Consider the following 511382-nt stretch of genomic DNA (forward strand, 5'->3'; position numbering starts at 1 on the left):
CCTGCTCCAGCAGGGGACTGGACTAGATGATCTTTTGAAGTCCCTTCCAATCCCTAACATTCTGTGAATTTTAGCAGTCTTGAGAGGAGGCACCTCTGGACAAGGTTTTACTTAAACTTCTGAGAGCCCTGCAAGATCAATGTTTTAGCTGTCTATCATGGCAACATAGCTTCACTGAAAAAAATTATTAAAACCAAAAACCATCGTCTTTCAGATCCTCACTGAAAACAGTGTTATGTCCTCAGGATACATTAAGAACTAAGCAACCCAGATGAAGCTTCATCTACAACAGACTTGCACTGGTGACAGTTAGAAGAGACACATTACTGTTGGCTGTGCATATTTGACAGAGAGCTAATGGCACAAACAAGTTTACCATTACCTTTCCTGCAGTGAATCCACTACTGTCTTCTCAAAGGCTTCCTTAAAAGCTGAACTTGGGTGGGAGTACAGATAATTATAAAAATATTGTTTTAAGCCAAAAATCTGTACTTGTGGTGCACTAGCATGTTTCCAGGTGCCAGCTAAACAGCAGGACTCACAACAGCAGTATCATACCAATATGACCCATACCGTCCTTCCCTTCATGTCTCCATAGCTATCTGCACCATGTACCCTTACTCCAAATTCCAAGATCTTCATAGTACAGGCTCTGCTGTGGAAAGCACATGGATAAAGCAATGCTTCCAACAGGCTACACACAACAAACTTCAAAAAAACCAAAAAAGCAAAAAAAGCCCAAACAAACCCAAACGCACTACTAATTGTTATCTCCATACTAACCACAGCATGAGTCCATCCCAGCTTGCCAAGCTGCAAATGCTTGTCCAAAAGAGCATCTGAAAAGAATCTGCAGTCATTCTCTATAAAAATACTTCCCCGTCAACTCAGCAGCCACAGGAAAGCCTTGAATTAAGACTATTCCTCCCCAAATACCCTTTGCATTGACTATAAGAACTGCTAAGGCCTTTGTCTTTTCAGGCTTCTAATCGTTCATCTACTTGGCAAGTTTTTCCATCTTCCACACTGTGCACTTGGAGTAACATTATGAAGAAAGCATTATTTTTTTAGAAGTGTCTTCACCCTAGGAAGTTAAAATATACGCACTAGATGCATGCAAACACTGCAACAACTTAATACAGAAAATAGTTTATTTTCAGTTCCAAGAGATATCAATAGCAACATTTCTAACTCATCAGAAATGAGCTTTAAAATACAAGACTGCCAGGCACATGGTAAAGCATACATCCAGCCTTCCAAAAAAGCTGAAGACTTCTTCAGACATGATGTGCTTCTTAAAAGATACTGCCAAAGGTGAATATCAATTTACATTTAATATTACCACATTTGTTTTTGCAATTCTGCAAACAAAGACTTTCTTCTCCCAAAGAACCTCTTCCTAATACTGAAAGCCTTAGCTTAAATGAAGATTTTCAGACTCTGTCTTATAAAAATATTTTACAATAAAAACATCTGAAACACAAGCAGTCATCTTCTGCCTCTCCTGAAAACCAAAGAGAGACAGGCAAAGCCTTAGGACATCCAAAGAAATTGAGGTGAGCTAACAAACGGCACAGGGTTTGTTCGTATCAGCAGAGTTCCACCAGATCACTGCCATGCTGCTTTTCAAGTGTATCAGGAGTCAAGTTCACGTAAGCATAGTGCAAGAAAGTTGCTGATTCCCAGCAGTAGAGATCTTCCTGTATCTGTATATGAAAGCATCTGTCTTTCCAAGACTAACCCCATAGACACCATCAGGCACCAGAGACCCAAAATGTGTTTGTCGGCTGCTGAGAAAGGATTCATCAACACCATTCAGCAGGGAGGAAGAATTCCCATCCACATTCAGGGCTTTTGCAGTGGCGGTTTCACTTGTGCCATCAGAAATGGCGTGAGGAGAGTCCTTCCCAGCATACTTGGTAATGCCATTCATGCGCTGATGGAGATCTTGGCTCAGCAGCAATACAATAGTGCCTCCAACACGAAGTACTCTGGTAATTGCAGAAAAAGTAAAGGTTAGGTGTTCATACTGCCTAGCACTCATTCTTCTGTGCAGAACTCAACACTGCTTACACTTCAGATGTCAATTGCATTGGATAAAACACCTAAGCATGTTAAACGGCATGGCTCAACTCAGTAAGCTACATCTCCAAATGGAACTGAAACTCCCTGTCTTCATAACTCTTCCTAAATGGGAGAACTGGGCCCCGTCCTGACTTCCAAACATTTCTGACCTTGGGAGTTCTTTTCACTAGGTTAGCAGGGAAGATGGACTCAGCTTTTTCCCCTTACATGAGTCTCTAGCAGCCTGCAAAGGAACAGCTTACCAGAGCAGCAAGAGCTTCTCAGGTTGGTAAGGCAATTCTGAAGCTGGCCTTTCCCTTTGGAAATGTTAAAAGGTCTGTCCTTTCTGTGCTCCACCGATCCTTAACGGCTTTAAAACTCAGGAAACAGAGGAAAACTAACCATTGTTTGTAATCAATTTTTTTTTTTTTTACTACATGAGGAAACATTACATTCAGCTTTAAAAGAAGGGAAAAAAAGGACTATCTTCACTCTGTTCACAGCAAGTGGACTAAAAAGTCTTACTGGTGGGGCTCCTATAGTCCCTTCCTCACCTCCACTATCCCAAGGAAATGTTTTGCTTAGGGTGGCCCAATAGAGCAAATGAGACCTGTTGGCCATGCTTGTCTTCTGGAGGGACAGTCAGTGTAAGACGACATAAGATTGCCCTGCCAGTTTGTGGAGCTACCTCACCTTCCTCACCATCATCCCACCACATTCCTGCATTGGGTGAGCAAGGTCAACACCCACCACTGAAGACCAACCCTACAGAAAGGCCTTGTTTTCAGCCAAGAAATGAAATAAAAGGACAGATGGTTTGCAGTGTCTGTTAGAAGCAGCTCACTATTAACTTGGCTCAACTCTGCCATAAAATGACAGGGTGAGAGATGAAAGGAGACATCTAAAAGCCAGAGCAGGTGGCTAGCTGGATAATCCAGCTAACAAAAAGGAAAATGCATACCACATTTTCTGGTCTGAGATCCTTCTTGCCAAGGCAGGATGGTAAAAGCTTGGTTGTGAACCCAAAAGGAAAGACTACAATTCCATACAAGCAGACCACAACCAAGAAAGGATTATTGCTTTATTTGCCTAGTCATGTTTTGTCTAGGTCATCCCCTCCTCTTCCTTCTTTCTACCTTGTAAAGAACATTTGTGAGCCATGCTTTTAGCTCACGCGTGGCTCACAAATGTTTCACCATCATGCCTTGTAAAGAATATTTGGGAGTGTGGCTCATACAACAAGCTCGTTCCTTGCCAGCTTACACTGCCATCAGCACTTCCACAGCTTGCAAGACAAACCACAACAGCCTTTAAGGGACAAATGAAGGACTCAGCCTTTCACAGCCTGCACAGGGTCAGATTACAGAGCTGGAGAATGTTGAGAATAAAGCAAACCTAAAGCTGATTGAATGCTGAGGATCACAAATCATCATGACATTTATAGGAAACCCCAAGCATGTCAAAGGCCACAAATACCTTTCCATTTCCTGAAGAATATCTGGAAGGAGCTGTATGTCTTTTGTGATCTTGAACTTTTTCCCAAATGGAATATCCGAAATCACAGCATCAAAGCTTTCTGAAGGCAATGGCAGTGCTGCAGAATAAAAGCAGATCTTTACATTCAACTATTAGAAAAATGAACAGCAGCTATGTTCCCATTCATCTTACAGAACTGCCAGCTCTTTTGCACATTATGCACCCAGATTAGCAGCTCCTTCTATACTTATCCTCACAAACAGCACTATGAAGCCACCAATCTGATGCAGACTAGGAAGAGACAAATGCATGAGCATGTGGTTTAGCTTGCAGATTTCCTGTTACTGGTGATACATTTGCTCCAAGAGCAAGACACTCCCAACGGGGGACTGCATGCTTCCAAACTAACTGCTGCTTCTCAACACGCAGTGCATCTTTACAAGTAAAATGCAAAAGAGCTAAGCCTGCAAGCACTTTACTTAGCACAGATATTCAGATACACACATATGAGGTGCAACCACATATTACATTTCCCAATAATCTAGTTTCAGCCAGAATCACTTGGATTCTGCTGGAGCTAGTGTCCTTGAAGTACCACCCCACAGTTTTTGTATCCTGGGAATAGTAATTTCTCTTGACCATGAGGCAGCACTTCCCCCCTGTGATGACGAAGGCAGCCACACACCAGGCTGTGCTGGCCAGAGCATAGCCAGCATGTGAAAAGGTGAGACTATGGGTTCTCCATCACTCAGGACGCTCAAAACTCAACTGGCCAAGGTCACAAACAACATGACTCACCTTTGAAGATAGCCCCACTCCCAGCAGATGACAAGACTAAAGACCTTCAGTGATCCCTTCCCACCTAAACCCTGCTGTGATTATACACCAGCCTTTCCAGAACTAGCTGGAGATGGTTCTTGGACCATCCTTGGATCAACACTTGCAGCACAACCATTATCTACAAATGAAAGGACAAGTTACCTACAGTCCTTTTCAAAACATGCAGAAATAACAGTGACAAAGACACCAGTTACTTGTTCAGCATTAGGAAAGCCTGATATGAAAGTATCTTCCATTGGCCAATGCAAATCATAACTTTCCAAGAAATAAAGCTATATATATTCTTATAAAAATAATATTTTTTACCATTCTAGCAAGAAATAAAAATTGCAGGGTAAAAATAATATGCATACTTCATCACCCATGCACAGGAAAAAGCAGCTAGCTTTTGTCTTTCATGAATTTCCTATAGGACTAATTTAGACTTGGGCTTTGAAGTCCAGAATAAGGTCATAAAATTATTACCTTCTCTCCAGACTAGTTCATGAACTGAGAGCAAAACACATTCCTTCTTCCAGGACAACAACATCATCATTTAAAATACTCCTATTACAATTCAGCTGAGCTTAATGAGTCATCTGGTAAATTTAATTTACAAGCAACATTTTATCTGGATTTGTCCTTTCTGTGTTCTCGTAAGACAGAAAGAACTCTCATATGGTAAGCACTCTTTGTGGTATTCACAAATTTACAATTAAGACAGATAACTACTGCCCACATCTGACAATTACTATTTTCATTGTCTTCTGCTGAGTTTATTCTTGCTGAAGTTTGGGAGCAGGGAGGGGAGAACAAATAATTATTCACTCACTAGCACTACAGAGTCACTACTCAACTATTTGTCCTACACATCACCTCAAGAGAACCTACGCTACCTGTACAACCCCAGAACTATAAAAACCTCCAACATGTCTCACTTGGAAAGCCTACAGACATACCTTTCACAGAAGCCCTTAATAACTCAATCTTATCCATCAGGCCTGCAGTCCTAACATTCACATCTGCAACCTCTAACCGCGAATCACTTATATCAGCACCCCAGTAACAGGCTTCCTGTTCAGAGAAAAAGAGAAAAGTCATTTTCTTGACAAGGAGGTGTATTTATTTTATAAAATCTTCACAGAACTGCCTTGTTGCACAACTCTTTCAAGACAAACCCCTTGCTAGGAGATATTGTAACATTACACAGAGCAATATACAGACCCAGAGGACAGAAGAATTTGGGAAGTATATCCTGCTTTCACTCCTTTCAAGTTTTGGCCTGCTCAAGAGACTTATAACTTACAGAAATACTGAAGCTATGTCCTAACAGCAAGACTCCTGCTGGCTAGAGACAGCCCGCTGCCTCTAGTACTGACAACTGACTGTACTGCCACATTGACAGCTCCATTCCCAGGATAAGCCCAGGCAGTTTTAGAAGTCCATGGTTGCCTCACACAAACCATGTGGTATAAATCCACGACTCCCAGCACCTGCCTGCACAAGTACATAGGACTTAGGTTTACATTCCTGTGGAGGAACATTTGTATTAAAACACTTCTGACAGCTGTCTAAAACTATCAGTTTGGTTCCAGCTTTCCAGTAATGGACTTTGGTATAACTATGGTACAGATTTTTCCTGATGCAGCTACAAGACATCTTGCACAGGTCCTGCCTGTTGCCACTGTAATACTCACAGGCCACTCTTTCGCAGCTTCCAGCAGTATCGTTCCTAAACCACACATGGGATCCAGCACAAAGGCACCTGCCTAAAAAATAAATAGGTTATTGCATCCCAAACAAGACAGACTCTTCTCCAAGGACAAAGCTTACTCAAGTATGTACAGATCACCAACATACTCCCACGGAACCCAGCGTAGATAACAACCACCACTGTTTCACCAGGCCAAACTTGCCTGTAGAAAGCAGTAGTAGAAAGCATCAATAGTTTCACTAAAGCCAGTGCATCAATGCATCTAGTTTTGAGCTGACATCTAGAGGAAAAATCATGAGTGGACTGCAGATGGATATTAGTAACAAATTAATCTGTGGAAAACACCACACTTGGCTTCTGTTTTCTCTTGGGAGAACAACCCCAAACAAGGTTTGAAGCCTGGACAGTGAAAAAGTCTTGCCATTTAGACATATATCTATATAAGGAATAACACCTCTCCTGAGAAGGACCTGAATTACCGCAGATATCTGGTTGAACAGCAGGTGACAGCACACTCTGATCACAGATAAACTCCGTCCACAAGCATTAGAGGATGGGGCATTAAAATCACCACACTTCTTCAAAGCTTCAGCTCCAGCTCTGATAAGCAGCAATCTCCCCTTCATTTGGGACTCTACATCTTTGCCATGAACATTCACTTACACTGATTTCAGCCAGAGATGCCATGGCCCACGCAATTGTTGACCGCAGTCCCGCTGTTTTGATATACTCCCTGTTTGCTAGTGGAAGCCTGCAGACAGCACACAAAAAAAATCAGCATAAGATAACAGTACAGCCAACCAGAAATGCCCAAGTAATATGAAAGAACAAATGAACTTGACAGATCTGCAGATAGACAGTCTGCTTTTATTTATAATTCACTGCAAAGTCTGTCCTATGTGCTCAGATAATCTCCATACAGACCACAAGACTAATGTGACAGTCCAGCGAATATTAAACCAGAAGATAAATACTCACAGTGGACAACAATGTGCCTGTTCTGATACCGCCAAGACAAATCCAATAAGGAGAATGCCTACCTGAAAAGAGGAATCCCCACCACAGAGTGAATGTCATTAAGATGTACAAAGATCTGAAAGAGGAAAAAATAACATTAGAAACCCTCAACCTGACATGACAATACCTTTAACTCATTTAAATGAGACAGAACATGTTTCTACAAACTTCTGATCCGAGTTTTTAAGAACAAAAATATATGCTTTAGACAATTATGATTAATTGGAAGAAATACTAGGCAATCTGAACACCACCTTAAAGAGGATTTAATATTTAAGCAAACTGGGAGGTGAATTTTGTCAGCCAGGAATTCATCACCAAGTACCTGAATCTTTAAAGGAAATGATTTCATAAATTTGAATTGATATTTTTAATTACACAAGCATTTACTCTAAACAGGAGAAGATTATTCACTGTATACTAGCACTCAGGTGTTCTCACACACACACACTGTGTTTTGGGGTTTTGTTTTGTTTTCTTAAAAAAATAAACCCACACACAAGTGACACTAAGGGGCATTTCAGATGGAGGTAAATGTGGGTAATTCTTCCAGAAATACCGGCAGCTCAAAGCAATTGTTCTCCTGTCCCATAGGCAGCATCCCAAAAGAAGACTGAGCTCTCCAACAGGTCTTGCATGACTGCAATCCCTCCTCATGAAGCCCAAAGACAAACATAATGCTGTCAAAAAATCCCAGTCTTCAGCACTTGAATGGTTTCGGAGCAAGAACTGGGACAAGAACAAGAGCCCCACTTGAGGCTCAACAAAGCCATATTTGATTCACAGCCTGGGAAAACCAGAGCCAGTAGATGAACTCATAGCCTTTAGGCTCCAAATTCCCCAGCATCAGCATCAAGAGCAGCTTCTATCCACCAAGCACAGGGATGGAAAAACAGCTTATCAAAAGCAATGAGTCCTTTCCAAGGTCTCCAGACAGCTTGTACCACAGAGGGTGTCTTAAGCAAGCGGCTTGTCGGGGACATGGTCTAGGAGGAGGCTCTCCCACAAACAACCTTCTCAAGCTGAGTTCCTCAAGAACACAGCCTTGTTGCTCACTCTTTTCCCCTACAGAAGCCAAACAAGCCACCCAACAGCTCAGGTGATCGCTGTTCTCAGCAGAGTTAGAGTCCAGCAGTTTGTAAGCATGCTGGTTCTCAAGACATCGCCTGTACGGATCCTTCCCCTGACGTATAGGCGCATGCTGGCTGTTCTGGTATTCATTACTGGAGCTTAAGTGCTCTGGAAGTTGTGCACACACTGGCCATGTAAAAGTTTTGCTCAGTGCTACCACATGATTTCTAGGTAAATTCAGCAGCAGAAAGACAAACAGGAAGAGGTCCTGAGCTCAAAGGTAGCAGAGAACAAACCAAAAGATACCAGGGACAGCTGCAGAAGCAGCAACAAGCCACTTGACAGAGAAGCACCACTACCTCCAGATCGGGATTCCGCAGATCAGCCCTCCACCCAAACTGCTTCATGAGCGCTATGCCAATGGCTCTTCCGATCTCCTGCAAGCAAGAAGAACAGTCACAGGCAGTAAAAATAACAGAAATAAAAAAAAACTACAGACCTCAACCTTGACTGTACAATTCTTATAAATACCTGGGAAATTAAAGAATCTCTATCCCTAGGAGAACAATTTGTACAAGGACTAGAAGAGGTACAACTGTGGAGAGGGAGGGGCAGAGCAAACACACCACAGGACAAAATGAATATCACTCAGCTGGAGTGCAGGATGCTGAAGTTCAAGTCCTGTCCAAGGTACAGCAAAAGTTATAATCATTTCAGGATTATTTATCACGCACAAAATATTTCTGATGGCTGTAAACTAGATTACCTAAGAGAATACCCATGAGCGCACAACTACAACTCATAGTTCTAACTCCCTTCAGGGTATGAGAATTCAAATGCATAGCACAAATTTAAGCAAACATTTGTGTCAGTAGGCTCATATGTCACAACTTCCCAAGTCACTAGCTTCAGCAAGGAAAAAAAAAATCAAGTTAAACTACTGTTATCTTCAAGTAAGAGAAATCTACATAAATGGCAACTACACAGGTTTGGTTTTTGGTTTTTGGTTTGCTTTTGTTTTGTTTGTTTGTTTCCTCACAGTACAAAAACATTATACATGAAAAGTACTGAATGGCACCACTCTCTCCCAAAATCCAACCCCCAAGGACACCTCCCAGGGCTGCACCACCCTCCTGTGTAACCAGTTCTCCCCAGTATCCAACCAGAGTCTACCAAAGCTCCAAGTTCCAGCTTTTGCCCCTTCTTCTACACTGTCTGCCACAACGGAGAGGAGTCTGGCTCCATTGTCCTTACAACAGCCTGTAAGCTATTATCAGATCACTCCTCAGACTCCACAAGTCCAGCTACCTCAGCCTCTTTTACTTATCCTCAAAAAAGACATCAATCTGAAAAATATTCAGGGTAACTGCCCAGAAATTATCAACAGTCCTTGTATTTCCACTTGCTTAAGGTCAATGCAGGTCAAGGGCTTTTTTGAAGAAAACAGAAAAAGTTTTGATCAGTTTGTTATTCTAAAACATACAACACAATTTAAATTACAAACAAAACTACATATCTTCCTCCACCTTTGCTAAATTCTTTTAAAACATAGATACTTTAGCATACCTGTGACGTAAGTATTTTGGCAATCGCTCCGCTACAACGACAAGACACTCTGAAGCTAAGCTTCTCATTCACAATAGGTTCCTCTCCACTGCTTTTGGAAGCATTTTCTAAGGAAGCCTTGCTTTCAGTCCAGCAGTCCTGATCACTCTTTCTCTCCGGAACCACACAACTCTCTCCAGCTTCCACATGACCTTCCTCAGACATAGTCTCTCTCACTTGTTGTGTCTTCTGCCTTTTAGTTGCAATATTTGTCTCTTCTTCTGATTTTCTCTTGAGAGGCAATCGGTTTTCTTGAGAGACATCATCTTTTTTCCCCTTGCATCCATGAAGGTTCCTCCAAATAGAGATAACATCCAGCCAATAGTCTGGTTCCTCAATGACAAGGCTTTTAATGTCATGCAGCATTTTCCCTGAAAAAAAAAAAAAAGTTTCAGGTTAAGCTGTTCTCAGCATTTGACCACCACAGCAGCAATTACAGACAAAGCTGAGCTCTCAACACCCACATACCACACTGGAGAGACCCAGGCATCACTTTGATTTTAAGCTCTGCAGAATCAAGATTAAATCATGCAGGGCTTGAGCTGTGCAGAAGAATTCAGCAGCTTTAGAAAACCAGACCACCTCTGAGTTTCAGACCCAGAGTCAGAGGACCAGCCTACCATGCCGTCCTCCCCAGAAAGCACTTGGTCCAGGATTAGAGACCTGGGAAAACTTCCAGGATTGAAAGACAGACATGAACGTGAATCACTTTGATCCAGATCAGAATAAAAACCGTAAGTTTATAAAGGAAATCAACCTGCCTTCAATCCTGCAGAGTCTCCCACATACACCTAAACTTACACCCATGGGTAGTTGAATTTGCTCCAACAAGAAAGGCACAGGGAATATAGAAGCAAATTCACTTCACCTTGAAGCTGGACAAGGGAGGAAAAGGGGAACACAAAAAACAAACAAACAAACAAAAAAACCCACAAACACAAAACCACAAATGGTATTTCTATTACTCATTTAGAATCATGGTTAAATTTGATCCTCAAAGCTGAAGGCCATCTGTGATTTCACAAATAAAATCTCACTAGCACACAGATATCCATCCATCTTATCTGAAATTCTTATTCCAACACTGACAAAGAATATCACCTGAGTAGCTGAGTTTTACAAGAAAACTGTGAACAGGTAAGTAACACAGGATATACGTCTGGATCCACTTTGACTAAAGGAAAAGTGCCCATCATTACAATGCACTCAAGTAGTTCAGAACAGAACTTCAGTTTCGTTATTTTTTCAGAATTCATTATTGTCAATTAGAACTGCAGCTGTTAGTAAATAAATAAAATAAATACTAATTTTATAAATAAAACTTGAACAGGGGCTTCACATTTCTGAGCACACACTGTGAGCAAACTGGAGGAGACAATCCGAGGGCAGGAATCAGTGCCATACCTCTATTTCTAGAAACTGCAAGTGGAGTTTGTTTCTTAAGCAGCAAAAACAGTCTCTCTCCAGACTTGAGTTTCTTTAGCTCGACCAGCTCCGCCTCTGTGCTGAAGAAGACCTTTCCTAAGACGCAGTCCACCTCAGAGGGAAAACAGAAACCAAACTGGGAAGGTGTTGTGGATGAGCACTTCCAGCCACCCCTCACACCCACGAGGTCTCTTCACACTAACCCCAGAATACAAATTGATTACTGTATTTTAAAAAGCTAAGCTAGGAGGAAGAGTAACCAATAAGCCAGGAATCCATATTTTAAATAAATCAATAAGGGGAGGGGCCTGTTAGAATTAGATGAATGAGATGGGTAAACTGAGGCAAGTGTTGGGTAGTCTGTAAACCCTGCAGTACCCGACCAGTGGGGAACGAGAGGGAATTTGCGGCCGGGATTTGGGGGGATATAAGCAGGGGCTTTTTGCCCTATTCCGTGTGCCTACCTTTAGGTAGAACACCCGGTCTTGCTAAATCGCTAATAAAACATGCTTTGCTGAGAGATCCTGCCTGGGCCTATTACATTGGCAAGGTAATCGTTTCCTACACAGGGGACATATCCTGCCTGCGGCAAGGGCTAGAACAGGCGGCGCTCAGGGGTCCAGTTCGACCCAGGCCGAGACAACGACCGCACCCATGAGGCTCCACGCAGGTGGCAGCAACAGCCCACGCTTCGGCCGCCCGGCTCCAGAGTGCAAAGCCAAAGATCTGCGTTCCCCGCCGATCCGGACCGTCCCAGGTGGGCACCGGCTCCGCCCTCACCTCCGTGGCGCCCAGCCGCGCCCGCACCTCCTGCGCCAGGAAAGGCTCCAGCCCGCGGCCCGCCGTGCAGAAGAACCGCCCGACCCCCGCCGCCATGTTACCCCGCCCCGCCACCCATCGGGCCCGGCCCTTCTCGGCCAGGGCCCCTCCTCCAGGGCGGCTCTCCCGCCGTGAGCCCTCCATGGCATGGCAGGGTGTCGGCCCCTGCTGCCGGAAAGTTATTTATCAGCACCCGGCGCGGAGTGTGTTTGTACACCTGGCGGCACATCTTCACCTGCCCTCACGGAACCGCTTCACCACTAAATGCGTTTGTCACCGTGACGGGCGCCGCACGGGCGAAGAAAACAAAGGGGAAGTACGGTGGCGGGCTGGACGTCAAGAAGAGGGTGGCAGGAACGTGTTCTACACCGCCCGTGGGTGATGTGGAAGTCGTGGCCTTGGAGTTGCACGGCCATGCAGGTTCAGGTGGAAATCGGGAAAGTCTTTCTCATAGTGCATGAGGTAAGGTCAGAAGAAGAGGGTTTGGCTGTTTCTTAAAGCAGGCTAGAGAAACCCATTAGGATTGGTAACACAGGGAGAGGGGCTAAATTACTTTTTCTCCCTTTTCTGTCATTTTATTGATGTTGCACCAGTGAACATTTCCCTTCACCTGTTAAATCACCAATCACTAACCAAGCCCAGACACAGGGTCTCACATGGAACACACTATAAAGCACCTGCAGAGTTTTGCTTCTGTCAGCTGAAATGTCCAAAATAAGCCTCAGATGTTAACCGCTCACCTGCAGCACAAGGAAAAATAAGGAGGAATGGAGTGAGAGCTGCTGCATTGCAGGGGGATGAGCACAAACCACAGAAGGGGCAAACGCATGCCCACACTGCAGCCTCCAGCAGATACACGCGATGGTTTGCCTAGGGACAATCAGTGGTTTGAAATGTGCAGGAACAGCCAGTGGAAATGCAAATACAGGAGATCCACATGTGGGGCAAGCACACACATGTCCATCAGCAACAGATAAACATCACAAACTGCATCAGTAGTAGCCTCCTGTGCAGTGGCAGGTAAACCACCATCCCTGGGGCCAAATCCACTCTTGCTACAGGGGCAGAGCTTTGCAAGGGACAAATTCAGTCCCCTTTCCCAGCAGGAACTGAACAACCTATACAGTACTGATTTACTTGCTAGGTGAGTGGAACACTGACAGCTGCCTTTCACCAGGCAACATGCTTATCTAAGTAACCTGCAGCTGCACACTGGAGAGCAGCTGCCAGGGCAGTCAGACTGTGTAACCGTGTCAGCAGAAATCTGGCATTTCCAAGGAGCCTCCATCCCATCTGGCCATCAGTGCAGAGCAGCTGTGTGCCCATGTGAGGATGTAGGGATGGAACAACTTCACAAGAGTACATAAAATCCTCTTTGGTGACACTGCAGAATTTCCCTCAAGGAGTTGCACATTCAACAAGGTGAGTCCCTCTTTCAGGAATCGTTTTTTTCCCCTCAGATGTAGTCTCATAATACTTACCCCTGGCCATTTCAGCATAAAGCTTACCAGCATCTGATGGACACCCACAGAGCAATACAGGTGGTCTTTGCCTGTCACCACTGCATTTCCATTTAGGATGTTAGTTGAACATAAGGAAGGGGGAAAGGGGAAAAGAAAGAAGGCAGGAAGGCGAGGGGAAGGGGAAGGCAGGGGGAGAGCGAAGAGAAAATTGATGGAATGAAAGGAACAAAAGGTAAAACAAGGAAGGCCGGCAGGAAGGGAGGGGGGCAGGAAGGTGGGAAGGAAGGAGAGCAGTTTAGGTAGGTAGAGAGGAAGGCAAGAATGATCACAAAAGGAAGGAAGAAGGTATTGAGAAAAGTAGTGAGAGAAGAAATAAGACAGTAATTAAGGAAAAACATCAGGGAGGCAGGAAAGTGGGCAAGGAGGAATAGAAGAAAGCAGTAAGTCAAAAGCAGGGGGGGCAGAAAAAAGGGAATTGAAGTAAGTACATACATAAAGTGAGGACAGAGGGCAATAAAGAACGGAGGAAGTAGGAAGGAAAGAAGTGTGTACAGTGAGGATGGAGTGGAATAAGGAAGAAGAAGGAAAGAAGGATGAGAGGAGGCTGGAAGGGAAGATGGAAGGAAGGAATGTGAAAGCAGGAAGGAAGGTGGGCGGGTTGCACATCTGTAGATATTGTACATATCTTTGAAAGTGATGTGCTAACTCATTTTACTGTAAATAAATTATTTGACAGGCTGTTGTGATCTAGGGAAATGGATGCTCATCAAAAGTAATGGAAGTAGAATAAGTAAGTAGTGAATAAAAGGGAACTTGGTAATCACACTGCATAGTCTTATCTGCCAACAAAATCAACTGACTTCACCTAGGTGGACAGACCACCTTACTTAGCCTGGAAAAGGACTGTGTAATTTATGTGTGATAAATAAATAGCCAAATACCTCATCATCCAATTAATGATGTACATGAACGGATGAATGAGATTCACACTGTCCCTACTTACTATGCAGCAAAACCACAGCCAAGAGAACAGGCTTGGTAGAACCAGTAATGAAAGAAGACCTGATCATGACCTGAGTCTGGTGCTGTGAGGAGACATCAGAGATGTACAATAAATGGGAGGCCCCATGGCTGAGCAACTCAGGCCATGATTCAGTTGCCAGTGAAATACTATTCACCATTTTTCCCACTTACCCAGTGAAGTGTGTGGAGGGGTGACCCCCAAAGGGCTTCCATTGCTGATGCCAAGTACCTGGCACAACCTGCTCCAGGGCAGTGTCAGGTGGGGAGTTTGACTGGAGCAGTACACCTGTCACACCATATCGCAGATGTCCTAAGATGATCTCAGAGAGAACAGAAACCTCCTGCGGAGCAGAAGATCAAAGGTTGATCTTAATTTTCAGTATAAATATCATTCATGAAAGCATGACCTCACGATCCTTCTGACTTTTTGGGTTTTAAGCATCCATCCAGGAGACAGTGGATAAGGAACACCAGGCATGATTCTCCACATGAGGAACTCAGGCATCCAGGATGTTCTGTTCTGTCCCCCAACAACCTGGGGAATTCAGGCTGTTCCTGCAAGGACTTGTCACACTGGGGAAGATAAGGGTGTCTGGGCATTCCCCTCGCCCCCATCTCTCCCTGTGGTGGCCCTGAGGAGAGGGCCAAGAGAAGTGTCCATCTCTGACTGTGGGTAGGGAACCCATTTGCCACATAGAGACAACAGAGCTGGGACTGTCATGTGCCCATGAAAGGTTCTGGGGTCCAGCCGGGAGGCAGAACCCCAGGCAGGGCTAGGAGCAAGGAGGGTGGGAGTGGAAAAATCAGTCGTCTCTCCATAGCCTACCCCTGACAGTTGTTTCCTGCCCAGCATCCCCTAACAACCCCACTTCACTCCCAGATGATACCCAAGGCTTGAGAAGAGCCCCGTATCTCCAAAACAATTCCACAAACTTCCAAATCACCCCTCAAGCCCCTATTGCAGCCCCATATCTCCCTCCTGGTGGGCACCAGATGTGACCACCTCCATCAACTTGCAAGAATTCTGTCTTGCAGCTGCTCCACAAAATACTAGCCCCATCACTCTGGATGGTCTGGTCCCCTGCCCTCTATTCTGTCCCTCCCCATGCCTCTTACTGTTCCCTGAACTGCCCAGGAAGGAAAAGCCACTTTGCAGGGCAGACTGCACTGTCTGGGTGAGGATCCCAAACCCACACCAGTTTCTCAAGTAACTCCTGGGATGAGCACATCCAGGTCACATCCTCCTCACTGGAGAATGTTCTGCTCTCTCTTCACACCCATGTTTGCCATAGACAACAAGAGGCTTGTGCTAGAAGAAAACTGTTTCTTTTTTAAACAGAATGGTTTTTCAACCCTTGTCCCTCAGGGTTTTCTTTTTTTGCAAAGATAAAGTATTATCTGAACATCTGTATATGTATGTATATATATCATGTACGTGTGTGTGCATGCATACCTTTATACACTCAAAAACGGTCCTGCACATTTGTGCCACTCATAGCAGCCCATCCTGCTTCATAGCAGAGAAGACACCAACTCCAACAAACAGCAAAAAAGCTGTCCCACTCAGCTAGGGGAATGCACTGAACCACATCCATCTGTGGCTCTGGAGGGAACACCACCAGCTCAGGTGGGAGGCTCTGACTTGAGTGTAAACACATTGCTTTACAGTATTTCCAGACACCGGCTGTACTAGAGAGTGCCACACTAGGACACACTCACCTGTGCCCAGCCCTTGGGGAGAGCATGGCCAAGGACACAGAAGGACACAAGGACAAGTCCTTCAGCAATCCCCACTTTGCAGCTGGACAGCAATTTTCTAACCCAATTAGATACCTATGGGCAGAAATGGAGACAAGGAAGAAAGGCAAAGAGATGTCTTTCTGAGAGAGTAACATAGCCCACCTGACCAGAGCAATGTTTTTGCATAATAAGGGGAAGTCACTGAGCAAGCAGCCCTCAGAGGAAATGCCTCTGTTCTGCCTGAAAGCTCCTCACTGTCTTTGAGGAAAGATGCTAATACAAATTGATCAAGACAGAGTAGAGGCAGAGGTCCAGGCTGGTGGGCTGGGTGACAGCCCACTTCTAGTCATAGGCATCATCATCATCAAAGTAGGAGTCACAATCAAGGTTATCTGACTCATCATCAAACAGAAAGTTGTCTTCATCAAGGTCATCATCTTCATCATAGTCTTCCTGCCACTGTGGTTCATGCTCCTCATCTTGGGATTCTTTTCCACCTTCATCTGGGTTGGGGGAGTCACACGAGATGGTATGTTTTGGCCTATTGAGGGGGAGAGCAGAGCCCTGGCTGTAAGCAGCAACCACAACCCAGCCCCACACCACCCTCATCCTCCATACTACTATCACCTCAGTATCCCCACCCAAAGCCATGCCTCAGGGTCACAGCAGCTGTGCAGGTGCACCTAGGAGAAGGTGATTAAATGGCCTTATCCATGCATGCAGCACAGGGCTGTGTCAGAGAAGAGGTTTTCTGGTCTTCACTACTATGTCACATAGTTACCTCAAACCACAACACAGGATGCAAGTAATCGGTATCTGTAATTAACTCTTTTGTATGTCAGCAAGCACAGGAGAAAACTCTGGTCACCTACTTTTTGTCTGCACTCACCCACCTTTCCTTGTTATCCCACTAAGAAAACTCACCCTACACAGGCAGAGGCTGAAGGAGACACATTGGAGAGTTTCATGTTTCTCTGACCAGGATCAGCCAAAGTCTGGAGCCCAACACGGAAATCCTGCTAGCATGAAGAACAGCCAGAAGAGAGACAATATGTGAGCTGGGGCTTACTTAGTGCTGCAGACCCCCTCCCCACATACACACAGCACTGAGAGTCTATCCTCTCACCTGATCAACCCCCTTTCTACGTTTGCCCAAGATCAAACTAGACCAGAGCAAGACAAGGCACGAACAGGTATGTAGACTTCACCTGTGTGGACTGCCAGAGAACTGCAAACAGGCGCTGCTTGATCTGGTGTACCAACTCCAAACCAGCACTGAAATGCTCTGCTTTCAGAAGCTGAAGAGAAGAATCCAGGTCCTGGTGCTGCAGCAGGGTTTCCTCTACAATTCAAGGCCAAAGTCATACTGTTTCCCACACTCTTAACCAGAGATTGAGTCCCTTGGCTTTGATTATGAAGCCAGTTACAGCTACTTAGGTCTCCTGTGCATGTACATTCCCTCTTTCAGAAAGGAACGTGTTGCTCCTTACTGCATCAATCTCCACTGGCAGCCCAACTGCTTCAGTGGATTTCCCAGAAATTACATCAAGAAGGCAAAATGGGCTGGGAGAAGTAAGAGAGACCAGCTGTATGCTGGTGTGTACGCTATTGCCCCACTACAAAGCTGCCACCCTTTGAACCAGACAGCTGGGAACATTACTCTCTACTTCAGACAGGCTGTGGGGCTTACCTAGAAGGATCTGCAGAGCATTAGTGTGCAGCTCCAGGCTCTCAGTTTGCTGTTCCACAATATCCATGCTTTCAGTGTCCTGGTTATAGTAGCTGTACACACAGGAGTAGGCCAGCACCTGGAAAAGTACAGATCATGCCGTAAGCATCCTCCTTCAGCTTCAGAGTGGGCAAGAATAGAGTAGCATCAAACCCTTCTAGTCTTCATTATGTATCAGTGGCTGAGAGAAGCCTGGCAGTGCTTCTGGGTCTGTGGCAATAGCCCAGTGAACCGTCATGCCAACTGAAAGCAGTGCTGGGGTACCCAGAGCTACTCATAGGATTGGAAATGAATGTGTAATCATTTTGTACTGAAGTCTGAAATAACCCGTTATTCCCACCTGCAAACCAGCACAAGAACACAGACTGTAAATGCAAGTATGACTGATCAGCAGGCGGAGAGTCAAAACAACCAGCACACAGTATCTACACTCTGCCAGGCAGCCCAGGCTGAACTCAAGTGGCGATGAACTGAGAGAACTGAGCCCAAATGGAAGCAGGCATGGTGCATGCACCAAGAGCCCATGACAAAGGCCTTTCAACAAGTGAGAAACTCCTATTGTGAATGAATGACCCCTAAAGCCATCCAGGCACCCAGCAGGAAGCAAGACCATGGTTTCCATTTAAAGAAATGGGCCAGAAAAGCCAGCAGAAGAAAGCAACAGTGACATGTGTCCTGCCAAACACAGGCGCTACCATATGGAAAAGATAAAATAGGATCAGACACCCTTGTTCTACATGCCTCTCTCAGAATCAAGCCTGACAGCACAAACAAGGCATATATTGCAAAGGCAATACTGCAAAGGCAAATTGGAATGGACCAAATCCAGTATATGAAAACCCTAAATACAGACCCTTGTACTAATTCCATGGTGTCAACTTAGGCTAAGCTCCAAATCCTATGACCTGACTGTGAGGAACACAGAGCCCAACTCAAAGTGAGAGCAGGGAAAGGCAGACATGACCTCCTCCTCTGCCCTGATGCTATTCCTCCCCTCACGCTTATTCTGTCTCCCCTTGTTTGGAATAGAGCACGGCTGCCATCTCCTAATTTTAAGAATGGCATAAAGCACACTGACAGAATTAAGCCTAAACCTTAGCAAGTTATCCAGCCTTACCTTCCGTGCCTGTTCGAGCATTTTGCAGGCATGAAGAACAAAGGTCAAAGTCCTAATTTTTGGCATCACACTGACAGAAGAAACCCTGTTCCTCAGATTCACGGCAAATTCCTGCAATAACCACAAGAGAGAAAAAAAAAAAAAAGACAATGTCAAGCTCCACAAAATAAAAAAAAAATAATTTCAACACAGATAATTGCCAAGCATCTTGAAGTGCTATTCCAGAAGATGTAGGCAGCAGGAGAGCATTTACTGTACCCAACTATGACATCTCTACTGTGCCATCTCTTCAACCTTTTATAGTATCTCAGCTCTAGGAAGAGCCTTCAGTCACCATTGCTTCCAAGTATCGCATCAGCTCGAGCATGTGAACACCACAAGTGAGATGTTCAATTTCAACAACAGATGTAGTAGAAGAAAGCAGGTTAAGAACTATCTGTAACATCAGAGCAAGTGTGAAATGACTAGGCATCTCCACCTGGATCTGAAGCCTGCTTCTTAGCTTCAGGTGACATACAGTGATAGACAACAGAAGCTGTCCTGCTCACCAGGGCTAAGGGAACAGAGTCAGCATCTGCAAAGGAAAGAGGAGGCCTTACCCTTGCATGATGATGAAAGATGCATCTCTCATTGTAATCCTGAAAACGCTTCTCCTGCCAAGCTGCTTTGCTCACCTGAAAGGAAAGGTAGAAGTAACCGGTAGCGATTTCCCTCAAGTACCAGAGTTGCCTGGAAAAGGCTACCACACATACAGACCTTGACAATACTACCAATATTAATGGCAAGTGCACAAAGTCCAGAGTAAAGGACACAAGTGGAGATCCTTAGCCTCTGATAGGCCAGGTGCACCTGAACACAAGCAGGAACCGCTGGGATATAGCAAACCACTCACCACAGCAGAGCAGTTGTAATAATCCTTATGAGTCGGCCTCCAGGGCTTGAGGCAACGCCAACAGAAGCCATGATTACACTTCGCACACGTCATACTGCATGGTAGGAGAAGAACAAGGGGAATCACTCAGTCACTTGCAGACAGTTCCTCCCAGTGCTCCCTGACATCACAGGGCTGGAGCGTACAACCCAGTCACTGCCATCCACTCAGTACTATGCATTTCCCTGCATGTATTTTTTTTAAAGCCTTTGCTGGAAGCAGATGATGCTTAAAACCACTCATTGTGTCTCCAAAAATGAGCTGGGTAACCTGGCAGCACAATCTTATGTTCCCAACTTACCAAGTACTTCTAGAGTAAACTAAGCATTCCACATTTTGAAGCAAGATCCACATGAGTACCTCACCTCTTGCACCAGTAATGCAGCACTGCACAGAGCAGAAAGGCACTGCACAGCCCTAGGGCCACACACAACTTGTGGGGACAAATCACAGCCGGGCACTAAGGGCTGTGCCAATGCAAGAAACAAATGGTGACTCCTCAGCCCTGTCTTCAAGGCTAGAGGTAACTCCCCTATCATGTAAAAAGCTGCCAGAGATCCAAGCCAATTCAAAAGAGGCAATTAAAATAAAATTGCTTGAAGTTACAGGTATAGGTGAGCTTGAAAGAAAAAACGGTGCTGAGATATCCACTTCCCTAACCTGTACCTCTGTATGTCTACAGCTGATTCTGAGTGCAGAGAAGTATATGCTATAAAAAGGTACTGCAAAATGCAATTGAGTTCTGCTACAGAGCGATCAACAGATTTAACTCTGAATGCTGGGGAACATTTTGCTTTTACTAGGAATTAAAAGCAATCACTCATTCCCCTCAAACTATAAAACTGACCTGCTATAACTCTTACTCCACAGCCAAAAAAAAAATTAGAAAAAGGCACAATGGACCTAACTGTATATCTTCGCCCTTTCCTGTCTCCAGTAGCAAACAAAAATGGATACTCACTGCAGGCACCCCTCATTTTTCTCTATCTGAGCCTGGCAGCTTGGGCAATGCTTTGAAATGAGCTTAGCCAGATGTTTGCTTTGGGCTTCACTTGTCATTCCCTCATAATACCCATCGTCATCCACCCACTGAGACATATGGCTGCAGCTGGCAGGATAATGGGCCTGAAAGAGAGAACCAGTCAACCACACAAAAGCCAAACAGTATGTGCCAAACCCAAGACACTATTCCCTGTGATACAGCTCAGCCTCACCTCTGGAAAGCTGCAGTTGAAGCAGGATATCCAGGAGCACTTGGAACAGGCTGCCCCATAACCAAGTCCATCCTTGAGGAGGATCTGATCACAGCCCTGAGGGTTGGTGCACCATGTCAGGTTGGAGCAACATTCAACATAGCCTCTGAGGAGGGCTTTTTCATACTGTAATAAAGAAACCAGGAAGGAGATTTAAGGCACAGAAGCTGCATGGTTAAGCCTTACAACTGGGGTCTGTTTCCTCTGGGCTCTACATCTGACTGAACAACTGCTCACAACAAAACGGCACTAAGTTAGTTTACCTTTTCATCCCCTTTGTGTAAATTCCACACCCCTCATGTTATATCTGGAGGTTGTTTCATATAATCACAGAACAGCTGAAGTTGGAAGGCACATCTGGAGATAAAAACTAGTCCAACTCCTCCAGCTCAAAGCAGGGTTGCTCAGGACCATGTCCAGTTGGATTCTGAGTATAACCAAGGATAGAAATTACAAGCCTCTCTGCCCAACCTGTTGCAATGTCCCATTACCCATACTGTTAAAAAAAAAAAAAAAGTTCTTACATTTAAATGGAATTCCTTGTATTTCAGCTAGTGCCTCCTGCCTCTCATCCTTTCACTGGATATCACTAAGAAGAATCTGGCCCCTTAATACCTTTTGTGTGTTTACACATGTTGATAAGATCCAACCCTGAGGCTTCTCTTCTCCAGGCTGAACAAACCCAGCTCTCTCAGCTTCTCCTAGAGGTGTTCCAAAACCTGAATCATCTTTGTGGCCTTTTGCTGGATTCTCCTCAATATGTCCATGTCTGTCTTGTACTGGTGAGCCCAGAAATAGACATAGTACTCCAGTACCAACACTAGGTAGAGGGGAAGGATCACCTTCCTCAGCCTGCTGCCAGCACTCTTCCTAATTCAACCTAAGAGGCTAGTGGACCTTCTTAGCCACAAGGGTATACTTGCTGGCTTATGTTCAACTTGTTCTTCACCATGATCCTTTTTTTTTTCCTTTTGGTCCCATCATCCAGTTCATCAATGAAGATATTAAACAATGTTAATCTTAGTGTCAACCTCTGGGTTATACCACTGACAACTGCCCTCCAGCTGAGCTTTCTGCCATTGACCATAACCCTTTGAGTCCAGCAGGCCACCTCACTGTCCACTCATACAGCTTCTACCTCATCAGTTTTTTTCTATGAGGATGTTGTGGATGATGGTGTATTATAGAAAGCCTTAGTGAAGCTGAGATAACATCTTCCCTCATCCACAAGGCCAATCATCTCACCATAGAAAGCTGCCAGGTGCTCTTTTAAACTTTTTCTAAATTCCTCAGCAGGCTTTTGCTTAGTTACATGTTGTGCAAAGGGGAAGGAGACTCACTTTGCCCACAGCCTGTAAATGTTATTGCAGAGGAAAAGGCAAATTGGTTATCAATAAGGGACTGCTCGGGTAGGCACCCAAGGATGCAACTATACTGCACATTGTAGCTTAGTTTTCTGTGCTGAGTTATAATACTACAGTGTAAGGACTACAAACATACACAAAGCTAGAGGAAGTTCAGGAGAAATCCTATCATTTTCATAGACCTCCTACAGATATTTTTGCGTACTTGGAAAGCTGCTCTATAGCCACCAGACACAGAAATGACAATACAGATCACAACAAGCACTAGAGATAAAAGGTACAAGCCCTGAGCACTGAAGGGCTCAGACAGGGCTCACATTCATTTCTCTCTCTTGTTCATTCTCTCCCCCAGGCAACCTAAACCAGAGAGTAGGCACTGACTGGCTGCAAGGATGTCAGCCAGTGTCATGGCAAAATGCCTGGTGGGGGCTAAGTCTCAACAAAGCCACTTCATTCTTCTCAGAGAGTCAACATCTGTGTCTGTTGTCATCCCGTTGATAGGCGTTGTGATCATTTCTGCCCAGACACCAGTACCCAGAGAGATAAATGGGTACTGAAGTCAGCAGACAACAACAAATCACAGCCTTCACAGAGGCTGAATTTCACATCAGGAGTTTCACTCTATCCTGTTTTCTTGGTGAGGAGGAGACAGCGATGCAACTGCTGAAGTAGATCTAGGATTCCTACTGAAACCATAAGAGAAACAGCTGCTCTTAGGAAGTCTAAAAGGAGAGTGAGCAAGTGTTCAATGAAGGTTTGGGAAGAAAACTAGCCAGGTACAATCAGGAAGCTGCCAAGTATCACATGACACTGACCAACAGATCTTGAGAGGAACCTTTGCGCGTGCTAGAGTTAATCCAGGTATGGAGCCCATAGCATGATTCCCAGCAAAGAATCCCTGAAGGCAGAATGGAAGGCCAGCTCTGAAGAACAGACTCTCAAGGAACCAGGTTGAGAGAAAACCTCTTTCAGAAATATGCTAGGGTTTATGTTTTGTAGAAAAACAAGTATGAAAGTTTAAACTCAAATGTATTAGCAAGAGTGCAGTCAGCAGGCAAGAGATTTCTCACAGCTATTTGGCACTGCTGACACTTGGATACTGTGAAGAGTTTGGGCTCCCAAGTCAAAGAAAGACCTTAACAGACTAGAGAAAATGTCATCCACGGGCCATCACGATAGACAAAGGCTGGACCACAGAACATAGGAGGGGAGGCTGAGCGAGCTGCGTTTGTTCAGCCTGGGGAGAAGGCAGCAGAGGAGAATCTTACCACGTAAGATGCAGAGAAAACTGCACCTGGAGCAGTGTGTTTTAACTGCCGTGTTAGATCTTCACACAAGAATCTGACTATTTTGAGCACAGGGTTGGATCAGAGATCCCCACAGATTATTGCAACCTAAATTATTCTATGACTATATGTGCGACTATGCAGGAGGCCTTAGCACTCCAGCTATACCACTTACTGAGCAAAAAGAGGAATACATAACATTTCAGTGAGAGCATCAGAGCAACTTGTTAAAATTGACTCCTATTCACATTGACCTGCAATAATTTTTTTTTATAAAATGGCCATAGCAACAGGATATTAAATCCTGCTCTCAGACAGGTGTGACTATAGGATTTGCAAAGCCAGTAAAAACTAACTGCCCAGCTACGTGAACTAATTCTCCAAGCACTTCTTATAGAAAACAAGATACAAAAGATACATCGAAGGAAATGCTCTTCTGTAGCCTTGCCCATTTTGTTTGCCAGTTTGCAAGGTTAAAGAAAAATTATAAGATGGAGCAGTCTTTATGACTACTATTAATTTTTCATTATGACTATTCACATGGGATCATAATAACAGTAACAAGCTGGAAGAGGAGGAGAATATTTTTGGAGAAGCAATTGCTGGTGGAGACCTGTCAAACAACAGAGCAGTGGAAAACAGATGAGACACTTGTTCTGCTCAGCAATTAACAAAAATAGTCAGTCATGCAACAGCCACAGCACTGCCATTAGGTGAGGGCGGGGGGGGAGGTGCATTCAGCTCTAAGTAATAACTCAAAACTGAAATAATAGGGAGAAAAAGTAGCTTCTGCCTCAGAACAAGTAGCTCCTGCTTCCCCCCTGCTGACTGAGATCTAAGGTGGGGAGAGCTCAGGAAGTCCAGTTTAGAGATGTATGTAGATCCACACGGACTTAATTAGAGCAACGATTAAGTCTGATGTGGTGACTTCTGTCATCTTCACAAAAACGTGGAGTGCTCAAAGCCAGAGGCTGATAGAAGAGAAAGGATGTTTGGGTCGTTGAGGCAGCAATAAAATGAAAGTGCTTAAAGGTTTCCTCTTCATTTGTCCTAGATTTTACAATTGCTTCCAGCACACCAGCAGAGGACACTTGTCATGCATGAGCTGCTATCATAGTTCCCACCTGGTCCTCAACTAAGGATGCACCTGAAATGTTGTTTGCTGGAGACACATTTAAATGAAATACCGCTGTGCTCTTTTCCTGATGTTATGTATGTTTGCTCCCTACTGAGCAAAAAGGGCAACGTAATATTTCAGTGGGCACATCAGGGCAACTTGTTCAAATTGGCTGCAACTGATCATTGTCAGTACCTGAATAGCTGGTATTGACCACGATCAGAGACAACAGACACCACTGGTCAGAAATCTGGTCTGCCTCAATTATCACACTGTCAGTCTTAGTAATCTTAGAGCCAAGATTATCTGCTAGTGCTGACCAAAATGAAATAGAGCTTGGACACCCAGTAACCATCCCTCCTATTTCACCTTGGCTATAATCTCCTCGGAGGAAATGATGGAACAAATGAAAGCTGCAGTTGGCTGTGCACGGCACTCAGATATGGGACAGGTGCAGCTGACAATCATGTTCTGTTCAATGCGAGTCGCAAGATACTCACTCCAACAGGGCTGTGAAGGCAGAAGAGGAGAGAACAGGAGCTGCACCATCTGGGTCATGCCACCCTGGAAGCCCACCCTACCCAGCAGAGGGTGCACAAAACCACCACAAACCATGGATAAATAATCAAAAGCACAAAGGTGGGAACCTTTGGATCTGAAGGATCACAATAAACAATGGAGCTAAGGAAAAAGAATGTGTGTGATCTGTGAAAATCACCTGAAAACAGCTTCACCACAGCAAATCAACTGCCACCAACTAGGCAGCAGCAATTCCCTACCAAAATACAGGAGCCAAAGACGCCAGGACCTTCACCTTGCAGCAGTAGTGCATGCAGCAGAGGGTTGGTGGCTTCTCAGTAGGACACAGCTGGTTCACACAGACTGGGCAGTGGGTTCCTGGGCTTGGGGGGGGCTGGGCATCCTGCACTTGCAGCCCCGAGGAGATGAGCAGGGTCTCAGGGTTCTCCATATAGCACTGGATCAGGAAATCCACATTCCACCTGCAGTGCATGAGGAGGTGCCGAGCAACATCACTTGGGATGCTCAGAGTATCCTGGACCTGCTGTACTGTCTGGTTCATGAGCACCTTCGCCTCCTCTGGACTAAGTGTGTGCCCCATTGGCACCTGCAGCATTGCCATGAGAAACTCTTCCAACCTGTCTATCCCAGGATTCAACCTGACATGGAGAAATGTGTTACGTCCCTACAGGGTAGACATGCACACACCTCCACATCTGGTGACATGCATCCCTACCGATACAGGCAGTCTGTGTCATCATCATCCAGAGATGCCTCTGGTGGCCTGCTCTGAAAAACCATCTGTGCCTGGCCCCCAAGAGGTGTTGTGGGTTCAGCAGAGATGTATTCCAAGACATGAGGCCTCTCCTCCTGGCGCCGGAGATAGCCCTGGTTCAGTAAGTGCAGGACACAGGACAGCACGTCCACGCTGTGGCAGCAGAAGCTCAGAAACTGCAGCCCTGGACACAACTCGCCCCTCTGACAGGCATCAATCACCTACAGCAGCAAGGGAGCCCCACACTGCAATGCAGTGCAGCACCCAGGAAAACCCCCTCTCCTCCTCAATCCCTCCATACCCTAAACACCAGGTTGTCAATGTGGAGCTGCTTCTCCACCTTGAGGATGCGGGTGATGAGGCAGCAGAGGACATTCCTCTTCCTTTCCAGGGCGCTGACATCAGCCCTCTCCACCCGCAGGTACCTCTGCTGGGGCAGCAGCCTCAGGTGGCGGCCAGAGGCAGAGGCCAGGGCTGCCTGGTTCACCTGCAGCACACCTGGAGCCAGCACCCAGCCCGGGTCAGCCAGGCCCTGAGCTGGGCCCTGAAGGAGCCCCAGGACACACGTGGGGCTGCTGGACCCAGCCCTGGGCCTCCTGCTGCGGCCTTCACAGGTGTCGGCCCCATCTCTGTTCCCCACATGTGGCCCCAAGCAACAGTGACATCCACCACCCCTGGCCCTGGTCCCCAACCCTGCACACAGACCCAAGACCCATCCACCCATGCTGATACACACCCCACGCATGGCCGCAAGACCAGCCCCACACACCACCCCCAGCCTCCAACTTGAAAGACAGACCTGCACCCCAAACACCCACAGACCCACCCCAGCCCACTCGCTTTCCCTACAAGCTCAGGTACGGTCACCCCAGCAACCCCAGGGGCGCCCAGCCCCACACCCACCTCCTGGCGTGCAGCTCCGCACCAGGACGCCCTCGCCGTGGGTCAGCGGTGTCAGCGCATGGTGCAGCAGCTCAGCAGGGAGCCCGGTGGCCTGCAGCAGGGCCTCCACAGCCACCTCCTGCAGGAGGGTGTGGAAAGGAATGGCCGGCCAAGCCCCACCATCCACAGGCCCCACCAAACAAAGGGGGCCTCTGCCCCAAACACCCCTGCAGGCCCCACCAGAAGGGAGGGCACAACCCTGCTGTGCTCCAGCACCCACTGCAGCACCAGCTCCTACCTCAGCACTGTTGAAGCACAACAGGATGTACATCTGCAGGGTGGACACGTGGAGGACGCAGTTTCCAAACTGCAGCTCAGCGTGGCCCAGCCATGTCCACTGCAGCCGCCGAGGCTTTGAGCACTCCCAGCCCAGCTGGCTCTGGCCTGCCAGAGATGGCATCAGCACTTCCCAGCACTGCTGCTGCTGCTGGCTGTGCTGCTGAGGGGGAGGCTGGGCACCACGAGACCCCCCGCACACCCACGGCCGCCACACTCACTCCGCCTGCAGAAGGCAGCAAACTCATCCAGGGGGGACCTCAGAGCGGCTGAGAAAAACCTCCCAGGTTCATCCATGTAGCAGAACGGGGACACAGGCCAGCAGCGTGGGGACAGGGCCAGCACCTTCACCTCCGGCACATCTGCCACTGAGGCTGTCCCCAGCACCTGGACATGAGGGCAGCTCAGCACAGGCCCCAGGATCCCTGTGAGGAACGTGGGCAGCCTCCTGCTCTCCCCACCCCACCAGCACACTCACCTCGTCCAGGCCCGTGTCCAGCTCCACCAGCCACTTGTCCTGCTCCTGCAGCCGGAAGAGGTAAAACTGCTGCTGGAGCTCCTCTGACTCGGCCAAGTTCCTCAGCATCTCCTGGGGGAAGCGGCCTGGGAAGCACAGCCCAATCTGCTCCACGACAGCTCCTTCCAGCCAAGACAGCCCTTGCGCCAGGAGCCGGTCCCCCAGGTAGTGCCTGCCACAAGCCACAGGGTCAGGTCAGGAGCCAGCTCGAGCCCTGTGGCCACCAGCCACCCACCAGCAGACAGAGATGGCCTCAGCCCTCTCTGTGCCAGGCTAGGCAGCACCCGTCTCCCTTCCTTGTCAACAGCAGGGAATGTGCCTCCACAGCCTGGCAGCGCCCACAGGCCCTCACAGCCTTTCCCCTCCCCACACCAGAGATGGGAAAAGCAAGCGGGAGCATCACAGCCACACCAGCCCAGGCTCAGCCACAGCCCCAGTGCCACCTGCGCCTCCCTCGCCACGCCACACCAGCCCTCTGGTGCTGTGGAGACATGGCACCCTCACCGGTAGAAGTGCTCGAAGGTGTGAGCAAGCTCCAGGCCACTGAAGACAACAAAGGGCTCCAGGATCTGCTGCAGCTGCTGCGATGGCCCCATGCTGCCTGCAGCCCCCTGCAGCTCCTGGATCTGCCTGTCCAGGTAGCGGGCAAACTGCTCGCTCACCTGCAGAGGAACAGGGCTGGTGCAGAGGGGGCTCACTGGGGGCCAAGGCCAGGCTGGGGAAAAGTCCCTGGGGGGAACAGCCAGGAAACCCTGGGGCTCTTGGGCAGGGGTCAAGGGTGTGCAGGCACCAGCCCAGGACAGCACACAAGCACTCACAGCTGGGTACCATCCAGGGCCACCACAGGACTCGGTTCCATGACCTGACTGGGGGGCTAAGACACCTCCCACCCGGAGCTCACCCAAGGCTGTGGGCCAGGGCAGCCTCCCAGCCAGTGCCAGGGGCTGGTGACACCGGGGCCCGGCACTGGTGCCACGCTCCCTTGACTCACGTGCAGGGTGGCGAGGAAGGAGAGTTGCAGCAAAGCCCCCGCAAAGCCCTGGCCCAGGGCCAGCATGAAGGCGGCCTGCTGCCCAAAGAGCTCCTCTGTGGCCCCACGCAGGCGCTGGTACAGCCCGCAGTATCGCTCCACGAGGTCTGGTGCCTGCCCTGCCACCTCCAGGAACCCCTGCACCTGCGGGGAGGCAGCACGACAGGGGTGAGCCCCACAGTGGGAAGCACCTGTGCCCTGCGGGAACCTCCACAGCCCCAGCCTTGCTCTGCCGACACCAGCTGCCTGGGTCCCGGCCGGAGGCCAACTGGAGGCCCTGGTGCTGTCAGGGGCTGCTAAGCACTTGGGGTGAGGAGGGAGCAGAGCCCGAGGGCTCAGCAGAGGCTGCAGGGGCAGGACAGAAGTGCAGCAGCCACCCAGCAGGAATAAGTCACCCAATGCTGGACCCATCTCCCAGCCCGGGCACAAGGGCCAGGCTGATGACTGAGCCCTGCTGGGGTGGCAAGTGCAGCAGGGCTGTCCCCATGCCCCCCCAGGCCCTGCAGAGGCCAGGTACAGCCCCACACCACCCCCACTATCCCAGGGCACCACCAGGCCCCGCTCTCCACAACACCTGCCCGGCACACAGTCCCACGTGCCCTTTCTGGCCTCCCAACTGGCTGTCCAAGCTCTACCTGCTGCTGCACCACACCACGCCAGCACTGTGAGATGCCCCACAGGTTGCTCGATCTCTCCACCGCTGCCTTCGCAGCCCTGGCTGGCACCTCCTTGTTCTTCCTCTCCTGCCCGCCTGCCAAGGGACAGCCCTGGGCTCAGTGTGGCTCTGTGCACAGGCTCCACACAGCAACCACAGCAGCCTTCCCCTCTCCCCAAGGGGCAGAGGAGATGCCGGGGAGGCATGGCCGCGGTGGGGGCACAGCCACCATTCTTCCCCAGCTCAAGAGCCACAGGACCCTCCTTAGAGCTCCCAGGCAGATCCCCACAGCCACAGCCCGGCACTCGGGACCACCATCCCCCAGCTCCATGGGAGGGCAGCCCCTCACTCACCAGCTGCTCTCGCCTTCTCTGGCTCTGTGCTGCTGGGGTCCACATGCACCAGGAGCTGGGTCAGGCGCCGCACACGGGAACCAAAGACAGCACTGCGGCTGGTCGCACGGCGGGGCAGCTCCACACTCTCCAGGTACTCCCTCAGCAGCCAGGCCAGGGCGCTGATGCCTTTGGGGTCTGCGAGGCCAACCAGACTCAGAGCGGGGTGCCTCAGCCTGAGGCACAGTGTGGATGGGCCCGGGAGAGCACAGGGTACCTGGGCTAGTGATGCTCTCCACCAAGGGGCTCACCAGGGCCTCCCAGCACGTCCTGCCCAAGGCCTGGGCTGCCTCATCGTCAGGAAGGAAGTGGTCGGCAAAGCCCTGCTCATGCCGCAGAGCCTGGTTCAGCCTGCAACAGCAGCTGGGCAGCACACAGTGGCGGACTGCAAGGTGGCCCCGGCCCTCTGGGACTGCTGGTGGCCAGGAGAAGCCAGAGTCCCTCCCTGTCCAGCTGGGACACCCGGCTGCTCCTCTCCCGGCCCTACAGTCCCCTTGCGGGCTGCCACCACCATCCCCCCAGGCCCTGGGATGCTGGGGACATGATGACACAGTCTGGAGACAACTCACCTGCCAAAGAGCTGCAGTAGTCGTCCCCGGTCCCGGCAGATCTCCTGGCACCAGGCATGAGCCTGAACAGTGTAGGAGAGGAACGTTCGCCAGCACAGCTGCTCCCTGAAGACTGGCCAGAACGTGGGCTTGGGACCCAGCACCTCGATGCCACGCACACGTGTGTCAATGCCGCCCTACAGGAAAGTGTGACCCTTAGCTCCTCCAGCCTGTCCCCGACACCCTACACTGCCAGTTCCTGGCCTCTGCTCCCCTACCTGCTGGCACCGCTTCACTCGGATCTGGATGACGGGCCAGAAGCGGGTCATGTTCTCCAGCAGGACCACTCTGCTGTCTGAAGGCAGGATGGTCACCTGCAGGCAGACAGTGAGCTCTCAGCACACCAGGCAGCGAACTCCAGCCACCCTGCGTGCTCCCCAGTCACCCCACATTACGGCCATGAGGTGTGTCCCCCAGCAGCCCCGACACAGCCAAAGGGCACCCCCGGCAGGGCCCCATTCATGGCTCACAGCCCCAGCGCAGGCTGGGCTGCAGGGCTGCCCCTGCCCAGGTCTCCAGCTCCCATTGCCTACAGCCAGGAGAAGGCTCCCACAGCAGCTCCTGCTGGCCCCACCTCCCTATGGGCCCCATGGCCAGGGCAACACCTTCACAGGGCACAGCAAGGACCAGCCCACTGCTCCCGTGGGGCCCCATGGCCAGAGCAGCCTGTGCCAAACTCACTGTGTTCAGCTCGGTTCTGATGGTGGTTGGGCTGTCACCCCCCAGCACCACGACACGGGCCGGCATGTAGCTGGAGTCCTCGCTGGCCACCAGCATGCTCATCTCCCTGCAGCACAGCAAACTTGGTGCTGCCAAGCTGTCCCCACCTCCCTGCCCTGGCCCCTGCCAGCCCCACACACCACTGCCCACATCCAGCAGCCCCCAGGATGGGGACCACTGGGGCAGGGCTCACACAGAGCCTCCAAAGCCCTCTCCTCCTTGTACAGCTGCTGGCCCTCCTGGCCCCAAGGCCTCCCAGCCCCACTAGGCCAGCCTCACCTGACCAGCACCCCACACTGCATGTGCACAGTGATGAAGTGGGAGCCGGTGCTGCCATTTGACTCCCAGTAGGTCTTGGGGTTCCTGTCTGTCAGCTTGCTGGCCCGGTGGGGGTTGGAGGACACCTGCACCTTCTCCCAGCACTTGTCCTCCTTCGCCTCCACGCTGGAGCCTGTGGGGAGAGCACATGGAGCCTCCAGCCGCCTGGCCAGCACATACCAGGCACAGGGCTCCAGATCCCACTCCCTGCTGTCAGTCACCTTGGCACAGGTTGCGCAGAAAGACGTCAAAGAAGGGGATGCTGATGGGCTGCTGGCTCCGGCGGTGCTCCTCTATCTGCCCCAGCACCAGCTATGGGATGGGTAAGGCTCTTACCAGGGGCCCTGGGTCCTCCTCCCCTTGCCCACCATAGGGCTGTGGCAGGCGGGGAGCAGACGGCTGCCCCTCAGTGCCAGGGACAGCTGGATGCCGCAAGACCCAGAGGCCCAGTGCAGCCAGGCCTTCCCAGGCCTACCTGGATGCAGCCAGCCAAGATGCTGGTTGTCAGCTTCCTGCAGAGGCTGCTGTACTTCTCACAGTCGGTCACCAGGTCGAGCAGGGCTGGTGCCAGTGACGGGGCTGTGCGGTGCTTGTCCAGGGCTTTGGCCAGAGCCTCACGAGAGCCCGCATGGCACATCACCGCAGCACAGTCCTTGCTGGCACTGGCCAGGCGGTGCAGGAAGCCCACAACCTCCTGCACCACCTGCTGAGCGGCAGCCATGAGTGGCCAGGCTGGCACCAGGAGCCCTCCAGCCCCAGCAGCGGGTGCTGCAGGGCTCCATCCCCCCCACCCTGACACTGCAGCGGGGCTCGCCAGAGCCCAGTCGGGCATAGCACTGGGCACACTGGCCACGAGGATGTGGCTATGGCCAGGATGGCCACTGCCTCCCTCTCCTAGTGCGTTAGCTATGACACACTGGACCCCAGCAGGCAGGGACCTGCTTCACCAACACTGGGCCCAGCCAACGCACAGCACAGCCACCAAAGCTGTCCCTGCCCGCCGGGAGTCCCGCAGCCTCCTTACCTCCCCATCACTGCTGTGCGCACTCAGGGAGAACAAACAGGGCTCCACACACTCGTGCCAGGGCAGCACATCCTCCTGGTAACCCTCCAGGAACTTGTTCAGGATCCTGAGTGACAGGGGGCCAACTCAAGCTGGGGCACAGACAGCAGTGCCAGGGGGAGCCCTGCTCCCTACCCCACTGACAATGCCTGCACTCCACATGGACCGAGAGCCAAGGCTCCCCAGGCATCTCGGACACCACACCAGTACCCAGGCATCTGCTGCACTGCCCTGGCATGGCCCAAACAGCATCCAGGCATGTGCTGCTCTGTCCCACGTGGCCCCGTGCCCTGGGACACCCCAATCAGCACCTGTGGATGTGCTGGAGTGCTCCTACCCTGGCCCACAGTCAAAAGTTGAACAGCCCCATCAACACCGACAAATGTGCTATGTCCTGCAAACATCACCACGAGCACTCACACCTGCTGCGGAGGACCCAGACCCCCCAAGGATGCTCAGGGACCCACCTGAGGATGCTCAGGCTCATGGCCTTCTCTGTCCCCAGCAGCTTCAAGCTGCGCAGCAGCAGCCTGAAGCACCCGTGGTCCTGCAGCAGCCGGGCTGCCTCACCAGAAGGGACGGGGCCTTCGGCACAGAGCTGCCGCTCCAGGACCACCACCACCTCCTTGGACAAGGTGCTGTTGTCCCCCAGGCTGCCCAGCAGTGTCTGCACGTCCCCCAGGCCCAGTGGCACCTCTCTGCCTGCCAGGACAGGGACATACAGGCCTGGCCCAGGCACTCACTGGAGCCATGCCATGGGGTGCTCTGCCCCACAGGTGAGGCAAGCCGTGCCCGCTGCGTCCCGGGGTCGGGGCACAGTGAGGCTTTGGGTGCATGGTACCTGCCATCTCCAGGCGCAGAGGTAGCCGGTGCTCTGCCAGGCGGTTGATGGTGCTGAGGGCCAGCATGGCCTGAGGGCAGCCAGTGCTCTGCCTGTCCCACCAGCAGCTCTGCAGCACCGTGTGGAGGTCACAGCTCACCAGCTGCTCTGCCAGGCCCCGGTGGCCGTCAATCAGTATGTTCACCACCAGCAACCCATTCTGCACGCCTGAGGAGCCCCTGCAGGGACAGAGCCATGCAGGTGCCTTCCTCCCCCAAGAACAGAGCCTCCCCTGCATCCACAAGCCACCTGCCTGCCTTGCCTGACTCTCAACACAGAGGGTCCCCCCGCCCCCACCCACTGCCCTCGCTCTGCCCCTACCCTGGCACCCTCTGCATGGTGCTCATGGCAGCAGGGATGGCACTCAGCAGGCTTGCCGAGCCCTCGCTGGAAGCAGAGCCAATGCTGGCAAAGATCTCTCGCATCATCTGCATGTCAGCCTGGTTCAGGGGCAAGACCTTCCCACTGGTGCCTTCTGGCTTGTCAGCCACAGCTCCCACCAGCACCTTCAGGGCCTGCAAGGTCCAAGCAATCAGGAGGGCAGTGGGCATCTTCGCCACACCTGGCAAGCCAGTGCCACTCCTGCCCGCCTCCAGCATACCCTCTGCCACACTCACCGCCAGGCCGGCCTGCTGCACCAGGGCAGAAGAGGCGTGCTGCTGCATGCCTGCCAGCACGGCCCACACACCACCCTCCGTGGCAAATGCCATGCGCCAGTCGTATTTCAGCATCAGCATGGCCAGCAGCCGCAGCGTCACCGCCACCAGGGCCTTCTCTGCCACCTCAGTGCTCAGCAGCTCCACCACCGCCTTCACCACCTTCTCCCTGCACAAGAAAGGATGCCTCAGGAGCAGCTGCCTGGCACTGCTGCTGGCACAACAGCACCCCGGGCACTGCCAGCCACCTTCACCCTGCCCACATGGCTCTACCGCAGCTGGGTCAGCCCCAGGAATCACACTGCCTGGAACAAAAGGACACAAGATCCACCACTCTTGCCTTCACACTCCCACTGCCACCATCTGCGCTCCCACCTCCAGCTTTGGCCCCCATCCTGCCAACACAGCCCTCCCCAACCAGCACGATGAGTGTGCAGCACACCATGGCTCACCCAACACTCCTGGTGCCCAGCCCACCCTGGACTTTGCTGACTCGCGGCTCGGGCTCAGGCTCCTCCTCCAGGATCTTCATGATGTGCTTGAGCCCGGCTAAGCACAGTCCCAGCTCTGAGCTGCTGCTCTGGATCACATCCACCACGGCTGCCATCTTGGCCAGCGAGCCCCTCTCACTTGCCTCATCAGAGCTGTCCAGCACTGGCGGGAGGGAGGCAGAGACATGGGCACATCAGGGCAGCAGTGACGCCCCAGTACCTCCCGTAGCACTGAGCACTCACAGACCCAGCACCCACGAGCTCCCCCCTCCCCGGGCAACCGCCAGGTGCCCTGCCCAGAGCCTTCCTCCGCTACGGCAATGAGCCACCTCCAGCTCCATGTGGGTGCCCCAGTGCATCGCAGGCCATTACCTCTGATCTGCTCCTCTGGCACCTCTGGGAAGAACAGCCCTTCCCTCTCAAGGAGCTCATTAAACAGCTGGGAATCCGACTTAGCCACCGCAGCAAGGGCATGAGGTGGCACTGCGGATGCAGAAAGCTCTTCCTTCGCTGCCTTGGCCATTGTGATTTCAGGGTCAGTGCTCCTGCAGCCAGCACCCTCCGAGGACACTGCAGTGCTCACCCTGGCATCCTGCTCAGCCCTCCTACCAAGGAAGTATTTGGTGTAGATGTGGGACCCACGCAGGTCATGCTGGATGCTGCCCTGGCACTTCTTCTCCAAGACCTGCAGCACCTTCTGGGCCAGCTCCACAGGTACTGATAGCTGGATCAGGGCTTCTTCATCCACCTCCAACAGCTGGACAGATGAGGTCAAGTTCACCATCAGGCACTCACTACCCCATGCCCCTCCTGACAGCCAGTGCCAAAACGGACAGAAAGGCTGCACCACCAGGGGACTCCAGGGCCACTCCCCAGTGCCACCCTCCCCTGGCTGTCCCCAACCCAACGGCCACCAGCCCAGACCTCCCACCTGCACTCACCACTCAACCGCAAACAGCAGAATGACCCCATAGGCTTGCCTCACCTACCCAAACCTCCCTGGACACTCTCCTCTTCCAGGGTCACGGGAGACTGCATTTTCTCTCATCTCTCCTTCACCCCTTTGCTGTGCCCAGCTCCCCACACATCCACCATCCCCCACTTACCCATTTCAGTCCCATTTCTGCCCCATTCAGGCTGTCCCTGCACTGCTCATGCTTGTTGTCTCATCCTTTGGGATCAGTCACTTCACTCTCTTCCTCCCTCCCTCCCATTTGCCCACTGCAGGCTCTGCCCCACACCTGCTCCCCCTGGTCCTGCTGGATGAGACGGGTGATCTCCTTCTGCCCTTGTGCTTCCAGCTTCTTCACGAAGAAGAGCAGCTCCCACCACTCAGCACGGCTCAGGACCTCTGAAGCCTTGGATGGCTGCTCCCCCAGGTATGGCAGGGAGTACAGCCCCCCAAAGGGCTTGCAGAAAAGTGGCTGCGCAACTGCAGGAAAGCAGAGTAAGGACGGGCAGTGACAGCCCTGCCAACTTCCCCATCCTTTGCTGCACACCCCGTGCTCCCCAGGGAAAGAGCTCATGCGGAACATCTGGGCAGAAGAGACTCCCACTGTCCCACAGCCCGCTATGGTAAAGGGAGGTGACAGGAAGGCAGTGAGAGAGTGGGAACAATCTGGGAGGAGACCCTAGAGAAGCTGTAGAGATGGGGATAAACATCTTCGCTTGAACCTCTTTGGGCTGTATAACGTTAAAAGCACAAGCTCAAAATGGGCACCTCTAGTTCACTGGTCCCCCAGCCTGTTCCCACAGTGCCTGGAGCAGCCAGGGCAATGCACTGGGACACCCACCACCTGCAGAATCCACACTGCCAGCACGCAGCTGCAGAAGGAGAAACAGAGCTGGCCCAAGACAGAATTATAGGATAGATTGGAAGAGACGTTCAAAGCTCATCTAGTCCAATCCCCCTGCTATGAGCAGGGACACAGATCAGGTTGCTCAGAGCCCCATCCACCCTGGCCTTGAATGTCTCCAGGGATGGAGCATCTACCACCTCTCTGGACAACCTGTGCACTGTTTCACCACCCTTGCTATAAAAAAATTTCTTACTCATGTCTAACCTGAATCTCCCCTCCATTAGTTTAAAAGCATGACCCCTTGTCCTATCACAACAGGCCCTGCTAAAAAGCCTGTCTCCATCTTTCTTATAGACCCATTTTCAGTACTCAAAGGCTACAATAAGGTCTCCCTGGAGCCTTCTCTTCTCCAGGCTGAACAACCCCAACTCTCTCAGCCTGTCCTCACAGCAGAGCTGTTCCAGCCCTCTGATCATTTTTGTGGCCTCCTCTGGCCCCTCTCCAACAGGTCCATGTGTTTCCTGTACTGAGGGCTCCAGACCTGGATGCAGGACTCCAGGTGGGGTCTCACCAGAGCAGAGTAGAGCAGAGCAGAGCAGAGGGGCAGAATCATGTCCCTCAATCCACCCTGGTCACACTCCTTTTGATGCAGCCCAAGATGCGATCGCACTTCTGGGCTGCAAGTGCACATTGCTGGCTCACGTCCAAGATGCTAACCAAGTCAATAGATTGGAAGCTAATTCTGCTATGAGCTTCTCTCTTTTCCAAATGCCTCCTCCCTGCTAATAGGGCAAATACTTACAGGCAAAAGCAAAACAAGTCTGCACAGTTATCACACTCCTTTTAGCTAATGCATTCAAAATTAAGAGAGGGAAATAACATCCATTACGTAGGTTAGATATTCCCTAGGTAATTTAGAAATAAGAGCTCAACGAACACTTGCCGATATCTGCCACGCAACAACTTGCAGTTCTCTCTGCCAGTGCAATGTGGGTGACATTCACCACCTCAAGACTCAACAAAAAAGGGACAAACTCACTACAAAATGCCCAAGCGTGCCAAGAGCAACTACATACACATCTGATAACCAACAGTCAGTCCGTGTGAGCTAATTTATCCAGCTGACAAGTGTAGAAAGCATCTGGAGCAGCCAGAAAGCATCTACTTTTTCAATTCAGTTTCTATGTGGGATATCATGACTGGAAAGAGTTTTACACGGAAGTGAAACAGAGCCTATGCTTCTGCCAAAATCAGAGATAAAGAAAAAAGGCAAAGTCTAACCAATATGTTTTAACTTAGCCACTTCAAACTGTTGTGCAGTTAAGTCTTTAGTTACAAGAGACGGGAGCCATTAAAGAAGCCATCTTTTCAACTGGCAATAAGAATATTTTGAAGTGGCTAATTAGCTGCTGATCTCATGCACATTCTGTCTCTTGCAGCAGTTAAGTCCAAATTACTCCTACAAGATCACAGGCATGATAAAAGACAGTTTTCCATGGCCAGAGTCACATCAGATGCCGAACTAGAAAGGGGTACCTGAAGTCTGGGTTTTCCCTTTTATCTTCTCCCAGTACAAGGGCAATGTCAAAGGATTCTAGGAGGTTCTGCAGATGTCTTATGAAAACAGTACATTTACTGCTCACCTTGCCCAAAACTGAGCGGTATGAAGTTAAACAAATTGTTGGCATGTTAATGCTTTTAAAAATCCACATGATTTATTTAAGGGGATCTGAGTGTGCCTAAAGCAGCTTCATCTCAGAGAGATCCTACATTCTTTTTGGGTTTGTTCAGTTAATTCAAACACACATTTTTGACAGTTGCAGTTTAAATCAAATATTATGCTTTTTATATCATGACTTTTATTATATCACGACAGAAGTCTAGGATTCAAAAATACTGCATGCAACCACAGACCGTTTAATTACTTAACCAGCTCTACATGGTCATGCAAACTAAAAGGTCATGGTACTTTCTAAATCCAACCTGGTAGTTACTATATGTTTAGCCATATAAAGTTCACCACTTGAAAATACGCCACAGCAGAATCAGAGATAACACAGATATAAACATGCAGCACAGTCTCACCTGTGTCTAGATTAGAGCTCTCTATCAGACTACGTTCTTTTTCCTGAGCAGCAGGATCTTCCCACTGATCTCCAAAGCCAATGATCTCCAACATGTGCCAATGCATCCAGTACGTCTGACCTGTTGACTGCCATAAAACCTGTGGGTGAAACAGATCTAGATGATCAGATTTGCTCATGCATTCAATCCTCATGATACATTTGTCCTCCCATTCATCAAATGCAAGGAGATAGCAAGCAATGTTCAAGAAGACCACCTAATTCATATACAGATTTCAACACACACATTGTCTAATTTTAAAGCATACCACCTTTATTAACTTGTTCCCCTGGTTACACTTGGATATTTGTTTAAAAAAAACCGACCAACTTTGCCTGCAACCACTACAGATCTCATCTAGCACTGCAGCAGTGACAGAAGTGCATGTAGTTAAGCATGCCCATTCAAAAGTGCCCAGCAGTAGGTGCCTTGGGAAAAGCACACAAAGGAAGAACTGCCTCAAGGCAGTATATAAAGGGTCTTGAGGCGCAAACCACCTGCTGAATGCAAATGTAAAGAAAATTGGTTTTCCTACTCTGATTTTGCCTTGTATTAGTTATACTTTCACACCTTGGTCATTCACCAACCCTCTCAGACAGGTTTGGGGCTCTTGACAAGTATGTCTCAAATAAGGCAATTGTTTTCTGTACTTTGTCCAAGTTGCCTCTCAAAATCAGAAGGATTTTTTTTTAATAGCTTCCCATATTGTAGTTTTACATTTAACCTTCTGAGCAGAAGGAGGACCCAACAAAACAGCAAATACAACATCTCAAAAAAAACCACACAGCAGAAAAACATCCGGGTTACATGATTCACTGAGCTCTTTTGGAGTTACACCAATGCTACTAGGACTCCATTGTGCTGGAGAGATAAACAAATAAGATGCTGACAGGTTTTAAGAAAGTACTATAAGAAAGGAGATTGAATTAAACCCTACAAACACTAATTAGTCTTCAATTAATCCCTGACCAAGTTATGTACCAAATATATCAAAGGAACCATGGAAAGAGATGACTGAAGGATCATATACAAGAGTGAAACTTTTTCTTGGAGAGGCAAAGAAAGCAACAGAAAACAGAGCAGCAAAGGAAAGGTAAGAGGTGGTAGGAGACAGACTAATGATGGACTGACCCAAATCAAAAATGCACATGAATTTGCATTTTACACACAGAAGACTGACAGCAAGCCTCAGACAGGACAAACTGCAAAAGCAGAACTAATCAAAAATGAAGGGATCAGATTTTAATAAAGACCAGTTCTTGTAACCTGAACTCACTAGTCACTAGCAGATAAACTGTCAATACAAAACAAGTGTGATACACAAGATGAGAAAGAGGAACAGAGATAAAAATCAAGTTTCCCTTTGAAGACAGACTGGCAAAAGCACCAATGATCAAGACAGTCATTACAAAGATGTTTTTGAGGGGTCAGATTTCTGGTATCTCCCTGTGGAGAAAAACCTCATTGAATGTTTTGACTCACAAGTTTCTCACATTACTCTGGGGGACTGCTACAGACACATACAAGGATATGAACATGAAGAGCAGGGTAACAATTAACACCCACAAAGACTGCATGTACATTCTCAACTTCCTAGACAGACTGGGGGGCAAGGAACACTAACAGCGGCAGAAATTAGGTGCTTCCAAATATAACAGCCAAACTTTCCACTGAATATTTATTACCATGTAGATCTGGTTTTGCCAGTAGTGTGAGCCTTACAGAAGACTGTTTTTGAAAATATGCCTGGATGGAGCAATTGCAAGTTCATTCAACCTTGTTAAATAGAAAAATAGACAGGGACCAACTGGACAAAGGGAATGGATGTTAACAGTACACTTCAGCTTGTGAATTAAAAAAACCTGAAATTTATATCACAGGCAACAGGAGAAAAAAGTGAAAGGATCTTGGTGCTCTTTCCAAGTGCCTCATTACATTAAGAATAAAAGCAAGTACAGGCTTATAAGAAATAGAAAACAGAATTTTAGAAAAACACAGATCTTAGAAAGCAAGGAGCATAAAGACAAAGAGAGAATCAGCAGGAAACATATTTCGTTTGCAATTTATCCTTACAGACTGGTTTATAAAAGACAGAAGGTTTATCAACCACTTAAAAATAAGATGCAGTTATTCAATTGAGGGGACCTGCAATGAAATATCACCTACGCATGGTCCAAAACTAGAAGACTATTTTACTTGAATGTTGAGTAAATACAAAAGAAACAAAGCAAACTGATAACAGATATAGAGATACAAATCCAGAAGTTGCCACAACTGAGAGGGAAGCAAAATTCTGTTCAGAGGAGAGAGATGAAAGACATGCCAAGTAATCTGCCAAAAGCACATCTGGTAAGTGGAAAGGATTTAGATTGTTCAGTGGTACTTCCATGTGACTGACAAACACTAAAACCAGTGCTTCTAATTTGAGGGAAAAAAAAAAGTCATCGCTACAGCTTCACTACTTTGACTTCGGTAGTGTGCAAACCATTAAAGCATATTTTAGTGGAAGGAACAACTAAAGGTGTTCAAGATAACAAATTTTAATTAATAGGAAAACCCACTTCAAGTTTCATTTCTGTCAGATTGATGCGTTAGCTTTCTTTGCCAAAATAACTGATTTTCTAGATTAAAAAAAAAATCAATGCATTTCAATTGTCAACTTGAGTAAAGCACAGGGAATCAAACGGTAAATTATTAAACCAGAGAAGAACGTGATTAAGTAGAGGAACTGCGGGCAAGAAATCTGCTTAACAGAACCCAAGAACTTAGTATGAAGGGGAAAGAACAGGACTAGAAGAAGGTGCAAATAAGATGGGCAGGACATATTTGCAGAGCACGTGCTGCCCTAACAGTTACACTCTCACAATACCAGCACATACTGGTAACATCCACCACCAAATATGCAGATAATGCTGGAAGCATCCTTCCTGCATGTGCACATTTCAGAGCATTTTAAAGCTGCTGGTTTAAATTCCATCTACAAGAAGTGTTTCAAAACTAGAAGGTAGTTAAGGAGCATGGACCAGGCCAAGCTAAAGTTACCAAAGGTGACTGGAGAAATTAATCCTAAAAGCAGTTCTCACTGAATGAACAATATAGTATCAGAAGGAAGAAGCAGTCTGCAACTGGCTGAGGAAAAAAAAAAAATATTCACACAAATTCCCTGTGTTCAAGAAAGACATACAGTAAGAGAAAAGAAATAAGTCAGTGTTCTTAATCAGTTAATTTTTATTTGTTTGTGAATGAAAACAATGGTATTATACAAAGAAAAATGGGCTGTAGTCCAAGAAGGCTAGAGAATCTTGTGCTTAACAAAGGCCAAAAGCAGATTTAAAGGAGGTGGTCTCCAAACATAGAGAAGGCAATGTCAAATTCTTCTTCTACTTCCTCTCTGGAACGGCTGGTAATGAACTTTAAGTTCCAGCAAGAGAGATTTGGAAGCAGTATTATCAAGTCATACATTTCTACAGATAACACAGTGAGGCTTTTCAGCTATTGATTGTTGAATATCAGCAACACAGAGTTTTGCACTAGCATGGCACTTAAGTATGTTCAGAGGCCATTTACATCCAAATAAATCAGCTTGAAGTGGGGAAACCTTTGAGCACAGGCTGAAGTAGCACCTGAAGTACAGCTCCACCAACTGAATTGGCCTAAGATTCCCTATTTATCACCTGCAAAACTACAGTCTGCACTTTTGCAAATTACTTTGAGGCAAGAAAGCAATACTAAAACCACAACTGCACACACTAACACATGTGGAGTGGTTACAGTTTCTCATTTGAATGGTTATTATCTCAATTTAATACAGATTTCACTAACTGAATTACAGCCCTGTTTGCAGCCAACACAACGCTGGACTGAGCAGAGGACAAAGGCAGAGACAGCCCTCTATCTATGGATAGCAGCTAGCTAAAGCTTGATTTTTTTAGAGAACACAAATTGTGCCTGTAGCTGCAATGTTTGGGAAGTTCAAGAGCATGGTCAAAGTGCAGGTTTAGCACACAGCCTATAGAAATGCCCATACGCAGACTAGTGATGCACAAAGCCCACCAGTTCCCCAGTGCATAGTCGAAACAAAAATCTCAGCTCTCACTGAACGTGCCCAGCCTTCAGGACTGAGCAGAAAGTATCAAGAAAAAGGTCTAAGTAAGAACAAACACTTCTCTGTGCCCACAAAAAGGCTGGAGCAGCATTCACATGGTCTCCCACTCCCAGGCCTGAGGCAAAGCCCTGCTGCTCAGCCCTGCAGCTCCGGCACTGACCAAAACACCAGCAGGATGTTCTGGGAGGTGGTCCCAGATGCTCTTTTGCTTTCCATAAGGTTTGGTGCTACTGTGTTTTGAGCATAAGCTGCTATCAGGAGTGGGGTGAGGTTTCTGCAGGAGCTGCAGTCCGGAATTTGCAATGGCTGCTCAATGGAATTGTTACTAAGAAAAAGAGCTGCACATCGGTGTTGCCACGTGGTGAGAGACTGCACTGTGTAACCCTCACTTTCTATATTCTTTCATTTTTGTTATCGTTTGTTTTTCTTTTTGCTGTCCTGTTAAATTGTTCTAATCCCGGCCCACAAATTTTGCTTTTTGTTTCCTGATTCTTCTCCCCATTACACCAGCCACAGGGGAGGGGTGAGCATGTTGCATGTAGTTCTAGTTGTTGGCTATGGGGGGCTGGGGCTAAACCACGACAGTCCTTTTGGCACCCAATATGGGGCAATGCTGGGCTGGGATAATGACAGATCTCACCAGAGCATGTTAAAATGTGCATCTACTAAACTAGTTAAGTAATCACTGGTCACAATGTTGCTTTGTTTGTTCACATGGCAGCGTTATGTGAATTCTTACATGTGCTATGTATTCCCTGCAGTGCTGTTTAGCACCTCTGGGAGAAGGAACAGGGTTATCATATTACTGTCCTGTGTAATATAGACTTACAATATACTAACATCTCTTGCTACGCCGCTAGGCTGGTATTTGTATGTGGCATTGTTGTCATTTCGGTACCTTGTGTGCCACCTCTTGAAACAGATCAGTAATCACACCCAATCTATGGGTGCAATCTCATTTAACAGCTCCATATGGCCAGTACATAAATCTCGTGAAGACTGGAGACTAACCGCAGACTGTAGTGGCCTGAAGGAAGTTACAGTTCCAGACATGTTAAAACTGCAGTTTGGACTGGAATCCATGGCAGCTCACTGGTATGCCACAACTGACAGTGCCAATGTATTTTTCTCTATTCCTTTGGCAGCGGGGTATAGGCCACAGTTTGCTTTCACCTGGAAGGGCATCCAGTACACCTGGAAAAAACTGCCCCAGAGGTGGAAACACAGCCCCACCATCTGCGATGGACTGATCCAAACCGCAATGGAACAAGGTAAAGTTCCAGAACACCTACAATACATGGATGACATCATCATATGGGGCAACACAGTAGAAGTTTTCAAGAAAGGTGAGAGAATAATTCAAATTCTTTTGAAAGCCAGTTTTGCCATAAAATGAAGCAAGGTCAAGGGACCTGCACGAGAGACTCAGTTTTTAGGAACACAATGGCAAGATGGACATCATCAGAACACAATGCATGTGATCAACAAAACGGCAGCCATGTCTCCACCAACAAATAAAAAGGAGACACAAACTTTGTTGGGCGTTTTGAGTTTTTGGATAATGAATATTGCAGACTACAGTCAGATTGTGAGCCTTCTACATCAAGTGACTCAAAAAAAGAACAATTTCAAGTGGGGCCCTTAACAACTACAAGCCTCTGAACGAATTTAAAGGGCAATAGTTCATGCAGTAGCACTTGGGCTGGTCTGGACAGGACTAGATGTTGAAAACAGGCTCTACACTGCATCCAGAGATAATGGCCCTATCTGAAGTCTCTGGCAGAAAGCACCAGGGGAGACTCAAAGTCGACCCTTAAGTTTTTAGAGTCAGGCATACAGAGGATTCAGGGCCAACTATACTCCAACTGAAAAAAGAGATATTGGCAGCATATGAAGGGGTCTGAGCTGCTTCAGAAGTGGTTGGTACTGAAACACAGCTCCTCCTGACACCTTGACTACCGATGCTGGGCTGGATGTTCAAAGGGAAGGTCTCCTCTACACATAACGCAACCAGTGCTACATGGATCACACAACAGGCTCCAATGGGGAATCCCAATCACCCAGGGATCTCAGAAGGCATTACAGACTGGCCAGAAGGTAAAGACTTTAGAATGTTACCAGATGAAGACAAGGCCCCACCGTATAATAAGCTACCAGAGAATGAGAAGTGACATGCCCTGTTCACAAATGGATCCTGTGGTATTGTGGGAAAGCATCAGAGGTGGATCACTGCTGTGTGGTGTCCAACACAAGTCACAGAAGCCCCTGAGGGACCAGGTGAATCAAGTCAATTTGCAGAGGTGAAAGTCATCCAGCTGGCTTTAGACATTGGTAATTAGTAAAGTGGCTGGTGCTTTACCTCTATACTGACTTGTGGATGGTGGCAAATGCCCTGTGGGGGTGGTTACAGCAATGGAAGAGGAGCAGCTGGCAGTACAGAGGCACACCTGGGCTGTTGAATTATGGTGAGATACTGCTGACCGACTAGAGAACCTGCCTGTAAAAGTGCACCATGTTGATGCCCGTGTGCCTATAAGTCAGTCCACTGAAAAACAGCAAAACAACCATCAGGTGGATCCAGCTACCAAGATTAAAGTGGCTCATGTAGATTTGGACTAGCAACATAAAGGTGAATTATACCTAACTCGATGTGTTCATGGTGCTTCAGGTCATCACGGAGAAGATGCAACATATAGATGGGCTTGTGATCAAGGGGTGGACTTGACGATGGACACTACTGCACAGGTTATCCGTGAATGTGAAACATGCTGCAATCAAACAAGCCAAGTGGCTGAAGTCTATGTGGTATGGGGGGCAATGGCTGAAGTATAAATATGGGAAGGCCTGGCAGATTGACTATATCACACTCCCACAAACCCACCATGGCAAGTGCTATGTGCTTACAACGGTGGAAGGAACCACCTGATGGCACAGAGAGTCATGGCAATCAGAGAAAAAGGGAAACATTGCACCCACTTTTAAAAGGGTAGAAAGGAGGACCCTGGGAACTAACAACCTGTCAGCTTCACATCTGTGCCTGGGAAGATCATGGAACAGATCCTCCTAGGAGCTGTGCTAAGACAAATGGAGGACAGGGAGGTGATTCAAAACAGCCAGCACAGCTTCACCAAGAGCAAGTCCTGCCTGAACAACCTAGTGGCCTTCTACAATGGAGCAACTACATCAATAGACAAGGGAAGAGCTATTGGTATCATCTGGACTTCTGTAAGGCCTTTGACATGGTCCCTCACAATATCCTTCTCTCTAAATTAGAGAGAGATGGATTTGATAGGGGGACTATCGGGTAGATAAGGAATTAGGTGGATGGTTGCATCCAGAGAGTAGTGGTCAACAGCTCAATGGCCAGATGGAGATCAGTGACAAGTGGTGTCCCTCAGGGGTCCATACTGAGACCAGTTCTGTTTAATATCTTCATCAGTAACATAAACAGTAAGATCAAGTGCACTCTCAGCAAGTTTGCAGATGACGCCAAGCTGAGTGGTGGGTCGACTGCAGTTGTCTGAGGAACGGGGTACCATCCAGAGGGACCTGGACAGGTTCAAGAAGTGGGGCCATGGAAACCTCATGAGGTTCAACAAGGCAAAGTGCAAGGTCCTGCATCAGGGTCAAGGCAACCTCCAGTATCAATACAGGCTGAGGGATGAAGGGATTGAGAGCAGCCCTGAGGAGAAGGACTTGGGGATACTGGTAGATGGAAGACTGGACATGAGCTGGCCCTGTGCGCTTGCAGCCAAGAAAGCACATCTTATCTTGGGCTGCATCAAAAGGAACGTGGCCAGCAGGTCGAGGGAGGTGATTCTGCCTCTCTGCTCTGCTCTGGTGAGACCCCCACCTGGAGTCCTGCATCCAGGTCTGGAGCCCTTAGTACAGGAAAGACATGGACCTGTTGGAGAGAGGCCAGAGGAGGCCATGAAAATGATCAAGGGCTGGAACAGCTCTGCTGTGAGGACAGGCTGAGAGAGTTGGGGTTGTTCAGCCTGGAGAAGAGAAGGCTCCGGGGAAACGTTATTGTGGCCTTTCAGTACTGAAAAGGGGCCTCTAAGAAAGATGAAGACAGACTTTTTAGCAGAGCCTGTTATGACAGGACAAGGGGTAATAGTTTTAAACTAATGGAGGGGAGATTCAGGCTAGACATGATGAAGACATTTTTTATAGCAAGGTGGGTGAAACACTACCCCAGCTTGCCCAGAGGGGCAGTAGATGCCCCATCCCTGGAGACATTCAAGGCCAGGCTGGATGGGGCTTTGAGCAACCTGATCTAGTTGAAGATCTCCCTGTTCATAGCAGGGGGGTTGGACTAGATGACCTTTAAAGGTCCCTTCCAATCCAAACTATTCTATGATTCTGTGATTCCTCCCCTCTTCAGATACTGAGGCATTTTTTCTGAACTCTGGCACAAAATTTGCAACTCAACTGCAAATATGCAGCTCTAACAGCTCTTTGCAACATCAGTTCTCATTTAACGTCTACTCAACAAAAGGGTCTTTTTAAAGGAAAACATCATGGCATTGTGGCAGAATGCACACCCTTCCCCCTCTCTCCCCCTCTCTGTTCCCACTCTCCCCCTCCCTCCTTCAGTATGGAGGAGTGGGCAGATCTCCCTCTCTCCCGGCTACTTGGGGCTAACAGCTTCTTTTGTTTGGCCCCACAGCACCCTGACCAGAGTCATTAGCGACGGTAGGGAGTGCCGAAGCCGCTGGGCGCCCACGCCCAGGGTGGGGGATGTTTTTGGGAGGCTTCCGGGGGCAGAAGAATGCCTGCAGTCAGGTCAGGTCAGATAACAAAAAAACGGGATTCTCGTCGAAACTCCGCCCATTGCCGCGGAGTTTCTCGGAGCACGAGCTTTGCCACTGCTGCCAGGAGCCACGGCCCCCCCGCTCCCCGGGATGGAGACTGCGCTTGCCTCGCCGCCACGGCTGTGAGTAAAACTTCTCACAGAACTGCTAGGATAGTTATACTTTCCGTGCATACATGCACATATAACTCTCCGTGCGCCATATGAGCACGTGTAAAATTAATCCTCACAGAATCGCGGGTGTATTTTCCTTCCGTGCGCATATGCACATGTAACTTTCCGTGCACATTTGCACACGTACTTTCCGTGCTTAATACAAGCACGTATACTTTCCGTGCACATTTGCACGTGTACTTTAAATTATTTTGCTCGCACAATCGCGAGTGTATTTTCCTCCCGTGCTTCCACGTAAGCACGTGTAATATTCCGTGCACATTTGCACATGTAAGTAAATTAACCCTCGCAGGATTGCGAGTGTATTATAAATTTACCCTCGCGGAATCGTGAGTGTACACTTTCCGTACTCACAACAAGTACGTGTATCTCTTTAAAAATAATCCCACACCGTGTTTGGGCAAGTGTGTTCTTCTCCGAGACTCAGGGGCGACTCCGGCATTGTTTTGAGTGAAGCCACGTGCATGCACTCTGTGGACCGCCTGTTGTATTGGTTGCTGCCCCTAAATAATTTTCCTCAACTGATATCCGAATCTTTATTTAAGTCACTTTTGGAGTGCTAAAACCCTGTTTCTGACCGGTTTAATAAAAGTTGTTTTGGACCCTGTTGTCCCTTAAATTAACCATGGGGTAATATTCCGTGACAGCATATACTCACAGATCAAAATAAACAGCTACATAGACTGTGTCCAAGCCACTGAGCACAACAGCATGTCCTAAGTACACTGACTCATACACCAAGAGTTAAGACCTTTAAGCACCTTTTGCTGTGTTACTCATCTGTGCCAGCTAGCCTGTTCGCAAACCACCCCCAAGATCAAACCGAGGCTAGGGACTGTTCCTGGGAGGCACAATATGGCTACCTGTTTTAGGGGCTAAGAAATCTCAGCAGGACAGCCCATACTAAACCAGACTAGCTTTCCTCAGGACACATACTTCCAGCTCTGAAAGGTGACTTCTTTGCAGGAAGATGCAGACACTGTCCTAATTATTATATGCCTAGTGTCCAACTTCCTGCACATGAAGACATCATTAGGAAGTCATCAGTCACCCCGTCACTTCCCTCTGCCATCCCAGCCAGACTACTTCCACTGGTGACCTACCTGTACAGTGTGTATGCTGTTAGTGCTCTGAAGACACTCGCCTTCCTCCCCAGCTCTAACATCACCACAGTCCTCCAGCAAGCGCACTCGCATGCCGCGACGGAGGTTTGCCCGTAAGTACTCTACGTAGCCACTGCGGTCTGCGAAGTCTGATGAGGTCAGGAAGGCACAACCCTGCTTTTTGTGGGGACCATGATTTGAATTGAGCCCAGGTATTTGGGCAGCAGTGCAGGATGTGGCCCCATGCTGGAAGATGGAACGGGTGGTGCGAGGCTGCAACTCCTGTCTGGGCAGCGGTTCTGGCTTGTGGCCATGGTCCCAGCCCATCACATGCACCAGCTCCAAGATGAGGTTTGCCATGGCCATGTTGAACTCAAACTCCTGCTTCACACGGCTTCTCTCCTCAGGAAGAAGGCTGGGCACAGCACAGTCCTGCTGCTGCCCTCCCTGTTCCCCATCACTGCTGAGCTTGTCCAGGAGAGAAGTGACACACAGGTAGTGTTTCACCAGGATGAAGAGCAGCTTCCCAGGGATCTGCAACAAGCACAGCTGTCAGACTCCAGCCCGCAGAGTGCCTCCAGCCCCCACATCATCTCCCGGCTCAGAGACAAGGCTCTCCCCTTGCCTCCCCACCACCCCCAAGCCTCAAGCCAGGCCCAGATCCTGTGCCAGCTCTCCCTATACCCAGTCCTGCTCAGCTGCTCAGTGATGACTGTCCTCCTGTCTCAAACAAGGACCCCAGCTCTGGCCACTCGCTCTCACCCCTCCTGACACCTGAAGCCCACAGGCCCCAGGCTGGCAGGGCCTGCCGCTACCTGGGGAATGTGGATCCCCTCAAAGGACATGTGGTGCTCTTCAGAAGATGTTGTCTCAGCGAACAGCTCCAGCAAGGTGTAGCAACTGTCAAAGTCCATGTGCTGCTCAATGCCATCCTGCTGGCTCAGGGACAGCAACACATAGGCTCTGCTCCCTGCAACAAGAGAAACTCTTCAGGCCCCTAAAAACCCTCCCCACATTCCGCCCCACCCCTTTCAATGAGACAGATTCACAGGCAAGGAACAGCTTTGCTGCTCAGTGTAATCTGGATTAGCAAAATTTTACTCCACTGAATAAAACTGCATTTTTTCCACCCCTAATGCTGCAAGATTCCCCCGAAGCAGCCACCCCAAATAACCCAGAATAGGGTTACAGGGAAGACAAAAAGTGAAGTTTTAATCCAACTCAGCCTCCCACCTGCCCCACTGCAGAGCCACATGAACTTGGGCACTAGGACAGGGAAAGCCAGACCTCTTGTAGGACACACCACCAGCAGCACCCTTCCAGGTGCACACAAGCCTCATCAGGCACTTCCAGGTCACAGCAACTCCTCTCAAACGAGAGGATGAGGTGAGGACCAGTGCTCTACCCACCGAGGCTGGAGGAAAGGCTCCCCACCAAGAACAGGCCAGAGCCATTCCAACTGACAGAATGCAGCAGAGACACTCCAACACTCTGCCAAGGCCTCCTGGCATATATCCTGCTAATGGTTACTCAACATCCCAGCTCAGGAATCTGTCAGGGAAAAGAGCTCCCAAGTCTCAGAGCACCCCAGACAACTATGACTGAGAAGCCACTTGGAAGCTCCAGTCTGATTCTTCCCCTTTTGCCAACAAGCCCCAAGACACACTGCTTCCCAAGCAGCCCACACCTACAAAAGGACCAGCACCCCTCAGCTGCCCAGCAGCACCTCCTCAGTGGCACTGAGCACTAGCAGCCCCCACCTGCATCATGTGAAGCCAGGGCCCTCAGCATGTTGCCAGCACTGTGGCGGATCTGCTTCTCCTTGTGGCACAGCATCTTCATCAGCAAGTCCAGGGCTCCCATCTCCTTGAAGGCACTTGCCAGCAAGCCAATGCTGGCGTAAGCGCTCAGGACGTGGATGGTGTTGAGGATGCAGGACTCAGGGGCCCCACTCTTGCTCATCTGCCGCCTGGCTCGCTGCACCAGGCTCCTGATGTCAGCCTTCATCTCCAGCAATGAGGCTTCATCCAGTGGGACGTCTGCAGTAAACGGGCTGGCTGCCTTCTCCTCTTTCACCCACTGCCCTTCCAGCTTTCTCTTGCCCAGCAGTGTTGGGCAGGTGACACAGACCTCTTCTGCAGACATCCACATGGAGATGTTCTCTGGCTTGGTCTCTGCACAGGAGGCACCGTTGCCTCCCACTGCTCTCTCTTCCAAGCTGACAATATTCCACTGGATCAGGTACTCGGGTTGGCCGTCATGGCCCCGTCGCTGCCGGAGCAGCTCCTGTGGGTAGGCCTGCAGTTTGGGTCCCAGATGCACAAGCAGGTTGCCATTGTGCCTCTCGTTCACCATGGCAGGAAAAGTGCCTGCAGAGACAGAGGAGAAGTAGAGGCAAGCTTTTATTTCTGAGCTGCATGCCAGGGAAAGTGTGAGCAAGTACCTCAGTTGCTTGACAGTAGAAGTGGCTTTTGACCCTGAAATCCTGGACTCAGGATAAAGCTCTGAAGAAAACCCCATTTTGCATAGGGTCACATCCTCACTTCAAGAAAGTAAGAGCCAGTGTTTCATTTACAAACCCTGTTCCCAGCATTATTGGCACACACAGAAAGAGGTTCTCCACAAAAAAAAATGAAGGCTAAATTCAGATCCTCCTACAAGACAACAAACAACAACAGGAGCCCTGGGTCCTGTTCTCATCTCTGCCCCTGTTCACAACATGACCCTGTGCAAGTTGCTGCTTTTGCACTTCTGTCTTTTCTCTTGTTATTTAACATTTATATCTGTTCAGACTGCAAGTTTACCCAGACCTCAGTCTTCAGGCAGACACTCTCTCACTGTGGAGCTGGACATAACTTGAGTCAGCAGGCCCTGAAGAAAATAACCAGCAATCTCTCATATCATATGATCAACTTCATATATATCAAATCAGGTCACTATCCAAAAGCCACTCAGTATTTCCTCCTTGACATCCTCTCAGATGTTCTTTGCCTTTATGATGTTTAACCAATGGGTAAAGTCAACAAAATGAAAAGACTGCTGTTCTCTGCTGCCTGATTGTTCAGTGTATCTTACAACTACTAAAAAGCCATAATACATCTTTGCTTTCATCTATTCAAAGAGAACCATGAAATAATTTGCTGCCTGAGTGCGAGTAATCAGCTGGCCAGCTGTAGACAATACCATACACAATGATCTGACTTCATTAATACAAAGGATGCCAGATCAGAGTCTGATAAGAAGGTTCCCAGAGGAGCTCAGGCAGGTGACAGTGGGACACATGAACAGGCCCTCGTCACTGACACATACTAGCAAAAGAAGCAGAGAAGCAACGTGCTGTTCAGCTGTTAACACGACTCATTCTTAAAAAAGGAGCTAACATACATCAGAAATAGTCAATCCATGTACAACTGAAGAAGATACAGACTGTCAAAGACGATGATAGGCACATCAAAAATGTTTCTCAGGTGCGGTTCTGAACTCCACAGAAATTCATACCTACCTTCAATTGTGCCTGCCTTGGAATTGGCAAGAAGCCAGCTGGGAATCTTCTTGCTGTCTCTCTGTAATAAAAGGACCAAGCTATTCTCCTGTGCTTTGTAACAGTGTTTAGATGCCACGCCATAAACCAAAGATTTTCCCTATCTGTGCTTGTACAGTGCACAAATAAAATCCTACCCAAGAGGTTCCCATAGAACAAAAATCACAGTAAAACAGAAGTCTCTGTGAAGCATTATTTTGATAACTTCACCCTATCCCCACATCATGGCATTTAGCACGAAAAAAAACTCTTTAGAGCAGAGCTAACAGAAGGGGCCCAAAAGGATTTGTAGCTAGGTATACGAGAATTTGGATTTAGGGCATTTGAAGAAGTAGCTGCAAGGTGTATAATGCATGAGGCATACCAGAGCTTACAACAACCCACAACTAAACTGTCAGACTGCTTAAATACACGCACTACAGTAAGTTTCAGAGTTGTGGCAAATGATACTTCAGCTGTGACGCCAAATCCATAAAGCACCACGGCAACGGGTTCCGAAGCACAGCCCGGCACGGCCTGGGCACAGGCAGGCAGAGCATCCTATTCCATCCCATCCCACCCCCAGGGCTGTAGGGCCATGGCCCACCCGCTCAGGGAACCGAGCGGGGCCGGCAAGACTGATCTACCTCGGCAATGGCCGCCGCGGAAAAGCCGGGTTTTCTCTCGGGCCGTTCCAGACCCATCAGCAAGCCCCGCTCCTCCTCCTGCTCTCTTCGCTCCCCGCTGTCCGTCGCTCCCGCCCCAGGAGCCGCAGCGAGGCCTGCCGAGCCCCCAGATCCGCCCCGACACGGGGAAACGGAGACGCCCCCACACGCGTGGACCTCCCTCGAGTGGCCCCGTCCCCCCGCCCGGCGCCGTCGCAGGGGAGGAACCTGCGCAGCCCCGCGCTCCGCACTTCCGGGTCCACGGCAAGCACGGGAGTGCGCACCACGCCCCCTACAGGTGGCGGCAAAAGCCGCGAGAGCTCGGAGAGAGGATGGGAAAAGTTTGAGCAAACACACCTAAATATGAGTTAGAAACAGGTATTCTATTGCTCTAAAGTAAAACTATACCTTGGTTTAAAGATGCACCTGATATACTTCTTTTTGCCACTCATGTCAGTCCCCATCACAGAATAACACGGAATAACAATTGACATGAATTATGTGTCTTCAGAAACCGTTGTCCTTATTCGTAGTGCCACAGCTTTTCATTTCATGCAGTGCGACCTGTAGGTTTAAGATACTCATTTACAAAATGGGAAGAAGAATAAGGACATAAGCAGAAGTACCAAAAACATTGCCAAGGATATTTGTGAACCATATTCTTTAACCTGAATCAGAAGAAAGAAGATGACAACCATTTAGAAAGGGGATGGAGGTTCCTGTTGCAAGACTTTATATGTGATAGTTGATCAGGATAGTAACTCAAAGAGTTTCGGTCAGTGGCCTAGTGTCCATGTGGAGACCAGTGACAAGTGGTGTTCCTCAGGGGTCAGTACTGGGACGGGCGCTCTTTAACATCTTTGTCAGCAATATGGACAGTGAGACTGAGTGCACGTTAGCAAGTCTGCCGATGACACCAAGCTGAGCAATGCGGAGGAAATGCTAGAGCACATCCAGAGGGACCTGGACAGGCTCAAGATTTGTGCGCATACAAACCTCATGAGGTTCAACAAGGCAAAGTGCAAGGTCCTGCAGGGCAACCCCAGGCACAAATACAGGCTGGGCAGAGACTGGATTGAGAGCAGCCCTGAGGAGAAGGACTTGGGGTGTTGGTTGATGAGAAGCTCAACATAAGCCAGTAATGTCCACTTGCAGCCAATGGTATCCTGGGCTGCATCAAAAGGTTTGTGGCCAGCAGGTCGAGGGAGGTGATTCTGCCCCTCTGCTCTGCTCTGGTGAGACCCCACCTGGAGCCCTGTGTCCAGCTCTGGAGCCCTCAGTACAGGAAAGACATGGACCTGTTGGAGAGGGGCCAGAGGAGGCCACAAAAATGATCAGAGGGCTGGAATAGCTCTGCTGTGAGGACAGGCTGAGAGAGTTGGGGTTGTTCAGCCTGGAGAAGAGAAGGCTCTGGGAGACCTTAATGCGGCTTTCCGGTACCTAAGAAAAAAAAGCTGACAGGAACTTTTTACAACGGCATGTAGTGGTAGGACAAGGAATAATGGATTTAACCAAAAAGAGGGTAGATTTAGGTTAGCTATAAGGAATAAATTCTTCACAATGAGGTTGGTGAGGCACTGGGACAGGTTTCTTAAAGAAGCTGTGGATGCCCCATCCCTGGAAGTGTTCCCGGCCAGGTTTGATGTGGCTCTGAGGAATGTGGTCTAGTGGAAGGTGTCCCTATGAGTGTCAGGAAGGTTGGAACTAGATGATCTTTAAAGTCACTTCCAATCCAAACCATTCTATAATTGTATGATAATATCTTCTGATTCTTCTGGCTACTGCTAGAAACTAGAAAAAAATTTGAATTTGGGAGCTGAAGACTGCATCTGCAGCAGCTCAAGGTGTTTGTGTTACAGTGGGTGTTGGTATGGTTTCTGTGGTGATTAATGGACTTCGTTAAGGACTGTTGCAGGGTAGGTGAAAGGAAGGCTAAAAGCATGTAATGTCATCACTAACATTTTTGCAAACACAGTGTTAACCAAAAATTACAGTGCAGCAACTTCTTCAGGCTTGGGGTTCTAGGGTAATTTTAGCCCTGCACCCCACTGTCCATCCACCTTGTTTGGCTTCCTTGAGTGAGAAATGTCCTTGCCCTCAGCTATTTTCAACATTGCTAGAGAGGCAACTGAAGCCAGTTGCACACAAGTTTGGCTTGTTTCCAGTTCCTTTCCTGCTTTGGTGTTATACTGATCTGTAATGCCCATACCACAAAATCTAAACGCTTTTCCTTTGCCCATATTTCCCTTCCTTGACAGGCCTGACAAGAGTCAGCTAAAATCCAGTAGGTGCAGGTTTCTATCAATCTGATAAAATTTGGTTTAAATTATAAACAAAAATTAAAATTATAGGATAAAGGGATGAGAGTCTGCCTTCTTATTTGATCCTGGAGCAGCTTCATGTGTGTGCCCAACCTCATTTCTGCCCTTGGTACTAATGCAACTGATTAGGCAATTTCCATGTTTTACAACAGCAACCAGAAATTAATAAAACCAATGTAATTGCAATTAACTATAGGCTGGATATATCAGTGCAGTGCTGCACTAGTCTGTGGCGACCATCCTCTAAAACTGTGGTACCGATGCTGGACGGTAAATGTTTGTGTTTCCAAGCCAGCCTCTTGATTTCTCAATTAGTATGTGCAATCACTGTAGATGCTACTGATGCTCTCTTTCCAGAATCCTGTGGATGCTCTTGAAATCTCTTTGTTTTCCATTAACATGGCATTTTTCTTCCCTGTTAACTCTGAATGCATTTCTAAAACCAGAGGATCAAACTGGTATATAGTTATATCATGCTTTGCCTTTACAAGTCACTTCATCACCTGTAGAGATAAACACAGTATATTTGCACTGATGAAAGGGAAAATAACTTCCTAAATGTCACACAGCTATGTAAAAGCAGATACCACATGCAGAACCATTGCTGTTTTCTTCTGTTCTTGGCAGCTGTTACTTTGTGCATGTACTGCACCTCCAGCACTGCTGTGTTTAATGTCACAAGCATGAGATGGTGGTAATGCTCTGCAGTAGGAAATGCAGCCTGGCTTGTAACACCTTGAATGGATCTGGGGAACTACACACCTGTCAATCTAATGTCGGTGCTGGAGAAGGTCATGGAGCAGATCATCCTGAGTGACATCACATGGCACATACAAAAAAAAAAAAACATGCGATCAGTCCCAGTAAACATGGGTTTATGAAAGGCAGATCCTGTTTGACCAACACGATCTCCTTCTACAACAAGGTGACCCACCTAGCAGATGAGGGAAAGGCTGTGAATGTTGTGTATCTAGGCTTCAGTAAAGCCTTTGACACCATATCCCACAGCATTCTCCTGGAGGAGCTGGCAGCTCATGGCCTGGATGGGTGTACTCTGAGATGGATAAAGAACTGGTTGGAGGGCCAGGCCCAAAGGGTTGTGCTGAACAGAGCCAAATCCAGTTGGCAGCCAATCACGAGTGGTGTTCCCCAGGGCTCAGTATTGGGGCCACTTCTGTTTAATCTCTTTATCAATGATCTGGATGAGGGGATTGAGTACACCCTTAGTAAATTTGCAGATGATACCAAATTGGGTGGCACTGTTGATCTGCTGGACGGTAGGAAGGCCATACAGAGGGATCTGGACCGTCTGGAACATTGGAACATTGGAAGCCAATTGTATGAGGTTTAACAAGGCCAAGTGCCAGGTCTTGCACTTGGGTCACAACAACCCCAGGCAATGCTACAGGCTCAGGAAGAGTGGCTGGAAAGCTGCCTGGAGGAAAAGGATCTGGGGGTGTTGATTGACAGCGGCTGAATATGAGCCAGCAGTGTGCCCAGGTGGCCAAAAAGGCCAACAGCATCCTGGCTTGTATCAGGAATAGTGTGGTCAGCAGGACTAGAGAAGTGATTGTGCCACTGTACTCAGCACTGGTGAGGCCCCACCTTGAGTATTGTGTGCAGTGTTGGGCCCCTCATCATAAGAAAGACATTGAGGTACTGGAGAGAGTGCAGGGGAGGGTGACGAAGCTGGTGAGGGGCCTGGAGCACAAGTCTGATGAGGAGCGGTTGAGGGAACTGGGGCTGTTTGGCCTGGAGAAAAGGAGGCTGAGGGGAGACCTTATCGCTGTCTACACCTACCTGAAAGGAGGTTGTAACATGGAGGGTGTTGGTCTCTTCTCCCAAGTAGCAAGCAATAGAACAAGAGGAAATGGCCTCAAGTTCTGCCAGGGAAGGTTTACATTGGATATTAGGAAAAAATTTTTCCCAGAAAGGGTTGTCAGGCATTGGAACAGGCTGCCCAGGGAAATGGGGGAGTCACCATCCCTGGAGGAGTTTAAAAGACACGTAGATAAGTTTCTTAGGGACATGGTTTAGTGATAGTGTTAGTTTAACAGCTGGACTAGATGATCTTGAGGGTCTCTTCCAACCAAAATGATCTTATGATCAGCTGGCCACATCCAATAGCCAAAATTGTCACTGAAAATAAATGGCAGTGGACAGATAGGATAGAAGCATCTTGTGATGCTGAAAGTTTCTCTGTGGTACTCATATGCTCTGCTTATGTCTTGGCTCTGATGGTCTTGATACTATGCTTAGTCAGTCATTTATCATAAAAATAATGTCTATGGTATCTTGCCCCCTGTCAGGAGTTTTATGCATAATACACAGAACCCCATGCACAAACAACATGAGGTTACTTGTGCTGATACGGGTTTTGTGGTGCTGTACCACAAGACATATCTGTGTAGACACAGTGAACATGGGCCTGGCTGTGGTGTAACCTGTAAAAGTGAAGCACCTCACCTCCTGATGGGGAAAGAGCCATTTCAGTTGTGATTTGATCCTAAGCAGTTTCCGAACAATCCCCTCCAGCTACATTGAGATGTATTTTCTCCAGATTGCACTGTGAAGGATAGCACAGTTTCTCCACCACACAGACATTTACCAATGCTAAGCTCTCCTTACGTTATATTGGCATCTGCTTCGGGACCCCATGCTATGTAGAGGGTAGCAGTTCCAATTTTAGCTGGCATACTGTTGACCCAGCAGCACCAATGACTGGAACAAGCCCTTCTCGCTTTGGCTTCTTTCCTACCTCCAGGCATTTTACTGAGCCCCCATGTGCCCTTGACCTAGCTTCTAGGGGCCTAAAGGCACCTGTTTTGTACCTGACTTCAAGTAATGCCTCTCCAGTTCAGACTTTGAATATTGCCCTGTCTTCTCATAGCAGCTTTCTGCAGGGAATTTAAAGTCTTGGTGTTGAGCCTCATAACGACAACAGTTGAGCTCCATCCTCAAAGACAATCAGGTGTCCATAAGTACTGGACTTGGAAGAGGGGAAGGGAAACAACCTCATTTTAATTTGAGACCCGGATCAGATGCCTGTCAAAGTCAGATGAACCTGTTCCGCCTGAAGCCTTTTAATTGCATTTGGTTTTTTTTTAAGCCCAGTTTGTTCTTTCTCCTTGTCCAGAGGCCTGGGGATGGTACAGCACACACCAACCACCATGTCTGGATGCTCTCAGATGTCAGCTACCTGACATCTCCCTGACAGGGCCTTGGCCAGTATCACTTACCTCTTGAGTCCCATATCAGGTAAACACTACCTTAACAACAGCATCTTCATACAAAACTTGTATCTGTCTTGGATAAACCTCTGTTACTACCAAAAAATACCTCTGTCCTCCTTTGTTTTGTGGTAGTTTATCAATCTATAAATATATAATCCACCTGGAGCCAGGCCTAGGGATCATCTTTACTTTCATGTTACAATGGCAAAAATTCCTCTTCCTAGGCCTTAGTTATTGCCTAATTACTCCATAAGCAACATGGGCTGTTTGTTCTCCCCATTTTAACCCTTGTTTGAGGTCATCCTGCTTCTCCCCATTAACACTAATGAATTAGAACAATTATTTTCCCAAAGTCCCCATTCCTCCTCATTCCTGTTTTTTGTTTCTCATTACTTAACACCATGCCCTGCTCACCACTGCCATCCCTGAGCTTTCAGAAGGGACAGCCCTCACAGCCCTGCTGTCCACCACAGGCCCCTTCTAGGCCACCCATCAGCTCTGAGGCTCCCAGAGGAGAAGTCCAACTGGTCAGATCTCACCTGTGCAGGAGGCAGTGGAGACAGAGACTGTGCTCATTTGACTGAAAGCAAGTTAATTTTCTTCAGGCAGTTAGAAAACTTTATTTTTTTTGTACCTAGCATGGTTGTTGTTTGGATTTAGTTTGAGAACAAGATAATACCCTGGGAGAGAGTTAATGTTTTTAATTGTTGTTGTCTGAGAGCAAGGTCTTTTCTGACCTCTCTGCCCACAGGTATGAGGCAGCTATTAAGGGGGGCATAGATGGGGCAGAGCTTGACTGACATCCAGACTGATCAATAAGAGCATTCCATGCCATTAGTATCATGCTTCATATTTAAGGAGAGTCAGGACTTTCTGGCTAGAGGGATGGACAGGGACAGAGATCTATTTTGGTTCAGCTCTGTTTCACTGGAGTTCTGTTTGGGAGTTTCTTTAGTTTGGCCTTTTCCCATCCTGCCTATTTGCCTCTGGGCCTTTTCAGCCTTTTTCCTCTCTTCTCTCTCTGGGATCAGCTGTTTGGGACCACGTCCTACTTCCTGGGACTGGCTGCTTGGTGCAGACAGAATTCATGAGGAATTACACTGAGTATCTTTTATTTTATATTCTATTTCCATTTTATATATAGTAGTAGTAGTAGTAGTGGTAAATTAGTATTATTTTGTTAGTCTATTAAACTGTGTTTCTCTCAGTCCACAAGTTTCTGCCTTCTCTTTTGATTCTCTTCCCCTTTTGGGAGGTAGGGGGAAGGGGAGTGAGCAGTTATCGTGGTTTTCAATTGCTAGCTCCAGTTAAACCACAACAGAGACTTTTTTGCAAAGAGCCTCCTCTTTGCCGTACCATGCCCAGAAAGCCTCCCACCCCCTGCAGTACACAAACTGGTGCAGGAATCTGCCTCTGATCCCCATTCATTGGCCCTAGGGTGTGTGTCATCCCCTCCCGTAAAGCATGGCCAAGACCCCAAATCTGTGCACAAAATGATAACATTTATTGAAAGAGTAATTTTTTTTTAATACAAAAGAAAGCTCTGTACATAGTACTGTGATTACTCCCACATCCTTCCAGAAACACAATCCTGGAAACTGGAGGGGAAAAAACAAACAAAAAAAAAATCCCACACACGCTTATGCGTACACACACACGCACGCGCACACACACCCCTCAAACAAGTAAAATGAATTTAAAATGTCACCACACAATAAATGCCATTTCATCCCTGATACACAAGTGTTCTTAACAAGTCTGCACTTAAATAAAATACATCATTAGCGTTTAACCAGCAGTTGCCTTTGGGGAGCAGGAGAGGGGGTTCAGTTGAACACCTTGAATCAGCAGGGGCACTTCTGCCCTCCCAGCCCTACAGCTCTGCTCCACAACACCAGCAGAAGCAAAGCAGAGCAAAGCCAGGCCACAGCGATGCGCTGGGGCAGAGGACAATGCAAACCCCAACCCCATCCTTCTCCCTGGATGAACTCCAAGGTACCCAGCCTTGTTTTGGCAGAATCACTGAGCATCTTTCATACACCTAGCGATGGAGCGCATCACTCCCACACACTCCTTACTCTGAGAGCAAGGACACTAATGGGAGGCAGCACACAGCGTCTCACTCACCAGGATGGGCCACTCCACGAACCCTTCCCAGGCTGCAAAACAAACCAAGGGCTCAAAGACCATTTTGGGAGCTCTTACACAGGGGCTTAGAAGGGACCTGTCCACATCTGTGCACTAAGGAAAAGCTCTGGAGGGAGAACTACAGCTCAGATCATTAGCTAGGAGTTCCCGAGATGGCACCTGCACAGTGAGTAGGGATCAGCCACTGTGAGGCACTCAGCCCCCAAGGAGGAGTGGGGATGCCCATATCCCTTAGGTAGTCACAGGTAGCACTGTTCCACACCAAGAGCAGTGACAGAACTGGCACAGGTCCCAGGACCATTAGAAAACCCAAGCCCATCTCTGGCTCCCAGGCACACTGCAAAGCCCCTTGCACCTGAAGGATGGGGTTTCCCATTGCTAGAGACCAGCCACTGCTTCACTTGCCTTCTGCCCATTAATCCCAAAATGATGGGTATGGAGTCCTCAGTACAGGTAAGCAGGAAACAAGCAAGCCACTCAGTTCAGCTTGATCCCTGGCACATGCTGGTGGGTGGAGAGTGCAGCTTAAACGCTAATGCTGAGGGAACATGTCCAAGGTTACAATACAAACTCAAAAGCAAGGCCCCTTTCCTGCCTCCATGCCCACCCACCCCCCTCCCATTCCCCTGGTACAAACCCCATGAAAACTGTACAGGAGCCAAACTTTTATTCCTTAAAGAATTACATAAATACTGAGTTTAACACTTAGAAAAATAAAGTCATTTTCTTTTTTTTTTTTTTTTTCCTTTTTTTTTTTCCTCCAAGGCTTCTTTTGTCTTTAACTTAAAAAAAAAAAAAAAAAAAAATTACAGTAGCTGCTTCTTCCCCTAAGGGTTCAGCAGCTTCTCTCACTTGCTCACTCTCCCTCCAGGGACAGGGCTAGGTAGCAGAGCCACTCACAGCAACTCCCATGCAGGACCACACATGCTCCAAGCCCTTCTGCCCTGGCCTTGGTGAGCCTGCACAGGCTTCACAGCTGCTCCTCCACAGCCCAGGATGGCCTGCACATCACCCTGGGACTTAGAGGAAGAGCCTGCCACCTGCCCAGCAGCTCAGTGCCCCATGGGCTTCTTCCCTTTGACACTTGAGTTGTTTCTCCACCTTGCATCAGATAGAAATTTAGAAAGCACTGGCTGGAGCTGCAGGGGGTACGTGTGAAAGACCCAGCCACCATCCCCTGGGTGTATGGAGTCCACAAGCAGTGCGAGGGCTGAGAGGAAAGCGTGGGGCTGCACCAGCTGCAGAGTCCCTCCTGCCCAGGAGGTCTCCAAGGCATCACTGTGCTCCTGAGCATCCATCCACTGACCACCTCAGCTTTGTGAGGGAAGCCACCACATCTGCCAGCAGCCCAGTGAGGAGGCACTGAGGGCAGAGGGCTCCCTGTAGTGCAGACAAGGAGGATGGGGCTGGTGCTGCTGGCTGTGCCCTGCCCAACCAGAAATGCACATGCAAGCTGGACACTTGCCTCTGTCCAGAGCCCAGGGTGAGCTGGTGCGGCCAGGACCTGTCACCCCCACAAAGGCACATTGCTGAGGCCAGAAGCACAGCCTCGGCCCACTCAACTCCAATCTGTGCCTGCGGCACAGCTCTGCGTCTGAGCTGAGCCCCATGCAGAACAAACACTCATGGGCAAGGTGACTCAGAGCGCCCAGAAGGAGCCAGAGCCTCCTGTTGGGAATGGCCCGCAGTATTTATTTACAGCGCAGAGCAATCCTCCCCCATCAAGAGACAAATTTCTTTGGCTGGCATGAGACAAACACAGCTATTGCAGCATCCAAACACCACCAAGCCCTGCATGGCCCCAGCACAGCCCCACCGTGGGTGGGTCATACAGCCCCACATGCATGCCTGTGTGTATGTGTGTGGGTGGGTGTGTGTGTGTGCATGTGTGGATGAAGGAAACGTGAAAAGGCAACAATAAATAACTGGTGCAGTCTGTATGAGAAAGAATTGCCGCCAGCCTCGGCACTGGCATGACAAGCCAAGGACAGCACAAGGCCAGCAGCAGAGGCCTCTCAGTCACTCTTGGCGCTGTGTGAGGTGTCCAAGTTGACCACCTGCAGCTCCGTCAGGCTGCTGCCACTGCTGCTCTGCTGCCCGATAACAGCCATCTAGAGAGAAAAGGGAGGAGGAAGCACTGAGGGACAGACAACATGCCCTGAGACCACATGTGCTAGCAGCCAGGGTGGCACTGTCCCTTCTCAGCACCTGTCCAAAGAGGGCAAGACTTCCTCACCCAAGGCTGGGTGGCATTCCCAGGCCTGAGGATTGGTCCTACCCAAGGGACCAGGTCTGCCCAGACCCACAAAGCATCTGCAGGCAGAGGCAGAGCAAGGACACCCCCTGAACATGAGTACCACTCTGCACCTACCTGGTGAAGCTGGACAGCTGAGACTGGGATCTGAACGGTGCCTGATGGGGCTGTCAGGAACACTTGGGGGACACCACCTGCAACAGAGAAAGAGCGCAAATGACACCATCCCTTAAGCAGTACTCTCCGCATGGGTCCCTTCTCTGAGCTCCGTGGAGCTTCCCAAGTATGAAGGTGCCTGTTTGCATACATGGAAGCATCCCAGGAGAAAGCCACACACGCTAGTTTTCCAAATGCTGGGAGAAGCAGGCACAAGCCCTCAAGCCAAGTCTTGCCTGCATGGTTTCATGCTGCTTTGCCCCCCTCACGCAACCACACGTCCTCTCCAGAGTCCCCTAGCTCCCTCCACCGCCTGTCCCATATGCCATCCATCCCAGCAACCCTCACCCTTTTTCCCCAGCAAATGGCTCAAGCAATCCTTTTCACAGCAGAAAGGTGGGACCTAAAAGCACGCACCAGACATCACCCTTGCCAGGCCTTTGTATAGTTGCTAGGACTGCTTAGAAGAAAATTCCCTGAAATTAGTATGCAACATAAAGATATCCCAGACAAGAAAAATCAGGGTGTCAGAGCACTTAAGGGAGCACTGACCCAGACAGCTGTCTTACCCTGATCCTGGACCTGGCCGTGGGACACCTGCATTGCTGAGGGCGTCTGTGAGAAAGCGTTGAGGACTGCAAGTCCACCGTCTGCAAGGCCAGATGTGGGCGCGTACATCACCGCATGTGGGCTGGGGTACATCATGTGGCCACCCACAGTGGTTGGCACAGACGACGTCATGATGGTCGCTGGGAGGGTCACTGGCACCAGGACAGACTACATGTGAGCCACACGAAAGAAGTCTGCTACACTCACATGCCTGCTCAGCACCCCTCCCTCAGCTACCCTTGGCATGCTGGCCTAAAGTGTATGGAGGTACCCGTCTTGTTCTCCCAAGCTCTTTGGGAAAAGCCCCAGGAAACAGGCAGTTGAGCTCAAACCTCTCTTTTAATAAGTCAGTACAAGACGACAGAAAAGCACAGTAGCCAGATGCCCCAGAACTGAATTAAACTTGACATACAGTTTTCCTGATGAAGCTTCAATAAAGCTGTTGAACTGGATTCAGCCTGCAACCAGGCACTTGAACTCAGATTTTGCTGACAACAGGGGTGTCCTCTGCATGTACAGTAAAAATCGCAAGTAGATGTGAACCAATGCCTTGTGCTAGGGGCAATGATGGCTCACTATGAAACCATCTGAGAACTGAGCAATCTGTTCCCTGCTCCATGCTGCAAGAGCAGATGATACAGGGCCTGTCAACAGGGATAAATACACCTGGGAAACTGTCAGAAAGCCTGGGACATAGTTGGTCTGGAGAAGGATCCTGCACAAGGAGCAAGCATGAGGTCTATTGGCGTGGGCTGTAATCAGCAGTGGTCATGAAGGAAGACAGAACAAGGTTATCATAATGTGCCAATTACCTGTTCCGCTGGAAGAGGTCTGGGTAAGGTCAGTGCTGCTGTCACTAGAGGGAGACGTTTGCTGTGGTGCCTGGTGCACCTGGATCGCCTGGACTGGGACCTGCTGAGCCATGGTACTACCTACGGAGAGAGATGAGTCCATGAGCTAAGCAGGGATACAGGCACTTTTGATGAGAAAGCCTCCCCAGTCCTTCTTCGGCCACACACAGCTCCACAGCGTGGCTCTGCACTGTGCTGGGGAAGGCTAGCCAAAAGCAGGACATGGCAGAAACCAGGCCCTGATGCAAAGACCAGGCCAAAACCTGCTCTTTCCTGGCAGACAGGGGCAAAGGAGGGGTTAGTGGCCTACAGGGCTCCAGAGAAAAAAGGCCACAGCAGCTTTTGTCCAACTTCCAGGCATGGGTCAGGAATGTCTGGGGGCTCTCCTCACCACTCCTGGCTGCATCAAGGCACAGCACAGATGATGTTTGGAGGAGAAGACCCAGCACATGCCCCCAGCACTGCCCATGGTCAGCCAGCTCTGCCAGGAACATCTTCCTGCACCGAGCAGAACTGCCCAAATGTCCAGTCCAGTAAGGCCACACTGCCTTCACACTCTGGAGCTCAGCTCCATCCTCCACAGGGTACTCAGGGAACAGTTTGTGATCTCAAGGACATCACAGTGCTCTGTCCAGGGATTAGAGACCACTTGACCACCAGATATGCATCACAGAGCTGCAAGGGCACAAACACACAACCTCCAGTCCACTTGTTGCAAAACTCTTCAGTTCCAGAGATGGAGCTCAGCACAGGAAGCTCCCCTCAGGCTCAGGTCCTGTATCTAGAGGGAAGAGCAAGGGATGCCAGAGAGCAGGAATCACCAGCCACCTCACTCAGACTGGGCATCTCCCCAGGCAGCAGACCAAAGAGAGAGACACAAGTCCATTATTCTCTTAGCTCCTCCAGATCACAAGAGAAATCCAGTCCCCTTGTATGGGACCATGCTGTCTGCCAGGGCCCAAAGGAGCCATAAGCACTCCAAGAAAGCATGCGTGCTATCAGTCTCACCGACTTGGGCACAAACAGGCAGGACACAAGAAATACCATTTCACTCTGAGTGCTGGTCCTCAAATGATGGCTGCCCCCACAAAGAAAAGCTTAGCCCTGCTCTGAAACTCCAGCCAAGGGCATGTCCAGCCCCAGTGCAACACCTGGAGAGTCTTGACTCTCAACAAGAAATTCCTACTCCTACAAATTCCTACACAAGGCAGCACAGCAGCACCACTCCCTCCTCCTCTCTGGGTCTCTCCTAATCTATCCTCTGCACTGTGGTTCAGTGACTGACTACAAATCCAAGTACGAAAGCAAGGGCAGCTGTTCAGAGCCAAATGTCAGCACCCAAAAAACATCCATGGGGCATCTGAGCCCCTGTGGTCTCCTTTCATCAGTCCTCCCAGCAGCACAGTCCAGCCTCAATACAGCTGCACCAGGGACCTGCCTCCTCTGCATTTACTCCTGGGGCAGGAGACCGACAACTCACTGCTTCCATTGGTCTGTATGCCCCAGGATGCTGCTCTTGCCTATGCCAAGCATTCTCTGCCTTGTCTGCCCATCTCTCCCCAGCAGCCACAGCTAGGGTGCCCTGTGCTCTGCCTCTCTGCAGTCACACCTCAGTTGGGGGTCAGCTCTCTGGCCAGGACCAGGATCCCCACAGATGCCTCCATCCCCCCACCTCAAGCAAGCGGAGGAGAAGCGAGTGCTGACCTGTCAGTGACATGATCTGCCCTCCAGCTCTGGCAGGGAAGCGGAAGACTGTCTGTTGTGCCTGCTGCAGCTGTCCAGCCATACTCATGACCACCTGGCCCTGCTGGCTGGAAAGAGCCAGGGAGTGCGGCTGTAACTGAGTGAGAGGAAGTGTAGGGGTCCCTGGAGAAAGGGAAGCACCTGCCAAAAGGAGGGAGAAAGAAAAGCTTTGTCACCACCAGCTCTTTTCACTCCCTCCAGGCTTCTCGGTGCTGCCCTGGGGTCCCAGCTCAGCTCCCTGCCACCATGCCCTTCCCAACAGCAGGGCCAGCTAGCAGCACCCTAAGGAAACAGTCACTACATGACCTTTCTCCAGCCACTGGCCTGGCTGGGCTTGAGCAAGGAATCCCAGCCAGGTTCACCCTACTACAGCAACCACTCTGCCTCCTCCTGCCACTAGGTCTCCTCTCCACTGGAGAGGGCAGCAACACACACCAGGTGCAGAGATGGATGGGTAGATGGATGGATGCACTCCTCAGCCCCTAAAGGAACTGACCTGACATGAGGGTGAAGCCAGTGGGTATCGGCATGAGTCCTCCAGATGTCACTGCACTGGCTCCAGTAGTCTTCAGCACTGTCCCGTTGGCACTTGTGACGGCATTGGGGCTGATGCTGGCAGACACTGGCGCCAGGTAATTAGTGATGGGGAATGACGGGCCACTGCTGACCTGCATGGAGGTCGAGGTGGTGGGGGCTGTCTGGATGGTGGACGTTGTTCCCGGCAGGTTGGTGACAGTGAATGCTGGTTTCAGTGCATCCTGAGGAAGGAGAGATTGTGACAACTCAGATCAGCCATTGGATCCTGTCAACATCTGCCTGTGAGACCAAGCCAGGCTCCATAGATTGCACTCCCATGCTAAACCATACCCCACAGCCTGCTGCCAGCACATGGAGCAGAGCCAGGATAGCAGAGAAGAGTTGCTTGTACAAACATGAGGAGACCGTGACCAGTAATGCAGCATGAGGAGAGCTGGAGGGAGCTCAGCATAAACCTTGGATACAAGCCCAAGGCCACACAGGTCCCCCAAGAGACTTCCCTGCAAGACACCAAGGGATGAAGCAACCCTTCCCCTCCCCAGGAGTTCCCATAGCCTCCAAGAAGAGAACAGTCTCTTTTTAGCACACAACTGGCAAAAGTAGTCCTTGCAGGGACAGACATACAGGCAAACACACTGTCTCCTGTCAGGAATACACAGCGCTTCCCTTTTAGCAGGAAACACATGGCCAAGAACAAACCGAGAACTGGCTCTTAAAGGCAGCTCTACACCAAAAGCGGCAAGGGAGAAGTGAATAAGGCCAAACCTGGACATCAAGGAGGCCCAAACACAGCCCTGACAGCTGCCTGGGCAGGCCCTGGAGAATGCCTCCACAAATCTCCTGGAGTAAAAGGGAGAACCTGACCAAGGGAAGTACCGATTTGCCAGTCCACTAGCAGAAGATGGGCACAAGGCAAATGTTCCCAAGGGACCTCACATGTGCAGGCTGTAGCTAACATACCATGCTTCTGCAAGCAGCATCTGCAATGTCTGCCTGAGGACAGCATCGCCAGGGAAGCTGAGCACCAGGAGGAAAGGGGCCCTGCTCTAGGCCAGCACTAGCCTGAGCAGCTGGCTCTGGGAACAAGGGAGGAACATGTGTTTCGGGCTGCAGGGCATCTAACACCCCAGATTTCCACAGCCACAAAGCATGTGGCTGGCCATGGCTTGAATCTGCAGGAACCAACCAAGCTCAGCATGATCCCTCTTGCACCTGGCAGCCACACTTCACCTAACACACCTCCTTCCCCTAAATCCCCTTTTGGATACCCAGGGTCTCCACAGCCTCCTTTCCTACCCTGCTCAGCTGGCCAAAAGCAGACTGGAAATACACTGCTCCACAGGAGACCATGCCACAGGGCACAAGGGACCTGCTGTTCTCGTGCCCTGCCACCAGAAAACCTGAGAAGTTAAAGCTGCCACACTCCCACCCCTCCTGCTGCAGGCTGGTGGGCCCAGCTCTCCCACGTGCTAAGCCTTGTTCCCAGCTTGTCAAGCTGCCAGGAACGAGGAATTCACAGCTCAACGAACAGCTAAAAAAGGGAAGGCAGCCCATTTTGGAGAGGGGGAGCCAATCCCAGGAGCTCAGCTGTGCCTCGGAGCCTGGGGAGGGAGGAGAGCAACACCCCTCTGCCTTGGCACCACAGTCCCTGAAGTCCAAATTAGAAGAGGCACATGATAACAAAGTGAAGCCCAGCAGAGGCACTTTCCATTAGCTCAATCACAAACTCCTGCCCTTCCACATGGGACACGGAGGCTATGGGTGTCCTACCCACATGGGTGACAGAGCAGAGCTCTCCCCAGCCCTCTAGGCTAGAAGAGCCATAGCAGAGCAGGCCAGGTCCTGTCCCCAGCTTGAAAAGCCAGGTTCCCTCATCCCCAGCTGTAGCCCTGAAGCTGTACACCCCTGAGATATAGTCCTCAACTGGCCAGGGCACTTACCATACCCTCGCACTCCCTACTCTCAGGGCTGGAGGAGACACACCAAAAGATTTACAGCACCCTACTCAGGGAGATTCCCAGGACTCCCTAGAAGCACAAGGACAAACCTCAGTATGATCAGAACAGCAGAGGTACTCAGGAGGGATGCTGTGCCAGCAGGCTTGAACTATGCACGCCCTGTCTCTACCCTCCTTACACTGCCACAGGTGAGACAGATTCTTTCTGTCTTTGCTGTGTTTCTCTTAGGCTGTAGCAATAGCTTCCAGTACAGAAAGAGAGCTGGGAGAGACCTTGGGTCTGGACATCCATTGCCTTCTCCCCATGCCTGTCTGAGATACCTTAGAGCCCCATGGCACCTGGGCTTCCCCGTGCACCCTGCAAACCCCAGACTACATGTACAAGGCCAGCCTCCAACAAGAGCCAAATCATAGGTCACCTTCAGCAGCAGAGATTATCCAAAGGGCTGTGGATAAGGCCTGAGGCAGCACAGCAGCCCTGAATGCCTTTCCCTTCCTGATCCAGCTACGCATTCACTCCCCACCATCACTCACTGCAGACTTCAGTTTGCAGAGCAGTGCCTGGGGAACCAACACACAGCAGAGAGGTGCAGCACAGTGGCAGATGTCTGCACAGACCCACACCACTGGGCATGCTTGGTAAAGTTATACAGCATGAGTGGACCACAGGGCACAGCCCAGGCCATTTGAGCCCCATTGTGGACCATAGTAGGTCTTGGGGCCAGAAAGAATTCCACTCCACAGCTTCTGGGGTCTGCCAAAGACAAAGCTGTTCAGCACAACCCAGACGCCCCAGTCAGCATTATTATATGGATGTTGCAGGACAACTGGCCTTGGAGGTACATGGGAAAACCCAACCTAGTCTCCAACACCTGGTCTGCATTCCAGATGGGGCAGAAAGTCCCACCTTTCACCCATCCCAAAAACAGACTACAAGATCAGGACTACCCTCATGTTCTGACCCCAACCTAGAGCCCCTGAGCTCCCTCCAAAAGCCCCTCTCCCACATAACCACACCCAGGAGATTACAAGAGGGCATGGTATCCTTTGGGGTTCTCAAAAGACCAGACAGGTCAGTGCACAACAATATCATCATGAGGATATAGCTGCAGTCTTCAAAGTACAGCACGCCCCAGTCCCAGCCGTAGTCTGAGCTCAGCTCGACAGCAGGGAGCTTGGGTTTGACACAACAGGAGCATCTCATAGATGCTGCCACCTGCAGTAGAGAGGAATAACAGCCTAGCTGCATTGCTCCCCTCTCTGCCAAACACAAGCAGGTTTTGTCCATAGAGAAGTCCAGAAAGCAGAGTTCACAGTAAGGCTAAGGAAGAACTGCCCAACCCTCTCAGAGCATCCTATGTGGCTGGACTTAACAGTCCAGACACTTAATTCCCTGCCATCTCCCACAATGAGGCATCTATAACCCAACTCTGTGTACCACCTACCCCTCAGCAAGGATGCCAGCCATCTAGTATGGCCCACCCACAGGCTCCCTTCATCCTCAGAGGGCTTCTTGATCTGTCTGAATTGGGCTGATCTCTGCCAGAGCACCAAACCAGGCTTCCAGCCCTGCAGAAGGCACAGTAGAACTGAAGAGGGTCAGGGCTTGACTGTTCCCAGCCCCAGAGTTTGCCATGACAAGAATCTTCAGCAAGCCAGGGGTGGGTTTAGCCAGAATGTCAAGGAGAAGACAGGGCCACAGAGCTCCTCTAGCCCCAACCTCTAGCCCCTTGTGGCTGTGGCCACAAGGCACCCCACACTCAGCATTACCATTTGTGAGTACTGGAATGGAGCTTGCAGGACACTAAGTGGGGCTTGCATCAGAAAGCAGGCAAAGATAAGTTAAGATTCTCCTCTGCCAAGTAACTGCAGCCCAAGAACACACTTCTTTTGGGGCCATCAAACAGTATTTTCAGGGAAAAACAAAGTACATGATGTGGACAAGCCCCATGTCAGGGACAGGTCAGCTGCCATACACAACACTTACTGCACCTCCAAATTACTCCAGGCACAGGTAAATTATCTCATTACAAAATGCCCACAGGACTTGCCTTTTCATCCAGGAGAAGCCCAAGAGACACTAGTCCTTACAGGCTGCACAAGGGAGAAACTGCATCACGCCAGACTTGGACAGCCACGAATGTTGTTGGGCTCCCATCAGCGGGAAGCCTTCCCAGGGACTCTGCTGGGCTCCAGCACAGAGTACTCCAGTCAGCAACACCTTGACCCACCACAGCTTCTCTGCCTGCAGGGAACTCTAGGACTGCTGAGATTTCTCAGGGCTCAGCAGTGAGAAGACTTTGCTTGGTGCAGCACTGGTGGAGAAGAGGGCATGGAGGAATGGCAGCTGCCAGGTACCCAGCAGCACCATGACCAGAACTGTTGGGCTGCCACAGGATACAAACACACATAAGAACAGCCCTAACAGCCTCAGACAACATGCTGAGCATGTCTCAGGGCTGCACTTGCTGCCTTTGGGATTACAGCACAGAGATCTCAAACACCCTTCTCTCCAGGTTCTGTATGCTAAATGTTTAGTGGCTACTGTATAGCAAGGATGCTGCCGTGGCTTGCATACAGCTGGCTGGATGGCTCCTAGAGCAAGGCCATGGTCAATACGGAAAGATGCTTTTGCAGCAACCCCAGTACCCATGCCATGAGCACAGGTACAGTAGAGCTGCAGCAACTTGCAGCACCCAATAGCACAGGCCTGGGAAGCTGTGGCACAACCCCCAGTTCAGCATGTCCTCCCAGTCTTGCACGACAACCTCCCTTGCCTCCCATCTCCAAGTATCCAAGCACCATTCTGTAAAAGAGGCACAGGGATACAGGAGCCAGCTTTCTTGCAACAGCTCCAAGGAAGAGCACCCAGGGACACGGGGAAAAGACCTTCTGGCAGAAAAGGGCCATTGCCCAACTCTGCGCCCACAGCTAGGCCCTCTACAGCACCCTGGGCAAGAGGCCACAAGTAAAGGTGGCAGGCAAGGGCCAGCGCCTGCAGGGACACCAGGCAGAGAGCAGAAACTGCCTGTCCAGCCAAATGTTTCCATTCCCCATGTCCTCCCTGCCCCCTTCCAAAACAGCACCAAAGCAAGAGACAGCTGCAGCTTATAAGGAATGTGAGGGGCCCTGCCAGGGACTCTGGCGAGGGAAACCAGGCCTTATAAGGCCATGGAGGCAGAATCAAATTTTTATCAATGAGTGCAAGAGCATGGAGACGCCGTGGAGAGATAACAAGGCTGAGAGCTGGCCGGGGGGTGGGCTGGGCCCAGTGGGGAGCCCTGCTGCAAAGGCCAGGGCCAGGACACCTGCCACCCACCTCTCTCCCCCTCCAAAACACCACTACCACCAGCCAAATAATGGAGCCAGCCCTGGGAGCACAAGCTTGCTGGAGTTGCAGCAAAAGGGGACCCATCCTCAGCTTTCCAAGCTGCTTTTCAAGGAGGGCTGGGGATGGCCAGGGCTCCCAGCATAGCCACACAAGCACAGTACATGCCCTCCAGGGTGCCCAGGCATGTGGCTGAGTACAGGAACGTTACCTTGGTCTCCCCACTGCTGTCTGACTCGGACACCTGGTAGGTGAGGTCCGTCTCCTCGAAGCCTGTGGCGCTCATGCGCTGGTCAGTGGTGGGGTCTGAGCGCGGGGGTGAGTCTGGGGAGTTGAGGCATGTTTGGATCAATGCCTTCCCCGTCTCACTGGTGATCATGGGCTGCAACTTCCGCGTGGCAAACGTGTACACATGGCCCGTCTCACTGGCCACCAGCAGCAGGACTTGAGTGCCGGTCAGTGTGGAAAGCTCGTAGGCCTGCCAGCAACACAGGGGAAGAACAGGGAATCACAAGCAGCAGGAACACATACAGTGCATGACAAGAGTCCCTGGCATATCCTTGTGCTCCCAAGCATGGCACTCTTTCTGCTCACACCAGCTCTGACTCTCTGCCACCCCACAGGAGCTGTGGCCACTAAAACTAAGTCAAGATTGGTCCCCTACATGTTGAAGTTCCCTGTGCTGCGTTCTCATCTCCTTTAGTGTGCCCTTAGGGAATGCGCATGACAAGACGCCATGGGAGAAGAGTGGCTGCTCTGGAGAGTAGGCTCGGGACATGGGGACACTGGGATGTCCCTATGCTGGAAATCCCACCCGTGTCTCCAGAAAGATCTAGATGTCTCCCCCCTAAACCTCTGCTAAGCCATATGAGAGGATGCTACTCGGCCCATGTGTCTCTGCTACCTCCTATCCCTCACTGACACCCAGCCAGGCCAGGACCCAGATTCCCCTCTCTGTATTCACAGTCCCGAGCACCCCTCCCAACCAGGATTGACCTGTGGGCTAAAAAGAACACTCTTCGTATGCCATCATGGCACACTCAGTAGTCTTGCACAAGCTGTCACTGACAGGATCTCCTCATTCTGCATCCTGCGCAGGCAAGATGTGCCCAGCAGTACCCCAGAGCTGTTCCCACCTTCCCAGAGTGTGTGAAGCCCAGCCTGGCTGGGATACAGCACTGCTCGATTGTTCAGAGGATGCTACAAGCACCAACAGGGATGCAGATGAGCCAACAGTATCCAACTGCACACAAAATCTCTCAAGTTTCTAATCTGTCTTCGTACAACGGTTCCAATCACCAGGAAGCACGGAAGGCATTCCAGGCCAACCGAGACATGGTGCTGGCCCCTTTCGAGGCCAAAGGACCTAGCGCGGCTGAGGCCTTAGCAGGGCATCCCGACTGTGCCACAGAACTGGTGCAGGACCCAGCAACGGCTCACGAAGAGGCAGCCCGAGGGCTCTCGGAGCACCGGGCAGCTCCAGCCGAGGGCTGGAGGCTGCACCGGGACGGGCCTCCCCGAGTGCAAAAGCTGTGCACCGGCGTGTGCACCCAGCATCCCCCGGGTTGCCTGACGACCGTTCTCGCTCCCGGCTACCCCGGTCCCTGACCAGAGCCCCGCGGACGCCAGGGGCCAGCCGCAGGCGGCACCCGACCCCGCTGGAGGCTCCCGCGCAGCCCCCCGGAAGAAGCTGGAGCCGGGCCGCCTCCCCCCGCGGGACCGAGAAGCCACCGCCGTTTCCGGGCACAGCCCCGCCGGCCGGCCCCCCGCTCGGCCCGGCCGCGCACTGCCCGGGGACCAGGGCTGGCACCGGGCCGCCGGCGACGGACAGGTGGGTGCCAATCGACAACCTCGGGCGCCCCTCCCCGCGGTCGCTCGCCACCCCGGGGCCGCACCTTCTTCATGATGCCGGTCTTCCTCTTGCTGAAGGTGGTGTAGCGCCGCAGCTTGTTGTCGATGAACTCCATCTTGATCTTCACCCGGCCCCGCGTCTTCTTCCCGGGCTTGGCACCACTCACGGCCCCGCCGCCCCCGCCGCCGCTGTAGGCGGCTGCCGCTGCTCCCGCCGTGGGCCCCGCCGCCGCTGCCGCCTCGGCCAGGCCACGCTTCACGCCACGCCGCTCGCTGCCCAGCTCCTCCTCCTCGGCCGAATCCGAATCGCCCTCGCTGCCGCTGTACAGCGCCTCCCGCTCCAGGCGGCCCCCGGGCGGGCCCGCCGCCGCCCCGCCGCCGTTCGCCCCACGCGGCACCGGTACCGGCGACCGGCCCAGCCCCGAGCCGCGAGCCAGCGCGGCGGCGGCGCCGTTCCCGGCCCCGGCCTGGCTCGGCAACATCGCGGCGGCGAGCGCGGGTCGGATCGGGTCAGGCCGGCCTCGCCATGGCCCCGCCGCCCGCTCCGCGATCACGGCCCCGCTCCGCCGCCGCCCCCGCCGCGCCGCGCCGCCCCCATATAAAGCGATACAATGTTGCCTTTTATGGAGAAGGCGCTCCTTATATGGGGCGAGCCGGCGCCCCGCCGGGAGGCGCTACCCCATTGGCTGACGGCCGCTAAGTGCGGGCGCCTATTGGCCCGCGGCTGGCTTTTGATTTGCATTCGTTCCGACTGCGCTCGCGTCACTCTCAGATTGAAACACGCAGGGAGGCTCTTAAAGAGACAGGCACGCCACGCGGCGCGGACGGGGCGGGCCGGCCGGCCGGCGATGGGTGCCGGTGGAGTGCTCCCGCTGCGTACGCCGGTACCCGGCCCGGCTGTCTTGCGGCTGGGCGGCGGAGGTTGGGCTGAGGCACCTGCTCTTCCAGCACTCACTCCTCTGTTACGGCTGCCAGCTCGAGGAACTCGTGTCCTCATAGGGGACACACCACGTGAAAGAGACCCCTTGCCTTGTCATCTTCAGGATAGAGTCGCAGCACTACTAGGGCCACCTCTTAGTGATGCCACCAGGTGTTGCTCCAGGCAACCCTCCACCGTTCCCACACCCTGTAGGTAACAACATGTTGCCTGTCTGCCTGGGGGTTGCGGGGTCTGCCTAGGGTCAGGAGAAGGGGCTGCGGAGGCACTGAATGGGTTTGAGGGACACAAGGGTGCTGAAGGCACTGGACTGGGCAGATATGACCAAAATACACATTGCCCAAGCACAAGTTGACCACTGGCCAGAAGAAGAAGAAGGATGGGCCCACAGCTACCTTTGAGTCCACAGGAGGAGATAATGGGGTCCTGGCTCACAGCATCCGTGGGCAGGACAGACTGACTGAACACTTGTCCCCCGAGGGAATGGCTGGGCTGGCCGCAGTACACACATAGGGGCCCATGTCCACACCCACTGCAGCTCAGAAGGTTCCTAGCGGGTGGCACAGGCCGTGTATTCTGCTCAGGTATGAGTCAGGATCTCCACAGGAGGGGGACAGCCCCTGCAGACAAGACAATTGGGTACAAGGCAGTCTGTTTGTGGGTCAGCAGGGGTGCAGGAGGGACCATACAGCCCCAGAGCTTGAAGCTGGGAGGACAAAGCCACATCCTTGGCTGAGAAAGAGCTCTCCCATATCATATCCTACAAACAGGAGCTGCAGCCCAGGGCAAGACCCCACTTCTGCCAGCACCAGCCCTGCCACAGACCTATTTTCCCTCCCGGGCACCCCATGGAGGGTTCTGCAGCTTGCACAAGACCTTTCCATATCCGTCTCATCACTTGGGACATGCATGCTTGCCACCAGCCTTCACAGCTGTCTCCCATTCTCTAGGGCTAACCTCCTACAGAGCAAGAGAGTAATTGCAAAACCAAACACCCCCCTCACTGCTGCCACCACCTCCCCCTCCTCCCCGCCAGCCATGCTCCTCCAGTGAGCACACATGCCATTTATAGCTCCTAGCAGGGCTGCTAGGACTCACATGCCTCCCATCACATGCCCTGGCCACACTCCCTTTACTCTGAGCACAAACTACACCTGGCACAGGTGAGACAGAGGCCTGGCCATGTCACGCCAGGCCAAGGAAGGGTCAGCAGACACCCTACATGGCTGGAGGCACCAGTTCAGCTGAGAGCAACTGGCACATGGATCTGAGAGCCAGAGCCAGTCCAATCTACTTGCTCAGCACAAGTCTGCAACTGCTGCAGGTACCAGGATGTGGGTTCCTCTTGCTCATGGGGCTTCTACATGGTCACCCTTTCTCCTTCCCCTTGGACCTTTTGCTCTCCAGACTGTAGGATAGTCTACACAGGCAAGAGATGAGAGCTAGCTCTTTTTGGGCTGGCTCATTCCTTCTGCTGCCATCTTCCCCCTTCCTAGCCTCATCCTGGGAATGCCTTATGAGATGCTTGTCTCAGCTGTGCTCTGGATATGACCAGAGCATCAGCCTGCCTCTGAGCAAGATGTGCTCTAGAGGTAAAGGACACCACAGGGATGCACAGGCAAGACAAGATACAGTTATCAGTAATGTGGTCGCAGGAATCAGCCCACAGTGTCCTGCCCAGAACACAAGCCAGCAGACACAAAGTCCACACGAATGGGACAGATGGGAGAGATGGAACAAAAGGACATCAAACAATAGCAAATGCATGTGAGAGGTCACTTGCAAGTTGGTGAGCATGCATGCAGCAGTGATACAGCACTTATACACTTCAAAAGGGTTGTGTACGCATTGTGAAGGACTGGAAGGAGCGACAAGAGGGACATGGAGCTGCAAGGGGGAGAGAAAGCACATCCTAGGACCTCTACCCATAACAGCTCTGGGACTGCCTCAGACATTTGCCACTCTTGGGGGGAGCTGTTTTTCCTAATATCTAATACGAATTTCCATTGTGCAGCTTGTGCCCATTGCCTCAAGTCCAGCCCCAGTAGGCCTCCTAGGAGAGCTCAGATCTTTATCCATAACCCCCTCAAGTCTGATGAGGAGCAGCTGAGGGAACTGGGGTTGTTTAGCCTGGAGAAAAAGAGGCTGAGGGGAAACCTTATTGCTGTCTACCACTACCTGAAAGGAGGTTGTAGAATGGAGAGTGTTGGTCTCTTCTCCCAAGTAGCAAGTGATAGGATGAGAGGAAATGGCCTCAAGTTGCACCAAGGGAGGTTTAGATTGGATATGAGGAAACGTTTCTTCCCAGAAAAGCTCATCAGGCACTGGAACAGGCTGCCCAGGGAAGTGGCTGTGTCACCATCCCTGGAAGTGTTTAAAACACATGAAGTTGTTAGGGACATGGTTTAGTGTGAGATTAATGGTTGGACTCTGTGATCTCAAGGGTCTTTTCCAACCAAAATGATTCTATGACTGAGGCTTCTTGTATATCACCTGCCCGCCCCTTCTTCCCCAAGCAGAGACTGTCAGGATCCTGCCCTTGCTCATGGCCATTGCCACAGTCCATGCGTGACAACCGCAGTCCCCCAGTATCTCCATCCTGGCCTGGCCCTGCTAGCTCCTCGGTCCTGTAAGACACAGGAGGTGACATCTCATATGTGAAAACACAGCCTAGTGCTGGCTGCAAAGCTGACCCAGGGCCCAGGGGTGGGTGCACAAACCCCATTACAGAGGAGAAAACTTGCTGTGAAAGCTTGGCTACCTGAACTGGGGGGGAAGCCTGTCAACATGTCCTTAATCACTTACTTGCAGGGAGTCCTGGAGGGACATTTTCTTGAGACTATGACTGCCCAGAGAAACAACAAGTGCTGAGGCGAAGTGCTCTGTCAGGGCACGACAGCCTGGGAATGGCATCTCAGATGCAGCTGGGAAGGAGGCAAAAGGGTTAAACACAGGAGAGAGATGTCTGAGGAACCAGACCCCAACCCTTCTCAGGAACCACTTGGAGGAAAAAACAGTCAAACAGCCATCTGACAGCAGCATCTTCCAAAGAGCAAAAGACAATCAAATAAACAAAAAAAGCCTTCTTTATTGAGAGCAGCACATAAAAAACCCAACAAAACCCAACCGTTCTTGGCTGCAGTACCCTCTGCTCAAGCAAATAAACTAAACCCACTCTAGGCTGCATTCCAGTAACAGAAATAGGGAGGAGTCAGCATTCTGGAGGAGGGAGAAAGGGGATGCTGCCCAGAGTCCTCATACAAAAAAAAGGCACAGGGTAGCTGGGAAAGGTAGTGAGCTCCTTCATATGCCAGGCACTTTGTGTTCCTGCTGGCTGGCCTGTACCTGCAAGGTGCAGGGGTGGCAGACATGCCTAACACAGACGGACGGAGAGATGGATGGAGACAGACGCTGGGCCAGGCCGGCCAGATATGCCCATGGTGAGCAGGGACAGAGAGCCTAGTGCTGGAGCTCAGCTCTCACTGGGTGAGGGGGAGCTGCACTCCATCCATGCCAGCAGCCCTAGGGCACCAAGCTGGGTAGGTGGGGAGCAAAAGGCAACAAGAGCTGTCTTTTTGGGACCCATGGAGGAGAGGGGTGAGGGGTGGGGCTGGGGTACACTGGCTTGTGCTTTCAGTCCAGCAGCTGCTGGTGCCGAGCTGCTCACTGGCACACAGGGGTCAGGCTCAGCAAGGGGCTGCAGGAGTACTGGGGCCCTCCAGGCACCTACAGACCCCTGTCCACCCCACCACGTCCTTCCCCAGCAAGGACCAGGTTGCTCAGGCTTTGCTGTCAGCTGGACTGTCCCCGAGAACAGTGACAAGCTCACTGAAGGAGGGTCGATCTTTGGGGCTGGAGGCCCAGCAGCGCTGCATCAGCTTGGCAAGGCGGGAAGGGCATCCCTCAGGGTGCGGGAGCTTCATCTTTCCTGACTGCAGACCTGGTGTGAAAGAAAAGTCCAAAGGGAAGAGCTGTGATCCTCTCAGCAAGGTATAAGAGCAGCATCTTTCTACGTGGGCTGGAACAGCCTCGCCAGCCAGACCAGCACCATGTCATAGAATCACAGTATAGTTTGGGTTGGAAGGGATCTTCAAAACTCATCTAGTTCAACCCCCCTGCAATGAGCAGGGACATCTTCAACCAGACCAGGTTGCTCAGAGCCCCATCCAGCCTGGCTTTGAATTCTTCCAGGGATGGAGCATCAACCACCTCTCTGGGCAACCTGGGCCACTGTTTCACCACCTTCAGTGTAAAAAAATTCTTCCTCATGTCTGGCCTGAACCTCCCCTCCTTTAGTTTAAAACCATTATGCCTCCTCCTGTCACAACAGGCCCTGCTAAAAAGTCTGTCCTCATCTTTCTTAGAGGCCCCTTTTCAGTACTGAAAGGCTACAATAAGGTCTCCCTGGAGCCTTCTCTTCTCCAGGCTGAACAACTCCAACTCTCTCAGCCTGTCCTCACAGCAGAGCTGTTCCAGCCCTCTGATCATTTTTGTGGCCTCCTCTGCCCCTTTCCAGCAGGTCCATGTCTTTCCTGTACTGAGGGCTCCAGAGCTGGACACAGGACTCCAGGTGGGGTCTCACCAGAGGAGAGCAGAGGGGCAGAATCACCTCCCTTGAACTGCTGGACACACTCCTTTTGATGCAACCCAGGATACGATTGTATCAAGAGGGGATTGTATTGTGTCAAGAGGGGAGATGTCACACAGCCTGGCTGGCCCCCTCTACCACAAACAAGGCAATACGCCACAATGCCAGAGACAGCACAGGTTACTCTACATACCTGCTAGCACCTCATCATCTGCCATTGGGCTGTAGGGCATCTCTCCATGCATGAAGACCTCCCACATGAGCACCCCAAACGACCACACATCTGATTTAGTGGAGAACTCGTCCTCCAGCACTGCTTCAGGTGGCATCCAGCGCAGCGGTATCCAGGCCTGGCGGAAGTGGTAGTACTCACTGCAGGCAGGACAAGCAGGCAATGAGACTGGTGGCACGCCATCCCCTCCCATTCCTCCCCAAGGTTTGCAGCTGACCTGTTGTACACATCCTTGCTGAGGCTCAGGGATGAGACCTTGACCTGCCGCTGGGCACTGACCAGGCAGTTCCTGGCTGCCAAGTCCCGGTGCACGAACCTGCCGTTGGAGAGATGCTCCATGCCCAGGGCCACCTGTGTGCAGAGAGACACCTGACCCCAGAGACGTGTCAGCACTGGCTGCCCTCCTCCAGGTCCCCAGCCCCAAAACACTTCCAAAACTGCACTATCACCTTATGTTTGGTAGTGAGGGGCTGTGGCTTCAGAGACTCATCTTTGCTCTTGGAGATCCTCAGGAACTGCTTCAGGTCCCCCTGGGAGACAGACAGCAACTCAGAGACAGCACCTCTCCATGCAGTGCCTGCGTATGGAAACCCCATAGATCCTCATCTCCTGGGCCGTAGTCCCTGCTTGTTCTCCTGGTCCCTGCCCTATAGGACAAGGCAGTATTTCCCTTCTGGGCCCCAGCTGGCTAAGATCAGGGAAAGCAGGTCTGATGTTTGCAAGAGGTTTTTCATGCCCCAAATTGATTTCTCTCCCATGAATTCCAGGCTCCCCGTAGTAGCCCTTAGCATTTGCAGCCACTCTGCAGCATGGGGTCTGACAGCTTAACTCACTCAGCTGAGTCCTGGGCATAAACCACAAATTGGGAGGATGTGGAAAGAGACAAAGTCACCTCTGGGTCTTGCAGGAGACCCTCATTCCCCTTGAAACTCCTCCACACGCTGGGAACAGTGTTAAGATCAATCTGGTCTCCTTACACCTTGCTTGCCCTGTGTTGCCAGCCTGGACCATGTCACACTTGCAGGCCCCATGCCCACTGACCACCCCTCCTCCTCCACCTCACTGCAAGCACTGCTGGCTGGGCCCTTACCAAGTCCACATACTCCAGGACCATGTAATGCGGCTCTGCCTCACGGCACAGCCCCAGCAGCCGCACCACATTGGGGTGGTTCAGCTTGCCAAACATTTCAGCCTCTCGCCTGAAGTCCATCTGCAGCTGCTCATCCCGTGTCTGCAGGTTCTTCACCAGAACCAGGGCTTCCCCCTCACCATCCTCTGTACCTTTTGCCTTGGCCAGGAACACTTCACCAAACTCCCCCCTGCCTGGAAGTGTAGAGCAGCACATGGGAAGACAACAAACATTAGGACAGCATAGTATTTCACAGCCCAGCAGCTGCAGGCCGCTCTGTACCCCAGCATATCCAGTTTTCTGGCTAGCATGTGCTGGGGTTTCAGCCACAGGTTTTCTGCTGGAGTGGGGTCAGGGCCAGCATGGCCCAGCATACCCAGTGTTGTGATTGTCTGTAGGTTTGAACGTGGAAAGTGCATCTTGTCGGCAGCACTGTGCCGCTTGCTGGCCCCAGAGCTGCTGCCCAGGTTGGTCAAGGCCACTTCTTCCTGGATCTCTGCTGTCATCTGCCCATTCTGAAGCAACGCACTACCTGCAAGGGAAGCACAAATGGCTTCAGCATCCTGGCAGGCTGTGCAGAGAATGTCAGACTGGCGATCAGCACCTTCTAGGGCTGACACTCCAAACACCCACAAATGGCAGCCAACAGAGTGGCCTCCAGACAGTCGTTTCCTCTGGGTTCACGTTTGGCCACATTTCGGGCAGCCCTGCAGCCACCCTTGAGATCAGGTGCTGAGCAATGGCTTTGGTCTCAGAGACAACCAGCTCCATTTGGCTTTGCCCATCCCATGCCACTCAGTCATCCCAAAGGAGTGGCTACATCAAAAGTACAAGTGACAAAACTCTGCGGAACAGCAGCAGGAGATTGGATGTGTAAGGCAGAGAGCGAGCAGAGAGAGGACCCTGCTTGCTATAGCCACAGTCTCTTCATGCCCAAGAGACTGAAGTCCATCTGGTGCTGGCTGCTGCAGCCTGAACCCCCTGCTCCTGCTCACTTCCCAGCAAACCTGCAATGCTCAGGTCCTTGGAAATCTTGAACCTGTCAGACCACATCAGCTTGGAGTTTCCTTTACTGCCTAGGTTAAGACAGTGCTAGGAAGCATAAAATCAGAGAATCATAGAACAGCTTCGGTTGGAAGGGACCTTCAAAGGTCATCCAGTCCAATCCCCCTGCAATAAGCAGGGACATATTCAACCACATCAGGTTGCTCAGAGACCTGTCCAGCCTGGCCTTGAATGTCTCCAGGGATGGGGCATCTACCACCTCTCTGGGCAACATGGGCCAGTGTTTCACCATGCTCATTGTAAAAAATGTCTTCCTCATGTCTAGCCTGAACCTCCCCTCCTTTAGTTTAAAAACCACTGTCCTTGCAATCAACCCCAACAAGCCTTCTGCTCAGGAACTCCACTAGAAATTTCCTTGGCACATACAGAAGCCAGTGAACGGGACAAAATATTGCTGTAAGAAAGCAGAGAATCCTGCATTTTACAGGCAGCTTATAGAGGAAAGACTATATATTATAGATACCTTTTTAGATAGTATACCTTGATTTTGAATGCATTTACTGCTTGGATCAGACTTGGTGCTAGGAAGCAGTACTTTCCACAAGCTGAAGTAGGAGTTTGAATGTAAAGCAGGGCACAATGCTCAGCTCAGGTGGCTGACACGTGCAGCATCACCCTGCATTACTGTGCATACTCCATTTCAATTAGTCCAGGAGCAAGCATTAAGGAAACACCTGGCCATGCAAAAGGATTTAGTCCAAAATTGGGACTTGACTCAACATGAGGTAACTCCAACAGGAATCCCACTACCCATAATTTCCATTACGGGATACTCTACAGAAGCATGTGTACATACATGCTTACAATGCATGTGTATAAGGGAGGTACCAGCCTAACAGCACATCCTGAGTGTGTCCAGCCACAATGACAGGGACTGTGGCTTTGTCATAGGTAGGCCTGGAGCTGTGAAGACTGAGATATGTTGACTTAAGTGACATGGCTACTCTCAGCTGTCCTTTCTCACACACTGGAGTAATATTTGCAGAAGACCACTGCAAAAAAACACCAGCTACCCAATAAATTGAAGCTCGGTGCTACTTACACTCTTCCTGGTTTTATGCTAATTATTCCCAAGACTGTTTGACCCTGTGCTGTCTGCACTCCTGACTGATAGTGTCTCAAGACTACAAGCTTGAAGCCAAGAGACAACCACTGCAGCTGTGCCAAGAAAATACCAAAGACTACAGAGCAAGTACACTGCCACCAAGAGACAACACCAGCAGGCAGCAATGACAGACACTTGTGAGAACAGACATCCCCATGTTCCACAGAGCTTTGACAAGACAGTAGATAAAAAGGGACTTCAAAAATGAACAAGAAATTTAATTTATGTATCCAGCAGTCCAAAGGGAAATCAAGTGTAGAGGAGCTGCCTGTTTTGCCCACCTGCCTGCAACACTTGAGCATCAACTGGAGAAACAGACACAGCCCTGCTGCCCTAGAGAAATGAGCACATGCCAATGCAGAAATCAAATGCTCTCCTCAGTCCCCACAGCTGTTAACCTCCCCAAAAGCTATGTCTGTGTTCACCCAAACAAAGCACCACAGACAGAGGGACACAGAGAGCAAACACCCTTGTTACAGAGGATGTGGTACACCAAGGATGTGACCTTGGAAGGTGATCAGCTTGTTAGGAGTGCATTGATCCATAGGAAATCCATAGGGAGGATCCATTGCAAATCCACAGGAAGGTCAAATCTATCTGGATCCTGAGGGCACTGGAAAAGTCAGCTAGTGGCTAGCCAGGGAATACTTGTCATCAGGTAGATGCTGAGATACTTCAGGTCACCCATCTAAAGAGGGACCACATCAAAAGGAGGAAAAGAGCCAAATCTTTGAAGACTTTGAAGACTTTGAAGACTGCAGCTGACAGCAAACACAAACCACTTATCCAGAGAGGCTATGGAAGGACCAAGAAGGAGTGCAGACGTCTGGGCAGCTGGGTCTGCTTGTAGCAGTGAGGATGCAGCCCTCTGACAGCTAAACTTGTTCCAAATAAAGGGGATAAGAAGAGGCAAACTCTGGCAGAATAAAAAGAAAAATATAATAAAGATAGGCCAAAATAAAAATCGGAGACCAGCTCAAAAAAAGATTAAAACAAATTCTTTCTCAGGAAGAACATGCAGGCCAGAGCCTGTTGGCATAAGTGAGCTGCCTGAAACTTGTCCAGAAAAGAGCTCACAGCGGTGACAGCCACAGAGCATAAAGCTGCAGAGATGCTCCTGCATCCCTGCTCCGAGGAGGTTCCCCACAGCCAAACTTCTCTTCTGGAGGTTTGGCTCTGTTCAAAGCACCAATACAGGAGGAAAAACAGAAGACAAAACCAGTGGTGATGTTTTGCCAGGATCCACAGCAACTCCCACATGATCAGGATGTGGCTGTGTACTGGAGAACTGGGAGGGGGAAGCACAATGTCTGCATTTGTGGTGGGGTGGAGATCCAGGGATTTATAAGGGCAGCAAACTCAATCGCACCCCATCACTTACAAGTCCTCACTGTTATCAGTGATACAAGGACAACTGTGACATCAGGAGAAAGCTGAAACAGCTTTTAGAAATGAAAATGATGCCACAGAGATCTCTTGGAAACAGCTGTCAAAAAGCAGCTCAGCTGCCACAGGACAGGAGGGAACATCCTCCAATGGACGCACAGAGGTAGGAACCAGGGTAGTACAACACGCTGCCAACCTGAAAGGTTGGGCAGCTGCTGGCAGCTGTTTGCCAAAACCACCAACTTAGCTATCGGCAAAGGTACAAGCCAGCTGTGGCCAGCTGCAGAGGGACACTGAGCACTGGGAGGTGCAGTCAGAGATACAATGTGAGGGAACAGGGAACTAAAGCCAGGGGCACAGCTGGGAACACGACACAGCAAAGCTGGGTCACTCTGCAAAGCTGGATGCACCAAGTCCTGTCTGGGACTCCCCCTTTCAGAAAGGTGACAGTGCAACCAGAAAGGGCGCTCACAGTGAGACATACAGAACAATGAGACATACAGAAGAGCTGTGTGTTCCAGTGCAGAGCTGAGAGGTGACAAGGTTGAAAAGCAAAGAGATAGTTTTTAGATAACCTGTTATGCTCCAGAAGCCCTTGTTGGAGGATGCTGTAGAGGTTCAAAGCTTATATGGGTTTCAGAGATAACAAGATGACCTCACAGCAGGGTTCAGGGCTGTTCAGTAAAAAGTCTTTCCTCCAGCACCAGTAGCTGCCTAACAGTGATATGAATAGGCTGGCAGAGTACTACTATAATTTCATTATATTGCAATAGGGATACTCCCCTCCCCTTGGCAATGGGTGGACGTGATACCATATATGGGTGCTGAAAACCAGGAACGTGTACAGAGACGGCCACAATGTGGGGCTGAGATTTCACACTAACTTGCCTATTTCTCACCTGGCAGCAGGTCTCTGCCACCAGCCATTACCAAAAACCAAGAGCAAGAAAGTCCAAGGGTAAGGAGGAGTCCCCTCTTCCCTGGGAGCTCCCTGCCCTTCTGTCCCTCCAGCGTGGGCTAAGGGGTCAGCAGTGAAGTCCCCAGCCTCAGCAGTGCCAGCCTCACCATTCAGACACTCCATTTCAGGCTCCTCGCCCTCTGGGTGCTTCTTCAGCCTCTTGGCTTTTCTCCGCTTCTTACAGTAGAACATCAGCCCCAGCACGATAATAATGTAGGCAACAGCTGCCCCCACAGAAAGCCCAATGGTCTGGATCATCTTGTAGGGTGTGTGGCTGCCAGGTCCCTCATCCTCTTCCACTGCCGGCTTGTCTGTGGGGCACAGAGCACCAAACTCATGAAGGTGTGGAGGGATGTCTCAAATCCTGCTCAGGAATGGGATGGAGGAATGAGAAAAGACCCCCGCCCCAGCTGCTGTGGCCACCTCCTCATCCAGCCATAGCTCACAGAAGACTGTGCTGCATCCCTGGCAGGGATGCTGCTGTGACTCCCTGGCAGGCATGACCTGACATACAGCACCCACAGGTGGGGCCAGAAGCGGGTCTTGTAGCTGCCAGGGACACCGGGAAGCCATGTCCTGACACTGGGCACCTCCCTTACCTACAACATATAGGAAGGCCTCACGGTGCTTGATGTTGCAGCTGTTGCCAGCGATACAGGTGTATTTTCCAGAGTCCTCAGTGGTGACGTCATAAATCACCAGGGAGCCATTTGGCATGACCTGAATCCTGCAAACCACACAGAGCCCTGTGCAAGCACCAGAGGGCAGAAGCAGGCTTGGGGCACCTGCAGCCCCATGTCCTCAGGATGCCTCAGCCCCATGCCCCATTGCAATCAGCTTGAATCTCAGGCTGTGCAATGCTCAAGAAAAAAATGGTTGCAGCTCAACTGCAGCTTGGCAGAATGGGTAACCTTGGGGCCAGGAGAGTCCAGGCTCTGGGACACAGTGACAAATGACTGTATGTCTCCCCCAGACTGGGACCCCAAGACCATGTCATTGGCATCGGCACGCTGGGTAGGCACGCAGAGTGCCATACTGCACCACACTGCAGTTTGGAACGGAGGCTGTGTACCTGGGCAGGAGCTTGCCAGGATCCAAAATCTTGTCCTTCCCTTTCCACTGGATGTGCGGCACGGGGTCCCCCTCTGCCTGGCACTGGAACATGGCTGTGTGTCCCTGGTACACTGTTGTGGGCTCTGGCTCTAGCTTGAAGGTAACGTAAACTGAAGGCAGAAAGGCCAACACAAATGTTGTCATGTCCTGGGAATGGTGCTGAGCTCCCACAGGGGAACACGGCCAGCACTAGCACAGTGGCACATACCCTCTCAGGCTGTATGCAAAGCACTGACAAACCAGAGACTCATGTGCCATGGGGCAGACCTGGCGGTCGGGCCAAACACTTCTTTCTCTGCATGGACATGCCAGTTGGGTGCCACCAAGGCAAACCCACTGCAAGGCCAGCACAGCAGGAAACCCACCTGCCTGCCGTAGAGCCCTCACCTGCTACCACGAGCTGCACGGTGGCACGGATCTCACCCTGCGGGATGTTGGAGGCAATGCACGTGTAATTCCCTGAGTCACTCCTGCTCACCTTGTGGAAGGACAAGATGCCAGCATTGTGGCTGACATGGGATGGCAGGCTGCTCCCATCTACAGGATGCAAGAAGAGGGACATAGCAGTAATGCACAAAGCGCTGTGCCGCATGAGGTACACCAACACAAAGCTGCTGGGGCCCCAGGTCAGAAACAGACCCAGAGCATCTGAGTCCTCTTTACCTGTTTTAGTCCACTGGATGGTGGGTTTTTCCCGGCCAGTGGCTGAGCAGGACACTGTCACCTCCTTATCAAACTCCATGCACTGCAGTGGCTGGGGTGGAGGGGTGAACTTCAGCTTCTCTGCAACAGACAGATGTGCTGTTAGAACCACCCCCAGCCACAGAAGGCAGTGGAGCTGGGGTGTCTCACACCTGCACCCTGCCAGGCAGAAGAGCTCCCCACAAAAAGAGGATGTGGAGTGCTTGTCAGCATACCTAGCACGTGCACCCGTGCGTATCCCTCAATGCTGCCTGCCGGCGTGCTGCTCACGCACTTGTAAATGGTCCCATCATATACCTCCACGTTGTTGATGCGCAGCGTCCCATTCTCAGAGATCTCAAACCGTGAGTCCTGCCCAGAGGGAGGGAAGGGAGCAGGGCAGAAATTATACTGTCACCAGCACTGGGCTCAGACTTTGCTTGTGGCACTCCTGACACTCCACATGCCCACACTGTTCCTCAGATAGACACAGCCCTGCTGAGACCCACATGGAGAACTGAGATAAGCTGCAGTGACAACTTTCTGAGGAACACCTCCCTTGTCACTGCCCCAAAACCACAGAGTTGGCTGCCAGACAAGTGGCTACAGCCAGTTTTGCACCCATACACCAGTAGGACGGAGATGGTGCCAGAAACATGGCCAAAGCAGGGCGACAGGGATGCTGGGCCTATGATAAAGATGATAAACAGCAGTAGGAGGAGCTGAGCAGGTGCCTGTCAGAAGAGCCCATGAGCGGCAGCAGCAGCTTGCCCCATTGTCTCACCTCAGAGATGGAAACACCGTTGCGGTACCAGGTGACAGTGGGTTTCAGGGAGGCCTTGCTGAGGCAGTGCAGGTATCCTGGCTTGCTCTCCTCCAGTTGGCTATCCTTGGGCATCTCCACCCACTTGGGTACCGCTGGGCATGGAGGCAAAGGGTTACATAGGGCCACTCACCAGCCCTCTGGTCAGCACCAGTGCAGACCAGATAGGAAGCATGCAGCCAGTCACGGGGCTCTGCAGCCCAGCTATGAGAGATGCATCTCTCTGCATCAGTGAGGTGATGCATCATCCCAACTCCACTCCCCCCAACCCCCCCATTCAGTGCCTTTTTCTCCGCCCCCAGCCCTTCTCAGAAAGCTGCCTACTAGCTACAGTGATGCTCAGCTCCTGCTTCTTCTCTCCAGCCTTGTTGGCAGCATGGCACGTGTAGGTCCCCGCGTCTGCCTCTGTGATACTCGTGAAAATGAGCTGCTCTGCCTCTTGGTGCACCCTGCCAGAGGTGGGAACTCGTTCCTGGTTCCTCTCCCACCAGACCTGAGGCGTGGGTATGCCTCGTGGGGGAGTGCAGGCCACACGGTGCCCCTGGTTTGCCGTCAACACCTTCGGGGAGAAGGGTACCATTTCTTCGATCTCTGAGAGGAGCAATAGATAGCAGGGCTCAAACAGGGCAGGAACATGTAGCAAACCCACCGTCACCATCATCTCCATGGGAGGCACCAGACAAGGGAGAGAGTATACAAGCTATGTTTGCTTCCTTCATGCAGTCATTTCACAGATAAACCAAGCAGTTCTCCATGTACTGACCCATCACTATATTGTCACATCACTCCAGAGTGACACTGCAACTCTGGGACCCATTGCCCTCCCTGCCACCAGCCCCAGGATCTTACCTGCTAGCTGCAGAGTCGCCTTCAGCACAAGAGCTTTCCCTCTCTGCCCACGGCCAATGCACTTATAGACACCAGTGCTGCGAGCCCTCACCTGGGTGATCAGCAGGGAGCCGTTGGTGAATACGGTGGTCCTGGGCACATGGGGAGAGGCAGGGCTCAGCGGGCATTTCTGCGGGACATGGGCCAGAGCCAAAGCCCCATGATGCCCTACATGAGCACACGGAACTAAAAGGAGACTTTATGGCTATCAAAGCTTCCCAGTGTGGGGGAAGCAGCACAGGGGATGGTGGGACACATGCTTCATGGAGGAAATGAGCTAACAGAAGTCTCTTTCTACGGGAAGAGGTGACTCCCACCAAAAGATGCATCACCAAACTGGGCCAGCTCTGAAAGCTGACACAGCCACAAAAGGGGACATGGGACACAAGGTGGCGCCCGGGAGCTGCCAGGCCACTGGGCATCTGGAACTGAGAGTTTACTACTTGCTTTGCATAGTCTGGCTGAGAGACATCCTGGGCTCCATGATCACTACCCATGGGCAGCCTGGGCTGGGAGATGTCCCCAGCTCTGGTGATTGCCCCATGTGTAGGTGTCTGGCGCTCAGAGGTATCTGAGGGTGCCATGGGCCCAATGATCACTGTGGGAGCTGGGAGGTGTGCCTGAGTCTGTGGATCTGGTCTGTGGGCATCTGGTATTGGGACACATCCCTGACTCTAGGAATTGTCCTAAGGGGTTGTCTGGGGCCTGAGCTGTTCCTGGCTCCATGAAATAGCCATACGTGGACATGTAGGGCTGGGAAACATCCCCAAGAATGGGAATCATCATGTGTGGGCATCTACCACAGACTCATTTGAGGACAAACTGCTTGCTGAGTCCTATGCAGATACAGGCCATGCACAAGTACTGAGGCCCCATTAAACTCAAGCCAGCCAAGCTGAGAAACCAATTTCCTTGTCCAGATGGATGCTGAATGCTTGCCCTCAGGCATAGTCAGGGCTTGGCCTCGCTCTGTTGCTTCTGGAACATGGTGCCTCCCATCCTCCCACCCATGCCCACATCACTGGGGTCCTATTACTTGGATCTGTTGGTGACAGGGCTGTCTTCAAAAAGCCACTCCTGTGTGGGAGGGGGCACAGCTGCAAACTGGCAGTCAAACATGGCCTCTTCATTCTTGGTCACAATGAGGTCCTGCGGGACGATCACTGCCTGAGGAAAGCTCTCATCTGCAATGGCAGAGACCACAGGAGGGTGAGAAGAGCAGAGTGGCCTTTTGTGTCCCTTCACCAGTGCCCTGAGAGAAACACAAAGAAGAGCTGGGTGCTCCCTCGGAGCACACAGTGTGCCTGAGGAGAGAGACATTGTGCCAGGACTGCTGTAGTTACACAGCCAGAGCCCAGGACTGCATGTAGCAGCTGCTCCGGAAAGAGCCCCTTCTGCTTCCAGAAAGGCCCTGAATACCCTGGGCTCCTACCAAATGGATTAAACCTGGCACTGGACAGCAAATTCCCTTGTGCAATTCAATTCCAAACACCTCTCCAATGACAACATCTCCTGCTTTCTCTGGGCCTCGCCTCCAAAGGCCAAGATGGTGTCTCACCCACACAACATCAGAGTGCCAAAACCAGCAGCACCTACAGCCTCCAGGATCCAAGTCTTATTAAAGGAGGGAAAACCCTGGTGCTCCAGTTCCAGAGAATCACAGAATAGTTTGGATTGGAAGGTCATCTAGTCCAACCCCCCTGCAATGAGCAGGGACATATTCAACCACATCAGTGTGCTCAGAGACCCGTTCAGCCTGGCCTTGAATGTTTCCATGGATGGGGCATCTACCACCTCTCTGGGCAACCTGGGCCAGTGTTTCACCACCTTCACTGTAAAAAATTTCTTCCTCATGTCTGGCCTGAATCTCCCCTCCTTCAGTTTAAAACCATTACCCCTTGTCCTAATGTAACAGGCTCAGCTAAAAAGTCTGTCCTCATCTTTCTTAGAGGCCCCTTTTCAGTACTGAAAGGCTACAATAAGGTCTCCCTGGAGCCTTCTCTTCTCCAGGCTGAACAACTCCAACTCTCTCAGCCTGTCCTCACAGCAGAGCTGTTCCGGCCCTTTGACCATTTTTGTGACCTCCTCTGGCCCCTCTCCAACAGGTCCATGTCTTTACTGTACTGAGGGCTCCAGAGCTGGACATAGGACTCCAGGTGGGGTCTCACCAGAGCAGAGCAGAGGGGCAGAATCACTTCCCTCGACCTGCTGGCCACGTTCCTTTTGATGCAGCCCAAGATGTGATCGCACTTCTGGGCTGCAAGCGCACATTGCTGGCTCTTGTCCAATCTTCCATCTACCAGCATCCCCAAGTCCTTTTCCTCAGGGTTGCTCTCAATCCCTTCATCTCTCAGCCTGCACTGATATCAGGGGTTGCAATGACCCAGGTGCAGGACCTTGCACTTTGCCTTGTTGAACCTCATGAGGTTCCTATGGCCCCACTTCTTGTGCTTGTCCAGGTCCCTCTGGATCGTATCCCATCCCTCAGACATGTCAATTGCACCACTCAGCTTGGCGCCATCTGCAAACTTGCTGAGGGTGGATTCTATCCCAATGTCTGTGTCACTGATGAGGATATTAAATATACTGGTCCCAATATGGACCTCTGAGGGATATCACTTGTCACTGGTGTCCATCCAGACATTGTGTCATTGAGCATTACATTGACCATACATCTGCTCCAGAAAGATGCAGGGGCAAATTTACACCTGTAGACAGGGTAAGGTTCAAACACGGCCAGGTGTGCCAGGCCTGTCTCTGAAAAGAGGCTTCACATATATAAAACCACACCAGCCTGACACTTCCCCTGCAGCCTGACTCCCATCCTGCAGCAGAGGGGGGACCCTCAGCAAAACAGTAAAACAGCTGAGCCCCCAGCCCTGAGCAGCTAGGACACAACTCACCAATGATATTCAGTGTGAAGTTGTTCTGGCTGCAGATAGAGCCGACAGCACTGCGGGCACAGCAGTAGTAGAGACCATTGTCGTCAGGGCTGGCATTCTGGAGGGTCAGCGTTCGCTCTTTGTTGCTGACAATATAGGTACTGCGGCCATCAGGGAGGGAGGTACCATCCCGAAACCACTGCCATGCAGGGCTGCAAGACAGGACAAGAGGGTGAAGGGGTGCAGGGCACCGGCAGGGCTCCCTAGAGAGCACGTGTGCAGAGGAGAAAGCCCAGAGATGGCCCATGTCGCTGGCTCTCCGTCCCCACTGCTGTCCCCAACACAGACACAAAGCCATGAGACATGCAGCCAAGTGGACGGGACATGACTGGAAAGCAACAGAGTGACTGCAGCACACCAAGCAGCTCAGTGACTGGACTGTGGCAGCCCGTCCTTACTGTGCTCCTCGCTATGAGGCTCAGAGGAAGCCATTTTCCTTCTTCCCCGGGGCTCAGCCACAGACTCAATCCTGTCTTTCGCCTTCCCTAGACTCTACTGAATCCTCACAGGAGAGAGGAGAGAAAGACAGAGAGAGAAGGGAAGAGCAGGCAGAGGAGATGCAGGGGGACCCCTGACAGGGTCCATTCCTTGGGAGGCAACCCTTACCGTGGGTGGCCATCAATGTGACACCGCAGGACCACTGTGGAGGATGGCTGAATCTCAGCTACGTTGGCCGGCTGCTTCAGCACCACATTGCCTGTCTCAATCCCTGCAGGATCAAAGAATATCAAAACAGATGGCTCTCCAAACCTACAGAGCCCAGGTGGATGCCAACTCAGTAACAGTCAGAGCAGGCAGCAAAGGCACAAACAGAATAGTTTGGGTTGGAAGGGACCTACCAAAGGTCATCTAGTCCAACCCCTTCAATAAGAAGGGACATCTTCAACTAGATCAGGTTGCTCAGAGCCCCCTCCAGCCTGGCCTTGAATGTTTCCAGGGATGGAGTATCTACCACCTCTCTGGGCAACCTGGGCCATTGTTTCATCACCCTCAGTGTAAAAATTTTCTTTCTCGTGTCTGGCATGAATATCCGGCCGCCTACTTTAAAACCATTACCCCATGTCCTAATGTAACAGGCTCAGCTAAAAAGTCTGTCTTCATCTTTCTTAGAGGCCCCTTTTCAGTACTGAAAGGCCACAGTAAGGTCTCCCCGGAGCCCTCTCTTTTCCAGGCTGAACAACTCCAACTCTCTCAGCCTGTCCTCATAGCAGAGCTGTTCCAGCCCTCTGATAATTTTTGTGGCCTCCTCTGGCCCCTCTCCAACAGGTCCATGTCTTTTCTGTACTGAGGGCTCCAGAGCTGGACACAGGACTCCAGGTGGGGTCTCACCAGAGCAGAGCAGAGGGGCAGAATCACCTCCCTCAACCTGCTGGCCACGCTCCTTTTGATGCAGCCCAAGATACAATTTGCCTTAAGCCTACATGGAGTAAAAGGAACGCCCACCCTGTAAATGTCACACTTTGCCCTGTGTAGCTGTTCTCTGAGGGATAAGTGGGGCTCTGAAAAGATCTGCAGCACTTAGGACACACTTGGTGCAGTCACATCCCCATTTCATATATACAAATAGGGAAGGCAGTGGAAGAAAGCATCTCTGACAGCCTTGGGGACATCAGAAGATACAAATGGCCTAGAAGGTACGAAGGACATGGCAGCTGGATGCCCTGTATGACCACCACTCACATACACATTAGCAAGCAGCCTGGTAAAGCTGTTCCTAGTCTTGGGCCCTCCCAGGTTAGTGGTTTGCCCTGTCCCTGGTGGGCAGTACTTGACTGTGGTGTGTTCCTGGCTGCCCTCACCCCACACTCACACTTGATATTGAAAGATGCATTGGCTGTGCGAGCCTCTTTCCCAGTGAGCAAGTTCTTCGCTATGCACTGGAAGTCCCCAGCATCCCGGTGCCGATCAACAGCAGCAAACTGCAGGTTGCTGCCTTCCTTGAAGCGCTGATCCGTGTCGTTAATGGGGAGCCCATTCTGCAGCCATTTGAACTCCACATTGGCTGGTTCCTCCACCTCACAGCGGAGGATCGCACTGCGGCCATGCAGGGCATCCTGGGAGTATGGCTCCTTGGTGAAATGGATCATTGCCCGAGTCCCCACAGCTGCAAGACAGAAAAAGAAGGGCACATTTAGAGCACAGGCATTGTGAAGAAGGGAGTAGGTGAGCACGAGCTCTTCTCAAGGGTCTCCAGACTGTTGAAACTGCCATGCTACATGAAACACACCCCAAAGCACATCTGCCAAACACCCTCCCTGTGTGCTCAGATTCCAGCACAGCCACTCTGAGGCTGTCTCTCCAGCAATCACTGGGACAGGGCTGCCTGAGCTTGCCACAAGCCAAGGAGAGCCCTCTGCTCCCTGGGGACATGGGTGTCAGGAGTAAGCTCTCCTGAACCACTGCTGAGTATTTCTATGTTGAAGATGTCCCTGCTCATTGGAGGGGGTTGGACTAGATGATCTTTGAAGGTCCCTTCCAACCCAAACTATTATATGATTCTATGAGTGCTGGACTTCCAGTCTGAACAGTGTATGAGCCAGAAAGACAGTCATGAAAACACCAGAGAGCAAGCAGCTTCCTGGGCAGTACAGATGTTTCTTTGAGCTCCTCTTGTCCTGTCTTTTTTGGGACATAAGTCCCAGCCATGCGTCAAGATTGGCCCAAATCAGAAACACCCATAGACTCTTTCTAGGCTTTCCCCAAAGCTTCTCCCCTTGGGATCACGTCTCCATCTCACCTCCACATCCTCAGAAATTACCGAGAAAAAAAAAATGGTTTGGAACAAGGATTGCCCATGGAAATAACACAGTAGCTGCTGGAGCACAGCACAAAAGGATACAGCAGTGACACCCCAAGATTGTGCTGGGCACTCAGCCCACTTGCAAGTAGGAGTGCAAACAAGGAATTCCAACAGTTGACCCCACATTCTGATAGAGGCCATGGGGTGGCTCTGGAGAGCTGGAAACACCTCTCTGTAGCGGTTGAAAAGCCCAAGAATCCTCCTTCACACACTAACCTTCACCCAAGAGCTCAAGGTCCCAGGGAGAGAGAAACCAGTGCTTCCCTGGGTATCGCCTGATGTGGCTGCCAAGGACCGTGCTTGCCTATTCCTAAATCTGGCTGTATTCTGGCTGCAGCAGCCATGCAGACACTCAGCTCTGTGGCCAAATTGCTGCAGAATGAAAAGCAGACAAAGGGCAATCCAGCACATACCGATCACTGTTGGAATTGGTTCCCAGCACCGCACTCTGCAAGGAAAGAGGCCAAGCCAGGCAGATTTCAAGCATCTTAAGAAGAAATCTCTCATGAAGGCCAACAAGAAAGTGGTCAAAACAGTGCGTTCCCACCACCGCAAGGAAAACAGCTTCAGAAAGTGGTCACCTGGATGAGTCACACGAGCAGAATCCAAGCCCATCTGAAGGGCAGTTCATCTTTGGAGGGTCAGCTGCATCATCCTGCCTGGAGTTTGTACAAAAAAGGGCCAGCACAATTGCATTTCACTCAGCGCTGGTCAGTTGAGAGCTTCAACAGCCTCACCACATGCCTCCTGTTGCCTCAGCATCTCCCATGTCCAGGCAGGAGGACGTGGCTTTGTGGACAAGGGACATGATGAAGGCTTGGCAGCAAGCTCCACATTGGAAGCAGGGATTTTACAAGGTGTCAGGAAACACTGGGATCCAGTTTCCCAGAGAAACGGGAGAAACTGTTTATGTCCTTATCTTCCATCCTAGGGAAATAGACACAACTATTTCAGCTCAAGTGAGATTTTTGTGATGTTAACACCTCATGAGAACAAATAAAAAAGCCAAAGCAAAAGGAAACCAAAGAAATAAGTGCTAACGTACAATAAAACTCATAAACTTGTGTTCTGTTTTGACAATAGTATCCAAGGTGCCATGGATGGACTGCCTGCACGTGCTGGAAACCACTGTCCCAACCATTTATCAGATTTGGGCTGCAAAGAATCCATCCCTGAATGAAGAGACTGAGCACATCCTCAGCAAGTTTGCTATGATACTGGGAGGAGTGGCTGATACACCAGAAGGCTGTGCTGCCATTCAGCGTGACCTGGACACGACAGAGGACTGGGAAGAGAATAATCTAGTGAAATTCAACAGAGGCAAGTGCAGGGTCCTGCACCAAGGGAGGAATAACCCCATGCAGCAGTCCAGGTTAGGGGTTGACCTGCTGGAAAGCAGCACTACAGAGAAGGACCTGGGACTTCTGGTAGACAATAGGTTGACCATGAGTAAACAATGTGCCCCTGTGGCCAAGAAGGCCAATGGTATCCCAGGGTGCATTACAAAGAGTGTGGCCAGCAGGTGGAGGGAGGTTATCCTCCCCCTCTATTCTGCCCTGGTGAGGCCACATCTAGAGTACTGTGTTCAGTTCTGAGCTCTCCAGTTTAAAAAGGACAAGGAACTACTGAAGAAAGTCCAGCAGAGAGCTACAAAGATGATGAGGGGTCCATAGCATCTTTCTTATGAGGAAAGACCAAGACAGCTGGGTGTGTTCAGTCTGGAGAAGAGAAGGCTGAGAGGGGTCTTATTTATGCTTATAAATATCTCAAGGGTATGTGTCAAGAGCATGGGACCAGATTCTTTTCAGTGGTGCCCAAAGGGCACAGACTGAAACACAGTAGGCTTCATCTAAACATCAGGAGAAACTTCTTCACAGTGAGGGTGGTAGAGCACTGGAACAGGCTGCCCAGAGAGGTTGTGGAGTCTCCTTCTCTGGAGACATTCAAAATCTGCCTGGACTCATTCCTCTGTGATCTGCTCTAGATGAACATGATTTAGTAGGTGGGTTGGACTAGATGATCTCCAGAGGTCCCTTCCAACCCAAATCATTCTGTGATTCTGTGAAAGACCAGTAGCAGCTAGGTGTGGTCCAGATGTTTTGGGCTGGAAGACATCAGAAATCCAGAGCTGGACACAGCTTTTCACAGTATTCTAAATCTAGAGCACCAGGGCCCAGTGTTTGGAGACGGGAAATTTGTGCAGCCCTTGTCCAGGAAAAGGCTGTAGGCAGCAGGGTTCACACGTCCCCTTCCATCTCATCTGGGCTTTTGAAACAGAGGCTCAAAAAATCTATCCAAGCAGAGGGCTGTGTGGGACATCATTATGCCAGAATTTGGGTAAAACCTGTATAAAGCAAACAGACATCACTACCTGTACTGAATGAATAACAAAATGCCTCTGCTTGTTCCACTCACCCAGATAGTGGACCTCCCAGCACCACTGCGTGTCAGAGCTATGGTCATGCATGGCTTAGCCACTGGAAGCTGCCAGAACCAGCAGATGAGAGGGTTCGTGCAGCGCCTGGGCACCTTCACAAAACCATATTTCTACTGTGGCTTTCATGAGCTAATTTGGGCTGGGCCACATTGCAAGGAACTACTGAAAGAACCAAAATGACTCTCTTCCCTTAGCTAAAGCCACCCCAAAAAACAGCCAGCAAGAAGCAAGTTTATTGGAAGTCAGCTTAGCAAGCCCAAACCGGTGCAGAATTCTCTAGTAACACAGCTGGGACAGCCACAGTCTCACAAAGCCAGCAGCAAGCAGCAATCCCAAATTTGTGTCCTTGCAAACACCCGCTCTCTGCATATGTGTTTGACACAAGCCACCCTTGCTTGGGAGAAAAAGAAACGCTCAACACGTTTCTGGCCTAAAACCATTTCAAATGTGGCTACAGAAAGCTTTTCAGGAAAGCTTCAGCCAAATTAGATAGAGAGATCTGAAATGCAGCACACTTGAAAACACACAGTGGTGTTTTACCCAAAGGACATTTAATTGAAATGCAAAACCCTCCTGTCAGGGTAACAGATGAAGGTTAAGAGAACTGCATAGGGAAGTTGCACTGGTACATACAGGTCCCCAGGGTATCATTCCCGCACACCACAGAGAAAATCATCTGCAGGATGCACAAGGACAGAGAGAAGAGGCAGCTCAGATTACACTCTGGCTCTGTGAGCATACTTACAGCAAAGATCTGAATGCAATACAACATCCTTCATGCAGAGATATCCCCATGCTCAAAACTAATTTCATTTATTCAAGGAGGCAAATAGCAGCCTCCCAGGAAAAACACTAACACCTGCATTGCCAACCCAAATTTCTACCAAGTGTATCTCAATTCACTTTTGGGGCTTAGGATGTCCCCAGGACTGGGCCATTGAAGCCTTCTCCAAGGACCACAGTGGACTGAGCATGTGCAGAGCATTTCAGGGTGACAAAACCAGTAAAGCCGCATCCAGGACAGACTTTGTGAGCAAGCCTATGAAGTTAGCCACTGCTGCCTGAAGCTCTGCAGGGCAAGTTTTCAATCTTGTGAGCTTGCCAGAAAGCAAAGGGCTCTCCACACCTCCAGCAAAAATAACCCAGCCCCATGGTAGAGACACAGTACTACTGCAGCAATTTGGCAGCAGACTGCAGCACAGCCTGGGAGTAGCTTTGGTTTGGGGCTGTTCTCCAGAGCTAAAAAAACAAGAGATAGTGTTGCTGTTTTAACAGCCAAAGCTGAAAGAAAATGCACCATACTGGTGAAGGGTCTGGAGTGTAAGTCTTATGAGGAGCGGCTGAGGGAACTGGGGCTGTTTAGCCTGGAGAAAAGAAGGCTGAGGGGAGACCTTATCGCTGTCTACAACTACCTGAAAGGAAGTTGTAGCATGGAGGGTGTTGGTCTCATCTCCCAAGTAACAAGTGATAGGACAAGAGGAAATGGCCTCAAGTTGCACCAGGGGAGATTCAGATTGGATATTAGGAAAAAAATTATTCCCAGAAAGGGCTGTCAGGCATTGGAACAGGCTGCCCACGGAAGTGGTGGAGTCACCATCCCTAGAGGTGTTTAAGAGACATGTGGATGAGGTTTCTTAGGGAACTGGTTTAGTGCCAGTGCTGGGTTAACAGCTGCCTTCTATGATCTTGAGGGTCTCTTCCAACCAAAATGATTCTATGAAAAGAGTAAGAAGGATCTGAGGAAGCCATGGCAGAGCTGAGGGCTAGCACTGGGTAACTGGGGCTGAAGTTTCAGGGGATCCCACATCCCTGTTCCCATGTGGGCAGCACCAGGTTTGGTACCTGCCAGGCACAGAAACACTGTATGGTTCTGGGGACAAGTTGCAGCAAACTGCCCAGTTGTGTGTCTCAATGCTCCCCTCTGAGGCTGGACACTTGACTCCCACACTGTGCTGTGGAGATAGCTGGACAAAAGGACATGAACCTCATGGATGGCACACCCTTGTGGGATGCTGGGCTTTGTAATCGTGGCAACACAGCCAGAAAACACATGGAGTGGCAGAAATCACCCCTGGGGAATCAGCCAGCTATAAGGCTACTTTTAGGGCTGCAGTCAACAAGAGGGTCTGCAGCTCTGGCACAGCCTGGCCTGGCAGTGAAAGCACCCAGCCCACCTCATGCACCATACCAAGGGGCCTGAGAGCATCATGGATACTGCCTGGGGAGCCTCTCCCATGGGGCAGCCAGGCCTCAACGTTAAGCTGGGTTTTACATCCATCCATCCATCCATCCATTGCTTAATACGATAGTGCCAGTCCCACACTAGTGCTCACCTGAGGACACCCCAGTAGCCCAACCCTAAGACAGTGCTGCAGAGCAACTGTGCGATCTGGGAAGACCAGGCAGTCCTGTCCTTCCTGGCAGGCTGAGTCACATCTTGAAGCAATCAAAAAAATCATTGTCTCCTTGCTTAATGACATCACTTGGAAATACAGCCACAACCACAAGGCCTTCAGCTGCTGCACAGCCCCCCACCCCTGCTGTCTCACTCACCTATAGCCATGCTGGGGAAGCCACAGGCAAGCTGGCTAGCAGTGGCCTGTGCTGCAGCACGGCAGATTCCTGCCCACCCGGTGCAGAAGGAAAGAAGCTGGCACACATCCCAGCAGGTGATGGCTGCCTCAGCAGGCACTTGCCACAGCTGCAGTGCCAGTAGAGCTGTGGGTGCACTGCAGTGCCCCACATCCCCAGCCCCAGGGCAGATCCATGCTCCCCTCAACCTCAAGCCACCCACCCCGAGAGCGTGCCCAGTGCCAGCTCCTGGGTACCTCCTAACCAAGCTAAAGGTGCTTGGGACAGAGGACAGAAAAAATAAGGGATCTGTTTCACTTTGTACCCAAAAGTGCCTCAGTTATCAGCCTCCCAAGACACCAGAGCTGATGCAGGAAAAAAGTAAGCCCAAAGCTGTCTGCAACCAAACAAGGAATTAAAAGCATGGGAATGGGATCTGGGAGAGGGCTTTGTGCAAGCTTAAGGTTTCCTGGTTTGGAGAGTAAACCTAGCACTGTGGGGCTTCTGCAGCTTGTAGCCTAGACCCACCCCAGAGCCAGGCCACAGGAACGTCATTCTGCAGACCAGCTTCCAGGGACGCTTCAGCAAAGTTCACTCTGGCTCAGCTCAGCCAGATGTGCAAGGCAGCCCCTTCAGCGCTCTGCATTTGGAACAGCAGATTAGAGGAACTATAACTCATCTGCAGTGTCCAGGGCAGCAAAGCCCAGAGCACCCAAACTGCATCTTTCCTCCTCAAAGGGCAACCATCCTCTTCCTCTTCTCCCTTGCCAGCAGCAGGCACTGGATCTGCCCCAGCTGTGGAGGGGGACAGCTTGTTTAAAAAGAACAAATAAAATGAAGACCTATAGGTACCAAGATTCAACAGAAGGAGGTAGCTCGAAAACTGGCACAGCCAGCTCCCCCAAGGAGTTGTTCTGGAACAGCTAGTCTGTTCTGGCTTCTCAGAGCAGAGAGGACCACAAATTCTCCCATGCCAGAGCAGGGGAGCTCACAGTTGTCCCACTTCCACTGTGGAGCCAGTGCTACTCGGGGATACACAACCAGCTTGTAAGTCTCAGCCCTGAGGTGGTAGCTGGGTCTATTTACACCACCACCTCAGCACCAAACTAGACAGAGAGTTTAGTAACACATTGTTAAACATGTGTTTCCTGCCTGTTTTCTTTAACAGTTTGCAAAGATGCCATGTTCCCTAGGAAGGCACTGTGGCAGCATCCATGTGGGGAGCCTGCACTCCCTGGCTCCCCAAATCCGCAGGGCACTTTGCAATACCAAGGAACACAGCAGCTCACCTGGGGAAGGCCCTGGGTACTTTGCAGCAACCACATAGTGCAGAAAGGAGGCCAGGGACAGAGCTAGGAGAGAGAAGGGTGACCTGGCAAGCCCCCACCACTAACTAGAGGTGGGCAGTGAGAACAGCCCAAGCCCATGCCCAGGCTATGGTCCTTCAACCTCAGACTGAAAAAGCAGGATTAAGAGACATTTTCACCACTTTCTATCAGGTGACTAACTCTGGATGTGTCAGCTAATTAACAAACCTCAGCAAAGCAAGGTGGCAGCAGTAGCTTTTTGCCACCTGGGAATCCACAGCTGACTTAGCAGCAGCCCACCATATCTATACTATGACCTTTACGCTTTTGCCACTGCCATTGCTTAGGCCATTGAGGAAACAAAGCTTCTGCAATCATCCCAGCAGCAACAAAGGCTATTCATCTTCAAGGAGGAATCAATCACTAACGAAAAAAAGGAGGTTTGACTGAGCTAACACACTCTGGATGGATATCACTCTGCAGCACTTGCTCTGAGCTCCATAGACCTGTAAAAAGGCAAAAAAGATGCAGGTAGAGCATTGCTTTGAAACTGCCATCACATCCCTCAGCTGTTTAGCTGCTGCTAACCCCAAGCAAAGCCAACAACCCAGGCCACAGCTACAGAGACCCCCTGGAAAAGAGCATCAAACCTCAGCAGAAGGGACTGAGAAGCTCACACTCAGGTCCCATGTCCCAAAGAAGCTCAACATGGGATGGACATGGACAGCCATAAACACAGGAGTGATTTATCACCATGTTCTCCAGCAAAGACATCAGGCCAGAGCAGAAGTCGGTTGTCAAAGGCAACAAAAGACATGTTTTCAGAAAAGACTGCGACCTGTGCTCCATCCCAAGGCCACAAAAGGCACAGCGGGGATCATGTTAGGGTTGGGGGTCCTGGACTCTCACAGGTTTCAATAAAACATTCCAAAAAAGAATTATCAAATAGGTCTTGTCTTTGGGAGCAATTTATTAAACATCATTGTCTGCAGGCAGCAACTTCTTCTGTTGCCAAGTCCTTGGGAATAGCTCCAATGTGAGGGCTTTGGTTTTAGCCACTCTTGGATCAGAAGACTTTGGGTTCACGCCCCAGCTTGCTTCCAAAAGTTGGGCAATCAAATCACTGGGCTGGATGGAGCATCCCAAGCTTGCTGGTCCAGAGGAAGCCCCAAGCTCCCTGTGAGAACAAGGCTCCACTCACCACAGGCAGGTTTAACTCCTCACATAATGGGTGTGAGCTCCTCACCAGCAACTCGGCCCATGCAGGTTTGGCAGCAGTTCTTACAGGGGAGCAACGTTCCAGACACTGAAGCACTGCGAATGCTCAGAACTGCAGCTCTTATCTGACAGCCCTTCCTTCCTGCCACAGCCAGGCAAAGCATAGAATCATAGAATAGTTTGAGTTGGAAGAGACCTTCAAAGGTCATCTAGTCCACCCCCCTGCAATGAACAGAGACATCTTCAACCACATCAGGTTGCTCAGAGCCCTGTCCAGCCTGGCCTTAAATGTTTCCAGGGATGGGGCATCAACCACCTCTCTGGACAATCTGGGCGAGTGTTTCACCAACCTTATTGTAAGCAATTTCTTCCTCGAGTCCAATCTAAATCTTCCCTCTTTTAGTTTAAAACCATTAAACCTTGTCCTGTCACAAGAGGCCCTGCTAAAAAGTCCATCCCCATCTTTCTTGCGGACCCCTTTCAAATACCAAAAGGCCACAACAAAGTCTCCCTGAAGACTTCTCTTCTCCAGGCTGAACAACCCCAACTCTCTCAGCCTGTCCTCATAGCAGAGCTGTTCCATTCCTCTGATCATTTTATTGTGTGGCCTCCTCTGGACCTTCCCCAACAGGTCCACGTCTTTCCTGTACTGAGGGCTCGAGGTACGCAGTACTCCAGATGGGGTCTCACGAGAGCATGCACAGCCCCACTGTCCCTGTGAGACGTGAGCCCCAACGGATCCACGCATGACATCTTTTCTCTCCCTTCCCCATTCACGATCGTCATCCCAAGGTATCATCAGCACTTTTTTGCTTGCCCACAGTGCCCAGGCTCCTTCCAATACAGCCTCTGCTGCAAACAGCCACATCTGCAGAGAAATAAGCCAGCCCTCCCCAGGCTGGTGGAGCCACAAACAGCAGCATGCAGTAAAACTACTTGCCTGGCCTCTTGTCCTGCCCTCACTGCTGTCACCAGACCAGGGAAGCACTTAATATCTTGATCCCATGTCCTGCTCCCCATCCACTGCAGCCCAGAGGATGCAAGCTGCCACAGAGCAAGTAACACATGCCAGTATCTGTTCTTTGTCCTTGCGAGGCTCTCAGCAACCACAGGGCCCTGTACAGACGTCCCATTCAGGGCTCGAGCAAGCCATGTGTTTCCTGGCACAGTTCATTATGAACATGCTCCTAATAAAAGCAGATTTTTGGCATGCAAGGACTGGGAACAACACGTGGGTCAGTTTTGACTCCCCTCCTGGTCACAAACACAGAGCCAGCAGGATCATTTGTGCCAGCTGAATCTGTAGAAGCAGGTAAGAAAAGTCACACTTAATAACACAAACAACCCCGCCAACTCACAGGTCAGTCCCTATAGCCAAATAAAGCAGCTGCTCAGAGCATGTCTGCTCCACACACAGCCTATATCACTGCTTAGCAGCTAAGCCAAACACCCAGAGACATTTGCATCTCCAAATCATTTCCAGCCAGCATGTTTTGCCATGCAAGAGATTCCAGTTGAGGAAGCTTTTCAGATGGGCAGAGTTGCAATAAACCACTCCCACCAGGCCAGATGGCAATGGTTTGATGCAGGCAAGGAGCTCTGAACACGACAGGCTTAGTCTGATCAAGTCCAACATCTGGAACGTCTTTGGGCACCCATCATATCAGCCTTTAAAAACTATGTCATTTCCCACTCCAGTTAAAGTAAAACCAAAAACTCAACATAAAGTCAGGAAAAAAAATAATTCCTATTTGAGTCCACAACACAACTAGATGGGTACAAAGCAGCCTTTCCAAAATACGCTCAGCTACAGCAGCTTTGGCAGCTTTGGCTTCATGAGCTGGGAGGAATTTCACCAACACCTAGAAGCTCCAGGTCTGGAATAAACACAGCATGGTCACGCTAGGGTGGATCAAGACTTGGGAAAACACCATCTATCTGGCCCTACAGTTGTAACACACAGCTGGACCCAACAGCCCTGCTCTGAGAGTATGGGTCTGCTCAGACAAGCACCAAACCTCTCACTTTCAGTGCGGTTTGCTCTGGACTTGCAGAAGATGTGATGCCTGCATACCATCACTTCAAACCAGTTATCATACCACATGCTCAATGGAGGGCCATGTTGAATCAGCCTGTACCACTGCTATTTGCATCCAGGAACAAAGTTTCAATTGCAAAGAACCCAGACATGCAACCTTCCAGGTGGGATTCTGCGAGGGCGAAAAATCATGGACTCCACACAAACCAATATGAATTCAAGCGAAGCCATGTATTACAGAAACAAGCCTCCTTATATATGCAGTTATTTCCCGATCACGTGTCCACGCTCCAAGCATGCATTAGCTAATTGGATACTGTCTATGTTCACAACCTGTCCACGCGCCTGAGTCTCACTGCTAACAGGTCTGTTGATTTACATCTTGTTAGGGAGGCCCTGTTATTGTAGAACTGCCTCACTCCCACAGCAGGTCCTGTTTTCAGCTTTCTGAAGCGCCCTTGAAATTCCTTTGGGCCTGACTAGTTTAATAACAAATCTACATCTAATAGAAACCCATCCACACATTAACTTCAAGAAAATTCCTCAAATCTCCCACAGGATTTACTGATCCAGAGGACAAGTAACCCAAGATCACAGAATCACAGAATCGACTGGGTTGGAAAAGACCTCAGAGATCATCGAGTCCAACCCCTGGTCCAACTCTAGTCTGTTTACTAGATCATGGCACTAAGTGTCATGTCCAACCTCACTTTAAAAACCTCCAGGGATGGCGAGTCCACCACCTCCCTGGGCAGCCATTCCAATGCCTGACCACTCTCTCTGTAAAGAATTTCTTTCTAATATCCAGCCTAAATTTCCCCTGGCAGTTTAAGCCCATGCCCCCTTGTCCTATTGCTGACTGCCTGGGAGAAGAGACCAATCCCCACCTGGCTATAACTGCCCTTCAGGTAGTTATAGAGAGTGATGAGGTCACCTCTAAGCCTCCTCTTCTCCAGACTAAACAACCCCAGCTCCCTCAGCCTTTCCCCATAGATCTTATGTTCAAGTCCCTTCACCAGTCGTGTTGCTCTTCTCTGGACCCGCTCCAGCACTTCAATGTCTTTCCTGAACTGAGGGCCCCAGAACTGAACACAGTACTCCAGGTGTGGCCTCACCAATGCAGAGTACAGGGGAAGGATCACTTCCCTTGTCCTGCTGACCACGCTGTTTTTGATACAGGACAGGTTACCATTGGCCTTCTTGGCCACCTGGGCACACTGATTGCTCATGTTGAGCTTCCTGTCAATTAGTACCCTCAGGTCCATTTCTGTCTGACTGCTCTCCAGCCACTCTGCGCCCAGCCTGTAGTGCTGCAGGGGGTTGTTGTGACCAAAGTGCAGCACCCGGCACTTGGCCTTATTGAACTTCATCCCATTGGAATCAGCCCATTTTTCCAGTCTATCCAGATCCCTCTGCAGAGTCCTCCTGCCTTCCAGCAGGTTGACACTCCCTCCCAACTTGGTGTCATCAGCAAATTTGCTGATGATGGTCTCAATCCCCTCATCTAAATCGTCAATAAAGATGTTAAACAGGACTGGACCCAACACTGACCCCTGGGGAACACCACCAGTGACTATCCGCCAGCTGGATGCAGCCCCATTCACCAGCACTCTCTGGGCCCGGCCCTCCAGCCAGTTCTTAACCCAGCGTAGAGTACACTTGTCCAAGCCACGGGCTACCAGCTTTTGCAGGAGTATATTATGGGAGACAGTGTCAAAGGCCTTGCTGAAGTCCAGATAGACCACATCCATGGCTTTCCCCTCATCCACCAGGTGAGTCACCTGATCATAAAAGGAGATCGGGTTGGTCAGACAGGACCTGCCCCTCCTAAACCCATGCTGGCTGGGTCTGATCCCTTGTCCATCCTGAAGGTGCTGTGTGATTCCATTCAGGATGATCTGCTCCATAACCCTGCCAGGCACCGAGGTCAGGCTGACAGGCCTGTAGTTGCCAGGGTCAGCTTTGCAGCCCTTTTTGTGGACTGGGGTAACATTGGCCAAATTCCAATCATATGGGACCTCCCCAGTGAGCCAGGACTGTTGGAAGATGATGGAGAGTGGCTTGGCAAGTTCTTCTGCTAGCTCCCTCATCACCCTAGGATGGATCCCATCTGGTCCCATAGACTTGTGAGGATCCAGATGGCTCAGTAAATCACCAACTATTTCCTCCTGGAATACAAGGGGCCTATTTGGCTTCCTATCTCTGTCAACCACCTCCAGAGGCCAGTTGTCCTGAGGGCCACCTGTCTTTCTGGTGAAAACTGAGGCAAAGTAGGTATTAAGTACTTCAGCTTTCTCCTCATCTTTGTTAACTATATTTCCCTCAAAGTCCAACAGAGAATGGAGGTTTTCCTTGCCCCTTCTTTTGTTATTAACATTTTTAAAGAAGGATTTTTTATTATCCCTGACAGAATTGGCCAAATTAACCTCAAATTGCACTTTTGTTTCGCTGATTTTTTTTCTGCATGATCTAGCTATTTCCATAAATTCTTCATAAGTAGCCAGCCCTTATTTCCACAGTCGGTAAAGTCTCTTTTTATTTCTGATTTCATTCAGAATCTCCCTGTTTAGCCAAGCCGGTTGTCTTCCCCGCCAGCTAGCCTTTCGGCACACTGGTATAGCCTGTTCCTGTGCACTCAAAACCTCCTGCTTGAAGCATATCCAACCCTCCTGGGCCCCCTTGTTTTTAAGCATTGTCTCCCAGGGTATGCTCTGAACTAGGCTTCTGAATAGGCAAAAATCTGCCCTCCAGAAGTCCAGTGTAGAGGTTTTGTTAATGGTTCTCCCTGCATCTCTGAGTATTGAAAATTCTATTATTTCATGGTCGCTATGACCCAGGCGGCCTCCAACCACTACATCTCCCACCAGCCCTTCTCTGTTTGTAAACAGTAGGTCTAGCGGGGTCATGCCCCTGGTAGGCTCATTTACAAGTTGATGAAGGAAATTGTCCTCTATACACTCTAGGAACTTCCTAGATTGCCTCTTCTGTGCAGTATTGAGCTCCCAGCAGATATCCGGCAGGTTAAAGTCACCCACAAGAACAAGGGCCGCCGATTTTGAGACATCTGCCAGCTGCTTGTAGAATAATTCATCTCCTTCATCGTCCTGGTTGGGCGGTCTATAACAGACACCCACGAGGATGTCAGCCTTGTTGAACTTCCCTCTGATTCTGGTCCACAGGCACTCAACCTTGTCACTGCTGACCTCAAGTTTAACAGAGTCGAGTGACTCTCTAACACATAAAGCCACCCCTCCACCTCTCCTACCCTGCCTATCTTTTCGGAAGAGCTTGTAGCCACACATAGCAGCACTCCAGTCATATGAGTCATCCTACCATGTTTCTGTGATGGCAACTATGTCATAGCTTTCCTCCTGCACAATGGCTTCCAGCTCCTCTTGTTTGTTGCCCATACCGCGTGCATTAGTGTACATGCACTTCAAGTGGGCTGCTGATTTCACTCTTAATTCAGGCTTTCCATCCTTAGGCTGATCTTTGGAGAGCCCGGTTTCAATCCCTTCCCCCTTCAAACCTAGTTTAAAGCCCTCCTGATCAGCCCTGCCAGCTTATGGGCTATAGTCCTCTTGCTCTCCCTAGAAGGATGAAGCCCATCTGATCTGAGGTGACTAGGTACCATGGAGTTTGCCCCATGGTCAAAAAACCCAAAATTTTGATGGTGACACCAATCCTTAAGCCACCTGTTGATGAGATGAACGCAGGCACAGAGACATCCCCATGCTGTAACTGCTGGGGGCATCTGCTTTTGCCACAATACTTGGCTGTTTCACTTGGGTCCCAAATGGAAACTGCAGAGCTGTTTCCCTCCATCCCTGTAGGCCAATGCAAGATTACATTTGCCCAGACCTTGGCCACCCTCATGAATCCCACCAGGAGGCCTATGACCATGTTCAGTTTTGGGCCCCTCATCACGAGAAAGACATTGAGGTACTGGAGAGAGTGCATAGGAGGTGACGAAGCTGATGAGAGGTCTGGAGCACAAGTGTGATGAGGAACGGCTGAGGGAACTGGGGCTGTTTAGCCTGGAGAAAAGAAGGCTGAGGGCTGTCTACAACTACCTAAAAGGAGGTTGTAACATGGAGGGTGTTGGTCTCATCTCCCAAGTAACAAGTGATAGGACAAGAGGAAATGGCCTCAAGTTGCACCAGGGGAGATTCAGATTGGATACTAGGAAAAATTCTTCCGAGAAAGGGTTGTCAGGCATTGGAACAGGCTGCCCAGGGAAGTGGTGGAGTCACCATCCCTGGAGGCGTTTAAGAGACACGTGGATGAGATTCTTAGGGAATTGGTTTAGTGCTGGTGTTGGGTTAACAGCTGCCTTCTATGATCTTGAGGGTCTCTTCCAACCAAAATGATTCTATGATTTTACGATCAGCTGGCAACATCCCATCGTCAAAATTGCCACCAACAATAAATGGCAGTGGACAGCATCTTGTGATGCTGAAAGGTTTTCTGTGGTATTCATATGCTCTGCTTATGTCTTAGCTCTGATGGTCTTGATACCATGCTTAGTCAGTCATTTATCACAAAAATAAAGATTATGTCTATGGTATCTTGCCCCCTGTCAGGAGTTTTATACATAACACACAGACCCCCATGCACAAACAACATGGGGTTACTTGTGCTGATACAGATTTTATGGTGCTGTACCACAAGACATATCTGTGTAGACACACAGGGGTGGAGTCACCATCCCTGGAGGCATTTAAAAGGTGTTTAGACGAGGTTCTCAGGGACATGGTTTAGTGCTAGAGTTAGGTTATGGTTGGACTTGATGATTCTGAGGGTCTCTTCCAACCAAAATGATTCTATGATTTTATGACGTAAGGCAGAAGCAAGCCTTTGTTTTGAAACAGCTGCTGGTCTACCACTGAGTGACAACTGCTCTGCAATGGGACCGCAGCCTGAGGTCACCCCTGGTGGCCCACAGCACCTCTCCACTGCCTTCTGCATGGAGGAGTGCTTTCAAACACAGGCTACAAGCATCCATTGAGAAGACAACTCTCAGCCCAATTTCCATTAGCCTCCCCAGAACTGTTCAGAGAAGGTGCAAGCTGTGAGGGATTTTCTCCCCGATAGTCAGCAAGTCCCCCGTGCCCTTCCAGGCCCAGGATCCTATACTTGGGAATAGCTAAGCCAAATTTCTGAGCAATTATCACCAGAAAACAGATGACCTTTGAAGACCCCTTCCAACCCAAACTAGAATAGAATATGATTCTATGATCTTTGAGGGGACATGCCTGGTCCCAGGAAAAGGATGACATTCTGTCGGAGCACTGAGGCAACTGTGTGGTCCCAGGCCCCTAAGAGAAGCCCTGGTACCCCTCCTGAGCCCCCATCCCAGAGAACCAGTCCAAGCCATGAGCACAGTGCCAGAGTGGTGCAGCTAGGAGGGAGACAAGGCAAAGTTAACAACCAGACCGCAGCTTCTCCTGCCCAAACACTCAGGGCACAAGCACATGCTGGCAGCTGTCTGCACCACTCTGCCTCCAGCTTACGGAGAAGGCCTGCTTTGGTCAGGCAGGTGAGCCTGTGCCTGCTTGCTGAGCAGCAAAGGCAGTGGTGGCCATGGAACTCCCAGGAAGGCCAGGAGAGTATCTTGGTGGCAGATAAACAAAGGAACAAGTGAGACAGTAAGGCCGCAAGCCCAATGCAGGAGCTGGGAATCCTGCTGGCTCAATAAAACCATCTTTAATAGTGCGTCAGCCAAAGGTTCCCGAGCAGACATCTCCAGCTGCATTGCCAAGCTCCACTGAGAAACACAAATGCTTCAGGAGTGACTCAGCACCAGCAAGCGGCTTGCTGCACCTCCAGTCCTGCCAGCTGACTCTCCCAGCCTTGCTCAGAGCCCTTGAGTGATTCCCTGGCTTCCTCAAAAACACTGACATACACTACTGTCAGTGCATGGCTGGCTGGAGATGCAACTAATCTGGAGGTCTAGCACTCTGGCTGGCAAAGCAAAGGTATTTCCCTTTTCTTCCATGAAAGGAAACACAGCAGCCAGCCACCAAGTAGAGCCAGGATGAGTCACATGCTCCCTGTGCAGCAGCATCAAAGGATGATGCTTCCCCACAGTTTAAGCAAGGGGCCAGGTCTTTACAAAGCAAAACCCCTCTGGTGATAAAGAAGAGCCCGGGTGTGTTGAACAGCCAGGTAGGTCCTGCCAGTGGGAAAGAGCTGTGACAGAGCTGCAGCTCTCCTTGCCCCAGGGCTGGAGGCAAGACCCTGCAGCAATGAGGCAGCATTGCTTCACCCACAAGGTCCATGTGGCTGAGAACTTTGCCTTGTGGTAGCTGGGGCCAGCACCTCCAGGTATCACACAAGCATTCACTGCTACATCCTCACACCCCTTAATTGAGGCTGACATTGCTCCTGTCATCACAAGCCCAGCCAAGAGAGATTCCTCCACAACAGTACTGTGTGTGCGCAGAGGGAGCCCCTGGCCAGGTCTTCATATTTTTCCTGTTCCAGTCGAAATGCCATTCCAGGAGGTGATGGGGAAAAAACTGAACAAGCTCCATAAAGCTGCCTGGTGCTTCCCGTCAGAAAATAGGAGCCTCAGCCAGCTCAGAGAATGGAAACTCAGGCTGTAGAGACAAAAGAGGGATGAGGGGGGTGGGGAGGAGGAGGCCAGAGCAAGGGAAGCCGTGCAAAGAGCAGAAGCATGCACATGAAGCCTCCAAGCAAAGCCAGCTGCTTCACCAACACACTGTCAGAGAAGACAAGGCTGCTGCTCAGAGCTGGCTTCTCTCCAGGCAGTGAGGATACTGGGTCAGCACCTGAGCGAAGCCTGCGCTGGGCATGATGCACTCATGCCAGAAAGTCCTTCTTGCTCCCCCCAGGCCTGTTTGCTGGAGAATGAAGCAGATTTGGTAGAGAAGCTGACCAAGTGAGCTGTTTCTCTGCATGCTGCCACCAAACCCATTGGAAGTAGAAAAACCTCCCCGGTACCACCCAAACCTGTGCTGGTTCTCAGATATGCTTGGTCAGGACATCTTTCAGATCTTGATTCCTGAAGGGGCCAGGTGAGAGGGTTACAAACCTCACCCAGCAGACTCCAAGCCTGACACAGTTCACCAGCGAGCTCCACCCACACCCTGAGAGCAAAAGAGCTGGGACAGTGTCTTGGGGGCATGACTGAAGGAAGAGGGGTTCCAGAAAAGAACTCACATCTACACCAGTACGAGTACCCTTGTTGTGTCCCACTCCATTTTGCTGGCAGCTATGTGTTTACACTATCTACAGGGACTTCAAGCCCACCCATAAGCAACCCTCCAGCTCCAAGAAGAACTCTGGAGAGCTGGGGACAAAGGGACAGCTGCACTCCTGAGTCTTGCATGCAAGGAAGCAGACAGGGAGCTTATTTATCTCCCAAGCTCTGCTGTGGGATAAATATTTTAAATCTCTCCAGGTCATGGCAGTATATTTGTAGTTAAGTTTTCCCCTTAGTTATCTGCCTGTAGAGACTCAGATAGGATTTGCCACGAAAATCCAGCTGGCTAAGCTCTCCCAGACAGCTTATAGCTCATGAGAGAAATGGTTCTTCCAGTGCCATAGTCTTGCGACAGCAACTGCTGCAGGGATTCAGCTATGCACCTCTGCATACAGCTGCCTCTCTGTAGCCCACCCACAAGTACCCAGTCGGCCACTCTGCCTTCCCAGGAGCACAGGGACGGCACGGAGGCTGGGGGATGTCACATAAAGCTCTACATCCTACAGCCATTCTCCCCACAGAGCAAGGCTGCACTGTGGGTCCAGTTCGAGGTGAGCAAGTCTCTGGAGCATCCTGTTCCATCACTTGATTTACTGCAGGTTTGACCTGTTTGTTCTCCTCTCATCAGAAGGGAAGAAACTCCCAGGAAAGGTGCTCCCAAGAACACACATCAGCTTGTCCTAGCAGCCACCACGGTGCTGCAAGCTAAGAACTGCCCCATGTATCCAGCAATGCCAGAGACAAGGGGACCTGCCAAAAGACATTGAGGAGACACCTGAAATCAGTCTCACGCTACTGGCTGCATTGGTGCCACTCTTATTTTTACAAGCTCTACACTGCTGGGTTTTAACTTCTGCCTGCACCTGAAGCTTGCAGAGGAGGGTCTGGCTGTCCATGGCTTCTCCCTGGGTTTATATAATTTGTGTGTCACCCCCATGAACATTTCAGGGACATTACTCCACACATCCATTTTCAGCCTATATGGCACTGCCTTCTTCCTCACTGCAAAGCATCATCCAAAAGTCCCCACATCTGTCCCCAACTACATCCTACAGGTCTGCAGATTTCATCCAGCTCCTCTGTTCATTGCTTGTAAAGCTGAAGACCAGCCCTGATTCACAACTACCATTAATGGTTGTGCATGGCCGCCACTGCTGTCCTACTACAGCCCAGGACCTGCCTCCTGGTGGAAACATCACTGGGGAGGCTGGGCCTGCAGCATCACCTCTGAAAGCAAAGACGGCACAGAACAAATCCTTGTTTATTTTCATTAGAGCCATTTATGAAACTATTAGTAAAAGCCATAAAAAAAGGAAAGTAGACAGAGAAGCTAATATTTCCTCTTCTCATGCAATATTAATTAAAAGGTAGCTTCTCTATGAGACATTGCTACATTACCTTTCAGCTAAAAATGGATAAAAGTCACTGAGTGGGAAGAATATACAAACAAGGCACTTTCTGGAATACTTTTAGAAATCGACAGCTAGGCAGAATGCTTGCCACAGACAGATCTAATGCAAAGCCCCAGTGACAAATTAAAGAAAAGTTCATGCATAACAGACTTGCAGAGACAGAAATTCATACTGCACAAATCTCCTTGAAAAACTTTTCTCCATAGTGGCAGGACAGCTAATTCCCAATGTATCTGTAGAACAAATAATTCTTATTGGACAGTCACTAATCCACCAGTTAAGAGCACAAGGACATCCTAAGCAACCAAATGCCAAGGAAGCACAAAAACAGTAGCAACAGACACCTAACAGCCAGGTCTTGGAGAATAAGAAGTTGTGCCCAGATATCTGCAGGTGCCTGGCTACCTGCTGTGGCCGCTCAGCAATCCAGGTAAAATGGACTGATTGCTCCATCAAACCCACAGCATGTCTTCATCTGCACAGGAGCCACACAGGAGAGCATCTCCAGATAGCGAGAGGCAGGGCCAAAGCTCAGCAGGGCCACAGCAACACAGTGTGATACTGAAGGATGCCCAGCACAACACTCTTGTTTACCAGGTGCTTATTTCCTTGCCAAAATGTTAATCACTCAGACTAACGGTTTCTGCTTCAGGACACATGGGTTTGAGATTCTTCCTTAGCTCAGTGGAAGAACTCTTATCAAAAACGTCTCTGATTTCCAAGAACCACCCAAACATCTCAGTAGCCCTGCCCCAGCTCTGCTCTCATTTCTCACCACTTCCATGTCTCAAGGAGACAACGGCAACCTCAAGATGGGATGAGGAAGCCACACCCACACCTGGCAAAACAGCAGTGCTCACAGCCAGGCACTGGAGATTAACTGAGGAACAGGGAAGTCCAAGAAGTACACAGGTGGCATGACACAGAGAGGGTCTGGATACAGGAGAAGAACCAGAGGCACAAATGGAGAAGGAAGGAACAGCTGCACCTGGGGAGAGCAACAAGGCAGCAAGACAGAGGTAGGACCTAGATGGAAGAGTCAGTGCTGCTGTGGCCGGTGAGGCCCCAGCAAGCAGCTCCTCCACATATGCATCTGAAGGCTGCAAGCACACACAACGGGCAGGGAAAGCCATCGGGAGCTCACTCGGCAGAGAAAAATCACACGTGTCACCTTCACAGCTCAGCTTTTGCTCAGAAGATAGTGGATAAACATCTGTTCAAACTTGTCTGGGGGAAAGGGTGATCTCAAGACAGTTAGCTGACATTCAACCAGCTCTCTGCTGCAGTTGGAAGCTCAGCCCAAGAACTGGCCTCTCCCACAGCACCTGTCAGGTGCTCTCTGATGGCTCCCAGTGTTCACAGTAGGCAGCATTGAGGAATAGGAACAATGCCAAGTAACTCACAGGAAATTCTGTTTTCTTTGGTCTAAGATGATTTGCACAACTCTTCAACAGCTGGAGGAGACTTTTGATGTCAGCCTCTTTCCAGGGCAGCTGCAGAGACAACTGAACATCCTCAGCAGCACAAACCCATCTACACTCCCATGGATGGTTTGGAAGAGTTGGACGCACTGCCTTGTATGTCACTGTACAAGAGTGCCTGGTTTTATCTTCTCTGGTCTTGTCTTTGCTGGAAAAGACAAAAACCATAATCTTTCTGCTCATTAAAGCTTCCCACTGACACAGGCACCGACGGTGACTTCAACAGAGCCAGCACCATGTCACACATGCAATGGGCCTCCCCAGCAGAGCCAGGACACACAGGAAAGCATGCTGTCTGGAGAGCAGTAAAGACACTTGCAAGCTCCAGCTTGTCCTGCCTTTAACCATTTGGAGAGTCACTGTATGTTTTTGAATCAAAGGCCTTCTTTGTACTACTACAGAGGCTGAGAAGCAATCATAATGAGGAGAGCATTTATAGCTGGTCTTAAGAAACACCATGCCTATCTTCTGCCAGGATCATGTTCGACAGCAAGGACAACCCTGCACAGAGCTGCCCAGAGGCACATAGGTCTCCCCTCTCCAGCCAGCATAGGGTTTGGTCTCCTCACGCTGTGTCTCTGGGGCAGAGCGCTCTGGCCTGGGATGATGGAGGAAAGAGCCAACTTGCTGGCGTGCCCGTATCAACAGCAGCAGGGCACTGTCCTGGCTGTTTTTCAGGGTGGCCTGAGCTGCACCCAGGCATTGAATCCTGATGCTGGGACAAACCTCATCTCAAACAGTATCACAGGAGAGGAAAAGCTATAAAGCCTGTCACCCCAGAGCTACCCTGAAAATAAATACCTGTCATTAGCACTGAAGTCAGAGAGCAAAGTGTTCACAGACACTCCAGTCCTCCAGGACAGAAGTCATCTAGAAGCTGAATGTATGTCACCCAGGAGCTGAAATACAAGTAGACTTCTAATAATCACTTAAACCCCAGCCCCCCTCCCACACAGCTCCCTGCGCGTGTCACCTTTTTCTCACAGCCTGCAGCATCTCACTTCGCAGAGCGAGAGGGTCCGCACACCCAAAAACTGATGTGTCATCCTACTTTCCAGGCAGCAGTCTGCTTATATCAGTTTACCTCGTTCATCATGTTGCACAAGATGAACAATGATCCAAAACACTCCAACCTCAGAGGTCCAGACCATCTGACAGTGGTGAAGAAAGATTTCAAGGCCTTGGGACGGATGGTAAAGAGTCTGGGGCTCAAGTGATTTTCTCTTCCCTCCTGCCAGTTTTGGGTGATGACATGGGATGGAACAGAAAAATTCAGTCTAAACAATTGGCTACAAGACTGGTGCTACAGGCAGGGCTTTGGGTTCTTTGATAACAGCTGGTTTTACAAGACACCAGTCCAAACAGTGATACGTGGGAAAGGTTCATCTTGCAGGGGCAAAAGGATGATGGGACAGGAATTAGCATGGCTCATTTGGAAAGCTTTAAATTAGACTCGAAGGGGGATGGGGTGGTAGCTGGGCTTGCATCAGTGGGGCAGCACTCTAGAGCTGATGAAGGCTGGGAGGCCTCCCAACCCCATAGGGTGAAATTGGTGTGCTCAGTTCGATCTCTGAAATGCCTGTACACCAATGCATGCAGCATGGGGAACAAGCAGGAGGAGTTAGAAACCTGTGTTTGGGCAGAAGACTATGACCTGGTGGCAATTACACAGACAAGGTGGGACAGCACACGACTGGAATGTGGTCATGGATGGCTATGTCCTTTTCAGGAAAGACAGGGCAGCAAGGTAAGGTGATGAAGTTGCTCTTTACGTGAGAGAGTAACTACAATGTACTGAGTGTTCTCCAGGCACGGATGAGGGGCGAGTTGAGAGTCTATGGGTGAAAATTAAGGGGCAAGCTGGTAGGGGTGATACTGTTGTGGGTGTCTATTGCAGGCCACCAGATCAGGGTGAGGAAGTTGATGAGGCCTTCTACAGGCAGCTGAGAGCAGCCTCACAGTCACAGGCCCTGCTTGTCGTGGAAGATTTTAACTTCCCTGATGTTTGTTGGAAGGACTACTCAGCCAGCCAGCCACAGTCTAGGAGGCTCCTCCAGTGCACTGATGATAACTTTCTGATGTAAAGGGTGGAGAAGCCAACTAGGAGAGGTGCGCTGCTGGATCTCATCCTCACTAACAAGGAGGGTCTGGTTGAAGCAATAAAGGTTGAGGGCTGCCTTGGCTACAGCAACCATGAGATGGTGGAGTTTAGGATCTCATGTGGCAGGAACAGAATACTTAGCAGAATCACAACCCTGGACTTCAGCAGGGCCAACTTTGGCCTTTTCAAACAATTGCTAGGGGAAATCCCATGGGAAAGGCTGCTTGAAGGTAAAGGAGCCCAAGATAGTTGGTTAGCATTCAGGGACTGCTTCTACCAAGCACAAGATCAGAGCATCCTGACACGTAGGAAGCCAAGGAAGGGAGCCAGGAGCCCTGCGTGCTTTAACAGGGAACTGCTGGGTAAGCTCAAGTGGAAGCAGAGAGTTTATAGATCATGGAAGGAGGGGCTGGCCCCTTGAGAAGAATATAAGGCTACTGTCAGAGGGTGTAGGGAGGCAACTAGGAAAGCTAAGGCCTCCTTAGAATGAAACCTGGAGAGAGGGGTCAAGGACAACAGAAAGAGCTTTTTCAAATACATGGTAGATAAAACTAACACCAGAGGCAATGTAGGCCCACTGATGAATGGAGTGGGTGCCCTGATGACAGAAGATACAGAGAAGGCAGAGTTACTGAATGCCTTCTTTGTCTATACTGCCGGGGGTTGTCCTGAGGAGCCCGGTACCCCTGAGGCCCCAGAGGAAGTCAGGTCAATGGAGGAGTTTGCCTGGGTTGATGAGGACTGGGTTAGGGCTCAATCAGGCAATCCGGACATCCATAAATCCATGGGTCTGGATGGGATGCACCTGCGGGTGCTGAAGGAGCTGGCTGAGGTCATTGCTAGACCACTCTCCATCATCTTTGCCAAGTCTTGGCAAACAGGAGAGGTGCCTGAGGATTGGAGGAAAGCAAATGTCACTCCAGTCTTCAAAAAGGGCAAGAAGGAGGACCTGGGTAACTACAGACCAGTCAGCTTCACCTCCATACCTGGGATTGTGACGGAACAACTTATCTTTGGTGTCATCTCAAGGCATTTCAAGGATAAGAGGGTCATTAGGGGCAGTCAACATGGCTTCACCAAGGGGAAGTCGTTCTTGATCAACCTCATTGACTTTTATGAGGACATAACAAGGTGGATGGATGATGGCAGGGCAGTGGATGTGGTCTATCTTGAATTCAGTAAAGCATTGGACACAGTCTCCCACGGCATCCTCACAGCTAAACTGAGGAAGCGTGGTCTGGATGATCGGGCAGTGAGGTGGACTGTGAACTGGCTGAAGGGAAGAAGACAGAGAGTCGTGGTCAATAGGGCGGAGTCTAGTTGGAGGCCAGTATCTAGTGGAGTGCCTCAAGGGTCAGTACTGGGGCCAGTATTATTCAACATATTCATCAACAATTTGGACGAGGAAATAGAGTGTACTATCAGCAAGTTTGATGATGACACCAAACTGGGAGGAGTGGCTGACACGCCAGAAGGCTGTGCTGCCATCCAGCGAGACCTGGACAGGCTGGAGAGCTGGGCAGGGAAAAATTTAATGAAATATAACAAGGGCAAGTGTAGAGTCTTGCATCTGGGCAAGAACAGCCCCAGGTTCGGGTATAAGTTGGAGAACAACCTGTTAGGGAGCAGCATCGGGGAAAGGGACCTGGGGCTCCTGGTGGACAGCAGGATGACCATGAGCCAGCACTGTGCCCTTGTGGCCAAGAAGGCCAATGGCATCCTGGGGTGTATTAGAAGGGTGGTGGTTAGTAGGTCCAGAGAGGTTCTTCTGCCCCTCTACTCTGCCCTGGCGAGACCACATCTGGAATATTGTGTCCAGCTCTGGACCCCTCAGTTCAAGAAGGACAGGGATCTGCTGGAGAGTCCAGCGCAGGGCAACAAAGACGATGGAGTGGAACATCTCCCCTATGAAGAAAGGCTGAGAGAGCTGGGTCTCTTTAGCTTGGAGGAGACTGAGGGGTGACCTTATTAATGTTTATAAATATATAAAGGGTGAATGTCATGAGGATGAAGCCAGGCTCTTCTCGGTGACAACCAATGATAGGACAAGGGGTAATGGGTTCAAACTGGAACACAAGAGGTTCCACTTAAATTTGAGAAGAAACTTCTTCTCCGTGAGGGTAACAGAGCCTGGAACAGGCTGCCCAGGGAGGTTGTGGAGTCTCCTTCTCTGGAGACATTTAAAACCCGCCTGGACACATTCCTGTGTAACCTCATCTGGGTGTTCCTGCTTCGGCAGGGGGATTGGACTAGATGATCTTTTGAGGTCCCTTCCAATCCCTAACACTCTGTGATTCTGTGAATTCAATTCACACACAATCAGAGGCCCTGTGCACACCCCAGTCCACAAATGTCAAACTTCCAGCCTGCTCCATTCAAATCAGAGCTTAATTTGACAAGGAAAAGACAGGCCATTGGTATCCCACCGGCAAGTTCCATCTCACATGAGGAATCATCAGCTAAAACCAGTCATGCCTCCTCTCCAGATACACAATTTGTGTGTACCCACTGTGCAAGGGGACAGGGATTTCTCAAGGACTCATCACTGCAACATTACATGCTGCCAAGTCTCAGTCTGAATTCTACTGTGGTTGGATCTGGCTAATTTTCATTTCTGCTCTCTGGGGCACGTGGACACCTCAGCATCCATCTGTTCACTATCAACAGGGATGTTGTAAGCAGTGACCTGGGCCTTCCCTGAACGTCACCTAATATTTTAAGTATTAAAATGTCTTTTCAAGAGAAGTCTTTGCAGAACAACTTCAGAGGGTCAAAATCAGAGAATAGAGCACAGATTTTTGAAAACTGACCAAATCAAAGCAGCAGCCCCAGGCAGTAACAGTCTGCAAAGAGTACCAACAAAAGCCAACCTTCCCAAAGTGCACTAAGACAAGCAGGCTCAGGAATGGCCCAAGCTGGGCTGGCACACCAAAACTCCCCATCTCAGGCACACAGACCAGGTTTTCAGACCACTCTCTTGCCTCTCTCTTTGCTGATGAGACAGCAAGTATTGGTTACCTCTCAGAGGAGAGGAAAACAGTCTGTTCTCTGCACAGAGATTGCTTCCCTGAAAAAGGTAAGGCTTAAATTAAAACTAGAAGTACTGTACAGCTCAGCCTTTAAACTCAGGAAAAACATTTTTCTATTAAATTTTTTAAAAAGTTGGCACGAGTGAGGAACTGAGCTGGAGCAGCAGTCAATGAAAAGCACATGCGCTGCAGATCTGGCTGCCAACACAAATTGATGCTTTGAAACAAAGACCACTTGTGTTTGGCTTGAAGATCTTCCACAGCTACTCAGCAGAGGCTGCACAGATTAAAAAGAGACACAGGTAAACACAGGAGAACACTGCTTGCTGCCAAGTGTTTTCCCAGAACAAAGGAATGATCCCAAGTGGAGTCCCTGCCTTGATGGAGTGTCATGAGTTCATCCTCACTGTGCTGCAACATGCCAAAGCAGGTAGAGGCAAGAGGTAACATTTGACAAACCTTTGGATGGGATTCTATTCAACCTGAATTCAAGCAGCACCAAGACCCACAAGACACACAGCCTAGACCCAGAGACCTGCAGCTGCTTAACACACTGAATGTACCTACAACCTCAAGAGCCCACAGGAGATTCACTACAACCAGCCTGCACCCGTCTCCCATGGAGGAGAGCATCCAGAAGAAACCCCAGACAACTGTTCTTCCAGTGCTCCACCCGTTGAGACTGCAGACACTTGTGAGCATTCTGCAAAGCTTGTGGTGCAACCTACAGCTGTATAAAGACATGCCTTGCAAGCCTCTTTTCCTTCCCACTGCCTGCACAGTGGTACATTCAGAAAGCACAGGAAGATTGAAATAGGAGATGGTCTTCCTCATGATGATCCTTCAGTCTGGCCCTTTTTTGTCTAGGGAAATCACCTATCTGGCCTAAACCAAACAGCAATAGCAACAGTTCCCATTCCAATGCAAGGTGGATTTGTTGACATCATGTGACTTGAGAAGTGGTGGGACACTGCTCCCTCACATAGCACCCAACAGCAATGCAGGAAAGCAGCCCCTGGACCAGATCTCCCAGCAACAAGTGAGGAAGAGGAGGGACAAATGGAAAGCTGACAACTCACCAACACAACCAGTACAGCAGACCCTGACAGGATTGGGTAGGATGAAGGAGGTGGAAGGGCAGGACCCTGCCCAGGCCACATCCTCCGGAATCAAAAAGCCATGTGCTTGCTTTCTGATGCTGTGGTTCAATAACTTCGGCATTAGGAAGTGAGCAAACAGCTTCTAAAAGACCCCAGGGTCTCCCACCTTACTCATGCTCCCTCTGAACAACCTCTCTAAATGGCAAGAGATGCACAATGCATCTGGACTGCTGAAAGCTCACAAGGGCATCAGGAACAAAACTTGAACCATATGCAGAGCCTCCTAATCATGACAAAGCCCAGGAACAGCCTCTGCTCTAGCAGGCAGCCACATGAAAAGCCTGAAAAACTGCAAAATCTCTTTCTGCTCCCTGTCAGGTGTCTCTCAGAGAACAAATCCTTCCATGCCCAGCAGTGGGATTGCTTCTTCCAGGCAAGCCAGCACAGATGGTATGCTACATTCACAGGACAGCCCTTTAATCCCACTGCGCAATATAACTTCTGCTTTTCTAACAGACCAAAGCCATTTCCAAGCAGCTCTTGGATGTTGTCTCTCAACATCCTCCAGGCAAGGAGCAGGACATGGAAACAGGACAGCCAGCACAGCACCTCTGCCATGCCTACATGCACACTGATGCTCAAGAACCAACACGTTACCAATTGTCAAATCATCATTTCTTCATCTGCCTTCCCCCTCTTCCCCAAGACACTGCTGCTTTCTTATAAATGTAAAAGACAGTACACTTGTCCTTCTCCCACATCAGGCATGACCACTCTTCTCCAGGAGGTATCACCATGCCAAAGGTGTTCACCTGGGGGAACCTGGAGGCTCAGGAGACTGCCACTCGTGTTAGGAGAACTTGACCTGTTTCCTTGTGATCTGGACGAACAATTGCATGTCCTCCAATCTCAGGGGAATTTCCTTGCAAACACTGCAGCAGCAACTGCCTTCACAAAGAGCACGTTTGTACCCAAGTCTGTCTGCTGCTAAATAAGCATTTGTTTCAAGTTCCCAAATATCGAAAGCAGTGGAAACACCCACTGCTAATGTGAAATATTTTGCATTCCAGGCCTGAGAGCTACATTTGAAAATGTTCAGAGAGGAAAGAGTGTTTATTCACTGGAGAGAGGTGTAGGTCCAGCTATTTACTTAAGTCCACGTGTGCTTGCTGGAAGACAGCTTTGATCTCTACAGCTCATATAGCAGACGAATTGCTGTGAAGGAAAGAAAAATATTGGTGTAAAGTTTCCCTAGTAAATACCTGTAACCTGGCCTCACAGCCTTCAGATCTTTTTTTTAAGTGTCTTATCACTTACAGCCAGACTGGCTCTTGCATTCTTGCCCGTTGCCCCAAAGCTAGGCTCTTCTCTTCGCACTCCTTTAATCCCTTCTTCCCTTCATTCCCCTTGGGTTCTACAGCCTTTAGAGAAAGCACGGCCTGCCCTCCCAGGACACATACGCCTATCTGCTTGGATGCAACATGGACCAGCCTTTGCTCAAAAAAATCCATCTGAGTAACACACAGACGTGCAGTGCCAAACATCCACCTCTCCTGAGTAATCCAACCCAGTCGATTCTGTGATTCTGTGATTCTGTAAGAGTGCTTCAGCAAACTAAGGACGCAAAGGAATGGCAGGAAGATGTGCCAGGGGAGGTTTAGGTTAGATATTAGAAAAAGGTTCTTCAGCCAGAGGGTGGTGGAACACTGGAACAGGCTCCCCAGGTGTCACGGCCCCAAGCCTGGCAGTGTTCAAGAAGAGACTGGACAACATCCTCAGACACATGGTGTGAATTTTGGGGTTGTCCTGTGCAGGGACAGGAGTTGGACTTGATGATCCTTGTGGGTCCCTCCCAACTCAGAATCTTCTATGATTCTATGACTGGGAGCAAATACACTCCCATCAGCAAGAACATTGATCACCCAGCGCACAACTAAACACAGGTGCCCATCTGCCTTTAGAAGACAGTCTCATTCCAGGTCAACTAAGAGATTAGAGGACATCTTTAAAGGATGCAGAACATGATAACCTCAGGCCAGTGCCAGTCCTCAGCGGTCCAGGACCCACTGTGGAGACAAAAAAATACCTACAGCCATGACTATGGTGTCATCCTGCCTGTGAAGCTTCTGAGATGTTGAGGTTACAGCCTGTGCAGAGCACTGCCTGAGCACTGCTAAGTCCCAAGGGGGATCACATGCTTCATAAGAAAAGAATGGTATTTGTTTGTCACCGCTTTTCCCCAAAACAGCCCAGAAATGTGCTGAGCAGCTTTTCAGCTGTTGAAGGGATGCTCACTCAGATCAACTATCATAGAACTTGGTCTGGATGCAAAGGACTCAGAGCCACTGGAAAACAGATGGCAGTTCAAAGAGTGAAAGTCAACCAAGTTGTACTATTGGACATTTATTTTGGACTCTTTAAACCCAAGATACACTCTCAGATCCTATTTGATCGTTCGTTTTTTTCAGAGATTTTCTTCTTTCAGAACAGGCTTCCTAGCAAGCAAAAGAAAAGCAATGCCAAACAGAAACATACAGCTCTACACAGGACATGGAGGCACTTCCAGAACAAAACAGATCTTTGGGGGTTTTTTAGCTTTAAAGAAAAGTTGACTCAGCAAATACTTCTGCTAGCGTTTCAACCACATGTTCCAGCAGAAGCGAGCGCACATCTGGCATGCTGCAGTGTCACTGCCAGAAAGATCACAGCTTCACTGAGCAACGGAAATGGAGGAACAAGGACTGGCAGCACAGGCACCGAGCACTCCTGGAACACATACGTGGCAAAGGAAGATCACAGAAAGGACCCATGTGAGCCCTGGATACCCCACATGTCACAGGGCTTTCCCTGGCCCTCTCTCGAAACAGCATCCGCAGACAAAAGGAAACACTGCGCCTCAACCCACAAAACAGCACTAGCGTGCAAAACCTAGACAGCAAACCGTACATTTTGCACACATTGCTGGTGTCTGGTATTTTTTACAGTGTCTGTGAGCCAGACAGCAGCACACATGGTCCTGCTGAGCAGGAGAAATGAGAAGGAGAGTACGTGCTTGGAGCAGCACATAAACTCCAGCAACTGGAGAGGGGAGCGTGCTGGTAGGAAAGAGGGCAGAGAGCACTTGTGGGGTGCCATCTGCACACCCCAGATGCTGGTGGCAGCATCCTGTCAGGTAGGTGAACAGCGCAGCAGAGCCCCACAGCTCCAGATCACAGCCCAAGGAAAGTGTGCACTCTCCCTGCAGAAACAGCCTTCCCAGAAGGCTGCCAAGGCAATCGGCACTTACAGTGGCAATCAGCTAAATAAGTGTGGCTTTTTCACGCTTATCAGCTGTAAATTGGACATTACTTGCAGCCTGGCAGCAGGGCTCAATCATAGCTCCAGACATGCAAAGACCAGCACTGCTATAAATACCTTTCCTTCAGAGGCAGTATCCTCCCCTCCAACCCCAGGTGCTGGGCTAAGATTGCTCTCCATTTTGCAGCAGAAATTGCAAAGCAAACTGAACAACTGTGCATGGTGACAAAGAAGGGACCACAAGTGGATACTAGCAACATGCAGGACCCTGTCTATAGTGTTCCCAGCTGAAGAGGGCAAGAAACAAAGCAGTGTGGCGTGGGGCAGAGTTGGAACCTTCAAAGCCAAGCTAGAAACCAGTTCACAACCCCTGTCTGTGGCTCTTGCACCACAGCCAAAACTCCATGATCTTCAGGTGAGAAAGCTCCAGGAGGCCAGTGGGGAGAACCATCATGGAGCAGATGGAGGGAAGATGACTTTGGGTCTTGCTGCTGGAGTTGAACACTATGAAAAGCAGCAGCCAGAAAAATCAACCAGCTGCCTTCAAGCCACTGTGCCACTGATGAGGATGAAAGGGCTGGGAAAAGGCAGGGTGGCTGGCTCACACCCTGCACAGCATGGCGGGTGGCACGAATGCGATATCCACATGTGCTCAGCAAGAACAAAACCCCTTTAGTGGCTGGAAAGCCAGTTTCCACAGATGGGAGCCCGCTGTGTGACCACTGTTTTTCATCCGAGTTTTGATCCGTTCAAATTAAATGGGAAAACCACCCCCTGCTGCACACAAGTAGACCCTCTGGGGTCAGCCCTCACCCCAGGACCCGGAGAGGCTACGAGACGGGGCTGAGCTCGGCGAGTGGCGGCTCCTAGAGCCACCTCCCCAAAGCGCCGCTGCTCCGGGAGCGCATGTTCGCCATCTCCCAGACGGCAAATGTCTGGCACATTTGCATCCCAGTTCATTTAAGCGCGACGCTCCCCCGCACGGGCTGGCGGGCAGGGCGAGCCGGCGCACGCCGGGAAAGGAGAGCCGGGCAAGGCGCTCCGGCAGCTCCTGCAGCCGGAGCTGGGGAGCCTGGGGCTAGGGGCGGAGGCGCGGCTGCCCTCCGGGGTCGAAGCGACGCGGCCCCGCGCAGCCCCTGCTCCGCGCCGCAGCCACACGGGCCCGTCCCAGGCCATCGGGACCCATCACCGCCAGGCTCACGGGAGCCCGGAGCACCGGGGGCTCGGCCCGGGAGGCCACCGAGGCAGGCTCCACACCCTGCTGAGGGCGGCAGCCGCGAAACCCCTCGGCCCTCGCCCCACCGACGGCCCCGGGCGCTGCCCCGCCGGGCACGAAGCCCCACCGCCGCGGGTGGGCACCAGGACCCGCATCCCCAGGGCAGGAGAAGCTGCGGCGCCTGGCCCGGCCCGCACTCACCCAGTATCAGGAGCGCCCGCACCGCCGCCATCCTCCGCGCCGCTCCCGGCTGCGCCGGTCAGTGCGCGCGCCAGCCTGTGGCCATGCCACCACCCCGCCTGCCGCTACTGTCGGGAGGGGCTTCCGGGGGCGGGGCGGCCACCGGAAACCGGGCGGGGCACGGGTAGCGGGAAAGCTGGGCCCTGTGGGCAATGTTACGCTCGGTGTGCCCCTCCCGCCAGCACCCTCCAGTGCAGAGCGGGCCCGACGGGCCGCTGAGAAGCCGCACCGGCGGAGCAGACAAGAGGTGCGCCCTGCTCCTGTCTGTAGCAAGCTCCAGCGTGGGGCGGCCCGAGGAGCTCCCCTCCTGCCAAGGGGCTCCTCCGAGGCAGGCTGTTTGTTGATGGTAGAACCACCCTACCTGTACCGTTGTTGAGACCCTGTAAAAGCACGGGGACACCTGAGAGCCAGGAGCTCTGCACCCTGCTGCAGGCAGGAGACACAGCTCCAGCTGCAGAACACATTGGCTGCTCCTTGCTGCTTCTCTGCATCAGCTGGTCAGGGCACAGCTGTGCAAGCTGGCCTGGCCACCTGCACAGTGCAGGCTGGAGGCCTCCCTGCCTGACCAAATGTGTCCTAGGGAGCCCGCTGCAGCCCCGTGCCACTGGCTCTGCCGGTTGCAGCTCTGAACACCAGCTTACCAGCTGGTTTGTTGAGCCTCCAGAATGCTGGCTGCTTTTGGTACTACCCAGAAGACTTGCCATCAGACACCCCACAGTATCCCCAAGAGTGCTGCTAGATCTGCCACAGAGGATGCTGAAAGCTTGACCCGGCAAAGCCTATGGCACAGACTGGAGCATGCCTGCTGCACTGTGTGGTGGTGCTGGACTGGCGCTGCACCAGAGGGCCCTACCATTAACACCTCCAGCAGGACCTGGGAGACCATGGAGCTGACCCCGCAGGGCATGTGGCTCTGCAGCTTTGCCAGTAACCGCAAACTGGTCTTCTCTCATGGGAAAGCCACTGCTTCCTGTCATTGACAGCTGTTCTGATTGTGGTTGGGGACCACACAGCCTCAGAGGAAGTGGCAGCCTATTCAGCAAGCTCTAGAAAGCAAGTTTACTTCCACTTGCAAGCTCAGGGCAAGCAAGCGAAGCAGCTGATGTGTAGTAAGGGTCTCTGTCCCACACATGCTGGCTGACTTTGCTCTCCCACTGATGCTGAGCCACCTCATCCCAGCCTCACATAAGGGAATTGCTTCTCCTTACCCAAGAGGTGAAGACAGCACTGCTGATCCAGGTATCACCACTTTTATCTGTGAAGCACTTGCCACATCAGCCCTCACAGCTGCAGGCTGTCACAGCATCTCCCCAGCCCTACCTGCCTTTAGTGCCCCAGGGACAAGAACCATACCACAAGATACCCAGGAAACCACTGATTGCTCTTGCTGCACTTGCCCAGACTCTGCCTGAAGCTTGCTTACTCCCTCGAAGAGGAGGGTGGAACACGCTTGGCCCTGCTCTCCTCACAGCCACAGGCTGGGCAGCCAGGCTCCCTTGCTGCCAGAGGGCAAGCCAGTCTGGACAGGGCAGAGAACAGCATCTGACTGAAAAATGGAGTCGCAGAAGCCACCAGCACTGCCAGGGCAACAAGGCCACAGAGCTGGCCCTGGTCTTCCCCCTCTGGTTGCAATGTAGGGTCAAAGGGCCAGAGTTTGAGCAGCACCAGCAGGCAGCGAGGAACACAGCACACCTCCAGTTACAGAAGGAGGAAATTATTTGGGAACTGGGTCAGAAGCAGCCAGAAGTCCCTCCACACCGAGCCGCTTAAGCACATTCCTCCAAAAGTACACCAGTTCCTGCAGCCAACCAGCATGGTGTGCAGTCACATTGGAATTCTCAGTGCCCAAGATTAGGTGCTCAGGTGCAGTACAGTCAAAGGAGACTGCTTTTTGCACAGGTGAAAAATGAGGCTAGAGCAGACTCCATCCAACAGAAAACCACCTTACCTGCAGGGGAGTGTGGCTACAGTTGATTGTAGCAGCAATGTAAGCAGCCTGCGTGGCAATGCAAAGGCTGTTCCTGGCCGAACACAAGGCCATCACCTGGGCAAACATTAGAGCCCTTCTAACTAGCCACAGCTTTACAGCCTAGAGCATCTTGATGAGGGAGAGAGCAAGGCTCTTCCTAAGCCAGTCTGGGTACCCTCCATTTCAGCACCATCACTGATGTGCAGCTGCAGCTGTTTGAGCTAGGTTTATTTACTGTTGGCACTACCAGCTTCCCTTGGGAAAGCGTGAGGGTATTCATGGTTGTGAAACTCATTGATCAATGCACAACACAACACACAGCAGTGCCACGGCTGCTGCTGTCAGGACCTGTCCCTCTCAGCTTGCAGCAGGTCCACAAAACAGCACCCACAACTGATGACCAAAGGCTGCCAGTGCCCCAGCCCTGGCTGAGGGATGGTGAGTGATAGCTGGGGAGGTACCCAACAGTACAAAAACAGCCACCCCAGCAGGAAACATTCAGGATCCACATCTCGCTTGTGGGGAGCCCTTTTCACCCTCAAACTCCCATCTTTGTAGCAGCATTTCAGTGGCTCCATTTGGAACAGGCAGCCATTCTCATAAGACACAGGCCACAACCCAGACAGAGCCTCACACCTCATACACAGTCATTTTCCTTCTAGACACCCTCAGCTTGTGATACTGCCAGCCGCAAGCCCCACTAGTGTGGCTGGCACAGCTCTGCAGCCCCAGCTCAGAGATGAAACCCAGGGCAGGCTAGCACATTGCACAAGTCCACACATTTACTGCCTGACATGAGCCCCCACCAGGTGCTTCCCACCAGAAACTTGCTGCAGAGGCTCTCTCTGGTGCCACCTGCAGCTTCAGCTGGCCCTTGTGGGAGCAGGTGAAGTGCAGACCAGGTAGGTTTTCCCCCGCCTGGGCACTTGCACGACAGTGTACAAATCCACTCCTCAGTCTCTTGGGCTGTCATTTTGTGGATGAATGGTGGGTCAGGATGTGCATTCATCTCTTTTGGGTCAGAAATGCCATTTACACCAGGTCCAGTTGCAGGACAGTTTGCAGTTACAGAGGGGACTCACTCTGCTCGGCAGATGAACCAGATCTCATTGCGGCGCTGAGGGATGCTAGGATTTTCATAAGCAGCCACGATGTAAGTTTCCCGAAGGACAGTGTCTGTGGAGCCCAAGAGCTCCCACAAGAGACCGATCTCTCGCAGAATTGTCTCCTCAGTGGTCATCCCATAGAAAACCCTGCAACAAAGGGAGCAACTTAAGCAACAGAGCCAGCACATTCCCCCTTCCCACAACCATGGCTCTCATTCCTCTGCCCAAGGACCCACAGCAGCCATGCAGGGAGTTCATACACATCTGCTGAGCTAAGAAAACACCTCTGATGCTGGGGTCACCTGGTTATAACCCGGAGTGATGCCCTCTCGGTGATGTGGATTTCAGGGTCCATAGGAACAGGTGGGTTTTGCTGGAACTCTCCCGGGAGATAATAGGCAGTTACAACCTCACGCTCCAGCTCGGTCCCCTCCTTGGTCAGGTGGATTTCATTGAGCACTGGGACTGTCATGCCCAGATAGCAACCTGGAAAGAGGTAGGAAGGCAGTGGGCACAGTGAGACAGCTGGGTCTGTGGTGGCAGCCCTCCTCCCCACTCCAGATGAACAGTGGCAGGGCCCTCCCTCTGTGCAGCCTGCCAGCCCCTCCAGCCCCTGACTGCACACACCTACAGAGTTTTCCTTGCAGATGTAGCGCATGAGCTTCATGAAGCTCATGGAGATGCTCTGCTCATACATGGGCTCCCCCTTGGTGACACACGCCCACTTCCCAGCTGGGTACCGCCGCTCCTCGTAGGCTGCTTCCTCACACTGAAACAGGCCACAGACAAGTCAAGTCAGAGTTAAGCACCCTGACAATACTGCACCACTTGGGTCGTAAAACCAACACTGACAGGCAAGAGGTGGAGAGATAGGACCTTGCCAAAATGGGCCCCCCTGCTAGTCAGTGATCAGCAGGGGAGGCCAGAGAAGGCAAGGGAAACTGGCATCACACACACCTCAGACAGGACACTTAACAGCACCGGGCAAAAGGCAGCAAAAGGAAAAGCACAGAGAGGGGACAGGATGCAGGGAGGCTTGGAGGCTCCTGACATGCACAAGGAATGCAGCACATCCTCAGCAGGGGGCAGAGGACCTTCTGCTCCTCTCCAGTTGCTGTCCTGCCTACTCACAAGGATGTTCTTGATACCAGGCACCCAAAGGCCTCCAGTAAGGTTGACATGATTCTCAAGTGCAGTGGCTTTTCCCTAGAGTATTGCATGCACAGAGGATAACAAGAAAAAAGCCTCCTGCACAGAAGAAGGGAAAGTCTGGCAGAAGAGCTCCAGTACCCAGAAGAAATGTGAAGGTTGGAACAAAACTCCTCTCAGATCCTTCTCCCTCACCTAGTGACAGGAGGAAGAAGAGACATGAACCCAGCTGGTGCAGAGGGCACAGGTTTGTGGGATGGGTCAGAATCTCTATTTCCAGCAAAGATGTCCAATCTTCTAGACAAATCCAACACAGAAGGGTGGTGGGAGAGTGGGAAAATTGCATCCGGATCTGCGCACAGTTCAGCTCATGGCACAGTTACAGCCACAGGTACTGCATAAAGACGGGGTGCACAGTTGTAGCCAGCACCTATCTTCCTGCTCTCACCTTGTTCTTTAGCCAGATTAAAGCTGTCATGAGACAGCCTTGTTCCACAGACCTCAGGGCACCTGTACAAACTTCTGCGCTCCACAGCAGTGCTGGCAGTGAGTGAGCCAGGAAGTTGTGACGTGTCTCAAGACTGAGTGCAGCCTCACTGTGCCTCCACCCAAACCAGGTCTTTACTCAGAAAGCCAAAGCAAAGGCAGATGGAAGGCATCTGGGTCACTCGTGAGCATCAGTGGGGTGGAAGGAAGAAGACTGCCCCTAAACACTGCAGGCCAGCCAGCATTTGCCCTCTAGATGGGGTCATGCCTGCTATTTTCCCACCAGGTAAAGAAGAGCAAGAGCATTTTCCAAGCAAGGAAACCACCAGTCCCTGTACACCAGGGGTGTCAAACTCATTTTCATCAGGGGCCACATCAGCCTCACAGTTGCCTTCAAAGGGCCGAATATAGTTTTAAGATCGTAGAAATTTAGGAGTAGTTACATTTACACACTCCTAAAATTACGTTCGGCCCTTTGAAGGCAACCGTGAGGCTGATGTGGCCCCTGATGAAAATGAGTTTGACAGCCCTACTATAGACTATTTTCAGCTGTCATCTGCCACACCACTTGTGAACAAACCTATCAAACCAGCAAGGCATTGTGTCTGGTTCTTCCACAGCCTAGTCCTTATATGCAGCCCTTGCACTCCAGAATATGAGACTTGACCAAGAGAAAGAGTGAAAATGCCTCACATAGGCACAGTGGCATTAGGTCCCTGCAATGTGAGCTGGAGAATTAGTGACTGAGTACTGACAGAGCAAGACTCTGTAGGTGGCATAATAATTCACCTGCCTCCAAAATGATGAGGGCTTGTAGCACTAACAGCTCAGGAGGAGCAACCAAATACTACTGACCTGCCCAAGCCAAGGAAATATGTCCTTAAGGGCCCCAGCTCCAGAGTCCCCTCAGCACTAATGCCAGGAAATGGCTCCTGCCTCCTCATGGTGCTCCAGAGTCAAACTCCAAGAACCTTCCTCAGGCACAGAGGGGATGCCAACAGCAACAAAAGATCTTCAAACCCCACAGACTTGGGGCCCCATTCCTGCCTGAGATGGGCATAGGTACAGAAGAGCCCCAACGAAGTCCCTTGGACTCAGAAGAACAGGGAGCGTGGTGAAGCCTCAGTTCAGAAGTGTACAACTCACATGCTGAGACATGTTTTACAGGCAGGAGTGCTGGACCTCAGCCCAGGAGAAACTGGTTAAGCTCTCCTCATATGGAAGATAAATAACAATTGCTACAATTCTTGGTAGCAAGCCCAACGAAGCCTGCAGAGGCACAGGAACCAGACTGACAGGCGTTTCTTTGCAGTTATTTCTCAAGGCTCAGAAGCACGCTTTCATGTGAGAAGGTGTGTGACTTGGCCAGCAAGAACAGAAGAACACATGCTCAGGTCTGACAGGCAGGGCCACAGGCCCCATGTTCCCCACAAAAACATTCTTATCTTGTGCCAGCTGAGATCTCCAGCTCAACCAGTAGCCACATAGCTAGGAGAAACGCAAACACGGCTGGACTTCGAGCTGTGCAACAAGGTGTTTCGAGCAAGGCAGGGAGTAGGCTCTGAACTGAAAATTCACTCTTGGATGTGCCCACCCCAGCAGAAGACAGGTTGGTAAAGAAGGCAGCTAGAAGCCAGGAGAAAGCAGCAAAACCAGTTCAATTTTAAAATAAACATTGGGAAGTTAAGCATTGCCATCACTCAACATAGAAGATGGGGAAATGACACAATGCTCCCCCAATCCAGAGTTGCTATCCTGGCGGCTGTGCTTCCACAGAAAACACTGCAAGGCTGGTGTGTGCAAGCTGACACGTGGCCACTTTCTCCGCAAGGAAGATGCTCTCTTTGCTGCCCAGGCTGGAGGCAGCACCAGTGCCAGCCTCACCACGGGCAGGCAGGGGATGGAAACCTGGGTGTGCAGAAAGGAGCAGGTCTCACCTTCTCGTGCTGCGAGAGGGTAACATACGGCACGGGCTCGCGAGCCTGGCTGTGCCGGGTCATCTGGACGATCGGGCCTGCCATGTCTGCAAGGCAAAGCACAGGAGAGGCGAGGCTCGCCCCGGCTGGACAGTAGAGAGACGCACCCAGGACGCACCGGGCTCGGCCCGGCCCCGAAGCCGGCTCGCATGGCGCTGTCAGCCCTAGAAGGGCTCCCTCACCCTCCGCGGCCCGGCTCGGGGTCCATCCTGAGGCTGCCCAAATAGCGGAGCCCCCGTCGCGGGGCGGCTCAGCGCTCACCTCGGGGCAGGCTCACTCGGTGAGTACTGGCTACGGCCTCCCAGTAGGTGAACAACCGGCCCCGCTCCTCGTCGTCGTCGCCGTTCTCCTCCTCCTCGTCGTCGCCGTCGCCAACCTCCCCGCCCGCGGCCTCCTCGCCCAGCCCGCCCAGGTCCTCCAACGTAATACGCGCCATCGCCCGCTCCGCCGTGCACCCGGAAGCGAGCGTGGGGGCAGCGCACCGCCCCCCGAGCGACGACACTGCTGCCGTCACGAGGCCGCGCCCTTCGCGCGCCAGCGTGTGCGCTGCTGAGGTGCGGCGCGCGTGCTGCCCTTTTTCTCCCGACTGGGGGCGCCCGCGCCCCCGCCCCACTCCGCCCACATCCCGCATACCACGGGCTGAGCCGGGGTCGCTTCTACGGCTGGTTTTATTCAACAAAATAAAGTACAGCGATCAACCACCGCGGTGAACCCGCGCACGGCCGTCCCCGCTCCCCACAGCCGCCCTTGCCGCAGCCGAGGCGTGCGACTGGGCACGGTTGCGTGCGGCCTGGGGCACTCCTGCCACCGGCCCGACCGAGGCCGCCTCCCTCCCCCAGGACTGGCATTGCTACCTAGCTTAGCGTGTGCGACTGGGGCCGAGCGTGCCGCCACCGAAGCTGCCGGCCCTGGGTGCGCAGCAGAGGAGCATGCGTGCAGGCTGCGGTTCCCAAACTAGCTACGGGCTGACAGGGGCCCGGCCCGGGCGGGCAGCCGGTGGCACAAGAGCCGGTGATAGGGAAACCAGAGCAGTGGAGGGGGGGGGCGGTGGCAGGTGCTGCCCCGGGCAGCGCGAAGCTGTGGTGCGGCAGCAGGGGAGGGGCCCGGTGCAGAGGGCACCTGCAGGCAGGTCAGTTGGAGGAGAGCAGGGAGCTGTGGGAGGACAGGTCCATGCTGCTGGCGCTGAGGCCTCTGCTCTCTGCACGGAGGCCTTGGGTGCCCTGGAAAGCACATAGCTCATGAGGACCAACCAGTACCTGCAATCCACATCCCAAAGCTTCCAGCCCACCTGCACCCCTTGCCTTGCACCATCAGGACAGCCCCAGTGTTGTGATTGGCCACCTCTGCCCCCCCACTCCCATTCTCCAGCTGGAGGGTTTCATAAAATGGCCCAAGGTAGAAGGGACCTACACAAGAATCATTGAGTCCAACTCCTGTCCCTGCATAGGAAAACCCCACAGTTCACACCATGTATCTGAGCACATTGTCCAGTCTCTTCTTGAACACTGTCAGTGCTAGGACCGTGACGGCTCCCTGGGGAGCCTAGTCCAGTGCTCCAACATCCTCTGGGTGAAGAACCTTTTCCTAATGTCCAACCTACACATTCCCTAGCACATGTTCCTGCCATTCCTTCAGATTCTGTTGTAAGTTGCCAGAGAGAAGAGCTCAGTGCCTGCCCCTCCTCCCCTTGTGAGGAAGCTGTAGACCACGATGAGGTCTCCCCTCAGTCTCCTCCAGGCTGAACAAACCAAGTGACTTTAGCCAGCTTCCCCTCTAAACCCTTCACCAACTTCATAGCCCTCTTCTGGACACCCTCCAGTAGCTTTATATCTTCTCTATCCTGTGGCTCCTAAAACCGCACACAGTGCTCTAGGTAAGCCCCCACCAGTGCAGAGCGGGACAATCACCTCCCTCGCCTGGCTGGCAATGCTGTGCTTGATGCACCTCAGGACACGATTGGTCCTCTAACTGCACTGGCCCTTTAACCTTCAGTTTTGAAGCCATGATCTCAGAAGAAGGGCTGTGCAGCTGCCCAGGGGGTGCAGTGGTGGCACCAGCTCAGACCACCTCTTGAGAAGGCAGGGTAGCTCCAGCCCCACACAGCAGAAGAGCACCTCTGCGTGGATGAACACCTTCAATGGGGTCCCAGACACCACACGTGGCCCACTGTGCCCCTCACTGCCTGTACCACTGGCCATGGCCCCTGCAGCCAGCTGTGGCCACACAGTCCCCACCCCAGCACCCATTCCTGTACCAGACCTACCCACCTGGTGCTTACCTCAAATGAAGCATCGCTAGACTTGTGCAGATAATTTAATGATGCAGCTCGTTTCATGCTACAAGAAAGCAGAGGAGAGCAAGTGTGATCTTGTACCTGGCCAGACCTCAACAGCCCCCACCCACCCTGCACCCAGCCTGGCCCCCACAGCCCTGATCCCTACCTGGTGTTCCTGGGCTCCAGGGGACCATTGCCCTGCAGCTTCTTGACCAACATCTCACTGCTCCTCCGTATGACATCCCGGATTTTACCCAGGGAGCTGCTGCGCTGGAGGGTGCCACTACCATCCTGGACACAGAGACACAAGCCAGGGCGATGGCTGAGTGGCACCGATCAAGCTCTGGTATGCTGCAGACGAGTGGCCAGGACCAGACTTGGCTCCAAACACCCACTTGCACTGAGGATTTTGCCCTGACCCAGAGCAAGCTTACTGCTCGCTACATGGCTCCCCATCACCCCCGTCCATGGGACATGACCATGGAGTTGGGGACCCCCACCACCATAGCCTGCTACATCCTGACTGAACCTCTCTGGTGCAAGCCCAACAACCAAGCCCTGATGGGAGCCCCAAGCTTGGGGGTGCTTCTGTCAGGCCAGGACATACTGCTGAGACATTCATTTCAAGAACTCCCTCCTCATTTGCTGCTGTCTGGAGATTGTCCTTCCCTTTCCTCACCATGTCATTGTTTTTACTCCTCTCCATCCAGTACTCATCCTGATGCACATCCTAGTCCTGCATGCCAGGCCTACAGGCTCACCCATATCAGACAAGACCAGTCCACATGCACACATAGCCTTGTCCCATCTCTAATGCCCTCAAGACAATTAGCTCTGAGCCTGCTGAGCAACTCAGGCAGCTCCATCTCAGATCCATTCATGTGGCTGCACCAACATAGTGTTACCAACCAGGCACTACTCACCTTAGCCCCCAACTAGTGTCCACCCCCATTAGCTGCCCAAGGTGGCACAGCCTTAAATCTTGTTCCCCGCCCCCCATAAGTCCCCAGTACTCAGAAAAGCACTCTCAGCCCTTGACAGGCTCTAGCTCATCTCCCGTGTTCAGCTCCACATGCATGCAAGGCTCAAGCTGCCAGCATCACACTAGCTCATGCCACCATTCCATCATAGGACTGATATCCCCTCCGGTGGCCAGACATGCTTTTTACACAAGGTTGTGGCACCACTGCTGACGTGGAGTTACTTTTGCCCTGATGGCCTGATAACAGTAGTCCTCCCTGCTTCTGATCCCAATGGGCCCTGGTACACCAGGGCAGAAGACATAGAAATAAAGGAACCTCAAAAGCCATTTGCTTCTTATGAGCACATGTGGGAGCCCCTTTGTACCACTCCAACTGAACAAAATGCTCTGTGGCCCAGGCTGGCAGCAGCAATTTCCCCAGGACTGTCCATGCACCTCTGCAAGGTCTCTCCCTTAGGCCTGTCACCCCCTTGTGCTGACCCCTCTGGGTTGCCACCCTGGGGAAGGCTTTTCCAACACCCCCACCCAAGTTACCCAAAGCTGATCCAGTCCTGGACCCCTCTTCAACAGCTGAACAGGACTTTTTCTATCAGTAAACCTTTCTCATCCTTTCTTGGGTAAGCCAAGCGCATTGAACCTCATTCACTTTCTCATCAGGATGAACGGTTTCCAAACCAGAAGCTGTGTGCTGTTGCTGCAAGGTACCCATTCACCAGGAATGCAGAAAGCACCAAAAGTATTAGCAAAGCAAACAGTTCAACTCCTGTACCAGGCATCCTGGGCAGGTTTTGGAGGAGCTGGCCATCAGTATGTGGCACTAGCAAAGACAAGGATGGTGGGGGGATGTCTTTTGCTTTGCACTAGACTTGCACTGGGTCACCACCTTCCCTGCAGGGTACTACCATGTCAGGCACTGTTCCTTTTGCCAGGGCAAGCAAGCCCTGGAAAAGAGAACACAGCTAGGGTAAGGGAGCAGAACCATGGTATAAGGGCAACAGGATCCAGCCAGGAAAGACCCTCTGGGGTCAGGGCTGCAGGATGGAGACACAATTATGAAGCTGCAGTGGTGCAGACTGACTGCAGACCAACACCAGAACCTAATGGTGCTGTATGCTGGGTTAAAAATAGCCTCCTTTCTCTCTCCACCCTCTTTTCTGCAGGATTATTTTAAACCCAGAACATTTAGGGGCTTGGTTTACCAAAGCTCACACCCCTTTGCACCCACCAGGATGAGAGCATTCAAAAGAAAAAAGCAGCTCTACCACTGAACTGCTCTCCACTGTGTGCTCCCACCCTGCCTGCTGCATAGAGGCAGAGGACTTGGGCAGGATTTGGCAGCACGTGGAGCTCAGCACTGGGGGACACAATGGGGTATTTCTCTGGCTAATGGAAACATCTGTTAGGAAAGGCACGAGCTTGGAGGCCCCAGGACAGCCCTGCCACACATGGCTACAGAGCCGAGGTTACTAGCAAACCTGGTTTGGAGGCTAGGGAGAGGCACAGCAGAGCTGGGTCACTCATCTCCAATGCTCAAACTAGGAGAGGTGCCCTGGGGGCAGCATATCTCCTTGCATGCACACACAGACACCAAGCACCCCCACACCTGCTCCAGCAGCATTTGCACCCATCACCCCAGGGCTGACCAATGCTGGCCTACAGAGCATGGAAAGAAGCACAGGGCAGCAGTTCAGATCTGTCTACCTTTAATCAGAGGTACGGTTGTTACAGCACCAGGTCCAGGACATGGCAAAGCACAGGGGCAGGCGGCACTGAGGTTCAAATGCACCCTGCACTGGAGGCTCACCACTCTCCAGAAGCATGGAGCAGCAGTGGGAGACAAAGGCAGGGAAGGCACAGCCTTAGAGCACTCAACCCTAGACTCCACACCCCATGGTCCTGAGGACAAACCTCCTTTCAGTAAGCACAAACCCTCAGAGGAGCAGCATGCATGTGCCCCAAGGCCTCTGCACCACCACAAGAAAGCCAGGCCCAGACAGACACAGGCACATTTAGTATCACAACCTGCCAGATGACTAGCATGAGAGAAACTATCTAGCTAAATAAATAAGGGGGAAGCCCTGCACTGGTCTCTAGTCTCTATACTGCTAGCTGCAAACTCCCCAGCTTTCTTGCCATATCAGGGGGCCAGGCGGGGTTCGCTTCCTATAGGAGGTGGCATGAAGGTGCACACCCAAGGGTGTGAGGCTTAAGGCAGTGGTGGTCTGGCCCTGGGAAAACATCCGCTTTCCCCATAGTGACCAACACCACCAGACCCTGTGCAGGTCTGGAGTCCCATCAGAGGCACTGAGCCACCACACACATAACACACATACCCAGGGGCGGCACTGTCATCTTAGCAGTCACATGCTTACAGATTTCCCACCCACTTGGCCAGAGACAGCCAGACAGTGAGTCACAGCTCCACACCTGGCCAAGCCAGGTCCTGTGTTCAAGAACTGGTCTCCTCTATGAGCAACCTGACTACCTCTCCTCTTGTGGAAACCTCCCTCTAGCACTCCCACTTCCTCACATGCTCAGAGCTTCCCAAGCCCTAGCCTTGCCTTTTCCTTTTTTCCTTTTCCTTCTCTCTTTGTACCTCATTTTTCTCCCAACCACTCTGCTCCGAATTAGCCTGTTCCCTATCTCAGCCACTTACAATGGCCTGGCCCCTTGCAAAAGAGTTCTGCTTTCCTCTGCCTCCAAGGAACAAACAGCTTCACCCCTGCCTCTTCCCCCTCCCAGCAGCCACACCTGAGGACCCTGGAGCAATGGGGAGCTGATTCACCCCTTAATGCCATCAGGTGAGGAATCTGGCTACAGTATCAGGTCAGGAGGCTGCAATACCCAAAAACACTTGTCCTGGCAGGTCCCTGTTCCATGCATGGCCCTTGGCTGTCAACTCCCATCACATCCTAGATGTACAGTAGCTATGGGTCACCCTGCATTCCTGTACCCCTGCAGAACGACCCACACACTACCCATTGGTTCCAGATCTCAGTAGAGAGAAGGGTGGCAAGACGGGGACTGCCCTGTGCTGCAGGGAGTGCCCAGCTTGTCAGTGGCCAGCACAGGTTTGCTACAGGGCACTAATATCAGCTAAGTCTACAGGGAAGAAAGTAACTGCAGACACGACAGCCCTGCAAAGACCAGGCCTCTTTGTCCCAAAAGAACTCCCCATCTTCATGCCTCCATTCTGGCCCCTGCAGAGATGGAGGGCAAAAAGCTAGGAGGGTTGAGGATGTCTAATGATGGTGGAGTCAGCACACTTGGAGTGAAGACAATCCCCCGCAGGCCTGGTCTCCAGGGATGTGCAAGGGCAGGCTGGGAGTGGGGACACACACAAGGGGATGGTGACCCCTCGCCCTGGCCTGGGGGAGTGGGCAGCTCCTTGCAGATTCTTCCTGATCTTGCTTGGCCAGGGGACTGGTGCTGGGCCACGTGGCCAGGGACTCCTCTGCAGGCGTCGCTGTGCCCTCGCGCGCTGGGAATGTTGGGGGACTGGCGTGGAGTTCTTGCCGAGGAAGGAGGGATGGTGTGGAGGAAAAGTCGGAAGATACAACACAAACATCCAGGTGATTGCGGTGGAGGGGAAAGAGGGAGTCTCGGGAGGCATTTAAGCCTAGTGCACAGAGAGGAGAAAGACACAATTTACAAGGCTGTGAGGTTGTAGGTCACCCAGAGAGCAGGTAAGAGATGGCAGCAGAGCCTGCTCTGAGGGCAGCACATCCAAGGTCTTTAGACCAGCACAAGGAACAACTGGTCGTGACAGATAGGAGCAGCAGGAGCTCCACCAGCCTTCTATTTGGGGAAGTTCCAGTGCAGGGCTGCTGGCTAGGGAGAGGAGGCTGGCTATGCATGCAGCAGGCTGGAAAAGGCACCCAGCACCAAGTGGCAGCAGCTGTGTCCCCAGGATGCCGGGCTAGCCCACAAATCTCCCATATGCAGCTGGCTGGGCCAGAGAAGCCCTGCCAGCCCCCCTGGGGAAGGGTCATATGAGCAGGGACTGTTCCCCTTGGCTGGGTCAGGCTGGCATTACCTGCTTGCCTTGGGATGATCAGCTTGGAGACCATCAAGAATGTCTCCCAGATCATGACCAGTGTGAAGTGATCATCCAACACCGACCACAGCCAGGAGGAACTGCAGAGAGACACCAGCTAGGACAAGGACCAGGTGATCCTAATCTGAACCTGTCACCCTCCCTCTGTGTTTGTCTAGCTCCTCTACTAATGGGGAGTGCAAGGGCCCATGGTTGGTGCCTTTCCAGGGCCCAGACTCTCTTTGTTCCTGATGCCAAGAGCTGGGACAGAGAACAGCTCTGCATCTGGCAGAGCTGCCCAGTCCCCTCAATGCTCTTCTCCCCAGGTCCCCTCCAGCCACTTCCTGGGTACAATCCACAATCAAGAGAGCCAGCAGGCTTCAGGCTTGGGTGTTGAGGGGCTGTCATGGCAATAGGGAAGAGGAAGGAGGAAGGGAGGGAGCTCATGCAGGTGGGGAAGGAGCTGAGCCAGGTGAGGAATTGTTAGTGACAGCAGATATGAGGGGAGAGCGAAGGACTCTGTGTGCTCAGTGTGTCATCTGTGTCAGGCTGCAATAACCTCTGGGTACCCAGCTACACTATGCTTTAAACTAGAGTTTGCAGGAGGAATAATAAGCATGAACAACTCCAGCAGCCCTCGACGCAAGCATCCACCAGCACCATGCTCACCTCACTTGCCACCTCTTCTCCATCCTTCTCCTTGCAGAAGACAAAAGGCACCTGCCTCAAACCTGGACTGCTACCTTCCTCCATACTCAGCACTAGTGATCAAAGTGCCCCTCAGTCTCAAAGCAAGCCTACACAGGCTCAGGTCACCCTGTCTGTGCTTCAGCTAATATGAGCCTCTTTTGCCACCACTTGTCCTGGCCTGGTATTCCAGAAGCCTGCCTTTCACCACCTCTGCTTGGCCAGAGCCCATGGAGGGCATGAGAGGAAGAGAGCAAAGATGCTGGCTGCAGACTATTTCCCATGCCCTGCAGTCACTCAGGCACATACACACAACCCTCCCAGGCTCAGCATTGCCTTTGGTGAAACTGCAGGACAGACAGTAAAGTTGCTCACAGGGGCTGTGTGGGCCTCAGATGGGGCCAATGCTCTCAGACAGAGCCTCAAGAGGGGAACAGCAGGGAGAGATGTTAATAAGGTTGCAAGGCTAAGATTAAGGGCAGAGTAGGCCCAGCTCATGCTGTGCACTGCCAAGGCCTGGCAGTCCCCTGGAAGCAGGTGCCCTTAGTTGAGGATATCTGGCCTGTACACCAGAAACCAGGCCCAGGCACATACCTTTATGGGCTGGCTGGCTCATGCCAAGAAAGAGAGGAAGGAAGTTTGCAGGGAACAAATGGAGGCAGAAAAGGATGCCAGGACAGGTCATGCGGGGACAGCCCTGAGCCAGGCTGTCCCTTCCCTCTGGGAGCCAGCTGAGGCCATTCTTGATGGTGTCTTGTACTTACCCCACTCCATTCCACGCCCATACTCACTTCCTCGCTACCATCTGTGGCATTCTCGTACTTGACACCGCTCCCCAGGCTCTGACGTCGCTCTGTGCCATCACCCTCCTTTAGGATCTCCACCACCTTTGTCTGGTTGATCGGGTCAATGCCCTGCAATTAAAAGGGGATAAGGAAGCACCATGTTTTGCCCTTCTATGTTCTTTCCCTCTAGCAATCTGCTGTGCCATCACAGTGTTTGGCCATTGGCCCATCCCATCCAAAACTCTTCAGCGCAAGAAGGATGGAGCCAAGTGCCATCCTGCACTTAGCAGTCCCTGGTTGGGTTCCCAGCTCAGTGAACCCTTGATCAGGCCAATAAACCACCCTAGTGGACAAGGGCTTGCCACTCCAAAGCTGACAGCTTGCTTTCTTCACATTTTGGTGTGTGAAAGTTCCTGCTATCTTTCAGTTTTTGTGCTAGGTGCTTACAGCTCCTGCTTTATTATGTGAGGATTGATAAGAGTTTAGGTGAAAGGTACTCTAAGAAAGCCCTAGTGTGTTCACTGGACAAAAAAATAGTGGGAAGAAAACATTCCATATACACACACTGACATCTCCTCTATCCATGTGCACAGGCACATCCTCACACATGTACACATGTGTGTACCCCTGCACAAATGCAACCCAAACCACCAACGTGCTCTGGTGTTATGGGTACGTAAACCAGGGACATCAGAGTATGCAAAGCCCAGGAGAGACCCTCACCACACCCCAAGCCAACTGCTGTGCCATGACCTGCCACCCCAAGCCCCACAATGCCCCCTCCACCAGAAAAGGTCCCTCTAGGGTTACCTGCCGACGAGAGCGAACTGCACACTCCTCCAAGGTCTCAGCTGCCTCTAGCTTGCCCTGGCGTCGATAGAGCGCACCTAGGTTCCTCAGGGTGGTGTTCACAGTAGGGCTGTAGTAACAGATGAAAGGTGAGCAGGAGCCCCAGGGCCATCCCTTCCAGAGCCCACAGCAGCCCGCCTCTTACCTGCTAACCTTACAGGCCTTGTACCAGCCACCATACTCAGCATATGGAGCACTGTCTCTGTGCTTGCTCTATAGGGTGAAGAGAGATGAGAGCTGTTAGCTCCATGCCTACTGCCATTCTCTGGCCTGTGCTCTCCCACTGGGTACCAGGGTAAGGCTTGAGGCTGCACTCCCACATCAGCCCAGCCTTTGCAAATACAATGTACAACTGATGAAGCCCAGCATGTTCTTGGAAGAAAAGCTGAAAGCCCATTTGCCACAACAGATCTGGGCTGTGAGTACAAGTGATATCCCAACCTCAGCAAGACCATAATGACTTCTCCTTGCCCCTTCCATGGTACTAAAGGCAGTGAAAGGACAACACAGCCCATTTTCATGGTGCTGTGGAGAACATGACATACCTCCAGCATGCAAAAGACAGATAAAAAAAATAACCAAACTACCAACAGAAACCCCATTAAGCATGGACACTAACCCTCTCAACCATGGCTAGCAAAGGAATCAGCCAGCCACATCCAAGCCTTCTACCTGCAAGGTCAGACCTGCCCCACAGCAGCTTACCGCAACTAGCTGTCTCCTCTCCATGCCCTGCCTCTGCACCCCAAAGCTGGCTGGCTGGCCCTGGCACAGCCAGGACCAAAAAGGCTGCTGGACAGAGCAACAGGAGAGGGGACAGAGTTTGATGCTCAAGAAGAAAGACCAGAGCCAGGACAATGCCCTTTGCAGGGCCAGCATTGCCCTGGGTCAGTGGGAACCACAGCACCAGCATGCAGGAATCACCACTGCTGCAGAAGCAGCGCTGCTTGTCCACACACTGTGCACCCTGGTGCACAGCGAGCACTTGGGGGTGTGCCATGGCCCTGGTTCTGCACCCACAGGACACATGGGCTGGGCAGGAACCACCTAGCTCAGCCCTGAATCCAACAGGGCTGCTCTCACCAAGCCGGTACAGACAGCCATTGCTCCACAGCAGGAGTTTCCCTCTGGCAGGGACTCTAGCCCCAAAGAAACTGTTCTCACAGGGACCATTTTTCTTACTCAGTCCCACAACACTTCTCAGATCTTTACCCCATGTGCTAGAGCCTCCCTGAGCCATAGGCACATCTGGGTTTCCTTGCAGAAGAGCCTGCACAGCCTGGGCATGGCCCAAGGACTCAAAGAACCTCTGAAGTTTGCAAAGAGGCAGCCCTAAGAGGGTGGCTGAACTTGAGGGAAAAGGTGTCAAATCCCCTGGGGCAGAAAGAGCCTCATAGGCCAGGGCTGTCATCTGCACCCAAGGCTTTGCTGCTGGCACAAGCTGGCCTCCCCCTGCTGCCACTGAGAGCAGAGGGAAAGAAGGGCAAGGGAAAAAAAAAAAACAAACAGAAGCAAAGCTCTGCAAGAGGGGTTTGATGCTTTGAGATGTGGAAACAGCACAAAGCAGAGCATAGCAGCCCCAGCCCCTAGGCCAGCAGTGTGAGCAGGTGTGTGGTTACCACTGCCTAGCCAGGAAGGTCATGTCAACCATGCCATGCCATGGGACAGGAGCCCCATGAGTAGGGAAAGAGGCTCAGCCCTTGCCCCAGACTGTAAACCAAATCTCACTCCAATTGTAGGTCCTTGAGCCCGTTCTCTTGCCATATAGCAAAGCTTGCATTACCTGGAGCATAGCTCCACACCACAAGTATCTAGTTTTGACCTTTTAATTCTTCAAAGATACCATCAGAAGTGTTTCAATCTTAAAGGGGGCAAGAAGAGCCCAGTCACTACTCCAACCTTGATTTCTCCTGCACAGGATGGTGCCACAGCAAGTGTAACTTCTTTGCAGCACAGCCTTCATAGGGCAGCAACCAGTGCAGTGCAAGATGGAGCTCTGCCCTGCCTTGGACTGGGGAATACACAGAGTTGTTAGAATCACAGAATCGTGGAATGTCCTGAGTTGGAAGGGACCCACAAGGATCATAGAGTCCAACTCCTGTCCTTGCATGTGACAACTCCAGAATTCACACCATGTGCCTGAGGGTGTTGTCCAATTGCTTCTTGAATACTGACAGGCTTTGGGCCATGACTACATCCCTGGGGAGCCTGTTCCAGTGCTCTAGCACCGTCCGGACTAAGAGCCTTTTTCCTAATATCTAACCTTAACCTCACCCGGCACATCTTCCTGCCATTCTCTCAGGTTCTGTCACTGGTTGCCAGAGAGAAGAGATCAGTGCCTCCCCCTCCTCCTCGCCTTGTGAGGACACTGCACACTGCAATGAAGTCTCCTCTCAGTCTCCTCCAACCTGTTCCTAGGGCTCACAGGATAGGACTGACAAGTCACTAAGACAAGCCTGCAGTCTGAGCCCATGTGGGATGGGGCATGCACCAAGGGCAAAGAAAAAGAAAAGAGTGTCTGTTCCCACTGCAGCTAGGCGACTAAAGCAGAGCCCTTCATTCTGCTGCTTCACTCATCTGCCAAAAATCCAGGCGAGGTCTTAGGCTTGGGAAAAGCCAATAAAGGACTCCTGCATTTATCAGCCGAGCATAGAGTAGGACCTGAGCAACAGAAGCAAGCTCCTTTGCCTCTCAGCCTTGTCCGAGGCAAGCACAACCCATGCCTATCCTCTTTGAGAGGCCAGCTATGACACAGAACAGCTAGGGCCCACACTGTGCAGAGACCTTTTTCAGGAGGTTTGGCTCCGTTTCCTAAGCAAGGTGGTTTCTTCTTGACCTCCACTTTTCCCCATGCAGCCTTAGGGCTGCTTCAGAAGCAGGCTGTCCTCCTGGTAATAGCAGCTCTTTGGAACGGCATGCCAACACCCTGCAGCACAACCTTCTGCCATCTTCCATTTTCCATCATTTGTGTGCCCTGGAGGGATTGCTGAATCAAAGAGAGGGGGCACATGGCCACAGCTAAGAGGCTGAACAAACGCCTGCCCTAGGAAAAGCATCAAGCTGATGGGCCTTCCCCCAGGTTGCCCCAAGGAGCAGCCATTCTCTCTCCCTACTCTCCAGACCCCTCCCTGGCCTTCATCAGTGGCCACAGCAGTTCTTCAGACTGTGGGAAAGAAGGTCTGGCCATGGTAAGAGAGGATCAAAACCTCTGGATCTCCTTCCCCTCCGAAGACTCTCGCTGCTATCAACAGGCAGCACCACCAGGTCAGACTCACCTTGCTCATCTCCTCTCTCTCCTCTGCATGCATCCAGATTGGCTTGTGTTCATCTGTTTGGGGAAGAACACAAGACAGCTCTGCTGACCACCCCACCCTGTTGCTCTGCCACTTCCACTGGGGCTCTGTCTCCTGCACAGTCTAGCACTCTGTTTCCAGAGCCAGCAGCTCACCAGAGGGAAGTGACACAGCTTCCAGATCCCCCTGGTCCCAAGCCCCAAGAAAGGCAACTAGGGAGGAAGGGAGGAGTTTTCCCATGGGGGAATATCTGTGCTAGGTGTACAGGAGAAACTTCAGCCTATGCCTGGGAATGATTGTGCCACTCGTCATTCCCCATTTTAACTACAACAATTACCAATCCAGTAAAGACTGAGAGCCAGAGCTCTCCAAGACCCCTTCTGAGACAAGAGACAAAGCAGCATAACACACTGGAATGGCAGTGTCTCAGGGGCTGCCCAAAGCATGGGCCCTGCAAGGCCTCCCACCCCTCTGCCAGGGGAATACCAGAACCAGCCAAGCCTAGGCTGAGAGCCAGGAGACCAAACTGCTCACCCTTCCCCACACCCAACAGCTTCTGCTGTACAAACCATCCACAGAGCCAAACTCCTTCACGTGAGCACGGGTCAGGATCTCCTTATACAGCACCTCTGCATCTTTGTATTTCCCTTGCTTCAGGTAACAAGAGGCCTGCAATCAAGAAAACAGCTCCAGCGCCACTGGGCAACACAGATTAACTTCATCCCCCTCTTGCAGCTCTCTCTCTGGTTCTTCAAGCACCAGGCTATGCTAACCTTTCCCATGGCACCACTCCCCATCCCCACATGGCCTTTCCCCAGGGTCTCACCAGGTTGTTCTTGGTCTTGGCCACATTGGGGTCATCAGGACCCAGGCAGCTCTCATATATCTCCAGGGCCCGGCAGTAATAGTACTCCACCTCGTCATACTTGCCCTGGTTCTGGCACAGCAGGGCTAGATTGTTCAGCTGCTTGGCCACATCAGGGTGGTCTTTCCCTAGGACCTGGGTAAATAAAGGAAGCCACAAAAAGTCAGCATTTAAAGACTGCATTCTCTCCAGGACATGCCTGTGTCAGATAGAAGCCAAGGACTAGGGAGGTAAAGAAGAGAAATCCCAGCTTCCACCTCCTGGCAGGCCTCTCCAAGGCTCTAAACACTGGAGAGATGGGAAACATACTGGCAGAATTAGCAGCCAAAGAGATTAGGTAGGTCCTGCATCTCCCAGGTGCAGTGAGGTAGTGGGGTAACCTCTCCCCTTAGGGAGACCTGGAAGGAGGGAGTACGTGGCAGACCAGTACCTTCTCACGGATCTCCAGGGCTCGCTTACACAGTGGCTCTGCTTCTTTGTACTTCCCTCTCTTGCCATAGAGAACTGCCAGATTGTTCAAAGTTGCTGCCACCTGCAGAGACATAAGTTCGTCCATGAAACAAAGCAGAATCCAGTGGGATGAAACAAGGGGTGCAAGCAGCAGTAACAGCAACTGTCCCATTTCCTTCACCCCTTCAGTACAGCTGCTTCTGAAGAGGAAGAGGTCCAGAGCCAGAATGCAACCCTGCCTCCATTGCAGGATCCAGAAGTAGTCAACTCTTGCAGGCCATACTGAACAAGGCAGCAGAAAAAACTGAGGTAGTAAAATGGAGCTCCACACCATGTGAACATCACCCCTCACATCACAGGGCACACTGCTGTGCTTGGTAGTCCCGCTGTAGACATGCCACTGGGGCAGCAGTGGCACTCTCAGGTCAAGGGAAGTGACTGAAAGAGGAAGGAGACACTCACTGCTGGATGGTCTTTGCCCAGTGTCTTCTCACGGATGGAGAGAGCATCATTCAAGAGGTGCGCTGCCTCTTTGTATTTATTCTGATCCCTGCAGTGCAAAGCCAACAAGTTATTCAGGATTTGGGCACCATAGCCCCTGGCAAGTAGAACTGTGAACAACAGCTCTCATTCCACACAGATACAGCTCCCACAGCCCTTTCATTCTCCATTCCCTCCTACCTTAGGAAGTCCCTAGTTATATCAGGGAGTTTGGTGGTCCAAATACCTCATCTGTGCCAAAACCTTTTTGAAAGGCAAACCAATAGAAGCTGGGGGAGCTCCCTGTTACCAGAATGTGCTGTACTGGTAAACGGGAAAGGCAGAAAGCTCTCCTGGCTCAGTCCTGCCCTCACTACCATGCTCACCTGTATACTAGTGCCAGGATGTTGAGCATGGTGGCCACATCAGGGTGATCATGGCCCGATGTCTTCTCCAGGTCCTCCAGTGCCTGCTTGCAGAGTGGAACAGCCACCTCATAACGTCCCTGTGAGGCGTACTGGATAACAAGGTTGTGGAGGGTGCGCAAGCGTGCGGGAATCTCATAGCCTCCCTGCTGGGCAGCTGCCACTGCACTGCTGTGCTGGTGGGGCACTGCAGGCACAGAGTAATAAACAGGAGGCACAGTTGGCACATCAGGCTTGAAAAGAGCTAGCAACCATGTATGAGTAAACACTTACATCCAGGACCATGCTCCTCCTCCTCATTTGGGAACAGATCATCCAGAGAGTCCTTGGTGGAGTCACCTTCCTTCTCCTCCTGAGAGGACAGGAATCACAACACTGTTGGTTCTCAGAGCAGGCAGCAGCAGCCCAGGCTGAATCAGCTGCCAACTTCTCTATGCTGCAACCCACCAAGACCTTCACCTTCCCTTGTTGTCTCTCCCACCATCTTGCCCCACACCCAACAAGACTAATAAACCCAAATTCCCACAGCATGGCCTGGCATGCTACTCCATGTTCTCCCAGAGACCCTGCCTGCCTCATGCCAGCTCCCTTTAGTTACAGGCATTGCTGCACTGGGAAGGGGCAAAATCCAGGGCAACGCTATCACACCTAAGCAATCCTGCTGGTCCAACTTCCTCCACCCCCAAAAGTGGCCACTTCACAGGACAAGGGCATACCGAAGGTGAGACATCCTCATCGTACTTCTTCAGCTGGTTCATGAACTCAAGGTGTTTCTTCTCTTCCTCCAGCTGAGCCACAGTTTGTTCACTGCGCTGCAGCTTCTGCTGGGTGTTGGCAAGCTCATCGCGCAGCCACTGGTTCTCTTGGCACAGTCTCCGCACCTGAGCACGCAGCTTCTGCTTCTCCGACTCCACAGCATTCAGATGGTTGGACAATGCCATCATCACCTTGTCAAGAGTTCCAATCAGTAACCACCACAATGCTTAAGGCCAACCCTCAGGATCATGCTGGCCTTTTATACCCAGCCCCTTGCTGCCCCTGCAGCTTATGGGGAAAGGCCACATGCCCACTGCCTTCCCCTGTCAGTAACACCTAGGAGGGCACCCATCACTCTCACCTGAGCTTCTCCAAGTCCCAGTTCAATCATCTCCACTGACTTGCGGAGCAGGTTGGATTTTTCATGCACAAGATTGGCTTCTTCATCTTTCTTCAGACACTTGATAGTCTCCAGCAAGCTGTGCAGGATTGAGTTGTGTTCATTCTTGAGTGCCTCCAGCCCTTGCATCACCAGCTTGGTGTTGGAAATTATCTCTTCTTGGCTCAGCTTGTCCAGTTTTTCCTCCCTTGGGTACACCATGGTGGACATAGTACTACTCCTTCAGCCCTACACAGAGACAAAACCTGAGCACCTCAGTGCTGTTTCAGAGAGACACAACCAGACACAAGTGTCACAGACTCCTAGCAGCCAGAGACAGTGTTCAACTGGTTGCCTCCGTTCTCCTTCATCTTCCCCTCTCCCTTTGACAGCAGGCAGCTGTAGGGACACACGTCTTTGCTTTTGTGGCAGTGAGTGCTGGCAACCAGCACAGGCAGCACACATGGGCAGAAGGCAAAAACGCTAGAATCAGTGCTGACCTCCAACACCTCCACACTTCCAGCAGAAAGGAAAACTGATTTAGGTTCCATCTAAGAGCAGAGATTTGTCATTGGCAGCTGTGGTTGCAGCGTGCACAACTCCTACTCACAGACCATTGATGCAAGGAAGCTTGTCAGAGCTCAACACCTCTTCCAAAGGCAGAAGAAAGGTAACAGAATGTGGAGGGATGCCAGCTCAAAGCTTTCTGCTTCCTCAGTGAAAAAAATCTCCTAGAAGAGCATCTTTCAGACAGATAGACATCAGGGGCCTTATTGGGCCAAACAAAATATTCCCTGACCAGAAGAATACACCCTGAGGACCCCAGTCCTGGCACAGAATAGTCATTGTGGCAACAAAGGACATAACATCACCAGCATGAACAGAATCAGCCTGTGTGGGAAAGCTTAAATATACCAACTGCTATAGTCACACCACTGTAACCCCTGTGCGAGCGTCAGCTTGAAACAGTAACAGCTTTTCCAGCTTCAGTCACCCTGCTGCCAGACAAAGGACTCATCAGAATTGTAGAAGGATTCTGGACACCTTCAGTGTCCCGTTTGCCCCACATATACAGCAGGGGAGTACCAAACTACTGCCTTTGCACACATACGCCAAAGGCTACAACCCACAATGTTAGCATGGATGCAAGATCCTTGCACAGAAAACCCAGGAGCTAGGAAAACACAGCAGGCCAGAGGATGAGAGACATAAGCAGGCAAGATCTCTTTCTGCAGGTCAACAGTACCCTGGCTACTCCATGACTCATTCACCTGTCAGCCTCCCCACCAAGTTGCCCCCCTGCCAGCCTCTTCAGATGACTCAGCGATGGCAGGAAAGCCACCATCGGTCACTCCAAGGCTACCCTCCTGCAGGGCTGCAGGCAGCCAGCTGTGCTGCCCAGAACAGGCAGCACCCTAAGCTGGCAGGAGGCACAGAAGCCTGAGTGCCCAGGGCGCTGCTGCCAGGAGGCTGACAAAGGGCTACAGGAGAATATGGGGAAAAAGCTGCCAACAGACTTGCCTTTGTCCTCCTGCAGGACCCAACTCTGCATGGTTTGAGCTCTTGGTTTGGCAGCAGCCTTATGGTTGTTTTACCAAGTGAGCAGAAGTGCTGCCCCAGGTACAGGAACAGAGGGAGTAGAGCTCCTCTTCTTGGCAGGGCCCCTTTCCTCCCCAGCTGTGCACACTGCGCATGGGGCCTGAGGACAATCCCTCAGCTCAGCTACCACTATCTCTGCCTGGCAGCAGGCCCCAAGCAATACAGAGGTCCGGTTTCTTCCTCACTGCAGCACTGAAAGCGAAGATGGCGAACAGTGCTGGCACAGTTGCTGTAAATACACACATCTCATCACACCCACACATTTCCTCCTCTTTAGCCCCACTCTTCCAGAAGTTCCTGGAGTTGTTTTACAGGCCCTGAGCTCTCCTCTCAGTTCCTCTGGTTTCTCTTTCAGTGTGATGCAGCAAGGAAGGGCAGCAAACTCTTGACATACAGCAGAGACCTTACTGAACCTCAGCAGGGCAGAAACACTTCTTGTCTCTCAATGACTGGGTTCCTATTTGTGCCTTTGAGCAAGAGCCAAGTCCTCCCCTATCTAACCCAGAATTGCAATGCTAACTTCACATTCATTTCATGATCCAGCATCAGGACCAACCCTGAGCCATACTTCACTGCATCCTTCACTTTTGGGTATCTGTCATGCTCCACAGGCAGTTACCCTGTGCATTTTACACTGAAAAGTCTCATCTGGACTGTGACATTTCCCAGTTTGCTTTAGAAGAGACCATATGGTAATGAGGCTTTTTTTTTCATGCCACTCTTAAGATCAAGATGGAGGGCACGGACTACTGTTTCGAAGACAAGAAAGACCTGTTGAGAGGTGGCTGCCATTCATATCCTGTCTTCCAAACTGATGCTCCAGAAAGTGGCAGCTAAGTGTTCTGGTCCATAATTCCCCTGGTTATTCTTTTTCACACCTTTATATCACATCATGAGGAGTGATTGAGTGCTAAAGCAACAAGGGAAGCCCTGCCTAATGCAGACATCTGTGGGTAAGCACAATTCAGGAAGAGATATGCAATGATTCCGAAGTCCAGAGGAAGAGGCTGGCAGCCCAAAGGACCCTAGTGCTGCCACATCTGGCAAAGCACTGTTGTCCTGCTCTGAAACAGGTCCAGACAGCCCCCCACGAAGGCTCAAGAGGCACTTACCTGCTTCCACAGAAGCCAAGGTAACAACTGCTAGAGCTTGGCCTTAAGGCTCATACACCTGTGTAGCACAAGTACCCACTGGGAAATGCTGACAGTTTTCATGGAAGCATTATTTATGTCCATACAGAGCTTTTGTTGCCACAGTTTAAAAGTACAATACAAATGCATTGGAAAGAGGAACATGTTACAAATCATGTTAAAAAGCCACCAGAGCTCACACCTTGCTAGATAACAATCAGACAAGACCCAGATCCATAAAAAATCAGGCTCATTAATTCCAATGTGCACAGAACTACTCCTCAGCTGAGAAATCCCTAGCTGTGTGTCAAACCACCAGTGCCTCTACTAGAGCTACATCCTGCCTTTCTTCAGTCCTTCCAACAGGAAAAGCTTCGAGCATTTCACAGTCCCCATGATCGACTAGCTTTTCAGAATTGTAAAGACCTCAGACTGTCTGAAGAGACAATAATGAAAACGTTCTGACCCACAGCATATCAGGCTCATCCTACCCTGCAACTACATCCTCAGATGCTCAAGATATACAGTCTCCTCTCAAGAGTCATGCAAACACCTCTAAACAACCCTGATCTTTCTTCCATAGGATGACATCCCTGTAGCACAGCTCTGCTAGGTACCAACATGCTTCTGGTGTTCAAGGGTGGACATGGGATTGTCCAGGCTGGACACGGTGTGTAAAACCTGAGAACAGCACACGGGTTATTAACTTCCAAGTACCAACAAGAAAACAAAGAGAAGACTGCAGAGAAGTCACTTAAATGCTGCCACTTCTTGCCAAGCAAAGAAGAACAACAAACACTGGTGGAAGCCAGCTTATTATCCCTCCTAAGTGACAGTTCTTCCCTACAGAACATTGTTTCTAGCTCTCCCTAGTGCTGACAGGTCTACACTCAGTGCCTAGCCCTCCAGAGAGCATCATAGAACGTCCTGCGTTGGAATGGACCCACAAGGATCACCAGGTCCAACTCCTGTCCCTGCATAGGACAACCTCACAGTTCACACCATGTGTCTGAGGGCGTTGTCCAAACGTTTCTTCAATATTGTCAGGCTTGGGGTCATGACCACCTTCCTGGGGAGCCTGTTTCAGTGCTCCACCACCCTCTGGGTGAAGAACCTTTTCCTAATATCCAAGGAGGAAATATGGCAACCAACACCAAGGTCAGGCAGGCTGAGGCTGCAGTATGAACACTCTCGCTACTCCTGCACCTTCAGTAAAGGGCACTGGGTGTCCTTTATCCAGGCAGAAAATGGTTCCTGCAGAGGGGAAGACACCACCTTTTTGCTTTCAGCAGGAAAAGGTTCAGACTGGAATAGGAAGAAAGCATGCTTTTCAAACTAGTTTCTTGGGAGCTGGAGTGCCCAGCTCCTAGCTTATCCTGCTGCATTCCTCACAGCTTCGCAGGTGTCACAGCCCAGGTCTCCACCAGCACATTTCTGCTCTAGTTGGCACGTCTTCCCTATTTACAGCGAGCTGCTAGAATAGTCTGGCTTTCCAGTAACATACATCTCCCCTCCCCGGCTCCCATTTGGAGGAGTGCTGCAGGAAGACAGGGAAGGAACATGCATACACAGAGCTTTGTGGCAGTCACAGGGATCAGGTGGGAATCCACCAGCCAGCACGTCCTCACAGGTAGGAACCTTCTCCTGTATTCAAGTGCTTAACTGGGAAATCACTGTGCATCAGCAATTTCAGCAGCCCACTTTTCTGTCTCTGAAAACTGCTCCCACATGCAAGAGTTTCAAGAGGAAAGAGCTGGAAGCTTCACTGCTTATATCTTAAACTCATAGCAGCTGCCACAACAATAACAAGGACACCAGACTAAATAGGTCCAAGTGAATCTTAAAGCTTAGATTATTATGCCAAATGCTAGAAGACTACAGAGAGCAAAAAAGAATAAGCACCAGGGAAATCAGGAGTCAACTACAATAGGACAGAGACCTCAGGTCTACACATGCCTCAACAAATTCACTTCACTATCTCCCTGCATGTCCCTGGACCAAATATATGTGAGACACAGGGTACCGTCACAACTTGCACAAGCGATGCTGTCAAGACAATAACTGCAGCTTCCTTCAAACTGCAGATGGCTTGTCAGCACTTTTTGCATAGAAGTGGGCACAGATTTTTAGCAGCAAACTCTTCTGCAGAAGATGATCGAAGGATATAGTAGTTGCAGAAAAACAGCTGGGTTCTGGAAAAAAGCTTCCTGGAAAAGAGTGAGTCTGATGCATAGCAAAATCGAGTGACCACACTTGGGAGACAGATAGCAACGGTAGCATTGAGAAATGGAAATACAGGGCTTAATGTCTTATTTTCACGATACTAATCCCAGTCTCATGCTGTGAGGCATGCTTTTGCTTCCTGGAGAAACAGCAAGGTTATGTATTTGGGAAGCAAAGCAACTTGATAAAAGTATGGAGACTGTTTTTGTTGGTTTTGTTTTTGTGGGGTGGTTTGTTGTTTTTTGGTTTGGTTTGGTTTTGTTTTTCTTCCTTTGGACCTCTGCCAGCTCATTACTGTTAAACAACAGAATAAAGGGTCTCTAGAAAGACTGAAGACTGGCTGATCTCTAATGAAGCTAGAAGTGATGTGGCCAATATACAGCTGAGTCTCCAGTCTTAAGGGATACTGCAATAAAACCTCAACCTAATACCTTGGCAACTGAAAAATAAAATAAAATCAGTAAAAAGTAATCAGAGTGCCAAGGTTGCAGTCACTGCAGAGGCTGTGTCATAAGCACAAATTTTCTCCTATTTTGTGATACCATAGTGTCAGAAAACAGAACCTGTAGATTATAGCCAGCCACACAGAGGAGGCTTCCACTGCACAGCCAGGACATGTTGACACAGCCAGGACATTTGCACACTGCCATGGCGCTACCAGAGCAGCCACTGTGCCCAGGGTTACCACCTCAGGTCATCTGCAACAGAACCATGGAAAAGGGACAAACTGATGCTGCTGACCTGCATATCCAACAGTCAGCATTTCCAGGGCTGCTCCAATATGGGTAAAAGAAGAAAGATAACCGGCTCTGTATGGTGCCCAAGAACTTCACAGCCAAGAGCAGTTGCATGCACACTTGTTAAGGCTTTAGAAACAAAAGCAAGAGAAGGATGTTTTGCAAATGAAGGGACAGATGGGTGTGCAGTCAGCTTCAGGGTAACATCAAGAACTGCAACATGAATAAGGGCCAGAAATCAGAGGACAAATGCTGGACTCCTAAAAGTAAGAACTGGTAGAATAATTGCAATATACAGCTCCATCCTGGGATACATGCCTGCTGAGGTTCATGTGAGGCACAGAGCAGGAACAGTGCTCTGCAATGCTTGTTACCACTGTCAGAAATACTTGGTACCATCTAATGCTCCCTTACACAAAGAGGACACACAAAGAGGAGATGTCAGGAGTCAGCACCCTGGGAGTACTCTTGAGCTGCAATCCCAAAGCTAAAAGATGTCATTCAAACTCCTACATGCATCAGGTCCTCTGCCACCATCTGTCTCTGGCTCATGAGATTCTCCACCCTACTGCCAAAAAAGGGGCATCGAAAGCCCCATCTTCCGCCCAAAGTTCTTTCCCAATCCCAGCCTCCAGCCTGGACCTTTCTAGAACTGCAGACAGTCTAGAAAGTCAAAACAACACACAGATGATTTTAAGTAGCATAGAGAGACCATTGTGCTGCAACTTCCTCCCTAATAAAAGTCTGGCTGTTGTATCACTTGGAAGGGATGCTTAGAGGTCTCTGGTCTATGCCATTACTCAAAGCAGGTATCTGATCACATATCTGTGTATAGTCAAGGGCTGAGTATCTCCTAATATGGAGATCCCATGAGCTCTTCAGAACGCTCTCCCATGGCTTAACCATTCCCATGTGGGAGGAAAAAAAACCCAACTAACCAAACAATCCTCATCTGAATTCCTTACATTTGCCTTTGCTGAACACCACATCAGGACAAAGGGACCAGGCACCACAGCACTAGAAGCTGAGGAAGGGAATGCATCACATGCTTCCTTTTGGCAGGGTCCCATGGGGATAGGGTCCACCTGTCCCAGAGCACAAAAGGCAATACAGTCCACCTCCAGCAGTCAAGCAGGGAGTAGAGACAAGGATCTCACCCACAATCTCCCGTGTCCAAAAAGTAGGACTCTCCTTAGCACTCAGGCACCCCCTTGCATGGTTTTAAAGCAAATCTGCAAGCCCAGAAAGGCTTCACCCAACCAGCTTCCCTAAGCTTCAGAGTCATGTGTAACTCAGGACAAGTTGATTGTGCTGTTGGAAACATCCCAGCCCTCCCCAGCCCCTGGAGAGGGATCAAGACCAGGATTACTTCTTTCGGCAGCAGCTGACACATGCTAGATCTAGCTGAGTGTGAAGCTCCAGATACTGGAAGGCCCATGTTGTGCAAGTTTGTGCTAACCAGCAGGCTGCAAGAGCCCCAGGAGCTTTTAACTAGGACTAAGGAACTAGACTTGCAGCCCAAGTGGAAGGTCTCTCCTACAAGGAGACAGGAGGCTCCCTCCCTTCCTGCTCCTTCCCTTCAGCACTAAACACTTCTCTGTCCCAAAAGCTTCAGCCCCCCACTACCTAAAATCTCTAACAGAAAACACACCGTAGCATAACCTTCCCAAAACCTAGGTCTTTACAGGGACTTGGCCACGGTGACTCAGGTTCACATTGCTCCTGAAAGGACTTGGGAGCTTCCCATCCCACTCCTGCCTTCTAGCCCACAGATGGAAACAGCTACTAGGGTTTGTTCTGATTGACCAGAGCAAGCAATTCATGCACTACCAAAGCACGATCCAATTTCAATAAGCATATGTGCTCTGAAGAAGACAGAGGAGATGGTCTGGTTGGCTTTGTATCAGATCATTCATTCCTTTCGAGATCAGAAAATATATTACTCCATCAAAGAATACAGACATTGGAGGCAAGAAATGTTTAAAAAACCAATCAACCAACAAAAACACACAACCAAAAACCCCACAAAACTGCATTAACGTGTGCCATTAGCAGAAAGCCATATTGCTCCTTACGGCAGTTGATGCTGTTTACAATCCCAGCTGGCCAGGGAAACATGCAACTTTCAGCAAGCCATTTGAACAGGAATAGCAGTCATCGCCAGCCCCACCAGCTAGCACCTCTAGATGAGCTGATAAGACCTTGTTTTTAAACTCTTGCTCATGTCTGCAGCAGCTCACCAAATCCATTTTGCATCTGCTGTGCCTGGGACTACAGTGAAACACCATTAAAACCTGTTTCCAGGCTAGCAGAGACAAGAGCCAAGCAGCTGGAACAAAGCCAGGACAAGCATCTCTTCCTAGCTTCAGAATCTGATTGGGAGTCTCACTCTATAAAAGACAGAGAGCCATTACCTTGCCCTGACAGCATGAAGCAGTATTAAAGCGGGCAGAATAATTCCCAGGAGCCAGCACCTCTGCAGACATCTGTCTAACGTGAGGGCTATGCACTACATGTTCCTCAGGAGCACAGGAAATGGCTAGGATGGAGCCTGGACCAGCAAGTGCTCTGGACACATGGTATAGCCCGAAGGCACCACACTCCCTCCACGCTGTACCTGGGCAGCTGCAGAGACCAGCTGACTACAGGCTGCAAGACTAAGCTTTTATTTCCAGAAACAAACGGGTCTTGTAAATTGTAACAAAGCAGCCAAATTCACAAGGACAAAGCTCTACCTGCATAATAAGCAAAGGATCTGTTTTATCTCTGGCACTTCCAACCAGCTGGAGTTCTTTGAGAAGCTAAACAGCTCCTTCCTAGCAAATCAAGCTTTTATCCAGCAGCTCTGCCAAGACCAAAAATTTTGCCAGGTGCCCTTTGTGCCCCAAGAGCTATTTTGGTATTTAGGGTTAATGTTGTTCTTCCTACCTGGACATTCCTCCAAAACAGCAGACGAAATAACACAGCCTTCCTTTTCTTTCTGCCAATTACAGCAAAGCTCAGCCATGTTTATTTAACCTGTGTCTGAGCTGGCCAGATCTTTGACCAGCTGTGTGCTGAACACCACCCTTCTTCCCCTCAGGCAGGGGGGGAGGGGGCAGGTGTTTCGCACATCACCAAAGTGGCACTGGAGACCGGAGACCAACAGGATACCCTGGCATGGAGCCACAAGGGAGTGCCAGATGCCAGCTATGCAAGGCACAGAGAAGCCAGTGGTTGCTGGTAACATGCTGCTGCCTCCTGTCATTGTGCAAATTTCTCCTGGCTGCCTGGCCAGAGCACTGTGCTGCAACACCATCCCCTAGACACCTTCTCCCAACCACAATCTCAAACTCCCAGTTTACCAGCAATCGCCCCTCAACCTACTTGCCTTTGGTAGCGTGCACCTGCACTTCCGAACAGCTTAGCAACAATTTAATCATGGCAGGAAGGTTTAGGAGGAAACAAGGCTCTGAAAGTTTGAGAGCCATTGCTGTATGCTAGAAGCTGCCATCATCATTTCTCCATCTTTGTCTGGCAGCAGGAGGCACGCCCGCTGCATATCCTTGGGATGAGCAAGCCAAAGAAATCCCTTCATCCTTCCTCAGTACCACCACAGAGAAATTATCTGCCCACCTAGCTAACTTCAAGCTTCCCAAGGAGAAAAGTTTTCATCAGCTCTGCCTGAAATTGCACTTCAAAGCAGTCCTTTGTTACAGGACAGCTATGCACCCTGCTTGGCTCAGTCACCGCACGAGAATCCTTCCCCACCCTGCACCGCAGAGGAGTGGTACCTGGCTGCCTACAGTGGCTCATCCAGCACTGGCACTCCCGGAAGCCCCAGCACCAGGAAGAAGCACAGTCCACGGCAATGCAGGGCTCCCACAGCGTCTGCCGCGCTGCCCTCTGGTTCTAGCAGCAGCGCAGGCACCAGGCGCTCGGCAGCCAACCACACTGCAGCAGGGGGAGGGGAGAAGATGCAGCCAGGCTCCAGAAACAGGACAGTTGGACGCTCTCCAGGGAGTGCAGAAAGCACCATGCACACCAAGCCCAAAGCTCCCTTCTCAGGGACCCACAGGAGCACCAAGGAGCAGAGCTGAACCCCCACAGTGCCACTGCTCGCTGCCCAATCTCTACCATCAGGCTCAGGCAGCCACAGTAATCTCCCTACACTCAGCCAGATCTACTCTGTCCTACACTCGATCTTGCCACAAAAGGTTTTACATCCCATTTGGTACTGCTCTCACTTGTGTCCCCACTGCTGATGCCATTCCAGGCCCTAAAAGCCAAGCAAGTGGAGCTGCAGAGAACCCTCCAGCTTTGCAATGGCTACTGCCGTGCCTGCAGAAGCGGCCAGATAGAGGACAAGATCACTGGGAGTCCCACTGTATCAGCACCACACAGTGCAGACCTGGACCAGGCTCCTCCTGGAGGCCTTCATTCAGTCTCTACATGCTTTATGCAGAGGACAAATGCCACAGCACCAGCGTCCAACATAGCCAGTGGCTTGTTGCTATGACCATTCCATCCACAGTAAGATGTAACTTTCACAATGCTCTCTACAATATTTCATGAGCCTCTGGAGACACACAGTCCTCAGCTACCTACACCTGCACAAGACAGTGCTTCATCAGGATTCCTGTCCCCTCCTCACAGGTTCCCTTAGAGCTAGAAGGGCTTCAGGTATTCTAGGAAGCCCAGCCATGTTGACACACAGGCTCTCTCTTGCCTCATTTTACAACATACACTTCTTCACTAAAGCATCTTAGTGTTCTCCTTTCCCTAGTTCAGGAGGACAAACCTGGCTACAGCACTGGTATGCACAACTACAGCAGTTTAAAAAATTCATGTAAGTTACACAGCAGGAGCACAAACATATTATTTATCTTACACTGAAATCTATTCCTGGCAGTGAAGACACAGCCTAATTATAGAGGAGTGAATCCCGCTGTGTGCAGAGCACCCTGGAAACAGCTATGGCTGGGACACTCGGGCTGCGTCACAAACACACGGCTTCCTCGGGGGCTCCAGGCCTCCATCAGCCGCCCCTACGCGCCGCGCAGGAGCGCAGGCGGCTGGGAGCACCGGGGACCGGTGCTGCCTCAGGAGGGCGGGGGCCGGCAGGGCCCCCCCGTACGAGTTGCTCGCCCTGCAGCCGGAGCGGACTGGGTCCGGCCGCCCGCGGGCACACCTCGCTGGCTCCAAAGTCCGCAGAAGCAGCGCGTCTTATCGCCGACCTCGCCGGCGCTGGGTACGACGGCCCCGGGCCTAGCGCTGCCCCCCGCCCCCGTTTCCCCGGCGGGCAGGGCGCGCTACCGCTCCCGAGCCACGACGGTGACGGACTCAACCCCGTGACAGGGGTTCCCCCGTGGGGCCCTCACCCCGCTCCCACTGCCCGCGGCTGGGCTCTGCCCCCGGCCGCCCCGGGGAGGCCGCGCAGCACCGGCCGGTGCCGCCCGGGCCCCGCGCCCCCTCCCTCCGCCATCTGCTGCTATGTTCCCACCACCGAGTGGGGGCTGCCCGGACCCGTCTCGAGGCGGGCGGTCACCCTCCCCACGGGCCTCGGTCCGTCGGTCGGGGAACCGGCAGGCCCCCAAGACAAGGAGACCAACCGTGCGGTCTGCCCGCGGCAGCCAGGGGAACGACCGAACTCTAGGCGCCACAAACTCACCCGGTGCCCCCGCCCGTTCAACCTGCTTGGCGCTCGGTCCCGATGCGCAGCGGAGCCGCTGACCCTGTTGCGGTTGCAGTCGCAGTCGCACTCCCTATGCGGCTCTGCGGGTAGGGCGGGGCGGGGCGGGAAACAAGCCCGGCACCACCCACCCCCTCAGCGGCACAGCCCCTTTAAATCCAACATGGCCGCCGGCCCGGTCCCGCCGGCTGCCGCGCGCCACCTGCTGGCAGCAGTACCGCCGGTCTCTGGCGGTGTGGCCCCGCCCCTCAGCTTCCGTCGGAGTCCCCGCCCTGCGGCGCAGGCGCGATGGCGGCGGGGGCGATGGCGGCGGGACTATGTCGAGCCTTCGGGGCGCTCCTGCTGTCGGCCGCGCCGCGTCGCGCCAGGCTCCCCGCATTGCCTCTTGTTCTGCCTCTCGCGCCACTGCCCGTCCCCCCGCCCTGCCTACCGGAGAGGCCGCTGGCGGCTGTCCGCCGCGGGCTGAGCGGCTCGGCGCCGCGCTACACTACCGACCCCATGTGGAAGTGCCGGGTGAAGTACACGGTGCGGCCAGTGGGCATGAAGAAGACGGGCGGCCGCGACCACACAGGTGGGCGAGTGACCGGGAGCGGGCAGGGCTCCGCGGTGGGTGCCTGGGGCCGGCAGGGTGCGTGTGCAGCCGCTCCCCTGTCCTGCAGGCCGTATCCGGGTACGAGGGATCGGCGGGGGACACAAGCAGCGGTACCGCATGATCGATTTCCAGCGGCTGCGCTACGAGGATGGGGCCCCGCAGGAGTCTTTCTCTGAGAAGGTCATCAATGTCCGATACGACCCTTGCAGGCAAGTGTGGGGTGCAGGCTCGGCCCCGGGCCCCCGCGATTGTGCCCGAGGTGAGCCCTGCCCAGCGTGGGTTCCCTGTGCAGGTCGGCTGACATTGCTCTGGTGGCCGGTGGTAACCGTAAGCGCTGGATCATTGCTACGGAGAACATGCAGCCAGGGGACATCATCAAGAACTCCTCTCACATCGGCAGGATGGCAGGTGCATGCAGGGGCAAGGGGTGACTGTGATGGCCCCGCCAGGGGCTCATTGACTGCTCCATGCCCAGATTATCAGCCTCTGTCTTCCAGTGTCAGCCAACGAAGGGGATGCCTATCGGCTGGGGGCTTTGCCTGTGGGCACACTGATCTGCAACCTGGAGAGCCACCCTGGGAAGGGAGCACAGTACATCCGGGCAGCTGGTGAGTTTCTGGGTAGGGGACCCACCATCTGTAGCCAGCTTTGGCTTAACAAAGAAGGAGAGGAGGGCAAGGGAGCATAGCTCTGAGTGGTTAGTGACAGGGAGTTGCTGTCCTCTCATCTCCCCACATGAAGGTGTAAAACAGCCCTCCACAGAGGGGGGTGGCACCTCTGTCCTGTTGCTTCCTGGGGTTGCCTTGGGGTCTTGTCTTCAGTAAGAAGTGCTGCATGAAGGGCAATGGTGGGGGTTTTGGGGAGTTCCCAGCATGGGGCTGTGCTCATCACAGGGTGGGATACTTTGTCCTGCTGCTTGGAGCAGCTGCTGACTCTGCCCTTGTCTGCTGCAGGGACTTGTGGGGTGCTGCTGAGGAAAGTGAATGGGACTGCCATCGTGCAGCTGCCCTCCAAGAGGCATATGCAGGTAGAGAAGACATGCTGTCCCTGACCTGACAGAGCACATGGCCATGCATCCCCAAGGAGGCCTGCAGCTCTTCTCTGTACCCTAGGTGCTGGACACATGTGTGGCCACGGTGGGCCGTGTGTCCAATGTTGACCACAACAAGAGAGTGATCGGGAAAGCTGGCCGGAACCGCTGGCTGGGCAAGCGTCCGCACACAGGCTTGTGGCATCGCAAGGGAGGCTGGGCTGGGCGCAAGATCAAGCCTCTCCCACCCATGAAGAGCTACGTCAATCTGCCACGGGTTACAGCACAGGAGTGATGCTGGGGATCAATAAAGCATTCTCCATGCCACTGCTGTCATGTTGCTGCTGCCTTCTCTGCATGGGGCCTCAGGGTGCTTTATCTATGGGATGTCTTTGGCTGTGTTCAGCCCCTGGTGGCACTCTGGCTGTTAGGAGAGATGAATGCAGGGCTCTGGGCTGACTTGGCTTGAGTTTGGATTGGATATGGGTCCTCATAGGGTCAAACAGAGCTCTGTGCAATTGTGCCTAGCCTGACACGGACAGCTGGGCTCTGTCCCTGCCCTCAGCTTGTGGAGCATTGGAGGCAAGCGGGCAGCCCTGTGGTAAGGCAGGAAAGGGACTGCCAGACAGGGTGACCTGCTGTGCAGCTGGGGATCACAGAGCTCAGCATCTCCCAGCCTCAGTAATGCCCTTGCTGACCCCCAGCCCCTTCTGCCACCGGCTGCCCTGCACTTCCCGTCCCACACTGACCAAGCCCGCTGTCTCCTGAGCCACAGCCACGCCTCACGCAGCTCCCAGCTCTCCCAGTGCGGCCATCCCGGTCGTCCCGGGTCCCGCAAGCCCCTGCCCGGGCGGCGTTTGGCTCCGCGCGGCTCCCGTTCGGAGGGGCCCCTGCGCATGCGCGCCCGCCCACCCGGGTGTGGCGCCGGAGGTAGAGAGGAGCGCCCCGGTCCTGTGGTGGAGAGCGGCCGGACGGGGACAGGCCGGGCTGGGCCTGCGCCTCCAGCGCAGCTGTTCTGGGGCGGTCCCAGGCCTTTCCTGTTTGGGAAGCCCTGTGGGAGGCCCCGGTACTGGAGCCCCGAGGTGAGGCAGCCCGTCCCGCGGACGAGGCTAGGGAGGGGCTGCGGCAGCTGGGCTGGGCCAGACCGGACCGGACCGGGCCGGGCAGGACCGGACACTTTTTGTGCCCTGGGAGCTCGCGTGGTCCACGCCAAGAAGGAGCTTTATTTTTGTCCTCAGCTCGCAAGGCTGCTCCCCGGTGGCTGTGGGGCCGCGCAGCCCGTTTCCGGCGGGCATGTTCTAGGAGCCGGGGCACAGCCTGGTCATGGCATGCGTGGTGTCCCGGCGGGACGATGTGTAGCGGAGCCCTCCAGAACAAGCCCTCGCTTGGAGGGCTCTGTCAGTACACAGCCAGGCTTTACTGCTGAGTTTCCCGGGAAGACCTGCCCTCTTCGAGCACTGCTGCCAGTGTTCCTGCCGTGCCTGCAGCCTGTTCAACAGTTAAAAGCTCACGATGTCCTGCCCTGTTGTCTTGTTGCTGCATGTATCTATTTCCCAGGGAGAAAGTGAGCTGCATCTCATTTGTTAGCTCTCTTGTGTTAGAGTCTTAGAGCATTGACCTTGAGCACAGCCAGTACAATAACACGTTTTATTTCTCTTACACTGCCACGTTACAAGCACTGTGACCCACAGGATCATAGATCTATAGCCATAGCAAAGCCTGTGCCTCAGCCACCTCTCTGCAGCTTCTGCTTCCCCTCTGTCTCTGCAGGCACTTTTCCTGCCATGGTGAACGAGAGGCACAATGGCAACCTGCTTGTGCATCTGGGACCCAAACTGCAGGCCTACCCACAGGAGCTGCTCCGGCAGCGACGGGGCCATGACGGCCAACCCGAGTACCTGATCCAGTGGAGTATTGTCAGCTTGGAAGAGAGAGCAGTGGGAGGCAACGGTGCCTCCTGTGCAGAGACCAAGCCAGAGAACATCTCCATGTGGATGTCTGCAGAAGAGGTCTGTGTCACCTGCCCAACACTGCTGGGCAAGAGAAAGCTGGAAGGGCAGTGGGTGAAAGAGGAGAAGGCAGCCAGCCCGTTTACTGCAGACGTCCCACTGGATGAAGCCTCATTGCTGGAGATGAAGGCTGACGTCAGGAGCCTGGTGCAGCGAGCCAGGCGGCAGATGAGCAAGAGTGGGGCCCCTGAGTCCTTCATCCTCAACACTATCCACGTCCTGAGCGCTTACGCCAGCATTGGCTTGCTGGCAAGTGCCTTCAAGGAGACGGGAGCCCTGGACTTGCTGATGAAGATGCTGTGCCACAAGGAGAAGCAGATCCGCCACAGTGCTGGCAACATGCTGAGGGCCCTGGCTTCACATGATGCAGGTGGGGGCTGCTAGTGCTCAGTGCCACTGAGGAGGTGCTGCTGGGCAGCTGAGGGGTGCTGGTCCTTTTGTAGGTGTGGGCTGCTTGGGAAGCAGTGTGTCTTGGGGCTTGTTGGCAAAAGGGGAAGAATCAGACTGGAGCTTCCAAGCGGCTTCTCGGTCACAGTTGTCTGGGGTGCTCTGAGACTTGGGAGCTCTTTTCCCTGACAGATTCCTGAGCTGGGATGCTGATTAACTGTTAGGAGTGTTAAGGGATGTTAGGGGTGGCTGTCTCTTCCAGCAGGCCCAGCACCTCTCTTGCCCCACCACTGTAGCGCAGCCTGGGGATCTGGGGTTCCTCAGGCTGAGAGGTGCAGCTGCCACTTCCTTGTTTGCAGGTTCAACCAGTAGCAAAGCTGAGCACCCATCCCAGAGTCACACGGACACACACAGGACACTGACATGGCCAGCCACAGACAAGGTGCTGCCTTCAACAGCACCTACCTGTGGGACTCACACAAACACAAGCACAGACAGCTGAGTCCCCTTCCCCTCTTCGGCTGGCAGAGACAGAAGGTCACTCATGCCAGCACACACAGCACTCTTCAGGTTCACAAGCACTCATGGATCCTTTGAGTACCAGCATGGCCTCTGTCTGCCTGGCACCACTGCATGGATCTGAGCCCCACCACACACCCTAGGCGCAAGGGCACCGGCTGCTCCACTCAATGCTCGCTAGCAAACATGTAGCACTCAGACTCTTGTCCCTCATGCAGTTCATGTTCACAAATCCATTTGGAGTTCCAGCACAGACCACTACCCACTTCATATTCTGACCTAGACCAGGGCCTCCTACTTGTCAGCTTGTCCAGTGTGAAGTTTTGGTCACAGATTACATGCAAACATCATGCACAGCAGGACTTGGGAAGATACAGATGTTTATCCTCGCTCCACCAGGAGCATGCACTGCAGTCCTGCTTCAGCTGCTGGCGCTGAGCTCCTCACTTCCTCCCAGCAGCTGTTTTTTGGTACATGTGCCTTTCCCTTCCCAGTGGCTGATGGCCAAGGACCACACCTCCAGTCGCCAGCACTGGTACTCTCCTACTCAGTCTAGTAGCTGGCACCACAGACCATGGGTGCCCACACCCCCAGTCTCACTCCAGTAACTGGCACCCAGTCTACTCTGTGCCAGTCTCCCCAGTAGCTGGCACTCCGGGCTCAAAGTCTATGGGACCCCTCCGAGATCCAGAGGGCAATGGCCCCTCCAACTGCTGATTCCAGGACCCTCGGTCACTCCGGTCATGAACACCACAGGCCACGTGGCTCCTATAAACCCAGTCAGGCTCCAGTTGCTGGCACCAAACTCCATTCATGCACATGCAGGTCTTTCCAGTAGCTGGCATTCAGTCCGTGCAGCACACACACGTGGGGTAGAGAGAGATAAAAGATGTACTAAGAAGATGTAAGAAAGTAAGACAAATGGCAGTGGTCAGGTGCAGGGCTCAGACAAGAGCACTGACCAGCCGTAGTTTACACAACTGGCTGCTTTTATACCCCTTTCTGAGCCCCGCCTCGGTGTTCCTTGCAAGTTCCCTTCCCAGGCACAGTGCCCCATGAGTGGACACAGTTCCACCGAGCACCCTCCAACATCCTAGACCCCCAGGCTTACATCCTTATCAGTTGCAAAGTCCCAGTTTGCCTGCAGTTTCTTCATAGTCCTTCAGTTAATGCAGCTGACTGGGTTTGTTTCTGATTATGTCTTCAAGTTTTATGTCTCTATGTGTTTGTCTCCCTTCCTTTCATTATCATCCTGATTTGACAAGGTCCTTAGCCAGATAATTTTACTGAAACATAATAATTCTCACACTCCAGATGTCCTTACCTGTTAGTGTGACTGACCAGATTTGTTTCTCCTCACTGTTTCTATTAGTGTTTATCAGGTTTTGATTCTTTGTGTTCTTGTTTATGGTTTCCTACTTAGTATCCCTTTTTACAGTGAAAAGGTACTTGACCAGACACAGTCTGGTCTCCTTCCACATACCCTTACAATGAAAACTTGTGCTGAGGGGCTTAGCAGAGCCTCGGTGGGTAGAGCACTGGTCCTCACCCCGTCTTCTTATTTGAGAAGAGTTGCTGTGGCCTGGAAGTGCCCAATGGGGTTTGTGTGCACCTGGAAGGGTGCTGGTGATGGTGTGTCCCACAAGAGGTCTGGCTTTCCCTGTCCTAGTGTCTGAGTTCATGTGGCTCTGCAGTGGGGCAGATGGGAGGCTGAGTTGGATTAAAACTTCACTTTCTTTCTTCCCTGGAACCCTATTCTGGAGTCAGTTATTTGGGTTGGCTGCTTCGGGGGAATCTTGCAGTGTTAGGGGTGGAAAAAATGCCAGTGATATTCAGTGGAGTAAAATTTTGCTAATCCAGATTAAAGGACAGAACATGGTTCTGGATTGCACTGAGCAGCGAAGCTGTTCTTGCCTGTGAGTCTGTCTCATTCAATGAGGTGGGGCCGGGTGAGGGTTATCTTTAGGACCATGAAGGGTTTCTGTTTTTGCAGGGAGCTGGGCCTATGTCTTGCTGTCCCTGAGCCAGCAGGATGGCGTTGAGCAGCACATGGACTTTGACAGTCGCTACACCTTGCTGGAGCTGTTCGCTGAGACAACATCTTCTGAAGAGCACCACATGTCCTTTGAGGGGATCCACATTCCCCAGGTAGCGGCAGGCCCTGCCAGCCTGGGGCCTGTGGGCTTCAGGGGTCAGGAGGGGTGAGAGCGAGTGGCCAGAGCTGGGGTCCTTGTTTGAGACAGGAGGACAGTCATCACTGAGCAGCTGAGCAGGACTGGGTATAGGGAGAGCTGGCACAGGATCTGGGCCTGGCTTGAGGCTTGGGGGTGGTGGGGAGGCAAGGGGAGAGCCTTGTCTCTGAGCCAGGAGATGATGTGGGGGCTGGTGGCGCTCTGCGGGCTGGAGTCTGACAGCTGTGCTTGTTGCAGATCCCTGGGAAGCTGCTCTTCATCCTGGTGAAACACTACCTGTGTGTCACTTCTCTCCTGGACAAGCTCAGCAGTGACGGGGAACAGGGAGCGCAGCAGCAGGACTGTGCTGTGCCCAGCCTGCTCCCTGAGGAGAGAAGCCGTGTGAAGCAGGAGTTTGAGTTCAGCATGGCCATGGCAAACCTCATCTTGGAGCTGGTGCACGTGATGGGCTGGGACTATGGCCACAAGCCAGAACCGCTGCCCAGGCAGGAGCTGCAGCCTCGCACCACCCGTTCCATCTTCCAGCATGGGGCCACATCCTTCACCACTGCGCAAGCAGCCCTCACTCCCCCACCAAAAGAGCCCCTCAGCATCTTCAAGACGCGCTCAGCCTTCCCAAGCCGCAGCAGCTACGTGGAATATGTGCAGTCAACACTGGTGCGTGGCATGCGGGTGCGGATGCTGGAGGACTATGAGCAGGTCAGCGCAGGTGACGAGGGCGACTTTCGCCAGAGCAACGATGGCATGCCACCAGTGCAGGTACTTCTGCTGGGAGGCAGGGCCTGTTGCGGGCCCTCTCTGCTCTGTTGTGCTGTTGGAAACGCACAGCCTTGTGTGGGAGCAGCAGGGTTGGGCTTGCTTACCCTCAGCTGGTGTGTTGAGCTCTTCTCCTCAGAATTATGTAAAAAAATACATAAATTTACTGTTCATCATAATTGATAGCTGCCCCTTGGTAAACATATATATTTGTATTGGAGAAGTATTATGGTAGAAGACAGGCTAAGAAAGTTGGGGCTGTTCAGTGTGGAGAAGAGACTACTCTGGGGAGACCTGATTGCGGCCTTTCAGTACCCAAAGCAGACCTACAGGAAAGCTGGAGAGTGCCATTTTACAAGGGCATGTAGTGATTGATAAGGGGTAACGGCTATAAATGGATTGAGGGTAGATTTAAATTAGCTATAAGGAAGAAATTCTTCACTATGAGGGTGATGAGGCACTGGAACAGGTTGCCCAGAGAAGCTGTGGGTGCCCGGTGTCTGGAAGTGTTCAGGGCCAGGCTGGACAGAGCTTTGAGCAACCTGGTCTAGTGGAAGGTGTTCCTGCCCATGGCAAGGGTGTTGGAACTAGATGATCTTTAAGGTTCCTTCCAACCCAAATCATTCTATGATTCAGGTGCACTGGCAAGCCCTGGGCTGTACGTACTGGGTTCACTGGCACATGGTGGAGATCATTGGCGCTGCAGGACAAGAGAAGCATGAGGGCCAGGAAAAGATGTCTGCCCTGACACACAACTACAAGCTGGCAGGAGGTAAGCAGCCTGCCAGCTGTGCCTGCAGCTTTTCATTGCAGCGGTTCTGCAGCTGCACACTGGATTCTGCAGGTGGTGGGTGTCCCAGTGCATTGCCCTGGCTGCTCCAGGCACTGTGGGAACAGGCTGGGGGACCAGTGAACTAGAGGTGCCCATTTTGAGCTTGTGCTTTTAACGTTATACAGCCCAAAGAGGTTCAAGCGAAGATGTTTATCCCCATCTCTACAGCTTCTCTAGGGTCTCCTCCCAGATTGTTCCCACTCTCTCACTGCCTTCCTGTCACCTCCCTTTACCATAGCGGGCTGTGGGACAGTGGGAGTCTCTTCTGCCCAGATGTTCCGCATGAGCTCTTTCCCTGGGGAGCACGGGGTGTGCAGCAAAGGATGGGGAAGTTGGCAGGGCTGTCACTGCCCGTCCTTACTCTGCTTTCCTGCAGTTGCGCAGCCACTTTTCTGCAAGCCCTTTGGGGGGCTGTACTCCCTGCCATACCTGGGGGAGCAGCCATCCAAGGCTTCAGAGGTCCTGAGCCGTGCTGAGTGGTGGGAGCTGCTCTTCTTCGTGAAGAAGCTGGAAGCACAAGGGCAGAAGGAGATCACCCGTCTCATCCAGCAGGACCAGGGGGAGCAGGTGTGGGGCAGAGCCTGCAGTGGGCAAATGGGAGGGAGGGAGGAAGAGAGTGAAGTGACTGATCCCAAAGGATGAGACAACAAGCATGAGCAGTGCAGGGACAGCCTGAATGGGGCAGAAATGGGACTGAAATGGGTAAGTGGGGGATGGTGGATGTGTGGGGAGCTGGGCACAGCAAAGGGGTGAAGGAGAGATGAGAGAAAATGCAGTCTCCCGTGACCCTGGAAGAGGAGAGTGTCCAGGGAGGTTTGGGTAGGTGAGGCAAGCCTATGGGGTCATTCTGCTGTTTGCGGTTGAGTGGTGAGTGCAGGTGGGAGGTCTGGGCTGGTGGCCGTTGGGTTGGGGACAGCCAGGGGAGGGTGGCACTGGGGAGTGGCCCTGGAGTCCCCTGGTGGTGCAGCCTTTCTGTCCGTTTTGGCACTGGCTGTCAGGAGGGGCATGGGGTAGTGAGTGCCTGATGGTGAACTTGACCTCATCTGTCCAGCTGTTGGAGGTGGATGAAGAAGCCCTGATCCAGCTATCAGTACCTGTGGAGCTGGCCCAGAAGGTGCTGCAGGTCTTGGAGAAGAAGTGCCAGGGCAGCATCCAGCATGACCTGCGTGGGTCCCACATCTACACCAAATACTTCCTTGGTAGGAGGGCTGAGCAGGATGCCAGGGTGAGCACTGCAGTGTCCTCGGAGGGTGCTGGCTGCAGGAGCACTGACCCTGAAATCACAATGGCCAAGGCAGCGAAGGAAGAGCTTTCTGCATCCGCAGTGCCACCTCATGCCCTTGCTGCGGTGGCTAAGTCGGATTCCCAGCTGTTTAATGAGCTCCTTGAGAGGGAAGGGCTGTTCTTCCCAGAGGTGCCAGAGGAGCAGATCAGAGGTAATGGCCTGCGATGCACTGGGGCACCCACATGGAGCTGGAGGTGGCTCATTGCCGTAGCGGAGGAAGGCTCTGGGCAGGGCACCTGGCGGTTGCCCGGGGAGGGGGGAGCTCGTGGGTGCTGGGTCTGTGAGTGCTCAGTGCTACGGGAGGTACTGGGGCGTCACTGCTGCCCTGATGTGCCCATGTCTCTGCCTCCCTCCCGCCAGTGCTGGACAGCTCTGATGAGGCAAGTGAGAGGGGCTCGCTGGCCAAGATGGCAGCCGTGGTGGATGTGATCCAGAGCAGCAGCTCAGAGCTGGGACTGTGCTTAGCCGGGCTCAAGCACATCATGAAGATCCTGGAGGAGGAGCCTGAGCCCGAGCCGCGAGTCAGCAAAGTCCAGGGTGGGCTGGGCACCAGGAGTGTTGGGTGAGCCATGGTGTGCTGCACACTCATCGTGCTGGTTGGGGAGGGCTGTGTTGGCAGGATGGGGGCCAAAGCTGGAGGTGGGAGCGCAGATGGTGGCAGTGGGAGTGTGAAGGCAAGAGTGGTGGATCTTGTGTCCTTTTGTTCCAGGCAGTGTGATTCCTGGGGCTGACCCAGCTGCGGTAGAGCCATGTGGGCAGGGTGAAGGTGGCTGGCAGTGCCCGGGGTGCTGTTGTGCCAGCAGCAGTGCCAGGCAGCTGCTCCTGAGGCATCCTTTCTTGTGCAGGGAGAAGGTGGTGAAGGCGGTGGTGGAGCTGCTGAGCACTGAGGTGGCAGAGAAGGCCCTGGTGGCGGTGACGCTGCGGCTGCTGGCCATGCTGATGCTGAAATACGACTGGCGCATGGCATTTGCCACGGAGGGTGGTGTGTGGGCCGTGCTGGCAGGCATGCAGCAGCACGCCTCTTCTGCCCTGGTGCAGCAGGCCGGCCTGGCGGTGAGTGTGGCAGAGGGTATGCTGGAGGCGGGCAGGAGTGGCACTGGCTTGCCAGGTGTGGCGAAGATGCCCACTGCCCTCCTGATTGCTTGGACCTTGCAGGCCCTGAAGGTGCTGGTGGGAGCTGTGGCTGACAAGCCAGAAGGCACCAGTGGGAAGGTCTTGCCCCTGAACCAGGCTGACATGCAGATGATGCGAGAGATCTTTGCCAGCATTGGCTCTGCTTCCAGCGAGGGCTCGGCAAGCCTGCTGAGTGCCATCCCTGCTGCCATGAGCACCATGCAGAGGGTGCCAGGGTAGGGGCAGAGCGAGGGCAGTGGGTGGGGGCGGGGGGACCCTCTGTGTTGAGAGTCAGGCAAGGCAGGCAGGTGGCTTGTGGATGCAGGGGAGGCTCTGTTCTTGGGGGAGGAAGGCACCTGCATGGCTCTGTCCCTGCAGGGGCTCCTCAGGCGTGCAGAATGGGTTGCTGGTGGTGAACATACTGATTGACGGCCACCGGGGCCTGGCAGAGCAGCTGGTGAGCTGTGACCTCCACACGGTGCTGCAGAGCTGCTGGTGGGACAGGCAGAGCACTGGCTGCCCTCAGGCCATGCTGGCCCTCAGCACCATCAACCGCCTGGCAGAGCACCGGCTACCTCTGCGCCTGGAGATGGCAGGTACCATGCACCCAAAGCCTCACTGTGCCCCGACCCCGGGACGCAGCGGGCACGGCTTGCCTCACCTGTGGGGCAGAGCACCCCATGGCATGGCTCCAGTGAGTGCCTGGGCCAGGCCTGTATGTCCCTGTCCTGGCAGGCAGAGAGGTGCCACTGGGCCTGGGGGACGTGCAGACACTGCTGGGCAGCCTGGGGGACAACAGCACCTTGTCCAAGGAGGTGGTGGTGGTCCTGGAGCGGCAGCTCTGTGCCGAAGGCCCCGTCCCTTCTGGTGAGGCAGCCCGGCTGCTGCAGGACCACGGGTGCTTCAGGCTGCTGCTGCGCAGCTTGAAGCTGCTGGGGACAGAGAAGGCCATGAGCCTGAGCATCCTCAGGTGGGTCCCTGAGCATCCTTGGGGGGTCTGGGTCCTCCGCAGCAGGTGTGAGTGCTCGTGGTGATGTTTGCAGGACATAGCACATTTGTCGGTGTTGATGGGGCTGTTCAACTTTTGACTGTGGGCCAGGGTAGGAGCACTCCAGCACATCCACAGGTGCTGATTGGGGTGTCCCAGGGCACGGGGCCACGTGGGACAGAGCAGCACATGCCTGGATGCTGTTTGGGCCATGCCAGGGCAGTGCAGCAGATGCCTGGGTACTGGTGTGGTGTCCGAGATGCCTGGGGAGCCTTGGCTCTCGGTCCATGTGGAGTGCAGGCATTGTCAGTGGGGTAGGGAGCAGGGCTCCCCCTGGCACTGCTGTCTGTGCCCCAGCTTGAGTTGGCCCCCTGTCACTCAGGATCCTGAACAAGTTCCTGGAGGGTTACCAGGAGGATGTGCTGCCCTGGCACGAGTGTGTGGAGCCCTGTTTGTTCTCCCTGAGTGCGCACAGCAGTGATGGGGAGGTAAGGAGGCTGCGGGACTCCCGGCGGGCAGGGACAGCTTTGGTGGCTGTGCTGTGCGTTGGCTGGGCCCAGTGTTGGTGAAGCAGGTCCCTGCCTGCTGGGGTCCAGTGTGTCATAGCTAACGCACTAGGAGAGGGAGGCAGTGGCCATCCTGGCCATAGCCACATCCTCGTGGCCAGTGTGCCCAGTGCTATGCCCGACTGGGCTCTGGCGAGCCCCGCTGCAGTGTCAGGGTGGGGGGGATGGAGCCCTGCAGCACCCGCTGCTGGGGCTGGAGGGCTCCTGGTGCCAGCCTGGCCACTCATGGCTGCCGCTCAGCAGGTGGTGCAGGAGGTTGTGGGCTTCCTGCACCGCCTGGCCAGTGCCAGCAAGGACTGTGCTGCGGTGATGTGCCATGCGGGCTCTCGTGAGGCTCTGGCCAAAGCCCTGGACAAGCACCGCACAGCCCCGTCACTGGCACCAGCCCTGCTCGACCTGGTGACCGACTGTGAGAAGTACAGCAGCCTCTGCAGGAAGCTGACAACCAGCATCTTGGCTGGCTGCATCCAGGTAGGCCTGGGAAGGCCTGGCTGCACTGGGCCTCTGGGTCTTGCGGCATCCAGCTGTCCCTGGCACTGAGGGGCAGCCGTCTGCTCCCCGCCTGCCACAGCCCTATGGTGGGCAAGGGGAGGAGGACCCAGGGCCCCTGGTAAGAGCCTTACCCATCCCATAGCTGGTGCTGGGGCAGATAGAGGAGCACCGCCGGAGCCAGCAGCCCATCAGCATCCCCTTCTTTGACGTCTTTCTGCGCAACCTGTGCCAAGGTGACTGACAGCAGGGAGTGGGATCTGGAGCCCTGTGCCTGGTATGTGCTGGCCAGGCGGCTGGAGGCTCCATGTGCTCTCCCCACAGGCTCCAGCGTGGAGGCGAAGGAGGACAAGTGCTGGGAGAAGGTGCAGGTGTCCTCCAACCCCCACCGGGCCAGCAAGCTGACAGACAGGAACCCCAAGACCTACTGGGAGTCAAATGGCAGCACCGGCTCCCACTTCATCACTGTGCACATGCAGTGTGGGGTGCTGGTCAGGTGAGGCTGGCCTAGTGGGGCTGGGAGGCCTTGGGGCCAGGAGGGCCAGCAGCTGTACAAGGAGGAGAGGGCTTTGGAGGCTCTGTGTGAGCCCTGCCCCAGTGGTCCCCATCCTGGGGGCTGCTGGATGTGGGCAGTGGTGTGTGGGGCTGGCAGGGGCCAGGGCAGGGAGGTGGGGACAGCTTGGCAGCACCAAGTTTGCTGTGCTGCAGGGAGATGAGCATGCTGGTGGCCAGCGAGGACTCCAGCTACATGCCGGCCCGTGTCGTGGTGCTGGGGGGTGACAGCCCAACCACCATCAGAACCGAGCTGAACACAGTGAGTTTGGCACAGGCTGCTCTGGCCATGGGGCCCCACGGGAGCAGTGGGCTGGTCCTTGCTGTGCCCTGTGAAGGTGTTGCCCTGGCCATGGGGCCCATAGGGAGGTGGGGCCAGCAGGAGCTGCTGTGGGAGCCTTCTCCTGGCTGTAGGCAATGGGAGCTGGAGACCTGGGCAGGGGCAGCCCTGCAGCCCAGCCTGCGCTGGGGCTGTGAGCCATGAATGGGGCCCTGCCGGGGGTGCCCTTTGGCTGTGTCGGGGCTGCTGGGGGACACACCTCATGGCCGTAATGTGGGGTGACTGGGGAGCACGCAGGGTGGCTGGAGTTCGCTGCCTGGTGTGCTGAGAGCTCACTGTCTGCCTGCAGGTGACCATCCTGCCTTCAGACAGCAGAGTGGTCCTGCTGGAGAACATGACCCGCTTCTGGCCCGTCATCCAGATCCGAGTGAAGCGGTGCCAGCAGGTAGGGGAGCAGAGGCCAGGAACTGGCAGTGTAGGGTGTCGGGGACAGGCTGGAGGAGCTAAGGGTCACACTTTCCTGTAGGGCGGCATTGACACACGTGTGCGTGGCATCGAGGTGCTGGGTCCCAAGCCCACGTTCTGGCCAGTCTTCAGGGAGCAGCTGTGCTGGCGAACGTTCCTCTCCTACACTGTTCAGGCTCATGCCTGGTGCCAGGAGATCTGCCGGGACCGGGGACGACTACTGCAGCTCTTTGGCAGGTGAGTTGTCTCCAGACTGTGTCATCATGTCCCCAGCATCCCAGGGCCTGGGGGGATGGTGGTGGCAGCCCGCAAGGGGACTGTAGGGCCGGGAGAGGAGCAGCCGGGTGTCCCAGCTGGACAGGGAGGGACTCTGGCTTCTCCTGGCCACCAGCAGTCCCAGAGGGCCGGGGCCACCTTGCAGTCCGCCACTGTGTGCTGCCCAGCTGCTGTTGCAGGCTGAACCAGGCTCTGCGGCATGAGCAGGGCTTTGCCGACCACTTCCTTCCTGACGATGAGGCAGCCCAGGCCTTGGGCAGGACGTGCTGGGAGGCCCTGGTGAGCCCCTTGGTGGAGAGCATCACTAGCCCAGGTACCCTGTGCTCTCCCGGGCCCATCCACACTGTGCCTCAGGCTGAGGCACCCCGCTCTGAGTCTGGTTGGCCTCGCAGACCCCAAAGGCATCAGCGCCCTGGCCTGGCTGCTGAGGGAGTACCTGGAGAGTGTGGAGCTGCCCCGCCGTGCGACCAGCCGCAGTGCTGTCTTTGGTTCCCGTGTGCGGCGCCTGACCCAGCTCCTGGTGCATGTGGACCCCAGCAGCACAGAGCCAGAGAAGGCGAGAGCAGCTGGTGAGTGAGGGGCTGCCCTCCCATGGAGCTGGGGGATGGTGGTCCCGAGTGCCGGGCTGTGGCTGTGGGGATCTGCCTGGGAGCTCTAAGGAGGGTCCTGTGGCTCTTGAGCTGGGGAAGAATGGTGGCTGTGCCCCCACCGCGGCCATGCCTCCCCGGCATCTCCTCTGCCCCTTGGGGAGAGGGGAAGGCTGCTGTGGTTGCTGTGTGGAGCCTGTGCACAGAGCCACACTGAGCCCAGGGCTGTCCCTTGGCAGGCGGGCAGGAGAGGAAGAACAAGGAGGTGCCAGCCAGGGCTGCGAAGGCAGCGGTGGAGAGATCGAGCAACCTGTGGGGCATCTCACAGTGCTGGCGTGGTGTGGTGCAGCAGCAGGTAGAGCTTGGACAGCCAGTTGGGAGGCCAGAAAGGGCACGTGGGACTGTGTGCCGGGCAGGTGTTGTGGAGAGCGGGGCCTGGTGGTGCCCTGGGATAGTGGGGGGGGTGTGGGGCTGTACCTGGCCTCTGCAGGGCCTGGGGGGGCATGGGGACAGCCCTGCTGCACTTGCCACCCCAGCAGGGCTCAGACATCAGCCTGGCCCTTGTGCCCGGGCTGGGAGATGGGTCCAGCATTGGGTGACTTATTCCTGCTGGGTGGCTGCTGCACTTCTGTCCTGCCCCTGCAGCCTCTGCTGAGCCCTCGGGCTCTGCTCCCTCCTCACCCCAAGTGCTTAGCAGCCCCTGACAGCACCAGGGCCTCCAGTTGGCCTCCGGCCGGGACCCAGGCAGCTGGTGTCGGCAGAGCAAGGCTGGGGCTGTGGAGGTTCCCGCAGGGCACAGGTGCTTCCCACTGTGGGGCTCACCCCTGTCGTGCTGCCTCCCCGCAGGTGCAGGGGTTCCTGGAGGTGGCAGGGCAGGCACCAGACCTCGTGGAGCGATACTGCGGGCTGTACCAGCGCCTGCGTGGGGCCACAGAGGAGCTCTTTGGGCAGCAGGCCGCCTTCATGCTGGCCCTGGGCCAGGGCTTTGCGGGGGCTTTGCTGCAACTCTCCTTCCTCGCCACCCTGCACGTGAGTCAAGGGAGCGTGGCACCAGTGCCGGGCCCCGGTGTCACCAGCCCCTGGCACTGGCTGGGAGGCTGCCCTGGCCCACAGCCTTGGGTGAGCTCCGGGTGGGAGGTGTCTTAGCCCCCCAGTCAGGTCATGGAACCGAGTCCTGTGGTGGCCCTGGATGGTACCCAGCTGTGAGTGCTTGTGTGCTGTCCTGGGCTGGTGCCTGCACACCCTTGACCCCTGCCCAAGAGCCCCAGGGTTTCCTGGCTGTTCCCCCCAGGGACTTTTCCCCAGCCTGGCCTTGGCCCCCAGTGAGCCCCCTCTGCACCAGCCCTGTTCCTCTGCAGGTGAGCGAGCAGTTTGCCCGCTACCTGGACAGGCAGATCCAGGAGCTGCAGGGGGCTGCAGGCAGCATGGGGCCATCGCAGCAGCTGCAGCAGATCCTGGAGCCCTTTGTTGTCTTCAGTGGCCTGGAGCTTGCTCACACCTTCGAGCACTTCTACCGGTGAGGGTGCCATGTCTCCACAGCACCAGAGGGCTGGTGTGGCGTGGCGAGGGAGGCGCAGGTGGCACTGGGGCTGTGGCTGAGCCTGGGCTGGTGTGGCTGTGATGCTCCCGCTTGCTTTTCCCATCTCTGGTGTGGGGAGGGGAAAGGCTGTGAGGGCCTGTGGGCGCTGCCAGGCTGTGGAGGCACATTCCCTGCTGTTGACAAGGAAGGGAGACGGGTGCTGCCTAGCCTGGCACAGAGAGGGCTGAGGCCATCTCTGTCTGCTGGTGGGTGGCTGGTGGCCACAGGGCTCGAGCTGGCTCCTGACCTGACCCTGTGGCTTGTGGCAGGCACTACCTGGGGGACCGGCTCCTGGCGCAAGGGCTGTCTTGGCTGGAAGGAGCTGTCATGGAGCAGATTGGGCTGTGCTTCCCAGGCCGCTTCCCCCAGGAGATGCTGAGGAACTTGGCCGAGTCAGAGGAGCTCCAGCAGCAGTTTTACCTCTTCCGGCTGCAGGAGCAGGACAAGTGGCTGGTGGAGCTGGACACGGGCCTGGACGAGGTGAGTGTGCTGGTGGGGTGGGGAGAGCAGGAGGCTGCCCACGTTCCTCACAGGGATCCTGGGGCCTGTGCTGAGCTGCCCTCATGTCCAGGTGCTGGGGACAGCCTCAGTGGCAGATGTGCCGGAGGTGAAGGTGCTGGCCCTGTCCCCACGCTGCTGGCCTGTGTCCCCGTTCTGCTACATGGATGAACCTGGGAGGTTTTTCTCAGCCGCTCTGAGGTCCCCCCTGGATGAGTTTGCTGCCTTCTGCAGGCGGAGTGAGTGTGGCGGCCGTGGGTGTGCGGGGGGTCTCGTGGTGCCCAGCCTCCCCCTCAGCAGCACAGCCAGCAGCAGCAGCAGTGCTGGGAAGTGCTGATGCCATCTCTGGCAGGCCAGAGCCAGCTGGGCTGGGAGTGCTCAAAGCCTCGGCGGCTGCAGTGGACATGGCTGGGCCACGCTGAGCTGCAGTTTGGAAACTGCGTCCTCCACGTGTCCACCCTGCAGATGTACATCCTGTTGTGCTTCAACAGTGCTGAGGTAGGAGCTGGTGCTGCAGTGGGTGCTGGAGCACAGCAGGGTTGTGCCCTCCCTTCTGGTGGGGCCTGCAGGGGTGTTTGGGGCAGAGGCCCCCTTTGTTTGGTGGGGCCTGTGGATGGTGGGGCTTGGCCGGCCATTCCTTTCCACACCCTCCTGCAGGAGGTGGCTGTGGAGGCCCTGCTGCAGGCCACCGGGCTCCCTGCTGAGCTGCTGCACCATGCGCTGACACCGCTGACCCACGGCGAGGGCGTCCTGGTGCGGAGCTGCACGCCAGGAGGTGGGTGTGGGGCTGGGCGCCCCTGGGGTTGCTGGGGTGACCGTACCTGAGCTTGTAGGGAAAGCGAGTGGGCTGGGGTGGGTCTGTCTTTCAAGTTGGAGGCTGGGGGTGATGTGTGGGGCTGGTCTTGCAGCCATGCGTGGGGTGTGTATCAGCATGGGTGGATGGGTCTTGGGTCTGTGTGCAGGGTTGGGGACCAGGGCCAGGGGTGGTGGATGTCACTGTTGCTTGGGGCCACATGTGGGGAACAGGGATGGGGCCGACACCTGTGAAGGCCGCAGCAGGAGGCCCAGGGCTGGGTCCAGCAGCCCCACGTGTGTCCTGGGGCTCCTTCAGGGCCCAGCTCAGGGCCTGGCTGACCCGGGCTGGGTGCTGGCTCCAGGTGTGCTGCAGGTGAACCAGGCAGCCCTGGCCTCTGCCTCTGGCCGCCACCTGAGGCTGCTGCCCCAGCAGAGGTACCTGCGGGTGGAGAGGGCTGATGTCAGCGCCCTGGAAAGGAAGAGGAATGTCCTCTGCTGCCTCATCACCCGCATCCTCAAGGTGGAGAAGCAGCTCCACATTGACAACCTGGTGTTTAGGGTATGGAGGGATTGAGGAGGAGAGGGGGTTTTCCTGGGTGCTGCACTGCATTGCAGTGTGGGGCTCCCTTGCTGCTGTAGGTGATTGATGCCTGTCAGAGGGGCGAGTTGTGTCCAGGGCTGCAGTTTCTGAGCTTCTGCTGCCACAGCGTGGACGTGCTGTCCTGTGTCCTGCACTTACTGAACCAGGGCTATCTCCGGCGCCAGGAGGAGAGGCCTCATGTCTTGGAATACATCTCTGCTGAACCCACAACACCCCCTACCTCTCAGGTCCAGCCCCAGGTTGCCTTCCAGACTGTAGAGATCAAGACAGCAGCACGCCCAGCCTCTGCTGAAAGGAGACAGACATTTTCTACATTCAGGTAGACAAGGACTTGGCTGGGCTGGGAGAACACAGCTGTGCTTGCTGGAGTGGTGGCAGTAGCCAGACCCTGTCCCCATTTTTTCTCACCCACCTGTGCTGGGCTGTGTCCTCAGGCACAGAGGAATACACACAGCCCCACCATAATGGTACCAGCATTAATTTATTAAAATTAATCCCAAAAAGTAACCGTACAATAAATTTAAAAAAAATAGAATCTTGTAAAAAAAAACCAAAACCAAAACAGGTGCCCCCATGCCACACCTCCACGTGGCAGCACCATGGGGCAGGGCTGGCCAGGAAGGGATGAGGAGATGACACTGACCCCCAGCAGCCTGAGGACAGGCTCAGCAGCATGATGCCAGCCTCTGCAGCGAAGCTGCAGCAGGACGAGAGAAGCTGCTGAGGCTCAGCCCTACAGGGCAGGGCCAGGCACAGTAGCATGGGGCTGGCAGTGGGGCTGGCAAGGGGCAGTATGGGGGTGGTGGGCTCTGCTCAGCACCTGTCCCCTGTCTCCCAGGCAATCCTGCTGGCTCCAGCACCATGGAACCTGCCTGGGCCCAGCCCAGCTGGGCCCCACTGGCTGGGGAGCTGGGGAGAGAAGGGGCCAGAGCCCTTACTGGGTCCCTGCTGGCTGTGCCAGCCCTCATCCCAGGCTGCTGTTGGAGGTGAGGGGAGGCAGGTGGCATGGTGCCCTGGCTGGTGTTGGAGGGTGCATGGACCCAGTCTCACTGGCCTCACCTTCAGAGGTCTTGGCCCACACAGGGGGCGGTGCAGGTGTTTTATCTCCCTCTGCAGAGCAGGCAGGGGCTGGGCCGCAAAAGAGAGGGGACAAGAGCATGTCTCTCTCCATCTGCTCCTGTGACCCTCTGCAGCTCCATCCCAGGGCTGCTCTCCACTTCTCACACACTCTTTGAGTAGCCGAAGATGCCCACAGGGAGGTACTTGACATGCGTTGGCCACTGTGCTGCCAGCTGGAAAAACTTCACGTCATTCCACTCTACCCCATCTATAGAGACTGAGAAGAGAGCGTATGGTGAGGCGCAGCCCCACCACGGGCAGCCTGGACTGCTGGGTCTGAGACCTCCAGCCCCATGGGGCTTGTGCCTCCCCTCACCTCGCAACATGGTGTTCTGGTGCTTGGCTGTGCAGATGAGGCGTGTGATCCCTTCAATGACTTGGCTTTTGGGCTCCAGATCCTTCTCTTTTGGTTTCTTGCTCAGGAACATCACTGAGGGCCAAGGACAGATACGACCAATGTTACGATGTCCCCACCTGGCCCTGCGTGGGAGCCCTCACCCCAGGGCTGGCTGCACTGACTGGCCCCTGCTGGGGTGTCTCAGCCTTGCCCTCCTGTGGGCTCCCCGCACCCTTTTAGCAATAGATTGTGGCCCCACATCCAGAGAGCACCCAGGGGTGGGCTTGGTTACCTTTCTTGTTTTTCTCCTTGGTGACCACTGTCATGGCCATGGTGCTAGGGGGCACCAGCTCCCCTGTGCCAGGGATGCGGCTGACCTGGAGTGAGCGGAAGTTGCTCTTGAGCGTGTTCTTGATACCCGTCTCCCGCTTCTCGCCCTCCTTCTTCCTGTCCAGCCCTTGTGTTGTCCAGTAGTCCACCTGCAGGCCCATCACCTCCACACCAGGGCTCAGAGACCTGGGCAAGATGGGCAGCACCATGCAGCACACAGATTCTGTCCTTGCCGCTCCCCATAGCCCAGCTGCAGCCTGCTCTGGGAGCATACTGGCCCAAAACACAGCACCTCAAACCCTCCCACCCCAGCACCCACTGCCTCAGACTGCATGGGGCTTCCTTACCCAGCACCCGAGAGGCCACTGCTGACAGACGGGGAGGGTGGTGGGGTGCTCACAGTCTCCTTGCCATAGGGGGATGCTCCACCAGTGGCTGGTGCTGAGCTCAGCAGGGAAGGGGTGCAGACTGTAGCATCATCCGAGTCCACTGTGGAGGAAGAAGGTGGGTCGAGGTGGGGTCAGGGACACCAACAAGGGCCTCCCCACAGCAGAGAAGGGAGCCAGGGACTGTGAGCCCTCAGGGACTCACCAGAGGCACTGAAGGACTGCTCCACCAGACCCACCTTCACCACCTGCAAGGACAGACAAGTCTTGAATCCCAGCATCAGCAGGGCTGTGTTACCCCTCTCCATCCCAGCCCAAATTGCCTGCTGGTCCCTCAATGCACTCACCCCCACAAAGGGTACAAACTTCTGGCAGGAGTCCTCGTCGGGGCTGCACGAGAAAGAGAGGCTGGTCAGGGTCTGGGAGTGCTGACCAGCAAGTGCCTTGTAGCCTGGGGACCCCCAGGCTGGAAGGGGCCAGTGCTGCCTCATGGCCACTGGGACTCTCTCCTCTGCCCTCCCTTCCCATGGGATTCCCTGTCCCCCGCATGGCAGCACAGGGCACACTACACAAGGAGGCAAGGTGTTGGCCCCTCCAATGCTGGGAGAGGGTTTGCATGCGGGAGGGTAGCCCTGCCCCGCTTTGGGGTCACGGCTCCTCTGCACGGCAAGAGGGATGGACGTACATGGGGGGAAGGGAGGAGGCCAGGCAGCGGCACAGCAAGCACAAGCCAATACCTGATATAAAAATCAAAATAGAGACTTCTCTTCCTTGGGTGCCAGAAACCAAGAGAAGGGAGAGGTGAGAGTGCAGCTGGAACACGAGCGTCAACCCCCAGGCAGCACCATGCTGGCTCACAGCCCCCAGCCCAGCCCAGCCCAGCCCTGGCAGCTGGTCCCCACTGTGGGGGCTGCCACAGCCAACAGCTGCTGGAGGGGCCGAATGCTCCAGGGGTGGCAGGGGATGGCACTGCAGGCCTTTCTGTGTGGAATCCCAGCTCCCCTCAGCACCACATTGCTCGCTGGGGAAGTAGAGTGTTGGTCCCCGGTCCTTCATTCGCTTGTCCCCCATTTCCCACAGCCCTCTCCCAGGCACAGCCCAGACTGGGGCTGCACCTCAAGGCCACACTCACCTCTTCTGCTTGTAGGTCAGCATGGCTTCAGAGATGGGGAGCTGGTGAGAGAGGCTGGCTCCAGCGATGAACTGGGTGACACGGCCTGCAATGTCCACAGTGTCTGTGGGCACAAAGAGCAGTGAGACACTTGGTGACAACCGGGCTTTGTGAGCAACCCCCAGTATCAGTGCAGGCTGGTGGATGAAGGGATTGAGAGCAGCCCTGTGGAGAAGGACTTGGGGGTACTGGTGGATGAAAGATTGGACATGAGCCAGCAATGTGCGCTTGCAGCCCAGAAGGCAAATTATATTTTGGGCTGCATCAAAAGGAGTGTGTCCAGCAGGCTGAGGGAGGTGATCCTGCCCCTCTGCTCTGCTCTGGTGAGACCCCACCTGGAGTCCTGTGTCCAGCTCTGGAGCCCTCAGTACAGGAAAAACATGGACCTGTTGGAGAGGGGCCAGAGGAGGCCACAGAAATGATCAGAGGGCGCGAACAGCTCTGCTATGAGGACAGGCTGAGAGAGTTGGGGTTGTTCAGCCTGGAGAAGGCTCCAGGGAGACCTTATTGCAGTCTTTCAGTACTTAAAAGGGCCTGATAAGAGGGATGGGGACAGACTTCTTAGCAGGGCCTCTTGAGACAGCACAAGGTATAACAGTTTTAAACTAAAGGAGGGGAGATTCAGGCCAGACACGAGGAAGAAATTTCTTGCAATGAGGGTGGTGAAACACTGGAACAGGTTGCCCATAGAGGTGGTAGATGCCCCCATCCCTGGAAACATCCAAGGCCAGGCTGGATGGGGCTCTGAGCAATCTGATATAGTTGAAGATGTCCCTGCTCACTGCAGGGGGGTTGGACTAGATGAGCTTTGAAGGTCCATTCTGATCCAAACTATTCAATGATTCTAAGACTTGGTGGCAACTGGGCTCCCCGCTTCAGGGCACTGCTGGTCCCAGCCTGCCCTGCTCCTCACCTGCGATGGGTGGCTCAGCCCTGCTGAACAGCTCCCGCCATGCTGTGTCCAGGAAGAGAGTGCTGTATTTGTTATCCACTGAGGCCAGGTACTTGGCCAGAGGGTGAGAGCCTGCGGGTGAGAAGGGCCATGTTGGCTCCAAGCTGGGGAGCCCAGGTTGGTTGGAGAGGACACCCCTGGGGCTGGGCTTGTGGTGGCTCTCACCCAGTGGCACAAGCAGGAACCGAAGGTAGTTGAGCCAGTCAGGTGTCTTGCTGGCCAGCTGCTCCACAAAGAAACGGAGGACAATGCTCAAGTAGCTCTGATCCCCTGCCACTACCACCTTCACTGGCGGAGGCATGTGGGAGTTACAGTTACAGCTGCAAAATGGAGAGAAAAGGAGACCATGAGGGACAAGCTCAGCAGGTGGCTCTTGGGGCAGGGCACGTGCTCAGCGAGGCCAGTCAACCCAGCATCAGAAACCCACTGCTGACCATTTCCAGCTTGCTGGGAACTGCCATTGGCACAGACAGCCCTGAGATTGCCCAGCTCTCCCCAGGACCTACACCTGCTCCTATAGTTGTCATGTCCACAATCCCAATGGGTCCTAATGAGCCCCTGGTGGAGCCAGGGCCTTTCCCAGCCCTTCACTGCAGTCACAGGGAGCTGCCAGGCTGAGCCCAGGCTGTACTCACTATCGCTGGATGCGGGAGACGGTGGTGTTGAAGGCTGCTTGGATGTCCGCCACGGAGCAGGTGGATACGACCAACTGCTTGTGCGCCTGGAGCTGCTCACTCACGTACTGCCAATGCAGAGAGCTCAGGTTAAGGCACACTGAGGGGCCATAGCTGTGCTGGCCAGCACCAGCCCATGCTGGTCCCTGTGCCCCCAGGATAGAGATAGAGTCTCTGTCCCCACCCATGCCACGCGAGGAGGCTGAAACCATCGTGGCTGCATGCCTGAGCATCCTCACTGCTCCCAGCTCCATTCTTGCCTTTAAACACAGCAGTCTTTAGCCTGTGATGGGCAAGGGCAAAACTGTCCCAAGAATGAGGCTATTATCTTTGAGATAAAGGGTCCAAGGACCCTCTGATTTAAATCCTGCATCCCACAGCAGGGCCCACTCTTGGCGCAGTCCTTCTCTGCTCATCCCCTTCTCTTGCTCTCTCCCATTGTGGCACTCCAATATCAGGCTAAACACGAGGAAGAAACTTTTTACACTGAGGGTGGTGAAACACTGGCCCAGGTTGCCCAGAGAGGTGGTAGATGCCCTGTCCCTGGAGACATTCAAGGCCAGGCTGGACAAGGCTCTTAGCAACCTGATCTGGTTGAAGATGTCCCTGCTCATTGCAGGGGGGTTGGACTAGGTAACCTTTAAAGGTCCTTTCCAACCCAAACTGTTCCATCATCCTATTATCCTATCATCATTCTGTGCCTTTTCAGATGTCTGTGTGCAGCTGAACAGTGGTAAGACAGGCTGTCATGCCAGACAAGGGGGCTTAGAGGGGAGAGGAAGGCAGAGCTGGCACCAGTTTCCCTAGGACATGCTGCCATGGTTGGGAGAATCCCCTGGGACACTGCTTACAGCTCCTCCCATGCATTCAGCTCCTGTCACGCCTACTCACCTGCCCCTGCCACTCAGCAACATTCACTAGCACGATGCTCTCAGGGAGCTGGTCATCTGAGACTAGGATCTGGTTCAGCTGATCGTAAACAGACTTTCGGGGCACCTATGACAGCATCATCACAAAAGTTAACCCCAGCTGGCTGCCTTGGCTGCTCTAGCCATGGCTGAAGGCCTGGCAGGGCTCTTGAGTGAGAAACCTCCAGATGAGGTGGCTTCCAGAGCCTCACCTGGGTACTGTGCCATGAATCTGGAGAGCTCTCACTGTCCAGGCTGCTGGCGCGGCCACCCTGTCCCTTTGAGCTCTGCCGGTCCTTCACAGAAGTGCTGCGAGGACGCCACAACTGCTTGCTCTCTGCCTTGCTGTAAGTGAGAAGCAGGAGAGATGACACTGTTGAGGAAATCCCATCTCCACCAACCTCAACGCACCCCAGGGAGCCAATGTGGGCCCCGTCAGCCCTGGCATGGGGTGCAGACCCACCTTACCTGGGAGACACAGCACCAGGGAGCTCAGCTTTGGTCCCAGGTCCCAGCTGGGCCAGCTTGTCCACACTGCCCTCCCTCATGGCAGCATCTCCGGGGGACAGCCGTGAACATGGCTCCTCTGTGGCCAGCTCCTGAGGGATACACACAGTCACTTTGCACACACTGCTCTCCCTGCCCTGCTCCCTGTGCACATGGGTGCACCCATCCAGGATAGACCTGGTGGCCCTGCTGGAGAGCCAAGGTTGCAGGGCCTTGAAGGGGTTGAGCTGCATCTCCTGCAGACCCTAACCCTCCTTCCACTCTTGCTGCTCTCCAGCCCAATCTATTTGTCTTTCCAGTCCTGCTCCCAGGCTGGCGGGCAACCAGAAAGCAAGGTGAGGCATACAGTGGGGTGCAGCCCCACTCCACATCCTGTAGCCTGGACTCACCAGTGCAGGGACCTCCACTCCTGGCTCCTCCTGTGGTCGCAGTGCTCCTGGCTTCCGCTTGTCTGCCTCGCCCTGAGGAACAGGGAGTGGGGTCAGAGCAGGATGAAGCGTCCCAGGTGGGGTGGCTGCCAGTGACCAACACCTGTCCTCACAGAACACATGCTCCCGCAGGGAAGCCCAGCATCCCCCTGGGACCGATGCCCCCCATCACTACCTGTCTGCCTGCACTGGGAAAAAGAAGAGGAAAGAAGGGAAGGAGCAAGCCCAGGCAGATGTTGCCAGAAGCTGTGGGCACAGAGGGAGCTGCAGGCACTGTGGGGTTGATGGGCTGGCTGGGGAGGGAAGGGAGCAAGAGGTGGAGGTGGTGGTGGTGGTGGTGGTGGTGGTGGTGGTGGTGGTATAACTCACAGGGCTGCCCGACTCTTGATCCTGCCCTTTCTGGCTGTGCAGACTGCCGATCTCAGTCTGGGAACCAGAATGAGAGACTCCCTCAAAGAAACGCCTGCAGAGAAACAGACAGACGAACAGACGGACAGACAGATAGATGGGAGAGAAAAAGGCAGGAATAAGAGAGGAACAAAATCACCATGATCTCAGCACAACCCCACCAGCCTGTCCTAAGCACAGAGCACCATGGGGAGGTCCCCAGTGGGACACAGGGCCAGACACCCAAGTGTTCAAGCACCTCACAGGTTAGGGACTGCCAGCCCCACACACCATGGTTTGCTGCAGCAATGCTGGGTGCAGAGACAGGATGGTGCCACCAGGACTAAACCTGTGGCCCCTGTGAGTTGGAGGCAGCATCCCTGTCTCTTAGACAACAATGACTTCTCTCTCAGGTGATCCCCTACCACTGCAGTGAAGGGTGAGGAACTGTTGCCCCATCTCACTCGCTGACTGCTGTTTCTGAACATTTCCAGCAGCAGCTTCCATATTCCCTTTCTGCTTTCCCCTTTCCTGAGGCTCTGAAGACCACAGTATGGCACACAGAACCACACCCCATGTAATGCAGCAGCACAGCAATGTCTTGTTTTGTTCCCCACCACTTAAATTTGCCTTTTTTTAGGTCTCTGAGCTGACGTTTTGGTAGAGCTGCACAGTTCAACTCCAAAGCCCTCTTCCCACATCACAGTGGGCAACACAGGAATTCCTTGGGACAGCAGGACTGTCTCTGCCACCACAGCATGAGCTTTCACCTTCGTTTCCCCTTTTTCCACCCATTGTTTATTTACCAAGGACCCCCTCCACATGCTGTGGGCTGCTCAAAGACCAGTCTTTAGGAAACTAACAGTCTCTATCACCAGATCTCACTCATCAGTTTTCCCAGGACCCTTGCAGAAACTGCACCCCATCTGCAACATGTGACTTCCCTGCAGGAGACCTGAGCCAGCTTCCCTCTAAGTTGTCTCTACATACTTTCTCACTAACTCCCAACTCTCCTGATTTGCATGGTGTGCAGGTGGGGATACCAGGTTGCAGGTTTCCAGGGATGGCCACAGAGGTGTAGAATTTAGAGCAGTTCTTCTGTTAGGACTCTGTCAGGGTTTCCATTGTTTTCTATTGTCCTCATCTGGATATATCTGCAGGGCACCTACAGACGTCTGAACGTCTACTCCTTTTACTTTCTTTCTAACTTGTTTCCTCATTTGTATACACCACGCTGTGTTGCCAGGCACAACAGTGTTTGTCAGGTTCTTTGCTTTTACTGCTCTTACAAGGACATTTCATCTCAGTAAATGATGGTCTGCACCACAGAGCAGCTCTTCAGCAGCAGTGTTTATACATTGGCTAGGAGAAGTCAAAGCTCAATTTTCCTCACTGGCTCTGTGACCAACTGCTTCACATGTTCATTTATCAAAGCTACAGGTTTAGAGTTGGTATTGTGGCCCAGTGGGACATTTTCTCCAGGTCACACAGGGCTAAATGATGTCTCCTGTTATTAACATACTTCTGCTCTCTCCATCTCTCCAATCTCTGCTGCAGGATCTCAGGCATTGTCACCACACTGTACAGACATTACACTTGCCTTTTCACAGATGGAAATTTCAATCCATACAGACCATGTTAATAACTTGAGTCAAACCAGAGAAATACATAAGTTTTCTAATAATTCATCCCTCCATCCAGCATCTCTCCGACACTCCTCTGTACTGTTCAGTAACCCCACCAGAATATGACATACCTCTGGGGCCACTGGCACCTCAAAACAGTATCTTCATCCCCTCCTTTTTCTTAGACATTGGATGCATCTAGATTGTATGCACTTGATCTAGCTTTCAACATCCCACTTAAATGGTTCTGTCTTTCCCCGTGGAAGCTGTGTCTGTTTCTGCCCTCTCCCACTTGCAATTCAGAAGCTTTCATCCCTAGAGAATGTGTCACACTGAGCACAGAGCTCTTCTGCAACTCTCAGCTCTCCCTATTCCACAGTTTAAAATCTCTTGTATGGGCTTGAGTCGGAGTCTCAGCAGGTTGAGATTTAGGTAAATTCCAGCCCTTCTGCATAGCCTCCTTCTGTTTGCAATGAATTAGCCTCCTGTTCCCTACCCATTTTCCCAGTCACCTGTGGAGCCATTTGCTCCTTCACCTCTGATCTTCAATCAAAGGCCTGTTGAGGTCTTATTTAACAGCCTCCATTCTAGGTCTAGTTTCGCCCCAGTGCAGAAGCAGCCTGCTGCATGGCCACCCTGGCTGATCAAAAGAATGGCGATCTGCCCCCAACACCACTGGCCCAGCCCAGGGCACCAGCCATTGCTCACTCTTAAGGATTACATTAAAGCCTTCACAGGGTCTAGCAAGGCTGCCTATGACAATAAACAAATCCAGGGTAAGGATCACATCTTGAATTTACAGGCTGGACTGGAAGGTCATCACCAGCTGAGAAGGCTATGCAGGGTCTGGAGACCATGCAGGCTACACTGAAGACCTTGGCAGCTCCCACATCTCCTTAGAAAAAGTACAGACCCAGTAATGTGAATTCAGGGGGTACACACTCAGCACTGTCAGAAACTGAGACACTAGAGAATAAACCAAGCTAGGTACACATGAACAGGCTGAAAACCAGTCCAGGGCCCACTACCAGAGACAGCAGCAAACACCCAAGGAAGACTATACAGGCAGGTATAAGCACAAACCATCACTTTACGATGCTCTCCCAGTGACCAGATGTTTGCAAGGGGGCATCTGCAGGTACAGGGTGAAGTCTTATATTTAAATATCCTTACTAGACTTTTCTTATAGTTTACAGAGTTTACATACATAAACAATTAACTGATAACAGAAAGACCTTTATTTTTCTCCAACAGCATCTTTGTTTCTTTAAAGCCTTCATTAGGAGAACATTTGGAACTCCTTTTGAAGTGCAAGTAGACCACCTAAGCAGCTCCCCCTTGCTCATGTGTCTCCTGTCTCCTTCACAATGACTTGTGTGTTTGTGGAAGACAACTTCTGTCACGTTCCTATTTCTTCCTAGGGGTTCCCGAATCTAGCAGATTTAATTTCAAACAGTTTGCCTGTGGCAGACCAAGTCTGCTACCTCTGCTAAGTACCTTCAGCAGGGATTCCAGCTAATCCAAATTATATTTAAATACTGAACTACAGAAACAATAATGACAAGTAAGCTTGGTTTAACTAGAAGAGATCGAACCCAGCGCACTGTGAGGCAGCCATGGAGAAAGATAATAAAAGGCAACTTTCTCACAAAAGGACAGCACAGAAACAGAACAGTCATGAGCAGAGAGGCCAGGTAAACACAGATCACTAGAGACCTCTGTGCCAGGTCAATAGTGCTTGGCAGAGCAAGTCAAGCCACTGGGTGCCTGGGGAATGAGGTGAGGAACATTGCTGATGGTTGCTAGTCACCTGTCTCCACAAAGGGTGGGAACACAGCATGCAGATCTTGTAGGGACATAAGGACTGGTCCAAGGAGTCACAAAGTGCTCAAAAGACAGGCATGCTTCAGTATGGAGAGCCTTGAGAAAACTAGGACTGTCAGCAGAAAGATATGAGAGCTGGGAACAGCAGGGGTTTAGATGAAGTAGGTATTCTTCCAGCAGATCAGTGTCAGATGCTGAACTGGCAGGAAATTAAATAAGACTAAATGTGAAGGAAGCCAGGTTTAATGGGCAGTTTTGAGTTTATTAAACAAGATATGCAAGTGATGAGCTCAGTGGTGCCAACAGAATATGGTGATGGGCGTGGACACAAGATAATGCCTGCATTAGCCCAAGCAACAGAATAGTGTCACAGGGCATGCCTCTAGGTCCCACAGACTGTGCTGTCAGCCTGTGACTCCCTGCAACCCTTACCTTAGGGTGGGCTTGGGTGTGCTGTGCACACTCTCATTGTCCTCAATCTCCGGGCCACTGTCACTATTGTTGCACTCTTCCAGGCTGTCATAGAGCAAGCCCAGGTCTTCTTCCACCTCCTGGGTCTGGTCTACAGGGTCAGAGTCCAGGACCTGTGGGACCAAGTCCAGAGGACAATTAAGAGATACGGAGTCACCTGCATACCTGGCTAGGCACATACAAGCTCCCTCCCAGCCAAGAGGCATACCACGGAACTGTTCCCACCTCAGAGAGCCAAATCCAGCCTGTGGAAGAATCAAGTGACACTGTCATTGGGTCAAAGGATGGTGCCACAAGCACGACATCTGAAGGAGTCTCAGACACCCATCATACTTACTGGGAGAGTTAAGACACCTGGTAGGGACCTCCCCTGGCTGTGCCACACACTCAGTGCAGGCTCCAGGCTCCCAGCCAAGGCCAGCTGCCTCCAGGCTGTTAGCCTGCTCTCAGTTGTGAACAAGATTGCCCCTGCAATGCCAGCTCCTGGGGCAGAGCCAGGGTATAACAGCACCCCTCTTCCCCTGGCCTCTCTCCCTAACAGGAAGGTGGTTTCGATTTGAGCACTAGACTCAGAGCCACCCTCCTGAGGCAGAGGGCTTTGGAAAAGCCAAGCCCCAGCCTATGCCATGTCTCACACCATCACCCCTGAGCACCTGCAGCTCATGTCCTGTGCTTCCAGTGAGTGGGAACCAGGACTCTGACACCTACATGTCTGCAAGAGACACTGCCAGGTGGGGCAGCCTTCCTGTTTCTTACCTCCTCTGTCACTTTAAACCTCTTCAGCAAAGCCACAAATTTCTGCTTGAAGTTTGGTTGCTAAAACAAAACAAGGAAAGAAAAAAAGATCAGCAGAACTAGCAAACCAGCTTCCCAGATGACTAATATTCAGGCTGTGGTTGCTCTCTTTAACATGCTGTCGGCTCCTTTCTGGATCCACAGGCCCAAGGTCAGCTATGATGTCCCTTGCTCTTTGAATTTCCTGGAGGAGTTGGACTAAACCTAGACTCTTCAAGAAGCCACTGTATCTGGGCATGAGGGAGGGTTCAAAGACTCAGACTCTGCTACAGGCTGGAATAGCACTTTCTCTCTATTTAAATCGCCTTTCTCCCGAGACCATCTGGTTCAGGGATGCTGCCTTCAAGCACAAAAAGAGAGGGGACAAACTCTGGAAGAAGGTGCCCAGGGACCTGCAGGGTTGAAGCAGATGGGGAGATGCTTGGGGAGCAGGAGCCTGGCAGAGTAGCTTCCCCCTTCTGCTGACAGGCAGAAGAGCTGCTAATGGCTCACTCTTCCTTGTGCTAACTTTCCCCTTCCTCAGGGACGGAAAGAGAACCATGTCACAGCAGCAAGCCAAAACTGTGTTGCATGCAGATCATCACTGACTGGGAGCCAGGCTAAACACAGTGCAGACCATGAGCTGCTGTACAGCTCTGCACAACAAGCTGACTCACTAATGGCAAGAGGTTTGCACCTTCTTCTCAGAGCCCAAGACTCTCTTCCCTGCTCTGCATTAGGGTGAACATCCCCCTCAAGCCCCCTTCACTCCTTGCAGGGAGGTAAGGAAGTGAATCCCTTCCATCCCTTTGATCATGTTGTAAATGCTAATGTTACTCTGGTCATCGATGTTGTTCGGATCATTTTCCTTCTAGCCTTCTTGGTTTTCCTCAAGTCATCCTCTTCATCAAACAGATCCTGCAGGCAAAAGGTCACAGCACATCAGAGCAACTCAGAGTGCAGGGAGCAGCATCTCCTAGAAATTCTCCCATTCCACACTTGCCTCCTATTTTGAAAAGCTTTGGTACACTGCACCCCCAAAGTCTTGCTTCTCACTTCTCCTACCTCTTTCCATGCAGCTTCTCCCTCCTTAGCATTGTCCCCCAACAGACCTTCTTCCCCAGTGCCTTTGTCCCCAGGCCTCTCCAGGCAAACATGTACCAGCAAGATTCAGAGAAGAGACAGCAGTTTTTCTCTGACAGTCCTTGTTACAACCTGAAACTCTTCTCTCTGCACTCACCAGCCTCCCTTGTGACCCATGAGTTGTTCTCCTGCTCACCCATCTCCAGGGTTAACTCAAAGGGCACAGCATCTGAGCTCACAAAAAGCGTTCTTACGGGGATCAGCCTCAACAATACACACAGCTCTCAGAAACACAGGGTCCTGACGTGTGAACCCAGCATGATGAGACAGGTTATTTGGAGGATCCTGAACAAGGGTTTGTCCCTGTGCTTGATCAGCATGCTACCACAAGTCTTTTTTGGCCTTGAGTGTAGGCACCACAACAAGAGGACAGCAAACAGCAGTGGCACAGCTCATCACAGAGCTGGGACAGGTCTGACACCTCTGACCATTTTCAGACCCAGACTGTACTTCTTCCTAAAAGATCTATCCTGTCTCAGAGAGGGCAGCTCCGGTCCATCATCACAGGGAGATGGGAGAGAATCATGGTGCAAGGTGGAGGGGGCTCAGCAGGGGTTTTGCGCTGCAGAACAGGTGGCTCCAAGAACACATGGGTGATACCTACAGCTCTCCAAAGTCCCTTGCCCCACCACGGATTTGACAGCAGCCCACAGTTCTTCCTGCTGTCAGATATTGGGGCTCTCTACCCTCTGAAACCATGACAAATGTTTACAAGGAAGACGGGAGGGTTCAGCATGATTGAGACCCTCAAACTCTGATTCTTGCTCCAGAAATGGGAACAGGACATCAGCCACCCTGCTAGGCCTCCCTTACCTGACCCTGCACAGCATCATCGCTGGCTTCCTGCTCCGAGGAGAAGCTGTCATCCTCTTCTTCAGAATAGTTATCAATGTCTGGGGAGCGATCTGAAAGCAGAAAGTGCAGATGCCACAGCTAAGCATGATGTCTGTCATGACTCCAGTGAAATGACTGGTATTGCTGGCAGGTGCTTGGGGATGCACTCTGTCACCCACGTCCTATTCCAAACATTTGCCTTCAGATCTGTGAGTGCTAACACACCTGAAGCTTTGATTTTAGGACCTGAGGGGACGCTCCCATCCTCATGGTCAATGGGCTGACTGGACAAAGAGTAGATGCTGATTTCAGCCACTCGGATGTTTGTGTCCTTCATGTTGCTGTGGAGACCCAGAAGCTGCCCGCCATCTGTCGGGTGCTGCATCACCTAGGCAGATAGAAAAGCCCCTGCCAGGGTGACACAATGACAGCTGGCAGCCCACCCCCTCTGTCTTATAGTTAGCCAACAAGCCAGAGCACTCACAGCACCCAGAGCCTGCCAGTCAGCCCAGCTCCTTTCCCAGCACTGGTATGGGGAGGCCATGCAACGGTCCCCTGTGTTCCCAGCACCCTGTACCTCGGCCATGTTAATGATGCCCACTGCAAGGGTCTTGTAGCCCAGGATCGTGCGGTTCTTGTATCTCTTCCTCCGCTGCAGCATGATCTGCAGTTTGTTGCCATCTCTCTTGAGGAAGTGTGGGTACTGGGGAAGTGAAGCACAGGGAAGATGAAAGCACAAGGGCAGGGCTCAGCACGACACACAGGTAGAAAATTCATTCTCAGTGCTGATGTACAGCAAGATCTGACCTGCTGAGCTTTGAGGCACCCCTCAAGGGCCACCTGCACTCTGCATGATCCTTCAAATCTACATTGCACTGCAGAACAAACCCTGGAGCAATAGAGCAGCGCACCAGCAGCAGGAATCTGTGGTGTTATGATCTGAGCACGGGCAACCACAGGAGGCCCCTCCTCAGAGGCTGTCCCCTTCATACTGAGCCCTCAAAGCCATGCTTGCCAAGAAATGCCAGTGAAGGGAGCACTAGGGAGGCCCAGGGGAATAGGCAACACAAGGTACCTGCAGTGAGAAGGTAAGCTCCAGCTCGGTCTCCATCAGGCCACCAGGAGGAAGGACGTATTCATTTGATCTCAGGACTCGCTTTGAACCCTACAACAAGATTGGTAGATGCACACAGCTAAGCTGGAATGTCTTGACCACAGACTCCACTGCACCAAACACACAAGTCATAGTATCATAGAATAGTTTGGGTTGGAAGGGACCTTCAAAGGTTATCTAATCCACACCCCCTGCAATGAGCAGGGACATCTCCAACTAGATCATCTTGCTCAGAGCCCCATCCAGTCTGACCTTGAGTGTTTCCAGGGATAGAGAAGTCAATGGTGTTCACAGTCCACAAAGAAAAAGACTCTGTTCTGTTCCACCTCGCAGAGCCACACACCAATCAATGCTTTGCAAAAGCCTGCAGTTTCTCCTGAGCTGCCAAAGGCCCCTTTTCCTTGCCCACCTGCCAGGGAGCACTTGCTCTTCTCAAACCTGCTCTGCTTAATCTGTCTCCTTGCACCTGGAGCCCACCAGCTGCTGTAGAAGGGCACACTGCTAGAGCCAGAGGGAGCCATGCAGGGGAAGGAAAGGCTCCCAACACACTGCCTAGCCAGGAGAGGGACAGGTCCTGGAGCACATCTCTGCCTCACAGCAGATGGACCCAGTGCAGACCCCTGCCCAGGCACAGCTGGCAGGATGGTTCTGCTGGGACCAAGGCAGGATGTCCCAAGGAAGCACTTCCCTTTACTTCTGTCCTGTCTTTACTATCTCTATGGCTTGGCTGCTGACAGAGACACTAAATGACTCAGGAGATGAAAAATGCACTCTGCACACACCAAGCTTTCTTGATCACAGGGTGGCATAATGCACAGTTCCCCACAGAGGGACCATGTCCTGTCCACTGACTGTGTCCTCACAGGGGTGTGGGACTAGCTCCAAGTATAAAATAGCTCATGGCGGTTCCTCACTCTCTCCTGTCTCCCTGTGAATAGGCCAGCAAGCTAAGACATTGATCTAGGGAGACAACAGGATAGACCAGTACAGCTGTTCTTGCAAATCATTTATTATTGAATCATTGAATCATAGAATATGAGATTGGAAGGGACCTCAAGAATCATCTAGTCCAATCTTTCCTGGCAAAAGCACAGTCTACACAAGATGGCCCAGCACCTTGTCCAGATGAATCTTAAAAGTGTCCATTGTTGTGGAATCCACCACTTGCCTGATGAGATTATTCCAATGGCTGATTGTTCTCACTATGAAAAATTTCCCTCTTGTGTCCAATTGGAATCTCCCCGGGAGCAATTTGTACCCATTACACCTCATCTTTTCCATTTGACTCCCGGTAAAAGGGAGTCTCTGTCTTCTTTGTAGCCACTCTTTAAATACTGGAACATGGTGATGAGGTCTCCCCTAAGTCTTATTTTCTCAAGGCTGAACAAGCCCAGTTCTCTCAGCCTTTCCTCATATGGCAGCTTCCCAGTCCTTGGATCATCTTTGTGGCCCTTCTCTGGACCCTCTCCAGCCTGTCCACATCTCTTTTGTACCAAAACTGAACACAATATTCCAGGTGCAGCCTGACAAGCACTGAGTAGAGCAGGATAATGGCTTCTTTGTCTCTGCTGGTGATGGCCTTGTTGATGCAGCTCAGTATCCTGTTGGCTTCCTGTGCCACAGCAGCAGCACACTGTTCACTCGAGCTTGCTGTCCATCAGGACCCCCAGGTCCCTTTCCACAGAGCTGTTCCCCAGCTGGGTAGATCCTAGCCTGTGCTGCACTCCTGGATTATGTTTTCCCAGGTGCAAGACCTTATACTTGGCCTTGCTGAACTTCATAAGGTTCTTCTTAGTCTACTCTTCCAGCCTATTTAGGTCTTTCTGCAGGGTGTCTCTCCCTTCCAAAGTGTCCACTTCCCCACTCAGTTTGGTGTCATCAGCAAACTTCATCAGGTCCCTTCCAACACAAACCTTCCTATGATTCTATGATGGCTTTTGCAAGCACTCCTTAATTTAAACTGTGAGAAAGTGAGCAGATGGGTCAAAGCTAACCAATTAGGCACAACAGTCCAAAGGAAGTGGGTCCCACCTCATACATCTTGCCACTTCGCAGGACCCCATTGCATCTCTCTACCCTTCCCAGCTTGATCCTGACAGATGCTGTGGCCAGACCCTTCAGCAACTTAGACAAATCCTAGATTTGGCTAAGGTTAAGTGAGCTTAGAGCTTTGATGAGGTTAGAGCCCCCAGCTCTTCAACTCCACTGCAAATCTAACAACAGCCCCAGAAGTCATGACAAGAGCATGCAGGTGACGCCATACAGGAGACCACAGCTACATCCCCTCTGCAACCAAAGAGAATGGCAATGGACATAGTTGTGTTTCAGCATCAGCGAGCACCAGGGAAGCTTGCTGATGGGAACTTCAGCAGGGTCCAGCAAACCTGGGTGGAGCTGATATAAGGCCTTCTTGTACCTCTGTTGCTTGTGTTACCCATGCTAGCAAGGAAAAAAACCAGAAAAACAGTAAATGGGAGGCAAGAGGGCTTCCACATTTTGCAATGGTACAACATTACATTACATTACATTACATTACATTACATTACATTACATCTCCTTATGTGAGAGAGTAACTACAACGTATCGAGTACTGTCCAGGGATGGATGAGGAGCGAATTGAGTGTCTATGGGTGAGAATTAAGGGGCAGGCTGGTAGGGGTGATACTGTTGTGGGTGTCTATTACAGGCCACCAGATCAGGGTGAGGAAGTTGATGAGGCCTTCTACAGGCAGCTGAGGGCAGCCTCACAATCACAGGCCCTGGTTGTCATGGGGGATTTTAACTTCCCTGATGTTTGCTGGAAGGACTACTCAGCCAGCCAGCCACAGTCCAGGAGGTTCCTCCAGTGCACTGACAATAGCTTTCTGATGAAAATGGTGGATGAGCCAACTAGGAGAGGAGCACTGCTGGATCCCATCCTCACTAACAAGGAGGGTCTGGTTGAAGCAGTAAAGGTTGAGGGCTGCCTTGGTTACAGCAACCATGAGATGGTGGAGTTTAGGATCTCATGTGGCAGGAACAGAATACTTAGCAGAACCACAACCCTGGACTTCAGCAGGGCAAACTTTGGCCTTTTCAAGCAATTGCTAGGGGAAATCCCACAGTAAAGGTGGCCCAAGATAGTTAGCATTCAGAGACTGCTTGCAAGCTCAAGATCAGAGCATCCCAACATGTAGGAAGTCAAGGAAAGGAGCCAGGAGACCTGCTTGTATAAAAAGGGAACTGCATGGCAAGCTCAAGTGGAAGAGGGGAGTTTATAGATCATGGAAGGAGGAGCTGACCACTTGGGAAGAATAAAAGGCTGTTGTCAGAGGATGTAGGGAGGTAACTAGGAAAGCTAAGGCCTCTTTAGAATTAAACCTTGCAAGTGGGGTCAAGGATAACAGAAGGAGCTTTTTCAAATACATGGCAGATAAAATTAACACTAGAGGCAATGTAGGCCCACTGATGAATGAGGTGGGTGCCCTGGTGACAGAAGATACAGAATCACAGAATGACAGATTCACAGAATCACAGAATGTTGGGGATTGGAAGGGACCTCGAAAGATCACCTAGTCCAATCCCACCGCTGGAGCAGGAACACCTAGATGAGGTTACACAGGAAGGTGTCCAGGCGGGTTTGAATGTCTCCAGTCTTCAAAAAGGGCAGAAAGGAGGACCTGGGTAACTACAGACCGGTCAGCCTCACCTCCGTCCCTGGGAAGGTGATGGAACAACTTATCCTTGGTGCCATCTCAAGGCATTTCAAGGATAAGAGGGCTATTAGGGGCAGTCAACATGGCTTCACCAAGGGGAAGTCATGCTTAACCAACCTCATAGCCTTTTATGAGGACATAACGAGGTGGACAGATTATGACAAAGCAGTGGATGTGGTCTATCTTGAATTCAGTAAATCATTTGGCACAGTCTCCCACAGCATCCTCGCTGCTAAACTGAGGAAGTGTGGACCGGATGATCGGGTAGTGAGATGGACTGTGAACTAGCTGAAGGAAAGAAGCCAGCGAGTTGTGGTCAATGGGGCAGAGTCTAGTTGGAGGCCTGTATCTAGTGGAGTGCCTCAAGGGTCGATACTGGGACCAGTACTATTCAGTATATTCATCAGTTACTTGGATGAGGGAATATAGTGCACTATCAGCAAGTTTGATGATGACACCAAACTGGGAGGAGTGGCTGACACACCAGAAGGCTGTGCTGCCATCCAGTGGGACCTGGACAGGCTAGAGAGTTGGGCTGGGAAAAAATTAATGAAATATAACAAGGGCAAGTGTAGAGTCTTGCATCTGGGCAAGAACAATCCCAGTTTCCAGTATAAGTTGGGGAATGACCTATTAGAGAACAGTGTAGGGGAAAGCGACCTGGGGGTCTTGGTGGATAGCAGGATGACCACTGTGCCCTTGTGGCCAGGAAGGCCAATGGCATCCTGGGGTGTATAAGAAGGGGGGTGGTTAGTAGGTCAGAGAGGTTCTCCACATCTGGAATATTGTGTCCAGTTCTGGGCCCCTCAGTTCCAGAAGGACAGAGAACTGCTGGAGAGAGTCCAGTGCGGGGCAACAAAGGTGATTAAGGGAGTGGAGCATCTCCCTCATGAGGAAAGGCTGAGGGAGCTGGGTCTCTTTAGCTTGGAGGAGACTGAGGGGTGACCTTATTAATGTTTATAAATATATAAAGGGTGAGTGTAACAAGGATGGAGCCAGGCTCTTCTTGGTGACAACCAATGATAGGACAAGGGGCAATGGTTATAAACTGGAACACAGGAGGTTCCACTCAAATATGAGAAGAAACTTCTTCTCAGTGAGAGTGACAGAACACTGGGACAGGCTGCCCAGAGAGATTGTGGAGTCTCTTTCTCTGGAGACATTCAACACCCACCTGGACACATGCCTGTGTAGCCTCATCTAAGTGTTCCTGCTCTGGTGGAGGGATTGGACTAGATGATCTTTCGAGGTCCCTTCAAATCCCTAACATTCTGTGATTCTGTAATTACATTTCTCACTGACACCAAAGCAAAGCTTTAGCAAAAACCTCCTTGCTTTTCAAGAGGCCCAATCTGAGCTATCTGCAATACTGTTCCCAACAATAGTGCAACGTAGTGAGGCTTTCCTGTAAGTGGTCTCCCTAAAACTGAAAAGAGACGGTGGAGCTGATTCCCTTCACCACCCATGAGCTTTCCTGGCCAAGAATGCACTGAGTCTTCCTTCCTGAACTCTTCTTTAATAAGAGATCGTAGGTGGTCACTCTGGCAGTGACCATTTACTTCAGCACATTTAGCATTTGCTGTTTGTTGCAGAGAGATTATAAACCAAAAGATTTGTTCATTCATCAAACCACACATACTAGTGCAATCATTCTTCTTGAAGATGCTGTTTCTGGGGACACTACGTTTCACTAAATGGATGGGACTCACATATGCCATAGGAAATACTGATCACCTTCTGGAGCAAACCACAACCCAGCAGAAATGACCACTGTTCCAAATAACAGATTAGAAGCTAGCACCTGGAGGCTACTACCTGCCTAACAACAACAGAGAGTTAAAAAGAATTTGGGATTTCTAATAAGGTTGATACAAATCTCATGAGGTTCAATAAAGGCAAAAGCAAAGTCCTTCCCTAGGACATCCTGTGACTTTGCTGCCTGGGAAGAATCCAAGACAGCAGGACAGGCTCTGTAGAAAGGGATAGGGGGTAACCCTACACTGGTGTCAATGCCCAGTTTTAGGTACAAATCTGTCCTGATGGGTCTCATTTAAGACACAGGGTTCAGGCAAGAAGAGCATACCAAAGCTGCAAACAGTTATTTAGAGGGTAGCTGGGATTGCTCAGGCAGAAGAGGAAAATCTTACAAGTGGTTGCAAAAAGATTAGAAACAAAGCATGAGTGAGGTTTAGACAGAAAACTCTGTATATACCTTCCATGCACGGCAAGAAGGAGCAAAAAAATCCAAGTTCCTGCAGGGAGCAGGACCAGGGCATCAAGGAGGGCTGGCAAAGGCAAACGAGGTTTTCAGCCTGGCCTATTCCGTAGTACACATTGTGGTCTACAATACAGAGCTGCCAGCATCATCCCTCTACAGCAGCACCCAGAGTTGAACCTGAGCCACCAGTCACATCCTGCCAGCACCTTGCAGGAAGATCTGCATCCCTCCCACAGCACCTGTCATGGGAGTTCAAAGTTCTGGGAGTGATGGGGCTTGTTTTCGTCTTTCTTTGTTTCCTCTATTCACTGCTCAAGACTAGGTGTTCCTCTGCCAAGAAGGATTACTATATTTCCCTTCACATCATAAACAGTTATGATGCCAAGAAAGATATCTTCACCTTTATGGAGCTGAGCCTGTCACATCTGAATCTCTTAATGCCATGCTGAACAATCCACAGGAGGAAATGCTCTATGACCTCTCCAGTCTTTTAAAACAAATAATGATGGGTAGAGGTTTAAAAATCACTCAAGTGATATGAGAGTAAGTCCATTTTTCACAGTAGTTCTGACTTTATCTCACTGGAAGCCACTGAACATTAAATATTCAAATCAACTCTGGGAAATGGTTATGTTCTATAGACAATGAAAGCTCCCTTAGTCTTTTGACAGAGGTCTTTTCAGATGAAAGAGCAGATAACAGAACACACCACACTTGGAAGCTGTTTTTTAAGACCAGAAGGCATGATCACTGTGAGAAGAAGATCAGATATTCCAGACCAGCTTACGCTATCCTTTGGGTCATGTACGTTCATTGAGCAGACTGTCTCCAGTGCTGGGGCTGTTGTATTGCTGCCAGTCCCACTCAGGCAGGGTCAGAGCTTTGTTTCCATGCAACCTGCCTTTCAGAGCAGCAACTTCCTGATGGGCAACTAACTTAACCCAACGGAGCTGCTCCTGAAATGAGAGAAAATACAGTTCCCCTTTCCACTAGTCCCCAGCTGTCCCATTGGAAACCTGCAAGTCCTCCATAAATTACATGCATCGGCTGTATCCATCCAAAAGATGGAAATGGCAACACTTGCTGGGCAGCCTTCAAACAGCATCTTGCTAGCATGACTCATCTGTTACCTAGGAGAGGAGCAGGAGGGACGGATCCATATGAGGCCATTCTGTAGGTAGGCTGTGCTTAAGCTGCCTACCACTTCCATCTGTCTTCCAGGAGGGCTCAGCAGTCCCCAACCCTGCCAAGGCTGCTGGTCAGGCAAGTGGAAGCAGCCTGTGGAGGCACACAGGTACAGCTCACTCCTACAGTGAGTGCTGAGCCACAGGCTAAACCAGGCAGAAGCATGCTCCTCCAGTTTCCTTCAGCTTTGCATGAAGCCTACACCAGCGTGTCAGCATGCAGCCATGGGTATGTGGCCACACAGAGAGGGGGCGATCATGCTTAGATTAAGACCCTGAATGCAGCCTCTATTCACTGGCAGGGAAAGGAGTCTTGTAGTGAAGAGCCCCTGTGGCCTCAAACAGTCACTACTAAGGCCTGTGACTTTTGCCAAGAGGGTGCAAGGTTGGCCTGTGGCAGGGATGGGGGTGATCAGTTTGAAAGAGCTGGAGTCCCACTGCACAGTCTCTTCTACAGTCTCATATTTGCAGCACATGAGAGACGGGGCAGTTAAGGATGTACATGCTCAGCACACAGCATCCCCAGCACAAGGTGGCTGCACAGGAGCCCAAGGTTCTCCAGTCCAGAGAAGCACAGACAGCTTGGGCTGACAGTGCAGGAGATAAAAGGAGTGAGGGATCAGCCTAGCCCTCCCAGCCACGTGAGACCCACAGCCGCCAGCTGGCTCCCAGCCCCCAAGTCCTGTGCTGTTGTCACCTGTGGCCCAGCCTTGATTGCTCCTTCATGTCCAGGGGCCAGGTAGCCCCCCTCCTGCCAAAGAAGGGCAACAGGTCTCAGGGCTGAAAGCTCTCCTCAACGGCACCATTGAGACACTGACCAACAGTGTGTGGACCACAGCACCTTCCTGTCGTCCTCACTCCAGACCCCAGGTTTCAAACATTTCACTTTCAGTTCCTTCTGCACAAGTGAATCAGGTCTGCCACGAAGGCAAACTCCAGCTCCCAGAGCTCCACTAGTACGGCAGCTTCCAGCACTAATCCAGGATTTAGATCCTGATGTGCGCAGCACAAAGTGCACTGTGGGAGCACAAAGCTCCCACCCACAGCTTTCAATGGCATCAGCAGCTTTTTTGCCTGCTGCCCAGAATGAAGGACACCAGCATCTCAGCTGGGTTAGGGGAGCTATGGCAAACACAGCATACTCAAGAGGCATCTTGCTTCCATGCTGTCCCTTGGCAGGTAGAAAATAAGTGCCTGCAACTACAGGGACCCATCTCTTCACCACCAGCTACAGAAAGGTAGGGGGAAGATATATATTCTAGGATGGGGGCAAATTCCCTCTTCCTTTGGTGACAAAGATCCTCGCCCCTCCCCTTCCTCTGCCTGGTTCAGAGCAGAGGCACCAGGCCTAGAGAGATGCACAGAGAAAGGGAGGGGACAGCAGATGCAGCAGTGAGATCACATAGGGTGCAAGTGTCAGCAGAAGTCATGCACAGAGCCGCTGATCCCTTGCATGCTTCCCATCCCACCTTTCACTCCCTGTGGAGGGGATCCAGATGGGGGCAACACCCAGCATTGAGCCTGTTTAAAGGGTTGGGAATGGTGAAGTAGGGGATGCCAAATTCTGAACAGCAGCTTGAGAGGAAGGCCTTGGCTGAGGTAGGCAGGGAAGCAAGATGCACTATGTCCTGGTGCAGAGGCCTAACCAAATTCATTCCTGACATAAACCAGCACTGAGCAGCTTTCTGCTGTCCCTAGAACATCATTCCCACCTGCCTGAGAGCCAAAATCCACCTATGGATGCTAACCAAGACATAAGCAAGGGGTGGGCACAAGGCAAGTGGCATGCAAACCAGCACTTCACAGAGGGCACAAGGATGGGCTTGCTGCTATCAGGCAGCAGCAAGGAAAGGAGCCTACCTGAATCTTGACAGCAATAAGAATGGAGCTCAGGTCTTTGTCCAGCTCTTTCAGCACTGTGAGTTTCTTCAGGCGGAGGCTGCAGAGCCTGTAAGACAGAGAGAATGGGACACATTCAGGCACCACCATCCCTGGGGCCCTGCCACATGGTACCCGGTGCTCAGAAGACAGCCTAGATGCTTGGCCCAGCCGTAGGCACAAGCTTGGCGGAGGAACACTGGCATTCATGTGCCACTGAGACAGGCCATTGGGAAAAAAAGGAAAGAAGGAAAATTAACAGAGCTAAAGCAGGCTTAAAGGATTAGCATGCAACAGGAAGTCCAACAGCAGGCCATGTGGTAAAGAGATCCCTTCCCAAGTAGGCCTGTTGCCAGCTCTGCTTAAATCTACCTTGGTCACAGCGCTGTTTATTTATAAACCAAAGCACTTAAATCCACTCTTATCCTGGACTTAGTTAAGGCAAATATTCACATGCAGACATCACAACTTGGCTCTTCTCTTGCACAGAGATAACTTGGGAAGCTGGGGGGCAGGTGCCCTGTGGGAAGCCTCATACAGCAGAGCCACCCTGACAGCCTCAAATCTTGGAGACTCAGCACGTTAAGTGGCATTTCCAGGAAAAAGCCACAAAGGAGCCTGAGGCTGAGTGAGAAGAGCTACTTTTGCTGCTTGAAGGATTAGTCAGTGCCTGTGAGACGGCCAGCCACCCTGATCTCCTGCCTAGGAGCCTGCAACAGGACTCACACAGGGACTACTTGTGAGGAACAATGTGTCAGGGAGCACAGGCCAAACATGTTTTTACAACAAGCAACATGAGAACACACATTTTGCAAGCTAGCCTCTGTATGCTATGCTCAATGTTTGCAGTGCTGCAGCCAGCAGTACCCAGGACTTTTGTGGATACCATTGTGCTGTACCTGAGATTTAGGCCACCCTTCCTGGAGAACAGATGTGTCACTACCAAATGCGTTTCTGTCTGACACACTATGCTCTCTGAAGGCCAAATCTATTCCTCCCTGCCTTTTTGCCCCCCCCCCCCCTACTTTTTTTTAAGGAAAAAAACATGCTCTTGCTATGCTGACATACAGCAACAGTGTAGAACCGCTCAGAGGTAGAATGATAGTGGAAAGGGAAGCATAGAAGCATAGACAGCCAGGTTCAGGGTTTAGCAAGGACTCTCCTCCTACCATGTGCCTGCTTTCCCTGCTAAAATTATTTCAGCTGGTGCAGAAGGTTTGCTGGACTGTGACTGCAACCCTGCTGCTCAGTCCTTTGATGCTGGTAGCCAGGCATGGTGGACACCAGAAGTGAGGACCCTGGGAGCACAGGCAAGCTCTACCCATCTCTTTGCTAGATGTTCTGGAGTCCTTCAGCCAAAGCCCCCTCAGCCTGTACACCCCAGCACTGCAATCAGTGATCCCATCTCTGTCCACCCTTCCCCTCTGAGCCTCTGCTTGTAGAAAAGGGAGAAATCTTATCTAGGGCAGGCTTCTTTCTCCCCAGAAATATGTAGGCAAGGTTAGGAGTGAGCTCCTCATGAAGCATGGCCAAAGATGAGGAGGCCACCTCTAGGGCCGGGAGGGCAGGACTCAGTGTTAGCCAGAAAGATGGGGTATAGCAACCACACCAGATGTACTAAGGAAGAACTTGCAAAGAGGCTAAGCTTAGCTAACATTGTCACTAACTAGTGCTAACTTTGACTGTCTCTAGTCCCTAAACAAGCCACAGAGAGGAATTAGGCTTGAATGTCTAATACAAAGACAGAACCATCTGCTAATTTTCCATAGAAGCATTTATCTAGTCATAATATTTACCTGCATTGGAGAAGTTATCCCCAAAAGATTAAAACTTCCACAAGGACATATCAAGTCTTAATCTGAGGATATTGAAAGATTATAATTCTACTTGGCTATTGTTCTCATTGTAAAAGCACTCCTTATCTGAACTAGTCCACTCATTAGCTCTTCATGCTCCTTTCTGAGGCACTCAGGACTCCCATCAGTACCTGATATTTTTCCTCAAGGAAGAATACATGCATACTGATCAGCTCTGCCCACTTGGGTAGCCCTTTTATCTCTGATAAGGCACTTTAAAGCTTTCTTATTCTTCTTTTACCTCTTTCCAGTTTTCAAGATCTCATTTACACAGTGGGAGATCCTGTACACTGCCCCTGGTTCTTCCCATACCACATGCAGGTTTCCCCCTTCCACCCTCTGCTCTTAACCCACTCAAACATCTCATTAGCTCAGGTATAGCCTGTACCCTGCAACTCCAACTCCTTCCCAGAACAGTGCTTTCTAAAATACTACTACCCTTCCCACAGGGATTAGCACACATATTCTGGAGTCTAAATGTACTTCTTTGCAGCACAAGAGCCCACAATTTTTAAAAGGGAGCTCCTTAGCATCTTGGTTGTCCCTGATGACCCTCTTTTGATCTGTTACTTAACCAAATCCCGTATCACCCAGCTCCATGTCACCACTACGTGTGGCACCAGTACTGGACAGCAGTGGGTCCCATGCTAATCCCTGCAGATCTCTGTAGGACAGGATTGATCTACAGTATGCTTCACAGAACACTTCAGCCAAATCCTATGGCAACTACCACATGGACTTGCCCAAAACTGATTACTGTGTGATCCCCCCAAAACACTGAACTTTTTTGGTAGATTAGTTATAAATCTGGATCTACTTGCTCATATAATTAAAACAGGATAAGTAACACCTGTTCTCGAGCTATGGAACTACTGCAAGGACTTTATATTGAGTTGTGGTTAACAAGACTGTATAACACCCTGACAGGAACAAGGACTGAAATCAACAAGGAAAATGAGCTTCAATGAGACAGTCTGACAGGCTCCTGGATCTCCAGTACTCCTACATTTTACTGCTGTTCCTTTACTGGTGAGAGGTACTCACCGTTTCCTGGTATTATCTTCAAAAATGCTGCCTTCTTTCCATCACTAACTGGGATGGCCAGTCAGCCAAAAATCCCCTTTCTTGATTGTGGCTTTTTAAGCATGCAAAAAAATAAAGTAGCTCCTATGTTTAATTCACTCTGCTCTACCTTGTTATTCAACCTGGTGCCAAGCAGGAGCACACACTGCTGACCAAGGAGATAACAAGCAGGAGTACATGTTCACATACACACATTCACACCTCCACCAGTGCCACCACCTCCAGCTAAGATGATGGTAATGAAACAGAGCACATGCACATACACACAAACACCTGCATCGTGACAGCACCACTCCTGCTAAGGACCAGGCACAGAGTGCACTGACACACATGCACACAGACAGACAGACACTCTTGCTTCACTAAGCAAGCACTGACTTTCGAAGTCGAGATTATGAACTGCAAGCAATTACACCAAAATAAGACTGAGGGGGGAAAAGAAAAAAAAAGGAGAGAGAGAGAAGCAAACCCAGGAACTCATGAGTTAACTGTTTGACAACATTAAAACCTCTAAAGTAAAATTAGAAAATTTGAGTATGCAGTTTTCTAGAGTATGTCTTAGACACTGAAGTCATACTTTGAAAACACCCCAAAGCATCATTCCAGGCACATTTTTCCTTTTTTTTTTTTTTTTTTTTTCCTGCTCCAGGTTGCTGCTTTCCAGCTGTTTCCTTCCTCTCCAGTTAAATGACAAATGTGGAGTTTTTGCTCTGAAGTCTGAAGAAACACTTATAACACCATCATCAACCTGGCCTGTGAATTCATCTTGAAAAGCAAAGCTCCTGTAACATCTGCATGTTGTGAAATTCAGTGTCATCAGCAAAGCACTCGCTCCAGCTGTTGTTTGCAAATTCATCCAACCTCCTGTCCCAGCAGGTGACTGCTGCTCACAGATGACACACACAGCAGCTAGTTTTACTGTTGCATTTCAAGGCTGATGTTTCAGTGAACTCCACACATCTCTGAAGCCCCTGATGCTGGGGGAATACAAACCAGAGGTACAATTCCCAAGGATGGCAGGGAGGGAAGGAAAACAGGATGAAAATACATCTGTGCACAGTACAGGAGAAGCAGCGCTTTTCCCATAAGCCTGAGAGCAACTGTTAAGGAGAGGAAAACAATTTTGACCTACCTACCTACCTCAGTAGAAAAGATTTGGAGGCACACCATACACAGTGGGGGAGCAGCAGCTCTAGAAGAACCCTGCAAAATTGGAGTTGCACAACTCTCCAAAACTTAACCACAACCTGGCATAGGTGCCTGGCAGAGAAGCAGCTTGAGCTCTTTGTAAACAAGGAACCTCAGACATCTCTTTCTGCACAGGGCAAAGGCATTGGGGAGACAGAGGTGCCAAGGAGCACTTCTACTGGGATTGTTCATTGAAGGTGAAGGGTAGTCTAAAGTAAGGCAGCAACGAGGGCTCTCTGAATGGTATATATGGCCACTAACAAGATATAAAACCTTAATAGCAGGCCTCACACTGCTTTGAATAGACACGGTACATTTCTCCTGCTGGCACCCTGGGCTGTTCAGTGCTTGGCTTACTGGCTACAGGTGAGTGGCAGCTCATTCTCTGGGCAGGATTATTTTCCTGAACATTTGCACTGAATTCCTTGTGTGGCAGCAGTCTGGTTCCCTGTTTTTTGCCTGTAGCTCACATATGCCACCTACAAATGTTAGAGCATGTCCACCTTTCCCAGCACTGGCCCTCCACACGTCCTCATCAATGATACCACCCTTATTAGCTGCATAATTGTGGGCTAAGCCTTCAATAGCAGCAGTTTATCAGCTCCTCAATATTTTTTCTGAGTTTGACAGCTCAGGTTTGCCTTTCAAGGAGATACCAACCTCTGAGACTGGGCTTCTGCAGAGAATGCCAGATATTCAGTGGGGCTCACAAGGTATGGGACACTCCTGCACCCCTGCTGTGCAGCACCTATTTCCCTCAACGCCATCCACTAGAGGGCAGAAGGTAACCAGGACCAGACACTCTGGCCGATGGGGATGCTCCTGTGACCGGCTAGTCTCATAGAGAAGTTTTAGAGGGGTGTCCAGCCCTACAGCTCACCTCTGACAGTGGCCAAAGCAGGTGCCAAGGGAAGAGCACACAAACGGGATGCAAGTAGTGAGATACTGGCTGGAATGCACTCTGTCATAGCTCTCTGAAGTACAAGATACTCCCTGAGCTGTAAGTGATGTGTATGCACAAGACACCACCGATGCACACAGAGGGGAGGAGAGACCTACTCTACTTTCAGAAACGAAGTCCCTGCTCCCAGCAAACAGGAGTGATGAACTGGGTCAGCAGCAGGCTCTTCATCAAGTTCTGCAGTTCAGGCATCAGGATGGGTAGGTGGGCTAGTTACATGCTCTAAGATGAGCTGGGATGAAGGCTGACAGCCTGCTTTGAGAGCCTCCCCCATGGAAAATACAACAGCACACAAGGCTTGCTAGCACACTCTTGCCTCTCTGCCCTCCAGCAATTGCAACTGCTGCAGCTTGGGAAGGGCAAGGAAAGATAGCTGTGCTGAAGTGGTATAACACAGTAGGATGCAGAGGCCAAAAGCTGTGACAGCACCCTTCTGGGGTGCTCAAAGAAAGAGTGAGGGCTAGGGCCACCAAATGCCTGCTGTGTATCAGGTCCCCCAGCTAAGCTATGCAGGGTGATGTGCAGCACAACGGCTGGTGCTGAGTAGCAACCATCTTCTTGCCTTGAGAAAGGCATTTTGGCTCCCCAGTGTCCTGGCTGACAGCAGCTTGCTGCTACCAATAGCACACATCTGCTGTGCTGCTGGGTCCAGAGCTCACTTCTGTTACTGCAAATTGCAGTAAGTTTGACTTATCCCAATTCCCCAGAGTCCTTCCAAAAGCAAATCCCAAAGCATGAGGGACAGGAAGACAAAACTCCCCAGGTTGCTACTTCCCTTTATTTCCTGTAAAGCATTTTTAACTAAAAGAGGGAAGATTCAGTCTATACATGAGGAAGAAATTTTTTACAATGAGGGTGGTGAAACACTGGCACAAGTTGCCCAGAGAGGTGGTAGATGCCCCATCCCTGGAAACATTCAGGGCCAGGCTGGACAAGGCTTGAAGCAACCTGATCTAGTTGAAGATGTCCCTGCTCATTGAAGGGGGGTTGGACTAGATGACTTTTAAATGTCCCTTCCAAGCCAAATTATTTTATGATTCTATGATTTCAGAGTTTTTGGCTCTGCCTGCCTTAGGAAATCCAGGATTTTTTCCCAAGTGACTATTACCAGTCCACTCCATCATCCTACCTTCTTCCAAGTGCCCCTAGACAGACCAAACCCAAGGCCAAAGCTCAGACATTCTGGAGGACCAGCTGACACTCTTCTTCCTTTTATCTCTGAGGGTTATAACAGCAAAGGAATGTAAAGGCCATGCTATGAAGGGATTCCTTCTCCTCACAGCAGCAAGCTGGCTGCAGTACACAGGAGGAGGACTGAGGGCAATGGCATGCTGGGAACAGCAAAGAATGCCAGTGTCAGCAAGGTATCCATTACCAAGAGCAAGACAGCACCCTCAGTCAGGACAAATGAGAGACAACGGGAAGAAAACAGTGTCCTGCAAGTAGATACATCCACCTTTCCTTGTCTTTGTGGCCAGCTGCCTACAGCTGCCCCGAGTCCTCCTCACAGCCTTGTGTCCTGGCTAGCATATGCCCTTGGGATGGCCGTTTGATATAGACTGCAGCTTCTTTTCAAAGAGGCCAGTGCAGGCCCTGCCAGTGCAACACATTAAATGGGACCTCAGCACCACTGTATTGAGTTGGAGCACCTCATTTTTTCATTTTTCCTATCCTCACAGGAGAGAAAGCCTACCCCAACAGGCCTCACTGTTCTCATCTGACTGGGCAGTCCATGAAAGGTCACCATCTCACAGTGCATGTCCATTTATCAGGCATGCCCTGCTCTGATCAGCCCTTGGAAAACTGTCTGACTCTTTAATCTCTGGGTAGATGATCTTTGGTTTGGTCAGTGAGTTGCCCTTGAGCTTGCTGCACCCAGCTGCTCTACTAAAAACACTCAAAAGCAGCTTTTCCACAGTGTCCCGCAGGGACCATGCACGGTTCTGCCCAGGAGTCCTGCCCTCCTATCACAAGCTCTTAGCACTCCTCTGTGTTCAGATATATATTTCATAGTACTGAGGTACCACTGAGATGGCACAGCTGCTCACAGCAGATGCCCAGGAAAGAACAGGTCACACCTCAAAAAGATACAACAGTTAGAACAAGGCATAGCAGACATACCAGGCTGGGTTAAATGCACCTACAAGATAAGAGAGGCTCAGAGAAGGGACAAGAACATTGACAGACCATGTGCATGTCTCAGCCAGCAGCTGTAGCTACTGTTGATCACCAGCAACAGCTATCAGAGCTGCTTGCTACCTGTGTGAAAGCAGCCAGGTGTGAGGGAAGATTGAGCACAGGCAGTAAATGGATTCACTGATTTTGTCTCGAATATATAAGATTCACTCTGCATTACAGAAGAGATCTGTTGGATTTATCTAAGATCTAAATCTTTCTAAATACCTAACATGATGTGCAAAGCCATCCTCTTCTCCATGGCTTTTGAAACTGCTATATGATAGCCGTAGCCAAACTGCAGCCAAAACTGTTCTTGGACCAGCCCCTATGTTTCTTTCACAAAGTTTTAACAGGTTTTGCTTTTGAAATATCCTTGTTAAAAGAGATCAGTCAAGATGCATTATTGAATGTATACCAGCCCTAAACATGGGGAGTAACACAAGATGAGGCAGATAAACCAACAGCAGTGCTGTGCTCAGGGTACATAGTACTATTTTTTCTGAAAGCTATTCTATATCTACTACAGGCTTTCAGTTGCTTTTGTGTTGCCAAAATGTTAACAGGCAGGTAGTGCATATGGAAGAAGATCTGAACTACTCAAAGTACTGCATTTCTGATGAAAGAATGGCTGCTCAGGACAAGTGCTAACATCAAGATTGCCCTGCTTGTTTGCTGCCCGTGGCATAGTGAGGAAGGGTGGGCTGTTTCAAGCAGTAGGGCAATGAAACAGAGGCATGAGAATGCATGGCTTCCTCACTGCCATTGCAGAGGCCATGGCATCCCAAATCAGGACAGAGTGAGACCAGCTGCAATGGAAAAACAGCTCTCACACAAATGCTTGGCCAAGGCCATACAACAAATCAGGGACAGGGCAATAGGTACAGACTGAAACACAGGAGGCTCCATCTAAACATGAGGGGAAACTTTTTACTTTCAGGGTGGCAGAGCACTGGAACAGGCTGCCCAGAGAGGTTGTGGAGTCTCCTTCTCTGGAGACATTCAAAACCCACTTGGACACATTCCTGTGCAATCCGCTCTAGGTGAACCTGCTTTAGCAGGTGGGTTGGACTAGATGATCTCCAGAGGTCACTTCCAACCCCAACCATTCTGTGATTCCGTGAGTATTCCCCATTATCCAGCATCCCCACTACACACAGACAGCAGTGACAACTTCAACCCAGCAAAGCTGCCTGGGATTCCCACTGTCAGGCATGCAGCCGACCACTCCAGAACACATGTGCTTTCCTTCTGAAGGCTGCTGGTCTGTTCTCTGAGGTTGGGGCACGCCTCGTCACGTGGGCAAGTGTATGCCAGCATCTCTCCATGCACATTGCTTCTAAACAAGACAGATGCGGCTTTCTCAGACTGATACAAATGCAATAGTGGAAGCAATTAAAAGATAAGTTTATATGATTAAATGCTCCTGTCCTATTCTCAGTCAGATTTTTCTAAGCACAACTGTCCTTTGCAGGCTCCATAGCTACAGACAGCTCCACAGTTTTGGACAGCAGCTGTTTGTGTTGTGGACTCATGCCTAGTACACAAGTGCTTGCTGCTATGCACATTTTCAGGATGGCTCAATGTAGGACACTGTACACAGTAGACAGAAAGACAGATAAATCAACATATTACCTGAATGCCACCTCTTGACCTAAGGACTGATTTCTCCTTAGAAATGCCACTTCCTGACTCACCCTTGCTGTGGACTAGAGAGCTCCCACATGCTTTGCTAGTGTGCTGGTTTGACTGAAAATGGGTTAATTTTCTTCATGCAGATAGAAACCTTTCTTTTCCATAGTTAGCATGCTCATTATTTGGACTTTGTTTGAGAACAAGAGATAACACCCCAGCACAGAGTTAATGTTCTTAATTGCTCTGGTCTGAGAGCCAAGGACATTCTGAGCACTCTGCCCACAGGGGTGAGGCATCAAGGAAGGGGGACAAGATGGGGCAGAGCTTGACTGACATCCAGACTGATCAATAAGAATGTTCCATCCCATTAGTGTCATGCTAATTATTTAAGGAGTCAGGGCCCTCCAGTTTGCTCTCTTGCTCTTCTCTTCTGCTCTCTTTCGCTCCAGTTTGCTCTGGGGCACAGCCAGGGGAGTTCTGGTTGGGATGTTTATTGTGGATGGAGTTTGTGGGGAATTGCCTTGAGTATCTTTTTTTTTTATCAATCAATCAATCAATCAATCAATCTATCTATCTATAGATAGATAGATAGATATATTTACTAGTAGTGTATTAGTATTTTGTTATTTTATTAAACTGTGTTTATGTCAATCCAAGTTTCTCGCTTCCCTTTTGATTCTCTCCCCTATTGGAGGGGGGTGAGGAAGGGGGTGAGTGAGCGGCTATCGTGGTTGCATTGCTAGCTCGGGTTAAACCATGACAGCTAGCCGGTGTAACAAATCACACACAAGACATGCATCCTTCCTACCCGGATCTCAGGCGTCATTCCTGCCCGTGCAGCTAGTCCCACTGTGGGAGGAAGAGCAGCTGCTAATGTGGCTCCAGGCCTACCCAGCACCACAAATTCCAGGCAGGATGAGCGGTGCCTCTGTATGCTGTCAGTACAGAACCTTGGCAACAGCAAACAGATCACTACAGCCTGTCAGCATCGGCAGGGTTATTCCTGCCGCTCCTTCTTAGCAAGTCTGCTCTCTCCAGACAGAATTCAATATAGAACTCTGCCCAGGAGAGCATATGAGCTAGGAGGGACTGAATGGAGAGTTAAGGCAGGCACCACTGTTCACTACAGCCTTTGGCACATCCAGCTTTCCTCTGTGCTATTCAACACTTCCTTTCTGAGCCAAGCCACTGTAGGGAAGAGCTGCTCCATCTCTGATGGTACCGGCACAGCCCTGGACCCAGCACAGCTACCAGCCAGGCTGCTACTGTTTTATTGCAGCTTCATGCCTGTATATGAAACTGCACTAAATGCCTCCCTCACACAGGACAGCTCTGCTCCAAAAGCCTCCAGCCTGGCCAAATAGGCAATATAACTAAGACAAAACACAAGGAACAGATGCCAATAACAAGGTAGAGAATGGCCAGCTCTCCACTCTGATGGGGCTGCAGCTTCAACATTTGAACTGACACATTTTGCTGGCTATGAGGCTTCCCTGCACCAGTCATGTGGTTTTTAAATTTCTTTCCTTCTGCTCTTCCATAAAAACTAAACGAAGTTGCCCAACAGGTTCAAAATATGAGCGGAAAAACTGCATGTTGCAAAATTATTTCCCTGCTAACATTTAATTTGATTCAGGTCAGATACAAAAACCTGGCACCTAATAATGTCATTTTAGAGTCTGGTCATGCTGCTCTGTGCTAGAAAAAGTCAGCAACAGAAAAATGCCCTACCAAAGCATAATGGCTTAGTATTATCGTCCCCAGGATCTGCACAGGCTGGAACACTACTATTTCAATAACGTTGCTGTCCTGTGTTCCCAAATGTATTCAGCCTCTGTTCACAGGTTTCCCCACTAGTTTTGCTTTAAGTCTTTTCCTCTTAAACAGTTCATAATTGTGTACCCACCTGTACCTCCATACTGCAGTGCTGCTGAAAACACTGCTTTTCGCCCACCACTTCAGACCTCTGTGTCTCTGTGGACTACTTCCCAGGAGGATGAAAAAGACTGACTAAAAGTCAGCTTGAATTTTCTGCCTGGAGTTTCCCAACGGGTTTTTAACCTCTCTGATACATAGGTCTCTTAAACCACTGGTCTAGACTAGTGAGGCCACTGTGCTGACCACATACAACACAAGGACCCTTGTCTGAAAAGTGGGGGAGCTATGAAAGGACAGCTTTTAAAATCATGGGAGAACAATCACTCTGTGCATTCAGTGTCAAAAGCAAGATCAGATGATGTAATGGAAACTGTGAGATCTGCCTAGAAAGACCTTATGGGCTGCTCCAACCTGTCACTGTCACAAACGTACCAGAACTATCTCTCACAACACATGGCAAGGAGCTGCAGCTTACCTGGTGCTATAGAACAGTTTTCCCTTTAGCACAGAGATGCCTGCAAATATTCTAGTGTGCGCTGCTTCTCCTTGTCAGTGAGCTTCAGAATAGCCCCTCCTGGCAGAGACGTCCATTTCGTCACAACCACTGCAATCGAAAGCTGCTGGGCTGTTTCTACCCAACCACGCATGCTTTTCTGAGGCAGAGATGCCACACAACCCATGCAGCATAGTGGAAATGAGAAGGCTCATGCTCAATCCATAGCTGAGTGGTACCACTGTATTTACCAGAAAATCCCAGCAATAGAACAGTGCCTTGTGCTCAGGTCCACTTCTGTAAGATCAGGCTCTCTGGGAACAGGCATCCAGAAGCACAGACTAGCTGCCCTGCCAAAGAAGAGGAACTGTGTCCAGGGAGCAGCCTGAGCTCCAGCAGGCCAGAGAAAAGGCAGTTTCCCATTGAGGACTTCTCCAGGCACTGCCTGCAGTCATTCATGCTTGCTGGCACCACCAGATTACCCCACAGGCCACAAGGTTGCCCAACAGGCACAGCCCCTGCTCTCCAGCTTGGGCTCAGCAGTGTCAGGCAGTTCCAGACAGGATGACCAGGCCCCAGGGGCTCCAGCAAGCAGCACACAGACTGAGCAGATGACACTCTGTGCACCTGGAGATGCTCAATTCCAGCCACTCTCCCAAGGAAAAAGGACATTGTTTCCAAGGATCACTGTGCCCATTCAGCATCTCAGCAAGCTGGAAGCAAAGCCAAGACCTATGATGACAGACATTTTGTCTAGCAAAAGGATCTGTGAATAACTTGGTGCACCTCCTCACCACATCCTCTATTACAGCCACACTGGCCACATTCAGCCATCCAAAGACACTCCGGCCAAGAAAATTTTAATTTCTAACATACATGAAGAATTCAACACCCACTTATTCTCTTCAACCACTTATTCTCTTCAAAGCAAATTTTTGTAGTGCTCATCAGAGCACCAGAGTGCCTATTGGAGAATTCGGAAAATAGAGGGACAGGTGGTTTATCACGCAATCCTTCCCACAAATTCATGGTAATCTGTGGCTGAAGTGAAGGATTTCCTGCATAATAAGTGCACACAAAACCACGTGGTACAACAGAGGTGCTCCTTTATACCCATTATCTGGGCATGTGTTGGCCAAGTCAAACCTGTATGTTCAGATACAGTGTCCCTGTTTTCTTTCTAAAGTACTCTGAATTTTATACAGGAGGTCATTAAACGTTTCTGAAACGAGTCATCCCCAGCTCTTCTACATAGCCTGTTAGAAAAATGTATGCTAGTGCACATACCTTGGGACTGGCCCACAGGCACCTCTGCACCAGCCAACTGAAGCAGAAGCGACAAAAATGCGGCTTTTTTGCTTCACTGGTCAAACTGTAAAAGAAGCCTATAAACAAGATAAAAGCTAATTCAAGCCCAGAATAATACTGAAAAGTTTTGAAAACAGCCATGAGGGGACACCTCTGAATCTGAGTCTGTCTAACACAGAGGAAGTGTAAGCAGAGCAAGCAATAAGACTGCAAGTGACTCTGAAATTCTAGCCAGTCACAATGTTTAAGAGAAGGACATAAGCCTAGGGACAACAACATCAGGGGAGCAAACTTAACTAAAGGCCCAGGATCTGGACATACCAATAGGGTAACCACTCAAAGGAAAAGCCTGGTTGAGAAATATTTGGCAGTTCTCTAACAGAAATGCTGTAAAGGCATCAGACAACCCACCCTAATGCCTGAAGGTAGGGGCACTGTCGTAGTTTAACCTGAGCTAGCAATATAACCATGACAGCCACTTGCACACTCCCCTCCTGCCCCCAATCCCCAAATAGGGGAGAGAATCAAAGAGGAAGGGAGAAACTTGCATTGAAATAAACACAGTTCAGTAAAATAATGAAATAGCACTAACATACTACTACTACTACTATATATAAAATGAAAACAGAATATAAAAATATACTCAATGCAATTCCTCACAAATTCTGTCCACAACAAGCATCCAGTCTCAGGAAGCAGCACCTGGTTCCGAACAGCCGATCCCCGAGAGAGAAGAGAGAAGAGAGAAAAAGGCTGAAAGCCCCAGAGGTCTCTGCAAACAGCAGGATGGCAAAAGGCCAAACTAAAGAAACTCCCAAACAGAGCTCCTCTGAACAGGTCTCTGTCCTGACTCCAACCAAAGCTAGCCAGAAGATCCTAATTCTCTTTAAATACGAAGCATGATGCTAATGGGATGGAATATTCTTATTGATAAGTCTAGATGTCAATCTAGGTCTGCCTCATCTATGTCCCCCTTAATCGATGCCTCACACCTGTGGAGAGCACTCAGAATGTCCTTGGCTCTCAGACCAGAGCAATAAAAAACATTAACTCTGTTCTGGGGTGTTATCTTCTTGTTCCCAAACTAAGTTCAAACAATAACCATGCTAGCTACAAAAAAAAAAAGAAAGGTTTCTAACTGCATGAAGGAAAATTAACTCGTTTTCAGTCAAACCAGCAGGCGCACAGCAGCCTGCCCAGATGGCACTGCCTTCAGTTCCCAGGACCAAGAAGCAAGCATCTAAAATATGCAACTAAGTAAAATTACCAAGGGCATGAACAGCAATATGCAGAAATCAGAACAAAACACAAGCCTAGAGAAGCCAAGGTCCCCAAAGCATTAATCAGCTTCTCAGTAGCATGTTATATTCACTGGTGCTCAGTTTGCAGCTATAAATAGGCTGCCAGTTCAAAGGAGGGGTGAATCTCTTCCTCAGGATAATTGCATACAGAGAAGAGGCAGAGGAAGCTGTTCCCCCAGATAGGCTGAAGAGCGTTGCTACCCAGTTACAAAAGCATTGGGTCTTTTGTTAGCAAGATTCTTTGGGTGCAAACACCCTACTCTTCCCTCTGTCGCGGGGGAGTGTAAGATAGAAGAAAAGAGATTCTACATCAGATCACCACCATTGCTTCTCATTGTAAGTGGTAGGCAGCAGGATCAGCCCGGTTGTGGTGGTGGGGATAGAGGCACAGAGGCTGAGGTGAGACACAGGTTCACAATACCTAGAGACCCAGCAACTTTCCAGAATCCTGGAAGCTGCATAGACCATCTGACATGCTCAGAGTACCTCGCCTCACAAACACAAGCCATATGTCCAGCAGTGGCAGGGCCAGGGACACCCAGCCCAACAGCAGCAGTCCTGGCGGGAGATGCTTAGAGCTGCTCTCTGGACCAACCTGACACAGGAGAAGCAGTTTCACCACTGTCACTACAGATATAGAATTCTTCCCCCAACATCTGCACTAGAGCAGCAGCCCAGCATCTCTAGGATTCCCATATTCAGCCCAGTCTGTCCTACAGTAGATAAAGCTACATCTCATCAGCTCCCCACTAACAAGCACTCATAGCCAACATAGCATGCCCCAGAGCCATGTCACAATATAGGGAAGTCCCACCCAACCTTAAGTCCCACCCAGCCTCTCATCCACTGTAACCCTGGCAATGCTGTCTGGAAGAACCATTTTGCAGTATCACTGTGGTCGTCTCCAGTATCAAGCACACTGACACACTGAGGGATCAGGTGTTGAGTTTGATCTTGTCCACAGAAGCAAATACCACCAAGGTCCTCTGGTGTTACCTACACATAAAGATGCTTGTTTAAAGGGAATAAGCAGTTGTGATGGGCAATTCCACACAGAACAATGTGGGCCTTTACAGACCTGTAGTGCAGCCAACCCTGCTTTGTACAAAGGGGAAAGACAGCCCAGGAATTGAATTAGCAACAGGGAGAATTAAAATAGGTTTGTAGCTTGAAAGAAGGAAGAAGGTCTGGGAATCTCCCTTCCAAGGCATCAGCCATTGATGGAGGAGGCTTTTACTTCAGCAAGGCTAAAGGGTGACGCTATGCAACCAGAGAGGAAAGCGCTACAGTGCTTTTGAGAGGAAAGGCAGAAGTGCTTACTAAGGTCCACAACCAACTACTACACTGCTTGCCAGAACTTCTCTGCCAATACCCCTGTGAGGCTGAACAGTGTGATTTCGAACTGCCACAGTAGGTTCAGCTGCATTCTCTGCAGCTTCTTTTACCTGATGAAGGGTATATGCCAAGCCGGCACTCATTCAGGTTTTTTAACATGCACTGAAATTGCATTGGCAAATTTAAATACAGCTATACGAGCATAATCTCTGCTTAAAATCATCATGTCATTAGAGAAGCAGGTACAGGTTAGTTAAAATTGGACCCCACTGAAGTTACTCCTGCCCTCATCAAGAACATATACGACGCTGCCGTCCTTCACACTGCAACAGCCAAAGCATATGCAGCACAGGGCCAAGGCTGTGAGACAAAATTTACTTGCTTAAAAGCAACTAACTCTCCAGCACTGTCACAAGGCACAAGATGATCTGATATTACTCTAGTCAAAAGTGAGTACTCTGCATGTAGAAATCAGCCTTGTTCACTGCAGAGGTTTTGTGAGCTTTTTCTGAAACCTGCTTTGTTTCATTTGCACACAATCATTCCGAATTATCCCACATATCCCAAGCAATCTAACTCATGTTCAATGTCAAAGGGGCTTCCAGGTAGCATCCATCCATGGTCTGTGTCATCAGAGGAGATGAAAGGTGACAGTAAGGGTGGAATGGGAACAAAGAAACCGCACAATCAAAGGAAGGAAGAAGGTTTGCATCCAAAGAAGAGGTAAGAGCATCTTGCAATAGCAGGACCACTGTAGGCAAAAACTGCAACTTCTGGGGAAGCCAAGAATGGAGTCAAGTAGCAAGTCCTGGTAGCACAGCACCTGTCCTTGAAAATCACCTTCCCAGGACCTGCAGATTACAGGGTACAGTTGCAAAGTGTAACTGGTCCTCACTCTTGCTAATAAAGTACACAGTCCTGCCCAGACCCCAAGCCAGATTTGTCAGTCATGGATGTACACTAACACTTTTCAGGTGGGTGTGTGTTCTGGGGACCACACAACAGTGGCTCTTCATCTGGGCTGAGAACCTCCATCATTTAGTAGTCCTTGGTCTCCCTTCAGATTTCATTATACTTGAGCCTCAGTGCAGCAATAATATTTGCAAAAAGTTCTATTTAATTTCCTCTGTAACTGCTTTTCTCCAAAGCAGATGTACAGATAAAGGCCAAGCCAGCACATCTTAGAGTGAACAAAAAGTTGAGATATTCTATTAAAATCTCCTAGAAAAGAGAAATACACCTTAAGAATACATGAAAATTTTAACAACCATCCTACTATACAGCTAATAAAAAACATTTTTTTGTGAACTTGAAAAAAGATTTTGCAGTAAAATTGCTTCATATCTTTAAAAACTCAAAGTGACCACAGGGAACGCAGCAGTCTGACATCTGGAGCCAGATTTATTAGGTTGATGCAAAAGTAATTGTGGTTTTGGACCATGAATTTTATATCATTATAACTAGGCTCAAACACATCTTTATTAACCGAAATAGGAACCATTACAATCAACGCATTTTTGCCAACAAGAAATAAGTTTGTTTATTCCTGTTGCGTAAAAATCCATGCTTCAAGAAACTCTTGGAAAGCATTTTCTGCATCCTGATGGTTGTTGAAGTGTTTTCCATGCAAAAAGTTGTTGAGATGCTTGAAGAAGTGGTAGCCAGTTAGCGAGAATTCTGCTGAATATGGCGGATGAGGCAAAACTTCGTAGCCCACTTTGTTTGACTTGTGCGATGTGCAGTCAGGCGTTGTGGAGAAGAATTGGGCCCTTTCTGTTGACCAGTGCTAGTGGCAGACGTTGTCATTTTTGATGGCTCTCATTATTTGTTGAGCATACTTCTCAGATTACAGAATCACAGAGTGTTAGGGATTGGAAGGGACCTCAAAAGATCATCTAGTCCAATCCCCCGGCCGGAGCAGGAACACCCAGATGAGACTACACAGGGATGTGTCCAGGTGGGTGTTGAATGTCTCCGGAGTAGGAGACTCCACAACCTCCCAGCGCAGCCTGTTCCAGGCTCTGTTACCCTCACTGAGAAGAAGGTTCTTCTCATATTTAAGTGGAACCTCTTGTGTTCCAGTTTGAGCCCATTACCCCTTGTCCTGTCATTGGTTGTTACTGAGAAGAGCCTGGCTCCATCCTCGTGACACTTACCCTTTATATATTTATAAACATTAATAAGGTCACCCCTCAGTCTCCTCTTCTCCAAGCTAAAGAGACCCAGTTCCCTCAGCATTTCCTCATATGGGTGATGCTCCACTCCCTTGATCATCTTTGTTGCCCTGCACTGGACTCTCTCCAGTGGTTCCCTGTCCTTCTTGAACTGAGGGGCCCAGAACTGGACACAATATTCCAGATGTGGTCTCACCAGGGCAGAGTAGAGGGGAAGGAGAACCTCTCTGGACCTACTAACCACCCCCCTTCTTATACACCCCAGGATGCCATTGGCCTTCCTGGCCACAAGGGCACAGTGCTGGCTCATGGTCATCCTGCTGTCCACCAGGACCCCCAGGTCCCTTTCCCCTACGCTGCTCCCTAACAGGTTGTTCTCCAACTTATACCGGAACCTGGGCTTGTTCCTACCGAGATGCAAGACTCTACACTTTCCCTTGTTATATTTCATTAATTTTTTCCCCGCCCAACTCTCCAGCCTGTCCAGGTCCCGCTGGATGGCAGCACAGCCTTCTGGTGTGTCAGCCACTCCTCCCAGCTTGGTGTCATCAGTAAACTTGCTGATTGTACACTCTAGTCCCTCATCCAAATAACTGATGAATATACTGAATAATACTGGTCCCAGTACTGACCCTTGAGGCACTCCACTAGATACAGGCCTCCAACTGGACTCTGCACCACTGACCACGACTAGATGTAAGAGTTTCACCAGGATTCAGAAGGTTGTAGTGGATCAGCAGCAGAGCACCAAACAGTGATCATTTGGTGCAAGTATGGCTTTAAGAAGCGCTTGGGAGGTTCTTCACGTTCCAACCACTGAGCTGGTCATCACCGGTTGTTGTATAGAATCCACTTGTCATCGCCATCACAATCTGATCAAGAAATGGATTTTCGGTCAGCTCATGAAGCACTCACTTATCGAGCTTTTCCACCTTTCCAATTTGGATCAAATATCAAATGACTGTAGAATGGTCAATGTTGAGTTTTCCAGCAACTTCTTGTGTAGCTGTAAGAGGGTCAGCTTCAATGATTGCTCTCAATTGGTTGTTGTCAACTTCCGATGGCCGGCCACTGTGCTCCTCATCTTCAAGGCTCTCATCTCCCTTGTTCAACTTCTTGAACCACAACATAAGCTCATTTTCTTCAAAATGGGTCAGAGCTGTAGTACCAAATGCTAATAGTAATGCTGCTGCTACTGCTAGCAGGCTCCCCAGGGCTCTGCTGCATCCTTGCTTCTGCTTTCTGGAGCATCTCAGTTATATGTAAAAAGCTTTATGTACCTTCTTTGAGTATTTTTCTTATTCGAGTTCAAAATGGGTTGTAAAGCAGTGGAGACAACTTACAGCATCAACAATGCATTTGGAACTGCTAATGAACTTACAGGAGGAAAGACAGCAGGGAGTTTGCATGTGATTTGGTACACATTACATTGGTGACCATTGAATCATTCTGGTTGGAAAACACCTTTAAGATCATTGAGTCCAACTGTTAAACCAACACTGTCAAGTCCATCTCTAAATTATCTTCCTAAGAACCTAATCTACGCATCTTTTAAACACCCCCAGGGATGGTGATTCAACCACTGCCCAGGGCAGCCTGTTCCAATGCCCGACAAGCCTTTCCAGGAAGAAATTGTTCCTAATATCCAATCTAAACCTCCCCTTGCACAAATTAAGGCCATTTCCTCTCATCCTATCACTTGTTACTTGGGAGAAGAGACCAACACCTTCCATGCTAAAACCTCCTTTCAGGTAGTTGTAGACAGAGATAAGGTCTCCCCTCAACAGCTATGCTATAGGTAAGTAGTAAAGAAGTTTCCAGAGACAGATTACTGACTTCAATCTGCTTCTGTAAGAAGGTACATAAAGCTTTTTACATATAACTGAGATGCTCCAGAAAGCAGAAGCAAGGATGCAGCAGAGCCCTGGGGAGCCTGCTAGCAGTAGCAGCAGCATTACTATTAGCATTTGGTACTACAGCTCTGACCCATTTTGAAGAAAACGAGCTTATGTTGTCTGACAGCCTTGCATGTTTCTCTTGTCACTATCAAAAGGGAGAAGGGATCCAACAGAATCACACAGAATCACAGAATGTTAGGGATTGGAAGGGACCTCAAAAGATCATCTAGTTCAATCCCCCTGCCAGAGCAGGAACACCTAGATGAGGTTACACAGGGATGTGTCCAGGCGGGTTTTGAATGTCTCCAGAGTAGGAGACTCCACAACCCCCCTGGGCAGCCTGTTTCAGGCTCTGTTACCCTTACTGAGAAGAAGTTTCTTCTCAAACTTAAGTGGAACCTCTTGTGTTCCACTATCACCCCAGCCTCTGAGGACTCCTATTAGCAGCATACAGATCTTGAACTCTGTCAAAGAGGCCTGAGATCCATTGCATTTGTGCTGGCACAAGTCAAAGATATGTGCACACTGTCAGAAGTAATTAACATGAAGATGCATTGACCTTGTTGTGCCTAAAAATTTTTCTCTTCATCGGCCCAATATTTTTAGGATAAGTCCTAGTGAGATTTCTGAAGCAAACCTCCCTCCCTGGGACATGCCTTTATGATATGAACTGGTGAGGCACTTCTATCTTGAAATGTATGCCTCCAGCTGAGTCTGGCATTTTAAGACACCCACATTTTATGCTTTTGATCTAGATCTGTACTTCAGTCCCAAAGCATTGGCAGAGCAGGAGACTGAGGTTGGCTTCTTGGTACATATTACTCCCATATTCAAAGACTAGTTACTGGGCTAAGAACTGGCAACATAAGGCACTCTTGCTTACATCACCCAAAATCAATTCTATTCACAGAAAATGGCATAAAGCCATCAAGGTTCTTGAAAACCTGACCTGCCTCACTAACATAAACCAAACTGTGTTCTCCCATTTTGGAAGTGGTCCAGCACCTACCGGAAGCAGCAACATTGAATAAATTTATTTCACACTTGAGGCAGCTGAAAAACTCAGCACCCACTTGACTACCAGCTACACATGTCTAGAAAGAGGAAGCGACAAGTTAGTTCTACCTAAATGCTGATTGTCCTTAGCAATGCAAGGACAGGTGTAACTTCCACAACAGAAGAACAGCTGCTGCTGTTCACAAGGTTTCTCCTCTGTCCAGCCTTATGCACACACTGTCATAAGAACAGTCATTCTTAAAAGGAAAGCATTTTTGTTCTCCATGGTCAAACAGGAGCCCCAGGTACAGTACAAGGTCATAGCAGGACACACTGGTGCCCTCCCAAGACTTGTCAGTCTATATATATCCTGCAAGTCCAGAAAGCTGTTAAAAAGCCCATTTCCAAGGTAGCAAAGCCTCAGACACACAAGAGCCACAATGCTGCACCTCCCAATGTCTTCTGCAGGCTGCAAGTCACTGTGCCAGCCAGTGGCACAGAATAAGCCCCTCCTTGTCCATGTCCACACTTCATTTCCTGCTGTGGCAAACTCAAGTAAGTATGTCCTGCAAGTTGCTGCCTTGTGTAGCAATGCACAAATACAGCCTATGCAAATGCAAACATGCCCACAGCCAAACTCTGTTCTTTGACTGTCTTTACCAGACTGTGAGCAATGTATACCATAAGACCCTTCCTTTACCAGGCACTGTCTCCAGTAGATAACACGTGGCCATGAAAACAAGATGGATATGGGAAGGAAAGCCAACTTGCTGCAAACCACTCCCACCACAGGCTGGCCTGGGATATGCTGTTTCTAAGGGAACGCAGATCAGGGTACAGTGCCAAAAGTTCCTCCTGCCAGAGCACTCATCTGACAAGAGTCCTGCAGCAGCATATTGCACATCTTTGAAGATCTCTCAGGTAAGAGGAAAGAGACCCACATGGACCAGGCTCAAAATACTCCAGCTGGGAGAATGAGGGGTGAAAACAAGCCAGCCAGGTTGCCGGAAGTTGGACAGCAATGCTCAGCTCCCATTGAGCCTGGTCTGAACTGGACTCAATGTTTCTTTGGCTGAACAAGTTTCTCTTCCACTGCTGTAATGGAAGAGAAGCAATAGCACACATTATCCCCCCGGCTCTTCCCCTCCAGATAAAGAGCAACTAGCCAAAACAGAGCTGTTTGTATTCATCTCTTCATTTTAGCTATTGTGACAGATCACTGAAGCTTGGACAATTCACCTTATCCTCCCACCCCACTACACTACTTAGCAAAACTGCTGGTCATTCAGTCACATCTCCTCAACACCCTCCAGCACTGTTCCTTCTTTCAGATGAGAAAGCAGAATGCAGAAATGGAAAGTGAGATGCCCAAGATCACAGAGAAGTTGGACCCTAAGGTGCCACTTCGAACTTGCACCTCAGGTCAACAGGTGCCAGTCTAGCAGGAGCTGGTATTTTATACAGGCCTTTATGACTTACATTCATGCCACAAATCTCTTCAACAAAAACAGATGAAGGTGGATTGTGTTGGGCTCTTATCGTCTTCATCAAATCTCCTTCTCTACCTCCAGATATTCCCAACAGGCAGATTTCCTTGACCTACTTTTCCAGAAGAAGAGAAGTTTCATCTACTTCCCCTGAATTGCAATGAGTTTCCATATGCCAGCAAGCAGCTCCTTGGGAGCAGGGGAATGAGCAGCCAGCACTTCCTAGGAGGAACAGCCACACCATGAGAGAACCAGAAGCCCCCATGCCCTGCCATCAACGAAGGCCCACCCAAACATCCATGTATATTGCAGCACAAAGATGGGGGTAGCAACATTAGATGCAAGCTGGGCTCTGTATGTGAACAGATATATTTCCCCATGGAAAGTATAAATACATTCCATTTGTGCACATCTCTGTACACAGAAACTGGAGAAGGAGAGGCCCAGAAGCACTCACTCTCCTGTCTCCATGAGCCCTCTAGTAGATATTATAATGTTGTCATCCCTCCCCAAATGCTCAGAGCCTCTCTATGAACTGGCTGGATCCTTGCACAGGCAAAATGCAGGCATGAGGACTGCCAAGAGGCAATAGCAACCACCTTGGAGGGGAGGTCACCAAGATAAACCGTGGGTTCCCCATTCCACCTTTTCAGTTTTCAGGTTCTCATTTCTGAGACCAGACATGAACATTTGCAATGCAAGGGGATCATCCTACAGCCCTGGCAGATGAAGTACCTGTGAGACCAGAGTTTGAAATGTGACCTGTTTCAGCACATGGATTTGCACACCCTCAGAGCTCCTGTGCAACCACAGAGTGCAGACCAATCCTGGGTGCCTGAGCAGGCATTGCACATTTAATGGATTAGAGCTAAACTGCCAAGTGTTGACAAGTGAGCTCTGTTTTCCCAGTGTCTGGAACAGTACATGTTTTCTGTTCCCAGATATTTCTTCCTCACTTTCCACTGCACTATGAACTGTCAGCCTCTTAAAATGGGAGATCAGAACATCTGGCTGGCAGAGTTTTGAAATAAATATGCCTGAACAGCTGAGGCACTGGGGACATGAGCAGAGGTATACAATAAAATACTTGCTACTGCACTACTGCATGTGATATGAATATTAAAAAAACATAGAGCTCATCAAAACTTGTAGCTGGTTCAGAATGTTGCCACAGTAAACTCAGTCACTTGTCTCCAGCTGCCAGAGTGCCTCACATAACGGCTTCTGATTGGAATGTACTCCTTAAACCATGCTTTATGGCTTCCCTGGGATTAAGCATCAACGATCCTCTTTCTAAGGAAAGGCAAGAAGTCTAATATCACACCATACTTCATAAAAAAAAAAAAAACGGATGAAGAAATATGCCCACTTTAAATACCTGTGTTGATCTCTGGAAATTTCAAGGGCTCCAAACCAATATTTTGCCAAGAAGGGACATGTCAGATTCTCAACACTCTCAAGTCAAAAAGAAATAAAAGACTGAGCCCGAACAGCTCAACTTGCATTCCTGAAATGCAAACCTAAGCTACATCCACGTCTTCAGCACAATATAACAAACCCTCCCTAAAAATTCACAGTATCACAGTATGCTTGGGATTGGAAGGGACCTCAAAAGATCATCTAGTCCAATCCCCCTGCTGGAGCAGGAACGCATAAGTGAGGTCACACAGGAACATGTCCAGGCGGGTTTTGAATGTCTCCAGGGAAGGAGACTCCACAACCCCCTTGGGCAGCCTGTTCCAGTGCTCTGTCACCCTCACTGAGGAGAAGTTTTTTCTCAAATTTAAGTGGAACCTCTTGTGTTCCAGCTTGATCCCATTACCTCCTTGTCCTATCATTGTTTGCCACCGAGAAGAGCCTGGTGCCATCCTTGTGGCACTCACCCTTTATATATTCGTAAGCATTAATAAGGCCACCCCTCAGTCTCCTCCAAACTAAAGAGACCCAGCTCCCTCAGCCTTTCTTCATAAGGGAGATGCTCCACTCCCTTAATCATCTTTGTTGCCCTATGCTGGACCCTCTCCAGCAGTTCCCTGTCCTTCTTGAACTGAGGGGCCCAGAACTGGACACAATATTCCAGATGGGGTCTCACCAGAGCAGAGGGGAAGGAGAACCTCTCTCGATCTACTAACCATCCCCCTTCTAATACACCCCAAGATGCCATTGGCCTTCCTGGCCACAAGGGCACAGTGCTGGCTCATGGTCATCCTGTTGTCTACCAGGACCCCCAGGTCCCTTTCCCCTACACTGCTCTCTAATATGTAATTTCCCAACCTATACTGGAACCTGGGGTTGTTCCTGCCCAGATGCAGGACTCTACACTTTCCCTTGTTAAATTTCATCAGGTTATTCCCCGCCCAACTCTCCAGCCTGTCCAGGTCCCTGCAGCCGGAGACCTGAACAGACACTGTTCGGGACAGAACCTCAGTCTGCGTTGCCACAGTCTGAGACAAGCTCTCCTTCTGGAGGCGACCATGGTTGTCAGCAGTCTGGGATGCTGGCAATGAGTTAGAGGGGCTGACAAGCAACAAGTGCTCTCTGCACCCTGCTGCACAAGCTTCCACACCTGTTGCTGCAGCACAGTGTGGGTGGGACTCACCAGCTGCACAAGCTGGTTGCTCCTCCCTGCACCTGGTGGGCAGCGACTAGTCAGGGAGCTAAAGCTCTACAGAAAGTATGTGTGTGTGTGTGTGAAAGACAGTCCCTCAGGAGACACTCCCTGGGCTGGAGTTCTTCAGTACTATAACAGTCTTCTCCAAGAAGAAATATTTCTGTTTAGGATTATACTGAGCAGGTACCTGAGTGCAGATCCCTCCAGATCTCTACTGGTGAGATTTCACCATGACAACTGACTATGTATTCCTGCTATTTATTTAAACAATTATTTATCTATGTGAGGACTTTTCCCTTTGTTCCACAGCTGCTTTTTAAGAAGTTCCTCTGAGAAACCTTGCTGAAGGCCTTTTGGAAATCAAAGTAGTGCGTCAACTGGATCTCACAGTTCTTATGCCTCAACATTTCCAAAACATCTGACAGGTAAATCTTCTTTTTGCAAAGGGGCCCATACATCAACATTGTATCCATTCATGTGCTCCACTAACTCTGTTCTTTAGCTTCTATTAGTGTGGTTGATGTTGACTAGTCTACAATTACTCAAATCTCCCTTAAAACCCTCAGAAAAGTGTAGCTTCCCATGAGCCACTCCCATTCCTCTGGAAAAGTCACTGGCTGAAGCAAGAGGTTATATATTGCACTCAGTCCAGCTATTCCAGACTGCTCTCTGTCCAGACTGCTCCTGGGAATCTAATCCTGGGCTACTTGCTCAAGTTTTTCCCCCATCTTTTCCATAAGTTCTCCTGCTACCACTTCAAGTTGTAAAAAGCTTTTCCAATGCACCCACTATAGAGAAAGGTTTCAGCCAAGGAAGCACCCAAGCTGTTCACCTTCAGAGACAGGGGGCTGTGCTTGCTCTTCTTATGCTCTTTCTGTAAACATTCTGTCAGCCACAGTTAGGACTTGTGGCTATGGCAGTTCTAGACCAAAACAGTACAGACATATTCATGTTCTTAGGTTCACCCTAACCAAACCAGTGATCATGCAGATATCAAGATATGTACCACTTAGTAGGACACTTACTTGGGTTATTTTTCATTTTGTTAAAGGCTTTGCAGTCTCAAACTGCATTAGAATAAAGTTCATTCATTCAAACTAAGAAAACAGCAGAACTACAGCAAGGCTACATGAGTACCTTTAATACAGCCTTGTTTAATGTTCTTGTTTCAAACTTCTCTAACAGTGGTTATGCATGTCCATGCTTCTTGTATTGCAATCCCCCCAAACTCTTTTGCAAAAGGAATTTAATCTTCTAAATCAAGAAATATACAAAACTATTCAAATAAAAGAATTCTCCATTCTTGGATAAGAGTTTCTTGGTAAATGACTGGCATCACAGCTTCAACTGTGTGACACTGCCTGTGCAGTGACCAACACTTCTGTGTGAGGCTGAGCTGTTAGTATCACCTTTTCCACCTGAATAAGAATACCAAAGCCCCCTTCCTTTGCAACCAAGGCATGAGAAGGGATGACAAACCAATTTTGGTTTGTCACAGTGATTCTCAAGGTTTATTCATCCTCAGATGGAAAATCCTTCCCTGAAAACAACTTCAGTCTATGAGCTAGACCATCACATCAGAAGGGACAAGCAAAGAAGCATAGCCACTGATGCTAAATTATATGAAGTTACTCTTTCTCAAGCCTCCCATTTTTTTAGCCTTAAAGAAAGAGAAAGAACAGAGTCTGGCAGACTCTGAAAGGTGTCAGACACATTGCTGAACCTATAAAGCTCCCAGAAGTGTGGAAGGAAGTAACACTAACACCAAGACTTTAGCAGAGAGCTTCTCCAGAACACACACAGCTACATCAGACATCCTCTCCTTCCCTCCTCTAAAAAGGCCTCCAGAGTTCCTGCAGGCACATTCAGCTGGTGATGTGCAAAGACACTGTCACAGCACACCATAGCAGCAGAAAGTCATAGAGCCGGTGCTGCAGCACCCAGTGCCCTCTGTCACATACATGCTGCCATGTCAGCCTGCACTGTCCACATTTATAGGCACTGCATTGAAACCCCAGCAGTTGGAGATGCGGTGGGGGAAGCACAGAGGTGTGCTCCCTGCAAACAGATTGGCACAGCTCCCCTAGCAACTGAGACAGCAGAGAAAAGGTCTTTTTGCCAGCTTTCTACATACCAGCTGCCTGCACAGTATCTGCACTAGTAGCTGCTTCCCCAGCACACACACAGGAGGCATCAGGCACAACCCTGGGAAGAGAGCACCTTTTCTGCAGCCAGAGTGCAAAAGTCAGCTCTTTTCCTGAAAATGATACTTTAACGTAATCTTGTTGGACACCTTTAACTGCCCCTCTGCCAAGTTACAACTGCTCATCCTGTTTTCTTTTGGTACACAGGTCATTAATGAGGTATCTGAGCAAGAATAGCCTGCAGATTCACCCTAGGAAATTATCTTAGCGAAGGACTCACAAATCAGACAATGGCTCAGAATGACCAGAAGATGCCCCAGTGAGAACCTGCTCCAAAAGAGTTCTCAGCTCTTGGACCTGTGGCTTCCCTAAAATTACCAGTCAGTAACAAACCGCTCAACCACAAGTGTACCCTCCTCAGTACAAGTCACAGAAGACAGTCAGACCCTAGGGAAGGTTAACCCCAGACATCATGAATCACAGCACAACTAACGGTTCTCTCACTCTCAGTTAAAGCAGACAGAATCTCCCCACACTGATTACTACACTATTCGTAGTCAATAAAACAATGTATTACTGTGAGACACTGCTTCTCCTCGTTTTGTTAAAAACAAGACCAGTTTCTCTTTTAGTGAATTTTCCTTTCAGCTAAGTTCTTCTAAGCAACTGCACTTTTCTAAATTTGGCTGCATGTTTTTCAGACACTGTTCATTCTGGAGCTGATAACGTTAGCAATGTTATGCAGAACAGACCCAGGTTTAGACTTATTGCTATGGCAGCCAAGGTTACTGATAAATTTTGCACGTCCCATAAGTGAGGCAGGCATATTGCAAGGAGGGGCGAAGAGAACAGGTGACTAAAATTGACCAGCTAAGTATTCCATCCCATCCACATCATACAGTCTATAAAAGTGGGAGATCATGAGGGTCTCGCTCTCTTCGACTATGGCTGGCATCTGAAGAGGACCCTGCCTGTCATGCCTGCAATCCTGCGTCTGGTTCCAGACCCTGCATCCCTGAATCCAGTTCTGGTTTACTGTGGAGTCCAGCCCAGGACTTCTGGGTGCTGGCCCTGCAGCTGCTGGAGCAACGCTGAGCTACCCCAGGAAATTCAAGATTGGTCTTGTATATTTTGTATTATTTTCTCTATTTGTTAGTAGCATTAGTAAAGCATTTTTAACTTTCTTCCAACTCAAAAGTTTCTCTCCCTTTTCCTCCTATTTCCTTTCCTTAGTGGGGAGGGCAGCGGGTTAATAGAGGGCATCTAACTCAGTTTATTGTTGCCCTGAAGTAAACGGTGACACTGCCCAACCACATCTTTGTTGTAAGAGCATTTGCAGCCTTAACCATGGACCACTGCTGCTACTCCTCACCAGAGCGCTCTGTTGTGGACCTCCCTGTACATACACAAAATGTGCAGCAAATGAATGGGCTCTTGGAAAAAGGGCAGATAGGCAGGGTAGAGACAGCCAGCTGACCTCAGCAGAAAGGAATGAACTTCCATGACCTCTTTCTAATGCCCTCTCAAAGTACTGCAGCCAGCATGAAATCTCAGCATCCTCAGATACTTTAAAAGTTTCTAGACAGAGATCCAAAACATCGGAAAACTCACATATGAGATCTAGCTGCAACTCAGCCAGGAGGTCATGCATAACAAAAGAGATAAACGTGCTTATGCTCCAAGGACCTTGATGTAGCTCCAGTCTGGAAATTAGTACTTTACCCTGGAATTAAAAAAATATTTTTCCATTCTCAAGAGAGACTTGAACCCCCTTTTATGTGCACTTTACACTGATCAGGCCACACACTTTGCACTCAAAAACGTGCTGCAGCAAGGGAGGGACTCAAACCCACCCTGGTATGGAGGAAGATTTAAACCCCCTACAGTTTTTTTATGTACCAATTTAGATCTTGGCATAGCCAATCATCATTGGATCCATATTTTGGCCAGAATACCTTCCACTCTTTTGTCCAGACAAAACACAATGCTTTATCATTTTCTATTTATCCTTCCTTTTTTGTACATCACATGTTTCCCCAATACTTTAACATCCTCTCTAAAGGACTGTATGGAGGAGTGTTATAATTTTTCCTTTACGTTTCCCATTCTGAGTCCTGAGGCTTCTCCTTGCCAGGTGAGCAAAGCAGCCCAAATTCTTCCCCTTACCAGCTCCATCCCCTCCCCTGCACTCTCTCTAGTACCTCAATGTCTTTTTTATGATGAGGGGCCCAAAACTGAACGTGGGATTCGAGGTGGGGCCTCACCAGCGCCGAGTACAGTGGAACAATCACTTCCCTAGTCCTGCTGGACACACTATTCCTGATACAAGCCAGGATGCTGTTGGCCTTTTTGGCCACCTGGGCACACTGCTGGCTCATATTCAGCTGCTGTCAGTCAACACCCCCAGGTCCTTTTCCACCAGGCAGCTTTCCAGCCACTCTTCCCCGAGCCTGTAGCGCTGCCTGGGGTTGTTGTGATCCAAGTGCTGGACCTGGCACTTGGCTTTGTTAAACCTCATACAACTGGCCTCAGCCCAATGATCCAGCCAGTCCAGATGCCTCTGCATGGCCTTTCTACCCTCCAGCAGATCAACAATGCCACCCAATTTGGTGTCATCTGCAAACTTACTAAGGGTGCACTCAATCCCCTTATCCAGATCATTGATAAAGAGATTAAACAGAAGTGGCCCCAATACTGAGCCCTGGGAAACACGACTCATGACCAGCCACCAACTGGATTTGGCTCCGTTCACTGCAATTCTTTGGACCCGGCCCTCCAGCCAGTTCTTTATCCATCTCAGAGTACACCCCTGAACTGCCAGCTTCTCCAGGAGAATGTTGTGGGATACGGTGTGAAAGGCCTTACTGAAGTCTAAGTACACAATATCCACATCCTTTCGCTCATCTACTAGTTGGATCACCTTGTCATAGAAGGAGATCGGGTTGGTCAAACAGGACCTGCCTTTCATAAACCCATGCTGACTGGGTCTGATTGCATACTTTTGTTGTATATGTGCCATGTGACGTTATTCAGGATGATCTGCTCCATGACTTTCCCTGGCACGGAGGTCAGACTGACAGGTCTGTAGTTCCCCAGATTGTCATTCTGGCCCTTCTTGTAAATGGGCATCACGTTAGCCACCTTCCAGTCAACTGGGACCTCCTCAGTTAGCCAAGATTGCTGATAGATAATGGAAAGTAGCTCAGTGATCACCTCTGCCAGCTCCCTCAGCACCCTTGGATGTATCCCATCTGGTCCCACAGTCTTGTGGGTGTCTAAGTGGTGTAGCAGGTCACTAACCATTTCCCCTTGGATTATTGGGGCTTCATTTTGCTCTTCATCCCAGTCTTCTGGCTCATGGGGTTGCATACCTGGAGTACAACTGTTCTGACTATCAAAGACTGAGGCAAAGTAGGTATTTAATACTTCAACCTTTCCCTCATCTTCTGTCACTATGTTTCCCTCCGCATCCTTGAGGGGATGGAGATTCTCATTAGCCCTCCTTTTGTTGTTGATATATTTATAGAAACATTTCTTGTTGCCTTTAACAGCGGTAGCCAGGCTCAGCTCTAGTTGGGCTTTGGCCCTTCTAATTTTCTCCCTGCATAACTTCACAGAATTCTTTTATTCCTCTTGAGTAGCCTGCCTCTCCTTCCAAAGGTTATAAATTACCTTTTTATTCCTAAGTTCCAGGTGCAGCTCTCTATTCAGACAGGCTGGCCTTCTTCCCTGCCGGCTCGCCTTCCAGCACACAGGGACAGCCTGCTTCTGCGCCTCTAAGATTACCTTCTTGAAGAGAAACCAGCCTTCCTGGACTCCTTTGTCCTTCAAGACTGCCTCCCAAGGGATTCTGCCAACCAATCTCCTAAACAGATCAAAGTCTGCCTTTCAGAAATCCAAAGTAGCAGTTCTGCTGACCACCCTTCTAACTTCTCCAAGAATAGAAAGCTCAGTCATTTCATGATCACTATGCCCAAGGTGACCTTCAACTGACACATTGCCCACGAGTCCTTCTCTGTTTACAAACAACAGATCCAGTGTGGCTCCTTCCCTAGTAGGCTCACTAACCAGCTGTGTCAGGAAGTTGTCTTCCATGCACTCGAGGAGCCTCATAGACTGTCTCCTCTATGCTGTGCTTTACTTCCAGCAGACATCTGGCAGGTGGAAGTCCCCTGTAAGAACAAGGGCTTGTGATTGGGAGACTTCTTCCAGCTGCATGTAAAATATTTCATCTGCCTCTTCATCCTCGTTGGTTGGTCTGTGACAGACTCCCACCAGGATGTCAGCCTTGTTACCCTTTCCTTTGATTCTCACCCATAGACACTCAACCCTATCATCACCTTCCTCAAGCTCTAGACAATCAGAACACTCTCTAACATACCCCACCTCCTCTCCTTTCTCACCTATCCCTTCTGAAGAGTTTATAGCCATTTAGAGCAGCACTCCAGTTATGAGAGTCATCCCAGCATGCTCCTGTGATGGCAACTACATTCGTATAGTTGCACTTCAGCTGGGCCACAGATTCTGCCACCTTTTTCTGGTAAGAAGCCATAGTTCCTTTGTGGCCATCATCAAGTGCTTCCATGGTATCTAACATCAATAACCCTTGTGTTTCTCTTACTGCATGGCTCTCCACCCTCCATCTCCACTGGGATGACAGACTGAAGTGACTTGCTAGCACTACCCTCTAATGCTGGCATGTCACTCTTGGGTATGCCTCTGCCACACCTGATTTCTTCCCCTTATCCCTTCAAATCTAGTTTAAAGCCCTCTCAATGAGTCCTGCTAACCCTTGCACCAGGTACTTACCCCTTTTGAAACAGGCATGTCGTATTTGTTGCTAGCAGGCCAGGTGCCATGTAAGCTGACCAATGATCAAAAAAACCAAAATTCTGCTGGTGACACCAGTCCCTCAGCCAGGTATTGATCTGTTGGGTCTCTTTTGTCATCATACCCTGCAGCTGTGGGGGTAGAGGAGAACACTACTTGTGCTCCTGATCCCTTGACCATGCAGCCCAAGGCCCTGAAGTCTCTCTTGATTGTTTTTAGTTTTCCTTTTTCAGTTTCATCACTGCCTACTTGAAAAATTATTAGGGGATAATAGTCTGAAGGCCTAACTAGGGCAGGAAGTTTTCTTTTTACGTCTTTAACCCTGGCTCCAGGGAGGCAGCAGACTTCCCTAAGAAGTGGGTCTGGCCTGCATATAGGGGCTTCTGTTCCCTTTAGGATGGAATCTCCTGTGACCATGCCCAGCCTTTTTTCCTTTGTGGGAGCTGTTGTGATGGAAGTTGCAGGGTGACTTATCCTCTGTGGCACCTCCAACTTAGTTGAACCACCTCCCTCGTTGTTGTTTGGTTCCACCTGCAAAGTCTCATACCTGTTTTGCAAGGGAAAACCTAGGAGAGTGGGGTGGTCAGAGCAGGAACGCTCCTCCTTCTGCAGTGGGCAAGAACTTGTTTCCATTACCCCTCTTTCCTGAAGCTGCTGCATTCCACGTCCTGAGCCGCATGCCTGTTGGACAGAGGCACCTGGGAAGGTGGGGTGGGTAAGGGGGGTGTTTCTCCTGCCACCCCGAGTGTGGTCTTGCTTCCATTAATCCCTTTCCCTTGATTTGCCTTCTTCAGCCAGGCAAGGGGAGGACACAGGAATCCCTTGATCTTAGTTTCTTGCTGGTGGTCTTACCTGCCCCTGCGTGGCCAGAGCTTGATCCCACCAGTCGATTTCCTTTTCCAGCTCTCTGATACTTCTCAACTATCACAGAATAGTTTGGGTCAGAATGGACCTTCAAAGTTCATCTAGTCCAATCCCCCAGCAGTGAGCAGGGATGTCTTCAACCAGATCAGGTTGCTCAGAGCCTTGTCCAGCCTGGCCCTGAATGTTTCCAGGGATGGGGCATCTACCACCTCTCTGAGCAACCTGTGCCAGTGTTTCACCACCCTCATTGTAAGAAATTTCTTCCTCATGTCTAGCCTGAATCTCCCTTCCTTTGGTTTAAAACCGTTAGCCTTTGTCCTATCACAACAGGCTATGCTAAAAAACATGTCCCCATCTTTCTTATAGGCCCCTTTTAAGTACTGAAGGGCCGCAATAAGGTGTTCCTGGAGCCCTCTCTTCTCCAGGCTGAGCATACCCAACTCTCTCAGCCTGTCCTCACAGCAGAGCTGTTCCAGCCCTCTGATCATTTCTGTGGCCTCCTCTGGTCCCTCTCCAACAGGTCCATGTCTTTCCTGTACTGAGGGCTCCAGAGCTGGACACAGGACTCCAGGTGGGGTCTCACCAGAGCAGAGCAGAGGGGCAGAATCACCTCCCTTGACCTGCTGGCCACGTTCCTTTTGATGCATCCCAAGATATGATTTGCCTTCTTGGCTACAAGCGCACATTGCTGGCTCATGTGCAGTCTTTCATCCACCAGTACCCCCAAGTCCTTCTCCACAGGGCTGCTCTCAATCCCTACAACCCTCAGCCTGTAATGATACTGGGGTTGCCCTGACCCAGGTGCAGGACCTTGTACTTGGCCTTGTTTAACCTCATGAGGTTTGCATGGGCCTACTTCTTGAGTTTTCCAACCAAAATGTTTCTATGATTCTATATTTTTCTGAGACTAGATTGTTGCCAAGTGGACATGTGTGTCTGATCGTTTCGTGGTGCATGGTCACTGCCATAGTTGTGTTATACTGTCCAAGCCACACAGTTCACTTAAAGTAACTTTTGACTTTGCACAACCTTGAGCCTGGAGATGTTCTGGGTATTGCATGTGTGTGATAAAAATAACAGAGAAGCAAATATATGATCAGGACTTGAATTCTTGCAGAGCTGTTAGTGATCTGAGAAGCCACAGAAGTATCATATTTCTCAATTCCCAGATGGAGATGCTTCGTAATGCCTGTGCGAAATGTTCCAGGACGCTATTAACATGGAGCCTGGATGCTGCAGAGGCTCTACACGGATAGAGCAGAGCTGTTTATTGTATGGTAGCCCAGGTTCTGATCTTCAGTCTGGGCAGAAGACTGTGCATGCTAGCGTGTGTACAGTTAGCTCACTGTGTGAAGAGGGGATGTGCAGGGGGAGCTCTTGCACGTTTGAGTTGGGTTTGCAGTCTACCTTGTATCTCATGAGTATATCACAAACATACCTGAGTGTCCATTCCCAAACTCCTGGGGGGTTGATGAGAAATGTAGTAGACCAAGGGGCAGGGGGTGATGCTCAGGGCACAGAATTGCTGTTACTTCCTTCTGCTTTTGCTATTTCAGTGTCATCTTCAATATTTGTGTTACATCTCATTGCATTTTGCCTCTTACTTGCTAAGGCTGGTTGCCTTAGCCACCAGGGCTTTGGTAACTAGGACAACAAGATTGAGCAAGCAAAGGTAGAAATAATGGTAATAACTTTCTCAACTCTTTCTGAAATTGGCTTGTATGAACCAATATTATGCATGTGGGCGACTTGTGTCAGCAGTCTGTTCTCTCTTTCTAGCCTGACACAACCTGAAATCCTATGGGCAGCACCACCCTAACAGAGCTGTGTGTTGTGCCCTCAAGCAAATGGACACAAGCCTGGCAGGGACATGTGAATTTTACTGGCCACCTCCAACATGGCAGCCTGTGTTGGGGCCGGAGCAAGTCCAAGGGGCACTTAAGGTAAGCCCTTGGGGGCCAGCACTTGTATTCCCACCAATTTGGTGGCAGATCCTGAGTGGAAGGTGTTGAGGTAGTGTGTCTGCTGGGGTGGGGAGCTGGTTCCCAGTGCTGGGAGCAGCCACTGGCTGCCATAAAGATAATTTCTTCCATAGACATTGTCCTCTCCTGCAGTAGTTATCTATTTGCTGTTTGTTTGCTTACTGTCAGACTGAGAAGGGTCTGGGAGATAGTAATTGGTGTCCTTTCCCTCATGCCTCAGGTTACTGGCTTTTGGGTACTGTTTACACTATAGCCGGACATCAGTTTTTGATGCAGTTCTGCTTTCTTTGAGAGTAGGCTGCTTCTGTCCTACCAGGTAATCCCAACTACTGACTTGGGACAATGAAATTATATCTCCCAACCTACCTTTGAAACATATTGCTCCTGGAAGGTCCCATGGGGCTGCATCCTGCTGCATCTGTGCCTTGTTACTAATGCCTTTTCTGCAGTGACAAACTGCTGCTGTGTTCTCTTCTCTGGAAAGCCTCCAGCCCCATGAATTTGTGCTAGCAAGGCACTTTTCTGGTAACCCTCACTGCTCTGTGTGTTGGTTTGTGGATGGGTTTTGATAGATTAAGACCTGTTGCTGAATTAGTCAGGCTCAAATGTATTTCAAGGCCGCTTCAAGAACAGAGTCTGCTATGAGAAAGAGGGGCGTTCCTCAATCACCGGGGTCCTGGCGTGGCATGAATCATCGGACATATCATCAGTGAGACTCCAGCGCACGGACAGCCCACGATCCTCATTTAACGAATCCATGCTTGGAACGTGAACGCGTGATTAGAATATAGTTACGTATATAAGGAGACTTGTTTCTGTAATAAATGGCTTAGCGTGATTCACATTGAATCGACTTGTTTTGCTTAGTCCTTATCTCGCTCTACATCTGGTGACCCCGACGTGATACTCTGAACGGCGTACCACAGAAGATGGGGAAAAGCCTAGGGCGGCCCAGCCGGAGGCGGATCAGCTGGACTGAGAACCGGGCGGAGGCGTACGGACGTTCCGCATTTTGTTGAAGAAGTCACCGTAAATGGTGAGCGGCTGGGAGCAGGAGGAGGGAAGAGTGAAGTTATGGGGCAAAATAAATCCTTTGAGGAAGAAGCCGTAGTTAAACTCCTCCTGCCTATTCTCTCTATGAGAGGACTTAAATAAGAAGAAAGTAACATATGTGGACTATTAATTCGGTATAGAATTAATGGCTACCCAGGAGAAAACGAGAAGGCTTTTAAACGTTAACTTTGGGACGATATAGGGCAGAAATTATGGAATAAGGTCAGCAATGGAGATGATAAAGAAACTAAATCACTAGCGACTAAATGGAAGCTTAAAATTTCCACCTTAAAAGACTTTAAGGCTGAGCGGGCTACTATTGCCAGAATTTTTCCAGCGTTGCAGCCTGATAACAAACCTAAAAATGACTGTGAAGTTTACCCGGACCGTGTCTTTTGACCCCCTCCCCACTCCATCCCCTGTTGTGCCGGCGGCACTGATACAGCAGTCTGGGACAGGGGGAGGAAAATTACCGAGTGGATGGCCTCCCATACCATCACACGACCCTAAGGAGACCAAGCAGTCCAAGGAACTGGAGTCAGATAATTTGTCAAAAGAACTGTGTGAAATGTAACAGCTATAGATCATTTAGGACAGAACAATGGGGATTCGTCGAGGTGGGGCAGGTGTCCCACAACTCCTGGAAGAGACACTAATTGACACACCGCAACTACAGACACGATAAGTTTCTGAAATCCTGAGGCATATCAAGCTATGAGAGAGGTGCCAAATCATTTGCAACTATTAATCAGGGTCCCAATGAGAATTACATGCAATTTATTGACCATCTTCAAGACACCATCAGTAAGCAGGCTGAAAACTTAGAAGCTAAGGAAGCACTACTCTTGAGATTAGCAGTAGAGAATGCTAATGTTTGCTATCAATGTGTTATTTGCAAGTTTTCCAGTACATATTATGTGCTCCTGTGTATTGCCTCTCTGAAAATCAAGCAGCTTGTCAGGAATGTGAGTTAATTGTTTTACTAGTTGTTTTTAAGTGCGCTGTAAAGCCTTCTCCCACTTTTCCCATTCTCACTGCAAGCAGCCCTGTGCCTTCCTCCCCTCCTCCCCCCCCGCTTCTCAAGGTTTTTACTTGCAAGATGGGGTCAGGAATAATTGTTTTCAGTTGTGTTCCTAAATAATCAGTATTGGGAGGTGTTTTAAAACTTAGGAAAGCACTCGGAATTATAAGGAAGGAAGATCTTGTAAAATATTGTAATTAATGGTGGCTGCAGTGTAACTTAAATGATTGGGAAAAGTGTCCGGAAAATAGAATCTTGTTGCAATTAATGTTGTTTTTGAGGCCAGAAGATCAGGACAAAATAAATCCCTACAAGAGATCATTAAATCATTTCAGAGAGTTTTACAGGCGGGGTGCTTTGAACTTCAACAAGCTGAGAGTTAACTGATAACACACAGGTCACAGAAAACTTGTTAAAGTTTGCAAGATGCTTTCCTTATTAACCTGTTTTCTTTGTGGGTATCTGTTTAAGTATGTTGCAATTTTGGTAGGTCTGTGCTATATGGTACGATAAGTTCACAGTCTGTTAAATCATGAGAATCCGTTGACTCAAAATGTGCATTTTGTGATAATTCAGAAGATCATGAGTAATTTAGTTCTTTACTGCGTGAATGTGATCGTAAAATTTTGCGTGTAGTAGCTGTTATTTTTTTTTTTCTCTAGCATGCTAGCTTTATTCCAGCATTCAGACTTGCGCAACTCTGTGACAGGCTGTGTCTCATCTCGGTGTGCTGGATTTGGTTTTTCTGTATGCACATCATGTAAAGAATCCTGGTTTTGGAATAACAGCTGTAGCGCACCAGACGAGACATTAAAACAAAAACAAAACAAAACAAAACAAAACAAAAAAAGGCCTTGCCCAGTCCGGCTCAGCGGGCGCGGATGGGTTTCAGCGCGCAACTGACTTTTTTTGTCAGGGAGACCCAGAGGTACCTCCACCTGGCTAAGCAGCAGGCGGCCCAAAGGTGCAATACAAAAAATTGAGATATTGTCTTATATTGGTGTAACTGTGATCCATCTGCATATTTGAACTTGGTATATGGTTTTCATATCTGAGCTCAGTATTTTAGTTTGCATATTCATATTTGGTACCAAAAGAATCTTGTTTGGGGAGATAATTACAAAATGGGAACCGGTTCCACTGCTAAAATTCCACCTTGCTCCCCCTTAGGATGCATCCTTACACATTAGAGTAATTGCTTATATTGTTAGAAAAGCATTTAAATTGTTAAAATGCTATGATAGATGTGCATTTAGAAGAGGTTGTATTTAAAAGTTGCTAGAGTATTAACTGATTTAGATTTAGGAAAATAGAATAATGGATTTATGTTTATTATACTGGTTTATACTGTTTTTTGACATCTCTAAATTGTAAAAGGTAAATGGAGCTAAGGAATGTAACTATTGCTGAGCTACTGGAAATTGCATATAAAGTGTATTATGGCTGGAATGAAATGGGAAAACAAAAGACCAAAACATCCCAGGCCTGTGTGCAGCTCATTATAACTGAGATAAGCCAGCTGCGTGACCTTGGTTATATCTGAACTGCAGTAAGAAGAGAAAGAAACAAAAAAAAAAAAAAAGGAAAAACCTGGCTGCCTGCTTTTAAAGCAGTGAAAGGGGGGGTTCTCTCTCCCCGCCACTGCAGTGATGTAATACTGAATAGAGCAGTCCGAGGGTGAAGTTTAAAGACATCCTTAGCAGACCCATAGTTCTAATGAAACTGGAAAATTAAACCAAAAATTTGTTGATAGACTTACTCTGTGGTAATTAGTTGTAAGAGACTTCTTAGTAAATTCACCATGCTAGTTTTTGAGGTCATGGGAGAGAACGAAAGAAAGGCCATTTTTTGAGACTAATGGAATGCCAAATTTGGAACAAAGTTTTAATACATGAATTCTTATAGTTGTTAGAAAGTCCTATACCTCTCTTAGGTTGAGATTTGCTAAGTAAATTGTAAGCTCAAATAACGTTTTCTGAGAATTCTGTTTAGTTGCATGGCCTACAAGAAGCTGCTGGGATGGTGCAGATCTGCTTGCTGCAAGTGAGAAATCCCCAAGGAAATTTCAAATGCTGTATTTCCACTACTATTAACAGCCAATGTTTCGATAAAGCAAATACTACACTGATAGATCTGAAACAGGACTTCGATCCAGTAACGGAAAACAATATCCAATAAATATGACAGCCAAAATGTAGTCAGAAACTTTGAGGAATGAATTTATGACAACCTTACAGGCTGACTGCATTCGATTGGACTTGCAGATTTGTCTATTTATAGCTACAACATAGAAACAACCTGTGGCCATTGTGGGACAGTATGATGAGATTGCTAGCAAACTGATATACCGACTGTTATATACCAATTGTCACTCTACTCAAGAAAATGCAGGGAATGAATTTAAGTCTTAATAGGCCATGATCCTTTTGTCATATATGTACCATTTGTGAAATTTAATTCTGATTTTTTTTTTTTATTTGTAATCTATGTCTTTATAAATTGCACTAGCTGGTTTTCTTAACAGCACAGCTTTTGGCATGCCTAAATGTAAATTGCTGCAGAACCTGCAAGCCTTTAACATCAGGTCATAGGCCATACTTGTATCTGGTCTGATCCTACATACTTGCAAAGTTTTTGTTGATGGTTCTGGGAAGTCTCATAAAGCTGTAGTGGTTTGGTGTGGAGATAACAATTGGCATCATTCTGTAAAAATTATTGAAGGTTCAACTCAATTAGCAGAACTTGGCACGGCTTTAAATTACTTAGAGCTTTTTAAGGAGGAACCTCTAAATTTGATTTGTGATTTTGAGTACGTAGTCAAGGTCCAACGCACGTATCTGGTTCTGAAGTTTTTTTTGTTTGTTTGTAAAAGGCGGGGCGGGGGGAAGTAGGGGAAGCACCACAAAACCAATTGTCAAAAGCATTGTATGTGATGAAATACTTTGCAAGTATGACCCAAAGCCATGCTAAATCAGAAAGAACCTACATTAGTTATGGTGAAATCACTAGTCAATTAAAAAGGCCACATCAATTGATAACCTGGGGAAAAGGTTATGTTTGTGTCATTACAGGCCAAGGATTGAAGTGGATTCAACAAAAATTCAACGGATGCAGATGGACAGGAGGGAGATAAGTTGTGAGGACTGTTTCAGATGTAAACCATGGATCCTAATTCAGTGTTACAGATGCTCGCAGACCTGGTGGTCTAGAAGCCTATTAGCAAGCAGGTGGGTGTACCTTCTGTGGAGAATGGCAATTTGAACAATCAGCAGGAGATCCAAAAGGGTGATATTATGATTAGATAGTCAATGCATAGATAAGGTAAAATTATGAGATATCTCTATCATAGTAATCTAAGTTCAGCAACTGATAAAGTTTTAGAAGGGATATTAAGGTTAAGCTATTGATCTTTTAAATAGGTTAAGATAACTTTTAAGATATTAATTCAATTATTAATATATGCTGATGATATTAAGTATGTTACCCTATAAACTGCGCAGTTATAAATCTTTTAGGAATTTAAGAGAATATATTGTATTAACTTGTCTGGTTATTTTGAAACTATTAAAATAGTGTGTTAATAAGGTTGTCATAGTAGAATTAAGGTTTTAAGAATAGGCAGGTAGTTGTTTGATCTTATTAAGTAAGGTTTAACTGCATTATATGTAATTGTAATTATGTTGTTAATCACGTGTTCTATGTTGCAGTATATTTCAAAAATGATGCACCGTGCGGTTTAAGGGGCCTGACTAATTCAGGAAAAGAAAGGGGGAAGTGTGGAGGGGTTTTGATAGATTAAGACCTGTTGCTGAATTAGTCAGGCTCAAAGGTATTTCAAGGCCGCTTCAAGAACAGAGTCTGCTGTGAGAAAGAGGGGCGTTCCTCAATCACCGGGGTCCTGGCGTGGCATGAATCATCGGACATATCATCAGTGAGACTCCAGCGCACGGACAGCCCACGATCCTCATTTAACGAATCCATGCTTGGAGCGTGAACGCGTGATTAGAATATAGTTACGTATATAAGGAGACTTGTTTCTGTAATAAATGGCTTAGCGTGATTCACATTGAATTGACTTGTTTTGCTTAGTCCTTATCTCGCTCTACATTGGTTTCCTTCTCTCTGCTTGTTTTCTCTTAGCTGAAAATTATAGGGAGCTGCAGTAAGCACAGTCAAGGGATTCCCTGGAATCACAAGCCTGTTCCTTGTGGGCACCCAGTGCAAGTTTAACAGACCTTCTTTAACACTTTAGGACAAAATTAGTCACCATTCTTAGCAAAACCAAGCCTTCAAAAAAAAAAAAAAAGTCAAAGAACTTGGAGGTTCTGAGAGTTTCAGCAGTGTTTGGAGGAAGGGTTGTAAGCTTTTAGGCCTCTGTGAAGACTATTCTTGAAGTGGCAGGGGAATATGTGTGCAGCATCGGAAATGGTAATAACTGTGGAAGGCTGCCACTTCTGTTTACTTGCAAACATCAGTCCATACTCCAGTAATGAATCCTGCTGCTTGCAGAGAGAAGAGCAGCCTAGGTTGGTGTCTTGCTGCAGAAGGAACTTGGTATTCACTCTGCCTTTGGTTTGGATGTCATTTAAATTTTGAGCTAGATGATCAAAATCTGTTACTTTTCATGCTGGAGTGCAATACCCAAGTGTTAATGTTTATACCAGCTTTCCTTCTAATTCCCTGGTCATAGGTCTGTAGTCAGACACCCATGACCAAGACTCCCTTCTTCTGTGCCACAGTGCAAATTTGGGATCACTCACCAATGCACAGAGAAGGACTGGAAGAACTGCCCCTTCAGGAACACTCTTCAGGGACTGCAGCTCAGCCACAAAAAAAAGGGGAATAGTTTGGGCTGCTTTGCTCACCTGGCAAGGGTTAAAATAAATTCCTTTGCCAGCTGTGGTTAGTCAGAACTGTCTGCAAGAAACCTGCTTCTGTCTGATCTCTCAGTTGGCCGTGACTGTGTTTGCTCCTTGATCTGGGACAGATGATTTCTGAGGCTGAACACCAGGGTTCTGCGTGTCCACGGCCTGGCTCAGGGAGACAGTGTTCTGTGCTGCTGAACCTTACCAGTGGCTCTACTCAGAGAGGTCCCCAACTATGTAGGGGAGGAATTGGAGGTTTTGTGCTAATGTGATGGGAGCAGTGTTGGCCTCTCACTTGCCAAGAGTGCATGTGTGTGGCAGTGCACAGGAAATCATAGGTCAAAAGTGTCAGTGATAGCATAACTCTGAGCTATTTCTGTACTGGTCATGGGGGCCAATGAATGGTTGAACCCTCCCCAAGATGTCCATACAGCCTAATTAAAAGCTTAAGTTAACAATCTGAGTCTTTAAAGTAACTGTTCTGATTCAATCCCTTCGACAAACAGGACCTGGACTAGGGCTGCAGAGTGCTTCCGCTGTGGATAGTGTTCCAGTTTGAGCAAGTATCTCTGTATCTAATTGTAAGAACAGTGGATTCCCGATCTCAATAACGTGGTGGTTTTTTTTTAATTTAAGCGATATTGCCTACTGCTTTTGTTTATCATTGCTCACCCTTTGGATACAGACCATGAAAGACCCAGGAGCCTATTGAGACCTTGATAGTGTTCTTGAGCTTCAGGTGGTAACTGGGCTTGTAGCTGTCGAGCATTGTGCAACTGCAGCGGTTACAGGCTGTCGACCTTAGTGGCTGGAAAGCTGCCTGGCAGAAAAGGACCTGGGGGTGTTGATTGACAGCTGGCTGAATACGAGCCAGCAGTGTGCTCAGGTGGCCAAAAAGGCCAACAGCATCCTGGCTTGTATCAGGAATAGTGTGTCCAGCAGGACTAGGGAAGTGATTGTGCCACTGTACTCGGCACTGGTGAGGCCCCACCTCGAATCCCATGTTCAGTTTTGGGCTCCTCATCAGAAAAAAGACATTGAGGTACAAGAGAGAGTGCAGAGGAGGTGACAAAGCTGGTGAGGGGCCTGGAGCACAAGTGTGATGAGGAGCAGCTGGGGGAACTGAGGTTGGTTAGTCTGGAGAAAAGGAGGCTGAGGGGAGACCTTATGGCTGTCTACAACTACCTGAAAGGAGGTGTTTAAAAGACATGTAGATGAGGTTCATAGTGTAAGGAACATTTAACAATGAACTGTTGTTTTTACATAACTGAGGACCTGGCGTCTGACCCCAGCAGGGGGGAAGGACCAAGAGACATCAGACTATGAATTCTCTTCCTGGAATATGTACTGACACCTGTATACATACTGATACCTGTATTGATAAGTTAATTTAGGGGGAAGTGTAGCCAAAGTACCAGGAATCCATATCTTAAATAGATTGATAAGGGGAAGGGTATTGTGTGGGTCAGGATAGTCTGTAGATGCTGAAGTACCCAACCAATGGGGAACAGGGGAGGGCAATTGCAGCCAGGATTTTGTGGAGATATAAGCAGGGGCTTTTTGCCCTATTACGGGTGCCTACCTTTAGGTAGAACACCCAGTCTTGCAAAATCATTATTAAAATATGCTTTGCTGAGAGATCCTGCCTGGGCCTTTTATATTTGCAAAATAATTGTTTCCTACAGATCTGGGGGCTCGTCTGTGATAAACGTCATCATCTCGGGGGTCCCTATTGCCGAAGGACAGGAAGGCATGTCCTGTTGATTTCAACGGTCCTGTGGATCATCGGTAGGGACTCCAGGAGAGACCGACAGAAATCCTGAGGCTGTATTGAAAAAGGCAAATCTCTGCAAACCATAGGGGAAAAGGGAAAGGAAAAATTGGTAGGCACAGTACAAGTGACCAGGCAACTCTGTGCACAGTTCAAGGTAAGAAAACAGACTGTTAAGTATTACCTCGGTGGTCAGGGGCATTCTGAGAGGAGGGATGAGGCGGAAGGAGAAGCCTCAGGACTCAGAATGGGAAATGTAAAGGAAAAATTATAACACTCCTCCATACAGTCCTTTAGAGAGGATGTTAAAGTATTGGGGAAACATGTGATGTAAAAAAAGGGAAGGATAAATAGAAAATGATAAAGCATTGTGTTTTGTCTGGACAAAAGAGCCCATAATAGAGTGGAAGGTATTCTGGCCAAAATATGGATCCAATGACGATTGGCTATGCCAAGATCTAAATTGGTACATAAAAAAACTGTAGGGGGTTTAAATCTTCCTCCATACCAGGGTGGGTTTGAGTCCCTCCCTTGCTGCAGCACGTTTTTGAGTGCAAAGTGTGTGGCCTGATCAGTGTAAAGTGCACATAAAAGGGGGTTCAAGTCTCTCTTGAGAATGGGAAAATATCCTTTAGTCATAAACCATTGACCAAGTCTGAGACTAGGATAGGATCCAGCCGCACCTAAACTCCTCTCTGAAGGATTTCAGAAAGTAAGGGGGTCCTTTCTGAACCTTGTGACTCAACGGGAGGGTCTCCCTGAATTTTTTTAGTGATGGGAAATAAAAAACTCGGCATAGAATAGGGGACACCCTTGGCCAAGCTATTGCAAAATTGGGAAAATATTTATGATACAGCAAGTTTGTCAAGAAAAGCATACAAATAACTTATATTGAGAAGACTGGCAAATTGTAAGTAAAAATCACCTAGAAAATGAACGACAAATGAATTACTGGTATGTATGGGATGATTTGGCATATGACCACCATAAAGAGGATGGTCAAAAATGAGTATAAAAACCTAGAGAAAGAATTTTAGCCACAGTTATGAGTAATTTAACTAAGGCACTTGGAGAGCTGGTCTCTGCAACACCCTACACTCTGCTCTCTGTATCACCTCTTGAATTCCCCCCAACTGTATTTGTTGTCCTTACTGCTTTTGCTGGGCTTCACCCTGGGATTGCTAAAGTTATTTTGCAGTGCAGCCAGCAGCAGATGTGTGTGTGTGTGTGTGTGTGTGTGTGTGTGTGTGTGTGTATGTGTGTGTAGAGGAAGAAGTGTGAAAGCGGGGAGAGATGTACATGTGAATGCCCTCCAGTCTTAAATGGATGCACCCCCTGGCAGCCTGGGGATATGATTATCTGAGGAAATAAAACTCTTAAGGGAAGATGGGGATTGATATGCATCATTATTTTCTAATTTTTTGGGGGGATATAATCGATCCTGAGACGATGTTAGCCTGTTATTGAGAGAGCTGGTCTGTCCAGAAAGATCATTTAAAAGAATGTGGAGCTAACCCTACAGACAGGGGGAAACTGCCTGGCCCCAAGGTGATTCCAATTGAGATTATCATAATCAAACAAATGGAAATAATTGCCAAACAGTGGTTAAAAATCTGATAAAAGCTTTCAAGCTTTTGAGGAGATAGGAGTAAATTGAACTGAAGCGCAGAAATGTAGACAGGAGCCAGAGGTGCACTGACTGGGAAGATTTTTGGAAGGCTGTGTAATGAACTGGTAGCAAGTGTGTTTGTGGATCTATGGAAGTATTTCAGAGAGCATGTGCCAGGTTGGCAGGAAGAATTTGCAAAAATTCTGAGTGTGGTCATGTTTGTGTATGATGGTTGGGAAGAGAAGTGAAAAGTTGAAGAAGACTGATTTGTTAGCAGCAGCTTTAGCTAGGAATTTGCTAGGGAAAGATAAAGATTGGAAAAAAAAAACAAACCCTCAACAAAAACACGCAGAAGATTTAGACCGAAGTCAGTGATAAAAGTGAGAGAATGAGAGAAAACTGAATGCTATTGTGGAAATCTGGGATACCGCTAGGGCAGCAACTGTTAGAAATGCCTAAAGGAAGAAAACTCGATACTACTTTGGAAAATCAGTGGGGCTGAAAATGTTTTTGGTGGTGGTGTTTCTTTTTTTTTTTTTTTTTTTTTTTTTTGTGGGGAAACTTGTTTAAATTGCAAAAGGGCATATAACTGGTAAAGTAAGAGGTAATGAGGTCTAGTTTTTAGCAGAAACAGAAGCTACCCTATCCCTTCTAAATTCTACCCTAAAAAGATCTAAAACTGAAGAAAGAGTTGTAATAAATGGGGTAGCAGGGGGAAAGGAGAGACGATTATGAATAAATTCCTATTTGTGATAATAAGAATTAAAAGTGTATGGGGAAGGAATATATTAGTGGAAGATGCCCCAGCTTATTTATTAGAGAACAATCTTTTACAGGCTCTGTGTGTGGAACCCTGTAAACCCTGAAGTACCCAACCAATGGGGAACGGGGGGGGAAATTGCAGCTGGGATTTTGGGGAGATAGAAGCAGGGGCTTTTTGCCCGATTAGGTGTGCCTACCTTTAGGTAGAACACCCGGTCTTGCAAAATCGTTATTAAATTATGCTTTGCCGAGAAATCCTGCCTGGGCCTATTATATTTGCAAAATAGTTTCCTACAATAGGGACATGGTTTAGTGCTAGAGTTAGGTTAGGTTATGGTTGGACTCAATCCTGAGGGTCTCTTCCAACCAAAATGCTTCTATGATAAGCAACTTTTGCTGTCTTGGAACTCCAAACAGCATTTCACTAAGCATAGTTTTTTCTCCACGGTTTCTGTTAAGCCTCACAGAAATGGGAAAAAAAAACATGTGTTTTTTATTTAAATTAAGATTCATAAAAAGACACCAGTTATGCACAACCTGTTGGACTGAAAAATAAAAACTAGAACAGTTTTTTATGAACATTGCATGTTTAGCTTGACCTGAACACTAAGTACACAGTTGGGCTGGGCACCTCACAAGAAACACGAAAAGACCATTATGCTGAGATGGGTGAACAGATCTTGAAGAGAAAATAAGAAAATTTCAATCCAGATATGCATATACTACCCTGTGATGCATAATAATAAAATTCAATTTATAAGAAACAAAAAGAGACTTTTATCTCTCTCCAACCCTTAATTTCCCTGTATTACAGCTGTGTCTACCATTTAATTAATCAGCTTCTTATCTTTTAGAAAACATCCACATAAAATGGGAAGTTTAATTTTCTCACTGGGGATTCACATTGTCACGCTCAAAAAGGTATCCACCCAAGGCCATGTGAGTGTCCTCATGAGAAGGCATCAAAGCTTCAGAAGAAAAATTTGAGTATTTGGAGCCAACAGTGCTGCCCACTGATCTAACAGGAGTGAAGGGGATAGCTTTGCTCCTCCAGCATGCAAACTGCCCCAGGGCCCAGTCCCCACTCCCCCCTCTCACCAACCAGATGAATAGTGAAGCTAATTGGGAAGTTGGAAATCAGGCTGGGGCTTGAGGGAACAGCAACTCCACAAATCCATATCACCAGGGACCACCATAGTCAGGAAAATTAGACAGCAAAGATGTTCTAGCCTCTGGATGAAAGCCAGTTACCCTGCTTGCTTGCAGGAAGACTGCAAGCCTAGCTCAATCTTATGAATGGAAGATCTCCAAGAGAGACCACAGCAGCTCGGACATCTGGCACAGGCTCGGTATCCAGCAAAGCCAGGCTGTAAAGGTACTGTGAGGCAGATCCTTGAACTGCTTCCATGATCAATTCCCTAAGATTTTTCATTTGAGGGAACAACACATTGGAGATCTTTGAAGACTGCACACATCAGTTGCAGAGTAGCATGCATGCTGTGTGCAACACAAACAGCTTGTTCTCTGGCTAAAAAGTAGCCTGAGCTGCTTCAGCACAATAAGCAATAAAAACATAAAACTAGACCTACCAAAGTGGAGTAAGTAGTCCTCAGAACCACTTTATGAGTGCTGGCAATAATTCAGAGCACAGTGGTCTTCCAGCACTTTCCAAAATCCCAGAAATAAAATTGGGCATTTTCCCTTCCTTCTTGTTTACATCATTTCTCAAAGCTTGAGCTTAAAGTACCTGATATTAAACACCTGGCTTAAGCCTCTGTCAGACAGCACTACAATCCTTCTGGCTTAAAGTATTAGCAAGAGTTAGTAGGCTTAATGCAACTGCTTCTGTCAGCCCCTCTGACTGCTTGTAGCTGCTACATAGAAAGTAAAAATTACTCCAGCAATTCTAGAAATACCCTGAAACATGAGACTCATCTACCATTTGCATTTCTGTCAACAGTGCTTTTGCCTCTCTCTGCAATATCCCAATCTGACAGCAAGTCCAGCCTCACTTTTGGTGGTGCTGCAGGATGTAAAAAAACTCTGCAACTGAACACTTGCAAAACATAATAAACCTCAGATGTGCACGCATTTCATTGACAGAGAAAACATAAGATATATGCCTAAACTTTTCTTGCAAGAAAAAAGATTTAACCCAGCAATGTGAACAGCTGTGAAATATGAAGAAAAAACCCAGAAGATACAGGTGACAACCAAACTCTAAGACAGAGATCAGGCAAAAAAAAAAGCCCCTGCATCAGTTACAGGCACCTCTGATTTCAGGTGTTGTGGCAGCATTCCGACTTTAGGCCTGTGAGAAACTACAAGAGTCAATGGTGCGCGAACAAGTGCTGCTGGAAAAATACAAGAAGCATCAAGGAGATATATCAAGGAGAGAGGGACTGATACAGGATTGATACATCAAGGACAGCAAGGTAACTTGTGATAGACCAAAAAATGCTTTTATGGTAGTGTCCTGTCCCAACAGGTGGGATGAGGGATGAGTTAACTCTGAACATGACATGCACCCTGACTCAACAGATGAGATCAGTTGTGAGTTAACTCTGGATTAATTCTGCATGGTTATGTGAAGTGAATGACAATCATTCCAGGGGTTGAATTCAATTATGAGTTTTACTAAAAGCACATGGTAGAAATACTAATTACAGCAATTAGTGACTTGGCAAAAGTATTTTATGATATCACAGAACTTATCAATAGATTAACAGCAAAAGTCCTTCTACGAGCTATGGACTGGTAACCACTAGTAGCTATAGTACAAAACAAGACTTTAACAGCAGAACTTAAAATTATGTTACTCTTATATGTTCAAAAAGAAGAGAGAGAAAGAGAGTGGTAGAGAGGGAAGGAAAACTAAGAGAGAGAGAGAAAGAGAGTAAAATATCACCACTCACAGAAAGAGAGGCAAAGAAATAGGGATACAGAAGGAAAAAAAAAAAAAAAAAAAGAGAAGGAAAGAGCAGAGAGAAAGGAAGGAAGAAAGAAAAGGGTGAGGGATCCAGCCACTCTTACGGCTCCGCAGTGTGGATGACGAGACTTGTATGATGATGTGTGGCCTCCGGTGTCCCACTGCAAGGCTGTTGGGGTTTGTAGTTCCTCCGGTGTCCGGTCCGGTTCCCAAGGCAAGGCTGGTGGGTGTAGGGGTCCTCAGGGTGGTGAGTTCCCTACCAGTGCTGTTTTAGGTGAGCTTTTTATAGCCCTCTGAGTAAAGTCTTGGGGGGAAGGGGTGATTGCGAAAGATCAACAAGTCTGACAAGTCCTGGGCCATGCTGAAGGGTCTCAGCTTTTCCCCTTTGTGTGCCATGCTGGGCATATCAGAAGATGGAGCTATGTGCCACCTCTGGTATTGGCCTGTGGCCTGTTAGCTTGTCGTTGCTATGTAAATCGCAGTTCACCGTAAACTGGATGTATCATCTCCTGTGGCTGGATGAACTGGTTTTGCCACAATGTTTCGTCCACTATCCTTATCAGTACACCACAGGTGGGAAAGCAAAATGTATCGCTTAGGTAATGTCTAACTTGGGAAATCAGCAATGCTTGAGCAAGCATTCTAGCAAGTATAAACACAAGCTTGAATTTGTAATGTCTCTCATTGCACCTTATTGAGAGTCCGTGCCTCTTTCGCTACAAACAGCACCCTGAACAGGGACTTTCAATGTGGCTGTAAGGGAACCAGTTGTTTCGGTAATGAAGCCAAATCAAACCAAGACTGGGAAACAGAGCTGGGGAAACAAAGCCGGAAGAAAGAACCGGGAACCAGGAAAATGCACACTCATCACTGAGAAAAGGTGGGCGATTGGGAACCGTGGGAGGGAAGTTATCCCTTGAGCAAAGACAAAGTCTAGATGTCCTTCAATGTTTATTAAGAAAGCAAAATCAGGACGTACCAGGAGTCCAATTAGTGACTTTATTAGAATGAATTGCTAATCATGTGCTGGACTTTCCTACAACTGATACATTTCAGTTGGAGGCATGGCACAAAGTCGGAAAAGAACTATTTGAACAGGCAGAGTCCGAAGATAATGCTGCTTGTGAACATTTATCTACTTGAGGGAAAATTATGACTACTTTAAAAGCAGCTCAGAAGGAAGTAGCTGCATAGGTCGCAGCTAACTGTGAACCTTCTGCTCCTCCCTTGCCAAGGAAGGAGGGAGATCCTGTAACTGTATCGGGCAAAAATGCACTAACCATGGACGCAGTACTGGAGAAAGGGTTGTCTGCTAACGAAGTCCCTGCTTGTATGCTACAGTGAACGCTTTTGACAAAAGATGGTTTGTGGGAGTCACCCAACAACCCTCTTGATCCTGGCCCAACGGACTCGGAGCGAGAGCCTGATTTACTCCCCCCCTCCCCCCCCCCCCCCCCGGATCTTACTTTGCAACCGAAAGTGCACACTAATTTAATCATGTGAGATAAATGCAGACAAAAGGCTTTGAAAGCAAGAGAGTGGAAAGGCGTTAAGGCATGCCCTGTGATCCATAGTGAAAGGCAAACTCCAGGCTTTCAACAGCTACCATATGATGTTGTAAGGGAATTACAGACATTAGCTAAAGAAAATGGAGTTACTTTGTCATTTGTTATAAATTTTTTTGAAGTGTTAAGCTCCTCCTGCATACTTACACCACATGTCTGGCGTTCTTTGTTGAGAATGATTTTAACCACTACTTAATATACTGTATGGCTGTCTGATTTTCAGGAGAACTATACTATGGAGACTAGTGATAATGCATATCAGCAAAGAAGGATTGATTACAGTCATTTAGCTGGGGAAGGTGCTCATGCTTTGCCAGAGAATGAAGTTGCATATACCAGGGACATATATGGTGTAAAGGCAAAACTAGCAATGAAAGCAGATCAGAAGTTGCCAGAGGTTGGGAGATGCCAACATGGCATTTTCAAAAATCTTGCAAGGATCACAGGAACCTTATGCACAGTTTTTAGACCATTTGCAAACTGCTTTGGAGCAACAAATAAATAACAATGCAGCTTGTGAGTTGTTACTAAAACAATTGGCTTTTGAGAATGCTAATGCTGATTGTCAGCATGTGTTACAGGGTAATAAGAATAAGGAAAAGTGTACTATAGCAGAGATGGTGAGAACATGTCAAAACATAGGGTCAACTGAACATTATACTAGCTCTCTTGGTGCCACTTCAGCAGCGCAGTTGCAAATGTTGGGAACAAAACTGAGACCAAGATGTTTTTGTTGTGGGGCACTGGGTCATATAAAGAAAGATGGCACAAAGTATGCACGCCAGGCTTCAAAGACTGGACCTCGGAGAGATGGTTCAAGATGTGGAAAAGGCGGGCACTGCACTAGTGAATGTTGTTCAAGAGTTAATGTAAAGGGGGAGCCACTTAACCCTTCAGAGCAAATTAACCCTTCCCAGGGAAATGGGAGGTGTGGGCCAGGATGGCATGCCCCAAACAATCAGACAAATGTGAGTCAAAACTCATGGCCAGTGATCTTCTCCCTACAACAGCTGGAAGTGCAGGGGTGGATGTGGCCACCAGCCAGTTAGTGACTATAATTACTACTGCTGTAGTGCGTATTGCCACAGGAGTGTGGGGGCCTTTAAGGACCTAGTGTGCATGCTTTGTTAATAGGTTGATCATCCACTACCAAGCTGGGTTTGTTCGTCTTATGTGGAGTAATTGACTGACTATCAAGGTGAAATCAAAATTATGGCTCGGACACCTGTGCCACCTTGCTACATCCCTCAAGGTCAGTGACTTGCTCAGTTAATACCCTTCTAGAGTGCTACCCTTGCAGAGAAAGGGCACTGAGATGATGGTAGCTTTGAAAGCACAGGTCAACTCCAGATTTTCTGGTCAAAAACTATTCAGGCAGCACAACCCATGGTTACCTGCTCCATAGATGGTGGGAAGTTTCGGGGTCTCCTAGATACCAGTGCTGATGTCTCTATCATTCACAGCTCTGAATGGCCCACTGTCACTCCTGCATCCACTATTATCAGAGAGGGTGGTATTCAATAGCCACATCAGAGTGCACATCTGTTAACCGTACTTGGATCAGAGGGGCAGCATGCACCATTTATCGCACCTATACCATGTACCTTATGAGGCAGGGATGTATTAGGCCAATTCGGCACAGCAGTACACATTGATTTTGAACAGCAAAAGTCTTTTTTCTTAGGCGTCATTGATGAGACATTCCAAAAATCCACACAGGATGTATGCAAATTGAAACGGACAACAGATAGTCCAGTTTAGGTAGATCAATGGCCCCTAAAAAGGGAATGGTTGGAACAGTTACAGAAATTAGTTCAAGAACAGCTAGCTGCAGGACATATTGTTCCAACATCAAGCCCTTGGAACACCCCAGTGTTTTGTATTCCAAAGAAAAATGGGAAGTGACGAATGTTGCACACTTTATGCACAGTAAATGTTGTTATCGAACCTACAGGTGCATTTCAACCTGGTCTGCCTTCTCCTGCAATGTTGCCAGCAGGATGGCCAATGATCATAACTGATTTAAAAGACTGTTTCTTTACCATATTGCTACATCCTGAGGATGCCCCCAGATTTGCATTTTCTGTTCCTTCACTTAATCAAGCAGAGCCTATGAAAATACACCATTGGGTAGTACTACCACAGGAGGTGAGAAATAGTCCAACCATTTGCCACACAGTAGTTGCAACAGCCTTACAACCCGTAAGGAAGCTGTACCCCTCAGGTTGTATCTATCATTATATGTATGATATTTTGGTTGCCACATCACAAGAACAGAACCTGCAACAAGTAATGCAAGCACCACATAACGCTATACAAAAGGCTGGATTACAAATCACACCAGAAAAAATTCAGAAAACTGCTCCATGGAAATATTTGGGATGGCAAATAACAAAACAAAAAATCATTCCCCAGCCAGTAACTCTTAACGTCATGACCTTAAATGACTTACAAAAATTGCTAGGAGCCATAAATTGTCTCCAACATATTTTGGGTATTACCACAGAACTGCATCCACTTTTTACACTTTTGAAAGGAGACCCAAATTTATTATCTACTCAGGCGTTAGATGACAAAGCTCAGCATGTAATACAGAAAGCATCTGATGCTATTGAACAAAACCAGGAATGGCGACACAATCTGGAACTGCCTATTTGGCTGGCACTCGTAGCTAGTAAATTCCAACCATTTGCAGTACTGTTTCAATGGGACAAATCACTACATGATTCTGTAAGTGTTAGAACGGGTTTTTCTAGCTCACACACCAACTAAAACAGTTTGGACAATTAATGAAATGTATGCAAAACTAGTAATTAAAGGCAGAGTGCGTTTACATGCCATAGACGGGACAGACCCTGAATGTATATTTATTCCTACAACAAAAGAGAATTTGCAATGGTTATTAACTGAAGATGTGAATTTCCAGATTGCATTAGCGTCATACACAGGGAACATATCAGTTCATTACCCTCAACATAGACTGTGGGCTGAGATTGGTAATTTACCATTGTACAGCAAACGCCATTGTCAGCAACGACTGGTAAGCAGCAAAATTGTTTTCACAGATGCCTCTGGTTGCTCATGTAAAGTTGCAATTATGTGGCTAAACTCAGAAACACAGTGTAGGGAACACAAGGTAGAAAAAAAAGAGATCAAGGGTCAATACAAGTTCTTGAGCTAGCAGCTCTTAGGATTGCTTTTGAGGTATTCTGTAATGAACCTTTGAATGTTGTAACTGATTCATATTATGCAGCTGACAGACTTAACTGCTTAGTAGCTTCTTTTCTTAGGGAAGTGGATAATCCTCTTTTGATGGCTGAACTGAGAATTAGGTTTCTAATAAATCATAGACATCATGATTTTTTTTATGCAATGCACATCCACTCTCATATTGCCCTTCCAGGACCTCTTGCAGAAGGCAAGAAGAGGGCTGATGCACTAGCTATGCCATTTACTGTGCCTAAAGCCTTTGAGAAAGCTATATTATCACATGAACTCTTTCACCAGAATGCAAGGTCACTAAAATGACAATTGCAAATTACAATGGATCAGGCCAGGAGCATTCTTACGTCCTGCCCTGACTGTCAACAGTTCGCACCTATGCCATCCAAAGAAGGTGTTAATCCACAAGGAATTACTGCTAATGAAATATGGCAAACTGATGTAACGCATTATTCTGAATTGGGTAAACTCAAATATGTACATGTTTCTATAGACACTCATTCCAGATTTCTTGTTGCTACTGCACACACTGGTGAAAGAGCACATGATGTCTGTAAACATTGGTTAATGTGTTTTGCTGGTTTAGGAGTCCCGCGATGTATAAAAATAGACAATGGTCCAGCCTACTGCTCCAGCAAAGTTGGCTTCTTTTTCAATGAATGGGACATTTCCCACATTACAGGAATACCTCACTCACAAACAGGACAAGCTATGGTAGAACAAGCTCATAGAGACCTTAAAGCTATGCTTACTAAACAACAGAGTGGGGAGCCTGGCCTCTCATGCCAGAAGCGTTTATGGAAAGCTTCTTACGTTCTGAATCTTTTGAATTGCAATGATACTGGGAGTAGTAGCTACAAACCACAACATAGTACCAGCATACCAGAACGTCAACGGCCTCTAGTGACAGTAAAAGATCCTATGTCTAAGGAATGGTCAGGACCTATTGATCTAATAACCTGGGGAAGGGGCTATGCTTGTGTCTCTGCAGGTTCTCAAGCAAAAAGGATTCCATTAAGATGTGTACAACCTTATGTTGACTCCTCCTTGGGGTCTTCGGGTGGCCCCTCAACAGAGGACTGATTCAGCAAGAAAATGTATGGCTTACCTTAGCTAACTTAACCCATGCAACTACTCTCTTTGTTTCTTTGTCCACACCAACAGATCCTTTTCGTACATGCTTACTAGAAGTGCCAGTAACAGAAGAATGTTTAAATAACTTGTATAATGAAACTGTTTGAAGCAATTGCACCAAGCCAGGAGTTATGCAGCCATGGTGGTGGTGTCAGCAAATTTGGAGACAGACTGCCTGGGAAAAAGCTACATGGTGCTGTGAATAAATTGTACAAGTTTAATGATTTTTCCTGCATTTTTTCTTGAACCACAAGAGCTAGACATCATGGGAACCTTACAGGCACCTATTTGCTTTTATCTAAATTTCACAACATGTCAGTATATAAATAGTTTAGGGCTTGATGTGTCCCCTACAGGGATATATGTCAATCACTCCCTGTGGTGCAATACCACAAGTGTTGATCAAGTCACTCTTGGAACAGTTTACCTGAGGATTTGGTTTTGATCTGTGGTCAGCGAGCACGGAAGGGAATCCTGGGGAGAATGGTAGGAGAGCCTTGTGCCTTTGGACAACTAACATTCTTCCACCCTGACATTTTACCACACAATAGAGCTGTATGGCAAAAACGAGACATACATCAGTTCTCAGATTCCTGTAACTCAAACATAGAATTTTGGGGTAAAGGTCAGAGAGTTTTAGCAAGCCTTTTTTTGTCTGTAGGTACTGCACATGCACTTGCAACTTTAAACAAACTAGGCTGCTGGCTTGCAAAAGAAGCTAACACTACGAGCCTAGCCCTTAATGGTCTTTTAACAGATGATGATGCTGTAAGACATGCTTCACTACAAAACAGAGCTGCCATTGATTTCTCATTATTAGCTCAAGGTCATGGTTGTCAGGACTTCGAAAAAATGTGTTGCATGAACCTCAGTGATCACTTAGAATCCATCCATGCCAGCATAACTAAATTAAAAGAATTAACAAAGCAATTGAAAAAATAAGATGATGGTGATTTCTGGAGCCTGTTCTCTTGGCTAGGGGGGCTAGGACCATGGTCAAAACAATTAATTATGCTTGTAATGTTTGTGTGTGGAGTCTTGTTGCTTATTCTGATTTGTACACCATGTGTCTCATCTTGTGTACAATGAATGATTGAAAAAAGCTTTAACCGTGTAATGGCTATGAAATTACATGCTGCTATGGCTATGCAGTTACTAAACAAATAAGGAGGAGATGTGGCAGTATTCTGACATCAGGCCTGTGAGAAACTACAAGAGTCAATGGTGGGGAACAAGCATTGGTGGAAAAATACAAGCAGCAAGGACTGTAGACTGATTGATGCATCAAGGACAGAGGGATTGATACAGGATTAATACATCAAGGGCAGGGGGGTAACTTGTGATGGATGGGTTGCAAACTGGCTTAAGGAGAGAAGCCAGAGAGTGGTAGTCAATGGTGCGGAGTCTAGTTGGAGGCCAGTATCTAGTGGAGTGCCTCAGGGGTCAGTACTGGGGCCAATATTATTCAATATATTCATTAACGATTTGGACGAGGGAATTGAGTGTACTATCAGCAAGTTTGCTGATGACACTAAGCTGGGAGGAGTGGCTGACACGCCAGAAGGCTGTGCTGCCATCCAGTGGGACCTGGACAGGCTGGAGAGTTGTGCGGGGAATAACCTAATGAAATATAACAAGGGAAAGTGTAGAGTCCTGCATCTGGGCAGGAACAACCCCAGGTTCCAGTATAGGTTGGGAAATTACATATTAGAGAGCAGTGTAGGGGAAAGGGACCTGGGGGTCCTGGTGGACAACAGAATGTCCATGAGCCAGCACTGTGCCCTTGTGGCCAGGAAGGCCAATGGCATCCTGGGGTGTATTACAAGGCGGGTGGTTAGTAGATCGAGAGACGTCCTCCTTCCCCTCTACTCCACCCTGGTGAGACCACATCTGGAATATTGTGTCCAGTTCTGGGCCCCTCAGTTCAAGAAGGACAGGGAACTGCTGGAGAGGGTCCAGCGTAGGGCAACAAAGATGACTGAGGGAGTGGAGCATCTCCCTTATGAGGAAAGGCTGAGGGAGCTGGGTCTCTTTAGTTTGGAGAAGAGGAGACTAAGGGGGGACCTTATTAATGTTTATAAATATATCAAGGGTGAGTGCCATGAGGATGGAGCCAGGCTCTTCTCGGTGGCAAAAAATGATAGGACAAGGGGTAATGGGATCAAGCTGGAACACAAGAGGTTCCACTTAAATTTGAGAAAAAACTTCTTCTCAGTAAGGGTGACAGAGCACTGGAACAGGTTGCCCAGGGAGGTTGTGGAGTCTTCTCTGGAGACATTCAAGACCTGCCTGGACATGTTCCTGTGCGACCTCACTTATGCGTTCCTGCTCCAGCAGGGGGATTGGACTAGGTGATCTTTTGAGGTCCCTTCCAATCCCAAACATACTGTGATACCATGAGCAAAAAGTGCTTTTGTGGTAGCAAGTTTGGTGGTAATGCAAAAATGTATCGCTTATGTAACACCTAACTCAGCAAATCAGCAACGCTTGAGCAAGCATTCTAGCAACTATAAAAACAAGCCTGAATTTGTAATAATTTGTAATACAAGCCTGAATTTGCACCTTAATGAGAGTCCGTGCCTCATTCGCTGCAAGGTTTGGTAGCTAACTAAAGCACATGGTATCTGCCCACAGCTCTCCATGCACACCCTGTGTATGAACCTGCACCCCATCTCTCCAGAGTAATGCTGCTTACTCCTCAAAAGGCGGGCTGAGACAGTCTCCCATAAGTGACTTTTATTTCAGCATCCTGTATAAAGAAGAGCTGCTCACAGACACTTGAGTACTGACTTTCAGACTCAAGGTCAATTTTCCCCCTGGAAAAAGAAAGGCTTAAAGGAAAGACACTTCATTTGTAGAACAAAGAACTGTGGGGGTTATTTGTTAGCTGTTTCTGGCAGTTTTTTCTTGATTTCATACCCCTTTTGCTAAAGCTGGTATCAGACCACTATTGATAATGTGTCCAGCACACACCTTTGACTGAGAGCTGTACTCCTGATTGAACTGTTTCTAATGTAAGATTTCAAAGCCCTGTGAATATGCCTACTACACACTTGCTGAATGATGTTTGCTTGCAGCTCCAGGTACACCATAGCAATTTGGGCTTAAAACAACTCTGTCCCCAGTAAATTCTGTAGCAGCTTCAAACAGAACAAGAAAGGATGAGTTCTTACACATGCATACGCTGCTGCAATTTCCTGGGGAATCCCTATGCTTCAGTGCAACTCCACTATGCTTTGGTGCTTTTGGAAGAGCCTTTCTTCCAGTTAGAGACATATTTCCATCTCTGTAGAGTATTTTCTTCAAGGAGTCACCTGGAGAAGGTGCCAGGGTAAACACCTGGTAACACACCCACTAGAACCAGCACTCAATGAGAAATACCTTACTCTACCCAGTTATCCTCCAAAACACCATTAACTAAAGCCAGCCCAAAACAAAATATAAAGAGGACTGTTTATCCACGTTAATCAAATTAATAAAAAGACATTTGTGAACAAATAAAAAGGAGGATTTAATCTGCTTACACTATGGTTAAATCAGAAAGACTTATTCGTTATACAGCTGACGCCCCCTCGACAAAACAGCACAACTTCATTTTGTGGGCTTCATGCTGCAGGTTGTGCCCAGTAGCGAGCATGCAATGAGCAGCATCTAGCAGACAGATATCTGGGGTAATATGCTACTGCTCATAGCCAGCTTCCCTGGCAATGCCCCCAGAGGTCCAGACAGTTCATTTCCAGGTTAATTTTTAGAGCCTTGTAAGAGATGTTCACAGAAATTAAGTACTACTCCAGTTCTTTGGGAACACCAACATCCCTTTCAGAGGGTACAGGCAGACCAGCTGGTGAACCATGACAGCAGTTCCCACCACCAGAAGCCAATGCCTTATTCTCCACTCCCTGTGACTCCACACCACCACTGTGTGTTTGAGTACATGATGAATTGACTCAACCTGCTAATCCAGCAAAGAATAAGCCTAAAAAAAATAATTAGTTGTTTTCTTCCAGAATATTACTAAGATGGCTTGCCACATAGTCAGGCATGCACTGGAACCAGTGCCAGAGAAGGGGTGCCAGTCCCAAGCTACAAGGCTAGGACTGCCAATTCACACCATCCAAGGCCCCATGCCATGTGTAGTGGGTTTGGAATTCAGACCAATAAAAGAATAATGCTCTCCCACCTACTTGTGAAGGAACCCAATGCGTGAGTCACCCAAAGGAAGCACTTTTAATGCCAACTACACGTATCACCTGGCACCCCAGCAGAAAGGCATGTAACTCAGCATGGCTTCCAGCTATGGTGAGACAACAGCAAATAGTCAGTTTGGGGTGCCCCTCATCTTCCTCTCCCTCAGTATACCATAGTGCTAACATAGCCTCATCAAGACAGTATTGTTGGCTTTAAGCACTTTTATTTAACCTGTTTTGTCCTCTGCTGAGTCCTGAAATGTACTGCAGAGATTTCTATTGACAATACCAGCAGTGCTGTTATGAGAGCTCACACAAACAGCTTTGGATCGCGCATCCCAGCTACTTGCATTGCAGCAGATTAATTATGCCAAACAAAAAATATTATTTGGGAAATGAAGAGAGAGGAGAGGAGAGGACACAAACACCTTATTTGCTCAGGAAAATAGAAAATGGCAACACACTAAAAGCCACAGAAAAATGGTCCATCATTTATCAGGAGTAACAAAATAACTTGGGCTCACGTTAAGCCATCTCTGAAATCTATTGCTCTTTTTGTAAGGTATATCAAGAGAATAACAAGCTACATGGCTACCTGCAACTCTTCAACAGATAGAAAAAGCAGTAGCCTGATTGCGGGAGTATCTCATCCAGCAACACAGTGACTAATATTAATTAACACGAGATGAATGTAACAGTTGCAAAGTTGAAACTCAGGAACTTCATAGTCATTGTTGCAATAAACAGCACCAAAAGTTACAGAGTTTTGAAGGGCTCTGATAACAATCCTGAACAGCTCTGCCTGGATCCAGCGATGGCTGCTCAAGTTGTTGCCTAGAAATCATTTCCTTTCCCAAAACAAAGTAGTAATGGGTAGGAGAAAGCTTCCCTTCCCCATCTTACACTCCTGGCCTGCAAGTCTCCAACAAAGAACCAGGAAACTACAAGGAGTTCTTTGGAAATGGGGAATACCACTATCATCTACTCTCACAACCTCATAGCTGGGCACAGTCTCAAGGAGATTGCAGCATATCATGACCTGTCTGTTCTGCTGTATTTCAAGCAGGTAGCAGAGCTTAACTGCACACTAGCATCTGCACAAGCTGTCCACAGCCAGTTCCCACATCCAGTGCTCAGCTAGTTGGTCATCTCATGGGCTTTACCATTCCCTACCTTCTCCTCTCTGGCATAGGCCCCACTGCTGTGTTACCTGAACCTAAACTTAACATTGCGTTACCTGCTGCAAGGTTTGGAAGTACCCATATCCAGTTAAAGTCTGAGACTTTTAGGTTGCCCTGTACGGAGTCAGGAATTGGACTCAGTGATCCTCATGGATCCCTTCCAATTCAGGAGATTCAATGGTTTGATGATATTTGAACTGTAAATGCCTCTTTTGTCTTAACACACTCCCCTAACACCTAAAGCCTGTGAACCAACAACCCCGCAAAGAGCACCTGAGCAGCTGCAGGATTTGCTTCACACCATGGTAAGCCAAACTTTAAAGCAACCTCCAGAAGGGCTGTAGACAGCTTTTTTTTTTTTTTCTCCATATGCCCTGGGAGAAGCAAATGAGAGGAAAGGTGGGACTGTGCTTGAAAAAAAGCTTTATTTTTTCTTTTCTAATAAATAAAATTTGTAACTACCCAGACGCCTGCTTTGTCTAAAAGCAGAGCAACTGATTGGATATCAATATCTCTAGTAGATACTTCACAAATAGCTTGCATGCCCCTTCCCATCTCTTTAGGAAAAGAGGAGGGAGGGCAGAATTTCAGATGCACTGGGAGAGGTTTCTCAGCTGGAAGGAGCAAAGGCAAGGGGTGTCCATGCCCAGCAGCACCACTTCCTGGAAAGCTGGCATTTCTCCCCTCATCCACTGAGTGACAAACTTCCTTAGAAAAAAGTCAGCTATCATAGATGAAGAAGCCAAAAACAACAGTATCCTTCCAGCAGCCAGGTTTCAGAGTGGATTTTCATCAAACTCTCTTTTTGCCTTCCAGCAGAGCTGCTGCTAGCTCAAGAGAGTCCCACCAGGCAACACTCTTCTATGAAGAGGCAGCTTCTCAGTGCCCTTGTCATATTACTCCATTCTCCTTTGGACTGGTGAGAAAACTAAATCAAAAGAGAAAAAAGAACTCTTACCAGCTTATCCTCTGCTAGGGATGTCAGCTGCTGGGAGTTAGTGCTGGATTTGCACTCAAATTCGTACTAACCAGTCATTCCAAACACCACTTTCAGGCAGACTTTCCCATCTGCACTTCCTGGGCACAACAGTGTATTTCACACACTGCAGTCATGCCACCTTATGCTTGCTGTAATTCTCATGTGTTAATAAACTACTCACACTACAGGTGATTTAGCAAAGCAGCAAGAGACTGGAAGTCTGCCAACAGCCATTGAGAAACAGCTTTAAATGCATCCCACAGGATGGGAAAAAAACTCAACCGCATACATAGCTCAGCTTATTCAGATCTGCAAAAAAGTAGGTGCCTGAAGAGCAACCTAACACTCCACATGTTTTTTACACTCCAGAGCTGTGGCCTTAAGAGCTGTCTGCAGTCAGGAACAGGATTTTACAGGATTTTGTAACTGGACATAGCCCAGTCATTCACAGTACAGAGACAGATCTGATTCTGATGCTTTAGGAGCATCTTGCCCATTTCACTTAGAAGCTGCAGCTACCAAGAAACGCATGGCTTATCCTGATAGAAAATTCCTTATTTTATTAGTCACCTTCCTTTGGAGGAAAATCTGCATACCCCTTCAAAATCAGATCTTTACTCCTAAAGAAAGCTGCTAGTCTGGTATTCAGAAGATGACATTCCCCAAAAGCATAACCTCAGCAGGCCAAGTAAAAAGAAACTAAAGCCTGCCTTAAGAATCACAAAGCTTTACAGAAAACCTCCTACTATAAATGAAACAGAAACCACATGGCAAATTCTGTGAGGATGGGGAAGAAAGATTGGCAAGAAAGAAAAACCCCTGTGGGTCCTGTGCAACTCTAAACATTTTTGTTCTCAGGTATGTCCACATGGAAGAGTAAGATTTTTTTTTTTCTAGTCTCTAACGTATTGAGGCCTTTCAACAGAGAGGAAAAAAAAAATAATTCATGTTTAGAGGGTACATGTTGTGGACCTGCATACATACTGTAAGAAAGCTTATGAGGTTCACTCCTCAAAGCACAGCAGGTGTAAGTCAGAGGGGAGGAACCATTCAGCTTAGGTGAATTAGCTCTAAGTTTGTCCTTCATGGGGGCAATTTAATGTTAGTGAAAGAGTATGGTGAAACTCTACACAAGCAACAATCCTTGTGTTTCAGGCTGTAAATCTTAAGACAGCATGTCAAAAACAAAGTCAGGAGATCTCAAGACTGGAAATGGCTGCGTGTTTGCAGCTTTAAGTGCAACATAGTACAACACTGAAAAGCTCTTTTGAGTCAGTCATACTCAACCTCTTACAAACTCCCAAGCCTGAAAATCTCTCTGCTACCCTGTTTCACAAATCTGGTCATTTTACTACCAGGTCACTAGCAGCTGTCACCCCATCATCTGTCATTAGCAGACCTACTCAATAGTTTGTTCAGGAGCTGGTTCTCCTCCCAAACATTGCAGGCTGTCTATGCACAAGAACATGGTCACTGGGCATGAAACAGACCCCTTCCCTTAACACCCCTTTTATCTAATTCTAAACATTAAGGCTTAGTCCTTCAAAATACCTGTATCATAGCCAAAACATGAGAAACCTCAAGGTAGTACAAAAGCTGAAAATATAAAGGGAATAAAAACAGCAAGTGCAAAGCATAGCTGGCTCTCACCCAGCCTCACCTGTCCTTTTTATGACCTGTATGTTTTATGAAACAGAGAAAAGCTTAATAATTGTGGCAACCAGAGAGATCCTAAGCAAACACCACAGCCTTGTGTGTTCCTACTGTGCTTTAGTGATATAGTTACAAAATGGCTTTGAACTCAATAGGACAGAAGAACACAAACCCTGTACCATTTTTGCCCCCCTCCCTAGACCTGCACACCAGAGATGTGGCCAGTACCAGCGAGCAACTTGTTTGCTTTAAATGGATTTATTGCTTTTCTAAAAAGCTGAGCACCTCTGTCCCAGGAGAAGGAGGATGATGTGCAACAGGCAAAACACGGTGTAGGTGTCACATCCAGGACAAGTGTGCTGGTGGAGCCAAGTATTCTACACAGACATGTGCTTCAAAGGTAGTATTTCAAATACTCTCCATCACCACCTCTCATCACCAGCTGTCATTCAGAAACAGTAGCTGTGACTTGCCACCCCATGAGCATTCTACAGGTACAGAAGCTAGTACACAGAGCTGGTACTCCACAAAAAGTCCACAGTTACAGGGAGAAGCAGGAAGGAATAACAGTCTTGTCACCACAGCTCAAATTCAAAGGTCTTTTGCAGTGCATGCATTTCCAAAGTGTCCTTGACAAGAGTGACAACTTGTCAGTGAGGTCCATTTTTTGTCTGTCAGGTGTGGGGTGGGTGTGTTTGCATGCACGCGCATGTTTCAGTTACATACACAAAGAGCAACAGATGCTCTACGGAATATACACCACATTTTTGTGAGAAGAAAATATTTGCTACTGCAAAAAAGGGAGGAAGTTGGTCAAAAGTCTCCTTTCAGACAGTCTGAGATTATCTCTCTAAACACCAGAAAAAAACAAGTTATTTCCCTTCAGTGGCTTCATTTTCTGTAGTCCCCCATCTTGCTCTCTGCCCTATTGCTTAGACAGAGAAACCATATCAGATATCAATTTACCTGCACTGTTGACAACTCAGGGATCCTTCAAGATTGCTGTCAGCAGCAAATGTTTATTCTGGATAACAGGAATTGATTTCTGGAACCTCACATGTTTTACTTATACCATCAAATATAACTAGTGCTGGCAAAAGCAACATGACTCCACGCTTTCACCTCTTTCAGGGTGCTGCACTGTTGGGTATCACAAGTAAGGTGCTCTGTAGAACTGTCTCCATCTGGAGAGCTGAAACTGTAACCAGCCTGGAAGAGATCTACACTGAACACTTCTAACCTTCTAACCTAACTTCAAACTGAAAGTTTGTTTGGCTTGAAATCACATCTACTCTGAAGGCAGAGACCATGGAGCTTCTCTCACAAAAAGTTAGCCCAGATTTTAAATCTTGATGTACTTAGTTTTGCCTTCTTCCCAAAGAGAGTTCTGAAGTCCTGCAGATGTCGGAGCCAGCTCTTTTTGAAAAGTCATTTACCCTCAGAGTATTGGAAAAAAAATAGATTGCAATTAAGCAGAGTTATTAATCTTTTGTCACCTGGGACCCAAAGTCCATTCATACTCATGTCAACAAGAGTGTTTGCCACTACAAAAAGGACTGGACACAACACAGATGTCTCATCATTTTTCAGAAGAGAATAAAAGATCATCTAGGGGCCAATAACTAACTGCTCTGCCTTCTGGTCACAGCAGCTGACCATTTCTGCTATCCCATCATCAACCATTTTACCATTCTCCCAGCACGAGCCACCACAATCCACGGCTCACTTTCTTACATACCTCACAGCTCTGCTACCTACCCAGAGGAGAAATAACCATGGCCACAGTGGTAGAAGTGCTCTTTGGAACATGCCTTTCAAGATACCACTTCTCAAGATGAAGCAACTATCAGGATCAGCTAAAAGCTCCAGATTTTCCCCAAAAGACACTTAGATCTATGAAGAAAGTGCCAGGGTCACTTAAAAAGAGAGTCTAGAGAATCCACTGGCAGGCAGTTAGTCCTTATCTGGACAGATAGGCAGGACTCAAATTTTGGGGCCAACTGTCTCATGCTCCTTGGACAAAATCCAAGTGGTCAGTGTGAAGCCTCATCATAGTTTCTTCAGGTAATAGTCAAGAGACAGAGAGATGCGATTTCCGTCACAGACACCATATTCCTGCCTGCAAGGGTATGAAATCAAGACTTCTCTGCCCTAATTGGGGTCCAAGAGTGTCAGAATTAAAGGATGGCAGTAACTGGATTGGTTACTGTAGTCACAAACAATAATAAGGTTAAGAGATTTCCTTTCCCTCCTGTTTGCTGGGCTCTGAGTAGACAGAAGTTATAAGGCAAGGGGGTGGGTGTTAAACCTTTCCTCCTCCAGTTGCTTAAAAGGGGTGTTCAGGGTTGTTAATTTTGCCTCCTACTTACAACTGACACTTCTCACCTCACTGGTTTAAAGACACATTTACCAATGTATGTAGGGAGCAAGGGCACCTTGCTGCACAAACAGTGAATGAAACAGGCTCCTTGAAACCATTTTCCCATCACTCTGCATCCTTTCACATTAAATACCCACACAGATGCACCACTGGAAAGTTCACCACTCAAATTTTGCTTAAACTACTGTTGCTAGTCATGACACAGCTTCACTTGAAAATGCACCATTCTCTCCCATTCCCTTTCCAGGCTGTCTTCTCACCTTCTTTTCCCCTCTGGACTCTCAAGTACCACCCCACTGGAAAAAGACAGTAAACCTTGAGGATGGTTGAGAGTTACCTCTGCAAAGCACCCAGGCACATCAGCCTGCAAGCAGGGTGTTGGAAGAGAAACAAGTTCTCCATCACAGGGGACCTCCAGTCTCCTTCTAACCACTGATTTCCATGAAACATGGTTCTTTGAGGCAGCTGCCCTTGACAAGCCAGGACAAAATTGGGCAAATAGATGAGAAGCTGGGAGGGTCAGACAGACATGATGTATTTTCTTAGTAGTTTCCTGTGTGAGGCTACAACACATTTGCTGTGTTATTCACAATACCCAAACATCTGGGGGGCTGGGGGAAGGGAAAATTAATTGAGGACAAACCATACCAAACAACTGCTGCCCCACCACGTGCACAGGAGAGTTGCAGTGACATAACCACATCCCCCAGGCTCTCCTACAGCAAGATTTCACTGCTCTTACAGAAGGCAGCAATTTAGATTTAAGATCTTGTTCCAGGCAGAGAGGGAAGATTTAATCCATCTCTGCCACTTTTTAACTGTTTAGTGAATCATTTCACCTCTGTTTCCCCCTCACCCATGTTTATCCAAAGCACCGAGTAAAACCTGCACAGAATAAGTAGCTTTTCATTATAGCACAACATGCAGCATCTACTACAACAGAACACAAGACTCTGCCATAGCCTCCTGGCACCTCTTGTCACACAAGCTGATTTCCAGATAATAAGCACATTGTCAAGAAGCTTCTCCTGAGAAAGCATTAGGATCTGCCCAGACAGTCCATCTGATAATGCACAGCATGCTACTCAGTCACACAGCCATTAGCCTCTCTCATGCTCCACTGCAAGCTATGCACACATTAATGGCTCCAACCAGGAGCAATATCTTTCCTCAGCACAAAGAGCCCTTAAAACCTCAGCAGAAAGTAAAAAAAAAAAATCCCAACTGACTTCCACATACTGCTCCCCAAAATTTCCTCCAGACCCCACCAGTACCCATAGACTTCTGAGTCTGTTCAGGGGATTCCCAGCCAGCAGCATCCAGACTAGACAGCAATGAAAACTCTGCTGGTGACCCGGCTCTCAAATAATTTCTCTCCAGTTGCCCCTTTCTGAGCACATTCTAGCTTCCTAGTCTAGCTTTCTAGTCTCCAGAAGCCAGGGAAGAATCCTCAGCCATATCCTCAAGCTTCAGCTTTATCTTTCCACATCAGAGAAATACCCCAGACTGTATGGGCAGTCTTGTAAGGCTCTATTTTTCCCAAGAATTACAAATTCCTTCCTTTACGAGTACTGGCACTGTGTTGGGAGCAACCCTTCCACACCTCAAGGTCACTTCTGCTTTGCAATACAACTCCACAGTCACTCTAGCACAAGCAAGGAAACAGCAACACTGCAGCACAGAAACAAGCAGCTGGGAACAAAGTGGGGAGAACAGGAACATGGGTTACAGCTATGGCTTCAGGCAGGGAAAGGGTTATTTGAAGTGGAAGAAGAGCAAGCAACTTCAGATCATGCATCTCAATCTAAGCCTCACTTCAGTGTCCAAACCGCCAGATCATCTTTCTGCTGTTTTCAAACAAGTTACTTGTTTAGCAAAAAGCATGTGACCAAATTCATTGCTGCTGCATAACAGCCTCCCCAGAAATGTTAGAAAGAGCTTACTAAACAATCCACAGGTCAGTGGTAAGGCTACAGGCTACAACAACATTTTAAAAAATTATATTTTACAGGCAACAAAAAGGGTACATTACTTGGGAAACAACACATCTTTAACTGGTCAGTGCTTTACTTAAGATCACTGTGTTTTAACTTCCAGCTGTTCACTTGAGGTCTGTACAAAAGCAACCTCAGGTCACACAGAAAAAACAAAAGTGAAAGTCTGCAGCACCACTTCAATCTTCTGTCATATTATCCATGCTGAAATTAGGCACTAGTATGGCTAATGTCACAGAACATTTTTCACAAACGTAACAGATTTTGAACTTCTCTGTCTACATAAGAAACAGAATTGCTGCACCAGCTGCCCCCAAATCCAAGGCTGCTTTAAAAAAAGATGCTGCAGTGCCAGCTTGGCTGAGAGCAGCAGTCAATGGCATGGCAAAGTACAAATGCACCACATCTCCACAGAGGCACAGCACTAGCAGTCTGCCACAATAACTGTTGCTGAACACCTCACTCACTGTGTCTCTGGGCTAAAATAAAATGTGTTAATGAATTAACCACCACAAAGCAGGGAGTGATTACAAAAACACTACTTGCAGCCATGTCTACAGGAGGAAAAGAACAAGATGCAGTGGCAAGTGCTGATGGGGATGCAGGACAGGCTACATCCTAACACTCATCACCTGGCAGAACTTGCTGGGATACACCTAAAAGTCCACTGGAGATGTGCCAACACAGCCAAGCTGCAAGAAGCAGTGAAATGGGGTCAAGGTTAGTCCACTGATCCACATCAACTTCCTCCAGTTCTCTGCTGCAGGCATTTGTTCAAGTGCCAATAGACACCTGTCTGCCAAGCCCTGCTACAGTGACTTAAAACACAGAGCATCCCCTCTCCTGGTAGAGATCTCCACACATGCTGACAAAAAGGGAACATGTGCAACACAGCAGCTTCTGTAATGCATAGTCTAACAACTTTCCTACTAATGATGAATGCAGAGTTAAGGCTGCATTACAACTTGCTACTTCTGAAGTAGTAAACCCACCGAACAACCCATCTGCTTCTTTTGCTGTTACGTTGAGCTGGGAAGTACCTTAGATCTGACTATCTGCAGACTCCGGAACATGGTACCATAGTAAGATACATCTGGGAAGAGAGCACGGGAGGTATTGAAGTGATACAATAGCAGTGATATGGGCTTATGGAAGAGACAGCGCCAAACCAGTATGGGCATCCATTTGTGAGGCTTCTTCATAACTGTAAGGAAAAAAATTACATTTAAAAAAAAGCTTAATTCTAAAGAGTTGCACAGTTAAGACTCTTCACTCAAAAGAATGATTCTCATCAAAACTGGTAAATTTGTGCATTGGATTTTCATCCACTTGCAACAGAAGCTGTTAATAACCAGAGACTGTACAATGCAGTTCTCTGCTCAGATCCTTGTGTGTGGAGCAGGTCCCTGAAATAAGGGTGACTTGTTCACACTTCCACAAATCAGTATTGCAACAGATAAAGTTATCCCCAAGCAAGTATGAACATTTCATCAATACACGAGTAAGAAGAACAAACTGTAAATTCAGAGTAATGGGAGTGTTGTCCTTTTGTCTGACTGGAGATTAAGGAACATAATAGGCAGAGAAAAAGCTTGAAGTCAGGGGACCTGACAAACATCAAGGAAAAAATGAGTAAATTATTCATATATACAGTATGCTATGAAATCCAAACGGACATCTTGAGTCAACTTTTAACAAAGAAGCACACAAGAATGGAAGGAATATCTGGAGCAAGCAGCCTCAAGCATAAGGTATGAGAGGACTGAAAGAAATGTCACCTTGCAGGACTGTATTTCAGAAATATTAATACAGGAAAATTCAAAAAGTCCAACAAAAGAAAAGAGCTCATATTTGTTAAGTAAAAAAACCTAAAAGCCACCTAAAAGAAAGAAAAATAACATCAAAAATGTAATCCAGTTGAAAAACACAAGCCATATAAGAACAAGATGTGACCATTGCAGCTTCACAAGGAAGAGTGTATAAATTCTGGAAAAAGAGGAAACAAAAAAAGTAAACTACTTAGAAAATTAAAAAAAATAAGATTCAGAACTAAAGATTATTATAGGTGTGCAGGCGAAGACAGAAGCAAGGAAAAAAACATGAAAACAGTGCCAAAATTATCAGCAGGCATGTGCAGGGTTTGTTTATGAGGGAATGAAGCAATAAGAAAGTGGATGTATTGATAAGGTAGAAAATAAATTGACTGATAGAAGATAGATGAAAGAACACAGGTGAAAATGAAGGACAAATAAAAGTATAAAATAAAAGTATAAAAAGTAAATAAATAATATATATATATATAAAATAATGTAAATCTAAAAATCTAAATAATGTAAATCTAAAAATAAAAAAAAAATCTAAATAATACAGATTTAGAGACACTGCTTGAACTGTTACTGAAAATCAGACAGCAGAAGAATCAGTGAGAAGCTTTGAGTGAACATGATCTTCTCCCCTGGTAGGAAAAAAGGTATTAAAGAAAGCAAAAGAGTACCAGAACCCTTTACAAGGGAGTTACTCCTATTATAACCCTGCTACCATTGTAACAGCACATCAGCTAATTGTTCCTGTTTTTCAGTTTTGGAAAATGGAACCAGAGACATGAGTTCCAAACTGCGTATATTGATAAGAATTTAGTTATCATATGCACAGAAAAACAGTTAAAAATACACAGCTGGGCATGGAACCTGCACATGTTTTGTCCAGGAGATGATTCCACATGCACTGGCTTTGGATCTCATGCTACTTAAGTTATGCTCACACTGAAGAATAAGAAGCATGATAAGAAGGATTTACAGCGGAAGTGTAAAAATCAGCATGAGTAGGAAAATAAGGAGAACCTAGAAAAACTAGAATAGCAGCCAAAACACAACAGGAGTTTCTATTTACTAAACAAAATCCCTCACTGGGTTAGACTACATGAGACTGGAGAAACAGAAAGAGCACGAGAGATGGCAGTGGGCAGTAAATGATAAAGGAGATAGCATTGCAACAGGCCCGAAAAAAAAGCCAGTTTGATTTTGAGCTGTGTGCTCCAAGACTGAATCACACCAGGGAGTGGTCTCTGTAACCACAGCTGCAATGCATTAAGGTACCTGCACTACTGCATCTCTCCTTCGGGTCTACTGCAATGAATATACTGAGCATCCAAACAAAGCCTCATTTATCTAAGATACTTTTAAGCACAAGAGCAATATCACTTATGCTGTCTGCTTCCCCAGAGGCAGAGACAGTTTCCTGCTGCCACGTCCCACACAGAGGAGTAAGACACACTCATTTCCCAAAACAGTATCCACCAGCTTTGATGTAGCTAAAAAATAAAAATTAAAAAAACAAAACAAAACAAAACAGAAGCACAGCTTCCCCACCAGCTGGGATGCTGAAAGCTTGGACCAGATAAGAACACAAGGTATTCAGAAAACAGCCTTGGACAGACGCAAATCTGACATGCTGTAAAATGCAGTATGTTTCTCACCTCTGGCTCTTTTTTGGTAAATAATTTCTTCTGAAGTTGACTGGAGACATGTGTCAAATCTAGAATCATTGTGCATTACAAACAATTACACAAAAGCATCAGCAGAAAATTCATCAAATAATGGATCTGCTATGGGAACCCCATAAGATACTGGCACTCAGCAATTTATCCTTTTGACAGGATAAAGGTCAGATGATCTCCATACCAGTGGAGGGTGCACTACATACATACTACATAGTTGTCAGTAATCAATCACAAGTAACTGCATGTGCCAGAGGAAGCAGAATGAGCACTCATAGTATACTAGCACAATAAGAACAATGCAATATTTTTTATAAGCTATCAGACAAGTGAGCTAACACAGCCTAGCTAACGAATGACGCTCCGGAGAGCAAGGCAAGGAGGCAGTGTGGCAGGAACTTCAAACAAAATTAAACCTTCAGGAAAATCACTATTAATATTCTGAAAGGAGCATACACACACATCCCCTCAATCATACTGGCAGGGGACACTTGTCCCAAGGTCCACTAATGAGCAGAAAGAAGGAATAGGAGACATTAACTCAATTATCATATGCTCAGAAGTGAAACACTGCCAGAGGAAACGTGCTCCTCTGCGACAGAGAAGCCACAGAGAGTGACAGATAGTAGACAACACATCAGATACATTACGTTGCAGGCTTATAGCCAAGCCCACAGTATTAAGAATAATAAGCAATCCGATGGCTTTTTAGGACATTTTGTTTTGCATATAGGACTAAAAGGAAATCATAATTCAAACACAGCAAATATCACCAGTTATAAGAGACTGTTGCCTTACAAGAAACTGTGGCCTCTCTCAAGCACTCCCTGGCTGGAGCTATGCTGGTTTGTCATGGCATCATAGTATCTTTTGAGGGAACAATCTGGAATCATTTAACATCCCCAGGGGTGCAACTCTGCAGCTTACCCAAACAGAGCAGATTTTGCTGAGGTTGGAAGTTTACTATGAAAATACCTGATCTACGGAGAAAACCACTCAAGAACATCTCAGGCAGATAGATATATATTATTCCAGCTGAAATAAGTGTTTCTTAAAGAAACACCCGTTTCAGAGACTCTTTGTGCTGAAATCACCTTCAGAAAAGGAAACTTTTAGGGGTTTTAGAAGAAGACAGGCAATACTCCTTGCTGAGAGGAAACAGACCCCTGAGTCCACCGCTGTCAGAGCTGCCCACTTCATGAGGCTGTGAGGTGCTGCCCACCCAGCTGAATGCAGCTGTGTCATAGGAGAGCACGTTCCTCCATACCGTATGACCCGTACTACTCACTGCAAGGCTTCCCAGACCTCAGGCAAAGGAAAGCAAGCAATTGGCTGCACAAACGATGTCTTAGCTACTCTCCAACAGGTGTCAGGTTAATAGATACTGTCTGCCCAAACAGGACAACAGGGTTGCAGAGACAATATCTGCCTCATGGCGCTTCAAATGATCATATTTTCAGTTGTACCTGCAATAACTGCTCTCCATCCAAGGAGACATTCATTAGGCTATAACCTTCCCCAACACACATTTGCAAGTTTAAATGATAGAGAATTCAGGGCATCTTCTGAAACATAATGTCCTGAAGGTGCACATATACAGTCTCACAAAATGAGCCCAAACCACACGCATTTCCCTAAGTCAATGCTTTTCTGACTATCATAAGCAGGAGACGCTGTGTTTGAGCACACTATGTGGGTGGCAGCAAGACTTGGAATGTTTCTGAGCTCATGCATCCTACTGAGATATGAGCTACTCTGGACAAAATGCAGTATATATGAATCCTTGCAGCAACATTCACAGCATAATTTCTAGAGGTAGAATATGTGTTTACAACCTGAGTTCAACAATACTGACACATTATCCAAAATATAACTCGTATCTCTCACCTCTAACTAGAAATGTGATGACTTACTGCTGAAACAACATGCACGTAGCACTGAACACAACAGCTGTGTCATGGAAAAAGAGTAAGAGTGAACACAATCACACAATCTTATCTTGTTTTCTAATTAAGAACATACATTTATGTGCACTCAGATATTAAAGGGAAAGAAAAGGAAGAGCAGTCCTATTAACAGATTAAAAAATACCACTACTTGGAAAGAAGGAGACCTGAAGTATGTTTGCACAAAGTCCATTCATACATTTTTTTCAAAATGCACTGCCTGATCAGCATACAAAACAATTAAAATACAGTAAGACATTACCGTGAAGTGACAGACATTTTGCTTTGGCAAAGCTCTAGTACATTTCTTGCAGTCTCCATACAGTGAAAAGCTGCTACAACCCTTAAGTGTACTTATTTGCATGGTACCACAATAAAGATGTTTTCTTCTACCTCAGAACACCATTATGAAGACTTTTACTAAGATAAATATGAGTAGAAGTTAAGACTGATTGATTGACTATTTTAGCAAAAACATGCCTCACATCCTGCAGCATGAATCAACCAGGATTTCTTTTCTTCTAAGGCATCACGATGGGAAGCCAATAATCCCTATCCCAGTGGGTAGCCTAGCTGAAGATGCAAAGAGCATTTTGCTTGGTTTCCAGGTACCTACTTCCTTCTGCCTCTCTGCATAATAACCCACAGCCCAGAAAATTCAGCTCTGCCTCCCCTGAGAGCCACCCGAGCCAAAGGCAGCTAAGTCTAAGCTATGCTTACTCAGTTCATAGGAAGGGCATTAAAAGTTCACAGATCTCTCTCAGCCTGGCCTCGAAAAGACCCCAGCAGGAGGGATGATACCTCCATTCTGAGAGCAAGTTAACTTCCAAAACTAAACATGGACTTAGTTTAGTTGTGCATTCCTGATTCAGCAGGAAAGACTTCACTTATGGGCAACAGTTCATGTTAGAAAGCCAAGATCCTCCTATAAGACATTGGAATTCTTACAGTCATACCACTTAACTGTTCAGTACATTGGGGCTTATACTTCATGGTGCCTATTTTTACTGGCCCAGACTGCCTCTCTGAAATCCTGCAGGCCTGGACACAACCTCTCCTGTCGAGTATTAGCAGCCAAACACAAAGCAACCCCACAAAGGTTGGTCTAGCCTAGTCCTGCTCCTGCAGCACACAGAGCTGCGCTTTCAGAAAATGAAACACCTAAGAAGGAACACAGGGACAACAAAGAATTTCAATACTGAGTCTAGAAAAATAATGCATGAAAGCATTAAAATCAGTGCAAAGTTCTCCTTTCCCTAGATATGTATAGGGGTGAAAGAACTGAGACAACACATGCATAAGAGACAAAGAGACACAAGGGAGAAGGGTTACTGCACTTGAATTGATATTATTTTGCCACCACAACACCCCCAGAGAACAATAAGACCAGAGAATACCTGTACTGGACACTGAGATAGTACAGTAGAGTTTCTACCTTGAAGAACATAATGTCAAGACTAAAACATTATCTAAGCAGATCAGTAGAGGAAGAATATGGGCAAGCAATAAGGAAGCACAGTGCACAGGTATACCATCAACCCAGCTCAGGTTTGGGGCTTCATCTCTCTTTAGTTTTAGTGAACAGAAACACCTGCCTGGTAGGGGGCCCACTTGTGACCCATTCACTCAGGAAAGCTTGGGCTAGCTGAAGACTAGAAAATACAGACACGTCAGTCCCACACTGGTCACTGTGGCCTGACAGGACTTCTCCAAACACTTGCTGACTCTACACACATAGCAGCACACCCTGTTAGAGCCATGGCCTCTGAAGGAAGAATCAGCTTCCATCAGCCTCTTCCCATCCTAACAAATTTTGTATCTGAAGACATTCCAGAGATGAAATTTCAGATTAATTCTACCAAAGTTTCCTCAAAGCTGGTGTGTCAGATGGCTGCCCCCACAGCTACCAACACACGAAGAAGCTCACGCATTAGAACAGGCATCTACACAATGCTAATGGAAAACTGTCCTTGTGAAAAGCCATAGGATTCACTGGGTCAAAGAGCAGTTCTTCAAACAATTTTGTCAAATGCAGCCAAATGAAGCACACAATTGGGAAAAGCCAGCACAGATTAACCAAGGGAAAATTGGGCTTGACAAAACTGATCACCTTCTGTCACGAAGTAATCTGCTGAGTTGATATGGGGAGAGCAGTTGATTTTATCTACCTGGATTTCTTCAAGGCTTTTCATACAGTTTCCCACAGCCTCCTCCTAATTAAACCAATGTGTTACAGTCTAGACTAGTGCTCTGTGTGATGCGTGGGCAACCGGCAAACAGACTGTACCCAGAGTGCTGGTAAATGGCTCCTTTTCAAACTGGCAACCTGTCACAAGTGGGGTCCCCCAGGGATCCATATTGGGCCCAACAATGTTTTTAATATATTCATAAGTGATCAGGATGATGGGATCAAGTGTAGCTTGATGAAGTTTGCTGATGACATCAAACTGAGTGGGGAAGTGGACACTTTGGAAGGGAGAGCCACCCTGAAGAAAGACCTAGATAGGCTGGAAGAACGAGCTAACAAGAACCTTATGAAATTCAACAAGGCCAAGTGTAAGGTCTTGCACCTGGGAAAACATAATCCAGGAGTGCAGCACAGGCTGGGATCTACCCAGCTGGGGAACAGCTCTGTGGAAAGGGACCTGGGTGTCCTGGTGGACAACAAGCTCGAGTGAACAGTGTGCTGCTGCTGTGGCACAGAAAGCCAACAGGATACTAAGCTGCATCAACAAGGCCATCGCCAGCAGAGACAAAGAAGCCATTATCCTGCTCTACTAAGTGCTTGTCAGGCTGCACCTGGAATATTGTGTTCAGTTTTGGTACAAAAGAGATGTGGACAGGCTGGAGAGGGTCCAGAGAAGGGCCACAAAGATGATCCAAGGACTGGGAAGCTGCCATATGAGGAAAGGCTGAGAGAACTGGGCTTGTTCAACCCTGAGAAAATGAGGCTTAGGGGAGACTTCATCACCATCTTCCAGTATTTAAAAAGTGGCTACAAAGAAGCAGGAGACTCCCTTTTTACCGGGAGTCAAATGGAAAAGATGAGGTGTAATGGGTACAAATTACTCCTGGGGAGATTCCAATTGGACACAAGAGGGAAATTTTTCACAATGAGAACAACCAGCCATTGGAATAATCTCGCCAGGCTGGGCCATCTTGTGTAGACTGTGCTTTTGCCAGGAAAGGTTGGACTAGATGATCCTTGAGGTCTCTTCCAACCTCATATTCTATGAACTTTCAAACCTATGATACACCATTTCTGCTCCCCCACTGGCATCCTGCCACCCATGTAACCCACTTCTAAACTCAGTCTCACTATAGCTAGTCATTCTGCCTTTGATTTGGTCAAAGCAGTTCCTCCTTGCAGTACTTCCATTTGTGAAGACTATGTACATAGACATGCTTCACCATCACTAAGTCTATGCTCTATATCTGCAGCTTCTATTCTTTCTGCAGGAAGTCAATCTAGTAATTCTGTCCTGCTCTCCAAATTCCAGCTTGGGAGTAACCTACCCACAAATAAACAATACCTGAAGTCACTTTAAAGCTATGGAATGATCACTGCTTCCTGCTCCAAACTGCCTCAGCATGTGTCATCAAAAGGTGCACTGGCTTTAGACAGACACATGTTGCAAACTCCTAATTTGCTGCCTGCCCAGCCCAGGACCTCCTGGAGCACTGCAATCACACAAGCTTTCTCTCCTAGCTCAGAGTGTTTCATAATATTTCTACTCCAACCCATCTTGCCACTCAGTCACCAAGTTTCTCCCTACAAAAACAACAACCTTCTGACGTCCTTTCACAAAGGATGGTGTTCTTCTGCTCTACAGAAACAATTATTTTTCCCCTCTTGAATTTTACTCCTCTAGTTTTTGTGCAGCACTGAATACATCATTTGAAGACAGCATACCATAGCCCAGAGATACATGAATCCAGAGTGACTTCTTCAATCTGCCCATTAACTCTCATGAGAAGACCGCCTGATCAATGCCTGAGTGGGCCAAAAGACACCTAGCTCATTAATACATTCAGCACCTCCTGGCTCCAAGACAGGTCTTTGCATTATTCCCATAATCTACCTTGGACATACCCTTAACCATAGTCAGCAGCAACATTTACACTATCCAACTTGTCTTCCAGCTCTGCTAGAAACACAGCTGGCTGCGCAGTGAATCCTTTTTGCTGCTACCTATGATCTGGAGTGGAGGTGACACAGGTAACCCCACAAGCCCATGCATGCCAGGTGGCCACTACCTGGCTTTAGGGGACTGGCTGTAAGGCTATCGTTCACTTCAGGAGCAAAGAGGCAGCTTTCAGTAGCAGCGTGGCCACGATGCAATACCCCACACTGAGATCTTCCGTGGCCACCCCGGCAGACACTAGCCAGAGGCCGCAACATGGAGTCAACGCAGCCGTGGTCCGGTGCTGGCACACCCAGCCCCGCCGGTCCCCGGTGCTTGCCGCTGCTCCCGCTGGAGTTACACCGGGCGGCACGGTTGGGAACGGCAGCCGAGGCAGCAAGGAGTGCAGCCCCAGGCCCGGCTCGGCCCGACGGGACAGAGATGCTGCAGAGGCTGCCGATCCCCGAGGCGCAGGGGGGGCGGCCGGGGACCGCCTCCTCTCCGCCCGTGTCATCCCTGGCCCCGATCGGCCCCGGGCTCACCAGGGCCCCCTCAGCGGAGCGGGGCGGCCCCTGGCGAGGCTGCGGGCAGCGCGGCTCACCTGGGCACACAGCTCGGCGCAGAACGGTCAATCTCCCACGTCGCGAAGAGGTTCATGGGCACCGGGACCGCTCCGGGGCCGGCCACCGCCATCGCCGCCGCCGCCCCGCCGGCCACCGCCGGGGGCCCCGTGGCGGGACCCGAGCCCAACGCACCGGCTGCCGCCGCCATCCCGCCGCCGCTGCTACTGGCGACGGGGTATGGCCCGAACCCTCGCCTCAGCACTGGCCTCCGCCTCGGCGCGCGCCCGCCCGCTCGCTCGCGCGGCTGGGCGGGCCTGAACGCCCCGTGACCGCCAACCCGAGCGTGGAAGGGCGCGGCGGGGGGATTCCGTAACCAATCAGAGTGCAGCTAGGGCGCAGCCTGCGGTGGAAGACGAGCCAATCGGAGAGGGGAAAGGGCGAGGATGGCGACTTGGTCAACCAGCCAATCGAAAGCGAGAGAGGGATTGACAGAAGCGGCCAGTAGCCAATTGAAGAGAGAAAAGGACGCGGCCGCCTGAGAGGGGCCAGCCAGTGGGAACAGCGCCGCTGCTCCGGCTGGGGGCGGGGGACGTAGTGGCCATCCCTTTAAAGCTCATCAGCCTCAGCAGGCGCGAGCTCGATGAGAGGTGTGGTTGCTCTCGCGCCCGCTCTCCCGCGAGCTTGCTCGCCCGTCTGCCAGCTCGCTCGCTCGCTCCCTCCCTCCCTCCGGGGTTGCGGCCTGCTCGCAGGGTTGCCATGGCAGCGGGGATCCGAGCGACGGGGCTGCGCTGCTCCACCCCCGGGGCGTTGTCGTGGGCGGGCGGGGGTGAGGGTCGCGCTGCTCTGGGGCGGCCGAGGGGAGCCCCTGAGGACCGGTTCAGAACCCGGCCGTGGAGGCGCTGTGCCTGGGGCCGGGGCGGCAGGTGATGGGCTGTCGCGGAGAGATCTGCCAGCGCCCCCGGGGCGGTGACGGGCTTTCGGCTGCTGTGGGGATGGGGGCGCCTGGGCCTCGCGGAGACCGGGTTGAATAGGGTGACTGAGAGCAGGGGCAGGTGAGCAGCACGGCGAGTCAGCAGGTGGATGTGAGGAGCAGACAACCGTCAGAGTGCAGGAGCGGGGCTGCAACAGGGAAAGTAATAACAGGGAAAATACTAGCTGGATTGTTGGCCTGAGGCCAGTTGTGTGAGGTTCAACAAGGCCAAGTGCCAAGTCTTGCAACTGGGTCACAACAAGCCCAGGTAAAGCTACAAGCTTGGGGAAGAGTGGCTGGAAAACTCCCTGGAGGATAAGGATCTGGGGGTGTTGATTGACAGCCCATCTGAACATGAGCCAGCAGGGTGCACAGGTGGACAAAAAGGCCAACAGCATCCTGGCTTGTATCAGGAATAGTGTGGCCAGCAGGACTAGAGAAGTGATTGTGCTACTGTACTCAGCACTGGTAAGGCCCCACCTCGAATATTGTGTGCAATGTTGGGCCTCTCATCATAAGAAAGACATTGAGGTACAAGAGAGACTTCAGAGAAGGGCAGCAAAGCTGGTCAGGGGTCTAGAGCACAAGCCTTATGAGGAGCGGTTGAGGGAACTGGGGCTGTTTAGCCTGGAGAAAAGGAGGCTGAGGGGAGACCTTATTGCTGTCTACAACTACCTGAAAGGAGGTTGTAGCATGGAGGGTGTTGGTCTCTTCTCCCAAGTAGCAAGCGATAGGACAAGAGGAAATGGCCTCAAGTTGCACCAGGGGAGGTTTAGATTGGACATCAGGAAAAACTTCTTGCTGGAAAGGATTGTCAGGCATTGGAACAGGCTGCCCAGGAAAGTGTTGAAGTCACCATTCCTGGAGGTGTTTAAAAGGTGTTTAGTTTAGGTTCTTATGGACATGGTTTAGTGCTAGAGTTAGGTTATGGTTGGACTCAGTGATCTTGAGGGTCTCTTCCAACTAAAATGATTCTATAAAGATCCAGGGGTTTGGTGGGTTGAAACTAAAAGCAAGATGAGCCTTGCAGAAGAAAGCTGGGAGCTAAACCTGACTGTTTTCTCAATACCCCTGGGAGCAAGGACTCAGCAGAGCATCTGCAGGGGCAGACCTTGGGGTAAGCCTGTGGCAGAGCAGCTGAAGAAATGCATTGCTGTGGTGCTGTTCTAGCAGAAAGGATCCCTTGCTGGACCTCATCTTTAGCAGGGCCTTAGCAGAGGATCTGACTAAAATGGCACTGCCTCTGGAAAAATGGAAAAGGACTAGTACCAAATCACCAGAGCAGGGTGATGCTTGATGTGGGATACTGAAAGGAGGCAGAGATGAACAAAGAGCTGCACTGCGCCTTGCTCAAAACTACCTTAAAGGAATGGCCAAGTCAATAGTGGCCAAACCACAAAATAGAGAGAAGTCCCCAGCTTCAGCAAGGACTGCACCAGGACCTGAGTTGTTCAATATACTCAGCAGTGACAGTTTTCCATTGATGCAGTGCTATTCCAGGCAGATTGTAAATTGTAGCTTATGTCAATGAAGGGATTAGGATGTAAGAAGCAGAAGCAACACAAACTTGGAAAGCTGCTGTAGAGCTTGAGCAAAGCACTTGTGTTTCCAGAATGTTATTAATAAATATTTCAGTGTCACTTTGCTGAATACTTGATGTCTAATTTATAGCCTGTCCCTTGGACCTCTTCTTTTTACTGATGTTTGTCAGTTCTGCATTTCATCTGCTGTTGAGCTTCAGGTCTCTAAGTAACACACAGGTATGCACATTAGCTTGCAGTCTGAGTAGATGAATAACGTGAACCATCACATCAGACTTTCTGACCTTGCTCTCTGCCCCCTTTTCTAACCCATTTCTATATCTGTTGAACAGCACAGATCCCAGCACAGAGTTGCCCAGACCTCCTATCTTGCTTGGAAAACAGCTTGTTTGCTGCTTTGATGCATTTTCCTTCCTTTAAGCAAATCATTAATGCATTACCTTTCCTTTCATCCTTGGAAACCTTGGTTCTCAAAGAGCATTTGCTAAGGGATCTTAGCAGAGGCTTTTCTGGAAGTCCAACTGGATCAAAGATGAGCTGCATTTTCATAGCATTTTGCAGACGAGTGTGAAAACCTTGGTTTGCAGCAGGAAGGGGTTATGTAATGGTCATGCTGACCTGGCCTTATATCAACTTTTCTACCCATCATGGTTTGGTTTCAGCTGAGTATCACCATTGCCTTTCCCCAAAAGCAGCTGACTGCTTCAGATGACCCTGCTAGATCTGGAGGCTTGATTTGTTGCTAGAAAACCTATCTTGATGCCCCCACACCTGTTTGCTCTCATCCATTTTTCTTTCTAGTCTTAGTCATAATTCCCAACTCTTTGTGCGGTACATTAATAGGTCTGAGTGCTCCAGGCTTCCAGGGATGTCCTCTGATTTCCAGGAGGACAGGGGCACTTCTCTGCTCAGCCCAAGGCAGCCTGGTGAAGTGAGAGTTCTTGATCACAGCCTTCCAGTTAGCCCCCAAGGGCTGGCAATCCTGCAGCTCTGCTAGGTCACCTCTCTGGGCCTTATCATAGAATCATGGAATGTCCTGAGTTGAAAGGCACACACAAGCACCATCTAGTCCAACTCCTGTTCCTGCATATGACAACTCCACAGTTCACACTATGTGTCTGATGGTGTTGTCCAATTGCTTCTTGAACACTGTCAGGCTTGGGGCTGTGACACCTCCCCAGGGAGCCCGTTCCAGTGCTCCACCACCCTCTGGCTGAAGAACCTTTTCCTGATGTCCAACCTAAACCTCCTGTGGTACATCTTCCTGCCATTCCCTCGGGTTCTGTCACTGGTTGCCAGAGAGAAGAGATCAGCACCTGCCCCTCCTCCACCCATTGAAAGGAAACTGTAGACTGTGATGATGTCTCCTCTCAGTCTGCTCCAGGCTGAACAAACCAAGTGACTTTGACCACTCCTCATATGGCTTCACCTCTAAACCCTTTACCGATGTTGCGGCCCTCCTCTGGGCACTCTCCAGTAGCTTTATATCCTTTTTACATTGTGGCACCCAGAGGATGCCCATCACTTCCAGCCACCTCTGCTCAGTGACTGTGCCATGCTCTATGATCTGTGATGCTTTTGCAGAGCTGTTAAAACTCTCAGCATTGTCCCCAGGTCACAAATGGCCTTTCCCCATCACAGCCACCACTTGCAGTTTTCTGCTGATGATCTTCCTCTTTTTCCTGCATTTCCCCTGGAGGGATGTTGAGTGGAACTGAGGCAGATTTCTCTCCCTTCAGCCTGTTCCCTTTGAGCACCCCTGTCCTTAGTGCAGCTCATGTCTTTGTTTTGGCCTTCTGGCTTTTGTACAGATGAATCTACACATTTGTTCTCAGGCTATTTCAATGTGTCTTGTTTATTTGGGGGCTTAGTTACACAGCCTGCTCTTCATTTTTTCCTACTTTTGTGTTATATTGACTGTGCCTACAGGCCTACTGTGCTTCTCCACACACAGTGCCTTTTCCCTGTCTTTGGGGTCAAAATTTTCCTGTGTTTTTCATTGTAAGTACCAAAGCCTGGTTGTCTTTCAGCTTAAACAGAGCCTGGTAGAGTCATTGTCCTATTCAGCTGCTTCCCCACCTCCTTTTAAGCTGAGACCTTTAAGTGTGTCAGGCAGCAGCTGAGATTGAGATATACTTCACTGTGGATATGATCTTGAAGCACATCAGGGAAAGCAGCCAAGGAACTCTTGCTCTTTAGTGTCAAGGCAAATAGCTTGAAATGTGCCACCAGAAACACCCTTTTTTTTTTCTTTATGTGCTATCCAAATGGACCATTTTCTCCAGCTTCTCAGCACTTTAACACCGTTTAGAGACTTCGTAGAAGCAGGCATCTTTGTCCCTGGCAGACAAGGCACCCCACAGTGTGCCCCCATGAGCTGGTCAAGCCCTTGCAGAGCACTTGATTCCTTTGGTCCAGCACTTTTCTCAACCACACTGTTCCTGGAAAAGTCATGTGCCACCTCAGCCTTTGTACCCTGGACAAGGTTGAGGTGCAGCAAGACATGGCAGCTGCTCAGGAGTAGAGCATTTATCTTCATTACAGATGTCCACCTCAAACTACCCTGACTTTAGCTGTAAGAGCACCTCTTGTGGTGCAAAATCATGTTTCCTCCCTTGTGAACTCAACCTGTGGGCTCCTGCTGCCAGCAGCCCCACACTGGCATGGGGCAGCAGGCCTGGCGCAGGCACATTTGGCTGTGCCCTGGGCAATATGGGGCTGAGAGGAGCTCACCCCAGCGGTGCTGTGGGTGCTCTGACTACAACTGGGGCTGGAGAATACATGGGAATGTTTGGGGGTTACTCTGGCCCTGGGGCCTGGGTGGGACAGGCAGATGCTGCAGGTTACATAACCACCTACCCTGTGACAAGGAGCCAAGGGTGGCTTTGTCCTGAGCAGGCTGCATAGGTCTGCACTGGCCCACAGTGGCTATGGCACTAACAGCTGCTCCTGTGAGTTGTTCCTCCAGCTGGACCCCAGGGACAGTGCCACTTTGCCAGCATGTGGGCTGCTGGTTCCTGCTGCGCTCTCAGGTACCTCATCTTGTGACGGGCTGGGGTGGTTCCCTGTAGGACCTCCAGAATCTATGTGCTCCAGACTTAATGCCACAAACCTCAATTTTCAAAATACTTTTGAGCACAGGCTACCAGGACAACATGTGTTACCAGCTACTGCCTTCCTCCCTGGGTGCATCAAGGTGGTCCAGCATGTGTGCTGTCACAGCTCTGCACCAAGTGCCCCTTATCATGCTGTTTGCCATGATGGTCCTTTCACTCCTCCTCTGAGTTGCTGCCAGCAGAAGTACAACAGCCACTCACTGTCCCTTCAGATGTGTGATGCTGCATACGCTGTGTTGGAAATTAAGGTTTTTCAATAGAAAGCATTTTCATAGAGGCGCAGCCTGCACCCCAAAGGACATTGTCACCATTGCTTAGTGCCATCCCCTCCATAACATATTTTGACAACTGGTTACCTGGATTGACTGTGTATGTTCATTCCTTTGTTTTCCTGCTTGGCAATTTCTTGCTTCTCCATTCTGATGTCTCCTTCCAGAACCTTGCTCCCCTTAGGTCTTTTTGTGATGTTAAAGTACCCTTCAGCACTCTGTGATCCTTCGTTCAGAATCTGTTATTTTTTTTTTTTTAATTGCCTTTCTGAAGGATGCACTTCATTTCCAGCCACCTCTCACTCTCCACACTGTGGCTGGGCTCTGGGGGACTCGAGGCTCTTTTGGATACTTGAAGATTTCAGCATGGTCCCCAGGCTACTGCCAGCCTTTCTCCACCGCAGCCACTGCTTGTGGTTCCTGACAAACTTCCCCCGGTTCCTGCAATTCCCTTTCAATGATGTTCAACATGACTGACAGATTTCTCTGTCTCTCTCCCAACAGCCTTTGAGTGTGTTGTGATCACCGCCATAGAAGCACTCTTCAGTGGTGATGGTGGGTGCAGATGTTCCACGCAGCACAGAGCTAAGCTGAACATGCTTTTTCTCCCAGGCCTGGAGCCAGCAGCAGCCAGGGAGCAGATAAATGCTTGGGAACCCTGGTGCACTGCTCTTTGTTTTCCTTCCATATTGTCTCTGAGCACAGCTGCATCCACATGTAAACTCTGGCACCCTGGGTACAGCATTGTGTTTTAGAGAAGCACATAAATATCTGCTCTTGCTGGTTAGTTTTATGTGCCCCATTAAAGCAGCTCTTTACTGCTTCCCGCACAAATGTTGTCACCTCCTGCCTCAGCTTCCAATGAAGACTCAGGGATTTTATGATTCCAGCCCAGGTATGAATCATGTTGTCTTTAGCTGCACTTGTTGGTAGCTGCCTACAGCACCTTCTTCCTACCTCTGCCATGTGGGTACTTGTGTCGTCACTCCTGGGGTCCCTCCATGGACAGACACCCTTTGCTCCTCCCTAGAGCCTGCAAGAGACTGCCCTGATAGTGAGAGCTGCTGCTTCTGTGTCCAGCAAGAAAGATCTCGGGTTTTGATTATTTGTTGCCTGCCCCTCTCATGCCTCACAGTGCTCTCCACTCAGCTTGAGTTGCAAGGTCTCCTTTCCTTTTTGGGGGCAGGTTGCTTTCGGTGCTTTGTTTCCTTGCTCTTTCAGCCCTTCTGGACCGAACTCTTTACCTTGTTCCACCTGTCTAGCTGAGACGTCTGCTCCCTCCACCTACCAGCATAAACCAGACCACACTCACCACAGGACATGCAAGTTGAACCTGGATGCTGGTTCAGTGTCAAGAATATGAATCCTGCCTGTAGTGTCCATGGCAAATGGGTTTGCCATAGACATTAGAGGCAGACTTCATATTTTTGTGGTGCTGCCCAGGGTGCCCCAGGGCATCACATACAACAGGGGACTTATGGTCACCCTGTAAGCAGCTGGAGGTGAGGTGAGCTGCACTTCTCTTGACACACCGTGACAGTGACTGGCACTTGTTCTCTCACTCAGGTCTATGCCTGGTTTTGCTCTTGGCCTATCTCCAGAGATCCAAGTGCCTCCCTGTCTTCCGAAATACATCTATTTACAATGAGTGGTTCGAAGTCATAGTGGAAATATGCTGGAAAACCTTCCATGTGTACCTAAGACCTAACTCAGTTAGAAGCAAGCTCAGAGTTACATGCAGTAAGCTGCTCAGGCTGATAGAAGAACATTTGCAGAGAGGCATGTCCACCAGGGTAAGAGAAACGTTTTGCTTTCACTGGCCCGGTTCATCTGCATACAAGACCCCGGCTGCGCCCAGCCCGTCTCTACCAGTGTCCTGCAGAGCTCGAGCTCACCAGGACCCTGCAGAGCAGCATGGCCGGGTGCTAGGTCACAGCAGTATGTGCGTTCCCCTACCTGTTCCACCAACCAGTCCCCAGCGAGGGGTCCTGGTCCCTCCCGGTGGGCAGCCAGTGGGCAGCAGCCATGGTTCTCCTGGGGCCTCTCCTGGGCGGCTGCAGTGACCAGCATGGCCCTGGGGGTCTGGATGTGCGGGCAGAGGGGCCGGGACAGTAGAAGGTCCTGTGGCAAGAGGAGGCTGTGGAGCAAGAGGTGGGCTGGAGGCACGGTGGGGGATGTATGCGGGATGTTGCCGCCGAGCGGGAGGTCAGCAGTAGGGTACCCGGGCCATGGGGAACAAGGGGCGGCGGCGGTCCCGGCGTTGTCGAGCGGGAAGGTGGGCAGAGGGGACCGGAGCAACAGGGGGCGGCGGGCGGTGCCGGGTGGTGCCGAGCGCTCTGGTCAGGCGGGGGCCGCCGCAGTCCCCGCCCGCTCGCCTGCCGGGAGGGGCCAGGCGCCGCCGCAGAGCCGCCGCCGGGGCTCGCCGGGCGATGCCGCGCCGGGCCCGGGGCCACCGCTGGGGACCCCCTCACCGTCACTGCCGCCGCCGCCACCCTGCCCTGGCGCCCCGGATAGCTGCCCGAGGTAAGCGCGGCCCGGGCTGGGGGCGGCGGGCCACGGGCCGCGCCGGGGCCCCTCCTCGGGTCGGGCCTCCACGACCGGCGAGCAGGGCCTGCCCTCCCACCTCCCCTTTCCACCTCTCCCCTCCAGGTGCCCCGGGACTCGGGACAGGCAGGGCCGGGGGCGTCCATGTGCCGAGGCACCTCTGGTCACCCCGAGGAGACGCAGCCCGCCGAGCTGTGGTCAGGGCTGCCTCCGGCTCCTCTGAAGGCTTGGCCGGGCCGTGGGGTGGAACATGAGAGAGCCCCAGGTGTGTAGCACATTCCAGATATGCCACATCCACCAGCTCCCCATGCCCACCAGCCTCTGATCTCTCCCCCTTAGAGGCACTTGCCTCTGGCAGGCCTGGGCATCACCGCATCCCCCAATGTGCTAGGATGCTACTGGGCCTGGGGATGCACAACTGCGGCAACTCCTTCGGCCGAAAAGCAGGAGTTCAGGTAGCTTGTAGTCTGGGTAGTCGATGTCAGCGCCAGGAGTGCAGGTGTGCAGGGTTGACCATTAACCATGCAGCGTCCATCCTGCTCCTAAAGCACTTGCTCCATGGTCATATGCCACCCGCACACTGCCCACCGGGTGACGAGGATGATGTCCAAGGGCCCCCACATGGCCCAGGGAGTGGGTTGGCTGTATGGGCTCTGTGCAGGCAGCCATCGTGCAGCACTGTGTAGTCAGCAGCCCAGCTTCATCCTCCATTTCAGCCGGGGGGCTGGCTCCCCTCCAGAGCAGCTGCTGAGCTGTGCCTGGCAAGGCCTTGGCTTCATCCTCCCTCTGTCTCTGGCAGAAGTTGCCTGCAGCTGTGCTTGGGCAGCAGGAGTGAGCTGGACAGCCCCGGTGTGATCCAAGGCAAGCAGGGTGATTTTAGGGCCCATGCTTTGCTCTATCCCAGCCTGGGAAGGATGAGCATCCAGCTGAATTTGAGGGCCTGCTGCAAAGCTCCTCGTGTCCTAGAACTGAGGGCTGGTTCTGCTTTTCCTTGCTTTTTTGGTTAAAAAAACAATATTGTGCTGGGGCAGCATGGGCATGAGCAAACTGCTGTAGGCAGATCTCTTGGGGAGTGTGAGGCTGACGGATTAATAGAATCATAGAATGGTTCAGTTTGGAAGGGACCTTAAAAATCATCTAGTTCCAGCCTGTGCTACCATGGACAGGGACACCTTCCACTAGGCTAAGTTCAGGAAACTGAAGATTTTCAGTTGATTTCTTCCCTCCCACCCCACAGGACAGCCAGGCTAAAAATGATCCTTCATCTCATGCTGTGCATGAAAATAAAGGACACTAAAAAGAGAACGGTCCTGGATCGTTCTCTTAAGGACCTTAAGGACCTGCTTGGGTTAAAAGCATAGATGTGGTCTTGTATGCCATGGGGTGGGGGGAATATAAGCAGTGCCACTGACTGGAAAATCCAGTGGAAAATAAGGCATGTGCCCTTCACAATGGGAGAGGGCAGTAGCATCCCCAGTGCCTGAAGGCTGTCCAGCTGACCCCACTGTATCCCCATGTGCAGCCTAGGCCAGGAGCTGGGTGTCAGCCAGCATATGCCATCAGCATGGCCAGCCAAGAGTCTCAAGAGCACTTTGGCTAGGAGTCCGGATTTGGCACAAACCAGGCACATCAGATGGGATAAGAGTCTATGAACCATATACCTCCACCCTCTTTCAGCCATCCACAGTTGTTGAGGAGGTAGGGGGGGCAGGAGGGGAATCAAGGCGGGAATGGCGAATCCCAACAGCTCCCTGATGGCATTGCCTGTTCCTCTGTGCAGGATGGTTCCCCCACCACCTGTCAGCAAGCCACATGTGTGCCTCTCCACTGTGCTCATCATGACCAGCCTCATCCTCATGGATGCCTACCTGGTGGAGCAGAGCCAGGGCTCCAGGAAGCTGGGCATCTGTGTCATGGTGGCAGTGGGTGACGTGTGCTTCTTGTTGGTGCTCCGCTATGTGGCCATCTGGGTCGGGGCAGAGGTAAAGACAGCTAAGCGGGGCTATGCCATGATCCTCTGGTTCCTGTATGTCTTCGTTCTGGAGATCAAAGTCTACTTTGTATACCAGAACTATAAAGCTGACCGGAAAAGCTTGGATCTCATAGCCCGCAAAGCGCTGACCTTGCTGCTCTCCATCTGCATCCCAGCCCTCTACGTGTTGTTGGTAGCCACGGAGCACATGGAATACATCAGAACATTCAAGAAGAAAGAAGATCTCCGCAACCGCCTCTTCTGGGTCATTGTGGACATGCTGGACGTGCTGGATATCCAGGCCAACCTGTGGGAGCCCCAGAAGAAGGGGCTGCCACTCTGGGCTGAGGGCATCATGTTCTTCTACTGCTACATCTTGCTCCTGGTCCTCCCTTGTGTGTCCCTCTGTGAGATCAGCATGCAAGGTATTGGCATCATGCCGCACCGGATGATGCTGTACCCCATGCTGAGCATGCTCACTGTCAACATCACCACCATCTTCATCCGAGGCAGCAACATGGTCTTCTTCAAGGACGCCCGGGTCTCCAGCATCTTTATGGGCAAGAACATGCTGGCTATCGGGCTGAAGGCCTGTACGTTTGTGCAGTACCAGCAGCACCAGCACCATGTGCCCCAGGGGCCAGACCCGGCCCTGCAGCACGGCACCCATGCCCAGCCCTCCCCAGGACTGCACAAGTCCCGGGACCAGCCTGCCTGCCCTGAGGAGCTGGCCCAGGACAACACATGACAAGCCAGCAGGAGCCACAGCCTGGGCACCACCAAGCCTGGCTGTACCTGCAAATACAAGGTGAGCCACCAAGCTCCCTGCCCAGACGGAGGGCAATGGCCCTGCTCTCTCCCTCCCTGGGTGAAGCTGCTCCAGTCCCCAAGGGTCGCATGAGAAGGGCCACCGTAGCAGCCTTCATAAGGCCCCAGAACAGTTTGGGACGTCAGCACCCCATGACACGAGATGGGCAGCGGAGCAGAGGAGGAGGCCAGGTTTGCCTGCTGTGTGCCATGTCTGGCTGGGGCCAGGCAGCCCTGCCCTGTGCTGTGTTCCCCCTGTCAGTGCTCCCCACACAGCACTGCCCTCCAGCCAGCCAGGGCTCAGGCCAGGGTGGCTGCACAGGGACACTGCAGGTCATCTGCTCCACTGCTATGGTTGACCCTGTCTTGGTGCCAGGCAGCAGCCTCCTCCCCGCTGGGTGAGCCAGGCTCCCCATGCTGGGGAAACAAGGCCTGGGCCCCCCCTTCCTATCACCGCTCTCAGCCTTGGGGGCTCAGAGGGGGTAACTGTCCTTTTCCTTATCTCCCTCTGCAATAAAAGACCTGAGCCCTGCATCCTCCTCATGTCTGTGTCCCTGTCAGCAGGCAAGTCTCCAAAGCTCCCATGAGTGCCTGTCACTTGTGTGCATGTAATGTGGGTGCAAAGCACATCTAGGGTGGGGGGACTTGCTCAAGGACCACCCAGGCCTGTGGAGGGTATCTCAGGGACCTGGGGCTGAAGCCATTCCTGCTGGCCAGCAGTTTGGAGATGCAGGTTCTTAGAAGACTGGTGGGCTCTGAGAGTATCACCAGAGGAGAGTATGTGTTGAAGCTTTATCAGCCACCACTGTCTGTAGAACCAGCTGGAACATCCCATTTAGCAGGGCCTGTTGTAACAGGACAAGGGGTAATGGTTTTAAACTGAAGTAGGGGAAATCCAGGCTAGACACAAGGAATTTTTTTTATGATGAGGATGGCAAAACACTGGCACAGGTTGCCCAGAGAGGTTGGTAAATGCCCCACCCATAGAAACCTTCAAGGCCAGGCTAGACAGGGCTCTGAGCAACCTCTAGTTGCAGATGCTCATTGCAGTGGATTCAACTGGATGACCTTTGAAAGTCCCATCCAACCCAAACTATTCTACGGTTCTATGATTTCTACTAACTTCCCCCAGTTACAATAAAACCTGTCACCAGAGAAGAACTCGCATCACCCACAAGAACTGCAGTGGTGTCAGGTGCTTAAGCAACCCTGGCATGGGTGTGATGGAGTTGCTTATCATTCCATTGCTTGCTCATGGCAAGGCCTTTCCCCAGGCCCCACACACAGCAGGGTTGTGCCCAAGGAGTACCCTGCCCTGCAGAACTGAGGCACTGTCCTAGTGCACACTCCAACCTCTCAGACACAGATCATCTGGGTCACATCCACACCACCTTATCAGCACAGCCACATGAGATGGGGCAGTCAAACTGAGCAGGAACAAGAGAGCTGGTGGTCATGTGTAATGTTGGAGAGAAGCATTAACTACCCTAAGTTCAAATGGTTTTGACTGTAATAGTACCAACACTAGGAATAAAGGAAAACTGAGGTACTTTATTTCATACAGAATCAGTTTTCTAGAAGCACTAATAGCCCTGGTAGAGACCACCTGAAGAAGCTGAGAATAAGCAGCCCCCCTGGAGAGATCCCAGGCAGCAGCACCTGAGCACAGTCAGCAGCATCACCTGGCTGCAAGGAAGGGCAGCCTCACCAGAGCCTGTAGAGCAATGGGGAAGGGTCCAATCATCTCTCCTTTACTCAGCACTTGTGAGACATCCAGATACTGCAATGCAGGCAGGGCCCCCAGAAGACGGATGTTGGTCCTCTGGGCTGACTCCTGCTGAGGATGTCAAAGTTGTCAGAGGCTGGAGTGCTGCAAAGAAAAGCTGGGGAAAGAGGGTTTATTCACCCTCAGGAAGAGAAGAGCATCCCTTCCCACCTATCCCACAGACCAATGGCAAGGCTACTAGGAAGACAGAGCCAGGCACTTCACTGAGAAAGAGACAACATGGACTAAAACCAGGCAGGTTTCCTGGAGGAGGGGGCGGGGGGGGGGGGGGGGGGAGGAGGGGGTAAATCTTGAGAACTTGAAGCAGTAAAGCAGAGGCTAAGAGAGGTGGTGGCATCTTTCCTTGGACATTCCCAGACCCAAATGAGGAAGCTCTGGGCAACCTGGTAGCCCTGCTCTGTACAGGCACCAGAGCCCTCCCACCTGAGGTCCTTTCCCACATGAGCTGGTGTCTGATAAGACCTGGAATAGAGCCAGCACTGCAGGGTAGGGCTCATGCCCCCCAAGCTAGAGGAAGAGATGAGCAAGTTGCAAGGACTGAGACACCATGTACATTTGCATGACAGACTTGTAACCACCCACGTGTGGTGTAAACCACAAGTGAAGAGGACATTTTGGCTACAAAAAGCACTGTTTCCTTCAATTCAACCTCTGCTCTGCTGCCTAACAGCGTCACTGCACAGTGAAAGGCAGATACTGGGAGAAGCAATGGCCTTTCAGACCTGGCCATGACAGAGTGAATCCCAGTGCCAGACAACCGCATATCTGTGTGGCAGTCACAAGTTCTTCTGTGAGGGCAGACGGTGCTTGTCTTTGATGGCATTCCTCTTCCTCTTCTTATTCAGGAAGCTCTCCAGCTTTCCACTCCTCTTCAGCTCTGCATACTTCTCAGCTAGCTCCAATTTCCGCTTCTCAGCTGTAGAGGGGAGAAGAGCAAGGTTTTAAACTGAAGCCCAAATAATCTCTATAGACCAGCCCCTCCTCACCTCTCCCTCCCTGGCCCCAGGCCTTGCTTGTCCCTTGACTACCAGTGCTAGAACAAGCCCTTCACAGCTCTGTGGAATATTATGGACAGCTCGCATCCAGCACTTGTCAGCAGTACTCTAGGTCATCCTGCAGCATTTTCACGCTGCGTACTTACATTTCTTTAGGAAGAAAGGTTTCTTTCCTTGCTTGGCCAATTCCCTCTGTTGTCTCTTTAAAGACAGCTCCCTTTCCCTCAATTTCTGCTGCTTTTTCTGTGCTTGTTCTTGCTGTGTCTGTAAAGAAAGGATGGCCTGTGTCTAGGCAGACCTCATGTCACACATAGCTTCACAGGAGAGGAGATTCTGCACTGAACTCACTATGCGATTCAGGAGCTGCTGGAGTTTCTCCTTCTGCTCCACATTCCGGCATTTTTTCAGCTGCTTCTGAACCATCTGAAGAAGAGAGCAGAAAGCTGCATGACTGCCTGCCACCTCCACTGTGAACGGCCTTTGTGGAAACTGCCCTTGCCGAGCAAGGCTCTTCTGGCCACGGATAGGCACACAGCATTACCTCCTTTTCCTGCTTCTTGATGCTGTCCAGGAAGCTGTAGGTCTTCATAAATATTTCAGGCTTATACTCTCCAGACAGGTCATCAAATCGAGGGTCTCTGTGGACCTGAAGGCAGGGAAGGCAGGTAAGAGCTGCAGCCCACATTACCCTCTTAATAGCCTGCTTAGTCTCTTCCCATGGGTCAGGCCCTGCCTCTTTTTTTTTTTTTTTTTTTTTTTTACTAGCAATACTATGCACCCACCCATTGAGAACATCTGCAGTTGACAAAGACTGAGTCCAATAATCAAGCTGGCAGTACCTCACAAAGTCAACAGGACTACCAGGCAACAGACATTTCCATTTGCAAGTCCACCACCCAGGAGCAGCCAGCTCAAGGAACAACAGCAGAAGTACTGCCTCCAAACATCTGCAACTCCCAGACCAAAAGCTGGCTGAACACGTGTTGTCAAGGTGACAGATTTGGGAATTCAAACCTATGTGGATTTTTGCAGACTACCTGGATCAGGCCATACAAAAAGAGAGAGACAAAAAGAGATCTCTAACTGTGGAAATTAACGTATTAAGATGATCCAGCAATTATAAGTCAAAGTTATATTCAGCTTAAAAACTAGATTGACATTTGAGCTTTCAATGGAATTACTACAGAACAAAGACCATAGCTTGCACTGTGATCATCACTGGTGACAGCCATTATATCTTCTAGCAACACCTGGGTCTCAAATGTTCAAGTTAGTCTTCAAGTTGCACATTATGCAGGGCAGCAGGTTCTACAGAGAGCAGCCACACCTGCATCCCATCTTTTGTTCTCCCCAAAGACATAATACCATTACCTGCACCCACCAGACAGCAGTCCAAGCCCTATCCTCCAGAAACAGCCTGTGTCATCTTCCACAGGCCCATTACTATGTCTGTGGTAATAAGCATCACTAAGGGAAGTCAGCTCCTGAACTGGGGAGGGGGAAACACTCACCTTCTTTGTAACAGAGATAACTTGTCGCAGAAAAGGTACGGGCTTCTTGGCAGACATTTCCAATGGCCTAAAAAAAGAGAAAAATGTACTTAAGAGGAGCAGGGGACAGAATGGAGGCCCAGGCTAATGTGTCAGGAGGCCGGACCCTAAGGAAAACATTACTACATGGTGCTGAAACAGCAGACTCTCACACTCAGTCCTCATTGTGGTACCTACAGAGAGCAAAAAGGTGACTCAGTCAAGAGCCAGATGAGGCTGCTACAACCAAATGATCTAGAAGTGCATGGTTAAAAGAATTCTACACAAAACTTGATACAGCCCTACTCTATCAAGTGAAAACCTACCACCTGCATCAGTAAATGCAGAACACTTAATTATTCCTCTCCATGTCTTCATGTATCATGCAACAACCCTCTTCTATTCCTGGTCCACCTACTCTTGACTAATATTTACACTGGAAGGTGAGACCAAAGTTGGGAATTTCTGCACTGACCTGGTAACTACAAAATCATGCAAATTCTACTGTGGCCAGGTTCAGCAAGAAAGCAAACCACAACACAAGAAAAGGTCAGCCCCCAGGAATAAGGGACATAGAGCTGATGGTACATATCCCAAAAGAGGCTTCACAGTGAATCAAGACCATGAGAACCATAGTGACAACCAATTAAGTGAATAAGTTCTCCTTGCAACGCAGGCCTTTAGAGCTTGATGCTTTAAGTGTATGCAGGTGACAGTATAGGGTGAAAGAACGGGGTATAACTCTCCCCATATTTCTTGGATGCTGTGTCCTGCAATTTATCAGTACATCAGGCAAGTTATTAGAAACATGAGAAGACCTATGAATGACCTGCTGAGAGTCCCCACAACATGGGTATGATACCTACATTCAGCAACACAATAACACCAGGTCAGGAACATAAACAACCCCACAGGCATAAGTAAGCTTTCCAAATCACAGTTGGGGTAATGTTCAGAGTATTTTCCTCTCTGCCAATGTGGCTACACCCCTGTACAATGCTCCTGAGTCAGCTTTACACAGCACTGCTGAAGCAGCACAATTCAAGGGGATTTCCCAGAAATTGTTTGTTTTGTTTTTTAAGCAGCTCACTTCCATAACAAAAAGCATGAGAGAAACAGCATGTTAATATACAGTGATGCATCACTTAAAGGATTAGGGGAATTAAATAAAAAGAGAATTATGCAAACTGCATGGCAGAAATAGAGACACTGCGTGAAGACGTTGCACTACATAAAATCCCCCAGACTCTTGGGTAAAAGATAAAGCAGAAACATTAATCAACTGTTTACAGCAGAAGAAACACATATTCAGCAGAGATTCAGAAACAGGTTAGGGAATGCCAGTGTAACACAAGAAACCTGTTCAAATCACTTTGATACCACCCTGAGGACTGAAAAACATGTAACTACTGCAAATAAAGGGTAATGGTATAACACTTGTGAGCAGTGGGGGCCTGCAGAGGACTATAAAAAGATCTGATAGTTTTTGTTGTGTTCAATACATTTTATAGTCATCACACCAACAGCAACTACAGAGTATGCGAATAGGAGATGTAAAGACCACTAAGAACAGGAAAAAGTCTGTGATGGCAAAGTCAAAAAAAAAGAAAATCAACACAGACAAGCCACAGATGAGACAAGGATGAATGAAATTCCAGAACAACTGGCTGTCACAGCAACTCCAGCCAGTGGGAGCCAGGCAACAGATGCTGATAAGCAGGAAGGGCTTTAGAAAACAGCAGGGTAACTATTTCAGGGCCCAGGGGACACAAGTAAACCAACACCACGCAGCTTAAAAGAGCAGCATACCATGCTGTGGGTTAAAAGTGCCTTAATACAGTGCTGATTTAACTATCAGGTAACAAGTGGCTGCTGGGGATTTGAACAGGATAGGATATTAAGAGCTCTTAAACAGCAACAAATCATTCCCAAATGAAAGACTACAGTGAAAGGCATTATTGTATAGCACATTAAAGGAGATCTACACCAGTTCTGAAGCAATGGTAACACTGTAAGAAGCTCCCAGCATAACTTCTGGAGTGTAGAGAGCACACATGCACATTTTTGTGATCACAAAATCACATTTTTGAGATCACAAGTCCTCTTTACCCCTTTTTGCTTTGTTGCTGCTTCACTGTAGCTTTGGTAGGTTTTGCAGTTTTCTTCCCATTGGTCACCTGCTTATGCGCTCTTGTTTTCATAACACTCTGCACCTGCAGTCGTTCCTCAAAAGACATATCAGATTGATCTGAAAGAGAATGCAGCACACAACTGAACTTAACAGCTTCTCAAGGCACTTTCCACCACCAAATTCCACCAAGAGGGATGTCTCAGAGCCTGAAACAGTGACATGAGCACAGTGGTGGCCCATACAACTGCATGGCAGAAAGAAACCACCTCTCCCCAACATGCCTTTGCTTCTCTCTTCACTCAGTAAGACATGCAACTCCATTTCAAAGCTTTTACCTGGTACAAAGAGTGGTATAAGCTCTGCACTGGGCTATATCTTGGGGTCACCTCTCAGTCCCAACTCTTTCACTTTAACAGACTGATCTTGTCGCATTGCCTTTAAATGGGCATCATCACATCTCTGACACCACAAGGCCAGCCAGAAGGCACAGGAAAACCCCGTGGCCTGTTGAGTCTGTCTGTAAACACCTGGAGATGGTCTGTAAACTACTGAAATCTGGATGTTTAACCTTCACCATCTCACTACAAACAGAAATAGCTTATAGTCTGATTCACTGGGGGAAGAGCAAAACCCCACAACACCAAAAGGCAGTTTCACATTCTAGCCCTACTGTGAGCTACCCACAGTGTTATTCACACCTTGTGTTTCATAAAATATTCCTTCTCTCCACTCACTGCTGGCTAGAGAACCAACACAACACAAGAAAGAGCAAAACAAATTCTACCCCAAGTGCTGATGAATGCACAAGATATTCTTCTGGAATTTTCTGTTGCTATGTTTCTTTAATATCCCTGGTGCCAGTAACCTTTAACATTTCTTATAACCACAAAGTAAAAATATTATCAACAGTTCTTTCTGAATTCACACTTTTGGGTGTTCAAGACTAGCAATTTCTTAAGGCAGCACTTAGATATGCTCATTCCATTCTCTGGATGACAGTAGGGGCAAAAAGGAACAGGATGGTTTGCACTGTCTCTCTTCTGAAGGAGAACGTCTTGGCAAACACCACCTGGGTGGCATTTGCCAGCTCAAAACTGTGGAGCAGTGCTGGGCACATGGTTTTTCCAAGCCTTTGCACTACTATGCATTTGGCACAAAACAACCCAGCTATGGCATAGCAAAAACAATCACATCCTGCCTGAGGTGGGCTGAGGCTGGCTGGATGCTGGGTGTCCACCAAGCTACTCTGTCACTCCCCTCCTCAGCCAGGACAAAGGAAAGAAAACCTAATGAAAGATTCGTGGGTTTAGATAAGGACAGGGAAAGATTGCTCACCAATAACCATCACAGGCAAAACAAACTTGATTTAGGGAAAATTTATTTATTACCAGAGTAGGTTAATGAGAAATAAACCCCAAATCTTAAAATACCTTGCCCCCACCCCACTGTTCCCAGGCTCAGCTTCACTCCTGATTTTCTCTACCTCCTCCCGCCCCTGGAAAGGTACAAGGGAATGGGTGCTGTGATCAGTTCATCGTGCATTGCTGCGTGTTCCTCCTCAGGGAGACTCCTCACACTCTTTCCCTGCTCCAGTGTGGGGTTCCTCTCATGGGAGACCATTCTCCACAAACATCTCCAACGTGAGTCCTTCCCATGGGCTGCAGTTCTTCACTAACTGCTCCAGCATGGGTCCATTCCATGAGGTACAAGCCCTTCAGGAACAGACTGCTCCTGTGTGGGTCCCCCATGAGGTCACAAGTCCTGCCAGCAAACCTGCTCCAGCATGGGCTTCCCACAGGGTCACAGCTTCCTTCAGTCATCCATTTGCTCCAGCATAGGGTCCTCCCTGGCTGCAAGTGGAAATCTGCTCACTGTGGACTTCCACGGCTATGGGGGGACAGCTGGCCTCACAATGTTAGGTACTATGGGCTGCAGGGGAAACTCTGCTCCAGCACCTGAAGCACCTCCTGCCCCTCTGCCGTGGTTTCACCTGAGCTAGCAATATAACTACAGTAGCCACCCACCCACCACCCTCTTCACCCCTAAATAGGGGAGAGAATAGAAAGGGAAGGGAGAAACTTGGATTGACATAAACCCAGTTTAACAAAATAACAAAATACTAATACACTACTAGTAAATATTTTTATAAAATAGAAATAGAATATAAAATATACTCAACGCAATTCCTCACAAACTCCACCCACACCCAGCAGCCAGTCCCAGGAAGCAGCACCTGGTCCTGAACAGCTGATCCCAGAGAGAGAAAAAGGCAGAAAGGCCTGAAGGCCTCTGCAAACAGCAGGATGGGAAAAGGCCAAACTAATGCAAGTCCTGAACAGAACTCCCCTGGCTCTGACAAAGAGAACAAAGAAAACGAAGAAGACAAGAGAGAGACTGAAGACCCTGACTCTCTTTAAATATGAAGCATGATGCTAATGGGATGGAATATTCTTATTGATCAGTCTGGATGTCAGTCAAGCTCTGCCCCATCTCTGTCCCCCTTCCTTGATGCCTCACCCCTGTTGGCAGAGCACTCAATGTCCTTGGCTCTCAGACCAGAACAATTAAAAACATTAGCTCTGTGCTGGGGTGTTATCTCTTGTTCTTAAACTAAGTCCAGATAATGAGTGTGCTAGCTATGGAAAATAAAGGTTTCTAACTGCATGAAGAAAATTAACCCATTTTCAGTAAAACCATCACACTAGTAAAGCATGTGGGAGGTCTGTAGTCCACAGGGGGGGTGAGTCAGGAAGTGGCATTTCTAAGGAGATATCAGTCCTCAGGTCTACTGACAAAATATTTTAATAGTGGTGCAGGATACCAGACCAGACTTGACCACTAAAAACCTAATAGGGAAAGTACCTTCCACACAGTATTATCAGTCCATGAAATACATCCTGCTATCTACTTGTAGGAGACTGAATCAGCCACTCACATTGATAAAAACATAATTGATATCAGCATTAAAAAAAAAGCCTGTTTTGGGGCAGAAGCGAATGTCACAGCTGGGCAGCAGATTTGGCAACTGTGTGTGTGAAAAAGTTGCTGGCTTACTGCTCCAAAGCAACTGGTCCTGTCCACAGCCTCTGAACAAGGAGAGTTCAGGATCCTTAAAATCTGTGCTATGGGTTCTCCATCAAAATACTTGATTAAAAAGGACAAGGTTTCTTTCCTTGTTTCTTGCATTTTTTTTCTTAACACTTTAACTTCCCAATTTTTATTTAATTCCTTTCCCCCCTCTAGAATATAATTTACCCCTTGTGTGCTGTTTCCATAGTCCATTTCAGCTTCCTTTCTGCTGTTTTTCCCCTTCCTCCATTATTTTTTTGGTTGTTTCCTCTCCTTTTAATCTCCTGCTAAGCTACTGTTACCTGCTGGTAATGTGGACATGTCCTGCTCACCAGCACCAGCCTCTCCACACCTCCTCACCTTGTGCAGACTCTGTGACATATGGACACCTTATGCCTTTCTCAGCTGAAACAACTGAGAATTATACAACCTGCTGAAGCCACCAGAGTATCCAAAATGCAAAAACAGACTGCCTAAGAAATGGCTTGTACCCACCCAGTCATTCCCTACTGAGACAAGCTTTGTGCTGGTCTCTAATATAACTACTTCTGTTCCAGAAATAAGATTATATGGGGCCCAGACAGAAACAAAAAGCAAAACTGTTGTTCCCATGCACATTGGCTGTGGGAAGGGAAGGAATGGGACTGTCAGTGGTTTTCTCTCTGAGCTTTATTAAAGTTCACCACTAAAAGAGGAAAACGAAATGCACACAGATAGCGGGGCACCCCACCCACCACGAGCATCCCCATCCCAAAAGCCCATCTCTGGATGAGATGCAGCTCCCCCAGACAAACACAACAAGGAGCCTCCTCTCATAAGATAACCAGGAACTTCTCTCATCTGTGACACACTGCGCCATACCATGTATTTAACATCCATGTCCAGTCCCTCACAATTCTCATTTTTGCTCCCACCTTGATCAAGACAAGGAAACCACATGGTGTACACTGCTGCAGAAGAAAACAACTGCCTCAAGACCCCAAACCTGAGCACCACCGCTGTTCTCACAGCTATACGCCACCTTGTCCTTCCAGTTTACCTGTCCCCTTGAGGACCTCTTAGACAGCTGTTGTCTGTCCAAATCTGCACCAAGCAACTGTCTTTGAGAAGACGTGCAAGTTCTTCCACACACGGGAAGAAGTGGCCCCTCTAAGGTTTTCTTCTAGAGACACCTCAAATAGCTCAGAACGGCTCTTGACCCCCAACTCCTCCCCTGAGCAGAGCAGGTGCACAAAGGAGCTGCAACACGGGAAGTGACCAGGCCAGTTCCTTCCCCACCCGATGGGTGTCCAGGACACTTCGATGCGTCGCGGCCTGGGTGACGCCGGGAACCTGCCTGGTTCCCGGACCTCCCGAATGCGGCCCACCGGCGGAGAGAAGCGGCAAGCCCCAGGCCGGAGACCGCCGCCTTCCCCGGAGGGCGCTGCCGCCCCGCAGGGCCGCTTCAGCCGGGCAGCCCTCACCTCTCCCGCTGGACCCCGCCGCCGGCTCCACTGCGCCCTCAGTCCCCGGCAAGCTCCCGATCTCCTCACTGTCGCCGCCATCGCTGCTGTCGCCACAGCTCCCGCCCTCCGCCGCTCTCAGCCTCCCGAGGGGCTGCTCTGCGGCCGCAGCTCCTCCCTGTCTCGCCGCTCGGGCCCGCCAGTTCCGCCGGGGCCGGCCCCTCGCGGGCTCCGGCCGCATCACCGCCCGCTCCCAGCAACGCCACGCGGGAACCCGCCCCGAGCTCGGACCCCAGCCCGCGCAGCAACGGGGGACCGGAAGCAGACGGACTGCGGCGGCGCACACACGGACAGAATCGGGCGGAGGAAGGGACGTTTATTGACGGGCGTAGGGCGCACAGTGCGCGTGCGCGTTGGGAGGCCCCGCCCCCTCCAGCGCGTTGCCCGGGAGATGGCCCAGGGCGGTCTCGTGAGCGCCAGGGTGGAGGGGCTCGGGCTCGGGCCAGAGCGGGTGCCTCGTTGCGGTGGCGGGCGGCGAGAGGCTATCGGCCAAGGCGCGGAGCTGTGCGGCCAGCAGGCTGAGCTCCCGCCCCGGCGGCGGGGCGGCGGCAGGCGCGGGCGGCGGCGCTGCCGCGGTACGGGGCGGGCGGCGGTGCTGTCGGGCGCGTAGGTAGGCCGCCTCCTCCTCCCTGCAGCGGACACAGGGATGAGGGGCGGCCCGGGGTGCCGCACCGCCCGGCCCTTCTCCCCGTTTGAACCCTCACCTGAGGCAGTGGCTGGTGCAGGTGATGGAGTGGCCCCCGCTGTCCCGCCGCGCGGAGATGCGGAGCCAGGCCCAGGTGTGGTCTCTGCGCAGCACACGCAGCACTGCTGTCCCTGCTGTGGCCCCGGCCCCGCGTGCTGCAAGCAAGGGGCTGCATCAGCCTGCGGCAGGCACAGTGGGCACAGGTGCCAGGGCAGAGCGGCATGCTGCCTGGGGACCCAGCAGGCTGCCCTCACGGGGCCTGTAGTCAGTTGCTGCTCTGGCCCCAGCAAAACAGAAGCTACAGGCAGCAATGTCAGGTCCATAAAAGTCCCGCCCTCCCAAAATGCTGGGGCCCAAACGGGCTTGTCCCTCCTCTGCGCTGTGGCAGAGCAGGGTGCCCACATTCCCAAACTTGGAAGCTACTTGTGACCTTACAGACAGTGTATGGAACACATAACTACTTCTCTGCTTTGTCCTTTTCAGAGAAGGGAGCCACAGTGGGCAGGACTAAATTAACTTCTGTTGTCCTGGACAGCCATGTTTCATGCATAGCCAGAGAAAAACATGGATGTTCCCAGGCCTGACACTTACCCACAGCCCTGTGCTGGGCAGCTGCTAGGTCAGCATCCTCAGGGTGCAGGAGGCTGTACCATGACTGACCGATCAGTTCCTCCCTTCGGTAGCCAAGATGATAGGTGACACTGGGGAAGACAAAGGGAGTGGTGACTGAGTGCTTTGCAGGGTCTTTACCCTGTCAGCAAGGAACAGCTGTCGCATGATGGAGGAGACAGCAAAACAAAGGGGATACAGAAATGAGTTGCAAATGAGGGAGGGAGGAGGCTTGGGAAGCATCTGGGAGAGTCTTGCTGTTCGTGCAGGGTTTGGCCTGCATCTGACATGCAGGCTTGGTAAAGGGAAGTGATCTTGGCTGTCCAAGCTGTGGCTGTGGTGTGAGCAGGCACCCCTCACCTCTCTGTGACATCAGTAAATGTCATGTCTAGGATGTGCGTGCTCTGGAATAGGTCATCATGGGAACCAGCATCACCATCTGTGGGCAACCGTGCCACCAGTGTGCAGAGGGCCAGGAACACTGTGGTGGCGGAGGAGGCTGGCTGGCCGAGGGCTGCAAAGCGCCCGTGCACTGCCACGGCTCGCTTCCCCCCATGCCGCAGCCGGAAGGCTTTGGATGTGTGCATCTCGCCAACAAATGTGACTTCTGGAGAGAAACAAACCAGTCAGAGCTGCTCGTGGGTTCCTTTGGTCTGCTCCCAGCAGAACTGGCTAGCCCTGGCTCTCTGACCACAGCCACTAAGGGCCAGAGCAGGGCAGCAGTGTCTGTGAGATGACAGCCCCGGTCTTCCTTACCCCGGCCAGGCTGCTCCTGGGCGAGGAGGAGCTGCTTGCGCACGTCCTCATGTGCTTGCCCATCCAGGATGTCGAAGACTGTGTCTCCCTGGGCAAGCAGCTCCACCTGATTAAGAGAGGGCTGCTGTGGTGGACTGAGCCAGCCCCAGGGGGCTGTTCTCTGGCACCAGGAACTCACAGCCCACTGGAGCCACAGGCCAGCATCTGCTGGGGCAGTGTGTCATGCACGCAATACAGACACCAGGCCAGATACAGGGACAGTGACCACAATTGCTCAGTGGGCATGCCTTACCACAGAGAGGCCCAGGACCTGAGCCACATTCTCTGAGACGTAGACCAGTTTGCCACTGGCGGAGAGCACCAGCAGAAAGCCCGGCAGCAGAGAGAGCAGCTCCATGCCCAGGGCCAGTCCTGCAGGAGGAGCCAAGTCTGCAGGGACAGCAGGGGGTAAAGTGCTATTTTGGGGCAGGAGCAGTGCCCCACACAGAGCCAAACTATTGTGGGGTACAGCAGCGCCATAGGTACCTGGGGGGAACAGCTGAGCCCCCCGCAGCTGGAGGCACACCAGGGCCATGGTGTGGAGGTAGGAGAGCCGCTCCTTCTCCCGTGCAGAGATGGGCAGCAGGGAGCGCAGTGCCTGCAGCTCCAGGTTGATCTGGTCCCGGCGAGCCTTGGAGGCACTCTTGGTAGACCTGCAAAGCCAGGTGACTGGGGTGATGTGTCCAGGGAGGGAGAGGCACAGCATTTCCCACTCACAGCAATGAGAATTGCAAACCAGGAGACATCGTGTAGAGATGTTTCCCTAGAGAGGCTCAGCATGTGTGCCCGCTGCCTCTAGGAGAGCAAACCTTTGGTGGCTGTTCTGTTGCAGTGGATGCAGGCAGAGCTGCTCATGGCTGCCCAGGGGGACACACCGCTGGTGTGGCTACTGCCGCTCTCTCAGGGGACCACATTGGACAATGACGGAGTGGTAGCCCGAGTGACACAACCCCCCCCGCCAAACCCCACAAGGATGGAAACTACAACCCATGCCAGAACGTGAGCCCCAGCCCATTTCATTGGCCTTTACTCTTCAACCACCTGAAATCCCTCTGCCCCTATAAGCTCCCACACCTCCTCCCCACACATCAACTGGCAGCCCCCCATCCCAGGCTGGTGCCAGCCCCTTAGAAGGGCTATCAGCCACTAGGCAAGCTGGCTCAGGGCTCTCGTCTGTAGGAGACCATCACAGGAGGTGGGAGGGAGCTCACCTGAATGGCCTCGGGGTGCTGGGCACCTGCTTGCCCCTCCTGAGCAGGCAGCTCATCTCTGCCTGCAGCGGCCTGTGGCAGTGGCTGCAGAAGATGGTCATGGTGCCGGCAATAGGATGTCTGCAGCTGGCAGCAAACCACCGCCTCCTTTGCCTCTGACTGTGTCCAGACCTGCTGACCCCGCTGCTCCTGGCCTCCTTTTGTACCCTCCTGGGGTGCAGGGGCCAAGCTGCAGCGCATGGAGAGAGTTACCTCTCATGACGCAACACCCAACAGCTTAGAGCTATTTTTAGAAGGCAGGCTGCTAAAAATAGCCCTTTCAGCAGGCTGCAATCTGAGAAGGGAAGCAATAAAAGGAAGCTGGGGTCTTTAAAGCAAACCTGGTTGCTCAGGAGGAGGTGATGATGAAGGTAGCTGGAATCCCCCCCACGGGACAAACATCTGCCAGCTGCTGGCCCACTGTTGTTGCCAGCCCAGCAGAAGATCCACAATGGGCTGAAGGCCTTGATAGTTCCTTGAAGGGGAGCGGGGTGCCTGCAAGCCTCTCCCTGGTGAGCCCCTTCTTTTTCTTCCCAGAGAAGCCTTCTCCACACCAAAGGTTTGCTCTCCTAAAGGCAGCTGGCATGAAGCACTGAGGCTTTCTAGACCCTGTCTCCATGTCCCAGAACTTGTAATTCTCCCCAGAGAAGCCCCAGTGACAGCCACTCATGGACAGAGCCAGAAGCATCTTGGGGAGCCTCTGTGCTCAGCACCATGTTGCCCAGTGCAGTGAGCCTGGGTAGTCCACAAGTGTTTCCTGCTGCCTGGCACCCTGCAAGGAGAGTAAGCTTGGTGCTTTGGTGCTGGGGAAGAGGATGCCATGGCAAAAACCTCCAACATTTCATGGCACGGCTTGAGAGAGCCTGTGGCTGAGGCAGCTGTTTGAGCAGGGAAGCTGGAACTGCTGGATAACTCATGGGAGATGCCTACCTAGCCCTTGCAGGTAACCTTCAGGTGCCAAGGACCACATGGGGTGAGCCCAGCTGAGGGTGCCCTTCCCCAGGCCAGATGTGCTGCCAGCACACCCTGGCTCCACTCAGGCCCCACACCTGCCATTGATGCTTGTCACCCACCACAGCAAGGTGCTGCCAGTACCCGAAGAACAAGTTCTTGTCACAACTGTGGTACCTTCTGTTCTCTTGCCATGGAGTTTTCACTGCTCTCATACCACTCCAGGCTGCTCCACTGCACCCATATTGGCCACCTCTTGCAGGCTGAGGAACCCAGGCACCTCTGCAACCCCATGCTGCTGGATAAGAGGCACTCAATCCTGGCTATATGCCAGCCCTCGGGACAGGGGAGATGGCCTGGGCCCCTCGCTCTCAGCACACAGGTGCCACCACTACCACCTCTTGGCTGCCCGTGACTCCGGCATGCCAGGGAACACCCTGAGCACTTCCATGGCTTTCCCTGCATTAGCCATGCTATGCTTGCCACTGGTGATCCTCACATTGGACACCTCACCTCTATGGGAAGGGGCTCAGGCACAGCCTCCCATGCCACCCACAAAGGCTGCCCCACACCTCCATTCACCTCCCTCCCTGGGGCAGGGAGCTGTAGGGCACCTGCACTGCAGTCTTGCCCCTGCACCCACCTTCCCAAGGCAGCACAGGCCAGGAGATATGTGCTGCCTTCCTCCCTGCCATCTCACAGGGCAGCACAGCCCTAGGCAGGAGGCAGGCATGCCAGGGCAGTGTTGCTGTGGGGGGGCCCAGCTCCCCTTCTCCCACCCCAGCCAGGGCCGTGGCTCACACTAGCTACAGCCCCCAGCTGCCACAAGCCTTCAGTGGCCTACAGCTGTGCAGGAGGGCACCTAGTTCCATCTCTTCCTTCCCACACCCTCTTCTCCCCCTAGTCTGCCTGCTTGGACACACTGAGCAGCAGAAACCGTGTCTGCCTCAGCATTTATAAAACTTCGCCCAGTTGCTGTTTTACAACAGGAGCTGGGTAGAGGGTCCAGCTGGGCCCAGGCCTTCTCATCAGGCTCAGCTTCAGGCTGGGTCATGCCCTCGAGTGCTAGTATGGCAGTCAGCACTGGCAGGTACAGGCGTGGAGGTCCCTGCCTTCTAAAGGCTGTGCAGGAACAGTTCATGGCCCAAGGCGAATCCCAGGCCATGGCTGTTGGCAAGAGTTGATTCAAGCCCCTGGAAAGTGGCCAGGGATGAGGCCAACATAGCTGCATCTCCATAGGCAAGGAGAAGGAAGGCAGGAGATGCTGGAGCCATCACCAAGGAGGGGAGTTCACAGTTGTGCTGCTGGGGTGAGACGATTTCTTCCCTGGTGGCCTGCTATGCCTGCACACTCAAGCTGCCCAAAGCATTACAAGAGCAGAGGGAGGCTTGACTAGGGCAAGACAAACTGAGCTCACACATTCCTTGTTTGAAAGGGCTAAAAACTCATGCAGGCAGTAGAGTAAGAGGTCAGCATGTGGAGGGACGAGGGCAGGGCAGCAGAGGGACGAGCCAGCATCAGCCCTGGGAGGAGACGATGGGGCGGCTGATGGTGCTGTTTGTTGTCATGGCTGAGAGCTCCCATCTGTAACACACCAATGGGATACAGTGAGAGCAAGCACAAACACAGTGCCCAGGGTGGGACCAGTTGTGGTCTCCAGCCCAGCCTGCTCCAAAGCTACACAGTGCCAAGGGGAGCCCCAGGCAGCCCTTAGCAAGGGCTGGAGCACCCCAAGGACGAGCAGCACCCATGGGGCACCTCCCAGCAAAACACACAGTACCTGATGTCATGGGGAAGGCAAGACTGATCCAGATTGTACTGAATCACTGCCAGCTTACACAGCGTCTTTAGACTGGGGCCTGTGGAAAGAAGGCAGTTAGTACAGCAGTCCTTGTCTGGATGCTATCGGGGTGGGGGAGGGGGGGGGCAGGCATCATGCAATCAGTGCCATAGGAAACAGGGCAGAGCACCCCAACCACTCCTCTGAGGGACAAAGCAGGGTGCACACCAGGGACAGGCTTGGCATGATTGGAGCACTGGAGCATCTTTCTTATGAGGAAAAACTCATCAGAGTCTGTTCAGCCTAGAGAATAGAAGTCTGAGAGGGAATCTTATTTATGATTATAAATATCTCAAGAGTGGGTGTCAAGAGAATGGGACTAGACTCTTTTCAGTGGTGCCCAACAGGCACAGACTAAAACATAAAAGGTTCCATCTAAACACGAGGAGAAATATCTTTACTCTGAGGGTGCCAGAGCACTGGAACAGGCTGCCCAGAGAGGTTGTGGAATCTCCTGCTCTGGAGATATTCAAAACCTGCCTGAACACTTTCCTGTGCAATCTGCTCCGGGTGAACCTGCTTTAGCAGATGGGTTGTACTAGATGATCTTCAGAGGTCCCTTCTAACCCCACCCACTCCGTGGGTTTTTTTTTGTGCTCCTACAAGAATTCTGTGTGAAGGAGCACATGAAGAGCCATGAGCCTAGTCGCAGCCTGCAAGCACAGCTGCATCTCTGGGGGGGGTCTGGCTTAAGCCATGTACACCAGCCAGAAACAGCCACCTGTCTCTGAAAGACAGTACCCGGAGCCACACAGGATATGGTACAGTGCTTCACAGCAGGGCCTCCTCACAGGGCACCTTGCGGCGAGAGGCACAAGCTGGGCAGGGAATGCTCACGTACTGAAGTCGAGGATGTAGAGATCTGAATGATCCATCAGGTCGAATTCATCACCCATTCCCTCCTCCGGAGATGGGCTGCAGAAGCCAAGCAAAGTGTGTCAGTCAGTGCCAAAACACTTGTACACCAGTAATGGTCCCTTGGGCTCCCCAAGTGCTGAGCAAGTCCAGGACTGTTCCTGGCCTGCCTGCCCCATACAGAGGCCCTATGATCCCTTCTGTCCCTCTGTTTCACCCAGCAGCATCCAAAGCCACTCTCCCAGCTTCTGACAGAGTATGCAGAGCTGCACAGAGCTAGGGGCAGAAGCACCTCCTCTGCAAGATACAGCAGGGACTGGGGGAGCTGCCTCCTCCTCACACACAACCACAATGACTCCAGCTGCCAGCCTTCCCCCTCATCTCACCTGCCTCTTACTTTGCTGCACCTCCAAATAGAGGTCCTGCTCTGCAGGGAACAATCCCTTTTCCCTTCTGGTACATTGATCAGCTTCTGGCTGGTTTCACACTCTTCTCAGGCACTTCCAACAAATGAGCAACCCTGGGGCCTCCCCCAGAGAGTGACACCCATCCTCAGGGCAGGAGGAGAGTGCTGACAAACAACTGCCTCCAGAGCTGAAGCTTGTTTCAGGGCTCTATTTGCTCAGCAATTTCAGTGGATCTGACCCTCCAAAGAGCTCCATTCAGAGAGGCAAAGCTGAGCCCCAGGACAAGACCAAGGATGACTCTGAGCAGGCTGGAGAGGGAATGTTACAGCAGCTCCGGAGAGCAGGCAGGCATGTTTGCACAAGCATCTGTCCTGCTTTTTGTGTGATCAACAGGCCCAATGGCTTGCTCCACAGCAGGCAGGGCCAGAGAGGCTGGCATCACCTGGAGAACCCAGCATGCTGTTGGAGACTGACCAGCTTTGTGGCAATGCTGTATCATGGAAGGCTGCCCTAGTAACATGTTAGGAAATACAAAGAGATCAAACTGTCTGGGCACGCAGTGTCAGCCCACCCCTACACAGGCCCAGACACCACATAGGGCAGAAGGACACAGCCTTTGCCTTGTCTTCTTATAGACCTCAGGCCAGCTTCATCTCATGGCCAAGGGGAAGCCTGTAATGAAAAGCACAGGGATTTGGGAGAACATCACACAGGACAGGCACCTGATCTAGGAAGAATCAGACACCACACAATGGCACAATACAAAGTCCAAAAAGCTGTGCTGATGTCCCCAGTGAGGTAGGTGAGATAAGCTGGAGACCCAAGATGACTTTTTGAAGGCTTTCTAGTTGTGGTGCAGGTCACAGGAGCCATGATCTATCTCCAGAGATGGCAGCAGACTCAGCAAGTAGCAAGTGGCCATTCAAAGAACAGGTTGCCCAGCAAAGTGGTAGATACCCCATCCCTGGAAACACTGAAGGCCAGGCTGGACAGGGCTCTGAGCAACCTGATCTGGTTGAAGACGTCCCTGCTCATTGCAGGGGGAGTGGACTAGATGAGCTTTGGAAGTCCCTTCCTGTGTAGCCTCATCTAAGTGTTCCTGCTCCAGCAGGGGGATTGGACTAGATGATCTTTTGAGGTCCCTTCCAATCCCTAATGTTCTGTGGTTCTGTGATTCCCTTCCAACCCAAACTATTCTATGATTCTATGAATTTTTTTGCAATCTGGAGAAGCAATGAAAGGAGTTGTATGCTGCAGTAAACACTGCTGTGCTCTCCCTGCCCACCTCAGCTCTAGCTTCCCAGGGCTGTATGAAACATCTGCAGACTGCCACATGCTATATATGTTACTCATGCCATGGAAAGCTGTGAGGTGGATTCTCACAGGACAAGGGGTAATGGGATCAAGCTGGAACACAAGAGGTTCCACTTAAATTTGAGAAAAAACTTCTTCTCAGTAAGGGTGATAGGGCACTGGAACAGGCTGCCCAGGGGGGTTGTGGAGTCTCCTTCTCTGGAGACATTCAAGACCCACCTGGACATATTCCTGTGCGACCTCACCTAGGCATTCCTGCTCCAGCAGGGGGATTGGACTAGATGATCTTTTGAGGTCCCTTCCAATCCCAAACATACTGTGATACTGTATGATACTGTGATTCTCCTGTCTAAACTCTGAGGAGCACCAATGCGGCTGGGGACAGAGGCAGCATGAACTGTACCACATTGCCCCCAAGCTGCAATGGGCCACAGTGTGATAAGACAAGCTGCTTTCTCTGACAACAATATGGAAGGTGCTTTGCAGAAGTTCAACTTTTTCTACAGAGGAACAAAGGCAGCAGCAGAGAATAAGCACTTGAAGCAGATGCTGAGGTCTTCACCTGGCTTAGTGGCAACTCTTTCCCTCTTTGTCACAACAACCGTATGTACCTGCTGCATTAGCAAAAATTCTCCAGCAAAAGCCCATAGGTTAGCAACCTGCAGCCTGGAAAACATCCTATTAGCTTGCATTCCTCTGACCAGGTCAGCAGCTGGACTGCTTTGGGGTTTTTCTGTATGAGCTGAAGCTGCATGTTGCCACAACAGCACAAGGTCAGAAACAGATTCTGCCTAACCACACACTGTTCATCTCTCCAGTTCTCACATAGTTAAGATCTACTGCAATTATTTCAGCACAGCCATTGAAATGTTGTAAGAGAAGCAAAGAGAAAGCAGCTAGGAAACATTTGCATGGCAGGGCAAGAACAGACATTTCTCAGTCCAACTCATGAATCACTGTGGGCTCCAGCCACAGCTCCCTGGATTGTACCAAAATGGGGATGGCACTTCAGAAGACTCAATCTGAGCATGTGTCAGGCACTGATCAGTGCTGTCATTTTAAACTAATCAAAATTTGCTGATACTTCCCCCCCATCTGACGTTGGTCCTGGAATGCTCATAAGCAGCAATGACTTCAGGTATTTCTAAGGAAAAGACGCCCCACCTTTGGTTTCATGCCTCTGCAGTCTCAATGGAAAAGCCAAAGCACCTGAGAAACCAGTCACTGCACCCCCAAGCAGAGAGACCAGCCCATGCTGGAATAGTAGCACTTCGGCCAGGAGAAAGCACTCCCATGGCTGATAGTTTTTTGGAGAATTTGAAATAAAAGAAAGATGTTTCAAGTCCTGTGTTCGTTTGTGACAAGGCAATTTCGCATGTCCTCACCACTCACCCAGGACCTTATACAGTGACTTCTCACCCCAGTGTCACTTGCTTCCCCACCAAGCTTCACCTCTCACAGGACATGAGACAGTACCTGTCCCCTCCAGGTCCCCATAACCCTAGCACAAGCTGCAGTGCACAGCTCACTGCTGGCAGAGACCTGTTGCTGATGGATCCCATCTGGCCGGATACAGGCAAAATCCCCTTTAATTCCACCCCAGTGTGCTCACCATGCCACAATCTAATCTCACATCCACGTCACAGGAAACCCTAGACCATCCTTATCTTTCAAAGGAAAGCCAGCAGGCACCACATCTGTGGTTTTAATCACCAAACTGCAAGCAGCCTGGAGTTCAAGACCAGAAGAGACAAAACCCCCAGACAGCAGAGTGCAGGGCACTGCTTTGCCAGCCAGTCCCCAGCAAAACTTCTTGTTCCAGCTGCACAGTTCAGCATTTTGGTGAATGTTCTTGTGCCCTGCACCAAGCACCTAGTGAGAGCCCCTCCTCCCTTCAGAGCCAAGCATTTCTAAGCCTTGTCAGGATAAACACACTGTCAAGCCAAACCTGGATTGGCATCTGTTCAGCTAAACTCTTGTTTTACAGCATCACCTCTCCCCTTGTTCTCCCTTATGGATGGTCTCTGCACACTGAAGTGCTGGTGGGTTTGGGAGGAAACCACACCGGGGACACAGCTGTTACATAGCTAAGGGGAACACTGAGCTTAACACTACATGAGTTCCCAATCACTCAAATGGGCCACAGCGAGAGGCCACAGCTGGGGTGAAAAGACCAGGCTTTGGGCAGGTATACAAAAGAAATTAAGCATTTGGATGCCACAGGAGCAGGCACCCTGCAGAAGTGCCTCTTGAACTGCCTACAGGGTGCATGAATCCTGTAAGCAAGGCAGGACACAAAGGGGTTTTGCTTGCCCATCCCCCACTGCTGCTGCCCAGAAAATGGAGCCTTGCTGAATTCCACCCCCACTCCCCTCTCATCCTCCCGTGGCAGAGGAGCACAGGTCAGCAAGCAGACCACAGGGAGTTCTCCATTACAACGACTTCCTGGAAAACTTCTTATCTCAACAGGCAGCTCCAGAACACACCTGATAACTGTTACAGGAAGCAAACACAGCCCCCAGCCCTGTCTCCCCCTTCCCCAGTCTGCAAGACCTGACCATCTAGTCCAAGCAGGCTGTGCTCCTGGCTGCCAGCTTCCTACCCCAAACTAGTGCTGATGAACTGGCCTCCCTTGGGGTTGAGCCTGGATTAAGTTGAATACTTTAGTCATTTGGTGGAGAAGGTGCTGCTGTGTTGCCTGGCATAGTCAGACCAAACTCCAAAAATCCTGTGTCAAATTTGTCATGGTTTGCTAGCATTTCCTAGGAGTGCCTAGGTTTAATGTCAGAATTCATAAAATCACAGAATCACTTCTGTTGGAAGAGACCCTCAGGATCACCAAGTCTAACCATAACCTAACTCCAGCACTAAACCATGTCCCTAAGAACCTTGTCTAAACACCTCCAGGGATGGTGACTCCAACACTCCCTGGACAGCCTGTTCCAATGCCTGACAACCCTTTTTGACAAGAATTTTTTCCTAATATCCAATCTAAACCTCCCCTGGTGCAACTTGAGGCCATTTCCTCTTGTCCTATGTCTTGCTACTTGGGAGAAGAGACCAACACCCTCCATGCTACAACCTCCTTTCAGGTAGGTGTAGAGAGCAATAAGGTCTCCCCTCAGCCTCCTTTTCTTCAAGCTAAACAGCCCCAGTTCCCTCAACCGCTCCTCATCAGACTTGTGCTCCAGGCCCCTCACCAGCTTCGTCACCCTCCCCTGCACTCTCTCCAGTACCTCAATGTCTTTTTTATGATGAGGGGCCAAACACTGCACACAGTATTCGAGGTGGGGCCTCACCAGTGCTGAGTACAGTGGCACAATCACTTCTCTAGTCCTGCTGGCCACACTATTCCTGATACAAGCCAGGATGCTGTTGCCCTTTTTGGCCACCTGGGCATACTGCTGGCTCATATTCAGCTGCTGTCAGTCAACATCCCCAGATCCTTTTCCACCAGGCAGCTTTCCAGCCACTCTTCCCCAAGCCTGTAGTGCTGCCTGGGGTTGTTGTGACCCAAGTGCAGGACCTGGCACTTGGCCTTGTTTAACTTCATACAATTGGCCTCAGGCCAACAATCCAGCCAAGTCCAGATCCCTCTGTATGGCCTTCCTACCGTCCAGCAGATCAACACTGCCACCCAATTTGGTGTCATCTGCAAACTTACTAAGGGTGTACTCAATCCTCTCATCCAGATCATTGATAAAGAGATTAAACAGAAGTGGCCCCAATACTGAGCCCTGAGAAACATCACTCGTGATTGGCTGCCAACTGGATTTGGCTCCGTTCACCACAACTCTTTGGACCTGGCCCTCCAGCCAGCTCTTTATCCATCTCAGAGTATACCCATCCAGGCCATGAGCTGCCAGCTTCTCCAGGAGAATGCTGTGGGATATGGTGTCAAAGGCTTACTGAAGTCTAAGTACACAACATCTGCAGCCTTTCCTTCATCTGCTAGGTGGGTCACCTTGTCATAGAAGGAGATCAGGTTGGTCAAACAGGACCTGCCTTTCATAAACCCATGCTGATTGGGTCCGATTGCACACTTTTCTTGTATATGTGCCATGTGACATTACTCAGGATGATCTGCTCCATGACCTTCCCCAGCATGGAGGTCAGACTGACAGGTCTGTAGTTCCCTGAATCCTGCTTCTGGCCCTTCTTGTAGATGGCCATATACCATACAAAGCAGCACCCGGTATCTGTTGAGAAAACTGGATAAACTCAGCACCTCTGCATACCTCACCTGAACTAAGCACTCACACCCACATGGACATCCTACAACTAAGCACCCACCTCCAGCACTCCTGGAGCCTGAAGGTCCTTCACTCCGTCAACACAGTGGTATGGTCAGCCCATCAGCATAACCTTCCCTGCCTTGTTCCCTGTCCCAACCTGTCTTCATAACTATTCTCAAAGAGCCACTGTCCGGATCCCAGAGAAAGCCTCGAAGCTATCCAAACCATGTGGAGGTCTGAAGGCATTTCAGATGTCTCTGCAAGGTAGATATTGGCAAACAGACCTCTGCTCCAGAGCTGCAACTTGTCATTCCAGACAGCACACAGCATGTCCTGGTGATGGGTCATTTCCTTTCTTTTAGCAGCTGTTAAGCCTCTTGGCTTCATCCAGCTGCCCTGCACCCTGACAGTATCACTTCCAGTGTTTGACAGCTAAATCCTTAACACAAGGCCACTTTTGTGAATGGAAACTTTGCTAAGGAACACTGGCACAGAAGGGAATGTTGTTTTGTTGTGTGTATGGGCTACTCAGCTCCTAGCTGAGCTGACATCCCACTGCAGCTTGGTAGACACCACACTTGCCAACGAAAGAAACTCCAGTGGGAGAAGCAGGGCAGCACATAGGGTAGAATTAGTCAGTCTGAGCTCTGCTACAGTACTGCAGACTGGGATACTTGTCCTTCTGACAGCAGGATCTCCTCCCTGCGCCCTACCACCTCTTTCACAGAAAGCTCAACCATGGCACAACCCCTCATGAACAGGATGTTACATACTTCTGCCTCTACTTGTACAAGAGGGCTTGTAAACCAAGTGCTTTACAAGCCTACATGACATCTTCATCTCCCTGTTGGCCTCTTTCCAGAAAAGCCCTGATCTACACAACTTCTTACACTTGCAAGGTAGATGGACAGTTGCCATGTGGGTCTAAAGTGCATCTGATTATAGTACAAGACAGAGAGTGGAAGGACACTGTGCTGAAGGGCAAACTGTCTCACAGAGCCATCCCACACAACTCACCTGGTGCCTCCAAAGAGAATGATTTTGTCCCCGACTCTGCAGCAGCACTGCCGGCGTCGAGGACATGGGCCTTTCCCCTTGGGCTCAATCTTCCTCCAAGAAAGAGAAACTAAGGGGTAGAAAAGAGTGCACCAGCTTATCATAAGAGGCTGGCCAAGACCTGGGTATAAGCAGGTTATGGATTTAAACAAATCACAGCAAAACCTGAGGCCCACTGCCCCACAGAAACTAACTAGCGAATATCCACCCTCCCTAACAATCTCCTCTTCTAGCTAGCAGCAACACAATGCACTTCTATAAGGTTGTTACTGAAGTGTTGCTGGGATGCCATGTACAGCCCTGGAGCTCTGCCTGCTGAGACAGGAGTTGCAGGTCAAGGCCTTTTGCTTTTAAAGCCTGAGCACCAGGACCCACGGGTACCATGGCAGCAGGCTGGACATCACAGGGAACTGTGTGGGGCTGAGCTCTGGGAGCAGGCAGCCTCCTGTCCCCAGCAGCACCCTGCTGCAGTCCGGATGTAGAGGGAGCCCCGGGAGCCAGCTCCATCTGCTGGCAGCTACTATGGATGCAGAGCACCCTTGCAGAGTGGAGACTGCTTGGACAGCTTGGTTGTGGGAGGGGAACACGGGGAACTGAACCAGGTGGAGAAGACAGAAGCCTTTGTCCTTGCTGCTCTCTGTGGCCAGGATGGTGGGGGGACAATTAATCGCTAATGCACAGCACAGACCTTTGGGAGGTCTCACACTAGCTCATAGATCAGCTTGGGGAGCAGCAAGTTGGCCACTCTCAGGCAACTTTACTATGCAAAGCAATTAGCAAACCAAACCAGTCAAATGGACTGTGGAAAGCACTGAGGACCTCAAAACAGCTCACAGCTGACTGATATTCGTGGTACCAGCAGAACCACCATGCCTTTTACTGAACAGTTTGATCTGGTACCCAGAGAGTGTGGTATGGTGATCCTGCAGCTCAAGTTAAGAGATCAGCTATGGTCTCTCTCTTCCCTAACCCCATTGCTTCCCTATATCTTATTTTCTGCCAATACTTCTGCGTATTTAAGAACATGACAAAGTTTCGCCAACCACCCTTTGATTAGCTGTGTCTTTCAGGAACACGTTTTCCACTTTCTAAACTGAGATTTGGAGACAGTCTGCAGAGGAACAGGGGTCCCAAGCAAAGTAGCAAGCTCCTGTCAATGCCATCAGAAAAGCCATTTCCCCCCAAGCAGGCTGTGAGCCCTTGGAGAGTACACTCATCTGAGCACTCACAGGTTTGAGGGCCTTGAACACTATCACTGCAACAAGTTAAAAGCATAAATACCTGGATTGAATTTCCAGAGGTCATGAAAGTGTCTGTTCAGGCGTGCATTATAGCCACCAAATACATATAGCTCCCCGTTGTAGCTGACTGTGGAGAGCAAGCATAGACATTAATACGTCACCTATGGCAGAGCCCAGTAGGTCCCTGTTCCAACAAACACAAAGCAAAGTGGTGCTGATTGTCCACCTTTGCTTATATCACCTTCATGTGCAGGGCTATGCCGAAGACTTTTCACTGGGCAGCAGCTTTCTGTAGAAGCCAGGCTCTGTGCACCCCTTGCTAACCCACATCTCCACCCAGCAGACCAGACACCCCTCTTCTGAGGCAGGCAGGAATTTCCTTCACTGTCCTCTCTCAGCAGACCCACACTCACATGCTGAATGACTTCGCCGGCCTTCAGGGAGCACTGGAGTTGGAGGAGAGTCCAACCAGGAGTTTGTTTCCGTATCAAATACTTTAATGCGGTTGCAGTAGATCTCATTGTTGGAATGAAATGGCCCAAAACGATCAGCTCTGCCACCAAATACATACATCTTTGTTCCAATGATGGTAGCTGAATGGAAGTCTCTCCAGCGAGCTGGTGTACCCTGCAGGGGCAGAGTAAAACAGAACAAGAAAAAGAATGCAGATTACCCAGGGAGATGACACACCTTGATGAGAAAGTTGGGGTGACTGCCTTCTTCTGGAAAACTTCCCCTCCTTGCAGATCCCAGTCACACCAGACAGAAGCTGCGAGAAAAGTGTGGGCAGCTACCCCAGAGAACAGCAGACACAAACTAAAATGAAAAACAGACACTGACCTTGGCAGAGATTAATGTCCACATCATGTTTGTGGTATCCAGTTTATGAATATCGTTTGAAAAACAGTCAGCCTGGAAGACAACAGGACAGCCTGGTCACAAAGGGACTGAGAAGCCTGGTCACATCTGACCCCAGGCAGGATGCTGTTCTACAGACCTGATACATCCCTTTGAAGTCAATTGTGCTCCACGTGGCTGTGCTCCCCAATGTCAGGGAATTAAAATAAAAGTAGACCAATATATATTTATTAAAAATATTATGTTTTTATCTAAATTTTGATAGCAAGTGAGACGGAAAAAATATATATTAAAATATTTATATTTTTACCTCTACATGTTTTGCAGAAGAAAAAAAAAATCCACCATTTTTTTAGGACTACTTTCCCAACCATCTTCTCTACAAAACAATTAGCATAACCTGGGTAATTAATGCTATAACTTTGCTGAGAAATAAAAGCAACTACAGATACAAATATGCTCCTGTATCCTGCCTCTACCAATGTCCTGGGCAAGAATGTCTTCTTTCCAAATGGACCGCCAAATAACAGTTACAGACACTACTCACCAGCTGTTCGTAGCCTCCAAAGATAAACATGCTTTTTGCAAGGACACAAGCCGAGTGCCCATCTCTTGCTCCTGGGACCATTCCAGACACCTTTGGCGTGAACCACTTGTGTGTGTCTGAAACAAAACAGGAAGTAATGCTAAGAAAATACAGTAGCTGTTGGGATAGCATAGCTCTTTATTACTGTTCTTCATTTCTAAGACAGAAATTCTTCTCTCTTTCATACACAGCACTTGCTTCTCCATAGAGGCTGCAAGCTTCTTCAGGCAAGGCCACCTGTCTGAGCCTCCACAGAGGGGCACAGTGACAGAGGTCTCAGCTCTTGGGCATGGCCAATGACTCTGCCCAATCTGACAAACAGCTCACCTTTTAAATGCAAGTAGTACAGCACTGCTTGAGCAATGTTCTTTTTACTGAATCTCTTGCAAAGCCTACTTGTGAGCCACTTATCAACACTGCATTTACAGTTTCAATTACAATGAAGCAGTGATGCTAAGTGGCTCAACTGACCTCATGGCGTGGAGATGCTGACTGGTTAAGCGAAACCAGGTCTCAAATCCAGACAGAAGTCAACCACAAGCTCACCATGTCAATAGAGCTACTGTGCACATCCCCATCTCTGAAGCATGGCTCTCCCTATTTTATCCACTTCTCTTGTTACATTCTCATCCCCTCTTCAAGGGAAACCTTCCTCCCTTGCCGTGGTTCCCTTCACACTGCTCCCCAGGAGCCTGCACCAGCCAGACTCAACCCTTTAGCCCACATGCTCCAGAGGTTATGGCTTGATTTAGGGGAGGACTTCAAATCCAGCCAGAGCTGTTCTCCATGCCAGTGCAACATGGAGCCAAGCCAGCGACTCACTGCCAAGCACAGGCACCTATCCCAAGAGCCCGGAGAGGCACCGATAAGCCTGGAGGTAGCAAGACACATTACTTGCCCCTCCCATCAAACTGCTGTGAGCTGCCAAGAGCAGTGCTTATTTCAGAAAGTGGTAACAGGGGAGCCAAAGCAACATTCTTCATGAGGATAATGACTCCAAACTTGGCCTGCAGCCACAGCTATCAACCTAGACTCTAGCTGGAACAACACAAAGGGTCTTGCAAGGTCAACAGAATTCCTGGGCAGCCTCTAGCAAGAAAGCTGCAGTGGCTACCGAGTTGCTTTCCTTCAGGGGGCAGCTTCCAAGTCCAGTCACATGGTAGCAGCAAGAGCTCACCCAAGCGCAGCATGTCAAATTAGAGATGGAAAAGACTTCAATGTGTGATCTGCTTGGCATCCCAGGGGACAAAAATGCACTCAGTCAGGACTTTATCCAGCCTTGTGAGACTCTCACAGTGGCACTTACACCACAGACATGGGACTGCAACTGCCAGCCTCACTTTCCAGGATTAGCAGGGGACAGGCAGAGCATGTACAGACAGCTGCAGAAGGTTCAGATCAGGACTGAAGTCTGGCCTTTCAGTTAATTTTCACTTAATGCTGAAGTGCTGGAGTTGGCAGGGAGACCAGGCAGCTCCCACTACAAGGGCTCTGCGTAGGCAGAGGTTTACTGGTGGCTTCCCAGCTGATATATCAGGGGAAGGGGGAAACTCCAAGCTGTGAGATGTTTCCTGGTGAAGAACAGAAACCATGAGCAAGCAACAGAACAAGCAGTTTCCTTGCAAGTCAGTTACTGGTCAGTATTTAGATAGACCTGGCTCCAGAATCCAGGTGTACTCCCTTTCCTGACACTCCCGTCCACCCAGGTCCTGACGGTGTCTGTTCTCCCCAACTGAAGCCAACTGAAAAGCTCAAGGAATTTAACTTTCAGGTTTATCTACCTTGACTCATGCCTTCCTTATTTTGCCATCCTGTCCTTGACTCATTCTGTGTTTTAATTCCTCACTCTCCTTCATGCTTTCAGAAAGAAGGATCACTCTGCAGAGGAACCACAGTCCTCAAGAGCTCTAGCTGTTTCCTGCTTCAACCTTCAGCCACTGTTAAAGAATAATATATCACACAGAGAGAATGCTCCAGCTGTAGTTACTATCAGAGAGAGCACACAAAGCTGACAGAAAAATATAAACCAGCTTGACTATTAGACAAGCTCAGTAATCTCTGTTCAAAGGCTTTTACAGAGAATGAAGTGTGTAGACTCACTGGCCACTCTGCTTCCCTTCTAAACCAGCTGAAACAGCCAGCAACACCAATTCCCCATTTGCACCATTTCTTCCAGACTGCCGCTTCGTAGAGAGACTGAGGGACAGGAAAACAAGTTGGGGAGTAGTGTACTGGGGCAGAGAGAAGGTCTCATCAAGAGTAATTGTGACAAGGAAGAGAAGCTGGAACTTACTGACATCAAAGGCATAGAGCACGTTGCAGGCTCCCTCAGTGTCGTTGCGACCGCCCCATATGTAGACAGTGTCATCTATGAGTACTGCTGAGTGCCCATACCTCATGTAGGGCACTTCTCTTACATGGTCTCGGCTGTTTGTCCATACTGGAGGCAGCTTGATCCAGCGCAGAGAGACTGAAAGCACAAGTTTGAGCCCATGTCAAATGCTAAGCCCGCTTACATGTGCTCACAGACCACAACCCATCCTGCATGGGAGCATTTTTCCCCCTATGACAAGGTGCAGAAGATGTCTAGCAAGAAAGACAAAGCTGTGTCTGATCCTGAGTAGTGGCTAGTAAAGGAATATGGAAGCCCAGTTTTCCACTGGCCCCTGTCATAGGCAAGACTAGAGGAAGCACTGGAGGACCAGAGGACTCTGGACAGAAATGGGCTGCATTCTGCATCAAATACACTGAAGAGGTTTCTGGCTCATTGTAGACTGAGTGAAGGTACAGCACACACATTCATACCAAAAAAAAAAAATGGAGGGGGGAAAGAAAAAATCAGAGGTGATAATGAATACAGACAGTACTTCAGGTTATTGACATTTTAAAGAGACTCAAAACTGGAAGAATGGGCAACACAGGAATACTTCACTGCAGCAACATGCAAAGGAACATACGTGAAGGCACCATTTGGACTTGCAGTAGTGGAGTTTAACTAAAGCAATGCAGCAGCTTTGTGGGAACAGGTTTTGTTTGCTTTTATTTTGTTTAGGCTTTAGATGAGACTGCTGTCTATCTCCTTTTCCCCCATTCATATGAGTTCACCCCGCTAACCTTGTGTTACTAATAGGAGCTCCTTGTGTTTACAGGTTGTCCTTCCTGGCAGCCTGTATGTCACGTTCAGCAGCAGCCAGAGCAATCAACAGGTATTACCAGGTTTAATGATAGTGCAAAAGTCACAGTGAGTGTTCCATGGCCATTACATAACAGCATCCAGACACCGTCCCTCTACCATACACACAGCCTGCAGTTTTGTTTTCAACACAGACAGAACACAAAATACAGCAGAAAACAATCTGCATTTCCCCTGAAATACCAACATAGGGAAAAGGTCAGGCATCTTAAAAGGTGAACATCTACCCCAGAGGCAGGAAGAGCACTGAGGAAGCACAGCCAATGCTGAAGTCAAGCTTCATGGGATGTTTCCTACCTAAAACACAGGTCTTCCTCTTTGGAAGAAGGATCATTCAAAATTTGGCATCTTGGCTTTAGCACTGCAACCTGGCAAAGCTGAGCAAAGGTGTGCTTGGAAAGCCAGTGCCACCTCCCAGATGGTGGCTGCAGCATCATGACAATTATTTGGGAGTGGTAGGAAGTGAAGACAATGTGGGAGCATTATTTGGGCACGGTAATTATGCTTCCACCATAAGAGTGGTGCTCTACTGGCACATTTCACAAGCTGCAGCATTCAGCTGTCCTGAGTGTGAGAGTCCAGTCTCTCTGAATGAAGATTAACATCTCTTCAGAAGATACTGAGCTACACTCCCTTCTACACTAGGAGCAGGTCACCTTAGCAGCCCTGTGTAACCAATGCCTCCATCCACTACTGCACAAGTCAGTCTTCTCCACAGTCAGAGGAGCAAATTCACTGCATCTTACAAACTAGTTTTATCTACACAGCACATGTGTGCTAAGAGAGCATTCAGCATGCTATACAGTCTGCAGAACCGGTCATTGATTCTCTGCTCTTGTTTCTGTTCAGCTAGACCCATCCAAGCATCTATGCAGTTTTTCAACCACCTCCCTAATTATAGGGAAATACTTAATGGACGAGCTCAGTAACCTCTTCAGTTCAAAGATCACTGAATCAAGAAATATAGCCTCTCCCACAACAGTCATGGCTACAGCTCAGCCTCCTGACAGATACTGGCTACCCTATACAAATGGCTCCAGCTCCTTTTCTAAGCCATGCTGTGAATCTACATGAGTGCTGCCAAATAGGAAGGCCTCCATCCTAGCTGTATGCCCCTACTGACTCCATCATGCTGGCAGCAGTTGTCAGCTAGCCCCATAGGGAAACAGCTCAGGACTGGAGATGTAACTGAGGCACTGCCTTCCACCCTATCAGCAGCTGAGCACAATCACCCTGCAAACTGGATGGGGGATCTGAGCTAGCTAAACATTGCCTCTTTGCACCTAGTTGAGTTAGTGTTCACAGAGAACAAGGACAAAACAAGCCATTGGTTATGTGGTTACTTCTAGTGAGTCCTTATCCTAGCAGTATGGTAAATTACAGACCCTCTGTGCCCTGCCCCTGAAGCTGAAAATCCAGGGCTGCACAAAGGCAGAGGTTCCCACCTACACTGATAACATTTTTTGCAAATTAGAGTCAGACAGCATGTTACGGAGCATAACAGGTTAAGTAGCAGCAGGCAAGAAAACTAATAACCCAGCCCAGCAAGCCACTCCTTCATGCACCACGAAGACATATTTACCTGCATTAAAGACATGGACGTCAATCTGCCGCAGAGTCTCATAGTCTTCTCCAGAACAATATCCACCAAAGGAATAGACTTTGTGTCCAACAGCCACGGCTGCGTGATTCACTCTTCGTGGCCCACCTTCCAAGTGCACTGCCCACCGTAGCATTCCTCTCCACGAGCCAGGCAGTCTTCAGGGGTCCCAGCGCCACAGCCACATGCTTCCCAGGCCACCACGATATCACCAGGCTCTGTAACAAAGACAGAATGCTAAAATAACATGATCCATCTCGCATATCTTCCTTGAAAGCCAACTACAAAGGTGTGTGTCCTCACTCATCTGCTTCCCAACTGGAGAGAGTTTTACTCTCCCCTTGGGAAGGAGACACAAGGCAGGTACCAAAACCAGAGCAAGGCTCAGGAGAACAGGCAGGGATGCCTTCACATACAAAAGAAAAAACCCTCAGGGTAGCTATACAGGCAGCACAAGCCAAGAACCTTCGATGAAGGCAGCTGAATGCTGTACACCTGGCAGTACCCTGGTCATCTACACATCCTAGACAAGCCAGAACAATTTGTCCTCATTAATGAAAACACACAGCAAGAGCCAAGCGTGAAGGTGAAAATAACGTGTTCTTTCTATCAGTCATGAGAAACAGCAGAGGAAAATATTTTAATATTTTAAAATATTTTTAAAATTTTAAAATTTAAAATTTTTTAAAAATATTTTAAAATATTTTAAAAAACCACCCCAAAAAAACCCCAACAACAACAACCAACAAAGAACCATCCCTACATAAAGCAACCAACTCCCTGATACAGGGCTGGACTACAACACTAGCATTTGGACTCATTGATTTGAGCACTAAGATCCAGCTTAATTAAACACAAGAAAACAGAAACACCCTAGTCTGGGAAGAAAGCTCGTTGCTAATGATCAGAATAAAGCCTTTTTCTCCTGCAGCAAATCCAGACATATCTATGAAAATTTTGCAACATCATATCTCAGTTAAGAAGCTGATAGGCTTCATGCTTCAAACAGATGGTTTAGATCAGCTCTTAGAGAAGTCACCACAGCTGATTTTTGCAGAGATTCTCCTTTGGATCTAAGGATCCGGAGCACAGTCCTGCCCAGGTGCTTCTGCAAAAGTGGGTCAGTTTGATCCTCTACCAGTTTTCTCACAGCTGGAAAACAGCCATTAGAAAAGACATCAGTGTTTCAGACAGCCTAAAGAAAATTATCTTTTTTATTGCTTGGTTCGAACTTCTTGGAAGATGCAGACAGCATGCTCCCACCCCCCACTCAGTTTTAGTATTTGCAGAATGCAATGAAAATTACAGATGCCTTAGAACAAGGACTAAAATTACTATACATTTTCTCTGTCTTTTCTTTTTGGAAAGCAGTGAGTTTTCACAAGAAGGACTTTCCTCCTGTCTAAAGCTTCTGAAGTAGCTGAGGAGCAGCAAGAAGGGGCAGTGCCATGCTGCTCTGCTCCTGTTGGCCTCCCCCAGCCCTTCAGCCATGCAGAGCCACTACACATAACCAGGCACTGATACAGCCCATCAGCAGCCAGGTCACCACAGCATCTGGACCACCTGCACCTGGGGAAGGGGTCAGAGATGCTGCCTAACAGGGAACTCCTGCTTCCAGCTCCAGCCATGCACACTACAGATAGTTCAAAAGCATCCAGAAACCAGTCGCTTCATTCCAGAACTCCTAAATCTCAGCAACATTTGAGTAATTTCTTTTTAAAGTGATTTCATTTTTTTTTTCTCCAGAATGCAGACCAGCAGCCAGACCATGCTCTGTACCTCAAAGTTACAGCAGTAAGACATGTGCAAAGTCCAACCAGAGAGTACCCTGCAGCACTACTTGTAACAGATGAGCACAGACCAAGGAGTGCCTTGTGCAAAGCTGCTTCTTCCTACAGCAACCACCATAACCTAAATTGCAGTCAGCAAACTAGAAAGTCACATCAAGCTTTTCTCCATCAGACCTGCTCCAGAAGGGCCCAGGAACAGCCTCTCTCTGCTACAAGCCATGCTTCACTGTATGTCTGGGACCACCCCACATTCAGATCTAGTAGGGTTTTTTATTTTTAAATTAATGATTTTTTAGAGCCAGGCAGCAGCTCTTGTATAAGTCCTCCACAAAATTACAGAATAGATGAGTTTCCATGGAGATCACCAAAGTCACCTTTCAGGCTATTCTGAAGACTTCACATATATAAATCTGTTTCCTGCCTCAGTCATGAGTTACCACTGAAAAAAAATCTAACCAATATGTTCCTCAAAAATAGCTTCTTGGTTAAGCGATTCTGTAAGAGACTCCTCAATGATCCTAACTGGACTTTATCACCAGTGCCAATATTTTCAACACCCTTCAGACTGAGCCTTGATCCTGGAAGATTAAGAGGCTTAATCTTACTTCCAAGTTCTCCACTTGGCTCCTCCTCGGCTAGAGGAGTGCACTAGCCTGGTGTGGCAGGCAGGCATTGTACCAAGCCACTTGCCTTTTTTTGCCAGAAAGGCTGGAAAAAGTCTTTTTCACTCCTTGGAATTTACTCAAGCTGTGTGCCGAGGGATATGCTGCTGCCAGAACAGGGCACTGGTCCTTTCACTCCAACAGGAGCTGGCTACCCTGTCGAACAGTTTCATGATTAAGATTAGTCATTAGAAGACAGGAAACAAAGGCTGCACATCCTAAGAAGTTAATCTGGTCAACCAAGAAGCAGCAGCTCAAGGCTCAGTGGGTTATGCTATAGAACGATATCAATGTAGCAACAACGCGCAATGTTGTTTCCTACAATTACAACTTCTGGGAAAGGGTTTGGTTTTGGTTTTTTTTTTCAGATATCAGCCCTTCCCAGGAGGCATGTGGGTGTAGGTCCAGGGCAGTCGTGGGGGTGATGCGGTTGAAGTTGCCTGCCCTTCTTCTTGGCTGGGGAAGGGGACACCCCTACAGAGCAAACACAGAGCTGAGCCAGCACAGCCTCTTGCTGCCAATCATCAGATTCAGGGCATGCATAAACACTCATTCACTTTATGAAAATAAAACAATTAGAAGTGTGAGGTGATCCTTACAGGTTATTATATTAAAAGGCAAAGGAAAACACAGGATTTAACAAGCTGCCAGGGCTTTTCCAAACCTGAGTGCTCTTCTCTACACTGTAATGAAAACATCCAGCCAGACTCCATCTTCCTCTTCTGCCACTGCCCACAACCCTGCCACGAAACCATCATGTCTTCCTGCCTTTGCCAAGCATTTGTTCTCCCCTTTTCCGCCACGCACAGGTCCAACCCCCTCTCTTCCATGCACAAGCCCCACCTCCTGAGGACCCTCCAATGCTTTCTGTATTTATTTCTAGCCTCTCTCCTCTCCTGCCTTTTTTTTTGGAAATAATTTCATTCAAGCAGTCTTCTGTCCCAAAGTCCATTTTCCTCCTGCAATTTCCCTCTCTGCATCATCTCCAAATATGAGTTAAACACATATTTTGAGGGAAAAGTTATTTTCTGTCTTACAACTATCCACAATATTAAGTTCCATTTCGGGTTTTCATTTCCAATAATAATTTATATGATATAAATGAGGACATAAATACACCACTTTCCAATATGATTCCTATAAGGACTTACTAGTAGGAGGCATTAATACACTTGACATTAGGCAGCATGCCTTAGATTTCTTTAAAGATTATATAGGGTACAGCTGGGAGGGGAAACAGCAAAATCAACATGAAACAATTTACTAAAAATTTCGCCTAACTGTACAATATTAATTTATACAAAATATATACTGTATTTTCTTATTTAGGACACCAGCAACAGGGATGTAGGCTATAAAACACATAAATATTGATCAGATAGAGGCAAGTTGTACCAGAGAACTGGTAGGGCACTGTCTGCAGGAGGTGGGACACGTGCCAGCTCAGGCAAACCAGGTGCTTCTTTACTCTGTACAGCAAACCAAAGGGACAGTCAGAGACACGGGCATCACGGATCAGAGGAAGGGCTTTCACAGCACAGAAAAAATAAGCTTGAATTGTTTAAATCACAGAAGCTATTGCTACTGCCAAAAGCAGTAAGAGTAAGAGGAGGACTACCTTCTACATGGATTCGCAGTCACTGAGCTAAGCGTGTACCCTTTTTCTGGATCCTGCTGAGGCACCCCTCTCCTCCTCAGAGCTGCACCTCTTTTAAAGCAGTCTCCATAGCTCATTTGTGTTCACAGCAGAAGATAGTTGAAGGTCTGAGGAATCTCCTTTGACTGATTCAGCACGTCCAGCTGGAATCATGCCCCAGTGCCCCCAGAAACTATGACCTTATACTTATAGGCAGATCAAAAGGTTCCATCAAAACAAGCGCAGGTTTCTTATACAGCGAGAGATTTTCTAGGTGAAACATGACCAAAAAAACTGCAGTCCCACATACTGTTAACTGAGCATATACTCACTCACCTTAAAATCAGGAAGCTCTGTCTGCCCCTCTTCCCCCAGTCTCAGTGGGGAGAGGCAATGCACTGAGCATCCTGACCATGCACTCGGGGTCTCCTTTGCGGAAGTGCACGTGTTCTTCTGTTCAAGCCAACGCTTGCTTTCACCAACACAGGTATCAGCTCCCCACTTCACCTGTCCAAAAACTAATAGATCTTTTCATTTCATTTTGCACTCACACAGGCAGCAATCATGCAATCTTCACAACTCCCCGTTTCCCTGGTCTGGCATAATCTATCCAGAGTTACAGTCAAACACTGAGAAATTCAGGCTGAAATCCTGGTAGGTCCTGTTGTTAATTGCCAGGAATAAGAACGCTTCTAAAAATCAGGTTACAGTTCACCTACTGTTGAAGTACTCAATGCTGATGATGCTGGAAATTAAGTGAGCACAGCAATGAGCTGTTCCTATGCCACTAAGCACAGGAAGGCTAAAATTAAAAAGTCCTCCAAATAACCTGCTGCGGTTCCACAGAAATACCTGCAGCCCTCCACTGACTGTGCACAGCACAAGCTCAGGTACACACTTACAGAGCAAGAGGTGCAACAATGGCCATGAGGTGACCACAGACCGGCTCTGTCACAACAGTCAGGCATGACACCCGACCACAAGTGGAAGATTACAAGTCTGTTAGCAGAGAAACAGCCATGCACCTCCCTTGTTCTTTGTCAGCGTTGACATCCAGCAAAGAGAACGCAGCAGTTCACCACAGGCATTTCACTACTAAGCAAGGGAACAATCAGATTTTTAAGTCAGCTCTGTGTTCTTCAAATACAGCACCTACAGACAGCGCTTCCAAATCTCTGGCTCTCCTGTTGTCTGAAGACACACAATTCCTGAAACAACCTTCATCCTAACTGCCCCAGCTTATACCTACCAGGAGTCTACCAGCACAGCATACAGCCATCTGAGATCACCAGAAAAGTCACTCGATAATTTATCAATAGCATATCTTTCCAAACTGTTGTGGTGACCTGAGCAAAGTGGCATAGCTGGAGAGAGCTAAAAAAGAAGTGAGCAATCATGGTTTATATGGACAGATTTTTCAGCTGTTTGTTCTATTTGTGTTAGCCTTTCCCTACAATTGACTATGAAAACATTTCCTTTGAACTTCAAAGCTACAGACCATCTCCAGCTACAGCAGCCAGATGAAAATCTCAGAACAGAAGTATTTATCCTAGGATCCACTTCTTTGTGCAAAGAAAACTCACTGGGCTGCCTCATTCATCTACACACAGAGAAAGAAACCTAGAGCCATTTGTGAAAGCTGCTCAGATCAGCCTTGCTGCAGTCAATTCCCACAGCGAGGGAGAGAACCCCAGCAGAAAGTGGCCTGGATCTTCAAGGGCTCACTCTGTCACCTTCAAAATTACAGTACGACCCCAAGCAGAGCAGCCAACCGCCTCTGCAAAGTTGCTCCAGAGAGCAAATCCTACCATGTGGCTCACTCAGTCCCACCTCCCAAAAGATGCCAGCTAACAAGGTTTAGTAACACTTAAAATAGCCCAGCCAGCTCACAGAAGTCCATATAGGCACTTCTATTTCAAGTATATGCAACTTACTGTTAGAAATAGCATGAGAACAAACAGCTTTCTTTACTCATGCTTGACATTTATCTGATGCTTTGACTATACTAAGGTAGTGCAAAATTGCAAGCTTGCACATTCAGCAGCTTAGACGCTAGCAATGCAATTCCAACACTGGTAAACTAGACTGTGCTAGCACAGCCCCTGGACTCATTAACTGAGACCTATCTAGAAGTTTGTATTAGACACAGAAATCATAGGCCTCACTGCTCAGGCAGAAAGTCATTGCAGTGACAGTCCCTGCAGACTGCAGCACTGCCTCCTTACTTTAGCCCAAATATTTTGCCCATGGTCAATTCACATTTGCTCAAAGCCCAGCTAAAATTCTGCAGCTATTAAGCTGACTTCTCCCAGTACACACCTTGCCTCCCAAACCCCATTGTTGCTTCTCTATGGAGTGCACTTAAGCTTCTGAGACATTCCTTGACCCCCTCTACGCCACTGGGAATTTGCCTCAGTCCCTGGCAAACGTCAAGCTGTTTCTGCCATGCCGAGGGCAGCCCTTCAGAGGCAGTAGGCTCAGAAAAACCAAGAGCACCTGCGAACGTGGCGTTTGTGGCTCAAGCAAAGGCCAACTTGTTTCTTCCCCGGCATCTGCTGCCACACCGGCACCAGGAGCCGCCATGCAGAGCGTTTCACTGGGCTCAGCGGGCAGCGTCGAACACAGCCGGGCCAGGCTCACTGCTGTCAGCCTTTGCTCTGCCTTGAAGGACCAGGCGCGAAGCCCCAAGCCCATCAACGTGGCCAAGCCTAGGGGAAAGCGGAAACAGGCTGAAATCACACAGCCCTGCGGGGATAGAGAAAGAGGGCCCAGCAGCGGTTACACCAGGGCACGGAGCCGGTTGGCTGCTCCCTGCACCAGCCCCTCTGGGCCGCCCTGCGCCTCCAACCGCCGCCTCAGGGCCCTACCCTCCCCGCGGCCAAGGGCAACAGGGGGCCCCGAGCCCAGCCCTCGCGGAGGAGCTCAGCGGTAGCTCCAGCTCTCCCGCCCGCCGCTGTCAGCCCTAACAACTCCACCAGCTGCCCAGGAGGGCGGCGCGGGCGCCTCGCCCCATCGACTTCCCCCTCAGCCCCGGTCCCTCTCAGCCCTAGTCCCATACCTAGCAGCGGGAAGGCACCCCAGCAGTCCCCTTCTGAGGGCCGCGCCCGCCGCGCCCACCGCTCCCTGGGATTTGTAGTCCGGCGCCGCGCCGCCCCGCCCGCCCAGGACCGCGGGCGCCCTCCCCGGCCGGGGCGCCTCGGCCTGGCACGGCCCCACAGGGCCTTTCCGAGTGTGCTAGGCCCAGGTCCGCCTCCGGGGTGGTGCCTTCCTGTGCCCTGCACCGCCCCGTTGCCCGCCACGTTAGGGCGGGGCAGCGGCGGCGCGCGCCCGTGCCCCCCTCGCGCCGCCCCACGACTACAACGCCCACAGTGCCCCGCGGCAGCGGCGCCGCGCCCGGTGGATGGCGGTGGCGCAGAGCATGGGGCCGGGGCGGGTGTGTCCCGAGGAGCCGGGGCCGCCGGAGGCTCCCGATGGCGCGGCGGGCTGGAGCGGTGACGAGGAAGAGGAGGAGGAAGAAGGCGGCAGCGGGTACTTGTACCAGCCCCTGAGCCAGGAGCCGGAGCAGGGCACCGGTGAGGCGGGCCTCCTCGCCGGCCCGGAGGGCTGCGCTGAGGCGGGCCCCGGCCTGCAGGAGCGGCTGCAGGTACCACCCAGCGCTTCCTATCTGTTCGGGCCGGGCTGGGGGAGAGCCGCGGCAGGGCGGCGCGGCCCCGCGGGCAGGGGAGCAGGCCCGACCCCGGCTGCCTGCCTCTCTCTGCAGATACTGAGGCTGCACCTGCCTGACCCGCCGGCGGACAGTGAGGAGGAGGAGGAGTCGGCGACGGAGGAAGGTGCCACGGCTCAGAGCAGCCGCAGCTCCATCCCCATGGATGCAGGTAACGGTGTCTCCAGCGGGGCCCTCCCGGCTGCCCGGAGGCATGCTCGGCCGCAGTGTCATATCCTCTCTCTTCACAGAGCATGTGGAGCTGGTGAAGAAGACAATGGCCAGTGTGAGGCTTCCAGCCCTGGGCATCCCTGCATGGGCCAGCCAGATCTCAGAGGACCAGTGGAAGGATGTGGTGCAGCGCACACTGCAGGCTCGGCAGAGCCTCACTGGCCCTAGGCCTGAGTGGAAGTGAGGGCCGAGCTGCATTGAGGGGACTGCTGACCCCAGTCCTCTCTCTGCTGTGCAGATGAGGCAGGCACCGGCTGCCTTAGAGGTGGGTGGTGATGGGACTTGCCACCTTCCAGTTCCTCTCACTGACAATGCCTGACTTCCCCTCCTGCTCCTCTTTCCTGGTTCTGGCTGGCATTTAAGTTCCTGTAATGTCCATGTGTTGGCTTCCTCTGGCTCCAAGGAGCCTGACATGTATGCATGTGGAGGGAAGGGGCTTGACCAGCTTTGCCCAGATTCCCTTGGGACAAACACTGGATTTGTCCCCATGCTGTCAGTGCTGGAGAAGTCCCTCTCCATGCTAGGGCCCCACTTCCCAGGACAGGGGCTGTGTGGTGGAATATCAGAGGTGGAGTCCAATGTGTCTTTCCAAGAGATCGGTTTTATTTAGTTCTGTACATACAGGGACATCTGTACAAAATCAAACACTTTCGTACTATGTAATGCTCTACTGAAAATAAAGTACACCATATGTACATATGAATTGTAAGCAGCTTAATACTTGTGTCCAGGGGGTGAATGCAGTAGTTAGTTTTGCTTGTTCCCTTAGGAGGAGGGAGCCAGGTGAAGCAGAAGAGGCAGCTCCAGTTCTGTCCATTTGGCTGATGTGGGGAAAGGCATAAGCAGAAATGAGCAGCGCTAATGCTAGAAACGAAGTGTTGTGCAATGGCAGCTGTAGCGTGGCAGACACAGGTCTGCGTATGAGCAGGATGTGTGGCAGAGAGGGTGAACACGCTCCTCCCCTTTCTCACATGGTCCCTTTCTTAGATGTCCAGGACACTGGAATGAATAGGCAGTAAACTAATGGCCAGGTGGAGGTACTAAGCATAAGCTCCCTGACCCAGAACAAGACACACAAAGCTATGAAGCCGTACAGCACATAGTTGTGATGTGTTACAGTCCTGCCCCTGCATATGGCATGACCCTGGTAATGTTCTTCTTACCATGCTCAGGGACTGCTGGCAGAGACAGACCATCTGCAGGACAGCGACTGCCTCTGTGCACCAGAAGTGTCCTTTCTGTGCACAGAGCAGCCTGCAGCAGGGAAACATAGCCACTGCTGAGCTGCAAGCAGGCTTGAATGAAGGCACACATGCTGTAGTGCTCCAAAAATGAGGTGGCGGTTTAAAAAGCAAGGCTAAGCGAAGGAGTTGGAAAGCCTGTACTGCAATGGGGAGAAACATCCTCCCCGGCCTGAGTCCTGCTGCAGGTGCTGCTCAGCCATCCTTGTCTCCACTGTGCCCCGAGCTGCTGGCCACTCCTGTGTGCCATCCAGCATCACCCAGTGCACGTCTATGTGCTGTGAGGTAATTGATTGGCAACTGGTCATGAGCTTGGACTAATGTTCAAAATAAGCAATAACCTCCCTGAGGTGTTTCCTAAATGTCCCGATGAACTGGCCCACTGCATGAAGCAGAGGGGAGGCGATGGGGTTGTGCATGACTGTGGGTGATCTCAAAGGTAACTCATGCTTGCCAGCTGCTCCTAAGAGATGGTGGCATCATGCCTAATGAGGGCTGAGCTGAGAGACAGGCAAGGGGTACAGGATACGTAGGGGAAAAAACAGCTTAGTTTGGGTTGAAGGAAAGATGAGCTGTACACCAGCAGTAAGGTTAGAGGGGATGAACCTCTGACCTGGGAATGGTTTACGGGTGATGAGCAGATACAGCAAGACATTCTGCAACATCCCATGGTGCTGCAAAGCAGTGTCAGACTAGCATCGACCCTGTAAGCTCCCTGCACTATTGCAAACCCACTTAAGCTTACGTGTCACGAAAGCAAATACAGCAGGTAAAGAAGCAAGGCAGCTTTTCTGTCATGAGCCAGACTCTCTGAGGTGGCACCTTGGTCTGGGACTGAATCTGCACCACAAAAGGTAGGGGAGAAAGCTGGATCACAGCAGCACCTGAGTGCTCTGCAATCCCCTGGGCTATCAGCAAGTGCGCTCTAAATGCTAAATTAGCACGAATTGCTGATGCACCATATGATAAGTAACGAGGGCCTCAGGCCACAGCAGGTGCCGAAGTAAAGGGGCAAGGAGAACTTTGGTTAGAGCACATACAGAAGCAATTCAGCAGTAGCACCTAGCCATTGATCATAACGAGGAGACAACTGAACACTCACAAACTGCACCTGGCCCTGTAACATGTAGCTGTTGCTTCCACTATTTTGCAGAAATGACTTTAGCAGCACAAGCTCCCTAGAAACCTTGGCCACTGCAGAGCTAAGGATGGGATATGGTGACAAAGGGAGACCTGCAGGAGTATTTTAATTGAGCAGGCAGAGGAAGAAAGCAGATGTCAGTGGCTGATACCTGCTACAAAGCAGGAAGTTAATTCCGGGCCCACAGTTAACCTAAGGCAGCAGGATGGAGATGAGTCAGCATGGACCAACACAAACAGCTGAAGTAATCCACTTTTCCACAAGAGAGCTTCTAAGGATGCTCTAAAGGGAGGGCTGCAATAGTATGTAGTGCTTGCACCCAGCCTTTACTGGGGGTGGCGAAGCACTGAACCCCCACTCCACTGATATGGGAATAGAACAAGGGGCTTGAAGCAAAAGAAAGGTGGAAGCAAACATCTCCTCCACTGTACGTAAGACTCTTCAGCTGCGGAGCTGCACCCCGAGGTAGGGCAGAGAGGCAGCAGAGCCACCACAATCTCTGCTAGATGCTGCTGCCTGAACCCCCACAAACTCTGCCAGAGCTCAGCCTGAGCCCTGAGCAAGGCAGGGCTTGCCTGCACAGGCAGTGTGGGGGCAGACATGGCAGAGATTGGGCACCTGGGGCTCATAGCAGCATGCTGAGCCACATGTGTTTGTCTCCAGCCAACACAGAGCTTGTGCTGTGGGGCAGCAAAGCTCTGGCTCCCAGGTAGAGTAATAACCAGGCAGCAGCTGTAAATGAAGCAACTCCTGCCCGGGTTGATAAAACTGCGGGTCAGGGAGGCTCTTTTTACATACACACCCCCAAGGTGGAGAAGTAGGAGGAAGAGCAGGAGGACATGACAGCAGTGAGATACAAGTTATAACATAAAATCAGATCTACCCTGTAGGGATGCAGATGGAGTAGAGGACAGGCACAGCTCACCATGTTCATTCCTTATTTATACATGAGAACTGAGTGCATTTCTGTGACCCCTGGGGTAGAAAATGGAGCAGAGCTTCCTGGGCCAGCTCCTGAGCCCATCAGAGAGCCTCCTGACTTGAGGTGAGAAACTCTTCTGCTCTCTTGTGGGCCTCCAGGGCTTTTATAGTGTAGACGTCCTGAGGAAGCTCAGATTTCCGGCGCAGCAAAACTTTCTCCTTCTTAATGTCTTTCAGCATCTACAGACAAACCAAAGAAGTCAGGGATCAGTAGGAAACCCCTGTACCCCTCCAGCCTCCCCGTCCTTTGACTCCAACCGCTCAAGGATATGCTGGGTGATGCTGCAGCATGCTGCAGGACAGGCTGAGAGCCAAATACAGGCATTAAGGACACAGAAAAGTCCCATTTGCACTTTTTCCAGAAGAGGAAGGTTAGATAAACTCCAATCTTCAGACTACATATAGGTTGATCTCTAACAATCAGGGATGAGAATAGGGGCGTTTACTCTCACAACATTTTGGAAAGAGCCAGTTCTGGCTGTGGGACCCTGGACTGACTATGCTGATGTCCTGGCTGGTCTGAGAGTAATTGTGGAAGGACCCGAGTCACCTACGCACCTGCACAGCCTCTGTCTCCACTGTTTTCTTCAGTAGCTGTATATCCTCTGCAGTTGGGGTCTCTGTTTCCATACAGCATACAGGAGGAGGCAATGGTGGAGGTGCATAATACATGGGGTACTGCAGACAACACAGAGAGCTGGAGAGTCAGCATGCCATCCACCACCAAGCCATCTGCCCCAGCATACTAACACAGCATGTCACACTTCTTCCAGTGGTCCTCTCTGGCACCCACAAAAGTAGCAGTCAGTACACAAGATAGGAAAGGAATATTTTCTCCTATCCTCCATGCCTACCTGTGCATTCTGAGCCATGGCACACTACACGTGCAGCCACATCTGAGAGAGGAATCCATGAACATGTACATGTTCTCTATAAGGCATTACTTAAAGGTCAGTCCTAGAGGGGGCCAGGCTGGTAAACTACTGCCAGCATCCCCAAGACCCTAGGCCTTGAGAAGGACAGACCATTGCTGCAGCTGTGTGCACAAGACTGCGATCAGGCACTTAGAGCCTGCTCTCATGAACTGAGGAAGCAGGTCAAGACCCCTAGCACATTCTTGCCTCATTCATCATAGGTCCTGATGCTACCCACCTGGGGGTTCAGTCGGGCCAGCTCCTCTATTTTCTGCCACATTTCTTCTCGTTCCTTCATCCTGAACCTTCCCCTGCAGAGAGAGAGAGAGCGCAAGCATGAACTCCCAGGGAAAGGGTAGCTTTTACCCAAAGAAAGACAAAAGCAAGAGACAGCAGAAAAGTGCAGGCAAGGAGAAGAGCTGCTCTGTCCTTCAGAGACCCCTAATTCCATCTACAGGTGGAATATGGCAAGAAGAGGGGACATGCTGCAGCTAGCAGGAGGTAGGCAGGCCTCGCCTCAGAGCACAGGGTGGCAGCACTGGCTGAACAGGTTCTTTTCCCCTGGCTTTGTGCTGCAGGAGGGGAGCACAGCAACTAGTTTCCTGAGTAAAGCAATGACAGAAGTTTGCATACCAAACAGATATTTTCCTGGTGCTTCACAGACACAGAGGGACAAACTGCCACTTCCATAGAATCACAGAATCATTTTGGTTGGAAGAGATCCGCAAGATCATGTTAGTCCGACTGTTAACCTAACTCTGGCACTAAGCCATGTCCCTAAGAACTGCACGCACACATATTTTCAACACCTCCAGGGATGGTGACTCCAATACTTCCCTGGGCAGCCTGTTCCAACGCCTGACAACCCTTTCTAGGAATAAATTTTTCCTAATATCCAATCTGAACCTCCCCTGGTGCAACCTGAGGCCATTTCCTCTCATCCTATCACTTGTTGCTTGGGAGAAGAGACCAACACCCTTCATGTTACAGCCTCCTTTCAGGTAGTTGTAGACAGTGATAAGGTCTACCCTCAGCCTTCTTTTCTCCAGGCTAAACAGCCCCAGTTCCCTCAGCCACTCCTCGTAAGGCTTGTGCTCCAGACCCTTCACCAGCTTTGTTGCCCTTCTCTGAACTCTCTCCAGCACCTCAATGTCTTTTTCTTGTAGTGAGAGGCCCAAAACTGAACATAGGATTCAAGGTGGGGCCTCACCAGAGTCAAGTACAGGGGCACAATCACTTCCCTAGTCCTGCTGGCCACACTATTCCTGATACAAGCTAGGAAGCCATTGGCCTTTTTGTCCACCTGGGCACACTGCTGCTCAACTGCCCAGTTTTCTCTCTCTCTGCACTAAAATCTCTGCTTTATTTTTGAATTTTTTATTTTTGAACTATCTGGCTTTCATCCCAGCTACTTATCTCTCTAGCGTGCTATCTATCCATGCTAAGGAAGTTCTTATACTCTACCATCATCTCACACTCTTGAAATATATATAAGAAAGTAGGCTAAAAATGAGACTGAAGCTGCCGAGCATCTAAGCAGCAGGCTACTCCATCAGAGAACACAGGATCAAAGAAACCAAACCAGAACAAACTCCAAATGACTAACCCACACCTCATTTTCTGACAGAGCTCTGGAGATCTCTGCAGGAGACTGTGACCAGTAGTTAGCACTGATCCTTCTGCCTCATCCCCAATCTCTCTGGCACTCTTTTAATGGCTGGTTATCAGAAACATATGTACTACTTCAATCTTGCCACTGGAAATGTAGACCAACATGTCTGTCCACAAAGGCCCTCACATCATGAAGGCCACTGCCCCTCCAAAGCAATGTCTACTTTTGCAAGTATCACATCTACTGCAAAGCCATGTAAGGCTGTAACGAAGCTAATTTTGCGTGGGCAGACTACATGATATTACTAGTCTGGTACAGAGTGAGCCAAGAGCACTCATCCATTCATTCAGGTACATGCATCTCTAGGTCTTTCCTTTCAGATCACCAGAGCAGTTTGAAAAACATCAGGGAAGCCCTGCACTCCTCATTGCATTTCGAGATCCACCAGTTTACCCATCATGTGCTCAGCTGGTATTACAAAAGTCCACTTTGCAAAGAGAATACCCAGTCTGATTGAGAGCAGTGCTTCTGAAAGCTTTACACCTGTTATCACTCTTTTCAGCCAAACAAGAATCTCCAAAGAATGAAAACAAGTTTCATCTTTATTTTGACACCACGTTGACTTTACTATTATAGCTGTCCAACATCTCTCTATAAGGGAAGCTTCCTTCCAGCCTCATCAATCAGCCTGGCTTTACCTCCTACACATTTCCATTGCAGTCTACCTGAAAGTGTCACTCACGTGAGTCTTTGGAAAATTCTACCTTTCCAAACAGCAATGCCTCACAGGACAGTGCCAAGTCTACAGGAGTCCCAGTCCTGCTTTCTAGCTGATGCGCACCTCATCAGCTCTCTTCTTTCCTAAACCCATTACTTAGCTGTATGAAAAAGCCACCAGCAGGACATCTGGAAATGAAGAGCTATATTGGGAGGTATCTTCTCCTTCCCACTGCTCTGGTGGTAAGGTAGCTGCTCCCAGGTGTCAAGGTGGCCCCAGGGCTGACACCACACCTCTTGAAAGGCCCTTGCACTTTTCCAGAAGGCAGGTTCAGGACAAGACACTTATCTATCTATCACAACCTCCCCACTGCTTTCTGAAGGGTTCTAATAATTCAAACAGTTTCCAGATGTCCAGGGAGATTAGTGAGGCACAGTCAGTCCATCTGCACTGAACAGTACAGAGCCGCCACCATATGTCCCAAAAAGAGTCTGTCCCTCCATCACCACCTTTCACTGCAGCTGCACAGCCAGGGGTGCAGTAGTGACAGGTCTGAGCTGGCATGTCACTTGTAAGCACCGTAACTACTTAAAAACATAGCTAAGTCTTTTCTGAGCAGGAGTCTCAACATCTGGTTGCAGCTTAATTGCATACCTACAAGCTCTCTCCTTTTCACTGTTTCACATTTATTGGCTTTGCATGAGCAGTCCCTTCCACACCTGCTGTATTCTAGTTCACAGCACAAGGTGCCTAGCAGCTCCTTGGGAAAACAGTTCATAGGTTTCTCTTCCTTTTCCTATCTACAGTAAAGAAGCCACAGAATCTCAAAGTCATCAGTCTCACTGAACAAGGCTGAGGTCCTGTGGAGAAAGCAAGGCATCCACACTGTTAGAAGTCAATCCTGCATTACAGTGATCCAGCCAGCATTGCCACAGGCAGCCTTGGGCACACTGTGTTACTCCAGAGGCACTTGACTTCACAGCCTCACAGGTTTTTATTAGGAAAAAAAAAAAAAAGAACTACCATTTCTACTCTGTTTAAATCCCCATGTTTGAAAAGAAAATGGCAATTGACTGTAAAGCCACATTACTGTAAAGTGACAGGCATAGTCTGCAATCAGCACTGCCAGAGAGGCAGCAGAAACGAGCTGTGGATGCAGTGTATCTTCTCCACTGGAAGGGAGGCAATGGGACTTGCTGCTTACCAGAGCAGGTCACAGCAGGAATGTGATGCAAACTCCAAGGCAGACTCTTCAGCTACGACACTACTGCCTTCCACCAGGAAGACACCACTAAATAACACTTTTTGCTGCTGTGAAACCTGCTTTTTCTAACCCCATTCATTCCAGCAATGACTTATTCTGTTACGCTCCAGAACACGCAGCCACAGTGTTAAGAGCACATGGATTTGCTTATATTTCTTGGATATTTTGAAGACATGGAGATGACATTTTCACAATAGACTTAAGCAAAGAATTCAGGTGTACTGCTTGAGTAAACTCAGGTTTCTAACTCATCTTTCCAAGTGCATGCTCCTTTTCCCCACCATAGTCCCACGTCCTGTCTAGTCCCAGCCCTTTGCCTGACAAGCCCTGATCTCCTCACTTCTCCTCTAATTTGATCCCTTTACCCACCCAGTTCCTACTGTCCATTGACATTAAAAATAACAGTAACACCACCATCCCCAACCTGGCTCTTCACTGTACCTCAACCTAAAGTCTCTAGCCTCCTTTCTACCTCCTTGCCCAGATAAGCTGCTCTTCACCCCAGCCTGCTGTCCTACCCCATTCCTTTCTGCCACTGACTTCCCTGTCCAGTTGTTTCCAAGCCTGTGTCTATAGACCTTTCACAACTTTCCATGTCTAGCACACCTTCAGAGGGTGACATTATCGCACTTTTCAAGCCAGAAACGGCTGTTAATGCTGTGCTAGTGACAACAGAGTTGAGCCTTCTTGTTTTCGCCCAGAGAGGCCTCCTTAACTGGGTCCCTGTGGCAGGGAAATCTCACTTAGCTGAGGAATTGTATCATGCTCACCATAAGCAAACTCGTCTCTGATTCTGCTGCTAAAAGACATTTTTACACCCCACGCACCAAGCTTTCAACTAACATTTTACCAAATTTGGTTATCTAGCATAGCAAAAGGTATATCCTGGATAAAACCCAGCACAAGGTTTTCTGAAGCTGGAGAGGTCCAAGTTGACTGGAAGCTGGCAAGCATTGTCCCAGTCTACAAGAAAGGCAACAGGGATGACCCTGGCAACTACAGGCCTGTCAGCCTCACTTCTGTGCCTGGAAAAATCATGGAGAAGATTGTTCTGGAAGTTACTGAAAAAAATCTGAAAGACAACACAGTCATTGTTCACAGCCAGCATAGGTTCATGAGAGGAAAGTCCTATATAACAAACTTAATTTCTTTCTATGACAAGGTTACACACCTAGTCAACCAAGGGAAGCCTGTCAACATGATCTTTTTGGATTTGAGTAAAGCCTTTGATACTGTCTCTCACAGTATCCTCTTGGACAAGATATCCAGCACACAGCTGGGTAAACACACAATGCAGTGGGTGAGCAAATGGCTGACGGACCGGGCTCAAAGGGTTCAGTAAATGGGGTTATGTTAGGCTGGCGACCAGTCACTAGTGGGGTTCTGCAGGGATCCATCTTAGGGCCAGCGCTCTTCAATGTCTTCATAAATGATTTGGACACAGGACTTGAGGGAATACTACTACTTTGCTGATGACACAAAATTGGGAGGAGCTGTTGACACTCTCGACGGCAGAGAGGCCCTGCAGAGGGATCTCGACAAACTGGAGAAATGGGCAATCACCAACTGCATGAAATTCAATAAGGGCAAGTGCTGGATTTTGCACCTGGGACACGGCAGCCCTGGCTGTACATACAGATGGGGGGACAAGATGCTGGAAAGCAGCTCTGTAGAGAGGGATCTGGGGGTTCTGGTCAATGGCAAGTTGAACATGAGCCAACAGTGTGCCCTGGCAGCCAAGAGGCCAACTGTGTCCTGGGTGCATCAAGCACAGCATGGCCAGCCAGGCAAGGGAGGTGATTGTCCTGCTCTGCTCTGCACTGGTGCGGCCTCACCTGGAGCACCGTGTGCAGTTCTGGGCGCCACAGGATAAAAAAAAAAAGATATTAAGCTACTAGAGAGTGTCCAGAAGAGGGCTACGAAGTTGGTAAAGGGTTTAGAGGAGAAGCCGTATGAGGAGCAGCTAAAGTCACTTGGTTTGTTCAGCCTAGAGGAGACTAAGGGCATACCCCATCATGGCTACAGCTTCCTCACAAGGGGAGGAGGAAGAGGGTCAGGTGCCAGTCTCTTCTCTCTGGCAACCAATGACAAGGGAATGGCAGGAAGATGTGCCAGGGGAGGTTTAGGTTGGACATTAGGAAAAGGTTCTTCACCTAGAGGGTGGTGGAGCACTGGAACAGGCTCCCCAGGGAGGTGTCACAGCCCCAAGCCTGACAGTGTTCAAGAAGAGACTGGACAACACCTTCACATGGTGTGAACTGTGGGGTTGTCTTATGCAGGGACAGGAGTTGGACTTGATCCTTGTGGGTCCCTTCCAACTCAGGACATTCTATGATTAGGCAGAGAGGCACTAGAGAAAAAAATTGTCATTTAACATGAACAGAAAACAGCACAGCTCTACCCATCCAATTCTTTCACAGGTCTAAGCTGCTTTGTTGACCTTTTCCAGAGCAATGCTCCACCATCCACACACCAATAATGGGATCAGTCACCCTCAGCAGGTCAGCATGTGTAGAAGCTAAACAGGTAGAAAAATCTCCTGGTGGAAAACACCAGGTAGATTTCGTAGTAAATGTCCTGTCACCGTGACTTAAAATATACGTGCAGACACTTGTTGGCTTCACAAACGCCCCAGAATAGGAAAAAAAAAAAAAAAAAAAAATCTTGTTTGCTCTCAATTTAGATGCTAACAAAACCTTAATTTCTCCTTATGCAGGTTAATCAACTTCAAGCTTTGATTCGTATCTCAACTTTGTTATTTATTACTCTTTCACAAAACAACTGGATGTATCCACAAACTCCCCACTGCCAGCAGCGTTAGTCCTGCTCTCCTCACTGCCACCTCTGTGGCAGCCCTGGCTCACCCAGGAATGAGAAGCACTATCTTATGTCACTAAGTCAGCAGAAAACAGACCCAAGAAAAAAAAAAAGAAAACGTTTCCTTCTAGCTTACTGAACTGACTCAGTTCATCAAGGCAGGTCATACAAGCACCAAAACCAGCACAAGGAAAGAAAAAAAGTGGTTTTTTTTACTTTTTACAGCATTGTCACATAGGTATTTGCTGAACTAAGATTTTATTCCCACCATTTGCTATTTGAAATTCCAGATATTATTCCATCTTTATTACTGGAAAATTGAAAGCATCCTGTGGCATGAAAGATGCATTATGCCCACTGCAGCAAAGCTCTTCAGAAAAATCTTTCTAAAGCAGCAGAATTCCACTGGCATCACTACAACATAAAGAAAACGGTAAATATTTCCAAGGCAGCATATAAGCAACTGAAAGGTGAGTATCCTCTACACTGCAATTTATTTCCTAATGACCCAGCAAATTCTGTCACTCTTTTCCACATTACCTGCTTCAGTAGAACTGAAAGGATTTTTATAAGGGCACACATTTTACCTCTTTTCATCCCTACACACAGTTATTGCTGAGGAATCCTACTTTTTGAAAAAATGATTTGCACCACTTTTCCCCTCTGCTTACTGACACGTATCATCTGTTACTGCACCCAAAAGGAGACTCCAGGATGAGTTCAAGTTACTTGGCAAGACCCTCTTACTCACTTCTGTTTCTCTGCCTTGTATTGCTGCGTGCAGTCATCAAAAAGCTTTTGGTTCATCTCCATGAACAGCTTCAGTGCATTGTAGATCAGCCCATGGATTGTCCTGCAAAGAAATCAGGAAAGGAGAACAAGTTGTGGTCATATCCTCCAGGCTCTCAGCCCTGTGTTAGCTCCAGCAGCATAGACTAGAGCTAACAGCAGCAGCAACTCATAAACCACAGCAACGTGACAAAAGATGTACACACAGTCCCAGCTCTTAGCATAGAAGAATCCCCTCCACATATACAAAACTATCACACAGGGAGAAAGAGATGGAGAAGAAAGAGAAGACCACTGTGACAGGTCTGCTTTGACTGTGGTCAGACTAATGAGTGCAGAAATAAGTATTCATGCGTTTATTTCTTGTAGACAGAAACTGGAAACGAAGGATGCTAGGGAGCTGCTCAGGGCTGTTCTCAGGGGGACTTCACCTAATCTACCTTAAGTGCATCCCACAGTTCACCTCCCATATACACAATGATATTTTTGGGCTGCCCAGTGTTCAGTCACTGAGCTGCCCAAAACACTGATGTTCAGCAGCCCTGTAGAGATGGGAACTAGCACAAAGAATATTACAGCAGAAAAGACGACTTCATGTCAGCAATTTATGGATAGGTTGAACTGTGTGTGAGCTCTCTCTTAGGACAAGGACTCTCTCAGGGAATAAATACAACTATTGAAGCTGTCTCTGAAATACTTGACCTAGAGGCAAAATATGAGAGACTCAAAGGACTGAGATCTGTGCCTCCCCAGCTCTACAGCTGGAATAAAGAAGAGAGCTATAGCCCCAGTGGATTTATGCAGGCTGTCTAACAAAGGGTTGGAGCAGGTGAGCTACAGGAAGGAAGAGGAGAATCAGATGTACTCAACCTGCCTCAAGAAGATATGGTTAGTGCTAAAACAAAGACAAGGAGAAACAAGAGAACACCTTCAGCACTTCTGCCATACCACTGGGAAAGAGACAAGAAGGCAAACAGCAGCATCATGAATCTTGACTGGTGCAAGAAGGAAGCTCTAATCAGGAGAGGCAGTAACAGTGGGTGAGAGTGTGTCTGTGCACATCTGTCTGCATGCACACATGCATATCTACACACACATCCTATGTGCGTGTGCACGCATGTATGTGCCCATCTGCACATGTGTGTTCCTGCTGGGGTGCGTGTGTATCTGGGCATTGGTATGTGTTCATATCTACCCCAGTCTTTAAAGCAACCTTGACTGGTGGCTCAAGCTCATGCTTCCTGATGCAATGAAGGGATGGGAGCAGTCAAACAGCAGACCAGTAGGGAGCTCTCTTCAAACAAATTCCGCCTGAGAAACCTGTCTTTTGCAGTATACTCCTAAGCCCTGGACTTGCCCAGCCTCCCTAGAATTATTTTGCTCTTTTTCCACCCTACAGAATAGGGGAAGATTACTTTTTTTTTTTGTCTCTTGTGGGGTTTTTTTTGCTGGAAGACTTTAGGATCTCAGCTGTGGACTGAATATTTTTAGCTGTTTTATTAAAAGGAAGTGAGTTTTACAACTTCAATTAAGCAGGTAAAAAAGTCAGAAGAAAGGTAAGCAGGAAGTTAATGGGAGAACCACAAAACAGACTAGTATTGAGGAATCAGACACAGGGTGCAATAATTTGACATGAGACTTCTGCTCAGTTAGTTCTACTTTCTCCATTCTTCCTGAACTCACGGAGTCAGGCACTGCATTAGCCAGCACCTCTGATCATGGAGAGCATCTGTGTGATACATGCTAATGAGCAACCAGGTGTAGGCTGGAAAACCTCCAAGAGACCTGCAGCATTAGTGATATGCAGGTATCAAACTCCGCGTAGACTCGACGACCCCATGGCGGGTCACTGCAGGCACCTGACCCCTCGCAGAAGTGGGCCACTGTGGTCCCCTGTGGCACTTTTCCACGTTGATACTACGAACAACCACTCTGACTCAGCACCTGGTGTCACCAAGTGCTGTGCATCATTGCAGTGTAGCAGCACGCCCCAAGATTGCTACTAAGTCAAGCAATCCTGCATGTGCAGCAAGTGCTAGGGCATGTGTAAAGACCTACTTGTTCCAGTGACTCTTGGAGTTCTTGTAGAGTGCTGGAAACATGATCGGGAGAATTTTGGCTGCGTTATCGCTGATCAGGCTCATGATATATTCGTTGTTCCAATAGTACAGTGCTCGCTCTGCCACCTGCAGTGGGAGAGAAAGCCATCCTTGGAGAGGCTCCTGCCAGTAACACCTGTGGTGTATACGTAAACCGTGCAGTGCTGAGACCAGAGCTTGCCACCACCCAGCTGAGGAGCAAATGGTTCCCCACACCATGGGCAGCAGGGTTGAACTTCTCCAGCTTCCACAAGGCTGTTCATCCCTGCCACCCAGCCTTCTTTCCCTTAGCCTCTGCTAAAGACTCCTCACTTTCCTGGGGAAAACCTCATGTTCTTGACTACGCAAGCCTACCATCAATATACTGATATATAAGACTTGAGGACAGTAATGTCATCCACTCCAGGCTGCAGCTCAGATTAGCTCCAAGCCACTTTAATTTCCTCAGACTGTCCTCTGTAAAGCTCCATTCCTCCCTGCTCTTACCCACAACAAACACCCTCTGGGCTTTGGAGGGTGCTTCAGTCACCAGGCCAATAAAATTCATCCCCTTAATTTAGTAAGGGTGAAAACACGAAAAATGTTAGGGCAGCCATCCTGCTCCGACAAGACAAATGAGTTTAACAAGTTTCGACATAGCGATACACTCAATCACAATTCTTCATATTTAACCAAAAATCTGGGCAATGCTAATCCATGGTCGTAGCACTAGCTAATGGCTTAAAAACCTAGGGAGAGAGACATCCAGTCTGTTTTGTATTTCAGATGATGAAGAACTCACTATATCCCATCAACAAATGGTTCCACACAAGTAAACAAAGTGAAATTCGCTTCATGTTCACTTACCTAGCTTTCGTTTCCAGCTATCAGATCTTATTAAGCCTTTGTCTGCTAGATTAACACACAATCCACTCAGAGAAAACTCTCCCCCTACCAAGGTGTTCAGCCTTACCAAGAAGTCCATTCCTATTTTTGCTCTCAAACTGTAGACACTAAGACTGTTCAGCCTGACTGCACTTGACACCTTTGGAGTTAATTTTCTAAGGCTGTTTGCACCTTTACCAGATTTTTCAGTCTTGTTTTTCAAAAAGCTGGCAGCAGATGAGGGCTGCTATCAAGTACAAGATGCCTTTCCTCCAGCATTTACCCTACTTTACTCAAGCTCCTTAGTTGCCTGTGGTAGTCCATTCCATGCCCAAAGGTCACATTAATCCTTTGGTTCTCATCGCCACACCAGTAACGCATGTCCGTCTTGTTTCCATCAGGCTCCCCCAGACCTTTCCAGGAAAGGGTGATCTTTTACACATACACATGACCCAGACTTATTTCATTTTTGGTTTGTAAACACATGACTTTGTACCTCTCTGTAACAAAAGACAGACTGAAGCAGTCTGCCTCACTGTGCACTCACGCTCACTCTGGGGGAGCACTATGTCACTATTTAACAATCCACCCATACTCGGGCCAGCCATGTGTTTCACCAGCAAGCTGTCTTCATCCTGGGCGCTTACTCTTCATGGCAACCTAGACCAGTGAGCCAAGAACACCTGCTAGAAGCTACTAGCAGGTCCTACCATTCTGGACTTTTTAAACCTTAAGACTACCAGCCATGGAGATTGTTTTAGCCTGGCACTACAGCCAGCTTCCTTTTGGTGGGAACAAGAAAGCAGCAGACTCTAGCACTTTTTCAGTGTACTTCACTTTTTACCACCTACACCAGAATAATACTAAGTTCCTTCTCTGCACACTGTCTCTTTGGTTGACTCCCCTCCAGTACTGCAGCCAGTCTGGTTTTACTGCAACAGTGTGACCCTGGAGTGGTCTCCTCTATGTTTGCTAGACACAACAGGAGGTGGCAGAGCACCTCTGCTCCAGCCCACTGCAATACATGGTGCTGAATAGCCCAGTGCAGCAGGAGGAGGTCCACTGATCTGCTTTTGTCTTCTCTTCGGATGCACTTGCTCTGTGGTGAGGGCTCTCACAGCCTCCCACCACATGTCATCCCAATACTCACCCTGGTCACGACTCTATGTGCCACAAAGACAAGCCCAAAAGCTGTGGTGTCACCCTCACATGCCAAATGGGTTACAAGCCAGTGCCCTATCCCCTCCCTCGGCTACAACCCACCTGGAAGTGTGGGCTGGAAACACACTTGGCCAACTGCCTGAACAAAGGCTCCATAACTTTCACAAACTCAGATGGCTCAATCACGTCCAGGATCTCCTCCAGCTCATTTAAAAACATCACCTCCTTGGGACTGTGAGTTTTCGGCCAGAACTTCAGCAAGCCCACAATCACCTGAGTGGGGAGGGTATACAGAGACAATGTTAGAGGCTGAAAGTTAACACTAGCTGTGAAATAAATTTTTAAAGGTTTGGTCACAACAGCAGAGGGCAGGGAGTAACAGAAGATAGTTTATCAGAAAGTCAGGGTGAAAGTGGGAGACCGAGGAAGAAAGAGAAGCCCAAATTCTGTCAGGTCACACACAAGACACCAGCACTGTACAGGCTGCTACGATTCTGTGCTACAAGCACAAAGCTTAGACACACTTTTTCCCTAAACACAACTTAACAAGAAAGGCTCAAAACAGAGTGGGCAGGGGCTAGCAGATGGTGCAGAGCAACCATGGAAGATCAACTAATAAACCTGGAAACTATATGGAGAAGGTCACTGAGAAATCATTATATTGAATTGAATCATTATATTGAATACACTGCAGAGCTTGAACACCAGAGAACAATCAATAAATAATGCAATGGATGGGTTTGGGACATGCAAAAGGAAGTACCATTTCACACAAAAGTAATTGGATTATGGAGCTCATTCTTGCAAGACTTTGTGGAAACTCTAAGTTCAAACAGACTCCAGAAGGGAATAGACAAATTTATGGAGTTTCCACCTAAGGTGATAATTAAATATAACAATGCAAATGCAACTTCTGGTTGAGTAAATTATTACTTGCAAGGTCCTGGAAGAATATACTAGGGGAGGGGCTATACCCCACTTGATTATGTTTATTGATTTTTAATACTGCTTCCTTTCCTACCCATCTGCTTCTAGACATGGTCAAAGGCAGGATCCAAGATCCTGCAGACCTTTACTTTGTTGGAGCCATTGGTATGGCATTTACAGGAATGCTAATTCTGTGGACACTAAATCCACACACAGTAGTAGTAGTAGTAGTTGCTCTTTAAAACTCTGTGTACTTCAGCAACCTGATCCTGAAGCCAGCACTGGAAAGGAAGTTCACAGCAGTGGAGAGACAAGTAGTGGGTAATGCAACATCAAGATAAGAAACATCTGAGCATTATGTTTCCACCAAATCAAGGCTCAAGAAGCCAACAGTTTGGTATCCTCAGTGTTTGTCATTACTCGGGTCTGCCATTCAGGCAAGAGTTAGCTTCAGTGACTCAGACATAATTTCTCCTACAGCTAAGGTGGTGCAAGGTGTGTCTTTGCTATTACTAAGAACATCTGAAGCCTTGCTCACCTAGCAGTCATTCAGACCTCTGTTAATGCAAGAGTTATCATGTCAAGCCTTGCTGAGCAAGCTTCTGGAAGGCCAGCTCTGAGTGCAGACCTAGTGAGTGATCTGGCACTTGTGGCAATGTCTCCTAGTGCACTCAGAGCCTTGCTGATGCACAAGGCCTGTAATTCTTCAAGACTTCAACAACCCAAATAATCTCAGGAGTCTTATTCAAAACCCTCACAAGCAGGATGCTTCAACAGGACACAACCTGTGGCAATATGGCCATGGTATGTCTGGTTTAGACTCAATGTAACATCCACTGAAGGTAACAAAACTGGGTCATCCCACAACTTTCCACAAGCACCAAAACAGATCTGGATCTCTAATCCAGGTGCCACTAACCCACTATCCAGGAAGCAGTGATGAGCTATGGAGCTTTCCTATTTGAATAACCTGCAAAAATGAATCCTGGAAATCTTGACAGATTTCTATTTCTTTCTTCTCCCTCACCAGACAGTAAGTGCTTTGGCAGGAGGCTGCTGGGCTGGATGTCAGCCACAGGAAGTACTCAGCATGATCAGGAAGCTACTTTACGCAGTTAGTTCTGGAGCAGGCTTTTGGGAACACAGGAAATGGAGGACCCACATTTAGAGGAAAAGCTAGAAAGTCTGCTTCGGCATTGCTGGTGTCACAGCTGAGATGTCAGAAAGCTGACAACAGCTGACCAGCTTCCATTGAGCAGTCAGGCCCACCACAGACACACACACTTCAACCAGAGAACAGAATGACCTCAGATAGCGTTACTCATTAAAATGCTCACACTTTCTGGTGTTCCCTGCTACAGTGACACAAGTACACATTCTTTGGCCATCTGCTGTTTTGAGACTGTGAAGCTCAGCTCTGTAGAAGACATTTCCTGTCCTGCAGTGGGTGGAGAAACACTTTTCTGCTGCACCCTCTGCCAAGCCGGCATATAGCCCAGTTAACACTGCAGGTCTGTGCAACCAGTAACCGGAATATGTCAGACGTCCATCTACACTGCTCACACGTTTTAGAACCTCCTGTTTTCCAGTGCTACATCCTGAAGGCAAATGCATCTACAGTGTGACTTAACACTATGGAGGTAGTAAATTGATGCCACAGCACAAAGGAGAATACTTTCATCACAAAACAGGGGCTTGCCTCAGTAGACCTTTGTGTCCCAGGTTCCTAACCTCATCCCCCAAGTTTTTCAGCCAACTCTGGCAGTCTGGAGTGAACTTTTACTATTTCAGGGCCCTTGGGAGCTCACACCTGGTTCCATCATATATCATATAGCCATGTGTTTCGTCTCTGCAGCATCTGTCATCAGCAGAAATCCCTGCCCTTTCGGACAGCTTGGTATAGTGTCCCTTCTGCTATACCAAGAACTGAAGCACAAAGGAAGACTATAGCTTACTTTCCTGAAGCTTTCAGGAGAGAATGCTAAAGGCTTACACATGAAGACCACAGCCCTTTCTGCCCACAAGGTACCAGGCAAACCCAGTAAGCAATCCAGTTGACTCCCAGCCTCTCTAACCTTTTTTCACCCTTGCGGTACTCTAAGGAAGCCATTAAGCTTTTTGGGACTTGACTGACACACAGAGGTTAAGCAAGGTTACTCACTGGCTCTGTCAAGCTGCTGTCTTTCTCCAAGAACTGTACAACACAGTACGCCAACTGTAGGGAAAAAAAAACACAAAAGAAAAACAACCAAACAAAAAACACACACAACAATAAAAACATGGCAAGATTAGAGCTTCCTCAAGTGTACCAGAGATTTAAGTGCCACCATCACCCTCAGCTGGAAGTCACATCATGTCCTCCACAGTAGGTGTGATGAGCAGACAGTTGCAGTTCCAAATGAATCCAGTTTTTCTGATGGCAGGTGAAGACTCTAAGACCAGGCAGGGAGGGCCTGAGCTCAGGATATTTGTGCAGCATAAAGGATAAAACTTGAGCTGCCTAGTGCAGTCTGCAGCTAATATATGCAAGTGCAAGCACCAGTGCACACCTGCAAAGGAACAAACCTGACTGTCCTAAAGCCCTGCCCCATAAAAACAAGGTTGAGAGAAAAGACATCACTGCTGAGTACCCATACCTTTTCACTTCCTAGCCTGAGTCCTGATCTTCTCTGCTCTTCTATTATGTATTCTAAATTGCAAGAAATTAATCTCTACCCCAGCCTAGCTGTTCAGCACACTGATTTCCCCACGTATCTCAGTGGTGACTAACTTGACACAACACACACACAAGCTGATGACTGCAGCTGGGAATTTTACCACTCCATTTTCAGCAGGGCCCAAATATTTCACAAACTTCCAGCACAAAAAGGCAAAGCAGGCCATAGCATTAAGTCAGCAGGAAATGGCAGGACACCCTCCTGTCAGTTAGTGGCAAAAACCACACATGCACATACACGCCCAGGCACCAGAAGGCTGGGACAAATCACCACAATAAGGGAATAATGCAGAGCCCAAAACATCTCACAGCAAGAACTCTGTACAACACAATCATGCAGCTTGGTGAACAGCTATAAGCAAGCCTGAACAATGGCTTTTGCAAGAATCACGATCTACTCCAGGAACTTGAAGCATTTCTCACCTGTGGGTGGTAGACACTAAGAGACTTCACCTTGTGCAGTGGTAACAAGACCCTGATGAGAAACATCTTGTGCTCTTCCTTCAGAGGCAAAGCAAACCCATTGATTATGCTGAAAAGAAACAAAAGTCTCATTAACACCTTTACCCAGCAGAAACACAGTATCTCTCACCTCAAAAGAAACAGTGGCTTGCCCTAGCTCTCATTAGTCACTTGAGAAAGCACCCACCAGAAAGCAGCACGGTTGCTGGGGCCCAGCCTGCATACCAGGCTCAGCAAGAGTGCTTCCTCAGCAGGCATGGCAGAGAAACATCTCTGATGGGGCCTCTGCTCTGTCCTGTGCCAGGCTGAGCCCACACACACTTAAGCAGAAGCTCTGGGGAAGGCCAGGACAGAGGCAGCCAGTCCTTGAGGTTTGTACTTTACAGAACAGGAGGATGGTGGCACAACAGAGGGCTGCAAACAGAAGGGCAGCTGAAGCCACAGAGTAGGCTGTCCGCTGCTAAGGCTTCTCAAAGCTGTGAGGAACTCTTCTCTTTTACTGCCTACTGAGACAAGACAGCAAGCATAACTGGACTCAAATGAACAGGAGACAAATCCGGAGAGGAGAAGGTTACCATGGCATTTATCAGCAGGCTGGAGAGTACTTTCATCATGTCCTTGAATCAGACTGAGATCCTCTAGAAGAGGTGGCTCCTGCAAGAACTGCTGAAGGAAGGCATGGCCAGCTCACGCAGCACACTGAGCTGGGAGGTCTCACTCACTATGGACCCTCTGGGACTTTCAAAATGACCTTACCTTCCCAGGATCTCCAGCAGCTCTGCAATCCCATTGTGGTGTTCTGTTTCATAGATGAACCTAAAGAGGAAAGAAGAATGAGAGGTCATTGCCAAGTGCTGGATATAGTCTGATAAGCAAAAGGAAGGAAAAAGACTGGAGGCGGAGAGTTTCCTAGCAAATAACAGAACTCCAAGATGACAGGGCAAGATGTAAGAGATAAAGCAAATAAATTCATGACCTCCAGATCAGCTAAAGCTCACAGGTTCCAACATTTGCTATGTGGGCTGAAGACAACTCTCACATCATCACAGCTCCTAAGCAGAGATGAATGCTATCCCTATCAAAGTAGTGTGACATAACTGAGTCAATTAGCTAATCACAGTTTGGATCAGAGGGAATCACAGCCTAGTGCCCCAAATTTATCTCATAGTATTGTCCCACTCACTCACTAGGCCAGTGGCAGTAAGAAACATCTCACCTATAAAATATATTGTTGATCTGCCGCCTCACATACGCTCGCAGACCCAGGAACTTCCCATAGATCCTGTGGAGAATTGTCTTTAGGAAGTCTCGTTCTCTGGGGTCTTCACTGTCAAAGAGATCCAGCAGCTGTGGGGAGAGAAATTCAGTCAGTGTCTGCATACTGCCTGTCTGGACAAAGCTACCAGCAACACTGAGCACGGCTTCTGTTAGGCAAAAGTGGCTCTTTCAGTTGAGTGATGCCTTCAGCATCCTGAGCACAGCGATTGCTTCCCTGAAACAGGCAGCCTCTTAGACACAAGCTGGAACCGTCAAGTACTTCTTTTGCCTGCACATTCTACAAAGCTGCATGTCCCTGGATTTCTTCTGCAAGGCCCCCAGTGCCCCTCTCCACTTGTACAGTGAGTGATGGATTCCAGGGACTACTGCTTGCACACACTCTCACCCCACACAGAGAATTCTGGCTACTCATTCCAGACTAGACAAAGAAAAAAAGAAACCCCACATCACCAAGTACCTGCTGACAAAGCCAGACTGTTTGCATAACTCCTCAACCAAAAATCTGCTGCATGTCCTTCATAAAGGTGGTGCACAGTGGCAGGGGAAACAATTACTTACAGATAGCACAAACTTCTGGTCAATGTATTTCTTGGCTATGTTTGGTTGAAAGTCAGGTGATTCCAGAAACCGGAGGAAGAACTCATACACCAGCTATGGGGGGAGAAAGAGAGATCACTTAGAAATACCCCCTCCCCATCCGCTCACCAGTGTTTACTTCAGATTTTAGAAGTTTTTCTTCTCCTTAAGGATTCTGGGAAAGGCTAGGAAGCCTGAACTGGAGCAAAGAAAACAAAGCAACCTGTGTTTCCCCACCCAGTGGGATCAACTCAGCTCTGATAGGCAAGAGGATGGTGGCACATAAAGGCCCGAGTCTGCATGAGGTCTCCTCACGTTAGGCCTCACCAAAGACAACAGCCACCTACTCAGATGAAGATACTTGGCCTGGGAAGATATTCTCCCTCCTTCAGCCCACAACTCTACAGTAAAAGGAAACCTCCAGAGGAGGTGGCAAAGGCTCAGGCTTCATTGGAAGAAGCCCCTGAGACACAGCAAGGAAGAAGCAGAGAAATGAAATGGAACCCAGGAAAACAAATTGTGTTCTCTGCATCCTGCAAATTGACTCCAGATTGGCTTGGACCTGCTAAGCCACATGAGCTACACGTTATCCCACCTGGACAACAAGGGTCCACTTGCTTTAAGAAGGCTGTCAGTGCTCAAACAGCAATTTCTGGTCCTGTTGTGCTCCTAGAAGCACAAGTCTGTTCCTAAGCTGACCCTGAGTAGTAGTTCTGAGGGTCACTAGGCCAGACAAGATTGCTGCAACCCAAAGGTCTGATTCAGGAGTGGAAGGAGCTATGGGGTCACCCACCTACTGCCAAGGCCCAGCTGCCAAGGACAGCAGCACAGAAGAAAACTGAGGTGATGACCAAGAAACTCAGCACACACTCGCCGTGAATCCATGCTGGCTGCTGCGGACTTAACTCTGAGAAACAAATGCTTCCTGGCATTCATAGCATTCTGGTGCTGAGGAAACACTGCTTCTGTTGACGCTCACATCCTCATGTCAACTGCAGCAGTGAGAAGTGATTAACCACAGCTGCAGAATTGCACCTTATTTCCTCTCAGTATTTTCTGCCTCACTCCGCAGTGCCTGGCTCTTGCTCTGCCTTTTTCTGCTTGACAACATGTCCCTGTGCAAGTTCCTGGGGAGAACCCCCTAAGTTTACCTCCCAACTTCCACTGCTGAGCTTTGCTAAACCATGCTCACCGTTGCTTTCATAACCATTTTCACCTAGATTGTCTTAAAGTCTATTTCCCAGGACAAATAGCCTAATGAAAAGATCCTTGGTTCCCTTCCTCCAGCTGAATTACACCCAGCATACAGACTCTTGTCCCAAGTACCAAGCAATAGGATGAGAGGAAATGGCCTCAAGTTACGCCAGGGAAGGTTTAGATTGGATATTAGGAAAAAAAAAAAATCACAGAAAGGGTTGTCAGGCATTGGAACAGGCTGCCCAAGGAAGTAGGGGAGTCACCATCCCTGGAGGTGTTTAAAAGACATGCAGATGAGGTTCTTAGGGATATGGTTTAGTGGTAGACTTGGCAGTGTTGGGTTAATGGTTGGACTTGGTGATCTTAAAGGTCTTTTCCACTAAAAATGATTCTAGGATTCTATACAGGAGACACGCTAGCAGGTGCCAGCACAGGCTGTGCTTTGGCACCAAGCAGTCCCTCTTCCTCCTTGTGCCTCCCAGGGAGCTGGGCAAGGAGAGGATTGCCAAAGCAGGCAGGGGTGCTGTGTCTGAAGCTGCTGAAGCACAGAGGAAGAAGGCTCTTGAGCCTTCAGGAGGGACATTAACACTGCTGGGAATAATTTCTTACACAGGCAATATGGCACAACTTCCTCATCACCAATAAAGTGTTCACTCCTAGCCTAACTCAAGGCCACATGGGACTACAGCCATTGCAAGTGACTGCTGAACACAGGCATCAGCCTGTTTACGCTGCCTACAGACCACCTCTGACCCACGGCTGGCAGGCCTGGTCTCTCCCCATCCCCACACCAGCAATCCCTGCATGCTGGGGGAGCAGCCAGCAGCAGGGCTGGCAAGATCCAGCATCACATGGACTCTCGACTTCCTGGAGATAAATTCACCAGATCTATATCCCCCACACCTCCTCACCTGAAGGTGCGGCCAGGCAGCCTCTAATGTAGGCTCATCTTCCTCAGGGTCAAACTCTGCGCCTGTGGGGTTGGATGATGGAGGGAGTGTCCGGAAGAGGTTCACTGAAAACTGAGGTGAGTGAAAAGGTGTGTGAATGACATACCTGCGCCTCATAATGGTCCTTCCTGTAGCAAATCCTTCACTGCAGAGCAATGCACTGTGATTTGCCATAGCTGTGCCCACAAATAAATCCTTCCGCAGAGGTTGTAGGGTTACAGTATGCATATGAACTACACAAGTACAGTCTGTGTCAGAGACAAGAGCTACCAGCTCTCCCTACACCAGGCATTGTCACTACACCCTCCCACTTCCTTTTTCTCTTTCTGGGGATGGGCAGATAAAAAGGAATGGGTAGGACTGGGGTCACACTCCTCTCTGAAAAATCCCTACCCCTTCCTCCCCACATGCTTCCAAATGGCCCCTATTTCTTTGGCACATAAATGTGTACTGGCCCCACGCCCTACCATGATAACAGCTTCAGGATAGATGGCCTCAGTAACAACATCACGATTGTGTGTGATGTATTCCACCATCTCATTGAGACCTGCTCGCTTCACCTCCTTGAACTTCAGGTCACTGAGGGGGTCAGAGATGAAGTCAAACAGCACGCAGCACTGCCGCAGCTTCTGGATGAAAAGCTCTTCTCGTTCATGTGGAGGAGCATCTGTCAGAGAAAGTATGGACATCTGTCCTTACAGACAGGCAGAACATCATCCTGGTTTGCCCAGGTATCAGTGTGGTTTGCTCCCTGTCCCGCATTTCCCTTTCCCCCCTCACGATGCCCCTTGAGCTGGCAGGGGGAAGAGGCAGTGTTACCCCTGCTGTGGAGATGGAACAGTGCAGGCAGAGGGATTGCAAAGACTGGAGACACTACCCCATAAGGCAATTCCAAACACAGCAGCAGTTTCTGATCTGATAAGCATTGATCCCTTCTCAGTACAAGGTACACTGGAAAAGAAACTGACTTAACTAGCTCCCATCACAGACCAGTGACAACCTCCAGTCACAAAGGGAGCTGGGCAGAGAACACTGCAGGCTAACCCCCCTCCCAGAGGGGACAAGGAGGCAGAGGCCCTATATTAACAGTATTCTCTTTTTAATATGTTGCCACTGAAAACTACACACTGCTAAGGCAAATCAGGCAAACTGACCTCTTGCTTGCAGAATGGCTGCTGAGCTGCAAGGCAGTCGCCTTTTCTAAAAGGACTGTCTGTTGCTGTGAGCAATGTCAGCAATGGGTCTGGCTGAGTGACTGCTGCAAATGCTTTCTCCTTGTCCACACTTAAGTCATGTTTAATTGCACCATTATGAAGACTAACTGCTAATGCTGGGTAATTGCCCTAATGTGGACAAGTTCAATAGCACTACTGTAATTTGCAATGGAAACAAGGAGGAGGAGGAGGCCTGGTCCTCTCCCAGGAATGGATGGCTGTAGGAACCAACAGCAGTCTGCACCAAGGTCTCTGCACTTTACCACCCTCCTGCACAACCTGCTGAAGAATCTGAGGCAATCCTAAGTACATATAAGCATGAGGGTTTAAATCAGTTCAAATGGGAAGGTAAGTACTGAAGTTCGCATTGAGTGTCCGTCCTCCTTTTCTTTTAGGCTACCCATCAATTCTCAACCTGCTGCCGAGCCAAGCACCTTTCCCAGAGCCATCCCTGCTGCACTGCCAGCAGGAGGGTAGCAGGACACTGACAGGGTCACTTTGGGAAGAGCCCTTATACCACCCCACTCTGCCTGGAGAAGGTGCAGCTTGTCATGCAAGTCACCCCCACTCCACAGCTTCTTTACCTTTAAGGGCTGGGAGCTTTTGTAGCTCACGGTTTTTACTCAGGTTGAAGCGAGAAGAGCTGTGCCGACGCTCCTTCTTCACAATCTGAGGTCCCCCTGAATACTTGATCTTATTCAGCTGAGTTGGTGGGGGAGCACTGTTACTGGGCCGCTTATTTGAAGTTGTCTGCTGCTGTTGCTGCTGCTGAAGCTGCTGAGCCTGATGAGGGAGAATAAAACAACTCATAAGTTTTTACATACAAGCCTCACAAGCAATCTGATGTCATCATTATCTTCTTGGACTGAGGAAACCAGGCACGTTTTTCACTGTTGCACTTGCAATTCAGTGCATCTTGCCTGCTCCTGCAGGGCTCTGGATCCACTGGTTGCATTTGCAGCATATATGCAAAGCCAACATCATTTTTACTCATAGCTGTGAGGTACCACAAAGACATTGGAGCCTCTCAGCACACTGGGTGCTAAGGAAAGCAATGCCATGTCTTGCAAGAAGTTACAGGAAATTGTTGACACAAAAAAGCAGAAATAAGAGCCTTCCATGGTCCAAACAGAAATTTCAGCATGCTACTGTGTGCAATGACAGCACTCTGTACAACACAGAGCAAAGAACTTTTGAAAACTAGCAAGTTGCTTCCGTATCCTTGTGTAGGAAAGCAACTGGGAAAAAGCAAAGCAGCATGTAGTACAGAGGAGACATGACAGCCCTGGAAAGGCTAAAATCATTGCTCCATCCACAGACAGGGAGCTGCTAGTCTAAAAAACACACAGGCCATGCCCAACCCTGAGGTCCAAGGCGGGTGGCTTTCCAAACCCATCCCAGCTGCCCCCTCCATTTCTGCCTTGTCTCAGCCTCACTGCTGTCTGAACTTCTCCTGTCAACTAGCATCCAAGTCATCCATCTAGCTTTTAGCCAAACAACCTCTTTGCCTACACTTTCCTCCAGCAGACATCCTCTCCACTTCATGCTTGTTAAACAGCACTTACAGGGGCACTTTCCTATTTTTAGCAGGTGACCAGAAACTCAAGACAGTGTTTGTTCAGCTCAGCTCTGTTCTGACCCGGCTGAAGCTCCACTGGTTCGAGTTCCACTTGGGCCATAACAGCTCAATAACTGACCCAACTCATGGAAAACTTAACATGGCAGAAAGCAACACCCACTGCACACACAGCATGTGGGGAAGCAGCAAGGTAGGAATAGAGAAAGCTGCCTACAGGGAGACAAGTGCAAAGATTCCCTGTGAAAAATAGTGCTCAACACAAAACACCAATTATTTTGTCAAGCCATTACTCTGAACCAGATATCAGAAATATTTTGGTTCTGGTCTGGCTCTGCTTGAAGGAAATCTGTTCTGTTTCAAGCTCAGCTTCAAGCCAAGATAGGGGGAGACAAGAAGACTGGAACACTCTTGAATTCAGGTTTGATCTGTTTCCTTTCATGAAGTAGCACTGTCCCACAATGAGAGGAAGGGGTAAGATGAGCTTATGATGGAAACAGCTGTGTCAGTCAGACAAATCAGGCCCAGACTACAAATCAGAGGCAACTTGTCCTGAATTGTGGTCTCTTCTCAGTTAAGTCAGGCTGAATCCTTGCTGATAACCTTCCGAGAGTGAGAAATTCATTCCTCACCCTGAGTATTTGGGTATCATTGCAGCAGAAGCTACTCAGTTGTTGCCCAGATGCTTTTGGGAAGGCTAGTCCTTTACTCTCCATCACTCTCCTTCCACAGGGAAGGAGGGTGAAATCTGAATGCTGAACCACCATGGAAAAAAAGATGGTAGAGTGAGAAACAAAAGGTGCACCGTCAGCCTCATAGGTAACACTGAGGGAAGCAGGACACATGTCCTCTCTCCTAGCTGACAGGACATGCCTGTGCACTCCCCATTGACCCAGAAATGACACAGGGAAATCATAGAAACACAGAACAGTTTGGGTTGGAAAGGACATGCCTGTGCACTCCCCATCGACACAGAAATGACACAGGCAAATCACAGAAACATAGAACAGTTTGGGTTGGAAAGGACCTTCAAAAGTTATCCAGTCCAATGCCCCTGCAATGAATAGGGACATCTTCAACTAGATCAGGTTGCTTAGACCCCCATCAAGCCTGGCATTGAATGTTTGCAGGAATGGGGCATCTAGCACTTCTCTGGGCAACCTAGGCCAGTGTTTTACCACCCCCATTGTAAAAAATTTCTTCCTCAAACGTTCTAAGCATGGAGTGTGTACTGCCTGTGAATGGGTTGTGGCCACACTGACTTCACCAGGGGTCTGGAAAAGTTCTTGCCACCAGCTTCTGCAGTCTTCAACAGCTGGCATAAAGAGAGACAAAACACAGCTTCAGGTTTAGCTGCTAGTTATTTAGGAAGCAGACATACATATGGAAAAAAAAAAAAATCACACAGCTGGGTTTGTTAAAGAAAAATCCAATGATGGGGGAGATCATATGTACTCTTACGCTCCAGTGCTCAGAGGGTTTTAGGACAGATTGCTTCTATATGGACTTTCTGGCATCAAGCTGAATACTTTCTTTCAGGGTGTGCTTCCTGTGGCAGGCCTGCTGTTCTTCTGCCTTGAACATCTCCTACCTTGGCACAAGAATCAGAAGAGGCTTCTTTTAAGTTTCCTAACACTTGCTTCTCCAAAGTTTCCAACTCTGAAAACACAGCAGATTGTTAAAACTGAAAGCTTTTATCTTAATGCACAAGTATCAACCTCACAAACTGCCACTCCATAGCTGCTGGCAGACATCTCCCTGACAAGGCTCAGCCCCCTCCTGGCAGGCAGGGCTCACACCACCACAGCAAAGGTCAGCATACGCTGCTGAAGTGACTGGAGAACAGCACAAAGGTGTTTGCTCAATTGCGGTGCAGCAGCCCCACCTTTGCCACTGTGGTGGAGCAGCTATTCATGACAACAAATGGGCCAGCCTCAATTGCAACCACATTCTAACTCCCCCAAGCACAGGCTTCCTGGTCACAGCACTTCCTCCTCACTGGTTCCCACTGCCTCCTTGTGAGGAACATGCCTTCACACATCAACGACCTCCAGGCCCTGGGCTTGCTCTGTGCAATTTCGCTTCACCCCAGGCTGCTAGGAGCAGAGACTCTCTTCCCCCAGCCACCCTGAGCTCTGCCAGCTCCTCCTCCACTCATGTGTGACCTCACCTCTGCAGGCACTCCTACCATGGCTGGGTGCATCGCCACTTGGAAAGCCCTTCTGCCTTACTGGTCCCTTGAGCATCCCCTGCTTGTTAAGCTTCTGTCAGCCCAGATCTGCTCTCAGCTCCTCCTCCTCTTCAGATGACTCTTCCATTCCCATCCCTCAAGTCAATATCTGCTCTCTTTGTCTGCTGTTACACAGCTTTCCTATTAAAATCAAGCTCTCTGCCTCAGAAGTAATATTAACACACTGTAATGCCTATCTCTGAATAATAAACTCCAGGTACTGCAGTAACAAACCCCACGGAGATATGTGCAAAATACAGCAGCTCAGTAAAAAGAAGCACTCTCTCCCAGAGCTGCAAATCTCATCAGTGAGGTTCCAAGCTGCCCTTGAGGCTGCAGAGCAACTCCTCTCTCCTCTTTACTGCTGCTGCTAATCCCCGCTCCCACTTCCAGGTCATTAACTCTCTTCCCCACCCAGCTGTCTCTTCCAGTCTTTCTGGCCAGGAGGAGTAACTCTTTCTCATCCCCTCATTCAATGCTGCCTTAGTCTCTGACATAATCTATTTTTTCTCCTTAAATAGCCATACAGAAATTCTCTCCATTCATATTTTCATCATGTTCCAGAGAATAAACCTTTAACTTCTCACTCCCTGCTCTCATGTTTTCCTCCACTCCTCCTGTCTCTTCCTGAGCAAACTGCCTCCTCAAAGCCAGGGGCTGGCCAAGCTCTGCTGGCTTTTCACCTCAGACAGCTTCACCCTAAGATGGGCATCTAAAAGAGCACTGCATTACCCCTGTACTTATGGGAGAATTCAAACACTTCCTTCCCTTGTGGGGATGTGCCTACTTTTAAACATATCTGCCCTTCCAGATCAGCTCCACTAAAAGCTCATTCACTGCAGAGAACAAAGCACTATGCTTGAGGGTTTCTAACTGACTCCCACTTTTCCACTTAAATTTGAGAAAAAACTTCTTCTCAGTAAGGGTGACAGAACACTGGAACAGGCTGCCCAGGGAGGTTGTGGAGTCTCCTTCTCTGGAGACATTCAAGACCCACCTGGACATGTTCCTGTGTGACCTCACCTAGGCGTTCCTGCTCCAGCAGGGGGACTGGACTAGATGATCTTTTGAGGACCCTTCCAATCTCAAACATACTGTGATACTGTGATACACCCCCTTCATCTCCCTCCACAGAGATGGCCATAGGAGGTCCTCATCCACTGCACTTTCTCAGATTTGTCAAAGCAGAGTTGCTCTTCAACTAGCTTTACTCATTCCACCAGCCAGACAACTTGCAAGCAAAACCAGTCACAACTTTCTGGTACTGAGATAAATTAGGGCTGAGTCCTCCCCAGCTCCTTGGAGCATGGTGTGAGAGAGGAAAGTGTTTACTGGAAGAGGGCTGCTCAGATGCTGCTCTCCTCAAGCAAGCCCATCAAACATCTATTGAGACATGAAGAAAAAAATAATTCTCTTTGGTTCACACAACTTTCACTCTAGAAAAGGCAATCAAGTAACTGTAACTCTATGGAGGAATTTACAGGACACAAAACTCTCGCAATGGCAGCAGAGGCATCCAGGCTAGGCTCGGCCCATCAACCCGACCAGGCGACACCACTCCTAGTGTTTCAAGGGTCAAAGCACCTCCTGCTTCTGACACAAGGAAGGAGTCCCTCTCCCAGCACACATTACCTAATTCCTCATGGCCCCCCAAATATGAAAGTCAAAATACCTTTCTGTGCTTCCTGAAGAGCAGGAAGATTGCATTCACACCGGTATACATTTCTTCTCACCAAGCAAAGAGCTCTCTTCCATTCTGCAGCAGAGCAGTCCAGAGACAGGAAAGTACCAAGAGAGAACAAACTCCACTGCAAACTCAACAGGGAAACGGAGAAGATACTTGTGACAATGCACACTGCACAGGTGTCTCCTTTCTGCTCTGCTCTCTGTTCCTATGATCAAAGGAGACCCAGCCTTCCATCTTAAAGAAGGGCTGGATTTTGTCTGCAGTATGAGGAAGCAGCTGGGTATGTTTTGTGGGAGGGAAAATTAGATGCACCAATTCTAAGTTTCTTCTGCACCAAGAACAACCAGACACTACGTGCCATTTCAGGTCACAGAAGGAAGCTTGCAGGCTGTACTATTCTTCCTTTCTTGCTGCACCACTTGTAACCAAGAAAACAGCACCACAGCCCACTGCGCATTTGGATGGGGACATATTGGAGTGCTCTGCTTTGATGGCTATCCGTCACACTCGCATTGCAAGACCCAGGCTTTCCTTCCTCTTCTCAGAGCTGTGAACTCAGCAGACAAAAAATAAAAGGTAAGCTTGACTCCAGGATGTCAAGGCAGGAGTTCTCTCACTTCCTCAGAGTCTGCAGACAGTTCTGCCAACATGCTGTTTACAGTCGTATACACAAAAGAATCGGCAGAAGCCAAGACCAGGGTGGGATATAAAATCTACAAAACCGCTACCTGCTCTGAGGCAAACTAACTCAGCTTCTGATTCCTTGATGGCCACATGGCAGGGCAGCCATGAGCACGGCCTGGACCATGAAACAGAGTGGCTAGTAGAAGGGGTATTTTCTGAGCCTCTGCAACACAGATCTATGCTTTGAAGGAGACTATAATAACCTTATTGTGACTACAACCATGCCACTGAACTACAGATTTCTTCTTAGTCTTCATTAGCCTTACATCTCCTACCTCAAATCCTCCAAATTACAAGTGCAACGTATTCCAGAGAAGACTCGAGCACACAGGCTCCTATGGACATAGAAGTGACACAGCTCATCTGCCAAATTGCAGTATTAAAAAAAAAATAAACCACACACATATGCATGCTTCCTTGGACATACGTACAATGCTCTTCTGAGCCAAGTCTCAAAATCACAACCTTGCTGTTTGAGTGCCGGACAAACTCAAGTCTACCAGAAAAGTTCCAGTTCACCCAAATTTTTGTGAGTTCTAAGCACATCTTATCATGTTCTGCTGAGACCATTCTAACACATATAGCTTGGCAACATCAAAATTAAGAGTAAAGGAGACTCTGCACAGCTGGGAATACAGACTGTGCTGCCTTGTGAATAATGTTGTGTTCAGCAACAAAACTGTTTGATATCAAAGGAGAACCATTTAATCTTTAGCAGTTTATTCTTGTAGGTGTCCTATCCATTGCTTCCTGATCTCACTCCCCTAGAAAAAGCCTCAGAAGAGGCATTTCGTTCCTTTTTTATTGCTTCTCACTATTCTCTCACTCTGACACAAGGTGACAACGGAGTTTATGGCACTTTGCTCTGATAGGAGCAAGGAAGCTGCTCCCATCTGTCAGGCTTCCTCCTTCTTGATAACCATGGCTCTTCTCTCTCTGCAGCCAAATTCACCATGCTCTGCAAGAAGTGCTTGCCATCAGCTTCTTGCCAAGTCTCTTTTTGCAGGGCTGTAGTGTATGAGACTCATCCTGGCCTCTTCCATAGTCATCGCTCCCTTCGAACCAACTTCTAAGACGAACTAACTTCATCTTAACTTTACTCTTTGCTGCTGTCTTCTCTGATTCCTTAAGATCTTGAAGACATAAGTTATCTGGCAGAGCAGCCTGAAGCAGCTAAAATGAAAGATGTCATTCTTCCTCAAAGATGAGCTGCACACATGCTCTGCTGCATCCAAGGTGAAAGCCTTACCTCTTCCGAATTCTCTGTCCCACCATCCTTCCCGCTACTGCCACTGCCAGGCTTTGTGGTGCTTTTAGTAGACTTCGGAGGCTCCTGAAAAGATGAAAATATATTGAGAGAAAATTTCACCTCATCCAGAATTCTGGCATCTCTGCAGAGTCCAGCTGTGCATGAACACTGACCCACCCCACCTCCACCCTTGCAGCACTCTAAGCCCTCTTCCCTGAGGAAGGCACCCAGAATGACACCCACAACATGGGACACCCACGGTGGGGGCTCAGGCCCAAGTGGGAGCGGTGCTGGCACATCCCGTCCTGGTCACCGCGGGCAGACCCCAGCCGGACACCTTCGGGTGACGGGGTCCCACGCCGACCCAGCCTGGCCCAGCCCTTCCCCCGGGCACGGGCCCGCCGCTGCCCACGGGTGCTCCAAGGCACAAGGCACCCACAGTCCCGACAGCCACGGCCCCGCTCGCCCGCCCCGGGCGGCGGCAGAGGCGGATCCGGGACCCGACCCCGCCCGTGGGCAGCGCCGCAGACAGAACGAGCAGCGGGGTACCGGCAGCCGCCGCCGCCGGCCGCCCCGCAACGGGGCCGAGACACGGGTGGGATCGTACCTCCCCCACCGGGGACATGGCGGGGGAGGGGCAGCCGTGCCCCGCAGCCCCCGCGACTTCCCGCCGTCTCCCAAGCGCGCGGGGCGGGCCGCCGCCCCCCCACCGGGCTCACGCCGGGTAACTGGCACAGACGGCCGCCCCCCGCCCGGCGCGCGCCCCCGCCGCCCTCCTGCACCACCCGCCCCGCCCGCCCCGGGCGCGCGCCCCCGCCCCCTGCCGGCCGCAGCCCCGCGCGCGCCCCCACCCAAGGGCCGCGCCGAGTGAAGGCCGCGGCGGGGAGGGCGGCGGGAGCGAGGCGGACGCTGCCCGGAGCGCGACAGGCCACCCCCGCACCGCCGCCGCACCTTCTCCTTCTTCAGCTTGTAGGGCATGGTGAACGCCAGGCCCCGGCTGCTCCGCGCCCGCCACCGCCTGCGCCCGGGCCCAGCCGCAGCGCCCTGCTCCCATTGGGCCAGCCGCGCCGGCCGGCCTAGCAACAGTCTCCGCCACCGCCGCGCGACGCTGACGTAGGGCAGAAGATTTTTCTCATTGGCGAAACTGTGCATCGGCACGCCCCGGGGGGCGGGGCGGGGCGCGACAGACTCTTCCGGGGGAGCATCGCCGCTTGCGCCGGTTCGTGGCGGGCGTCGGCTCGGTGCGGGCGGGTTTGAGGCGGCGGTGCCTGAGCGACCTCCACGGGGAAGCAGCTCTAAGGGTGTGGGACCAGGGGACGGTCTCCACGGGAGCCCCGGCGCAGGCAGGCGACCGGCTACGGTGGGGAGATGCGGAGCTGCGGAGCTGCTGCTTGGGCCTCCTGGTTCTTTACCGCTTGCAAATGCCTCCCGGAGGGCGGGAGTAAAAGTAGCGGGAGTGCTTCTCCTTCTTACGCGTACTACGCAGCTCTCCCTTGCTTTGCTTGGGGAAGAAGAGCCCCAACAGCCTGAGAGGGCCCCAGGGGCTGCACCTCAGCGCTGTGGGACAGGTGCTTGTTGGTGCTCTGAGGCACGGCTGGGGAAAGGCTGTTGATGGAAATGATGGGGTCAGGGCAAGGTGGTGACAGATGGACCCAAGGGTGGATGGAAATGTGTCTGTATAAGCACTGCAAGGCCCAGTACAGCCAGAGCAGTGCCCCTGCTAATAACAGAGAAGGTTGTTCCTGGGTCATGTGTCCCTGGACGCTTCCTTGCTTATGTGGGGTAACTGACAACTCATCGGCAGATGGCTCTGCATCCTTGCAGTAGAAAGACAGCCGCAAATGACCTGCAGATGTTCCCTTCAAGCTGATGGGAAAAGCAACCAGTGGACAGCTAGCTGTCCTCAAGTTCACAGACTTGAACTGAGCAGAACCTCCTGGGAAGGTCATTAGGGCTCGTTATGCCTAGAGGGTCTAAGGCCAGTCTAGAAGCTTAAGTTGGTCCAGCATGCTTAAAATGATGGCTGCTGGCCTGTTGCAAGAGGTGCAAGAGCTTCTATTCACTTCAGCCAAGGCAGCAGCAAGGATCACTCTGACTTTAAGCATGTGAAGCTTTTGCCTACAGCCTGTGTTGTGCTGTGGGCTTGTAACTGGAAAACTTGTACTGGGTCCTCAGCTGTACACAGCCACTCTGCAAAGGGCACACTCTCAGATGGGATGTGGTGCATCAGTGGGGAGAAAAGAGGGTCACTGGGCTGTGTCAGAGGTGCTTCAGCAGAAGCACAATCTTTTATAAAGTCACCAGGTGAACAAACCTGGCATGGCAGAAGGGGAAAAATTTTCCTTGAGACTATTAGAAAACATCAGGCCAACAGCTTATTGTCATTGTGCTTATCATCACTGGCTTGAAAGCCATTGGCACTCAGGAGGTGCCCCAGAAGCAGAGCAAGGCCCTGGTTACACTTGTCCCTTTCCCATGTTGTGCACAAGTGACCCTGACCAGAGGATTGGCACAACCATCTGGGTGCTTGTGAGCAGGGCAGTACACTGCTGTGAGCAGGTAAAGGCTAATTGCTTGAAGAGTTTGTGGGTATCACTGTTCCCTCATAAATTGTCACGTTGAGTTCTGGTTTGGCTTTCCTTGCAGTTCCTCTGGCAACTGATGCTGGAGGAGCCCAGCATCAGCAAGCTGCTGTTTGGTCCCTGAATTCCTCCCAGTGCCAATCAGCTGGTGTCTGGGCCTACTTTTCCCCAACCTGCCAGCAGAGAAGTTGCATCTCACTGCCTCAGCTGCTCAGCAGCTGCCTCTTTCAGCAGGAGCCCTGCATGCCCAGTGTGAGCACAGGAGAGTGAGACCTGACCTCTACCAGTCTCAGTGTACAGCCTAGTCTTGGTGGTGAAGGATGTGCTTGCCCAGAGCAAGGAGTGTTGAAAGAGCAAAACTAGTTTTCCAAGCTTGCCCAAGAGCTCTGGAAGATGTTTTACCAGAAAGCCCTTTGCTGCCACCTGCCTGGCCCCTCAGCCCTGGATACCTCAGGGTCCAGCCCCTGCAGCAAACCCCAACAAGCAAGCTCTGCATCCCCGACCGGGGCTGCTGGTAGTGCTGCCCCCACACCCAGAGGGGACCCTCTTCTCTATGGCAGCAGGTGCATGACAAGGGGAAAGATTGTGATGGCTTCAGGGCATGGGGTCCTCGGCTCAAGGTCCTCGGCTCAAGGTCCTCACCTCAAGCTCCTCATGTGTTGCCCCTCCTCAATGGGAGTGCTCAACTGTTGCTCCTTCTCACAAGCTGGGGACCTCAGTTCTGCTGCTGCTCCAAGGGCTTTTCTAGGCCAGCTCAAGTCTTTGACCTTCCAGCTGGGTCTTGGCTGTAGCCATCGGTGTTTCTGGGAGTCTTGGAGGAGCTTTCTCAGAAATGACTGCCCAGCTACTGCTGCAAAGGTGCAGGAGAGAAGGAACCTTATCTGTTCCTGCCCACCACTTCCCACAGCCATCCTGGCTGCCCTCCCTGTCACCCACACCTTGGTGGGTCATTGGCAGGTGAGTGGCTGCTGCTGTCACTCACCAGGCCTAGGGATGAACTGTGCCAGGGGCCAAACCATGATCAGGAGTGGAGAACAGCCAAAGGAGGGCAAGGGATGCTGGGGGCCAGGAGGAGTACAGAGGTCTGGGGGTACTTGGTTCCAGCTGCTTAACTACCCCCAAGCTGTGCTGTCTGCAGGCATAGTGGAGGCACCTACTGAACCCTAGACTGTTCTGATGCTGGGGAAGATGGGCTGCCAGCTGGAGCCGCTGCTGGCTCATAGTGCCTGGTAGGAGGAGTATGAGGCTGCAGTCTCCTTGCTGTGGCACACGGTGGCCATCAAAGTCCCCTCTGAAAGGAAGGTGCTGGAGGAAGACCTCAGGAAGCTCCTGCCCCATCCAGTGCAGGTAGGGTGAGCAGGAGACATTGGCAAGGGCCAGTTGGTGGGGCCCCCTGAACATCATAAAATGCTGCAGGGCAGATCGGAGCATTGGAGGGTCCCTGGAGCATCAAGGGCTAAGGGGAGCAGAGGTACACCCTTTGGGGAGCTTCATGGCCAGTGGTGCTACTGGGACACTCAATGCGGCAGGGGCATTAGGGAGTTCAAAGGACTGGGGAGCAGCTGGGGGAGTCCATGGGGTAGGGGGGCACTGGGGGCACCGGGGGACAATGGGCAGGGATTCAGAGGGGCTTGGAGCTATTGGCAGTGGGAGCTCCAGGAGGATGGCAGCCATGGTGGGCACTTTGTGCAGAGCTGCCAGGAGTTAGGGGAGCATGAGTGGGCAAAAACGGGCAGGGGTGCAAGGCAAAGGGAGGCCAGAGTGGGGCAGGCCTGTGCCATGTCAAGCCCCTGCTGCCCGCAGGTCTTGCCACAAGCACCTCATCACACCGTACCAAAGCATGGACACGAAGACAGGCTTATACCTCCTCATAGAATCATAGAATAGTTTGTTTGGAAGAGACCTTCAAAGCTCATCTAGTCCAACCTCCTTGCAATGAGCAGGAACATCTTCAAACAGATCAGGTTGCTCAGAGCCCCGTCCAGCCTGGCCTTGACTGTTTCCAAGGATTGAGAACCTACCACCTCTCTGGGCAACCTGTGCCAGTGTTTCACCATCCTCATTGTATTAGCTTGGTGCAAAAGTAATTGCAGTTTTGGACTGTGAATTTCAAATCATTATAACTAGGCTTAAACACATCTTTATTAATCAAAATAGGAGCCATTACAATCAACACATTTTTGCCAATGAGAAATGTTTGTTTATTCCTGTAGCGTAAAAATACATGCAACAAATTCTTGGAAAGCATTTTCTGCATCCTGCTGGGTGTGGAAGCATTCTCCCTGCAAAATGTTGTCAAGATGCTTGAAGAAGTGTTAGCCAGTTGGCAAGAGGTCAGGTGAATATAGTGGATGAGGCAAAACTTTGTAGCCCAATTCATTAAATTCTTGAAGTGCTGGTTGTGCAACATGCGGTTAGGCCTTGTCGTGGAGAAGAATTGGGCCCTTTCTGTTGACCAGTGCCGGTTGCAGGCGTTGCAGTTTTTGGTGCATCTCACTGATTTGCTGAGCATGCTTCTCAGGTGTAGTGGTTTTGCCAGGATTCAGAAAGCTCTAGCGGATCAGACTGGCAGCTGAGCACCAAACAGTGACCATGACCTTTTTTGGTGCAAGAGTGGCTTTGGGAAGCACTTGGGAGGTTTTATTGGTCCAGGAACTGAGCTGGTCATCGCTGGTTGTTGTATAAAATCCGCTTATCGTCACCTGTCACAATCTGATTGATAAATACTTCATTGCTGTTGTGTAGAATAAGAGATGACACTTCAAAATGACAATTTTTTTGATTTTCGGTCAGCTCATGAGGCACCCACTTATTGAGCTTTTTCATCTTTCTGATTTGCTCCAAATGCTGAATGACTGTAGAATGGCTGACGTCGAGTTCTTCAGCAACTTCTCATGTAGTCGTAAGAGGATTGGCTTTGATGATCGCTCTCATTTGGTCATTGTCAACTTCCAATGGCCGGCCACTACACTCCTCATCTTCAAGGCTCTTGTCTCCTTTGTGAAACTTCTTGAACCTCCACTGCACTGTATGTTCATTAGCAGTTCCTGGGCCAAATGCGTTGTGAGGTGGCCCCCTCAGGGAGCATCCTGGCACACATGCAGAGCCAGGAGCTCTGCTCCCAGAGCCAGGCAGAGCTCTGGTTCTCCCAGCTGCTCCTCACTCTGGCCTTACTGCACAGCAGCATCATCGTTCACCGGTGGGTGAGCATGGAGGCATGGGGTCTCCAGTCTGGCAGCTGGGGACAGAGCTCCTCAAGGCAGCGAGGGCTCTGCAGGCTCTAGCCATGCTCCCTGGAAGATCATTCCCCCCAGCACAGCACAGGCAATGAAGGGCCTCCTGGAAGCCTCTCTTTGCCTCCACACCTCTGCCTGCTGCGTTGCACCCTTACTTACCTACCCTCCCTCCACACAGCCACCTGCCCCACAGCTCCCAGTCCAAGCCCTCCTCCTCCCAGAGGAGCCTGCAGACCGTCATCTACCCACAGCTCCCTTCTTGGCCCCTGACATCTCCCTCTCCACAGCTGCCATCTGCCCCTGCCTGCCTCAGCACGCATTGCCCCTCCCCTGCAAGAGCCTTAAAGTTGGAAAACCTTCCCCTGGACACTGAGAACAACATGAAGGTCTCAATCTCCAGCTTCTCCAGGAGGATGACCCTGCAGGATGCCAGTGGGGAGTTCCTTGGAGCCTCCTCACATGAGGGGCTGTCAGCCAAGTTGGCGCTGAGCCAGACCTTCTGCAGGTCCTACACTTATGCCTCTCCCAAGATGCAGGCACAGTCCTATAAGCCCTTCTTGGCAGACACCTGGAGCATTGGAATCACCCTCTATGTCCTGCGCCTGGGCTGCATCCTTTTGATGGGACATTGCCAGGAGCAATCGAAACAACACTCAGTCAGCAATGAGTGAGGAGCACAGCAATGACTTCAGAGCATCCGTGGGAGATTTAAACATGGTGAACCAACATACACAGCAGTGGCTACAGTAAGACTTGAGGCTGGGCATGGATTGGGGAGGTGAGGGGGAGATCCCGGAGCTGCAGTCCTGCTGAGAGAATTGCCGTGAAAGTGGCTGGTCTTGAGAGATTGGCTGACCCACCCGCATGGGCATTGCCAAGAGCTACCGGAGGGAGTTTAAATGCCTTCTTAGGGAGCGCAGGTGACCAGGTCCAGCAAACTGGGCCAGCAAGCAGTTAGTGAAGCAGTTAGTGCAGCAGTTTGCACAGGCAGTTTAAGCAGGCAGGGCAAGCTCAAGTGATTTGCCTCACTTGGTTGTTGTCACCCTCGCAGAAGGGGCTGACTATGGTTTTCACTTGGTGCAAAGGTAAGTACTCCGTGCTCAACAGGAAGGAGGCGGCAACTCAGACAGAGCTACCATGGGAACATGCAGCCACCCAGATCTCAGGCTGTAGAGAATGCCAGAGCCTTTCACTGGTATGGAGTGGTAATACAGAAAATGGCTGTGTGAGGTGTGAGCAGGTGGATGACCTGCTCAGCCTGGTAGTAGAGCTGAAGGAGGAGGTGGAAAGGCTGAGAAGTATCAGGGATCTGGAAAAGGAAATCGACTGGTGGGATCAAGCTCTGGCCGCCCGGGGGCAGGTAAGACCACCAGAAAGAAAGGAAGATCAAGGGATTCCTGTGTCCTCCCCTTGCCTGACTGAAGAAGGCAGGTCAAGGGAAAGGGATGAATGGAAGCAAGTCCATACCTGAGGTGGCAGGAGAAACACCCCCCTACCCATCCCACCTTCCCAGGTGCCTCTGTCCAACAGGCATGCGGCTCAGGACGTGGAATGCAGCGACTTCTGGAACAAGGGGAAATGGCAGCAAGTTCCTGCCTGGTGCAGAAGGAGGAGGGTCCCTGCTGTGTCCACCCCACCCTCCAGAAGATAAGTCACCCTGCAGCCTCCAACAAAACAGCTTCCACCAAGAAAAAAAGGTGGGTTGTGGTTGTAGGAGACTCCCTTCTAAAGGGAACAGAAGGCCCTCCCTGAATACAGAAGCAACACTTGCTTTCTGCCAGTCCCTGGGAACCTCTCCCCATCACCACCACTGTAATTACACAGGTGATGGAGAGTGGTCTCGGAAAGATGTCAGTCAGCTCCTTTAGCACTGTGGGGTTATCCCATCTGCTCCCAGGGACTGTCGTGTTTGTCTAAATGTTCCTCAGACCAGTTCTCTCTTTCCAAGGAGAACTCTTCCTCACATCTGGTACCCTCTCTGGCCTCAGGGGCCCATGATTCCTGAAGGCAGCAAAGGCCAAAAAGTTTCGAGGCCATGGCTGGCCAGTTGCCATACCTCCAGCATGTACTGCTGCCTGGGGTTTAACCCCTTCCATGTGTGGGACTTTGCACATGCCTTTGCTAAACTTCATGAGGCTCATTTCTCCAGCTTGGCCACTCAGCTCTGAACAACTCCCTGGTGTATCAGGTGCTCCTTCCAACTTTATCATCTGCAAACTCATTCAGGGTGCACTCTGACCCATCATCCAGGTCATTAATGAAGAGGAGAAAGTAGTGGCCCGTAGAGCAGGTTGTCCAGAGAAGCTGTGCATGCCTGTTCTGCTTACTGCAGAACAATGTTTAGATTTCTCAAAGAAGAGTGTGACTTGAAAGTGTTTGATGACAGGTTCACTGTACTATTTACTGCATGGAGGAAATACGCCAAGCCAAACACTGCTTGCCTTCTCTCCAGCAGCCTGATATCCATTCATGAAGCAAACTTTCAGGTATCTTCCCTCCCTGATAACCATTTGCTCCCGAGTCTGTATTTTAGAGCTATGGAGGCAAACTTTCAGATGAGGCCTGATAACTGTTTGCAGAGCAAACTTTCAGGAAACAAAATTCTCAGAAATAAAAAAAAAATTAAAAATGGAGTAGAATAGCAGGAGGGATGGCTCAAGCTGGGTCTCTGCACAGAGGTCCAACCAGAACATAGAAAACCATAGACTTTTATATCCTTAAAGACCACTGATACCATGATTCAGTCCAATAGCAATATTTCAGTTTGGGGTCTTCTTATTTCTCATTGGATCTTTTTCACTGATCTCATATGTGTCTTTGTTTTGCTTAGCTGTAGACATTGTTTATGGTCCACAGCCTTGCAGGTGCTGTTTTATCTGAATAAATCCTTCTCAGTGAAGTGCAAAACAGGCCCATTTCACAGATGTCTGTAATGTCTCCGCGTTAGCCTTGAAATCATTATTTTTTCCCCAGTCATTTCCGTTCTTCCCAGCAAAGTGCAAACTAGACCTTATTTTGCAAGTGTTCAGTGTAGTTTGTAGTTGCTTTTGGTAAATATGAGCAGAACATTACAGCTCGAGATTTCTGCAAATCCAGCTTACTAAGTAACACGAAGTAGAGAGTATATTAAAAATCATACAACCTTATACTTCTAAATGATTCATTATATTTAGTGTGCATTTACTTAAGCTAAATGATTAATATTAAACTGGGCTCACCCACTGACCTGTGAGTAATAAAACCATTGCCATACAGCCCACTTATTTAGCAGAGAGAGTTCAAAGTGGGCTTGCCCAGGCTGTCATATTTATAGAATAAAGTGGTTGACTCGTAGTCAAATTGCATACAGTAGGAAAAGTATGCACAAGACTCCCTGCACCCACAACTTACCAGTGTTCAGTGTGTTGTTCTGCTTCCTTGTGGGTTTCCTAAAAGGAGTTCTTGGCCTCGCTATGGCTCGGGCCTTTACCTCTTCTGGAGCCTGGACCAAAGTGCTGCTGGTTTGGTGCGGGGAGTCAGGTGCATCCGCCACAATGCCCCATCATTGGAAGTGTTCAAAGTCAGTTTGGACAAGGCTTACAGCAACCAGATTGAGTGAAACATGTCCCTGCCCATGGCAGAGAGGTTGGACTTTGGTTGTTGCCAACCTAAACCACTGTACAGACTCTGCAGTTCCTGGAAATGAAGTTACCAGATCTTCAGGATCTAGAGGAGGTTCACGGAAAACTGAGGTGAACAAAAAGGGGTTTGAATGACATTCTTGGACCTCATGACCATCTTACTGACCATTGCCACTGGCATGCAAGATAATCAGCATGGAGAAAACTGTGGAGAGACGTATTTTGGACACCTTCAGACACACTGGTGAAGAGGCGCCCAGGCAGGCAGGTGAGTTGAAATGCTTCCCAGTTGCTTTACTACTTAAATGAGAACTCTGTAATCTAAAAAGCACTACTCGTTTCAATACAGGGCTTTCAGAAACTGGTTTGGCTATAGCCAAGGATGGATCAGGAGACTGGTGGAAACACTCTAGCTTTGCTGGAGAGGCTTGGCTCAGCCACTGCATAGCAGACTGGTACACCACCACAGACTGAAACTCTGTCCAGCTCTGCTGGCTTCAATCAGCTCTGTGTCTACTGTTGACTAGGAAAACTAGCAGGTAGCAGGCAGGGGGTTGTACTGACTTGGGATCATCAGGAAGCAAGACTTCTCTGACTTGTTAGGAGCACTGGACGATGAACCTTTCCAAAGTTGGCTCTGCCCTTAGTAACCCGGATTTTCCTGCCTTCATTAAGTCAGCATGTAAGGATGGCTCCACAGTCCTCTCCATCTGAACTCTTCAAAATTTCCTCTCCATGGTCCAATTTAGGGACAGCTGGGTAGGCAGAATCATAGAACAGTTTGGGTTGGAATGGACCTTCAAAGCTCATCTAGTCCAACCCCCTGCAATGAGCAGGGACATCTTCAACCAGATCAGGTTGCTCAGAGCCCTGTCCAGCCTGGTCTTGAATGCATCCAGGGATGGGGCATCTACCACCTCTCTGGGCAACCTGTGCCTGTGTTTCACCACCCTCAGTGTAAAATATTTCTTCCTCATGTCTAGCTTGAATCTCCCCTCTTTTAGTTTAAAATCATTACCCCTTGTCCTATCACAACAATGAAGAACGAAGAATACCATGGTGCTATGCTGCAAAGGCAGCAGCTGGAGGAGCACTCAACTCGCTTGAGCTATAGAATTTGTGGCATGAATGGTGGCTAGGGAAAGCTTGTAGCATTAGGTTTCTCTCTTTGTCCTGTCAGAGAAGAGTAATTTGCGGAACAGAAGGCTTGGGTAGCTGTCATCCTCACAGGCCTCTCTGCATTTCTAGAGGTACTGCTGCCTTCCTCAGCAGGGTGTAGTCTCCATCTGCTCTGCCCTGAGTCACCTTTCCTTGGCTTTTGTGCCCCTTTCAAGCACCTCCTCAAAGGAGGTAGCTCTGCTCTTTTCTGATTTCTCTGCTGCTTTGAATATTCTTGTGGTCTCCAGAGATTACTCTCCTAGTGGTTTCCTAACCATTACTTTCTTCTAGCCTTTGGGGGTTCTGTCAGTTTCTACTGCTCTGGATTCTGTCCTTTGGGGAGACTTGGTTGAGCTCATCCACAGCCAAACACAGCTCTTATCCCTTTTCTTTATAATGTTACTTAGGGCGTGTGCCCACTTGCTGTCTTTCAATTTCCACCACTCGTCCTCATCTCCAGGCCAGGCAGGTGAGTTCAGGTGAAGCTGCCTCTGGAGGATCCAGAGCAGGGAGGAGATTGCCATTGGTGCACTTCAGCAGACTGTGTCCTTGCCCCATGGCCTGTCTCCAGACCTCTGCCAGATCATTCCAGACATACAGAAACCCTATGGAACATGTCCTTGCCCACAGGGACAGTTTCTACTATTGCTGTACCATAATCTTTGCTCATGCCTTGAACTAAGAAATGTCAGATTCTTTCCCTGACTAGATTTTCCTATTCTTCCTGTACATGCTCTCTTTGTAGAACCACATGGAGTTACTGGGTGCTAAGAAATCATGTGTGTGGCAGCACATTCCCTAAACTGTTTTGCATTGTTCAGAGGAAGTATTTGGTGTCTGCAGATGGTAGAATTTCACTTTGGCTTGCCTGTAACAGCAGCAGAAATACAGTTTGTAGTGGACCCTTGTCTCTGTAACAAACTTCCATCAATTCCACTAGAATTCAACCATGGCATTGGGGGTAAATTTGGAATTCAGAGTGGATGCTGTGCATTTATTTCTATGAGTGGGCGTATTTCTGAGGCAGCACTCATCTTTTTCAACAGGTAAGAAGGGCAAATGGGATCTCCATATTCTTCATATTCTATAAATGATGTACTACCAGCCTACAGGATGTTACACTAAAAAAAAAAAAAAAAATCATGTGGTGATTTATGAATCTTAAAAATGTCATGTGATGAGAGTGACCAAACAAGCACCTGTTTATATTTGTGCATGGTTAAGGAAGAAAAGCCTTTAGAAACGCTGAGAATAGCTTAAGGTTGCCACAATAAAATACTTGCTTGTCTTCTTCCTAGCACAGAAAAAAAGCCAACCAGTATTAAAGCCCATGCCACAAAGACAGACTTTCAAGTAATTTTCCTTAATCGTCCCCCTCAGTAATAAACTTCACCTGGAAGCATCTCAGAGCACTTAGGACACCTGAGTCCCATGTGTCAAAGTGTGGTAGCAGCTGGCAATTGCCTCTTCACAGGACTGTACTGTCACTCCCAAGGGGCCCCATGCAGCCTTTGCAGAGCCTGCTTTTGGAGGGACCACCACTGACGACATGTTGTCACCAGGCAAAGCTCCTAACACGTGGCTAACAATACCCAATTGCAGCATTGAGTTGTACCAATGAGATGTAGGAAATGAAACAAAATCAGAGGAACAGGAACACTCTCTTGCTCAAAGCAGGCAAGAGGACAACCAGTTTTTCCAAAAGCCTGGCTGAAAATTTTAGCAATTATGATCTGCTTGAGAGAAAAATCGCTAAAAGGTCACAAATGCTAGGAGAACCTTCTGGAGACACGACAAAGCACGTATCAGCACATTACACAGTACTTTCCTCTAGCTATCTGTAACTGCTGAGAGTTGAGGCTTGCATTTTAACAATTGCTTCCCCCTTTTTGGTCCACTGCCTTTGTCTTTGCTGCTGGGATTAATTAATTAATGTATTTCTCTTTAATCTCCATGTTCCGTCAGGTACAGGATTAGTCAGGAGTAAATCAGAAGAAATGGATGCAAGACAGCTGAGATTACTTGTCCGAAGAGCCATTTTCCTGCAATTGCTTCACTTTTTCACTTCACAGGAACACAGAAGGTACCCAAATACATCAACCCAGCAGCAGCAGTGGGAGGCAGAACACCTGAGCGTGGCTGCTTTCTGCAGTGCATTGCTCTCCTGTTCCCCAATGGTATGGACAGCACAGCCACCAGCTATTGCTAGGGAAGCTCTGTAGCAAGTTAGCCTTGCCTCTGTGCATCTGTAGAGATCAGCAGATGAGGACATGCTTTCCAGAGTGGTATTGTAACCTCTCCATAGGGCTACGGAGCAAATGGAAGGGGGGACAATGAATTCCATAACTTTGCTTCAGAAAAAGTTCTGGAAGACAAAATAGAGGCAATGATCTCTGACTGTTCAGGGACCAAGGCTATGATTATCTGTGTCATCTCAGTGGTTCATTCCTGCCTGTCCTTGCTACTGAATCTAACAGTCAGGGCTGCTCCTAGTTTTGCCTCTCTCTGCATCCGTATCAGCCATTTCTCCATGCTCAAATGATGTTGCCTCTAGCACCGGGCAGGATCTCACAGCGCACAGGCAGACCAGGTGGTTTCTTTAATTCACAGCTGCCATGTTTCCCCATGTTCAGCAGCAGCAGTTTCATGAAGCCAGGCTCATCTCCCCTTGTGAGCAACAGCTCCACAAGCCAGATGTCCATCCCAAGTACTGCTGCTGCCAGCAGCTCCAGCCACCCGTAGGTTTCCAGGATGACAGAGGCGGTGTCTCCCGGGTCCCTGCCCTGTGACACGCACCAACAGAGCATCTCAAGGCCTCACCTCCAGCTGCCAACAAAATGGCAGCCGGCGCTTTTACCCACACTAAAAATGGCGCCGCGGTCCCTCTGAAGTACTGGCAAGCAGCATCTTCCTCGCGAGACCGCTCCGGAGGCGGGGATTGGCGGGGGCGCAGGTGAGGCGGGGCAGGGCGTGGTGCGGCGCGAGCGCGGCGCAGGGCGAGTGGTGGCAGTGAGCCGCGCTGCTCCTGCCATCTCTGCCGCCCCGGCCGCCGCCGCTTCGGCATGAGGAAGCGCAACGAGTCGGTCACGGTGGAGCATGAGCGCTCCGCTGCTGCGCCCGTGCCCCTCGACAAGGGCTGCAGCCTAAGGCACAGCCTGCGCCTGCCCGCTGCCGACACGGGCATGAAGCGACCGCTGGGCAGGTGAGCGCCGCTGCGGTGGCGTCCCCGCGCCGGGCTTTGTTGTCCCCCGCGCCCCCGGTTCCTGCTGAGCCTGCCGCACCGCGCTGGAGGGACCCCCGTCCTCGGCAACCCCGCTGTCCGGCGGGCCTGCGGCCGCAGCCCCTCTCGATCCTCCCCACCGGGGACCACCGGTGGCCTGGCGGGGAGCGGAGCGTCGGGCATCTCCTCAGCCTGGTGGCGGGGATGGCGGGGGCAGGTCGGGAGGATGATGAGAGGGGCGGTGGTGGCGTGACTGTGTTATGCAAGGAGAGGGAAAAGGGTCTTTCCCCCTCTCCACAGCACCACGGCAGCCCGCGACCGAAGAGCCCTGCGGGCAGAAAAGTACGTGGGAATTCGGGATGTTTCGCACGTTGGTTACACTGCTCGGGCCCTTGTGTGCCGGGTGAGCAGATTCTGTCCCCTCCTCGGATGCTTTCGAGTTCTCGGTACAACTAACTAATTAGAGGATGGGCTGGTAGCAGGTCCTGCAGACGCAGATTTGCGTAACAAAGGCTAGAAGTATTGTGTTTTCATACCTGAGGGTTGCTTCGTCCAGCCCCCTTCATGTCAGCAGGCATTCACTCCCCAAAAAGTGGCTAGCACAAAATCTTATCCATCAGAGAGTGTGGAGGAGCAGGGGCCTGCAGGTAGGCCAATAAATGAATTGGATTTAGGTGTTGATGGGAGAAACTTATATGTGTGGCTCTGTTGAAAAGAGTTTAGCTGTGACTTTTTACTAGCTGTGTTAATGTTTTAAACATTTTGTGTATATTTATGCTGTGTTCCTCTATAAAAAGAGATAAGCATCTTCCATTGTTGCAGATTTTAAGCTGAAACCTTCACGCAAGATTTCAGGGGATGGAGTACGCAGTGAAGACTGACTCACAGTTGCAGAGGTTTGGGAAGGAAAAGGCGCAACCTTTTAGCTTAATCTACACCAGCATAGTGCTTTTCTTTGACTGTGTTTTGTAAGTGTGAAGAATATTTAATGATCAAAAGAGCTGTGTGGCTTGGGTAGTTGAAGCCAAATTGCTGTGCTTTGGGAATACAGTAGGTTGTTAAAAAAAAAGAGAGTGCTTATCAGTGGATTTCTAAAAAATGAGCCAATGTGGCTGTTGCCCTGGTAAAATTTCTCTGTTCTCATAGACAAAATTAACGTTTAAAAATAATTTTTTCCTGTTCATGGCATGGGTTTTTGTAATCTTCAAAGACAGAGGCTTTAAAATATTATTTCTTTTATTGGGTAGTAGCTATTCAACTTTATGCCCTGGAGGTAAACCTTTGGATGTTTTCAGTGATCTCTGTTATGACAAACTTTTGGTAATTGAAGATGGTGCTGGGTTGATCCCTCCAGTGACTGTGCAATAGATCAGAGTCTTGTCAGTGCTTTGCTTTTGTAATATGTAAAAATTCAGCATAATTATTCCATTTGTCCAAGAGGATAACTTATAAGGTAATCAGATGATGGCTTATTAACTTCTTCAGCATTGTGAATGACATTCAAATGCTTTTTACTGAAGGAGAAATAATTCAGTGATGAGCACTGAGCAAGTCTAAAGGCCACATATTGCAGGATATTGTGGAAACCAGACATAGCACAGCTATTAGATACACTGTGTTGTAAAAGCCAAGCTAAAAGCAGGGAAAACATCCAATCTGTGGAAAGTTTTCTTGTATTTATTTCTCCATTTGTGCATTTAAAAATGGTCAGCAGGCAAATTTTTATCACTTTTCTCCGTGTTGACCCTTCAAAGCCTGTCTCAGAAATCCCTGAAGTGTCCTATATGTATTTTGGGGCCTTTCTTTCTTTCTTAGGTACTGTATTCCGTACAACAGTGTTTCTGAAACTCTTGACATTGTAGGAAAGCTTTGTTTGGAACTCGCTTTCCTTTTTCCACGTTTCAAGAAACTATTTTTATTAAAAAAAAAAGGTCCTGTAGATAATCTTGTGCAGTGTTGCTAAAATGGCGTCTGTGTTTTTAACTGAGTACAAGTGCAAAGTGCAACAATCGCTCACTTCTGTACTTGTGTTGATTTTTCTTTTCTGCTGTTGTGGGTTGAGTTGTCTGCCTTTCTTACTGATGTTCAGTGGACCTCCTTTGAGTTCCTTACTTTGTGAGCCTTCAGGCAAGATGTCTGGGTCTGCAAGTACCATCCAGTTATGTTTTTCTACAGGATAACAAATATACTGCTGAAGTGTGAATCTGAGCATGCAGGAATTGGGAGGTCTGGGCAGAAGAAAGTATGATGCCCAGAGATAAGGTTGTCATCCAGAACAAACACCCTGAGTCAGGTCATACAGCTCCCTAGACCAGTACCTCACCTTCAGCAGTGGACAACAGTGGGTGTTTAAAGATGAACATGAAAAGGGTACGTACACAGTGGACCTCCCTTGGGATTACCCTGACTGTGGCCAGTTATTTGGCTAACAAGTTGATGAGTGATGATCTATATCCTCATCTCTTAATATGCGAAGTCATGCTGTTATTGCAGCATTCCTTATACCACTGGCTATAAAATTAGCATTTGATTGTGATGGTGTTTTCAGTGTTGTACATCAGTTTTACTCCTCAGCTTGCAGAAGCTGTAAGGAGATGAAAACTCCGCTGCAAGGTTGCTGGGATGCTGGAGGTGGTGTAATACCTGGAACTGGGGACTTGTACCGCAGCAAACTGTTCTTAGCAGCATGCTCATTGTTGAAATAGTTAAAATCAGCACTTCTGGTGGCTGTGAATTCTGCATTCAGGGGAAGTGGGGTAGTCTGCATTTCCTACTGCCGTTATTTAGTCTCCCTGCAGACTTGGGAAAACAGCACATATGTTTGGCTTCAGTATTTATGTCTCCATCTCTTCTTTGTAAATGATACAAACTGCTGGTTAGAAAAGCAAATCAACCCCACAGTTGTCTGAAGTGGCTGCAACTTATTCTTGCAACAGTATTTTAAATTTTTTAAATTTTCACTAGCACTGTATTTGTCCCTCTGGTTTGATTCAGTCATATCATCACACTGTACTCATTCATCCAGGAGCTGAAATTCATACTGAAGTTTCAGCTGTGCATTTGAACTACTCTGTTACAGAAAGAGTGTGTGCATGTATGTATAATGGAGATGAATATCTGATAAATAAGATTTAAGTGGCTTTGTCTAGTGCATGCTGTATTCAATATGTCTTTTCTTAAGTGGTTTACAAATAGAAAGGAACAAATACAGGTATTTCCATTTTTGTTCCATCAGTAGTGGTAAAATACAGTATGGTAGTTATCTAAGAACTTTACCAGTAACTACTTTAAAAGTCTGTGAATAGCTTGTTTTTTAAAGGAATGGAGATGCTTTGTCAGAAACCATTACATGCAATGATGCAGCACTGAAGAGGCAGTATGCAGTGCTGGGTTTTCCCAGTATGTGTGGCATGAATGGCCATTCCTCTAATATTTGTGTTATGCATTTTCCAGGTGACAGCATTTAAGTACTGGGTGGGTTTTAAGGGAGCATTGTGTTTTGGGTAGTTGCTCTGACTATTTTTTTGTGGTCAGTGGCTCTGGTGTTCTGAGGAAATGCATTTGAGCAGCCTTAGATTTAGAAAACCTTTATGTGGGAGCACAGAGAATAAAGAAAATCAAGTGGTATTAATACTGGCATTGATATAAAAGGGAATGTTCCTGTCTCATTTCTGCTGAACCCTGATCCTGGTGGCAGTCACATGTATATTGCCCTTCCTGTCTGTGACCTAGTCCTTAATCCGTGCCTCATTAATCCCAATCAATAGTCAGATTGTATACCTGAAGTGTTAATTTTGCCATTCCTTATTCTCCTACAAACATCAGTTTGCTGCAAGTGTTAAAACCTTTTTCTCTCTCTCTCCATGCTGTGAAGCAGTGAAGAGCTCCAGGTCCCATGTGTGTAAGCTAGGTACCTCAACGCTTTTGTCCTCCTGTGTCCAAGGAGAAGCCTGCTGTTCCTTCAAGCTGTCTCTTCAGTTCTCTCAGCTATCTTTGCTCCTAGTGACCCCCTCTTCATGGTATAGGTCCCTATGAGGTGCATTTTTGGCACACTTCTGGTTGTCCAGCTTGTGGATCCCACAAGCTAGATCTTTTTTGTCTCAATACATTATGGTTTGATGTAATTTCATTTACGCTGTAATCGCCCACGTTTGCATTCCTGTTAGCTGTGTGCAGCTTTTTCACTTGGAAACTTCTCTGGAAAGGCAGAAGGTTGCTTTCATAGTACCCTTTCCTGGTAGTTCTGTGAAAATACAGTGAGCATTGAGGATGAGGGGCTGCAGCAGTCAGCTGCTGTCTTTCCATCTGATGCAACTGAATTTTACTGCAATGGTGAGTGTGCCAGCTGTGTTGAACGTGATGTGTGGTGACCCTTGGTGCCATCCTGCCCCAGCTGCTGAAGTGCTCCATGCTTTCCTCTGTCTCTTTGGATATAAGCAGCAGTATCTTTCCTCTGACGGAAAACTTGGCCATGTCTTCCCCGCCCCCTCCCTTGCCTTGTATCTCAAGGCCTAGCCTCTTTTTTTTCTGATGCTACTTTGGAAGCATTTGCACAGTCTTTTATGATTATTTCATTCTGGTAATTGTGGCAGAGATGACAAATTTTTGGATTGTTCTACAAGTTTTCATCAATATTGTAAGATTTTTTTTTTTCTTTTCCCAAGTGAGTTTTGTGCAATTGTCTCTCTTAATTGCTGTCTTCAGGTTAAATCATTTGTTAGTACTCTTCAAGGAGGAAATGTGCTGTTTGTGTAGACATTTCATCAGTCACCCATCTTTTTCACCAATTCCACCTTCCTACTGGGTAGCTGCCGCTATTTCAGTTGTTCTTGAACAAAGTTCGCAAAGGAACTGTGGAATGGTTTCCAGTCACTTGTATGTGCTTTCTTCCATAGTGAGTGCAGGTTGAATCACAGTTCCTCTTTTGTGTAAAATGTGTAAAAGCACCTTGCTCAGTGTGTGGATTTTTTTGTTGTGTGGGTTGCTGGGGTTTTTATTGATCATGTTTTTGGGGTTTTTGTTACAACTCTCTTGAAGAGGATGCACAGTATTATTTTTCTCAGATCTGTCAAAAATGGGATTGTGTAATTATTCCAGGCCTGTCTTTCTCTTTCTCTCTCTCTCTTTTTTCTTTTGGTTCGTTTTTTTTTTTTTTTTCTGTTAATGAAAAGAAACTCTGTGGCTGTGTCTAAATTCTGTTTTGTCTCAGGCATTGTTATCTGTTTTGGCAGTTTTTGGCTTAGTGAGTGCCCTGACTTGCTACCAAGTCACCCAGTTGGCAGCATTAGGTATTCAGTCTCTGTATCATCTTCCCAATCTGTTCAGCCTTTGCAGCCATTATAATTCTCCTTCCTTGTGCTCATCTTGTCCTTCTTCTTTCTTGAAGATGTGTAATTCATTCAGCAAAAATAACAGGACTCCCTGCAATGTGGGAAGTTATTAGTTTTATTAGTGTTGGTTTTTTTTTTTTAATATGGGACTTTTTTTTTCAAGGACTTAATGATTTGTGAGGCCATCGTGTTGATGTTTAGCTGACAGTTCTGTGCCTCAGTGCATTACTGTTAAAGCCTTTTATCTTTCACCATGTTCATCACTGACTTTGTTTTTTATGTTAAACAGGTGTGGTTTACTCTCTCGAGCATCTCTTGAGACTCCTAGCATCCTCTTGCATGCTTGTATGACCTAAAATTTATTTCCTTGGATCTACTTCTCCCCTGAGCTTCTCTTAATTATCTGTGATGCACAGCATTTTTCTGCTGCATCGGCTCCATGTTATGTCATCCTACAGTCTTGCAGTTTCCTCAAGTGCCCATATTTCTCAGAGAGACCTCTGCTTGAGCGGACTTGCTTCAGACTGAAGACAGTTTGCCCTGTAGTTGTGACTGCGTTTTCTGTTGGTCTGCTTGAACTCCTAATGTCGTTGCAGTGCCATACTTGTGACATCATGCCTGCCCCTGGGTTCAGTTGCTCTGCTTTGATGACTTATGCCTGAATTCATTATTACTGTGGTGTTATTAATTGCTCCTTCTTTGTAATTTCTAGAAAGTTCTTTTCTACTTAGGAGCTCTCTGCATTGCAGACCTCTGCTTGTTTCAGTATACCTAAACTTCGCAATGTATGGGTGGTTGTGGGTAACTCTTGGGACAAAGAGGACTTTGTAGTCACTGCTGGAGTGAAGATGTCTGTGGAGATCAAGGTCTTCTTGATGTTGTCACGATCTTTTCTGTCCATCCTTCTCAACTGGCCACTACCACTTCCTTTGGGCATACCGATGAGTATAATCATGGGCTGGGTTGTCAGCCAGTGTGATGCTGTGCTATAGGATGACCAGCTAAACTGAGCTTCTAACATTAGCACAAGTCCTAGGTTCCTGTGTGTGCTTTTTCCTCTAGATATCTCATTTTCCTCTGATATCCCCATGTCTATTTCCAGCTTGTTTTCCCTTACACAGTGGATCAGTGGTTTACTTCTGACAAACTAGTTTTTGAGGATGTCTTGCTTTCATGCATATAGTTGCAAATGCAGTCACAGGTCATCACAGTGAGTCTGTAGGTTTTCTCCAGATGCAATACATATGTGTTTCTTTTTGATGAAAACAACATTGTGATGTTTTCATTAAAACTAATGATGGTGGCATTGTTTCTTCTCCAGAATCCACTGCTGCAGTATGTGCAAGAGGCCTGATATACCCAAGTAGGACTTCTTTAGATGAAGAGTCCTGCCTGCTGAGTCCGGTTTCCTTTAAAAGGCACCATGATGTCCTCTTAGGAGGCTACAGCTAAGTTACTTTATCCTTCCAGGCCTGAAGGGTGGGTCAGCTTGTTCTGGTAATCGTGCCTGGATGTGAAATAGGCGTCTATAGCAATTCCCCTACAGAACCCTGGGTTTTGGAAACTCAGTGGGTGGCTGCACTGTAAGTGTCAGGTTGTTGGTGCTGCAGTTGTGGACGACTGACATCAAGTCCAAGTGATTGTAAGCAAGGGAGATTCACTAAGGCAGTAATGTGAGAGCACTATGTTAATGTAGCTGTGACTGAATCAGTACCACAAGATTAAAAGAAAGTACTTCTGGTGTATTAAAAGGGTAATAGGACAGCTAGGAGACTTTAAAGGCATTAGCCTGAGGTTGTATGTGCGATTTTAATGGTAAGAGTTGATTCTCAATTCAATGGAAGAAGATTTAGCAGCTAAATATCTATATATATATATATATATACATGTGAAGATAGATCTGCCCTGTGGAAGGGAGGTCTCAGTGTAAAAATGTGACAGGTTTGTCAGGATTGCAGCCTGTTTGATGAAAGCATCAGTGGTAAAATTGTTTCTCCAAAGCACTTCGTACTGTAGTTTATTTTATTGACAGGACTTGAATTGCTAATGGAGACCATGTTTTCTGTGTTGAAAACTCACTCAGTGAAGAGAGACACAACTGGGGAGTTATTTTGGATTTGATGCTTGGGGTCAAGAATGCGTAACTTTGTGTATCAGCCATCCCAACTATGAGACAATTACTGTTGGTAAAACAGGGAGGAGGGGTGGGTTGATGAGGACTGTTGAACAGAGCAGTTGTCAGTTTGGGGCCACTGGTGAAGCACTGAAAAGGTCACCAAAACACAGATTAGATGTAGCTAGCCATAAGGCAGGAAACAGTATGCAACTATGGGATGGGAACTGTGAAAAGGAGTGAAATTGTTCTGGTTCATGGCCTCTGCAAGCTGTCAGGTGTCCTTTCATGGAGGCCTGGCACGTGTGTTGTCTGTCTGGGTGTCAGGCTGATATCCAGGCTTTGCACTTGGGCCTTACTCAGGCACCTATCTCTCTTTCTCAGAGCAGTAACTGTTGGGAAAACAGTGCAACACTGAGCTTCAGAAATCTGCCTCTTCCTTATTGAAGGCAATTCAACCTTGCAAGCAGAATCTCTGTCCTGGTTTTGTTAAAAACAAGACCAGTTCTCTTTTAGTGATTTTTCTTCCAGCAAAGTTCTTCTAGGTGGCTGTACTTTTCTGAGGTTTAGCCTGCGTGTTTTTCCTAGGATGCTGTACTTGATGCTGATAAGAGACCAACGGAATGCTGAAGAAGCTCATGTTTAGATGTATTACTATGTTAGCTAAGACAGACTGATAGGTTTTCCCACGTTCTGTTGTGAGAGGGGTGTGTTTGAGGAGGGGTGGATGGAACAGGTGACTAGAACTGGCCAACTGAAGCGTTCCATCCCGAGGGTGATCACGAGGGTCACGTTCTCTTCGACCATGGCCGGCATCTAGAGAGGCCCCTGTCTGTCTGCCTGTGACCTACAGCCCTCAGGTCCTGCATCCTGCAACCAGGTTCCAGTTTGCTGTGAAGTCCAGCCCATGACTTCCGGGAGCCTGAGCTGCACCTGCTGGAGCCTCTAGCTCTGCACACCCAGCTCCTGCTGCTGGAGTGATGCCAACTCCACATCAAGCATTTGAGATTGGTTTTGTATATTTTGTATATATATTCTCTATTTATTAGTAGCATTAGTAAAACCCTTTAAAACTCTCCAACTTGAAGTCTAAGTCTCTCTTCCTTCCCCCTGATCTTTCTTATCATCTTTCCAATCTAAAGGAAAGGGAAGTGGTGGGAAGTGAGGGGATAACAGGGAGCATCTGCCACCATTTATTGCTGCCTTGCCTTAAACCTTGACAATCTCCTAATTTTAGACTATTAAGTGCCTTGATTATTTAAAGTATGACTATTGAACTGAGCCTAACAGGAAGCCTCTCTCTGTTTACTTTCCAAATCAAAGTGTTTGTTATTTCAACATCATAGTTCTTACTGAGTAGTAGAGCAATAAAAAAGCTTGTTGGACTAGAAAATTAACTTTTGAAACACAAACACTTGAAAATATTTGAGATAAGCCCCACAGCTGTCCTCTGGTTGTTCCAACCAATCTATCAAACTACAGGAATAGAATTTTGGGAATCAAAATAAGAGCATGAAAACCCCAGGCATTGAAGTTGTCTTAGGAATTTAGGAAATAGCTGAAACAAACCTTCCAGTGGAGAGCAAATGGGTTTGAGCAGTGCAAGTAGTTCAATCTTTGTGGAGTTTATTTTAAAAATAAAAAGAAAAACCTGCCCCCCAATAGTCTGACCAGTTTCACTTTTTTTATTTTGTAACTGCCTTGTCTGAATGGATGCTCAATGTCTTTAAGCGTAGATAATAGAATACAGAATTCCCCTTTTAACATCTCTTAAGCCCAGAGTTTATCTCTTCCCAAGCATGATATGAGAAATTATGGTTTTCTTTGGTTACCATCCTCTTGTGTTTTAATCAGGGCAATGTGTGAATAGCAAGAACTGATGTTCCTTCTTGGCCTCCAAAAGGAACTGATGGGCCAGCCAAAATGTGTCCCCTACCTTTCACTTATAGTACGGTTCTTGTACAGCAGGCACAGGACAATGAAGGGTAGCTGAGATTTCACATGTTCTTACCTGTAGTACCTGTGCTGCTGTTCTCAGTGTTAATGGTTATATCAAAATCGGATCTATACCCACTTAAAATGCCAGTTAATTCTTCTTGCAAAAGAGATTGGTATTGAACAGTAAGAGAAATGATGTCATGTAGTCATCGTTACTAAAGATGTGCAGAATAAAGGACTTCATATGGCACAGATTAGAAAAACCCTCTTGGAAAAGTACTTCTCAGTGGAATATATGCAAGCTCAGAGCAGAGAGCAGTAAATGCATTTACCCTGTCTACGGGCTGGTTTGCCTTCTGCTGGCAGTAAAGCTTCCCATGGTATCACTTTTCTGAGACAGAGAAGCCTACAGAAATGAGGGTGATGTGACTGGGTCTTTGGAGTCAGAGCTTCCAGGTTGAGGAGGAAAGTGTGTGCAACATGTTTAAATAATTGGATAGACTTTTAGACTTCCTTTGCATCCCCAGGAAGGAAAGCCTGGCTCTGTTTTCTCCCCTAAAGCAGTCCTATCTCACTTTTTGTAAAGTTTTGGTTTCAGAGCAGCTTTAGGAAGTATTGTGGAGTAAAGCTGACAATGTCAGTTTTATACTGCTGGATATGAAAACCGTGAATTGGACACAATCACTGGAAATATCTCATTTACTTATCCTTGCAAATCCAGCAGAAATGTAGTGAATAACCTTTTCTTTTTGTTTCTGATAGCTTTGTGCTGTCTCTAGTAAAGCATTATTTTCCTCTTTTGACTGCCAGAGTAAGGACCACATTTCATGTTAAACTTCGTGCTAGTGCTGCAAAATGTTCTGTTTTCATGCAGTTAAGTGGAAACTCCCAGACCAACACCTGCTTTTCACCTTCTTTCAGTATGCGTTTTCCAATTTGGCTCTTCAGAGTTTTGTAGTATTAGCAAAGGCTCTGGTTTTAATTATCATTACTTTTTAAAGCATGTCCTTTTGGAGTTTTTTCCTCAACAAGATGATAGCTGAAGCCGGAATCCATGGATAATGCACAGATGAAAGCAGGAATGAATTAATTTTCTTGACTGTATGCAAAATAACCCCCTGTTCAAGGTATGTCAGGAGCTGACAGCACTTGTGTATTTTTTCATACATCTGTTCTTTAACCATGGCTGTTGCTTTATGGCCATGCACTGTTTGTTAAGCTTTCCTTTTTAAACAGGTCATAGTTACAGAGGACACTGTGACTGCCAGCTAAATGTAACTGATTTGGCATTGTTTAATGTTCTTGTTTGCTTGTATGCCTCTAACAGGGAACTGTTGGTTCATTGTAATCAAAATGTGTTCATAATGGTGTGTTGTGCATTTCAAAAGTGGCAGTATCACCTAAATCACTGCTAACGCAAAAGCTTTTATTTTTTCCTTCAGACTTTCAAGGAAGAATGTCTTTGGATCTCTGCCAGAAAAAGCAGAGCTGTCTCAGCTGGACTAATATAAGATGACCATCTTTATGTATTTGAAAGGAAAAAGATCTACAATACACAAATGAGACTTTTGCTCAGATGGTTTAAACGAGAGCAAGAGCCACAGAGCATGCAAGTAGGGGTAATTCTCAAGCTGTGCGGCTGGTGGCCATCTCACAAAACTGTTGCATGAAAAGAAGATTTCATGTTCACAAAGTTGTGCAGCTTGGAAATATAGAATGTTCATGCACATGTTCATGCACATGTGTCCATAGGAGCAGAGTCTGACTCTGGATTCCTGTTATTTCTGCAAGGTTAACACACACTTGCAAGTTTGGTGAATTTACAGCATGTTAACAAGTTTGAAGTGGTGATAGGGGAGCTGGCTTGGCCCATACCATATGTACTGTATGCTTTTTCAATTACAGTATGTATTCAACAGGCAAGTGGCTCTGTTCAACAGCAGTTAGGAACTGTCTTAATTGGTTCTACTTTTGAACGTTTGCTTGTGCACTCTGATATTCCTCCTTGTGAAGGAGAGTGTGGTAGAGAGAAATAAGCTGTACTGCTTTGATAAAAATCTGACTTAGCTGGTCTCAGGTTCCTCATTTCCACTTCAGTGCTGTTTCAGTCTTTTCATGTTTATGTTCTGTTTTTTCCTCTTTCCTTTGCAGACAGCTTTGGGTTCCCCAGCTTGTGGACTAGTAAGAGGGTTGTGCCTTTAATATAAACCAGCTGTCAGCTGTGAAATGAGTGAAAAACTTAAGAATTCAGTAAACACTGTGGAGGGAGTGTCCTTGCTTTACAGTGGCATCTCAGTGCCAAGCTCAACTAAAATCTAGTGTGGATGACTTCAGATTTGATTAGCGTCAGCAGCATTGCTGGGGAGCTCTGGAGAAAGCTTATTAGAATTTAAACAAATTGTTCTTACTGGAAGGGGTCTGGCACAAACCAAACGGCTCTTGCAGAAGATGCATTAAAAGCAAGTCAACAGCCTTAAAACTCTAATCCCCAAGCCTGCTTTTCTGTCTCAAAAGTCAATTGTTCAGTTGCCTAGGGTATAATTGTTCATTATTTGCTCCATACTTTAAATAACAGAAGTATCTGCTCCTTTCTTCTTCAAACACAGCTTTCAGATTCCTCTTGTCACACACAATTCACATGAATGCTAGTACCATTTTACCCAAGCACTGAGAAGTAGTATAGCTGTTGCCTAGGCCATGCTGCCAGTATACATTTAAAATAAATCAGTGCTGTATTGCGGAATGTCCATCTTGTTCTTGTCTCTTGCTCTGTGACACATAGGTAGATTTCATGCAATTAGAATGTAAGTTATCAAGATCCAGTTCCAGGCTCCTGTCCTTCAAAAGCAGTGCCAGCACTTAATTAGGCCGGTAGTGTTGTCAGGGCTAATTGTTTAGGCGATAGTTGTGAAGAGGTGAGCTGAGGGCACTGTACTGGAAAGGGACAGGGTACTTTAGGGGGAAAAGTTAGATGTAGCTCCTGTGTCCCCATCCTGTGGCGTGTGTAAATGCTTGTGTGGGCCTTTCCATACCTTGCTTCATTTGCTTTGCTTCTTACAAGTATGTTTTATTGCTAAAGGCCCATACATTACCTGGACACTGCTCCGTAATTTCTGCTCATTAACATTGTACACTAACTTGCCTTTCTCACACTTTGTTGTTTTTTTTCCTGCTGCCCTCTTGAGTCTCTGCATGACCCTCCCTGGCATTTCATTGCTATTGACCGACTGATCAACAGTACCTTCCTCTTCCCCTGAGTGCTCGTGCCTCATTTCCCCTTCTCATTGCACTGGGGTCTTGATTCTTGCAGGCCCTACCTGCAAGAATCTTGCCCTATTCCGTAAGCTGAAATGTGGCTATTAAGGTTTCAATAGCTGGAGATGGCTGGTCTCTTCTGAAAAACCCAGTTCACTGAGATGCTTTCCTTTACTTTGCAGTTACATCTCTTTTTAGAGACAGCCCCAGGTTCTTGTAAATGACTGGCTAAGATGGCTTCCTGTGCTGGGTCAGCTGAGATAGGGTTAATTTCTACACTGCCAGGACAGCTGAACCCAGAACTGGCCAGAGGGAATATTCCATATCGCATAACACCTCAGGCTCAGTTACTGAGGGGATGGGCCAGGGTGGGGGCAGTCTCTCTCTTGCTCTCAGCTGGTGTGTCCATTGCTTTGTAGGTTCTTTCTGTAGGAAGCAATTACTTTGCAAATATAATAGGCTCAGGCAGGATCTCTCAGCAAAGCATATTTTAATAAGGATTTTGAAAGACCAGGTGTTTTGCCTTTGTTTTCTGATTCTCCTTCTCATCCCATAGGGGTGGGGGGGGTGAGCGAGCAAGAGAGCGACAGGTTGTCTTAGCTGCTAGTTAGGGAGTGGGCTGAGGCTAAACTACAACACTTCTTTCTTGCTGTTTACTGTTTTAAGTTAATGTTTAATCACCTGATATTAATCAGAAAGAGACACAGAAGCAGTCTAAGTGAGAGTGGCCAAGAAAGCCAATGGCATCCTGAGGTGTATTAGAAGGGGGGTGGTCGGTAGGTCAGAGAGGTTCTCCTTCCCCTCTTCTCTGCCCTGGTGAGACCACACCTGGAATATTGTGTCCAGTTCTGGGCTGCTCAGTTCCAGAAGGACAGGGAACTGCTGGAGAGAGTCCAGTGCAGGGCAACAAAGATTATTAAGGGAGTGGAGCATCTCCCATATGAGGAAAGGCTGAGGGAGCTGGGTCTCTTTAGCTTGGAGGAGACTGAGGGGTGACCTCATTGATGTTTATAAATATGTAAAGGGTGAGTGTCATGAGGATGGAGCCAGGCTCTTCTCGGTGACAACCAGTGATAGGACAAGGGGCAATGGGTGCAAACTGGAACACAGGAGGTTCCACTTAAATATGAGAAGAAACTTCTCGGTGAGGGTAACAGAGCCTGGACCAGGCTGCCCAGGGGGATTGTGGAATCTCCTTCTTTGGAGACATTCAGAACCCACCTGGACACATTCCTGTCATCTGGATGTTCCTGCTCTGGCAGGGGGATTGTACTAGATGATCTTTTGAGGTTCCTTCAAATTCCTAACATTCTGCGATAAGAGGGGAGCTAGGTGATGAAGTGGTTTACTGGGGAAATTTGGGACCTTAAAGTTTCAAGCTTCATCTGCATTCAGATAGTTGCAACAGCACTGCCTGAAGCTCTTACCTCAGCCAAAAGGAGATGCCCTTTAGGCAACAGCTTGTTTTGGAGCTGAAATGGGTTAGGAAGCCTCAGGCAGGAGCTTGGGAATAGACAGTTTGCAATGAAGGGAGGGAAGGGACATTGCTGAAAAGCATTATGTCCGAGGCAGCAGTTGTACAGTCTCTAATCTGATGCCAGTGCCAAAAGAAAAAGTCCTGGAGGCTCCTTCTTTGAACAGGCTTTTCTACCACAACTGCCAAACCGTCTCTACAAACCGATGAATTTGAAAAGCTCATTTTATATCTATTTGCACATATCTGCTATGATGCAGATTCAGGTTCAGGTCCTTCCTATGATGAATTTTCTTTTCTTGCTGCACTAACATTTGCCAACGTCAGGCTGCATAGGTATGGAAGTGAATGGAAAGCAGGACTAACTACATAGTTTGCCCATGTAGAGCTTGTCAGTTGAACTTAGGTAACTTCTCTGACTGAAAGGCGATGTAGGGTGATTTTTAAAAGAGGAGAGAAATCCAGTAGGCCTAACTGAAGACAATGTCAGTAGGCATTTGATGTTACGTAGGACATTGTCAGTGAAAATAAGGGGTGGGATGCTGAAAGTGCTGGTTAGCATATAGGCAAAATATTCTAGTTTTGTTTGCCAACATGCAGCGTTTCTCTGGAGCTGTGTACTCAGCTTTCACTGTCTGTGATACTGCTATGAACAGGGAAATAAGAGAACACTTATGATAGCTTTCTGCTGTGCTTTAGAAATACAACATACTATTCAGAAAAAAAAAAAAGGCTTTTTTTGCTATAATAATAGCAAATGAAAGAATAAATTTCAGTAGTTGGCAGTGGTTTTCTATGGTTGGAATGGTTTGAATTTCCTGCCAAATGCTAACTCAAAAGGTTTTATGGGTGTACTGATGTCTTCTTGTCATTGCTAGTTTTTGAGCTTTTGCCTCTGTTGGGACACTTTCACTTTCCATGACTATTGGTGATGTGCATGTTTAAAAAATAAGCTGTCATATATTCTGAGGAACCTGAAGGTAGAGCCTGCATGTTTGAAAACATTCTCAAAAAAACTCAGCTTGCCTTTCTTTCCTGTCTTTTTTATTAAAATTCATATGCTTCAAATTAGTTGCCTTTCCACTGCCTTATTAAGCCCATTATTCCTGTTAATTTGTCTTTTAATTAAAAGAGCAATAGTAAAACAACTCAACTGCTTGCTTCTGGGTACAGTCAAACTAAGTAGGCTGGTGGGAACTATGGAGTGGAGTAGGTTTTCCTGGACTGGGTCTGTGCTGGTGAAGGCTTGAGTGCTTTGCTCTATCCTAGCTTTTTAAGGCCAATATTTAAGAAGGTGTGCTTAGTGTTTTATTCACCTCTCTCCTTCTTTTGCATTGGTGTCAATAAGACCATTTAGTAGCTTAGCTGCATCTTGAGGTTTGGATAGCCTGTCTCTGCCTCCTGGGTATATCTTTATTCAGCTTTTGAAGTACTCTAGTACCCTTCTCTTTTTCTGGGAAAAGTCACTGTTCAGTGAGAAGTCAGCTAGTCTGATTTGTTGTGTGAACCTGATGAACTTCAGTCCATCAAGCTCAGCTGTGTGTTGGCAGAGGTATGTTCATGAAGCATGGACTATTGCACTTTGCCAGGAGGTGATGGGAGGAATGAAGCATACAACTGTTTTAGGTAGCATGTCCTTTTTAGGATGGGAGAATGCACTGGGTGACTTCTCAGGTCTCTTGTAGCCTCTTTCTTGTTCATGTAACAGGTGAATGATATGCTCTGTCTGATGGTAGAGCTGAGAGGAGAAGTAGAAGCATCAGGGAGTCTGAGGAGGACATAGACTGGTGCGATCATGCTCTGGCCTTCCTGAGACGGAAAGGGTGACCAGTGAAAAAACAAGATTCAGGGAGACTGAAAACAGTAGCTCAAGAGAAAAGAGTGAATGGAGGCAAGTCCACACTTGGGATAGCAGGTGAACACCCCCTGCCTCGCCTCTTGCTCACTTCTCCCTCCCAGGTGCCTCTGTACAACAGGTATGAGGCTCTGGACATGGAAGGCCAGACAATAGTTGAAGAAAATGAAGGTTCATCTACACCACAGGTGTTGACAGGATGAGGAAGGTATTATAACCACTTCCACGAGAAAGGAAAGTAGGGTTATAGTTGTAGGTGACTCCCTTCTGAGGGGTACAGAGGGTCCAATATGCTGGACAGACCCTCCTTTTTAGGGAGGTCTGCTGCCTTCCTGGGGCAATGAAGTTGCGATCTATAGTGCAAGGGTGATGAAAAGAGACTTCAGGGCCTTGGGACCATGAAGTTCAACAAGGCCAAGGGCAGGGTCCAGCACCTGGGTCAGAGCGCATGTCTCAGTATCAATACAGACTGGGGAATGAAGGGATTGAGAGCAGCCCTGTGAAGAAGGACTTGGGGGTACTAGTGGATGAAAGGTTGGACATGAGCCAGCAATGTGCACTTTCAGCCCAGAAGGCAAATGGTATCTTGGGCTGCATCAAAAGGAACATGGCCAGCAAGCCAAGGGAGGTGATTCTGCCCCTCTGCTCTGCTCTGGTGAGACCCCACCTGGAGTCCTGTGTCCAGCTCTGGAGCCCTCAGTACAGGAAAGACGTGGACCTGTTGGAGAGGGGCAGAGGAGGCCACAAAAATGATCAGAGGGCTGCAACAGCTCTGCTATGAGGACAGGCTGAGAGAGTTGGAGTTGTTCAGCTTGGAGAAGGCTCCAGCAAGACCTCATTGCAGGCTTTCAGTACTTAAAAGAGGCATATAAGAAAGATGGGGACAGGCTTTTTAGCAGGACCTGTTGCAATAGGACAAGGGGTGATGGTCCTAAATTAAAAGATGGGAGATTCAGGTTAGACATGAGGAAGAATTTTTTTTTTTTTATATGTATTTAATGTGGGTGGTGAAACACTGGCACAGGTTGCTTAGAGAGATGGTGGATGCCCCATCCCTGGAAACATTCGAGGCCAGGCTGGACAGGGCTCTGAGCAGCCTGATCTGGTTGAAGATGTCCCTGCTCATGGCGGGCGGGGGGCGGGGTTTGGACTAGATGAGCTTTGAAGTTCCCTTCCAACACAAACTATTCTATGATTCTGTGACATGACTACAATAATTCTCCTGATTTCAGATTCCTTTCTGAAGTCGAGTTGATGAACGTTTTGTATACTACAGTGATGAAAACCATAGGATCAGGTGTGAATTTGCCTGTTGTATCCTCTCTACCTTTGATGGCACAGAATGGAAATTTACCCTGTATTAATGGATACTTCCTGGTAACAGCTCTAACAACTCTTACTGTTAATGCCTGGCTTTCTGTGCAGAAGGATTTATGCTTGAACTATAAGAGGCTGTCAAAGAACAAATAGATACCCAAACTTTTCTGTCACATCCCAATAGCTGTAAGATCAGGTTGTCTTTTAAAACATCAAAAAGTAAATCATGTCCTTCAGAGATGTAGCATGTGTCACTAACAATATGTTTGCTGCTGGACACTTGAAAAATCATTAAGTCCTTTACCCTTGTAAAAACGTGCTCTGCAGAGCTCTTTACAATGTAGTATTTTCGTTCTTTTGAAGAAGTGCTGAAGGGATGATACTCTACTGCAGCTTAGTTTTCAAGAGAGAGACTAGAATATTTCTTCAGCATGAGCAAATATTCAAAATTTTAAGATATTTTTGTTGGAGATGGCAAAGGAATCTGGTCATGCTTCTTTTGTTCTTGTTTTTCAGATCTTTGTAAGACCAAAGGCTTTTAGGAATTTGTTGAAACTATAAGTCTCTGAGGATGCAGATGTACAGGTTTATGAAACAAGCCAGGGGAGGAAAAAAAACCAAACCAACCAACCAACCAAACAAAACAACGAAAAAAAGGGAAGAGTAATTAGTGCTTTTAACCAAAAGTCCTGGGCTGGACTCTGCAGTAAACCAGAACTGGATTCAGGGATGCAGGGTCTGGAACCAGATCTTGGATCGCAGGCGTGACAGGCAGAGTCCTCTTCAGATGCCGGCCATGGTCAGAGAGACCCTCATGATCTTCCACTTTTATAGGCTGTATGATATGGATGGGTTGAAATACTTGGTCAATTTTGGTCACCTGTTCCGTTTGCCCCTCCTTGCAAATACGCCCCTCTCACTTACGGGAACTGCAAAACTTATCAGCAACCTTGGCTGCCATAGTAATAAATCTAAACTTGGGCCTCTTCTGCATACCATTGCTAACGTTATCAGCTCCTGTCTGCGAAAACATGCAGCCAAATTCAGAAAAGTGTGGTTACTTAGAAGAACTTAGCTGAAAGGAAAATTCACTAAAAGAGAACCTGGTCTTGTTTTTAACAAAGCCAGGACACTGGGCTAGAAATCCCCTCATGTTTCAAGCAAGACTAGCAAGGAAGTCTGGAGGGCTTTCTGGTGACTTGGTGTGGGCTGTCATGTGCCTGGCTGCTGTGTTGTTTCTGCACAACACTGTGTGCCCTGGGGCTGAGTTGCAGGTTCCAGGTTGTAGAATAGGACATTTTGTGTACAACTTTGTTTACTCAATCTCATCCCAGTCCTTTAAATTCTTGTTGACCCTCAGGTTTTTTTAATAATTTGCCCTAGTCTTCATCTGCCTCTTGATTGTTATGGCCTTGATCCATGTCTATGGGGCGGAATGTATCAATTAAAAAAAAAAAAATTAAAAGTTTTCTGTTAGAAAGTGTGAGACTGTGTTCTCATAATGCCATTATTCACATTGTTTATTTCTGCCTCTACCACTTATAAAGTCACTTTTGTCACCTGGTAATTAGGAGGTACCTTGTGTAACAAAGAATGAAAATGGTCTTGGCTCTCCACATCCTGTGCTCTAATTTCCTGCTGGAAAAGGATTGACAGTTTGCAGTTGAAACAGATGATGATTTGGGGCTCACCAGAACAAGCCAGAGAAATGGTATTCACTGAGCCTCATACTCGTGTCTGTGAGCATTTTATTTTATTGTTGCCTCTCCTAGATGGCAAAATCCATGTGGGCTCTACATGCATTTATCTCTAGGTCCTTTGGGACTGCAAGCCCAGCATGTGTGTGTTTCTGATAAATGGTCTTGTTCCTTGACTGCAGCTCTGATGGTACCAGTCTCTTGTTTCACACTTGGCCTGCCCTTTTACCCCTGTAGCACAGCTGATAAGGAGATCCTAGTGGAAACACTTCTGGCATACTTCTGACACATAAGTGATTCTGGTGCTCTCCAGTGGAAATTATTTTAATCTGAATCTGTATGGAGAACGTGCCACAGTAGTGTGGTCATTGGGCACTTGCTGTTCACAAAGCCTCTGGAGTTTGCTGTGAATTGAAAGAAAGTTTGCTTGCCTGAGCTGCTTGTTGCAGACACACTGATTGTGGAACACTGGTTGAAATCCCTGTTGTGTGATAGTGCAGTATGTAAATCTTAGTTTAGCAGGTGTTCTCCATGGTGAGATGAAGGATGTTTCTGTTTCCCTCAGTACTGGTAAAGATAGCACACTCAGGAGAAGCTTTCATGAGAGGACCCCCAGCTCCTCCTCGCTGATCAGTTACTCTTATTGTCTACCCAGATGCAAAATATGCTTGTTCTTAATTAATATATGACTTTAGTTCGGGTGTAAATTACCAGGAAAATTTTCTGGTTTTGATGTCACACTTGAAGGAAGGACTTTCTACTTTCAGATTCAAGTATGTCTGGAGAGAGAACATATTTTTCACATCCACATCAGAAACCTTTGTGAAGCAAAAACTACTTTAGATTTTGCCTGTGTTTAGACAGAACCCAGAAGTTGGACGAAAGCCTTTGGTGAATGAAGGGAGAAAATTGAGTGGTTTGTTTTTTTTTTTTTTTTATTTTGGAGTGACTTGGGGTTGAGTGTTTTGGGTTGGTGTGGGATGTTTTTGCTGTTGTTTTTTGTTTGTTTTACACATTACATTTATTGTTCCCATAAATCTGTTTATGATATTCTTCAATGTCTTCAGTTTGCAGCTGTTTATTCTCTAGCTCACTTGTATTTTCCAACTGAGACCTACTTAGTTTCCTGGTGAAAAGGAGATGAAGAGTATATTGCTGCTGCTTTTGCCTGAGCACATCAAAAACTCCCTATGCAGACCATTTATTTCCTGAAATAGCTTTTCTTCAGAGCAAGAGCAGTTTAGTTGAGCTAAATTGCTCACTAAAGACTTAACTGATAAATTTACAATGTCTGTTCTTCAGCATGTAGTCTTGGATTTATCAAAAGAGAAAGTGTTTGTTGGTGGAGAGGGGCTTTGCCCTGGTTGCATTTTAAGTAGACATCTCCCTGGAGATGAGGTTTAGATGTCACGTTACCAATTAGCATTTGGCATGGGGTACCACAGCAAAGGAAGAGATGTCTCAGTTCAGTCTCTGAAAAGATAAACTCTGACAGCGTTACTTGGGCAATGTTGCCTACAGTGTTTTCTGCTCGTTGTTACAGCTTGTGGCTGGGTCATACTAAGTGCTTTTGCAACCCAGGCATCTGAAGAACCTATGTTTTGATGTGCTCTGGTCATGTCTGGAGGAGTTCAGACCTGATTCTGGTGCATTTTTAAACAAGTGGGGTTTTTTTCTGTAGGACTGAAATCCTGGTGTATGCAAAAGTCCCCTAGGAGAGCTCTGTATGGCTGCAGCAGGTCTGGACCCCAGGCAGGACAGCTTGCTGGAAAGCCCCATCCTGCCTGGTTGCTCACCTGTGTTACCCTTCTCAGCGTGAAAGTGGTCATGGCAGAGTCACCTCTTAAGGGTGTGGTGAGAGGAAACTGGAGGGTTGTGTTAACTTTGAGCAACGAGCCAAAAGAGACAAAAAGTTGTAATGAAAAGACACACTTCTCTTATTGAAGAGAGCTAAATTATACTTCAGTCGCTCAGCAACCCTTTAGTAATCTCTTCTCTCCTTCTCTTCCAGAAACCCTTTTCCAGCAATGGAAATAGGCAGTAGGTGCTAATGTGGAAGTAGTTTTGGAAAGCTGGTTTTAATTTGAGTGTAGAGAGCTGTGACTGGTTGTAATTAGCCCAAGCAAAATGTGTGTTGTTTTCCAAAGCTGTGGGGTTTACATGTGTATTTAGCTGACCTTATGGAATTTCATAGTGGATTGCTCTGCAGACCCTGGCTCTAGAATCTGTCTGCTGGGCCCTGCTCAAAGCTCACAGCTGTAGGCAGACTTTCTGTGTTGCTTGATACTGCTTGTGTACTTGGGATCTGTTGCTCTTTCCTCCTCTATTGGCTGCTCTTCGTGGGGCAGAGATGAGTCAGTCTAAGGCTTTAGTACTCACTGATGTTCTTCTAAAGTCTGTTTTGTACTATTTTCTCTGCCACTCCTTTGCTGTTTCTGTTTTCTTCAATACTTTAGGAAACTGGGCCTGAGGTGCAGAAATTTCAGTGGAAGCCTTGCTGGCTTTCTTCACCTCTTCACTGTCAGGTTTGCTATGAGAAGTACTAAATTCTGTTGAACCTTTCGACATGGGCTTGTTGCAGCCTGAGCTGGTTTGCAATGTCTTAGTATTTGTTTTTCCCCTCTTGGAAAATAGAAATTCCTTTAGCTTGTCAAGAAAAGTGTGCTTCTTTTGATGGTAGATGTTTTTGAAGTCCAGAATATGGTTCCTGGATGAGAGGACACAGACAAGTACTCGTAGGCAGGCAGTGGTGTGATGGAGGCAGGTTTTGGATGGATAGGGAACAACCAGTTCCCTGGAGTACCCTGGCAACCATGCCAAAAACTTACCCAGGCAGGGGGTTGGGGTGTCTCCTTTTTCACTTGTACTGCAAAACTGTTCCTGAGAGCCTTGGTTTTAGCCTAGGGCTACAAAAAGATGTTTAGATCTTGAAGATTTTGGTGCATGATTAAACTGTTTTCATCCTAGTTCCGTCTGTACATGTATTTCTTGTAGAAATGATTAAAAAATAGGTTTTCAGGCTCTCTATTTGATAGTTTCAACTAGCTGGCAGTGTTCAAACTCATTTAGCGCTAGTATGGAGCAAGTTCAGTGTCTCAGGTCCTAAAATTGCCAAGGAAGATTATTAATTTTATGCTTCTTGAAAAAACTGATCTCTGCTTTCAGCTGCTGGCAGTTCCTGATACCAAGAACTTGTGGCTCACTGGTATGAAATGTCATTCTTGCTTTAAACTAAATGCTGGAAAGCAAAGGAGGTTGTGTTGCCTGAAGGGGTTACATGCATTTTAGGTCTTGATTGCAATTATAGTTGATGGCCTCGATGTTTCTGCTCATAAAATGTTAATCAACTAGATCATTAGAAGTACACCTCTGTGTATACGTACATGCGTATGAGTGGGCATGTGATGATCTAAGGCAATAAAGTATATTTTGAGAAAAATTGCTTAACTAGCTGCTGTGTGATTCTTTGATTTTTTTTTTTTTGTGTGTGTGTGTGTGTATTGGTCTGTTTGTTGGTTTTTGTGTGTTTGTGGTTTTTTTGTTTGTTTTTTGTTTTGTTTGTTTGTTGGGTTTTTTTTTTTTAGCATACTCTTCCCTATGAGAATACTTAGGAGAAAACAGAAATAGTGTTGGGTCAGTTGTTCAAAACTCAGCCTGGACTCATAGAGAATGGTGCTGCAGATAAGAAATTTCATAATGTTCTATAACTAAGTTTTGCATTCCAGGGCATTGAGACATACGAACACATTCAGCTGGACAAAGCAGGATGTCTGCTCCTGTCTGTGCATGAGATCATATGTAACTTTACCAGTCTCATTACACATAGTTCCTCAAAATATGTGAAAATGTAACTGAGCAAAATCTTGCTGATAGTGTTTTAAATGGAAAGTACAGTCAGGCTGCTTTTTAGAGACAAACATGTGATATGCATTTCTACAGATCCTGATATCTGTTAAATCAGCAGAAAAAAAGCTCTTGTTACTGAGTGTTTTAAGATGTAATCAGTGGGAAGTTTCTGTTATGTTTTTCTAAGCTGCATCTCTTCAGCTGACTGTTTGTTTACTTCTCTCCAACAACTGAGGCTATGGAAACTGTTTAAAGAGTAAATGACCAGGCTGTTTTTGTTTGTTTGTTTTGTTTTGTTTGTCTTTTTTACAGGCGATATGGATTGTGGTTTCGATTGCGCAAGTTAATAATCTGGTTGCTGGGAGTGTACATAGCCATTCCATTTCTAGTAAAACTTTGCCCTGCTATTCAGGCAAAGCTGGTCTTCCTAAACTTCGGTAAGTAACTCAGTCTGTTGGGATGGGTGAGGGGCGGAGGGGAGGAGTGTCTGTTATCTTTCATTTGCCTGACTTCACTTTCACCCTACATGTGTACAGCTTGTGAAGGATACGAACTTTCGCAGATTGTAAGTTCTCCAAACTATGTTTTGGAAAGCATTCTCTGTGGCCCTGGAGGTCTTTGTAGTATGTCTTTATATAAATTCAGTGACCAAACTGAAGCCAACTTTCAGCGAAAGGGTCTCTTCCAGGAGAACTATGCAGTATGTCAAGTGCATTTTTCTGAAGGGCTCAACAAAGTTGCATGAAGAGACAGCAAGCAAGTGAAATTAAATCCAGTGAATTGTCTTCCAGGCAGTGACTCTTCACCTGAAAGCATTTCAGGAGAATTTTCTGGTTGGGATAGAAGAGGCCTGTTCATGCAGTCAGATTGAATGTTTTCCTTGTGTCTGTTTAGCTGTTGCATTTGGACAAACTGGCCGTATGGTGGGTCTGGTGAGCTGGCTTAGTTACCAGGTTGCCCAGGGAGGCCTGAGCATCTGCAGGATGGAGCATCACTGTATGAGAGATACTTCTTTGTGATCTAAATTTGTCTTTAAACCTCACTTGTGTTTTGTAATGAAGTTTTGAAAAGTATCTTCCTTTGATTGTAGAAGCTAGAAGGACGAACTATGAAATATTGCTTTTATATAAATTCAGTCATTTTGGTTGCATGGTCTTTTTTATTCCAACACCTTGGATCATGGTCACTGTGAAGTGTGCACATGTGCAAGCCAGCTTTTTTGCCTTGATTGTCAGAACTGACAGCTGGGTAATGTGAATAATGCAGGTTACTTCTATTTTCATCACATCGCTTTTTCGGCAATAATTTTAATTTGCCCTTACAGAGCTTTGTTAGGTCCCTGAAGTTCCTACCTCTATTCATTCCCAAGGGACTGAAATAATTGTCCTGTAACACTTTCTTTCACTAGTACTTGTGCTAATATCACTACAGCATTGTTCCTACTGCTTTATATAATGGCAGTCGGAATTTACTTGTGACAGTACTCCCATGAAAAACTATCTACCTTAACACAAAGTGCATTCTGACACACTTGTTAGAAGTACATTGGCATGTTTGAGTAATTCTTCTCCATTGGAGAGTGACATTTCTTCTTCAGAGCAGTGGTGTAGAGTTTGACTTGTCCTTTTTTTTAACCTCCTGAGTATAGATCTCTACTCTTCAGCCGTCTTTTTCTCCTCCTTTTGTGTAGTTGGGTATTTGCTTCCAAAACAGTAACACAAAGCTTCAGGAGAAAGGGCTCCCATTTGTTTCTCGAGATACCTGAAGATGAACTGATAGCAGTGTTCCCACTGTTATCAACTAAACCGATGTCTGGATATGTTCTTGTGGACAGAGTTTTATTCCAGGTTATCAGTTACATGGGTAGAGATCTCAAACTGTCTCCACTGGAAGTTTTCGGAAAACTGGGATTTCTAGAAACATAAATACAGACTAGATCAGATTTAGTGTATCAGAATGATTAACAAATCATGTGATTTTTGTCATGTGATGTGTTATGATGCCAAACAGCTCTGAAACGTGTCTTTAAAAAAAACAACCCTTGATGTGCTAAATCTCCATGTGATATATATCTAGATGATGATAATGATGATCTGTTTTCTGTGCATGTAGACCATCCCATTGATAAATGCCATACATACAAATTGCTTGTACTTCTATATTTTTCTCTTGTTTTGAGGTAGATGCTTACCTGGTTCTCATCACTAATGTTATTATGTTCCTGTTCATATCTTTGTAAAACAAAATCTGGCAAGACAGTCATAACAGATTTGGCAAATGTGAAAATCAAGGCACAGAGAAGTTGAATAGTTTTCCCAGAACGCTTCTAGAAGTGACTTGTGCACCTGTCCAGACCTTGACCACAGAACTTATTCACTTCTCGGAGGATCCACCACCCTTGTGAGAACATCACCAAGTTCTGCAGTGACAGTGCAGTGACCTAACAGGTCTCTGGTGGCATTCTCTGTGTCTGAGACTCTTCTAGATGCTTTTTCATAATAGTGAGCGGACTTGCACAGGTAGTCGAAGGGGCCAGATTTGTCAGGTTAACATCAGTTGTTGTCTGCCTTGGCTTTCATGTTTGTGGAATGTTTAGTGATTTTTTGGGGGGATAAGTGAAGTGAGAATTGACTGTCACCATTATTCCTCTTCTTTGTGTGTCAACAGTGCAAAAACTGTGGTATGTTAATTGTTATGCCTCTAAATTTCAAGGACTTCTTGGTTCTGTTGGAGTGGAACCCAAGTTTATGGGAAAAGCCTGAAGCACTTGGAAAAGAGAGTCCTTAAAACTGTTCAGTGATGTCAGTAGATCTCTGTAGCATCTCTCCTGGCATTGGGTGTGTCAGAGGCTGCCTCGAGAGACCATACAGCATTGGTGATGGAAAAGGAAGTGTTCAGATTAAGCACATGCCCTCATTTAGCACATTGCTCTGTGTCTGTAAGATGTCACTTGTGAAGCAAGCAATAGAAAACAGAATGTCGAAAATGTTTGATGTTTGACTCTGCTGCTCATGTTTGAATCATTGAATATGACAAGCAATGAACAACTGTGTGTTGTGTATTAAAGCTGGAGAACATAAAACATTTGGAAGAGTGAATTGAGGTGTAATGGTTTTGTTTTCAGGCATCTCTTCCTGAAGAGGGGAGATTTCTGGCCTAGCATGATCTCTTTTAAATGCTGCAGTGTCTGGAAGATACAGCAATTATTTGATCACCTTTGGAGAGTGGGCTAACAAACTGCATATCTTCTTCAAAGGCTCTGGACAGTGTTTAACACAATTTATCTTACTCTCTCACAGGACAAGAGCAATGTGACATCTGCTACTGTAATGCAGTATATCTTTTAGATTATTGTCTTACAGAGGCTGAAACCACATGTTGTCATGAAATGTTACAGTTCTGGGATGCACCCTTTATCCCAGGGAGTTTGTCCCATCAGTAACTTCCATTACAGCTACAATGCATACAGTAAAAGATTTGCCAAATGAGCTAACTTTATTGACACACCAGGAATTACTGTCTTGTGTCTGGGAGATTTACAAAGTAGTGTGGCAGGAGATGGTTGAATGTGTGTCACAGGAAGCTTTGCCTGTCTTCCCCGGCTCTTAATTTTAGCCTGCTCCCTGTTTTTTGGTGGTTGCTTGGATCTTCTTACCTTGGTCTCTTTGTTGTTTGTATTTTAGTCACAGCTGTAGCCAGTTCATTCTTTCACACAAAAGGCATAACGTCTTCCCAACACAGTGGTTCAGCTTGTACAACGCTACAGTGCCTTGGTAAAGCAGTGTTGTAAGAAAATAAAGGTAAAAATTAAAAGTTGTTTGTTTGTTTTGTTTTGTTTTGTATTTTCAGTGAGGGTCCCATATTTCATTGACTTGAAAAGACCACAGGATCAAGGTTTAAACCACACCTGTAATTATTACCTGCAGCCAGAGGAGGATGTAACCATTGGAGTTTGGTAAGGAAGATGGTTCTGTGCAGTATGTTCTGTGCCATTCATCTTTTTCCTTCTTTCTGTTCTCAGTGTTGACTATCTGGTATTTTTGCTGTGCATATGATAGCCATTGCCAGCTCTGATTAGTGAATGTTTGTATTTTCCTCTGCCAAGTGACTGAGTTCATGTTGAAAAGCATGCAGACCTCTGGAGCTCATCTTGAACTCAGATCAGTAGTGCATGAAACACAAGTGGACAACCTGTGCATTCAGAGAAACTTTATAACTTGGAATCGTAAAGTTTACAGGTCTGCATTGGTACAAAGATCATGCTTCCATATCAAATGAGACCCAAGGAGTTAGAATTTTTGTCATTCACCTGCTGTTCATATTTAGTTTTGCAAAACAGATGTGGGGGAAGATAGGAAAATGGGATCAAAGTGTTCAGAGTAGGAGGAAGAGTGTGTATAACACATATGTAAGGCTTGGAGAGTGGGTGAGAACAGAACATGTAGTTTACTCTCTTTACAGAACAAGTGACATTGTCAGAGTTCGCCTGTCATTTCTTCCTCGTGAAGCAGATTTTTCTGGTCCCAGGCAAGGGCAATTCCTTTTAGCTCCTTGTTACCCAGGGTCAGCTCTCGGAAAAGATCTGCTTTCAGTGCTTCCCATACTATCACACCAGCTCAAACCACCTTCTGCATGTTTCTCATGTTTACTTTCTGTTGTGTCTCAACACAAGAAGTTTCAAAACCACTGAGAAGTTCCTGCTACCTTTGAAGAAAAAGAACTTCATGCAGTTTTAATATCTATGCAAAAGCAGCAAACACTTGAAAAAAAGGCTAGACACCATGTCAGGTGTGGAGGCTGTTCCTTAATACAGGCAGTGTTTCTAGATCTGTAAGCTGTAGGGTTTGGACCTTTCTGTTATGTGTGTGTAGTTTGCCTGTGTCCACTAATGCAGTAGAGATTTTCTTTTCACTTGAAGGTATATGACCTTTGAATGGGACAGTGATATTCTACTACATAAAGATAGTTCCATTCCTGGAAGTGAATTTTGGTGGAAGACATGTTTAGAGGCTGGAAGTTTAGTCTTTCCAGGGTAGGCTGATAAACAATGGTTTGTATCTTCACTTGGACAATTAAAATTCTACCTGCTAAGCTGTTGAGTAAGTTTAGAATGCAGTCATGAGACTTTTGTTTCCCTTACAAATGTACTCTGTATCTTTACTAAAACAGAACTTCCAGCTTGTGGTGGTAGAGTCCATACCATTTGTCCTGATACTTATGAGACAAGTTTTCAAGAAAGTTTGGAGCCTTGCTGTAATGCCAATATAAGGGCTTGTGTTCAGTATACTTCTGAAACAAAGTCCTCAGCCTGCTTCACTCATAAGCTTGCAAAAGTCTTGAGGCAGAATAGTTGGAGAAGTTGAGTGCTACTTTCCAGTAGTTGAAAGCTACTGGAGCTTTTTTCCTCCTCAAGATCTCAATGTCTGCTGTCTGCATGCATGCAAGGAGGCTTTTTACATGGTTTCACTCTCTCTGAACTTCACATCTGGGAGGAAAGTGTGGTAGATGGAGTTAGCCTTCCGAGGAAAAAGGCACATGAGTACTTAAGTTACTTCTGACAGCTGTAAGCTACCCCCCTTCTCAACAATTTGAGAAGGTTGTGGTTTCAGTGTTTGTCTTGTAATCATCCAGTTTAAATGCCTACCTTCTCTTTGGTCTGTCATTCCTTTCTTTCTATTCCACCAGTGCTGAATTCTTTCCAACAGGCTGCCCAGCTATATTATCTACAGAAGAACAGCTATGAGTTAAAAATTCCTGGCTCTTCTAGATTGTAGGTTTTGCAGCTAAAATGTTATACCTTTGAGAACCTGCTGTCTGAAAACAAAATACATGATCTTCTCATCGGACCCTGAGCCCCTGCTTTTAATCACATTGAGTATGGAGTCAGATATGTGTCTTGCTGATTGAACATTCCTTCCAAAACCAGCTGACTTTAATTATTCTGAATATCTGCTGACCTAGCTATGAAATCTTGTTTATGGTGTATAAGTATGTTAATTGAGGTAATTAAATGCCATAAAAGCTGAGGAATTCAGATTCTTTCTCCAGAACAGTGCGAAGTTCACTAGTTATACTTTGAGGTTACCTGTGAAGTTTGAAGCCTTGCACAGCCCTGAGTTTTGAGGGCAACATTGGTGGAGATGAAAATGTAGATATAATCCTAGATACTGTCTTTTAAATTTGACCATTTCTTGACTGGTCACGACAACTTTAAGAATAAGAGTGTGTGTGAGGTGTGTAATCCTGAGTTAATGATCAGAAATCTCAAAATTAGAACAGGAGTGTCATAGTTGAGAGGGACAAACGTCATAGACAAATTTCTTCCAGGATGAAAGTAGTAGATGTCATTTATTGCCACAAGTGCATTTTTATACGGTTTTACCAATTCATGTGTCTCTTTACTATTGGTTACAAGTTACAGCAGTAACATCTCATTGGCTACTTTTGCTATAATCAATGTTACTCTTTTACTCCCTTCTCTCTCAGGGATACATCCTTAACATCTCCGGATACTCGTTGACTCCCATCTTTCTCACCGGTAGGCCTTGATATCTTCAAGGCTAATTTCTGTTCCCATGCCCTCCGTCAGGGAATCCGCAGACCCACCATAGTCCCACACAGGGCACACTGAACACCAACAGAACAATATACATTTGTCCTTCTGTATACAGGCACACGGTCCCTGCAGCCTTATGGAAGAACGCCCGCGGGAAGGACCAGTTGTGGTTTGAAGATGCTTTGGGTTCCAGCCATCCTGTAATCCTTTACTTGCATGGCAACGCGGGAACAAGGTGAGGTACAAAAAAGTGATGGCTTTGTTTCATGCTGTGTTTTCCTGGCTTGCCACAGCTTCAACACCATTGATATGAAAGATGTGGACAAACTTTTTAGTAAAGCCTATAGTGACAGGACAAGGGGTAGTGGATTTAAACTAAAGGAGAGGAGATTCAGGCTAGATATAAGGAAGAAGCTTTTTCCAATGAGGGTGGTGAAACACTGGCACAGGTTGCCCAGAGGGGTGGTGGATGCCCCATCCCTGGAAACATCCCAGGCCAGGCTGGACGGGGCTCTGAGCAACCTGATCTGTTAGCTGAAGATGTCCCTGCTCATTGCAGGGGGTTTGGACTAGGTGACGTTTGAAGGTCCCTTCCAACCTAAACTATTCTATGATTTAAAGTAAAATAAAATCTAAAAGCAGTTTGGTCCTTCTCATTTCTTTTAAAAGGAAAGCATGTTTTAAGAAATGATGCATCTGAAATTATTGAATGTGGGAATAGATTTATTGCGGTTATCAGAGACATCCGATGATGTACTTTACCTTTTATCCTCAGGGAGAAGCCAGGAAGTTGTGAAACTTAGTAGGTCAGGTAGGGAGATTTACTTCTTTCAGTATAGTGGTCTCTCAATCCAGACACAGGATAGTATTTGTGCTTCTTTAGATGTGATTTATATGCATTAAGTAAACTTTCCAGTTCCTTTTGTGAGCTTATTTTAGTAGTTAACGCATTATGAGGAAGGAAAATCAGAAGGAAAGAGGAAGGTAATGTGCTGGTCTTATTTCATTATTGCATATGTACAGGACATTTGTCTTGAACAGGAGCATTTCCAAAATCTGTAATTTTATCGTTGACTGTGTATCAGCTAAAGAAGTAGGTTGGTTCTCTAAACTTTGTTGCTGGATGCTAAAAACCGTGAGTGCAGTGTGAAACTTCCTGGATAATTCTTATAATCAGGTTCTTATTACCACATCTCTGTATGATGCATCTTACAAAGAGTATCAGGCCCTTTCTGAGTTTTGAGTGCCAGCGCATGTTCTTTTGAAGCTCATGTCTGCTCGTAGATACTCTGCAACAGCAGAAACATTGCAGAAATACAAGTTCCATAATATAAAGCAAAGAAACTCTGTTTTAACTGTGCTGTTGCCGTTATTCACCTAAATTCATGTCTTAGCAGTGTTCTTTTTTAGTACAAGGCCATGGTGTGGAAGATACATGCTGTGAGCCGATGAGTTTCCAGAAACTGGCCTTGTAGTCTAGTCTTGTGTGGATGTGTTACAAAGTTTATCAGATTGTTGAATTATTTTTCAAGTACTTCTTTACTTATTTTCTTGCCCTTTATTTGGTGTAGCAAATGGAAGCTATTCTGCAGCTTAGTGGTGGTAATTTTGGATCAATATCCTTATTACATGTGTATTGATTAGGTTGAGATAAAGTAGTGAGCTATGGATTGATTACATATTTCGCATTTCATTTTACTCTGTGTATTGGAGAAGCTGGAGGTGTATTGCCTTTGTCGTTTCAGCTTTAATACATATTGCTGTATGTTTCTACACTGCATATTCAGTCTCTTATCAAAGGGCTGCTTTATTGATGCAGACTGCATTAACCATAAGTAAAAGGCGCACTGCCTTGTCTTTCTGGTTTGCCTGAGTTGTCTGGAGCTGAGCAAAAAATTCCTCTGTTGCACTTTGAAGAGTGCATGAAAAGGCACTAATATGTGCATGTCAAAGGTGACTTTTCAACCAAGTGTATCTTCTTCTTCAGACTTGTATGATTCAAAATGACTCACAAGCAGCCCCTTGTGTTTTGCCCTGAGTGGTTTTGGCTGCATTAGATATTTTGTAGTACAGTTGGAGCTGACAGCTTTTGGCTGGCATGCACATGTGTTCTTAGAGGGAGGTCTAGAAAGTGGCATTTTGGTTTGGAGGCTGTACTGACCAAACCAGTCATGGAGTTTTCATATGAGTGCGGGAGTAAACCTACTCTTACATCAATACTAACGTTTGAGTGTGGATTAGCCATTTCATGTTGTAAATGTATTTTAAAGCATGTAATGGCATATTCACTCTCCTTTCCATTTTATTATCTAGATTTCACTTTATGAAAAAAACATTAGAGCAAATTCTTCCCCTGGACTTACTTAAAATGTTCAACTCTGGTTTTCTCTGCTCAGTCTTTTGCACATGTCCTTTTCTGTCCATGGGCTTGAAGTCAGCTGAGAATGGTCAGCTGCTTGGGTTAACGTGGTGAGTTCTTCTGAGAGCATCACATCTTGGAGAGCAAGTGTAGCACTGACTGGGGCAGCACTGGTGGCAGGAGTGCAGAGTCTGCAAAGCCAACAGGGACAGACTCTTTTGGTCACATTACAGACTTTGGAAAAGGCAGGTAGGAGGATAGGTTGAAAAGTTTGTCTTTACCTGCTGTGAGAAGTGATTTATAAGGAGAAGTTGACTTCAAAACTGTGTCCTGCATAGCTCAACAAAGCCTTGCTGTCTCCTTGAAGCCTGTGATAAAGCAGTTAGGTGTTTCTTATGTTTGGCATGTTTGTGTTAAACTGGAAGCCCAAGGGAATTGGGAAACTCTGTTTTTGGAAGTGTAAATGTTCATGTGTTTTTGTTTGTTTTGAATTTTTTGTTTGTTTGGTGTTTTCTCCTCTTCATGAATCACTTTGGCCAGAGGAGGGGATCACCGTGTGGAGCTTTACAAGGTAAGTGACTGCATGTGTTGTCCAAGCAGTTGTATTAACAGACTTGAGAAGACCACTCATTTCAGCCCCATGCCAACAGGCAGATAGCTCAGGACTCTTAGTCTCCTCTAGATACGATGTGTGTATGAGAACAGGGGTCTGTGAGCTATGAGCACACTTACCTCTATTAAAAGGTATTTGAAAGGTCTTTACCTTGCTTTTGTTAAGTGTCAGCTCTGACTGAGCTAACCAAATTCTTTGCCAGGAACATTTACAACACAGTTTATAGGAAAAAGTAAAGTTTTGTTCATAGCTCTAATTTGATTGATTTTACTAGTATAGTAATTTAAGGTACCATTTAAGAGTATTCTTTCTTGTGTTATCAGTCTCTGTATACTCACCATCATAGAATATTTTCAGTTGGAAGGAACCTAGAATGATGATATAGTCCAACTGCCTGACCACTTCAGGGCTGACCAAAATTTAAAGCATATAAAGGCATTGTCCAAGTTTGAGGTATTGACTATCTCACTAGGAAGCCTATTTCAGTGTTTGACCACCCTCTTGGTAGAGAAGTACTTCCTGATGTCCAGTCTGAATCTCCCCTGGCGGAGCTTTGAACTATTCACAGTATCACAGTATGTTTGGGATTGGAAGGGACCTCAAAAGATCATCTAGTCCAATCCCCCTGCTGGAGCAGGAACGCATAAGTGAGGTCACACAGGAACATGTCCAGGCGGGTTTTGAATGTCTCCAGAGAAGGAGACTCCACAACCCTCCTTGGCAGCCTGTTCCAGTGCTCTGTCACCCTTACTGAGAAGAAGTTTTTTCTCAAATTTAAGTGGAACCTCTTGTGTTCCAGCTTGATCCCATTACCCCTTGTCCTATCATTTTTTGCCACCGAGAAGAGCCTGGCTCCATCCTCATGGCACTCACCCTTGATATATTTATAAACATTAATAAGGTCCCCCCTTAGTCTCCTCTTCTCCAAACTAAAGAGACCCAGCTCCCTCAGCCTTTCTTCATAAGGGAGGTGCTCCACTCCCTTAATCATCTTCGTTGCCCTACGCTGGACCCTCTCCAGCAGTTCCCTGTCCTTCTTGAACTGAGGGGCCCAGAACTGGACACAATATTCCAGATGTGGTCTCACCAGGGCGGAGTAGAGGGGAAGGAGGACGTCTCTCGATCTACTAACCACCCCCCTTGTAATACACCCCAGGATGCCATTGGCCTTCCTGGCCACAAGGGCACAGTGCTGGCTCATGGTCATCCTGTTGTCCACCAGGACCCCCAGGTCCCTTTCCCCTACACTGCTCTCTAATATGTAATTTCCCAACCTATACTGGAACCTGGGGTTGTTCCTGCCCAGATGCAGGACTCTACACTTTCCCTTGTTAAATTTCATTAGATTATTCCCCGCCCAACTCTCCAGCCTGTTCAGGTCCCGCTGGATGGCAGCACAGCCTTCTGGCGTGTCAGCCACTCCTCCCAGCTTAGTGTCATCAGCAAACTTGCTGATAGTACACTCAGTTCCCTCGTCCAAATCATTAATGAATATATTGAATAATATTGGCCCCAGTACTGACCCCTGAGGCACTCCACTAGATACTGGCCTCCAACTAGACTCCACACCATTGACTACCACTCTCTGGCTTCTCTCCTTAAGCCAGTTTGCAACCCACCTCACTACTTTATTGTCTAGACCACACCTCCTCAACTTAGCTGTGAGGATGCTGTGGGAGACTGTGTCAAAGGCTTTACTGAAGTCAAGATAGACCACATCCAGCGCTCTGCCATCATCCATCCACCTTGTTACATTTTCATAAAAGGCTATGAGGTTGGTCAAGCACGACTTACTCTTGGTAAAGCCATGCTGACTGCCCCTAATAACCCTCTTATCCTTGATATGCCTTGAGATGGCACCAAGGATAAGCTGTTCCATTACTTTCCCAGGGACAGAGGTGAGGCTGACCAGTCTATAATTACCCGGGTCCTCCTTCTTGCCCTTTTTGAAGACTGGAGTGACATTTGCTTTCCTCCAATCCTCGGGCACCTCTCCTGTTTCCCAAGACTTGGCAAAGATGTTGGAGAGTGGTCCAGCAATGACTTCAGCCAGCTCCCTCAGCACCCGCGGATGCATCCCATCTGGACCCATGGATTTATGGATGTCCAGACTATTTAATTACTCCCTAACCCAGTCCTCATCGACTAAAGCAAACTCCTCCATTGACCTGGCTTCATCCGGGGTCTCAGGGGTACAGGGCTCCTCAGGACAGCCTCCGGCAGAGTAGACAGAGACAAAGAAGGCATTCAGTAACTCTGCCTTCTTTGTATCTTCTGCCACCAGGGCACCCACCCCATTCATCAGTGGGCCTACATTGCCTCTGGTATTAGTTTTATCTGCTATGTATTTGAAAAAGTTCTTTTTACTCTCCTTGACCCCTCTCACCAGCTGTAATTCTAAGGAGGCCTTGGCTATCCTAGCTGCCTTCCTACATCCTCTAACAGCAGCCTTATATTCTTCCCAAGTGGCCAGCCCCTGCTTCCATGACCTGTAAACTCTCCTCTTCTGCTTGAGCATACCCAACAGATCCCTATTCAACCATGCAGGCCTTCTTGGCCTTTCACTAATTACCTGTACGATCATCTCTAGGTTTGTGTTTATTCCAGCAGGATGAAACAGGCTGGGTTGCTGTCCTACTTGCTGGTGCTGCTAGTAGGCTGGACACAGTAGGAGAAACCCTCTAAACAGCCTCAAAAGGGAAATAACATCTCTAAGATGTCTCTGTCCTTTCTTTCTGAGTGCTTGATTCATGGGAGCAGCTTTTCTCAGCAGCAGCACTGAAAATTGAGGATGTCACTGCTGCACAGTCTGTGAGTAGCAAGTGTTCGAAATTGTTCTTGCCTAGGTCAATGTGTGTTTTCAGACAGTAACTAGAGGCAGGAGCCACGGGGAAGAAGCCAACAGAAGGAGCAGCAGTGGAACAGTATCAGATATAAATGTGCTTTGAGGAGCATCCTTTCCTCTAGTCTGGACAAGCATCCAGTTATTCTTTGTTCAAGCCTGGTTTCCAAATATCACACTTACCAATGTATTCAGAGTCACCATGTTATTCTCATTAATTAATTTAATCATGCTTGAGTAATGCATCTCAAAACCTTTTAAAACTGACAAGAATCCTGTTTTCTTGGCTACCTTGACCATCAGTGATAGACTACCACAAGCTCCTTCTGCAACTCATGCGTTTGAAGAGGCTTTTTTACAGAGAGCTGGAAGTAGCCTCAGGATCACATGCCCTGGTTCTCATGAGAGACTTCAGTCACCCTGACATCTGCTGGGTGGGCAACACATCTAAACACACAGAGTCCAGGAGCCTCCTACAGATCATTGGTGACAAGTTTTTGACACAGATGGTGGAGGAGCCAACAAAGGCGTGCTGCTGGACCTTATCCTAACACACCAAGAAGAACTGACTGGAGACTTCATGGTTGGGAGCAGCCTCGACTGCAATGACCACAAGATGGAGTTCGGGAAGGAGGAAGCAGGACAATAAGTAGGACTAAACCATGGACTTCAGCAGGGTGGACTTTGGCCTTGTCAAGGTCCTGCTTGGAAGAATCCCATGGGATAGGACTCTAGAAGGTAGGGGGAGTGGGGTCCAAGAGGGCTGGGTAATATTCAAACATCACTTCCTCCAAGCCCAAGACTGATGCATCACTGTGAGAAAGAAGGCAAGTAATGGGAGTAAGAGGACAGCATGGATGAGTGAGGAAGTCCAGTCAAAACTCAAGTGGAAGAAGGACCTTTATGTAATGTGGAAAAAGGGACAGACCACCTGGGAGGAATGCAAGGAGGCTATTAGAGTATGCAGGGTTGCAGTGAGGAAAACCAAGCTCCACTTGGAAGTAAATCTGGCCAGGGATGTCAAAGACAACAAGAAGGGTTTCTTCAAGTATATCAGCAGCAACAGGAAGGTTAGGGAAAATGTAGGTCTGCTGCTGCCTTCGTGACAGATGGTACGGCTAAGACAGAGTGCCTTCTTCTTTAGTGACTTCTGTCTTTAGTGCTAAAACTTGCCCTCAGGAATCCCAGACCCCAGAGATAGGAGAGAAAGTCTGGCAAAAGGAAGACTTTCCCTTGGTTGAGGAGGATCAGGTTAAAGATCGTTTAGGCAAACTGGACATCCACAGATCCATGGGCCCTGATGGGATGCACCCATGAGTGCTGAGAGAGAGCTGGCAGATGATAACATGCTAAGCCGCTCTCCACCATCTTTGAAAGGTCTTGGAGAAAAGGAGAGGTACCTGAGGATTGGAGGAAAGCCAGTGTCACTGCACTCTTCAAAGAGGGCAAGAAGCACGATCCAGGAAACTACACACCAGTCAGCCTCACCTCCATCCCTGGAAAGGTGATGAAACAGCTCATTCTGGATGTCTCTCCAAACATGTGGAGGAAAAGGTTATCAGGAGTAGTGAGCATGGGTTAACCAAAGGGAAATCATATTTAACCAAGGTGATGATGGTATGACTGACTGGGTAGATGAGGGAAGAGCAGTGGATGTTGTTTACCTTGACTTCAGCAAGGCTTTTGACACTGTCTCTCACAACCTCCTCATAGGCAAGCTTGGGAAGTGCGGGCTGGATGAATGCATGGTGAGATGGATCATGAACTGGCTGGATGGCAGAGCTTAGAGGATTGTGACCAACGGTGCTGAGTCTGGGTGGAGACCTGTAGTTACTGGGCCCTCCAGGGGTCAGTATTAGGTTGAGTCCTGTTCAACCTCTTCAATGACCTGGATGAAGGGACTGAATGTAGTGCAGTGCTCAGCTGTAGAGATGTAAACCTGGGAGCTGGGCAAAAATCTATGTGGAGGGAACAAAGAGAATGTGTCCAATGTATGTTGAACACACTCCCACAAAGTAATTTGGATGTAACATGGAATCACAGACTGCTGACTACTAGAAAGAATCATCCAATGCATGTCCAAAATGTATGAAAATTAGCCCAAATGGATCCTAGAGGGAAGTGAGAGAAACAGTCACCATAATAGGAGCTGAATTGCCAGCTTACCTGAACACCCCTCTTTTCTATGTTGTTCTCTTCTCCCCTCCCCTCCCTCCCCCCCCCGCTTTTTTTTTTCCCTGTACTAATGAGATCCGGACTAGTAATAGGCTGTTAAGATTTCAGTTACACTAGAAATAAAGTGTTTGTTTTACATATGAGATTATTAACTTTTGTCTTTTAGAAGGTTTAGAGTATAGTGTAATAAGAAGATTGCTTTTTAAAGAAACACGTATCATGCATAGACCTCAAAAGCAACAACATTTCCATCTTTTTGTGACTTTTTGTTGATTTTTATCTACCGTGGAACTGTTAGGGTCATACCGAGCAATGGTAGCTTGGAATGCTAGCATAGTTTTACGAAGGCACTTTTCTTGGGCAATTTAATGTAACATTGGGTATTTTTACCTTTTTTACGAGATTTTGTTAGGGTTACCGTTGGCTGTAACATAAACCTTTGTGATAAGGCAGTTGCATGTTTTGGATGTATACATTTAAGCCTTAAACCTGAAATGGGCTCCTATATGTTATGCTAACATTAATGATAATTTGAATAATATGAATGAAGCAGTTGTACTGTTTCACTGGAAAACCTGAAAGTATTTGTAGGCAAAACAGCCATAGGATATTCACGGATCTTGAAGGCAAAGCTGTTAAAGGGAGTATGAACATCTAAAATAGCCTGATATAAAGCCCAGGAAACAAATGGAGTAAAGCCAGTGAGCTGAGATGGTCAGTGTTTGAAAAGCCCTGTGCCTGCTACACCAAAAAGCTGTCATTAATGACTTTACTGTGTCAGGCTAATAATGTTATACACTAGATCCTTACACCTTGGCCTGAGGCAAGAACATGCCTACTGTGTAAATCTCTGTGATGGGTTTCTGCATATTTCTCTGCCCTCCAGGTTCTCAGCTCCCTTGGGTACCATGTAGTCACGTTTGATTATCGAGGTAGGTGTGCTTCTTTTACTATGAAACACTTTTTGATATCTCTTTCTGTAGAAGCAACAAAGAAGTTGCTCATTTTTTTTGGATGTCAGGGAAGCTGTTAATTTATAAATGCTTGCTACTAGCTAATTAGATTTTGTTATTGCTTCTTTTTTTCCTTGTGGGTGTACAAAGAACTTCCAGAAATTTCTTTCCAGTGCCTTCCTTTGTAGCGCTGCTTCCCTGATGTCCAGCTCGGTGGACTCTAGCCCCTGTCTGTCCTTATGCACAGGGCTCGTTGATTTGGAGACATATTGGACATATGCTGTCACTGCATCCAGTTTATGGCATCCTCCAGGTGCATATATGGAAACTAGTAACCTTGTCTAGATATAGTCTTTTGTATATGATCTAATTGACTTTCCTGAGGTCACACAGGGAACTGAACTTGCACTTCTTTTTAAAAGCTGATTGAAAAGTGAGATAAGATATAGAACAAATGATTTGCAAACAACTGGTAACATCCTTGGCAGAAGCCATGACCGTTTGGCAACTCTGTGCCATGAGTAGTCAAGCATTTGCTGCTCTTTTTTCCCCTTCTTAGTATTCAAGCCATGGCTGCAGTGTAATGCCACTGGAGATACAGGAAAGAAATTAATCTCTTACATCTTTATCGAGAAGACATCTGGGGGAGGTTTATTTGTAGGAGCTTGCCCTGTTTTTCAGACTTGCTGGCAGCTGCTTCTCTAGCTGCTTATTAGGTATCAGAAGGGATGTGGGATGCTGCTTAATGTAAGATGTGTAGACTTGCTGCAATAGTGGTAGAGCCAAAACAATCAGGAGGGTGGAAAAATGCTTGAGGGCATTGATCGAACAGCATGGACGAACTGATATTGCAATGGCTTTGTGAAACGTGCTTGTTTTTTGACTCTAAGCATCCAGATCTTATGCTGTTAGAGGATCTGCTTACAAATTGGTTACACACATGCAAAAGCAAGTAAGATTTGGGAGCTGTAATGTTGCAGATGGGTAGGTGCAGGAATACAGTGTGACAGACAGTGTTGGAGAACCTGTTTTTGTTTTTTGTTGACTAAATCCACAAAAACCCCTTGGTAGGCAGCAGTTGCCTTCTTTAAATGACTGTGGATCAATCGGGGCTTTCAGCCCCGAATTGTAGAGATGCACAGTGAAATAAAGAGAAACTGTCTGTGTCCCAGGTCCCTTTGCAGTTGCAGATGGGCTGTGTGGGGAGAGCTGACTGGCCTTGCTGACCAGTTTGTGTGATTCTCAGAAGGACTCTCTGTGTTCCAGGCTGGGGCGATTCGATAGGCAGCCCGTCAGAGAGAGGAATGACCTACGATGCCCTTCATGTATTTGACTGGATAAAAGCAAGAAGTGGAGACAACCCTGTCTATATCTGGGGACATTCCTTGGGCACAGGGTAAGCATCTAATCTAAATGGGATTTAGCAGCTTCTGAAGAACATTTAACACTCACCTCAGATGAAGGTGCTGTTTGCTGTTATCCCTAGACTGGCTTGGCTTGGAGTCTGTGGTGTAATTGCTACAGAATAGCTTTCCCTTCGCACTCTACAGAGTGAGAAGGGCAGCAGTGAATGACTATGCAGGAATTGATATTCAACCTTCATTACCCAGAGGGTTACACTAATATAATGCAGATTGACCGAGGGGAGAGAAAGTGGGACTGCACTTTTCTCTTCCTGTGGTGAGCCTGTGTCTGTATGTCCCTCGGAGGAGATCAGGCTTCTCTGATACTCTTTTCAGAGTATCTCAGACCAGCTGCACGTGCATGTGTCTTGCCCTTACAAAACATTTTCCTCCTGTCCTGGCAAACATGCTGTGTGTACTCAGTACTCACACAGATGCCCACATGACTGCACTGCTGGCCATCAATGAAATTTACATGATCATGCCTGGCACAGGGAAGTTCGAAGTTCAAGTGCCTTTGCCTGCACGTTTTTAGCTTTCATTTCTCACTTCCTCCCTTTCCATTGCTGTCTTGAGGTGGGTCATGTCCAACTGGCAGCATTTGCTCTTATCCCCTCGATTTGCAGAGGAACAGAGGACAGATGCAAGAATTACTTTTGAGTTGAGCTGTGTGCAGATTAAACTGTTTGAGACTACAACAGGTTATCTTTCTGTCTAATAAATGTGTTGCTGGGACAGGGACATATTTCAGGATAGCATGTCTTCCAGTCACTAGTGGTGTTCCCCAGGGGTCAGTGTTGGGTCCAGTCCTGTTTAACATCTTTATTGACGATTTAGATGAGGGGATTGAGACCATCATCAGCAAATTTGCTAATGACACCAAGTTGGGAGGGAGTGTCAACCTGCTGGAAGGCAGGAGGGCTCTGCAGAGGGATCTGGATAGACTGGAAAAATGGGCTGATTCCAATGGGATGAAGTTCAATAAGGTCAAGTGCTGGGTGCTGCACTTTGGTCACAACAACCCCCTGCAGCGCTACAGGCTGGGTGCAGAGTGGCTGGAGAGCAGTCAGACAGAAAGGAACCTGGGGGTACTAATTGACAGGAAGCTCAACATGAGCAATCAGTGTGCCCAGGTGGCCAAGAAGGCCAATGGTATCCTGTCCTGTATCAAAAACAGGGTGGTCAGCAGGACAAGGGAAGTGATCCTTCCCCTGTACTCTGCATTGGTGAGGCCACACCTAGAGTATTGTGTTCAGTTCTAGGCCCCTCAGTTCAGGAAAGACATTGAAGTGCTGGAGCGGGTCCAGAGAAGAGCAACACGACTGGTGAAGGGACTTGAACATAAGACCTATGGGGAGAGGCTGAGGGAGCTGGGATTGTTTAGTCTGGAGAAGAGGAGGCTTAGAGGTGACCTCATCACTCTCTATAACTACCTGAAGGGCAGTTATAGCCAGGTGGGGATTGGTCTCTTCTCCCAGGCAGTCAGCAATAGGACAAGGGGGCATGGGCTTAAACTCTGCCAGGGGAAATTTAGGCTAGATAGTAGAAAGAAATTCTTTGCAGAGAGAGTGGTCAGGCATTGGAATGGCCTGCCCAGGGAGGTGGTGGACTCGCCGTCCCTGGAGGTTTTTAAACTGAGATTGAACATGGCACTTAGTGCCATGATCTAGTAAACAGACTAGAGTTGGACCAAGGGTTGGACTCGATGATCTCTGAGGTCTTTTCCAACCCAGTCGATTCTGTGATTCTGTGATTACTGTGATACTAAACATCCTGCTTCATTTGAGAGAAGGCAAAGGCTTTTCCTGTGGCTCTTCCTCTAAATTTTTGCCCTGTTCAGGATCTCTTTCTGGGTCAGAGCGTACTCATGACATTTCCCAGTGCACTGCAGTCCAAGTAGCAGGGCGCTGTGGTTCCCAGCTGAGTTTCCTGGTGACCATAGCCAGCCTGGAGTTTGAGGTTTTGAAATACGCTGTGCTTGGGGGATTCAGCAACTTTGGAAATGTTATGTTGGTGCAAAAGCAGTTGCGGTTTTTGCACTGTTGAAATTTGCCATTTGATATTGCAGTATATTCTTAAATAAATGTGGTTATGTTATGCATAATTTTATTGTGCTTTTCTGGGTTTGTTTTATTGTTACTGACATTACTTGCTGCTTATTTTATATTTATTTTGGACTATGGAAATCATGTTAGACAAAAAGCAAATGCGAGATATTTTCTTATTTGAGTTCAAAATGGTTTGTGAAACAGCAGAGACAACCCGCAACATCAATGCATTTGGCTCAGGAACTGCTAACGGATGTACAGTGCAGTGGTGGTACAAGAAGTTTTGCAAAGGAGACAAGAGCCTTGAAGATGAAGAGCATAGTGGCCGGCCATTGGAAGTTGACCAGCTGAGAGTAATCATTGAAGCTGATCCTCTTGCAACTACATGAGAAGTTGCTGAAGAACTCTGTGTCGACCATTCTACAGTCATTTGGCGTTTGATGCAAATTAGAAAGGTGGAAAAGCTCAATAAGTGGGTGCCTCATGAGCTGACTGAAAATTAAAAAAAAATAGTCATTTTGAAGGGTTTGACTTCTCTTATTCTATGCAACAACAACAAACCATTTCTTGATCAGATTGTGACGTGCAATGAAAGTGGATTCATATGACAACCAGTGATGACCAGCTCAGTGGTTGGACCAAGAAGAACCTCCCAAGCACTTCCCAAAGCCAGACTTGCACCAGAAGAAGGTCATGGTCACTGCTTGGTGCTCAGCTGCCAGTCTGATCCACTACAGCTTTCTGAATCCTGGCAAAACCACTACATCTGAGTACTACAAGTATGCTCAGCAAATCAGTGAGATGCACTGAAAACTGCAACACCTGCAGCCGGCATTGGTCAACAGAAAGGGCCCAATTCTTCTCTACAACAAGACCTGACTGCACGTCACACAACCAACTCTTCAGAAGTTGAACAAATTGGGCTGCAAAGTTTTGCCTCATCCACCATATTCACCTGACCTCTTGTCAACTAACTACCACTTCTTCAAGCATCTCAACATTTTGCAAGGAAAACACTTCCACAACCAGCAGGATGCAGAAAATGCTTTCCAAGAGTTTGTCAAATCTAGAAGCATGGATTATTATGCTATAGGAATAAACAAACATTTCTCATTGGCAAAAATGTGTTGATTCTAATGGTTCCTATTTTGATTAATAAAGATATGTTTGAGCCTAGTTATAATGACATAAAATTCACAGTCCAAAACTGCAATTATTTTTGCACCAACCAAACAATCCCTGTCCCATTAGGGAAATGCATGGGGGAGAACTTGCTGCTTTCTGACCCAGCTATGGAAACTCCTTGCAGTGTCACTCTGGGACCCTGCTCTCCAGCTTGCTGGAACACAGCACCCCTTTGCTCATTCCATTCTTTCTTGCTCAGTCCTTGTGTTCTGGGGATAAGAGGCTGTGTCACACCGCTGCAGATATCCTTGGAGCCTGAGACCCACCTTACAGGAGGTCCTTCCAAGTGGGTACATGGTATGCTGCTTCCTTGGACTTGTTCCCTTACCTAAATGCAGACATCTGGTACCATTTGAGACAGTTTGGTATGGGAGACCTGTGGGAACACATGTCATTGTGGGCTGGCTACCCAGATCTCAGATAGTGTGAGGGGTTGAGTTGTACCTCTGTTGCCTGCTGCCACTAGAACCTGGTGCTTTACAGAGGGCCTGCGCCAGATTAAATGCTCATTGTTCTTCTTTCTAGGGTTGCAACAAATTTAGTGAGGCGCCTTTGTGAGAGAGGTAAGTCTGGTGGCTGGATGCTCTTCCCACCCAGCCACCTACGGGCATCCCAGACTTCTGCATGTATTTGCGATTGTGACAAGGCTGCTGTTGGTGCGCCACGGTGGCAGCTGCTCTCATGGCAGACCCTGACCTCGCTGGCTGTGTTGCACCCCTGCATTTCAGCACATCGTCTCTGGCTTTTCAGAAACACCCCCGGATGCCCTGATACTGGAATCTCCATTCACCAACATACGGGAGGAGGCGCGAAGTCACCCCTTTTCTGTGGCAAGTATACAGTGACTCTCACGCTAGTGGCCTGTAATTAACCTTCAGAAGTGCTGTATCTGAGCTGACTTCATTACCTGTGGGGAAGCATTGATGTTTCTAAGTGTCGGGTAGAGAGGTGCACTTAAGGCAGCTCCTGAGAAGACTGGGTAGTACCAGAGTAATGGGGCGAGCATGCTTAAAGAAAGAAACTGGGATTGGAAAGGGCAGTAAATGTAGCAACAGGAAGACAGACTGCTCTCAGCAGTGGACGGCCTGTTCTTGTGTTGTAGCTCCTCTGATGCAGGAGGCTATTTTGAAGGCTGTGGGCAAAGTGATGGCAAAGTTGGGCTGTTCTTGGTCACTAGCTTGTCCATGTGGTCCCTTTGCACTTGCATGGTTTTCCTGGTGAGCACACTCTGGTGTGGCCAGCTCTTACATCTGGCATGGCTGTGAGTTGACTCTGCAATGAGCAGACACCCAGACCAGGTGTTAGATGTGGTAGGCTGGTGAGATGCCCTGGGATTAAGCTCTCTTCCAGGAAGATTGTTGCCAGCATCAGCATGATACCTAAAGACCTTGACCACACAAGCATCCAGAGAGCCTGCTCTGGAGCAGGCTGGTAAGGTGGGCCTGAAACAGGAGAGGAAAAATAATGCTGGTGGAAAAATGGACCATCTCACTGCAGAGTGCCCTGCAAGCAGCCAAGGGTTGTTACTGGGATGGCAGTGGCCTGCCCTATTACTGCTGTTTGTATAAGTACCACTAATGCAAATTTTTCCTCTCAGATATACAGATACTTCCCTGGGTTTGACTGGTTCTTCCTTGACCCCATCACGACAAGTGGAATTAAATTTGCAAATGATGAGAAGTGAGTTCCCTTTTTACTGGGGTTTCAGCTGTGGCCACAGTGAGCCATGGCAAGTATCAAGTGGGATAGACATCAGACTCTCTGCTTTCTTTTTTCTTTTGTTGGAGCATTGTACTTGCTGAAGGGATTTCAGTTAGTCTTGCAGCCCTGAGTGCAACATGGCTTTGCACCATGGAGCTTGCTCTTTTTTAAATGTTCTTAATAAGGACAGCTACAACAGAGAGCAGAGAGACTACTCAGGGATGTGCTAATTTGGTCCATGAGATTTATGCTTTTCAAGTGTGTTACATGTTAAACAGCAGCATTGGCACATTGAAGGTTTGGGAAGATTTCTCTGCCATGCATTTGCATAAGCCACCCTGCCTCTGTATTTTTTTCTTTTCACTGAGCCTTTCATTACAGAGAGCCTGAGGATTTGTGAGTTTCGTTTCCAGTACTAAAACCAAATCAGACCTTGGGGGTGATGTTTTGCAGTAGGGCGAGCCACTTTTCTCTGGTCTAAGCAGCAGATAGCTTTTACAAGGGTGCCTATTTCACTAGTAAATTTTCTATACATTGAAAGAATGGTGCCCAGATAATAGTGTTTTCGAGATCTGAACTGCAGTTAATGACGAAGAGGACATGTTCGTCATTGCAGTTTCCATGAAAATCCAAGTGTGTTGGTGTTAGAGACTGATAGGATTTCTCTGAGCCTTTGTGACATTGTTGTATCTTTTACAGTGTGAAATACATTTCCTGCTCCCTGCTCATCCTTCATGCTGAGGATGACCCAGTGGTACCATTTCATCTAGGAAAGAAGGTACATGTGTGGTTCCGCAAACTGATGTGGTGGATGGAACTGGTATGGATAGAACAACATCTCAGCCAGGCAAAAAGTCAGCAACGGGAAGGTATATGTAGAAATGCATAGTCTGAAGGGACTGTAAGTTCTTTGGTGCTGGAGATACCAAATCAAGAGTGAAACAGAGCTAGAGCTAGCAAAGCTGGCCAAGGGTTCCTAGGACACGTATGACCCCTGAGGGGGGTGCTGGTTTGGCAGGGTAGCTGGTTTGGAGTGACACGTGTTCCTCACTTGCCTCTCAGCTTTACAACATTGCTGCGACATCACGAAGTTTCCGAGACTACAAGGTGCAGTTTGTTCCGTTCCACACAGACCTCGGCTACCGGCACAAGTACATCTACAGGAGCCCAGAGCTACCTCGAATACTGCGGTAACAGCACAGCTAACCGTGGTCTCCTCTGGTTTGGGTGCTGCTGGGGCTTGGGGCTTTGGGGGCACAGTATGACATGCTCCCAGGAGCAAGGGAGATTGGTGAGAAGCACCTGTGTTGGGCAGCTCTTCTGAAAACCCCTTTGGTTTCCAGAGTGGGTGAGATACCGGGGCTGGCTTAGCACAAATTCAGATCTCTCTACCTCTCTGCAAAGTGGGTTTTGGGATGGGGAGCCACAGAAAGCTGTGAGCATTTCTCCTCTGTGATTCGTCTCTGCTGTGAGCTGGTTGCTCTGGAGCAGCTGTTTGCAGAGCAGCTGCTCCTGCTTGCCTCTTCTAGTGGGAGCCACTGATGGGTGAGAACAAAGCTCGGTGCTGTTCCCTATAGCTGCAGGTGCATGAGCCCCAGTATTTGCCAGGGGAATGGGAAGATCTGCAGGCTCCAGTGTGCACCAGAGTGTAGGAGAGAGCTGAGTATCACTGTGGTGTCGTTTCCTCTCCTAGGGAATTTCTGGGAAAATCTGAACATGAGCATCATCACTGAAGACTGGCTGCTTAGCAGCACAGAAATTTCCTTTCCTTTGTCTCTCTCCTTTTCCTCCCCCCGCTCCATGAGTCAGTTTGCTGTTCTTCCAACCCTGGCACTAGAGGAGGTCAGGGATTCCCACTCTGGTCCTGATGCATACCCTTGGCAACTCCAGCTCCCAGGATCAACATCTGTGATAGTAGAAGAAAGAAGTTGTTCACTTCTTTTTTGACATGGATGGAGGGGTGATAACAGCCCAGGAGCTGGTACTAAACGGTGAAAATTTTAAGCACAACAAAGCCTGGCCAGTCTGGCTACTGAGGACAGACATTCCTAGGACACGTATGACCAAGGGTGTTTCTTCCACTTCTAAACACTGCTGCTGGTTTTGGATCAAGTAGAGACTCATTTGTAGGTGAATGGTTTTTGTTGTGTCTCCATACCACAATTGTCTTGCTTGAGTTTGAGGTGTTTTCTTTCTAGGAAATACATGTTTTGTTTTGCCTTTTCGCTAAGTGGCTGTAATTACAAATACACAGAAGATTGAGACTGTGAGAGAGATTTCTATTCAGCTCTTCAGTCACAGTGTGTTGCAAATGTTGGGCTAATTGCACACATTTGGAAATAAAACGAAATACTTTTTTTGTTTGTTTTTTCCTTTTCAAACATCTGTTTAACGGAAAAGGTTAGTGCCCTTTTTTCTGTACCCTTTTCCTTCTAAGCATAATTTCTGCTCCCATCCCTGCTATCCTCTGTGGAGCTCCTCTCCTTCTTCACATGCACTTCCTAATAGGACTGAACTGACTTATGCAGATAAATTGCAAACTTGGGAGTTAGGATGGAAAGCGTGAGATTACTTTTTTGCTACATCTCCCCCTTCCACGAACAATGTAGGCCCAGGATGTGGGAATGGATGTCTTCCATTCTCCCAGTACACACCCAAACAGACATGCTTGCTTTGGATAGGAAGGGCAGAGTTTTTTCCTCAATGACCTTATATCTCTTTAGGTCAGGTTTTCCTCTTCTTGGTGGCTACACTGTTCCTCTGTAGTTAAAAGCAGGCAGTGGTGTGCAATTCTTGATGCAAAAATTACAGTCTGGGCTGTCCCTCCACCTCCCTTTTGTGCTCTGGGCACCCCAGGCGCTTCCAGTAGCACTTCTCAGCCTGTCCCACAGCCATGGTCAGAGCACGTTGTCCAGGAGGCAGAAAAGGAAATGAGCCTCTCCCAGGGTGAGAGGTTCTGGGGATGTGCTTGCACTGCTTGAGGCTAGAACAGGGGCTCTTTTATGCCACTAACAAGCTCTGCACTGAGATGAGAAGGTCATATGCTGACTCTGTGGTGGCTGGCTGGGGACCTGGCTGTGCCCCCTGTCACTCTATATAGACAATACCAGGTGCTGTAGGTTTAATCACTAGTGCTCAAGAGTGAACTGTGCTGCCTGAAGGGTCTGTTCAGGGCGGTACAGCATAGTATAAACTGCTCAGCATGCATCCAAGTTATATATAGGCAGGCTCATATTAGTTGCAAAACAAGATAGTAGCTTGTTCTTTTACTAAGATAGTGCTATAGTGTGATTGTCCCCGAATTTTCTGACCCATGATACTCCTAAGCTAACTGTGCCACTTAAATTATGTTTTACACACTTGTATTTATTGCACTGACAGAAAAGAAACACTTACTTGGCTCCAGAGGGTGACGGGCACGTTCCAGCTGACGCTGCTGCCAGCAGCTGGCTTGGGTCAAAGCGCAGCCAGAGGTGTTCTGGCTGGGTGCCTTCCTACCGCAGGACAGAGCTGAAGGTCCAGCATGTGAACCGCTGTTTTTGGTGATTCCAACACCACCATTTCCATTAGTAGGCCAGTGAGATGCTTGGAAATTTAAACTGAAATGTTTATCTAAAGTGGTGTAGTTTTAATAAAGGCATTGACTGCTGATCACTTCAGCTTCACCTGTTCTACCTGGCAGTTTTTGGGACTTTTTTCCTGAGTTGTGCAGGGAACCTGAGTGTGTGGCAGGGTTGTACATGGGAGATAAGCTCACATTTGGGACTGGACAAGCCTTTGTGGCTGCTGCCAGTTCTGAGTGAGCAGAGCCCAGTGGGTCTGTGCCTGTGGTCCAGCTGTAGCTGAGGCTTTGCTTCCCCACTGGTGCTGGGGGAAATGGGAGCTGCCTGTGGGATTTCTAGCACAGGGGCCCTGTGTGCCATTTGCAGGGCAAACCCAGCATTGTAACCCCCACCCCCATGCAATTAGTGTGCTAGGGGTGCAGGTAAATGGCTTTGGCCTTTGCTAGCCCAGTACAGCCTCTGGTACCAGCTCCCTCCTGTATGCCCTGTGCACTGGCAAGACTGACCTTTTTGCCATGGGCATGTTGCCCCTGTGACAGTGCCAGCACCCCAGCACAATGCCAGCTGCTGGGGACCACATCCTATGAAGCCACAGCTGGGGAAGGCCAGCATGGCTTCAGGTGTTACAGCCTGAACCTATTGCAGCCTGAACCCACAGGCATAGAGTAGTCACAAGTCACTGCAAAGTCAGACCTGCAAGTGTTGTGGTTGTTTTAATGAGTTGGTGTCACACGGCGGGAGTACTGGTGCACTACAGGTGTTAAATTTTGACCCCAGCACTGGGAGGGGTACATGGGACAGCATGACTCAGCTGTGGAAGGATGCAGGAGCTGTGATACATGTTCACCCCCTGGGTAGCACCCAGCATACAGCTGTGCCTGGAGAGCCAAGAGCCTGTAGGCCTAGCAGGGTCAGCCACACAGCTGTCAGGGGCAGGTACAACCCTTTCCGTGCAGGTGTGTAGGCTAAAAATGCCTGGAGTGGCTTTGTTACTGGGCTTTTAGTTAACAAAAAGGCATGGGAGGAAGCTACAGCAAGCTGTGTGGCAGGGAAGCTGCTGATCCCAGGCACTCTCTCCTTCTTCTTGTGGCACGTATTAATAGCATTTGATATTGGCACCTGCACTGGAGCCAGCCCCACCTTCTCTAGGTGCTACTGGGGAAGGGGGTGACCAGAGTGGCAGACAGTGGCCTCTCCCTTCTCTGGCTTTGGGGCTGGCAGACTCACTGGAGGAGGATGCAAGACACACTCTTCTGTTGGCTAAACCTGCCTGTGGGGCAGGGTCAAGGAGGCCAGGCCAGCCCGCATTCAGGGAAAGAGGGAGGATTTAGTTGGAAAGCCCTTGTTAAGCATGGAGCGCAGCTTTGGAGGACTTATCTGTGGTCATCTCACTAAAAGCACTATGCAGCACATGCAGGCTGGATACAAGGGTACAAACACAGGGTCCTTTCTCCTCTCTGCCAGCTCCTCTTCCTCAGTCAGGGCTCCTAAGCATTTTTCCAGCCCCCTGAGGGAAAGGCCTTGTTTCTTCAGAGCAGAGCCCATCTGGCTAGTGGTGAAATGCAGGTGATGGCTCCTGGGCTGAGAAGCCATCCCTTCTTCCCTCTGTGCTCACTTCAATCCCGGGGGAGGTTGGGTGGGGGGATTTTTGTGGCAGATGGTTCCACACCCCAGATGTCTCGGGCATACTCCTTGATGGTCCTGTCACTGGAGAACTTGCCTGAGCATGCAATGTTTCTGATGACTTTCTTAGTCCACTCCCGGGGGTCCTGGAAAGAGGAGAGACCATGTCAGCAGTCAGTCCCTCACCCAGCTCCGTCCTGCCTCGCAGCCTTGCAAGGGCACTGGCTGTGCACACTTGGCTGGTTTAAATGCCGTGGTGTGGGGCTGCCAAAGCAGCAAAACCTGCCTCCCATGCTCACACCATACAGTGGCTGAAGAATGGCTCTACAGGGGCATGCTGTCCCACCTCCCTGAAGCATCCCTGCTATGTTGCCATGGCCATGGACACCTGTATCCCCCCTCCTTGGTAGCAGGCAGTTCTTACCCTGAACAGCTGGTCCACTTGGCCTTGGCATTTAATGTAGGCCTCATAGTCGGCAAACACCTTAAACCTGAAATCCAAAGCAGAGTAAAGCCATAGAATCATAGAATATTCTGAGTTGGAAGGGACCCACAAACACCATCAAGTCCCAACTCCTGTCCCTCCATAGGACAACCCCAAAATTCACACCATGTGTCTGAGGGCATTGTCCAATTGCTTCTTGAACACTGTCAGGCTTGGGGCTGTGACACCTCCCTGGGGAGCCTGTTCCAGTGCTCCACCACCCTCTGGGAGAAGAACCTTTGCCTAATGTCAAACCTAAACCTCCCCTGGCACATCTTCCTGCAATTCCCTTGCGTTCTGTTGGTCACCAGAGAGAAGAGCTCAGCGCCTGCCCCTCCTCTGCTCCTTGTGAGGAAACTGTAGACCATGATGAGGCCTCCAGGTTGAACAAGCCAAGTGTCTTCAGCCATTCCTCACATGGCTTCCCCTCTAAACCCTTCACCAATTTGTGGCCCTCCTCTGGACCCTCTCCAGTAACTTTATATCCTTTTTATAGTGTGGCGCCCAAAACTGCCAGGGCTAGGGTTTGCCTGCTACAGGGTCCCAGGCTGGTAGGAGCAGGCAGCACAGACCTTCATGTAGGTAGACAGGGCTGAGCCCTTTGGCAGGGGCACTCAGGCCAGCAGGGAAGGAGACCTGGGTAAGCTGAGAGCAGCCCACCAATGGGGGATGATGCTTGCCAGGACTCACCTGTCATGGTACATGAGCATATTCACTACGTCCCTGAAGCAACCAGGGTCTTGAGGGGAGAAAAAACCACTGCTGATCTGGTCAATAGCCTGGTGCAGCTCTGGCAGGCGCTCATAGTATGCCCGTGCATTGTACCTGCATCCAGCAGAGATGGGCTTTAGGGACTGATGCTTGCCCTGGGGGCCCAGCACCCAGAGAGCAGGACCTGGGATATCTGGGGCAGGGAAGGCAGGCAAGGAGGGTGACATAGCCTTGTTCTTGGGGTTGTGTTCGTCACAACACCTTGCTAGTGGCTTTGAGACCAGTCACAGTGTCTGAAACACTTTGTACCCAGGCTCATGTCCTGTTCTCAGCCACTCTGCTTGGGCTGCATCCTTGACAGACCATCCACCAACCAACCCACAGTGGAGTCAGCCTCCAGCCCCCTGCTTTGAGCTGCCCAGGGAGGAGGGCGTCCTTCCCAGAGATCATGGCTCTCCCTGCCAGAGCTGGGACTTTTATCCCTGTTTGACAAGCCCTGGAACACACTGGGCTCTCCCCAGGACTAACCCTTGGCGATCCAGGGCCTCCACATCCTCCACTTGCATGCCAAAGATGAAGAGGTTTTCTTCGCCTGCCTCCTCAGCCATCTCCACGTTGGCCCCATCCATGGTACCAATGGTAAGGGCTCCATTCACCATGAACTTCATGTTGCCCGTACCTGAGGCCTCCGTTCCAGCTGTGGAGATTTGCTGGGAGAGATCCGCTGCTGGGATCACTGCCAGATGCAAGAGAAGTAAGAGTTAATCCTTGGCATTCTGCAGCTCCCCACAACCTGGCCCCAGGCATGCAAAACAACCGTGGGCATCTGCTAGTGGTGCCGCTGACCTCAACCTCAGCCCAAAGAATGCAGCTCTTGGGCCAGAGCCAGGCTCAACCCTGCCACAACCTCATGCAGATGCATGAAGGTGGCTTCCTGTACTGCATGGAGCCCTCAGGCCCTTCCTAAGACACAGCCGGGGGACCTGCCATGACAGTCTCTCAGGCCAGTGAGTTTGTGGGCTCAGCTGGGACATTGCCCGCTCCTGATATATGCTCACACAAGACCAGACATACCTTTCTCAGCCAAGGATACCCGATAGTTCTCCAGGAAGATGACCTTGAGCCTGTCGCCCACATAGGGATCGTTGTTGATGACCTCACCGATGGACGTGATGAGTTTGATGATCATCTTGGCCATGTGGTAGCCAGGGGCTGCCTGAAGAAGAGCAACCCAGAAACAGTAAAGGCTTTTAAGAAAGGGAGAGATGCCAGAGTGGGTCCTCACCTCTGCTTTTCACAAGGACAAAAACACCCTACTGGGAGAAGTCCTGAGCCACAGGGAAAGAGTGATGGGACCTTGTTCAGTCTCATTAGTTCACGAAACTGGTCCCTGAAGAACTCACCAGTAGACACACATGCTGTCTAACCTACAGCAGGCCTGGCAAAGCCACAGAAAGAGGACACCACCTTCCCCACATCCACATTGAGCCATGCACACACTGAGTCTGGAACGCTTGTTACCTTTCCTCCAATCATAATAGTCCTGGGCACAAAGGATTCGGATGGATTGCTTCTGATGCCTGAAAGAGCAGCACATAAGACAGTTGAAGTGAAAATAAAGCAGAGTTTTATTGCATGCCTCAGAGGTGGGCTGGGATTCTAGCCCATGTCACATGGACTCAACAAACCTGTAAGACCCTAATACCCAACCAGACATCTGCCAGAGCTGTGCTAGGCAAAATGGGCTGCAAAGTCACAGGATCACAGAATGGTTGGGATTAGAAGGGACCTCTGGAGATCATCTAGTCCAAACCTCTGCCAAAGCAGGTTCACCCAGAGCAGATCACACAGGAATGTGTCCAGGTGAGTTTTGAATGTCTCCAGAAAAGCAGACTCCACAACCTCTCTGGGCAGCCTGTTCCAATGCTCTGTCACCCTCAAAGTAAATAAATTTCTTCTCATTTTCAGACGGAACCTCCTGTGTTTCACTCTGTGCCCATTCCCCTCATCGTGTCATTGGGTACCACTGGGAGTCTGTTCCCATCCTCCTGACACTCACCTGTGAGATAATTATAAACATTGATAAGATCCCCTCTCAGCCTTCTCTTTTCCAGACTGAACAGACCCAGCTTTCTCAGTTCTTTCCTCATAAGAAAAATGTTCCAGGCCCCTAATTATCTTTGTAGCTCTCCGCTGGACTCTCTTGAGGAATTCCTTGGCCTTTCTAAGCTGAAGAGCCCCAAACTGGACATAGTGCTCCAGACGCGGCCTCACCAGGGCAGAGGAGGATAACCTTCCTCAACCTGCTGGTAACGCTTTTCCTAATGCACCCCAGGTACCACTGGCCTTCTTGACCACACGGACACATTGCTGGTTCATGGTCCTCAGAGCTCAAGCCAGCTCAATGCGGGGCTCCAATGACTTGCCTCCCTTTGGAAATGGGTAGAGAACCAAAGCATACAACAGAAAGTGGGATTTTAACTTGCTAGTTAGATATTTATAAGCATAAATAAGGTCCCCCCTTAGCTTTCTCCAGTTAGTCCTAACACCTGCAGTACAGGTGTGGGAGTTGCCTGGGCCCTGGGACCCAGCTGGACTAGAGACATGAGCTGTGAGCTTTTCCTCAGAGCTCTGTACAACCCTTCACACTCTCTGTCTTCCCTCCTGGAGAGAAGCCCTTCATGACAGGACAGAGCTAGGTGCAGGAGTCCTTGGCCACCAGCTGGCACACTTTTACGTGGGAACCCTGGCAGCGAGAGGCTGGTGGGACACTCTTTGAGTAACAGGACAGGCAGGACTTACGGTTGTAGAGGGTGATAGCATGCAGGCAATTCAGCAGTTGCCGCTTGTACTCATGGATTCGCTTGACTTGAACATCAAACATGGACGAAGGGTTGATCTTGACCTTGTATTTGTCCTCCAAGTAGGCTGCGAACTTCAGCTTGTTCTCCTGGGAAGAAAATCTGATGAGGAACAAGCGTGGGTTCCCAGGCCTTGCAGCAGAAGTGAGTATTTGCTGCTGGGATGTCCCTGGGAGTATGGTGCCTTTAGCTTCTTTCCCCTACCCCACCTCCAGTGCATGTTACCTGTTTGACTTTCGCCACATCCCTGATAAAAGTCTCATTGTTGATGAAATCCAGTAACTTCTTCAGCTGGCTCAGATCTGTAATAAAGTCTTCTCCGATTTTCTAAAAGAACAAACCAAGAGAGGGATGTCCCATCCATGAGACACCTCACCCAGTCCACAACTGTGCTTCCCCAACAAAGATTTCCCCAGTCCCACTGAGAATTGGAAGAAGTACTCTGGCCAGGAAAGGGGACACAGTTTCTTCTGTATGTCATCAGGGAGCCCAAAGGTACAGGGGAAACAGGACACTTGCAAAAACCCAAACAAGTCCCTCTCTCTCAAGGAGCTCTAGAGAGAGATGTATGCACATGTACCATGGCCTCCTGGCAGCTGTAAAACTGATGGGTGGGACACTGAGGTATGTTTAATTGCAGAATGTTATTTGGCTATGGCATGTCACGGTCTGGAGCAAAAAACTATGCTAAAGGGACTGATAAACAAAGGAGACAGAACTGGGGCTTCAGCTCCAAGTGAGCTCCTTTGTGCCTGTGAAACCGAATGCTTTTGCAGAGACTCACAGAATCACAGAATGGTTGGGGCTCGAAGGGACCTTGGGAGATCATCTAGTCCAACCTACCTGTTAAAGCAGGTTCACCAGAGCAGATTGCACAGGAATGTGTCCAGGCGGGTTTTGAATGTCTCCAGAGAAGGAGACTTCACAACCTCTCTGGGCAGCCTGTTCCAGTGCTCTGGCACCATCAAAGTAAAGAAGTTTCTCCTCATTTTCAGATGGAACCTCCTGTGTTTCCATCTGTGCCTGTTGCCCCTCACTGTGTTGTTGGGCACCACTGAAAGGAGTCTGGTCCCATCCTCTTGACACCCACCCTTAAGATATTTGTAAGCATAAATAAGGTCCCCTCTCAGCCTTTTCTTCTCCAGGCTGAACAGACCTGCCTTTCCTCATAAGAAAGATGCTCTGCACCCCATATCATCTTTGTAGCCCTCCACTGGACTTTCTCCAGTAATTCCTTGTCCTTCTTAAACTGGGGAGCCAAGAACTGGACACAGAGGTGCAGATGGGCCTCACCAGGGCAGAGTAGAGGGTGAGGATAACTTGCTGGTGACACTCTTCCTAATGCACCTCAGTATTCTGTTGGCCTTCTTGGCCACAAGGGCACATTGCTGCCTCATGGTCAACCTGTTGTCCACCAGGACTCCCAGGTCCCTTTCCACAATGCTGCTTTCCAGCAGGGAAACAGATGCAAATTTCTGCAACTTTTTTGGCCAACTCTTCATCACTGACTTTAAAACTCAACCAATCTCACATTGTCACGTGCCACAGACATGCTCCTCCCAGGCTGCCTTCACTCGCACCCGCCAGGCTTTTGCCTCAGGTCTGATCAGACCACAGGAAGTGATCAGAGGCAAACAAATCACACTGAGCCTCTCACTTCAGATGCTTGCAACTCACCTCAGCAATAACCTCCACCAGTCCCGGGTTGCACAGCAAGAGCCAGCGCCTTGGTGTGATCCCATTTGTCTTGTTCTGAAACTTCTGTGGCTCCAGGTCATAGAAATCCTTGAACCTGGAACACCGGGGAGCTATGAACCACCCACCACCACTCAGAGCTTCAGCTGGGCCCCCCTGTTTCTGCTGACTCAGGGCCATCACTGCAGATCTCCCTGTAACATATATGAACTCTCTGTGCTGCCTCTCACCCCCTTCCTCAGTCATAATTTTCAAAGGTTCTACCAGCCCCAAAGGGAGATGAGGTAGACCTTGCATGCAAATGAGACCATCTCCCAAGCCTGCTGAGCCCAGCAAAACAACCAAAGCAGATATTGACACCTGATAGCTTCAGCTAGTCCCCCAGGCTTGCAGGCAAAGCCCAGTGAGTGGAGATGGTGCCTTGGGTGTTGCCCAACTCACACAGAGTTCTTCACAATGTCAGAGTGGATGCGGGCCACGCCATTGACCACGTGGGAGCCAATCACACAGAGATGTGCCATGTTAATACGTTTGCAGTCTCCTTCCTCGATTACTGACATCCTCCGGAGACGGTCAATGTCCCCTGGGTAGAGAGCTGCCACCCGCTGGAGGCAGAAAGAGAGACATTAGCAACCCAGCCATAGGACATAGCAACATTTCCATCCTAAAGGCAGCCACATCAAGATGCCCCAGAGTTCCCACAGCCTGTGACCAGCCCAGTCCCTTACATCCAGATGCATCTGGTTGAGGGCGTAAATGATCTCTAGGTGACGTGGCAGCAGCTTTTCAAACATGGAGACTGGCCAGCGCTCCAGGGCTTCAGGCAGGACAGTGTGGTTGGTGTATGCGCAGGTACGCTTGGTGATCTCCCAGGCCTGCAGTACAGACAGGTTAACACACGTGTGCCCAGGTCCCGAGGGGAAGGGAAATCCCATGTGAGGTCAGGACAGCAGCTCTTGTCCCTGCAAGGTCCAGCACAGACCTCCCAGCTATGCTTACCTTGTCCCAATCCACTTTCTCCACATCCACCAGGATCCGCATGAGCTCTGGGATGGACAGGGCAGGGTGGGTATCATTTAGCTGAATAGCTACCTGTAACAGAGACTTGCTGCGCTCAGATCTGGCAATGACTGACAGGACTGTGACAGTGTCCCGCAAGCACAGGGCTGGGGCGATGGTCAGCCCCAGACCTCTTCTCATGGCACACACCCCTTACACAGAGCTCGCAGGAACAGAGCTATTCAACCTTTGCAAGTATTGTTCCAAATTGCAAGTTTTTTTCAGGGAAAATAGGCCTGGAGATCACCTGTTTTCCAAACCAAACTGCCAGGGTCTTGGTATACATGCCTCCACTTGGTCTTGAGTATCCTGCTCTCCCTCATGATAGGCAGGTCTGGCTGAAACACCCCCAGACCTTCTCTGCCGACAAACTCACCTTGTCTGGGAAGGTTTCAAAGCATGTTCTCACAGGGTCTCGACAGCCAAACTTGGAGGACTTAAAGCGGCGGATGATGTCTTGGAGGGTAGCAGCCACCACAAAGTATTCCTGTTTCAGCCGCAGCTCCTTGCCTTCAAAGAACTGCAAGTGGGAGACCACAGCCATCAGTGCTGCAGCCTCCATCCCCAGTTGGCAGCCAAACCGTTGGAGATGCTCCTGTCCACTCTGATGGGCTTCCCAACAGGAACAGCACCTCACAAGTTCAGCACTTCATCAGGACAAAATGTGGACATTTCTCATACTGCCTCTAATGAGGCAGCAGCTGTAGGGATGGACAAGGGGCTCAACATATTAGGAAAAATTTCTCCATGGAAGGAGTTTTCAGGCATTGGAAAAGGCTGCCCAGGGAAATGGAAGTCACCATCCCTGGAGGTGTTTAAAAGACATGTAGATGAGATTCTTAGGGACACGTTTTAGTGCTGGTGTTAGGTTAATGGTTGGACTCAATCCTGAGGGTCTCTTCCAACCAAAATGGCTCTATGATTGTATCCCAAAAAGCTGCTTCCAGAGGGCCACAGAACCTGCCACATCCATGTTACTCTGATAGACCACACAGAAGCTGAGTTTTTTCAGCACGGATGCTCATCTGTGACTAGACAGTGAGGGCTCTTCTCTTTTGGAACCAGTGCCCAGTGAGTTCATGGCCTGGGACAGTCCCTGCAGTGACAAATCCCTTGAACTGGGGATGGAAATGAGTCAACCCCTTATGGACACTTCTGAAACGTTAACTTACTTTTGCAAAGGGTGAACCATGTAAACTGGCAACTGCCTTGACTTTGAAGCAAGGAACAGAGCAGCTACGGGTCAGACTCTCAGCTGCCATCAGTCAGCAGAGCCTCTCTGGAACCAGTAAAGCTGTGTCTGTTCATTGAGACTTATGGGGCCAATCTCTTGTATTAAAAATCAACAAACCAGAACAATGAACATAACGTGGCCATCACGTTCCAGTGCTTGCAAACAAGGCAATACAACTACAGGGAGGAAGATCCCATGCAGCTGGGAAGAGAGGCAAGAGAGTCACTTACGTTGTCATTTGGGTACAGGACTCTGGATATGTTTTCTGCCAGGTTTCTGTCCAACACTGCCTCAATGTAGTCACCCACGTTGACTGGAGCAAGACAGAAATACACACGGCACTGCAGCAGGTGTCAAGAGTCAGGCAGGTCCCTGACATTGTGCTTTTCCTCGTAAAGAGATTTGTAATAGGAACATTCAGGCTGATATTAGTGGAATATCAGTGGGAATGTACATATGTGAAAAGCACCAGAGAGACAGAAGATGGGCTAAAAGAAAGGCAGATCTCCATGCAGTTTCTCGAGACACACATGTCAGGAAGGACAGACAGAAACTGAAGACAGACAGCAGCTAGAGAAGGTAGAAAAAAGGAAGCCATCTCATTTAAGGACTAAGGAGAAATGGGGCAGTGCAACGAAGTACAAAGACTACAATCACATTCAACTCCTAACGTGTACAAAAGGCTCATCTGAAACTCAGCTTGCAGCTGCCAATCAATAATTGAGCAGACATTATGAGGACTCGAGAGCCATCATCCCTCATGCCACAAAAGTTCTGCTGGCATGGCTGCTTGGACACACATCTCTGTGCTGAGGAGTAAATCAAATCAGGCAAGTCTAAAACCTTCCCCTTCCGTAACAGCCAAGCACTGACATTTGATATGTTAGTTGTCCTGTACCTGCTCTGCAGCACTACAATTAGAGTCTGAAAAATGCACTAGAGAGGTCACACGTAGACTCAAAGGAAAACAACAGTTAAGGTGGGCTGTGCTGCTCTTGTCCTTCAGCACTAAGGGATGATGCTGCACAGAAATGACCCTCCGTGGCAGGTGTGGGTTTGCAGCTCATTTGGTGATGTGGGGAGCGCAGTGGCAGGTGGTCCATCACTTGGGGAAGCCACAGGGCAGATTTTGAGAGCATGATAAGCACAATGGGGATCGAAGGAGGATGGATGGGTGTCCTGGTGCACGAGGGCTCTGGAAGTGGGTGGAGGTAGCGTGATCCATGGATGCACACACAGCGCTGTGTTTTGGAGGTGGCCACCAGGCACGGATAAAGCAGGTCAGACAGTGTGGTGCCAGGTGCTGTGCATACCGGGACAACTATGTCCCAGTCTGGCCAGAAGAGAGGCCAGGGAGGGATGGCACTTACACTCTTGGAGGTTGAAGTCATTGGGTGCTTTTGCAGACCACAGCCTCATGGTGTTTACAGTGTTGTTCTTGTATCCAGGCACTGGCGTGTCATAAGGCATTGCAAGGACAACCTGCAAAAGAACAGTATTCCCCTCTGATTAGCAGCATGGTGGCCTCAAAGAAGGTGGGAAATTGGCTGAAGCCTCTGCAGGAAGAATCCAGAGGACACAGACAAATCCTGGCAGTGGTAAGAATCTCACCTCACTAAAATACACCTGCTAAGCTTCACAGACTTCCCTGCTATGATGGGCACTTCCAGCACCCACTGGCAAAGCATTTATAGGAGAAGCAGAGTTGTTCGGAGCTTTACAGGCAAACTGGAGTTACAAGCCCACCAATGAAATGTAAAAGAGATTTGCAAGCAACCTGCTGACCTTCCTATACCAACTGGCATACTTGTTAGTTATTCACCAGAGCACTGCCAGCATCCTCAGCTGGCCACGACAACATTGTCTATGCTGGGGTAGGACCAGAGCAGCTGAGACCTTTGTGTTTCCATCTGAGATAAGCTCCATAGCCTGAATCCTGCCTGTAAGCCTTCTGCAGCCTGCCAGGACCAAACCCTACCACTGCAGCACCTTTCTCAGGGCAATTCTTCCAATGTTCAAGGTTTGTTGAACCTGCCTGGGTAAATCCACTGAGATCTCCAGCACCCAAACTGAACTTGAGTGCACAACTATTAATGCAGTCTACATATCATAGAATCATGGAATCATTTTGGTTGGAAGAGACCCTCAAGATCACTGAGTCCAACCATTAACCTAACACTGGCATTAAACTGTGTCCCTAAGAATCTCATCTATGAGCCTTTTAAACACCCCCAGGTGACTCTACCACTTCCCTGGGCAGCCTGTTCCAATGCCTGACAACCCTTTCCAGCAAGAACTTTTCCCCAATATCTAATCCAAACGTCCCCTGGTGCAACTTGAGGTCATTTCCCCTTGTCCTGTCACTTGCTACTTGGGAGAAGAGACCAACACCCTCCATGCTACAACCTCCTTTCAGGTAGTTGTAGACAGTGATGTCTCTCCTCAGCCTCCTTTTCTCTAGTCTAAACAGCCCCAGTTCCCTCAGTTGCTCTTCATCAGGCTTGTGCTCCAGACCTATCACCAGCTTTGTTGCCCTTCTCTGAATTCTCTCCAGCACCTCATTGTCTTTCCTACAGCGACAGGCCCAAAACTGCACATAGTATTTGAGGTGGGGCCTCACCAGTGCCGAGTACAGTGGCATAATCACTTCTCTAGTCCTGCTGGCCACACTGTTCCTGATACAAGCCAGGATGCTGTTCGCCTTTTTGGCCACTGGCACACACTGTTGGCTCATATTCAGCTGCTGCCAGTCAACACCCCCAGATCCTTTTCTGCCAGGCAGCTTTCCAGCCACTCTTTCCTGAGCCTGTAGCATTGCATGGGGTTGGCAATGATGCTACAGATGACGCTTAAGCATCAGGGTGCTGCACACATGGCTACAGGGCATAATACTGGGTCTCCCAGCTCAGATTAAACTAGCCAGGCAAGGCATGGGTGTGCTTCCAAGCTTGTGTGCTCCAGCTCACTGCTGTGTCAACATCTGCATGTCCTCAGACCTGCTGAGCAGTGAGGTGCGGCACCCTGATATCAGCCTGGAGCAAAGAAGCTGAGGGCTTATGCCAGCAGAGCTGAATGGTGCTTGCAGCGCAAGGCCCAGATGCTGCAGCATGGAGCCTGGGCTGCCTCTCTTACACTGGCAAAAGGAGCCAGTATCCTCCTGAACAAGTCGGTGTGCACTGGCAGAGCAGCCAGAAGCTGTCCCCAAGCAAAGATCACAGAATCATAGAAGGTCCTGAGCTGGAAGGGACCCACAAGGATCATCATGTCCAACTCCTGTCCCTGCACAGGACCACCCCAAAATTCACACCATGTGTCTGAGGTCATTGTCCAAATGCTTCTTGAAGAAGTGAGAGGCAGCAGAGAACTGAAGGAGCCGTGCTCACAGGGCATGGAAAAGCCAGGCAGATCAGCATGTTAGCCCTGAATAGCCTCTTCATGCTGGTGTCACCAACATGTCCCCACCGGGGAGAATCAGCAAAAGCTCAGGCACTCAAAGCTGCTATTAGAAGCTCTGAACATGGAAGCAGGCAGAAAGCCTGCCCTGCCTGAGCCACAGGACTGGCTGCACATTACATAAACTGAGCAACGCTATATTTGGAGACTACATCTTTGGCTTTTTTGAGCCTTTCTAACTTGTTCCCTTAATGGCACTATCTGAAAATTCACTTCCTTGTAGGAATGAGTGTTTCCACTGCACTGCTTGGGATCCCTGAAACCCTGGACTACCACCAGGGTCAGAAAAGGAGCACATTGAAAGACAACGGCACTTGATCCATGGGTCTGCTTCCCCAGAGAGCTCTGGCACGGTGCCTTCATGCTGCTTATGGGGCTGTGGTGTTGAACCCCTGCACTGCGTGTCCTAGAAATGGCCTTGGTCACTGCACAGCCTTCCACAACTAGGGTCCCTGGAAAAGGACATTTTATTTCTCCTCTGAGTGGGCGACACTGCAACTGAGCTTCAGCTCTTGGCACTGAAGAGAATGTCTTGGCTTTATGACAGTGCACTCCTCAGATGGACAGAGTTGGCTTATCAGGCTGAGAGACCTTGAACATCATGGGAACAAGGCTGGGTCATGATCCTGAATCCCAGAGAAGTTCATAGTCTTTCCTTCCTCCAACCTGGGCAGTGCTTAGACAGGAGAAGCAGAAACATCTTCAGTTCCCTTAATAAATCTGTGCCTCTTTAAAGCTTGCCTTCCTCAGCTGTAAGACTGGAACGCATTTACCATGCAGCAGCCTGTGCTCTGGGCAGGCACGTACTCCTGAATGACAGCATTATCTTCAGGGGAGGCTGAAGAAGCATTTGCTCTCCATGGTGCCACAAAACAAGCCCTCCAGGCAGACTGGAGACTTGAAACCATGGCACCAGCCTCCCCTGACAGCACTTTCCACATCAGGCTGCTCTGGAAAATAACTTATTCTGATCACAGGCATTAAACACCCACGGCCACTCCACAAGATGAATCTCTACCCACAGCAGCATAACCAGAAACACCTGCAAAAACACTGGGTTTGAGTGAGTGGTAACCAGGAACAGTGCTGAAGGAGACTGACACAGCTACCAGAGATATCACCCTCTGCCAACATAAATCCATGCAAGACTGTAGGGCTGTGCCCTGGAAATGAGTAGAGAAGGAGGCCCAAACTGATCTGAAGTTACAGCAGTGACCAAATATCACAACAAGAGGAAGAGATTTTTTTACAATGAAGGTGGTAAAATATTGGAACAGGTTGACCAAAGAGGTGGTAGATGCCCCATCCCTAGAAACATTCAAAGCCCAGCTGGATGCCGGCTCTGGGCAACCTGATCTAGTAGAAGATTTCACTGTTCATTGCAGGGGGCTTGGACTAGATAGGCTTTGAAGGTCTCTTCCAACCCAAACTATTCTATGATTCTATGATCATCCCTCTTTTTCCTCAAATCCTGCTGCAGCCATAGCCAACCAAGTCACCTTTGTATGGGTAGCAGAGTGAGTGTTGCCAGATGGAGAGAGAAGCAAATTCTGACCACCTCAGGTAACCTGGGGACAGACTCTCCCTCTCCAAGCTACCTTGGCCCATCCTCCCCCAGCCCAACACCCAGAGAGATGTTAGTACCTGTGTGTCGACCCATTTCACACCCTCAGAGGTGTGATCTACGCGACCATAGAAATGCACAGGGAGCATGTACTCGGGGCGAGCTTTCTCCCAGGGGTTGCCATAGCGTAGCCAGTCATCAGCCTCCTCCACCTGCAAGAGGCAAACGGGTTCAAGTGATGGCTTGTTTCTCCAAGTGACAGATAAACTAGGCTCTCCAAAGGGAGGTCAGTTTAAAAGCAAAGCTTTAGTAAGCTGGCTTTAAAAATGGATATGCAGAGGCCTCTAGAGGACAGCTGGGCTTTTCAAAACATGGATGACTACATCCCAGCCGGTATAAATAAAACAGCCTCTATTGACTTTGCAGACCTGTACAGGTTTAAACCACCCAGCGCAGATGGCTGCATTTAGTCTGTCTCAAGGCCTTTACATCCAATTTCACCGTGATAGTGGGATATGTGGGATGTGGTTCCCTAGAAGCTCATTGATGCTGTTCCTGGCCACAAAACACCCCCTGTAACCCAGATCTTACTAACTGCTCTGCCCTCTTCCAGAGAGGATTTCTCTTCTCCTCAATGCGAGTGAAGTGAATTCAGCAGAGCCACGGAGGTAGGTGTGCACGAGAAACCAGAGGGTCTGAGGCACTGGGAAGAGATGCTCTGTGCCTGCAGGTGCTGCTCTGCCAGGTGGGGCAAGTCAGAACCATGACCCAGCATTGCCATCACCCATTCTTTTTAAAGTCACATTAAGCCAATTACAGTGGATGCTTTTTTTCCCCTCTTTTCACCATTTATAGGGCCTAGCACTGCAGCTTCTTTGTGGGGAAGGAGGAAAAAACAATCCTCTCACCCTCCCTGACTTAAGGAAAGCTACTTTAAAGGGAAAAAAGGGTCTTTTATGCTTAGAAGCATTTCCAGACATACACTAAGGAAGACTGCCCCAGCTGGAGCAGTTTTTTAGCCAATTTTAACTTAACGGGAGAGTCCCTGTTTAAGCCTCTGCTGCCAGTCTCCCAGGAAACCTGCAGGAGCAGCAGCAACCCTGGCACTTGCACGTGTTCCATCAAGTTCAAACTCCACCAGGCACTTTCATGAGGTGTTTGGCCACATCTCCATTGTCAGCCTGACTCCTTGCCCACTCACTGCCACGCTGGACGGGACTTGGGCATTGTTGCAGCTGTGCTGTGGAGCCCTTGGCAGTGAGACCTCTTGTCCCAGCCAAGCCCTGAGGGCTCAGCTTCAGCACCATCTTGCTGGGTTGGTGACTGGCATGGATGAGCTTGCACATGGCCATGGGTGAGCTCCAGCCACACATGCACCCCCAGCATCTTCATCACTTCTCTTTGCTCAGATGGTCAGAGCCCTGGGGTCAGCACAAGTGGTAGAAGGTGACAGCCCATTTGGCACCAGGTGATGGGCTCAAATGCCCAGTTTATGGACAGCTCAAAGTACTTCAGTGCTGTTTGTGTGGCCAGGGCTTGTCCACAGGCAGAGGTGGCCACCACAACATAAAACAGACAGAGAAAGCATGACTTGAGTTTGTCAATGTACCTGCCAGCCATCAACAATCTTCTGATTGAAGATACCAAACTCATAGCGGATGCCGTAGCCATATGCTGCCAGCCCCAGTGTGGCCATGGAATCCAGGAAGCAAGCTGGAAGAACAGAGCATGGTCACTCTGCAAGGAACCTCACCCACATGTGCTACGGTGTGCTGTGCACAGGGGTGAGGAGATGCCACAACCGGTGCCACTGGAAATATTTGTCAGGGGAAATCCACATGCAGAACGGATGGAAGGGGACAGCCTGCAGCAGGACCCTATGCACATCCTGCTGCGCCACCACAAGCACCCAAAGGCATTGGAGACAAGGACAGGTCATTAAAAAAACAAATTCAGCCTTGTTGTAGTGAGAGCTCTTCTAAACTTGTCTGAGGTGCCCACACCTTGCTCTGAGACTGCCTGCCCAGTGAAGCAGGGCTTCTGACCCCAACTTGCTGCTCCACCAGCTACTTTGCTATTATTGCTTTCAAAGCAAACCCTTTCAGCCCTCAGTCCAGGGCAGCTCTGGTAAAGATCAGCCCCTGCATTTCCTCTGTGTTGGGAAGCTCTCATCTCCAGCAGTCCTGCAGGACAAAAGAGAGCTGGTAGATGCCTCATCTCTGGAAACATTCAAGGCCAGGCTGGATGGGGTTCTGAGTGACCTGATCTAGGTAAATATGTCCCTGCTTATGGCAGGGGGGTTGGCCTAGATGACCTTTGAAGGTCCCTTCCAACCCAAACTATTCTATGATCCTATGACAGTCAGAATAAAATAGTATCCAACAATCTGCCTATGTGAGAGCTGTTTGGGTAGCTCCGATAAGTGGCAGATTTCATGAGGAGTGAGCAGAAAGGCTCCAGATAGCCTTTTCCAGCCACAGCCCTGCCTGCTGTGCTGCCGACTACACATCTATATCTCTCTGGTACCCTCCCCAGGCAGGGAACTCATTTCTGGCCAGCCAGGAGCAGGAGGAAGGTACCAGCTGCTGAAGGGCTGAGGTTGGAATGCTGTCTCACTGAGGTGCCAGCAGCAAGGCCATGACAGCCTCCAGCCAGGCCACCCTAAGTCCCCATGCACTCTGTGTAAGGAGTGGGCTTCCCTCTCCCACCGTTACCTGCAAGGCGCCCCAGGCCTCCATTTCCCAGCCCAGCATCTTCTTCGATTTCTTCTAGCTCCTCCAAGTCCAAACCCAGCTATTGGGGAAAGAGACACAGCAGAACATGTCAACAGCTGGGGCTGTTCATCTAGGAGAGCAAACACAGTTCCGAAAATCCACAGCACAGGCAATTAAACCCATGGGCATTTATGCATCCTCCCACCCTGCCCTCCCCACAAAGCATCTCACCAGCTTCTGGTCCCAAGCAGTCCAATTAATTAGAAAACAATTTAGCCCATCATCAAACATTGCTTTCCCATGAAGTAGGTTTCCTTAGAGACCCCAAATAAAACACTTGTTTCCTCGCAGCCCCTCATGCCAGGAGGCACTTCCACCAAACTCGCCGTTGGAGACAGGATGGCAAAGGGCCAGATCAGTGCAGAAGGGACCACTGAGTCCTGCCCCAGTTCATGCGCTGCCCTTCTGCTCATGCCCACCCAGTCTTTGAGGAAGGGCATGGTCACTCTGGCAGCTGGTTAACAGAGTGTTCGCCGTTACGCTCCTGTGGCCTGCACTGAGCCCCTTGGCTGGAGTCCATGGCTGGAGGACATCTCATCACAGTTTACAGCTTCCTCACAAGGGGAGGAGAAGGGGCAGGTACTGATCTCTCTGGCAGCCAATGACAGAACCGGAGGGAATGGCAGGAAGATGTGCTGAGGAAGGTTTAGGTTGGACATTAGGAAAAGGTTCTTCACCCAGAGGGTGGTGAAGCACTGGAACAGGCTCCCCAGGAAGGTGTCAAAGCCCCAAACCTGACAGTGTTCAAGAAGAGACTGGACAATGCCCTCAGACACATGGTGTGAACTGTGGGGCTGTCCTAAGGAGTTGGACTCAATGATCCTTTTGGATCTCTTCCAACTTAGGACATCCTATGGTTCTATGATCTCACCTCAGTGCCAGAGGGGACAGTGAGGAGTCAGACCGAAACCATAGCTGCTCCCTAAACCACTTCCAGCACTTCAGCAGTTTGCCACAACAAACTGGGAAAGCCTCATGCACAGTGTGACGGGGATAATAAAAACTGAGGCAAATTCTGTCATGGACAGAGCCATGCTAGATACGAGATCTCCCATCCCAGCTAAGCCAATGGTCATGATGATCTCCACATGTCAGAGGCTAGAACAAGGGAAGCCTCCACTTGCATATGTCAGGCCAAATCCACACATGGAAAATACCTTGCAAGGGGACTTGGGGATCCTCCCTGAAAAAAGGCAGCTTGCTCTACAAGGCACAACACCTCAGACAGGAAAAGTGTCAGGTCCCTCCCTGGAAATGCCTTCCCATCTCTTGGCAGGGAAAGTGCTCATCATGGCGTTTCATCAACCATTGTAGCACCTGATTTTGAGAGATGTTACACTTTCTGCTAGAAAGTGTAACACGGAGCAATCCGATGGGGCTGGGGGGAAGAGGAGCAGGGGAGACAGAGCTTTTGGGTGAGAAAGCCAAAAAACTCATACTCTGTGGAAAAGGTCACTGTCCTGCTGCAGAGATGGCTGCATGGCCTTGCATTTTTGATTGCCTTGGTGGTACTCAGCTATGTTTTTTCCTGTTTGAACGCATCCAATAAAGTTTTAATTCAAGCAGCGATTCACTTTAATCTGGCAGTGCTCCTGTGGTGCCTTGTGTACCTGCATGTAGGAACTGCAATTTGGTGGTTTGGTGCTGTAGTTTCCACTTCAGGCCCAGCCTCCACCATTAGACTACATCTCCCATAACAAACCATCATCTCTCCTAGTAATGGAAAGCTATGTGCAGCCTCATCTTTTGGGATACTGGTGGTGCTTTCTGGGTACTCTTCTAGATTTTCCCAGCCACTGCAGGAAAACAGTGGTTTGAGAAAGCCATACTCCAACTCTGAAGGAAACCCAGGTCCTCCCATGGTATTCTCTAGGGGATGAAAAACACTAACAGAGATCCAGGTCTTGCTTTGTTTACTCAAAATAACACATCCTTAGGAGGAAGCCCTGAGAAATAAAGACACCCAACCCTCTGCATGGAAAGGTTTGCCCAGTTCCTCAGGAGGACTCCAGTACCCCCACAAGACTTTACCTGGTAAATGGCTTCATCACAAGCATTCTGCAGGCCCAGGTTCACCATAGTGTTCTGCAGAGTGCGGCCCATGTAGAACTCCAGGGACAGGTAGTAAATGCGCTGGGGAGCCAAAGCAAGACGCTTACAGACAGCACAGAACTATGTTTTCAACAAAGTCACTTAAAATTAAGAGCAGATGCAAGTGCTCCCCTGAGTAGGGACGTCTTCCCAAACTGGCTCTTTGTGCCTGCTGCTGAACACCATGCACCGCAGTTTGTTTTTCAGAAGGCTCTCACATGGGATGGCAGCCAACCCTCTGCCACACATCTCCCTGCCAACAGCCTTCTATAGAAAAATCTCAGTGCCTGCTAAGTGTTTCCCTAATTAACTTAGGGCAAGAATTATCTAGGATGCTGAATGGTATATTTATACACCATCAAGCTCAGCAGAGGTGATGCTTATGCTGAGCTTTTAAAGTTTTCCCATGCTGAGCTGAAGCTGATCCAGAGCCTGCTGAAAGCTGGAGCAAGCCCTCAGCCCCATGGACACCAGTCAGGCTCAGGGCCAGGCACCTTCCTGTGAGTGATTTTCCAGTGCATGGGTAGGTCCTCCTCCCCTCATCGAGTTTCACACACAGGTTTCACCCTGTTGAACAAATAAACTGTCCCACAGGTGGCAGGGTTCCCAGCACAACTGTGCCAAGACAGGCTGCTCTGCAGTGACCTTCCAAGTTTCAGAGGAGCCGTGCCTGTGCCGTGGATGCTAATGAAAGCCTGTTTGTTGGATGAAAAGCAGGCTGTACAAACTTTTGCCCTTGCTCAGATTTATCACTATAGATATTTTTATAAACAAACAGGAATTTTGAACAGAGCATTAGTCTGCCTTAAAATCATGCTTCCCCTTGAATCTCTTTCATCGGTGGGAACTTTTCCTGCTAAGCAGCAGGATTACCCACTCTGACACCTCTGCTGGGAGTCTGAAAGGATCCATCTGTTCCTTGGGGCTAATCAGAAAGACTGAAAACATCCCACAGTTGCACAAATACTCTGTGCTTTTCAGTCTCCTGCTGAGACATGTTTCTAGTGAATATCTAAGTGCAGTGAAGAATAAGCAAACCCACTCCAAACTCCTCTTAAACTTTATGGGATCTGCACAATCCCTTCTGTTGATGCAGCAATATGGATCAGTGTGCATTTGTGTGAGTAAGGATAAAAGGGAGAGCTCCATGCACTAGTCTAACTCCCAGTGCAGAGGCAGCCACACTGGTGTGAAAGTGCAGTTTGTTTCTTGAGTCAAGGCAATATTCATAACTTCAAGAAAAAAGCTGACTCAAGGAGGCAGCTGCCTGCATGCTGGGCGTGTACACACCTTTTCTAGTATACACCTGCCCTCTGGGACTCTCCAGTTAAGTGCTGAATAATGCCCTGCAGCCCCCAACATTTCCAGCATCACCATCCTGACTTGGCAAGTGAGGAGGAGAGGAGGGAGCAGGCCAAGTCCCCTGGGAACTACCAGCTCCTCAGGGTTTGGTGACCTGGGAGAGCTTGTCTGCTTTGCACAAGGCAAGAAACACCTCTCCAGCCTCAAAGCCAAGCTGCCTCTGGGCTCTGCAGGAGCAAAGCCAAGACATGGCTGTGCTGAGGCATGTGCTGAGATGTAGAGGTGATGATGCCCACAGGGGAGTGCAGAACATGGCCACAGTGAAGCGTGCAGAGGAGTTGGCAGCAGCAAGGCTCATGTGAGGACGTGCTCACAGGGGGTTCACGGGACATGGCTGTGACAAGGCGCAGAGAGTCACAGTCATGGGAACGCCTGAGGGAGAACATGGCTATAGCAAGGCTCATTGGGAAAGGACTGCAAAGAATCACATGGGGACACAGTCGTGGTGAACCGTGTGAGGGACCTGGCCACAGTGATGCCCATCAGGACACAGCCATGGGAGGATGTGTGCGAGGAACATGGCTGGGTCAAGGCCCATGGAGATACTGCCATGGTGAGATGCATGAAAAGGACATGGCCAGGCAATGCCCATAGACATGCAGCCACGGTGAGGTGCATGAGCGCCACAGCAAGGTGCACACGAGGTACCTGGTCACAGTGATGCCTGTGGGGACAAAGCCACAGTAGGGTGCATGCAGGTGATACAGCTGTGGCAATGCCCATGGGGAAGAAGCCATGGTGAGGTGCACAAGGGACACAGCCATGGTAAGAGGCCAAGGCTGTGGTTACGCCCAAGAGGACACGGCAACAGCAAGGTCCCTGCAAAGGACACGGCCGTGGGCCACATCTGCAGTGAACCCCGCGGGGAAACGGGGAAGGTGCAGCTGCCGCGGCGGGGCCGGTGGGGGCTCACCTTGGGGTCTCGCTCGTAGTAGTGCTGCTGGGTGCGGATCCAGCGCCCCACCAGGTGGTCACGCACCGTGTGGGCTAGTGCGAAGTAGTAGTCCCGGGGGGTGGCGACGTTGCGGTCCTTGACGAGGGTGAAGTGGAGGTGGCGGTTGAAGCTCTTGCGAACCTCCGCCACGTCCCCCAGCCCCGCGATCCCCCGCACGCTGATCTGCTTCCGCCGCTCCCCGTCGCTCAGCGGCGCCGCCATCCCTCCCTCGCCGCCGGCTCCGCCGCCGGCTCGGCCGCTGCCGCAGCCGAGGCCACCGCGCCTGCGCCTCCACTGCCCAAGATGAGGCGGAGCCCCGCACGGTCGGCGCCCGGCCTGACCCCCGATGAGGGGAGCGGCCTCCCGGCCCCGTCCGGCCCCGACACTGGGGGGTGGCTGTCACTACCCTGCCCCATCCTGGTGCCCGGGACTGGGGTGGCGGCGGGGCGGGGTTGGTGGTGACGGGGATGGTGTGTAGGGCCCCGGGATGGCGTGAGGAGATGGGGATGGTGTGTGAGGACAGGGATGGCCTCTAGGGAATGGCTTGAGGAGTTAGGGGTGGCATGTGCAGACAGGGATGGTGTGGGGGGCTTGGATGGCATGTGGAGACAGATGGCATCAGGGCACTCATGAGTCTTATTGATAGAGGGAACTAACTAACTAAAACTTTAAGGGTGCCTAGTTTAGAGCTTTTTGTAACCAATTATGTTAAGAAAAAAAGAGAACCTCGTCGAATGCCAAGATAAGAAGTTTTACAGCACCTAGATGTAAACCTAAGGCACCTAGCTATAAACTTGAGAAGATGAGATAATGAAGATTTACAGCAAAAGGGGGGAACCAGTCTGGTTTCAATCAACTTGGCAGCTTGGTTTCCAGTCAGTTCAACATAATGAGCCAAAGGTAAAAAGTTCACTGTGACAAAGCTGAAGGAGCCTTCATCCAAAGACCCCTCCTCAAGACCACCAGATGGCATTGCTCAGGCGTAACAGGGAGGGGTCAAGGAGGAGACTATGGAAATGATTACCTGGGACTCATTTTAATACAAAGTGGTGAAAAGTTATGAATATATATAGGTGTTCCTGGGGTCATTATGAATATGTCACACCTTACTGTATTTAAACACACCTCACATTGTTAGAAGTTGCACATGAATGGTGGAATGATCCCCCTTGCGCCCAACGTCAAAATAAACATATCTGCTTTATAACCCTGTGAGTTATAAAGTTTTATGACTTTATAGGTTGTAAAGTTGTTTCCGCCTGTCATTATGAGGAGCGGTTGACGGAACTGGGGCTGTTTAGCCTGGAGAAAAGGAGGCTGAGGGGAGACCTTATTGCTGCCTACAACTACCTGAAAGGAGATTGTAGCATGGAGGGTGTTGGTCTCTTCTCCCAAGTAGCCAAGTGATAGGACAAGAGGAAATGGCCTCAAGTTGCAGCAGGGGAGATTTAGATGGGATATTAGAAAAAAATTCTTCCTGGAAAGGATTGTCAGGCATTGGAACAGGCTGCCCGGGGAAATGGTGGAGTCACCATCCCTGGAAGTGTTTAAAAGGTGTTTAGATTAGGTTCTTAGGGACATGGTTTACAGCTAGAGTTAGGTTACTTTATGGTTGGACTAGATCCCGAGGGTCTCTCCCAACCGAAATGATTCTATTAATCACTTTTTTCTCAGCACATCACACCCACCCTGTGGGCCCTGGCACTAAAAGCCACACAACCACATTTTAATTTTAAATTGGGATTTTATTGTCAGTACAGTGGGGTTCAAGTGTCCTCTGTACACTCAGCTGCAGATCCAGCAGCCCTGCAGCACAGCACACCCCATACCACATATCACTGCCCCAGGGAAAGGACAAGGCTGTGGCCATAAGCCCATGAGTTGGGACAGGAGGTGCTGGCTGTCCAGGGGCCTGGGATCTTTTGTAGCCCCAAAAGCCCACTCGAATCTGCTCTAAACATCCATGCACATACAACACAGTTCCACAGTTAGATTACAAATACCACAAGTCCTCTCCAGCTCCCACTGCCTCCAAGATCACTTCCAGCCCTACTGGTGGAGTGGTGCATCACAGCCACCCTGCCACAGCTCAGTGCAACCACAATACACCTCACTTTGATAAATGGAGGTATCTGCAGGAAGTGGCACTCAAAACACCACATAAATGCATTCATCCCAGGTCTTGCATCAACTTTGCCAAGGCACAAATGTCTGTGAGGTCCAATAAGCCACACTCAGGGTTTATTTTTGTGGCTGTGTCTTGTCCATCAGTCTTGCCCCGAGTGATTCTAGAACTGTCAAATCCATCTTCAGCCCCATACCCAACTCCCAGGCCTTGTAAATCTGGTATCATCTTCTACCACACAGCTCCAACAGCCAGGAAACCATCATTAGGCTGTAGCCTTTAATGCTACAGGGCACATGGGCTCTAATTCATGCCTCTAAGTTCATATCAAGTTTCTAGATTGCTCTGGAGATTTTCTAATTCAGCAAGTAAAATGCAGAGCTGAGACTTACATTGCACACAACCTCACCTTTAAACACAGAAGTAGTAAAATAAAAATAATCACTGGAAACTGCTTACAAGCAGGAAAAAGCACCCTGTAATCAGGATGGCAAAGAGTTCCTTCTGGAGTGACCCTTTCCTACAGCAACTTCAGCACAGTACAACCACATAGTACAGGCATAATCCAAAATAGCATTTTTTTTCTCATAGAGATCATAGATGTCCTGCAGAGTCTTGGTTTTCCTTCAACAATGATCAAGTTTTACATCAAGCTGACTGCAGATGCTGTCAAATCAAGGCTTATTCTTTAGATACTACATTTCTGCACTGTAAAAAAGAGCTAGTGATGGAGAGGACTTGCCAGGGAGTGGAAGGAAAGGGGCCTAGTTTATGATGACCTCCCAGAATCCAAAAGCAGGCCCTTCAATAGATTCTCCCATGTTGGGCTTCCAAAAATTAAGAATCCCCAAAGTTGCCTTCGAGGAGCTTTAGTACTGCAGCCTATTGAGTGAGTCGATGTAATGAAAAGTGGCTCCCAATGCCCAGCTCGTTTCAACATCATCAATTTTTCGGGCAAGCTGGAAAAAAAAAACAACTGGTCATCACCACCATGGGGACAGTGTTCCTCCACCCCCTATCACAGAGCATGTGTTGGAGCAAGAAGGCAAATTCAGGACTGAGCTCCAGGCATGACAACTACTGCCTCAGCACCCTCCTGCCCACCCTCCCCAGCAATCCCTTTTGTGCATCACCTTAAAGACTTGGCTCTTTGGGAAGCCCAGTTCTTGCAGGAGGAAGGTGATGTATGTCAGGTCCATGCAGAGAAAAGGGCTGCTCCTGGGGCTGATTTCCATGGTCTTACATACTAAGGAGAAAGAAAGCAGTGTATGAATGTGCACTGTGGGCCCAGCTTTGAAAAACCTCACATGAATCCATAAAACACCTCATCAGTTGAGTTGGACAGTGACAGAACCTGTTACAATAGGGTTGAAATGACATGCACGTGTTAGCAGAAGCACAGAAGCTTTGGGACACTGGAAGGATGATCACAGCATCTTGTCTCGCCCCTAAGACAGCTGGGTTTCTTGTGCCTCTCCAGGAAAGGATGAAAAGGGCCTCCAACTCCCCTTCTATCTACTTCAAGCCTTTAAAAATATGAGCAATTTTGTTTGTTAAGCATAAACACTCAACAGATTTTGACAAAACCAAAGGAAAAAAAAAAAAAAAAGACAAAACCAAAATAAAACCCACTTCCTTTCTCAGGAAGAATTACGCAAATCATAGTTCAGAAATCAGAAATGCAATAATTGTTCAGTCATTCATAAAATTTACCAAAGGTCAAAGCCTGAGTTTGTGGTATTAAGTAAAGAATGTTACATTTGTCAGTCTGCATAGACAGTTCTCGCTGCAGCTGATGAAGCAAAAAGCTATGAATCAGTTTTCCCCTCTCTTCTGATTAACAGTTAAGCATATGAACAAATCTTAAGACAAAAAGAAAAAACAGGTTATGCTAACAGGATGAGAACACCACATCTATTTTTAAAGGACAATTTCAGGACAACTGTTAACTGACAAGTTTATTAGTAGTTCTTGAGGGAGTTTTGAAATGTATTATGTGTCTTATGTAGGCTGCAAAAGCAAGAATTAATATAAAAATAATTGAGATTTTCAGAAATACGCAGAAATGTTGGTAAGATGCTACAGAGAGAGGTGCTGAATATCTACTTTAAATCACAAAATCGGGCTTCTTAGCATGTCACACATTTGCCACCCAGGTATGAATTTACACACAATTACTAGTGTGTATTTGTATTTCACTCACCATATTTAGCTGCAATTTCAAAGTCACCAACAGTTACGCTTCCTCCTTTTTCTTTATCTAAAAGAAAAAAAAAACCACGTGCTTTTTTAATGGTTTTTGTATAAGGGCAATTGTAGATTCAAGTCATAAAAGTTGTTTGGAAATCAAACCTTGAGCCACTGAAATCAATGATAAAACTCACACTCTCTTTAAAGATAAAAGCACCTTTAAAGATTCTTTATACAGATTGAAAAGCCTAATTTTATGAAGAACTTCTAGCCTTGTTTCCTAAAGAAACATAGTTTACAGACTCTCTCACCTTGTCCCCATGTCTCTGATGCCTTGCCCTGTGATGCCTGAACACAGTTACCAAACACCTTTAACAAGATCTGTCAAGGCAGTGGTGCTCTGCAACATAATAAATTTGAAATCATTTGTAAAGCGAAGTGGCTGAGGAGGGGAGTATGTTTGTCCAAACTATCTTGAGATCTCATCACCTGTTTTCAACCACTGAACACGGTAGCCTTGGGTACACTAGTGTACCACTGGAAAGAGATGGGATGTATTCTGTATACATGTGGAATCACCTGAAAATCTTCATTCCACCTAAAAAGGTCAGCAAAGCAAAACACAAAGTCCAAGATCACTTTACTGCTTTAACACCCAATAAATTTATTTATCATTATGAGGGCTTCTTTTCTATTTTGGGTTGTAAAGTTAATCAGACAACAACGATCTCCGAAATGCAGACAGTTTGTTTAAAAACCAGTACCAGAAATTGCAGATCCTATTTCACAGCTCCAGTCCCTTCTTTATAGAAATCAAATAGCATTCAGTATACAGTCAAGACCAACACTGCACAGCAGTGTAACAAAAGACTAAGTTCTATGACAGCTTAGCAAAGCATTGTGATGTGCGTAAGTGCTACCATTTCTTCCACAACTTGTCATTTAAAATGAAATTAATAAAGAAGCAAACATACCTATGAGACCAACCTCTGCTGCACGGTCATAGTAGTAGGAGAAAGTATAAAAATCCAAGTCCTTCACCTCCTCAGCTTTATGCACTTTTTTGTAGAGCAACTTTGCAACTTCGTTGGAACAAGACTCATACAGAGGCTCACCTAAAAGAAGGCAAAGAAACCCAGCATATTATAGGCAGAGAGTTAAATATACATATCATTCATTAGGGATCTGCCAGGAAACAGGCTCCCTTTTGCACAACAGCACTTCGTATGCTCCTCACAGAGCATCTTCTTCCAGTGGCAACACTTAACCATCCTCAGGTTGGGATTAAGTATGCAGAGATGGACAACATCATTTGAGGCAGAAGTTTTTTAAAGACCTGTTCAGGGATTGCTCAGCTCCACCTACTTTACCACTAGCAGTTTTAGTGACTGGACAGACACACCATGGTACAAGAATCTACAGAATCTCTTTTAACAGCCCATTGAGAGGAGACAGACAGAACAGTAAACACAGAATCTAGTATTTTTGCAAGAGGCTGAGAATATATCATTTACTCTGCTAATAGCATCCTGTCCTAGATAGGAAGAGTGATTAATCACTATACCTGCCTTCTGTCCTTTAATTTTGTACATTATCTCAGCATGTTGCCACTCTGATTCGAAGCCAGGGGGTAAACAAGGGCTAATCAATTCCTCCCCTTCTCCTACTGCAGAAATGAAACAAAGCCACATCAGGGAAAAACATAACAAGTTAATTTCACATCCATCACCCCCAGCCCTGCTCCATAGGGTACTACAACCTCAGCACGGCACCTCCAAGCCCTGTCATGGCTCAGATGTCCCATCATCCCCCCAGAGATGAAAAGAATTCAGGTCTCCTGGGATCTAGCAGTGTCACCACCTGCATTTGTCTCAAATGCACCCAGCCATGATGACAGGAGTCCACATACCACTCAGAACTTCAAGCCAAGTGAGAAGGGGACAGACAACTCCTCCCTCCACAACAGGACTTACGTACCCTCTGCTCAGAAACAACCCTTGAGTGCCCCGAACTTACAGGTTTTTCCCTCAACTCCTCCTAAAATGGCGAGCCTTGCTGACATCAGCCCAAGTCCCAGGTAACTGCAAAGGGATAAAAGCCACTGTGAACAACAAACATCCTTCCTCTGTTACTCTACTGACAACTCGGCTGGGACATGCCAGCAAAATTACTCGAGTCAGCAGCTAACTCTGGTAAAGTGAACAGTGTGACAATCCGCTCTCTTATTACCCTTATCCAGAAGGATAATCTCTCTTTGAAAAAGCACAGGCAATAGCTGTCAAGGGTCAAGGCAATAGCTGGCTCCTGAAGAACTGGGAACTGTTCCTCTAATGTTTCTCCTACCCTCCTCAAAGGCAGCACAAACTCTAAAACACAGAATTGACTCTTTTTGAGCCCAAACACACCCCACAGCAAGCACAGGTGTGGGACGAAGCTAATTCCCTCTGCCCAAAACACTGGGAGCAGGGAAAGACAGTGAGAAGGAAGGAATGCCAGAGACAAAGTGGTATGAACTGACTACAATCCCCATCCTCCCTCCTCCTGCAACACTTGGTGGTGAGGAGGTAGAAGAGTTGGCAGTAAAGTTGAGACTGGGAAGAAGGGAGAAGTGGGAGGAAGATGTTTTTGGTTTTGTTCTTATTTCTCATTATCCTACTGTTTAATTTGCAATAAAATAAATTAGCTTCTCTAAGTCAAGTCTGGTTTGCCCATGACAGTCATTGGTAAATTACTTCCCTGTCCTGATCTTGACTTAAAAGCTTTTTGTTCTGTTTTCTTTTTCCTGTCCTCTTGATGAAAGGGGAGTGATAGAGCTACTTGGTGAGCACCTGACAGGCAGCCAAAGTTTATCCACAACAGCAAATGCTTCTTCCCAGTACTCATTTACAAGGACCCCACTTTAGCAAAACAGCTAGATATCACTGAATTCATAAAAAGCTTCTATCTGTACAGTGTGCTCGCCTTCCCACAACTAACCTGTAGGAATACAGCTTGTAGGTGTTGTTAAACATCTGAAATGAAGTTGTATGGCCAGCTGGTGATGTCTGGAGAGTTGCCTGGAGGGAGAAAAAGATGTTACTGCAAGGTTTCTGCCAGCAAGAGCAAACACCAACAACACAATCTCCCAAAACATTACCAAAAAGTTAAACAATCCTAGTGTGGTTCAGAGAGAAATTATGAACTTGCAAATATTTTTATTTGACTGCTGATACACAAGACAACCATAAAACCTTCAGCTAAAATACTATCTTCACATGACAGAGCCTAAATTGGTTACATTTCTATTTGTATCACACCAAACTGGTGTATGAAATAATTATTTTAATTAAAAGGAGTCCTTATTCCAGCTCTTAACTGCTTTTATCTAGAGGGTACAGTAACTGCCTCTTCAGATGATCCCTACTAAGGAAAACTGCACACAAAATAAAATGAAAGCCAGGCAAGCACTGACTTCCTACTCAAGTGAATTCAGCTGTGAACTTCCACAAGCCATCTCTATGCTTACCAAGGAACAGAGTGAGGATCAGCCTGTGCTCTGAAGAAATGAAAAGGTAATTGTCTAAAGCACTTTGCATCCCCAAGTGCACCAGTATGGCTAGCGTGTCTGTGGGGAGAAAAGCTCAGGCCACAAGGCTGATCATGCTGCTTGCATCTTACACCATCTCTAAACCCAGAATGTCCACATCCTGGACTCTTCACATCCCCTGTCATTCTGCTGTAAGAGCACAATGTCTTGATTAGCCCAGTCTGGGACACCAGATACAGCATCCAAACCCTTTGCTTTTGCACAGCTTTACTATGAACAGTATATTTGCTCAGGCTAGAGCCTGACAATTCCACATCCTCAGGGCTTCTAGGCCACAGAACAGCTGTAAAAACACCACAACAGCAAGCTGAAATGATAAACTTCAGCATGTATTTTTTACTGCGTAATAACAGTTGCTCCTTAGAAAACATTCATTTGCAACTGAGTGACCTCAGCAAAACCAGAATCAAGGATTGATAAGGCATCTTACTTTGTTCTTACAAGTCAATATAGGCCAAATGTTGGAGTTGAATTCATTAACAGCACTGCCTTTGAGTTCTTTTCTATAAGCAGCACAAACAGAGAGTCAAGGATTAAGACCGTCAGGTGAACACTGCATTTTCCCCAAGATAAAGCAGACCTGGTAGATTCACCACATGCACCACTGACCCATGAGGTGGAGTATGAGGACTGACAAAGAGTTGGAAATGCCTCCATGATGGATGATAACAAGGCAGATGTGACAAAGTGACCAGGGTTTTTCTGTCAGAAGTGTGGCTTCATGTCACAACAACAAACTCTTGGTCTGTCTCCAAGAGAAGCAGATCTTAGCAGTTAGTGATTTCTGCAGGAGCATTTCCCAACAGTGTGCATGTTCACATTACCTCAGTGCGTGGAAGGAAGGTGATCTGTGTTGATCCACCACCCAAATCCAGCATCCCTACGGTTCTCTTCTGAGGATCATCTAGGCTACCTGAAATATGTGACAAAACAGAGATAGCCACGGTGGGCACTGTGAGAAACTGGCTAGGAACAAAACCAGAAGTATACTGGTAAAGAAAGAGGACAATCTAACTTCACCTGTCAGCTTCCAGCCAGAACTAAATTATATCCTTATCTACTGGGCACTTATTTTGGCTTTATCAGGGTTCCCTGAAAATCTTCAAGTGACAGAGTTTCTCTTATTTCTCTCGTGGCTATTCATGACCTAATTACAGCAGCTCTGGTGACTGGATTCCTAAACATTTCTCAGTGTATGCAAGGACCCCTTTGCAAATTCTACTCTGGTAACCACTTTGTAACACAGAAGAATGTGGTTTTGTTGGCCTCCTTTCCCTGATCCCTTAAGGATATTTTGCAGATTCCTTTCCTGTGGCCAAGGGGACAACAGACTGAAAAGAGCTGGCCTAAGAGACTCAGGTCTCTTGAAATTCTTCCTGCTGACAGCCTAGACTCCTCTTCTTATTAAATCCAGTTCTTCTCAGTTAGATCCTTCGAATATACCTTCCTGATAAGATTAGTTTGTGCCAAGTACCTCAGTATCCCTCATAACAGCTGATGTTAGAAGATCTCTGACCTTTCTGATATTTCCTGTGAGCATAAAAAGCTTTAGAGCACTTATCATACTGCTTCATATGCTGTGTGCACTGAATAAAGCACTCAGGAAAGGAGACTGCTCCACTTCTTGTCAGAGAGGGGTTCAACTCACTTTTTTCTTTATTCTTCAGCAACCCTTTGTAACTCAGTGGTGTAAATAGTTCTGGTATTTCTGTCATAAATCTGTAAGGAAGTAGCACAGCACTTTCTTTCATTCTGAGCAGCTGCCAAGCAGATCTAGAATATCCACATTAAAGATTTAGCCAGAATTAGTGGCAGACTTTAAAAAGGAATAAAATGCTCTAGTACCCTGCAGGGAAATGAAAGAAAGGCTATGTTAATCCTCTAGGAAAGGGGATTAAACTCCTCATTCTGGCAAGTAAATGGCCGAAATCCTAATGACATTAAAAGGCTAGGCCAAAACCAACTGCTGACTTACTCCCAGAGACTTCTTTCTGCCCCTTCACCCCAATGAATGAGCAAATGTGATGCAAGGGCAGAAAAGAGCATGAATTTCACAGCATCAGTCACATCTTTATGCACATGCTCATGTACACATACCTGTTAAAAAATTTATTGTGATCCAGGCTGAAATACCTAATAAGGGAAATATACAGAAAATGCACCGTTAGATCATAGCATTTCATTTTATCACATAACAGTAACAAATAAGGTGAGATGAATTGCAAGGTCTTCCTCTTCTAGCTGGAGGCATTTTTAAGTTTTCTCATACAATTTAACTGTACCATTGAAACCAAATCATCAGCAAATCAGAGCTTGTCATCCAACAGACAGAGACACCACATACCACCTGCCACAAGCTCCCTTGTGCCCCTTTCACAAATGGAAGACTTCTAATACAAAGTCTCCAAAGCATATTTAGCTGAGAGCTAAGCAAGAAGGACCTTCAAGAAAGGTGAATAGGACTGGCTCTGCTGAGCTCCCCTGACCCACCCTGCCCCAAAGCCAGTGCTGCCACAACTTTCAGTGGCTTAGATTAGATACCTTGAACAAAGAGAATGACATTCTATACCAGAGCTTATGTGATATTTGGAAAAGAAGCCCCACATATGAAGTGCCTGGAGAACTCTGTATTTCACTGGTCAGAAACTTAATTGAGAAGTCACAAAGGCTTTATTGCTTAGCTAAAAGATAAGGAAATGACTGACACATTGTTCATTTTCTAGGAAAACATACACTGGCAGGCTTTTATTTGATGTCAGGCACTTGGCTTTGCTTTTGAATACTAAGAATTCTAATCTTTTTAGTGTTCCAATTTTTCCTATTTTCCTCTAAGGATTTTTGTGAGCTGTACTGTTCCTGTCCTCTTGTTTTATAAACCTTTGCTCCATAAATTAGATAAACTAGTGGGCCTTATGTTAATAAATGTAAATATTTATCCATGTGGTTAAAACTCAAGGCATTCTAGGGAACACAGTCTAGTTCAACCTTTGGCTGAACCAAGGCTGTCACTGCTATTAACGATTGTAAAAGAAAAGAAAAAGAAGAATTACAATGTCTTTCTTTCATTAAGCAGTAAAAAAGAAACTCATAAACAGCTCCAAGTAGCTCCAACTATTTTAAAGTTTTGTTTCTAAGCAGTTTTAAAACACATTTCAGCACTCAGCTACTTATAATAGAATGCAGACATGTTTCTTCAAATTATTTTAAATCAAGACTGATTCTGGGTTCTGTCCTCAGTATTTTTTATGAGAATCAACTTAATTCAGCACATATTTTCTTGTCTATGTAACGTTTTTTCAAATTGAATTCACAATCACACTCATTAGATCAGTTATAATTAACATCATGACCAAATACTTCCAGAAAGCTCTGACGAGCACTGCCAAGAGCAGGGTGTGCAAACCCAGTTGTTGTAGACCATCTCAACAAGTAAATACTCAGAAACCTTTCCAGAAGTGCTGACTGCACAGTGGCTTCCTGGTGATCCCATGGGAACTGCCTGGCACTCAGAGCTTTGAAAATCAGGACAGACTTCAGGACCTCAAATTGTAAAATGTAGCACAAGATCTCTTCCGGCAGGCACTGCCTGAGGCAGTGTAAAAACTGCCCAACCCGCTGCTTGGGGGTTCCTGCTACAGTGAGTGGGGATTCTCACAATGCAGCAGAAATCTCCAGGATTGCAGAAAGGGTCTCCACAAGTTAGCCTACCTTCATCAGTTCCTTTCATTATCGACACGCAGTTGTCCCTCACGAAGAAGGGGGAAGCCTGAAAAATCTCCTTCACCTGTAGTTCAAATACAAGCTACACTCAGAGAAATCTTTTTTTCAGCTGGAAAGCAGGGTTTTTTTAAACTCCAGTTTTACACAACTGCTTTTCTTCTCTGGACCAGATCCTGACTGCTGCTCACCCTGTGCTCTGCTATGAAAGGTTAGTGACTTACACACTGGCTCTGCAGCTTGGTGCAGAGACAGGGATGGATGTGTGGGTTTTCAAGCATGAAGGTTGATCAGAAATGCCATTAACAAGGGATGGACATGGGTAACGAAGGGAGCCCAGTTCACTTTGCTACAACTGGTCACCCACAGGCTATTATAAATGCAGAGCGTAGGCAGGAGATGGACACCCTGGCTGTCAGGAATGCCCCAGGGAATGGTATTTTTAACAGGAGCATGTTGGCTGTTAGAGGTCCTCTATACTACATCCTACATGTGGTGGCAAAGCCCTATGTTTCCGGAGCCCTCTAAAGTAACAACTGCAGCATTCCAGCTGAAATTCAGTGTGGAGATGAATGGGCCAGCTTGCAGGCAGTAGAGAACAAAACAGACATTGGTTTCAACCACACCACATTTCTTCCTTCCAATTATTGCTTAGAAAAGAGTACATTTAGCGCACACTCAAACTTTCACTGCAGCTGTAAGGTCTGGAACATATTGCTTATTTTTATATTTTTTAAAAATATTAAACGTATTTTACATGCCTATAAATACAATTTACATTATTTCCAACCAATATAAAGGAGTCACATTGCAGCAGCAGGCTGGTAACATGACCAATCAAACAGTAGAGTGCTTTTCTCAAAATAGCAGCATCCTAGTCAAAACCACCAGCAAATACACCCAGTAAGAACAAACCTATGATGACCGTCAGGAGTATCTCATTACACTTGTTATATTATATGTCATCTCCAGGCTTATTTGGAGCTGTCATAATTCCTCTGTGTTTGTACTCATGCAATTTCTTCCCCAAACTCGATTTGAGATCAGGTAGCTCTGTACTGCTTTCAGGGTTAAATTATAGGAATGGCTCACATACATGAAGATAAGAGAGTATGTACATTATATAGAAAGCACCAGATTTTGCTATAAAATTTCTGGAAAGCAAATGGAAAGACAAGAGACAGTACCTTATCCAGCAACTTCTGAGCCTTCTCTCCTGGCAGCAACCGTAGGCCAGCTGTGGCTTTCAGGACCAGAGGAGTAAACTTCCACAGCTCCATTGGAACGTCCTTCTTTGCCACCTCCAGGAGCTCTTTTATTCCCTGGCCACTCTGTGAGCAGAGAAAGAACAATTTTTTGCATCTTAGAAACTCTTTAGATTTGCCTTTCTTAGAAGGGCAAAAAGGTGATAAGAGGTATGATTCACTGTAAATGTGGAACAGAGACAAGTGAATATCACAGGTGGTCAGGAGAAGGTAGAGGACTCATCATCTCTGATAGCATGACACATGGTAGATATAATGGGGTTATTCAGCAACAGGTCAAAAATGAACAGGAAGAGACATTTTTTCAGTGACACAGAGCTCTCTGCCACTGAGTGTTTTGGCTACAAAAGGTTGGAAAAGCAGTATAATGACAAATCCTTGTGGGGGGAAAAAAAAAAAAGGTCTTTGGAGCCAGTAAGACGGGCCTACTGGGTGTAGGTCTGGCTCAGGAAGTGCCTAAATCCCTGTGAGTCAGAAGGCAAGAGAGGTGGGAGAGAAGTAATTTAGTACTTAACCTGTTTTTTAGACTATTTCCTTGAGAATCCAATTCTGGTCAGTTTTGGAGAAGGTTCTTCTCCAATCCAGCAGAGCTCTTTTGTCATTTTATTAAATGCATCAAAAATCTTAAGGCAGAGATAGGAAAAACATCCACTGTGCTTAATTAACAACATCACTGCGCAAGACTAGATGCATTCTGTTACTCACTCCTCTGCATGCTCATCAACTTTTACTGAGGACTTGTATCATTTGGAAACACTTCCCTGAACTGAGACAGTTCAGCATCCTGTACCACAGCAACACGTGATTTGCAGGGCACATCAAGAACAGGAGGTTTTGGCACATGTACTTTCATAGCAACAGAAACAAAATTACCTTTTCAACATCATCAGCGTATGCGGATAGACCTGGCTTCAGTGCTTTAAACGTCTCATGGGTTAATTTGGGAGTCTCTGTTCAAAAGCAGTATTCCAAAATAAGTAATGGCACATACAATTTTGCATACACAAAAAGAAAATTACATCATTATGTGCTAATGGAAGTCAACTGAAGCCTCTGTTTAATAAACTATCAACAGCCACTTGAACTTTAAATACAGTCCTTACTATGGAATTAGCTCTCAAGGAAACTATTTTTAAAAGTTGTGACTGTTTTTCAGGTGCTTATGTCCACTATGCACATATTTTTCATGCACATCAGACAATCACCAGATGGGTGCAAGTTCTCTTTGAGCCCTTACACCTGCCATGTGCAGCTTCCCAATCTGCACCAGTAACAAGGTTTCAGTGTGCTCTGTTCTGGCTAAATTTGACTCCAGCAAAACCTAGTGGAAGCTTTACCACCATCTTCAATGGCAGCAGAAGGAACCAGACCTAAGTATTTTTGACAGTCACGATACAGACAATTATATAAACCTGCAGGCAAGACAACAAGAACTTGACATCCTCCTGTAACAAACCGTACTCCATAGTGTTACCTGCACTATATTCTGAGATTTTGTTTAAAGAGAAGCAGAGAAAGAAGAGGCAAAGATTTAGGAACACACTGAAAGAAGAACGAAGGAAATTCATGGATTTTTGTTTAGCGCCTTTGGTGGCTAAGCCTCACACTAGCTCATTCTGCAAACCTAAGGTGCTCCCCCATAGGCAAATCACACCAAAAACCATACACTGCTAATCCTCAAAGCATCCACATGGGTTCTTTCATTTTTAAGAGTTTCAGAAATAGTAGCTGACAACACCTAAACAAATGAAGCTTACAACTGCAGAGGAAAACTGAAGCTTTTACATCCACTTCTGTCTTGCTTCTCAGCAATACTTTTTGTTCAGATGCAATACACAATTTAAATCCAATAGTGGAGTTCTGCAGTTTAAATCAAATATTGAAGCCAAAGAGGCATTAAAACAGACAAGGGAGAGAGAAGCAGCTCACTGCCAGATCTGGAGACAGCCAACAACCTCATGGTGAAAATTTGGGGAGAATAAGGCAGTCTGAACTTGTACCAAGCAGTGTGATGAAAAACCGCTTTTCTTCAAGGCATCATTCTACAGGTAGAGCTGCTATCTAGTTCACATTCTGACACTACAGTATTTTCTCCGTGTTGAATGTTTTCCTAATTTCATCCAAACCCACATGCTTGAATCATAATATACTTCCTGATGTCTCTCTAGAGAGCTGAGTCATGTTTGTTCAAGTAATCCCTAGAAAAGAATCATCAATAATCTGCTCCATGTGTTAAGGAAGAAATAATCTATCGTGCAATGAGAAAGCCATACCTTTTGGCTGCTGTGTAAATTTAAAAATATGGATGCGAGTTCCTGTGCTTCCTGCATCAAACATAATTCCGTAAAAGATCGAGAGATCTGCGCTAAGTGCCTGATGGCTCGGTTTGTCTCCCCTGCTTTCAGCAGCTCCTTCTGTTGCTCCCATGACTGGTTTGGAATCCAAACAACATTTTATGTATGCAACATAAAGAGCTATGCATGCCAAAATCCCAAAAGCAAAGAACCGCTTTGATATCTTCATGGCTTCCATTTATTTGATGCTTTGTTTCTTCCCTTTATCAAATGTTTTCTTTCTTGTCTTTCACACAGAACAGGTGGTTCCCATATTACTCCTATATCCAACAGAAAAGGTACATTTTATTTTCTAAACTTGCTGAAAGCATCTAAGAGTATGATGGTTATTTGATAAGGGACTTACAGGCATAAACTTGACTTGAACATTAGTTAAATACTTAACTGTTAGTTGGTTTAGATCTTTGATAAAAAAATACTTAACTGTTAGTTGGTTTAGATCTGTGATAAGTTTGGCACAACAGTCAAGGTAAGCAGTAAGTCACTACAGGAACCAGTCTGGTAAAAAAAAAAAACAAACAAAAAATGACTTAGACACAAGGAGCCACACACCAGTGCTGGCAAGTAAAAGAATTTATGCCTGAAGCTCCTTCAGCACCTGGAGTAAGACTGATATATCGGCTATTGTCATAACTGTCCATACAGGCCTCCAACCAGACTCTGCCCCATTGACCATGACTCTCTGGCTTCTCTCCTTCAGCCAGTTCACAGTCCATCTCACTACCCGATTGTCCAGACCACACTTCCTCAGTTTATCAGCAAGGATGCTGTGGGAGACTGTGTCAAATGCTTTACTTCAGTCAGGGTAGACCACATCCACCACTCTGCCATCATCTCTCCACTTGGTTATGGCCTCATAAAAGGCTATGAGCTTGGTCAAGCACGACTTCCCCTTGGTGAAGCCATGTTGGCCCCTAATGACCCTCCTATCCTTGATATGCCTTGAAATGACACCAAGGATAAGTTGTTCCATCACTTTCCCAGGGATGGAGGTGAGGCTGACCGGTCTATAGTTACCCAGGTCCTCCTTCTTGCCATTTTGAAGACTGGAGTGACATTTGCTTTCCTCCAGTCCTCAGGCACCTCTCCTATTTTCCAAGATTTGGCAAAGATGATGGAGAGTGGTCCAGCATTTACCTCAGCCAGCTCCCTCAACACCCGCAGGTGCATCCCATCTGGACCCATGGATTTATGGATGTCCAGACTGCTTAATTGCTCCCTAACCTAGTCCTCATCAACCAAGGCAGACTCCTCCATTGTCCTGACTTCCTCTGGGGTCTCAGGGGTACGGGGCTCCTCAGGACAGCCTCTGGCAGAGTAGAGAGAAACAAAGGCGGCATTCAGTATCTCTGCCTTCTCTGTATCTTCTGTCACCAGGGCACCCACCTCACTCATCAGTGGGCCTACATTGCCTCTGATGTTAGTTTTATCTGCCATGTATTTGAAAAAGCTCTTTCCATTACCCTTGACCCCTCTAGCCAGGTTTAATTCTAAGGAGGCCTTAGCTTTCCTAGTTGCCTCCCTACACCCTCTGACAACAGCCTTATATTCTTCTCTAGGGGCCAGCCCCTCCTTCCATGATCTATAAACTCTCCTCTTCCACTTGAGCTTACCCAGCAGTTCCCTGTTTAAGCACGCAGGTCTCCTGGCTCCCTTCCTTGACTTCCATGTCAGGATGCTCCGATCTTGAGGTTAATAGAAGCAGTCCCTAAATGCTAAACAACTATCTTGGGCCCCTTTACGTTCAAGCAGCCTTGCTCATGGGATTTTCCCTAGCAATTGCTTGAAAAGGCCAAAGTTGGCCCTGCTGAAGTCCAGGGTTGTGATTCTGCTAAGTATTCTGTTCCTGACACACGAGATCCTGAACTCCACCATTTCACGGTCACTGCAACCAAGACAGCCCTCAACCTTTACTGCTTCAACCAGACCCTCCTTGTTAGTGGGGATGAGGTCCAGCAGTGCACCTCTCCTAGTCGGTTCCTCCACCATTTGCATCAGAAGGGCACTGGAGGAACTTCCTACACTGTGGCTGGCTGGCTGAGTAGGCCTTCCAGCAAACGTCAGGGAAGTTAAAATCCCCCATGGCAACCAGGGCCTTGCAGTTAACTTTGTCAGCTCCTGAATGGTGAAGCAGGTCCAAGAAGACTGGACAAGGACAATTTAAAACCAGTGTTTAAAAGGTAAGAAGGAAGATCCAGGGAATTAGAGTGACCCCTCCCTCCCCCAGCTCCAATAGCAGGAAAGAAACCACAGCAAAGCACAACACAAGAAAGCCACTTGTGCCCACATGACATCATCCAGATGATTAAAAAGCAGTCAGTGGTGATTTATAGGGAGCAAATTGCATTGTACCTTTCTTTCTTTGATAATGTAATAGAGAAGAGAAAGCAAACCAACTGACGAAATCGACTTAAACAAGGTTTTGACACATATATAATCTGTTGATGATACAAGTTCATGAGGTCCACAGAGGGCATGAGGGGGAGGAATTTAAATCCAAGGCAATTACAGTGTATTGTCCAAAATGGGTAGGAAAAAATTTTATAAAAATGGAGGAAAGCAAAACCACAGGCACAAATCCACATAAAGAATAGCTCAGCATAGGGATAATGGAATCACAGGTCATCACGAAACAGAAACCAGGGAGATGGCATTGAAAAACAAGGAAGCAAAGAAACAAACAAAACCCAAACCAAACCAAACAACACTCTGGCTTCTATCAGCACACACAGAAGTGTAGGTGGCAATTACTGCACATATCCGAGGTGATTACTGCGCTCTTCCATGTGCCAGAAAGGTCTCAGCTGCAGCTACATGAGAGCTAAAACCTGTCACAATAGCAAAGCAGCAGGTGATCCTGTGAGGGGACATAAGTCTCCACCTCAACAAAGGGGAGGCTGGAAGGGTAAGGCGGACAGAGGAGGAGCAGCAGCAGCCTGACAGCACGACCCTCCTACTCCCATTTTCCTGCGGAGAACCGAGATTAACTCCTCCTGCCTATGTTAGGGGACGCTGAGATTTGCTGCAAAAGGAAAGATGCAAGGGCGGGCAGGGCAGGGACCCCTTGGGGTGTCGGGACGCAGCACGCCGGGCCACAGGCCGGTTGGCAGCCCGGGCCTGCGCAGGCCCAGCACTGCCTCTCAGCGCGGGTGGTCCGGTCCGGCCCGGTCCGGCCCGCCCTAGCCTAGCCTGTCCTAGCCCAGCCCACAGGGCGCCCACCCGCCGCCGCGCCCCTTCGCACACGTATCTCCGTGCCCAGGCCTCCGCACCCACTGGGACCCAACTCGGCTCCCAGCCCACCCCGCCGCCCTCACTCACTCACTCACTCACTCACTCACTCACTCACTCTGCCGCCTGCCCCGCCATGGAGACGTCACCGCTCCGTCCGCTGCGCAGGCGCGGTGAGACCGGGGTGCGGGGGCTGCCCCCCAGCCCTGCCACCCTCCACGGAGGGCTGTATTGGTCGTGGGGCGTCTTGTAAGGGACGTTTAGCGAAGGAATGTTGTTTTTTACAAAACTGGGGACCTGGCGCCTGACCCCAGCGTGGGGGAAGGACTGAGAGATATCAGACTATGAATCCTTAATGTAAAACACAGTCTCTTCAAACTAATCCCGGAATGCAAACTGATTACTGTATTTAAAAAGCTAAGCTAGGGAGAAGAGTAACCAATGACCCAGGAATCCATATTTTAAATAAATCAATAAGAGGAGGGGCCTGTTAGAATTAGATGAATGAGATGGGTAAACTGAGGCAAGTGTTGGGTAGTCTGTAAACCCTGCAGTACCTGACCAGTGAGGAATGGGAGGGAATTTGTGGCCAGCGGGTGCGTGCCTTTAGGTAGAACACCCGGTCTTGCAAAATTGTTAATAAAATATGCTTTGCTGAGAGATCATGCCTGGGCCTATTATATCGGCAAGGTAATTGTTTCCTACCCTCTTTCATGAGAAGAAGCCGGTGTTGCCCTGTGCTGGACATGGCCAGTTCTGCAAAAGCCCTCCTATGAAGCCCAGCGGAGCTCCTCATTGATGGCATCGCAGGGAAAATGTGCTTTTAAAAGGGCAAAATGCCACAAAAACAGAGTAGTGTGAGGAAGAGGTGTGAGAGAAACAGTCCCCGAGGTGGGAGAAGGAAGGAGGCTGAGGTGCGGGGCAGGGGACAGCTGTGAAACAGACCAGTGTCTGGGCAAGTGGCAGGAGAGGTCCTTTTAATCCTTGGATGGGGTCACCCAAGAGATGGCAGCAGGACAGCTGGAAACTCTCTACGGCCCTTGTGAAATCCAACCCTGACAAGAACTCCTCAGCTTCACATTTGGTCCAGCTCTGGGGTAGAAAGCATTGGTAGATGTGAGCAAAGGACACCCTCGGATAGCTGCTCTGTTTTTGATCCATGCCTTGTGTTCCTCTAGCAGTTTTTTTCTGCCTGAGTAAATTTTATAATGGCTTTTCTTCCCTCAAGATAATTTTGTCTTTCACCAGCAAAAATTCCTCCCAGAACAGCTTGCTGCTCCACATGATGGGGAAGAATGAGGAGAGGCAGTTTGGGAGTGATTGTACCACTGTGCTCAGCACTGGTGAGGCTCCACCTTGAATCCTGTGTTCAGTTTTGGGTCCCTCATCATAAGGAAGATATTGAGATGCTGGAGAGAGTGCATAGGAGGTGACAAAGCTGGTGAGGGGTCTGGAGCACAAGTCTGGTGAGAAGCAGCTGAGGGAACTGGGGCTGTTTAACCTGGAGAAAAGGAGGCTGAGGGGAGACCTTGTTGGTGTCTACAACTACCTGAAAGCAGGTTGTAGCATGTAGGGTGTTGGTCTCTTCTCCCAAGTAGCCACGTGATAGGACAAGAGGAAATGGCCTCAAGTTGCAGCAGGGGAGGTTTAGATTGGATATTAGGGAACATTTCTTCCTAGAAAGGCTTGTCAGGCATTGGAACAGGCTGCTCAGGGAAGTGGTGGGGTCACCATCCCTGAAGGTGTTTAAAAGGTGTTTAGATGAGGTTCTTATGGACATGGTTTAGTGCTAGAGTTAGATTACGGTATGGTTGGACTCAATGATCCTGAGGGTCTCTTCCAACTGAAATGATTCTATGATAAAAGAGATGGAAGCTGATGTTTGGAAATCAGATGCAGAGCACAGGTCTAAGCCACAATGCTGTTAACTGTATCCGAGACACTCATGCCCTCTCAACTGTCCAACCTATAGCTCCACACAGGTATGGGTGTCTGTGCTGTCAGACCTTGCTGTAGGAATTAGTGCAGAGTCTCCCAGGGTGTTATTAATTCCAGTAAATTACTCTCATAGAGGTGTTTGCAAAGTAAATTAGTTTGGTACTTCTTTTCCCAGCCCTGTGAGTAGCAGGCACTGAGGAATTTCAAATGATGGTTACTGTTCAAATCAAACTCCCTTACCCAGGTAAATGTAATTGATATTTCCAACTATTTTCCTGACTCATTTTAATCTTGTTTAATTATATTTAAAAGGAATCGTGCTATTAATGGGAGAATCCTGCAAAGGATATTTAAGGCACAAAGACTTAAAATTTTTAAGATTTGTGGCTCCCCCATGATGTGGTTGCAACAGAATCTGTACTTATTTTCTAGATCTCTTAGTTTACAGGTGAAACCCTGACACCTAGTGTGGTTTCTCCACAGAAACCTGTCTGAGTGTGCAGGCAGTTTGAAAACAAACAGCTGATAGCTCTCCGTTAATTCCTGTTGGTGCTAATCCCAAAATTGCTGCTGTAGCAGTCCTGTCAGTCAGAGCATCTCAGGAGCTGTAAAGCTGTCAGGAAGATGATAGACAGGAGCACCTCAGCAAAGATGCAGCCTGATTGCTGGGTAAATACCCTGGAACTGCAGGGAAGATTACACTTGCAGCTGGGTCTAGGTGGTCTTTGTGAATCTGCAGCATTGCATCACCTTATTCTGACCTGAAATGTGAGATGCTGACAGATTAAAAAATGTCAGCTTTTATGGTTATTGCTATATCAGCACAGCGATACCTAGTGGCAGTGTGAAGGTAAATTCAATGCAAATAAGGGGGTTTTCAGTTAGCTTTGGTCTGAGTGATCCCCTTTTGATAAAGCAACAAAAAGTAGCAATAGGGAGTAAAGATGCTAAAAGTTTTGGGTCAGGGAGATACCCAGGTCTAGAGGGGCCTTTTAAAGTAAAGGACCAAGGAGCCCCATCTCGAATCCTATGGTTGTCACTGGGATTTTGCACTTCTGTGAAAATTTCCACCTAGAAGCAAGTTCCCTGAAACCCAGAACAAGACTTCAGTCCTTTAGGTTTGCAAATACCTCTTGTCTGAGCTCATTAAAATGGGGAGCCTACTACATGAACAGCCTATTCTTTCAAGTTGCAAGAAAACAGGAATACTTCTGGAGGGTTACTCTGGCTCTAGAACTACTTACATTTTTTTCTTCAAGACAAAAGATTTACGTGATACCAATATTGTTTTTCTTAGCAATAGAATGGTTTTCAATCCTAAATGAAGATTGCTAAAAGATGCAGTTAAAGAGCCAGCAAAACAAGGTGTTATTTCCCTTTTTGACTGGGGAATACAGAAAAGAAGACTGCGGAAAGCGAGGTCCTTGTGAAAAAGCAGGCCAGGCCAGCAGAGAGCAGTATTTTATTAGGAACACCATTTCCCCAGGGACAGGGCAAAATAGTACACTATTTATTTCTCATAGTTCAAATGTCTTGCATAAATGTTCATAAACAGTGCTGCTGTTAGGAGCAGAGATCCCAAAGAATGGGAATGTAATGCTCTGGGGTCTTTTTCCTCCTGTGAAAAGCATCATTTATGTGCATGGGGAACATTTCTCAATCTGTTCTTGGAAAACCCCTTGCTTCATCTGGGGCCCTGGGAGTGAGTGTAGATGGTTTTAAAGGTTTTGCATTTGTTCCTGAGACTTCTTACACACAGTACTGTGATCATTCCTAGGATTAGCTTAGGCCACATAGTCTGAGGTTTGTAACAAATTTTCAAGTATAGTGTCTATGTATTAAATATATTACTTATATGTACATGTTAAATTCATAGTTTGGTGTATTATATATAGCTCTCATACCTGAGTTAGAATGCAGGTTATCTCTGTCACTCCAGTGTTATAAGAACAATTGTGTTGGATGTCTGCATGATAATTGATAAACAGTGATCAAAGACAAATTATACAAATATGAGAAACTATATAATTAAAAGGCTGTTTTACCAGTTCAGTCATGACCATTGCAAACAGTAGCAAGATTATACTATAGACATAAATAGAAGGTCAATTTTTTTGGCACAGTGTACTCATAAACTACACGTGATTGGTATGTTGTTTTGTGTAAGCCAGGTAGTAACATACGCCAAGTTACACAAACCGCTCCATCTCCTTACATCCTTAGAGAGGCACACGGGAGCTCAGCCAACTGACACGTGGCCAGTGATAGTGTTTGGGCTCCTTTATGTTGACCTGGATGCATATATGGGGTTTTGAACATCTGCCCAGTTAATTAAGGCTCCATGTGCAGAACATGTTTCCCTTGTTGCTGCCACCACTGCCCTGCCCAGGGACTGGTCTCCCAGGCAGCAGCGCAGGTTTAGGAAGTTCAAAGTGAAGAGTCTGTTCCCAGCTTGTGGCTGGTGCTGGTGCCACTAAAGCTGGTGTAGCAGCCCACAGGTGCTTGGGCATCAGCCTTCCAACTGTTGTTGCTCTGCATCTGAGTTCCCAGCTGCGTCCTGGCTCCCAGATGCTCCCCAAATGCTTATTTAATAATACTATTGATACTATTGCACATTTAAGGTACAAAAGAGTACCTCAGGTAACTTCCTGAAATATTTCTTTTGAAGATTTCAGAGTTCCTCTGCTAACAGCAGTCCAGGAAGCCAGAAGTTCTGCCCCACAACAGGCCAAGTTGAGATTGCCTGAAGAAGAAAAATATTCTGAAAATAGTAAGGGAAGATAACGGTTACTAAACCTAAGGCTCAAATTCTTATCCAAGATCCGTTTTCTACCTTCATCTCAAAGAATGAATCATACTAGTGCTGACCTTCAATAGAAAAATTGAACAGTGAACATTAAACTTGTTTCCCTACGGATCAGATTCCCACAACCCCTTCATCTCCCTGCTGCAAACCACACACCTGTAGCATTTGCTGTGATATTGTGTTCCCACATCCTCTCCATATCACTGAGCAGGATGGGCAGCTCTGCAGTCCCATCACTTACCTGAAACCTCACATGGCAACTGCTGCTCTCTGATGCCCTCCACTCTGGTTCCCTGTCATCTGTTCCCAACATTTCTAGCAAGACAGGACTTGGCACATACTGTGGCTTCTACAGAGGGCCATGGTCAAACATACTAGATAAGTGCTGAGTTGCCATTTCCTTTCCTACAGAGAAAGCATAAATAAGATATTTCTCTGTCTGCCTCTGGATAGCCATTAATTTTTGACAAACTCATAGAAATTAAACATCTTTGGGACATGTACATTTCTGGCAGTTGTGGCTGAAACGAGTAACTGGTTGAAAAATATTGGAGGGGCAGCAGGTGGGCAGAACAATGACATAAGCCTCCTATTCTGAGGAAATAATGATCAAAACATGCCTTTGCCAAAATTCACATGTAAGCCCTCCACTGACTGGTTTGCTTGTCTAGCTCTGTCTTTGCTTTTTTCGTGATGCATCAATGATTTCTGTGGTCTGAAGTAATATGTCTTTTTGTCTTAGGGGTTTGTTTTTCTTGAGCTAAATGTATGTGTGGCAACAAGTTAAAACTCTAAAGCACTCTAGATTTGGGTCAAGTAAGTATAATTTGCACTTGCTTTATAGTAGAGTGTAATAGGTGGTCTTAGTGGCTTTGCATTGGATTTGTCTAGAATAAATGCTGGATGGGCTCCACCACATTCTGTGATTATATCACAGAGAGTGTCTCCCAGGGGCTGTCACTGATGTTTTCATTAGTGGTTGTGGCTGAAGTACCACAAAACAGAAAAACTAACAGGTTTCTGCTGTTACTCACTGCTCTTCTGAAGCCATGTGTAGCAATGAGCTGTAACTTGGAAAATGCTGCCTCAACGTGGCCTTTTTTGTGCCCTACAGGCTGAAATTCTTCACAAATTTATCATGACCTACATAACTGACCTATATTATGTGTCTGTTTGTTAAATAGGTTGCACTAATTGCAAACATGAATGGGAATGGCTTAGTAGCTATTTATTTATATGAAGGTGTGTGCCCATTGTCTGCAGTGATGTATGGAAGGATCATTTCCAGATTTTCCCCCTCAGTGCACTCCATATTTGACCTGTGCCTTAAATTATTGCAGTAAAATGTGAATTGATTCTGCTTTCAGAGAAAAAAAAAAAAAGTCTTTTAGGCAAGGGGATATATCTGTCCATGTTCATGTCTGTATGTTTAAGCATGAGAGAGAAAATACAGCAACATTTTCAAGACTGTGACTTGTAGGCCAGTGAGTAGGACCTGAATGTGCTTTGCACTTTAATCACTCTATTGAGACACATTTCTAGACTGGGAAACAGCATTACTACACCCTGCTGATATTAAAACATTTTATAATGAATGGGTTTCTTTCTCCTTTCGCTTGCAAACTATAGGAACTGTTCAAAATCTAGGATGATGTTGAAATGTGGTGAGCAGTAATACCTCCAAGTTTAATGGAATTGCACCTTCTCCCAGAAAGTTTGATTTTTGCTTGTAATGTTTTAGAGCATGGGTGTCAAACTCATTTTCACCAGGGGCCACATGAGCCTCGCAGTTGCCTTCAAAGGGCCAAATGTAATTTTAGGGCTGTATAAATGTAGGAGTAGTTTAGACCGAGAGCCAAAGCCCGACTGATTGGCCTCTAGGGGCAGAATTGGATCACAGCTTTAAAACAGATGTCCACTGCTACGAACTCTAGCAGTTATATTAACAATGCCATCAGACGGTTTACACTGCTGTGTCCTCATTCATACAGACAGGGTGTGCAGAGTGTAATCTAATTAAGGAGAAGTCCATACATTTTTTTCATGTCGGCTATCATGGCATTTTTAACTTCTCCAAAGTAATTAGAAATGCATCCATCTGTGGGCTGTCACATAGCACTGTGTTGAATATTATCTGTAATTCCTTCAAGAAGCTTGTTTTCAAGAAAAAAATGTATGGGGAGGATGAGTAAAGCAAAAAGATGTTCCAACCATTTTTAACTGTTCATGATTTCAGGAATTGCTCTCTGTGTCTCATGTCAGGAATGGGTTTCCAGGCAGTCAAAACTGTATATTATTCATTAGCTCAACTGTTTCTCAAGTGGCACGGGTTTGTCTAGCTGAATAGGCAGCCTGTACCTTGACCAGGCTTTTGTTAATAAAGGCTTTTAAGATCTTGTAATAATCTTGGAGTCAATTGTAAATAATCTAAGTGAGAAGAAAGTCCTTTTCAGCTTATCCTTCTGCCTCCCCTGCAGAAAATTGATACAAATCTCTTCTATAGAGCTTTCAAGAGCTACTGTTGTATGGCATTAAGGTTCAAAAAAACAGCCTCTGTAGTTTAAAAAAAACAGCACTCTGGTTTAAAAAAAAAAAAAAAAATTGGGCATGATATTTGAAATCTAGAATAATTTAACTTCAAATTGACTTCTTGAGGTTCCCATAAACAAACAAGAGCCAAACTTGAAGTTTGATGAGGTTGCTCAAAGCCTTATCCAGTTGAGCTTTCAGTATCTTCGAGGATGGAGACTCTCTGGGCCCTGTCCCGAGACTGAACCATAGATAAGATGAAATTTGTTTCCTGATATCTAACAGGAACTTGTCATGTTCCAGCTTGCACCCATCAGTTCTTGTGCTGTCACTGAAGATCTCTAGAAAGGGCCCAGCTCTGTCTTCCTTAAGTAGCTGCAGATAGTAATAAGCTCTTTCCCGTTGCATTCCCTTCTTTAGGTTGAACAAACAAGTGCTGAATGGAGGGGTAGGATCCCTCTCCTCCCCTTTGCTAACACAACCCGGGGCACAGTTGTCCCCCTTGGCTGCAAGGGCATCCTGCTGATCCTGGTCACCTTGACCCCTCCTTGACCCCTAGGTGCTTGTCACCCCATTCTGTCCCCTTGCATGGGGATTTCTGTCTGTCCTGGGGGAGGACTTAGCGTGTGACTTTGCTCGACCACAAGAGGCCCCAAGATAGTATCAATCTCTGAAAAATGTCCTTAGTAATCAGCTGCCAGTTAGACTGCTGACCACAGACAGTAGTTGTGGGGTTTGTGCAATGATTTGTGTTTTCATGTGATTACTTGTTTTCACACTGTTTCGTTTCATGACAAATTTTCTGTGTGTGCCTTACAATATTTTAATGACTATTGCATAAAGCATGTTAGAAGCAATTTAAAATTAGGAAGAACAGAAAACTGAAAGTGTCTGTCCTTAATATTGATAATATTCTATCACTCAATATGTGTAGAAATGGAAATATGGAAATGAAGCTGCCTGCCAACTGTGACTGGGTCATATTAAAAAGCAAAAACTACCTCTAGAGGCCCACATGACAACCTCTAGTTCCTATCAAATGAATGTATCTTCTAGTGCCCCGGTGATAAATTCACTGTTGGTTATAAAGCACTTTTATGCCAGAGTGAATGCAGAAGTGCCTGGATGAATAGTTGCGATCAGCCCAGAGGAGCAAACAGGAAATCTCTGCTTTTCAACCTGAGGCACTTTAAGAAGACTTTTTTTCCAAAACCAGCCTCTCTGCTCTTTGAGGACTGGGCCTTCTGGACCACCCACCTTGGTCATCCAGAAATTCAGACACCAAAATTTATTAATTGCTTTTGAATATAGAGTGTCTTCTCTTGTGCCACATTTTTTTTCTCAGTAAATGGGGTCACCTACCTGTCTTCTAACATAATTTATAAAAATAAGTCTCCCCTTGCAAAATGTAATCTTAGTCTCTCTGATGAGCTCAGTTACTTTGGCATCATGATGCAGAAAAATTACACTGTAAAATTACACTGTAAGTGAGAGTTTCAAAGTGACTTCTGGCTTTAGGTACCTGTGTGTTGGTTTGAGCCACCCTCATGCTCAACATGAAACCGAAACTGTGCATTTGTTGGAGAATATGCAACTGAAACAATTGCTATGTTTTTGTAGAAAGTATAACTGTGACTGGCTGGGAAAGTGATGTATTAACAAGTTAAAATATTTTGGTAGCATAGTTCTGTGACTATATTATAGAAAACCAATATTTTGGTTCAACTAATGAACTGAAGAGGTCATCAGTTGCAGAATAGTACTTGGAATATCCTAAAGGGACCTATTTCTAAGATTTTCTGAGTATACCCCTTGATGCATAGTTTGGCTGTGGTCTTCAGGCAATTGTTACCTTGTGTTTTGGTGCAGTAAGTGCTTGTGAGGAAGACCATGCAGGTGTCCTGTGTGCCACCATGGAACCTGGGCTGAACAAGGCTGCTCAGCCTCAGGGAGATGCTGAGAGCTTGGCTTACAGCGAAGTCTGCGGGAAACAGAGAAGGCTCAGCATATTCACACTGTCTTTTAAAATAAGGGCAGGCATTGGAGAGAGTGGGGTGGAAAACAAAGTAACAGCCTTCATCCTCGCCAGCATGGGCTTGAGGGCTGGGAATGGTGGGACGATGTGCCAGGGAAGGTTTAGGTTGAACATCATTAGTAAAAGGTTCTTCAGCTAGAGAGTGTGGTGGAGCAGTGGAACAGGCTCCCCAGGGAGGTGTCACGGCCCCAAGCCTGAGAATATTCAAGAAGCATTTAGACAATGCCCTCAGACACATGGTGGGGATTTGGGGGTTGTCATATGCAGGGGCAGGAGTTGGACTCCATGATCCTTGTGGGTCCCTTCCAACTCAGGACATTCTATGACTCTGGATCAAAGAGCAGACAAGACCCCCAAGCTTCACCTTCCTCACACCTCAGTTGTGTTCCTCTAACCAGCTTGGGAAACTGAGACAGTGGGGAACCAGAACCACTGCTGGTGATTGAATGGGAAGGGGAAGGAGTGTGTGGCCAACGGAGAATGCAGGACCTGGGATGATGAAGGGAGAAGCTGTGTGCTGCTGACCTGACTTCACCAGCATGCTCCTGCCCCTCCAGCCCTTCTGTCCAGACCATCAGAGCTACCAGGGAAGCAAAGCACAGCAAAGCCAAGGACTTTCCAAGGGGTAATAGAGGTTGCCTGTGTTAGGGACCACAGAGCTGGAGCAGCAGATCTGCAGAGGCCTACTCAATAAAGGCTAGACATGAGGAATAAATTTTTTACTATGACAGTGCTGAAACACTTGCACAGATTGCCCAGAGATGTGTTAGATGCCCCATCCCTGGAAACATTCAAGGCCAGGCTGGACGGGACTCTGAGCAACCAGATCTGATTGAAGGTGTCCCTGCTTATTGCAGGGGGTTTGGACTAGATGAGCTTTGAAGGTCCCTTCCAACCCAAACTACCCTATGATTCTATGGAAGGTATCTTCTGGCCTTCTACAGTCAATGAGGGAAGCCCTTCTCACCAGCAGTTCAACTCTTTGAAGATCACAGAATCACAGGGGAATCAGGGAATCAGGTGTTAAACCTTCCCTTGTGTTACCAGCCCAAAGGGAAAGAAAAACATGTTCGTATCAAACTAGCACCAGCCCATCTGCCCATCTCCCGGGCAAACCACTTTACCTCTAGCTTGTCCTCATGAATACTAGGGGTTTGAATTTACCAAGCAAAGTGATTTGCTCCTCCAGCCTGCTATTCATTACTCCAATTAACAATCAGTTCCCTGAAAAATGGGCCAATCTGTTTCACGGGGAGCCACTTAGAAAATCCACAAGGCAAGCCAATTAGCATATCAACCCTCACCATCTAGGGAATTTAATTTAGTTATTTGGTTGATCTAAGTACTGAAATATTGTTGTTTTGTTATGGAGCATATAATGTTTGTTAAATTGCTGAAATCCCTCGAGGCCCATAAGCTGCTGATATTGTCTGCGTCCCTCCAAGCTAGCAGAAGCAATAAGACAAAACTGGTTTAGTCCCATATGTGGCCCCTCTGTATTTTCCTGGCAGGACATGGCAGCTGGACACAGGCAGAGAAAGCCCTCACCACCCGGGGTGGGCGGGATAGCTTCCTTCCAAAATAGTTGCACACTTCAGCAAGCCCATTGTCTGCCCAGAAAAGCATTTCAACTGCCTCTTACCAGGCAGCCACCGCGTACAAAAAGTACGCAGAGCCAGTGTTGGGACAACCTGTCTGCACATCATATTGTCTGGGGGCAATTAGTTTGCAAATTACCCATTTGCACATCCATGCCTGAATTAGTTACAGTGCTCCCACAGGACTTATTCTTATCACTCTATTAAGGAAGGCACATGAATAAATAAGGTAATTTGGACAAACACCTTTCTCCCCACACACACGCAGTTCTTGCCTCTTCCTAGAAGAGGAATGGCAATGGATGGGATCCTTGGGAGGAAAAGAGTGGTTCCCAGAACTGTTGCCTCTGTGTGTTTCTAAGCATCTGGGTTGATGCTGGTGCAATGATGGCATGTGTTGTGCAAAGTTTTTTGCTTGTTTAATAGCTTTTTTTCTTCTGGTGAGACAAAATATATGACAGCTGTCAGCTTGTACTGTCATCACTGGTGCACGTGCTCTATGCTTGGAGATATGACCCCAATCCTGTAACTGCTCCTTCATTTCTGGAGAAATCCCATGTTGGGATTTCAACAACCAAAGAAGTACCAGAGCCACCAATATAATTCAGCCTGATTTAATGACATCAGTTTTATTCTGGTCTGAATTTGCTGGGGCTAGTGGAGAGTCTAACTGAACGGGTGGTCCTGCTCAGCATTTGCACCACATTCAGTCATCCAGTTCGAAAACCTAGACTGCAGAGTACTGCTCAGAGCACCTAATCAGCCGAAGAAAAATACACAAGGTGTATTTCTGTCTGTCATACTTGGGCGTTTTGGTCAGATATTTCAATTAATCTGCATGTGCCAAAGAAATAATTTGTGCTTTTACCACCCTTGATAATCTCCGCAGGTATTTGAAGGTTCAGTTATCCAGCTTTGAAACTGGGGATGTTTCTCCACCATTACAAGGAAGAAGGACCCCCCTGAGCTGCTTACTTTGCATGCCTTGCAGCCTCTGATATAACTATTCAGCTGTTGCTATATCATCACCTTCCAGAGCACTAGATTTCAGCTAGAAGTCCAGAGTCTTGGCAGTCCAGGGGCTACTGCAAGGGCTGTGAAAAGTTATAGAAAAGCAAGTTCTGATCAGGAGGCATGAATGTGCTACATGGACATCTGCATTTCTTCTGGGGAATCTCAGAGGCTGCTCTTGGAGATGCTCTGTCGGACTATCTGTAACTTCAAGTAGTTCATCAGCGTAAAGAAAGAAAATTTACTGCTCTGCACATATCTCTGACAGCTGTAACAACTTTGAAAAATACGGTTATGACAAGAATTTGCTCTTGAGTGATTTTGTACAGTGGCTGACTTTAATGAAGATCTGTGTATTTGCACTAAGTCAGCCATTTTGTTCCTGTCCAGCCTGGCTCTGGTGGCTTGTTCTCTGACATGTAACTCTGCTCTGACACATCTTCTTTCACTGCATTAGTCATTGCTTGTTTATTACAAGAAAAACACATAAAAAGCCCACAGGCATTTCTGTACAGATAAATGGTGTCTAATTTCCTGTGATGCTGTGAGTTTGCAGTGTTCACAGCTTTCAATGGGAACTCGGCAGAGTGGGGCACCTGTTAAAATCAGACCCACATCACGGATCTGTATAACAGGCCTGTAGTCAGCAGCGAAGCATCCCAGGTTACTCGGTGTTTTCCCAAACAGCTGGTATCCTGCTGAGTGAGGTCAGCAAGCGATGACCAAGGCAGTGTGATTCCCATGCTGCTTTTACAGTTTTGAAGGACTAATTTTTTTCCACTAGGCTATTTTGAAGGCAAAATGCAAGGACTCTTCCTTTCCAATTACAGAATTTGTGAAGGCAAAAGACCTTCTCCTCCTATGGCAAATTGCCCTCTACAGCTCTGTCATTCTGTCCCCAAGGGCCAGAAAAGAACAAGAAAACAAAAAAAAAAGAGAAAAATATCTCTTTGCCCCCTATCTTTATGCCCTGGTTTCTGATAATGTCTTTTTGGGGGTGAATAATTTTACTGTACCCCATGTGCAAATGACACAATGCATAAACAGCCAAGTTCATGGTTGGCACAGTTAAAAACAGCCAACTTTTTTGGTTGTTGTAAATAACTTCATGAAATACATGGCAAAAAATATGCCGCTTCTTTCTTATCCAAATTCATCTCGCTTCAGAGAGAGAATGTGGTCCAACCACGGCATTTTGTTCAACCTTTTATTCAACTATTTTAGTCACTGTCTTTTTCTGTGGAGATGTAGACTTGCATTTGGCTGTAGCTTTTTTTGAAAACAATAATGTATTTCTGCAGGTGATTACATTTTTACATTTGTCTGCATATCTGACCTGACCCTGTGCTATTTAGTGCTCATTTTTTAATCCTCTGCAAATGTGGCAAGAATCCAGGAAAAAAAAATAAACAAAAAACCCCAAAAAACCACCCAAACCTAACAATAATTAAAAAACCTCCAGAACATAAGGTTTTAAAAGTAAAATTTAATGTTTCTTTGCAGTTTGGTAGTTAATGAAACTCTACCGGGCTAAGAAAAGGCTGGTGTTGATTTGAGGATTTAGCAGTTGAATAGATTGAAAGCAGGTTGGTATGGGCACAGTCAATATTGTATAACACTCCTTTATTTTTAAATCAGAATGAAATCAAATTCCTTTGAGAGGCTGTAGTATTATTTTATCAACATGCTTACATTATTTGAGCCAACTTCTAATCATACTTCCCCTTGGAAAATTATGGAGCTGGTAAGTTTCCCGTAGCTATCACCAAAAGATGTGACCACTGTTTCTTCCCTTGTTTAAAACTGCAAAAGTTTATTGACTAAAAGAAAATCATTCTGAACCATGAATGGCAACTTAGCAAACAGCGTATTGTAGCAAAGCTAGCTAATGAGCAGGAAATATATTTGCTCTTCGTAAATGTAGAGACTTCCTTCTTACTTTCTTTGACTCTAGTAGTCAGGGTCTTTTTCAATGCTTTAAATTATTTTTATATTCCTATATCAGTTCTCTCCATTTCCTGCCTGCTAGCTGGTAACTATTGGTGCAATGATTTCACTGGAACGACTGCAGTATAAAGTAATTAATGACGTGATCCTGTGTCTTATCCCACTGACAACCCTAAGATTTGAGGAGCTCAGGCTGTGTGGGGTAACAAAGGACCAGGACCTAGCATTCCACTATTCTTTGGTAATAACTGTGGTCCAAAGGCTTTGAGGAATGGGTAACTGCTGCATTTTATTAAGGACATGCAACTGAAATAATAATCGGATAAAAGGATCATTTATTGTCAAACGATTATGGAGCTGCATTATGTGATTTCATATCTTTTCCTTAAAAACCTCTGCATTTCAAACCAGCTTGTGGTTTTACTCTGTGCCATTAACACTTCAGTATTACACAGGAGTGTATTTCACATGGCAAATTCTGTGGAATGTGGATTATGTTATCAGGAAAAAAATAAAAAATTCTCAAGTTGGCCTGGCTTTGCTTTTGGTAATCATGAACTTAAGCTAAAGCAGAGGATTGGATTCTTAAAACTTGAATAGGGAAAAATGCTTTTAGGGTGATTTCTTTACAACAAAAACATGATAGTCTTAAAGCTAACTGATAATCTTTGTGAGTCCGTTCCACATGAGGCAGGGGAGCAACCAGATTCCCATCTGATATAAATCAACATAGTCCCATTAGCTGTCAAAGCTGGGTCAGTCCACAGCAGCTGAGGATCCAGCCCCATAACTTTGAAAGAACAATTGTCTTGCTGGCAAAACCAGGGAAAAGACTGAAACAGGATTTTGTGAGGGCAAATAATATTAGAGAGTGAATAAGATGGGCTGGGGACCAAAGAGGACAGCTGTTTCATTTGTCATTTATTGAGGGTTTTTTTAATTGGAATGTGCACCAACATAGGCAAGTTGTCTTATAGAGCTACTCAGGGCTGTTAACTTTTTTAGTACTGTTTAGTATCTATCACTGTAGTGGAGTTAGACTCACGAACAGTACACCTTTAATAACGCAACTCCTGAGTTAATCTTCTTTAGAGGTCTGCATGACATTACTAGCTATAATCTAACCCTTCCAGGTTATTGTAGATGCACTTATGGGCATAAGATCTTCTTTGGGAGAATTAGGTATTTTCTCATTATGCACACTAACAGCCTTTCACTGAACGTCACCAAATTTCCATGAAAATCTGTTTAATTTTCACTGTCAAGTTGCAGAGTTTACCCCATCTGTAAAAGGATCTTAAGAATTGTTTCTAATGAGTTGTCCTCTAACTACCTCTGAAATATGCAGATGAGATTCTCTCTGATGAACCGACGGAAAATGAAAGCAGTTCACCTTTGGAACAGGCAGATGCAGGATGTGTGCAGGGAAGGAAATGCTGAAGCAGATAAGTCCCTGCTGTATGTGGAGCCATTCCAGGACAACGCCTTGGTGGCTGAAGCGTCCACCCATCCCCATTCCTAGCTGTGCCTCATTGGCATGTGTCCTGGGAAAAGGTACAGCTGCTTGGGCTGCCCATTGACCAGCTGCTGAGAAGGTGTGTAAGGTTTGCTGAGTTGCATGTAATCCCTCGAAGCCTGAGCCTCAGGCAGGTAAAGCCTGTATTGAATCTGGTCTTTAACTTCTGTGTCTCAGCTTCTTTGGGGAAAATAATGCTCCATTTCTCTGCCCTTGTGTGTCCGGGTTTAGCAAACTCTTTGGGAAAGGGATCTTTTCTTGTTGTGCTAATATTAAATAACGGCAGTAAGGTGAGTGGAGTGACTGTGGCAAGAGGAGCTGCAATTGCATCGCTAGCAGCAGTAGGCATCTTCTGCCAAGGAGGTGACACCCCACCTGGAATGTTCAGAAGTGCAGGGTGAGCAGGGCTGTCTGTGTTGTGGGTGCCCAGGGGTTTGTCTCCCACCTTGGGAGGCAGGTGCTGATCACCACCACCTCCCTCCTGCTCGTCACAAGGTGGATCAAGGGAAATTAGGTTACGGCAGAGATGGGCTGCAGCTTTGCCATCTGCAGAAGAGTTTGAGAGAGTCTGACATGCTGGGTCAGTGGCAGGAGTCCAAGCCACTGGGAGTATCAGAGACTCTTATCCCTTTTGGGTTATGAAGGACAAGGAGGACTCTGCTGGCAGATGGTATCTCCAGTCCAGTCTGCAGGGTCTCACTTGCACCCAGCTACAGCTGCAAAACAGTGTTGATCTTTGTGCTCCCCAGATGTTGTATTCCTGGAATATTTGTATTTATAGAAACTTTTGCTGAGACCACAACTGAGATGTGATTATGTGCCAAACTCTGAAACAACAGTAAATGGAACCCTTGGTTTGCACATGGCCATGGAGGAGAAAGAAGGTGGAAGATGAAGCAGTTTTTAGTACTATGAGCTTTTTGATGGCTGTGTTATGAAAGAGAGTCTCTGCTGCAAGGTGCAGGTATACAGGACAGACAGGGGTATTCCCTCCATATCCTAGAGAGCTGAGTTGTCCAAGGGCTCACTGAGAGCTTGTGGCTGAGTGGGAAATAAGATTGAAGCTTCTCAAGTGCTTGAGACAAGTTGCCTCCACCTTCCCTCTCTAACTAGCTCATCTCAGATCCTGTGTGCCTTTCAGCCTGGGTGGCTATCCAACACTAGAGAAATCCCAGGTTGCTCTGTGGTACTCTTGCATCTAGTTTTGCTCTGGTTTTAATTAATTGCTTTTGCTTTTCAGAGAGTCATTTAATGGGGCTTGGCTTGAAGAGGGGCTGAAATGCCATGACTCACTCTGCACCACGTGTGGGGAAGCCACCTACCTCTTAAATGCATAGCCCACCTTTGAATACTCAGGGAAAGCCATCAAAAGGGTTAAACACTTTATTTAGATGGCTTTGTTTGTTACGTGTGTGCTTTGCTTGTTCTGAGAATTAACGCAAGATAGGCTAAAAGTTCATTCATAAGAGTATTAAAGGATAATTATGATGGAGTAAATGCAGCAGGTCAAAAGGCATTATGATGAACAGAATCATAATATAAGGCTTGGGAAAATAAGCTGAAATGTACAATGCCCAACATCATTCACTGGATGCCATAAAAAGTGTACTTCAGGTTTCTCTCTGGTTTTTCATTCCCAGTTGCGTCCATCAGTGTTCTGCGGTTCGTGCATGAACACATAATGATAATCAAATACAGTAACTTAAATTAAACTTCTGGGCAGGCATAAATATGTGACCTTTTAATATCAACAAAATGATAAAAAAGATTTGGTAGGAAATCTGCTTCAATCAGATTAGAGAAGAAGTGGGTAAAGCTGATTACAAGCCCGCTAAACACAGTATTTGGGCAGTATTTGTTCAGAAACAATAGCGTTAATTCTACTTTAACAAGTATTATCTGGAAAATCAATAATTAATGGGAACCCATTATCAACTTGTAATTTAGCACAGAGATTAGGCTGAAGGAGAAGTGAAAGCGAGTGGGCAACCTGCTTTTACTTGACCTGTCAGGCTGATGGACTAGTGAGTGACAGCACGTTTCATATATTTTTGAAGGATAGGTGGCAGAAAGACATCAATTTGGACCTTTTGCTGTTTGACAGCACCTTGTCCTCCTGCTTCTCCAAGCTTTGCAGAGGATCTGCCTTGCGCAGCCAGGTTGCTGGAGCCCAGGGGCCAGTGTCTTCGGTGGAACTTGGTCTTGGGTTGAGGGGGGACATCACCCCCATTGGGTACATGGAGAGGGGTGGTTGGAGGGACCAGAAGTGGGCAGAAGGGTGCTGCTTGCAGATGGCATGAATGGGTGCAGTCCCACTATCTTGGCTTGGATTCTCAATACCCCTCCTTAACATCTTTCTGCACCTCCTAGCTTGTTGAAGTGTCCCCTTCCTTGTTGTCTCCTTGACTGACAGGACTTGTAACAACATGTGTGAATGCATGTGAACAGCCAGATTTTCCCCAGACACCCCCTCCCTTCCCCACAACTACATCAGCACTATTTGGGGAAACAACCTGATTTGTCCTCTGTGTGAAGTTGGGACTTGGATGTCTCATGTGCACACATGGGTCAAAAGTGATGTGTGCACAACTTGTCGCCTGAGTGGGTCATTGCAACAGATGCCAAACAGATAATAGTTTTGCAAAAACAACATGCTTCCAGAGGATACAGATGTTCTGATGAAGGATCTGTGTGTGTCTGTGCATGCGTCTCTCTGAGTATCTTTCTGTTTGCTGGGGCTAGAGCAGGATTCTAGAAGAGGAGCATCGCTGTTTGCTAAATTTCAGTGAGCCACCATTTCCATTTCACTGTTGGCTTGCCCATCTTATCCTCCTGGGCAGAGGCTCGTTTTTTTCTTTTTTCCCAGAGTTGAGTTACCTACGCAGTTCTGGGCAAAACAGGATGCGTTTTGTGGGCTGTAGTCATTTAGCAGAAGAAAGAAGTGAAAGGGGTTGGGTTGGGGACCCTGGAAAGCAAGTGAACCAGTCCTAGAGGGCTTGTGGAGCCCTCCAGTGCAGCTTGACATGGCTGTGTAGACACCTCTGATTGGGATTTTTTTCTCCTGCTCAAACACAATGGTTAAAAATGTGATCAAGGCAGACCCTGCTGACCCAAGCAGTGGCCTATGGATAGAATAGAATCATAGAATCATAGAATCACAGAATCATAGAATCATAGAATAGTTTGGGTTGGAAGGGACCTTCAACACTAATCTAGTCCAAGCCCCTGCAATAAGCTTGGACATCTTCAACTAGATCAGGTTGCTCAGAGCCCCAACCAGCATGACCTTGAATGTTTTCAGGGATGGGATATCTACCACCTCTGTGGGCAACCTGTGCTAGTGTTTCACCACACTCAGTGTAAAAAATTTCTTCCTCATCTCTGGCCTGAATCTCCCCTCCTTTAGTTTAAAACCATTACCGCTTGTCCTATTACAACAGGTCCTGCTAAAAAGTCTGTCCTCATCTTTGTTATAGGACCCTTTGAAGTACTGAAAGGCCACAATAAGGTCTCCCTGGAGCCTTCTCTTCTCCAGGCTGAATAACCCAAACTCTCTCAGGCTGTCCTTATAGGACATATCACCTCTTTTAACAGAGCAGTGGATAGAGCAGGAAATAGTGACATCTTGAGCTGGCTTCATGTTTTCCACCAAATCTGCCCTTACTAGTGGTGTGGGTGAAGGACACCAGGAGAGGATGAAAAGCTCAGGAGCTTTACTTGTCTCTCTGCTTCCACTGGCTGCATCCTCCATCTTTGAGTTGTTATGATGATGGGTTTCATCTTTAGAGGGTAGCTGAAAGGCTGATATCCCAACACTGGCAGGATATAGGCTGGGCTTGGGCAGCCTGGGTTGTGATGGGGGCTTCCTAACAGTCAGCAAGGCAGGATGCTCTTGACTAAGGGAACAGACTGAAGCCAGATTGTGCGGGTGAAGCAGCACTGTGCTACACAGCTAGAGAGTGGCTTCAGAAATGGCATTTAATCATTCAACATTAACACAAGACATCTGTCACCGTCCATGGCAGTGACGGGGCTACACAGCAAAACAATATGTTCTGGTGCTCCTAATCACTGGAAAAATACTACTTTTTACAGAGAGTTCTTTTAGTGCCCAGCGCAAATCCTTCTATTTTATTATAGCAATCCCAGCCAAATCCTCCAATAAATGGAGTTTTTATTAATGTGCAGCTGTTAAAAGAGAAAAAAAAAATTAGAAATAAAAATGAATCCCTGAATAATCGGGCTGATCCCAGGCAGTAAGAACAAACAGGCCGACCAAATACTTACAGCTTTTTGGTATTATTTAAAAATATGATCAGGGCTTTTCTTTCCCCCTCAGTTTTTTTACACAGGACTGATTAGATTTCGCTCAGGAAAATCTGAGCCACTTCTGTGGGCTGGAAAGTCAGCAAGGAGGAGTGAGAGATGCTGGGATGAGAGTCACATCTGATGCCTGTGCCTGGTATTTGCCTGCTGGCATGGTGGGGAATTTGCTCTGGCCAGGCAGTGTGGTGGGGTGCCACCATGCTCAGGGCAGCTGGGGTCTGCTTTGCAGTGGGGTCCACTTGCTCCTGTGCAAAAGTGAACAGAAGAGAGTATCAAAAAAAAGAGAGGGTGGGAAGAGATAAGTGACAAAAGCCCTTTGACCATTGCAGCTCACATCAGATGGATAGGGTGCTTTGCCTTAACCAGTCAGTTTGGGGTTCTTTGTCTTGAATTGGAGCTTTCTAGGTGAAATGTCACTACCTGAAGTGCCATTTTGCTGTTAAAAAGGAAAGAAAAGCAATCCCATGTGATGTGGTGGGTGAGGCAGGTGCTGAGTCAGGAGCAAGCATGATGCCTTCCCTGGGTTTAGCCGCAGGTCCTTTCCTCATGCACAGCTCCTGGCTTGCCAAGGCATCTACAAACACTATCTCATGGATGAAGAGGCCTGTCACAAAGGGTATAAATCTTCCTTTATGCTCACTATTGCTGCTGGGAGACCTGGTCCCACCCTGCTACGCCCATGGCACAGCCATGCGACTGCAGGAAGCTGGAATAAACCCAGGCTACAGTCCAGCTGGGCAATTAAGCAACCATCAGGATCCATTTCCTGATGGCTCTAGCCCAAAGGAGTGTGCTGAACAAGCAGAGACGTGCTTGCTAGCCCAGGGTAGCTATGCTATCAAGCTTTACTCGTGTGTTCTCTACCCTGCTTTTCAACTCAACAGAACTTTCTGAGGACGCGGGATGGGATTGTGTATGAGGCTTGCCTGCATTGCACTTACCTTTAAGGAGGAGCTCATGTCACCTGCTGGGAAGTCTGTCCCTGGGTAAGACCTGGACTGTGGTTTCAGCAAGGGCTGGAGGCACATACTTAGAGTCCCGTATGCCACATAAATCCAGCTTTCTGCAGGGAAGCTGGGAAACTTCTACCTCTAACATCTTGCACGGGGAAGCTCTCCTGTCCCTCCTCCTCTGCACCAGGGGCAAAGGCACAGCCTGGTATTGTTTGTCACAGATTAATGCATTTACCCATGTGGAAAAATGTCATTACCACCAGGGCTTGGCTTTTCTTTCCCCTTGAACCACTACTGCTGTGCTGATGAGGGGCTGACTAATTGCCTCTTTTCTCAGTTTGTCCCTGGGGATGGCTGCCCCAGGGCTCGATGTGTATCATACATCAGCCATGGTTCATGCCGGCACTCTCAGGGCTTTCCACCAACCCGAGCATCTCCTTCACCAAACAAATGAACAGTCAGCTGTTGTACTGGGCCACGAGGCTCTTCATCACATCTCCTCTCATGAGCTGAAGAAACAGATCATAGGATCATAGAATGTCCTGAGTTGGAAGGGACTCACAAAGATCATTGAGTCCAACTCCTGTTCTCGCATAGGACAAGCCCAAAGTTCGCACCATGTGTCTGAGGGTGTTATCCAATTTCTTGAATATTGTCAGGCTTGGGTGTCGCGGTTGAGACGGACAAATGACATGGACCAGGTTCTTTCAAGATGAAAGTAATAGAGTGCCATTTATTGCTACAAGTGCATTTTTATACAATTCTACCAGTTCATGTGTCTTTTCACTATTGGTTACAAGTTACAGCACTAACATCTCATTGGTTAATTTTTCTATCATCCATGTTATTCTTCTATCCCCTTCTCTCTCACGGGTACATCTCTCCTCTCTCCGAATACTCCTTTACTCCCATCCTCCTCAAGGGTAAATCTTAATATCTCAAGGCTGATCTCTACTCTCATATTTTCTGTCAAGGATTCCACAGACCCGCTGCAGTTTCCCACAATTCCCCCTTTTTTTATTTGTGCTAAAAATGCTGCCCTCATTGTCCACTGCAGGGCCCTTTGCAGCAGAGAAATCATGCATGGCAACATTAGTAACACAACCACAACAATCATCAAAATGATCAGTCCTGTTTTCACTACTGATAACAACCATCCTAAAAACTCTCAACCACTAAGCAATTTATTTAACAAATCCCATCAAAATCTTCACACCCATGTCCTTGAGCTAATAACAAAAAACTATCGTGGCCCTACTCTGCCATGTGGCATGTCTTACAGAATCTACATCTAACAAAAGTCCACTTAAAGCCTTTTAAGTTCTGTTAGTTTGCTTAACTAGCCAGCATCCTAATTTTCTAAAATATTTAAAGCTTTTAGCTGTGCCAACACCAGATACAAGAGATCCTAAAACCCTAAACCTTGATCCCCAAAAATCTACATTATCATCACATTTTGACTCATATACACGAAAAAAATGTTTTTCTCGTCTTGCTCTTCTGTGATCTATTATCATAGATACATTGTGCGTTAAGAGAGTTCATAGTCCCAAAATACACAGTCCTCCAACAGTATTAGAAGGAATTCCTGGTCAGGCTCTATCTCCACAGATCAAGAATACACCATACAGGAGGTTTTGGGGTCGCTGTTCCACATTATCAATGACATCCCTTGGATTCTTCTGTGAGGCATTACGCCATCGAGTTTCATTTCTATTGTCACCAATGGTAGCATTAACATTTTGCAGTCTTATCCATTCATGCTTTAGCATATTGTCCTGGCACTTTTCACAAACCAGCTGGATACAGGCATCCATGGGCACAGATCCCAGCAATTCCAGTTCCTGTGGTTCAATGTCTATTTCCGGGAGACAGTTAATCCAAAGTGCCATGTTGGTATTATTACAGTTTGTTGCAATGCCTTTGCACTGACCACTATTTTGAAACAGTTGTGTAATGCTGCTGTAGTCATCAAGGGGGATGCCAACCAAGCATGTGTGGAACGGGTTTTCCGGGATGCCATAGCCAGGCATATGGAGTCCTGGTCAGTCATGTTGGCTAAAGTACTCCACATGTTAGTCTTTGTCTGTGCGGGCATCCAAAACACAGCAGCTGCAACAATCATTGTCAGGAAGATAACACAGGTTTCACGTTTCGTGCCAGCAACCATTGCGGCCCTTGATCTGTAAAGACACAAGCAGAACCTCTCCCCCAGGTTATCAATTGACGTGGCCTTTTCCATTGACTAGTGATTTGACCATAACTAATGTAGGTTCTTTCTGATTTAGCATGGTTTTGGGTCATACTTGCAAAGTATTTCATCACATACAATGCTTTTGACAATTGGTTTTGTGATGTTTTCCCTACTTCTCCCCCCTTTTTGTTTTAAAAAAGAACAAAACCAATACAAAAAACACAGTTCAGAAGCAGATACGTGCATTGGAACTTGACTACGTACTCAGAATCACAAATCAATTTTAGAGGTTCCTCCTTAAAAAGCTCTAAGTAATGTAAAGCTGTGCCAAGTTCTGCTAATTGGGTTGAACCTTCAATAATTTTTACAGAATGATGCCAATTGTTATCTTCACACCAAACCATTACAGCTTTATGAGACTTCCCAAAACCATCGACAAAAACTTTGCAAGTATTTAGGATCAGAGCAAATACAAGTATGGCCTATGACCTGATGTTAAAGACTTGCAGGTTCTGCAGCAATTTACATTTTACATTTATGCATGCCAAAAGCTGTGGTGTTAAGAAAACCAGCTAGTGCAATTTACAAAGACATAGATTACAAATAAAAAAATCAAAATTAAATTTCACAAATGGTACATATATGACAAAAGAATCATGGCCTATTGAAACTTAAATTAATTCCCTGCATTTCTTGATCAGAGTAACAAGCAGTATATCAGTCTGCTAGCAATCTCATCATACTGTCCCACAATAGCCACAGGTTGTTTCTATGTTGTAGCTATAAATAGACAAATCTGCAAGTCCAATCGAATGCAGTCAGCCTGTAAGGTTGTCATAAATTTATTCCTCAAAGTTTCCAACTCCATTTTGGCTGTCATATTTATTGGATATTGTTTTCCCTTACCAGATTGAAGTCCTGTTTCAGATCTATCAGTGTAGTATTTGCTTTATCGAAACATTGGCTGTTAATACTAGTAGAAATACAGCATTTGAAATTTCTTTGGAGATTTCTCACTTGCAGCAAGCAGATCTGCACCATCCCAGCAGCTTCTTGTAGGCTATGCAACTAAACAGAATTCTCAGAAAACGTTATTTGAGCTTACAATTTACTTAACAAATCTTAACCTAAGAGAGGTATAGGAGTTTCTAACAACTATAAGAATTCATGTATTTAAACTTTGTTCCAACTTTGACATTCCATTGGTCTCAAAAAACGGCCTTTCTTTTGTTCTCTCTCATGACCTCAAAAACTAGCATGGTGGATTTACTAAGAAGTCACTTACAACTAAGTACCACAGAATAAGTCTATTAACAAATTTTTGGTTTAATTTTCCAGTTTCATTAGAACTATGGATCCACTGGTGATGCCTTTAAATTTTACCCTCAGACTCCTTCATGCAGTATTACAGCTCTCTAGCAGTCACATTGCTTGGGGAGGGGTGTGGGGGGGAATAAAACTTCCCTCTCGCCCCCATCTGAGATGGCAAGACATACAGCCCAGCATGAAAACACATCAGTTTGAACTCCACATCAAACCAATCTGGCTCCACTCCACACTCAAATCAGCACCAGTCTGACCCAGAGAAGCACTGAACACTGTGACCCCCCAAAGCTGACCAGTGTGAAAAGACTGACTTCAGCAAGGAGGTAAAATTATGAGCTCTTTTCCCCAGATGTGCCAAAACCTAGGAAACAAGACAGAAGCAAAAGTAAACAACACCAACAACCCCTGATTCAAAGCCGAAAAACAACACAGTGCCACAACAAAAATGGATGACAATACTTCAGGGAAAAAAAGACAGAGCCGGGGGAGTAAAGCCCCCCTTTCTCCACTTAGCAGCGGGAAAACGGGTTTTTCTTTTTTTTTTTTTTTTTTTTTTTTTCTTCTTACTGCAGTTCAGATATAACCAAGGTCACGCAGCTGGCAGTGGGAGGCTCTGGCAAACTCCTCAGTTACAATGAGCTTCACATAGGCCTGGGATATTTTGCTGTTTTGTTTTCCCATTTCATTTCAACCATAATACACTTTATATGCAATTTCAAGTAGCTCAGAAATAGTTACATTCCTTAGCTCCATTTACCTTTTACAATTTAAAGATGTCAAAAACCAGTATAAACCAGTATAATAAACATAAATCCATTAGTCTATTTTCCTAGATCCAAATCAGTTAATATTCTAGCAATTTTTAAATACAACCTCTTCCAAATTCACAGCTATCATAGCATTTTAACAATTTAAATGCTTTTCTAACAATATAAGCAATTACTCTAATGTGTAAGGATGCGTCCTAAGGGGGAGCAAGGTGGAATTTTAGCAGTGGAACCAGTTCCCATTTTTTAATTATCTCCCCAAACAAGCTTCTTTTTGGTACCAAATATGAATATACAAACTAAAACACTGAGCTCAGATATGAAAACCATATACCAAGTTCAAATATGCAGACGGATCACAGTTACACCAATTTAAGACAATATCTCAATTTTTGCATTGCACCTTTGGGCCGCTTACTGCCCAGCCAGGTGAAGGTACCTCTGGGTCTCCCTGACAAAAAAAGTCAGTTGCGCACTGAAACCCATCCGCACCCGCCGAGCCGGACTGGGCAAGGCCTTTTTTTGTTTTGTTTTGTTTTGTTTTAGTGTCTCATCTGGTGCGCTACAGCTGTTATTCCAAAACTAGGATTCTTTACATGATGTGCATACAGAAAAAACAAATCCAGCACACAGAGTTGCGCAAGTCTGAATGCTGGAATAAAGGTAGCATGCTAGAGAAAAATAACAGCTACTACACGCAAAATTTTATCATCACATTCACGCAGTAAAGAACTAAATTACTTATGATCTTCTATATTATCACAAAACGCACATTTTGAGTCAATGAATTCTCATGATTTAACAGACTGTGAAGTTATCGTACCATATAACAAAGACCTACCAAAATTGCAACATGCTTAAACTGATACCCACAAAGAAAACAGGTTAATAAGGAAAGCATCTTGCAGACTTTAACAAGTTTACTGTGACCTGTGTGTTATCAGTTAACTCTCTCTCAGCTTGTTGAAGTTCAAAGCATTCCAGCTGTAAAACTGTCTGTAATGATCTAAAGATCTCTTGTAGAGATTTATTTTGTCCTGCTCTTCTCACCTTAAAAACAACATTAATTGCAACAAAATTCTATTCTCCGGACATTTTTACCAATCATTTAACTTATACCACAGCCACCATTAATTACCATATTTTACAAGATCTTCCTTCCTTAAAATTCCGAGTGCTTTCCTAAGTTTTAAAACACTTCCCAATACTGATTTTTTCAGGAACACAACTGAAAACAATTATTCCTGACCCCATCTTGCAAATAAAAACCTTGAGAAGACGGAGGAAGGGAGGGGTGCTGCTTGCAGCACGACTGGGAAAAATGGGGAGAGAGTTTTACGGCGCACTTAAAGACAACTAGTAAAACAATTAACTCACATTCCTAACAAGCTGCTTGATTTTCAGAGAGGCAATACACAGAAACACATAATATGTACTGTAAAACTTGCAGATAACATGTTGATAGCAAACATTAGCATTCTCTACTGCTAATTTCAACACTAGTGCTTCCTTAGCTTCTAAGTTTTCAACCTGCTCATTGATGGCCTCTTGAAGATGGTCAATAAATTGCATGTAATTCTCACTGGGACCTTGATTAATAGTTGCGAATGATTTGGCTGCATTGTTGGCCCCAGGCACCCCTATCATAGCTTGATATGCGAGGTCCGTTGACTGCCTCAGAATTTCAGAAAGTTATCGTGCCTGTACAGTGTCTCTTCCAGAAACGCACAGGGTCCCATGGTTTAACTGTAATCAAAACTGGGGGTAAATCCCAGCTTTTTGGTAAGTTCGGTTTACGCTCTGAAATTCTACCCTCACCCTCAGGAATTCAGTGTGGGAGGGAGGCGGGAGCAGGTTGGGGGGACCCAAATCTGTAGGAATTACGTTATTTGGCTCAGTCTGGCTCACCACGGTGGGGTCCTCCCCACCTAAATCTCCAGACAAGGGGGGATAGGAAAAAAAAAATGTCCATTTTTTTTTTCTTCCGCGACTGATAGCGACGGGGCAGAGGGTTGAACTGTGATTAATGGCGATGACGCAGACGGCGGAACTGCAGTTGATGATGGTAGAGGAGAGGCTTGAGCCGCGATCGATGACAGCGGAGCAATCGGCCGAACGCGCCGCTCCGACCGCTGCTCTGAGGGCCCTTCCCGAGATAGCAGATAACCCAACACTGTTTTTTCATGTGAGTCTTTCATAGCTTTTATCTGATCTCGGGGCCACACATATGTATACAACTCTTTCATAGTTTTTTTCTGATCTCGGGGCCACACATATGTACGCTCCTCCTTTATTCCTTTTAACTTTCCAAGAAAGTGCCGCGGATCCTTATCCGTGTCAGATAATATGGACTTGGGCAGTTTTGACCAATCCTTAGTAACAGGGGGGGTCGGAGCAGTACTTAATCTTGCTTTTTTCTCCGAATCTGGCCCAGGAGAGCCAGGAAGACCATCCCCCTCTGCCGCCTCTGCCTGTTGCTGTTTTAACTCTTTCAGAGTATCTAATAACAAGCGCCACATCGTTAACAGTTCAGTTGCTTCCTTGGACCCTCGGGTAGCACTATCAAACAATTTATCTCCCAAGTCCATCCATTGTGACACACTAAATGCTGTCACAGGGTTAACCTCTAAACCTTGTGCTTTGCCCCATAGTAACATTTTTCTTAAAGTCAGTTCTGGAAGGCTAACACCCTGCTTCTTCAGAAGCAGCTTCCATGTAGATAATATAGTACCCTCTTCTTTAGATAAGTTTCACCCCCCCTGTTCCCGGTAGCTCACCTGCTCCTTAGCGAGGTGTCTTTTCAATCGATCCGGATCTTCGGCAGCTCTCCTTGACTGCTCTTATCAGCTGTACCGGGTTCCGTCTCCACAGCTCTTCTTCGGCTGTTCACAGCTTTCCGCTGTCACTTTGCTATGCGAGATCCTCTTCAGGCAGGATCACGTCGGGGTCACCATATGTCGCGGTTGAGACGGACAAACGACATGGACCAGGTTCTTTCAAGATGAAAGTAATAGAGTGCCATTTATTGCTACAAGTGCATTTTTATACAATTCTACCAGTTCATGTGTCTTTTCACTATTGGTTACAAGTTACAGCACTAACATCTCATTGGTTAATTTTTCTATCATCCATGTTATTCTTCTATCCCCTTCTCTCTCATGGGTATATCTTTCCTCTCTCTCCTTTCCTCTCCTTTACTCCCATCCTTCTCAAGGGTAAATCTTCATATCTCAAGGCTGATCTCTACTCTCATATTTTCTGTCAAGGATTCCACAGACCCACTGCAGTTTCCCACACTTGGGGCCATGACCACCTCCCTGGGGAGCCTGTTCCAGTGCTCTACCATTCTCTGGGTGAAGAACAAAGTGGAGGGTTACTTAAAAAAAGGGAAAGATGGGCCATGGACTCCCAGCTAGGAGGGGAGACATGTAACCTGCTCAGGTGTGCTCCAGATCATTATGGTGAGGGGATGGCCAACAGAAATATGGGGAAGTGGGGCAGCACACCCACAGCAATGGGTCCCCTCCCAGATGGGTTGCGTCCACCCTCAAAGATTCTCTGCTGGCCTGGGGCAGTGAGCAAACCTAAATGGACCTGGAGCAGAAGTTTTTCTGCCCTGGGCTGGGCATGGCGACAAGACCAGAGGAAAGAGTGTTCTCTAGGATTTCTGCTACCACCGCCATGCATTCAGCTCTCAGGAGGCTGAAGGGTGCTTTGGGTGGCTGAGCACTGCAGGAGATGCAAAGAAGGGTGAGCAGGGGAATGCTGAAGGAAACTGCTAACTGGGCATCCCTACGCCAGTGAAACTAGAACATTTTTAGGTATCAAGCAAAAGGAAACAAAAGCCTTTCCTGCCATTGCCAAATAGGAAGAAAATAAGTTTATTCCACCTTCAAAATCCAGCAAAACCTCGAGCTGAAAGGGAAGACTGCAGACAATGATCCCTCAAGGGAGAGATTTATTTCTTTCTCTTAATCCTTTTCCTCCTTTTTTTCCCTGAGTGTGACAATACCAATAATATTAGTCCTTATTTGAGGTGATTAAGTAACTGTTCATTGTTGGCAATGTTCAATCTGCTCATTTTGGACAATATGTTCCTTTTTGACACCAGGGGCCACCTTGACCATGTTGGAGGAATCATGTCAAAGCAAAGGTCAGGAGCTGGTAGGAAAGCTGGAAAGTCCTTTGTGCTAAAATCTGTCCTTTATTACAGGAAAAATTAATCCCACAACAACATTTTACACATTTTACAACTAGGTGCTGCCAATGAAAGAGATGAAGAAAAAGGAAGGAGAGGAGAAGATGGCTCAGGAGTGACATTGGTGAGAGCAGTGCTGAGCTATGGAAGGAGACACAGGCAGTGAGGAGTCCATGCAGATTGAAAACTGCTCTTTCTGCATCCAAAAAGAAAATTGCAGAATGTAGTGTAAGAGAGCAGAAAATGCATCCCTGAGAGCATAGTGGGAAGCTGGGCATGAAGTGCTCTCCTGCAGGATCAAGTAAAATGGGTGAAATGAGCTATGGGAACCCTGCCTCTTATATCTGTATTTCTAACACCAAATAGTGTGATTGCCTGCAAAGGTGAGGGAGCCAAGCACATATACCTCTGCTCATATGAGAAAGAGAATGCATGGATGGGAATATATTTGATTTTATTTTTATGTTATTTCTGTAGGTCCTTTAGATGCTATGTTTGGGAGAGGATTGCTTTGTTAAAGGGTCATTTGCTTGTGTAATACCAGATGGGCTGTGTGAGACAGCCACGTATCAGTCTCTTTAGCTAAAAGACCTTAGTTTATGTCTCTTGGGAGTCCAGTGCTTAACTGTGAGGGGAATGGGCTGTGAAATTCATTAATGAACTATCTGTACTGTCTGAAAAGAAATTGAGACATTGCTTTGTGTTGGGAAGACATGCTCCAAAATCTTCTAGCTCTTCTGCCAACACCATCTCCCTGTTCACCTGTAGAGAGGAGAGAGCTGGGCAACACTAGAGTATCGCTTGTCCCAGCAGATCCTGAACCACGTTGCAAGCTGAGGCCACTGCTGAGAATGCGACCTGGACCTCTTTGCACAGACAAAACCTTTAAATTCACCTTCAAGCAGAGGCACGGCATTTCATCACCTGTTTGCATTCAGGAGAGCTGATACAGAAAATGGTATTAAAGGGAAGAGTAAGAGTAGTTGCCTGTGTGCATGGTGTCCTCTGCTTTAATTAGGTTATCTTCTTTCATAACAAGTGCTGTCATATCAAGCTAAAAAATCAATACCATATGGCACAGCACTCAGATAGCAAACTTGGAGATAAATTAAAGGAGAAGTAATTCTGTCAGGTCTCATAGCATCATACCTACAGTTAGGCATGGTTGAACTGATTTGGAAATGCAAATGCTTAGGCAACACCTTCACCTAGAGCTGAGCTGGTCTCTGCATCACTTTGAAGTCAGAATAAAGTGAAATCCCCCTTTCTCTACAGCCAACAGAGATATACTAGAAATACTGTAATCAATATTTCGTGTGTTTTCCTGGATTTCCCTGTGCCTCCAGGGCCAGCCACTTGCTTCCAGCTTGCTGCAGGTCAGGGCAGGGAAGTGGGAAGGGATGTATTTGTCATGGGAGGCTTCTTTCTGGCGAGGTACTGGTTATGAACATGGAGAAAGTTCTGCCTGGGGACTCACCATTCTCCTGGATGGGGCACTAGGAAGGCCATGGGAGGAAGCAGAAAGAAGAAAATGCAGAGAGGTTCAGATGTTGTAACAATGAACACTAGATAGGCACTTAGAGAAAAATGGGGTGGTTTGCAGGGTGGGTGGGTAGAGGGGTCTGGGAGGGAAAGAGGCTGTGAGGTGGAGAAGAGGAAAATCAGGGAAAAAAATCAACCTTCAAGTCACCAAAGGAGCAGCCAGTTCTCTCAAGGACCATTGCATCCCCACGAGGAAGAAATCATGTAAAGGGATTAAGAGGCTGTCATGGATAAGGAGCTCCAGTCAAAACTCAGGTGGGAGAAGGATCTTTATGTAATGTGGAAAAAGGGACAGACCACCTGGGAGGAATGTAAGGGGGCTGTTAGAGTATGCAGGGATGTGGTGAGGAAGGCCAAGCTCCACTTGGAAGTAAATCTGGCCAGGGACATCAAAGACAACAAGAAGGGCTCCTTCAAGTACATCAGCAGCAACAGAAAGTTTAGCGGAAATGTAGGACCACTGCTGAATGAGGAGGGTGCCCTGGTGAGAGATGCTAAGACCGGCCCTCAGAAATCCCAGACCCTAGACTTAGGAGACAAAGTGTGGCAAAAGGAAGAGTTTCCCTTGCTTGAGGAGGATCAGGTTAGAGATCCTTTAGACAAACTGGACATCCACAAATCCATGGGCCCTGTTGGGATGCACCCATGAGTGCTGAGAGAGTTGGCAGATGTTATAGCTAAGGCACTCTCCGTCATCTTTTAAAGGTCTTGGAGAAAAGGAGAGGTACCTGAGGATTGGAGGAAAGCCAGCGTCACTGCACTCTTCAAAGAGGGCAAGAAGCATGACCCAGGAAACTACACACCAGTCAGCCTCACCTCCATCCCTGGAAAGGTGATGAAACTGCTCATTCTGGATGTCATCCCCAAGCATGTAGAGGAAAAGAAGGTTATCAGGAGTAGTGAGCATGGGTTAACCAAAGGGAAATCATATTTGACCAAGCTGATAGCCTTTGATGATAGTATGACTGGCTGGGTAGATGAGGGAAGAGCAGTGGATGTTGTCTACCTTGACTTCAGCAAGGCTTTTGACACCATCTCTCACAACCTCCTCATAGGCAAGCTCGGGAAGTGTGGGCTGGATGAATGCACAGTGAGATGGATCATCCTGGAGTGTATTAGAAGGGGAGTGGTTAGTAGGTCAAGAGAGGTTCTCCTTCCCCTCTACTCTGCCCTGGCGAGACCACACCTGGAATATTGTGTCCAGTTCTGGGCCCCTCAGTTCCAGAAGGACAGGGAACTGCTGGAGAGAGTCCAGTGCAGAGCAACAAAGATGATTAAGGGAGTGGAGCATCTCCCTTATGAGGAAAGGCTGAGGGAGCTGGGTCTCTTTAGCTTAGAGGAGACTGAGGGGTGACCTCATTAATGTATATAAATATGTAAAGGGTGAGTGTCAGGAGGATGGACCCAGGCTCTTCTCGGTGACAACCAATGGCGGGACAAGCAAATGGGTTCAAACTGGAACACAAGAGGTTCCACTTAAATTTGAGAAGAAACTTCTTCTCAATGAGGGTGACAGGGCACTGGAATAGGCTGCCCAGGGAGGTTGTGGAGTCTCCTACTCTGGAGACATTCAAAACCCACCTGGACACCTCTGGCAGGGGGATTGGACTAGATGATCTTTTGAGGTCCTTTCCAATCCCAAACATTCTGTGATTCTGTGATGAACTGGCTGGATGGTAGAGCTCAGAGGGTTGTGATCAACGGTGCAGATTCTGGTTGGAGGCCTGTAGTTAATGGTGTTTCCCAAGGGTCAGTATTATGTTGAGTCCTGTTCAACCTGTTCATCAATGACCTGAATGAAGAGACTGAATACACCGTCAGCAAATTTTCTGATGGTACCAAACTGGGAGGAAGGACTGACACACCAGAAGGCTGTGCTGCTGTTCAGCGTGGCCTGGACAGGCTGGAAGACTGGGCAGGGAAGAACCTGATGAAATTAAACAAGGGCAAGTGTAGGGTCCTGCACCTGGGGAGGAATAACCCCAGGCATCAGTACAGGTTAGGGGTGGACCTGCTGGAAAGCAGCTCTGCAGAGAAGGACTTAGGAGTTCTGGTCAACAACAGGTTGACAATCAGTCAACAATGTGCCCTTGTGGCCAAGAAGGGCAACTATATCCTAGGATGCATTAGGAAGAGTGTTAACTATTCTGCAATTCTGTGATTTGCAGCCCAGGCACCTCTCCATTGTTCCTTTACCTCTGGGGACTAGTGGCTTCTAAATCAACCTGATTGTCCCGGAGTTTTTCTAACACTTCTTGCTGGTGGCGAGGTGAGGCATAGCCTATTCCGCAGCATGTTGCTTGGTATCTGAAGGCCAGCCACATCAGGAGACTGGAGTTCTGGAGACAAGCCTAGATGTCCCATGGAAGCAATCAATGAGTCTGCCACAGGCTGGGATATTTTATGATGTTACACTCAGAGGGAATGCAGAGCTGCAGTAGTACCCAAGGCACCTGGGTAAGATGCCTGCACTAGGATCCAGCAAGATTTGGCTCCCAGATTTGCCTGTCATGCTGCCTGGCCATGGGCAGGTCCCCTCCCCCTGCTTGTTCCACATAGCTCACACAGCATTTGCCCATCACTGCCAACAGCTTGAGAAGTGGGCCCATGCAAACCTCATGAGTTTCAAGAAGGCCAAGTGCAAGGTCCTGCGACTGAGCTGGGGCAACCCCTGGTGTCAATGCAGGCTGGGACATGAAGGGATTGAGAGCAGCCCTGCAGAGAAGGACTTGGTGATACCGGTGGATGAAAGATTGTACATGAGCCAGCAATGTGCACTTCCAGCCCAGAAGGCAAATCATATCTTGGGCTGCATCAAAAGGAACATGGCCAGCAAGTCAAGGGAGGTGATTCTACCCCTCTGCTCTGCTCTGGTGAGACCCTACCTGGACTCCTGTGTCCAGCTCTGGAGCCCTTGGTACAGGAAAGACATGGACCTGTTGGAGAGGGGCCAGAGGAGGGGACACAAAAATGATCAGAGGGCTGGAACGGCTCTGCTGTGAGGACAGGCTGAGAGAGTTGGGGATGCTCAGCCCAGAGAAGAGAAGGCTCCAGGGAGACCTTATTGCGGCCTTTCAGTACTTCAAAGGGTCCTATAACAAAGATGGGGACAGACTTTTTAGCAGGGCCTGTTGCAATAGGACAAGGGGTGATGGTTTTAAACTAAAGGAGGGGAGATTCAGGCTAGACAGGAGGAAGAATTTTTTTACACAGAGTCTGGTGAAACACTGGCACAGGTTGCCCAGAGAGGTGGTAGATGCCCCATCCCTGGCAACATTCAAGGCCAGGCTGGAGGGGGTTCTGAGCAACCTGATCTGTTTGAAGATGTCCCTGCTCATGACAGAGCCTTGGACTAGATGAGCTTTGAAGGTCCCTTCCAACCCAAACTATTCTATGATTCCATGATTCTGTTCTATGATTCTACGATCCTCCAGGCTAAAGCATGGTGAGTTCCCCAAGCCTCCATATCTAGGTGGCAAATGCTAAAACTGTGTATGTCAGTGGAGATATTCTGAAAGACCTTGCTAGCCTTTAATTTATTTTAACTTATTTTCATTTCATCTCATTATCTGATTGAAGGCCAAACATCTGAATGAAGAAACTGGCTGAGAGTCTTCCAGATTGGAAGTTAAGAATCTAAGCTCAGTTCAAAACTCACTAAGGTCATTAAAAATCTTCCAGGGGGTTTTCATCGTCCTTGGGTCGGGACCTTCTTGGGACCAAAAAATTCTCTGCTATCTCAAATGTGAAAGAAACCTGAAGTGGTGGTGAAATGCTGTTTTTCCATTAAAAAATAAATAAATAAATAAATACACACACACACACACATATATGTATATATATATGTACATCTGACTCAACTGCTTTGGAATGACTCCATCACTTGGGAAGTTTCATTTCCAGGGCATGTACCAGAGCAGGACAATGTCTACCCCTCTCTTGAGAGATGCTGATTTAATGAATGTGGCAGCTATTGTGTGTGCTTGGGAGCCTCACAGCTGCTTTTCTTCTGCTGATATTTTATTTTCTTTTCTGCTTTAATGATTGTTTCTCTAATTGACTCGATGATTTCTGTTTAATTAGCACATTTTGGAGGAATGATCAAAAAATAATAAGATAATCAGACAAGCATAGTGCGGAGGAATAATAGCTCCTTTGTGGGGCTAATTGGGGTTTACAGTCCATCAACTAGTGTGGGGCTCCTCACAGTTGGATATTCCCAGCCTAGCTGTGCCATGTGCCCAGGACTTCCAAGCACCCACATAGACCCAGCTCTGGTAGTAATTTCATTTAGTTTTAATAATCTGTGAATGAACACCAAGGGGAAATGAATCTGGACCTGCTCTGCTTTGCTGTTGCCTAGATTTTGCAGAAGACTGCGGAGGCAAGTGGAGTTTGCCCAGGACCTATGGCAGGCATGAGGCCCTGGGTACCATCAGGCAAAGCATCCCCAGGGAGGGCTGTGTCCCACCTCACTACACCCTCTATAGGACGGGAGGGGGTTATTGAGAGGCGGTGTGAGATGGGCCGGTAAATGGAACTAGAAAACAACAACGAAGTGGAGTGGAAGCAAAAAGCACCAGCCAAAGGAGCAGCCAGAATTCAGAGCTACAGCTCTTGTGCCTGCTCCACCTGGGTTTCTTCCTGAACATCGTGTCCCTCATGTTCCCATGTATCACCTCAGGGTTTACACCTCTGGGAGAAGCCCCAGTCTCCTCCCTATGAGCAAGCACAGGGCTTGCACATAGGCTACATCACCTATAGCTCCTGGAGATACACGAGGTGAGATCTGCTTGCAAACCAATTGCCCGTCATGCCTCTAGTCACAGTTGTAGGTGTAGCACCTTGATGATCATTTGTTTACCCTGTGCTTGGCTAGAAATTAATTAGGAGATGGGCCCCAAGCCTTTGTGACAGCTGTCTGTGTGCAGCACTTCCAGCAGTTTGATTAAATCTGTGACACTCCAGATGTGAGAGCCCTGTGTATCAGCACATGGTTTGCTCCACTTAACTGCACTTAAACTGTGACTGCTCTTCTGGTTTTAATCAAAGGCAGATGCTTTAAGACAGAAATCTGTGCAGAGGAATTAGTAGGGATGTCTCTGGGGCATGTGGAGCAGAGTGGGACTTGGAAAGGAACCCCCCCCTCCAGTGCCAAATTAGGGCTGCCAATGCGCTTGTAGTAAGCTCGTCTGCCAATGCTACAGCATGGAGCAGGTGGCATGCATGGCCAGCCGTGGCTGCACTAACCCTGCAAACACTTTACTTCACCCACATAAACTTGAGCTAGAATCAAATAACTTTTTGCAGCCTGGCAGTGCTTGGAGCACAGATTTTGCCATTTGTTTAATCCAGCCATGCCACCTGTCCCTGCAAATCACAGAATCACAAGATGGTTAGGGTTGGAAGGGACCTCTGGAAATCATCTAGTCCAACCCACCTGCTAAAGCACATTCACCCAGAGCAGATTGCATAGAATCATGTCCAGGTGGGTTTTGAATGCCTCCAGAGAAGGAGACTCCACGACCTCTCTGGGCAGTCTGTTCCAGTGCACTGTTGCCCTCAAAGTAAATAAGTTTCTCCTCATATTCAGATGGACCCTCGTGTGCTTCAGTCTGTGCCCATTGCCTCTCATCCTAGCGTTGGGCACCACTAAAAGGAGTTTGGTCCCATCCTCTTGACATCCACGCTTGAGATATTTATAAATGTTGATGAGATCCCCTCTCAGCCTTCTCTTCTCCAGGTTGAACAGACCCAGCTCTCTCACTCTCTTTTCGTAAGAAAGATGCTCCAGGCCCCTCATCATATTTGTAGCCCACCACTGGACTCCCTCCAGTAATTCCTTGTCCTTCTTAAACTGGGGAGCCCAGAGCTGGACGCAGTACTCCAGATGGGCCTCACCAGGGCAGAGTAGAGGGGGAGGATAACCTCCCTTGACCTTTTGGTCACACTCTTCCTAATGCATCCCAGGATACAGTTGCCCTTCTTGGCCACAAGGGCACATTGTTGACTGATTGTCAATCTGTTGTTGACCAGAACTCCTAAGTCCTTCTCTGCAGAGCTGCTTTCCAGCAGGTCCACCCCTAACCTGTACTAATGCCTGGGGTTATTCCTCCCCAGGTGCAGGACCCTACACTTGCCCTTGTTTAATTTCATCAGGTTCTTCCCTGCCCAGTCTTCCAGCCTGTCCAGGCCACGCTGAACAGCAGCACAGCCTTCTGGTGTGTCAGCCCTTCCTCCCAGTTTGGTATCATCAGAAAATTTGCTGAGGGTGTACTCAGTCTCTTCATTCAGGTCATTGATGAACAGGTTGAACAGGACTCAACATAATACTGACCCTTGGGGAACACCATTAACTACAGGTCTCCAACCAGACTCTGCACCGTTGGTTACAACCCTCTAAGCTCTTCCATCCAGCCAGTTCATGATCCATCTCACCATGCATTCATCCAGGCCACGCTTCCTGACCTTGCCTATGAGGAGGTTGTGAGGGACGGTGTCAAAAGCCTTGCTGAAGTCAAGGTAGACAACGTCCATCACGACCAAATGGAGGATATTTGGCCATTACATATATCTACTCCTAACTGGCCAGGACCACACACATAACCCACCACTCAGCCTTGGCTCCAGGCTGATGAAAGTCTCATGAACCACATCGCAAGGAGGAAGCCCACCTGTGACTCAGAGGTGGGTATTTAGTTTTTTGAAATACAGATGTGCCTCACTGCAACACCCCCGTATTTGCTGCTGTCTCCCCACCAATGTGCTGTTTCTTGATCCTTTTTACCTGTGTGTCAGAGGCAATATTTTCACAACAGCCACCACTTCCTTGTGCTCCCAGCAGGACACAGAGGTGGCAGAAGAAAATCTCTTTTTCTTCTCTCCATACTTATTAAAGCAGGAACCTTCACCTTGGTCTTCTACCCTTGCCAAGTTGCCTGCGTTGCTTTTGGCTGGTTGCTCTCTCCAATGCACTCCACTCCTGAGCCACCTCATACCCATGCAAGGTCCATCATGGCCACTAGACAGCTACCTGCAGAGCAGGCACCCAAGGGCTGTGGTTTTGACATCATCCCTGGGGATCAGGCTCCAGTCTTGCTCCTGCACCAGGTTGCCAGGAGAGGATGCGAGTGTGTGGCAGGGAGTTGGCAGGGAGCGCCACTCTGTGACTGCTGGTGTGTGTCCAACGAGTGGGTGTGCTGCAGGAGCAGGGCTTTCAGAAAGAGGTTCTCCATCCATCCTGGAGCACCACAGTCTCTTCCACCCTGAGATGCCTGAAACTGTCAGATGGTCCTTTATTATTGACCTGATTCATATCTAAAGCAGGGAGGTGAAAGCTGTATTATCCCATTACTAATTCACTAAACCAGGCCCTTCAACACCTTCTCCTTGCCTCCCCCTCCTCATCACTACAGCAGGTCATTGCAAGATAAGTGAACATATACTTCTGGCATTTCCCTAAGTCTCACATCCCTGTAAAGACAAGGCCTCAAAAACCCTCCAGCTGCTGGCTTGGGACCATCATTGGCTGAGGAGGGTCTGCCAGAATGTTGCATGTATCTGTAATTTCTCAAGGACTTGCAAGGCTTGTCCCTGGTGTCTGAAGGAGACAGCCCCAGGCACCTGACCCATCCTGTGTGACCTCACGATGCCATCCCACAGGGTGCTACAGGGCATGGTGGGTACATGACATAGTGCTAGAGCAGCCACAGGGAGGAAGGGATATCTTTGGGACTGTCCCACTTCCCTGTGCCACCCAGTCCTGTAAAGTGTAGCAGGGAGCAGAGTGCAGGGGACAGGGGTGTGCCAGTATTGGCTGTGGGCTGCACCCACACCTGGGACACAGGTCTGCACTGGGGCCGGTGTACTGTGGCCTCTGTCTGCCCTGACTAGAGCCCTCCTGGAAGGGCTGGATGCTGGGGCACCCTGGGGCTGCTGGGCCGGCTAATGCAGGTGTCCTGCCCATGAGGGGTGGGGGCGGCTGGCAAACCCTGGGGAAATTAGAGCAAGGGGCGATGTTTGATGTTCTGCTCTTTAAGCGATTAATAATCTTTCAGCGTCGGAGAATCAGCTGAAAATCTTCCCTGGAAAATAATGAGCAGAGAAACATTTACTGATTAGTCTAATCCCAGCTAATCCTATCTGATGAGCATATATCAACATATCCCTTAACTGATTTATTGTCCAAAGGACTGGAGGATATGCCCCTCTCCAGCACAACTAGGGGAGCTGGTGGTGGCAGCCCATGTATCCCCCAGCCCTGTCCTGCAGCCCCATCCCAGGAGTGACCACATTCTCCGTCCCCCATGGCACTGCCACAGCTGCCCTCTGCCCTGGGCAGCAGCGCTGTATCCAGGCCACCTAGCCAGTGTGGGGAGATTTAATCGCTATTTCCATTTCTGCATCTATCGGCTTTCTCTTGGGTTTGAGCTTTTATGTTTCATAAACTGATTAGGAACAATTATATGCGCTTTATCCCCAAAGTTTCCAAATGCCTAGGCCATATGCATATTTAAGGCTTCATCATCTCTTCCAACAGCTCAGCCTGAATGTAAACTGCTGAAATCAAGCTGATTCTGGGACAACGTCAAAAATTAGGGTTTTATCCACTAATATCTGCTCGGACAGGAAATTTGTTGTGGGTGGTGACCGGATTATGGCGTCTAATTACTGTGGCAGATCCTCCCTGCCTAGCAGTGAAAGTCTCCAATTCCAGCAAAAATGCAGCAAAACCACTCTGGAGAAGTTGGAGAAGGTGCGCAAGGGGACCCTGGGAAGCCCTGGCCCTGGCCGGGATGCAGCCCTGGGTGGAGATGTGCTAAGCATCCCTGCATTCCATGCATATGGAGACCTGAATTGCTTGGTGGCTTTGGGAGTGCAACCATGCCCCTGCCTTCTGCTCCCCTTGCATGTGTTTGCCTTTCATGTTGCAAAACATGATGTTAAAGAGGGTTCCCCACTGCAAGCCTCCAGTGCCAGCCATGGCAATTATCCTAAATGAAAGTTATTGTTCTGCTAATCCTGGGAACAGCTTGCAAGGGGAGATTTGGGTCTTTCTTTAATAATGCAAAGTTAATGCGGAGTCCCCTTGTAATTATCTTTATCAGAAGGACCCTTGGTTAATCTGACCGTCCAGCGAGGGCCCAGATCAGGCCGCCTGTGTAAGCTGGTTGTAAATCGTTTCCATCAACAGATGAAGGGAAGGGGGAAAAAGATTGCAGCCCAGGTGCAAGAATCTGGGAGCAAAAGGGAACGCAGAAGCCAGACACCTCAAGGTGGCCCCAGCCCTGGCAGCAGGACACCTGGGGTCAGGGAAGGTCCTGCTCCACAGCCCCTGGCCGTCCCCATCCCCAAGGTGCTGAGCAGAGGGACAGAGCAGCCCAATGGGATGCCCTGTCTGGGACATGGGGCTGACAGGCCATGGGGTAGGATGGGGATACTGGGGAGGGGAGCTGGAGTGGCCACTGCAGGGCCCTGGAAGAGGAGACACGGGGAAGTGACATGAGGACATAGCAGTGGGGTCCTGGGAGAAGATCCGGAGTGGGAATCCACGGATATGTGAGGGGGGTTTATGGGGGAGCCAGATGGCCACGAACAGGGGCAGGGAGGGCTGAGAGGGTCCTGGATAGGGACTGAGAAAGACCAAAGGGGAGCCGAGGAAGGGGCCCGCGGGGATCGCAGAGGACCCGGCCAGCTGATGGGGAGGATCGAGGGGCGGGGGCCGAGGGGAGGGGAGGGAGGGACAGCGGGAGGGGGCGCCGGGGGGAGACAGGGGAGGGGCGCGCGTCCGGTGCGGCGGGGGGGCCAGTGGCCGTTAATCCGGGGATTGGGAGCGCCCCCCGGGCGACCTGGGGTGTGATTGGAGCCGGGGCCGGCGGCGGGACGATAAAAAGGGCGGCGGACCGCGGTGCCCGCTCCGGGCCGGGCAAGGCGGCGGCGGCGATGCCGGGCCGGGCGGAGCCGTCGGGGGGACGCACGGCGGCGGGGCCGGTGGCGGTGCCAGTACCGGTGGCACCCGGGGCGACGGTGCGGCCGGGCGGCGCGGGGCTGCGGGCCAAGGGCTTCGCCATCACCGACCTGCTGGGGCTGGAGGCCGAGCTGCAGCCGCCCCCTGGCCACCCCGCCGCTGCCGCCGCCGGCTACGAGGGCGGCGGGGCGCTGGGACTGGGGCTGCTGTGCGGCCTGGGGGGGGCGGGCGCCCCGTGCCTGCTGCCCTCCCCGCTGCCGCTGTTGCCCGCCCGCGGTCCCCGCCCGCTCCCCGGGCCACCGCCCACTGCCCGTCGCCACAAGGAAAACATCTCCGGTGAGCGGGGCCGGGACAGGGGTGGCCGCTCACCTGTCCCCGGGGACCCCCGGCCGGAGCCGCTGCAGGGACTGCCTCGTAACTGCGGCCCCAGGCACACGGCGGCGGCGGCGAGCATCCTCCCGCCGGCCCGGGATCGGTCCCGCGCTCCCTGTCCCTCCGGGCTGCCATCCCTCCGACATCTTGGCAAGGGTGGGCTCCGACCCCCTGCCCCGGGATGGCGTTACTGGTGTGGTGGTCCGGGCTCAGCCGCAGTCCTGATGCCGCCGGTTGCTGCGGAAGGGGGCCCCTTCCCCGGGCCCGCTCCCCGCGGACAGCTGGAGCCGTGGTTTTGGGAGTTGGGTTTGGTCCCCCGGCTCCCAACGGGAGCGTGACTTTTCCCCTCCTGCATGCTGTTGCCAGATAAGGACAGCCTGTCTGGGGACGCCAGCGACCTGAAGATGTCCACCTCCCAGACCAAGAGGAAGAAACGCCGGCACAGGTAAAGCCCGAGACTGGAGCTGTCTCCATTGTCACATCCTCGCTGCTGCCACCAGACTCCCTCTGTCCCTCTAGTCCCTAGGCTGTGGTGGTGGATGTCCTCGAGGAAGTAAAGAAAGAGAAGGGCTGCAGCTGGGGGTGGGGGGAGGATTTTCAGGACGAAAACTTCAGCGGGGAGGGGGCTGCCAGCCTCACTGCTTGCCATAAAGGTCTGGACTGTGTCACAGGATGCTTTCTTCTCTCGGCAGGACGGTGTTCACAGCTCACCAGCTGGAGGAGCTGGAGAAGGCTTTCAACGAAGCTCACTACCCTGACGTCTATGCCCGGGAGATGCTGGCCATGAAGACAGAGCTGCCAGAGGACAGAATACAGGTAGGTGGCTGCAACGGTCCTCTCTCCTGTGGCATGTGCTGGCTGCCAGCACCTGGCTGTCCCTTGCCCTATGCCCAGTGAGTGCTGGTGGTGGAAACGTGGTGGTAACAGGCTCCAAATGGAAATGCAGAAACAGGGGACTGATCTGTCTCTGGCAGCTGCTTGCTGCATATAGCTTGGCTCTGTCTCCCAGAGACCCAACTCAGGCAGGAGCTGAGAGCAATTCAGGAGCTGCTGGGCCAAGCTGTGTCCCCCTAGCTTATTCACTAGCTTGTTTTTTTGAGGGATGCATGGTACTTCAGGGCCTGATCCTGGCCCACTGTGGAGCAGCTCATTGGCTTAAGAATAAGGCAGCAGCTGAGGCAGCAGCCAGGTTGTGCCTACACCCCTTAGAATGCAGGAAGGGGGTGGGGAGATGAACCTGAGCACCCTCTGTCATCATCAGTAACTGCATTACGGACCCTTTTTTCTGGACAAGTTGGTGCTCTGTACAAAGGCAGCAGAGAGGCTCTGTGGGCAGGCAGAGCTCAGGGTGACTTCTGACTCCAGTATCATGATCAGCCTCGTGTAACGTGTGGTCCCTCTCACTCCCTTCCTCCCCTCTTTCACTTGACACTCATGTGTGTACCCTCCTTCAACCCACTTCCCCACGTACTGCCCTGGTCACCCTCCCAATACCACCTGCATGTCCACAACTTGCGTTCACACACTCAAACCCCTCCATGCACACCTGTGGCTGCCCCTTTGCCCTGGACACACACTTCTCTGTGCCCAACGGGCCCTGGATGCCTCGCCACGGGGGCCGTCTCCTCGACAATCCCACCCCTCTGTGCTCTCCTGGCTGTTACCCCTGAAGGTTTGGTTTCAGAACCGAAGAGCCAAGTGGCGGAAGCGGGAGAAGTGCTGGGGCCGGAGCAGTGTGATGGCTGAATATGGACTCTATGGGGCCATGGTGAGGCATTCCATCCCTCTGCCTGAGTCCATCATCAACTCTGCCAAGAGCGGGCTAGTGGGATCCTGTGCCCCATGGCTGCTGGGTAAGTGGGAACTTGGGGCTGGAGGGGTCAGGGAACAGCTGCAGAGCAAGTGGCCCTTCCTCTTTTGTATGGCTTTTCTCAGAAAAGAATGGAGTCTCAGCCTTGAGCTGTATGCAGGCTGCCAAGAGCCCTGGCTTTTCCACTCCCGCCTTGTAAACAGCAGCTGGGAAGGGGAAAACCCTTTTACTGTGGTGTAATACAGGTGCCTGCATGTGGTTAGGTATCACTCTATAGTTGCTAGCAGCCACTGTGGGAGCTGCAGGGTGTCTAGGAAGTCATCACTCTCCCCCCAACTGAAGATGCTACCTCATACATGGTCCTACACTGAAGTGGCACTCAGAATCCAGGCTGGGATGTGCCATGGCAGCACTCCTCTCCCTGTAAGTCTTCCCTGGTGCAGGGAAGGTACAGACCAATCCTCTCAGGTAGCAGAGAGCAGGTGGCAGGGCTCTGGCTCAGGAAAGGCTCATAGCTAGCTGTTCCTTAGCATGCAAGTGAGAGCTGAGGGAAGCAGCAGGAGGGCAGCAGGTGGTCCTGGGCAGAAACAAGCAACTAGTGCCCTTGGCTTTGCTCTCTCCCCTCTGCAAGGCATGCACAAAAAGTCCATGGAGGTGAGCAGGAAGGCAGAGAGCCAAGAGAAGCTGGCAGATGGCTGGCAAGTGGAGCAGGAGGAGGAGAAGGAGGAGCTCACTGGGAAGCAGGCCAGTTCCCAGAGGGGCTCTGACACGCTTGGCCCTGCAAAAGATTCAGAGGACACAGCCATTGACCTCTCCAGGACAGCCAAGCACGAGAAGAGGGGCATACTGAGGCCGTGTGTCAACGGAGACCCACCCATGGAGCAGAAGGACAGGGACCACTGAGTTTGAGCTGCCTCAGAGAAGGGCAGACATCACAGCTTCCTGGCAAGCTAATAATATTTATTGATACATATATATTTTTTCTGAAATAATCGAACTTTTATCTTAATTCGGGGCATTGTAAAACGGAGCACACACATCTCTTTGTCCCCTCACTTTCAAGCTGTTCATTTCTCAGCAGAGCCAGGGTGGAGGGTGGGAGAGGTGTCTCAGCAGGGTCAAGAGCAGCGAGAACATGAACCAGCATTGTGGTCATCACATACAGCTGCTGGGGAAGAGCCACCCTTCCCCTCAGGGCTGCAAATGCTTTCCTGAGTAGGCAGGAGCACAAAGCACAGCAATGCAAGAGGAGTCACTCCCTTCTCAAACATGTGGGTGCAAAGACAGTGCAGGAGTTTACAGACGCCTTCTCCGAGCACTTCCACCCCTGCACAGCGCCCATGGGACAAGGCCCTTTGCTTTGAACACACAGTTCTTCCACCCCAAGGAGCAGCAGAGTTTTTAAAGACGGTGGGGTTCATCCTCAAGCTGGTGTAACCTGACAGATGCACCAGTTTATACCTCCTGAGGATCTGGTCCTGCCAATGCAGCCTTATTTACACTGTGTGGCTTCCTTAACTCGTATTGAGCAGAATGGGGTAAAGACATTTTTGTTCATGCAAAGATTTTGTACACTCTTGAATGTTATCTGCCACACTATGCATAACAGAGCAGACCTTTTGGAAAACAAAGCCATAGTACCCTGGAGCAATGAAACAATTTTGTGAATTGAGATAAGAAAATGTTTTGGAATTGTCTATAAAAAGTGTTAATGTCAGAGCTATTTCTTGGTCATCCTATATTTATGTCTAAAAGCACTTTAGTGATCTGGATTTTTGAATGTGGCTCTTCCTGTTTTGTCCACCATTTATTTATTACACATCCATAAATAAAATTGTGGTGTATCTTTAGTTTTCATGCTCTGCATTGCAATTTGTACCTTATGTTGGCACATCTTGTGGTAGCTGCTAGCTTTGAGCAGATCCTTTGCAGACTCATGCCTAAACTGGGCTGGAGAGCTCTGCTGAGGCAGTGTGGTTGTTCCAAGGGGGCAAAGTGAAGCCCTTGTGTCTCTCCCCAGAAATGAAGAAATGAATCCAGTGGCCTACACCTGCCAGCAGGTGATTGATTCATGCCAGCCAAAGAGCCAGACCATGGCTGATGGGTTAGAAGGTGGTCCAAACCAGAGCACTCAGCCAGTTCCTGAGTGAAGTCATAGGGAGAAAGTGGCTCCATTCTCCCATGGGTGGCTGAAAATCCTCTTCAGTACTGCTCAAGTGGGAGGTTCTTCACTGAAATGTCTTCTGCCCTGACAGCAGGAAACGTGCTCTGCCTCTCAAGTGTCTATGCAGTGCGCTCCTCCTCCTGCTGATCCTGCCGCTTTGGAAGGTACAGAGTTGGGCCCTTTGCCCCCATGTCTCTTGTGGTTAAATACAAGGAGCAGCTGCTCACTTGGGTCAGTTGAACATAAAGTGGGAGGTACATTTGCAGGTACCTTTTGCCTCCCAGGGTGGCATACACAGCAGCTGTGGGGTTCTAACTGCACAAGCACCCCCAGTGAGGCACAAGGATATTGTGGCCATCCAACTTCAAAACTCCTGTCTCCGATGGGTCCTCATCTCATGGCTGGGCTAAACTAGCCCCCACACACACTGCGACAGCTCTCCTTGGACACCTCCAGTTTAATCTACCGGCCAAAGCATAAAGGAAAATTATCAAAAAGTTCCTAATACAGCTCAGGGGGTGTGTGGCCATGTAAGGATGTTGTCACCTGTCCCTGTCTCTGCTGCTGGGCCTGGCTCCTTGCAAACAGGGAGCCACAGCCCATGCTGGGCAGCAGGAGAGAGGTGGGATGCTGGCTGGGAAAAGCAGAGCAATAGAAGTGTCATCTGCAGATTTTCTGCCTTTCCCCTCCTCCACTCAACCAGGCCTTACTGGGCTGGTGGGAACATATGCATAGCAAATACAAGCTTTGCAGCAAAAAAAAATAGTTGATGGGGGGGCATGGGGAACATGGTTCAGGAAAGGACCAGCCAGGACTTATTGCAGCAGCAATTAGGCTCACTGAGAGCCGAGATTTAGCACATTGGAGGCCTAATCCTGCCTGAGCAGCATCTGCAAACCTTTTATTTTGTCTGTGCCATGCTGGCATTGGATGCCTGCAATTTTTTTTTTTTTTTTTCACCCTGCCTGTGTGCAGATGGCCTGGCTCTTTGCCTTGTGCTGGGTGCAGCACTGCAAAAGCAAGCGTGCCTCTGCCACAACTGATATAAGGGGAAACACCACAGCCCCAGACCTATGCGGGGTGCAGATAACTGCAGCGACTGAGAATGACTCACATGGAGACACAGACAGAGATGCACACACATAGAGTTCTTGTTAGCAGTGAGAGCAGAGCCAGG

At 48.9% G+C, this 511382-nt stretch overlaps 18 protein-coding genes across 41 annotated transcripts; 6 read left to right on the forward strand and 12 right to left on the reverse strand.

Moving 5' to 3' along the window:
* Window positions 1-1145: 1145 nt before the first annotated feature.
* On the reverse strand, window positions 1146-16478 carry THUMPD2 (THUMP domain 2 tRNA and snRNA guanosine methyltransferase; the record flags this gene model as incomplete). 5 transcript variants are annotated; one of them, XM_080340997.1, is made up of 11 exons in its annotated part: window positions 1146-1991; window positions 3541-3658; window positions 5319-5433; window positions 6057-6128; window positions 6737-6824; window positions 7114-7166; window positions 8521-8598; window positions 9728-10137; window positions 11171-11271; window positions 14668-14837; window positions 16399-16478. In XM_080340997.1, 11 exons carry the CDS (start codon window positions 16420-16422, stop codon window positions 1649-1651), a joined length of 1572 nt encoding a protein of 523 aa, XP_080197123.1. In that variant the 3' UTR covers window positions 1146-1648. The 5 variants fall into 5 exon arrangements, with proteins under 5 accessions (XP_080197123.1, XP_080197122.1, XP_080197124.1 ...); XM_080340996.1 differs by lacking the exon at window positions 16399-16478 and adding an exon at window positions 15950-16082; XM_080340998.1 differs by lacking the exon at window positions 16399-16478 and having other exon boundaries at window positions 11171-11303; window positions 14668-14834.
* A 94-nt stretch (window positions 16479-16572) lies between these two features.
* On the reverse strand, window positions 16573-53345 carry CUL9 (cullin 9). The gene is made up of 42 exons (XM_080341005.1): window positions 53164-53345; window positions 52499-52559; window positions 50757-51365; window positions 49812-49966; window positions 48997-49530; window positions 38760-38898; window positions 36117-36307; window positions 35248-35632; window positions 34837-35038; window positions 34346-34553; window positions 34050-34243; window positions 33690-33907; window positions 33316-33550; window positions 32810-32915; window positions 32261-32488; window positions 32007-32097; window positions 31747-31918; window positions 31429-31534; window positions 30966-31061; window positions 30709-30884; window positions 30357-30490; window positions 30101-30277; window positions 29728-29843; window positions 29054-29236; window positions 28567-28724; window positions 28024-28234; window positions 27767-27932; window positions 27508-27653; window positions 27231-27348; window positions 26629-26825; window positions 26289-26548; window positions 25848-26211; window positions 25403-25543; window positions 21228-21392; window positions 20975-21138; window positions 19975-20068; window positions 19682-19756; window positions 19083-19193; window positions 17927-18044; window positions 17445-17578; window positions 17161-17252; window positions 16573-16777 (listed from the first exon to the last, which is right to left on the reverse strand). Exons 1-42 carry the CDS (start codon window positions 53218-53220, stop codon window positions 16579-16581), a joined length of 7686 nt encoding a protein of 2561 aa, XP_080197131.1. The 5' UTR covers window positions 53221-53345; the 3' UTR covers window positions 16573-16578.
* Window positions 53346-60218: 6873 nt separating this feature from the next.
* SRF (serum response factor) lies at window positions 60219-74759 on the reverse strand. 6 transcript variants are annotated; one of them, XM_080342707.1, is made up of 8 exons: window positions 74214-74759; window positions 72530-72796; window positions 66993-67254; window positions 66458-66637; window positions 64715-64834; window positions 63863-64054; window positions 63255-63331; window positions 60219-61421 (listed from the first exon to the last, which is right to left on the reverse strand). In XM_080342707.1, exons 1-8 carry the CDS (start codon window positions 74649-74651, stop codon window positions 61416-61418), a joined length of 1542 nt encoding a protein of 513 aa, XP_080198833.1. In that variant the 5' UTR covers window positions 74652-74759; the 3' UTR covers window positions 60219-61415. The 6 variants fall into 6 exon arrangements, with proteins under 6 accessions (XP_080198833.1, XP_080198831.1, XP_080198832.1 ...); XM_080342705.1 differs by having other exon boundaries at window positions 60219-62994; XM_080342706.1 differs by having other exon boundaries at window positions 63863-64070.
* A 3451-nt stretch (window positions 74760-78210) lies between these two features.
* On the reverse strand, window positions 78211-127560 carry PTK7 (protein tyrosine kinase 7 (inactive)). Of its 3 annotated transcripts, none has more exons than XM_080342662.1 (20): window positions 127440-127560; window positions 93827-94120; window positions 92623-92725; window positions 91978-92168; window positions 90111-90258; window positions 89036-89166; window positions 88511-88777; window positions 88148-88281; window positions 87600-87735; window positions 87346-87465; window positions 87070-87219; window positions 86642-86792; window positions 86169-86296; window positions 85677-85880; window positions 81432-81587; window positions 81017-81249; window positions 80376-80456; window positions 80144-80295; window positions 79888-80066; window positions 78211-79046 (listed from the first exon to the last, which is right to left on the reverse strand). In XM_080342662.1, the coding sequence occupies exons 2-20, from the start codon at window positions 94101-94103 to the stop codon at window positions 78886-78888; spliced, it is 3102 nt and encodes a 1033-aa protein (XP_080198788.1). In that variant the 5' UTR covers window positions 94104-94120; window positions 127440-127560; the 3' UTR covers window positions 78211-78885. The 3 variants fall into 3 exon arrangements, with proteins under 3 accessions (XP_080198788.1, XP_080198786.1, XP_080198787.1); XM_080342660.1 differs by lacking the exon at window positions 127440-127560 and adding an exon at window positions 125453-125860; XM_080342661.1 differs by lacking the exon at window positions 127440-127560 and adding an exon at window positions 115310-115331.
* Window positions 127561-128935: 1375 nt separating this feature from the next.
* KLC4 (kinesin light chain 4) lies at window positions 128936-159887 on the reverse strand. 6 transcript variants are annotated; one of them, XR_013922021.1, is made up of 17 exons: window positions 159779-159887; window positions 148422-148688; window positions 148021-148251; window positions 147578-147656; window positions 147266-147491; window positions 146862-146949; window positions 146380-146481; window positions 145911-146084; window positions 145654-145753; window positions 145067-145119; window positions 141937-142004; window positions 141753-141861; window positions 140922-141071; window positions 134619-134743; window positions 134456-134513; window positions 132139-132224; window positions 128936-129052 (listed from the first exon to the last, which is right to left on the reverse strand). XR_013922021.1 is itself a non-coding variant. In XM_080342664.1 (16 exons), exons 2-16 carry the CDS (start codon window positions 148668-148670, stop codon window positions 133308-133310), a joined length of 1875 nt encoding a protein of 624 aa, XP_080198790.1. In that variant the 5' UTR covers window positions 148671-148688; window positions 159779-159887; the 3' UTR covers window positions 132834-133307. The 6 variants fall into 6 exon arrangements, 4 of the variants coding, with proteins under 4 accessions (XP_080198790.1, XP_080198789.1, XP_080198792.1 ...); XR_013922022.1 differs by lacking the exon at window positions 128936-129052 and adding an exon at window positions 129206-129335; XM_080342664.1 differs by lacking the exons at window positions 128936-129052; window positions 132139-132224 and adding an exon at window positions 132834-133397 and having other exon boundaries at window positions 140949-141071.
* Window positions 159888-160074: 187 nt separating this feature from the next.
* On the forward strand, window positions 160075-161746 carry MRPL2 (mitochondrial ribosomal protein L2). Its single transcript, XM_080340889.1, has 6 exons — window positions 160075-160370; window positions 160459-160600; window positions 160684-160799; window positions 160889-160999; window positions 161345-161418; window positions 161504-161746. The coding sequence occupies exons 1-6, from the start codon at window positions 160088-160090 to the stop codon at window positions 161714-161716; spliced, it is 939 nt and encodes a 312-aa protein (XP_080197015.1). The 5' UTR covers window positions 160075-160087; the 3' UTR covers window positions 161717-161746.
* Window positions 161747-163205: 1459 nt separating this feature from the next.
* LOC308038944 (cullin-9-like) lies at window positions 163206-178778 on the forward strand (the record flags this gene model as incomplete). The annotated part of the gene is made up of 29 exons (XM_080341900.1): window positions 163206-163800; window positions 166330-166484; window positions 166766-167287; window positions 167921-168056; window positions 168493-168683; window positions 169168-169552; window positions 169762-169963; window positions 170247-170454; window positions 170557-170750; window positions 170893-171110; window positions 171250-171484; window positions 171885-171990; window positions 172309-172539; window positions 172703-172793; window positions 172882-173053; window positions 173266-173371; window positions 173739-173834; window positions 173916-174091; window positions 174310-174443; window positions 174523-174699; window positions 174957-175072; window positions 175564-175746; window positions 176076-176233; window positions 176566-176776; window positions 176868-177033; window positions 177147-177292; window positions 177452-177575; window positions 177952-178148; window positions 178229-178778. 29 exons carry the CDS (start codon window positions 163206-163208, stop codon window positions 178511-178513), a joined length of 5916 nt encoding a protein of 1971 aa, XP_080198026.1. The 3' UTR covers window positions 178514-178778.
* Window positions 178779-179410: 632 nt separating this feature from the next.
* LOC308038945 (phosphofurin acidic cluster sorting protein 2-like) lies at window positions 179411-278990 on the reverse strand (the record flags this gene model as incomplete). Its single annotated transcript, XM_080341901.1, has 25 exons — window positions 179411-179526; window positions 179626-179739; window positions 179939-180162; window positions 180324-180465; window positions 180568-180610; window positions 180710-180752; window positions 181100-181132; window positions 181495-181597; window positions 182447-182557; window positions 182651-182805; window positions 183121-183227; window positions 184051-184155; window positions 184280-184412; window positions 184536-184666; window positions 184964-185035; window positions 185372-185465; window positions 189271-189422; window positions 190066-190125; window positions 190921-191001; window positions 192040-192131; window positions 192286-192448; window positions 192638-192763; window positions 193136-193225; window positions 202132-202219; window positions 278821-278990. The coding sequence occupies 25 exons, from the start codon at window positions 278988-278990 to the stop codon at window positions 179411-179413; spliced, it is 2748 nt and encodes a 915-aa protein (XP_080198027.1).
* A 10013-nt stretch (window positions 278991-289003) lies between these two features.
* LOC308038957 (transmembrane protein 121-like) lies at window positions 289004-289942 on the forward strand (the record flags this gene model as incomplete). Its single annotated transcript, XM_080341918.1, has 1 exon — window positions 289004-289942. The coding sequence occupies one exon, from the start codon at window positions 289004-289006 to the stop codon at window positions 289940-289942; it is 939 nt and encodes a 312-aa protein (XP_080198044.1).
* Window positions 289943-291550: 1608 nt separating this feature from the next.
* RRP36 (ribosomal RNA processing 36) lies at window positions 291551-301301 on the reverse strand. 2 transcript variants are annotated; one of them, XR_013921973.1, is made up of 8 exons: window positions 300975-301301; window positions 296421-296559; window positions 294294-294360; window positions 293324-293428; window positions 293131-293205; window positions 292929-293046; window positions 292510-292703; window positions 291551-291884 (listed from the first exon to the last, which is right to left on the reverse strand). XR_013921973.1 is itself a non-coding variant. In XM_080341909.1 (7 exons), the coding sequence occupies exons 1-7, from the start codon at window positions 301192-301194 to the stop codon at window positions 292564-292566; spliced, it is 864 nt and encodes a 287-aa protein (XP_080198035.1). In that variant the 5' UTR covers window positions 301195-301301; the 3' UTR covers window positions 291551-292563. The 2 variants fall into 2 exon arrangements, 1 of the variants encoding a protein (XP_080198035.1); XM_080341909.1 differs by having other exon boundaries at window positions 291551-292703.
* Window positions 301302-301329: 28 nt separating this feature from the next.
* Window positions 301330-304546, reverse strand: LOC308038698 (neuronal PAS domain-containing protein 4-like; the record flags this gene model as incomplete). Its single annotated transcript, XM_080341473.1, has 8 exons — window positions 304314-304546; window positions 303589-303755; window positions 303356-303492; window positions 303064-303169; window positions 302668-302914; window positions 302290-302399; window positions 301718-301853; window positions 301330-301642 (listed from the first exon to the last, which is right to left on the reverse strand). The coding sequence occupies exons 1-8, from the start codon at window positions 304412-304414 to the stop codon at window positions 301330-301332; spliced, it is 1317 nt and encodes a 438-aa protein (XP_080197599.1). The 5' UTR covers window positions 304415-304546.
* Window positions 304547-306354: 1808 nt separating this feature from the next.
* On the reverse strand, window positions 306355-329780 carry KLHDC3 (kelch domain containing 3). 6 transcript variants are annotated; one of them, XM_080340880.1, is made up of 12 exons: window positions 329635-329780; window positions 326913-327083; window positions 322471-322706; window positions 319989-320165; window positions 317657-317772; window positions 317092-317163; window positions 316665-316878; window positions 316292-316378; window positions 314972-315080; window positions 307985-308058; window positions 307084-307162; window positions 306355-306887 (listed from the first exon to the last, which is right to left on the reverse strand). In XM_080340880.1, exons 3-12 carry the CDS (start codon window positions 322622-322624, stop codon window positions 306821-306823), a joined length of 1149 nt encoding a protein of 382 aa, XP_080197006.1. In that variant the 5' UTR covers window positions 322625-322706; window positions 326913-327083; window positions 329635-329780; the 3' UTR covers window positions 306355-306820. The 6 variants fall into 6 exon arrangements, 5 of the variants coding, with proteins under 5 accessions (XP_080197006.1, XP_080197004.1, XP_080197005.1 ...); XM_080340878.1 differs by having other exon boundaries at window positions 326913-327094; XM_080340879.1 differs by having other exon boundaries at window positions 326913-327103; window positions 329635-329648.
* Window positions 329781-329939: 159 nt separating this feature from the next.
* Window positions 329940-331187, forward strand: MEA1 (male-enhanced antigen 1). Its single transcript, XM_080342669.1, has 3 exons — window positions 329940-330219; window positions 330337-330451; window positions 330531-331187. The coding sequence occupies exons 1-3, from the start codon at window positions 329977-329979 to the stop codon at window positions 330692-330694; spliced, it is 522 nt and encodes a 173-aa protein (XP_080198795.1). The 5' UTR covers window positions 329940-329976; the 3' UTR covers window positions 330695-331187.
* A 187-nt stretch (window positions 331188-331374) lies between these two features.
* PPP2R5D (protein phosphatase 2 regulatory subunit B'delta) lies at window positions 331375-363915 on the reverse strand. Of its 2 annotated transcripts, XM_080342667.1 has the most exons (16): window positions 363809-363915; window positions 362858-362941; window positions 356016-356214; window positions 354685-354884; window positions 354179-354289; window positions 352053-352145; window positions 351433-351563; window positions 350973-351032; window positions 350178-350286; window positions 349200-349253; window positions 346214-346384; window positions 344046-344173; window positions 341950-342051; window positions 335026-335098; window positions 334432-334551; window positions 331375-334053 (listed from the first exon to the last, which is right to left on the reverse strand). In XM_080342667.1, the coding sequence occupies exons 1-16, from the start codon at window positions 363833-363835 to the stop codon at window positions 333916-333918; spliced, it is 1800 nt and encodes a 599-aa protein (XP_080198793.1). In that variant the 5' UTR covers window positions 363836-363915; the 3' UTR covers window positions 331375-333915. The 2 variants fall into 2 exon arrangements, with proteins under 2 accessions (XP_080198793.1, XP_080198794.1); XM_080342668.1 differs by lacking the exon at window positions 346214-346384.
* A 12600-nt stretch (window positions 363916-376515) lies between these two features.
* Window positions 376516-423066, forward strand: ABHD12 (abhydrolase domain containing 12, lysophospholipase; the record flags this gene model as incomplete). Its single annotated transcript, XM_080342917.1, has 13 exons — window positions 376516-376655; window positions 399811-399935; window positions 403348-403453; window positions 406170-406289; window positions 408954-408984; window positions 414930-414975; window positions 416263-416392; window positions 420158-420195; window positions 420383-420462; window positions 421230-421312; window positions 422033-422111; window positions 422396-422523; window positions 423027-423066. The coding sequence occupies 13 exons, from the start codon at window positions 376516-376518 to the stop codon at window positions 423064-423066; spliced, it is 1146 nt and encodes a 381-aa protein (XP_080199043.1).
* A 3446-nt stretch (window positions 423067-426512) lies between these two features.
* Window positions 426513-446963, reverse strand: PYGB (glycogen phosphorylase B; the record flags this gene model as incomplete). Its single annotated transcript, XM_080342545.1, has 20 exons — window positions 426513-426665; window positions 426944-427010; window positions 427694-427828; window positions 428243-428450; window positions 428789-428930; window positions 429236-429294; window positions 430517-430664; window positions 430801-430902; window positions 432253-432367; window positions 432712-432875; window positions 432999-433145; window positions 433270-433362; window positions 433706-433849; window positions 434794-434876; window positions 435934-436045; window positions 439661-439792; window positions 441190-441293; window positions 442295-442373; window positions 444386-444487; window positions 446721-446963. 20 exons carry the CDS (start codon window positions 446961-446963, stop codon window positions 426513-426515), a joined length of 2532 nt encoding a protein of 843 aa, XP_080198671.1.
* Window positions 446964-449735: 2772 nt separating this feature from the next.
* ENTPD6 (ectonucleoside triphosphate diphosphohydrolase 6) lies at window positions 449736-462156 on the reverse strand (the record flags this gene model as incomplete). The annotated part of the gene is made up of 12 exons (XM_080341953.1): window positions 449736-449825; window positions 450000-450112; window positions 451070-451126; window positions 452031-452171; window positions 452621-452722; window positions 453073-453137; window positions 454033-454112; window positions 455467-455555; window positions 458351-458426; window positions 459547-459690; window positions 460498-460574; window positions 461898-462156. 12 exons carry the CDS (start codon window positions 462154-462156, stop codon window positions 449736-449738), a joined length of 1293 nt encoding a protein of 430 aa, XP_080198079.1.
* Window positions 462157-505834: 43678 nt separating this feature from the next.
* On the forward strand, window positions 505835-508944 carry VSX1 (visual system homeobox 1; the record flags this gene model as incomplete). The annotated part of the gene is made up of 5 exons (XM_080342956.1): window positions 505835-506195; window positions 506598-506676; window positions 506924-507047; window positions 507904-508084; window positions 508673-508944. The coding sequence occupies 5 exons, from the start codon at window positions 505835-505837 to the stop codon at window positions 508942-508944; spliced, it is 1017 nt and encodes a 338-aa protein (XP_080199082.1).
* Window positions 508945-511382: the final 2438 nt, after the last annotated feature.

The sequence above is a fragment of the Nesoenas mayeri genome, assembly GCF_963082525.1.
Source record: "Nesoenas mayeri genome assembly, chromosome: 3".
Lineage (NCBI taxonomy): Eukaryota > Metazoa > Chordata > Aves > Columbiformes > Columbidae > Nesoenas > Nesoenas mayeri.

What these genes read in the sequence shown, in the direction of transcription:
- CUL9 (XM_080341005.1), bottom strand. Translation starts at nt 53,220, where the DNA reads ATGGGTCTGGAACGGCCCGAGAGAAAACCCGGCTTTTCCGCGGCGGCC. An exon ending in TGGACACGGGCCTGGACGAG is followed by an intron (nt 27,933 to 28,023) that starts GTGAGTGTGCTG and finishes CCTCATGTCCAG; the next exon opens with GTGCTGGGGACAGCCTCAGT. An exon ending in TCTTTCATCATCATGCAAGG is followed by an intron (nt 19,194 to 19,681) that starts GTAAGGCCTCCT and finishes TGGTTATTGCAG; the next exon opens with GAATTTGCCGTGAATCTGAG.
- SRF (XM_080342704.1), bottom strand. Translation starts at nt 74,651, where the DNA reads ATGTTGCCGAGCCAGGCCGGGGCCGGGAACGGCGCCGCCGCCGCGCTG. An exon ending in AGACCGGCATCATGAAGAAG is followed by an intron (nt 72,797 to 74,213) that starts GTGCGGCCCCGG and finishes TGTTGCTGGCAG; the next exon opens with GCCTACGAGCTTTCCACACT. An exon ending in GCAGATCATGTCACTGACAG is followed by an intron (nt 64,835 to 66,457) that starts GTCAGCACTCGC and finishes CTCTCTCCGTAG; the next exon opens with GTAGTACCATGGCTCAGCAG.
- PTK7 (XM_080342660.1), bottom strand. Translation starts at nt 125,483, where the DNA reads ATGGCGGCGGTGCGGGCGCTCCTGATACTGG. An exon ending in CCCTCACTACCAAACATAAG is followed by an intron (nt 80,296 to 80,375) that starts GTGATAGTGCAG and finishes CTCTGGGGTCAG; the next exon opens with GTGTCTCTCTGCACACAGGT. An exon ending in AGATGATGAGGTGCTAGCAG is followed by an intron (nt 79,047 to 79,887) that starts GTATGTAGAGTA and finishes CTTTCACACCAG; the next exon opens with GTCTGCAGTCAGGAAAGATG.
- KLC4 (XM_080342663.1), bottom strand. Translation starts at nt 148,670, where the DNA reads ATGTCCACCATGGTGTACCCAAGGGAGGAAAAACTGGACAAGCTGAGC. An exon ending in CTGGAGCCCAGGAACACCAG is followed by an intron (nt 134,514 to 134,618) that starts GTAGGGATCAGG and finishes GCTTTCTTGTAG; the next exon opens with CATGAAACGAGCTGCATCAT. An exon ending in CTAGCGATGCTTCATTTGAG is followed by an intron (nt 133,398 to 134,455) that starts GTAAGCACCAGG and finishes TGTGCTTTCCAG; the next exon opens with GGCACCCAAGGCCTCCGTGC.
- MRPL2 (XM_080340889.1), top strand. Translation starts at nt 160,088, where the DNA reads ATGGCGGCGGGGGCGATGGCGGCGGGACTATGTCGAGCCTTCGGGGCG. An exon ending in GGGCGGCCGCGACCACACAG is followed by an intron (nt 160,371 to 160,458) that starts GTGGGCGAGTGA and finishes CCTGTCCTGCAG; the next exon opens with GCCGTATCCGGGTACGAGGG. An exon ending in GTCCGATACGACCCTTGCAG is followed by an intron (nt 160,601 to 160,683) that starts GCAAGTGTGGGG and finishes TTCCCTGTGCAG; the next exon opens with GTCGGCTGACATTGCTCTGG.
- RRP36 (XM_080341909.1), bottom strand. Translation starts at nt 301,194, where the DNA reads ATGCGGCCGGAGCCCGCGAGGGGCCGGCCCCGGCGGAACTGGCGGGCC. An exon ending in CAGCAACAAAGCAAAAAGGG is followed by an intron (nt 294,361 to 296,420) that starts GTAAAGAGGACT and finishes CTCTTTTTTTAG; the next exon opens with GCCATTGGAAATGTCTGCCA. An exon ending in ACCTTTCTTCCTAAAGAAAT is followed by an intron (nt 292,704 to 292,928) that starts GTAAGTACGCAG and finishes TCCCCTCTACAG; the next exon opens with CTGAGAAGCGGAAATTGGAG.
- KLHDC3 (XM_080340882.1), bottom strand. Translation starts at nt 322,624, where the DNA reads ATGCTACGGTGGGCAGTGCACTTGGAAGGTGGGCCACGAAGAGTGAAT. An exon ending in GCTCTATGCCTTTGATGTCA is followed by an intron (nt 317,773 to 319,988) that starts GTAAGTTCCAGC and finishes GTTTTGTTTCAG; the next exon opens with ACACACACAAGTGGTTCACG. An exon ending in ATTCTCTTTGGAGGCACCAG is followed by an intron (nt 308,059 to 314,971) that starts GTGAGTTGTGTG and finishes TGGCTTCTGCAG; the next exon opens with CCCATCTCCGGAGGAGGGAA.
- MEA1 (XM_080342669.1), top strand. Translation starts at nt 329,977, where the DNA reads ATGGCGGTGGCGCAGAGCATGGGGCCGGGGCGGGTGTGTCCCGAGGAG. An exon ending in GCCTGCAGGAGCGGCTGCAG is followed by an intron (nt 330,220 to 330,336) that starts GTACCACCCAGC and finishes CTCTCTCTGCAG; the next exon opens with ATACTGAGGCTGCACCTGCC. An exon ending in CTCCATCCCCATGGATGCAG is followed by an intron (nt 330,452 to 330,530) that starts GTAACGGTGTCT and finishes CTCTCTTCACAG; the next exon opens with AGCATGTGGAGCTGGTGAAG.
- PPP2R5D (XM_080342667.1), bottom strand. Translation starts at nt 363,835, where the DNA reads ATGCCCTACAAGCTGAAGAAGGAGAAG. An exon ending in GGACAGAGAATTCGGAAGAG is followed by an intron (nt 356,215 to 362,857) that starts GTAAGGCTTTCA and finishes CTCCCTCATCAG; the next exon opens with GCTCAGCAGCTTCAGCAGCA. An exon ending in CTGCCTGGCCGCACCTTCAG is followed by an intron (nt 352,146 to 354,178) that starts GTGAGGAGGTGT and finishes CTCCCCCCATAG; the next exon opens with CTGGTGTATGAGTTCTTCCT.